Source organism: Bufo bufo, chromosome 9, assembly GCF_905171765.1.
Source record: "Bufo bufo chromosome 9, aBufBuf1.1, whole genome shotgun sequence".
In the NCBI taxonomy this organism is placed as follows: Eukaryota; Metazoa; Chordata; class Amphibia; order Anura; family Bufonidae; genus Bufo; species Bufo bufo.
The window spans coordinates 181,924,134-182,486,183 of NC_053397.1; the positions used below are offsets into that span (position 1 = coordinate 181,924,134).

A 562,050-nucleotide genomic window follows, 5' to 3' on the forward strand; every position below is an offset into this window, starting at 1 on the left:
GACTTTTATGGGAGTGCCGAAACCTCCATAGAGGTGAATGGAGAGTTGATCATGCTTGCGTAGTTCACTGTCCATTCACTTCTATGGGAGTTCTGGAAATAGCCGAGAGCGCCTGCCGCACATGCGTGGTGCTCTCTTCTTAATTTTGGGGGCCCTGTTCTAGAGATAGGTGGGAAACTGCGTGGGCTGTAGCTTAGAAAACCCCATGCTCCTTAGCATCCCAGCTATATTATATGTATTTTAAATTTGGCGACTAAAAATTTAATTTGGCTCCTAAATGTTTCAGGTTAGGAGCCAATGGGTCCTTGAGATTTTTTTTTGTCTGGAGCCCTGCAGGTGTCCGACTACATCGGGTTAATGGCCGATGTGGACTCTCTGAGAAGCGAGGAACCCCTTGACTACTGGGTGTGCAGGCTTGACCTGTGGCCAGAGCTGGCACAATTTACCATGAAACTCTTGGCTTGCCACTCGTCCAGTGTCCTGTCCGAAAGGACGTTCAGCGCAGCAGGGGGGATTGTGACCAATAAGCTCACTCGCCTACCTCACATTTCCAAAAATGAATGAGGCATGGATCTCAGAGGAATACAACACCTGTGACGACCACATTTAATTGAATTTCCTCATATCAGCCCACACATATCCGCCACCACCCAGAACAAATAATGGTCCCTGTGTTATGTAAATACAGCGGCATAAAAGGCCTTTTCTGTTCAGTGAATGCCTAATGTTTGGGACCTCGGAGGAATTCAACACCTGTGATGACCACATGTTATCGAATTTCCACTATTATCATTTGGGGTTTTTTCAAGAGGGGGGAATTCGTTAGCCATGTTTTTAATCCAATTTAAAAAAAATATATTTTTAAACATATGTATTTGACATGTATTTGTACAGGCCTACAGTAAAATTGATATCAGCATATAATCACTTGATGTTTTCTGTCCGGTGAATGAATAATTTTTGGGGCCTGTAATATAACTGGCCAACAGTAAAAATGTTATATGGTGACCGCCTAATGTATGTTATGCAAGCCACTGCGCCACTGACTGGGTATACTCTGGATGGGCGTAACTAAGCAGCTACCCGGTATTCACTAAAGACCCTGATGGTGGGGATAGGCTTGAGCCGTAGGGTAGCTGCCAGGTGCCACTCCAGAGTAGTCCAAGGGGACGTACGCGGCCTGGAGGTACGGGTCAGGACAGCCGGCAATCAAGCGAAGTCAGCAAACAAGATCCAAGGTCAGGGGCAGGCGGCAAACAGGCAAAGTCCATAAAAGAAGTCCGAGCTCAGTGGCAGAAAGCAAAGTCCAGGAGTACAATAGCAGGATTCGGAACACAGAAAGGCAGACAAGATAAACACCTTTGCACAGGGACTAGACAGGCTAGACACTGAGGTTGCTCAGGCAACTTCCTGTAGTAGGAAGTGCCTTTAAATACCTGCTGCAATGCAGCCTTAGGCTGCTGAGACAGAGGGCGTGTGTGTGTTGCCTTTTAGGTGAAGAGAGACACACCCATGCAAGCTTCAACACTAATGCAAATCTCCAGCAGGAAGGAAACTCTGGCATGGAACATATGTAGCAGAGTTAAGCAAGTTGCTGACCATGTTTGTCAGCAGGATGACAGGAGGAAAAAGAAGGATCCCGCCGCCCGTGCCTGCGGTTAGGGGCAGCGGCGCCGGCACGGACTGCTGGCCTAACAGTACCCCCCCCTTACGCCCCCTCTCCTCAGGGCTGGTCCTGGACAATAATTTTTTCAGAAGGAGAGGGGCATTGATGTTCTCTCTGGGTTCCCAAGATCTCTCCTCAGGGCCAAACCCCTTCCAATCCACCAGAAACAGGGTCTTCCCTCTACTCTTCTTCATCCCCAGAATGGCCTTTACCTCATATACGTTTTGATCACTGACTGCAACAGGGGCAGAGACAGGTTTCTTGAAAAAACGATTCAGGATGACAGGCTTCAGCAGGGAGGCATGGAAGGAATTCAGTACCCGGAGGCAGGCTGGCAGCTTAAGTTTGTAGGAAACATCATTGATTTGTTCAAGAATCTCAAATGGACCAATGAAGCGTGGACCCAATTTGTAGGAGGGTATCTTGAGCTGGATGCATTTGGAGGCGAGCCACACTTTATCACCAGGACGGAACTTAGGAGAATCTCTACGTTTTTTATCCGCGGACTCCTTCAAGCTCCCCTGGTCTCCTCCCAGATTTTTGAGAATTCTCTTGAGGTATCATCTGCAGCAGGGATACCGGAAGAAGAAGACACCGGGAGTGGGATATTCGGCTGTTGGCCAAAAACAATAAAAAATGGCGATTTCTTGGAGGACTCACTGACATGATTGTTGTATGAAAACTCAGCCCAAGGCAATAGTTCGGCCCAGTTGTCGTGATGACTGTTAGTGAAGGGGCGCAAAAAGTTAGTCATAATTTGGTTAACACGTTCCACCTGACCGTTGGACTGAGGGTGATACGCTGACGAGAAGTCCAGAGATACATTTAATAGCTTGCAGAGAGCTCTCCAGAATTCTGACGTGAACTGTACACCCCTATCGGACACAATACGGAGGGGAAAACCATGGAGGCGAAAAATGTGTTCAATAAATTTTTTCGCCAGCTGAGGAGCAGAGGGACAAAGTGCGCCATTTTGAAAAACGATCCACCACCACCCAGATCACAGAACACCCAGAGGACAAGGGTAGATCAGTGATAAAGTCCATGGCTATCTGTTGCCAAGGTGCCTCAGGAACAGGTAGAGGAAGCAAGAGGCCCGCAGGACGTTGCTTGGAGGTTTTAGAATGTGCGCATGACGGACAGGCAGCGACAAACTCTTGGATGTCTTGCGATATGAATGGCCACCAGTACCGTTGAGCAATGAAATTGAAAGTCTTTCGTTGTCCGGCATGACCTGCAATTTTAGAGGAATGACCCCAGACTAGAACTTGCTTCCTGAGGTTGTGTGCCACAAAAGTCTTTCCGGGCAGAATCTTAGACAACTTGACAGGAAAAAACAGCAATTTTAGCGGGATCAATAATGTGTTGAGGCCTCTCGATCAGTAGCATCAAAGGACCTCGAGAGAGCATCTGCTTTGGTATTCTTCTCTCCGGCATGGAAATGAAGAACAAAATCAAAACGAGCAAAGAATAAGGAGCATCTGGCTTGACGAGGATTCAGTCTTTGTGCGGACTGCAAATAGGATAAATTTTTGTGGTCGGTGTAAATCACCACAGGATGAGATGCTCCCTCTAGAAGGTAACGCCATTCTTCCAGTGCCATTTTGATGGCCAATAGCTCCCTGTCCCCAATAGAATAGTTGTGCTCAGGAGCAGAGAAGGCCCTGGAGAAGAAACCACAGGTTACCATCTTACTGGAAGGGCTTTTTGTGAAAGCACAGCCCCCACTCCAAGAGACGATGCATCCACCTCCAGGTAAAATTGCTTGTTAGCATCAGGGCGATGGAGAGCCGGAGCAGTAAAAAGGCTTGCTTCAAGGCTTGAAAGGCCGATTCAGCCTCAGCTGTCCAATTCTTAGGATTTGCTCCCTTACAGGTCAAGGCAGAGATCGGAGCAGTCAAGGACGAGAAGTGCGGCACGAACTGGCGGTAGTAGTTGGCGAATCCCAGGAACCGCTGGATTGTTTTTAAACCTGAAGGACGAAGCCACTTTAAAATTGCTGACAGCTTCTCTGGATATATCTGCAGGCAAGTATCGGATATTATGTATCCTAGGAATGGAAGGAAGAACTTCTCAAAGGTACATTTCTCGAACTTGGCGTACAGACGATTTTGTCTTAGTCTTTGAAGAACCAGACGAACCTGCTTCCGGTGAGTAGCCAAATCTGGAGAAAAAACAAGGATATCATCTAGATACACCACAACTCAAGAATATAGAAAGTCTCTAAAGATGTCGTTCACGAATTTTTGGAACACTGCAGGGGCATTGCTTAGTCCAAAGGGCATCACCAGATATTCATAGTGACCGTCAAGAGTGTTAAAGGCGGTCTTCCACTCGTCCCCTTGACGAATTCGAATCAAGTTTTAGGCCCCATGCAGATCGAGTTTGGAGAAGATCTTAGCTCCTCTGAGGCGATCAAACAACTCTGGGATAAGGGGAAGAGGATATTTATTCTTGACTGTGATTTTATTGAGGCCCCTGTAATCGATACATGGCCGGACAGAGCCGTCTTTTTTCTCTGCGCCAGCCGGAGAGGATGATTTCCGGATAAATCCTCTGTCAAGATTTTCTTTAATATAATCAGACATGGCTTTAGTCTCTGCAGGTGACAGAGGATAAATGCGACCACGGGGAGGTGAAGAACCAGGAACCAGGTCAATAGGACAATAATAGGGCCTGTGAGGATGTAATGTCTCAGCTTCCTTCTTGTTGAAGACATCGGCATAGGCATGATAAGCTGCAGGCAAACCTTCAAGATTTAGTGGTACCCGAGGTAACCGAGCAGGCTGAACAGGAGAAAGACACTTTCCAAGGCAGCACTGTCCCCAACGAAGCACCTCTCCAGACTTCCAATCAAGAACAGGTTCATGGATACGGAGCCATGGAAGCCCCAAAAGGACAGGGTGAGAAAGACTTCGAAGAATCAGGAATGGAATCTCTTCTGTATGAAGAGCTCCCACCTGTAGTCTTACAGGTTCAATACAAAATTGTATGGACTCAGATAGAGCCCTTCCATCAACGGATGACACCATCAATGGTCTCTGCAGGCGTCGGAATGGAATACGATATTGATCCACTATGGTTTGCTGCAGGAAGTTTCCTGCTGATCCGGAATCCAGAATAGCCGTCTTCGTGAACCGATTATCTCCAAACGACATAGTTGCCGGAAGAGTCAGGGGGAGAGAGAAATTATCTTCACCTAGGGCCGCCTCTCCAATGGACCCTAGGCTCGGGTGTTTTCCCGGCTTCAGGGGACAAGCACGGAGCACATGATCAGAACCACCACAATAGAAACAAAGTCCTTTGGCACGACGGTGATCACTATCCTGTTCAGACAGACAGCCTAACCCGGTCGACCTGCATGGGATCAGGAACTGCAGACAACATGGAAGGCAGAGGGTTAGGAGCTTGCTGAAAAGAAGATGCCAGATGACAAGGCTTCCCCTCACGTGCCACTTCTCTGGCACGTTCCTGGAATCATAAGTCAATTCGAGCAGCCAGGGAGATGAGATCATCCAGAGTGGAAGGAACATCCCGTCCGGCCAGCTCATCTTTAATTCTCCCACAAAGGCCTTCCCAAAAAATGGCCACCAGTGCCTCATTATTCCAGCCACGTTCAGAGGCTAGCGTATGAAACTGGACTGCATACTGGCCCACGGATTGGTTACCTTGACGCAACTGCAGTAGGGAGGATGTGACAGAAGTGGTGCGACCTGGCTCATCGAACACCTTGCGGAAGGTCTCTATGAAGACCCGAAGATCCATTATGACTGGGTCATTCCTTTCCCAGAGGGGATTGATCCAGGCCAGTGCCTCCCCTGTGAGGTGTGACATAAGAAAAGCCACTTTGGCTCGGTCCGAGGCAAATTGGTGAGGCAAAAGTTCAAAATGAAGCGTGCATTGGTTTTTGAACCCCCGGCACTACTTGAAGTCACCATTGAAATGTGGAGGAGCTGAGAGACGAGGTCCAGATCCTGGTACGTAGGAAGAGGGCGGAGCAGAATTTGCGTTAACCGGGCTAGAGAAGCTTGATGACACTGGGTTAGTGATTTAGACCCATATTCACATTGCGTAGGTAGGATAATATTTGATCCTGACGCTCACGTTGCTGAGCCAACTCCTGGTGTAACTCAGTGGTACTTAGAGGGTTTGGATCAGCGGGGTCTATGGCCTGAGCAAACTGTTATGCAAGCGGGTGTGGACCCACTGCGCCACTGACTGTATACTCCGGAGGGCTGTAACTAAGAAGCTACCTGGTATTCACTACAGGGTGGGCCATTTATATGGATACACCTTAATAAAATGGGAATGGTTGGTGATATTAACTTCCTGTTTGTGGCACATTAGTATATGTGAGGGGGGAAACTTTTCAAGATGGGTGGTGACCATGGCGGACATTTTGAAGTCGGCCATTTTGAATCCAACTTTTGTTTTTCAATAGGAAGAGGGTCATATGACACATCAAACTTATTGGGAATTTCACAAGAAAAACAATGGTGTGCTTGGTTTTAACGTAACTTTATTCTTTCATGAGTTATTTCCAAGTTTCTGACCACTTATAAAATGTGTTCAATGTGCTGCCCATTGTGTTGGATTGTCAATGCAACCCTCTTCTCCCACTCTTCACACACTGATAGCAACACCGCAGGAGAAATGCTAGCACAGGCTTCCAGTATCCGTAGTTTCAGGTGCTGCACATCTCGTATCTTCACAGCATAGACAATTGCCTTCAGATGACCCCAAAGATAAAAGTCTAAGGGGGTCAGATTGGGAGACCTTGGGGGCCATTCAACTGGCCCACGATGACCAATCCACTTTCCAGGAAACTGTTCATCTAGGAATGCTTGGACCTGACACCCATAATGTGGTGGTGCACCATCTTGCTGGAAAAACTCAGGGAACGTGCCAGCTTCAGTGCATAAAGAGGGAAACACATCATCATGTAGCAATTTTGCATATCCAGTGGCCTTGAGGTTTCCATTGATGAAGAATGGCCCCACTATCTTTGTACCCCATATACCACACCATACCATCAATGGTGCAGCACCTGAAACTACGGATACTGGAATCCTGTGCTAGCATTTCTCCTGCGGTGTTGCTATCAGTGTGTGAAGAGTGGGAGAAGAGGGTTGCATTGACAATCCAACACAATGGGCAGCACATTGAACACATTTTATAAGTGGTCAGAAACTTGGAAATAACTCATGAAAGAATAAAGTTACGTTAAAACCAAGCCATTGGTTTTCTTGTGAAATTCCCAATAAGTTTGATGTGTCACATGACCCTCTTCCTATTGAAAAAACTAAAGTTGGATTCAAAATGGCCGACTTCAAAATAGCCGCCATGGTCACCACCCATCTTGAAAAGTTTCCCCCCTCACATATACTAATGTGCCACAAACAGGAAGTTAATATCACCAACCATTCCCATTTTATTAAGGTGTATCCATATAAATGGCCCATCCTGTAGAGCCCCTGATGGTGGAAATAGGCTTGGGCCGTAGGGTAGACACCAGGTGCCACTCCAGAGAAGTCCCCAAGTCAGTGGCAGCTGACCAGTGGGTCAGAGTGCTCAGTGCAAGCACCAAGGGGACGTACGAGGCCTGGAGGTACGGGTCAGGACAGGCGGCAATCAAGGGAAGTCAGCAAACAAGATCCGAGGTCAGGGGCAGGCGGCAAACAGGCAAAGTCCATAAACGAAATCCGAGGTCAGAGGCAGGTGGCAGCAAGCAAAGTCCAGGAGTACAATAGCAGGATTCAGTACACAGGAAGACAGACAAGATAAACACCTTTGCACAGAGGCTAGACACTGAGGTTGCTCAGGCAACTTCCAGTAGTAGGAAGTGCCTTTAAATACCTGCTGCAATCCAGCCATAGGCTGCTGAGACAGAGGGCGTGTGTGTGTTGCCTCTTAGGTGAAGAGAGACACACCCATGCAAGCTTCAACACTAATGCAAGTCTCCAGCAGGAAGGAAACTCTGGCATGGAACATATGTAGCAGAGTTAAGCAAGTTTCTGACCATGTTTGTCAGCAGGACGACAGGAGGAAAAAGAGGGAGCCCGCCGCCCGTGCCTGCAGTTAGAGGCAGCGGCGCCGGCACGGACTGCTTGCCTAACAATGTACCTCCAGCCACATTATCAATTGTTCTTTTCTGTACGGTAAATTATAAAATTTTGGGGCCTGTAGTCCACTGGCCTGCAGTAAAATTGATATCCATTGACCGTCTAATATATCTCCGGCCACATAATCACTTGATCTTTTATGTACGGTGAATGCATAATTTTTGGGGTCTGTAATCTAACTGGCCAACAGTAAAATTGTTATACGGTGACTGCCTAATGTACCTCCAGCCACATTATCAATTGTTCTTGTCTGTACGGTGAATGAATAATTTTTGGGGCCTGTAGTCCACTGTCCTGCAGTAAAATTGATATCCATTGACCGTCTAATATACCTTCAGCCACATAATCACTTGATCTTTTATGTACGGTGAATGCATATTTTTTGGAGCCTTTAATCTACCTGGCCAACAGTAAAAATTTTATACGGTGACCGCCTAATGTACCTCCAGCCATATTATCAATTGTTCTTTTCTGTACGGTGAATGCCTAATTGTTGGGGCCTCTGAGGAATTCAACACCTGTGACGACCACGTGTTATCAAATTTCACCTATTTATTGGTGAAATTTGGGGTTTATTCAAGAGGAGGGATTTTTTAGCCATGTTTTTAATCAAATTTTATATTTTTGATTCTTTTAAACATATGTATTTGACATTTATTTGTACTGGCCTGCAGTATTGATATGACCGTCTAATATACCTTCAGCCACATAATCACTTGATCTTTTATGTACGGTGAATGCATATTTTTTGGGGCCTGTAATCTAACTTGCCAACAGTAAAATTGTTATACGGTGACCGCCTAATGCAACTCCAGCGACATTATCAATTGTTCTTGTCTGTACATTGAATGAATAATTTTTGGGGCCTGTACTCCACTGGCCTGAAGCAAAATTGTTATCCAATGACCGTCTAATATACCTCCAGCAACATAATAATCACTTGATGTTTTCTGTCCGGTGAATGCCTAATGTTTGGGGTCTGTACTCCCGTGGGGCCTAAAATAAAATCTTTCTAGGCTCCAGCAGGCCACATTTTTGACAGTTTCCCTTTAAGACGTATAAAAATTCCCCCTGAATAAAATACATATTTTTTGTGGGAATTTTTGCCATTGATCCCCCTCTGGTATGTCACCATCCATGTTGTGGGACGATTTGTGCCCTTCTTGTAAGTATTTGGTGGCTGCAATAATGACCTGAAGGTGAACTTGCGGTTCGCGAACATTTGATCGCGTTCATGCGATTGCGTTTGCGAATTGTCCCGGCCGATGTTCGTCCATCACTAGTGCTCGGGTGCTTGGTAGAGCACCCGAGCATCCCGAGGTGTTCGACTCGGGCACCTGAACACTTTGGTGCTCGATCAACACTAGTGGCCACACCAGATTCTCACTGGTTTTCTGACCCCCCAGTAAGGCAAAACTGTGCACATTTCAGAGTGGTCTTTTATTGTGGGCAGTCTAAGGCACACCTGTGCAATATTCATGCTGTCTAATCAGCACCTTGATATGCCACACCAGTGAGGTGGGATGGATTATCTCGGCAAAGGAGAAGTGCTCACTAACACAGATTTAGACAGATTTGTGAACAATATTTAAGAGTAAAGGATCTTTTGTGCATGTAGAAAATGTTTCAGATCTTTGAGTTCAGCTCATGCAAAATGGGAGTTAGGCTAGGTCTACACGGCGACATTTGTCGCGCGACATTTTGTTGCACCAATGTCGCGCGACAATTTTTATAATGGCAGTCTATGGTGTCGCACTGCAACATGCAACATGCTGCGACTGCGACGCAACAGTCACAGAAAAATCCATCTCGAATGGATTTTCTGCGACTGATGCGTCGCAGTCGCAGCATGTTGCATGTTGCAGTGCAACACCATAGACTGCCATTATAAAAATTGTCGCGCGACATTGGTGCAACTAAATATTGCGTGACAAATGTCATCGTGTAGACCTAGCCTAAAACCGAAAGTGTTGCGTTTAGATTTTTGTTCAGTGTAGTTTTTATTTTGTTTTCCGACTTAAAAAAAAAAATCAAAACCTTTGAAAAAAGAAATATTTTCTTTGCATCACTTTTTTCGGACAGCCAGAACTTTTCTATATTTCCATCTTTTGGTGTGGCGAACTGTAGCTTTTACTGGTACCATTTTTGGGGTACATAAGACTTTTTGATCATTTTTATTGAATATTTTTGATAAAGTGACCAGAAAATGGTGGATTAAATTTTTTTTTTTACAATTACAGCATTCACCACACAGGAAAATATTTTTTTACAATTTAGGAGTTTTAGGATGCAGTGATACCCATTATGTTTATTCTTTATTGTTAATTTATTTTTATGTGTAGAGTAGGGAAAGGAGGTAGTTAGATTTTTTATATTTTTTAACCTTTTTTTTCACACAGGAGACTTGGACATCCAATCATCTGATTTCTTCTCCCATAGACTGCAATGATTCACCATTGTAGTCTATTGGAGATTTTCCTCAGCGAGTGACCACAGTCCATACACTTTAGGCCTTATTTCACATTTCTGTTATTCACTAACGTGTGCTGTCCGCATTTTCTGCGGACAGCACACGTACCCATTCATTTAAATGTGTCTGTTCACATTTCAGTATTTTGGGTCAGTACAAAAATCACGGGGACATGCACTACTTTGATCCGTGATGCAGACCAACATGCCCATTAAAGTCTATGGGTCTGTGAAAATCACTGACACACACCGTGTTGTGTCCAGGTTGCTACCTTTTTTCACTGAAGACTGATAGGAGATTCTTTGGAAATAAATTTTTCAGCTGAGCAACGACAGTGAATTATGGATGACACACGGATGGTAAAAACGGACACACAGACCAACCACGGATCCTTCACGGACATCTTCACGGATGAAACACGTACCCTTTTTTCATGGACGTGATGCTGACACGGAAATCTGAATGTGGCCTTACACTGCACCACAATGTAACTGTACGTTGTGGTGCGCGAAATAGTTAATAACCCTACCAATATGGATTGCAAGAGATTGCATTGCAGAAGTATTCTTTTCTGTGTGTAGAAAGAGTTCTTCAAGCCAAACACAACCTTTTAACAATAAAACCAGTGTTATTTTGTATTTTCACCAGTTGTTCTTGAACCTTTCAAGGATGCTTAATAGGCCAACTAGGAGAAGAATTAGTGGCTCATTGTGGAATACTGACAGCTTATTTAAGAACCCATCTAATTTTATGGCTTAAGTGCTGCAAGTTAATATTGGGTAACATTTTCCAGCTGCTTCAAAGAACTAAATAAAATTAAATGAATCCCAGCCCACCCATAAAGGGATTTCTGCAGTTAGTATTTGGTAGTCTATTTTTAATATATTCCCCTATACATATCACAGCAAAACAAAATCCCTATGTTCAAACTTAATTTTAAAGTCATATAAAACAACAACAAAAATTACAATTTAGTGACTGATTTTGTTTGCAAATGAACCCTCTGATTGTAAAGTGCTGAGAATGATGTTGTCACTATATAAATATTATTATTATGTTGTCGATATAAAGATTATTACTTATACACTGCTCAAAAAAATAAAGGGAACACTTAAACAACACAATGTAACTCCAAGTCAATCACACTTCTGTGAAATCAAACTGTCCACTTAGGAAGCAACAGTGAGTGACAATCAATTTCACATGCTGTTGTGCAAATGGGATAGACAGGTGGAAATTATAGGCAATTAGCAAGACACCCCCAATAAAGGAGTTGTTCTGCAGGTGGTGACCACAGACCAGTTCCTATGCTTCCTGGCTGATGTTTTGGTCACTTTTGAATGCTGGCGGTGCTTTCACTCTAGTGGTAGCATGAGACGGAGTCTACAACCCACACAAGTGGCTCAGGTAGTGCAGCTTATCCAGGATGGCACATCAATGCGAGTTGTGGCAAGAAGGTTTGCTGTGTCTGTCAGCGTAGTGTCCAGAGCATGGAAGCGCTACCAGGAGACAGGCCAGTACATCAGGAGACAAGGAGGAGGCTGTAAGAGGGCAACAACCCAGCAGCAGGACCGCTACCTCCGCCTTTGTGCAAGGAGGAACAGGAGGAGCACTGCCAGAGCCCTGCAAAATGACCTCCAGCAGGCCACAAATGTGCATGTGTCTGCTCAAACGGTCAGAAACAGACTCCATGAGGGTGATATGAGGGCCCAACGTCCACAGGTGGGGGTTGTGCTTACAGCCAAACACCGTGCAGGACGTTTGGCATTTGCCAGAGAACACCAAGATTGGCAAATTCGCCACTGGCGCCCTGTGCTCTTCACAGATGAAAGCAGGTTCACACTGAGCACATGTGACAGACGTGACAGAGTCTGGAGACGCCGTGGAGAACGTTCTGCTGCTTGCAACATCCTCCAGCATGACCGGTTTGGCATTGGGTCAGTAATGGTGTGGGGTGGCATTTCTTTGGAGGGCCGCACAACCCTCCATGTGCTCGCCAGAGGTAGCCTGACTGCCATTAGGTAACGAGATGAGATCCTCAGACCCCTTGTGAGACCATATGCTGGTGCGGTTGGCCCTGGGTTCCTCCTAATGCAAGACAATGCTAGACCTCATGTGGCTGGAGTGTGTCAGCAGTTCCTGCAAGACGAAGGCATTGATGCTATGGACTGGCCAGCCCGTTCCCCAGACCTGAATCCAATTGAGCACATCTGGGACATCATGTCTCGCTCTATCCACCAACGTCACGTTGCACCACAGACTGTCCAGGAGTTGGCAGATGCTTTAGTCCAGGTCTGGGAGGAGATCCCTCAGGAGACCGTCCGCCACCTCATCAGGAGCATGCACAGGCGTTGTAGGGAGGTCATACAGGCATGTGGAGGCCACACACACTACTGAGCCTCATTTTGACTTGTTTTAAGGACATTACATCAAAGTTGGATCAGCCTGTTGTGTGTTTTTCCACTTTAATTTTGAGTGTGACTCCAAATCCAGACCTCCATGGGTTGAAAAATTTGCTATCTATTTTTTTTTTTGTGTGATTTTGTTGTCAGCACATTCAACTATGTAAAGAACAAAGTATTTCAGAAGAATATTTAATTAACTCAGATCTAGGATGTGTTATTTTTGTGTTCCCTTTATTTTTTTGAGCAGTGTATTACTATTATTAAAAGGTTATATGTTCCTTCATATATTGTGAACAGCAAGGAGGTTACATGTGAGCAGCCTTTGTACATACAGATGTGTCCTTCCTTGCCTTTGCTCTTGACTCAACACACTATGAGATTCTGAGATCACCAGCTTTTTACAAAAAACAGGATTGTGTGATATTGTGTCATAAGATATCTATCCTATATGTGTCTAGGTGCTGCCAGACAGTGGTTGTGTTGTGAATTGCAATCTGTCAAAGGTTTTTCTGGCATACTGCAATATTGTATTAAATTAATTTCATGAGAAATTGGAGTCCTTAGGCCTCTTGCACATGACCGTATGTATTTTGCGGTCCGCAGAAAATACGGATGATGTCTGTTTGCATTCCGTATTTTGCAGAGCGGAACAGCCGGCCCCTAATAGAACAGTACTATCCTGGTTCAGCTGCCGATGAAAGATGGCCAATTATCAGCAGCACATCTCACTGTGTAACCAGAGATGTGCGGTCAATAATTATTAGAACAGGATGAGGAAGGAATGACCGCAGTAGAGATCATTCCACATTGAGTTAGATCCGCCTGTGTAATCAAGCCGCTGAAAATGAGTGCCAGTAGATGTGTTCTTATCCATGGATGCTTGCACTGCCTGACGATCAGGCACCGTAATACCACCCTAACCTGTGGCAGATCTTATCATAAAAGGTAAGGACAAGAGAAGGACATTGGTACAGTCTGAGAACTTTATAACTAGCCTTACTTTGAGAAGGACTTAGTGTAGGGACGTCCATGTAGCTGCTAAAACACTACTTCACAACATATTGTATCTACCATTTCAATTTATAATTTATTTTTATTTTTTTCCTTAATGATTGCTAAATATAAAATAACCCTTGGTGATCATGAGAGCCTGACTAACTCTTACCATCAGAGGTCTACCCTTTACTGTAGCTATGCTAAGCCCAAAGTGGTTTCCATTTTTTTTTTTACTTATGTCAAAATACAAAGAAACAGAAACCCAAAATAACTCTCTTTTGACCTCTGTCTGGGAAGGTGGCCTATGGAAAAGACACATTGTGTGAAAGTAGCCTAACTTATCTCTGTGTTTTTCTCTTTTTTTTTGAGTGTTTGAGGAAACCACACTGACACGAAGAGAATATACAGACAGATGTTGAGCTTTACCACTGAGTCATTTCCATTTTAGTGTGAAATTTGTAATAGCACTTTGATTAATTAACCATCTCCATTATGTCTGACTACAAAATCAGATTTGCATACTCACAACCAGGTTTTGACCTCTGCATGAACAACAGACACCCTGCCATTTTTGCATGCATTTTTGACCGTTTTTAATGGCTATTGTAACCGCCATTTTAACAGCCATTAAAAAAATTATGATTTTCATGTTTTTTTTTTTATTTAAATCCCAACCCCTGCAGTATACATAATGTCCCATAGTGGCCTCTAGCATTAATAGTGTCACCCATAGTGGCCCCAGCAGTAGTAATGTCCCCCATAATGGCCCCCAACAGTAGTAATGTCCCCCATAGTGGCCACCAACAGTAATTTCCCCCAGAGTGGACCCCAGCATTAAAAATGTGCAAGGTTTTTATATCCTGAAAAAAAAAAATTACTCGATCCACTTACACACACACACAGAGGCAGTCGTTCCCCTCCTGATGCTGAAGAACCTGCACTCCCAGCGTGATGACGATCACGCTGGGAGCACATGATGACATCATCAGCTGGGAGTGCAGGTCCTTCAGCATCAAAAGAGTAGCGACTGTCTCTGCTTGTGCAAGTGAATCAGGTGAGTAATTTTTTTAGTATGTTAACCCCTAAAAGTTCATTTTACAGTAGTAAACACGTTTTTAAAGGCCGTTAGATGGCTTCACTCTTGTCTAGCCGTCATTAAAAACAGTCCCATTGATTTCAATAAGGTGCGTCTGGCCGTGAAGAGCCCAATAGAAAAGAGCTATTCACTGGCTGCTAAAAAAAAAAAAACGCCAAGTTAATAGCACCAATGACTTTAATTGGTTCTAAAAAACAGCGATGTGACAGCTGTTTTTCACTGTGGTGTGAATGTAGCCTTACCGCAACCCCATGTGTTTTACCAACCTAAAAGGGAATTTATGTAGTAAACGTGGAGTCCTCAAGAAGGCAATGGAGTACGTGACTTAGCTGCCAATATTCTTGAATAACTTGAACCCGTGATGCAAAGCTTTATCTCCTCAAACGACTAAATACAAAAAAAACCTCAACAACAAATGCCAAGAGTATAATAATCTAAAAGATTCAAACAATGGAGCAGTTATGATGGGATAAATGTCCGTTACATAACCCATCACTCACAACATTACTGATACGCTTGATTTGTGTCAACTATAATTACTCATGTATTTTGCCATCAATAAGCCATTTAAAGTGCAGACAAAAATTGAAAAGATAGATCTTTCATTCATATTAATGAATCATGTCCCAACACACATATTTTATAGCGATTGCTGCCCTAAGCAGCTGCTGTTCTCCACGGTTCCCAGCATGCTCCTCACTAATGTTGCAGGCTGACAATGAGCTGTCTATACTGAAGACAGATTTTGAAAGGAAGTTATGGTCAGCTAAGCCTATAACTCATGATGTTGACAGATGCCATCATTTTAATGGCCAGAGCCAGCTTAATGTGGCTGTTGACAGTCAACAATTTGCAAAGAAAGAGTGAAAAATCCCCTTCCTCGTTGTATCTGCTTATGATCCAGTAGCTGATTGTATAAATGTTATTCACCTAGACTTTTCCATACGGTCAACTGGAGAGAATCTCTCACTTCGAGGCCTTGCAAATCCAAAATAATAAAGGAAGTGGACTGTTGGCTTTCATGCATAAAAAATAACTACAACTGGCAACGTTAACACATAAAACAATTGATGTAAGTTTAATCACGGGGGATTTCATCTTATGCGCAAATGAAATCTACAAAATAAAATTTACCATGTATTTTCCATGATCTACTGTGAAAGTGTCAGTGGCATCTGGTGTTTATCTCACGCGAAAACCTCATAATTCACGTCCTGAGACTAACTACACGGCCAGAAAATCTCTATACAAGTTCAATGTCTACCCAGTGTCAAGTGAGAAGTATGCCAGACTACACACAAATAGTTTACTTTATATAGTGAGAAAATCGCTGGCTGGCTTCTAAATACTTAACATTGTGCTGGATGGACATGTTCTATGGTATTAAGCGACGAATATTAATCAGCTGGAGAAAGGAAAAGGCCGAAATAGAGGAAGAAATGGGGTCCACACCTCCAGCATTTTCAGTGGTCTATTGCTAATAAACAAAATTCTTCAAAAAACTACTATGAGGTTCTTGGTATATATTTTGATCAAAATATACAAGCTTTCTTTCCACTTTATTGCAACTTCATTCAGGACTGGAGACCGACCAGATATATAAACGATGTAAAACAAAGCCAATAGCACAAAAAGCCTTACTTGGAGTGCTGCCGTATATGGACTGAAGAAAAGTGATGTTGGACTACAAGAGCTCTGAATTCCTTATTCATAAGATGCCACGCATTTCAAACTAATCTTGTGCTGAGGTCTTCATCAGGTATTGGTACTAGGCTAAAATGTGTAGCATCTTAGTTCTCTAGAGCTTTTGCAGCCCAAATCCATATTCAGTCCATATTAAGCAGTTCTCCAAGTAAGACATTTCAGACCAATTGTTGGGAATATATTTGCCTAATCTAGAATACCAGCTCTAGTAATAAAAGTTTTCTGGCTTTTTAAAAAGTATTTCTGTTGCCAGATACAAATTTGGAGCTAAACTGTAGTAACCCAGCATGGTCAAGATGCTTCTAGCTCCATTTTTGGTGTTACAGTAGCATAGAAGACTTCTGCAAACAGCTAATAGGTGGGGGTAGCAGGTTCTGGACCACCACTGATGTGATATTGATGACCTATCCTGATCATAGGACATATACCTATAACCAGAAAATTCCCTTTAAAATGGTTGTCTCAAGATAGGCACTGTCTGGGAACAACATTTAGCGGTATAACATAGGGTTTCTAGTGGGATTACAAGTTTTACTGTATATTTGAGGCAGAATAGGTTTTTAAAAACTGCTGCTACCGCTCTAGCGCTTACCAGGTCTCTACTGGTCTCTCCTTCCTGTTTTCGACTTGACACACAGGAAGTGGCAGAAGATGTCTGCTCAGCCAATCTCTGGCTACAGCCTTGACCTATCTCAGCCATTTATTATTATGTACAGCGCTGTGGAATTACTGGCTAAGCAGGCATCTCCGTACGTTTCCTGCTTGTTGAGTGCAGACCAGGAGGAAGTTGGTAGGCATCGGCACAGCAGGGGTAGGGATTTGGTGAGGAGAGTAATGCTTCTTTTTTTATTAACCCATTCTGCTCTATATGTGAAAAAACATAATCCTGTAGGACAACCTCTTTGACTCCATAAATGTAATAAGTAGAGATGAGCGAAGTTTAAAAAAATTTGATTTAGTAATCAGACCCTGTATGTTTTGAGTAAAAAAAGACAAATATACCCTGTAGGTTTCGGAGTAAAACAGACCAATAGACCCTGTATGTTTTTTTGAGTAAAAATCAGACAAATTTAGAATCACACCATTTTGCCGTAAAAGACTATTAACTGATTGGTAGTAGAATAGCCCCATTAATCTGGGGCATTTATTACATACCACTATCATATAAGTTTTGGGTTTCTTACTGGTTCCCAATTCTTGGTTGCTGGATCAAATAGACAATAAACTGATCCAGGGAACCATTGCTCTGGTGACATGGCATATGTCACCATAAGCAGTTGACAACCCTTGGAGAACGTTCTTTTGCCTCTAGACTTATTAATACCCTGATAGGGGTTTATGAATCACATAGTGTCATTCTGTATACACTTGGTCTGTGAGGTTATTGCTTGTGATATAAGGGGCCCTCTGCCCACACATATGTTTTAATCTTATATTGATTAATAAAGAGTTTATTATTTTGTCTTTTATTATCTATACAAGCAGTGATATAATTTTTAAGTGAATTGGATACAATATTAGTTTAACCTCTTACTGTCAGTAAAACGTGCAAGATAGACATTGATGGAATATCATTAATATCGACATGGTCTGACTGCTGTATGGTCCCATGTCACATTGTCTGCTTTGAAGTTAGACACCCTAGTGTTATGTTGCCATTGTCTGAGTGGAAAAATCCATTTACTGTATATTTGATTAGTCCCTTTACATGGGATGATGATCTAGCAGATTGTCGGGAAGGAAGCGTTACTTTCCGACAATCTGCTGATGGCTAGGGGAGGGGTCCGGTGCATTTCGCTCATTCATCTGGTATTCGATTGTGCATTTACACCGCCAGATCATCGCTAACGAGAATTACTAGTAACGCTCGTTAGCGATAATCTGTTCAATTGTTGGCCCATGTAAAGGGCCCTAAAGATTGGACAATCCAATTTTACCCCATTGTTGGATCCAAAACAAGTGATACTGGATGAATCTAGACAAAATGTGTTGAAGTTTTGTAGTCTGGGTAGATTAAAGGATAACCTTAGGGCCAAAAATGAAGCACTTGCACTATTACGCAGTATTTAGGTCTATTAGATGGTTTATTCAAATTCAGCTATCATGAGATAATAACCAGTAAGGCTGGTAGTCGGCATGCACAGTATTGATTGTAAAGGTGTTGTTAAGGTACATAAATGGTACACAATCATAAGAGGGCAATGTGTGCTACATTGGATCCATGGACACTTGTTATGTCATGGATCTGGCTCATAGAAAAGGGTCCTGTGTAACGCATATAATGCCTGCATGCACACATATTTTTGTTCCGCATCCGATCCACTTTTTTTTTCCACGGATCTCATGCGGACTCAATCATTTCAATGGGGTTGCAAAAAAGCCCTTATATTATTAAATTTTTACGTATATTTTAGTACAGATATGTTTTTATCTTACTGGTGTAACTAAAAATCATAAGGTTGGCTTATTACTAGTGTTCAGTGAATCAAAGCATCTGAAGTGGAATTCGATCCGCCACGAATTTCCTCGCACTTCATGGTAGCTTAATACATTTTTTCTAAAATGGTGGATGAAAACAAAAAAAATTATACTCCCCTCATCCACTTGATCGCAGGGAGGCAGTCCGCTTCCATCTTGATTGAAGAAAACCCACCAAAGGACCAGTGGCGAGCGTGAAGACATGACCACGTGATCACACTGGCTGCATGTGGTGGCATCATGATATCACCACATGATCATGCAGGCCACAGGGTGACATTACTGATGACATCACTGCGTGTGGCCATCGTGATCATGTGGTGATGTCTTCACACTCGCCGCAGGTCCATTGTCTGGTTTTCTTCAATTAAGATGGGAGCGGACGGTCTCTCCGTGAACAAGTGGATGAGGTGAGTATAAATATATATTTTTTAACCACAGATTTACCCCTGAGCACCTGAATGTGAGTCTCAGATGCCGCGATCAGCGTTGAACGCGACATCTGAGGGGTTAAATGACAGTGGACGGCGCAATCACCATTCCCCATCATTGCACCCACTCAATACAATGAAAAGCAATTTGTGACAAAGTAATTCTAATTTTTCAAAACTTCACTCATCTCTACTTATTAGGCCTCATGCACACGAACGTATTTTCTTTCCGTGTCCGTTCTGTTTTTTTTTGCTGACCGTATACGAAACCATTCATTTCAATTGGTTCTCAAAAAAACGGAAGTTACTCCGTGTGCATTCTGTTTCTCTATGTCCATATTTCCGTTCCGCAAAAAAATAGAACATGTCCTATTATTGTCCGCATTACGGACAAGCATAGTACTGTTCTATCAGGGGCCAACCGCAAAATACTGAATGCACACAGACGTCATCCGTATTTTTTGCGGATCCGTTTTTTGCGGACCGCAAAATACATACAGTCGTGTGCATGAGGCCTTACATGTATGGAGTCAAAAACGTTGTCCTACAGGATTACATTTTTTTACATATAGAGCAGAATGGCTTAATAAAAAAAGTATTACTCTCCTCACCAAACCCCTACCCCTGCTGTGCCGATGTCTACCAACTTCCTCCTGGTCTTCACTCAACAAGCAGGAAATGTACGAAGATGCCTGCTTAGCCAGTAATTATTATTAAAGCACCAATCATTCCATAGCGCTGTACATAATAATAAATGGCTGAGATAGGTCAAGGCTGTGGCTAGAGATTTGCTGAGCAGGCATCTTCTGCCACTTCCTGTGTGTCAAGTCGAAAACAGGAAGTAGAGACCAGCAGAGACCTGGTAAGCGCTGGAGCGGTAGCAGAATTTTTTTTAAAACCCATTTTGCCTCAAATATACAGTAAAACATGTAATCCCACTAGAAACCCTATGTTATACCGTTATATGTTGCTCCCAGACAGTGCCTCGTTGAATACAAATAGCACAGAACTTAAACAAGACCTGTCTGCAATTAATTTTTTTTTACAATTTCTAAAATTTCATGTTTACAAATGGCCTGAAATCTTGTAGAACTGCAGGACGAGAGCACCAGCTGACAGGGATGGCAAAAGTCAATTGTTGTTTGGATAAACAGAATTGAGGCAAATGTGGAATGTGAAGACATCTGGAAGTGTTTAGTGACTACTGTAAACAGCAGAGTCATTCTAGGCAGTCACTTGTGCAACTCTGCTCATGCCACAGTCCCATCTAGTGTTGAGCGCGAATATTCGAAAAGCAAATTTTTATCGCGAATATCGGCACTTCGAGAATTTGCGAAGATTTAGAATATAGTGCTATGTATTCGTAATGACGAATATTCGCAAGCGCAAATATATTAGAGCACTCTATCTGCATATGAAGCTATTCTAATGTTCTGCCTTGCCAACCATTTTCTCCAGTCTCAGGAAACTTATACCAGCTTGAAAAATGTAGCATAAGTCAGTGGTAGATTGTTTGCCGGGCCGTGGCAATTATGGCCGTCTTTAACGCGGTACTAATGAAGCTCTTCCATTATGGAATGCTCATTAGTACCGGAGGACCAGGAAGCGGTGAAGGATCTGTACTCACCGCTTCCTGGTCCTCGGCTCGGCTATCGGCGGTGCACAGCGTGAGGGCGCACTGTGACCTCACACTGTGCCCCGCGATACACAGCCGACAGCAGGATGAAGAGGATTGCGATGGTGAGGAGTGGTGGCGTCCAGGAGCAGGAGAGGTAAGTGTTATTATTTTTATTTTTTTTCGCTGGGGGCTGACATAAGGGCTGATGGTTGCCATGAGGGCTGACATGGGGGGCCTATGACTGACATAAGGGCTGAGGGCTGAATGAGGGGCTTATGGCTGACATGAGGGCTGATGACTGACATGGGGGGCTGGGGGCTGACATGGGGGGCTGATGGCTGACATGGGGGGGATGATGGCTGACATGGGGGCTGGAGGCTGACATATGGCTGATGGCTGACATTAGGGCTGGGGGCTGACATGGGGGGCGTATAGCTGACATGGCGGGCTTATGGCTGACATGGGGGGCTTATGGCTGACATGGGGGGCTTATGGCTGACATGAGGGCTGATGGCTGACATAGGGGCTGATGGCTGACATATGGCTGATGGCTGACATGGGGGGCTTATGGAGCCCTTAGGCTGATGGCTGACATGGGGGCTGATGGCTGACATGGGGGTTGATGGCTGACATGAGGGCTGATAGATGACTAAAGGTTGGGGGGTTGATCTGAGGCATTAGGGTCTGATCTGAGGTCTGATTGACATTGGGGTCTGATTAGGGCTATCAGCAGAGGTCTGATTAACATTGGGGGTCTGATTGCTGGGCTGACCTGAGGTGTAATGAAAAATATTTATTTCTTATTGTTCTCCTCTAAAACCTAGGTGCATCTTATAGGGCGAAAAATACGGTACAGTGCAGCAGAGACCAGTGCAGCTGAGACCCTACTCAGTTTATATAGTCGTTATATATACGTAGTGTTATATACTGTATTTTAATATGCACCTTGTGTTTTGTTATGCGCTTGAATCAGTCAGCGCCGACTAGCACCCCTAAGCCCTGCCCACCCCCTAAGCCCCGCCCCATAACCCCTGCATCCCCCCCCCCTACCCGGTTCCTGGGAAAATTGTCTTGCATGAAACTGGTCCTTGGTGCAAAAAAGGTTGGGGACCACTGGCATAAGTAACCCACGCCGGTATATTGTGCACATTACGCAAATAATACATTGCCGATTTTCGCAATCAAGAATATAATCTCGAATTCTCGAATTTACAAATTTATGACGAATATTCTACAAAATATTCACGTAATATCGCAAATTCGAATATTGCCCCTGCCGCTCATCACTAGTCCTATCATCTAATAATTCATTTGTTATATAATGTCAGGAACAAATACATTTTTCTCCAGTAGCAATTCATAACTAGTTGCTCCCTAGGGAGATTGTCTTAAAGAAATACTAAAATAATGAAGCTTCTTGTGTGCCTTCATCAACATATAGAAAGGAGTTGGGTGTTCCTGAAGGCATTTTACAGAACTAAGATACAGTGCAGCAAGGAAATGCTTCACACCATTCCTGTTTGTCCTCCTGAAAATGTATAAATAAAATTAAAACTAGATGTGATTAGTGATTAGTGGCTGCCTCGCCGAATTTTGCAAAAAAATTCATTTTGTGATGAATCACTTTGTCACAAAGTGAATTTCTTTGTAAGTAGTGGGTGCAACTGTGCCACTCCCCATCATTGTACCCCTTAGATGCCGCGTTCATAGCTGATCGCAGATATCTGACATTGATATTACAATTGATATTAAAAATATTAATGAAATCATACTTACCTCATCCATGTGATTGCGAAGAGCAGGCATCTTGATTAAAGATCTCGCACAAAATCTAGCGTGGCCCGTGATGACGTCACCATGCATGGGATTTTGTGCGGGATCTTCAATCAACATGGCAACAGATGGCTCTTCGCACTCAAATGGATGAGGTAAGATTTTTTTACCGCCATTCAGGGTAAATCGATAAGTTACCACCAAGCACGAGGAAATTTAGCTTTGCGGCGAATTGAATTTTCCTTGAAATTCTCATCCAATTCTACTTCGCGGACTTTGATTCGCTCAACACTAGATGAAGAGTGAAACTGCAAAAATTTGAGTCAAATCTGAATCCAGATTTTTGGCATTTCTGGCGAACTCCTCAAAATGGCATTAGCATTAGCATTAGCAAGGAGGAGGATCACATGACCCCAGGTATTTTGTTCAAACACACCAGAAGGCATTTGTTACCAAAACAAAACATTTTTTTCGGACCTTTTAAAAAGAAAAAAAAGAAAAAATTTTCCAACCTTAAATGTTTTCCAACATTAAACATTCTTTTACTACCAACGGCCATATATTTAGTTGTTACTTTATACATTACTAATGCTACCTTGGCATGAAAAAGATTGAAATGAGTTGCATACAGACCTAGGAAAACCCAGAATGTCAATCACAATTTTTCTGGCCAGTCGGAGCACTTTCAATTCTGGTCGAATTTATTTGGGTCTGAATCTAATCATCTGATCTGAATAGAATTTCAAGAAAAGATTCTAGGAATCTTCCTAGAACTGACGGACACAGTAAAAACTCCTTTGAAAACCACCCAGGAGAAAACCCAACAAACTGCAGAACTTACTATCACACGTGACTACATTATATAGAAGAGATGATGCATAAATGAGATACAGGGGAAAACAGTAACGTAGCACCCACTGCTTCACAAAAGTAACATCAATGTTTGGTTCACAGATTTGGGATACTGTTTATTGATAAATTAATTAAGTGGAACACTATGGACTAATATGTGACTACTCAGTTGTAGCAGCGGTAACCCCAATTTGTAGAACTGGTGTCCTCTTATGTGACCAAGGAACTGCGGTTCTCTTTATCGTTTACTTTATATCCCTAAACAATTCTTACAGTTACGCCACAGAACATGGACGAAGCACACAGTGATATCATAAGCGGATAATAAACACAGTGATGTCACAACTCAGGCAAATAAATACAGTGATGTCACAGTACCAGAATAATAACCACAGTGATGTCACACTACAGGGATAATAAACACAGTGATGTCACAACTCAGGTAAATAAATACAGTGCTGTCACAGTACCAGGATAAAAATCACAGTGATGTCACAAAAGAGTAAAAAAAAATAAAGTGATGTCACAGTACCAGGATAAAAATCACAGTGATGTCACAGTCCAGGTATAATACATGCTAAGAATGGTAATAATCACTAGGATGTCACAGTAAACAGTGATATCATTGCATACAGAATAGGAATGTCACAGATATGAGATAATGAATGGCCAAAGTGAAGTAACAGTCAATACAGTGATGTCACAGTGTAAGGTTGGTGAACACAATGATGTCACAGTACAGTAAACAAAGTAATTACTATACAGAGACAATCACATTCACCATTTAATTAAATAAATAATAATAATTGACAGTGCAATCTCAATAAAATTATAACACATTACAATCCCACTTCTAAAGCAATTGTGGCTCCTCCAGGCTGCTAATATACAGTCGCCATGGGTCTTATTAATACATCCTATTAATACTAATTGACATTTCTAAATCGTATTGCTTAGAGAATCCACTTTTGATGAAACCTTGCTGAATTAGAAAAAAAGAGCTGCCTGAACAGCAGATCATTTCAGCTTCATGACACATGGAAGAAGCCGCTCCCCACTTTTCCATTCTCCAATCCAGGTAAACACCAGTGCAGATCCTAGCCCAGCCCAGAGCAAAATATAATGGGTATAAATGTACAGACAAGGTGGATTCCTTAAAGGGGTTGTCCCAACCATGGAAACGAGCAGTGTATAATGTAATGGAAAAATGAATCCAGCCAGGAAAGGAAACATTATGGACAATCACAATACATTAGTAAGTGCCTTATATTAACTTCCAATACATGATAAATGTCACTTGCTGAAGTGAGACAACCCCCTTAACCTTCACTACTGCCATATAAACTGTACTGGACAATATGGTGGGCACTGTGTGATGCACCATTGGGGTTGGTATATTTATGCAAAAACTCATAGTTTGAGTCAGAGTCAGTATAAAATTATTTCCAACAGTTGGAAAAATTTACATTTACATTACAATTGACATTACAATTTAAATTTACATTTACAGTTATGTACAATTTACACAAGCACATTGAGACCATACATTTATTACCAGTGCTAGTTAGTTATTTGGTTCAGAAATGGATAAACTGCATTGGTCATGAAGGGTTAAAAAATGGAAATGACTAGGGGAGCGACAAGCCTCAGTTACTGCTGCTTTAAATTGTCCCAGGGGCAAACTTAGCCCTAACCCTGCCATAAGTGAAGCTTTGGAGATATATCACCGCATGTCCTTCTACTTTCGAGATAATGAATATCTTTCTATATCAACCTTGGCTAAATACTTTTCTTTATGTTGCCTCGTATGCTTTCAAACTCATTCTATAGCGCTTAAATAGTCCGTAGATTTTCCTTTAATCAGGAGTGAGTTGACAGCAGCATGGTCTCCATGAAAAGTTTCTGCTGCTTTAACACATGGAGCAAATTCTTTGTAAATAGGTCACATGGGGAAAATTACCGTTACATATAACAGCCGCCCTTCGGAGATACAAAAGCCTGCTTGGATAGGGAAGTAATTACTGTACATTTCAGCTAATTAAACAAATCACTGTGTGCGCTACATGAAAAGATGGACCTGAAAATCAATCACATCATTCTTTATACATGAGATTTTCTGGTAACTGTTATTAAAAGATCAAATATATAAGCCTGAGTTTTATACATGAGTTATTAGCAATGTGTATTTGAAGATTTGACAATTCACAGTCATATCATTTACACTAGCCGCCAAAAGCTTTGAATTAGCAAGAAAAAGTCCACAAAATGACCAACCATCAATACTAGACATGAGCAAATTATTTGAAAATTTTATTTGGCTGCTTCGCCGAATTTCACCCAAAAATTTGCTTTGTGACAAAGTGCATTTCTTTGTAAGTAGTTTGCAATGACAGGGAGAAGGGACTGCGCCGCCCCTCGTCATTGTACCCGTCAGATGCCACGTTCATACATGATCGCGGCATTTGATAGCAATAATCTGGTGTTAAATAAAAAAAGAAATAATCATACTTACCTGCTCCATTCACTTGCGACGGGCAGGCCGTCGCCATCTTGCTTGAATATCTGGAGCAAAATCTCATGCGGCCCGAGATGAGGTCATCACACCGGCCAGCGTGGTGACGTCCTACGTCACTGCGCACAGGATTTTGGCCAAGATCTTCAAGCAAGATGGTGGTAGCCGACCCGTCGTGAGCAAATGGAGCAGGTAAGTATGATTTTTTTGTTTGTTTGTTTTTTGCACTATTTCAGATTAAATAATTTTTGTACCATGAAGCACGGGAAAATTCGGCTTTGCCGCGAAACAAATTTATCAATACACTAAAAACTATTTTATCTATAGTGTTGTAAGAAGGTACAAGGAATCATCGTGGATGATAGGTACGTGTCACCGAAGTTCCTGGCCTTGGTGGAGTAAGTTTTTATGTGTCAGCAGCAGTTGCTGTTTGACACCTTGGTACTTATCATGTCTGTAATAGTTGATCCAGGACGTCTCTTACTGGGAGTAGTCAAAGTGCTGGGTGGGTGACTACTCCCCACGTTCCAGACCGGGTTTTGCCAGGCATAAAAACCAGCCAGCACTGCCAGGTGGAGAGGATTACTTCCGTCTGACAGTGGAGCTCAGGAGGTCTGTGTGCTAGGATCTGGTGCCTGTGCTGGGCTGGAGAGCGGAGACCCGTGTGTAAGGGAACAGGCTGTCTAAAGCTTGTATTTGAACTTTCTGAGGCAGAACTGCCACCAAGGTGACTTTTGGTTTATTAACTTGCCATTGCGTGGGAAGTAACACCAACGCTGCAAAAGTGACATTTTGTTTTTGGCATCATGTGTGAATAAACACTGAAGTTTGAATTACGAACTTGTATTTTGCCTCTGTACTGCGCCGGCTTATCCTACCAGAGCGAATCCCCACAGTGTATATACTGTATTGTGGGCAGAGATGCACAAATCAGTTCTGAAATTCAGGAATACAAATGATTCCAAATAATGAAAAAAAATTGTGATTCGTTTTGGGAGATTCAAGGGAGCTCCACGCTCTCTGGACCCTGGTGATTTGGATAGTATTTTTTATAAAACAATAGCTATTTTACGCACCTATATAGTGCTGACATATTCCACAGCGCTTTACAGATATTAGCATCAAGCTGTCCCCAATGGGGGTTACAATCTAGGCTCCCTATCAGTGTGTCTTTGAAGTATGGAGGATACCGGAGAACCCAGAAGAAACCTACGCAAACACAAGGAGAACATACAAACTCCATGCAGATGTTGAACTTGGTCAGATTCAAACCTAAGACCCCAGCACTGCAGGGCACCTTTGCTAACCACTGAGCCACCGTGCTGCGCATATAATATAATAATATACTGTATAGCAAAACAGCACATTGCTGGAGCTTTTAACTTTCTTTGTGACTACACATATATTGACGATTCACTAATGTGATAGAACGTCTGTTTGGTAATTGCTTCCAGAATTATCTACTAACAGAGCAGTGTGCAATCTGATCATATATTGTGCAACATTAGTAAAATATAAATCTGTGAAATGTACAATAGGTAATTGTTTCCAGAAAGAGTTCTCATGCTCCATGTCCTCAGGTCATTATCTACACAGCTTCACCATATCACTGCCTTCATAAGGCCATTGTTATATGGTCGCAATATGGGCACAATACCTAGACATTGGTTTGAGGTTTGGTTCCATCTGGTTTACTTTGAGTTGGTAGGAAAACCAACCAACTCAAAGTGAACCGTACCATTCCACCTACCACTCAAAAACTGATTTCAGAAGTGGGAATAACCTCCTTCTTATCTATACTATAAATCGGTGGTTGCCTGAAATGTACAAGCTGCCTTTCATGAAATACAGCAAGTGGAGTCATTGCACGTGAAAATATCCCAAAGGGCCACAATCGTAGGACCAGTAAATTGGCTAAAACCTCGTTCTAACCTAATTTAACTGACATGCAATGATTTATGATGTCAAGCTTCCCTTCAAAACATAGTAGTCTTCTAGATCTTCAGTGCAAGTGCTACCAGCTGACGGCCTAGCAGGGGGATAATTGCTCAATGTAGAGACAAATGTCAATATAATTGCATAGTGATTGCCTGTGATGGTTATGTCATTGTGTAGAGTGCTGATAATGACCCACTTTTAATAGGGCCATTAGCAAATATTGAATTCATTTTGGGACCACACAATATGCAATATATTTCTACTTAATATATTTTTAGTATAGTTGCCGAGGATCTTACTTCACATTGTCCTTGTACCAGGACCACACCACACACTATTGATGCAGCAGAATTGTGTTTTTCTATATTTTCCTGTTATGCAAAAGAATACTTACTACTAGGCTGCTTCTGATGATGTCATCAGAGCTTACCTGGACTCTCACTCATTGCTTCTAGCCTGTTACATACTCTAGATAAACAAAAGTACTGAGACACACATCTTAATCGTTGAATTAAGGTGTTTTTGATTAGTGCCATTGCCACAGGTGTATAAAATCCACTTTTTAGCCATGCAGTCTGCCTTTACACACATTTTTGAATTTAACTGTGTTACTGGAATAGGAGGCCAGTGTTGCTACAAGTCAGTTTGTGAAACTTCTTCTCTCCTAGATATACCGTTATCAACTGTGAGTGGTATTGTTGCAAATTGGAAGCATTTAGGATCCACAGCAACTCAGCCATGAAGTGGAGACCATGTACAGTTACAGAGCAGGTTCACCAAGTGCTGAGGCACATAGTACATAAAAGTCACCAACACTCTGCTGAGTGACAAATCTGGCAGTCTGATGGACGAGTATGGATTTGGCAAATGCCAGGATAACATTACCTACCGGACTGCATTGTGCCAATTGCAAAGTTTGGTGGAGAAGGGATAATGCTATGTGGTTTTTTTTAGGGCCTGGGCTAGGACTCTTAATTCCAGTGAAGGGAAATCTTAATTCTTCAGCGGTCCAAGACACTCTGTACAGTTGCATGCTTCCAACTTTGTGGGAAGAGTTTGGGGAAAGCCCTTTTCTGTTCCAGCAGGACTGCACCCCAGTGCAGAAAGCAAGGTTGATGAACGCATGGTTCATTCAGTTTATTGCATCAAAGAACTTTACTGGCCCTCAGAGATGACCTCAACCCTATAGACCTTTGGGATGAACCCGAATGGAATTTGCAAGCCTGGCCTTCTGGTCCAACATCAGTGCCTGACCTCACACAAGATCTTATGGATGGACGGGCAAAAATTCCCACAGACACACTCATTTGAATAAAAAGCCCTACCAGAAGAGTGGAAGCTGTTTTAGCTGCAAAGGTTTTGACTCCTGGCCTGAACTCTGCTTTCAATTGCTATTTCTGGATATTTGTACTTGATTGGTCCTTCTGTCATTGCTGCTGTGTCCCACTGTCAACCAATGACAACTCTAAGGATCACAGCCTGGAGATCCCACTGGATCTGTAGCCTCAAGGTTCCACTTTCAAGGAGCTTCAATGATGTATGAGGGTCTGATGAAGGATGACATCCTAAACAATCATATACAATGCCACTCAACTCAGTAAGAACAAATACAGGACACTGATATTTTAGTTAATTCCATGCTTGTTAACTTTTAATAATCATACTTTGAGAGACTAGACTGTAATATCCCTCTTTACACACCAAGTACAAGACTAATGACATTCTAAGTGCCACCCTTAAAGCGATTTTCAGGATTCCCATCTATTTTAAATAACCACCCTGCCAGACTTACAGTATAAAGGAAAACATACTTAACTGCTCCCTGCTGCTCAGTTCCGGTGTCCTAGGTCCACCACTGTCTTCTCTGCATTTCAGTCCCCTCGTATAACCTTCAAGAATTGACATGGCTACAAGTGCCGCTACGGCCAGCAGTGGCATATCCTCCATATGGCACGTCACCTCAGTCATTGGCTGCAGCGGTGCATGTGCTTCAAGTTTATATGCAGGGACCAAAGCCCAGTGAGGACAGAGGTGGACCCAAGGACCGTAAATAAGCGGTAGGGAGCGGTTAAGTATATTTCCCTTCACAAGGAAGGGAAACCCCTGGGCAACCCCTTTAATAGTATCAGAGTGACTCCATAAGCTGTGCCAATCAGGTCACAGAACAGAGAGGTTTGTGGGAGTGTTTCCATAAATTAGAAAATTCTGCCTAAAGACCCCACAAGGCTGAGCTCACATGCATACAGTTTCTATTAAAGAGGTTGATGTGATTAACGTGAAAATCCAAAATCATATAAAAAAAAGTCTCTTTCTAACAAACGTATAACCAGCCCTGTACCTTACATGGATCCAGAGATGTGTCCCTATTCATTGCTCCAATTGCTCTGCTAGATCTCAGTGAGGAGGACAGAGAAATTTGAAAAAGAGCAAACAGCAGGTGGCGCTATACAGATAGATTTCAGTGAATAACTCAAAGGCTATACTAAATGTTTAATTACATGCAATTACAAAAGTATTCAGATCCAGGAGCTGGTTGGAAAAATGTAGAATATTTTTTGTGGGACAACTCCTTTAAAGCGCTTGAAAGAAATATGAATGCAGTTGCAGCAAGCTCCCTCTAGAGGTCACTGCCAACTGCCTATTGCAAGAGACTTGCCTGCTCTGTTGGGAGTCTTGGAGTTCTTCCCTATCCTGGGAGAGTAAGAAACTAAAATAAATTCACACGTTACTCGCCAATATATTCTAGAGGTTAATCAAATAGTCCTAAACTTATGATGCTGCATCCTAGAATTACTGCGGTCTGCTATGACAGTTGCACTTGACTCTGGCAATAAAATAATACTGTTCTGATCCGTATTCCCATTCTATTACTCAGCATACGTAGCACTTTCCAACCAAGCCTAACTTCATATTTGATCATTCCTCCGTACGCGGCAATCCAATTTGTCATTTCCCTTGTGACTCAAGCCACGTAATGAATATGTTCTTGTTTTAGCCAGGCAGTAAAACTCCAATTTCAATAAATCCAGATTAAAAACCCCGAATTTTTATTTTAAATAAATCAGAATTAAGCTTAAATAACCGGCTGCAATTACATCTTTAGATTCCAAATGTTTTCAGCTAATCACTTTAAGAAACAAACAAGAGCCTGAATGTATATTGCCTGCAGTTGTTATTGGAAACCTATACATAGAGATGGCTAAATTAAGTTGGTCCCAGTGCAATTATGATCACTCAAGCATGCTTTCAATGTATCGTGCCAAATTAGCTAGATTTGAGCAATTTCACTTCCTGCAACAAATCTCCGGGGCACATTTGAGAAAGTACAGACTGTTTACTAACACGATCCTATTTCATGAGTGACTCTCTGCAGAGTCCGCTCTACCAGCCTAAGCACACACACCTGTCAAACAGTCACACCGCCGACCGCTTTTTTTTCCCCCTTCCAATGCGGTAGAAGAACTCACTTTTTGGACTCTTTTCTTGTTTTATTTTTGCAACCCTTTTAGTGCCACCAAGGATTTTGTTACACCGAAGAAAGTGAATAAGGAGGAAAGATTCAAATAATTTTTTATTAACGCTGTCAGATGAATTGGCGGTTGTTTCGCAATCACTGTCCTAGGGACTCCCTGCAACTAAAGGGTCTCGTAAAGTATGCCCACCGCCTACTTGTAGAAATGCAATTTTATAGGTTGGACCAATGGAAGAGTTTAGTCGATGCACAAAGTATTTTTCCCAATCCCAATACATTAGTAAGTGCTTTGTATTAACTTTCTGTGCATGATAAATGTCACTTGCTGAAGTAAGACAACCCCTTGAAATATTGGTGCATCACCAAATACTGCATATAGATTATTAAAGAAATTGTGTTCAATATTGAAATTAAATGTTTTTTCCAAGTGCTTTATATTGATAACCTATCCTCAGGACAGGGTCTCAGTATCTGATTGCTGGGGGTCCGACTTCCAGCACCCCACCGATCAGCTGTTTGAAGAGGTTGCAGCTCTCCGGTGGGTGCTGTAGGCTCTTCCTAGGCCACTCATGACAAGTTCATCAGTCACATGGCCTAGGTGCAGCACAGTCCCATTCCAGTGTCAGCGCTGTGCTTGGTAAGCTGCTAGGAGGAGCGCAGTTACATTTTCTTCATTTTATGTTGCGTGCAACTTCATGGTCTTCCATATGTTCTAACTGTTTAAAAAATTCTTATAGGTTGAAGCAATTAAAATTGTAATTGTAATTATCATTGTAATTGTCAATTAAACTGTCTTTATTGCTGCTTATTGTACACTCTACTAGGGCAATCAGTGCTGCATATTTTAAAGAACCTTATATTTTACATATCAAATGATTCGGGGGTAAAAGTTAGTGTTGAGTGAACCAAACGCCACGGAGTGGAATTCAATAAAAATTTTAGGGAAAATTTGATTTGCCGCGAAGCCGAATTTCCTCATGCTTCGTGGTAATGAACTGAAATGGAGTAAAAAACAAAAAAAATTCATACTTACCTTTTGCACAATATTCCGGTTTCACAAGAGTTTGCACTAGATCTTCAAACAAGATGGAGGCTCTTCACAATAAAATAGATGAGGGTAAGGCCTCTTTCACACTACCGTATGGCTATTTCAGTGTTTTGCAGTCCGTTTTTCACAGATCCGTTGTTCCGTTTTTTGTTTCGGTTGTGTTTACGTTTCTGTTCCGTTTTTCCATTCCTTTTTTCTGTATGGCATATACAGTATACAGTAATTACATAGAACAAATTGGGCTGGACATAACATTTTCAATAGATGGTTCCGCAAAAAAACGGAACGGATACGGAAGACATACGGATGCATTTCCATATGCATTCAGTTTTTTTTTGCGGACCCATTGACTTTAATGGAGCCACGGAACGTGATTTGCGGCCAAATATAGGACATGTTCTATCTTTGCACGGAACGGAGATACGGAAACGGAATGTATACGGAGTACATTCAGTTTTTTTTGTGGACCCATTGAAATTAATGGGACCGTATACGGAACGCAAAAAACGGCCCGCAAAACGGAAAAAAAAAACGGTAGTGTGAAAGAGGCCTAAGTATGGTTTTATAAAAAAAAATTTTTTATTTTACACTGGATTATTGTTATCAGATGCCGCAATCATGTATGAACGGGGACATCTGAGAGGTACAATGATGAGGGCGGTGCAATCGCCGCTCCCTATCATTGCATCCACTACTTGAAGTAATTAATTATGAAATAAATTTCTTTGTAAAAGTCAGCTAAGCAGCCAAATCGAATTTTCCAATACTTCGCTCATCTCTAGTAAAAGTATCAAATATTTTAGTTTGAAATTTGAAATTTTGAAGCACTCAGACATCCATATTGTTTTATTAATATCACATTCATGGAACAGCTTAGGGTACTTTCACACTAGCGTTTTTCTTTTCCGGCACTGAGTTCCGTCCTAGGGGTTCAATGCCGGAAAAGAACTGATCAGTTTTATCCCCATGCATTCTGAATGGAGAGTAATCCGTTCAGGATGCATGAAGATGTCTTCCGTTCAGTCATTTTGACTGATCAGGCAAAAGATAAAACCGCAGCATGCTAAAAAAAACAGAAGACTTGCCTGAATGCCGGCATTTTTTTCCATAGGAATGTATTAGTGCCGTATCCGGTGAAAAAAATAAATGCCGGATGCGTTTTGACGGATCCGGCATTTCAATGCGTTTTTCAGACGGATCAGGATCCTGATCAGTCTTACAAATGCCATCAGTTGGCATACGTTTTGCCGGATCCGGCAGGCAGTACTGGAGACGGAAATGCTTGCCGGATCACTCTGCCGCAAGTGTGAAAGTACCCTTATACTGTTTGACATCTTTTCTTCTACTGTTTGCTTCTTTTCATTCCATTGACTTTTCATCTATGATATTGAAACTTGGAAAGGATGAAGGAATGTGCTTTCTATGGCAAATTCCCTCCTTTAATTTGGCAACTCTCTTGATCCACATCAGGAATCATGTTGAGGCATCACGTTCACTTTCAATGATTTTTGCAATTGCTCGGGGGCTACCTGTGTTTCTGAGAGACACCTGCAGGCCACATGCAAGCTGTTTCCTAATTTTGACCTTTGTACATTTTTAATGACCAAAGAGCACAAGCCACTGACCAGACCTCTCCACATGTTCGCCTCTGGCACACTTCTGATGGAACTTGAGGCTCTGCATATACACAATGGTTAGCTGATAACGCTGGCGTTAAACAGAAAAAAATTAGTAACACAAGCTCTTTCATGTTTGTGAAAATGCATTTGGTAAATCTAGCGCTAACTCTGTGTACCATTAAACACAACATTTACAATAGTCAGACGCAAAGGGACACTTAACCAGCAGAAGACATTTCAATCATATGTATTCTTATTACTCTAGTGAAAAGTAACCTGGTTGAAAAGTTATTTTTCTGGTATGGTTAGGGTTGTATTTAGGACTAGTGGTGAACTAGGAATGGTTAAGGCTGGTAATGAAAACTACATATAATAAAAATTATGTAAAAGAAAATTTAATTTACCGTATATACTCGAGTATAAGACGAGTTTTTTGGCACATATTTTTGTGCTCAAAAAGCCCCCTCGTCTTATACTCGAGTCTAGGTCTGTATTATGGCAACTTACATTGCCATAATACAGACCATGACATGTTGGGGGCCGGAGAAGCTGTTACTTACCTTTACAGCTGCTCCAGTCAGCTCCCAGCACGTCCGCGCGGCACCTCTGTTAAGCTCCCAGTGTAAATCTCGCGAGACACGCGGGCCGCGAGATTTACACTGGGAGCAGACCGCGAGATTTACACCGGCAGTAAGTACCGGCCCCTGCACAGCCCCCCCTTCCCCTGGACATCCCCCCCTCCCTGGCCAAGTATGAAGTAGGGAGGGGGGGAACAAAAATAAATAAATAAATGCCCAGTTGATGGGAGTCTGACTCCCTGTATTTAATGCAGAGTGTGTGTGTATATAATGCACACACTCTGCATTAAATACAGGGAGTCAGAGTCAGACTCCCATAAATCTGAGTCACCCTCTTGCAGATGTGTGTATATAATGTAGAGTGTGTGCATTATATACACATACACTCTGCATTATAGCTGCATTTCCCACCCTAGTCTTATATTCGAGTCAATAATTTTTCCCATTTTTTGGGGGTAAAATTAGGGGCCTCGGCTTATATTCGGATCGGCTTATACTCGAGTATATACGGTAATCCCAATTTTTATATTACTCATAAACTACAGTATGATGACTAGGATATCTACCTATGACAATTAGGAGTAGTGATAAGCAAATTGATTCTTTAGAATCAAAATTTGATCTGAATTTGGCAAAATATTCAGTTTTGTTAGAATCAGAATTTTTTCAGATTTGATTCAGGCAATTTTTTCCAAAAGAAAGGAAAACTCTTCCAGGCATTTAAAGTAGTTTTAATTTGGGTAGAATCGATTTGCACCTGAATTGACTTGAAAGGTTGAATACGATGAATTGGACCCGAAACTAATTTTAAGAAATTCGCTCATCTCTAATTAGAACCTTTGTCAGTTTTTATGGTACTTGGGAATCTCATGTTCAGATATCTTAAACTCTGAAAAATATAAAGTAATGTTTTAGAAATATGCTTTGTACTAATAAAAAAAATAAAGAATAATAATTATAGATGAGCGAATTTTTGAAAAGTTCGATTTGTTTAGAATTTTTGAAAATTTCGGTTACGAAGCGCATTTTTTTGTAAGTTGCGGGTGCAATGACAGGGGGCTGTGATAGGGAGGGAGAGCTCACGAAGCCGCGTTCATACATGATCGCGGCATCTGATTGTAAGAACAGTGTGAAATTAACATTAAATTATTTTTTTATCAAACTTACCACGTCCATTTGCTCGCGACGGGCCAGCCACCTCCATCTTGCTTGAAGATTTGGAGTGAAATCTTGCGCAGCACGAGATTACGTCATCACGCCATACGTCACCACACATGGGATTTCAAGATCTTCAAGATCTTCAATCAAGACGTTGAAAGCAAATGGAGGAAGGAAGTATGAGTTTTTTAGTTTTTTACACTATTTCAGGTTAAATCGATTCGCTAACATAAAGCACGAGGAAATTCGCCTTCGAGGCAAATCGAATTTATCCTGAAATTCTGATCGAATTCCACTTCATGGGATTCGATTCGCTCATTTCTAATAATAATAGCCAAAAATGTTGACTATCTCATAATTTACTGTATACACACTACAAACTCTAATAACCTCCATGTATCTAAATGCCCTAAGGCAGGCATGCTCAACCTGCAGCCCTCCAGCTGTTGCAAAACTACAACTCCCAGCCTGCCCCAAACAGATTACAGCTATCAGCCTACAGCAGGGCATGGTGGGAGTTGTAGTTTTACAACAGCCGGAGGGCCGCAGGTTGAGCATCCCTGCCCTAAGGATTTCTAGGCAAAGACAGTCATCTGGGTCCCTGGCAATAAAGGTCATAGATCTATTGCTCATAGTTTGGATACATAATTTCTTTGGCCAGCATCTATATCATTTATCTCTTTTACTTTTTTACATACATATGTACAGTCGTGGCCAAAAGTTTTGAGAATTACATAAATATTGGAAATTGGAAAAGTTGCTGCTTAAGTTTTTATAATAGCAATTTGCATATACTCCAGAATGTTATGAAGAGTGATCAGATGAATTGCATAGTCCTTCTTTGCCATGAAAATTAAATTAATCCCAAAAAAAACTTTCCACTGCATTTCATTGCTGTCATTAAAGGACCTGCTGAGATCATTTCAGTAATCGTCTTGTTAACTCAGGTGAGAATGTTGACGAGCACAAGGCTGGAGATCATTATGTCAGGCTGATTGGGTTAAAATGGCAGACTTGACATGTTAAAAGGAGGGTGATGCTTGAAATCATTGTTCTTCCATTGTTAACCATGGTGACCTGCAAAGAAACGCGTGCAGCCATCATTGCGTTGCATAAAAATGGCTTCACAGACAAGGATATTGTGGCTACTAAGATTGCACCTCAATCAACAATTTATAAGATCATCAAGAACGTCAAGGAAAGAGGTTCAATTCTTGTTAAGAAGGCTTCAGGGCATCCAAGAAAGTCCAGCAAGCACCAGGATCGTCTCCTAAAGAGGATTCAGCTGCGGGATCGGAGTGCCACCAGTGCAGAGCTTGCTCAGGAATGGCAGCAGGCAGGTGTGAACGCATCTGCACGCACAGTGAGGCGAAGACTTTTGGAAGATGGCCTGGTGTCAAGAAGGGCAGCAAAGAAGCCACTTCTCTCCAAAAAAAACATCAGGGACAGATTGATCTTCTACAGAAATTATGGTGAATGGACTGCTGAGGACTGGGGCAAAGTCATATTCTCAGATGAAGCCCCTTTCCGATTGTTTGGGGCATCTGGAAAAAGGCTTGTCCGGAGAAGAAAAGGTGAGTGCTACCATCAGTCCTGTGTCATGCCAACAGTAAAGCATTCTGAGACCATTCATGTGTGGGGTTGCTTCTCATCCAAGGGAGTGGGCTCACTCACAATTTTGCCCAAAAACACAGCCATGAATAAAGAATGGTACCAAAACACCCTCCAACAGCAACTTCTTCCAACAATCCAACAACAGTTTGGTAAAGAACAATGCATTTTCCAGCAAGATGGAGCACCGTGCCATAAGGCAAAAGTGATAACTAAGTTGCTCGGGGACCAAAACATTGACATTTTGGTTCCATGGCCTGGAAACTCCCCAGATCTTAATCCCATTGAGAACTTGTGGTCAATCCTCAAGAGGCGGGTGGACAAACAAAAACCCACTAATTCTGACAAACTCCAAGAAGTGATTATGAAAGAATGGGTTGCTATCAGTCAGGAATTGGCCCAGAAGTTGATTGAGAGCATGCCCAGTCGAATTGCAGAGGTCCTGAAAAAGAAGGGCCAACACTGCAAATACTGACTCTTTGCATAAATGTCATGTAATTGTTGATAAAAGCCTTTGAAACGTATGAAGTGCGTGTAATTATATTTCACTACATCACAGAAACAACTGAAACAAAGATCTAAAAGCAGTTTAGCAGCAAACTTTGTGAAAACTAATATTTGTGTCATTCTCAAAACTTTTGGCCACGACTGTACTATATATGTACTATAGAAATGTATATATACTTTTTACATTCAGACACACATTTACACCTTGCCAAATTCTAGTCCTCCAAGTCAATGAGGTGTGACAGACATGTCCAATTTCTTGTAATTCCTACGGCTTGGCTCCATATTTTTTAGGTTTGCAAATAAGCAACACTTTGTTTAGTAGAAGGAAAGGCCAAACACCTAATAAATAGTAAACACTGCATCAAATGGAAAGCCGTCTCCAGGCTGCATCCATAAAACTGTGCAAAAATGACGTCAGACACAACCCTGACTAAATCCACCAGAGATCCATACATGAGATAAGGAGAACTGTCAGGCACTTAGAAGAGCATCTAAACAATATAGTAAATTTAAGAAAAACCAAAGAGAACCAGTAACTGCACTTTGCAAAGTCTTATGTACAAGCTTAATCCATATAATCCCATTAAGCTTGCAAAAAGATTGAAAAATATTAACATAATACATTTTACACATCAATTTTAATTTTTTTTATGATGGACAGGTACACAGCAGTACAATATATAAATGCAAGCATACTTACATCACTGTAGATGCATTTTTATGTGGAGCAAGGTGAAAGCAACTTGGTATGGTATAGCATGCTATATCTATTTTTGAAGCATGTTTTGAAACCAGGGGTTAGTTTTGCCTATGGTCCTTTTTGAACTTGTGATCCAATTGGCACAATACAACCACTGAGCCACCATTCTGTCCCTATCCTTTTAACAGCAGACACGCAAGTACTTTTTCCAACAGACACAGTGAACCTTGATAGATTTCCAATAACTTTAATGGAGTCTATGGTAGGTGCTGTAGGTTAGGCTAGGTTCACATCACTGTTTTATTCTCCGTTCTTCTGATCAGTCAGAAGAACAGAAAACAACCAAAGAAAATGGAGCCTGTATTTTAAGCATCCATTATGCTCATTTATGCACATTTTTCATCCGTTTTACCCATTTCTGTCTGAGATCCGTTAGATGGAAAAAAAATCCACATCGTTTTTTTTCCTATAATAATAATCGATCCAGAACAGAAATGGCTAAAACTGATTCAAAATGAGCATAACTGAGCATGTCAGATGCTTAAAATACAGGAGGATCCTTTTTTTGTTGTGTTTTGTCAGATCAGAAGAACAGATAACAGAATGATGATGTGAACCTGGCCTTAACTATTATTAACTTAACTTGTATACGGTTGTCCCATCAGTTATGCATTAGAGGGTCAGCAATGCGGGATGATACCTTAATATTTATAATTCTATGTAGAATATGCATCGTTGATTTTAGAAAAAAAAAATATATATATATATATTATATTTATACACACTACTCAGTGCTTTTTATAATTTGTTAATACTGCAACTGCATAAAATCACCAACCAGGCTCATTTGACAGCAACAAGAAGACCAACACGTGAGTTCCATTCCTTGCAATGTAGTGAGATAATCTAGTGAGCGCTGTTCAAACTCCTTGCTAAAAGCTATGTACACAGACTAAGCAAACATTTTTGTGAGGTAATCCTTATTACAAATTTTGCTAAATATGTAAATACTTTAGCCTAGAAAGCTCACTAAGAGCTGCAATCTATTCTGGTGCATTAAACACAATATTGTATGTCAGCCACACTCTCATTTTCTAATGGTGGCTGATCCTTTTATGTTTTTTGGGCAAAAACCCTGTTGGCACTGTGTCAATCAACAGGTTTGACTTTGGACTCAACCTAGGAGTATTATCTTGGTAATCCCCTTGTATTCACCCTTTAACCCGTATACAGGGATCTGGACTTCGCTGCAGGGGTCCATCAGACCATCCACCAGAGTGGTCTTTGTGTGATTGACAGCTGAACTATCAGGGTCAGGGAAACTGGTGCAAGGCACCAGGCAGAATCATAGTCAGGGAAAGGCCAAGGTCAGGGCTGGTGGAGTATGTGCAAAATGGTAACGGTCCTAGGTCAGGCTAGGAAGCGTAGTGTCAACACAGGTAACAAGCACAGGTAAGGCTGCAGGCGATCAATATGGGTAAACAGGCACAGGTCAGTACATGGGTTAACAATAGAAGAGGACATCTTTACAGAAATTAGCAAAAGGCCTTATTGCTTAAGCACCTAACCACTAGGAAAGGTGACTGAATCACCCCAGGGTTGCCAGCCATTAGCTTATGAAGATTGGGATATGTGTGTGTGCTGTTCTTTTAAGAGCCAGAGGAAGCATGTGTGTGCACCCTACAGGTGCAGGAAGACAGGTAAGCTGGCAGGTGGGACGCGACCTGAACGAGGAGACCTGAGCGTGAGCCCAGCGGCTAGGCCAAGCTGGAGGAGGAGGATCCAGCCCACAGAGTAGGTTGAACAGAACAGCAGTGGTAAACAGCCACCACTGCTATAACAGGTATTCAATTCAGTCAAATTTGCTTCTTGGTCTACAAGATAATACAAAATCTAACTAGCAAGAGACTTGGTGAGGTACAAACTCTGATGGATTGCCTAGTAGCACTTTATTTACTAGTTTCCCATTGAGTTATGGTCACAAGATACAATTTTCTCAGCTTACAATGGTCATCCTGGAACTAATTAATATGGTAACTTGAGGGACCACTGTAGTGGTAAAGGATCTGATGGACTTTCTCATCGGTATGATGCTTGCTGCTGTCAGTGTGGAGACTCCTCTGCATTGGGCAGGGCGCATTATCTTTGATGGTGACAGCTCTCATGATATCTGGGTGCTAGGTATCAATGCTTTTGTGTAAATTTAAATGCTAATTGTGCATCTGATGATGACCATACAGAACCAATATCAAGGAATATCTGTAAAGAATAAATCAAGGCAACTGGACTTACTGTAGATTTCTTGAACCTCCACAGACAATATCAATGAAGATCACCTACAATAATTTTAGTTGACCTTTTCCTGAATTTGCTCTGGTCAATTATAAACACAAGCTCTCAAAACTAGGGAATTGTCATGATAACTAACCAGTGTAAACCAGCACCAAGCCCCATGTACTTACCAATCTACAATTTGTTGCCACTGTATAATGGGTAGTAAATAAGCACACATTATTAACCATATGCATTCGATACCATACGGAGCCTAAAATTATCAATAGAGCAAAAAAGTAGAACTTTGATCTTTATGTCATAAACAAATGTCATGTTCATGTCAAAGTGAACGTCTCATGTTTTTTGACATGTAATTAGCTTTTCAGATACATTTTCTGTTCCACTTTTTCCAGCATGAACCCATATAGCACACTGACTAGGTATATTCAAAGCAATATAAACTCTGTTCTAACTCTGACCCTGACTGGCCTTTCTCAGTCAGACCATAACCTGATTTGAGATCAGACTAGAAGTTTAATTCGATGTGATTGAAATTTCAGGAAAAAATTAGAAACACTGCACTTTCCGTGCCTAAACCAGTCACAGTCCAATTCTGGTACCAGCATTCCCTTTCCTGATTGCATGTCATTCATGAAACCTAAAATGCAAAATATAGTTGCTTACTGCAAAGGCAGTTGGTGAATATCAGATGTGGGCAACCAACTAAAGCCATCTTATCAAATGCAATATATTGTATTAATTCCAACATAATAACTGAGGCCAGAACTAATCCCATGGTTTTCTATGGGTTTATTGCTGGCATCCTGATATCTCCTCCACAGGACAGAGACAGGTATGCAGTGTTTTTCTGTCTGGCCATGGAAGCTAGACTGGTGCATCAGCTCAATGTATACAGCTCACATTGTAAACAATTGGCTGGACACAACTCAACTTTGGAACTTTCCACCATCCACATGCACTGCAATTATAGCAAACAGAAGGATAACTGTCACAAAGGTCATATTTACCCTTTCCTTTTGATGATGGGAATAGTCAGGAAGCTCGTGGAGAATCAGCCCATCTGTATCAGGATGATGGGGATGGTAACTGCACATGAATTTCCAATTTTAAGACAACAGTACTGAAAGTTTTCATCAGAAAATCCCATAAGGCCTAGTTCTCTAATATATTATTATTGTACATTATCACTGCTTACCGTAGTGACTGTAGAGTTAAGGCGGATCTATACTTTCACGGTTTTTAAAGCAGTTTTTTTTTTTAGCTAAAGCCAGCAATGGATTCAATAGGATATGCCATCATGGGACCTGCATGTATCTCCAGAACTCACCTTCTGAAGTGAAGAAGAGTACACCACATAAGAGCAGCCACCCTCTATTCGACCCTACAGTCCCAAAAATAGTGGAGAGCTGGCTCGGCTATTCTGACAGTCCCATAGAGGTGAATTTAGAGGTGATTATGATTACACGGTGAGCTCTCCATTCACAACTATAGGATTTCTGAAAAATAGCTGAGCGAGCACACTCGGCTCTCCTTACCTTTTGGGGTGCCAGAGGTGGGATCGGCACCTATCTGACGTTGATGGCATATCTTAGTGATATGCCATCAAAGTCTGAGATGGCCCAACCACTTTAAAGACAGAGATTAATTGAAAACCTCCAAAGATGTCTTGCAAACTAGATTAGTTTACAGACTCTCGTTGAGCTTCAGACTAGGGATGACTGTATCTCTTCTAATGAACCGATTAGTCTCATCAGCAAGGGACAGCCCCTCACAGGTGAAGAAGCTCCTCCTGCCTTTTGATTAACAAGGCTGGACATCTCACCAAACCGTGACAATCTCAAGCATGTAATGCTGCTCTGATTAGCGGTGCAAGCACAGAGGCTTTTCTTCCACTATTGGAGCGGCAACTGTGCGTGTGCCACTACACATCTGGGTAGCGGTACATGAACAGCTGCTGCTCCAGGAAAGGAAGCAGAACTTCTGAGCTTGCACCGCTACTCAGAGCAGCCGTGCAGACTTGAGATTGTCAGAGATGGATGAGATGTCCAACCCTGTCAATCAAGAGGTGGGTGGTGCTTCTTTATCTGCGGGGACAGCCCCTTACAGGTGAAAAACTCTTGCTGATGAGACTAACCGATTCGCTCATCTCTACTTCCGACCACATGATGTGGTAAATCAGCCTGTGTCTACTGATGGGTCTGAAGAGCAACTGCGGAGGTACTAATTTAAAAGGGTTTTCCGAGATTTTTCTTACTGATGACCTATCTACTGGATAATGCTTGACAAAGGCACTCCAGCCAAAATGTTGCATCTGGAATAAATTCCACACTTTGGACGTGCTATCTCCATTTATTATTTTTTTGCTTTGTGGAGTACCCAATCTATATGGGGAAGCTTACCACTTACCTTGGAGACACGCACCCGCCAACCATGTTCTAGGAGTGCTGTTCACTTGACTTCATTTCTATCTTTTGGATAAGTCATCAGTTTCTGGTCGTTGGGGATCCATCACCATTGACCCCCGCCGATCAGCAGTTTGAGAAGGCACCAGCGCTCCTGTGAGTATTGATGTCTTCACACAGCTTACCAAGCACAGCGCCAGGGGAAATTGGCCATAGACCTTACAGGGAAATCTCCCGGTGGGCCGATGCCCAGGTGGCTGCATAAGCCCTCCTCATGGCCACTAGCCAGTGGCAGTTTTTGGGGATGTATTATGTGCTGCTGGCAGTATTTTGTGATGGACTGTGGTATTTGGTTCTGTTGGGGTGGTATAGTGTGCCGCAATATGGTATTGCTGGCCCTCCATTCCATCAATTTGGACAGTACAAAACGGGGCCACTCTTAGTATTTTTTCCAGGGCCACTTTAAGGTCCCAGTCCACCATTGTATTGCGGCTGTGCTTGGTATCACACTCAGCCTCATTCACTTGAATGGGGCTGAGCTGCTCCTAGGCCACGTGACACATGAACATGTTGTCACTGGCCTAGAAAAAGCAGAAAGAAGGGTGCAATGCTACTGCAAGTGCTGCTGCCTTCTCAAACAGCTGATCAGTGGGGATCCCGGATGTTGGACCCACACTGACTAGATACTGATGACCTACAGTATCCAGAGAATAGGTCATCAGTAAAAAAAATCTCAGAACACCCCTTTAAAGTTTTTCAGTGGCTAAATAGAATGATTCCCATAATTTTGAAATTACTGTTTAATAAATTGCCTAATAGGTTCTTCGTGGAGACCCAATGTATGAAGATTCACATTACCCTACAATTGTTTGAGCTTACCAGAATTATTCCCTTATAAAGTGAAGGTTATAACGCATAGACATAGTGTGCCTTTAAGTCCATGCAGTGTTACTCATCACATATTTCTGAAGAACAACTTGCTTTTAAACAAATTACTCCCTGGAAAATGACCTCATAGCTTTATGAACCGCTCTGCATTCTAGTTAAGTGAAGTTATGACAAGTTCCATATTTTGAAATTGCTCTCTGCTTAACTAAATGGATTGAGACAAAATGCTAAATTAAACTAAGTGGGGATTACCGCGTTAGCAAGCAGAAAGCACAATTTGTCCGGCGAAAAAACAATGCCTATTGCATAAATATGATACTCACAGGGACTGACTGATGGCTTTAGATGGGAGCTGTCAAAGCCAATCTCCATGCATTTCATGGCTGAGTGCTTTTGATAGTTGGCATCAAAAACACCAGTTACCCAATAAAGATAACATCTTAAATCAATCATGCTCCGATCTCCACATGACAATTCCTACACATGTGACTTGATACGGGACTGAATGTGGTCTTTGGTCTGAACTTTTTTGTCCGTGATGATAGTATTTAAATGGACAGTTTAAAGCATAGCTCTGTCATTACTTGTATGAAGGTAATTTGTGTTACTCTTCAGATCATTCGTACTAAAATATTTCAGATGAGTCACTGAACACCAGGTTATTGGTAAAGATAAATGATACCATATCGGTTTTCTCACTATAGACACGATTGGGAAACATCAGGGACACAATCACTTGGCAATGAAAGTCCTATGGATGTCAAAACGTCAAAAGTTGTACATGTATCGTATACGGCTCTGTTGTTAGCAGTTATAAGATACCCAAGTTAATCAAGTTCAGCATTTTCTCATCTACAAATATGGAAATATATATCTAAAGTCTATTTAACCCCTTCCCGACATGTGTTGGAACAGAGTGGGCGCCATAGCAACTGGGTGCCTGCTGTTTCATACAGCAGACACCTGTGGCTAATGTCCGCGACCAGTGGTAATGCCGATCGTGGAAATTTAAACCTCTCAGATGCCATGGTCAAACCCGACCATGGCATCTGAGCATGTGAAAACCTGAAGCGCACACTTCAAGGTATGTGGAGGAGGAGCTGGAGTGTGTATATGGCAGCCCCTGTCATTTAGAATAAGTGGGGTGCTGCATAGTACTTTCTACGGAGCCCCGACCTGTAGCAGGGCTCCATAAAAACATAGTCAATTTCGCATAGACTCCAATGCTAATGCAGTTTAATGATTGCTTGTTATAGTGTAAATAAAATAAAATAAAAAAATACACATCATGGGTATCGCTGTGTGCAAAAACTTCCGTACTATCAAAATATAAAAATATTTATCCCATACGGAAAAAGGCAAAATAAAAAAAAGTGTCAAAATGGCTGATGCGTTGTTTTTAGTCACTTCTCCTCCCACAAAAAAAAATTAAATAAAAAGTGATCAAAAAGTCATACACACCCCAAAATGAAAAGTACAGATCACCCCGCAAAAAATGAGCCCCCACACAGCTCTGTAGACATAACTACAAAAAAGATTTCTTTAATTAAATATATATATTTTTTCAATATCAAAACACAAGAAAAATTTTACATATGTGATAATGCCGGATTCATACAGAAAATACAGATTCCTTGAAAATAAAGAGAACAAGTCAGTTTTACTGCATAATGAAGGCCATAAAAAAAAACACTAAAAGAAAATGTGGCAGAATTGCGTTTTTTTTTTCCAATTCCACCCCATTTGGAATTTTCTTTTCCACTTACCACTACATCCTATGCAATATTAAATGGTGGCATTAGAAAGTAAAACTTGTCCCGCAAGAAACATCATAAGGCTATGTGTACTGAAAAATAAAAATATTATGCCACTGGAAAGACAGGGAAAAATGAAAATCGCCTCGTCATGGAAAGGGATAATAAGATTCAGCAAAACCTACAATACAGAAAATGCAATAACTTCAAGTTGTAATATTGTAAAATAGGCTTTATTAAAAATAAATCACATATTAGGGTGGGTTCACATCACATTTTATGCCTCTTCCTGGTCCTCTGCTGTCGGCTGTGCTGTGGCTGCGCACAGTGTGAGGGCGCTCTGTGACCTCACACTGCGCGCATCATGTCACAGCACAGTTGATGGAAGGGAGAAGATGAGCACTGGAGGTGAGGAGCGGCGGTGTCTGGCGCAGGAGAGGTAAATGGATTTTTTATTTTGTGATCTGAGGCTGGGGGGTGATGAAACATGGCTGGGGACTGCTTTAATATGGCTGGGGGGCTGCTGAAATATGGCTGGGGCTGCTGAAATATGGCTGGAGGACTGCTGAAATTAGGCTGGGGGCTGATGAAATATGGCTAGAGGCTGATATGAAGCTTGGGGGGCTGATATGAGGTATGGGGTCTCATCTGTGATATCTTCTTTATATTGGGCTCTGATATGAGACCTCATATGATTGGGGGTCATTTACATTGGGGTCTGAGCTGAGGTCTGATTGGGGTCTGATCTGAGTTCTGATTGAAGGTCGTATTGTGGTCTGATTGAGGGTCTTATTGAGGGTCTGAATAGGGCTGTGAGCTCAGATCTGATTAACATTGCTGCACTGATCTAAGGTCTAATAAAAAAAAAAAAATTCTTATTGTCCTCCTCTAAAACCTAGGTGCGTCTTATGGGCCATGGCATCTTATAGGGTAAAAAATAAGGTATATTTAAAGAGAACCTTTCACCGATTATTACACTATGAACTAAGTATACAGACATATACAGCGGCGCCCGGGGATCTCACTGCACTTACTATTATCCCCGGGCGCCGCTCCGTTCTCCCGCTATGTCCGCCGGTATCTCCGCTCACTAAGTTATAGTAGGCGGAGATTCCAGTCACTAAGTTATGGGGGGCGGAGTCTGCCCTTGTTCTGCTCTAGCGCTGGCCAATAGCAGCGCAGAGCTCACAGCCTGGGAGGTTATTTTCTCCCAGGCTGTGAGCTCTGCAATGCGATTGGCCAGCGCTACAGCAGAACAAGGGCAGACTCCGCCTACCATAACTTTGTGACCGGAGATACCGGAGGACATAGCAGGAGAATGCCCGGGGATAATAGTAAGTGCAGTGAGATCCCCGGGCGCCGCTCTCCATGTCTGTATAGTTAGTTCACATTGTCATAATGGGTGAAAGGTCCTCTTTAATATACAGTATATATATATATGATATATCACATATTAGAATCAGTTTATAAATGAGTTTCACTGTACATATAAAGGACACAATGCTATTTATGCCACAATTAAACCCCTTCAGGACGCGGCGATTTTCCGTTTTTCCTTTTTTATTTTTTACTTCCCTACCTTCCCAAAGCCATAATTTTTATTTTATTTTTTTCTATTCACATAGCCATATGAAAGCTTATTTAGTATGGGACAAGATATACTTTCTACAATTGAAGCTGAATAAAAAATGCAATTCTGACAGTTTTACAGGTTTTGTTTTTACAGCGTTTCCTATCCAATAAAACGTACCTGTTACTTCCACTTTCTGGATCAGTACAATTAAAAAGATATGACATTCATATAGTTTTTCTTGCGTTTTAATACTAAAAAAAAACTCAAAAAACTTTGTAAAAAAATATATTTAACTTTTTTATGTTTTTGTCTATGGAGCTTTGTAAGGACTCATTTTTGAGGGGCAATCTGTACTTTTCAGTGATACCATTTTGGGGTGTGTTTACCTTTTTGATCACGTTTTGTTCAATTTTTGGGGGGAAGTTAAGTGACAACAAAATGACAAATTGGCCATTTTGAATTTTCTTTCATTACACCATGCGGTGTTTTATTTTTTTATACATTTTTTAAAACTTTTTAAAACTTTTTTTAAGTCACCCTCTAACAAGCGATCATTATGTCTAGTGTGTTTTTATTTTGGTGGAGTATTTTCCAAGGGCATCATTCTAGACCCCAATGCAAAATCTGAAAGTCCTCACCTATCATGGGCCACTTAAAATGCTGGTGTTTTCCTGTATGACAAGGGGGAGCCTTTGGGTTCCCTAAGGCCTCTTGCACACGAACGTAATCGTTCCGTTCCGTGCATTGTGGACCGCAATTTGCAGTCCCCAATGCACGGGCAACCTCCGTTCCGCAAAAAGATAGAGCAAGTTCTATCTTTTTGCGGAACAGAAGTACGGAACAAAACCCCACAGAAGCACTCCGTAGTGTTCCGTTCCGTGCTTCCGTTACGCGCCGTTCTGCATCTCCGGATTTGCGTACCAATTCAAGTCAATGGGTCCGCATCCATGATAATGCACACGGAACGGTGCATATGCGGTCCGCAATACGGCAGCAGGACACCTACGTTCGCGTGCAGGAGGCCTAAAGCTTGTGCAACTGCTACCTTTGCACCTCTGTTTTTTTTTGCGGACCCATTCAAATGAATGGTTCCGTATACGGTTTGCAAAGAAAACGGATCGGACACGGAAAGAAAATACGGTCGTGTGTAAGAGGCCTAAGAATGTGCCATGTAAGGATGTAGTAGAGTTAACACTCATAAATGTAATTTGGAAAATTTAGGTCAAGTGAAATAGCCACAACATCCATAAAATATATATTTCTTTCATGGCTTGGATGAAATGATGAAGTGTGGAGAGCAATCTATGCATGTCTGGATTTAAAAATATCTAAAAAGTGTTGTCCAGTGACTTCCCTTTCCGAGTATCACTGTGGGCATCTGCTTAAGGCTACATGCACACGACTGTTGTGTGTTTTGCGGTCCGCAAATCGCAGATCCGCAAAACACAGATGGCATCCGTGTGCGTTCCGCAATTTGTGGAACGGCACGGACAGCCTTTAATATAACTGACTATTCTAGTCCGCAAAGCGCGGACAAGAATAGGACATGTTATATATTTTTTGCAGAGCACGGATTGGAGCAACGGAGTGCTGTCCGCATCTTTTGCGGCCCCATTGAAGTGAATGGGTCTGCATCCAAGGCGCAAAAACTACGGCTCGGATGCGGACCAAAACAACGGCCGTGTGCATGAGGCCTAAATCTACAGTATTATCAAGGGAAGGCTGTTAGTTCTTTCTGTCAAAATCAGCCTGTGTTATATGTGGATTTTGTTGCAGATTTGCTGCAAATTTCACTCTTTGCAATACAAAGACCCTTGTAAAAATCTGCATCATTACCACAATTCTACGGGGCTGCCTAGTCATGCCCTTAAAAAAAAAGCTGCCACTTCAAAGCAGCCTATGACGACATGGTTCCTCAGGACTATAAAACGGATTGCCTATCCTTAGCACTAGAGATGAGCGAACCAGACAAGATTTGTTTGAAGTATGCCAAATTTGTGAAGAATTCAGGAGAGAGAGAGAAAAAAAACACACATGCTGTACGTGTATTAGGTTCCCTCTCGCGCTCTCACACTCAAAAAAATTTGGGGTTTGACTAAATCTGAACTGTTTGAGAACTTCAGACTCAACCAGTTCACTCATCCTTACTTAGGACCTCAAGCAACTGCTATGATTAGCGCAGTAAAGGGGCCATCACGTTCCTTAGAGCGCCGCATCCAGTTCATTGTTTACATACAGTGAAGAACAGAAGTATTTGAACACCCTGCAATTTTGCAAGTTCTCCCACTTAGAAATCATTGAGGGGTCTGAAATTCACATTGTAGGTGCAGAGACAGAATAAAAAAAATAATAATCTGGAAATCACATTGTATGATTTTTAAAGAATTTATTTGTCTTGCACTGCTGAACATAAGTAAAGTCAATAGACACCAAAGACAAAATTGTGGACCTCCACAAGGCTGGAAAGGGCTACAGGGCAATTGCCAAGCAGTTTGGTGAAAATAAATCAACTGTTGGAGCAATTGTTAGAAAATGGAAGAGGCTAAAGACGACTGTCAGTCTCCCTCGGCCTGGGGCTCCATGCAACATCTCACCTCGTGGGGTATCACTGATGATAAGAAAGGTGAGGAATCAGCCCAGAACTACAAGGGAGGAGCTGGTCAATGACATGAAGAGAGCTGGGACCACAGTTTCAAAGGTCACTGTCGGTAGAACACTACGCCGTCATGGTTTCAAATCATTGCATTGCACGGAAGGTTCCCCTGCTCAAGTCATCACATGTCCAGGCTCGTCTGAAGTTTGCCAATGACCATCTGGATGATCCAGAGGAGGCATGGGAGAAAGTAATGTGGTCAGATAAGACCAAAGTAGAACTTTTTGGTCTAAACTTAACTCGTCGTGTTTGGAGAAAAAAAAGAAGGATGAGTTGCATCCCAAGAACACCATCCCTACTGTGAAGCATGGGAGTGGTAACATCATGCTTTGGGGGTGCTTTTCTGCGAAGGGGACAGGACGACTGCACTGTATTAAGGAGAGGATGAATGGGGCCATTTATTGTGAGATTTTGAGCAACAACCTCCTTCCCTCAGACAGAGCATTAAAGATGGGTCATGGCTGGGTCTTCCAACATGACAACGACCCAAAGCACAGAGCCAGGATAACTAAGGAGTGGCTCCGTAAGAAGCATATCAAGGTTCTGGAGTGGCCTAGCCAGTCTCCAGATCTAAATCCAATAGAACATCTTTGCAGGGAGCTGAAACTCCGTGTTGCTCAGCAACACCCCCGAAACCTGAAAGATCTAGAGGAGATCTGTGTGGAGGAGTGGGCCAAAATCCCTGTTGCAGTGTGTGCAAACCTGGTCAAGAACTACAGGAAACGTTTGACCTCGTAATTGCAAACAAAGGCTTCTGTACCAAATATTAACACTGATTTTCTCAGGTCTTCAAATACTTATGTTCAGCAATGCAAGACAAATACATTCTTTAAAAATCATACAATGTGATTTCCTGAATTTCTTTTTTTAATTCTGTCTCTCAAAGTGGGAATGCACCTACAATGTGAATTTCAGACCCCTCCATGATTTCTAAGTGGGAGAACTTGCAAAATCGCAGGGTGTTCAAATACTTCTGTTCCTCACTGTAGGTACAGCTCGCTCATACTAATGGCGGTGCGGTAATGCAGCTCACCAGAGTCACACTATTAGTATATACTGTATATACGTGTCTAGAGCGTCTTTAAACAGGGGTTGTGGAAGTTCAGGGACTAGAGAAAAGGGTCTAGTTTTCTACCATTTCTGTTGTCATACCAGATACAACCCATGGGCAAGGGTGGCGCTGTTTCTGAAATAAAGCAGTCCCTTTTTTTTAACCTCTCCATCTGCCTCAAGTATTCACTCTTACTTCATTAACGAGTCTGGCTTCTACTTTTTTTTAATTACCCTAATTAAAGACCTATGAAACATGTGATACCAAGAACGGATTTAGAAGCAATCTCTTCTTCAAACTTCTATTAAAATACCATTTAAACTGTATAATTAGCCGATGGCTGTTTTAATGGCTAGCAGCATTAAATAATGCAGAGCTTTGAAATAATGATCCTTCAGATTCCTTCTAAATAACACTTTACGGTCAGAAACAACACCGTGTTTGTGCTCCCGAGATTTTTCTGTAGAAAAAAATAAGCCATCATTGAAAGGCAGCTTTATGCCGCCAAGACTTAGCACTTGTTTTCATTGAAATTGCTGCAAATTAAAAATCACTTAGAGAAAGTGGTTTAATTTGTTTGTAAATTGTCAGGGAAAGTCGTGTTACAGGATGGACTTATGAGCTAGACTTCAGTCTGTTATTTTCTGCTAAGTGTGTTTTTATTTTGGTGGAGTATTTTCCAAGGGCATCATCCTAGACCCCAATGCAAAATCTGAAAGTCCTCGCCTATCATGGGCCACTTAAAATGCTGGCGTCTTCCTGTATGATAAGGGGGGGGGGCCTTTGGGTATTCATTCTGTTCCGTGCATTGTGGACCGCAACTTGAATGGGTCGGCATCCGTCCGTTCCGCAAAAAGATAGAGCAAGTTCTATCTTTTTGCGGAACAGAAGTACGGAACAAAACCCCACAGAAGCACTCCATAGTGTTCCGTTCCGTGCTTCCGTTACGCACCGTTCTGCATCGCCGAATTTGCGTACCCATTCAAGTCAATGGGTCCGCATCCATGATGCGAAATGCACACGGAACAGTGCCCGTGTATTGCGGATCCGTATATGCGGTCCGCAATACAGCAGCGGGACACCTACGTTCGTATGCCGGAGGCCTAAGGCTTGTGCAACTGCTACCTTTGCACCTCCTATAGCAGGGGTCAGCAACCTCCGGCACTCCAGGTGTTGTGAAACTACATCTCCCATCATGCACACTTGCTTGGCTGTTCTCTAAACTCCCACAGAAGTAAAAGGAGCATGCTGGGAGTTGTAGTTTCACAACAGCTGGAGTGCCAAATGTTGCTGATCCCTGTCCTATAGCAACACCCATTAGTCTCTGTGTATCTACATTTATTACCACCAGTGTTAGGGCATTCAGAAGTTTATCCACTCTAAGGGCTCATTCAGATGGCCGTCTGAATGAGTCCGCATCCTTGCCACAATTTTGCGTAACGGGTGGGGACCCATTCATTTCGATTATAGTTGCAGCCATGTGCTGTGTGCAAATTGCAGAACGCACATGGGCCAGTATCCATGTTTTGCGGATCCGCAAAACACTACGGTCGTGTGAATGCGCCCTAAAGTTAAATTAAGACACACATATGTTATATATATATATGTGTGTATAAAAAATATTCTACATTTTGCATTTGATTAAACATTTTGTATAACCACTGAGTTAGGCCTCATGCACATGACCATTGTGTGCATCCGCGTCTGTTCCGTCATTTTTCACAGTTTAGCGGAGGTCCCATTCATTTCTATGGAGCTGTGAAAAAAAACTGATAGTCCTCCGTTTTTTTTCTCCGCGTCTGTGATCCGTGATTCCAGTCCGCCAAAAAAATATAACCTGTCCTATTCTTGTCAGTGGAAAACGGAGGACGGACCCATTCAAGTCAATGGGTCCGTCAAAAAAAACGGATGCACAACTGGTATGTCATCCGTGTTCGAATCCGTGTCCGTTTTTTTCTACAAGACCTTGGTGCAATAAAATTACACTTTTCATTAACCTTCCTTTTTTTTCCCCTGTCAGACAAAAAAAAAGGAAGACACAAGGCACAACTGAAGCAAAATCGGACACGGACCACTGAAGCCAAATCACTGACAGTGAAAAAACACTGTCGTGTGCATGAGGCCTTATTCACTGAAATCTATCTGTATAATGCCACCTGCTCTTTTTCTAATTTCTCTGTCCACCTCACTGAGGTGGACTCACATGCTCACTTTGATCCTTCAACTGTCACACCCCTGAGAAAGGACACACCCCCTGAGTCGGCAACCTGAAAAAAAATCTAGCAGAGCAATTTGAGCAATGAGTGGGGATATCTTTGGTTCTAGCTTTTGAGAAAGAGGTTGCCTTGTACTATACGATGTCTGATTTTAAGTTTTAAAATAGTCATAAAAGAACCCCTTTAAAAAAACACAAATATTAAACATAGGGGTAATAATCCATTTTTTCTCCTATTTGTCTGGATGAACAAAGCTACATCCAGGTTTTGCCAATTAAAAGTGATGCCCATATATCAGACTTATTTTAGGGAAATAGTCTTGAAAAAGGACACCATTGCCCAAACCTGTAAAATGTAAGGTTTTCTTCCCTCAGGGAAAATCCTTAGTAAAGTTACTTTCTGGCAGTATTCCACTCTCAGGAATGGTGTTTTCCTGGATAAGGATTCTGTTTTGGTCTATTTTTTTGTAGCTTACAGAAACTGGTCTTGTCTCTAGCTTTGCTGGCCATGATTCTCTACTTTACGGCAGGGCCAGCCTTTCTCCTAAAGACTGCCAGTTTAACTACTTCCTATCCTCATATAACCTTTTGGGATACGAAGTGCACACATCATCTTAGTAAACATTTCAACAGACCTTTAAAGAAGGAAACTCAGCGTTAACCCTTTAGCAGTGAACCATTGGTTGCCACTATATATAAAAATTGTTTTGTTGAATTTGTCCATAGCCTTTTGAGGATTTTTCAGTTAAAATTATTTTCCCTTTTTAATGCTGTAATTTGTTGGTTTGCAGCGCTGCAATTTTAAACTCTCAGTTACCACTGTCACTCACCAAAGTTATTTTTGGAAATGTAAAACCAAGCTAAAGAGAAAAGCCAAATTATAATAGGAATGTCACATTGCATTTATCGTCAGCAATGCAATTTTCTGGTCACATATAAATATAAGTAAACTTAGAATTTTCACCCTTTTAGCTATGGTCCAAAGGGTCAATGCTTGGGAGTACATACAACAATATCACACAATATGTAGTAAGGGAATGAGTATTGCGTGGTTATTTTAAACAGATTTACATGTACACATGAATGGGGTCATTTATCAAACTGGTGGAAGTAGAACAGGCTTAGTTGCCCATATCAACCAATCAGATTACACCTTTCATTTTCCAAAGGAGCTGTCAAAAAAGAAAGGTGGAATCTGATTGGTTGTTATGGGCAACTAATCCAGTTCTACTTTAAACCAGTTTAATAAATGACCCCATAAGTTTCTAGGATATGAAAACTTAAAAATCTCGGCTCAAATTTGAAAAATAATGACCTTTGTAAACTTTGTACGTAATATAGCCAACTTACCAATTCCTCTCTAGTCCTACCAACCTTGTAGACTTGAAAAAGTTCCCACTACTAAGGTGGTATTTTATACACGCCGTACAAACAGGAAAAAGAAAAAGAACGAAGCGGCACTGCAAGAGTCAGGCAAGTGAAGCCGGTACTCTGACTGGCTCAGATAGCGGCACCGCAGCAAAACATACACTCCGTCTGTGGTGCTCAGCATTAGGTAAAGGTCATATCGATAGTGCGCATGTAGAGAGGTCAGAAATAATATGCGGCACTCACCGGAATCTTCACAAGGTGATGTTCTTTATTAGTCCTTCATACAGGACAGAAAGATAGGGTACTGGGGCGGACAGGTTCCTGCAGATGAATGGCGGCTACGGCCGTTTCGCGCTATGGATTGCGCTTCTTCTGGCCGCACGCTTCTTCTGGCGTGCGGCCAGAAGAAGCGCAATCCATAGCGCGAAACGGCCGTAGCCGCCATTCATCTGCAGGAACCTGTCCGCCCCAGTACCCTATCTTTCTGTCCTGTATGAAGGACTAATAAAGAACATCACCTTGTGAAGATTCCGGTGAGTGCCGCATATTATTTCTGACCTCTCTACATGCGTATTTTATACACGCACCGACCTTTCCCATGAGGAGTGTAAATCTACAGGAATCTGGTGAGCTGAATTTTTTCCTGTCCACTACCAACCTTGTACATCTTGTCTGCCCCTCCTTTCCCTCAATACACCTCCATAGCAATGCCTTGTCAGGTGATCGTTGCACCCAATCCCCGGAGGCTGCAGGGACATGATTATGAACAGAACCTTCCCAGTGTCCACTAAAGTCACCTAGTGTATTGTTGCTATCAATGTCATATCATCAGAGATAAGGTTTGTAGAAGACCATTAGTGGGGGGATTGGACCAAAAAGTTAAGTACGGTAAGTAAAGCAAAACTTCTTTGAGATGACCACCCAAAATTGTATCAAAAGTGGTCTTCAAGATGGGTGGTCATCTCAAAGAAGATGACCATATGAATAATACAGGTATATGATGGAACTGAATATCTGTCATAGGAAATCTGCTCTTAGATAAGGGGGTGGTGTTCTCAAAGAGGTGTTGAGAGGTTTCATTGTACATTGCAAAATTTGAGGTGATTCAGTTATCTCCATAAAGGAAGTGTGCCACCGAAAATGTTATCTCCCAGTTAAAACCAGATAGTGACACATCTCCATTTTTTTCTAATCTGTTTTTATTTTCTGATGATAGGTTTTTTAATTTTATTTCCTGAACATTATTATGGTGCGGCCATCTTGCCTGAGCTGTTCTTAACAACATTTACACAGCATTAAAAATATTGCTTTATGGCAGCCCCATAGGCCAAAGACACAGGAGGGGACCCTATTGACTTCTATGGGAGAGTCTTCTAGGCAGGCTCTGTGACCTGTGCAGAGGACATTGTACAAGGAAAGAATAGATAAGCTTTGACAATCATCTATTGTGAATGGTGGATCCTGTCTTATCTGTACACATAGGTGATATCATTACAGGCAGAATTAGAATGACAGATAAGCAGTTAACTGCAGAAAACTGCAGTAAAGTGATCTGTACAAATCAAGAAGTGGCGCCAATTATTAGACATAGTGGCCAGGATTTTTTAATGTAGTTTAAATATAAAAAGTGACATGGAAAATTTTTTAAAAATGATTTATTTATGTTAAACATGTAAAAACATAAAAACGTGATTTAAACAGTAGATCATTTTCTGATGACACATTCTCTTTAAGGCCTCTTTCACACTTGCGTTGTTGGGATCCGGCATGCACTTCCGTTGCCGGAGGTGCCTGCCGGATCCGGAAAAACGCAAGTGTACTGAAAGCATTTGAAGACGGAACCGTCTTCCAAATGCTTTCAGTGTTACTATGGCACCCAGGACGCTATTAAAGTCCTGGTTGCCATAGTAGGAGCGGGGAGCGGGGGAGCGGTATACTTACAGTCCGTGCGGCTCCCGGGGCGCTCTAGAATGACGTCAGAGCGCCCCATGCGCATGGATGACGTGATCCATGCGATCACGTGATCCATGCGCTTGGGGCGCCCTGACGTCACTCTGGAGCGCCCCGGGAGCCGCACGGACGGTAAGTACACTGCTCCCCCGCTCCCCGCTACACTTACCATGGCTGTCAGGACTTTAGCGTCCCGGCAGCCATGGTAACCACTCTGAAAAAGCTAAATGTCGGCTCCGGCAATGCGCCGAAACGACGTTTAGCTTAAGGCCGGATCCGGATCAATGCCTTTCAATGGGCATTAATTCCGGATCCGGCCTTGCGGCAAGTGTTCCGGATTTTTGGCCGGAGCAAAAAGCGCAGCATGCTGCGGTATTTTCTCCGGCCAACAAACGTTCCGTACCGGAACTGAAGACATCCTGATGCATCCTGAACGGATTACTCTCCATTCAGAATGCATTAGGATAATCCTGATCAGGATTCTTCCGGCATAGAGCCCCGACGACGGAACTCTATGCCGGAAGACAATAACGCAGGTGTGAAAGAGCCCTAAGCCACCTCTCTCGAAGCTTGACCCTGAAGGTTGAAGAATTCTATGGAAATTTCATTCCACAATGTAGGGCTTCTTTACTGATGCAAAAAAAAAAATATTCCCTCTGTTTATTACAGCCTCCCATGTACAATCCATATACCGAGCCCCGGGGTCATTAGCTTAAGAATCTACACTCTGTAAAAGGAAATATCTATTCTTCAGACATAATGACCAACTGGTTACTTGGTTCAAAGTGTTTAGTTATGCAAACTTCAACAAGAAGTGATTAATATTCCCCAGTTTTACAGTTCTGTCAGCGGTGAGTTTTTCTAGTCTCTACTAATAGCTTTCACTAATGATAACTATCTAAGCAAAACTTGAATATGCTTCGTATTTTGCTTGCCCCAAGTGTGAATGTCTAAACGTATGCACCATTTAACCTTGACAAATACACTGTGGTGTTCTCTTGATTAAAATCACAAAGGTATGTAGACGTCAGTAAGAAATTCATCTAGGAAACCCTTCACAGACCATTAAGAACTTCTTTTAAGATGTTGAAACCCTTCAATCGAGAAAATATCACAGGCAGTCCTCTGAGCACAATGTTCTAATATTACTCAAGCAAACCAGCAGCAGATGTCAGCGAGCTCATCTTGATCATTTTATCTAATGCGCATTTACCTCATTGACACATTTACAACTCTGTTATGATAGTAAGTCATTGAAAATGTTAAGTAAAACTCACCTCTTTTTTTTATTGTACTTGTGTATATGTTACAGTATATTAAATTGCCAAAAAGTTTGACATGTGCAGTATATCTGTGGATTAATATGGGCGATCATGAAGTACTGTTAAGGCCTCCTTCACATGCACTATTTTAAACACTGATAAAAACACCATGAATTTCAAGCTTTATGCATGAAATTTTTTACACTCTTTTTGATGTTCTCTTTGACTTTGCATTATATTTAACATGTTTTTTTCTGGCATTTTTTAAGACCTATAGAGAAGCTTTTTGGAAAATGCCAGAAAAATTCCATGCTGTCTGTGTAAGTCATATCACTATCAGAACAATGAGGGTTCAACACTCAGCACCCCCACCAATCAACTGTTTTTGGCAGCCATTGGCACCGGAAACCAACAGTGGATGGAGACAGAAGCAGAAGGTTCCATTCACTATATAGCTACACACTACATCTTAACTCCTGTTCAAGTGAGTGGGCCACTGCCAGAAGAAGATAACAGACGCACAGCCACTGCATCCGGTGCTCTGTCCACCAATATCCCTGACGAGCTACACCCGGTGAAACGCGTTGGATAAAGGTACCATCATCAATTACTAGGGAGGTAAGAGCATAGGGCTTACAGCACAGGCCTGAGGTTCCTGAGGCTAGGGGTCGTCCTTTTCAGGACGAATGCCCCGACTACAGCCATTGAGGTAACCACACCTATTAGACTAGGCCAAGTAGGGTGAGTATATAGGGTGAGTTAGGGTCCTGACTCATAGGCTCCTCCCCAGTGTTACCACCTTCCTCCAATACACTAGGCTTCTGGGCTTCATTTGCTGTTATAGACCCATAGCGCCCCCTATCTTCTATAGTGTAGATTTAATACACCATACTGTCTCACTTATTTTATATGACCAAATAAAAGTTATATATTAACCTAAATACACTAAGGCATCCTCAGTTCTGTATTTCTATTTTGAGACCACTGAGAATACAAATAGGAGGTCCACTAACTGTAGATCCCTAATATATACGTTCTTGAAACCCCCTTTAAAGAAATTTGTCACCAGCGACCTCCGTATCCAACTGTTCACATAGACACATGGCTATGGTTTACTTGATTAAAACACAGTTTTTGTTTTGTTGATCCGAGGCTCCGTTCTTCAGGCAGTTCGCGTGCCTTAACAGAAATCTACGACAGTTCAGAGCTGCCATAGATTTCTGGCTTCATCTGCACCAGAAAACTGGCATAAATGTCGGGGTGGCAGGTCACACCCCTTTCCCACCCTTGTCTCTTCCCCTTTACGGAAAGTGGCGAGGGCGGCATAAAAACCTAGAACTGCGACCATTTTGCAAAGAGTCACAGTTAAATAGTCGCAAACACACAGTTTGTACCAGGAGGTACAAAGAGAAGTAAGCAAGCACGATCAAAACCAGGAGAAACAGGCACAGGTAATGCAGTTAGGCTACCTTCACACTAGCGTTTTTGCTGGATCTGGCAGGGTTCAGCAAAAACGCTTCCGTTACTGATAATACAACCCTCTGCATCCGTTATGAACAGATCCGGTTGTATTATCTTTAACATTGCCAAGACGGATCCATCATGAGCTCCACTGAAAGTCAATGGAGGACAGATCCGTTTTCTATTGTGGCTCCGCATCTCAGGACGGAAAGCAAACCGCAGCATGCTGCAGTTTGCTCTCTGGTATGAGAACGGAATGGAATGCATTTTGGAGCGTTCTGTTCTGTTCCGTTACGTTTTGTCCCCATTAACAATGAATGGGGACAAAACGGAAGCATTTTTTTCTGGTATTGAAAACCTATGATGGATCTCAATACACGGGGTAAATTCAAAGACGTGCTAAGGTAAGTTACCAGGAGAGTAAATATAAGCAGGAACAGCAGCCACAGGGTTAATCCAGAAACAAGTCAGAAGTCAGTTCCCCAGGAGAAACAATAGGATATTGCACAGTATGGAGCCATGGTACACACAGGAAAGTCTATCAGGAATCAGCAGTCTTAGATCCCCGCCTAGGTCTGGGATTGGACACAGGGTCAGAAGCCTGATTGGCCAGCTGGGACTTAGCTGGTCAGGATAGCACAGCAATGCATAGTGGTTTGGCTGGATGAATTCCTGACCTGTTACTAGTAAATGTATTCACCCCACAGAGTCAATTTACAAATGACATCATTATTTTGGATGTCAGGAGAACAGGAATTTGCTGCATTGCCATAAAGAGACAGATACAGAGTAACAACATCAGTATCATACAGTTACAGTATATAATGCAAAATACATTTATGTGAAAGTCCTTTTTATATCTCCATAAAAAGGGGTTGTTTCATCAAGCCAACACAATCCCGGTAAATGATTGGCCCAGGTACAGTTTTAGGAACTCCCAAAAAGCAGGCAATATTGCCAGGGAACAGTGCTGTTGGCCATTCGCTAGCATATAGTAGTGTTTTATAGAGTCAATCCAGGGATATGGCCAACCATGTAATACCGCAATGAGTTTGGGTTACTGGAGGAATGGACAATCTTTATTAATGACTCTCTGCATTACCTAATAGCGGGGGATGCCACGTGTTAGACCCCTTTCAATGACTTCTGTATGTCTTAATATGACATTCAAGCATGCAGTACCGGATTTACATAATGTGACACTGGCTTATTATTCATTGTTCCAAATATTCAAAAAAATAATAATATATATATATATATGCAGCAGGCTGAATCCAGCCTGCTTTTGTGGGAGGGGCGTAGGGGGCTTCTTAAGCCCAAGCCGCCCAGCTCACCGGGTGCACGTCCTCTCTCGCCTGACGCTGGTAGGAGGAGCTGCACCCGTCACTTGCATTTACGGCCCGAAAGCTGCCTGCACGTGCAGCGGTTTCTGCACGCCAGAACCGCCAACTCCAAGGTAAATCCCCCCTCCGGTAACCTCATCCCCGTCCCCCACCCTCCTCAGCTCCCGCCCGTCCCCCCGCCACCAGTCTCCTCCGCACCCCGCCCGGTCACTTGCCTCCTCTCCTTCCGCTTCCGTCTCGCCGGCTTGCGCTCCAACCTGGAGCGCATCACGTGACCGCGGCTCGGCGTCCCGGAAGTCGGCAGGAGCGGGCGCTCCCGTCTCTGGCCCCGGCTCGTCCTCCTCTCGCTCCCAGCGCTCGTGGATGCACGGATATCCACGAGCGTCGGGGGATTCGCCTAGCTTCAGCGGCACTCCCCCCCCCCCCCCGGACCCAGCCGGACCGCTGCCGGTGCCGTTGGTCGTGGGGGGGGGAGGATATGGATAGCACTGCCTCCTCAGCTCCCGCCCGTCGCCCCGCCGCCAGTCTCCTCCGCACCCCGCCCGGTCACTTGCCTCCTCTCCTGCCGCTTCCGTCTCGCCGGCTTGCGCTCCAACCTGGAGCGCATCACGTGACCGCGGCGCGGCGTCCCGGAAGTCGGCAGGAGCAGGTGCTTCCTTCTCTGGCCCCGGCTCGTCCTCCTCTCGCTCCCACCGCTCGGGGATGCACGGATATCCACGAGCGTCTGGGGGGGAAAAGGGGGGGGGGGCCTGGAAGACAGCCCAGCTTGCTGCCTGGCGTGCCCCTGCCCAGGCCCCCGCCACCCCCACTTCCTCCTGTCACCCTGCCCAGGCCGGTACCCCGCTCCCGGCCGCGGCAGGGGGCCAGGGAGGAAGGAGGAAAAAAAAAAAAAAAAACAGTACATCACCAAACACCGCCTTCACATGGCCATCCATGTCTAAAAAACGCACAACCCCCCCCCCCACTATCCACCTTCCATCATCCCTGGCACCCGCATCGGGGGAGGGACAGTACGGTCTTCGCTCGGCATCTGTCCCTCCCACTTTTGCCCCCCCCCCCTTCCCTAAACACCGGTTCGCACACCCACCACCACTGGGGCATTTCCCCGCGCGGGCTGGCCTTCCCCTTTGCGCTGGTCCGGTCCCCTCCCCGCCGAGCGTCGCCCGGGGCCGGGGGGGGGGGGGGGCCCGGCGGCTCGGGGGGTCCACCAGCCCAGCACCCGCCAGGTGACCAGCGTCATCCTTCTTCGGGTGGTCACGTCCGGGTAACCAAAAAAAAAAAATTCATGTTTCCCAACCCGTCCACCCTCCACTACTTTTTGTCCGCAGGAACGCCCTGCTCTCTTCTCATCTCTTTCCGCTCTCTTAAAAAAAAAAAAAAAAAAAGTTCACAGGCAAGGCCTGTTTCCATCCGACATCGCCTGGCCGTGTCCTATCTCTCTCTTTGTTTTCCGCTCGGGTCACGCAACCCAGGTGTCTTCAAGGTGGTACGCCCACCTCGCATTCCCACACCTACCCCCGGGCCGGGTACGCCCAGGCCCCACTTTGTCCCAACAGTCTTCTTCACAGGTACGCCCTGAACCGCCCCTCAACCCGTCCACCCAGGATCGCCGGGCTCACAATTCTCTCAGCGTCCCCTCGCTACAACCCCATCGGTTCCGCAAGGACGCAATCCTACCCACGTGTTTTTCCACTCCTTGGCTCGCCGCTGCAGCAGTCACGCGCCATCCCCCGGCTCCGGCCCGGTCAAATGCCAGGAAACCTCTGGTCTCGCACCAGTTGCGCTTTCCTTAAATCAACACGTTCGGTCTTGTCCTTTCAGGTGACTAAGCTACTCCGTGAGTGCTCCCTTGGAATCCTTTGGCCCCCCTTTTTTTTTTTTTTTGGTCGTCCAGGTAAGTAGCGACCACGATTCACTATTCCGGCCGCCCGGCACAGCCAATCGTGGCATCATATACTGTTCTTTTCAGGTGAACCAGGGATAATCTCGGCTTCGCCAGGTCGCTTCCGTCCCCTCTGTTCACGGCATTAACAGCTCCAGCATCTTAAGGTAAGGTTATAAACCACGCCCAGTAAGGGGACCTCGCGTCCTCCGGCCTCGCCCCGACGCTGGGCACCTCCGTCCCGCCACGCGCTTCTCTCTGTAATACCACCCGCACCCACCTCGCTTCCCCCTCCAGCTTTCCTTTCCCCTCTTCGTTTCAGCTCCAACATGTCCCACGTGTCCGACATCGAGGACGCTCTATCGATCGTGGAGTCTGCGGTATCGGAACGGGCAAGTCGCTCTTCTTACCGGACTTGGACCATCCCCAAGATGATTGCCGAGCTGGACAAGCGAGGAATCCGCCATTCGGCCACAGCCCGAAAGGCCGAATTATATCACCTATTGTTTCCTGAGCCATCCACAGGGTCCACGGAGCAGATCCCCATGTCGACCATACAGCTGTCACTAACGCAGCTACACGCCACGATAAACAATTTGTCCAGTTCCATCTGTGACATGAACACCAGGCTCCAGGCAGTCGAAAGCAGGGACGCTTCACCTGCCGCACCCTCCAGTCCCGCCCCTGGTCCTTCCACTTCCCAGCCATCTTCCTCAGGTAGGTTGTCTGGGCCGCCCGAAATAGCCCCCTCCTTTTTCGTCCCCGAAAACCTGCGCAGGGACATTCTCGCAGGCAAGGACGTGAACCTGGCTGCGGTCCTCATCTCCACGCACGACACGGTGGAAAACCGGACCATCGCTTGCGGGGACGTGTCCGTAGTCCTGAAGGCCAAAGACGCGAGGTTGAACAAAAAACTCTCCATCCCAGAGTTCGTGCTTGCGTTCAGCCTCTACCGCGACATCATCTGCGCAGCACACCCAGCCAGAAGAGAGGAGCTGGACGCATATTTATACAGGGTCACGGAGCTTGGGCACAAATACGGAGGATTTGCATATTACGACTATCACCGGTCATTTTCGGCGAAGGCAGCTGCAGCCCTCGCCCAGTTCCAGCATATCACCAACTGGGCCTCCCTCGACATGGAGCTATTCTGCAGACACTTTGCAGGTCTCAGGTCTCCTTTTTGCTCCTTCTGCCAGTCAGTCCTGCACGCCTCCGATTGGTGCCCAAGCTCCCACGCCTCCCCCCTGCCAAAACAGCAGCCGAGCACTTCGGCCCCCCAGAAACCGGGTCCGCTCCTGGACAAATTGGGTCGCCCCATCGTGTACCTGGGAAAAAACCAGTTGTGCAACAACTTCAACTCCAGCTTCTGCAACTATAGCAAATGTAAGGCGCTCCACATTTGTTCCACCTGCTTCCGGGCCCACCCCCAGTCCACCTGCTCCCAGCGCTCGGCCAAAAGCTGACTGGCCGACATTAATGTCCCCCTTCTCATCTCCCTCCTCAATACCCACCACGATCCCGCCTTCGTCCAATTCCTGCATTCCGGTTTTTCATCAGGCTTCCACACCGGCCTGGTCACCCTGCCTCGGGATTCCTGGGAGACCCCCAATCTCATGTCAGCCATGACGGACCCGGCCTCGGTGGATTCCCTTCTGCAGGTCGAGCTGCAGAAGGGTTTCATCATAGGGCCTTTTCCCACCCCTCCCTTCCAAGTCTACAGGGTGAGCCCCATTGGGTTGGTCCGCAGCAAAAATTCCAATAAAAACCGACTAATATATGATTTGTCAGCGCCTCATGCATCCAGCACCCCGAGCCTCAACTCGTTGATACCATCAGAAGAATACTCCATGCGCTATTCTTCCCTGGACGAAGCCATCCAACTCATCCTACAGGTAGGGGCAGGGGCTTGGCTCTCAAAAGCGGACATTTCGGACGCTTTCAAGCTCCTACCAATCCAGCCCCACCTCTGGCTTTTTGATCAGTTCGCCCAGGCCCTCCATTGGATCCTGGTAAACCACGGCAACTGTCCCAGAGTCATACACTACCTGGACGATTTCTTACTGGTCGAGAACCCAAACCATGTGCCCGACAGGTTGGAAAGCCTCCTCTGCATTTTTTCCGCCTTACAGGTCCCAGTGGCGCCATCAAAGGTTGACGGCCCTAGCACGGTCCTCACCTTCTTGGGTATCACGCTCGATACCTGCAGAATGGAAGCCAGACTCCCAGAGGACAAACTAGTCAGGCTCCAGTCATTCATTTCTGCTCACATCGGTTCCAGAACCATGTCCAAGGGCGACCTGCAGTCACTGTTGGGTTCTCTCAACTTTGCAACCCGCATCATGCCGCAGGGACGATCCTTCACAGCAAGACTCCTCCAGTTGTTACCCACAGCCTCAACCCAGGACTCGCTGATCCAACTGGACCGGGAAGCCCTGGCCGACCTGGACATGTGGAGGGTCTTTCTGTCAGCATGGAATGGCATCTCCATGTTCGTCCCTCACTGGAGCCCCACCTGCCCGACCGTGTACTCTGACGCGGCAGCATCCGTCGGGTTCGGCGCCTTATTCGGCCACCAGTGGTTCGCTGATTCCTGGCCCTCCCAGATCCTCTCAGACCCTCAAGCCATCCAGTCCTCTCCTCTCCTTGAATTGTACCCCATCGTGGCAGCAGCTCAAGTCTGGGGCAAAGTATGGAGCAACATGCCCGTGCGTTTTTTCACCGACAACCACACGGTCGTCGACATCATCTCCAAAGGCAGATCCAGTTCACCCAAAGTCATGCGCTTCCTACGCAAACTCACCTGGCTTGCCCTCAAGTTCAATTTCCATGTTTCTTGCACCCACATCCAGGGTATCAGGAACGTCGCAGCAGATGCCTTGTCTCGCTTAAACCTGACTCTCTTCTTCCAGGTCATGCCTCAAGCCGACAGAATCGGGATTCCACCCCCGGACTTCGGCTCTCTGATCCTGGACTAGACAGGCACCTAGTCATGGCTCATACTCTCATCCGCAAGTCCCTGTCCGAAAACTCCACAAGGAACTACCAGTCGGGTTGGAAAGCTTTCGAGGTATTTCGTCACCTTCACCCCAGGGGCAACGTAAGCGAAACCGCTTTCATCATGGCTTTCCTGGCATACTGCCACAAGGACCTACACCTCTCCTTCAGCACCATCAAATCGTATCTGTCAGGAGTCCAGCATCACCTCATGATCCGTCAGCCAGACAGCAACCCTATCTTTTTTTCCCACGCCATCAAAGCCACACTGCGGGGTATTCAAAAATGCTCTCACAAATCCGGACCCGCCAGGCAACCCGTCTCAGGGGACCTGTTCAGGAAACTCTCATCCTCCCTAGACGGCAGTCCTTTTGGCCCTTTCAGAAGCTGCATTCTCAAAGCCGCCCTCTACCTAAGCTTCTACGGCTTTCTCCGGCCCGGGGAATTCACCGGCACCTCTCCTCACAACTCAGGCCCGGCGCTAAACCAACTCACCCGTAGTCGCGAGCGTTTCACCTTCACCTTGCCAGTCTCCAAAACCTCACAAATCGGGCCCCCAGTGCACATAGAATACTTCCCGACTTCCAACTCCTGGTGTCCCGTGGCCGTCCTCAACGGGTTACTCACCACACTGGGCAATCGGGCTCCCGCCAGCCCTCTCCTTCCTTTCCCGTCACGACCTCTCACGTCCTCGCAGTTTGTCAAACACATTCGCAGCCTCGCGTCCGGGTTTGGGTTCAACACCCAGGCCATCACGGGCCATTCATTCCGGATCGGAGCCGCCTCCGCCGCCTCCAAACATGGGGTCCCGGCCCATATCATCCGTAAGATGGGCCGCTGGAAGTCCTCTTGCTTCTCACGATACATCCCGCACCCGAAAGCCGAAATCGCTGCGGCTTTCTCTGACTTAGTTCTGTAGTACCATCTTTCACAATAAAGAGTCGCTCCTTACACCTTTCCTACTCGTATTTTGCCCCCTTTATTTGGCCTACCCTCGTCACGTGGCAACAGGCACACCACCAGCCACTGTAGCTAGATTAGGTTCAGTCACACTCCACAGGCTTCGCGCCGCAGCCAGGACCACAAATGCAGCAGGCTGAATCCAGCCTGCTTTTGTGGGAGGGGCGTAGGGGGCTTCTTAAGCCCAAGCCGCCCAGCTCACCGGGTGCACGTCCTCTCTCGCCCCTCCCTCCCGACCCTTCTCTTTACATCTCCCATAGGGTATGCCCCCTTTATTTGGCCTACCCTCGTCACGTGGCAACAGGCACACCACCAGCCACTGTAGCTAGATTAGGTTCAGTCACACTCCACAGGCTTCGCGCCGCAGCCAGGACCACAAATATATATATATATATATATATATATAAACATATGTTACATCCAAAATTACTTGTTATTGGTCAGAAAAGTGAGAAAAGCGACAATAGATTAAAGGGGTATCCCATGACAAAATCTGAAATATAGTACATGAAAATCTAACTAGACCCAGCCCTGTACCTCACATGGATCCAGAGCTCACCCCATTCATTGCTCCAATTGTTCTGCTAGATTATCTTCAGGTTGGCAGCTCAGTGGGGAGGGAGGGGGGGTGTCATTTCTAGGGGGCATGTCTATTCTGCTGTAGCTCTTCCCCTATCACAGCTCGGGGGGGGGGGGGGTGTCCTTACTCTGGGAATGTGCCCATTCTGTTTTTGCAACTGTCACAGATAGTGCTTGTGGCAGTTGAAGGGTGGAACTGAGCATGGGTGACCACTTCAGTGAGAAATAAGGAAAAGAAGAAAAAGCAGGCGGCGCTATACAAATAGGTTTTATTAAATAACTCAGTGACTATACTAAATGATTAATTACTTGCAATTACAAAAAGCACTTAGTTCCAGCTGCTTAGACCACCCCTTTAACCTCTTCCGGACACATGACGTACCGGTACGTCATGTGTATTTCCGATCACTGCCGCCCGGCGAGCGGTGATCGGAACAAGGTGCCTGCTCAAATCATTGAGCAGGCACCTTGAGTCAATGACCCCCCGTGTCGGCGATCCCCGCAAACCGCAGGTCAATTCAGACCTGTGGTTTGCGGCTTTTACATGCGGCGGGCGGCGGTGCCATCGGGTACCCATGGGGATGTAGGGGGGACCCGATGGCATGGAAGGCAGCACGATGCCTTCCTGAGGCCTCTGCCCTGCCTTCCGGTGACGAGTCTGTGAGATACAACAGCAAGCGATCAAAAAGGTGTTTGCCCACCAAAATAGTACCAATATAACCGTCACCTCATCCCGCAAAAAATGAGCCCCTACCTGAGACAATCGCCCAAAAAAAAAAAAAACTATGGCTCAGAATATGGAGACACTAAAACATAATTTTTGGGGTTTTAAAAAAGCTGTTATTGTGTAAAACTTACATAAATAAAAAAAAACTATACATATTAGGTATCGCCGCGTCCGTATCGACCGGCTCTATAAAAATATCACATGACCTAACCCCTCAGATGAACATAAACAATAAAAACTGTGCTAAATAAACCATTTTTTGTCACCTTACATCACAAAAAGTGTAATAGCAAGCGATCAAAAAGTCATATGCATCCCAGAATAGTGCCAATCAAACCGTCATCTCATCCCACAAAAATAATACCCTACCCAAGATAATCGCCCAAAAACTGAAAAAATTATGGCTCTCAGACTATGGAAACACTAAAACATGATTTTTTTTGTTTCAAAAATGAAATCATTGTGTAAAACTTGCATAAATAAAACAAAATTAAACATATTAGGTATTGCCGCGTCCGTGACAACCTGGTCTATAAAAATACCACATTATCTAACCTATCAGATGAATGTTGTAAATAACAAAAATAAAAACGGTGCCAAAACAGCTATTTCTTGTTACCTTGCCTCACAAAAAGTGTAATATAGAGCAACCAAAAATCATATGTACCCTAAAATAGTACCAACAAAACTGCCACCCTATCCCGTAGTTTCTAAAATGGGATCACTTTTTGGGATTTTCTACTCTAGGGGTGCATCAGGGGGGCTTCAAATGGGACATGATGTTATAAAACCAGTCCAGCAAAATCTGCCTTCCAAAAACCGTATGGCATTCCTTTCCTTCTGCGCCCTGCCGTGTGCCCGTACAGCGGTTTACGACCACATAACTTTGTAACTGGAAAAAAATTATTAAAATGGAAAATCTGCCAAAAAAGTGAAATTTTGAAATTGTATCTCTATTTTCTATTAAATCTTGTGGAACACCTAAAGGGTTAACAAAGTTTGTAAAAATTAGTTTTGAATACCTTGAGGGGTGTAGTTTCTAGGATGGGGTCACATTTTTGGAGTTTCTACTCTAGGGGTGTATCAGGGGGGGCTTCAAATGAGACAAGGTGTCAAAAAAACAGTCAAGCAAAATCTGCCTTCCAAAAACTGTATGGCATTCCTTTCCTTCTGCGCCCTGCCGTGTGCCTGTACAGCGGTTTACGACCACATATGGGGTGTTTCTGTAAACTACAGAATCAGAGCCAAAGATATTGAGTTTTGTTTGGATGTTAAGCCTTGCTTTGTAACTGTAAAAAAATTATTAAAATGGAAAATCTGCCAAAAAAGTGAAATTTTGAAATTGTATCTCTATTTTCCATAAATTCTTGTGGAACACCTAAAGGGTTAACAAAGTTTGTAAAATCAGTTTTGAATACCTTGAGGGGTGTAGTTTCTAGAATAGGGTCACTTTTTTGGAGTTTCTACTCTAGGGGTGCATCAGGGGGGCTTTAAATGGGACATGGTGTCAAATAACCAGTCCAGCAAAATCTGCCTTCCAAAAACCGTATGGCATTCCTTTCCTTCTGCGCCCTGCCGTGTGCCCATAAAGCGGTTTACGACCACATATGGGGTGTTTCTGTAAACTAAAGAAACTGGTTGTAACGGGGTTCCAAAGGTGCACTCGGTCCCCCATTACCCGCAGACCTGTTGCTTAGCTTTGGGAATGAGGATCTGTGTTTGACCGCATTCCCAGGGCGGCTTTACTAGCTGGGTGGCTCCCTGCTCCTAGTCTGCCTTGAGCGCCGAGCTGATCACTCGGTGCTCGACTGGTTGGTCTGTCGGTCATGTGAGGCTGGCCACGTCACATGACCCTCACTCCCCACTATAAATACAGGCAGCCTGCTGGCCACAGGTTGCCTGTTAATTTAGGTTCCACCTGTGATTTGGTCTTTCCTGGCATACTTACCTCCTGCTGAATTCCTGACGATCCTCTGCCTGCTACTTGTGTACTTTGCTGCTATCCTGGTATTCTGACCCCGGCCTCCTCCTGACGTTCCTCTGCTGACTCCTTTGGTACTTCACGTCTCTCCTGGTATTTATGACCCCGGCTTCTCCTGACAATTCTCTGCTTGCTCCATTTGTACTTTGTAGCTTTCCTGGTATTGACTTGGTCCGTTCACGTCCTGTTGTTTGTCTGTCTGTCATACCTGCACTTATTCCAAGTTAGGGATTGCCGTCCAGTTGTCCCCTGTCATTAGGACTCGCGAGGCAAGTAGGCAGGGCCAGGGGTAAGGGTGGAGCGCAGTGGTCACTTCCCTCCCCCCTGTGTGTGTGTGTACGCGACCGTTACACTGGTCCTTGAAAACTGGGTTTTTAAAATTTCTGAAAAATTTCAAGATTTGCTTCTAAACTTCTAAGCCTTGTAACATCCCCAAAAAATAAAATGTCATTCCCAAAATGATCCAAACATGAAGTAGAAATATGGGGAATGTAAAGTAATAACTATTTTTGTAGGTATTACTATGTATTATAGAAGCAGAGAAATTGAAACTTGGAAATTTGCAAATTTTTCCAAATTTTTGGCAAATTTGGTATTTTTTATAAATAAAAAATAATTTTTTTGACTACATTTTACCAGTGTCATGAAGTACAATATGTGACGAAAAAACTATCTCAGAATGGCCTGGATAAGTCAAAGCGTTTTAAAGTTATCACCACATAAAGTGACACTGGTCAGATTTGCAAAAAATGGCCTGGTCCTTAAGGTGAAAATGAGCCCGGTCCTTAAGGTGTTAACCACTTGCCGCAACTGTAACGCCGAAAGGCGTCATCGCGGCGGCTCCCCCAGGCTACACTAACGCCGATTGGCGTCATCTCGCGTGAGCTGAGATTTCCTGTGAACGCGCGCACACAGGCGGGCGCGCTCACAGGAACGGGAGGTATGAGAGTGGATCTCCAGCCTGCCAGCGGCGATCGTTCGCTGGCAGGCTGGAGATGTGATTTTTTTAACCCCTAACAGGTATATTAGACGCTGTTTTGATAACAGCGTCTAATATACCTGCTACCTGGTCCTCTGGTGGTCCCTTTTGTTTGGATCGACAACCAGAGGACACAGGTAGCTCAGTAATATGTTGCACCAAGCACCACTACACTACACCCCCCCCCTGTCACTTATTAACCCCTTATTCACCCTTGATCACCCCATATAGACTCCCTGATCACCCCCCTGTCATTGATCACCCCCCTGTCATTGATCACCCCCCTGTCATTGATCACCCCCCTGTAAAGCTCCATTCAGATGTCCGCATGATTTTTACGGATCCACTGATAGATGGATCGGATCCGCAAAACGCATACGGACGTCTGAATGGAGCCTTACAGGGGCGTGATCAATGACTGTGCTAATCACCCCATATAGACTCCCTGATCACCCCCCTGTCATTGATTACCCCCCTGTCATTGATCACCCCCCTGTAAAGCTCCATTCAGATGTCCGCATGATTTTTACGGATCCACTGATAGATGGATCGGATCCGCAAAACGCATACGGACGTCTGAATGGAGCCTTACAGGGGTGTGATCAATGACTGTGGTGATCACCCCATATAGACTCCCTGATCACCCCCCTGTCATTGATCACCCCCGTCATTGATCACCCCCCTGTAAAGCTCCATTCAGATGTCCGCATGATTTTTACGGATCCACTGATAGATGGATCGGATGCGCAAAACGCATACGGACGTCTGAATGGAGCCTTACAGGGGCGTGATCAATGACTGTGGTGATCACCCCATATAGACTCCCTGATCACCCCCCTGTCATTGATCACCCCCCTGTCATTGATCACCCCCCTGTCATTGATTACCCCCCTGTCATTGATTACCCCCCTGTCATTGATTACCCCCCTGTCATTGATCACCCCCCTGTAAAGCTCCATTCAGATGTCCGCATGATTTTTACGGATGCACTGATAGATGGATCGGATCCGCAAAACGCATACGGACGTCTGAATGGAGCCTTACAGGGGCGTGATCAATGACTGTGGTGATCACCCCATATAGACTCCCTGATCACCCCCCTGTCATTGATCACCCCCCTGTAAAGCTCCATTCAGATGTCCGCATGATTTTTACGGATCCACTGATAGATGGATCGGATCCGCAAAACGCATATGGACGTCTGAATGGAGCCTTACAGGGGCGTGATCAATGACTGTGGTGATCACCCCATATAGACTCCCTGATCACCCCCCTGTCATTGATCACCCCCCTGTAAAGCTCCATTCAGACGTCCCCATGATTTTTACGGATCCACTGATAGATGGATCGGATCCGCAAAACACATACAGGCGTCTCCCTGGAGCCTTCCAGGGGGGGTGATCACCCCATATAGACTCCCTGATCACCCCCCTGTCATTGATCACCCCCCCCTGTCAGGCTGCATTCAGATGTCCGTATGATTTTTACGGATCCACGGATACATGGATCGGATCCGCAAAACACATACGGACATCTGAATAGAGCCTTATAGGGGGGTGATCAATGACAGGGGGGTGATCACCCCATATAGACTCCCTGATCACCCCCCCCTGTCATTGATCACCCCCCCTGTCATTGATCACCCCCCTGTCATTGATCACCCCCCTGTCATTGATCACCCCTCTGTAAGGCTCCATTCAGACATTTTTTTGGCCCAAGTTAGCGGAAATTTTTTTTTTTTTCTTACAAAGTCTCATATTCCACTAACTTGTGTCAAAAAATAAAATCTCACATGAAGTCACCCTACCCCTCACGGAATCCAAATGCGTAACATTTTTTAGACATTTATATTCCAGACTTCTTCTCACGCTTTAGGGCCCCTAGAATGCCAGGGCAGTATAAATACCCCACATGTGACCCCATTTCGGAAAGAAGACACCCCCAGGTATTCCGTGAGGGGCATATTGAGTCCATGAAAGATTGAAATTTTTGTCCCAAGTTAGCGGAAAAAGAGACTTTGTGAGAAAAAAATAAATAAAATCAATTTCCGCTAACTTGTGCCAAAAAAAAATAAATTCTATGAACTCGCCATGCCCCTCATTGAATACCTTGGGGTGTCTTCTTTCCAAAATGGGGTCACATGTGGGGTATTTATACTGCCCTGGCATTTTAGGGGCCCTAAAGCGTGAGAAGAAGTCTGGGATCCAAATGTCTAAAAATGCCCTCATAAAAGGAATGTGGGCCCCTTTGCGCATCTAGGCTGCAAAAAAGTGTCACATCTGGTATCGCCGTACTCAGGAGAAGTTGGGCAATGTGTTTTGGGGTGTCATTTTACATATACCCATGCTGGGTGAGATAAATATCTTGGTCAAATGCCAACTTTGTATAAAAAAATGGGAAAAGTTGTCTTTTGCCGAGATATTTCTCTCACCCAGCATGAGTATATGTAAAAAGACACCCCAAAACAGATTGCCCAACTTCTCCTGAATACGGCGATACCACATGTGTGACACTTTTTTGCAGCCTAGGTGGGCAAAGGGGCCCACATTCCAAAGAGCACCTTTAGGATTTCACAGGTCATTTACCTACTTACCACACATTAGGGCCCCTGGAAAATGCCAGGGCAGTATAACTACCCCACAAGTGACCCCATTTTGGAAAGAAGACACCCCAAGGTATTCCGTGAGGGGCATGGCGAGTTCCTAGAATTTTATATTTTTTGTCGCAAGTTAGCGGAAAATGATGATTTTTATTTTATTTTTTTCCTTACAAAGTCTCATATTCCACTAACTTGTGACAAAAAATAAAAACTTCCATGAACTCACTATGCCCATCACGAAATACCTGGGGGTGTCTTCTTTCCAAAATGGGGTCACTTGTGGGGTAGTTATACTGCCCTGGCATTCTAGGGGCCCAAATGTGTGGTAATAAGTTTGAAATCAAAATGTGTAAAAAATGACCGGTGAAATCCGAAAGGTGCTCTTTGGAATATGGGCCCCTTTGCCCACCTAACATGATAGGTGCTCAGAAAGTCAGAGCTGCTTCAAAAAGCGGAAATTCACATTTTTGTACCATAGTTTGTAAACGCTATAACTTTTACCCAAACCATTTTTTTTTTACCCAAACATTTTTTTTTTTATCAAAGACATGTAGAACAATAAATTTAGAGCAAAATTTATATATGGATGTAGTTTTTTTTTGCAAAATTTTACAACTGAAAGTGAAAAATGTCATTTTTTTTGCAAAAAAATCGTTAAATTTCGATTAATAACAAAAAAAGTAAAAATGTCAGCAGCAATGAAATACCACCAAATGAAAGCTCTATTAGTGAGAAGAAAAGGAGGTAAAATTCATTTGGGTGGTAAGTTGCATGACCGAGCAATAAACCGCTAAAGTTGTGGAGTGCCGATTTGTAAAAAAGGGCCTGGTCTTTAGGGGGGTATAAACCTGTGGTCCTTAACCACTTCAGCCCCCAGTGCTTAAACACCCTGAAAGACCAGGCCACTTTTTACACTTCTGACCTACACTACTTTCACCATTTATTGCTCGGTCATGCAACTTACCACCCAAATGAATTTTACCTCCCTTTCTTCTCACTAATAGAGCTTTCATTTGGTGGTATTTCTTTGCTGCTGACATTTTTACTTTTTTTGTTATTAATCGAAATTTAACGATTTTTTTGCAAAAAAATGACATTTTTCACTTCATCCATATATAAATTTTGCTCTAAATTTATTGTTCTACATGTCTTTGATAAAAAAAAAATGTTTGGGTAAAAAAAAAATGGTTTGGGTAAAAGTTATAGCGTTTACAAACTATGGTACAAAAATGTGAATTTCCGCTTTTTGAAGCAGCTCTGACTTTCTGAGCACCTGTCATGTTTCCTGAGGTTCTACAATGCCCAGACAGTACAAACACCCCACAAATGACCCCATTTCGGAAAGTACACACCCTAAGGTATTCGCTGATGGGCATAGCGAGTTCATAGAACTTTTTATTTTTTGTCACAAGTTAGCGGAAAATGATGATTTTTTATTTATTTATTTTTCTTACAAAGTCTCATATTCCACTACTTTGTGACAAAAAATAAAAACTTCCATGAACTCACTATGCCCATCAGCGAATACCTTGGGGTCTCTTCTTTCCAAAATGGGGTCACTTGTGGGGTAGTTATACTGCCCTGGCATTCTAGGGGCCCAAATGTGTGGTAAGGAGTTTGAAATCAAATTCAGTAAAAAATGACCTGTGAAATCCGAAAGGTGCTCTTTGGAATGTGGGCCCCTTTGCCCACCTAGGCTGCAAAAAAGTGTCACACATCTGGTATCCCCGTACTCAGGAGAAGTTGAGGAATGTGTTTTGGGGTGTCTTTTTACATATACCCATGCTGGGTGAGAGAAATATCTTGGTCAAATGCCAACTTTGTATAAAAAAATGGGAAAAGTTGTCTTTTGCCAAGATATTTCTCTCACCCAGTATGGGTATATATAAAATGACACCCCAAAACACATTCCCCACCTTCTCCTGAGTACGGAGATACCAGATGTGTGACACTTTTTTGCAGCCTAGGTGGGCAAAGGGGCCCATATTCCAAAGAGCACCTTTCGGATTTCACAGGTCATTTTTTACAGAATTTGATTTCAAACTCCTTACCACACATTTGGGCCCCTAGAATGCCAGGGCAGTATAACTACCCCACAAGTGACCCCATTTTGGAAAGAAGAGACCCCAAGGTATTCGCTGATGGGCATAGTGAGTTCATGGAAATTTTTATTTTTTGTCACAAGTTAGTGGAATATGAGACTTTGTATGAAAAAAAAAAAAAAATCATCATTTTCCACTAACTTGTGACAAAAAATAAAAAATTCGAGGAACTCGCCATGCCCCTCACGGAATACCTTGGGGTGTCTTCTTTCCAAAATGGGGTCACTTGTGGGGTAGTTATACTGCCCTGGCATTTTCCAGGGGCCCTAATGTCTGGTAAGTAGGTAAATACCTGTGAAATCCGAAAGGTGCTCTTTGGAATGTGGGCCCCTTTGCCCACCTAGGCTGCAAAAAAGTGTCACACATCTGGTATCTCCGTACTCAGGAGAAGGTGGGGAATGTGTTTTGGGGTGTCATTTTACATATACCCATGCTGGGTGAGAGAAATATCTTGGCAAAAGACAACTTTTCCCATTTTTTTTTTATACTAAGTTGGCATTTGACCAAGATATTTATCTCACCCAGCATGGGTATATGTAAAATGACACCCCAAAACATATTCCCCAACTTCTGCTGAATACGGAGATACCACATGTGTGACACTTTTTTGCAGCCTAGGTGGGCAAAGGTGCCCAAATTCCTTTTAGGAGGGCATTTTTAGACATTTGGATACCAGACTTCTTCTCACGCTTTGGGGCCCCTAAAATGCCAGGGCAGTATAAATACCCCACAAATAACACCATTTTGGAAAGAAGACACCCCAAGGTATTCGCTGAGGGGCTTATTGAGTCCATGAAAGATTGAAATTTTTGTCCCAAGTTAGCGGAAAGGGAGACTTTGTGAGAACAAAATCAAAAAAATCAATTTCCGCTAACCTGTGCCAAAAAATTTTTTTTTCAATGAACTCGCCATGCCCAAGTTAGCGGAAATTGATTTTTTTGATTTTGTTCTCACAAAGTCTCCCTTTCCGCTAACTTGGGACAAAAATTTCAATCTTTCATGGACTCAATAAGCCCCTCAGCGAATACCTTGGGGTGTCTTCTTTCCAAAATGGTGTTATTTGTGGGGTGTTTGTACTGCCCTGGCATTTGAGGGTCTCCGCAATCATTACATGTATGCCCAGCATTAGGAGTTTCTGCTATTCTCCTTATATTGAGCATACGGGTAATGAGATTTTTTTTTTTCCGTTCAGCCTCTGGGCTGAAAGAAAAAAATGAACGGCACAGATTTCTTCATTCGCATCGATCAATGTGGATGAAAAAATCTCTGCCAAAAAAAGAAAAAGGAGGGGAAAGGCGTCTGCCAGGACATAGGAGCTCCGCCCAACATCCATACCCACTTCAGCTCGTATACCCTGGCAAACCAGATTTCTCCATTTACATCAATCGATGTGGATGAATAAATCATTGCCGGGATTTTTTTTTTTATATATATACAAAGTGTTTGCCAAAGTATATGAACACCGCCACCTCCTCAGCTCATATGCCTCGGCAAACGTATCTTTTACTGCAGAGGAGAAATCTCGTCTTGCAGCGCCGCATACACCGACTTGCGTGTAATCTGACAGCAGCGCAATGCTTCTGTCCGAATGCACATCAGTGCTGCAGCTGGTCGATCGGTTGGTCCACCTGAAAGGTAAAAAAAACAAAACAAAAAAGAAAAAACCAGGCCGCAAAGCAATAACTTTATTAACTGTTGAACAGAACATAGAAACTTTTTTTAAACTTTTTTAACTGAACGTTTAACTTTTTTACTTACCGGTATTTTTTTTTTTGTTTAGTTTTTTTTACCTTTATAGAACAAACCTCTCCTTCCCCATGGGACAATGTGCAAAGCGCAAATCGCCCAAAGATGTGGCGAAGTACGTTATGCACTTTATCCCAGGTGAAAGGAGAGGTTTGCAGCAGCTGTGAGTGAATGGGCCCTAATAGCCCTGTGTGCCTGTCCTGGTGAGATGTGATCCCTATGCTAGGTGTACCTGTGTGTGGTACTTCCGGAAACACTCTCCATAGCATAGGGCAGGGTGGTCAGCACAGTCAGGACAGAAATAGCGGGTGTCACGCCTTATTCCACTCCTGCTACAGACACGACATCTTTTTCGGGGTGACGGTTGGGTTGAGGTACCAGGAACGACACTGGGGAAATGTCGCTCGTGTAGACGGCTAACTACACTGGTGGATGGGGCCACGGAACCTCCTGGGTAAAGGAGGTTCTCGATGATCTCTTCCTGGAATTTGAGGAAGGATCCTGTTCTCCCAGCCTTACTGTAGAGAACAAAACTATTGTAGAGCGCCAATTGAATTAAATATACAGACACCTTTTTATACCAGCGTCTGGTTCTGCGGGAAACTAAATACGGAGACAACATCTGGTCATTGAAGTCCACCCCTCCCATGAGCGCATTATAGTCGTGGACACAGAGGGGCTTTTCAATGACACGGGTTGCTCGCTCAATTTGTATTGTCGTGTCTGCGTGAATGGAGGAGAGCATGTAAACGTCACGCTTGTCTCTCCATTTCACCGCGAGCAGTTCTTCGTTACACAAGGCAGCCCTCTGCCCCCTTGCAAGACGGGTGGTTACAAGCCGTTGGGGGAAGCCCACGCGACTAGTTCGCGCGGTGCCACAGGCGCAAATCCGTTCTAGAAACAAATGCCTAAAGAGGGCCACACTTGTGTAGAAATTGTCCACATAAAGATGGTACCCCTTGCCGAATAAGGGTGACACCAAGTCCCAGACTGTCTTCCCACTGCTCCCCAGGTAGTCAGGGCAACCGACCGGCTCCAGGGTCTGATCTTTTCCCTCATAGATCCGAAATTTGTTGGTATAGCCTGTGGCCCTTTCACAGAGCTTATACAATTTGACCCCATACCGGGCACGCTTGCTTGGGATGTATTGTTTGAAGCCAAGGCGCCCGGTAAAATGTATTAGGGACTCGTCTACGCAGATGTTTTGCTCAGGGGTATACAAATCTGCAAATTTCAGGTTGAAATGGTCTATGAGGGGTCGAATTTTGTGGAGCCGGTCAAAAGCAGGGTGGCCTCTGGGACGGGAGGTGGTGTTGTCGCTAAAGTGCAGGAAACGCAGGATGGTCTCAAATCGTGTCCTGGACATAGCAGCAGAGAACATGGGCATGTGATGAATTGGGTGCGTTGACCAATATGACCGCAATTCATGCTTTTTTGTCAGGCCCATGTTGAGGAGAAGGCCCAAAAAAATTTTAAGTTCGGAAACTTGGACTGGTTTCCACCGGAAAGGCTGGGCATAATAGCTTCCCGGGTTAGCGGTTATAAATTGTGTGGCATACTGGTTGGTCTCTGCCACGACTAAGTCCAAGAGCTTCGCAGTCAAGAACAGCTCAAAAAAATCCCAGGGCCGAACCGATTTGAGCCGTCTCAACCCGAACTCCAGACTGGGCGGTGAAAGGGGGAACTACTGGTGCGGCTGAAGTTGGTGACTGCCAATCAGGATTTGCCAGCACCTCAGGGACTCTAGGGGCTCTACGGGCCTGTCTGTGCGGTGGCTGCGACGGGGTAACTATTGCACGTGCCACCGTACCAGCTTCAACTGCCCTTCTGGTGCTCGCTACTTCACCAGGTTGTACGGCAGTGCTGGTACTAGGTCCAGGAAGGGCTGCGCTGCTGGTGTATGCCTCACCACGTGATCCGGCAGCGACAGCCCCACTCTGCTGCTCTTGAAGCGGATCCTGCGTAACCTGTGGTCTAGCGACATGGGGCCGGGTACGCCTGGTGCTGCCAGGGACCTCCACCTCCTCGTCCTAACTTTGGGTCAGAGAGCCACTGCTTTCCACAGGTTCATATTCTGACCCGCTAGATTCGTCAGATGAGGGTTCCCACTCCTCATCCGACTGGGTCAGAATCCTGTAGGCCTCTTCAGAAGAATACCCCCTGTTTGACATTTTGGACTACTAAATTTAGGGGTATTCCCTGAGACTACCCAAGAAAAAAAGCAAGCCTGTCTTACAAAGGGGAGGCTAGCGAAGTACCGGAGGCCGCTGCGGTTGATAAAAAATATCAAAACTGATTTTTTTATCGCCGCAGTGCGTGTAAAATGAATGTGCAGTGATCAAAAAATATATTTTTTTTGTCACTGCGGTGGGGCGGGCGTGGGTGAACGCACGTGTGGGCGACCGATCAGGCCTGATCGGGCAAACACTGCGTTTTGGGTGGAGGGCGAACTAAAGTGACACTAATACTATTATAGATCTGACCGTGATCAGTTTTGATCACTTACAGATACTATAAAAGTACAAATGCTGATTAGCGATACGCTAAACATCGAATAAAAGTGACTGCGGTGGGGTGGGCGCTAACTGACGCTAACTACCTAACCAAGGGGCCTAAACTATCCCTAAAACCTAACAGCCAATACCAGTGAAAAAAAAAAAGTGACAGTTTACACTGATCACTTTTTTTCCTTTCACTAGTGATTGACAGGGGCGATCAAAGGGTTAATTGGGGTGCAGGTGGGTGATCTGGGGCTAAGGTGTAGTGTTGGTGCTACTCACAGTTCAGTCTGCTCCTGTGCTGGATCCAACCGACGAAAAGGACCAGCACAGGAGCAGACAAGCCATATAACAGATCATATTTACTAATATGATCTGTTATATGACTTTGGATTGGATTTTTTCTAAAATCGCCAGCCTGCCAGCCAATGATCGTTGCTGGCAGGCTGGTGACGAAATACTTCTTTTAATTTTGCCGGCCCGCGATGCGCATGCGCGGGCCGGCTTTGAGCGAAATCTCGCGTCTCGCGAGATGACGCGTATATGCGTGACTCTGCGCAGCGCTGCCACCTCCGGAACGCAATCCTGCATTAGGCGGTCCGGAGGTGGTTAAGTGGTTAAAGAGGTTGTCCGGTCCCAAAATCAAAATCGTTTTTATGTGCTCCTAACACCCCTCATCATGCATACATATGCCCCCTATACCTGTTTTTCATGTCTGAGCTTTCCCTCCCCCTGGAAGACATCACATTATCCTGCAGATCTGTTTAATTTCTCCCCTTCTTGTTTTGTTGAATACATAACTTTATTGATACACAAGCCTGGCTGCACTGCACAGAGATGAGTCACAGGCTGGACACGCCCCCCACACTGCTCTGTCTGCAGCAGCTACTCCATCTATAACTCCTGTGTCTTTCTACACCCAGACATGAATCTGCTTCTCACTCAGTGTCTAAATCCCATCACTGACCGTCCACAGGCTTTTCCCTCACTATCTCCAGAGTGTAATAAACAGCAAGCACATCCAAACACATCTGTATCTAATCCGATCCTGTGTGATACAGCCTGCTGAGCTGTGTATCTAAACTCATCACTGACCGTCTGCAGGCTCTTCCCTCCCCATCTCCAGAGTGTGATAAACAGCTGGAATCGGCAAGCAGAACAAATCACTTGTGTATCTAATCCTATCATGTATGATACACAGCCTGTTGTGTGCGATACTACGTGCTGAGCTATGTATCTAATCCCATCTTGTATGATCCTGCCTGCTGAGCTGTGTATCTAAACCCTTGTGCACACGACCTTATCCATTTTGCGATCCACATTTTTTGCAGTCCCATTGAGTTCTATGGATTTGAGGACCTCATTTTGAGGACCAGAATAGGACATGTTCTATCTTTACTAGAACTGACATACGGAGGTGGAAAACACACTGAAGATGTCCATGTGCTTGCCACATCCGTATGTCAGTTCTGCAAAATATAGGACATGCCCTATTCTGGTCCTCATAATGCAGATCTAAAACCCATAGAACTCAATGGGACTGCAAAAAAATGTGAATCGCACATCGATAGTAACCTTATTTAGTGGATCCGCGACTTGCAGACTGCAAAACGGATATAGTTCTGTGCATGAGCTATATCACTTATACTGAGCGCCCATAACAGTGACATCCACTGTACCCCCAAAGTGCCCATGTGCCATCCATGGTGCCCCTAAAGACAGGCACAGTGCCCCCAAAGTGCCCCATGTGCCATCCACAGCTCCCCCAATGACCTCCACAGCATAGCGATTAGCCTCTGTGGCTAATCTCACTCAGGGGCGTAGCTAGAAGTGACTGGGCCCCAAAGCAAATTTTTGTATGTCCCCCCGCAAGCTTCGCAACTCCCTCCTCCTGTGTATGTAAACCCCACTCCTTTGGCTAGTCACGACGATCTACACCAGACTAGGCTGCCATGCCAACCTTTTCCTATGTAATATATACAGGTGAAACTCGAAAAATTTGAATATTGTGAAAAAGTCCATTTATTTCAGTAATGCAACTTAATAGGAATTGCATTAATGCAGCTCAAAATTAGAACATTGTGAAAAGGTTCAATATTCTAGGCTCCAAGTGTCACACACTAGTCAGCTAATTAATCCATACCCCCTGAGCAAAGGGTACCTCAAAATTGTGACTTTGGGGTTTCATAAACTATAAGCCATAATTATACAAATTATAACAAATAAAGGCTTGAAATATCTCGCTTTGCCTGTAATGAGTCTCTCATGTATTAGCTTCACATTTTAAGTTGCATTACTGAAATAAATGAACTTTGCACGATATTCTAATTTTTCGAGTAGTGGCTGCCGGCCATTACCATGCCGCAGAGTTACATGGCCAGTCCGCCCCTGCTTATAATGCGTCTTATAATTAAAAAAAATACTATACATTTCCATAGTTTCTGCGTGGTTACAGTGTCTGTCCCTGTATCTACCACATACCCGTGCAGCACCCATCGGACATAGCACCCATCGGACATAGCACCCATCGGACATAGCACCCATCGGACATAGCACCCATCGGACATAGCACCCATCGGACATAGCACCCATCGGACATAGCACCCATCGGACATAGCACCCATCGGACATAGCACCCATCGGACATAGCACCCATCGGACATAGCACCCATCGGACATAGCACCCATCGGACATAACAACATTACATTACTTCCCGGGGGGGGGGGGGTGATGATGGACAGGCCGGTGCCGCACTGTATGTGAAGGGGCCCGGCCTGGCCTGAAAAACTTTATTAGATAATCAACTCAGTCTCTCAAGAGAAACTTGAGAGCCAGCCAGGACAGGTAAACAGAGCAGCGGCGCACTGAGAGCCAGGACAGGCGAATGGAGCAGCGGCAGCACTGAGAGCTTAGCCGGGACAGGTGAACGGAGCAGAGGCACTGCGGCAGCAACTTGCAAGAGCTGACAAAGGCAAGGGGGACACACAGGCAGTGGGTACAGACAGACACATACCTGAAAAGCCCGGCACAGTGAGTGACTGATGTTTGCGCGCTGCCATGCTACTCCTCTCTTGCCTGTCTGTCTTGCCTGCGTTGTTTCTCCCTCAGGTCATGACTGACTCGGTGGGCGGGGGCCCGGGGGAAGGGGGGTGTTGTGGGCTGGTCGGATGATGATGGACAGGCCGGCGCCGCACTGTATGTGAAGGGGTCCGGCCTGGACTGAAAAACTTTATTAGGCAATAAATCAACTCAAGAGAAACTTGGTGTCACACTGCCGGGCGCTGGGCCCGGCCCCGAAGCAGCTGCTTTCCCGTTAGGTACGGGGATCACATAGAAGCCTGTACGCTTAGAAGTCCCGGCGCATGCGCAGTAGGAAGGCAGTGAAAGAAGAAGACGGAGGCCGGCGCTTCCACTTGCAGGAGGCGGTGACGTCATTAGTGACGGTCCGTCTCCTGCTCAAGGCAGGAAGAGAAGAGCGGAAGACGAGGAGTAGTGATGTCGCGAACATAAAATTTTCCGTTCGCGAACGCCGAACGCGAAATTCTGCAAATGTTCGCGAACCGGGCGAACCGCTATAGACTTCAATAGGCAGGCAAATTTTAAAACCCACAGGGACTCTTTCTAGCCACAGTAGTGATGGAAAAGTTGTTTCAAGGGGACTAACATCTGGACTGTGGCATGCCGGAGGGGGATCCATGGCAAAACTGCCATGGAAAATTATGTAGTTGACGCAGAGTTGGATTTTAATCTATAAAGGGCATAAATCACCTAACAATCCAATTTTTTTTTGAATAACGTGGTTTAAAACATCCAGTGTGTGTATACAATCAGGTATGATGTTGTATCGATCAGGTAGTGTAAGGGTTACGCCCGCTTCACAGACATTGACAGACCAAACTCCCCTTTTAATGCACCGCAAACAACCGCAAACAGTCCATTTGCCCAACCGCAAACTCCCCATTTGTTCAAGGTTGATACCAAGCTAGCCAGGTCCCGTTGATGTCATTAAAAGTTTCTTCCTCCACCCAGCCACGTACAACACCAAGGGTCCCCGAAAGGTGAATTGAATTGATTTTTCGAACGGGGAGATGGTTAAAAAAACACTGGCTCCCTCCCCTTTGTTTGAATCCACGGTCACTGCGTCTGTGCCGTGCAATTTACTGCCCCACCCGATATGAGTGGTATTTTCTGTAGTTCTCTCTTCTCATCAGTTTAATCCCTGTTACGTCCCCAATCTGGGGTCCATTTATTAAATAGATTTTTCGAACGGGGAGATGGTTAAAAAAAATGCTGGCTCCCTCCTCTTTGTTTGAATCCACGCCACGGTCACTGCGTCTGCGCCGTGCAATTTACTGTCACACCCGATATGAGTGCTATTTTCTGTAGCACTAATCTTATCAGTTTAATCCCTGTTACGTCCCATATCAGGGTGGGATTGCCTTTTGTGAAAAAAAATTTAGGCCGGGTACCTTCGACTGCCTTCACAGTGACAGACCAAACTCTGATACACAAAAATGAATTGATTTTAGGAACCTGGAGATGGAAAAAGCAGCTTGGTCGGTCCTCTTACTCCCAAGTTGGGGCACTGCGCGTGCACGGAGCAATGTGCTGTGACACCCTATATGAGTGGTGTCTTAACTAGTACTATTCCTATCAGTTTAATCCCTGTTACTGTGTGTCAAATTGATTAACCATTGTCGAATTAACAAACCATTACGACATCCTGGAATAATTTAGTTCTGAGCTTTGTACAGTATTGGAATTGATGGGGATTTTTTAAATTGTCTGCATTATTTCTAATAAACTATTAAGAGACTTTATTATGATTTTTTTATTTTATGTATTAAAAACCCACCCATACAACTTAAAAAAAATATATTAAAAAATTTATGTTTTTTCTATGAAAAATTATCCAGCCGATCGCTTTTGGTCTGATCATAATGAAGCAACGGCCTTATCATCTGGGGTGTGGCAACATTGCCAACACACTCATAGAGGTGATGATCGCTTCATTGTGATATGCAAGCCCTTTTACCACAACAAGGTAACGATCACGAAGGGGAATTGACACTTGTATGTGCCTTTTTTTTTTGTTTTGTTTTTGCAGCCACAGTGCAGCACCAGAGGCCAGAAAAATTAGGCATGTACACATCCCTGAAAAATAACGTTATTGTTGCAGCCGCTGTTGTAGCAGCGGCCGGAAAAATCTTTTGTCAGTGACAATGCCTCCTGCTGCACTGAAGGTCCTTTCTGACAGGACACTTGAAGCGAGGCAGGCCAGAAGTTCTATCGCAAACTGGGATAGCTCAGGCCACAGGTCAAGCCTGCACACCCAGTAGTCAAGGGGTTCATCGCTCCTCAGAGTGTCGATATCTGCAGTTAAGGCGAGGTAGTCTGCTACCTGTCCGTCGAGTCGTTCTCTAAGGCTGGATCCCGAAGGGCTGTGGCGATGTGTAGGACTGAAAAAGCTCTGCATGTCCTCCATCAACAACACATCTGTAAAGCGTCCTGTCCTTGCCGCCGTGGTCGTGGTAGGAGGAGGATTACTTTCACCTCTTCCCCAGTTAGATTCCCGTTGTGCTGTGACACCACCCTTATAAGCTGTGTAAAGCATATTTTTTAGTTTTGTTTTGAACTGCTGCATCCTTTCTGACTTTCGGTAAGTTGGTAACATTTCCGCCACTTTCTGCTTATACCGGGGGTCTAGTAGCGTTGCCACCCAGTACAGGTCATTCTTCTTCATCCTTTTTATACGAGGGTCCCTCAACAGACATGACAGCATGAAAAACCCCATTTGCACAAGGTTTGATGCCAAGCTACTCATTTCCCGTTCCTCGTCCTCACTGATGTCATTGACGGTCTGTTCTTCACCCCAGCCACGTACAACACCACGGGTCCCAGATAGGTGACAACAACGAGCACCCTGGGATGCCTGCTGTGGTTGGTCTTCCTCCTCCTCAAAGCCACATTCCTCCTCTGACTCCTCTTCCTCACACTCCTATTCCAGCGTTGCCGCAGGTCCAGCAAGCAATGATGACAAGGCTGTTTCTGGTGGTGATGGTGACCACAACTCTTCCTCTTCACGCTCATCTACAGCCTGATCCAGCACTCTTCGCAGGGCACGCTCCAGGAAGAAAACAAATGGGATGAGGTCGCTGATGGTGCCTTCGGTGCGACTGACTAGGTTTGTCACCTCCTCAAAAGGACGCATGAGCCTACAGGCATTGCGCATGAGCGTCCAGTAACGTGGCAAAAAAATTCCCAGCTCCGCAGAGGCTGTCCTAGCACCCCGGTCATACAAATACTCGTTGGCGGCTTTTTCTTGTGGGAGCAGGCGGTCGAACATTAGGAGTGTTGAATTCCAACGTGTCGGGCTGTCGCAAATCAAGCGCCTCACCGGCATGTTGTTTCGGCGCTGAATGTCTGAAAAGTGCGCCATGGCCGTGTAGGAACGCCTGAAATGGCCACACACCTTCCTGGCCTGCTTGAGGACGTCCTGTAAGCCTGGGTACTTAGACACAAAGCGTTGTACGATGAGATTCAACATATGTGCCATGCACGGCACATGTGACAACTTGCCCAAATTCAATGCCGTCAACAAATTGCTTCCATTGTCACCACTTGCCGATCTCCAGTTGGTGCGGGGTCAGCCACTGATCCACCTGTACGTTCAGGGCGGACAGGAGTGCTGGTCTGGTGTGGCTCTCTGCTTTCAGGCAAGTCAACCCCAAGACAGCGTGACACTGTCGTATCCGGAATGTGGAATAGCCCCTGGGGAGCTGGGGGGATTCAGTTGATGTGCAGCCAGACGCCGCAGCAGAAGAGGACTCAGCCGAGGAGGTTATGGAAGAGGATGGAGTAGGAGGAGTAGAGGAGGTGGCAGTAGGCCTGCCTGCAAGTCGTGGCGGTGTCACCAACTCCGCTGCAGAGACACGCATTTCATGCTTGTCAGCCGTCAGCAGGTTGACCCAATGCGCAGTGTAGGTGATATACCTGCCCTGACCGTGCTTTGAAGACCAGGTATCAGTGGTCAGATGGATCCTTGCCCCAACACTGTATGCCAGAGATGCCATGACTTCCTTTTCAATCACTGAGTAGAGGTTTGGGATTGCCTTTTTTGAAGAAAAAAATTGTCCGGGTACCTTCCACTGTGGTGTCCCAATAGCGACTAATTTTTTGAAGGCCTCAGACTCCACCAGCTGGTATGGTAAAAGCTGGCGGGCTAAGAGTTCCGTCAAGCCAGCTGTCAGACGCCGGGCAAGGGGGTGACTCTGGGACATTGGCTTCCTACGCTCAAACATTTCCTTTACAGACACCTGACTGTGGGCAGATGAAATGGAACTGCTGAAGGTGAGAGGCGGAGTGGCGGGTGGTTGAGAGGGGGCAAGGAGGACAGCAGTGGTTGACGTGGCTGAAGATGCTGGTCCAGGAGGAGGATGGTGGCTTTTAGGTTGTGTGCTGCATCTACTCGTCATCATGTGTTGATCCCATAGGCGTTTGTGATGTGCGGTCATGTGCCTTCGCAAAGCAGTTGTACCTAGGTGGGTGTTGGATTTCCCACGACTCAGTTTCTTTTGGCACAGGTTGCAAATGGCATCGCTGTTGTCAGAGGCAGACACACAAAAAAAATGCCACACTGCTGAGCTTTGCAATGACGGCATTCTGGTGGTGGCAGCAGCATGTGTTGATTGGCGTGCTGTCTGGCTGACCCCGGGTGCCGATACATGCTGTCTGACTGTGCCACTAGCTCCTTGCGACGACCTCCCCCTGCTTCCAACTCTTCTCCTCCTTCTCTCTGTCTCCCCTTCTGAACTTTCCCCCTCTTCTTCTTCTCTTCGAGCAGGCACCCACGTGGCATCCACGGACACATCGTCATCATCAACCACTTCACTTGTATCTGACACCTCAGCAAAGGAAGCAGCAGCGGGTACAACATCATCATCATCATCACACTGTACGTCCATGTGTGTAATGCTGCCTGACTGAGACATATCCCTGTTATCTCCATCCTCTGGCAATAATGGTTGTGCATCACTAATTTCATCCAAATGATGTGTAAATAACTCCTCTGAGGGATCAAGTGAAGCGGCTGTGGTGGTAGTGGTGGTGGTGGCGGCGGGCGGGAGAGTGGTAACTTGAGAGCAGGTGACCAAAGCTGAGCTGGAGGAGGATGGTGCGTCAAGGTCCTTAGCGGAAGCTGTTGAAGATTGGGTGTCCTGTGTAAGCCAGTCAACTATTTTCTCCGAATTTTTGGGGTTCAGGGTACATGGCCTCTGAACACTGGGCATTATTCCAGGGCCAGTGGAAATCACAGCACCACGAACACGACGGCCCCTGCGGCGTGGCCTGCCTCTGCCTGTCATTTTTTATTAGATAAGTGTTACTATGCGTGCAAGGTACTGTGCCACCCTATATAAGTGGTGGGCAGTGGGCACAGTACAGTCTGTGTGGGCCTGACACACACGGGCTTGCAACTGTGATTATATCACAGAAAAATATTAAATTGAATTTTTATTTATCTGCGAGGTATTTGTGAGTTAGTGACACCCTGTAACGGTATAAGTGGAGGTCTAGCCAGTGGCCACAATACAGTCTGTGTGGGCCTGACACACACGGGCTTGCAACTGTGATTATATGACAGAAAAATATTAAATAATTTTTTTTTTTATCTGCGAGGTATTTTCTGTCACACCCTGTATGAATGGTGTGCACACAGTACTGTCTGTGACTGAGCCTGCAGCCTCTCACACACGGGCAGGCAACTGCAATATATGTATATATAAAATAAAATAAAAAAAGCAGACTGATGTACCAGCCCTGAAAAGGGCTTTTTGGGGTGCTGTCAGGACGCTGTCCTTACAGCAGATGAGTCTGTGGACACAGAACAATGCCCTAGCTAACGCTTTCCCTATTGAATCAGCAGCAGCACTGTCCCTTCTCTCACACACGGGCAGGCAACTGCAATATATGTATATATAAAATAAAATAAAAAAAGCAGACTGATGTACCAGCCCTGAAAAGGGCTTTTTGGGGTGCTGTCAGGACGCTGTCCTTACAGCAGATGAGTCTGTGGACACAGAACAATGCCCTACCTAACGCTTTCCCTATTGAATCAGCAGCAGCAGCACTGTCCCTCCTCTCACTGAGAATGCAGATTCCGAATAAATCTAAAATGGATGCTGTCCAGGAGGTGGGAGGATCTGGGAGGGAGGGTCTGCTGTTCATTGGCTGGAATGTGTCTGCTGACTGTGAGGTACAGGGTCAAAGTTTACTCAATGATGATGTATAGGGGGCGGACCGAACATCGCATATGTTCGCCCGCCGCGGCGAACGCGAACAAGCTATGTTCGCCGGGAACTATTCGCCGGCGAACTATTCGGGCCATCTCTAACGAGGAGACGGACTTTGCCAGGAAGAACAGAAAAGCCATCTGGAGGGACCACGTGACCGGGAGGCAGATCTCAAGAACGGCTGCACTATGTGCGCAATAATCTTTCCTCCACAGGTTAGCTTTGAATAGACAAAAAAAAGGTTAAGCCCGGAGAACCCCTTTAAGCATTCATATGACAGATACAGTGGCAGAAACAGCAAGGTCTGTTCTAATAATGGTTTACCTGTCTGCCTTATTCTGTCCCTTGACTGACTTTATTCCTAGAGGGAAGAGAAAATTAGCTTTGCACCTCTCTGCTAAGTAAATAGACTGTTGAGTTTGACCATATCATTGACATTGATGAATGGTTTTATTCTGTCATATCCTCCTTCATGTCATTTCCTATGCAGTGCAATATAAACAGTCTTCAGTGTTAACCATCCCTGACATTCCCGATCCTGGCTCTGTCATTCTCAGCCAAAGTTAAGGAGCTGCACGCAGTCATCTGGGCCCGAGCTTGTCTGTTACTTTTGGAGGGACGACTGTTTTCCTCCATACTGTTAGAAAACATTTTCATACATGGATGTCATGGAATCGCTGCTGGATTTTTACATTTGCTATAACCTCATAGAACAAGGCAGCACTTCCAATAATAAGATTGTATTAAGGAATCAGTATTTAAAGGGAACCTGTCCCAACATAATGCAATGCAGTCTGCAGACAGTTATAGAGCAAGAGGAGCTGAGCAGACTCATATATAGTTTTATGGGGAAAAATTGTTGTAATTTATACATTTAAACCTCTGCTTTTTCTGAACTTAAAGGGGTTGCCCCACAAAAATAATACTGTACATTACAAATCAGCACCTGGACCTTAATGCTTTTTTAATTGCATGTAATAAAAATTTAGCATAGCCACTGAGTTATTCAATAAAATGTATCTGTATAGCGCCACCTGCTGTTTGTTCTATTCCTCATTTCTCTGTCCACCTTGCTGTAGTGGATGCAAATGCTCAGTTCCATCATTAACCTGTTTCCTGTGCTTTCATAGGGAGAGATCTGCAGCAGAAATGACACTACCCCTAAGTTGCAGCAGAAAGGACACACCCCATCAGATGCCCATTTTCTACAAATCTATCAGATCAACTGGAGCAATGAATGGGGAGATCTTTGGATCCCTGTGAGATGCAGGGCTAGTTTTAGCTTTGTTGGAAAGAGATGGTCAAGTACTATGTGATGTCTGATGTTCATTTTTTACATTAATCATGGGATAACCTTTTAAGATCGTCACCCGTGCAGAGCTGTCAGTGAATGACAGCTATCTCTGTATACCAGGGGTGTTGCTAGGTTAAAACATTCGGGGGGCCTGGTCCCCTGATGTTTTGTCCCAGGCCCTGAATGGCCTGCCTGCCTGCTAGATACAACTGTATTGCTATCCTTAGGACGGCAATACAATTGAATCTAATGCAATGGAAGAGCTGAAGGACATCACAGGTCATGTGACCAGTAAAAGAGGCAGTGGTTGAGAAGGACCTGTGATGATGTCACCATCATGTGACCAGTGCAGGACAGGACGGCAGTGAAGAGGAGAAGTCCTGGGGGAAGAAGCTGTGGTGATGTCTGCTACATGAGGAGAGGTAAGTGAAGGGAGAGGCAGAGCAATGCTGGGAGTTGTGGTTATTTAAATGGGGCTGTATGTCAGGGCTGAACGGAGGGAAGTTATTTGCATGGAACTGTGTGTTGGAGGTGGCTGGGGAGGGGATCATGTTATTTACATTGGACTGTATGCTGATGGTGGCTGTAGGAGGGAGTGATGTTATTTACATGGGACTGAATGTTGATGGCGGCTGTGGGAGGGAGTGATGTTATTTACATGAGACTGCATGTCGGAGGGGGCTGGTGGGGGGAATGATGTTATTTACGTGGGACTGAACTGTTGAGGGGGTGATGTTTACATGGGATTGCATGTTGGAGGCGGCTGGGGAGGGGGTGATATTATTTACTTGGGACTGTATGTTGAAGGCAGCTGGGGAGGAGGTGATGTTATTTACATGGGACTGTATTTTGGAGGGAGCTGTAGATAGAGAGGGATGTTATTTACATGGGACTGTATTTTGGAGGGAGCTGTAGATAGAGAGGGATGTTATGGGACTGTATATTGGAGGGGGCTGGAGAGATGGTGTGATGTTATTTACATGGAACTCTATGGCGGAGGGAGGGAAATAGTGTTGTTTACATGGGACTATATATTGGAGTGGCTGAAGGTTGGGGGTGATATTTACATGGGACTGTATATTGGAGGGGCTGAAGGGAGGGGAGTGATGTTATTTACATAGGACTGTATTTTTGATGGGGCAGGAGAGATGGAGTAATGTTATTTACATGGGACTGTATGTTAGAGTGAGGTATATCTACAGGGGGCACTTCAGGGTAAGCATTATAACAGTAGGGGGCAGTATAAATACTGGGGGCATTATAAATCCAGGGAACATTAGGTGTTCTTATTACTACTGGGGGCTCTATAGGAGGGTCTTACAGATCTTATTACTACTGAGCGGTCTGTAGAGAGCTTTATTACCACTGGGGGAACAATAGGGGCCTTTTTTTCTACTGGGGGCTCTGTGAGGGTTTTATTAATACTGGAGGGCTCTTCTCCCAATGGCGGCGCTCTTGGGGAGCGTTATCACAGTTGGGAGCACTGTAGGGGGCAGTATTACTAATGGGGGCATTCTAGAAGGGAATTACTATTGGTGGGACTATGAGGACGGAGCACTATTACTATGGGGGTCACACAGTTTTGATCAGGATAGTATTTGGGGGTGTTGGGGAGAACAGCAAGCAGCAGGATAACACTAGGGGGACTCCAGGTTGCGGGATGATGATAGAAATGTGAGGAAGCTAAGATGTCTGTGTGTCACACTCTGCAGAGACAAGGCATGGCTGAGAGAAGTTATACGGACCAAATGGAGGTGATGATGACAGAGAAGATCTACATCAGAGGAGAATTCACCTGGAGGCACTGGATGTGACAGGTATGTGCTGCTGTATAGCAAGTACAGCAAAATGCGGTGTGTGGGGGGGGGGGGGGGGGTGGCGACTTAGAGAACTGGGCCATATTAATTCGGGCTTAGGCCCCGGATCTTTTGAGACCCTAGCAACGCCCCTGCTGTATACATACTTATACATACTTGTACAGGAAAAGCTATCAGTCACTGATAACACCTATTCCATGTACAAATTAACTCAGAAAGAGCAGAGATTGAAATGCATAAATTATAAGTTATACTGAATGTTTCCCCATAAAACTATACATCGATCTGCTCAGCTCCTCCTGCTCTGTAACATGCTGCATGCAGATTACACTGCATTTCATGGAGACAGGTTCCCTTTAAAGTACATCTGTCACTATAATATGTTGTCCTATTTAAGGACTGCATATAACAGAGTCAGGTCCACTGGGCTGTTACCCCTAACAGTACATAAGATATTCTGCCATTTAGTTAATGGTAGTGATGACAATGCAGTGGTGTTATAGTCATCGGTCGGCTGCAGGCATGGAGAGAGTTCTAATTCCTTTGCCATACATTAATTCCGTGATATCCACACCAGGGTGTAACTATATGGGGTGCAGAAGTTGTAGTTTAGATGAGGCCTTAGGGCCTGGGGGGCATCACTGGCTACTAGACTTGAGCAAATTGACATTCGGATCATAGATCTGATGTTGATTCGTTCAAATACTTCTATTTTAAAGCTGTTTCCATACAGCATTAAAATGTATTGGCTCTACATATCTGCATGTTAAAAAACTATTTAAAATAACAATCTAGACTGGGCTTTGGTACTGGCTGGATCTTCGGTACCAAAGCCCACTTTGGATTGCTATTTTAACCCCCTAACTGTTTCAAGCTGGACTCGGGCAAAACTGTTACAGTAGGTGGTTAAATTGTTTTTTAAATACGCAGATATGAATACAGTAGGAATTTACCGAAGTCTCAATCAACTTTGGGCAAAACGAACTTTGGCTCCACGAAGCCTACTGGCTACAATACACAATCTAGCGATGCTTATTATCCCTGTACTGTGACATCACTGTTTATTATTACACCTGTACTACGTGCATTATTCTTCAGCTGTCACTGTGTTTTCCACCTGTGTGCTGTGTGACGTCACTGCATTAGTTATGTAGCATAACTGTGACATCACAGTACTAAACCATCATCTGTGACATCCCCATTTTCACTAACTAGTTACTAGTACTAGTTTCACTAACACAGACATGTCCAGAAGAGGTGTAAGGTCCCCAACAGATTAACCATCCATGTACTGTGACATCACTGTGTGCAATCACCCTATATAATAACTTCACAGTATTTAATAGATATGTACTGTGACATCACTCTGTGCAATAACCCTTTATAATAACTTCACAGTATTTAATAGATATGTACAGTGACATCACTCTGTGCAATAACCCTTTATAATAACTTTGCGTTATTTACCATCCATGTACTCTGACATCACTGTGTGCAATAGACCTTTATAATAACTTCACAGTATTAACCATCCATGTACTGTGACATCACTGTGTGCAATAACCGTTTATAATAACTTCACAGTATTTACTATCCATGTACTGTGACATCACTGTGTGCAATAGCTGTTTATAATAACTTCACAGTATTTACTATCCATGTACTGTGACATCACTGTGTGCAATAGCCGTTTATAATAACTTCACAGTATTTACTATCCATGTACTGTGACATCACTGCGTGCATTAGCTGTTTATAATAACTTCACAGTATTTACTATCCATGTACTGTGACATCACTGTGTGCAATAACTCTTTATAATAACTTCACAGTATTTACCATCCATGTACTGTGACATCACTGTGTGCAATAACCGTTTATAATAACTTCACAGTATTTACTATCCATGTACTGTGACATCACTGTGTGCAATAGCCGTTTATAATAACTTCACAGTATTTACTATCCATGTACTGTGACATCACTGTGTGCAATAGCCGTTTATAATAACTTCACAGTATTTACTATCCATGTACTGTGACATCACTGTGTGCAATAGCTGTTTATAATAACTTCACAGTATTTACCATCCATGTACTGTGACATTATTGTGTGCAATAACCCTCTATAATAACTTCACAGTATTTAATAGATATGTACAGTGACATCACTCTGTGCAATAACCCTTTATAATAACTTTGCGGTATTTACTATCCATGTACTGTGACATCACTGTATGCAATAGCTGTTTATAATAAAGTCACAGTATTTACTATCCATGTACTGTGACATCACTGTGTGCAATAGCCTTTTATAATAACTTCACAGTAGTTACCATCCATGTACCGTGACATCACTGTGTGCAATAACTCTTTATAATAACATCACAGTATTTACCATCCATGTACTGTGACATCACTGTGTGCAATAGCCTTTTATAATAACTTCACAGTAGTTACCATCCATGTACTGTGACATCACTGTGTGCAATAACCCTCTATAATAACTTCACAGTATTTACCATCTGTGTACCGTGACATCACTGTGTGCAATAACTCTTTATAATAACATCACAGTAGTTACCATCCATGTACTGTGACATCACTGTATGCAATAGCTGTTTATAATAAAGTCACAGTATTTACTATCCATGTACTGTGACATCACTGTGTGCAATAGCCTTTTATAATAACTTCACAGTAGTTACCATCCATGTACCGTGACATCACTGTGTGCAATAACTCTTTATAATAACATCACAGTATTTACCATCCATGTACTGTGACATCACTGTGTGCAATAACCCTCTATAATAACTTCACAGTATTTACCATCCATGTACCGTGACATCACTGTGTGCAATAACTCTTTATAATAACATCACAGTAGTTACCATCCATGTACTGTGACATCACTGTGTGCAATAACTCTTTATAATAACATCACAGTATTTATTATCCATGTCCTGTGACATACCTTTGTACAGTTAGGGAGCTCTCTTACAGATTTTGCGCTGGGGCCTAGAAACTTCATGTTTTGCTAAATGACTTTTTTTTTTTTGCGCTGATAAGATCATGTTAGGGGCTTAACATCAGCAAGGAAATCACTTTTAAATTTAACAGAACAATATACAGAAATACACGAACAAAATTAAAAGAAGAAATCTTGGCTTTCACTGTTTGTTTTAGCTAGTCATACATTTCCTGCTGTAAGAAAATTCAGGATTATATCAAAGAGTACTTGAATCAGGATTCAGAGCTTAGCAAACTCAAATTGGTTCCAACTTGCAAAACACACTGCACAATTCGATAACATCAGCCTATTAAATCCTTTAAAGTACTTTAGTGAACGCTGGCAACGGGAGGCTTTTGAAATACTTATTGAAAGACACATAGCCTGACAGTGCGTTCCGCTCAATAACACTGAAGACTCGATAGTGGCATACTCAGGTATCTAAGTGATTATGTACTAGCAACCACGTTAAAAAAGAAACCATTGTTTGGGGGGGGGAGAAATAAATTAATAAAGCCTAAATGAACAAAGCGTAAACCTGAGTTAAATCAACACGATTTTAACATCTCTGACATTACAATGAACCAAGGTATTCAAGGAGTGGTCCTCAACGGGACGTTCATAATCATGTAACTGTTTCACTAATCTGATAATATCGCAGTGAACTTTGAACATTTTTCACTCGCTATTAGAGAGGAGCGAATCGATTCTAAACGACTTGCATTAGACCCGAATTTTGCAAAAAGTGCCAAGTTTGGTGATTCAATTTGGCTAAATTTGGGGGGGGGAAAAAAGGTCCTAGGAGATGTCTCAGTGTCAGACACAAATTTTTAGGCTAAGTAGGGCACTTTTGATGTGGATAGAATCGATTCAGACAACCAATTTGGCCAAATCAAAACCGAATAAAATTTTCAGCGATTTGCTCATTTTTACTCGCTAGAATCATATTTTTCGGACTGTAAGACAAACTTTTTCCCCCCAAAAGTTGGGGGACATGTCAGTGCGTCTTATAGTGCAAATTCTAATGACCGCTTCTAGTATATAAAGACCTGCCGCCGTGCAATGTCAGGTCACAGTTCAGCGCTGTCCTGGAAGAAGACCATGGAGTGGTGAGGGCAGGAAGAGTGCATGGTGGGGAGCAGGAGAGGCAAGTTAATTCATTTTATTTTTTTGTCTGATCAAGCTTGGAGGTCTGATATAAAGTCTGAGGAGGAATGGGGGTCTGATCTGAGGTCTGATGGGGTATGATCTGAGGTCTGAAGAGGAATGTGGTTCTGATACAGAGGTTTGAGGAGGAATGGAGGTCTGATACAGAGGTCTGAAGGGGTCTGATCTGAGGTCTGATGGATCTTGGGAGGTCTGATAGGTTTCTGATCTGAGGTCTGATAAAAAATATATTTTTTATTATTTTCCTCATCTGTAACCTAGGTGCATCTTATGTTACACTGTGTTTCATAGTCTGAAAAAATATAGTAATCCTTAACCTAGGATATTACATTAAAGGGGTCTTTCAAAAATTGTGCAAAATGTGGTAACATAGTGAAATAAACATTACTTACCTGTCTGTTTCCTCCAATATACCAGCAGCACTGCTCTAGTTCTCCGTGCTGGCCTACATTTGCTTGACTGCAGCGGTCAGGTTCTTGTATAGATACTTAACCAACTCAGCCAATCAATGGCCTAAGTGGTATGCTCCATGGGGTAACCTTTTCAATATTTTTTCTCTACAAGATTTCTTGCAACCAATCAACTCCTAGTTCTAACTTTTCAGAGGCTCTTTTTAGAATGAAAGCTACAACCCGATAGGTTGCTAATTTAGTCCCTGAGCTAAAGTCTTGGTCAGTGATGTCATGGACAGTACTGTCTATGGATAAGCTGAGAGCAAGTTGGAAATCCTGTAACATGTATGTTTCCCATATAATTGTTTTCAATGATATAATGACCAACTATCATTCCAACTTATAGTGGTCCTTACAGTGGTCTTTCCTGCCATTCAACTTGCACTGATATTTGCACGTGCAAATGACTGAAAGATCCATCCAGTTAGCATGGGCATTTCACTGGTGTTTATAGGCACATCATATTAGGCCAAGTAGAGACCCTATAGCACTTTGTGCTTTCTTTGGCCATCTATAGCCCTACAACTCATTTACTGAACTGCACTAATGGTGAATGTACTGCACTGCTACCTACCTGTTCCAGGACAGGTTACAATGGTTGTCCCATAGGACACATGCTGTCACGGACAGTAAGTGGCAGGAGATCTGTGAGACTGGCAACACGTGGTTTGATCTGACAGGTTTTCCTTGTGGATCAATAGGTGTCTGTGTTGTTTCTGGTAATGGCCACACCCCTTGCCTCCAGGTGTTGCTTATGTGGTCATTTAACCTTCCTTATTTATAGTGGCTCCTCCCACTATGCTGTGCGGTTTATAGCTTCTGTGGCTGTGGATTGTTTGTGGTTGGATCTTGGCTGAGTTCCTGGTGCTTCCATAGCTTTTTTCAAGTTAAGCCTTTCCTTTCCCTTTTGTATTTTGCTTGGGTTCTGTGTGTTGCATTTCCCTATTGTTTGTATTAGGCCTGAAGGAGACTCCTGTTCGTCCTTCTTTTTGGAGGAACAGGTAGACTCGTCCCTGCTATTAGTACCAGGGTCCTATAGGGCTAGATAGGACTATAGGTATTCTGGGGTATTAACTCACCTACCTTTGGGGCTCTGTTCCTACTGGTAGTCAATAAGAATTAACAGCAGCCTTAGGTATTGATGCTAAGGTACATTTATTGATGTTAGTTTCACATGCGACAATATGTATAACGTTTCGGCATACCAATGCCTTCGTCAGATACTACAGAAAGAGAATTGAAAGTCATATTAAACAAAAAGAAAACATAAAAGACATAATACATGACCAGTGATCATACAAAATTGTACAAAGTCAAGTTCATTATGGCAAATACATCAGACATTGCAGGAACATCAGCAGACAATAAAGGTTCAAGTAATTCGTATATCCGGTGCTGTAGGCCGTATACGACCAAGCAAGGGATCCATACAGGCAAGGAGGTCTCTCATTGTAAAGCTAGACGGATAAAGCCTGTTGAGACTCATTCTGTCATTTTTATATTAAAGGGTTTCTATCACTTCGTTTCACCTATTTAGCTTTCAGACACTAGCGATCCGCTAGTGTCTGCTCTATCTAACCATCCTAATATAAGAGCTTATTGTCCTGCCGTTTAGCTAAAAAAATAACTTATATAGATATGCAAATGAGCCTCTAGGTGCTATGGGGGCGTGATTAGCACCTAGAGGCTCCGTCTACCTTAACAAACTGCCGCCGCCCAGCGGGTCCTTCCAGCCCGCCCATCTCCTCCGGAATGCGATGCTCCTCGTATTCGGCGCATGCGCAGTGAATGTCTGATCGCTTCCCTGCTCAGACATCTCCACTGCGCTTGCGCCGATGACGTCATAGTGCTCCGAGGAACAGGCGCAGTGGAGATGTCTGAGCAGGGAAGCGATCAGACATTCACTGCGCATGCGCAGAACAGAGACGCGCACGGAGAGGATCGCTTCAGCTGGAGATGGGCGGGCTGGAGGGACGCGCTGGGCGGCGGCAGTTTGTTAAGGTAGACGGAGCCTCTAGGTGCTAATCACGCCCCCATAGCACCTAGAGGCTCATTTGCATATCTATATAAGTTATTTTTTTAGCTAAACGGCAGGACAATAAGCTCTTATATTAGGATGGTTAGATAAAGCAGACACTAGCGGATCGCTAGTGTCTGAAAGCTAAATAGGTGAAACAAAGTGATAGAAACCCTTTAAGGAAAATTAACACAAAATCAGGGCTGGTAGTCAGTCAGGAATTTGGTTATGGTTTTCACTAGGAGGTGTCCATCTTCCTTCCCTAGTTCTCAGGCCTGATTCCCTCCCAAACTGAAGCGTGACACATGCATATCATAGATGAGGGAGACCTCTTTTATTTGCCAAAACAGAAAGCTTTGTGTTAGCGCCTGTGCCACTATGGAGTACCTGACATGTTGTGCATTACATGGACAGCAATTCATTTGAATGGGTTTTTCATGAGACAAGACCTATGGGCTAGAAAAGCAATTCATCTGAACATCCACCATGTGATGCTATTGTGCATGTTATCAGCGGAATTGGTTGGCCAGAAATGACCTTCTTCGGCAATAAAAGTTGATTGCAAGGAGTTATGGAAGCCAGGTGCACAGCAATCAACTTATCTCTAGGCTGACTTCATTCAAAGAAAAGGTTTTCAAATTTTTTTAGAAGACACAACAAATGAGTGAACTTAGTGCAAGACCCCAAATACAGCGGAAATCATTGAAAGGGTGGACGAGAACGAAATAAAAAGTCTGCCTCTATAAATGCTACATCTTAGAGCAATGAATAATGTATAAAATGAAAATCACATAGTACATAACAATCTAGAACCAGACCTGTACCTCACATGGATGCAAAGATCTCCCCATTCATTGCCCCAGTCGCTCTGATAGATTTATTTTAAGCTGGCAGCTCAGAGGGTGTGTTCTCTCTCAGGAGTATGTACTTTCTGCTGAAGCTCTCTCCCTCTAACTGTCACGGCTTCCGGCAGTAGATATGGCTGGTGGCAGCTGAAGGAGGGACCTGAGTATGGGCGACCAACTCAGCGATGTCCACAGAGAAATAGGGCTAAGAAGAAAAGCAGGTGGCACTATACAGATAGATTTTATAAAACATTTTTAATGAAGTGCAATTACAAAAGTATTCGAATCCAGGTACTGTTCTGAAAAATTTTGAATATCTTTCATGGGACTACCCTTTTAATAAATAAATGAATTTTCTAATGCTGAATGAATCAGGAAACTTGTTAGATACGGGTCATGTGGTGAATGTCAACTTCTAGACAGCTCTATCATTGATCAGATGCGTGATTGTGAGACGATCCATCAACCTGCCATTTAGAGGTTCCTCTGGATTGCAAAAAAGGCAACTTAAAACCTCTATGAATAATGGAATCGTATATCATTAGATGCAGTTACATAACTCTTGCATGTCTCATTACAATGTCTTAAGAAAAGATTAGCTCTAGCAACATATGTGCAGGGTTTCATCAGGTTGGTAATTACCTGTTGCCCATTTATTTCAGTGTTTGTTTTATGTAGACAGAGAATACAGTGTAATGCTACCATTTTCTTGCGGCAGAAACTGGACTAATGTTTTTCAGGTTAAAAGAAGCGTTACAAGCTGCATAATGCTCAGATATTATTTCATTTGTTATTTAGTGGAATTGTTTGCTTTATCGTTCATAGTCACTGATATACAGTACCTGCAGTGATGATTTCAGGTCCTCAGCTGTGGTTTTTCTGGGAAATTCCCAGCATTTTCCTTATGTCTGTTTATGTTTGGTATATTTCTCCTAAAGAGGCTCTGTCACCAGGATCAACCTATTAAACCAGACATACTGCCTTGTAGGACTCATCATGCTGATTAAAATGATACCTTTCTTTTGTCCGTATGATAAACAACTGCAGAGAAATATGTGTTTTTATTCATATGCAAATGAATAATTGGAGCATCAGGAGGCGGGACTGAATCATCTGAGCACTGCTTTGTAACACCTCCTGTGCTGTACACACTCCCCCTCCCCATGATTGACAGGGCTAGACATCAGGCTGAGGGCAGAACCCTGTCCAAGAGCTGTGTGCTAGCGATATTATATCACTATGTACTATAGCTCCACCACACTGAGATCTGCTCAGAAAACTAATCTACATATTACTGCTTTATTCAAAGACACAATATATGAATATAAAGACACCAATAATGTGTATTAGCTTCTAAGCATAGAAAAAACTTGCATCTCTATGTGGTAATGTCATAGCTTGGTGGTATAGTGGTCTACCCTGTATGTAGATGATGTCCCAGAAGAGACATAAGTTTTCTTTCTATTATTTTTTTCTTTTATTTAAACCATATTAAAATGCTGTACTATAATAAATAATATATAATCATATTATAATTATAAGGCCTTACTATATTGAGAATAGGGTTTTGTTTAGTTTTTTTGCTAAAACCTTCTACTGGTTTATTCACAGATACAATGTATGATTATAAAGAAACCAGTAATATTTATTAGCTTTCTAAAAAAAACATTATTCTCAATATGATAAGGATATAGACTTTTCTTGTGGGATAAATGTGGAAGACAAAGAATATCTGCAGAAAAAAACTTCAAAGTCTCTCCTAAGATCAAACCAGGGATCTCTGCATGCAAAACCAATAGCTTAACCTCTAAGCCAGGGATGCTCAACCTGCGGCCCTCCAGCTGTTGTAAAACTACAACTCCCACGATTCCCTTCTGTAGGATGATATTTGTAGGCTGTCAGGGAATGATGGGAGTTGTAGTTTTGCAACAGCTGGAGGGCCGCAGGTTGAGCATGCCTGCTCTAAGCTATAACATTCCCAAATAGAGATGCATGTTTTTTCCATGTTTATAAGCTAACACATATTACTGGTGTCTTTATATATTGTGCCTTTGAATAAAGCAGAAATATGTATGGCAGATTATCTTTCTGAGCAGATCTCAGTGTGGTGAAGCTATAGTCAGTGATGGCCAGTTTGCCGTGTTCGCCCGCGAACACATGCAAGCTGCCATCTTAAATCACAAGTCCGGTGAGGCACAGGTAAGTCCTTAGCTGTGCCTGCGACGCGAGCCGGTCTGAAACAAATGCGGTCACCGGGAGCAGGCAGTTCTGAGAACAGCCACCGGGGGCCTTCATCGGGCAAAGGTGAGGAGGTGACCTAAAGTTTAAAAAATAAAAGGGAACGTGCTCACCCCTACCCAGAGTTCAGCACCACCAAAACAATCCTATAATGTTTTGAAAATTGAGCAATGACTTAAAGTGAAATTCTGGGTCTTTTTCTAATTAATGACAAATTGGCCCCATTATTTCTTTCATTCTCATCCCCAAATACAGGTTCTCAAGGCCCTCTGTATGCTATAGTTACAGTATATAGCACGACAACAACTACTGTTGCACATTACTGGTCTGTACAGTTGTCTAAACGCCTCCCCCTCTCTGACATCACCCAGTGCTCAGCAGCTATTGGCTGAGACCACAGCACACTGACTTCATGCTGTACCTGCCCCTGCTCGCCCTTTGCCCACAATGTTAATACTAAGAATTCTCTGATGCTTTCCCCTGCATTTAGACCAGAAGGAACATAACACAAAAATAATCTGTGTTTAGTAGAGAACCTGAGAGGGTGATGCATGACACATGGATGCTCTCTTTAGTGCTAGTTGGATTCCTATGTCTTGCATCTCCCCCTTGAGTCCTTGTACTGGGAATGGCACAAAGTACCAGCTTTTCTAGTGGTTTTACTTTAAAAGGCTTGTTTCCTCAGTTGATTGCCTCATTTCACACTGCAGGAAAACAGCTGATTTGCTGGGAAAGCTACTTCCAGGCAGGCAAAGGGGTTGACTCATGAAGGCAACCCATGTTCATACGTCCCATTAGAGAAAAGGAACATTATAGGTCCGGTGCTTGAGACCTCCCACTATGAACCAGACCCGCCTCTATGAGTGAAACCTGTTGTGGCAAATTTGAACCATTCTTGTGTTACGGTATATATTGATGGCCATCATGTAATACAAATATTTCCCTGTATCGGGAACTGTAGAGGAAATGCCTGGCTGGCTGTGGCTTTCTCCAGCAAATCAGCTGTTTACCAGGAGCAGGACCAGGAACAATTAGTTGATTGCCCAAGGGGTTGCATTTTGTAAGGAGTTTTCACCGGGAGTCTGTCACTGCAAAATTCGCTGTTAAACCAGGAACAGTGCCTTCACTTAGGCCCTATTCAAACGACCGCATCCTATCTGAATTTTTACGGCTGGGATGCAGACCCATTCACTTCAATAGGTCCGCAAAAAATGCATCCTTATGTCCGTTCCGCATCTCCGCAAAAAAGATAGAACGTGTCCTATTGTCTGTTTTAAAGACAAGATGATTTTTTTGCGGATCCGCATTTTGCAGACTGCAGAATACATACGGTTGTGTGAATGCACCCTTAGAAATCCACTACTTCATTCAGGAGAAAAAGTAATTTTGATCCATATGCAAATGAGCAGTTAAGTGCACCAGGGCAGGCTCAAGCCTCTCTGTGCTGCCTCGCACCTCCTGCTTCCTCCTTCCCTTTCTTGATTGACAGAGTCAGGCATGATTACTATGTAGTAACCTGGCCCTGTCAATCACAAAGGAGAGATTAAGAAAAAATAAAAATAAAAAGGAATGGCGAATAGGAAGGGGAAGAATGGGGATAGGCATAGAGGGGCTGGGGATGGTATAGTCTTCTTGGTTTTTACTCCTGATGAAGAGGAGAGTGTCTCCGCAAAATGCATCGAGTGCAAAATATTCATCCAGCAAGTTGTTATCCTGAGCCAGGCACAACAGGTATGAGGGTCGAGTACATGTGCTGACCTTGTTTACTTCCCCCCATGTGCCAGCATGTGCGCCTCCCACAATGACTGTTAGTGTTGAGCAAATTGATCCGGACAAAGTGGTATTCCATCCAAATTTCAGGGAAAATTTGATTTGCCGCAAAGCCGAATTTCCTCGTGCTTCATAGTAGCCCTGAAATTGCGGTAAAAAATAAAATAAAAATCATACTTACCTCATCCGTTTGAGCGCAATGAGCCAGCCGCCGCCATCTTGATTGAAGACCTTGCGCGAAATCCTGTTCGTGTTGACGTATAACGTCACCACGCTAGCCGTCATGATGACATCATCACAGGCCACACGATAATTTCACGCTAGATCTTCAATCAAGACAGCGGCGGCTGGCTCTTCACGATCAAATGGATGAGGATATGATGTAATATTGCTATCAGATGCCACGATCAGCTATGAACGCGGCATCTGAGGGGTACAATGACGGGGGCGGCACAATCGCCACTCCCTATCAATGCAACCACTACTTACAAAGAAAAGCGCTTCATGACAAATTCGTCACAAAGCACTTTTTTTTTGTCAATTCGGCAAAGCAGCTAAATCGAATTTGTCAATACTTCCCTCATCACTAGTGTCTGTCTACAATCAAGAAGGAGAGGGAAGGGCTGGCAGGGGTAACAGAAGGAGTAGGGGTGTGCAGAGTGGTTTGAGATCACCCTTGATGTACTTAAACACTCATTTGCATATGGATCTAAAATATCTACAGAATGGTCTTTATCAATAAAGTTGTTTGCACAAGTCCCGATTCTGCACGATGATAAATAACCCATATAAAACAAGCTTCAAACATGGCACCCTAAACCTTATGTACTCAATTGAATTCAGATATAATAAGGAGTTATTGAAACCAACCAATCAGGTTCCAGCTGTCATTTTATGTAGCACATTTTAGAAAATGATAGACAACAGCTGATTGCCTGCTCTGGGCAACATTTGCACTTTTTATCTGCTCTGATCTTCCCGAATCAAACACAGTCCATCACCCTAGTGCTTTGCTTTGCACATGTACTATAGCTTATGAGCACACTATATATTTAAATTAGGAGGAACCGAACATTGCAAAATTCATATTTTGATCTTAACATATAGAACTGATTAATGTTTATTTACAATAGAAAAACGATTGAAGTGTTTCAACAAATCACACGCTACAAAGCATGCACTTAGTTTGGATTAGACATCGAAATCCTCGGTGGAAATCGGATGACTCATGTTTATTTTTTCACAGTTCAATTTTATGTAATGCAACATGTGTGCGCAATTGAACTCCCGACCTTAGGTTTTCTGTGTGCTTTGCACTGCAAGGGTTACGTTACCCTTCATAATATCTGCACATGGGGATGGCAATCCTCTAAGAGTCTACTGCAGATCTGGATCTAATGCTACTTTAAAGAGAGAAAAAATCAGCCAGTAATTATATGTCAACAGTGTCCAACCATTTCTATTTTATTTGCGTTGCCTGCCAAGTTTTCTGCAAAATTAAAACTCCAAGTGTTGGCTCTTCTAAAGCCATTGAGAAATAGTATTAGGAAATGACCACAAGTGGTTAAAATGAGAACTTCCCTTTGGATCTGCCAATAACCCTGAAAGACGGCAACATGGTCAAAGTTTTATAGAAGTTAATATGGATCGTAGCCAAGAGGAACTGGGATCCAGTACTGTGAAAAGACTTTGTGATCAAGAAGACACAAGACAGGTGGAATTTGGCAATTATTATGGCAATGTCAAGGAATGAGAATGAGAAGAAAAAATGAAAAACCAATATGAAATTACCAGCCCTTTACTTTAGAGACTCACGATGGATACGTTGGGGTTTTGCTGTGAATTATAGTCAGTTGTAGTTTTATAAAATTGCTGATAATTTTTGATTCACAAATAGCTTGCTAGCCCAGCGATCTATGCCTGCACTGCGGGTCCTACATGCAGGCACGGGCAACGGGCTCCATCATTCTCTTCTGCTGCTGTGCACCATGCTGACAAGCGTGGACTGCAGGTAGCTTAACTGTTGTATTTGTGCTCCGTACCAAAGTTTACTTCCTGCTTTAGTCTTGTACTGTTTGGGCGTGCACAAGCATGTCTCTCCTCCCTTGTGAGGCAGCATGTATACGCCTATGGCTGAGTTGCAGGAAGTATTTATGGGAGCTTCCTTCTCCAGAGAGGCGCCAGAGCAATCGTGGCAACTAGCTTGTGTAGTTCCTTGTGTGAAGGTGTTTTGTAGTTCTGCTTTTCTGTGTACCGGACCCTGCTTCTTGATTCAACGGACTTTGCTTAATTGCCGCCTGCCACTGACCTAGAACTTTGTTTTTGGACTTTGCTTAATTGTTGCCTGCCCTGACCCTGGACTTCCTGATGCGTCATTCCCCTCAGTGCTTTGAAGCGGTATCACTGACCCCCTGGTCAGCTGCCACTGACATGGGGACTGCCTCTGGAGTGCCACCATCAGAGGCTCTAGTGAAGACCAGGTAGTCACTTAGTCACGCCCCTCCAGGATTTAGCCGGTCAGTGGCACAGTGGGTCCATACCCGCTGGCATAGCATAGCTAATGAATCTACAAGGGCTCCCAGGATATTTTACTCACCCGTATAAATAGCACTGAAAGTCAATTGCTGCATGTAAACCAAAAGTTTAGGATACAGAGTAAAATATGGACAGTACCATGAAAATATCCATAAGGGAGACATTTATCATACTCTATATGACATAAAACTGGTATCAAAAAGTTTAATGCATGCCCCACTTGCACAGTAATTTTTGACTTTTTGGGAGGGTCCAGCCCCTTTCAACTCCTTTCCATAAAGGGGGCAGAGCTGGACAGGAAGTGGACAGTGCCTGGCACATTTATCATAATCTATGCCAGGAAACAGGCACAGATTATATCTGAAATCTACACAATGTGCATGATCATGTATGCAACCATTGCACTCTCACATTTCCATACACACACATGTATACAGTAGATCACAAGTCGTGTTGAGTGAAGCAAAGCCTTCGAAGCAGAATTCAGTCTGAAGTTTAGGAAAACTTTTATTCACAACGAATCTCAATGCCCTTGCGCTTTGTGGTACCAAATCAGTTTTTCCTAAAATGGCGGCTGCACGTGTTGCAAAGTAAAAGTAAGAAACCCAGGAACGTGAGATCACCCATAATGTCGTGCAGCCAGCCAATCCACAGATATACATTCCTTGTGATGTCACATCCCTATAAAGCCATCATCCCGCATGCCATTGTCCTCTGAGCTGGGCATATGGAGAGACGTGGCAAGCGCTTATGCGCTAGGGACATTGTTGCTGAATTATTAATAGAAGAATATTGGAGAGGGAGAGTGCAGAAAGAGTGCAAGGAGACTGCAGGGAGAGTGCAGGTAGACTTATGCTGCGTCAGTTTTATTTATTTATTCCTACATTTAGTTATTCCTACATCAGCCGTAAATGTAATTCACTACCAATAAGATGGAAGTCTTTATTCTGGTGCCAGCATGCCAAACAATACCATTCAGTCTTCACCCCTTAGGGGGTCCAGGTCTTAGTGATTAGTGTTAATCATGAATATTCGAATTGCAAATTTTTATTGCGAATATCGGCACTTCGAGAATTCGCGAATATTTCAAATATAGTGATATATATTCTCAATTTTGAATATTTGAGATTTTGGAGTAGTGTTGATTGCAAATTTTTGTAATGCGAATCTTCCTAATGAGAATTTTTGTAATGCGAATTTTCGTAATGAGAATCAATGAGATCGTGAAAACTCAGATCCGATGGTATATTCTAACCCCCAGGCATTCCCATGGTGACGGGGACTCTTGTCAAGAAGGAGTATGCCAAAGTGGAACAACTGTACAGATTTAAAAAAAACAAGACGAAAATTCTAAAAAACGAATATATTTGTTTCTTAGAATATTCGTAATATTCAAAAACAAGAATATATAGCAATATAGCGAATATTTGAAAAAAAATGAATATAGAGCAATTTAGCTAATATAGTGCTATAATCTTCTTTGTCTAATAGTTGTAATTTTTTTCTCATCTGAAGTTCAGATTGGAAAAAAATTACAACTATAAAAAAAAGATTATAGCACTATATTAGCTAAATTGTTCTACATTCGTTTTTTTTTTCCGAATATTCACTATATTGCTATATATTCTTGTTTTTTTATATTACGAATATTCTAAAAAACAAATATATTCGTTTTCTAGAATATTCGTCTTTTTTTTTTAAATCTGTATAGTTGTTCCACTTTGGCATACTTCTCCCCGACAAGCGTCCCCGTCACGGTCATCATCATCATCCTCTTTCTTCTCCAACTCCTCTTTCTCTTCCTCCTCCTCTCCCATGGGAGTTTCTCATTGTGGGTCTCCAACAGCTACAGGTCTACTTGTTGCATGAACGTCAGAATCTCTTCAAAAATACAAATGAGGGGGATGAGGGACAACTCTAGCATGAACATCATGAGCTCCCACTGCCCAACCTGGAAACAACACATGTTCCCTACTGAGGCGGTCTGGTGTATTACCAAATCATTCACGGCTTTCCTCTGCTCGTACAGATGCTTGAACATGTGCAATGTGGAATTTGAATTCTAGCGAGTTGGTACGTAGTAGATCAATTGGTGTAGCTTCAAACCATTCTGATGCTGCAAGTCCAGGAGAGTGTTTCTTACCACGTGAGAATGGCTGAAAAGAGGGACAGTCACCGGGACATTGCAAGCACCTTGCGCAAGCCAATGCACTTTTTTTTAAAGGCATGTGTTATTTCCCCCAGGTACCCCAAATTTCAGGATGTTGTGCCCAATATTGCTGACCACCTTGCCCAAGTTAATTCCGCAAGGTGACAGCCAGCGGGATGTTTCCTGCCTCATGAACTTGAGCAACTGCTCTCCAGTGTGGCTACTCTCTTCCAGGCCGATCAGCTCCAACACGACGTGGCAACGCTTGACTTGACACATGTGATAGGAAGGAGAGATAGTGTGAGTGACGCTGTGCCCTGCTGCTGTTGGGGACAAGACCATGTCAATGGAGAAGGAGGTGGAGGAGGCAGATAAGTTCCTGCTTGGGGGGGGATGAAAGCATTTTCTTTCATGCTGCTTTTGAGGTCTTCACTGCAGCAGCTGCAGTTCTGCTAGGAGGCACAGCGGCCATAACTCCTCACTCCTTCCTCCCTGATGCCTCCCTATTCTACACACACAGTTCTTCTTCTTCTTCTTCTTCTTCTTCTTCTTTGTAATCCTAGCCTTTCCTTTCGCTCTCCCTGGCAATAAGCTTGATTGATTTCTGATTGTCCCTGATTGTTTTTCACTCTACCTGACTCCCTAAGATCATTTCCCTGACAAGATCTGTAACACCCAACTATCCTCTTTCACAGCCCAGCACAGAATGCCATTCTGCTCATTCTGCTAGGGCACCTCCCTGCCTGGGAGTCAATCAGGGCAAGCCCTCCCCACCATTTCCTCTCAGGGTCATGTGAGAACCATTCTTCTTCCTCCCTAGTGTTTTTTTCTTGCCAACATGTACACTAAAATGGCTCCTTGCGGCACTTTAGTGGATTTGTCCGAAACAAAGCTGAAAATATTATGGTTCGTCTGCTGTCCAAAAAATAGACAATTTCAGACTGCTCATTCTTAGTCTATGATATTTGAAAATCATTGCATTCTGTTTTTATTTACATTTATTTACATTTTAGACAGTGTCCCAACTTTTTGGGAATTTGCGTTGTACCACCAGCTATGTAGGCAGCTTGGCAATCTCCACTTGACCCATAGAGAATAAGTAGAGCAGCAGAGTGCATGCTAGACTGGCCAAATCAATCATACAGAGTTACAAGACCTAGGTTCTTGTAATTGGTGGGGGTCCCAGTGGTCAAATCAGATTCTTATCCTTTCCTGTGGGCAGGGGATTAGATATCCTGACACAACCACTTTAATCTTAACACATGAAAGAAAAGGATAATGATGAGTATTTTCATCAAGATCGTTATATACCATTTCTGTATCTACAAGAATCTATATATGCAGCACCCCAGACCAGGAGGTTAATGCAATGGTTTGTAGTGTAATGCAATGTAATGTCATATTATACACCTTGTATACCAGCAGATGGAGTACAGTTGGTAGTGTTTCAGGAGTGGCTGGTCTGACTTCCTGCCAAGTGAGAGGCAGGGCTAGTTTAAGCAGTTGGAAAGTAAAGAGTGAGGAGCGAGGGAGCCTGTTGTCCAGCCCCTGCTCCTTCATGCCATGAGGAACCTAAAGGCAGCTCATCTAGGAAAGCCACTTCCCCAGAGAGCCTACAGGATACCATATTACAGAAGATCTGTAAACTACAGCATATATTTGTCAGCAAAGCGATCAAGCAATCAAACTATACAGACTCCACTACAAGGTGAAGGGAAACATGTTAAGACAGCACCACCACAGTTTAGGACAGGCATACCAAGAAGCCTGTGTCATACAGTGGACACCTACAGCCACAGGTGCTAGAGTACAGCTGTATGGAAGGGAATCAAAAGAGAGACATTTTCAGCTAGCAAAGAGTGCCATCTTCTGCCACATTGCCAGCCACCATACTACATTATCTGTAGGGAGAGATTACACTTTGTGTGAACTGCTGACAGATGTCCTGCTATTTGTTTTTGCACTCAGTAAAGAAAGACGTTCTTTGTTCTATAATCGCTGCCTAGTTCCTTCACATACACTTATAGGCCTCATGCACACGACCGTTGTTTGGGTCCGCATCCGAGCCGCCGTTTTGGCGGCTCGGATGCGGACCCATTCATTTCAATGGGGCCGCAAAAGATGCGGACAGCACACCTTCCGCGGTCCCGCTAAAAAAATATAACATGTCCTATTCTTGTCCGCACTTTTCGGACAATAATAGGCATTTATATTGCCGGCGCCCGTTCCGTTCCGCAAAACGGCACGGTCGTGTGCATGAGGCCATACACTGCACAAAACCTCAGAGAGTAACGGCCTGAGGGAGTACTGTACACTGTGACACAACAACATCTCATCAGGCCCACTACCACTTCCATCCTCTGCACCAGCTCCTCATGGGCTCACTGCAGACACATCAATACAAGGTGTAGCATTTATTATGAAATTTTTAGTAGTAGCTTTCTCAAATTTAAAGATTAACTTTGAGAAATGTTTAGTTACATGAAGTATTGTAGCTTTTGCATTCACCAAAACCTTAAATATCCTGTAAAAATTAGATCCTTGGTAGTTTTCAATTGAAGTTTATTCATAAATGTGTCCAATAAGATTACAGCCCCTTTCTAAGCATCCCAAAATAAATGTGGTCTTACTTTACAAATAGGAATTCTGACATTTTCCCCAAATAAATGCAAATATTACAGTGATGTATGAGGAAATACCTGATAGGACTTTCCACTGCATAGTGGAACATATGGAGATGTAAGGTACATTCTTTATTCCACAATTATGTGCCCTGGCAAGGGTGTTTAAAAAATGTTATATATTATTTTAATAAACGCCAATAAAAATAAAAGCCAAGCGCCTATCCAATTTATAAATTTACGGCTTTCATAACCAACTCTTTTAAGGAGATTTCCAATGTTGCACAGTGTTCCCAAATGGATTCTTTGAAGTGGATAATTCTCCATTACAAGGTTATTACTCAATAAAATATATTAATTTGCAGCATGCATACCATATTTTTCAGGCTATGAAATGCACCAGACTATAGGACACATCCAGGTTTACATAACAGAAAATAAGAAGAAAAAAAAACTCTCTTTCCAATTAGGACTTTTCTAGTGGTCTAAGTTAGAGGGGTTCATTTTACTAGTTCTGGTTGTCCAAGGTATTGCCCCCTTTCTTTGACAGTCTCAAGTGGAAGAGGGGGGGTTTACCTAGTGGTCTATGGTAGAGGAGGGAGTTAATATGTTGGTCCTTTTTGGTCAAGGTTAAAACTGATATTTAATACCTGGTGTTCTGCCTGACAGACAGCCTGTAAAACTCCCATAGGCTGCAATAGTATACAGTATATATAATAGTATATATCAGAAGATTGCAAGTACAAGTCCCATATGGGGACTACAAATTACAGTAAAAAATAATTAAGAAAAAATAAAAATAATAGGTATTGTCCTGTCTGAAAATGTCCGAATTATTAAAATACTTATTGTGCAAAGTGAATACCGTAGCAAAACATTCAACATTTTTTGGTCATCTTGCCCCTCCCAAAAATGGATTTAAGAGTGATAAAAAATGTATTATTTAATGTCTTTGACCTACAATTTATGGTATGATAGGTAAATTGACATGTTAAGACATGAAATACTCCATTGCTCATCACCTATGTCATATGCTTCTAAGGCCTCATGCACACGACCGTATCCGTTTTGCAGTCTGCAAATCATAGATCCGCAAAATACGAATGTGGTTTGTGTGAAGTCTGCCCTTTTTTTTTACGGACCCATTGGTCTGCATTTTGTAGACATAGTCTAACCTTTTGCGGAAGATACATACGTTTTTCGTTCCACAAAAAGATAGAACATGTTTGTGACAAACTCCCCTCTTTTGAGGTGGCCACGAGTGCTTGGAGAGGACTACTTGCCAGCCTCTTACCATGTGATTATGGTCCCATGTTGAATGCACCGGTTTTGTGCAGAAAAGCCATGAGTACAGCCAGGCCAAAGAGACTTGTACTAACTTTTGAATTCCTGGTCTAATTCGTGCCATTTTGGGATGTGTTAAATGTCTATGTGTATTGTAAAGGGTGGGACATTGTATGTTTGAGTAAGTGATGTCTGTTCCATTGTCTCTCTGTGTGTATTGGCGATTGTCCTCTGTCCTGGAGACAACCGAGTTGTAATTCGATTGTCTCTCAGGACAGAGGGCAATGTGTATTCTCCTGCCTGTGTTGATTATGTTAACCATGGTGTACCATGATTATATCACAGGCCGTGGGGAGGAGTCTATGTGGGTTGTAACCTTTGTGTTATGGGTTAATGTATGTTTGTTGTGGGTGTCTCCGTTGCATGGGAGCAGGGGATAAAAGCAATTGTATTTTTTCAATGTGAGGCCTTCCAGTAAAGTATTTCTAGCATTCAGCTTGGGCTAATGTATAGACTTATTTGGCGATACCGGCGATACCAGCGATACTAGTGATAATAGCGATTTATTGCTCTGTGGATTATTTGGCTGTGCTATTTCAAGGGGAGAAGGAAATACTAGACGGTGACACGGATGTCGTCACAACTGGTGGCAAGCAGCAGGATTTTCCCTTCTTTTTCCCTGCACAGAGGATTCAAGGAAGGCACTAGTGTATGGTGCATGGAGGGCAACGCTGGCACTCGTGCAGCGACCCTGGCTTTGAAGGAGCTCAAGGGATAGAGCTAGCTACCGGGCAGCATTCCTATCCACAGCAACATGGAAGAGGAGTTTCGCTGGAGGTTGCAGCAGTACTTGGCCCAACAGGATGGGCCTGTATCAGAGGAGGGCATACTGGACTACAGAGATGCCACTCGAAAGGGGCTGTGGTATGACGCCTTGGAGGAGGTACAGCGGCAGCGGAGAGAGAGCCTTCCCGGTGAGGAACAGAGGTTCCAGGTACTCGTGGCCCTGCGGTCGCCCTTCCTAGGAAACCCTTGGCTGAGTGGGTGACAGAACTGTGGACCCTGATTTGGAGGGAGTTGTGGCTGGACAAAGCGTACCGGGCACTAAAGTGGTATGCCACCCAGCGCAACCCATGGATGACTAACCACTATCTGCCGGAGGGAGAGGATTATAATGGTCTGGGCTTACTGTGGGCAGCATTTGATGAGGGCGAAGACTTTGGATGCCCCACAGAATGTCGGTTCTGGGACATCCACGCCATCAGGGAAACCGAGCTGGACCTTCCCCGAGCGGACGACCTTGGGCCAGACCTGATTCATCTAGTCACCATGGAGTGGGAGCTGGAGCAGAGCTACCGTCAACTGTTCAACCTAGCTCAACCACCATCCCTCAGCCCAGAGGATTGCCTGGAAATTATACCCTCTTTTGCCCAACCAACCTCAGAGGTGAGCAACCTCATAGACTTGTCCTGGGAGGACCCACAGATGGCAGGTGGAGATGGGACCGAGGTCTCTCTACCAGCCCTACAGGGATTCTGGGCCGCCTGCCCAGATCTCCAGCGGCAGTGCATATCACAGAGAGAGGAGACAACCGGTCTCTCTACCCAGCGGCAACCTGAGTTCCAGGGGGAGGAGATGCTGGGTCCCTCTGCCCTACAGCAACCAAAGTCCTGGGGAGGAGAGGCAACCGGCCTCACCTTCCAACAGCAGCCGGAGATACCGGGAAAAGGGGAACACAAGCCCCTCTGCACGGGCGCAGATGAGACCGCGGGCTCTGTGCCAGTCCTACAGGGATGCTGGACAGTCGGTCCAGATCCCCAGCCATCTCCGCAGGGATACCAGGAGGAGGTAAGCGAGCCCTCCCCTTTCCAGCTACTTCCCAACCGAGTTCTGGGGGCAGGGGATGAGCCTGTGATGCCCACTGATCCCTCCAGCCGAGTTCTGTTGGCAGGGGATAAGCCTGCGATACCCACTGATCCCTAGAACCGAGTTCTGGGGGCAGGGGATGAGCATGCGATACCCACTGATCCCTCCAACCGAGTTCTGGGGGCAGGAGATGAGCCTGCGATACCCACTGATCCCTTCCCAGCGAAAGAGCTGGCATCCGGGCAGAGCGCCGCTAGCCTCTGCTCCACCGACCCCCTTGTTACAGGACTGGCTTGCACCCCCCTCACCCTAGCAGAAGTCCTGGCATCAGTGCAGAACGCCGCTGGCCGCTGTTCCCCAAGTAGCCCCAGCGGTTTGCCTAGCTGCACCAGGGAGACTGAGGATGCGGAACTGTTTCACCACAACCTGGGACCTACAGACCAGTACAGTCCCTGGTGGGTGAGCTACCCTGTTAACTATTTACCGTGGGTGGGCAACTCTGCTAATGTTTCTTTGTGGGTGGGCTTCCCGACTAATCTAGGTACTGACCGACAGGAGGTCAGATACCTGTTTAGTCTTAACCCCAAAGGGAAGATATGTGACAAACTCCCCTCTTTTGAGGTGGCCACGAGTGCTTGGAGAGGACTACTTGCCAGCCTCTTACCATGTGATTATGGTCCCATGTGGAATGCACCGGTTTTGTGCAGAAAAGCCATGAGTACAGCCAGGCCAAAGAGACTTGTACTAACTTTTGAATTCCTGGTCTAATTCGTGCCATTTTGGGATGTGTTAAATGTCTATGTGTATTGTAAAGTTATATGTTTGAGTAAGTGATGTCTGTTCCATTGTCTCTCTGTGTGTATTGGCGATTGTCCTCTGTCCTGGAGACAACCGAGTTGTAATTCGATTGTCTCTCAAGACAGAGGGCAATGTGTATTCTCCTGCCTGTGTTGATTATGTTAACCATGATGTACCATGATTATATCACAGGCCGAGTGGAGGAGTCTATGTGGGTTGTAACCTTTGTGTTATGGGTTAATGTATGTTTGTTGTGGGTGTCTCCCTTGCATGGGAGCAGGGGATAAAAGCAATTGTATTTTTTCAATGTGAGGCCTTCCAGTAAAGTATTTCTAGCATTCAGCTTGGGCTAATGTATAGACTTATTTGGCAATACCGGTGATACCAGCGATACTAGCGATAATAGCGATTTATTGCTCTGTGGATTATTTGGCTGTGCTATTTCAAGGGGAGAAGGGAATACTAGACGGTGACACGGATGATACCGTCACAATGTTCTATTCTTGGTCGCAAATCCGCAAAACATGCAGATGCACCAAGGATGTCATTCATATTTTGCAGCCAGCAAATTACATATGGTCATGTGTATAAAGCCTAGGAGTGTTGTGCATCTTTGCACAACCTCTCAAGGTGAGTGCAATTGCACTTGACAAATGTCATTCACTCCATTCATACAATGGAGGGTATCATGGCCCTGTGTTTTCTAACTAGTTAACTAGCCCAAGCCGTAGTTATTTAGATTTAGAGCCTATAAATCTATTAATTTAATCAATTTAAGTTTTATGAAGACTATGTGTGGGATTATGAGGGGGGGGGGCAATACTGCTTCCTGTTTTGGTCCCAGCGGTTTTGTGACAGCTGGGAGCTGGGTGACTGTCTTAGCTGCTGGATCTTAGCAGACCCAGATCAGATCTACAGAGAGGCAGTACACCTGTGTACAGCCTATCTGGGGGCTGTGTTCCCTCAGTAACTGAGGCTACTATGTCAGCCTCAGTTACATGAGAAATCAGCAATCAAAAAAAAAAAACCATTTTAAGTAACGCTACATATCGCTGAAATGTCTTGTATGACTTTATGGGAGGCACAAAGTGTAAAATAAATAAATAAGTGTAAAAAAATAAAATAAAGACAAAATAAAAATAAAATAATAAAGCCATGGCTCGCCACACTACAGTTTCTAGCCCCTGGTGACCATAACCCAAACATTGCATATATCAAAATGACTGTTATGGGACATAATTTGAAAAAACATTTATTTGCATAATATGCTTTTAACCCCAAAAAAATTTGAAAATGTGAAAACGCCCTTTTTTACTTTCGTTTTATATTTTCCTGGTTATAAAAAATAAAAACAAAAAAATAATATAATAAAAATTACTTAAAAATAAAGCCCCATATATCACTGAAAAAAGGCACAAAAATTATTTACATAACCAAACGGAAAAAAGTCATGGCTTTCAAAGAAGCATGTACTAAAAAAACGGAAACGATGCCTAGTCAGGAACGGGGGTAAATAGCCTGGTGGTAATTTTTAATGTATCATTTCAGTGGAATGAATAATTGACCCATAATAAAGGAAAAGTCTTTATGACCCTAAATGTGACATTTTGTCATTAATTTTCACAATTCTTTGAAGCTGTACTACTGTGGCTTATTTGCACAATAAAGGGCTTGTGATGACTACCTGGGATGGATAACATATGGTACAAAATCATTGGTTGTATCAATAAATAAGACAAAACACATTGCCAGGTGAGCTTAAAAACGTGATCTATTTTATCATATTACTCTGATTGTTGCCTCCAAGGATTTATCAGAGAATTACAATTTAGTAACGATAATCTATGCTCAAATTTTAATTCAATCTCTGCAGACCTCTCTTGATGAGTTGGTTACTTGGCTTAAATGCTCACATTAGCAGAAAATAGCAGTCCATACAGCTGGATCCACTTTTATAAAACAAATACTAAAGAAAAGGGAGTCATGATAATTACTTCTTTTCTTAGAACTAAGGAATAATATTTTCTCAGCTAGTTAAGTGTTTGGCCAAGGTCATCAAATTAATAATTCTGGCTTACCAATAATGGGGATCTGGTATGTGAAGTCAGACACACAATTATTAAGTCTTGTGTTTTTAGACTATTTTGAGGATTAGTCATTACATAATTATCTAATCCTTGTTATACCTACACAGCAAAACAAATCAGTTTCAAAATGTTTTTCATAATTCTGCACAGTACAGAAGAATTCAAATATTTATGTAGAGGTTATCATAAGTTCCATAGGCTACTGTGCCAAGATCTAAGAGGTGGACCCTTGGGCTTGTGGACCTGCTTAGAACTTCTCCCTATGTGTCAACTTGGCGTACTCGACAGGATCAAAAAGTATATTATAATTACATTTAATTTGAATGGGCTGCATGTAACCTCCCCCTACAGAAAATGTTTTATTAGGTTAACTACATTATATTACTAATAAAGAGGTTATATTATGAAACACGTTCTACATTTTTCAAACCAGCACCTGGATCTGAATACTTTTGTAATGGCATGTAATAAAAAAATTTGTATAGTCAGTGAGTTATTCAATAAAATGTTTCTGTATCTGTTCCTTTCTACTCAAACATGCTCAGTTTAAATCTTTAACTACCACCAGTCAAATGTTCAGTTAAAAGCTGTGGTAGTTTAGGAAGAGAGCTACAGCAGAAAGGACATGCCTCCCGAGAAAGGACTCAACCCATGAGATGCCAGACTGAAGACAATCTAGCTGTCATGGATGAGATTTGCAGATAGCTGGAACCTATAAATAAACGAGCGACTGGCTTGATCCCAAACTACACTGCGTGCAGAATTATTAGGCAAATGAGTATTTTGACCACATCATCCTCTTTATGCATGTTGTCTTACTCCAAGCTGTATAGGCTCGAAAGCCTACTACCAATTAAGCATATTAGGTGATGTGCATCTCTGTAATGAGAAGGGGTGTGGTCTAATGACATCAACACCCTATATTAGGTGTGCATAATTATTAGGCAACTTCCTTTCCTTTGGCAAAATGGGTCAAAAGAAGGACTTGACAGGCTCAGAAAAGTCAAAAATAGTGAGATATCTTGCAGAGGGATGCAGCACTCTTAAAATTGCAAAGCTTCTGAAGCGTGATCATCGAACAATCAAGCGTTTCATTCAAAATAGTCAACAGGGTCGCAAGAAGCCTGTGGAAAACCCAAGGCGCAAAATAACTGCCCATGAACTGAGAAAAGTCAAGCGTGCAGCTGCCAAGATGCCACTTGCCACCAGTTTGGCCATATTTCAGAGCTGCAACATCACTGGAGTGCCCAAAAGCACAAGGTGTGCAATACTCAGAGACATGGCCAAGGTAAGAAAGGCTGAAAGACGACCACCACTGAACAAGACACACAAGCTGAAACGTCAAGACTGGGCCAAGAAATATCTCAAGACTGATTTTTCTAAGGTTTTATGGACTGATGAAATGAGAGTGAGTCTTGATGGGCCAGATGGATGGGCCCGTGGCTGGATTGGTAAAGGGCAGAGAGCTCCAGTCCGACTCAGACGCCAGCAAGGTGGAGGTGGAGTACTGGTTTGGGCTGGTATCATCAAAGATGAGCTTGTGGGGCCTTTTCGGGTTGAGGATGGAGTCAAGCTCAACTCCCAGTCCTACTGCCAGTTTCTGGAAGACACCTTCTTCAAGCAGTGGTACAGGAAGAAGTCTGCATCCTTCAAGAAAAACATGATTTTCATGCAGGACAATGCTCCATCACACGCGTCCAAGTACTCCACAGCGTGGCTGACAAGAAAGGGTATAAAAGAAGAAAATCTAATGACATGGCCTCCTTGTTCACCTGATCTGAACCCCATTGAGAACCTGTGGTCCATCATCAAATGTGAGATTTACAAGGAGGGAAAACAGTACACCTCTCTGAACAGTGTCTGGGAGGCTGTGGTTGCTGCTGCACGCAATGTTGATGGTGAACAGATCAAAACACTGACAGAATCCATGGATGGCAGGCTTTTGAGTGTCCTTGCAAAGAAAGGTGGCTATATTGGTCACTGATTTGTTTTTGTTTTGTTTTTGAATGTCAGAAATGTATATTTGTGAATGTTGAGATGTTATATTGGTTTCACTGGTAAAAATAAATAATTGAAATGGGTATACACTGCGTGCAGAATTATTAGGCAAATGAGTATTTTGACCACATCATCCTCTTTATGCATGTTGTCTTACTCCAAGCTGTATAGGCTCGAAAGCCTACTACCAATTAAGCATATTAGGTGATGTGCATCTCTGTAATGAGAAGGGGTGTGGTCTAATGACATCAACACCCTATATTAGGTGTGCATAATTATTAGGCAACTTCCTTTCCTTTGGCAAAATGTTCAAAAGAAGGACTTGACAGGCTCAGAAAAGTCAAAAATAGTGAGATATCTTGCAGAGGGATGCAGCACTCTTAAAATTGCAAAGCTTCTGAAGCGTGATCATCGAACAATCAAGCGTTTCATTCAAAATAGTCAACAGGGTCGCAAGAAGCGTGTGGAAAAACCAAGGCGCAAAATAACTGCCCATGAACTGAGAAAAGTCAAGCGTGCAGCTGCCAAGATGCCACTTGCCACCAGTTTGGCCATATTTCAGAGCTGCAACATCACTGGAGTGCCCAAAAGCACAAGGTGTGCAATACTCAGAGACATGGCCAAGGTAAGAAAGGCTGAAAGACGACCACCACTGAACAAGACACACAAGTTGAAACGTCAAGACTGGGCCAAGAAATATCTCAAGACTGATTTTTCTAAGGTTTTATGGACTGATGAAATGAGAGTGAGTCTTGATGGGCCAGATGGATGGGCCCGTGGTTGGATTGGTAAAGGGCAGAGAGCTCCAGTCCGACTCAGACGCCAGCAAGGTGGAGGTGGAGTACTGGTTTGGGCTGGTATCATCAAAGATGAGCTTGTGGGGCCTTTTCGGGTTGAGGATGGAGTCAAGCTCAACTCCCAGTCCTACTGCCAGTTTCTGGAAGACACCTTCTTCAAGCAGTGGTACAGGAAGAAGTCTGCATCCTTCAAGAAAAACATGATTTTCATGCAGGACAATGCTCCATCACACGCGTCCAAGTACTCCACAGCGTGGCTGGCAAGAAAGGGTATAAAAGAAGAAAATCTAATGACATGGCCTCCTTGTTCACCTGATCTGAACCCCATTGAGAACCTGTGGTCCATCATCAAATGTGAGATTTACAAGGAGGGAAAACAGTACACCTCTCTGAACAGTGTCTGGGAGGCTGTGGTTGCTGCTGCACGCAATGTTGATGGTGAACAGATCAAAACACTGACAGAATCCATGGATGGCAGGCTTTTGAGTGTCCTTGCAAAGAAAGCTGGCTATATTGGTCACTGATTTGTTTTTGTTTTGTTTTTGAATGTCAGAAATGTATATTTGTGAATGTTGAGATGTTATATTGGTTTCACTGGTAAAAATAAATAATTGAAATGGGTATATATTTGTTTTTTGTTAAGTTGCCTAATAATTCTGCACTCCCTGTATATTTGTTTTTTGTTAAGTTGCCTGATAATTATGCACAGTAATAGTCACCTGCACACACAGATATCCCCCTAAAATAGCTAAAACTAAAAACAAACTAAAAACTACTTCCAAAAATATTCAGCTTTGATATTAATGAGTTTTTTGGGTTCATTGAGAACATGGTTGTTGTTCAATAATAAAATTAATCCTCAAAAATACAACTTGCCTAATAATTCTGCACTCCCTGTAAGGAGCTTATAGGTGAGCCCTATAAAACCCTAAGAGCTCTCCCTGACTGCTATGCACATACAAGGGTCTCGATGGTAGACAATTGCAAGCCCACATACCTAAGCCTGTGTGACACCTGAAAACCCTATAATAGTGAGGGGACATGACCACCGGCTCCCTGCACTTAATACGGAGGGCGTCAGGGTCACCAAGAATCAAGCCAGCAAGCAAACATAATAAAGTAAAAGGACTTATCTGAGCAAACAGCAGACACAGCCTCCAGCAGTGAACACTTCATCCAGGACGTAGTATAAACCGCAAAGTGAGGCAGTATGGGAGGGTATACAAAGGAAAATGATTATGTCTAAATAAGTGACACCTGGTAGAAGGAAAGGAGATGAGAAAGTGAAATCAAAACAAAGAACATCATACAAGAGGTAGATAAGAACGCCTGCCAGAGCTTCTCGCAGAACTGGCGGTGACAGTACCCCTCCCTCTACGGGTGGACTCCGGACACTCAGAACCCACCTTCTCAGGATGAGACCTATGGAAATCCCTGATGAGACGAGTGGCCTTAATGTCCGCCACTGGGACCCACATCCTCTCCTCAGGACCATAACCCTCCCAATGAATGAGGTACTTAGGAGAACCGCGGATAATGCGAGAATCCACAATCCTAGAGACCTGAAATTCAAGATTACCATCAACAACAATCGGAGGAGGAGGCAAAGAGGAGGGTACAGTGGGTTGGAGATAAGGTTTTAATAGGGACGTGTGAAAAACATTATGGATCTTCCAAGTCTGAGAAAGATCAAGACGGAAGGCAACGGGATTGATGACGGACAAGATCTTGTAAGGCCCAATAAACTTAGGACCCAACTTCCAGAACCTTCAGTTTGATATTCTTTGTAGACAACCACATCAGATCACCCACATTCCGGTCCGGACCAGGCACACGTCTCTTATCCGCCACACGCTTATATCTCTCACTCATCCTCTTCAGATTACCCTGAATCTTTTGCCAAATAAATGACAAAGACGAGGAAAATCTCTCCTCATCAGGTAAACCAGAAGACCCCTCTCCAGAGAATGTCCCAAACTGCAGATGGAAGCCAAATGCACCAAAAAATGGTGACTTATCAGAGGACTCCTGGCGACAGTTATTTAAAGAAAAGGGAAGCAAGGGACAAAATAGAACACCAATCCTCCTGATTCTCCGCCACAAAACAGCACAGATATGTCTCCAGATTCTGATTGACACGTTCGGTCTGACCATTCGACTGCGGGTGAAAAGCAGAAGAGAACGACAACCAAACCCCCAAGCGAGAACAGAAGGCCTTCCAGAATCTGGAAACAAATTGCGTGCCCCTATCAGAAACGATGTCTGAAGGGATGCCATGCAATTTAACAATATGATCAACAAATGCTTTCGCCAGCGTCTTAGCATTGGGTAACCCAGGAAAGGGAATGAAATGTGCCATTTTGCTAAAACGGTCCACTACCACCAGAATCACAGTCTTCCCCGAGGAACGAGGCAGGTCCGTAATGAAGTCCATGGACAGATGCGTCCAAGGATAGGAAGGGATGGGTAACAGGAGGAGAGAACCCGATGACCGTGAATGAGGGACCTTAGCACGAGCGCAGGTCTCGCAGGCTGCCACAAAACCCTCAACCGTCTTACGAAGAGCCGGCCACCAGAATCTCCGAGCAATGAGATCCACTGTGGCTCTACTCCCCGGGTGCCCAGCAAGGACAGTATCGTGGTGCTCCTTAAAAACCGTGTGTCGTAAAGCGAGAGGCACAAACAACCTCCCAGGAGGACAAAGATCAGAAGCCTCTGCCTGGGCTGCCTGAACCTCTGCCTCCAAATCAGGATAAAGAGCAGAGACGACCACCCCTTCAGCCAAAATGGGACCCGGGTCTTCAAAGTTCCCCGCTCCCGGAAAACAACGTGACAGGGCATCCGCCTTCACATTTTTAACCCCAGGGCAGAACGTAACCACAAAATTAAACCATCTGGCCTGTCTCGGGTTCAGACGCTTGGCCGATTCCAAGTAGGCCAGATTCTTATGGTCGGTAAACACGGTAATAGGGTGTCTGGCTCCCTTTAACCAATGGCGCCATTTCTCAAAAGCTAATTTGATGGCCAACAACTCCCTATCTCCCACATCGTAATTTCTCTCTGCAGATGATAGTTTCCTTGAGAAAAAGGCACACGGTCGCCATTTGGCAGGAGAGGGACCCTGAGACAAGACCGCACCCACACCCACCTCAGAAGCATCCACCTCAACAATAAAAGGTAGAGAGACATCAGGTTGTACCAAAATGGGAGCGGAAGCAAAACTCTCTTTAATACTAGAAAAGGCTTTAAGCGCATCTACCGACCACGAGGAAAAATCTACCCCCTTTTTAGTCATATCAGTGAGTGGCTTAACAACAGAGGAATAATTCAAAATGAACTTTCTGTAATAATTGGCAAAACCCAAAAACCGCATCAGCGCCTTCTGATTCTCAGGAAGCTCCCAATCAAGCACAACGCGGACCTTCTCAGGGTCCATCCGAAAACCAGAAGCGGAGATAAGAAAACCAAGAAATTGAATCTCCGGAACCGCAAACACACATTTTTCCAGTTTAGCGTACAATTTATTCTCCCGCAGAATCAGCAAGACCTGACGTAGGTGGTCCCGATGAGTCTTGAAATCAGGAGAAAAAATCTAAATGTCATCTAGATACACCAGTACAAATTTCCACATTAAATGATAAACAATGCTGTTCACAAAATGCTGAAAGACGGCCGGAGCATTCATCAAACCAAAGGGCATAACCAAATTTTCGAAATGACCCTCAGGGGTATTGAAGGCCGTCTTCCATTCGTCCCCTTGCCTGACCCTGACTAGGTTGTATGCCCCTCTAAAATCCAACTTAGAAAAAACTTTAGCCCCAACAATCTGGTTAAACAGGTCCGGGATCAGAGGAAGCGGATATGGGTCACGAATCGTGATACGGTTCAGCTCCCTGAAATCCAGACAAGGTCTTAAAGAACCATCTTTTTTCTTAACAAAAAAAAAAAACAGCGGCAACAGGTGACTTCGAGGGTCGGATGTGTCCCTTTCTCAGGCTCTCAGAGATATAAGTACGCATAGCGACCAGGGGTGTAGCTATAGGGGGTGCCGAGGTAGCAGTCGCTACCGGGCCCAGGAGCCTGAAGGGGCCCAAAGACCCTTGTGCCACATAAAAAAACACTGGCATTATAGAAAGTGCATGCTGGTCAAGTTACCCCTCTGGCTGGAGGGAAGGGGTTAGGCCAAGAATTTGGCATGTCAGGGGTGAGGTTTTTGCCTCCGGCAGTACGAACGCTATGTGCATCCCTGCCCCTGGCCACAAAGCACTGAGGGAAGGGGGGGCCCAAGCTGAACTCTAGCACCAGGGCCCATGAGCCCATAGCTACTCCCTTGATAGCGACCCTTTCAGGTTGGGAGAGATTGTATAGACGTGATTTTGGCAGCTTGGCGCCTGGGAAGAGATTAATAGGGCAGTCGTACTCCCGGTGAAGGGGCAACTCCTGGACACCACTCTCGGAAAACACATCCGAAAATTCAGAGAGAAAAGATGGCACAGTCTTGTTAGAAACCTCTGAAAGAGATGCCGTGAGGCAATTCTCTCTGCAAAACTCACTCCAACCATTTATTTGCCTTGCTTGCCAATCAATGGTGGGATTATGTTTAGTGAGCCAGGGTAGCCCCAACACTAGAGGAGTAGGTAATCCGTTTAAGACGAAACATGACATATCCTCAACATGAGCGTCACCCACTGTCAAACGGATATTGTGAACTATGCCCTTTAACGATCTTTGAGAAAGTGGAGTGGAATCGATAGCAAAAACAGGTATATCCTTTTCCAAAGTGCATACCTGGAAACCATGCGTTGTTGCAAATTGATTATCAATGAGATTGACAGCTGCTCCACTATCTACAAAAATCTCACAAACAATGTTCTTGCTGTCTAGCGCCACCCTGGCAGGTAGGAGAAAACGGGAACTACAAGCAAACGGCAAACCTTCAATTTCCGCATCAACCTTGCCAATAGTAGCAAATGGAAAGTTTTTAGAGGTTTTTTTTGTTTTGTTTTTATTACCCTCACAAAACTTCATGAATCTCCTAGAGGGGCAAACATTAGCAAAATGATTTATACCCCCACAGCAGAAACAAACCCTCCTCTGAGAGCTGAATCCTCTACTATCAGAGGCAAGCAAACCCAGCTGCATGGCCTCCTCCTCAGAGGGGATAGAGACAGACTGAGACCCCTGCGCACTGAATGAAACAGCCCCACTGTCCTTCGGCTGAATATGACAGGAAAGAGTAGTCTCCTCTCTCTCTCTAAGACGCCTGTCAATACGAACAGCTAGAGACATGGCTGACTCTAAGGACGCTGGTCTCCCATGAAAAGCAAATGCATCTTTCAATCTTTCTGAAAGACCATGGCAAAATTGACTTCGGAGTGCAGCATCATTCCAACCAGTATCAGCTGCCCATCTCCAAAATTCAGAACAATATATCTCTGCGGAATGTTTACCCTGGCATAAAAAACGCAGTTTAGATTCAGCCAGAGCAATACGATCCGGGTCATCATATATCTGCCCCAGGGCTACAAAAAATTCATCCACCGATCGGAGGGGCCGTGCCCCCACCAGCAGCAAAAAGGCCCAAGACTGAGCATTATCCCTGAGCAGCGAGATGATGATCCCCACCCTCTGCTCCTCATCACCAGAGGAATGGGGAAGTAGGCAAAAATTGAGTTTGCAAGCCTCTCTAAAGCGAACAAAATTCTCACTACCCCCGGAGAACGTATCCGGAAGCGAGATCTTAGGCTCGGAACAAACTCCATGAATGCCAGCAGAACCGGTCACCTGAAACTGAGACACAGTTTTACGGAGATCTGCTACCTCCAGCGAAAGACCTTTGCATGCGGTCAATCAAGGCTGAAACCGGATCCATGCTTAAGACGGTTATGGCGGTTTATAATGTCATGGATGAGATTTGCAGATAGCTGGAACCTATTATTAAACGAGCGACTGGCTTGATCCCAAACTAAGGAGCTTATAGGTGAGCCCTATAAAACCCTAAGAGCTCTCCCTGACTGCTATGCACATACAAGGGTCTCGATGGTAGACAATTGCATGCCCACATACCTAAGCCTGTGTGACACCTGAAAACCCTATAATAGTGAGGGGTCACGACCACCGGCTTCCTGCACTTAATACGGAGGGAGTCAGGGTCACCTAGAATCAAGCCAGTAAGCAAACACAATAAAGTAAAAGGTCTTATCTGAGCAAACAGCAGACACAGCCTCCAGCAGTGAACACTTCATGCGGGACGTAGTATAAACCGCAAAGTGAGGCAGTATGGGAGGGAATATAAAGGAAGTCGATTATGTCTAAATAAGTGACACCTGGCAGAAGGAAAGGAGATGAGAAAGTGAAACCAAAATAAAGAACATCATACAAGAGGTAGATAAGAACGTCTGCCAGAGCTTCTCACAGAACTGGCGGTGACACTAGCTGAGCAATTGAAGCTGTGAATGTGGAGAACTCTGGACCCATGTGAGATACAGGGCTAGTTCTAACTTTCTTAGAAATAGAGCATCATGTACTATATGTCATGTCTACTATGTCGATCATGGCATAACCCCTTTAATGGGTTATTTGTGCAGTGTAATATTGTCACAATGTTTGAAAAATGACTAATCAATGAAACTTCTTGTGGAGATGTCCGTCAAGATACCGAATTTTTATCTATAAGGTTTTTTTTTTTTCTTAATCTTCAGATTTTTCTACCTTTTCACTCACAGACTGCCATGGATTCGCCACTGAACTGAAACCAGTAGAAGGAAAGATGGGAATATGTGACTCTGTGACAGAATTATCTGCCCCCAGAAGTTAGAAATGGCAGCTATATCTAACTACTTCCGAGAACCAGAGGAGCAAGAGGTCAGGAACCTGTCTGATGATTTGGGTAAAAAAAAAAATAGCACCCCGTGATAGAGCAAGACGGGTTCTTAACACAACTAAATCACAACACTACTGATTTGTTGAGCATAGATTCACTTTGTTAAGATGGGTTATGAAAGTAGCATTTTAAGTTATGAATAAGTTCAAGAGAGGTTTTCTTATGAAACAAATTTCCATATTTCCTAATAGGTCATACGGACTTCATAGGATGAAGGACCACTCTTGGGATCTCCCTCAATTAGCCAAAGTGAAGAGCAACTAACAAAGAGCTGATCATTGCTGGATTCATCACTTTATGATTGGTGGGGTTCCAACTTCTGGTGCCCCCACTTCTTCTGAGAGGAAGAGGTTACAGCACTGATTCAGCACTGTGGCCCTTCACTGCTCTTCCAAGCAGAGTGGTGCTCCTGACTGAGCAGGGAAATGCTGCCAGACCAATTCAGTTGACTAGAGCAGTCCTGCAGTCCCCATGTACAGTGCGTGGCTGGGGCGCCACTATACAGTGAAAGACAATGAAAAAGATGCAACTCCGATTCATTGCTGTAGCCCTTTAATTCTCAGGATAGGTTGCTGTCCCTGAGATTGGACTGATCATAAAATTATATCCTACCATTACTTTATCACATGGGAATACCCCTTAGTAGTTTCTCAACATATTTTTATAGGCACACCATAGGTTAAAGGGGTTACCCAGCTTTTATTAAAGGATGGCCTATCCTCAGGACAAGCTGATCATCAGGAGTCTGGCACCCTGCTCCCCTACCGATAAGCTGTTCAGATGTAGCTCAGTCGCTGAAAGTCAATGGAAGCAGCACTGTAGTAATGTTCTCCCTCTTCTACGAAGTTGATGGTGCTATGTAGTTCTGGCATGATCATGAGGGTGCCATATGTTGGACCCCACGGATCAGTTAGTGTTGGCCTATCCTGAGGACAAATAATCCAGGAAACAGGTCAGCACTTCACCTTTGTGTGCACGCTGCACGGGGAAGGAGCAATCTCCAGTAGATGCAAATGATGAATCCCAGCAGCTGTGTCTATTGTAGAATAAACTTCTTTTTATTTCTTCATAAAGCAGAAAGTCCTACAACCAGGACGCGTTTCGGCATGCAAGCCTTTTTCAACAGGTACATCCAAAAAATAAATTAAAGCTTATATAGGGTCTAGTACCGCCCATTAGTGACGTCTCCACCCTTTTCGGTGGGTGGAATTTTAAATAATTAATCAATCAATTAGTAACCAAGTAACAACAAGTGAAACAAAGTAACATATGGCACAGGTTACATTCTACCTTGTTGAAGAATCTATAAGTCCTTTTTCATCACAAGGCAGCAGTCTAAAATATTCTGAATCATCAGGGAAAAAGGTCGGACGTAGGTGTACTCTAAGACCTCGCGGTATCCTACCAACCTTGTGATATTCGGCTAGAGTAGCCACATGTAATTCATACGAAGTAAGTCTCCTCAATTCCCTTTCCAAGTGTCGCTTTTTATATTTACTTGTAGGAATATTTAAAAACTCCGAACCAGACGTCACCTGTGACAGGATTTGTTTGGCCTCCGTATTATCAAAGCTGAGTGTGATGTTTGTAGTACTCATTTGGAAATGGTGGTGCACGTACCAGAAAGTTCAAATAATCCAGGAAACAGGATTCACTTGGAAAGGGAATTGAGGAGACTTACTTCGTATGAATTACATGTGGCTACTCTAGCCGAATATCACAAGGTTGGTAGGATACCGCGAGGTCTTAGAGTACACCTACGACCGACCTTTTTCCCTGATGATTCAGAATATTTTAGACTGCTGCCTTGTGATGAAAAAGGACTTATAGATTCTTCAACAAGGTAGAATGTAACCTGTGCCATATGTTACTTTGTTTCACTTGTTGTTACTTGGTTACTAATTGATTGATTAATTATTTAAAATACCACCCACCAAAAAGGGTGGAGACGTCACTAATGGGCGGTACTAGACCCTATATAAGCTTTAATTTATTTTTTGGATGTACCTGTTGAAAAAGGCTTGCATGCCGAAACGCGTCCTGGTTGTAGGACTTTCTGCTTTATGAAGAAATAAAAAGAAGTTTATTCTACAATAGACACCGCTGCTGGGATTCATCATTTGTATCCTGAGGACAGGCCATCACTTCGTAAAAGCTGGACAACTCCTTTAAAAAATTAAATAAAAATTCAGAATGGTTGCTAGTAACAAGCAGTAATTAACATGAACAACAGAAGATTGAGTCTGGAAAATCATTCATTACTAAGTTTTTATGTTTTTTGATCAGAAATTGGCCACTAGGAGAAAGGTAATGATGCTCAGAGACCATGACACACTGGGAGGTTCCAGTTTAAATACGTTATGATCAAAAGAGGACAAGTCTGGTTCGCAGGTGCAGCACATGTCACATTGGGAATCCAGCCTAATGCTGAATTTTAATAGAACGTTATCCAGAAAGCTTCCAAGTGGAAAGGTTGGAGGCTGACAAAAATAGTTATGTCAGGTCTTTTTTTACCCTCCTGATACATGATTTATGGAAGAATTTGGTCTCAGTTAGACACCAGATGTTGAGGGACCTATGCACCGGTTTATCCTAGCACCAAAGCACAGCAACACATTGTGTAGTTTTTCAGAACCAAGTCTCAGACTTGAGTTAACAAAGCTATAGTCTGTGCCAGTGGCAGCGACTGCCGACCATATTACAAGCCTATTAATATGGAGAGGAAATGCCCTAGGTTAAAGTGTGTTCAGCTTTGTGACCCAGAGGTCATCCATAATTGGTCTAAAAGGTGGCACATGACATGGAATGGGCTGTAATGATTTAGCCAGTATCTATTTCACATCAAGACATTTCCATTCTGAAAAGACCTACGGTAATCGAAAGTAATCTGAAAATGAGAGAAAATGCAAAACATGCGCAAGGTCACTTAAAGACCTATTTCCTTGTGTTCACTGCCCCAAATAACCTCTCTCGGCTGAAATGTAATGTTTCCCTCCTGCTTGGAATACAAGTGCCTGGGAGAATTGTCTGATCATAATCACACATTAGGAACTGTGACTGTTAAAATATTATTTTTCTGTTAGAGGAATAATGAATTTTGCAATGTCAGGCTGAGGGTAACTGGGGTGACTGTGTAATCGGAAGTATCGCATTTACCGATGACATGGAAACTTCAACAGGAAACAAGCCATGTGCAGGTAATGGTGCAACAGGACTAAGTCCCATATTTATATGACAAGCTATATATACTGTAAAAAAAATATATATATATATATATATATATATATATATATATAAATATACATTATATAAAGCTGAGTGTATGTGTGTGAGTATGTATGTCCGCTAAAGGAATCCGCACCGTCACATTTACAATCACGAAATTTGGCACACAGGTACATCAGGTGTCCGGGAAGGGTTTAGAACAGGTCTCAGCTCTCTAGCACATACCATTCCTGAGATATTCCCAAAAAATGCATTAGCCAATAGAAGCCTGGTCACATGACCCTTATCAGTCAATTGAAGCTCGCAGGCCAGTCTCCACATACACAGTTTTAGACCAGGTTTCCATAACAACCCAGCCATTTTTCTTCACTGCTGTAGGAGAGCTTTAAAGGAAATCTGTCACCAGGATAATCGCTATTGAAGTAAAGCCATGGCCTAATAGCACTTAGTACCTTATTTCAAGATGTGCCTTTGTTCCAACAATAGATGTTTTTATCCTCTGAAAATCCAGTTTATTTGGTATGCAAATGAGCCAGTAAGTTGCCTAGAGGGGTGTCACTCTTGCAGGAAGGAGCCCAGACACGCCCCCTGCCACAATGTGTCCACCCTCAAAAGACGAACTAAAAAACCCCGCCCCCAGGTCCCGCAAAGCCATGCCCCTTATCCAGTTAGGCCATGCCCCTCCCACTCCTCAGCCGACGGGGATTTAAAAAATGAAGGCAAAAATAAACTTTCAGCTCCAGGGGTGGGAGGGAGGGTGACTTTCAGCTCCAGGGGTGGGAGGGAGGGTGACTTTCTCCCTGCAGCTCACACTCAAACAGCACAGTGCTGCTGTCTTAGAGTGAGCTGTTCAAAACGACATGCCCCGATCCAGTTAGGCCACGCCCCCACCCACTCCTCAGCTGACAGAGATTGAAAAAATGAAGTTAAAAATCAACTTCTCGGTCCCACTAAGCCACGCCCTGATCTGGTTAGGCCACGGCCCCTCCCACTCCTCAACTGCTGGGGATTGAAAAAATGAAGTTAAAAATCAACTTCTATCAGCTGCAGGGGTGGGAGGGAGACTTTCTTCCTGCAGCTCACACTCAGACAGCACAGTGCTGCTGTCTGATAGTGAGCTGTTCAAAAGGGCATCCTTGTGTCTCTCCAGGCCCTCCGCCAGATGGAGGACAGGGAGTATGAAAGCCGGACTGTCAGGCCTAAAACTGGACCTCTGGCCACCCTAGAGGCAGGCTGCTGTGGAGGTCACAGTTAAGGGGATGGTCTGCTATGGAGGTCAGTGTTAAGGGGCAGATTGCTGTAAAGGCTAAGGCGGGCCCCTGTGGAGGTCACTGTCAAGGGGGTGGTGTGCTGTCAAACTCACTGTTAAAGAGGAAGGCTGCTGTAAAGGTCAAAGTTAAGGGGGTGGGCTGCTGTGGAGGTCAAATTTTAAGGGATGGGGCACTGTGGGGGGGTCAGTGTTAAAGTGGGGGGGGCTGTGGAGGTCACTATTAAGGGGGCGGGGTGCTGCAGATGTCACTGCTATAGTGGGTAGTGTTGATATCTTTTAACGACACACACAAACATGAAATAAAATAGATGAAATATACTTGACCGAAGCCGGGTCCTTCAGCTAGCATATATATATATGTATATATATATTATATTTGGTACATTGCTAAAATAATAATACTTTGTATTCTGCTTTGTATGTATTTCCAAAAGCTGTCTGTAGGTGGCACTGTTTAGTTAATGATGCCCTGACTCAGCAGATGAGTTAGATTGCATCAGCCACTTCAGTCTAGCTCTGCCTGTTGTTTAGGGCAGATGCTAGTTCTGGCTGGGTTCTGCTTGTGAGAGAAGCAGATGCCTTTGAGCTTGTCCGGATCTGAAGGGAAGGCAAAAAAGACTATTTCTCCAGGAGAAATCATTCACATCATTCAGCGGCTTAGTATACGCCCGAGCGGACGTTCTGTTCATGTGGATAGAGGATAACTTTATATAATCAGAATACCCCTTTAAAGACAAGGTCATTCATGAAATGCTTTTCTGATTTGTCATAGTTGCATCTGAGAAGATCATCTTGATGCAAAACCACCAATGATTCTCAGATTGAAAGGACTCTAAAAGGAACTCAAACCCTTTTGACGCTGCTCAGAGATTTTTTTATTTACGGGAAATCTCACACATTTAAAGCAATGGTACGTTCAAATGGATGACACGATTAGAGATGAGCGAATTTTAAAAAAATTCGATTCGGCTGGTTCGCCCAATTATTTGAAAAAATTTGGTCCAATCCAAATTTATTTGCGGCGAATAGCGTTAAAAAACGTCTATTTATTAGCCGCAGAGAGCTTTTAAACTGATGTTGAACACTGTGCCTTGTAGTAACATGCATAGGGAGTCTGCTGTGGTAGTGAAACAATATTGTGAGTCAGTATGACATTCAGATGAAAGGCGTCGCTTTAAGGGTCCATTCACACGTTCGTAGTGTTTTGTGGATGCGCAAATTGCGGATGCGCAAAACACCGGGCCAGCACACCAATAGAAATGCCTATTCTTGTCCGCAGCTGTGGACAATAATAGGACATGTTCTATTTTTTTGCGGAACCGCGGACCGGAAATTTGGATGCGGACAGCACACTGTGTGCTGTCCGCATCTTTTATGTCCCCATTGAAAATGAATGTGTCTGCACCCGTTCTGCATAATTGCGGAATGGATCCGGACCCAAAGTGCAGATGTGTGAATGGACCCTTAGAGTCACTGCACACTTCATTTATTTGTGCAGTCACAGGGCCAAAACTGATCAAATAACTCAAGTATGAACTCAGCCTTACAGGTCGATGTTAGCGTCAAGAAGAAGCGCACTCATTTTACACCGTCGTCAGCTGATTCCACATAGATGTCTACAGAACCTGTTTTATTAAACGCTTATACAGTAGAGCCCACCGACAGAGTGGACAGGGTGTCAGCAGTAAGTTTGTGTTGACATCACTGATTATTTTGCCCTTACTCTGATCCGTCAGAACAGTAACCCCAAAAAACGGATCCTGTCTGTCGAGCATCCGCCTTCACTCGGTCAGCATTTGGTCAGTAATCCATCAGTATTGCTAAAGCGAAAAAAAACAGGAGTGGATCCAAAACAGAGATGACGCGTGAATGGAATATTTGCATGTCTTCTGTGTTTTGTACTCACTCCTGCTTTTGGCTATCAAATAAAAAGCCAATTCTGATGGGACCATACAGGCCTTACAGCTGTTACACAGACAGGATCCGTTGTGCGTCTCTTTTTTTTTCTTCCTTCTGACATATCAGAAGAAGGGTCAAATAAATGATGATGTCAGCCAGGCCGAAAGGCAAAATAGTGGCCAAGTTATGAAGTGGGGAGGGTGGGAACAGCATGAGAAGTCCACAGAGTCGCCCTATGACATAGTGGTGAGGTAGAAGCAGCATGAGGAGGCCACAGAGTGGCCCAATGACAGAGTCTAAAGGTGGCAGCAGCATCAGGAGGAGGCCACAGAGTGGCACAATGTGGAGGTGGCGGCAGCATATTCAAGTTTATGCAAATGAGTGTACATGACAAAACAGTATAGAAATGTTATTGAATATAATATTAGGACAATTAGAAAACTGAAAATTTTTATGCAGCCCTCCTAAGCAGTGAGAGAAGAGTTAGCTGGCATCCAAAAATTTTTTTTTTACAATTTTTGTCATCCTAATGATAATGAATTAGGTGCACAGGTCCCCCCAAGCCATCCAACTTAAATCAAGCAGCTTTAGGGCTTACTGGCTCTCAGTCAGATGAGAGCTGGATTTGGATGTCTCATAATGCACAAGGCTGCCATTGTAAGTTATGCTGACTGTACCTGTCTTATGGATAGGTAATTGGTTAGCACATACCTAGCTTTTGGCATACAGCCTTTAAGTAATTGTCTGTTTATTATTTGTCATAGGTAATGAAATTGTTTGTGCATATTACATTACTGTTTTTTGCAATCATGAATTCTCAAATTTGCTAACTTATGGCGAATATGTGGCCAAAAATTTGTGAAATATAGTGAATTTGAATATTGCCTATGCTGCTCGTCACTATTCAGGATGGGTGGAAATCCTGGCTGATCAACGTTTGATTCATCTTGACAAAGGTAAGTCTCTCCACATTTTGGTAAACACCCGCTCTGATGTCACACTACTGGCTGGGCAGGACAGCTTTTCCAGTGCAAACTCTGCCAGTTGCAGCCACAAATCCAGTTTGGCTGCCCAGTAGTCCAGCGAATCTTCAATGTTGGGTGGCAGGGTGCTGTCTAAGTATGCCAACACCTGCTGGTTCAGGTCCTGCTACAGGTCTAGATGCTGCTGCTGCTGGCGAGTAGTTTCTTCAGTAGGCGAGTGAAGAAAGCTGCTCATCAGCGACTCTAGACTCAAGCTGCTGCTGATGGAGCTGGTACTGCAAGCCAACCCCCACCCCCCCACCACAGCAGCCAAGGTAGAGGAACGTGAGCGCAGAGGGCCCCCCCCGGTCAGACCTGCGAGAGGATGGACGATGTCGCAGATAGGTAGTGGCCAACTGACTACATAGGATGTCTTTATAGTAGTTCAGTTTGTCCTCCCTCTCAGCGTGTGTAAAAGAGGCCCCCATTTTGGACTGGTAGCGAGGGTCCAACAAGGTGGAGAGCCAGAAGTCATACCTCTGCCGAATGGTGACAATTCAGCTATCACTATGCAAGCAAGTGTGCATGCATTGGGCCATTTGTGCAAGTGACTCAGAGAGACTCCCTGCCTCCATCTCCACTGCATACTGCCACGGTTATGTCTGGGTCATCTGCCTCGTCTTTCTCATGGCCCTGTAGCCCCTCTGGCTGCTCCTCCTCGCCTGTCACCTGTGTAGAAAAACCACCCATTTCGCTACACATTGCTTGTGCTCCAATGTCCTTCTCCTCCAGTTCAGCCACCACAGGGCTCATGTGGCCATGAGATCTAGGCGCCACGTCTCCAGTCCCCTGACCATCCACATTTACCAGCATCTGTTCCAGGATATGAAGCAGTGGAATGACGTTGTTCATCCCGTAGTCATGGCGACTGACAAATAATGTGGCCTCCTCAAAGGGCCTGAGCAAACTTCAGGTGTCACGCATGAGCTGCCACTGGCTGACATCGAAGTTACACAGGGGAGTACTCCTGTCTGCTTGGATCATCAAGAAATCATTTATGGCCTTTCTCTGTTCGTATAGTCGGTCCAACATATGGAGGGTGGAATTCCAACGGGGGGGAAACGTCGCATATCAGCCTATGTTGGGGGATGCCGTTCTGCCGCTGCAGCTCAAGGAGGGTGTGTTTTACGGTGTATGAGTGGCTGAAGTGCATGCAAAGTTTCCGGGCCATTTTTAGGATGTCTTGCAGATGGGTGGAAAACTTCAGGAATCGCTTGACAACCAGATTGAACACGTGTGCCATGCAGCGCTGACAACATGTTCTCCCCGTTGTCGGTCACCATGGTTCCAATTTTCAGTTGTCGCTGAGAAAGCCAGGATTCTATTTCTTGATGAAGAACACGGAGCAGTTCCTCCCCTGTGTGACTCAGTTCACCCAGGCAAACAAGGTGCTGAACAGCGTGACACCACCGTGCCCTGAACATGTGGTATGCTGGAGGGGCACTGTGAGTTGTCCCTGCAGTGGAGGCTGAGGACACGGTGGAGGATGAGGAGGCAGAGGCGGACATTGTCGCAGGACCAACGGCGTGGCAACGTGGAGGCGTTGGCCCAAGGATTGGCCCACATTCTGTTCTACATGTGTGTGCAGGGATGGTACTGCCTTTTTGAGAAAGAAATGACGGCTTGGGTACAAGCCATTAGTTCTCTCAAAGGTGCAGAGTCCAACACTTGGAAAGGGAGGGACTGCAGCACCAGCAACTTTGCCAGGAGCACATTTAGCTTCTACACCATTGGATCAGTGCATGCATACTGTTTTCTCTTGGCAACCTCTTCGGTGATCGATTGCTGATGGAATGACTGACGAGGAGGAGGAGCAGGAGCATCAGGACCAACAGATGATAGGAAGGACAGACAGCTCCCTTCGGCTGAGGTGGTGGCGCCTTGACTGCCTGAAACCGGGTTCGTGCCACTGGCTGATAGTTTCTGCAGCAGGCTGGACCACCACATCGGAGCCACAGTTCTCCCAGGCCACTTTATGGTGACACTGCATATGTTGACGCACGGCTGTGGTGCCAAAATTAGCACCCTGGCCACGCCTCACCTTCTGCCCACAGATTCTACATATGGTCATGTTCAACTCCTCCAGCGGCTTAACAAAAAGCTGCCACACCACCGAGTAGGTGATTTTACCCCCAACACTCTGCACTGACTGACTGCTACCGACGCTGCTTCTGCAAACCCCTGCACCACTACTTTCCGTGCAGGTAGGCTTCTGCGAAGCGGGTGGTTTACCCCGTTCACTTTTGGCTCCTGACCTCCCACTGCTGCCCCCCTGCTGACTCCTGGCCATGCTAGCGACTTGCTGGCTCCACTGCTGGCTCACGTGCAAGCTGCCACCCTCTTTGCACGATGATGATGATGAAGGCCCTAAATCCCATGGCTCCCAAGTGCGATCAGCTACATCATCATCATCATTGAGTACTGTCTGCACGTCACTGATGTCCTCCTCAACCGTCTCTGACCGCTCACAACACCAGCTCCCACGCCACTCTCATCACTACTTGCCCACCTAGTGGAGGAAGCAGCGGATGTCTCCTCCACATCTTGGCTTGCCAGTAGCTACTGACTGTCTTCTAGCTCGTCCTCACTGTATAGTGGAGATGAGCCCACAGCATACAATACTTCTCTGGCTAAGGGAACAGAAAAGGACAGAGGCAGTTTGAGGACAGGTGAGGGCACAGGGACTGCTCCCGGGCCATGCCAACTAAGGGTTGTGTCTGACAAAGCCACTGACTCTTGGCTGGGGATGTCTGATGTCACTTGTGACGAAGTCGAAGATCGAGTCAACCATTCAAAAACCACTGGGTTGCTGGTCACGATACGACTGCTAGCTGACACTGGGAGCTCAGGCTTCTAGAAGTGACCCCTGCTGCCACGGCCCCTTACTCTGCTGCGACCTCTGCCTGCGTCAGAAACATTTAGGCCTCTGCCACTCCCCTGTGCAGGGCCTGGCACTTCTCTGTCTGATATACTGTTAGATAAAATAACTAAAAAGGAAATTAAAACATCCCAAAAAAGTCAGAATTTTTCTCACTTCACCACACAACAGCTAATAAGCTCTTTTTTCCCCACTAATACACACAAAAAAGGGCTTTAGAACATATAACTGCACCACTGAACGGCAAATATAATTTTTTTTTTGCCACTAATACACGCCACAAAAGGCTTTAGAACATATAACTGCACCACTGAACTGCAAATATATTTTACTTTTGCCACTAATACACGACATAAAGAGCTGTCATTTCCACACTTCACCACACAACGGCTAATAAGCCCTTTTTGTCCCACTAATACAAGACAAAAAGCACTTGCACCCTAACAAGAACGGTTTGCTGGAATTACAGAGCTGTATAATGGCAATTTGGATCCCCAGTCAGTGCAGCAAGGTGTAATAGGATTGTTCATATTACCCAGGCTGTAAACACCCCTATGGAACGCTGTTCAACATAAATGCTGTTGAATGATTCCTCCCTCTCCTTTTCCTACAACTTAAAAAATCTTTCCCTGCACTTGTAAATCGTTTTTTTTAGTACAATGACGTTTTTTCTAGCACTGTCCCTAGCGCCTGCTGACGTCTCTCCCTGCACTAAGTACACTGGAAATGGCAGAATCCAAGGGCTGTGACATCACAGGGCTGTCTGGTTGCTGATTGGCTGCATGCATGGCATTGTGCGTGATCCCGCCTTCCCAGAGTTCCTTACTCCATGTCCTCACACGTGCAGCAGCCATTTTAGGAAAAAATTCCACTTCGTCAACTTCGATTCCCTCATCTCTAGACACAATGCTTAGAAAGGTGAGTCATGGTGTGATTGAATGTAGTTGGAAAGTATGTAGTTGCTGCTGCACAGTGTCCTGTAAAAAAGCATGATTTAAAGGAGCCCTCCATAAAAATCTGGTAAATTGCGTTATACTAACTGCAGGGCCTGAAGGGGTGATGCATGACTTCTGCTGTTGGTGCCTCTAGCCATAACAAATTGTATCAGCCTTTCCATGGAGTGCTCCTTTTATTTGTGTGCATTATATACAACCTGCCTTTTTGGGATGTTTGGCAGCCCCTGCTTAGGTGCACGGTTGGTTGTAAGATAATATTGACCTTTATAACACGACTGGAGAAATTATAGACAGTACATATATTTTCTCTCAAAATAAATTATCAGGCACTTGACAGCACATTTTGTTGGTTTATTTAATCCCTAGAGGAAAAATAAGCCGTCCATTCAAAAGTATGTACTTTGTTAACAAGATTAGAGTCAATGAAGGAAAATATATACTCAACATCAAAACATCGAGAGAGAAAAAAAGATGCATTATGTGCTTGACTGAGAACTTTACCCTCTGGCTCAGAAAAAAAGAATGAAGTTAAAACCTGAAAATTCCTTGAAGATATTCCAAACTATATCCTAGATAAGGTAACCAGCATAGCATGCAGTTCTCCATGCAGAAAAAATAACTATGAATTATTTAATTTCGAATGGACTTTTTGTTTAATTCTGTATGCAAGCTGCGACATCTGTTTTAGATGTACATATGAAACATACATTGCATGCTTACAAAATGAGAAATGACATAGAATTCATTCGTAATGGAGTTCACTTCCCACTCTGGAATGAGAGCACTGATCTCAGTCATATGAAGTACCGCCTGGCCGCTTCTTGTAAAGTCTTCTGCAAGAATCGACAGTGTCCTGTTTGTAGTCTAGGATCATTAAGGGCTGGTTCACACGACCGTTGCCCCTCCGTACCCGTGCTGTGGACCGGCATATTGCGGTCCGCAATGCACGGGCACCAGCCGTGGGGCTGCCGTATGCAGATCGCGACCCCATTCACTTGATCCGTCCGTTCCGCAAAAAGATAGAGCAAGTTCTATCTTTTTGCGGTGCGGAGGCACGGAACGGAACCCAAGAAAGCACTCCGCAGTGCTTCAGTAGGGTTCCGTTCCGTGGTTCCGTTCCGTCTCACACCGCATGTCTGAATTTGCGGACCCATTAAAGTGAATGGGTCCGCATCCGTGATGCGGAATGCACACGGCCGGTGCCCGTGTATTGCGGCCGCAATACGGCCACGGGGCGCACACGTGTGCATGAGCCCTAAAGGTGTTGTCTGGTTAGTTAAAGGAGCTTTCCGGGACCAGGAGTAAAATATTAATGACCTATCCTCAGAATAGGTCATCATATCTAATAGGTGGGTTCGACTCTCGGCACCTCTTCCAATCCCCTGTTTAAAGAAGCTGCAGTGCCCCAGTGAGTACTGGTGCTTCTTCCTAGGCAGAGTCAGACCTGTTCCCCAGATTTTTTTATCCATGCATGGGGAGAAGCAACAGCGGCAGTGCAGGGACAAGAAGCGGCACAGGGAGCGGGGAGCCAGGTAAGTATATTCAATATGAGGGACCCGGCATATGGGGGAGCCAGGGGCGTAACTACCATAGCGGCAGACCATGCGACTGCTATGGGGCCCAGGGCAAGAGGGGCCCAGTCTTAGTTGGGATTATCTCCTTCTCTACTAGAGGTGAAAACTTGGTCAGGACTCTACCCTCTAAAGGAGTCATTGAAAAGGGTTTAGGCACAAACCCTTCTGTTCTGTATGGGGGGCCTGGTTTGATCCTTGCTATTGAGCCCTTACTTCTCTATGTACGCCCCAGGTGGGAGCATTTTATAGTCTTGGATAATCCATTTAAGGGTACTTTAACACTAGTGTTAAAGTTTTCCGGTATTAAGTTCCGTCACAGGGTCTCAATACCGGAAAAAAAAACGCATCAGTTTTATCCTAATGCATTCTGAATGGAAAGCAATCCGTTTAGTATGCATCAGGATGTCTTCCGTTCCGTCCCTTTTACGGTATTTGGCCGGAGAAAATACTGCAGCATGCTGCTGTATTTTCTCCGGCCAAAATTCTGGAACACTTGCCGGATTAATTTCCATTGAAATGTATTAATGCCGAATCCGGTACCAAGTGTTCAAGAAATTGCCCCATTGAAGGACCTGGTTTTCTGGTCTGCGCATGCGCAGACCTTTAAAAATGTGAAAAAAATAAATACCCGATCCCTTTTTCTGGATGACACCGGAGATACAGATCCGGTATTCGAATGCATTTGTCAGACGGATCCGCATCCGGATCCGGAAACAAATGATCTCTGTTTGCATGTGGATTTCCGGATCCGGCACGCAGTTCCGGCAACGGAACTGCCTGCCGGATTCTTCTAACGCTAGTTTGAAAGTACCCTAAGACTATACTGCTTGACTTTCCCACACTTTATACTTTCAGGTTCAGAATCTGAAAATGCCAGACCATCTGGTGATTTCCTGCTAACCTAGCCCTGGGGCAAATTTTGTTTTATACTGGATTCAAAAGAGTTCTATGCCATCAAATTCCTGACTAGACTCTTACTAGAATGTTACCATCTGTAGACACCCAGCAGCTCATAATGAAAAATTCATCTGCTTCTTCTCTAGAAATGGTGACATTCTTGCCCATGGGCAGCAACTGGTATCGCAGCTCAGTCCCAAACATTTCTCATTGTGAAAGAGGCAAATGGATATGTTCTTGTTTAATGACCCTAAAAGTATTATAGGAAATGTTTCACTTTGTAGCTTGCATCTGACAAGTGTTTTCAAGCCAACATTGGCTCATCTTTCAAAGCTTTCTTTTGTACAGTAATTTCAATGAGACTTGTGGCCAATTACTGTACAATGCAACAAACCTGGGACGCAGCAACTATGTTTACGTGCAGAAGTCAAGGCAGACATTAGAGCTGGAAAGCACATGATAGGGAAACGCATTTTGTTACAATTATACATAATCCTGGTGTTTACAAGGGTTTTTAAGGAAAATTCAACCGTCATATTCATTTTGTAATCGCCATCACTGACCTATCAGATGATTTACTCAACAATTATAATGAAAAACATAAAAAACTAATGGCTAATTAATTTCAGAGGATACAATGTTATACTTCCAGCTCCATGCTAGATTAAGTCTTCTCTTTTTCAATAGTTGACATATTTGTGTATTAGGCACCAATTGATTATGAACACAGCCTTAGGCTACATGCACACGACCGTATGTGTTTTGCATTTCGCAAATTGCGGATCTGCAAAAAAAAACGGATGACATCCGCAAAACGGACAAGAATAGGACATGATCTGTTTTTTTTTGTGGGGCTACGGAACGGACCAACGAATGCGGACAGCACATGGAGTGCTGTCCGCATCTTTTGTGGCCCCATTGAAGTGAATGGTTCCGCACCCGAGCCGCAAAAAATGTGGCTCGGATGCGAAACCGAACCACGTTCGTGTGCATGTAGCCTTACTGTGATTGTAGCAAATTAATTGTGGATTATTGAGCCTTAAAAAGATTACATTTCACAAAATTACCCTAAAAAAAAACTCTTTGGGAGTTTTTTCCCCCCAAAGTTCTAAAATGAGTTACAATGGAAAAAGACCAGGTTGGCCTTTGCAAAGCTCTTTTCACACTACTGTCGGTCACCGTTCTATCAAGTTTCTTCACAAAATCTGAAAGCTGCATTATAAGTCAGTGGGATCTATCTGGAAAATGAATTTATCATGACCTGAAAGTTACTGTATGATGTCAATGTGTGCATTTTTATTTTCTATGTACATATGATTACATTGACCTATACTGTAAATTATAAAATGGCATAAACCATGCGTACCAATAGACCTTGGAAGTCATGTTTTATTCCACGGTTGCCCTGCTAACAACCAAGAAGTCAAGGACAGGTAGATTCTTCCGCTAGATTGATTGACCATTCAGGAGTGCTCAAAACTGTGTGTGTAGCTTATACAACAGTAGATAAGAAGGTCCCTGTGGGACAATAACTCAGGGGGACTGCGAGGAAGTGAGAGGGCTGCAGAACTGAGAAGTATATGTATATATTTGTCTTCCAGTAAGTGGAGCACAGGAGCAGTGGAGTACTCTGAGGGAGGAAAGGGAGTGGAGGTAAAGGCAGCCTTCCAATGGTTTGGTTACTTCCCCGAGAGTAGTGGAGCTTAGGCGTCTTTGGATGTAGCCCTGGACCAGCAAGAGAACTTGCTTTGATAGACCTTGGATTGATAGAGTTAATCATACAGAGCACTTGGTATACCAGAGCTGAATGAGACTGCACTCACACTCACAAACTGGGTTAATACCCACATGCAGTTGTTCTACGCGGGGACCAGCACTGCCATGGAGAGACTGAGATTAGGTCAAGCCAATACCCAGGTCACTGACTGGAGTTATACTTGTTCAGAGGCTGTATTGCTGTTTGGATTGAGTCATTGTTGTTGGGTTACAATTCTCCTTGAACTTGTCAAAGTATGTTCAATTATTTTTTGGCAAAAATACTTCAGCAAATGTCGGTTTTACTCCAAGTGATATCCAGGTTTACCAAATGGTCTTCGCACTGCATCACATTGCATTGAACAGCACTCCTGTCTGATCACAGGGCATTGAGTTGCAGGCATTTGACTGTTAAGATGTTTCACTGCTAAAAATACAGTACACCACTTCATTTTCATAGGGGACACCAGGAAATGGCGAAAGCTGGGCATCCCAGTGGTCGGACTTCTAGCAATCAGATACTTATCCAGTATCCTTTAGATAAGGGATAAATAGTGTTAGTGGGAAAACCTCTTTAACCCCTTAGTGACCAAGCCTGTTTGGGCCTTTATGACCAAGCGTTTTTCTTCCTTTTTTTATGGTCTCGTTCCAAGAGCTATAACCTTTTTATTTTTTCGTCTATATAGCTTTATGAGGGCTTGTTTTTTACTGGACAAGTTGTAGTTTTTAATGGCGCCATTTTGGGGTACACATAACTTTCTGATTAACTTTTATTAACTCTTTCTGGGAGGGAGATGGGGAAAAATAGCAATACTGCCACTGCGTTTTTACATTATACATTTTTTGGCGTTCATTTTTCGGTGCAAATAACATAATATCTTTATTCTCTGGGTCAGTACGATTACAGTGATACTAAATACTTATAATTTTGTTTACGTTTTACTACTTTTTTTGCAATAAAACACCTTTTATTAACCCAAAAAATTATTTTGCATTGCCACTTCACAAGACCCATAACTTTTTTTTATTTTTTTATATGGAATTGTGTGAGGGCTTGATTTTTGAAAGACGACTTGTATTTTTCATGGGTATGATTTTGGAGTAAATGCCGCTTTTTGATCGCTTGTTATTACGTTTTTTTTCGGTGGAAACTAAGAATAAATTAGAAATTCTGTCTTTTTTTATTTTTTATTTTTTACGGCGTTCACCATAGGGGATAATTTATGTAATATTTATGTAGTCCCGGTCGTTACGGACGCGGCAATACCAAACATATGGGGGATATTTTCTTTTTGCAATTTTTTTCATTGAAAAGCGTATTTTCAATGGAAAAAAAGGCATATTTTTTTATTTTATGGAATTTTTTTTATTTAATAAATGTGTATTTTTTTAATATTTTTTTACTACTTATTAGTCCCACAAGGGGACTATAATATACAGTATTTTGATTGCTTTTAAAATGTAATGCATTATCTCTATAATGCATTGCATTTCAATAGCAATGCTATTCGAACATTGACCAGCAGGCTGCGCCAGAGAGGCACAGCCTGCTGGAAGTAACTGAAGACAGGCTCGGGCCCTCATCGGAAGCAAGGTAAGCTTCCCAGCACATCAGCACCCCGCGATCGCATTTTCGGGGTGCTAATGGGAGACAGAGGGAGTCCGCTCCCTCTGTCACCACTTTACATGCAGCGGGCGCCATTGCGCCCGGCATGTAAAGGGTTAAACAGCCCGGATCGGCACTCCTGCCGTTCCGGGCTGTTAGAGCAGGGACCCGGCTCTCATGTGAGAGCCAGGTCCGCGCTCCCCGCTGCACGGGGGAGCCGCGCGGCGCTTAAACTGTGCCGCCGTAAAAACGCGGCGGCCCAGCCTAAGGCCCCTTAATGACCGCCGTAAAAACACGTATGGGTGGTCACTAAGGGGTTAAAGAAGTTATCTGAGTTCTAGTTATTGATGACCTATCGTTAGGATAGGTCATCAATATCATATCGGTGGGAATCCAACACTTGGCGCCCCTACCAATGAGCTGTTCTGGGCAACAGCTGGAGCCAGAAATAAGCACAAAGGATGAAGCTGGAAGCAAGGCTCAGTTCACTGTGTACTGGATGTGCTGAGTTACTACAGCTCAAATCCCATTCATTTAAAGGGATTGTAGAGTGTGTAAAAAGAGAGATAAAAAGTTTTAATAAAAAATAAAAAAAATTGTATTTTAACCCCATCTAACTCCTTTGTAAGGCAATATCTTGAATATGGGATTCAAATTTAGGCTCCACATTCTAAATAGAATATAGGAGAGCTAGAAAAGGTTCAAAAAGCAGCCGACCATATTATGAGATGACAACATGGGATGGGACCACATTATGATGACAATTGGGTTTTGTGTGAAAAAAAAAAAAAAGATACCTTAGAGGCAAACACATTTACATGTATGAAGAACTAGCACATGATTTATTTGTTGAAAGGACCTTAAAAAGGACCAGTTGACATTCATTCTGTGTGGGGGAAAGGTGTTTAGGCATCATTATAGGAAAGAGCACAGCGGCTCAGTGGTTAGCACTTGTCCCTTGCAGTCAGGGCCGGACTGGGACAAAAAATAGGCCCGGGCATTTTTGACTGAGCAGCCTAATCACATGACCCCCAACAGACCCCACCCCCTTGCAGTCTAGGGGCGGAGCCAAAACCTGAAGCACAATTGAGAGGCAGGGCCAGCCACCAGTAAGATAGGAAGGCTTCAGTCAACACACAAGCTTCTTTGGGGGTCCCCAGGTGACATTAGGGGTCTTTGTACGATCCGGCCACCTAATCCAGCAGAAAATGCAAGGAATCGACTGGACACAAAGCACAGCATGCAGCGGTTTATATTCTGCTGATTCTCTGCATTTTTCCCAGATTGTGGCCGGATCTCTGCCGTACCCCATTATAGTTAATGGAGCCGGCGGGCATTCTGTCTGCATCCAGCAGTGCCGGATCCAGTGAATTCTCAGCTGGAACAGCTGTCAGGATCACTAACGCAGATGTGAAAGTAGCCTCATACAGCGCCCCATACCTCTTATATCCAGTGACTTCTCCTCTGATGTAGATGTTCTCTTTCTTCATCTTCTCCATTCAGACCAGACCACCGTGATAATTTCTTTCAGCCATCTCTCATCTCTGCAGAGTGTGACAGACATCTTAGTTTCCTACTTTTCCATCATCCTCCAATTAACATCCCATCATGCACCCCCAATACTGAGAAGCTGTGCTCCCCAAAACTATACTGCAAAAAGAACTGTGCTAAGCTGTTGCTGTGCCAGGGTTCCCCCACAGTAATGGTGCTCCCAAAGTCCCAACAATAGTAATTATTTCTTTGCCAGAGTGCATTTATTAGTAATAGTGCTCCTACAGTGCCCCCAACAGTAATTGTGTCCCACAAGTAATAATGCTCCCATAGTCCCCCAGTTGTAATAAAGCCCACCATAATGCCCCGATAGTAATAATTCTCTTTATAATGTGTGACAGTAGAACCACCCCCCCTTATAATGTGCACCAGTACAAAAAATGCCCCGTCGTGTGGCAGTAAAAAAAAGAAATACCTCCTCTTAGTGCCCCCAGTAGAGCCAATGTCCCCAGAGTGCCCTCATGTGTTCCAATGACCCGTACTGTGTGCCACTACAAATAACACTTAGTGCCCCCAGTTGAGCTTAGGTGCCCATAGTGACCTTATAATTTGTGCCAGTATAAAATACTCCCATATAGTCCCCCCAGAAGATGCCCCCATAGTGCTCCTTCCCCGTCTCCATAGTGCCCTCCATAATGTGGCACTATAAAATGCCCCTATAGACTGCCCCACATAGATACCCCCATAATGCTCCTTTCCTCCCTTCCCCATAGTGGCATCAAAATGGGTGCCAGTATTAAATGCCCTATATAATGCCCTCATAGTGCTCTTGTCCCCCACTTCTCCTATAATGCGTGCCAGTATATAGGGCCCCCAGTGGATGCCCCCATAGTGCAGTCATACACGCACTCTCCACATACATGGACACAGTCATACACGCACTCTCCACATACATGGACGCAGTCATACACGCACTCTCCACATACATGGACGCAGTCATACACGCACTCTCCACATACATGGACGCAGTCATACACGCACTCTCCACATACATGGACGCAGTCATACACGCACTCTCCACATACATGGACGCAGTCATACACGCACTCTCCACATACATGGACGTAGTCATACACGCACTCTCCACATACATGGACGCAGTCATACACGCACTCTCCACATACATGGACGCAGTCATACACGTACTCTCTACATACATGAACGCAGTCTCCACATACATGGATGCAGTCATACACACACTCTCCACATACATGGATGCACTCTCCACATACATGGACGCAGTCATACACGTACTCTCTACATACATGAACGCAGTCTCCACATACATGGATGCAGTCATACACACACTCTCCACATACATGGGTGCACTCTCCACATACATGGACGCAGTCATACACACACTCTCCACATACATGGATGCACTCTCCACATACATGGACGCAGTCATACACACACTCTCCACATACATGGATGCACTCTCCACATACATAGACGCAGTCATACACGCACTCTCCACATACATGGATGCACTCTCCACATACATGGACGCAGTCATACACGCACTCTCCACATACATGAACGCAGTCTCCACTACTTGGACGCACTCATACATGCGCTCACCATATACATAGATGCACTCATACACACACTCTCCACATACATGGACGCAGTCATACACGCACTCTCCACATACATGGACGCAGTCATACACGCACTCTCCACATACATGGACGCAGTCATACACGCACTCTCCACATACATGGACGCAGTCATACACGCACTCTCCACATACATGGACGCAGTCATACACGCACTCTCCACATACATGGACGCAGTCATACACGCACTCTCCACATACATGGACGCAGTCATACACGCACTCTCCACATACATGGACGCAGTCATACACGTACTCTCTACATACATGAACGCAGTCTCCACATACATGGATGCAGTCATACACACACTCTCCACATACATGGATGCACTCTCCACATACATGGACGCAGTCATACACGTACTCTCTACATACATGAACGCAGTCTCCACATACATGGATGCAGTCATACACACACTCTCCACATACATGGGTGCACTCTCCACATACATGGACGCAGTCATACACACACTCTCCACATACATGGATGCACTCTCCACATACATGGACGCAGTCATACACGCACTCTCCACATACATGGATGCACTCTCCACATACATGGACGCAGTCATACACACACTCTCCACATACATGGATGCACTCTCCACATACATAGACGCAGTCATACACACACTCTCCACATACATGGATGCACTCTCCACATACATAGACGCAGTCATACACGCACTCTCCACATACATGGATGCACTCTCCACATACATGGACGCAGTCATACACGCACTCTCCACATACATGGATGCACTCTCCACATACATAGACGCAGTCATACACACACTCTCCACATACATGGATGCACTCTCCACATACATGGACGCAGTCATACACGCACTCTCCACATACATGGATGCACTCTCCACATACATAGACGCAGTCATACACACACTCTCCACATACATGAACGCAGTCTCCACTACTTGGACGCACTCATACATGCGCTCACCATATACATAGATGCACTCATACACACACTCTCCACATACATGGACGCACTCATACACACAGTCACCACATACATGGACGCACACATATACAATACACATATAGACACCCAGCTTTCCTGCTGTACCTCTCCCCCATACACTAATGCCTCTGCACTTGTGCCATGCAGGATAGCAGGGAAGCTGGATGACATTTCATGATATAATTCACCCAGCTTTCCTACTGTACTGCAGGTCACATGTGCACAGTCTGGGAAAGCTGAATATAACCCCAGTTCCCCTGCTACTCACATCACTGGTGCAGTTGTGACAATCCAACTAATGTTCAGCATGGTGGGCAGGAAAGTTAAGTTCAGGCTGCAGGAATCGCGGGCAGAAAGGGGGCGGGGCTATTATAGCTCCGCCCACATCGGGTAGTCCTGATGCTGGTCACCACTGTCCATCATAAGAACTAAGGAGGGGAGAGGTGGAGCGATGTCACTGATGTCAGGAGGTCAGTGACAGAGTGCAAGTGGTGCAGGAGAAGTCAGCTGCTCTGACAGGGGTCCGGGGTGACGAAGTACAGTGACTGCTCTTGGGCCCCGAAGCAGCTGCTTCCCTGATAGTTACTGGGAAGCGCTCATCTCCACTCCTGCCCAGCTGATTGTGTTCGGCCCGGCCCACCGGGCAAATGCCCGGTCTGCCCTATGGCCAGTCCGGCCCTGCTTGCAGTGTTGGGGTCCTAGGTTTAAATTGGACCAAGGACAACATCTGCATGGAGTTTGTATGTTCTCCCCGTGTTTGTCTGGGTTTCCTCCAGGTTCTCCGGTTTCCTCCCACACTCCAAAGACATACTGATAGGGACCTCAGATTGTGAGCCCCATTGGGGACTGCCTGCTGCTAATCTCTCTAAAGCGTTGTGAAATGTGTCAGCTCTATATAAGTGTGTAAAATAAATACATTTACTAAATATAATAGTCAAATTCCCTACCTCAAGAGGATGTCATGGCCAATACACTGTCATGAGTTAAAAGGCTAAATGCTTATCTAATAGCAAATGGCATTGATGGCTATAATTACTCTAACAATTAACGCTCCACTTCTGATCTGAGAAAGTTTGAAGTTGATGGACACGTCTTTTTCAGCCTATGTCTCAGCGGAGGACCGGCAAGATACAGGATGATCTAAGCTATTGTATACCTAAGGAGTGCGAGACCAAACCAAGGCATTCATAAAGTTCATCCTTCTGAGACTTTCCCCATATGAACCAGTAGGATAAACCCTTTCTTCTATAGAATGTATATGTGTATTTGAAAACTGGCATCAGGAAGGGAATCACCAGTTTGAATCAAGGGCCAGTGTAAATTGAAATTCATTTTGCACTATTTATTGATGTTTTGAAAGCAGCCAACGCAAACTGGGCGCACGTGCAAACTAGCTTGATTGTCGTCACAAGAGATCTTTAATTAGACTTTTCCCATCTGGTCATCGTAATAAAGTCAACAAACCTTCCCTGTGAAAATATTTTCAGGAGTTTTAAAATGCCAAGGTCATCCTGATGAGAACCGATGTTGTTAAACATGGCATTGTTCACATTGTGTTTAGAAAAGATGTCAATACCACAACAGTGATCTCTTAATCCTAAAAGCTCCCAGTTACCGAGGTAATGAACTGGGGAGGTGTGCTCTTCACATGAAGAGAAGCTTTACCTTCAAAATCAACAAAATCCCAATTCTAAAGGCGATCGTCAAAAAATGCAAAGAGTGAAGAAGATGCCAGAGATGCTATGAGCTCGACTTAATTCCTAAACTAACGAGACATTTGTCTTATTATTTGCCCAGATTAGACATTCCCTTAGAATTCATATTTGCATGTCCTCTCTAATGGTGTGCTTGTTTGTGTGGTGCCTAAAATAATATTGTTTAGATAGATATAATCTTTTAATCTCCCATGTAAAAGGTTGTGCGGTTTTATATACTGATGCTTCTGATCTACCCTTTATGTTTGTGGTGACAGAGCTGTGTGTGAGAATAAAGTTTTCCAGAAGGAAAATGTGATGTGACTTTTTATTAGAAGCCGCTGTTCTTGATTCAAATATCATCACACAGGACAAAAAAAAAATATGTGTAGGCTAAGAGTGGTCTGGACTATAGATAAGTGAATCGATTCTGAACTACCGTAATTGGATTTGTTACGAATTTCACAAAAATTCTTCTGCCCAACGAATTGGAAGTTTTGGGGATTCAGTTTGGATGAATCATGCAAAACGGCTCAGACTATTTTACTGGGAAAATGTAAGGGAAACAGGGCAGGGAGGATGAAGAGGGAGGATCACATGAACTAGGGAGGCAGGGGGGATTATCCACATCTACCCTGCGTGGCTGACGGACAGCCTGTCAGCCAATCAGGGGACAAAATATTGGCAGGTCCTGCAGGCTCTGGACTATGTCTAAAGCAATGATGACATTCTAGAATAATAGAACAGACATGGTTTATGTAAGTATATACCTGTAATACAGAAAATAAATCTTAGAACAATAATGATAATCCATCCAATAGTTCTATGGTGTAGTTACTAGTGTTGATCGAGCACCAAATTGATGGAAACACCACTGAAATGGTTCAGGAACAGCATTGGGAGGATGTCTGGATGCATCCTGGACTCCCAGGTCGCTGCTGTGAACGATGTTGTCCGAGTAGTACGCGACTTTTACAGACTGACAATAATACACACAAAACCGAATATATAAAGTGCAAGTGCTGCCAAAAATTACAAGGAAGAGGCAATCCGATACAACCTGTATATCACATAAAGGAGGGCCTAATTACATTGTGGTACAATTGTTCAGGTAGTGGGACTCCTACACTCATAAAGCCTATGCACTATGTGAAAGGGCTGCCAAAAATTTCAAGGAACCGGCACTCCAATACCCCCTTTATTACACATAAAGAAGGGCATCATACACACCCTTGAAAAATTATGATTGATGACCTGCTGGTGACCATCTAAAACATTATGGGCTAGGGCCTGCTGCTGATCTGAGCATTTAAAACATTAGGGGTGAGGGTCTGCTGCTGAACTGACCATCTAATTAGGGGTGAGGGTCTGCTGCTGAGCTGATTCTCTAAAACATTAGGGGCGAGTGCCTGCTGCTGATCTGACCATCTAAAATATAAAAGGTAAGGGCATGCTGCTGAGCTGACCATCTAAAACATTAGGGGCGAGGGCCTGCTGCTGATTTGACCATCTAAAACATTATGGACGTGGGCCTGCTGCTGAGCTGACCATCTAAAACATTAGGGGCGAGGGCCTGCTGCTGATTTGACCATCTAAAACATTATGGGCGAGGGCCTGCTGCTGAGCTGACCATCTAAAACATTATGGGCGAGGGCCTGCTGCTGAGCTGACCATCTAAAACAGTATGGGTGAGAGCCAGCTGCTGAGCTGACCATCTAAAACATTAGAAGTGAGGGCCTGTTGCTGAGCTGACAATCTAAAACATTAGGGGTGAGGGCCAGCTGCTGAGCTGACTATCGAAAAAATTATGGTTGAGGGCCTGCTGCTGAGCTGACCATCGAAAAGTTTTTGGTTGAGGGTCTGCTGGTGAGCCCACTCCCAAAAACTTTAGGGGTGAAGGCCTGCTGCTGATCTGACCATGGGAAAAATTATGGGCGAGGCCCTGCTGCTGAGCTGACCATCGAAAAAAATTATGGTTGGGGGTCTGCTGCTGAGCTGACTCTCTAAAACATTAGGGGCGAGTGCCTGCTGCTGATCTGACCATGGAAAAAAATTATATTATAGGCAAGGGCCTGCTGCTGAGCTGACCATCGAAGAAAATTATTGTTGAGGGCCTGCTGCTGAGCTGACCCTCTAAAACATTAGCAGCAAGGATAGCCTAATAAGCATGTTGATATGATGGAGGAGAAGGAGGAGGACGAGAAAAGGAAGATTGAACCATATACCCTTTTTGTGGTGGAAGGGGTGCATGAGAATATAGTGTATTCAATACACCATAAAAGCCACATTTAAAGTGCCTTTATGTTTAGCCGCTTTCCTCTCGTGGAATAGAGAAGTCAGGGGCAATCCAGGCCTTGTTCATTTTGATAAGAGTCAACCGGTCAGCATTTTCAGTTGACAGGCGGATGCGCTTATCAGTTATTATGCCCCCAGCAGCACTAAATACCCGCTCTGACAAAATTCTGGCGGTGTGGCAGGCCAGCACCTCCAAGGCGTAGAGCGCAAGTTCATGCCACATGTCCAGCTTGGACACCCAAAAGTTGCAAGGCACAGGAGGATCATTGAGGACGCAGAGTCGGTCTGCTACGTACTTCACCATCTTCCAAATTTTTTCCCTCCTTGTGACAGTAGGCCGCGCATCAGGATGAGGGTGCTGGCGGGGTGTCATGAAACTGTCCCTGGTCTTGGAGAGTGTTGCCCTGCCTCTGTTGGAACTGCTGTGTGTTCCCCTCTTCTCCCCTCCTCGGTTGCCCAAGGAACTACGTAATCTGCAGCCAGCATTGTCAGCTGGAAATCTTGGGAGCAATTTTTCCACAAGGACCTTCTGGTATTGCATCATTTTGCTAGTCCTCTCCACCACAGGAATGAGAGATGAAAAGTTCTCTTTGTAGCGGGGTTCGAGAAGGGTGTACAGCCTGTAATCGGTTCGGACAAAATGCGTACAACGCGAGGGTCACGGGAAAGGCAGCATAACATAAAGTCAGCCATGTGTGCCAGAGTCCCAACAGACAAGACTTCGCTGTCCTCATCAGGAGGATGACTCGCAATCTCCTCATCCTCTTCCTCCTCTTCTGCCCATCCATGCTGAACAGATGGAATAAACCTGCTATGGGTACTACCCTCTGTAGCGGACGCAACCGTCTCCTGCTCCTCCTCATCATCCAATTCGCGCTGAGAAGACAAAATTAGGGTGGTCTGGCTATCACCCTGTGTACTGTCTTCCCCCATTTCCACCTCTTCCACATGCAAAGCATCCGCCTTCATTGTGAGCAGCGAGCGTTTCAGTAGACACAGAAGTGGGATGGTTACGCTGATAATAGCGGCATCGCCACTCACCATCTGTGTTGATTCATCAAAGTTGCGTTAAACCTCACAGAGGTCAGACATCCATGCCCACTCGTCACTTGTGAAGAGCGGAAGCTGACTAGAAAGGCAACGACCATGTTGCAGCTGGTATTCCACTACTGCCCTCTGCTGCTCACAAAGCCTTGTCATTGTCAACATGTGGAACGTGGAGTTCCAGCGCGTGCTCACATCGCACAACAGTTGGTGAGCTGCTGCAGCGTTGCCAGACTGGCAGCAGCTGTAGAGGACTTTCAGAAATGTGCACACACGCGGTGCACCTTCACCAGTAGCTCAGGCAAATTGGGCAAGTTTAACACGTGGGCTAGGTATGGTATGTGTGTGAGCTTGCCGAGCTCCAAAGCCGCCATCAAGTTACGGCCATTATCAGACACAACCATGCCTGGTTGCAGGTTGAGTGGCGAGACCCACAGTCTGGCCACTTATACCCTGCCACAGCTCTGCGGCGGTCTGCTGTTTGTCACCTAAGCAAATAGGTTTCAGGACGGCCTGTTGCCGCTTCCCCACTGCAGTGCTACACTGCTTCCAACTACTGACTGATGGCTGACAGGTGCTGCAAGTTGACAATTCAGAGGTGGAAGTGGAGGAGGAGGTGGAAGAGGAGAAGGTGGGGTTGCAGCCACTAATGTAGGTGGTGGCAGAAATCCTGATGAAAGAAGGGCCCGCAATCCTTGGCGTCAGTAGCACTTCTGCCATCCCATAGTATGACTCGCTCCCGCGCCTATTCCAGCCTGTTGCGGTGCTGCGGATCCCTCCTCCTCTGTACTGCTGTCCTCGTTCGGCTTGCCACCTTCCCAGGTTGGGTCAATGATTTCATCATCCACCATCTCCTCTTCCACTTCCTCACTCTGGTCATCCTCCTGACTTGTTGACCTAACAAGAACCTCACTTATTGACAACTGTGTCTCATCCTAATCGTGAACCTCTTGTGACACTAATTGCAGTTGACTTATTGGCAACTGTGTCTCATCATCATCCTCCACCTCGTGAAACGCTAAATGCAGTTCCCCACAGTCATCTTTTTCTGACTGTGGATGCTCAAGAGTTTGGGAATCAGGGCACAATAGCTCCTCATGTCCCTCTTCAAGCGGCCTTGGCAAGAGGGCCAAATCAAGTAATGGCGCAGAAAAGAGCTCCTCAGAATATCTGAGTGTGGGATCATTTGTTTGCCAAGACTCTCCATGGTGGGAGGAAGGAGGATCAGGGTGAGGATTCTGTTGACCAGACTCTTGGCTACTGAGACTGAACTTTGTGGAAGACAGGGTGGTGCTTAACCGACTGAAAGCATTATCTGCTGCAATCCAACTGACCACCTGGTCGCACTTGGTGTGACGTCGAGAGTGCTGTCCTCCACCGCCCTGCAAACTGGGACATGAAGCTAGGTATCTTTGATGAGTGTGTTTCTTGTGCTCTGGCAGCAGGCACAGTTTCACCGCGCACAGGGCCACGGCCTCTGCGTGCACCATCAGCAGCACGGCCACTTCCTCGTCCCTTACTGCTCGCCTTCCGCATATTAAATTATTTATATGCTTGCAAGTATGTCACACACAGTAGCGCAGGTTTTGTAAGTGTATGCGCAAATAATTTAGATTGAATGTCACTGATATTTCGGATGCACTAACGTTATACTGGACATGTAGCACAGGTAATGTCGCTGCCAAAAGCAGCGAAAAAATTAGACTGAATGTCCCTGATATTTCGGATGTGCTAACGTTATACTGGAGATGTAGCGAAGGTAATGTTGCGGCGTTAATGCAGCTGCCAAACAATTGCACGCAATTTTGCGCAGGTTGCGCTCAAAATATATATTGCTGGCAGATACAACAATAGTCGTTAAAAGGACTTTTGGGTCTCTACAATTGAATGCAATTTAGCGCGGGTTGTGCTAAAAAATGTTATTGCTGCCAGACACAACAATAGTCCTTAAAAGGACTTTTGGGTCTCTAACACAAACCCTGCCTAAGAAAAAAATAAAATTCAATTGAATCAATTCCCTACACTATCTGTCCCTTCTACAGCACAGCTCTAGCAAATGTGGCATACAATCATGGTATGGACTAAGGATATTCTCCTTTAAGTGGAACTAGTGACTATAGCAAGGGTTAAGTCCAATTCCTAGTAGTCACCAATTAAAGAAGGAAGCCAGGCATATAAGGGTGTTGCAGGGACAGTTTAGAGATATATTTAGTTAGGTCAATTGAATTAATAGGTAGAAAAGTCAGGGTTTTATGTTACCAGAGAGGAAAAGCATAGGGTCAGAGTTCTGTGTGTACAGTATGTGTGTTATACAGTGAGGGGATGGCAGCTGCTGGCAACTAGAAAGCTTCATGTAATGCACTGCAACCACCAAAATCCTACAATAGATAAAAAAAAATTATAGCCAGCTCACTCCGGTTGTAATCGTGGAAAGCTAAAGTTGAAAATAGTCCAGCATCTCAGAATCCATAAATCAGGGCTTTATTGAAATAAAATCTATTCAAAGAAAGTCCATAAATAACATGTGGTTGCAAAAAATGATTCCAACAATCGCTACGCGTTTCAGACAACTTACTGTCTTAAAATACCTAACATACTCTCCTCCCCATATGTTTTTTTAGGCATTTTAAGACATTAAAACTTGTACCAAAACACGCTGCCATGATTAAGGACACAGAAATTGTGAAAATCCTCCAGTGTCTGCAGTACATAAATAGACAGCCTTCTTTTTTAAGAAAAAAACTGAAGCTTCTTCAGTTCAAGTGTATTATATAGCCATATTCCTAGCACCTCCAGCAGCATACATTTCACTGGAAATGCTGTGCAACTGTACCCTGTTCTTTCTATAAAAAAAAACAACTGTTGCAATTTTGATAATTACAGCAAGTCAGTACCAGTGTGTTTATAGAAGGGGACATTTATTGAGCCTTTTTTAATTACAGAAAAAACTGCTGAAATTTTGCTACCATTTATAACTAAGGGTGGATTCAAATCTGCGTTCTGGATTCCGTTAAGGCTTTCCGTTATAACATGGTTATAACGGAATATAACGGAATCCATAAGACGGAAGGACGTATCCGTTATACTGCCCATAGACTTGTATTATGACGGATCAAAATGGAAGCCTTTAAAAGACATTCTGTCTTAATAGAAGTCTATGGGAATCATAATGGATCCGTCCCATTTCCGTTATGCAGAACGGAGAAAAAGTCCTGTCAACGGGACTTCATTTTCCGTCTTGCATAACGGGAACCAGGCGGATCCGTTATGATTCCCATAGACTTCTATGAAGACGGATCAAAACGGAATGCCTCTTAAAGGTTTCCGTTTTGACTTCTGTCTTATAAATTCCGTTATTTTCCGTTATAAATCCTAACCAAAAGAAAGATCAATGGGACTATAACTATAAAATATGTAATAATCTTTATTAATCAAAATTTAAATACAATTGAAAGGAGAAAGAGGCACGATGGATGGATACTCCACTTAGCTTCCAGCTGAATATAAAGAGGTGTTAGTGCGTGGGGTGATACTTCAGCATAATGCACATCATGTCTGTACAGGGGCCTTTCTCTTGAGTAGTTTGCCATTTTTTGCATTTATATACACTGAACAAAAATATAAACGCAACACTTTCGGTTTTGCTCCCATTTTGCATGAGCTGAACTCAAAGATCTGAAACATTTTCTACATACACAAAAGACCCATTACTCTCAAATATTGTTCACAATTCTGTCTAAATCTGTGTTAGTGAGCACTTCTCCTTTGCCGAGATAATCCATCCCACCTCACAGGTGTGGCATATCAAGGTGCTGATTACACAGCATGAATATTGCACAGATGTGCCTTAGACTGCCCACAATAAAAGGTCACTCTGAAATGGGCACAGTTTTGCCTTACTGGTCAGAGTACCTTGAGTAAGGATCGCTACTGTCTCTGATCCGAAACATGTAGACTGGACTGTAACTGGCTTTTATCTGCACTGAAAAATAAAGGTAACATTTTAACCAAGCTGGACCTTTTTTTTTTTTACTCAAGCAACGCTGTGGTTCTTGGCGTGGTTCGTGCTTGGTGTGACAGGGTTTGAGCACGCCTATACTCTCTCTTTGCCTACCAGTCAGTATCTGGTGTGGCCACCATTTGCCTCACGCAGTGCAACACATCTCCATCGCATAGAGTTGATCAGGTTGTTGATTGTGGCCGAAGTTGCAGAATATTGGCAGGAACTAGAACACGCTGTTGAATACGCCGATCCTTAGCATCCCAAACATGCTCAATGGGTGACATGTCCGGTGAGTATGCTGGCCATGCAAGAACTGGGATGTTTTTAGCTTCCAGGAATTGTGTACAGATCTTTGTAATATGGGGCTGTGCATTTTCATGCTGCAACATGAGGTGATGGTCGTGGATGAATGGCACAACAATGGGCCTCAGGATCTCGTCACGGTATCTCTGCGCATTCAAAATGCCATCAATATAATGCACCTGTGTTCGTTGTCCATAACATATGCCTGCCCATACCATAACCCCACCGCCACCATGGGCCCCTCAATCCACAATGTTGACGTCAGCAAAACGCTCACCCACACGACGCCACACACGCTGTCTGCTATCTGCCCTGAACAGTGAAAACCGGGACTCATCCGTGAACAGAACACCTCTCCAACGTGCCAGACGCCATCGAATGTGAACATTTGCCCACTCAAGTCGGTTACGACAACGAACTGCAATCAGGTCCAGACCCCGATAAGGACGACGAGCATGCAGATGAGCTTCCCTGAGACGGTTTCTGACAGTTTGTGCAGAAATTCTTTGGTTATGCAAACCGATTGTTGCTGCAGCTGTCCGGCTGGCTGGTCTCAGACGATCATGGATGTGAACATGTTGGATGTGGAGGTCCTGGGCTGGTGTGGTTACACGTGGTCTGCGGTTGTGAGGCCGGTTGGATGTACTGCCAAATTCTCTGGAACGCATTTGGAGACAGCTTATGGTAGAGAAATGAACATTCATTGCACGGGCAACAGCTCTGATAGACATTCCTGCAGTCAGCATGCCAATTGCACGCTCCCTCAAATGTTGCTACATCTGTGGCATTGTGATGTGTGATCAAACTGCACATTTCAGAGTGACCTTTTATTGTGGGCAGTCTAAGGCACACCTGTGCAATATTCATGCTGTCTAATCAGCACCTTGATATGCCACACCTGTGAGGTGGGATGGATTATCTCGGCAAAGGAGAAGTGCTCACTAACACAGATTTAGACAGAATTGTCTAATGGGTCTTTTGTGTATGTAGAAAATGTTTCAGATCTTTGAGCTCAGCTCATGCAAAATGGGATCAAAACCGAAAGTGTTGCGTTTATATTTTTGTTCAGTGTATGTGTGCCATGTGTAATTATTGACTTGATCACTATATTTTATCATCTATATGTATTCAGCACAGAACCAGTATTACTGCTCTGGTGAAATATAGCACCTAGGACTCTGTATTTTCCATGTATTCAGCACTATATATCCAGCTAGAAGTCAGGTATAGTATCTGTAGCTTTGTACAATATTTATGTACTCAGCCTCAGGTATTATAAAGCCCTCATATGTACTCAGCTTTAGGCCGAATGCACACGGCCGTGTGTATTACTGTAGTGCAGCGGCGGTACTAATGGCGCCGTGCGCTCGTGCTGTCAGCAGGAATCCAGGCCGGCATACCACAGACCGTTCACGGCCGCGGAACACGGCCGTGTCCGTTTGCCTTAGGGCGAACTATATTTTGTATATATTCAGCTCGAAGCTAAATGGAGTATCTATAGCTCCGTGCAATATTCATGCACCCAGCCTTTGGTATTATTAAGTCCTTATATGTACTCAGCTTTATATATTTAGTCTGACATACTACCTTGGGACTCTATCTTTTGTTGGCCTGGTGGAGTGCTTGATATATCTAGCCTGTTAAATTTTCTGGGTTTTGTATTTTCTGGTCCCCTGGTGGAGTGCAATTATTAGGGCTTTTTGGTATCTTTTATGTACTTGGCTTTATTATGTAGCTTGATATAAGAGCTTGGGGCCTGTTTCCCAATATTACATCTGTGACATAAGTGCTATATCTGATCTTTTTCTGGATCATTTTCCATCGTGCCTCTTTCTCCTTACAACTGTATTTAAATGATATATTTTGATTAATAAAGATTATTACATATTTTATAGTTATAGTCCCATTGATCTTTCTTTTGGTTAGGATTTATGCTGTTTTTGATCTGGGGACAACTTGGATAATATGAGGTTGTTGTATATAACGGAAAGCCATAACGGAATCCAGAACGCAGATGTGAACCCACCCTAAGCAGTTCAGCATTTTCAGTGTGTCCCTATCAGTGTGTTCAGACAAATGAATGTTTAATTGGACCTCTTTAACCCCTTGCCGACACATGATGTAATAGTGGATCATGGCGGCAGGTGACTTGCCAAATTTTGACGTACTATTACGTCATGGTGATCGGGCGGACACCGGAGCAATGCGTGCCCGATCACTGCAGGGGCCCGGCAGTCCCTGATAGCCGGGCCCCTGCTGAATCTGCCAGCATTGCTATGATTTTATAATAAAAAACAGAAAAAAAAAAAAAGAAAAAACACACATACTGTATTAGGTATTGCCGCAACTGGCTCTATAATTATGTCACATGAACCACCCAATCCGATAAACACCATAAAAAAAAACTGTAGAAAAACACAATTTTTTGTCACCTTTCATCACAAAAAGTGCAACAACAAGCTATAAAAAAGGCGTATGCGCCCCAAAATGGTACCAATAAAACCGTCACCTCATCCAGCAAAAAATGAGCCCCTACATACGGTAAGACAAAAATAAAAAAATATATAACTCTCAGAATATGGAGACGCTAAAGCATCATTTTTTTTTTGTTTTAAAAATGTGATTATTGTGTAAAACTTAAAAAAATAAGAAAAAGTTTACATATTAGGTATTGCCACGTCCGTAACAACCTGCTCTATAAAAATATCACATGAGCTAACCCCTCAGGTGAAAGCTATAAAAATAAATACCTAAATAAACAACCAATTTTTTGGTCACCTTGCCCCGTAAAGTGTAATAATGAATGATCCAAAAATCATATGTACCCAAAAATGGTACCAATAAAAAAACGAGCACCTGCACAAGACGATCGGCAGAAAAATCTAAAAAATATCGCGTTCAGAAAATGTAAAAACTGAAACAAAGACAGTAGACATATTTGATGTTTTTGCATCCGTAACAACTTGCTCTATAAAAATAGCACATAATCTAACCTGTCAGATGAACATTGTAAAAAACAAAAAATAAAAACTGTGCCAGAACAGCTATTTTTTGTTACCTTGCCTCACAAAAATCGTAATTTATAGTGATTAAAAATCATATGTATCCAAAAATAGTACCAATAAAACTGTCACCTTATCCCGTAATTTCTAAAATGGAGTCATTTTTTGGGAGTTTTTACTGTAGGGGTGCATCAGGGGGGCTTCAAATGGGACATGGTGTCTAAAAACCAGTCCAGCAAAATCTGCCTTAAAAAAAGCATACTACGCTCCATTCCTTCTGCGCCCTGCCGTGTGCCCTTACATCAGTTTACAACCACATATGGGGTGTTTTGTAAACCGCAGAATCAGGGTAATAATTATAAAGTTTTGCTTGGCTGTTAACCCTGGATGTGTTAAAGAAAAAATTAGATTAAAATTGAAAATCTGCCAAAAAACTGAAATTTAGAATTTTCCTTTAATTCTTGTGGAACACCTAAAGGGTTAACAAAGTTTGTAAAATCTGTTTTAAGTCACTTCAGGGGTGTAATTGCTACAATGGAGTCATTTATTGAGGGTTTCTACTATGTAAGCTCCACAAAGTGACTTCAGACCTGAACTGATCCTTAAAAAGTGGGTTTTGAAAATTTTCTTAAAAATTTTAAGAATTGCTTCTAATATTCAAAGCCTTCTAGCGTCCTAAAAAAATAAAATTACATTTACAAAATGATGCCAACATAAAGTAGACACATGGGGAACAGTGATGGCCAGCGAACACATGCGGGCTGCCATCTTGACTCACAAGTCCGGCGATGCACAGGTAAGCCCTTACCTGTGCCTGTGCCGCGAGCTGGTGTGAAACAAATGCGGTCACCGGGAGCAGGCAGTTCCGAGAACAGCTGCCGGGGGCCTTCATCGTGCTGTTCTCGGAACTGCCTGCTCCCGGTGACCGCATTTGTTTCAGACCGGCTCGTGGCACAGGCACAGTTAAGGGCTTACCTGTGCATTGCCGGACTTGTGAGTCAAGATGGCAGCCCGCATGTGTTCGCTGGTGAACACTACGAGCTGGCCATCACTGATGGGGAATGTTAAGTAATAAATATTTTATGAGGTATCCCTTTCTGTTTTAAAAGCAGAGAAATTGAAATTTTGAAAATTGAAAATTTTTCAACATTTTTGGTAAATTTGGGAATTTTTCATAAATAAAGGTAAAATGTATTGACTTCAATTTATGAATGTCATGAAGTACAATATGTGACGAGAAAACAGTCTCAGAATGGTTTGGATAAGTGAAAGTGTTCCAAAGTTATTACCACATAAAGTGACACATGTCAGATTTGCAAAAAATGGCCTGGGCATGAGGGCAAAAACTGGCCTGAGATAGAAGGGGTTAAGGCTACTTTAACATCAGTGTTTTCCTTTTCGCTATTGAGATCCATCATAGGATCTCAATACAAGGGGAAGACGCTTCCGTTTTGTCCCCATTCATTGTCAAAACTGATTTGAATGGAACAGAGTGCATTCCATTCCGTTTAGTTGCGTCCCCATCGTGGACAGAAAAATGGGATGCTGAGCAAGATGGATCCAGCATGAAACACAATGTAAGTCAATGGTGTCAGATCAGTTTTCTCAGGCACAAAAGAAAACGGATCAGGTGTCCATTGACTTACAATGGTGTTCATGACGGATCCGTCATGGCTATTGTAGACATAATACAAGCGGATCCGTTGATAACGGATGCAGACGGTTGTATTATCATGGCGGAAGAGTTTTTTCTGATCCATGACGGATCAAGCAAAAACGCAGATGTGAAAGTAGCCTTAACTGCCAAAAAACAGCGGCAATTCTGCTACCATTTAACACTCAGTATACCAAACCTATGACTTGTCGTTGTTTAGATAGGCCTTATGATAAAATGTCTGGTAAATGGCGTGGAAAACGACAGACCTGTGCCTCATCATCCATGAGTGACAATGTGGTTGGCTGTACTAGTGCAAACAGCAGGAGCACCGCGTGGCCGGCCAGTAAAAGTAGAAGCAGCAGGCCACAGATTCCTCACAGTGTCAGACACAACTTTTCAGGGCAATCTGAGCACTTTCTATTCAGGTTGAAATTTGTTTTACACAAATTGAATCTGCTGGCTAATTGGTTATAGTATCGGACCTGAAACAAATTTCAAGAAATTCGCTCATCTCTAGTGCATGGGTTTTTGAGTGAACAGAATCCACCGAACAGTGTACACTGCCCTGATATTCATTTCAAGTGAATGAAAGAGAAGCCAACATGTAAGGGCAGGTTCACAACAGTGTTATGAATTCCGTCATTGTTTTCCGTTATAACATGGTAATAACGGAAAATAACGTAATTTGTAAGACGGAATTCAAAACGGAAAACTTTAGAGGTCTATAGGCAAACATAACGGATCCGTCCTTTATGCAGGACAGAAAAAAAGTCCTGTCAACAGAAATTTATTTTCTATCCTACATAACACAATAACGGAATTCATAATGCTGATGTGAACCCGCCCTAACACTTACATTAGAAGACACACTCAAACCAGTTTTCCTTCCAAAAGGACAAGAAAACTGAGTGTCCCTGTGTAATGCTTTTCTGGAAAAGAGACATGCAAATCAGTTTTCTTTCCAAAAGGACAAGAAAACTGAATGTCTCACAGCAACAGACGTAACATTTCTATCCAAAGTCAATGCTTAGCCTTTTAAACAGGCTGTAAAGCATAACTTTGCTAATGGCTAAGTCAGCATCTCGCCATATGGATGAACAAACGGTGACCCTAACAAAACCCTACACTGCTTGTGATCCTTATCCATTAGCATTTTTGCACTGCATTACTTTCCAATGTCTTTATAAGACGAGACGTCATTGGTCATGTTTTTGACCGTGTCCCAAAAGGTATTTAGATGTTAATGAGAAATACAGATAAGAGCCATTCATCTCAGAGCGCGGAGTGGTCGTATTTCCCTTTAGTGGAAATCACCATTTTGCAATCTATTAACATGTACAGAGCACACATTAGCAAGATGTTCCAAATGATCCGTAATTGAGGGTCTAATGGAACCATCTGACATCCTGCATTTCTCTCAACGACTCCGAAATTAATTATGTTTCTTGTAAGGGTAGTTGTGCAGTAAGTTGTCAGAATGACTGAGTATACAAAAACTTAATATATAACTCCCTAAAAGTGGAGAAACAGATTGGTCCTGTCATCTTTCACCTTGATCAGCACTTAAGTATATAAATGAGGAACACTTCTGGAGCACTTGCTGAAGTGGATCCACATCTCAAATAGTTTGAGTAATAAAAAATACACATTATTAACTCGAATGACTCATAACTACACTCATCCATCCAGTAAGTGGTGTCTCTTTTTATCAACTCCCAAGAAATTATTAGAAATCATTCCTAACTCTGTACAGAAGGGTCAGAATGTTGTGTAGAATATAAAAATAGCACAAAATTCCACTGGACGTCACCCATAGAGTCCCATTATAGAAAAAAGGATACAGTACGTTATACATTTTTACTGGAAATCTTTGTATGAAACACATGCACAATATAGTATTCAAATGTGATGTGATCTCAGCTTAACTGAATTCGGACATTTGTCAGTGTCATTTTTCTTGCATCAAAAATAGCCCATACTGCAGAAAAAAGACAGATAAAGTCCCTATCACTATCTGCTGCAGCACACCACGTTCTTTTATTCTGCACAGTCCAGTAAAAAAAAAAACGTATACCTTTTTTTTAACAATGGTACTCTATGGTGAATGGATGCCACTGTATGGCATCAGTCTGAGGCATACGTATACGTTTTTTGTATATGTTAAAAGGATGGGAAAAACGTGATGTGAACCCACACTTAGGCTTTTTAGACGCCGGTCTTAATAAAGGTCCATAGCTGGCGGCCTCTCCATAACTTTGGTACATCCAGCGACTGTTCTAAATATAAGAAAGCTCAGAAGCTGTCTTACATTTAATACATTTTCTACACCTAAAACTGGCGTAGAAAATGATGAATCTTCCTTGCCCATGCCACGCCCACAATTTTAGACCTGGCGTAAGCAATGTAACTAACCATTGCTCCGCCATCTGCACCTGAAATACGCCTAATTTAGGCATATTTCAGAATAGTAAATTACCCCCTATATGCTATGCCTACTTTTATTTTTCATTTTTTAGTATTTTTTTTTGTAGTGTAATGTTTCTAGCATTGTATTAAGGAATATTCCCTCCTTAATACAATGCTAGAAACATTACACTACAAAAAAACAAAAATACTGGAAAAAAAATTATAAAAAAGGATAAATTTCACTATATTTTTCATTTTCTTTTTTTTTTGGGGGGGGGGGAGCTATTGACCTACTGCAAGGTGTAGTAATAGCTAATCCTAATAAAATGTTTAAAAAGCTAGATCCTTTTCTTACCATAAGACATTTGTACTATATATCTGTATATCACAGTCTCTAATGGTAGAGATGACATCAGACCAGGATGATGTCATCGTGGCACAAGAAATAGGGTTTCTTAGCAACAGATCTCTGCTTACTATACAGAAGGAATATAAAAGACTATGATCAGGCCACACAAAGTCTAAAAGAGCTGCTGCTGATGTCATCGATGACTTTTCATTATTCTAAAAAAGGCAGTCAAAAATTTTAAAAAAATTATATTTGGCAACTGTTCCACTTAATTTATATATAATATTAGCCGTAACCTGAACACTATTCCTTAAAATGAGACATCTTAATCAACTTCAATGGTACCTGGCAATGAGCATCATATATTTTTTCTTCAGTCTTTCTGTAGTTTTTCGCATGATCGCTCCATTATTTAATTAACTCAACGCTTCTTTTTAATAACGTTGATGCATTACAGGCCAGGCCATTTTAGTGTTCGCAAATGTCTTTGAATTGAGCATTTAGCAGTGGAAGAAATGTCTAAAAAGTGAGATTTCCAAAGTTCTGCCCTCGATGATATCTGACAGGAAAATGACTTAGTGTATCAGTTACACTTTCATTATAACTGTGGAACTATAGGAAAAAAAATGTAATCTAGGCAAATATAATGATTTCTGAATAAAGCCATTCAGAAATAGTCATTAATGTGGAGGCGTTGAAAGTGTAGTTTCTGGAGACTCTCTTTATTAATTCAGCCGTCTCATTTTGTAATGGCTTCTATTAATCTCGGCTTACTATACTCATGGTGCTGGAACTAATTGAAAAAGGTGCGTGGCAGCTTCGGGAGGGCTGCTGAGAAAAAAAAAACACCTGCACCTATATAGGTAGGCTGCCAGTAATACATATAGTAAAATATTGCATTTAGTACATGAAGTGAATTACCTAACTGGAACACATAACCCATCAGAGAAGCAGGGCCTGAAAGCAGACTGAGACTAAAGATGTTTTCCTACCAATAATTTTATTCCATATCCAAAGGATATGTCATCAATGTCTGACTGGTCAGGGGCCCCTCTCTGGATATTACTTATTGGTACTATGGGGTTCCCTGATACATGATCCGCCAGATAAGGCAGCCACCACCCACCGCATCCCTGCTGAGATTGAATGAAGCCTGTCTCTCATTACCTCTGGAAATTCTCAGTAGGTTGGGGTCCACAGCTGATCCAGCATATCCTGTGTTGTTCATTGAAGTATGAGTAGGCAACCATCATTCTATTGGACCCTGATAATGAAAAATGAAGAAAGAGTCCAGCTGTCACAGACATTCCTGTGGCAGGTACCAGGAGATCGGAGAGACTGGCAACTCGTGGGTTACATTGACAAGTTCACTGTGGATCTTATTGTGTCTGTGTTTTGGTGAATGCCACACCCCTTGCTTCAGGTGTTGCTTGTTGGTAATTTACCTTTCCCATAAGTAGCGGCTTCTCACTCTTGGAGGTGCGGTTTATAGATTTTCTTCCTGCCTTCTAACTAGCTGGTCGGCTGTACTCTGTGGTGCTTCTGGAGTTGTCAGTTTTCTACTTTCAGATAAGTCCTGTCTTTTCTTATTGTTTTGTGTGAGACAGAGACTTCCATTCATCCATCTGGGGAGGAATGGGTTGTCTCTGGTCCTAACCTCATTCCAGGGCCTTATATGGATATAAGGGCCTAGGTATACAGCATATGAATATTCCTACCTTCAAGATCTATTCACATTGTTAGGTAGTTAGGGCCCGGATTAGGAGGTGACCTGTTTCTTCACTAGTTTCCAGGCCCAGTTACTGTTCCCCTTCCCTCCTGTGTTTAGTGTGGAGTTTCTCCCCAACACTGATCGTGACACCAGCTTCTCCCAAAAAGTGACAGCCTTTATTTTCTTAGTGCAGGTTAAAATCTAATATCCAGTTACAGCGTCTACGCGTGTCGGAACTTTGTGGTTAGATCCTTATTCATAACATGCTGGACTCTTTCTTCATTTTTCACTATATCGGTGCTGAGTTCCCAGCTCTGTCCTTGCTTACTATTGTGACGTCGTTTCAGGTGAGCGCAGCCACAACCACTTCTTTTTCATGTCTATTGAACCCTCACTACTATCTCTAAACTGATTATAATCCCTACAAATTACAGCTCCCCGTCATTTGGTCCTGGGGTACTATTTCTCCTGAAAAGCACCTAGTAGGCTATGCAATGCTCCTCTGATAAAAAGGTATACAAATTATCTCAATTCCCAAAAAGAAAAGAAAGCTGAAACTCTGATCTGGTGTGGTACTAGAGGCTCAGCATTTTTTTATTTTTGGAAAGAGAATACATTTGTTTTCCATCATTTGGTTGTATGGTTCATTGTATACCCATGTATGATGCCATTCAAATATTAGCAATGAAATAATACAGCATCCATAGACCTCAGGTTTGCTCTGGAGGGCTCTGTAAGGCACCACATTATGGAGGAATTTATCTCAAGAAGCAAAGCTTCCCAATGTCATATGGCATCCAATGGATCATGGCAAGAGAGAAAAAACCTACAACTGCAGTGTGAGACATATGGAGGTATAGTATGGCCCTATAGTCTTTTGTGGGTGCTATTGTAGGGGTTTGAGAGTCTCACAAGGACATGCTGAACTTTCTAGTAAGGATATCACAATTTGAAGTTTTCAAAGTAGGCTTAAAGGGGTTGTTCAAGATGCAATAGAATGTAAAGGCTGGGCATTCAAAACACAAAAAAGGGCACACACTGTTTCATAGTATCCAGTTCTGTCCTGCTTCTGGTCCCATAGTGGACTGGCAGTTATGACATACCATATACTGGCAATTGACCATGATCTACTGAAGGACAAGGTCCCAGGAACAAGTTCAGGCTTAAAAGATGAGTCGAAGATTGGAAATTCAAGAAGAAGATTGGAATAAAAATCAACAGTAGTCATACAATTGTTGGGAAATCATGTGGCACAGGCACCATAAGGAAAGGGGAAGTAGTAGAGTTGGTCTGACAAGACATCTGAGGGTGTCTGTACACAGAGATTTGAAACAAGGGACGTACAGGCAGGCTCGGACTGGACCACAGGGGAACAGGTGAATCCACCAGTGGGTCCCTGTGCAAGGTGGGCACATAGCACCTTGTCCCCTACCCTGTGCATAAGTGGCACATAGCACAGTACACTGATCGTTCTACATACAGATAGGCAGCATAGATCTCAACCAACCTATAGTCATATAAAACACTGGGTAGATTAATTAACAAACTACTAAGTTTATTATTATAGATGCTGAGATGACTTCTAAGTCTAGAGGCAGGCCAGCCATTATCCTCTATGATCATGCACCTGCCTTCTCAAGGTTGCTGCAGGGAACACCATAATCAACTATTTGCAAGCAGATAATATCTGCTTATAGCTTCACAGCAGGCCACCAGAATGATTTTACTGGTGGGCCCTTGGCATCCCAGTCCAGTACTGCGTACAGGTGTAACCTGGCATTAGCGGTCATAAGCATGTGGATCCATATTCAGGCTGTACTGGGTCTGGGGCACTAATAGCATCAAATCCATTCAGGTGAGCTCTGAGCAAAGAACAATTTGACTCAAGAAGAAGATTCTTTCAGTTGGAGAGATGGAGGTGGAATGGAGGTGGACATTTGGATACATTGAGAAGCCAACACATTGGGGTATGTTTTGTTCATCTCAGAAAACATATCTTAGAAAATACACTTGTAAATTCTCTCATGCTTTTTCTTTGCTGATGAAATGGCTACTAAAATGTGATTAATAAAATATTAGCACCACACAATAAGATAATATTAGTTTAATTTAATAATGAAACAAAGGCCTTTGCACTTGAACCATGATGAATGAACACCTCTGTTCCCTAAACCACAAGAGAATGAAACATATGAACGTTTCTGGGAGAAAACACAAAAAATGATTATTTTGTCATTATATGAATGCACTGAAATCTTTATTTTCTCTGTGCAAGCAGCCGACCATATTATTGCTTTGTTGGCAAGTGATTTAAATAACTTCACCAGCAGAGACTATGAAGTCATTGCCCACAGCTGTGCAGCCAAATCTCCATTTAGTCGGAGAAGTGGAGGGACTTACACAAATAGGCAATGCTGACCTGTTCCCGACTTCATCACATTTCTCGCACTGGCTGAGAGATTTATCATAAGGTCCATTTCAATTTTGCAACAGAATTTGCAATAAAAACAGCCTCACTGTTTATTTTCTCTTTTAAAAATTATGGGTTGTTATACATACATCAAAGTGCACATTTATGGCAAGGTTAGGTCTGAATGCAGGCTCCTAGTGTGCAAGTGTGTGTGTGCGTGTGCGATCCTCCCACCTAAGCTATTAAGTATTAGAAAATATTAAACTCACATTATTAGGGTCTCTTTCACATGTCAGTGAATCATAGACATCTGATGTCAGTGGTCTCCATCCACAGCACACCTACCTTCCGACTTTAATGTGTGGACTCACTCATCACTGTTTTCCACGGGCTGTGGGTCTGTGGTGACACCACCGACGCATGTCCTATTTTGTCCATGATCCCTGATGCACATTATACTATATGGGTCAGTAAAAAACCCTCAGACACAACAGAGGATAGATAGATCATCAGTAAATAACTCTCGAAAAGCAATATGCCTGCTTCCACCAAATTTTGATTCTGGTGTTCTATATACCTGTTTCCACAAAATACTGACAGGCAGAGGAAGAGGCAGGCCGTTCCACAGGATTGGTAGGGGTCGGGCAGGTGCACCAGGCTGGAGCCTAAGTGGGAAGTTGGAGAAGGACGCACCAGAGTTGGTTGAGTGGCTCACTCAGCCTTCCGCTTCTGCACCCTCCTCATCCTCTGTATCTGCACCCTCCTCACTCTCTGCTGTGTGCACCCCCAAAGACACCACCACCACCATAGCCCCTCCACTCGAGTCAGAGGAATTATTTTCCCATCCATTCCCAGACCTTACTGATGCGCAGCCATTCTTGGCATCGGATAAGGAAGAGGAGGTAGCAACGGCCGCCACCCAGCGGTCTGACGACAGTACCCAGATCAGCCCAAGGAGGGTGGTCCCCGCTGTTGCTGCCTGCTCCGAGATCTCTAATGTCAGTGGTGGTGAAGGTGACGATGATGACATGTCGATGGACATCACGTGGGTGCCCACAAGAGAGGAAGAGGAGGGGAGTTCAGAGGGAGAGACGGAGCAGCAGATAGGGAGGAGAAGCAGGCAGAACTCACAGTGCACAGGAGGCAAAAAGAAGACTGCAAATTTATCTGGAGCGAGCCATCCACCATGCACAGTCACATCTTGCGCTCCCGGGACGCCGGCACATGGCTCCGCAGTGTGGGCTTTTTTTAACGTGTCAGCTGCTGACAATAGTGTTGCCATCTGCAGCCTGTGCTGTCAACGCATAAGTCGCGGTAAGCCCAACACTCTCCTAGGGACGACCGCCTTAAGAAGACACCTGGCCTCCCATCACCCAGCCCAGTAGGAGCAACGCCGTCAGAACCCACAAAGCCACACTCCTGGTGCTCCACGTCCTGCCTCTTCTCCATCTCCTCTCTCCTCCCATTTGTCCTCCAATCCACCTTCCACTGTGCTGTCGTCGCGTTCATCTGGCAGAAGGCAGGCTTCCATGGCCCAAATGTTCGAGCGCAAAAAGTTGATGACGCGGATAACCCTCTTGCCCAACAGCTGACCGCCGGCTTGTCGGAACTGCTAGCCCGCCAACTACTGCCATATAAACTGGTGGACTCGGAGGCCTTTAGAAAATTTTTGCCCATTGGCACACCGCAATGGAAGGTCCCCAGAAGGAAATATTTCTCCCAGAAGGGCATCCCAGAGCTATATGGCCACGTTCAGCGGCAATTGAATATATCTCTGGCACACAGTGTCGGTGCCAAGATACATCTGACCACAGACACGTGGTCTAGTAAAAACAGGCAGGGAAGGTACATAAATTTTACTACCCACTGGGTGAACCTTCTGACGGCCGTCAATCATGTAACCTGTGGCACCCGTGTGGATTTGGTGTTACCGCCTCGGATTGCATGCAGGCCTGCCTCTTCTTCTCCTCCTCCTACTCCATCCTCCGTCTCCTCCTCGGCTGACTCCTCCTTTTCCACTGCTACCACCCCTTCCACTGCACCCCCCAAGCTCCCCAGAACCTATTCGACGTGCCAGGTCAGACGTTGCCATGCTGTGCTGCGGCTGTTGTACCTGGAAGCCAAGAGCCACACCAGTCCTGCTTTTAGCTCTGCGGTCACAGGCCGATCAGTGGCTAACCCCGCTCAATTTGACAGTTGGTAAAGTGGTGTGCGACAACGGTGCCAATCTGCTGAGCATGCTGAAACAGGGCAAAATGACACACGTGCCATGCATGGCACACGTCCTGAACTTAGTCGTGCAGCGATTCGTTGCCAAATACCCCTGGGTCCAGGACATCCTGCGGCAGGCCAGGAAAATCTCTGGCCATTTTAGAAGATCTTACACGGCCATGCCTCGCCTTGCTGACGTTCAGCGGCGACACCACCTGCTCGTCAGACATCTGATTTGTGACAGCCCGACGCGCTGGAACTCCACCTTGTATATGCTTGATAGGCTGCTCCAGCAGCAACGTGCTGTTAACGACTACCTGTACGAACTCTGCAGCAAGACAGGTTCTCGGAGCTTGGTTTCTTTTCACCGCGCCAGAGGCTGCTCATGCGCAACGCGCCATTTGATGAGATCACCAAACTAATCAGTCGCTGTCAGGGCGCCATCAGTGACATCGTACCTTACGCCTTCTTTCTGGAGTGTACATTGCGTCGTGTCATTGATCAAGCCGTCGAGGAGCAGGTGCTGGAAGATGAGGAAGTCGCATAGCTGAATGAATTCCCAGGGGAGGCTACTCCATCTGAGACAAGTCAGCAGGAGTCTGAAGAGGAGTCAGAGGAGGATGGTGGCTAGGGGGAGGATGAGCAAGAAGAGCAGGCTTTGAGGGGGAATTTAAACTTTTCGGGGATCCTTGGTGTTGTCCGTGGCTGGGGGGAGGAGACCGAGGACGACATTCTCCTGGGCGATAAGCAGGAGCCAGAGTGCTCCACCGCTTCCAATTTAGTGCAAATGGGGGCCTTCATGCTCCAGTGTTTAAAGAGGGACCCCCGTATAAAAAGCATAAAGGGCAAGAACCAGTACTGGGTGGCAACGTACTTAGACCCCCGGTACAAACACAAAATGGCGGACATGTTACCAGCATCACAGAGGGATGTCATAATGCAGCATTTCCAGGCCTTGCTGCGAGAGATGCTGCATTCTGCTGTTGAGGGCGCTGTCAGAGGAATTTCCACCCACAGAAAAACAGGTGCGGGTACCAATTCTACTGCGCCTGCAAGAAGAGGGCAATTTGAAGATGTGTTGGTCACTTCGGATATGAGATCATTCATGCAGCCAACCCATCGAGAGCCGCACTCTGGATCCAGCTTTAGGGAACGCCTAGACAGACAGGCGTCCGACTACATTGGGTTAACGGCCAATGAGGACGCTCTGAGAAGCGAGGAACCCCTGGGTGTGCAGGCTTGACCTGTGGCCAGAGCTGGCACAATTTGCCATGGAACTCTTGGTTTGCCCCTCGTCGAGTGTCCTGTCCGAAAGGACGTTCAACGCAGCAGGGAGGATCGTGAATAATAGGCGCACTCACCTAGCTCACATTTCTAAAAATGAATGAGGCATGGATCTCGGAGGAATTCAACACCTGTGACGACCATGTGTAATTTAATTTCCTCATGCCAGCCCACACATATCTGCCAACCACCCAGAACAAAGAATGGTCCTTGTCTTATGTATATACAACGGCATAAAAGGCCTTTTCTGTCAGGTGAATGCCTCATTTTTGGGGCCTATACTCCATTAGCCTACAGTAAAATTGTTATTCAGTGACTGCCTAATGTACCTCCAGCCATATAATCACTTGTTCTTTTCTGTGAGGTGAATGCCTAATTATTGGGCCCTGTAATGGCCTACAGTAAAATTGTTATCCACTGACCGCCTAATATACCAGTGGCAGTGAGGGCAGCAGAAGTCAGTATATACACTTACCTAAAGAATTATTAGGAACACCTGTTCTATTTTTATGCTCAGTTACTGGGATTTTCACGCACAACCATTTCTAGGGTTTACAAAGAATGGTTTGAAAAGGGAAAAACATCCAGTATGCGGCAGTCCTGTGGGCAAAAATGCCTTGTGGATGCTAGAGGTCAGAGGAGAATGGGCCGACTGATTCAAGCTGATAGAAGAGCAACGTTGACTGAAATAACCACTCGTTACAACCGAGGTATGCAGCAAAGCATTTGTGAAGCCACAACATGCACAACCTTGAGGCGGATGGGCTACAAAAGCAGAAGACCCCACCGGGTACCACTTATCTCCACTACAAATAGGAAAAAGAGGCTAAAATTTGCACGAGCTCATCAAAATTGGACTGTTGAAGACTGGAAAAATGTTGCCTGGTCTGATGAGTCTCGATTTCTGTTGAGATATTCAAATGGTAGAGTCCGAATTTGGCGTCAACAGAATGAGAACATGTGTCCATCCTCTGATGGCTACTTCCAGCAGGATAATGCACCATATCACAAAGCTTGAATCATTTCAAATTGGTTTCTTGAACATGACAATGAGTTCACTGTACTAAAATGGCTCCCACAGTCACCAGATCTCAACCCAATAGAGCATCTTTGAGATGTGGTGGAACAGGAGCTTCGTGCCCTGGATGTGCATTCCTCAAATCTCCATCAACTGCAAGATGCTATCCTATCAATATGGGCCAACATTTCTAAAGAATGCTATCAGCACCTTGTTGAATCAATGCCACGTAGAATTAAGTCAGTTCTGAAGGCAAAAGGGGGTCCAACACCGTATTAGTATGGTGTTCCTAATAATTCTTTAGGTGAGTGTATATATATATATATAGAGAGAGAGAGAGAGAGAGAGAGAGACATTGAGGGCAGTAGCAGTCAGTATATATATTTAGAGAGAGAGAGGCAGTGGGGGCAGCAGTGGTCAGTAATATATATATATGGAGAGAGGCAGCAGCAATCAGTCTGGAGCATGTCTCCACAGTTAAGTAAACAGAAGACAGGGAACGTTGCACAAAATGGACCACTTTAGAGCTATTTTTCTAATAAAAATGTATGATTTCAGCAATTAAAGTATATTACAAAAATGGTCAGTATGACTGCCCCTACACATTACAAAAAAAAAGGAATGACAGTTACACTTTTAAGGGCAGACACACACAAGTGAGGTTGAATTCGATAAACTCACAGCATGTCAGTGGGAGGTCCAATTCTGGCCTCCACGCCTCTGACAGGATCACACAGCATTATATCATTGTAAGGCTTCATTTACACGTCCGTGGAACACGCTCCGTGAGATACCGGACTGGCATCCTGCAGGAGCGCACGGCTTCATTGGTTGCTATGACGCCGCGCGCTTTGTGCCGCCGTCGCAGTACAGTAATACACTCGTATGATCTATACGAGTGTATTACTGTACTGTGGCGGCACAAAGCGCACGGCGTCATAGCAACCAAGGACGCCGTGCGCTCCTGCACTAATCAGGATGCCAGTCCGGTATCTCACGGACCGTGTTCCACGGACATGTGAATGAAGCCTAATTCAGCAGATTTCAAGACTATAAGGCCTCTTTGACACGAGCGTGTCCGGATTAGGTCCGGATGTGTCCCCGTGCATTGCGGCAAACCCACGCGAGTAGGTACGCAATTGCAGTCAGTTTTGACTGCGATTGCTTTCCGTTGTTGTCACGGGGTTCCGAAGGTGCACTCGGTCCCCCATTGCCCGCAGAACTGTTGCTTAGCTTTTGGAATGAGGTTCTGTGTTTGACCTCATTCCCAGGGCGGCTTTACTAGCTGGGTGGCTCCTTGCTCCTAAGTCTGCCTTGAGCGCCGAGCTGATCACTCGGTGCTCGACTGGTTGGTCTGTCGGTCATGTGACGCTGGCCACGTCACATGACCCTCACTCCCCACTATAAATACAGGCAGCCTGCTGGCTACAGGTTGCCTGTTAATTTCTAGGTTCCTGGTATTTGTTGGACTGCTGAATACTTACCTGATCCTGTTCCTTGACCATCCTTTTGCCTGATCCTCCTGTACTGCGCATCCGTCCTGGTATTGTGACCTCGGCTCCCACCTGACTACTCTCTTAGGACTCCTCTTGTACTTCTCTGCTCTCCTGGTATTTATGACCCCGGCTTCTCCTGACAATTCTCTGCTTGCTCCATTTGTACTTTGCAGCTTTCCTGGTATTGACTCGGTCCGTTCACGTCCTGTTGTTTGTCTGTCTGTCATCCCTGCACTTACTCCAAGTTAGGGATTGCCGTCCAGTTGTCCCCTGTCATTAGGACTCGCGAGGCAAGTAGGCAGGGCCAGGGGTAAGGGTGGAGCGCAGTGGTCACTTCCCTTCCCCCTGTGTGTGTGTGTACGCGACCGTTACAGTTGTTCAGTTTTTATCGCGCGGGTGCAATGTGTTTTGCACGGGCGTGATAAAAAACCGACTGTGGTACCCAGACCCGAACTTCTTCACAGAAGTTCAGGTTTGGGTTCAAGGTTGTGTAGATTGTATTATTTTCCCTTATAACATGGTTATAAGGGAAAAAAATAGCATTCTGAATACAGAATGCATAGTACAATAGGGCTGGAGGGGTTAAAAAAAAAAATATATATTTTAACTCACCTTAATCCACTTGTTGGCGGAGCCGGCATCTCTTCTGTCTTCATCTGTCAGGAAAAGGACCTTTGATGACATCACTACGCTCATCACATGGTCATTCACATGATCCATCACCATGTATCACGGTCGGCGTGGCTATCACATACGTGACACAGAGGGAGGGAACGAGGAAGGCCCTGCCCAAGTGAGAGGGAAGATGGTGACCCCTGACTCACCTGGCGGCTGGCACCTGGCTGCCCTGACGTCCCTAGACGGGTTCCTCACCCGTACGCCGATCACGTGCCTAAAGCCCTGGCTTTCCCTGAGCTGAGCCCTAGGTAGTGAACAGGGCGATGGGAACACTAGTCCACACCACTAACTCTAAGGGAAAACACCAAGGGGAGGACAGACAACACAGACTCAACATATATTCCCAGGTGGGAGACAACAGGAGACAACAATAAGCCAAACAGGGATCCGGAGGGTAGCACACAGGAACAACAACCAGGATTAACCACTCCAGTGGGTCAGTATAGATGTCCAGGCAGGAAGCTCTATAACTGGCAACTAGAGAAGTGTGAGGGGAGAATACACTGCGTGCAGAATTATTAAGCAAATGAGTATTTTGACCACATCATCCTCTTTATGCATGTTGTCTTACTCCAAGCTGTATAGGCTCGAAAGCCTCCTACCAATTAAGCATATTAGGTGATGTGCATCTCTGTAATGAGAAGGGGTGTGGTCTAATGACATCAACACCCTATATTAGGTGTGCATAATTATTAGGCAACTTCCTTTCCTTTGGCAAAATGGGTCAAAAGAAGGACTTGACAGGCTCAGAAAAGTCAAAAATAGTGAGATATCTTGCAGAGGGATGCAGCACTCTTAAAATTGCAAAGCTTCTGAAGCGTGATCATCGAACAATCAAGCGTTTCATTCAAAATAGTCAACAGGGTCGCAAGAAGCGTGTGGAAAAACCAAGGCGCAAAATAACTGCCCATGAACTGAGAAAAGTCAAGCGTGCAGCTGCCAAGATGCCACTTGCCACCAGTTTGGCCATATTTCAGAGCTGCAACATCACTGGAGTGCCAAAAAGCACAAGGTGTGCAATACTCAGAGACATGGCCAAGGTAAGAAAGGCTGAAAGACGACCACCACTGAACAAGACACACAAGCTGAAACGTCAAGACTGGGCCAAGAAATATCTCAAGACTGATTTTTCTAAGGTTTTATGGACTGATGAAATGAGAGTGAGTCTTGATGGGCCAGATGGATGGGCCCGTGGCTGGATTGGTAAAGGGCAGAGAGCTCCAGTCCGACTCAGACGCCAGCAAGGTGGAGGTGGAGTACTGGTTTGGGCTGGTATCATCAAAGATGAACTTGTGGGGCCTTTTCGGGTTGAGGATGGAGTCAAGCTCAACTCCCAGTCCTACTGCCAGTTTCTGGAAGACACCTTCTTCAAGCAGTGGTACAGGAAGAAGTCTGCATCCTTCAAGAAAAACATGATTTTCATGCAGGACAATGCTCCATCACACGCGTCCAAGTACTCCACAGCGTGGCTGGCAAGAAAGGGTATAAAAGAAGAAAATCTAATGACATGGCCTCCTTGTTCACCTGATCTGAACCCCATTGAGAACCTGTGGTCCATCATCAAATGTGAGATTTACAAGGAGGGAAAACAGTACACCTCTCTGAACAGTGTCTGGGAGGCTGTGGTTGCTGCTGCACGCATTGTTGATGGTGAACAGATCAAAACACTGACAGAATCCATGGATGGCAGGCTTTTGAGTGTCCTTGCAAAGAAAGGTGGCTATATTGGTCACTGATTTGTTTTTGTTTTGTTTTTGAATGTCAGAAATGTATATTTGTGAATGTTGAGATGTTATATTGGTTTCACTGGTAAAAATAAATAATTGAAATGGGTATATATTTGTTTTTTGTTAAGTTACCTAATAATTATGCACAGTAATAGTCACCTGCACACACAGATATCCCCCTAAAATAGCTAAAACTAAAAACAAACTAAAAACTACTTCCAAAAATATTCAGTCTTGATATTAATGAGTTTTTTGGGTTCATTGAGAACATGGTTGTTGTTCAATAATAAAATTAATCCTCAAAAATACAACTTGCCTAATAATTCTGCACTCCCTGTATAAGGAGGTAGGGAGTGGCAGACAAGAAACAGCTGAGGAGGAGAAGCTACGGATCCCTGAGAGAGACAAAAAGGATAGCAAGGCAAACACAGAAAACAATAACTAAGAAACACCGTGATCTTTAGATATAGAGCGCGCAGCCACCCGCTGCGACTTCCTGACCCCGGGTATAACGGAGTCAGACGTGGCTCTTGATACCCTCGTGACAGTACCCCCCCTTTCACGAGGGGCCTCAGGACCAGGTCTCTCCGGATGAGAGGCATGGAAAGTCTGAATTAACCTGTTGGCGTTTACCTCTGACGCTGGAACCCACATTCTTTCCTCGGGACCGTAACCCCTCCAATGCACAAGGTACTGAAGAGAGCGGCGGACCCGACGAGAATCAACAATTCTGGCTATTTGAAACTCCACATTACCATCCACAATAACAGGAGGAGGTGGCAGCGGCGATGGTTCTAGAGGTGGAACATACTTCTTGAGTAACGATTTATGGAAGACGTTATGGATCTTAAAAGTCTGAGGTAGCTCCAGGCGAAAAGCCACAGGGTTAATGACGGCTACTATTTTATAGGGACCAATGAACCTAGGACCCAGTTTCCAAGAAGGAACCTTCAACCTAATATTCCTAGTAGACAACCACACATAGTCATTCACTCCTAGGTCCGGACCTGGCGACCGTTTCTTATCGGCCATGCATTTATATTTACCACTCATCTTTTTCAAGTTAACTTGCACCTTCTGCCATACCGATGAAAGAGATGAAGAAAACCTTTCCTCTTCGGGAACCCCAGAAGACCCCCCTCTTTGAAAGTACAAAATTGGGGATGAAAACCGTATGCACCAAGGAATGGTGACTTGCCAGTGGACTCCTGATAATGATTATTTATGGCAAACTCAGCTAATGGTAAATATGATGACCACAACTCTTGGTTTTCAGACACAAAACACCTTAAATATGTTTCTAGGTTTTGGTTGGTACGCTCAGTCTGTCCATTCGACTGAGGATGGAAAGCTGAGGAAAAGGACAAGTGAACCCCCAAACGGGAACAAAAAGCTTTCCAAAACTTAGAAATAAACTGGGTTCCCCGATCCGAAACCACATCGGAAGGGACCCCGTGAAGCTTCACGATTTCACTGATAAACACCTGAGCGAGAGTTTTAGCATTAGGAAGTGCGGGTAGCGCAATAAAGTGTACCATTTTGCTAAACCTGTCTACTACTACCAAGATAACTGTTTTACCCGCCGACAACGGTAAGTCAGTGATGAAATCCATTGACAGATGTGTCCATGGCCTATTGGGGATGAAAAGTGGCAATAAAGACCCTGCTGGACGTGTATGAGAGACTTTCGCGCGTGCACAAGTAGAACAAGTAGACACGAAATCCATTACATCCTGACGCAACCTTGGCCACCAAAAACGACGAGATAAAAGCTCCAAGGTTGCTTTACTACCCGGGTGTCCAGCAAGTGCCGAATTATGATGTTCTTTTAATAATTCAAGACGCAGATTTAACGGTACAAACAATTTCTCTGAGGGGCAAGAGGCCGGGGCGTCCCCCTGAGCCTCTAACACCTTTCCCTCTAGAACAGAGTGTACAGCAGAGACAACCACTCCTCTTTGTAAAATAGGTACCGGATCACAAACATTACCCCCTCCAGGGAAACTACGAGATAATGCGTCTGCCTTGGTATTTTTTGCCCCAGGACGATAGGTGATTACAAAGTTAAATCTGGTAAAGAATAGCGACCACCTAGCTTGTCTAGGGGTGAGACGTTTAGCCGATTCTAGGTACAGAAGGTTTTTGTGATCCGTAATCACCGTGACGGGGTGGATTGCTCCCTCCAAGAAGTGACGCCACTCTTCAAGCGCCAGTTTAATCGCCAACAGTTCCCTATTTCCAATATCATAATTCTTCTCCGCAGAAGATAATTTTTTGGAAAAGAAAGCGCAAGGACGCCATTTGCCAGGAGACGGACCCTGAGACAATACAGCTCCCACTCCTACCTCTGACGCATCTACCTCGACAATAAAAGGCTGGGAGACATCAGGTTGAATTAGAACAGGTGCCGAGGTAAACCTCTCCTTTAGAGAGGAAAATGCATCTTTAGCGGCGTCAGACCATTTGGAAAAATCCGTCCCCTTCCTAGTCATGTCGGTAAGGGGTTTAACGATCACTGAATAATTTTTAATGAACTTTCTATAGAAATTAGCGAAACCCAAAAACCGTTGTAGGGCTTTAAGGTTCTCAGGAAGATCCCAATCTAAAATTGCCTGGACCTTCCCAGGATCCATGCGGAAACCTGAAGCAGATAATAGATATCCCAGGAACTGTAATTCCTGAACAGCGAAGACACATTTTTCAATTTTCGCATATAATTTATTCGTCCGTAGGACCTGCAGTACTTGCCTGACATGCACCTCATGTGTTTTCAGATCAGCCGAATAAATTAAGATATCATCTAGGTATATGACTACAAACCTGCCGATGAGATGACTAAAAATATCATTAACGAAATATGGAATATGGAAGACAGCAGGGGCATTGGTCAGACCGAAAGGCATAACTAGATTTTCATAATGCCCCTCAGGGGTGTTAAAAGCTGTCTTCCACTCATCCCCTTCCCTGATACGAATCAGATTGTAGGCCCCCCTAAGATCAAGTTTGGAGAACCACCTAGCACCCGCAATCTGATTAAAAAGGTCAGGAATGAGAGGAAGAGGGTATGGGTCACGGATGGTTATCTGGTTTAACTCACGGAAATCTAAGCAAGGACGCAGGCCCCCATCTTTCTTTTTAACAAAGAAAAACCCTGCAGCCACGGGTGAAGAAGAGGGTCTGATGTGTCCCTTAGCCAGACTCTCGGAGATATAATCTTTCATGGCTTGTCTCTCGGGACCCGAAAGATTATACAACCTGGACTTATGTAATTTTGCCCCGGGAATCAGGTTAACCGGGCAATCATAAGGACGATGAGGTGGTAGTTTCTGACAACCCTTTTCAGAAAAAACGTCCTCAAAGTCCGAAATAAATGTAGGTAGGGAAGCTATGGAGGCGATTAAGCAATTGTTATTTAAGCAATTCTCTCTGCAATGCTCACTCCACTCCAATATCTCCCTGGCCTGCCAATCCACCACTGGATTGTGCGCTACCAACCAGGGAAGACCCAATACCACCGGAGAGGGAAGGCCCTCCAGAACGTAACATGAAAGACACTCATTATGGTGGTCCCCTACCCGAAGGTGTAAATTACGAACAATGTGGGTGAGGTTTCTCTGAGACAGAGGAGCAGAATCTATAGCGAATACGGGAATAGGTCTCTGCAGCGTACAGAGAGACAAACCCATAGTGCGGGCAAAATGGGCATCAATCAAGTTTACCCCTGCTCCACTGTCTAGAAAAACAGAAATAGACTCCGTCTTAACACCAAAAACAATGACCGCTGGTAACACAAATTGAGATGTCGTATCGAGGAAACGTATACCCCCCGGCTGACATCCTCCGCACAGCCCGGGGTTAGTAGTTTTCCGACGGTCTTTTGTTTTTGAGAAAGGAGGGACAGACATTAATGAAATGACCCTTCCCCCCCACAGAAAAACAAGCCCCCCCCCTACGGCGAACCTCAGGAGGACGGACCTGACGAGAAGTTCCGCCTAGCTGCATAGGCTCATCTAAGTCAGTACAGACTAATTGTTGCTTGGGAGAGGTAACCAATTGCTCAGGAATTTTCGATCTCTCCCTAAGACGCCTATCTATTCTGATAGAGAGGGACATAACAGCATCAAGGGAAAGGGGGGTCTCATACAGCGCCAGTGCATCCTTAACCCTTTCAGATAACCCAGAGCAGAACTGACTCCTGAGAGCCGGGTCATTCCACTGAGTATCCGTAGCCCACCTACGGAACTCTGAGCAATATTCCTCTGCTGACCGATCTCCCTGTAGGAGTCTCCGTAACTTCGACTCAGCCAGGGCGACTCGGTCAGGGTCATCATATATGAGACCCAAAGCCCCAAAAAATCCCTCCACTGACCGAAGAGCCTGAGAACCAGGGGGTAACGATAACGCCCAGGATTGCGGATCCCCCTGAAGCAGGGAAATGACAATCCCTACCCGCTGTTCTTCATGACCTGAGGAGTAAGGGCGCAACTTAAAATATAATTTGCAGGCCTCACGGAACGTCGCAAATTTGTCCCTTCCCCCAGAAAATCTGTCGGGAAGAGCAACCTTGGGTTCAGTGACAACCTGGTTACCCATAGCAACCGCTGGGGGTGCGGTCTGCTGCATTTGCTGCTGTTGTTGGAGAACAGACGCCTTCAATCCTGCCACCTCCAAAGACAGGCTTTGAAGCTGTTCTGCCAAGGCATCAATAGGATCCATATTGGATTCTAAGTAGAGAGAGAAAAGAAAAAAAAAAAACAACAAACAAAAAATTTAAAAAAATTTATTTATTTTTTTTCTCAAAAAGTAATGGCCAGTTATAATATCACGGTCGGCGTGGCTATCACATACTTGACACAGAGGGAGGGAACGAGGAAGGCCCTGCCCAAGTGAGAGGGAAGATGGTGACCCCTGACTCACCTGGCGGCTGGCACCTGGCTGCCCTGACGTCCCTAGACGGGTTCCTCACCCGTACGCCGATCACGTGCCTAAAGCCCTGGCTTTCCCTGAGCTGAGCCCTAGGTAGTGAACAGGGCGATGGGAACACTAGTCCGCACCACTAACTCTAAGGGAAAACACCAAGGGGAGGACAGACAACCCAGACTCAACATATATTCCCAGGTGGGAGACAACAGGAGACAACAATAAGCCAAACAGGGATCCGGAGGGTAGCACACAGGAACAACAACCAGGATTAACCACTCCAGTGGGTCAGTATAGATGTCCAGGCAGGAAGCTCTATAACTGGCAACTAGAGAAGTGTGAGGGGAGAATATAAGGAGGTTGGGAGTGGCAGACAAGAAACAGCTGAGGAGGAGAAGCTACGGATCCCTGAGAGAGACAAAAAGGATAGCAAGGCAAACACAGAAAACAATAACTAAAACACCGTGATCTTTAGATATAGAGCGCGCAGCCACCCGCTGCGACTTCCTGACCCCGGGTATAACGGAGTCAGACGTGGCTCTTGATACCCTCGTGACACCATGGTGATGGATCATGTGATGAGCGTAGTGACGTCACCACAGGTCCTTTACCCAGGTCCTGAAGAAAGAAGACAGAAGAGATGCCGGCTGCACGAACAAGTGGATTAAGATGAGTTAAAATATATATTTTTTTTTTTTAACCCCTCCAGCCCTATTTTACTATGCATTCTGTATTCAGAATGCTATTATTTTCCCTTATAACCATGTTATAAGGGGAAATAATAATGATCGGGTCCCCATCCCGATCGTCACCTAGCAACCGTGCGTGAAAATCGCACCGCATCCGCACTTGCTTGCGGATGCTTGCGATTTTCACGCAACCCCATTCATTTCTATGGGGCCTGCGTTACGTGAAAAACGCACAATATAGAGCATGCTGCAATTTTAACGCACAAGTGATGCGTAAAAATCACCGCTCATGTGCACAGCCCCATAGAAATGAATGGGTCCGGATTCAGTGCGGGTGCAATGCGTTCAACTCACGCCCGTGTGAAAGGGGCCTAAGGGTTACACAGCCTTATAAATCAGCCATAAATCAGCCTCTCACTGACAAATGCTGCTAGTTTATAGCATTCCGTTTGCTTATGTGTGGTTAGGCTGGGCAAGCATTGGTCATTGTGAGCATTTACCCTGGAAATAGTTTGTAGGTTTTTCTCTGTTGTTATTCTGCACTTTTGCATTTTCAGTGGCATTTTTTGCACCTGGGTTTTTGGTGCTTTTTTTGCAGTAAAAACGCCAGCTGCAGATGTTGGCTGAAGTTCTAAGGGAAGTAGAAAATGCAGGACACGCAAGTATTTTTTTTTTTCCTGGCGTTTTTGATCATTAGGTGGAGTTTTTTGTTTTTCTGGCTTCTTTTAAAAAATGCAGCATGCTGAAACTCCTGGAGCTAATAGCAAGACACACCGGGGCAGATAAACTATTGAAAATATGAAAATATGCCAGTTTTTAGATGCAATTTGCACCAAGCATGGACGCTTTGCATCATATTTACCAACTGTTCTGCACACTTTTCTAATCTTTTTCCACCTCGTCCAACAAGGCTTACCATGCACTGACTTCATGAGAAACGAGGTATGGCCTAATTGCACCTCTGTGTGCCAAAAAATGCGCCAAAATTTTGCCACATTTTTCAAGCAAAAGTACACAAATTTATAGGTGGCAGAAACTTACTTTGACAGAGTTTTTTTTGGTGCATGGAAAGAATTTTTGGTGCGCAGACAGATTTTTTTTTTTGAGCAGACAGATTTTTTACGAGCAGACAGAATTTTTGCTGCACAGACAAATTTGGTAGCACATCGAATCTGCCACAGGATTTACAACACTCCAAGCACAAGGAAAAAGTATGTATAAATGGAAATGCCTATGAATAATAGATACAGACAATATTCTGTAGTGTATAACTATGTGAAAATATATATAATATATAATTTATGTAAATCTGAAATATCACCAGCCCATTACATTACTGCTGAAGTTCAATCTAATCATTATACATTGGTGACATTTTGTATTTTGTAGGTTACAGAATTGTTTTGAGTGGAAATCATCAGAATCTGAATTGTGTCCCATCCTTCTGCAGGTACTAATCCATTAATTAGCCACCGGTGGACAGGAAATCTAAATTGAAATTTGAACTTTTGCTGATAGATTTAAGTCCTGTTTGGACAAAACAAATCTGCAAAACCCTTCGCCCTCCCACTGAGATCATTTGTAAACTGGAATATAATACATACATTATTTCAGGGTTTTTCAGGTGTTGAAGGTGCAATGAGGTTTGGAGTCTGGCGCAGTCTTATGTCACATATGTACGCACCACAGTATATTATTGTTCTCAAATAATGTTCTAAGCGGTCCATATGGTTTTAGTGATCAAATTATCTTTATTTTTCTTCCTATCAAGAATGAGACTTTCTCATCAGCTATAGACACACTTTTTGAAAAAAATTATATAAAATTCCTCAGATATTCTTAAGAAAATGTGAGATTCACAGCCAAGTGCTAATTTGAAATAGTATAACAAGCCAAGCAACATGTTTGAAAGTGGCTGAAAATGGTGACAGTCCAATCATGTCAGCAAATGCCAGGTCACTGCTTAAATCCATTGTTCTTCCAGAAAAGAAAGGAAAGGAAAAATAGAAATATTGCAAAAAAAATGGCAAGGGCATTTTTTGAAAATGTCTACAATTTATAAAAAATGGCAGTACAGGTAGGAAGCTGTCACGTTTCGGTGCAGGCAGATTTGCTCACCTACAGTACAACGCTGCCGGCAATTGTCTCCTGCAATTGCCTCACTAGCCCTTTGATTGTACTACTACTTTCCGGATATTTGACCCCTGGATTCTACCCTTACTTTCACCTTGCTGATACTCTTCTGAACTTGACATGCTATCTTGGTTTTGACTCCAGGCTAATTGACTAATTGGATTCTCCTGGTATTGACCTTGGTTCAGTACGTTTCTGGATCTGACTTCTGTGTTATTCTGTCACTAGCCAATTCGGACCCTGCACTTATATAGGAAGACTGTCGACCAGTTGTGGGCCGCTGTTCAGAGTGGATCGTGCAAATAGGTAGAGACAGTGCTTAGGTAGGAGTTCAGCATCATTCTCGAAACCCTCTAGCCAATACAGATTTCTTTTAGTTTAGGGCATCTGTGTGGTGCTCTGGCAAAGGTTAACTAGCATACAGATGGATCAATTTTAAAGTTGTGTGAGATCACATCACACAAGCTATGGAAAACCAATAAAAAGGTTGATTAAAAGTTTCTGTCCATTGTTTACTCAACTCATTAAGAATCAAGATGAGGATCTGTACGTAACTAACCTTACTCAATGGCACCCAAAAAGGTTACCCCTCTCAACCCTGCTATAAAGCTGTGAAGACACAGCAGATCCTTAGACCATTTTTCTAGTTCGGTAATATTATTGAAACTGCAAATTACCACAATGTACAGGAGCCTTTCCAGGTGAGAATTATCCTTTAAAACAAAAAATAAAAAGTCAAGAGGATATATTGTCCATTGAAAGTTTAATGTCACCAAATTTCAATCAGTGTTCAGTAGAAGTCCATCCACGAGTTTTTTTTGTTTTGTTTTTTAATGAAATAACTAAACAGGGTTTTCCATCTCAAGCTTTGTGACATATCTCTAGGATATGCCACCAATGTCAGATAGACATCCCTCTGGGACTCGCTCCTATCTCCAGAATGGGACGTCCAGAGTGAAGGAAAGCATACTGAGCATGTGCAGCATCCTTTCATTCACTGCTATGAGACTCCCAAAAATAGCTGAGCACGAGTGATTTGCTATCTTCAGAAGTACCATAGCAGTGAATAGCGACCAAACCACGCAAGCGCATCCATTTCTCTATTCACAATTAGGGGATTGCCGAAAATAATCAAGCCAGCAGTCGGCTATTTTCAGAATGTCCATACAGGGAATGAAGGGTGCTTGCGCAGCTGCTCTCTCTTCACTTCAGGGGCCCCCTTCTGGAGATTGGAGTGGGGGTCATAAGTGGGACCCGCACCTACGGTATGTGATGTTTGTGGCATATCCTAGTGATATGCCACAAATCTTGAGACTGGAAAACTGTTTAAATTATGTGCTGGCTCACTTTTGTATATATCTTTATAGCAGTTCTGGCTATGTACCATAATCTAGCCACCACTAGAGGGCGCAGTTTATATATTGAATAAATTGAACACTAGAAGCAGAAAATGTAATAAAAATAGGAAAAAAATCCAGTACTCAAGCACCTGTTAAATGCCCACCAGTGCCAATGGTCTTGTGGTCTCCACACCGGCACATGACCACTGCAGCTAATCACTGGCCTTATCGTTCACATGTTGTACATGTAGAAGCACTGCTGTGACCAGTAATTGGCTGCAGAGCTCACATACATGTCTTTGTTAATGCCATGTAAGCAGAGCATTTAAAAGGTGAGCTCTTAAGCTCCTGATAGTGGTAGCACAGTTGTATCATGTAATGCTATGGCAGATAAGTCTTGCAATGCACCAGTGGGATGTACCTACAGTGGTGCTGGCTAGCCAACCTGATCTAATAGCATGGGTGTGGCCAACAGCATGGGGCACTGCATGTAACCACATAGCTGGCACCTTACAGAAGCCTTTCTTGTCTGCACTTAGAATACTATGTAGCCACTGTTCATGAATAATAGAAGTGAATGGATGTTTATCAATATTTTGCACCTATAGAATTTCCATTATGTACAATGGGCCTTGTGGCCTCTTCAGTGCATATGACCTTTTATCAGTGATACATTGTAATTTTTATATCCTTTTCAATAAATTGCAAAAAAGACATAGAGGCACATTTATTAAGACCAGTGTTTTAGACGCCGATCTTAATAAAGGCCTTGTGCCGGCCTCTCTATAACTTTGGCACATCCAGCACCGATTCTAAATGTAAGACAGCTTCCGAGCTGTCTTACATTTAGACCACTTTAAGTTTCTACGCCTAAACAAGGCGTAGAAAATGATGAATGAGATGGGCCTGCCAGCCTGTCCCCTTCCCCACTCATGCCGCGCCCACAATTTTAGACCTGGCGTGAGGGGGGCGAAGTCGCAGATAGCGCCACATCTAACCGTTGTGCAACCATTTCTGCCTGAAATAAGCCTAATTTAGGCGTATTTCAGAATGTTAAATGACCGCCATAGTCTAATAATTTTATAAATTGTAATCTAACATGCTAAATACACAATCACACACCATAGCCGGAAATGATAAAATGTCCAGCTGTAAATCCAAGCAGTGGACGAGGTAGATGAAGGCCTTTGAGCATAAATACATGCAAACTGATCAAACTGAACTGACCTGCATCAGTCCACCTTATATTGCATGTATCATTAAATGCACAGATTGGCGTTTCTCTTAATACACAAATATTAAAGGGGTATCCCATGGCTAATAAAAAAAATGAAAATCAGACATCATATAGTACATGCTGATCTCTTTCTAACGAAGCTAGAACCAGCCCTGTACCTCACATGGATCCCTCCATTCATTGCTCTGCTAGATTTATATCAAGCTGACAGCTCAAGGGGAGTGTCTGTTCTGCTGTAGCTCAGGAGGCGTGTCCATGCTCTCCCTATCACGGCTCAGGAGGCGTGTCCATGCTCTCCCTATCACAGCTCAGGAGTCAGTTGAAGGATGAAACTGAGCATGTGCGGCCATGTCAGTGAGCAGGTCAAAGAAATAAGAAAAAACAAAAACAAACAGCAGGTGGCGCTATACAGATACATTTTATTGAATAACTCAGTGGCTATGCAAAATTTTTATTTACATGTAATTACAAAAGTATTCAGCTCCAGGTGCTGGTTTGAAAACTGCAGAATATTTTTCGTGGGACAACCCCTTTAATTATTTATTGGACCACAGCACACAGAAACCCTAGAGGGAATAATACTAATAGACACATACACTCCATTGTAATGCTGAATGTCACGTAATACTCCTTGGAAAATGTTTTCACCCTAGAAATTATTAAAACGACTAAAAATCTGCTTCATAAAAGTGACAGAAAGATGAAGGAGGACTATTGCCTGGGCTTTCAGAAGCCATTTTCAGTATTTATTTGAGTTTTAGTGGAGCTAATGTAAACTTAATACATTCCTATTATTAGTCTTCATTAAGTCTCAGGAGGGCTGAACATATTCAGATTCTGGGAAGTGTCGAGAGCCGCAGTTACTCGTTACAGATGGAAAGAGAGACCTCTGCAGGACAGTGGCATGAAATAATGTAACACATTGACTAAGAAGCAGGTATTGATGGAGAATACGCCAAACGATCATAGCTTTACCCACATTTTAAATATTGCATTAGCTCCAAAAAACATAGTGCTAGGAAAGGAAAATTTTGCAGATAATTTAGTTAATTATGAAAACTAAAAAAAATAAAACAAGGTGTAGATTTTCCCAAAAGACTGTTAAAAAGCTTATCTGCAAAAAAAAAAAAAAAAATACAACAAAAAGACACATTCTACTTATTCAATTTTAGTAAATTAACAAATGAACAAAAGAAATTAAATTATTGTAAATTACTTTTGGTGGTAGAAGGAAGATCAACATTTGTGCGCAGGTCAAAATATATGAGTGTCACATAATAAATATTACTCCTGCATTGCCATTGAAACATCTAGTAATCTAATAAATTATTTTACTCATCCAGCGCTAATCTTGGCCAATTAAGGATTATACATAAATTCTGATATTAAGAAAATTGTCAACTATTGGAAATTCATTGTAAATTAAAATAAGTGATTGTGAATCTTTTTAAAGCCAAATCATGCACTGAATGGAATTTCTATAAAACTGAGTAAAGCATAAAATAACTAAATGCATGAAGAATATTATTATAAATGAGTTGGAAACCATAAACAAATTCAGTTACTAAAGTAAAAATAAATTTCATGTGTAGTGAAATATCATACAATAAAGGCATAATTTTATGTATGTCTTAAATGCACAAATAGTTTATTTTAAAGCATATAAAATCCATGATGCATTATATCATGGAATTAGTAATTCAAAGTATCAAAATATTAACATTGGAATTGGGGCAAATTAAATTTTAATTGAATGCTTTAAAGAATTGAAATTGTCAATTTCTAAATGTTTTGCTTAAAAAATAAAAATTGCCATGTACTCAAACCTACCATTAAAAAATATTTTAGAATATAAGCCATATTTAAAAACAATTATTTGCAGTATATAACAACGGCTGATATACATAGCACGTAAAATGCAATATTTTAAAAAATGTACGAGCTATCAAAGTATAGAAATTACATACATTCAGTAAATTGCTGAAAATTGTATATGAGATTTACGGTATGAGCAATTAAACAAAAAATGCATTGTATGATTTTTTTCCTTTGTTTTTATAGAAATGGCTGCTACCAAGAGAAAGAGAAATATAACCCAAATATTTTTTTTTATAATTATAAACATAATAATAATAAAAATTATAATATAGTTAAAAAATTGAGGAAAAATGTATTAGACATAGGTTAACTGTCAATACAGTCCTAAAGTTTTAAAAAATAAAACATTATTTTCAAATGGAAAGACCTTACAAAACAGAATTACAATAATCAATGCCTAAAACAAAAATCAAAACCAAATTTAGCACTTATTCCTCAACATAACCTCTTGTCACGCAAAACGAAAATTCCATAAAAGGAATTATTCTGAATATTCTCACCAGTCCTAAATCGTTTTAAAATATGACAAAATTGTCAGATAAAATAATTGTTATGAATCATCATTTCCAGACATTTAAGAAACACAGCTCCCGGGATATGTTTATGTGAATCCAACACAGAAGTATGAATTCAGATTAAAAAAAAAAATCTCTGTTTTTTCTGGTATCATAAAAGCCTGTGATGAATTCTGAAGCTGAGTAAATACAGTAAGCTGGTGGAAAAGCTTTTGCTCATGTTTGAAATAACATTGGTTGGGAGTTTGGCCGAGAGCTGCAGCCTGCAGCATGTTAAACCAGGGGCTATATCATTAATTATAATTATTATACTTTTTAAGAGCGGAGAAACAGGAGACAATCTTATAATGTACGTTGGACGAGTCCAATATGTTTACACAAATGCTGTGAATTGCGCTGTTTTCGGACTACAAATCCATGTCAGATGTTAATGGAAATAGCATAATTTTTATGTCAGAAATGGCAGCCTTCCATGTAATGTTAACAAACGGGCTTTTACTGCATCAGATGAACTCAAGAAAGTCCATAGATGAATGCAATGTCTGCAAGATTAATGTGGGATGGTGCCAAGTGTCATTCCTGCGCCCGAGTGATTGGCCAACGTGTAAAAAAAACAGAAGAAGAAAACCTTTTATTAGACACTATTTATCAGCCGGGGACTGACAGTTTCACCACATTTAATCCTTATAGAAATTACCTCCTCAGTAATGGCATCCCCCTGTTTACAAGGCTGGGATTTATTAAGTGCTCCAACTTGCTGTTTGCTGTAAAAAGTAAATTGTGGCTACACTTATTCACTTATTTGCCTAAATAAAGCAAGCAGAGTTTTCACAAATAATTAATAAATAATTATGTTTGGCAGCGCGAGCAGGATAATGTTATCTGTGTTTTTGGTTCTGCCCGTCACGCTAAAGAGATGAAGGGGGTTCAGTATACAAATCCATCTCGCTAGATGAAAACGAACACGTTCTCATCAGTTAGTTTAACAAAATAATCAAGGCCAAGTGCAGGCCCATCAACCCACGCACACAAAAATACCTTGTACATGGTCGGACTGGTGTGACTGGTGGGCCTAGGCTGTGATACAAAGAGTGTTTGGAGCCAATGATCTATTTCTTATGGGATGATTCAAAAATACTGTAAAATATAAGACTGCTGTTCACCACCAGACCCTATTGACTATAATGGGATCTGGTGGGGATCCGGATGGTTTCCGGCATGAGAACCGAGTTTTGGCTAGACAAAAACAGGTGCGTGCAGCATTTTTTGTCCAGCCAAAATCCAGCCAAATTCTATTATAGTCAGTAGGGCTTGGCGTTAAGTGGCAGTATCTGGCTAGGCCTGATACAGTGAACTCTGGCAGGCTGTTCCAGTAGAGGGATAGCTTTGGCGCATGTGTGAAAGTAGTATTTTACAGTATTTTTAAATCATACCATAAGAAATTGACCTTTGGGGCAAGTAATTTGTTCCAAAAACCCTATTGTATCAGAGCCTAGGCCCATCTGGTGGGCTAGTCCAACCATGAATGAGGTATTTTTTGTGTGCATGAGTTGATGGACCTGCAGCCTTCCAGATTCCTACAGCCTTTCCGGATTGCTTCAGTGCATGTGTGAAATGAGTCTTATTAAAAGGTTATTCCCAGATAGGCATTCATGGCATATCGATAGGATATGCCACAAATGTCTGATTGATGTGGGTCCCAAGAACTGGTTCTATCTCAAGAATTGAGCCCCGCTGTGAATGATGAGCATTCTATCCATTCACTACTTCCTAAAGTAGCCAAAATTTTGGCAATTTTGGAAGTCCCATGGCAGTGAATGGAGAGGACAATTCTCATGAGCAGCCACCTCTCCAATGACCCTCATGGGACTACCGGAAATAACTAAGCCAAAGCTGTGAATAGAGAAAGCTACTCATGCAGGCTTGTAATGAAAGTAACAATGATTATTATAAAATTAGAAGTGAATGTGTTAAGACAGAGGGTGGCCCTCACATTTATTTCTACTGGTGGGAAAAATAACTCCTCATTAGGTCCCTGTTGTATTCCTCCATTACCATAGAAGATTGTAATGAATCCAGTACAAAAATAATTGTCCTGTGGTCCATCAAACTCAATGTTATGGGGGCACTCTTTAAGAATACTATTAGAGAATATTCAATGCTGTCTCATTGAGGATGGAAATACTTGAATGCTTTTGAGAAAGCATTTCTTCAGGGAGAAATATTGGGAAGTAGCCGATTTTTTCTCCACCCTTCTAAAATAGGCCACACGAACATTATACCCCCATTTACCCTGAAATCGGGAGTAGGGCACATGAACTGAACCAGGAGATGTGAACTGTCATGTTGTTATGTATGACCAGATATCAGACCCAAGCACCCCAGACTTCATTAGAACCCCTGAATTCAAGACTATAGCAATCAAACCTCAGCACCCTCACTCCAACATCTCGACTTTAGCACCTAGACGTTAACGTCGCCCTAGAATCCAGCATCCATGGCTCAGATCTTAGACCTCAGCCCTCCCCAGCACAGATCGTAAGGAGGAGTCTGTATTTCAGAGGAGCCACCTGGAGATTTTTTTTTTTCTTGACAAAAAGACATCATGTATAGCTTATAATACTTCAAACTACTGTGCGCACACTTAAAGGCAGAAGTGTACACAGATCTTACAGGGCCCCATATCAAAACTTACTAAGGGCCCCCACGGTCCAACCCAATTTCCCAATCACTCCTAGGCAACACAGAACGCAAATCACAATGCCCCAGTTCTCTGACTATTTTAAATTTTTCTTTTAAGCAGAAGAATTTTTAATTAAAAAAATTGTAATAAAAATTGTTGCCCTCCACCTCACCTACTGATCACTACTTTTATGGCGGAAAAAATGGAACAGGTGCTTCAGAAAGAGCACCATTTTTTTCAGTTACGTGAACAAGTAGTATAAACACACTGATAAATCTGCTTCTCTTCTATTACAAAACTGATTGCCTGCAGCCACCACTAGGAGGAGCTCAGTGCATAGGAATTTACATATTTACCATTGATCTCGTTGCAATGAGCTACACTTAGTGCACACTACATAAAAAACATGGTTTTCTTTGCCAGAGAAGAGGAAGGATTTCAAGTGTTGTGAAACTACATCTCCCATCATGCACACTTGCTTGGCTGTTCTCTGAACTCCCACAGAAGTGAAAGGAGCATGTTGGCAGTTGTAGCTTCACAACAGCTGGAGTGCCAAAGACTGCTTGTCCCTGTTCTAGGATGAGATTCTTTTTCAGGCTGAAATTCTTGTAGTTATGCACAAAACAGTAGGTGATTAAGATTATTTTTAATGCCAACTCATGTTTCCTATATCTAAGGAAGGGGTTAAGCCCCAAAACACGTCATTTGAATTTTAATCTATTTTTATTGGCGTTCTATGTTCAATAAACTGTTAACTTCCAAAGAGGAAGCTCTGAGAAGAGGTCTCTCCTTTTACTTTTTGGTTTTACATTTGGCAGGGTACAAGAGGAGATGTGACCGGAAGAAGGGAGGGGCTACATCACAGCCTGTCTACAGAGAGTTAGCAGGGACAAACTTACCAGAGAAAACCATATGCAATGACACCAATAAGACCAGGAGACGTGGGACATGAGACTAACCTTACTGACCTACCAATGATGCCTGTTCCAGCACTTCCTGGCTACCTGCTGGTCCCTTTTTCCTGGTCCCTCTAAATGCACAAGAAATGACTATTCCGCCAATTACTGGCCATATTGGTGACCCGTCTCTTGGATGAACAGATTGACTGAGTATTAGTGATGAGCAAAGTATTGAAAAATTTGATTCGGCTGCTTCGCTGAATTTTACAAAAAATATTTACTTTGTGACTAATTTCTTTGTCAGGAAGCACATAAATTAAAAAATTAAAAAACTCATACTTACCCTCATCCATTTGATCGCGAAGAGCCGGCCGCCACCATCTTGATTGCAGCTCTAGCCCGAAATCTCACACGGCCCGGGATGACGTGACCGTGCACGGGATTTCGAGGGGGATCTCCAATCAAGATGGCGGCGGCCAGCTCTTCTCGCTCAAACAGATGAGGTAATTATGTTTTTTTTTTTTTTTTTTACCGCCATTCAGGGAAAATCGATTCGTTACCATGAAGCACGAGGAAATTCGAATTGACTTTTCCCTGAAATTCAAATCAAATTCCACTTCGTCCGTATCACTTTGTTCAACACTGCTGCGTAGTTACCAATGATGACCTGGGAGATCAGTTAGGTAAGTATCACTTATTTAGTTTTTTATGCCATTCTGTTTTTTTATTTTTATTTTTATTTTGCTGGATGGAAAGCCCCTTTAATACACTATTTATTCAAGGTTTCATGTATGAACTGAAAAAATCCAATTTTAACCTTCATAAAATGTTAACTTACAGTGAAAGAAGGAGTACAATTGTGTGAGTGATGGGGACGTCTCCACATCTAACATATGACTCAGGGTCAGAAGGCAGGAAGCACCGCTCGTGGAGTAGTCACTTGCTGACAGCCGGAATCACCACACTTATCTGGAGAGATAAGAGACTGATCAGTGTTATCCCTCCCAATCTATCACCGAGACCTCCTTGTCTGCAGACATGTTATCCTGACTGCTGGCTTGTAAACAGCATTGAGTCACCGGCCATTATGGACAGAGACTGACGGCGCGGTACGTGATACACGTGTGTGACAGATTATTGTCACGTTGAAAGCACCAGGGACAGCAATTATTTTAACCAAGAACTCCTAAATTTAATCTAATAAGGCGACTTCACATTTTCCTTCATCCTCTCTATTAGATTATGGTATATGGTGTTACGCTTTTAATAATTTTCCACATACAGTCGAATTCCTCTAATCTGTCACGTGATAAACCAGACTGATAATCCAGCATCAGTATGTTTTACAAATGTGGGAAGGAGAATGAATACCCGTTTAAGCACAATTTGGCGTATCTAATTTTAGAGAAATCCTGTGCACATAGCTCACCAGGGGGCATGGCTTACCCAAAAGGGGTGTGGCTTTGTTACAAAATGGGTGTGGTCTAATATTTTCCCCCAGGCTACGATTACGAACCATTATTTGAGTTTGAAATGCGTAAGTGGTTCTATTGGGACCTGCACACTCATATTTTTTTATATATTTGGCATAAAGTCATTTGTTTTTACTCACCTGTCATGCATTAAAGGGGTTATCCCATAAGTAATGTAAAAACAGAAAATCCAATCCAAATATAGTACATGAACGTCTCCTTCTAACAAACTTAGAACCAGCCCTGTACCTCACATGGATCCAGAGATCTGTCCATTCATTGCTGCAATTGCTATGCTAGGTTTATTTCAAGCTGGCAGCTCAGGGGCATGCACTTTCTCAGGGGGGGTGGCTCAGGGGCGTGCACTTTCTCAGGGGGTGTGTCCTTCTGCTGCAGCTGGTGGCAGTTGAAGGAAGGAACTGAGCGTGTATGGCAACCCCAGTGAGCTGTGCAAAAAAAAAACAAAGTTAGACCAGCACCTCTAAACAATATGAAAAAATGAGTAAAATGAGCACATGAGCAAGGACTACAAGTACCAACACACTGCCATGTGCAAAGACGCATGCAAACACTAGAGTCGGCTGGACAGAGAATTTAAAAGGTACTAAACCTAGGCCAACAACCCTTATTAAAGGGGGCGTCTCACTTCAGCAAATGGCATTTATCATGTAGAGAAAGTTAATACCAGGCACTTACTAATGTATTGTGATTGTCCATATTGCTTCCTTTGCTGGATGGATTCATTTTTCCGTCAGATTATACATGGCTCGTTTCCATAATTACGACCACCCTGCAATCCATCAGTGATGGTCGTGCTTGCACACCATAAAAAAAAAAAAAAACACCAGCCTATGTGTGCTCCCAGGATCCCGGTCACCAGAGAGGCCGAAATTTTTTCCTAAAGTGTGCATGCTGCTGGATTGCATGGTGGTCGTCATCATAGAAACAAGCAGTGTATAATCTGACGGAAAACTGAATCCAGCCAGCAAAGGAGGCAATATGGACAATCACAATACATTAGAAAGTGCCTTGTATTAACTTTCTCTACATGATAAATGCCATTTGCTGAAGTGAGACAACCCCTTTAAGTGTAATGTGAGGCAGAAGTGGAGCAGTTGCAAACCAATCAGATTTCAGCTCTCATTTATCAGATGCTCTTACAAAAATGAAAGGAGCCACCTGATTGTTTACATGCTCCACTTTTGTCTCGCACTCGTTTTAATAAATCTGCTCTTAGACTTTTAGAAGTCATTCGATTTATTGCAGTGAATGACTATCTAGCTATTGTTGTCAGAAAGTGTTAGGAGGGACATTACAATAGTCTGCATGAAGAAGGATTGAACCGCGTTAGACGCCAGATGTTCTCACATAAACAGAGGCCTTAATCAGAACTTAGTAGCTATTGAACAGGAGACATATCTGAGAAAATCAGCCCACACAAACTATGCATTAAATTTAGCATAAAAATGACCTCAGACTGTACATCCTGTGCAATCATTTCCAGTATGAACGTGGACAATTCAGCCCTGGAGTTAAAGTAGGAACGATGCCATAAAAAATCAATTAGAGGTAAAACAAGACAAAAAATATTTGTCTCCAAACTCTGCAGAACTACAACTCCCAGCATGACATAGCGCTTTACAATCCAGACACAGCTCACGGATAGGAGTGGCAATGTTTCTGGAAAGACAAATAAAGATAAGCTTTGGAATTATGGGTATGGAAGCAATCCTACTAGTACTAGCATGCTTACAGGGGTTATGCCCACAAAATGTCACCACTTAGTTATCATTGGCCTCTGCGGTCATGGACTTCACATCATGACATAGCAGGTATAACGAAAAGTTACATGGATCAACCTGGTTGTCGGTGAAAAGCTCAAAGATTAGTATAATGGATTTTTATTTTATTTATTTATTTATGTTATTTATTTATTTGCTTTCCGATGTTCATTTTAGGGTTTTTAGATCTCTGGGGTTACTGTTTCCTATTGTGGAGAGTGTCAGAGCTAGGGTTGTGAGTCTTGTAGGTCAGGCCATGCTCTCTGGGAAAAGGGATATACAGATTTAACCCACTTCCAAGAGAAAGACAACTGTCTCTGCAGTGCCATCTAGTGGAGGTAGCTACTCTACAGCCATTCCCTTTGAACTTACAAACCAAACACTCTCGTAGTTGACAACAATCCCTAATTTGCAGGGACTGTCTGTAATTTTCAGAGCTAGTACCAGCAAATTGGTCAGGCTGTCCAAAAAATAGGTGGGGCCACCTCGTAAGTGGTGTTCCTATGGGTGGGGCTTACACACCCCAAATTTGCCAACTACAGTGCTGTTAAGTATGCCCTCTATAATGCCCTTTATGCAGTAATAACACACGTGGATATGGGGTTGCCTTTCATTTAAAGGGGTTGTGCCAAGTTTTTAAGTTATCCCCCTACCATGGAGAGTGCAGCGGGCGCCATCGATCACACACGTTTAACCCCTCAGATGTTGTGGTCAAATGTGACTACAACATCTGTGAGGATAAAAACTGGGAGAGCACGGCTCCCTTTAGCAAGGATCGGGGGAGCCAGATGGTGTGTGCAGCAGCCTCTGTACTCCTGAGTTCCTATGGAGAGCCTGGAGGTTTTTTTCCGCTTCCCACTACATTGTATGCAACCATAAATGGTGCCATTAGAAGGTACAACTTATAAGGTACCACAAAAAAACAAGCCCTCATACGACTATGTAAATAGAAAAATAAAAAAGTTATGGCTTGGAAAAGCTGAAAGTGAAAGTGAAAATGAATAAATGGAAAATAAATCGGTCATTAAGAGATTAAAGGTGGATGAACTCCATCCAGACAGCAGAGAAGGGACAAGAAGCTCATCACTAGAGAAGTCATCACCTTCCTCGTGTCTGCCTGCATTTTTTTGCGATGGTGGTATTTTGTAATGCAGAAGATATTTGGGGGTGTTTGTGGTCTTCGTTTCTATAAAGATTTCTTTCCTTCCCTTTCCGTAAATTACACCATTATGACCAGGAGAGCACATTACGTTTGGTGCAGAAAGCATCTTTCAGCTGTCTCACAGTAGAGTGGCGCTCATATGGAGGCCACATGGAGCAGAACCCTATATATCTGCAGGCGCGGAGTCAGGGCTGCGCCGCATGTGTCAGAGTATTAACAATGAGGTCATCCATTAATGAAACATTCATTGTATTTAACACTAAACAGAGGCCGAGGACTGCACAGAACACGACATGATCCGGATGTTAATAACATGGAAGGATAAATTGACTAAAATCACAGGAGCGGCTAACCTACAAATGTACTGAGCTGTAGAGTCTAGCAGTACATCTATTACACAGCACACATCCATAGATATCATGCTACTCAACCCTGGCCAGAAGCCTCCTGAGAAAGGACGGACCTCCTGGACTCAAAGCCAAGAATGGACTGGTCAATACCATCAGCACTGGTCTCTTCTTTTAATAAAAGCATGGCACTGGCTGATACTATCCATGGGGCAGTTTGGGTGGAACTTTTGGGGCACACTAGCATCAAGGATGGACAGTCTGGCTTAAACTGTCTTCTGAATTCTGTCTTCATGGGGTCAAGCTGGTTTGAACAATTGGTGGGGGCACTCTAGCTTAAGCAATTTATGGGGGCACTCTGGCTGAAACTATTTATGGGTAATCTGGCACTTCTTATGGGGCAACTCTGGCTTTAACTATTCTTAGGACATTGTGGCATTATTTATGAGGGGGGGGGGGGTCTGGCTTGAACTGGCTGAAGCTATTCAAGGGGCTATGATGGTTTGAACTATTCATAGGGCTTTCGGCCACTATTTATGGTGTCCCTCTGGAACTATTTATGGGACACCGGCTGGTGCTATTTATGGGACACTCAGGCTGGCATTATGTATACGGGCACTCTGGGTTGAACCTTTGATGGGGACACTCTGGCTTGAAATATTCATGGAACACTCACTAGCACTATTTATGGTGTCACTCTGGTTCAAACTATGTGGCCCTCTGACTGGCACTATTTATGGTGCAACTATAGCTTTAAGTATTTATATGGCACTGTGGCACTAATTACGGGGGGTACTCTGGCTTGAACTATTTATGGGACACTCAGACTGGAATTTATGGGGCCATGCTGGCACTATTTATGGTGTCACTCTGGCTGGAACTATTTATGAGACACTCTGAGCTGAACTTTTGATGGGAGCACTCTGGCTGACACTATTTATGGGGACACTCTGGCTCGAAGTATTCATAGGACACTGACTGGCACTATTTATGGTGTGACTCTGGTTCAAGCTATTTATGGGACACTCAGGCAGTTATGTACAGGGGCATTTTAAATTGGACTTATGATGGAGCATTCTGGCCAACATCATTTATGGGGACACACTGCCTTGAATTTTTCATTGGGCAAACTGGCACTATTTATGGTGAAACTCTGCCTTCAACTATTCATAGGGCGCTCTTTATGTTGGCACTCTGGATGAAACTATTTATGGGACATTCAGACTGAAATAATTCAAGGTTTATGTTGGTTTGCACTATTCATAGAGCCCTCTGAAAGACATTCTTTTTTATTATCATTATTAATATTATTTTATTCATTATAAAAAAAAATATACAAAGAAAAGCAAAAAAAGACCCACAAAACCCAACCCACCACCCTACAAAGTCAGATCCGAGAGAGGCAATAAAAAAACCCCACAAACTTAAAATATAATAAAATTCCAGTGACATGAGAGATACATTTAAAACTATATAATAGTTAATACTTTATTTCTTTATTCAAATATTCAATTTTTTGTTAAATTAGTCTACAATTGGACTGACATTCTTTATGGTGTCAATCTGGCTTGAAATTTTCATGGACACTCTGGAACTATTTATGGGACACTCAGGCTGGAATTATGCATAGGGCCCTTTGGATTGAACTTTTGATGGGGGCACTCTGGCTGACACTATGGGGATACTCCAGCAGAAACTATTCACGTAGCATCTCGGGTTGAACTTTTCCTAGGAGCATTCTGGCTGGAGCTAATTTTGGGGGCAGTCTGGCTGGCAATATTCATGGGGTACTCAGGCACAATATATATACTATGAAAGTCGTATTTTCTAATAATTTCTTTTTCACTGCTAATACTAGGTAGAAAGTTGCTTATAAAAACAGAGATTTTCTTACAAGAAAGTCACGGTCTACAATGTACATTTTACATTGAGTTCCAGGCTCTTCAGTTAAATCCTGGGCATTAGAGCAAGAATTTCCCTCATTCATTGCTGATTGATGACATGGTGCGGGGATCAGTCATTAGATGACATCTGTATACAGAGATAACGCCGTTTATCAGAATATTCACTTGCTCAAATGGAACGTTAATCCCCCATTGACAGAAAGGAAAGGATGGCACATCTATATTTCTTGCCTATTTCAACAGCAAATGATGCACTAAGCTTTTCAGTTTTGCATAGGGATTATAAGAACGAACGTTGCGATGCATTTTGTCTTCACACCTTCTAATGAATGTATTTTGTAATGTATATTATAGAGATATTTAAGATAAAGGTACATAATCCTATTGTTAGATGGGTCCCCCAGTGAAGAGCAGATTGCATGGTGTTCCACTACGAGGATTCCCAGTGATCAGATGTAATCTGTGAAAAAAAACTGATTATTGAAATGAAGAAATAAAGTATTACACAGTTACCATTGAATTCAATAGGCTACCCTTGCAATGTTCAGGTATCTCCCCTTGCTACAGTAGGTTTCCCTTTAAATCAAGACAATCACAGACTAAATTAAAGGGGTTATCCAACCACTATAATTGACAATGACGAGGTCTGGGTGGGGCAGCCAATAGCAGGCCGCAACGGCAGCGAGCCTCTCTAGCGTCACCCGCGATGCTAGGGAGGCTCATTCCCGTCACACACTGCTATTGGCTGACACATCCCCCCCCCCCGTATGTTTTGATCCGCACAATGGGGAGATGCAGCAGCGGCCATGTGGGCATCAGAAGCGACATGTGTGCCAACATGCGAGGTAAGTGCAATCTGTGTGAGGGGCCCGGGCATATGGGGGGCATTATAGTTATGGTTAAAGTTAAGCACTTGAACAGTTTGTTGGTGATCTCCTTCTTAACTTTGCAGAGATTCATGTCATATCTCCTGACCTCTGGTCACTACTACTCTCGTGAGATGGGGAAACAGCTCTCCTTGTCTGAACACTGTTTGTGTAGATTAAATTAAATGATCTGGACTGACATTCTGCTGTTTGGCCACAAGATGCCGCTGTTTCCTAAACACAGCTACAGACTGCATATATGTCCATATTCATGAGAGGTGGGGGTTACACAGAGGCTGGAGAGGAAGAGAAAGAGAGCAGCCATCTTAGAGGGAGCTGACACTGAGGAACTGTGTGAGCAGAGGATCCGACGGCATCCAGGTGTGAGAGCCTACCTCAGTGATCAGAGCGGCAGCTAAGTGAAGCTGATTGTGTCCAAGACCCTGATCCTGTCCAGAGGAACGAGGATTGCTTCCAGGAACGCTGATGAGAGCTGAGGAGCAAAGCTACATACAGTACACTGTGGCACCGCATGCTTGCTGGAGAGGCATTTGTTCAGTTCCGAGTCACCAGATCGTGTACGCACCTCATTACAGTGTTGGCGCCTAAAGATTGAGACCAGGCCTGTAGTTAGTTAGTTAGGGTCTCTGTTTGTGTCAGGCCACAAGTGTTGCTATTGTTCATTGCAAGGACTCCATAATTTAAAGGGACATTTCACACTGGAGAGCTGATAAACGTCCCACAAACTCAAGCCAGGCTGGCGTTTTGCTGAGGAGGAATACTCAGGCACGTGCTACAGGACCAGTTATGGGAGGGGGAATCCTGTAGAGCTTTGTAAGTTTGTAAGCTGTTGTGCTGCACCGCAGGCTAGTCCACACCACACACCCATACAGTGATTCTTGTTTTTTAGGGTAAGGTGTGGCTGTTTAGTCATGCCCGCCAGTAAGTAAATTACCACGCTGTCCTCCTGCATCCATCGGAGGGCGCCATGCTGTGCGGCACAAGGGTCTTAGCCTTTTGGCTGAGTGTATGTAAATTTATTGTGTGTTCCCAGCATTTGTGGTTGCATTCATTACTACGTTTAAGTAAAATTCTGTTTTGGCAAAAACTGGTGGTGGAGTTGTTTTGCTCATTTGTGACTTCACTGTATCCTGGGGAGCCCACCCCGATACACGGCTAACACTCTCCAGCAGCCTCCAGTTTCTCTTAAATTTCCTTCAGAAAGGTGAGCCAGCCTCCGCAGATAACTAGGTCCCTGCCTGTCACTGCATAGACCCTAAGCAGACAAGTCTGGTACCTGTTATGGATTACTACTGTCTCCCTCCTTGAATGGTACCAAACCCTCTCCTTACATGGGCTCTCGCTGTCCCCACCATCTGTCCCAGGTTGCCATCAAGCACTTCCTGGTCCTAGCCAGTCCTCCATGTCTTCTGGGTCATTGTACCCAGTGGTGTACTTACCATGGAGGGAAACCACGGAATTCTACGTGCCTGGAGCTGAAATTCTCTCGCTTCCTGACATGAAACCCCAACATTTTCCTGAAATCCCTAGGGGGAGCTCAGTACAAAAAGATATTTACAGTTCCCATTGAAGGGCTTGTCCCACGAATAATATTTTACAGTTTTCAAACCAGCCCCTGGATCTGAATACTTTTGTAATTGCATGTAATTAAAAATTTATTATAACCACTAAATTATTCACTGAAATCTATCTGTATAGCGCCCCCTGCTGTTGGCTCTTTTTCTAGTTTCTCTGTCCTGCTCACTGAGATGGAAGCACATGCTCAGTTCCTTCCTTCAACTGCCACTAGGTACAGCAGACGGTGCACACCCTCTGAGAAAGGACATGTCCCCTAAGCTGCCAACTTGAAATAAATCTAGCAAAACACTTGGGCAAGAAATGGGGAGATCTCTGGATCCATGTGAGGTCCAGGGCTGGTTCTGGCTTTGTTAGAAAGAGATTGTCATGTACTGTATGATTTTACACTAATCATCGGATAACCCCTTTAAGTGCACTGGTAACTATAGTTCCTATGCACTGGGCTCCCTCTAGTGGTAGCTGCAGGCAGACAGTTGAAATAATATATACTGTGCGACACAACATACAGTGCCTTGCAAAAGTATTCGCCCCCCCCCCTTGACTTTTTTTGTATTTTGTTACATTACAGCCTTAAGTTCAATGTTTTGTTAATCTGAATTTTATGTGATGGATCAGAACACAATAGTCTAAGTTGGTGAAGTGAAATGAAAAAAATATATAAATAAAACTATTGTTTAGAAATAGAAAACAGAAAATTTGCATGTGCGTATGTATACACCCCCTTTATTAGGAAGCCCATAAAAAGCTCTGGCGCAACCAATTACCTTCAGAAGTCACATAATTAGTGAAATGATGTCCACCTGTGTGCAATCTAAGTGTCACATGATCTGTCATTGCATATACACACCATTTTTAAAGGCCCCAGAGACTGCAACACCTAAGCAAGAGGTATCACTAACCAAACACTGCCATGAAGACCAAGGAACTCTCCAAACAAGTAAGGGACAATGTTGTTCAGAAGTACAAGTCAGGGTTAGGTTATAAAAATATCCAAATCTTTGATGATCCCCATGATCACCATCAGATCTATCATAACCAAATGGAAAGAACATGGCACAACAGCAAACCTGCCAAGAGACGGCCGCCCACCAAAACTCACGGACAAGGCAAGGAGGGCATTAATCCGAGAGGCAGCACAGAGACCTAAGGTAACCCTGGAGGAGCTGCAGAGTTCCACAGCAGAGACTGGAGGATCTGTACATAGGACGACAATAAGCCGTACGCTCCATAGAGTTGGGCTTTATGGCAGAGTGGCCAGAAGAAAGCCATTACTTTCAGCTAAAAACAAAAAGGCACGTTGTGAGTTTGCGAAAAGGCATGTGGGAGACTCCCAAAACTTATGGAGGAAGGTGCTCTGGTCTGATGAGACTAAAATAGAACTTTTCGGCCATTAAAGAAAACGCTATGTCTGGCACAAACCCAACACATCACCCAAAGAACACCATCCCCACAGTGAAACATGGTGGTGGCAGCATCATGCTGTGGGGATGTTTTTCAGTAGCAGGGACTGGGAAACTGGTCAGAGTTGAGGGAAAGATGGATGATGCTAAATACAGGGATATTCTTGAGCAAAACCTGTAGCACTCTGTGCGTGATTTGAGGCTAGGACGGAGGTCCACCTTCCAGCAGGACGATGACCCCAAACACACTGCTAAAGCAACACTTGACTGGTTTAAGGGGAACCAACTTGAAGGAGCTGGAGCAGTTTTGCAAGGAGGAATGGGCAAAAATCCCAGTGGTAAGATGTGGCAAGCTCAGAGAGACTTATCCAAAGTGACTTGGAGCTGTGATTGCCGCAAAAGATGGCTCTACAAAGTATTGGCTTTAGGGGGTAAATAGTTATGCACATTGACTTTTTCTGTTATTTTGTACTATTTGTTGTTTGCTCCACAAAAAAAATTAATAAAAAATCTTTAAAGTTGTGGGCATGTTCTGTAAATTACATGATGCAAATCCTTAAACAATCCATGTTAATTCCAGGTTGTGAGGCACCAAAACACGAAAAAAGTCAAGGGGGTGAATACATTTGCAAGGCACTGTATATGCATGTACATTGTACAAATGAATAGCATTCGAGCAGTCTCTTAAAATGTTTAATGGGTTCAAATGTGTTCACATGTTCTGTGTATTTCCCCCCAAAACAGAAGAGACTGTCTGAACTGGGAAGGGTTATATGTACGTGTAGTGTTTGCTTGTAAATGTGATGGCGGTTCTTCAATGGACACGTCGGAGTCACTACCATAGGGGACTCCAAGTGGCCGTGAACTACTTGTGGTGATGTCACTTGAAGGAGGAGCCACAACTGGAGCTGTCGAAAGTGGATGTCTCCAGTCAAAAGAGAGTGTTTCCCTGGTAGCAGAACTAAACTGGGCCGCAGCTCCTGAGAAAAGGTCCGGTAAAGCAAGGGACTGGGAAGCTGAGAATGAAAGGCCTGAAGAAGTGTTACCTCTAGGCTAAATGCACACGATCAGGATTCTCTACAGATTTTCCACGTGGATTTGCGTGCAGAAAATCCGCACCATAGGTCATTTACGTTGTATTCTATGAGAATTGGAAATTCTCACGTACACGATGCAGATTTCTTTTCTGTGCGGATTTTATTATTTATTTTACTTTTTCTTGACTGGATTTTCTCCATTCACTTAAATGGGGAGAGTAAAATTTGTATCAAATCTACACCTGCAGATTTAAATGCGGATTCTCCGCACATAAATCCTGTACATGTTCCTGTACCCCTAAAGTTCTTTGGGGGGACCAATTGTAGCATGCCAATTAGTCAGAGGTGTGGAGGGTTTGGAGCACCATGAAGGGCCAAGAGCAACTTGGCTCAGGTGAGTTCTGTGTAGCTTGGACCTGGACCCGCAGGTGAATAATCTCCATCCCATTCTGTGTAGTATTGATAAAGCACTCAGGCTGGATGGAGTGAAATTTAACCGTCACTCTTAAAGGGGTTCTCCAGGAACAATGTCTCCAGCTTGTCACCATAAACAGAAGATTCATACTTCCCTGCTCTCTGCCGCCCCGATCCTCCGTACTGCCTCCACGACTGGTGCACTGAAGAAGAGACAACAGCCAGGAAACTGCACAGTGTGAACTGGGTTCTTTACGTTAAAGAGGCTTTAAAGAAGTTTGCCATGAATAATGATATTTTTGCAAGTGCCCCCAGCATGCCTCCTTAAACAGAAGATTCATACTACCCTGCTCCCTGCCAATCCGGTCCTCCATACTGCCTCCCGCATGTCCATGTGTGGTCTATACATCCGCCACAGCATGGGCACGGTCACATGCTGATCTGCAGCCAAGGACTTGCTTCAGCAATGACATGGCCACAAGCAACATGTCACTGCTGAAGCCAGTCATTGGCTGCAGCAGAGCATCACCCAATATATGAGCATTTTGCTTGTTCGTCAGGTGATCAGCAACACATTTGCACGGGAAGATTATGAATCTTTATTCCCAATAATTGGCCCAATCATCTATCCATGCAAATGGACTCGCTTCCTTCAGAGCAAGAGTTGCTCTTTATTCTTAGTTCTGGATAATATGGTCCAAAGCAGACAATTGTTTTAAAGTGTTACAATTCTTACATTTTTGTCACAGAAGTATTCCCGAGTGTAGCATATCGTAATAGGGTTCCTAGCTGTCCTACTTTGATACAGCAATCATTTTTATGAATGTCCAGGCTATGAACAACTTCTGGGGCATTTTTTTATGATTGCATATTAAGCATTTTGGCCTAAAAATCATATTTAGTTGGTCTTTATTAAAAGGTTTCAGCAGTTTTTGCTCTACAGGGTTAATTGTCAGCCTGTCTGTGGTTGTCACATGGAGTGTTTATGAGCTCAGGGCTATACTGTACATTCAGCCGTCAGTGCAGCAGCCGGACAGTTCACTGTGACACTGAAAGCAAGATAATCTGCTGATAGACTACAACTTAAAGGGGTTCTCCGGCTTTCACTATTGATGACCTATCCTCAGGATAGGTCATCAATATTAGACCAGCGGGGTCCACTGCTGCTGCTGCTATGTGTATGGCAAAGCAGCAGCAGGGGTGTCCCCTCATACAGCTGATGGGCGGGGGTGCCGGGTGTCAGACCCCCACCAATCTGATATTGATGACCTATCCTGATCTGATATTGATGACCTATCCCGATCTGATAATGATGACCTATCCTGAGGATCAGTCATCAATATTAAAAGCCAGGAGAAACCCTTTAACCCTGCAGAACAAAAACTGCTGAAATTTTTTAAATGGCATCTGTCAGCAGATTTGTCCCTATGACACTGGCTGACCTGTTACATGTGCGCTTGGCAGCTGAAGACATCTGTGTTGGTCCCGTGTTCATATGTGTCCGCATTGCCGAGAAAAGGTTTTTTTAATATATGCAAATGAGTCTCTAGGAGCAACGGGGGTGTTGCCATTACACCTAGAGCCTCTGCTCTCTCTGCAACTGCCCCGCCCTCTGCATTCTGATTGATAGGGCCAGGCAGTGAAAACATCCTCACACCTGGGGCGTGACAGTTGCAGAGAGAGCAAGGTGTAACGGCAACGCCCCCTAGAGGTTCATTTGCATATAATAAAACATCAGTTCTCTCAGCAATGCGGGCACATATAAACATGAGACCAACACAAATGCTTTCAGCTGCCAAGTGTACATGTAACAGGTCAGCCAGTGTCATAGGTACAAAACTGCTGACAGATGCCCTTTAAAATTTTTCTACAAAATTAGTAAAATGAAATAATTCTAAAATTGCCCCCAAAGCTATTCATAGTCTTTAAATACAAAAAAAATTTCAGTACAAGGAGTCCACTAGGGGGCACACTATTTGAACCTAATGATCTCGTAAAAAGCTGCTATGGGAGCCTTCCTACCAATGACAGTAGAGGAGGTATGACATGGTGCCTCGGTGGCTAGGGAGACAGCTGTGCCCCTGCCAGCCATGTCCTCCACTAAATGCAATTATTAGCATGGATACAGACAAAATACAGATCATCGTATAGATCTTCTCCACCGCTGGAATATAACGCTCAAATATTCAGACTGTAAATTGACTTCTTCCTACACTTTCCACAAGGTGGAATCTTCTAATTGGAACTTGCGTAAGACAAATCATTAATCTTTGCCCGTGCCTTGGAAATGTATAATTGCGTAGATACAGAAGGAAGTTTTCTGCTCTAGTTGAAATGCACCAGCTGGAAACACCATCTCATGGTATGGCGGTATTTAATAATTGCTTTTTAAATATTTGGCATGCCACCTAAGCATTGTAAAGCCTTTAAAAGACTTACTGTGCCATTGCCAAATGCGACGTAGATCAGGAGAGGCCGCAATGTATTGAGTGAATAGACATTTATTTAAGGACATCACAACATGTACGTGAGATCAAAGAATGGCCACTTTGGCTGTATTCACAGAACCGTCTGTTGTGGGGAACATCAAGGCTGAGCTACAGGAGATATTACGTTGTGCAGGGACTTGACTAGGAAAGCTGAGGACGTCTTCGAGGTGTTTGCTCTACATATAGATATAACTTGGCTTCAAAATTTCTAAAAATATTGGAGGAACCTTCTAAACAAGTGCACCAGTCTAGATAAATGACTCACAGTATATTAATTATAACTTCTTCAAATATGTCACGTTGTAAGAAACACTTCCTGGACTTCATGGATGACTTTTCTGACAGTAGGAATAATGGAGCAAGATTCATTTACGTATATTGCAGGAGCATTCCAAATAGCACGTGTCACCATCACTCTGGAAGTTAGTGGTGCTTGCATCAATGGGTGGCGGTCCCCAATAACAGTAGATTCAGTAATGACTGGCACTCACAAAGTTCTTATTGCATTAGCATAGTCACAAGGATCATGGTGACGCATTTTAGCTCACCCGGCAATTAACGGTAAACAGTGGCGGACTGGCCATAGAGCCTACAGGGAAACTTCCCGGTGGGCCGATGCCCAGGGGGCCTCCAAAGCCCTCCTCATGGTTACCGGCTGGGTACATAACAATCTGATGTTCTAAGCATTAATTAATGCTAGGAGCATCAGTTACTTTGGCACCTGGCCGGCAGCCGCTGGTGCCCTCCTGAACTCAACTGTATCACCATCCTCAGGACTGTGATACAGTTGAATCCTGTGGCTGGGGTGGCAATATTTTGTGGTGCACTGTGGTATTTGGTTCTGCTGGGGCGGTATTTTGTCCTGCACTACAGTATTGCTGACCCCGCCTACTTCTGTTGTCTCTGACTACTTGTGTTGCCCTGACTTCTGTCAAATTGGACCCACCTACAACACGGGGACACTTATTTTTTTTTCCAGGGCCATTTTAAGTTCCCAGTCCGCCCGTGATGGTAAATCATGAGCCCTACTCACAGCCAAACTGTTGTGTAAGGCCTCTTTCACACGGGCGTCAGGGATTTGGGCTGGATAAGATGCGGGTTCGTCGCGGGAAAATGCACTATTTTTCCGCGTGAGTGCAAAACATTTTATTGCGTTTTGCACGCGCGTGAGAAAAATCGCCATGTTTGGTACCCAAACCCGGACTTCTCCACAGAAGTTCAGGTTTGGGTTAGGTGTTGTGTAGATTTTATTATTTTCCCTTATAACATGGTTATAAGAGAAAATAATAGCATTCTTAATACAGAATGCTAAGTAAAATAGTGATGGAGGGGTTAAAAATAAATAAATAAATAATTGACCTCAGCTTAATCCACTTGTTTGCGCAGCCCGGCTTCTCTTCTTTCTTCTTCTTTGAGGAAAAGGACCTGTGGTGATGTCACTGCGCTTATCACATGGTCAGTCACATGATCCATCAGCGGTGATGGGCCATGTGACGGACCATGTGATGAGCGCAGGTCCTTTTCCTCACAGATCATCAAAGAAGAAGACAGAAGAGAACAAGTGGATGATGTGAGTTAAATAATTTTAATTTTTTTTTAACCCCTTCCATCACTATTGTACTATGCATTCTGTATTAAGAATGCTATTATTTTCCCTTATAACTATGTTATAAGGAAAAATAATAATGATCGGGTCCCCATCCCGATCATCTCCTAGCAACCATACGTGAAAATCGCACCGCATCCGCACTTGCTTGCGATTTTCACGCAGCACCATTCACTTCTATGGGGCCTGCGATGCGTGAAAAACACACAAAAAAGGGCATGCTCACCTCACGCATTGCACCCGCGCCGAAATCTCGCCCGTGTGAAAGAGGCCTAACAGTAATCTTCTAATACCTATGTTATTGCTAGCAGATGGCACGTGCTTTGGATCTCATGGTTCCAGTAATCACTACCTTCAATTTTATGAATTCAAGTGTCTCTTAGCGCCCCAGGCATCTTCAGGGTAAGCCCACACGAGGTGTATATATGGTGCAGATTTTCCACAGCAGTATTTTTGTGTGCAGAAGATCTGCAGTTATATCCACTGCAAAATGTGCATGAGTTTTTAAAATTGATGGCTGTTATGTTATCCTTGGTGGGGATGACTCAGGAACCTCATTCGTCTGAAAAACTGCAGTACCAGTTTAGGCTACTTTCACACTCGCGTTTGGTGCGGATCCGTCTTGTATCTGCACAGACGGATCCGCACCGATAATGCAAACGCTTGTATCCGTTCATAACTGATTCGTTTGCATTATTCATTCAAAAAAAGTCTAAGTCAAAACAGTTCCTTTTTTTAATTGCACCATATTGTGTCAGTGAAAAACGGATCCGTCCCCATTGACTTACATTGTAAATCAGGACGGATCCGTTTGGCTCCGCATAGTCAGACGGTCACCAAAACGCTGCAAGCTGAGTTTTAGTGACCGTCTAAAAAAAACGCAACGGAGACCAAACGCAGCCAAATTTAAGCATTCAGAATGCATTGGGGCTGAACCGATCCGTTTTGGGCCCCTTGTGAGAGCCCTGAAACGGATCTCACAAGCGGACCCAGAAACGCCAGTGTGAAAGTAGCCTTAGCTTTGCTTTGGTCCATGTGGCTGTGTCTGGTTCTGCAGCATAACCACCGTTTTTTCCCATTCAGTGTGGCTGAGCTGCAGTACCAGACACAGCCACATGGGGGGCACTATGTTTGGTATGTTTGAAGCACCTACTGTATTTTACACATTGCTAACATGCTTTCAATTACAAATAGCTATAGTCTTAAAAGGGTTTTCTGGGAGTAAAATATTGATGGCCTATGGCCAGGATAGGTCAATGATATCTAATCAGTGGGGGTCTGACTCCTGGCACTGCCACTGATCAGCTGCTCCAGTCTGTAGCAGTCCAGGTTTCCTGACACCACAGTGGCACGTAATGGGAGCTGGGATACCAAATTTCCTTCTGCTAAGCACTTGGAAACTATCCAGGCAGAGACAAGAGTGTGCAGTGAAGGTGCCACCTGTGTCTGGAGGGTGGACAACAAAAATGTTGGAGCTGCACGAGCTTGTAGGTAGATCAAACAATCCTCTCTAATGATGGTCTGTCTGGACCGTCCAGAGCCTGTTCGCCTGTTCAAGCCCTCACATAACCACTCCTCCCAACATCTCAGAACAACCGAGACGGCGGGCAGTTTGTTGAAACGACCATACTGCTTCTCTCAGTTCAGTGATGCGCCTCCTCTCAAAGTCTGTCCATTGGGCAAAACGTGTTGAATGTGTCAAAGAGACATGTCTAGTGTTGATAATGGTGGACAACCAGGCGCAGAACGACCACATCAACTGTCATGCGATCAATGGATTCCTATTATTGCAAAAGACGGAAAAAAAATAAACATTTCTTGCAATAAAAAGAATCCATTGATTGCATGACAGTTGATGTGGTCCTTCTGCGCCTGGAGGTCCACCATTCTCCACTCTACTTATCTCCTTGGAAGACTGGGCACTTGTCCTTGAAGCTCGTGTGACTGCGGCTGCATCCCATACAACTTTTGCAATTCTGATACGCATATATTAGAGGTGTGCCTAATTGAGCACAACCTACACAGGTGAACCTCCAATTTACGGGGGTCGGACGATACATGGTCCTGACGTACTCACCCTATGGTGCGCTGCTTATTTAGTTTCTAACCCTAAGGCCCCTTTCACACGGGCGAGTATTCCACGCGGATGCGATGCGTGAGTTGAACGCATTGCACCCGCACTGAATCCCGACCCATTCATTTCTATGGGGCTGTTCACATGAGCGGTGATTTTCACGCATCACTTGTGCGTTGCGTGAAAATAGCCGCATGCTCTATAATCTGCGTTTTTCACGCAACGCAGGCCCCATAGAAGTGAATGGGGCTGCGTGAAAATCGCAAGCAAGTGTGGATGCGGTGCGATTTTCACGGACGGTTGCTCGGAGACGATCGGGATGGGGACCCGATCATTATTATTTTCCCTTATAACATGGTTATAAGGGAAAATAATAGCATTCTGAATACAGAATGCATAGTACAATAGCGCTGGAGAGGTTAAAAAAATTAAATAAAAAATAATTTAACTCACCTTAATCCACTTGATTGTGGAGCCGGCATCTCCTCTGTCTTCATCTGTGTGGAGCAACAGGACCTGTGGTGACGGCACTCCGGTCATCACATGGTTCATCACATGATCCATCACCATGGTAAAAGATCATGTGATGGATCATGTGATGACCGGAGTGACGTCACCACAGGTCCTGTTCCTCCACACAGCTAAGATGAAGACAGAAGGAGATGCCGGCTCCACGATCAAGTGGATTAAGGTGAGTTAAATTATTATTTTATTTTTTTAACCCCTCCAGCGCTATTCTACTATGCATTCTGTATTCAGAATGCTATTATTTTCCCTTATAACCATGTTATAAGGGAAAATAATACAATCTACAGAACACCGATCCCAAGCCCGAAGAAGTTCGGGTTTGGGTACCAAACATGCACGATTTTTTTCACGCTAGTGCAAAACGCATTACAATGTTTTTCACTCGCGCGGAAAAATCGCGCATTTTCCCGCAACGCACCCGCCTCTTAGGCTACATTCACACGTCCGTGGTGTGTTGCGGGCCCGCAAATTGCGGACAAGAATAGGACATGCTCTATCTTTTTGTGGAGCTGCGGACCCAAAATCGGGGCCGCGCTCCGCAATTGCGGCTGCAGACAGCACACTGTGTGCTGTCCGCATCCATTCCGTCCCCATAGAGAATGAATGGGTCCGCACCCGTTCCGCAAAATTGCGGAACAGATGCGGACACATTTTGCGGACGTGTGACTGGAGCCTTATCCGGGCCAAAAATATGACGCCCGTGTGAAAGAGGCCTAACAGATACTTCCTGCTTTCCGTTTGGTAGAGACATGTCTAGCAGTCAACGCTCTATCACTAAGAGGTACACCACTCAAAAGTCGCTTCTGAGAGACTTTTAGGACAGCGAGGGAAGCACTTTTACACCTTCTTATGGCAAGACCCAGCGTGTAATCAGACCACTCGTGCAATCATATACATACCTGCTTGAGACATAACTGCATGCCGATTCTTACAGCAATCCGACATTTCTATCTAGATGCATCATTTTTTTGGCCAGTGAGTGTACTGTATATATATACACTGCTCAAAAAAATAAAGGGAACACAAAAATAACACATCCTAGATGTGAGTTAATTAAATATTCTTCTGAAATACTTTGTTCTTTACATAGTTGAATGTGCTGACAACAAAATCACACAAAAATTAAAAAATGGAAATCAAATTTTTCAACCCATGGAGGTCTGGATTTGGAGTCACACTCAAAATTAAAGTGGAAAAACACACTACAGGCTGATCCAACTTTGATGTAATGTCCTTAAAACAAGTCAAAATGAGGCTCAGTAGTGTGTGTGGCCTCCACGTGCCTGTATGACCTCCCTACAACGCTTGTGCATGCTCCCGATGAGGTGGCGGACGGTCTCCTGAGGGATCTCCTCCCAGACCTGGACTAAAGCATCTGCCAACTCCTGGACAGTCTGTGGTGCAACGTGACGTTGGTGGATAGAGCGAGACATGATGTCCCAGATGTGCTCAATTGGATTCAGGTCTGGGGAACGGGCGGGCCAGTCCATAGCATCAATGCCTTCGTCTTGCAGGAACTGCTGACACACTCCAGCCACATGAGGTCTAGCATTGTCTTGCATTAGGAGGAACCCAGGGCCAACCGCACCAGCATATGGTCTCACAAGGGGTCTGAGGATCTCATCTCGGTACCTAATGGCAGTCAGGCTACCTCTGGCGAGCACATGGAGGGCTGTGCGGCCCTCCAAAGAAATGCCACCCACACCATTACTGACCCAATGCCAAACCGGTCATGCTGGAGGATGTTGCAGGCAGCAGAACGTTCTCCACGGCGTCTCCAGACTCTGTCACATCTGTCACATGTGCTCAGTGTGAACCTGCTTTCATCTGTGAAGAGCACAGGGCGCCAGTGGCGAATTTGCCAATCTTGGTGTTCTCTGGCAAATGCCAAACGTCCTGCACGGTGTTGGGCTGTAAGCACAACCCCCACCTGTGGACGTCGGGCCCTCATATCACCCTCATGGAGTCTGTTTCTGACCGTTTGAGCAGACACATGCACATTTGTGGCCTGCTGGAGGTCATTTTGCAGGGCTCTGGCAGTGCTCCTCCTGTTCCTCCTTACACAAAGGCGGAGGTAGCGGTCCTGCTGCTGGGTTGTTGCCCTCCTACGGCCTCCTCCACGTCTCCTGATGTACTGGCCTGTCTCCTGGTAGCGCCTCCATGCTCTGGACACTACTCTGACAGACACAGCAAACCTTCTTGCCACAGCTCGCATTGATGTGCCATCCTGGATAAGCTGCACTACCTGAGCCACTTGTGTGGATTGTAGACTCCGTCTCATGCTACCACTAGAGTGAAAGCACCGCCAGCATTCAAAAGTGACCAAAACATCAGCCAGGAAGCATAGGAACTGAGAAGTGATCTGTGGTCACCACCTGCAGAACCACTCCTTTATTGGGGGTGTCTTGCTAATTGCCTATAATTTCCACCTGTTTATCCCATTTGCACAACAGCATGTGAAATTGATTGTCACTCAGTGTTGCTTCCTAAGTGGACAGTTTGATTTCACAGAAGTGTGATTGACTTGGAGTTAAATTGTGTTGTTTAAGTGTTCCCTTTATTTTTTTGAGCAGTGTATATATATCGGAGCTCAGGTTTTGCTTTGAATCCCAACGTTCTCCTGTCTTATTTTTCAGCAATAGGCAAATGGTAAAATAAAGATTTCATGTTACGCGCCTTTACAAAGTAACCTGTGGAAATGTAACGTAAATTACTGAGCTCAGTCCCACAGTACCAGGGTAATATGTGGACCTGGAAGGAGATTTCACAAGGCGGTGTATCGGGATTTTCTTGAAGCGAAAACTGTAAAATGTTGAAATTATATGTAAATCACATCTTTTTTCATATAATAAATCACAGAAGCTTATGGACGGAGGTGAATGTCTTAATTAGCTGTTCTATGTATAAAGCCAAGCAAAACAATGTGATTTGGGCTTCACATTCGATTCAAAGAACTGGCGGTTCTACAAGGCAAAACAAAATTGAGCGGCTGTCATCATTGTCAGCAGGTCATTAATAAAGATTCAATGGTGAAAGATGAGGTCCCACCGAAATATTCCAGGACGATGGATGAGAGTGAGTGCATGTTCATAACTATACAAAATACACTGGAAAATGGCAGGCTGGTCAGTGTTTAAAGGGAACCGGTCATCATGAAAACACAGTCCTGGCTGCAGGCTAAAGAGCAGGAGTTGCTGAGCATATTGATATATAGTCTTATGGGAAATGATTCAGTTAATTTAGAAATGTATTTGTTCAATCTTCTGCTTATTCTGGGCTTCAGAGTCCATTGGGTGGTCTTTTCGGTGATTGACAGCTATGTCTGTATGCACAGTCACACAGGGAAGGTTGTCAGCCACTGATTAGGTCCGCTCACCGGACTCCTAAATCCACAATCCACAGAGTTTTGAATGAATACTTTCTATCTCAATTGAATAACTATGGGGGTCATTTATTATTGTTTTTACACCACTTTTTGGTGTATTTTTTCTAGCAGATTTTTTTGCAAAAGGGGTTTTTCCCGCTCATGACACCTTTCCGAGGTGGACAGGGATGAGGGTGGGCCGGCCTGTCTCATTCATCATTTTCCACGCCAGTTTATAGCATGAAAAATGGTCTTAAACTACGCCAGCAAGGGAACTGGTGTAGGTTAAAGCATGTCACATGGTCGGCGGCACCAAGCGCCAATGTTATGTAGAGGCCTGCGCCTCTACAAAACTTTGGTGCATCCGCCGCCAGCGTAGGGAAATAAATGACCTCCTATATATCTATCTGCTCAGCTCCTTCTGCTCCATAACATGATGATGTCCATACTGTACAATGTGACAGGTTCCCTTTAGAAAAATATTTTGCTTCTGTTCAGGTCCATAAGTTTGGTAAGTATTCTAGTAGTTGGTGTTAGTGCCAGTGACAACCATTTTCTGGATCACAGGCATCCTCATAGTTGTCACTCCCTTTCTCTCGTTCCTTCCTGCAACAGGGTCCCCTTCAACCATATGCCATTGACGATACTAGTGTCTTTCTATGCGGTAGAGGGTAGGTACCATGACCTGGGTGTCACTGCTATCTCTGTCTCCCCCTGTTGTTTTTCCTAAAACTTATACATGCAAATTATACTGCTGATCCAGAAAATCCAAGTTGGAAATTCCATTGTGGAAAATCCGCCATGTGTGTCAGTACTAATGGCCATCAGGCATGTACTTGAGGGGCATTGCATTTGGATGCTGTGTTGCCAGGTCCCGAATGCCCAAGGGGGGCTTGAAGGCCAGGATGGAAGGTAGATTCTCATTTTGCTCTGGGTCTTCTCTGTACAGCTTACACCACTAGGAGTGTGCATCAGACCACTTGCCTAAGGTCAAGAAGAAGAGTCTTGCCTAAGGTCAAAAAGAGTCCTCACTGTAGACATCAGGACTACTCTTGAGTGTTACCCACTTTCCATCGTTACAGTCTATTATAAGATTGAGCTGACATTTTCTTTTCTGCTCCTTTCAGCAAATTCAAAACCTCATGTTCTTGATTTGTTCTCCATGTAACGAGTTTTATCCCATTTGACCACAGCTATACTGCGGTTTGTTTTTCTTTCTTTTTTTTTGTAATCTGCATCTTCGTAGACTGCTGTGAGATCAAAGACGTGCGCTATGTTAATTGCTCAGATTGATCTCACTCTTGTGTGTTTATTGCAGATCAAAAACAAACTTGGGCAAAGTGCTGGGAGCCTGAACGCTGTGCATAACCAATGGTCATCGGTGGCTGGAGTTCATCAGGAGTATTATTTAGGAGTATCAGAGTACAGAGGGCTGAATACAAATGCACACTACGTTTCACGTTTTTATTTATTAAAAATTTTGAAAACAGTATAATTTTCTGTTCACTTCACACATACGGTACTTGCTACTTTGTGTTGGTCTGTCACATAAAATCCAAATAAAATACATTTTAGTTTGTGGTTGTAACGTGAAAATTTTTTAGAAAAGTTCATGGGGTATGAATACATTTTCAAAGCACTGTATCTGTTATAATGATTGTAATCCCAGAAAACCCTTTTAAAGGGGTTTCTGGACCTTTTCTATTGATCAGCTGTAACTGAAAGTGCTGACAGTGCTGAAACTACACAGTTCTGTCCACTGGTCATACACATTTCACCCTCCAGCTCTGCCCCCTGGGATACCCCTTTAAATACTAAAAACCTATAAGGATAGTTTATCAATATTATAATATTGGAAGTCCGACACCCAGAACCCCTGCCAATCCCCATTTTAAAGGGACTGCAGCGCTTGGATGAGCACATCATTGTATAGCGACTGTATTTAGTATTGCCCCTCAATCCCATTCACTTAAAGGGGTTGTCTGTGTTCAGAGTTGAACCCGGACATACCCCCATTTTCACCTCCTTCTCCATTTGCGTCTCCTTCTCCCAGGCTGTAGCGCTGGCCAATCGCAGCGCTCAGCTCATAGTCTAAGAGTTTTTTTTTTCCTCTCAGGCTATGAGCTGAGCGCTGCGATTGGCCAGCGCTACAGCATGGGAGAAGGAGACGCCGGCAGGCTCCACCCAGTTGAGCTGAACATATGAAGATACCGGAGCCTATACCGGGAGAACGGAGCGGCGCCCAGGTATAACAGTAAGTGCACGGAGATCCCTGGGCGCCGCTCTCCATGTCTGTATGCTTAGTTTAGATTTTCTATTCTAGTGAAAGGTCCTCTTTAAAACCTCCGCCTAGCAATCCCTATGGAGAGCTCGGTACGTCACCAGATATCCTAAAAAAGCCTTTGCTCTGTGCTGAATCGCTTAAATGCTCCGATGCTCATATTAGGGGGTCTGCCTGGGTGAAAATGTGGGTATGTCCGGGTTCAGCTCTGAACCCGGACAACCCCTTTAAAGGGGACTAAGATGTACAAAGGCCATGTGACAGATGGACGTGACATCACAGGCCGAGAATGACATATTCTCATCAATATTAGATGATGTGGAAAAGGAGAAAAGAAGATGGCAGAAGAAGGGCTCCCACCTGTAGGGCAGAAGAGCGCTGGGGTTAGAGAAGTGGGTATGCCAGAGCTGATTAATACTCAGTGTTTACTGTCAAATAACCTGTAGGAGATTGCAGGCCAGAACGACAATAATATGCAAAGGTGAATTAAAGGTGCCACACGGCCATTAACAATGAAGACTGACTATACAGTACAGTCTTCAGTATTAAATGAAAGGCAGCTGCAGGTTAATTGGCGATGCGGTTCTTCAGCGCAGCATGGCCGCAACCCATCAGCAGCACGGCCGCTGTTTGGCCGTACCCTAAGGCAGAGTGGCCTGGGTATGCCTGATTTATAGCGATTAGCGACAAATTAATTTATACCGAATAGAATTTCTTGGCAAACCTCAGTAAAGCTGCTGAATCAAATTTTATAAAGCTCTGCTCATCTCTAGCTGCAACCCCTTCACACAGCTTATTGGCAGGGGTGCTGAGAATTGGACCCTTACCAATCTAATATTGATTACCTATTCTGAGGATATACCATTAATAGGAATCCCTTTAAATCTATCTATACCTAGGTATGTTTATGTAGGGATATTGGAGCTCTGCCTCAGAACGAAGAATTGAACACTATTTTTGAAGATATTTTAGTCCATGGTCTGTATGACAGTACATTCATATACAGATGCCCTTTAACTATCACCCTGCGCCACAGGGATTTTCAATTCTCCGTTTTACACCTTGCACCTTGTTTTGTGTTTGGGGAAAAATGGACGTCAATAGCGGACAATGAGAAATCTATTCTCTCGTCTGAATACATTGTAGGCAGAAATGGACAGTATTAAATGGTTTGTATTAAAAATAAACTGATGAATTATTGCGGCTGCCAAATGGAAATGGTGATCTATTTCACTGTAGTCAGCCTCCTGATTACCTTATAATGTCAGAGCCGAGCCAGAACAGAATGTTAAAATAACATGACGTGAGGTTGTGAACTCTGCAGATATTAAAGCTGTCTTTCATTTAAATGCTGGCACTTTCAGAGCCTGTCTCCTTCCAATTTTCCCATAGTCTAAAGTTTAGTGAAATCACCGTAGAAAAACTAAAATAAATATGTTTTTCAATTGTTACATGTGCCGAGGAGCGGCTCAGTCCAGGACTACGCCAGGCTAAGTGTCTAAAAACAGATATTACATAAATGGAGAGATGAAATATTACTACTGTTGAAAATTCATTTATTTCTAAATCTATATCTGCCACCCACACTTCTGGAGTCCACAGGCCAAGAGCTGAAGATCTCCGACCAGTTCACAAAATGAGATCCTTATGTATTTCTGGGAGTTTTTTCAGTGTGCACTGAAAGGGGTTTTATGAAACTTTTTTTTTACTGATGACCTATATTCAGGATAGGTCATCGGTATCTGATAAGTGGGGGTCCAACACCCGGCACTGATAACTCAGTAGTGTCACAGCCTTCTCCCTGCTCACCAAGCACAGCATGGTACATTGTATAGCGGCTGTGCTTGGTATCGCAGCTCAGCCCCATTCACTTCAATGGGGCTGAACTGCGCCTAGACCAGTGATGGGCAAACTACGGCTCGCGGGCCGTATACGACCCGTTGGACCTTTTTATCCGGCCCGCAGAGCTGTCCGGAGGCAGCAGGAGTGGAGATGAGCGCTTCCATTGTGGAAGAGCTCATCTCCATATTCATCTGTATCGCCGTCCTCAGGACAGCGATACAGATGAATGATGCGGAGGAGCAGGGAGGAGGTGTCTCCGTTGCCCATTCCTCTGATAGGCTACAGGTACTAGGCCTGTAGCCTATCAGAGGCCAGTGCAGGCGGCGCTATTACGCCATCGCGCCGCCTGAGCCGTACAGAGCGGGACACAGGCCGAAAGAGGCCTGCATCACATCACTGACAGCAGCACAAGGTAAGTATATGTGTTTATTGTTTTTATTACTCATAATATACTGTGGCAAGAAGGGGGGTGGGGGCCCTATATACTGGCACAATATGGATTGGTACTATGGAGAAGAGGGGACGCACTATGGGGGCCCTATATACTGGCACATTATGGGGGGCACTATGGGGGCCCTATATACTGGCACATTATCTATTCTGCGAATTGCAACAATAAAGCTAACTCCAGACTTTGATGCCTTAGCAAAAAAGGGAGACCAACAACACTGTTCCCACTAAAATTGAAGGTGAGTTATACATACTATGTTATGAAAGAAATACATTGCATAAAAGTTTTGTACAATAACTCTTTTTATGCTTTTCTACCTTGAATTAAACTAAACCTTTAATGTTACGAAATTTAAATTTTATTTATATTCATTCACACAAACGTCCCATCCATCTACTCTTGGTCCGGGACCCATTGTGGCCCACGAGTCAAAAAGATTGCCCACCTCTGACCTAGATCCTGTGATCAATGAATGTGACTAGTGTTGAATGAATCAAAGTCCACAAAGTGGACAACGATCCGAATTTCAGTGAAAATTCGATTCGCCGCAAAGCTGGATTTCCTCGTGTTTCGTGGTAGTGAACTGATTTTCCCTAAAATGGCGGTAAAAAAAACCCCAATCATACCTGATCAATTTGCTCATGACAGGCCGGCCACCGCCATCTTGATTGAAGATCTCGCACGAAATCCCGTGTGCGGTGACGTATGACGTCACCACACCGGGCAACATGAAGACGTCATCACAGGCCGCGTGAGATTTTGTACTAGATCTTCAATCAAGATGGCGACGGTCAGCCCGTCACGAGCAAATGGATGAGGTAAGTATGATTGAATTTAATTTAAAAAAAATTATTACTGTCAGATGCCGCAATCCGCTATGAAAGCTGCATCTGAGGGGTACAATAACATTGAACCCACTACTTACAAACTAATGAGATTCGTGACAAAGTAATTCGTCACAAAGCTAATTTTTTTGTGAAATTCGGCGAAGCAGCCAAATCTAATTTTTGTATACTTCACTCATCTCTAAATGTGATGTCACATGGCCTAGGCCAAGTTGTGCGAAGGCACTGGTGCTACTACGAGCACTGGTGCTATCTCAAACAGCTGATTGGCAGGGGTCCCAGGTGTTGGCCCCACACCGATCAGATACTGATGATCAATAGCTGAGCTACACAGTTTCTGTAACTGCCATAGAATTGAATAGGAGCTATGGAAACAAACTTAACACAGCCAGCTTGGCTGTATCTGTAATTGCAGGCACCTCCGGCCGCTGCTTACGATGGATACTCCAGTCTCAGTAACAGATGGGAATGTCTCTTTAATGCTCATAGATACAGATGTGGAAATGTGTGTCAAACTTCATATCTCATGAAATTGCTACCTTGGTCTCATGGCTTTCTTCTCTTCCTACAAGCTTTTGTTACTACATGTGCATATTACATAGGCATGTCTCCTGGGTTCTTCTCCTTCCTCCCCACAGGCCCCAATAAGTCAGTAGAACAGCACTTTCATTTGTAACCAACAGATGTAAACATAAGCTGCTGAAGGACCTGTGGTCACATGGCAGGCTAGGAAGGTCCTCAAGTCACAGCAATGGAAGAGAGCTTGTTCCTGTACAGGCACATGTGAACACAGTTTAGTGCAGTGCAAAGTCAGGCTCAAAACAATTCCAATAGGCCAGCAGGTGCACCTTAAAAACCGAGCAAACCTCTCCCAGTTCTAAACAATTAGGCTCAGGAACTTTTCCGAAGTGATACAACCAAATCATGTAAGTGATTATTTTCCTTCTGGGTTGGTAATGTAGCATCACTACAACAATGGCAAATGCAATCACAGCATCTGTAACATGTGCGGTTGATCTGGGTCCAACAGTCCCAAAGTATGACTCAGCCAGAGCAGATTTACTGTACTGCAATGCAGGGATGTATAATAACTTTTCCCCATTGTAATGGTAATTCTTTTTGACTAGAAGACATTACAATCGTAATCCCAAGAGGAGAAGGCGATCGCTGATGGAGGCTAAAATAAGTAAGTAAATAAAGGGGTTTGAAGAAATTCTAAGATCCTTGGCCAAGATTTCTGGCAGCAGATAAATGGAGCAGACCCTTAATGATTGCTAAATTCAATCTACTCAAATTTGTGCCAAGTAAGACCTCCTGGAAATCTGTAAAGTGCTCTCAGCTTGAACGACCATGAGGCACCTCTCATTGCTTGCTGAGAACTTAAATTCAGATAGATATTGGGTAGCGTGCGGCAGGAACCGGTTACTGTATCAGTGTAATCATGTAATTAGCTCCAATTGACACAATGACTTTATTAGACAGTCACTGGCGGGGGTCAGAGTTCAGATTCCTTCTGTGTATTGGATCTCCAGTGAATGTCGGGAGAAGGGGGCAGAATTAGGGTAAGTGGCAGATATTACACCAGTATGTATGGTGCAATCCATGTTTGTCCTAGCGATGTATTAAGTGACCCAGTGCAAAGTGGTGAGAGATCCGATTAAGGTTTTAATAAACATGCATTAACAGATTATGGTTGTCAAGAGAAATTGCCCAGTTGCTTTCATATAGAAGGAGGACTAATTAAGGCGGATTATTTTCTACAAAATGACATATCTAATTACACAAAAATCAGGCTGACGGCTATTTGAGTGTGTAGAGTTCAGCAGTAATATCGTGCTCTCCAGATATTTTTACAGACTTGTAGAATTCCTATAGCCTGGACAGTTGTCAGGAGTGGAACGTATGCAACTGACATGGGCGCCATTGGAAATACCAATGTCCTTTAGGCCTCTTATACATTGCATATGTAACCCTGTGATACACCATCAGATGGAGCAGGACATATCTGTTTTTTGCAAAGGAAACATCCTTATGAAATCAGAGGTATACAGAGGTACAGTAGGACCCTACAGAAGCCTATGGGTGCCTTAAGGTGGTATCCCTTGAGTTCCTCTGCTTCCCTTCTTTTCATGATAAAGGGGGTTTCTGGGAGAAGAACACTGATGACCTGTCCTCAGGGTAGGTCCCCAGTATCTAATCGGTTGGGCTCCGACTCCTGGCACCCTTCTCTGCTGAAACAGCCTGCCGGAGAGCTCTAAAAGCAAATGTGAAAAATGCCTAATTTAGACAGCTTTAGACCAGGAGTATTTCCAGGTACTTCCTTATTCATAACCTATCCTTAAGATATGTTATTGATATCACATTGGCAGTGGTCCGATACCTGGCACTCCCACTGGCTACTGCACCCATTCAAGTAAATCAAGTGAGCCAGGTAGTTTTAATGCCCAGTTCTGGCCAAAGCAGCTAGTGAAAACAGCTGATCGACAGGGGCACCAAGAGTCCGACCCCTGACGATTTGATATTGATGACCTATCCTGAGGATAGGTCATCAATAAGTAAATCCTGGAAAAACCCCTTTATGACTATTTGAAACAGGCAGAAGACGTGCCCAATTTGTCACAGTGGCACGCTGGCACACACGATTAATAAATGCGGTGCACTTTAGACTCCTCTTAGCCCCTTTTCAAGACACTTTTCCAAAAGTGCCTAAAGTGTATAATAAATGTAATAAATCAGTTTCCATATTTATTTCCATTACTAATGAGCTTTACGTATTGATTTCATATAAAAATAGAAACAGAATTCGTCTGCAAATAAAAATCATGTACCCATGTAGTGTGTTATAACTGTATTCAGGACAGCGGAGCGGCAATTCTAACACCCAGAGGATGCCCCCCCCCCCCCCCATTTTAGGTATGCAGAGATATAGGAGCAAGCAGATTTGGCATTCACGGTTCCCAAAGCCGAACAACCAGTGGTGATATCGGATGAGACCCAGCTTTCCTAGAAATAGACATAACTTAGAAACATCTGAACAGATTTTTTTTTTTAAGTTGGATTCTTGCAGAGGTTGGTTATAGATATATTAATAGGGTTTCTATTAGCAAATCAACCATATAAATACTGCATGCTAAATGCAATAGTCCAGAAATGATCACAAGAGGCTGAGCCGATACAGTTTAAAGTGCACTGATTTTTAATAAGAATGTACATTAGTTCGCTTCGTGGTTACTTAGTTTATGGGTTATGAACTAAAAAGAAGGTCTGGAGTGCCATCTGGTGGACAGATGAAGATCTTTTTTTAATCTGTAAGAGGTTATGTTTTCTTATTCTTTAGGTAACCTTAAAGGTCTTATTCTCCTTTGGGGGCTTTATGGCCAGACCCCCACCTCCAGCTCCTTTGGTCACCCACTGACGCTCTGGTCCAGCTTGTCAACATTCAGTTTGACATGGGTTATGTCTGCTCTAGCAGCCAATGACTGGCCACAGTGGCGACATGTCCCTCAAACATCACGTGATGCATTGACATGTCCCTCAATGTCCGTGATGCATTGACATGATGCATGGGGCACACGTGACCTCCATTATACTGGACGCTGACAAGTTGGACTAAAGCGTGGCAGTTGGAAGGAATCCTGTGGCAGGGCACAGGTAAGTAGGCTTCCCTCCGCAGGTCTGGCACTGTAGGGGTGTGTGTCTGGCAGAAAGGTCCCGAAGGTGGATAACCTCTTTAATGGCTATAGAGCCCACCTGAAACCCTCTTTTTGCAGAGAGCAATCATAGAGAGTATATGGCACAATAGGACAAGGATCAGAACTTTGTAAGACAGGTACGGTAACCGGGTCAAATCTTGCTCACCTGCTTTGGTTCTGTGCAGCCAGGATGTCAGTGATTATGAGGGGCTTTCTATCATAAAAGATAGGAATGGAAACACAAGGGGGTGACACTACCCAAGCTGTCTTACATTTAAGACCGTCGCTGAACGCGCCGAAGTTATGTAGAGACTGGCGATCCACGCCAGCTATAGGGCTTATTAAGTCTGGCGTCTAAAATGTCGGCCTTAATAAATGTGCATCAATGTGTTTCAAGGTAAAGAGTCCCTTCATCAGGTATGAATTACTCGCAGTACCTGGCAATCTCTAGCAGTCTAATAAATGAGGACTAGAGAGGCAGGGAGCATACTCTACCTGCCGCTCCATCAGGACAGACATAATTGGACCCCTGTGCGCAGTATCTATCTTGGTCTCGGCGGTCGAACCTCCACCGATCAGTTAGATATTCACTATCGTATGGATAGGGCATGAGTCTGGCACTCCTAGAAAAGTGGATAGTCTTTAATACTTAGCACAACACCTTTAATGCAATAATTTTACGCCCTTCTCCATTCATCACTAGGAGAGATAACAGAGTATAGCGCTCGGCTGTCTCCGGAAATCCCATAGAGAATGGAGTGGCTGGATGCACCCCTGACCTGCCACTCCATCAGAATGGGGAGACAGGACCTACGTTATGGATATCGGCGAGGATTGACGTGTTCAAAACCCTCTCTCATCAGTTATTCCTTATCCTGTGGATAAGCGAGAACTCTAAGGGTCCATTCACACGTCCGTTGTTTCTTTCCTGATCTGTTCCGTTTTTTGCGGAACAGATCTGGACCAGTTCTGTACCCATTCATTTTCAATGGGTCCTGAAAAAAATCAGACAGCTCAATGTCTGATTTTTTTTCAGGACCCATTGAAAATGAATGGGTACAGAACTGGTCCAGATCTGTTCCGCAAAAAACGGAACAGATCAGGAAAGAAACAACGGACGTGTGAATGGACCCTAATGCTCAGCACCACCACTTTAATGCCACTGTAATGTGCAAAAATTATTGAAATGACAAATACAGCTCTGCTATATGTGTGTATGCTTTTATAAGTCTGGCAGTAAAAAATAAAAAATAAAAATAAATACACAGACACATTTGTGTACAAAACCTGAAATATTTTACTTCTCTTAAACTTTGATCTAAGTTTACTTAGATTTCAGTGACTTAATACAAGAGCATTTGATTTAATTTTGTAAATAAAACACTGTAATAGCCACAATAAACTTCATTAAAAATGTACATGATGCAAAAATAAAAATAACCATAAAAAAAAAAAACAGCATGAAGGGGGGGAGGGGGTATACGCTATAATATAGATGCTGAGCAAGGACAATACACAATCTTAAAGGAAGCTTTCTGCAGAACTCTGGGACCCTATTGGATGCACGTGCCTGGACCACTTTCCCAAGCGGGGAGGAGGGGCGCTCGTAGCAAGTCGATACTCCTTTAGTTAATAAGGCCGCCATTGTTTCCCGTAGCTGGATTTTCATAGACAGAACATCCGGATAATGTGTATATAAACGAAGGTCATACGAAATGTACAAGTATAAAAGATTACAAACATTAATAAATTATTACATCATCACAAAACACAGAACACTTCACAAGGTGCTATTAAAATAACTGCATCATCTTCTCCTAATACAAGAATTCAAACAAGGAGCTGGTATATCATTTGAAGGCCAGTCTTCAAAATATCTGATTTCTTTTTTTTTTTCTCCGTTTTTGAATTTTACAGATTTTTACATTTTTTTTTATTTTTTATTATAAGATGTCTTTTTTTTTTATGGCTGCACAAATTAACTTCCAGGCATTTTTTTTTTATTATTTCCTTTCTTGCTCCCCAAAGGAAAAAAAATATATATAATATAAAATAAAATAGTTTATTATACTTGGTAAAATTCTGCATAAATGCAACTGAAATCATCTATATAAAAAAAAAAAAAAGGAAATCCTAAAAGATACTGTATTTGATCTGGTAGAAAACAAAAAAAGTATTTAAAAAGCTATTTACAAGCTACATTCTATGAAAAAATATGCTGTAGCCAACACATAAAGGAAAAAAACTAAAAGGATGGGATCGCCTGAGAAACAATGGTGTCTCCTTATAAGTGCCAAAGTGCAGACAAGTCATTCCTACACTACACACTACCTGCTGGATGCTTAGGAATCCAGTTACATTGTCAGTACGCGACACCTTCCTACGGTTTACCGGAAATACTGGTTTTTTTGTGCAGCCGCAACCTTTTGTAAAAACATTTGTAGGTGGTAAGTTATCGGTTATTGATAGAGCACCGGTTGAGTATCTGATGGAGCGGAACGACGGTTGTGGAAGTGAACAGCTAGAAAAGGCAGTCTCCTATCTACAACCACAGAGAGCATGAAAACAACAAAAACTAAGAAAAGGAATGGCTTACGTTAAGTGCTTGCCTTACAAAGGTCTTCCAGCAGTAAGATATCATTTCCAAGATGTCTCATAGACCCTGTCAATTTCAGGTGTAATCAGAAGATTCCGTTGAGGTCTCACCACCCCCTGCATCCATCTTTGTAACCATTTTTTATTGCTCCAATCTTAAAAGATTTATATATTCTACCGTATTGTGTGCACAGCACCTCTGAAAACCTGCCTCCATGGCAACTAACTCCAAACAAACCGATCCGGCTGCCGCGCTCTTTTTTCCTTCTGTTCCCTACTTCTTGCTTGGTTATTTCTGCTATTCTGCTCCATTATAGGGGCAGAACAACGTACATAACAGAAGTGCCAGATACGGCACATAACTGAAGCAAACGGAGCCCAACAGACCCCATGGGCTATAATGGGATCCGTTCGGTTTCCATCCAGTAGAATGATTTTTTTTTTAGCGAAGAAAAAGGTCTTGTATTCAGGACTTTTTTCTCCGCTCTTTTTAACAAACAGAACCTCCAACGCAGATGTAAAACATGGCCTAACAGGAATATGTCACATGAAGACGAGGACAGATAAAAACATAGCACTTACTTGGCCAGACTACATAGAGTTTGGTTGTAGTCTGTAACCATGGAGATGCAAAATGGTAGAATCCTTTTAAATTATAACTACTTATAAATTAGCTTCATTTTCTGATGCATTGGTGCAATACAAAAATGAGTTGCACAGGTTGGGATAGCCCCATTCTCATCATGTAATGGTGGTCCCAGTCTAAATAATTGCTTGCTACGCTAGATCCAGTCATATCTACCAGAGGGGCATTTATTTATACGGAGGATAGGGGGAGAGCATGAGAACGGTGCATGTGCTGATGGTACTGAGAGCTGAAGAAAGCAAGAGACTCCTAAAATTTCAACTTTTAGTGGTTTTCTTTGAGGTGGGAGACTGGTCTAGGACATCGACAAAAATAGTTTTTTTTCATTGTGTGGAGTTACACCTATACACCATATTAATAGCCTATATGTCATAATCAACAGGAGCTGTATGATATGATTAGGCTAAAACTGCAAAAAAAAACTATGTCATCGACCAAAGCTGATGGAGATCTGAAGGTTGGATTTCATAGTTATAGGGCTATGTGACCATCCTCCTGGTAATGTGTGCAAAGCAATAAAATATATCGAAGAAATGGTACGCAGTGGTCCCCGTTTGCTGTAGAACCATTACGGGACAGACATTTGGTTTGCTACAAAACACAGTGATCTTCATGACCACATATCCAGTGCTGGACATGGCCGACAGAACAGAGTTTCTATTCTATATAACAGTCTTACATTCCTAGATGAATTTCGCCATATGAATCTTCCAATAAATAGATGACAACCATGTTGGCAAATTATGGTTCTCCTATGGACCCTCCATCATCTTCACCTTTTAATCAGGTTAAGTTAGGTTCACACTAGTGCTAAACTGTCCCGGTAGAGGAACACCCTGCCGGAGTTCATCGTATCCGGTATAGCCAGATACTACCTTTCCCAGCCAGAGCTCATTTACTATAATGGGACCCGGCCTGTTTACGGCATTAGTGCTGGGACTTGCAGCGGTATTGGTCTGGTCGAATCATGGCCCTACTGCCTGAAACAGGCCGGATCTCATTATAGTCAATGGGGCCTGGCAGCGCTTAGGCAGATTCAAGCTATGCTGGACGCAATGAACTCCGGAACAGTTTCGAGCCAGTGTGAAACTAGCTTTAGTATCTAAAAGTCTAACCCCATACATAGAAATGTATTTCACTGTATGCCGCTGTAATAAACATACATTATTATGCTATATTGAGTGCAATAATTAGTCTTGTAACACATACATCAGGACTATTGCCCGACTCAGGGCTCCGATATATGCCACTGTATAAGCATACAGTGGCATATTTCACCTAATAAATATAATTGTAAAAAAAAAGTATACCACATAGTATACGGTTTTTGCAGAATGCCTTTCTATACAGAAAAAAAAAACCTAGCGCATACGGCAAACAGGGCTCAAACATGCACAGAACAGAGTCTTTGCTCAAACAGTTCCTTAGATTCTAGCACTGTAAGTAAGCACAGGTCCGAAAATAAAGGAAAAAAACATATTATGGCTTCAAAACTAAATTAGGCAGCAAGGGATACAGGAGAAGGGAGCAACAATAGGGATTATGTAACTAAGATCTACAAGCTGGATCCCCAAATCTGTCCAATAAGAACTAATAAATCTTCAAAGGAAACATGATCTTTTCCCAAATTGGTGTGTCTGAGGTTTTACAGTTTCACTTAGAGGGGACGTCCATGAGAATAGGTGTCCTGTGTCCCCCCTGTATGACTGAAGCAGCAGTCAAGCCTGCATGCTGCCACTCCCTTGAATCCCTATGGGACTGCCGGAGATAGCCAAAGACAAGACTTGGTTAGCTCTGGTACTCCCATAAAGATGAATGGCGCAGCAGCAAGCATGCTCGACCACCACTCCATTCATACAGGGACGCACCAGACCCCTGTTTTTGTGATCGGTGGTGATCAGTTTAAGTCTTGTGACAACTCCTTTAATATTCCTGATAGAGCTCTAACTCCAAAACCTGCAATGAAACCTCTTTGAGATGACTACTCAAGATTACATTGAAAAGTGGTTTTCTAGACGGGTGGTCTCTTGAAAGATGATGGCCAGTACGCATACTATACGGTGGACCTGAAAATCTGTCATTAAAAAAAATCTAGTCTGGATAGGGGTGATCTTCTCAAAGAGGTGGTCTTTAGGGGAGGCTTAACGGTATATCTTCTGGTATAAATGACCCAGAACTCAGACATCTCATTCCTAGCGATCTATGTAAGAATCCCATTGATATTGAACCCCTGTAAATTCCCCTGCTTAAAGAAACAAGCCATTGGATTAGACTTTCATGTGTTCTAGTTTTAGACCCTGACCATAAACCTACTTAAAGGGCATCTTTTAGAAGATTCGTACCTATGACACTGGCTGAGCTGTTGCATGGGCACTTGGCAGCTGAAGGCATCTGTGTTGGTCCCATGGTCATATGTGTCCGCATTGGTTACAAAAATGAGGTTTTAATATATGCAAATGAGCCTCTAGGTCTTCAGGATTAGCCAGGGCCAGGCGTGATTTACATTTATACTACCTGCCCTGTCAATCAAAGTGGAGAGAGTGCAGCAGTTGGAGAGAGAGCAGAGGCTCTAGGTGTAACGGCAACGCCCCCGTTGCTCCTAGAGGCTCATTTGCATGTGTTAAAACATCATTTTTCTCAGCAATGCACATGGGACCAACACAGATGCCTTCACCTGCCAAGCGCACATGCAACAGGTCAGCCAGTGTCATAGGTACAAATCTGCTGACAGATGCCCTTTAACTGCTGATGCCCAGCACCAACCCTTGACAATTGAATACTTCATGATGTAATCTGCTCAATAAAAATTGTTTCTTGCATTATTAGATTTCTTCTTCAATAGCAAACTAGACCCAATGATAATGGGGTGCTCCATGATTAATAATTAGTAATGTAGATTCTGCACCTTAACTTAAATGAGTTGAGAAAAAAAGGTCTGCTTTTTTTTTTTATCTTCCAGAAACAGCACCGTTCTAGTCCACAGGCTACAATACCAGACGTGGCCAAAGTGCTGCTCTTTCTGAGGGAACAATCCTTATAACAGGAGAACTTCTAGACTAAGAGAGACTCAACTGAAATCTGAGATGTTGGCAGCCACATATAAGCATGGATGCACGTGGGAGCTTTTTTTGATGGTCACATCCATACTTACATGTATGTACCTGCTGTATACATAGATTATACAGTGATGTATGGATGTGTGTGTAGGCAAAAATCCATACAACTGGGATCTGATGGAGGTGTGTGGACCCAAGTGAGTGTATGTTTGTGCATCTTCATCTTGACATCTGTGTGTCAGAGGGGAATTTTTTTTTTGTTTCATGGTAGATGTAGGGGTAATGCTGTGATAGTTGGGGCCTTAGTGAACAAAAATACACTCACTGACTCGCACTAACTAATGAAGCAGCTCGTCAGAATCCTTATGACATTGACGATACGAAGCATGTGACGCTAAGCCCAAGATGATTGGTGTCTATGATCAAAGGGTTGCAGCCGCCATCATGTGTGCTGTACGTCTGTCACATGGTTGCAAGATAAATTAAACCAAGCAATGCCTTTGTGTTCCTCTCACTGACCAAGTGGGTTCTCTCCTAAAGACTGGAATGATCCTATATATATATATTTTTTTTCATTTTCTTCTTTCCTGCAAACTAGTCACTCTCAGCAATTTGAGAAAGGACAATAGAATTATTATTATTAAAAAATATTAGCAGTAATCTGTACACGTCAACTGCTGGAAGTTAAAAAGAATTACTAAAGTGGTGGCAGGAAGGTAGAAGGTAGAGCGGGGTGGGTTCCTCCTAGCACATTTTGCAGAGCGCCACTGCAGTCCTTCGAGAGTTCAAGGTTTAGTGTCAGCTCACGAGTCTATGAGCCGCGAGGAGAAAGCAAAAGTCTAACTCTGTACAAACACTAAAGGAGAAGCTTTCCGTTCCGGTGGATTTTCAGGATCTTCCCAAGCCTCTGTTTAGCGGTTGCCATGCCTTTTTTTGTACGTTTACCTGCATTGATAACAGAAATAAAGAAATCAGAACAAGTACACAAGCTTCATATGATTTAACTTCCAAGCCTTCATTCAGCAAATGTAAGGAAATCCACTAAATGCCAATAAAGGGCTAATTGGGTTGTATCCATAAGTGTCTGATCGGCGATGGTCCAATCATTGGCCCGAAAAAAAGGGGCCCTGTGTTCACCAGTTTGAATGGTGCAGCAATCACACATGTACAGCGCGAAGTTATCAATTCTATGAGACTGCTGGAGATAGTTGAGCACTTATACTTCTACACGGCGTCCCCGTTCTCATGATTTGCGGGGACCCCACCGATCAGACACTTTTTTCCTATAATGTGGATATCTTATAGGTGTTTGTGGTGGGGCAACCCTTTTAAATCAGCTAGTAATGATGAGAGCCTGTGATTGATAGAATTCTCTTCCCTGTGCTCTGCCCACACATTTGGGGGACACTTACCACAACTTGTTGAGCGGTTTGCAACTTACATTTTGAAAAAGGCGTCTGAAAAATAACCGCCGGAAGCTGGCTGGCTGATCTGCTTAACTTTTAGTGTTTAGCTTTACTGTGCACCACTTTTGATAAATGTCCTCCTTGGTGTCTCCTGGTTTAAGGCTCCATTCACACGTCCGCAATTGTGGTCTGCATCCATTCCGCAATTGTGTGGAACGGGTGCGGACCCATTCATACTCTATGGGGACGGAATAGATGCGGACAGCACACAGTGTGCTGTCCGCATCCGCATTTCCGGAGCGCGTCGCCGATCTTCCGGTCCACGGCTCCGGAAAAAAATAGAACATGTCCTATTATTGTCCGCATTACGGACAAGGATAGGACTGTCCTATTAGGGACCAGCTGTTCCGTTCTGCAAAATACGGAATGCACACGGATGTCATCCATATTTTTTGCGGATCCGTTTTTTTGCAGACCGCAAAATACATACGGTCGTGTGCAAGAGGCCTTATAAAGGAAAAAATTACGCCCTAATGACAAATAGCTCTGTGCAAAGACCATTTGCATAACCACTCCACCTTATTAAAATAATTGGGTCATAAGGCAGATAACTGCATCTACAGTAAGTGCAACTTTGGAATGCAGAGTCCATTAATTACATTGATAAATGTGTGCACGTGATGATTTATAGATTCGGTGCTGCTGCGGCACTTCTTTTATGAAATCTGCAAGCTAAAGCAGAGCCCTGAGTGGTTAGCCCTGCTGAATACGTTCTAATTAACCATCTAATGCCTGCTGTATTTCTCAGCCACAAAAAGTTTTCCAGAACATGGAACACATGTCCGACAAGTTATTTTTTAAATTTATTTTAAAAAAAGGGGGGGGGGGGGGGGGGGCAGAATATCTTAAAAACCACACGAGACATAATACTCAGCTCGCCCATCTCCCACCACTCCGGTTCTAATGCTTCCTAAGTTCCCAGCCGGTCCCGACTTCCTGGTCCCTGTCCACAGTGGTGACCTGTCTCAGCCAGAGAAAGGCTGGGTGGTCAGCAAGATCAGAAAGAGGATATGGGATCGCCAGGGGATTGAGGGGTTGAAAATTACTTTGAATGACTTATTTTTCGAAGCCATTCTAATATTTTTATTTTATCATCTAGATAAATCTTAATCATCATGCACACAACCAGTCTGGACTTGCTATGAGCACCATATTATGAAGATATTATCCCCTAGAAGCAATCTGTAAGAAATCAGGAGCATTCAAAGGTACCGTATGCCCACACAGGTTTTTATAGCCCCCTGGCTTATACAGAGCTATGACATGACTGTGTGCATGAGCCCTAAGGGTGAGTAACGCATAATCCCAATTATTTTTAACCTTTTTTTTTTTTAGGCCTTCTATTTCTGACATCTTTTAGAAGTTTCAGATAGGCCATCAAGGTTGGAATCATGGAAAATCATTTTAATATAAACTGCTGGTTGCAGCCACATGCCACCATGTACCGTACATTATCATTGAGACTAATGCCTCAAGAAGCATCTGCATCAACAATTAAGTCTAATGATAAGGGGAGTTCACATCACCGCTATTTTTCCGTTCTTCTGATCCTTCAGAGCAGGCATCCTGCTTTTCTGTTCTTCAGATGGATCAGAAGACCGGAAAAATAACGGTGATGTGAACTCTCCCTATGTTACAAGGGAGTTCATGCCACTGCTGTCCTGTGCGCGCAGGCAGGTGTCGGCTGCCTGTGTGTGAACTAGGACTAGTATCAAGTGTATCTCACCTTGTTTGCAGTACTGCAAAGGTTAATACTCCTTTGCGCAGTGTGCAGGTGCTAGCTGTGTGGTGCTGACTGCTCTGCTCTAAAGTAGAATCTCTGCTGTGTGTCCACCACTTGCCTGATCAACAGGTTCTCTTAGCTTCTGCTAGAAGAGCTATAATCTGTTTGTCTACCTGTGTACCAACCTCTGCCTGCTCACTGTTCTGACCCTGTGCTGCCTGTCTGACCTCTGGAATGAATTATGGCTTTGCACGAACTCTGCATTGGCCTGACCTCTGCCTGTTTCCTGATTACTGGTATTGCCTGTCCCCTTGGTGCTTCTCACTGGTGTCTCTGATCCTCTGCGTGGGTCAGCAGCCATCTGCACCAGTGGCTTGGCACAGTGGGTCCACGCCTACATAATATAAATGACAATATAATGGAGAAAGCAGTGTACTGGTGACTGAAGCAATGGAGGTTTGTCATTGATGGTGGAAACGGTAGAAAACCGAACTGAAATGTGGTCTCACTGAAATGCTACAAGAACATAATTTGCTTTATACCTCCATATTCCATAAAAATTAAACCTAAACCTCCAGCAAATAAAAAATGTCATATGTTGCAACAAATATAGGAAGAGACTCGTTTTGCTGCACATCAGTCATAGGTGGGAAAAGGTGCAGGAGGACGGGACTCTTTTTAGGAATCGTTAGGGCATTTGGAAGACCCATGAAATGACCTCATTTGAAGTTATTCTACGTTATTCTCCCCTCTCCAGGTTCATGCTTCCTCTCTTTCCAACCACTACACCAAAAGCGTTTGCCCAGCGCCAGTCACTGCACTGGTTGCCCATCCACTTTTGAATGGAATTTAAACTTACTACACTCACCCACAAACCTCCCTCATGTCTATCTACCACCCTACCCATGCTCTCCATCCTGCCAACGATCTAAGACTAACCCCTGCCATAATCCAAAGTTCCCACTCTCGTCTCCAAAATTTCGGTCAAGCTTCACTAGTTATCTGGAATGTGCTCCTCTGAACAATCAAATTAGGCCGCCTTCACATCAGCGTTTTTCCTTTCCGATATTAATATCCGGCAAAGGGTCTCAATGCTGGAGGAATCCACTTGCGTTTTGTCCCCATTCATTGTCAATGTGGACGAAACTGAACAGAACAGAGTGCACCAGAATGCCTTCTGTTTGGTTGCGTTCCCATGTCGGACAGAAAACCGCTGCAAACAGCGTTTTTCTGTGTGGCATAGGATGCAGAGCAAGACGGATTCGGCATGAAACACAATGTAAATGCCGGATCCATTTTCTGGGACCCAATTTTTTTTTGCGTATTTTCTTAATCAAGTGAAAGCAAAAAAATAAAATAATGAACAGCACCATATTACTGTAGGTATGAAAAAGGAGCGGCAAGTCCAATGACTCTAACTAAGAAGCTTCAACTCCTATTTAACAATGACAGCCATAGGTAATACCCCATATGGTAGTTTTTAACATTCCTCCCCCCAATCAGCAGTATAACCCTAGATACCCCATAGCTAGACCCTGACAAGGAGTCTTTTCTTGATGCGGCACCAGTAATGTGTGCATCTATGTGGTCAGGCCAAGGTGGTATTTCGTCTTTACGCTCCATTCTCTTACAGTTCTATATATACTGTATATATGGCTGTCCTACTGTATGTATGAAATGAAGGCGCTGGTGTTTATTTGTTCTGTCCGCCCATACCCCTGTGCGTAACCCGCTCGTGTCTTGGCTGCGATCTCCTCTAGTAACTGAAGTGTAACTAACGATTAGCTGCTTATTTAGTCGGGCAGGGATCCATGGAGGAATGTTAGAGGCTGCCTAGGAATCAAAGGCAGGGTTACTACATTGCTGGGTTATGTCAAGTGGAATCGCTGTCATTTTCTATGTCCATGTCTGACTTCATTAGGAGTGTCAGCGCTTTAAGATACTCCAATCAAAGTATTCAATGTTGACATTTAAAATAACAGGACTTCTGGGAACTGCCTGTAATCAAGCATCTGAGCCATCATGGGATCAGAGTCCAGGTCAAGGACTTCCTTCAAGATTCCTGAAAGCAGCTGCACGCTTCATACCTGGGCCGTGCACTTCTAGGGTGATACTATCACTTTTAAGAAGATTTTCTTGAGTTTCTGCTCTGTAACAAGGTCTCAATCAAAAGTGAAAATTTTAGAAAATGAATACAGTGACATAATGCAATGGACTTACACCAACACTCCCTGCACACGGGTGCGGGTTTCCAAATGGAAAATCTGCACGTTTTTCATGCAGATTTCTGTGCATGTCCGTTACTTGCGTTTTTTTTGTGCAAATTTGATGCAGATTTTCTGCAGATCTCAGATTTCCATTGAAAAGGGTGAAATCTGCACTAAAAATCTGCAGAAGAAATTGACAGGTTGACAATTTCAAAATCTGCATGGCAGGTCAATTTCTGCACGGAAATAAAAAGCAAAGTGTACACATTTGTCTAATCTCATTTACTTTGCTGGTACTGAGTTAGGCTACTTTCACACTTGTGTTGCTAATTCTGGTAAATGGAAAAAAAAACTGATCCGTCACTAAATACCAAGGTGGATAAAAATCTATGATTTAAAAAATAAATAAAAACAAAATAAAATAAAAAATCCGATTTTTTTTAAATTTAAATCTGGTTTTTTTTTTAATTTAAAATCCGATTTTTTTTATATAAAATGCTTTTTGAGGAAAATATATTACCATCCAAAGGTTATTCCATTATGAAATAAAGATTAGTTTTTTAATTATGTAGAATAAGGCTGTATATGTTTAATTTTTTTGGTAAATAAATTCCATTAATCCATTCACAATGTCATGCTCTTCCAGAGGTTTTTGTAAGATTATTGGGCAGTTTCTCTGCCTACAAGATATTATCACAGATGCTTGGTTTACTTTTGCAGTTCTCAAAACTGAATTTGACTCAGCAGAGATCACATGCCTCTGACTCAGCAGAGATCACATGCCTCTTCTTCACAGCAAAAATGTTATAACATGAACAGAGTTGAGAAAAAGACCTTAATCCTAACTTCTACAAACCTATGAATACAGAATCAACCTAATCAAACTAATATGAAAAGTTGTTATTCTAAAAATCTTCATCTACTTGCATATTATAAGTTATACCAGCAAGAATTAGTCTTTATGTAGAAAACTATTATTTAAATCAAGCCTTACTGACTAGTGATTTAAATCGTGATTTAAATCAGTTTGATTTAAATCAAATCCACCCTGCTAAATACATTGAAAGTCAATGGGTAACGGCTACGTTTTTTTAGGCTCCTAAAAAAACGGATCCTTCACCATTAATTTACATTGTTTTTAGTGCCAGATGCGTTTTTTTTCTTCTGTTTTTATGACTGGACAAAAAAAAAAACGGGTTGTAGCGGTTTTGTGTCCGGTCACAAAACGGAATGCCGCCGGAATGGAAGAGATCCTGATGCATCCTGAACGGATCTCTTTCCATTCAGAATGCATGAGGACTAAATGGAAACGTATTTTTTTCGGTTTTGAGATCCTCAATACCAGAAGAAAACAATAACGCAAGTGTGAACATAGCCTTACAATTGTTCCTTGTCCATTGCCTTTAAGTGCCCTGGTATTCAGGAATGGGCATACCTACATACTTAGACCACTAAGGAAACAGAGGTGACATTTTTCCTATACATGTTGAAATGAATATATGCAATATGAGCTTTGTCCCCCTACAGACCACCAGTGATATAACCACGCATTAGGTCCTATGTACCCCTAAAAATAGAATCATCTCTAGACAAACACATAAATATAACAAGCTTGAAAAACGTACCGAAAGTTTACAAGAGAAGTGGTGCTGTGAAACTCGTCATAGCTACAAAGGTCAAAAATCTTATGGACGTACTGACAATCTATTTAGTAAACCCATACCATGTGCACTCATTACAAAAGGGATGAATACCCCCAGCATCTACAGTGTGACTGAACAGGTTACTGTCAAGTAACCAGCTCACAGTTTGTGCATCTGAACCACAGGCCTTATGGCATGGACATTTCCTTACAGCTGGTGACGGGATGGAGACGTAGAAGAGCCTCCCCTCCAACGGTATATAGTATCCGTGCCTAATATCGGTGTCTACAACCCAAAAAACAACAACCTTTCAATATACTTTATATGATTGGTGATGAAAATAACCAATATACCTACCCATTGATCCTCCCGGATGTTGGCTATTGGTCTCAGATATGTGTGTACTGCTTCGAAAGTGTCCTAATGCCCCTGGCAGAGCAGCTGTGGGGAAATATAGGAGTACGCATGACTACAGTGTGCTGTATAAGACACCTGGAATGCAACATAATAGAATAGTTCCGATCTGCACAACTCCAGGTCTTACGAGCGGATGATAAACCACATTTCTCAAAAACTCTATGGCCGTCTCCAAACCTTGGATAAAGAAACAATCTGGATTACTACCAACCACTGGGACCTGGAGTGGAGCTTCACATGTGTCGCGTTCCACGCTAAGGTCAGAACTGCGATACTACTGACACATTGCTCATCTAAGTCCAGCAGACACTCCACATGTAGGTTTACCTTTGGCAGCTGAGTTATTTTGGGAAGACACAGACGGTCTTCTTTGTGTGAGGAACACCCCGGGGGCCATAGGCTGAGACCCTCTGTTTACTTGGGCCACACCAAACGTGCTGACGCCGGCCGTGTACTCGTGGTCTGTTAGACTAGTGTCCAGAGATTCCAGCTTTGTGGCTTCGGGAGAACTGCTTTCCTGACAAAGATTATTTGTGTTGTTAGGTGAAAGCTTCTTTTTTGTATTCTTTTTCTTCTTGACTTTTTTTTCCTCCTTTAAGGAAGCAAATCGTTATCATGAGGCTGCTTTCAAATATGGATTGACTCTAACAGGCGAGCAGAGAATCAGAAAAGAAACGTCCAGACAGGGTGAGGTCAGAAAGCCCGCGTCTCCCTATTGACCGGTATGTTATGTTAGTAGTATTTTAGGATGTATTTCTTTTATTTATTTATTTTTTCGGTGGGTGGGTTCACAAAGTTCTAGTTTATAGGACCCTTTGAATGGACTTTACATCTTTTACAACAGACTCACATTGGCCTAACAAATTAGATAAATGTTGGGCAAAACTGCAGATTTTGGTGGGACAGACCGACCATCTGATGTGTATGTGTGTTCTGACTCTGGCTGTGACTTTGGATCTCTGGAGCCTGGCAGCGGCTTGTCCCTCTCGCCCTATTGAGAACACATGCCTGCATGTGAAGGCGAGGTCATGAGCTGAGTGAGTGTTCAGCCGACAGCTATTTAAGGTGTACAACACAACTTTGGGGAAGGCTGAGAGCTATGGCAGTTATAGGTGCATATAAAATGCCCCTAGTTCAATGGGGGTCATTTATAATTCTGAAATACGCCTATACATCAGGTGCAGAAGGTGGCGCAATGGTTAATTGCGCAACTATCTGCGACTTCTTCCCGCTCACTCCAGGTCTAAAATTGTGGACGGGGATGGGGTTTAGGGTCCATTCACACGTCTGTAGGTGTTTTGCGGATCCACAAAACACGGACACCTGCGATGTGTGATCCGCAATTTGCAGACCACACATCACAGACACTATAATAGAAAATGCCTTTTCTGGTCCGCAAGAATGCGGACAAGAATAGGACATGTTCTACTTTTTTCAGGAACGAAATTGCGGATCCCGAAAAAACGGATCCTGAAAAAACTGTTGCGGATCCCGAAAATGCGGATTCGCATCCGTTCCAGCCCCATTGAAAGTGAATGGGTCCGCAAACTGCGGAACAAATGCGGACCCAAATTACGGACGTGTAAATGGACCCTTAGGGTCCATCCACACATCCGTAAGTGTTATGCGGATCCGCAAAACACGGACACCTGCAATGTGTGACCCGCAATTTGCGGACCGCACATGACAGACACTATAATAGAAAATGCCTTTTCTGGTCTGCAATTGCGGACAAGAATAAGACTTGTTCTATTTTTTTCAGGAACGGAAATTGCGGATCCCGAAAAAAACGGATCCTGATCCCGGAAATGCGGATTCGATTCCCGGAAATGCGGATTTCGATTCCCGGAAATGCGGATTTCGATTCCCGGAAATGCGGATTCGAATCCGTTACAGCCCCATTGAAAGTGAATGGGTCTGCAAATTGCGGAACGAATGCGGACCCAAATTACGGATGTGTGAATGGACCCTTAGGTGTAGAAAAAGGTCTAAATGTAAGACAGCTTTAAATCTGTCTTACATTTAGAACCGGTGCTGGATGCGCCGAAGTTATGGAGAGGCCTGCACCTCTTCATAACTTCAGCGGATCCACCGCCAGCTTAGGGCATCAAGACTAGTTTCTAAAACACCAGTCTTATTAAATATGCCCCAATGTCTTTAAATTCTATATGACTTAATATATGGTTGTATACTGCCTTGATTGTATGGCAACTGTAGACAGTTGGGGTGGGCCGAAACGCGTAGCTGCAAGCTGCTTGCCTGAAATAAAAGAAGATTAAAAGCGTGCTCTAAGGATTGAGTGCTGGCCACATCCTATACTTATTGATATGACGGCATATGCACCTCTACTGTATGCGATATACGTCTTCAGTGAAGATAAATGAGACTGGCAGTACATTGCTAGGGGCCTAAAAGTCCTACTGAATGATGTCATCAAATCCTTAAAAAGAAAACCCACTTCATGTTTTATATGTTTTGTTTCGTACAGCCATGTAATGTGGACCCAACTGTATATATCTCTAACAAAGAGAAACCACCAAAAGATTCAACCTGTCACCATGAGCTTTTGCTGTAGAGTCAACTGAGAAACCCTAGGGAGATATCACCGTAATGCCTGCTTCTACATATTGACCTATTCTCATCTGATTACATCCCAGATGCCCCTGAGGTCCTGTCATTAGGCCTAAAATACATTATGCTGTATCTCAACTGCACTAAGAGAAGACCTCCGCAACGAGAAAGTGAGGTATCAGAAGATCAAGTTCTTCCCATCTGACCAGCACTATCATTGGATGGAGATGGAGTCCTTGGCTACCACTGTGGTCCAGTGGATAAGAGCCTTGCAATGAACGCATCAGTCTAATGGATACAATGCAATGCAGCCACAAAGACAAGTGGGACAACCCAAAACAATGACAGGGATGTTCCTCTGCCGCACTGCGTCAATACCTCTGGTTGGGCCTAGTATAGTTACAGTATACGATAATACTTGCAAAAAATCATCCCATAATATACAGACTTAGCCAAATACATGTACAATGCTAAGTAAAGTACGTCACCTATAACTATTACCTATGACTTTTATGGCTTGTGTATATCTGTTTTAGCTGACATGCCATTTGTGGGTTGTCTGTCATTTTAAATCCTTTTTCTCTTTGATATGGTTGCCTCAATCCATTTCCCATCATACGTGAGCTTTAGAGAGACAGAGGGGACATAGTCTCACATGAGACTAAGATTACAGATATAGACCTTCTGCCTCCAACTTACACTGAAGAGTCTCATTGTATCCTATGCAATGCAGCTTCAGCCCATCTCTCCTGCCTCCTGCTTGTGATAGATATCTCCCTGTCAGCAATTACAAGCAGGAGGCAGGAAAGCAGTGTGAAGCAGCATCTCCTAGGACACACAGGAAACTCTGCACACAGAACATACAGATCATATAAAAAAGCTGTGTGAGTCAGGAGAGTTTTATAACTATCCGATGACTGCTTGAACTCACCTACCATATCCCCGTATTCCTAGTCTCTTAGATATGGTAGAAATGATATCTTCAGCAGTACTCTATACATGGGGGAGACACAGAGGAATAAGTAGAACGGAGCTTGGTGGGGAAGAGTCTGAGAGCTGCCAGTAGGCATGATAGGTGATGATGTGATCCTGTAGTTCACAGGAAGTCAGCAACACAGAAGAGACTGAGCCCCAGTCTACCCAGGAGAGCAAGCTCTCGGCTGGTTGTCATAATGGACAACACATGACCCAGTTGCTCAAAATGAAAGGGTTTAAATGTATAGCTGCAACTGCGCTGAGACAAATTACGCTGCTAGCACTATATATCCCAAAATGTTTTTCCCAGACTGCGTAAGTATGTATATGTATTAATCAAAATGTTCCTATTTGCAACCATTTTACTGCACGTATTCCCTCTTGTATTTAGTGCGTATTCTCAATCATAAAGAACTTTTACGTAATAACAAATGTAAAGGGATAAAATCAGTCTGACCAGTTATTATTTTAGGTGCCATTTAAACAAAAAGAACAGGAAATGATTTTTTTTTAAAATCAAATATCTGATGGCTTAAATTATTTTTTGAAAACGAAAAGGCAAATAAATAGTAAAGAGGAGGGAAAGCAAATGAAGAGCACACATAGACACAATGCAGATGATAGGACACTTCCTGAGTGGGTATGGGAAATATGCAATAAGCGCCCTAATACTGTAAAAACCACTACACAAGTTAAAACTGACTCAGTAAAAAATAATGTCAAATATGAAAACCCCAATGACTGTGGTTTCTATATCTATTCATGACATGCCACTGTTTAAAGAGAATCCGTGATCAGTTTTTTGACGCTGTATCTGAAGGCCGCATACACTGGTGACAGAAACCCTGAGCAAAAAGCTGGATCACCTTCTTGAATTGACCTAGCCTTTTTGCTAAAATCTGTATTGAACAGCTCCAGCCCAGATGAGCTCTGGAGCCCTCTCAATACAATGCATGCGCTCAGGAGTACGGATATTGATGAGCACCGCAATCCCCTGATGGATGTAGAGAGATGTCAATCAGCGGCCGTGGAGCAGGGAGCTCATAAATATGAGGACTCTTCTGAGCTTGCGCTGGAGCTGCTCAATATAGCAAAACGGTTGGGTCTCTTCGAAAAAAATGACCCAGCATTTTGCTAACTGCATCTGTCATCAGTTCATGCTCACGAAACTGCTGACAGATTCCTTTAAAGTATAAGTGGTGTTAGGATTTGTCCATGTTTAAAAGTTTTGAGGGTTGAAGGCTTCAAAAAGGTAAAAGTTTCCCCAATTTTGACATATGTCACATGTCAGATATATCAGTGCTTCTCAAACTATGAGGTGCCCACCGTTTGTTGCCTGTGGTGTACATAGAAGACAGGGAGCCCCATGGCAAAGGCTGGGCCCGAATTATGGTGAAGGGTTTTGACACGACATAAGGACCTGGTGGTTCCCACTTTGCATCATTTCCATGACCCTCCTATGCTGTTAATTTGCAGAATTTAAACCATGCATGATCTGGCGGTAAGACCCAGTTGAGAAGCCCTGAAACATCCAAATAATGTTAAAAGGTGGGAACCACACTGACCTTGAGAACAACAGGGTCCTAGCTCCCATTTTCACTGGAGTTTTCTGGCCCTTCATGCATAGAAGTCGATGGAAAGTTTCAATGGTGGGCAATGGTGTCCTCCAGGTCGGAGAGCTGTGACTGACATGTCATAGATGTCAAAAGTGGGAAAACCCCCCCTCTCATAGCTAGTCTATAAAACCTAACTTTTAGATTTTTTTTTTTAAGAGAAAATTAGAAAGTGAACAGTTATTAATAACCGATCACTCACATGCAAATAAAATTATATATGATTATATAAAAATCCATGCAAAATGTTATTCTCATTCATAAACTTTGTGGACTTCTGCATTGTGGAGTCCATCACTGCAATCCGGCGTACATGCCGGCTTTCAGCCGGAGAGAAAATGCTACACGCACAATTTTTGTCCTGCCGAAAGTCGGCATACATACCGGAAAGCGGCTGGATCCCACTACAGTGAATGGGGATCCGACGGTGCATGATGGTATCTGGCCATGCCAGATACGGTGAACTCCGGCAGTCTGTTCCTCCGCCGGAACAGACTGCCGGAGTTCACAGCACTCATATGAATCCAGGCTTAGCTTGATTTAGTTTTTTTATGAAATTTACTAAGTTTGAGAAATATGTGCAGCCAAATCCAAAATATTTTACTAGTATGCCTATAAAAAATACATCATACTTAAAGGTTAGGAGGTGGGTGTAATCTGCGGGGTTACCCTACTACAGCAGCCATTTTTTAAAATGACATCACACAAAAGTCCAGGCTGTGGAAGAGAGACTGTCGCATTGTCTCACCTGCTGGGATAACTTGGCTGCAGCAGCTGCAAGTCCCGTTTCAATAGAGGCAACTCTGGTACCTTCACGGATAGGTCTGTCTTGCCGCGGTATGGAGGGGCCGACTCTTGCTAAATGATAAACATTTAATAAGGAACCGGCATGAATAGGACAACATGCGAGGACCTTACATAGTCATTCAATTCACAAGACCATCCCGGAGGATATTAGAAATACTATTTTCTTATTTGTCTAAATCAGTCCCGATTTGTTGCGTCATTTTCTCTAAAGATTAGCATTTTCTACATTTCTTAGTCTCAGATAGAGACGTTATCCTGCCACCAGGACTGGTTTCCACTTAGGGGGACCAAATCCATGAAGCTCTATCATCAATGGTGTACAATATGGGTGCAGCCCTTAGAGCAGGGATCAGCAACCTCCAGCTGCTCTGAAACTACAACTCCCACAATCCTCCTTTCACGTCTATAGGAGTGACAAGAACAGCCGAGGAAGTGTGCATGCTGGGAGTTGTAGTTTCACTGTAGCTTGGCGGCCAAAGATTGCTGATCCCTGCCGTAGAGTTAACGGACCAAAAGAAATAGGCTCCCCTAGACATTGGGAAGAGTGGCGGATGAAACCGCACATCCACGGCAGAACTCCAAAGGTCAGCCTCGGATTTTTGCCACAGAAATACACTTTGGATTTTAATGGTCCTTTTGCACGTCTGGAACGAGTGATGATCGATGAATTAACATGTTGATCAGCTCAGGGCATTTTACTTTAGTCGAAGCAAACTGTATGGAGGATGAACAATCGTTAGTACAATCTTTCCTCTCCTCTACAAACTGACTATTACAATTATAAATGATTATTTTTATGTCAGCGTTAAAGGGGTTGCCTCATCTCAGACAATGGGGATATATCGCTAGGGTATGCCCCCATTGTTTTATAGGTGCAGGTCCTATATCGGGAACGGAGCCCTGCAAAGTGGTGGCTGGAGGACTCCGGTCCGGCCACCACCAAGCGCTTTCACTATAGAAGTGAATTGGGGCGCACTGCGCATGACCGGCCGCCGTTCCAGTTCACTTCTATAGGCTCAGGTATTTTCGCCAGTGCCACAGAAAATTGATGGAGGGCGGCTGCGCAGATGCAGTGTGTCCTCCACCACTTCTGGGGCTCCGGTCTCGATATAGGTGCAGGTCCCAGCGGAGGGATCCTAGCGATATACCCCCATTGTCTCAGATGAGAATAACCCTTTAAGTATCTGTACAGCTGACAAACGAACATTTGTCATTTTGTGACTGATGACCGAACATTCATATGGATGCTCGTTCCCGATCACTGCCCTGTTTAAAAGAGTCCTCAGTGTTGTAGTTCACAACAGTTGGAGAGACACAAGTTGAAGACTTCTGCTGTTAAAGGGGTTTTATGGCCTCCTGATATTAATAACCTATGCTCAGGATAGGTCATCAACATCCGATCAGTGGGAGTCTGACGCGCAACGCCCCCACAGATCCGCTGTTCCCTATGGCCCCAGAAGCACAGCTCCATTCAAAGTGTAGTGGCCACGCCGGGTTACTGCAGCTGAGGAGTGGGGGTGCGGAGTGTCGGACCCCACCTATCCTGAGGATAGATCATCAATATCAGGAGCCCGGAATTAAAGATTAAAGAGCGGTTTTACACTGTGATGAAATTAAGTTCATACATTCAACTTTTTTTTTTTAAATCAACATTACATAACATTTCCATTATGGTCGAAATTTCTCTGATCATAAAATATATTAACTATGTTATATATATATATATATATATATATATATATATATATTGCTCAAAAAAATAAAGGGAACACTTAAACAACACAATGTAACTCCAAGTCAATCACACTTCTGTGAAATCAAACTGTCCACTTAGGAAGCAACACTGAGTGACAATCAATTTCACATGCTGTTGTGCAAATGGAATAGACAACAGGTGGAAATTATAGGCAATTAGCAAGACACCCCCAATAAAGGAGTGGTTCTGCAGGTGGTGACCACAGAACACTTCTCAGTTCCTATGCTTCCTGGCTGATGTTTTGGTCACTTTTGAATGCTGGCGGTGCTTTCACTCTAGTGGTAGCATGAGACGGAGTCTACAACCCACACAAGTGGCTCAGGTAGTGCAGCTTATCCAGGATGGCACATCAATTCGAGCTGTGGCAAGGTTTGCTGTGTCTGTCAGAGTAGTGTCCAGAGCATGGAGGCGCTACCAGGAGACAGGCCAGTACATCAGGAGACGTGGAGGAGGCCGTAGGAGGGCAACAACCCAGCAGCAGGACCGCTACCTCCGCCTTTGTGCAAGGAGGAACAGGAGGAGCACTGCCAGAGCCCTGCAAAATGACCTCCAGCAGGCCACAAATGTGCATGTGTCTGCTCAAACGGTCAGAAACAGACTCCATGAGGGTGAGATGAGGGCCCAACGTCCACAGGTGGGGGTTGTGCTTACAGCCCAACACCGTGCAGGACGTTTGGCATTTGCCAGAGAACACCAAGATTGGCAAATTCGCCACTGCCGCCCTGTGCTCTTCACAGATGAAAGCAGGTTCACACTGAGCACATGTGACAGACGTGACAGAGTCTGGAGACGCCGTGGAGAACGTTCTGCTGCCTGCAACATCCTCTAGCATAACCGGTTTGGCATTGGGTCAGTAATGGTGTGGGGTGGCATTTCTTTGGAGGGCCGCACAGCCCTCCATGTGCTCGCCAGAGGTTGCCTGACTGCCATTAGGTACCGAGATGAGATCCTCAGACCCCTTGTGAGACCATATGCTGGTGCGGTTGGCCCTGGGTTCCTCCTAATGCAAGACAATGCTAGACCTCATGTGGCTGGAGTGTGTCAGCAGTTCCTGCAAGACGAAGGCATTGATGCTATGGACTGGCCCGCCCATTCCCCAGACCTGAATCCAATTGAGCACATCTGGGACATCATGTCTCGCTCTATCCACCAACGTCACGTTGCACTACAGACTGTCCAGGAGTTGGCAGATGCTTTAGTTCAGGTCTGGGAGGAGATCCCTCAGGAGACCGTCCGCCACCTCATCAGGAGCATGCACAGGCGTTGTAAAGAGGTCATACAGGCACGTGGAGGCCACACACACTACTGAGCCTCATTTTGACTTGTTTTAAGGACATTACATCAAAGTTGGATGAGCCTGTAGTGTGTTTTTCCACTTTAATTTTGAATGTGACTTCAAATCCAGACCTCCATGGGTTGAAAAATTTGATTTCCATTTTTTAATTTTTGTGTGATTTTGTTGTCAGCACATTCAACTATGTAAAGAACAAAGTATTTCAGAAGAATATTTAATTAACTCAGATCTAGGATGTGTTATTTTTGTGTTCCCTTTATTTTTTTGAGCAGTGTGTGTATATATATATATATATATATATATATATATATATATATATATATACACACTGCTCAAAAAAATAAAGGGAACACTTAAACAACACAATGTAACTCCAAGTCAATCACACTTCTGTGAAATCAAACTGTCCACTTAGGAAGCAACACTGAGTGACAATCAATTTCACATGCTGTTGCGCAAATGGGATAGACAACAGGTGGAAATTATAGGCAATTAGCAAGACACCCCCAATAAAGGAATGGTTCTTCAGGTGGTGATCACAGACCACTTCTCAGTTCCTATGCTTCCTGGCTGATGTTTTGGTCACTTTTGAATGCTGGCGGTGCTTTCACTCTAGTGGTTGCATGAGATGGAGTCTACAACCCACACAAGTGGCTCAGGTAGTGCAGCTTATCCAGGATGGCACATCAATGCGAGCTGTGGCAAGAAGGTTTGCTGTGTCTGTCAGCGTAGTGTCCAGAGCATGGAGGCGCTACCAGGAGACAGGCCAGTACATCAGGAGACGTGGAAGAGGCCGTAGGAGGGCAACAACCCAGCAGCCGGACCGCTACCTCCGCCTTTGTGCAAGGAGGAACAGGAGGAGCACTGCCAGAGCCCTGCAAAATGACCTCCAGCAGGCCACAAATGTGCATGTATCTGCTCAAACGGTCAGAAACAGACTCCATGAGGGCGATATGAGGGCCTGACGTCCACAGGTGGGGGTTGTGCTTACAGCACAACACCGTGCAGGACGTTTGGCATTTGACAGAGAACACCAAGATTGGCAAATTCGCCACTGGCGCCCTGTGCTCTTCACAGGTGAAAGCAGGTTCACACTGAGCACATGTGACAGACGTGACAGAGTCTGGAGATGCCGTGGAGAATGTTCTGCTGCCTGCAACATCCTCCAGCATGACCGGTTTGGCATTGGGTCATTAATGGTGTGGGGTGGCATTTCTTTGGAGGGCCGCACAGCCCTCCATGTGCTCGCCAGAGGTAGCCTGACTCCCATTAGGTACTGAGATGAGATCCTCAGACCCCTTGTGAGACCATATGCTGGTGCGGTTGGCCCTGGGTTCCTCCTAATGCAAGACAATGCTAGACCTCATGTGGCTGGAGTGTGTCAGCAGTTCCTGCAAGACGAAGGCATTGATGCTATGGACTGGCCCGCCCATTCCCCAGACCTGAATCCAATTGAGCACATCTGGGACATCATGTCTCGCTCTATCCACCAACGTCACGTTGCACCACAGACTGTCCAGGAGTTGGCAGATGCTTTAGTCCAGGTCTGGGAGGAGATCCCTCAGGAGACCGTCCGCCACCTCATCAGGAGCATGCACAGGCGTTGTAGGGAGGTCATACAGGCACGTGGAGGCCACACACACTACTGAGCCTCATTTTGACTTGTTTTAAGGACATTACATCAAAGTTGGATCAGCCTGTAGTGTGTTTTTCCACTTTAATTTTGAATGTGACTCCAAATCCAGACCTCCATGGGTTGAAAAATTTAATTTCCATTTTTAATTTTTGTGTGATTTTGTTGTCAGCACATTCAACTATGTAAAGAACAAAGTATGTCAGAAGAATATTTAATTAACTCAGATCTAGGATGTGTTATTTTTGTGTTCCATTTATTTTTTTGAGCAGTGTGTATATATATATATATATAATTTTTATCTACAAAATATTCATATTCAAGACTACATATATCCTAATATACTGTTTGCTAAATTCCGTGGCAGTCATAGGTAGGGGGTCAATCGGTAAGCCCCAAAAATTCATAGCCCTACAGTAGGTCTTAAATGTAACAAAGAGTATATTAGGACATTAGAGCATGTGTCATGTCACTTAACATTTCTGTACATACTGAGTAAACCCGTTGCCCCCCCCCCCCACTCAGCAGCATTTTTTCAGTTCTTATCATCACCCGATGACGATGATGTTTAGTATTACACAAATCACTGCACCAATGAATTATGTGATGATTTGGATGGTATGGTTGCTTTAACAAAAATGACAAAAATAAAGTGTATAACAAAAAAAATAATAAGTTAAAAAAAAGACCTAAAGGGGATTAATTACATTTATATTTTTTATGGGTTTTTTTTCGGCTTTTTGTTAGAATACAATCATCTTCCACTGAGTCCAATTCATCTCAGTCGAGTTCTGGGGTCTTGGGCAAACTGAAAAAACACTGCTGTGCTTGACACAAAGACATAGTAGTAGTGGGCGTCTATACAGCAGGTGGATCACAGAGATGCGTGCTCACCTGTGGGGCTATATGGAGCATCATCAGAACATTTTCTCTTCCGCGATCGAGATTTGAACACAGGATTATCTTCGTCTGACTCGAGAGATGGGTAAACTACACAAACAGAGATCAGTGTTACTGGAGCGTACGGCACAATCTCCAATACAAACGGTGAGCAATTCTCCTCGGTGCTCCAAGGACACAGGCTGAATTTAGACAGAAAACCAACTGGGAAATATTCCGCACTTATCTATTTAGAGAGACGCGCCAATCTGCCAGGCGCTAGCAGAAATATATTAGGGAGCCACATGAGGAGCAATTCACTAATATAGTCATCAAAGACGCTGCCTGCGGGAGCCATACAATGAACGCACTGCGTGGCGACAGAGTTTCAATTTGCCGATACTTACACTACAGACGCGTCAGCAAGCAGGCTGTGTGTAGACAGTAGTCAACTTAAAGGGATTGTTTCACTTCAGCAAAAAGCATTTATTATGTGGAGGAAGTTAATACCAGGCACTTACTAATGTATTGTTATTGTCCATATTGCTTCCTTTGCTGGCTGGATTCATTTTTCCATCACATTATACGCTGCTCTTACGACCACCCTGCAATCCATCAGTGGTGGTCGTGCTTGCACTCACGTCAGTCTCTCTGGGGGCCAGGACTGTAGGATAACACATAGGCTGGTGCTTTTTTTCTATAGAGTGCCAGCACGGCCACCACTGATGGATCGAAGGTGGTCGTAACCATGAAAACTAGCAGTGTATAATGTAATGGAAAAATGAATCAAGCAAGCAAAGGAAGCAATATGGACAATCACAATACATTAGTAAGTAGCTTGTATTAACTTCCTCTACATAATAAATGCTACTTGCTGCGACGAGACAACCCCTTTAAGGACTACAGACTGCCAGAAACAGCAGCCTATGCTCTGTAATTTAGAAGGTTATATTGGGGAATTTTTAGCTACGCGATTAATTAAAATATTCCTTTATTGGGTTTTCTAAGGTATTAGCTTATATAAGTAACATTTTCAATATTCAGCACATCGCTAATAATGCACAGCTCCTACACTGCCGGTCTGCTTGGTTCCCCACACTCTCTGTTAAAGGGGTTGGCCAGTTTTCTGTATTGATGACCTCTCCTCGGGGTAGGACATCAATGCCGATCAGAGAACGCATCGCTCGTACATCGGCGAGCAGGTGTAACCGCAGCTCCTCCATCACCATTCAGTTCCTGCTCCTTCCCATGGAATTGAATTGGATGGAGGAGCTGCAATTACACCTGCTCCCCGCTGCCATATCTCCGGTATCTTGTGATTTCTGGGTCATTTATTATTTTACTTCGGACCACGGGTTATAAATAGCATGTGAACTTTATTCTATTATGGTGGTACCAAATTTATATCATTTTCATATTTAGTACCTTTAATGAGTAAAAGCATGTTTTATGAAAAAAATATTTTTGGGGCCCAAGTTTGCGAGACCCGATAACTTTTCTAATTTTAACGGACATGTCTGAATGGGGCTTGTTTTTTTGTATTTGTGGACCAATTTGATGCACATTATTCTTTATAAAAAGTACAATAATTGTTTCCTGTATTTCTGTCATGCCATGCTGTTTACATTTAATGATGTGTTATTTTTTCTTTCTACAGTAAATTCTAAAGCAATATTTTACATTGTAGGGGTTGTCCATTTTCTCCCCTCTGGCCCCCATGCTCTCCTTTGCCCTGCGCTGAATCGCGCAGTGCACGGGCTGTTTGTTTCTGTTTTTAACACTATTAGGCAGAGGCTTCTGCCCAGCAGTGTTGCCGGAGATTTCACCGGGCTCACTGCTGGGCGGAAGCCTTCACCTAGGTTACCCATGGAGAGCCCGGTACGTCACCAGATCTCCTAAAAAATCCTTTGCTCCGATTCTCATATCAGGGGGCTGCCTAGGTGAAAATGTATGTATGTCTGGGCTCAGCTCTGAAACCGGACAACCCCTTTAACCTCTTAATGACCAGCTAATTTTTTCAGTTTTTGCCTCTCCATGTTTAAGCAGCCTAACTTTTTTTTGTTTTTTTTTCATTGACACTGCTGTATAAGGCCTAGTTTTATGCGAAGAAGTTGTATTTTTTTGGTGCTGTTTTAGGCTACATATAAAATAAAATATATATATACATTTTTGGTGTTGCAAATCTTTTGTGTTGCAAAGCAATTTTCAACATTTATGTTTATACTGTACATATTTCACACTGAACTTCGGGTTATTTTAGTTGCGTGGAGGCCTAATAAGTTTGTTTTTGCTTTTATGCATAGTATGCACAATAAAATTTATTTTGCAAGCCTTTTTTTTTTCATCTAAAATTCATTACATTTCTTTAAACCCATTAAGGAATGACTGTTCTACAAAAATACATTTTATTCTTATAATGTATTAGCAAACTCCTGTGTGCTAACCCATTATGTTCTGGGTCTGTATGGCACAGGCTGTGTTTAGGGCAACATTAGTGAGCCCTAACAGCAGAATTACGGAGCTTACAGTCCTTGGGTCCTTTCTAGATCTAGATGTTTAGGGCTTAAACAGCCTCCGATCAGATCACTGGGACCGAATCAGGGGGGGAAATCCCTTCAGACCATGCTGTGATCACAGACTGTGGCAATCAAAGGGTTAACAGTTGGAATTGGAGCTACCTCCGATCCTAGCTGTAGAGCAAAAGGCAGCTCTTTTTATTTTTTTGGGAGGGGGGGAGGGGGTTAATTTTATTGCATTTTTTTATTACATTTGTATCATTTTTTGACCCACTAGGGAAGAAGAAGCTGCAACCTTTGATAGCTCATATAATGCCTTGGAGTAATAGCACCCAAAGAATTATTGCCTATTAGCCTAAAACTGGCAAGGACCAATAGACATTTGCCTCTGGCAGACCTGGGGGCCACAGTCAGGCTCCCACATGCCATTGAAACCCATCAGCACCCTGCGATCAGGATGCCCATGGGCAGGGTGTGTACTAGTGGCAGGGAGAGAGCTGGGTGAGAAAGGGGGAGCCCCAGCAATGGGGGAACAAGTGGACCCCTATTTGCATCCTAATGGAAAGTGGCAGCTTATATTAGGACGTGAAAAGGCGGTGCTATGGCGCGCCATCCATAGTGACATGTCCCATGACCGCTGAGGAACCATCCATCTTCACTACAGTATTGTCACGGAGCTCTGGGCTTATCATGCAGCCTGGCAGTGAGAGGACGATGCTGTGATTATACCACCCTGTTTAAAGGGGTTTTCCGGGATTTTGATACCGATGACCTATCCGCCTGTGAGCGCGACGGTGTTCTCGCGGCTTACCAAGCACAGAGCCGTACATAGTATAACGGCTGTGCATGGTATCGCACTTAGCCCCATAGAAGGGAATGGGGCTGAGCGCGATACAAAGCACAGCCGCTATACTATGTACGGCGCTGTGCTTGGTTAGCTGTGAGAAGGAGCGCCACTGTCTTCTCAAAACAAAAGATAGGCGAAGGTCCCGGGTGGCGGACCCCAACAGATCAGATACTGAAGACCTAATTTCAAAATAGGTCATCAGTATCAAAATCCTGGAAAACTCCTTTAATAACTCGGAAAACCGCTTTTTTGGGAGTATTTAAACTTTCATTCACTAAAACGCATTCATTGTATGATGAAAAGTTCTCCAGTTTTCTAATACATCATATCGCATGTATCGGTTTTAAAGATCTCTGCTTGCAGTCAATGAATATACACTTATAGAGGATGAAAAAGTGTCCCGGTTGTCATGTGATAACGCCACTGACACGTGACTTATTCCAGCTCCAATCGATGAACTGTAAGTAGTTCTGTCCTTGTGCGTCCACCACATGAGCAGGACAGATCTTCATCCCCTGCAAAGCAATCAATGACACCTTCCATTCAATGACCGGCAGGCAGAGATCTTGAAAACTGTGCAGTATTGATATACAAATGATACAAGAAAATTGCAAAACTGTTCATTACACAATGAAGATGGCTCCCTGGCAAGAAAAAAGGGGAAAAAGAGATATAAAAGGAACAAATGTAATTTGAATGAATGAAACATGATTAATGGTAACAGACATGACACATTGCACACTTCATGTCAGAACACGGAAGCAGTGGATGTACACAGGTTCACAACGGCATCAGTGAATCTAAGTGTATGGGGCAGACGGCACACCACAATATCACCCCAAAGTCAGCGGTCGGAGTGTGACTAGGTCCTATTACACTCCAACCACAGATTATAGTTCTGTAATGGAAATGGTAGCACAATGACAATACAAACATTAAAAAACTGTGAAACAAAACGTTGAAAATGGTGAAAGCGTCCATAGAAAATGACCACATAATAATAGCTATAAATAATGGACAATGTCAAAAAGTGGGAATTGCAAGGTTTTGCTGTTCCTGTCCTCGGTGTTCAGTCTCCACTCTCACATCATGTTCTTCGGCACCAGAGTAGCAGAAATATTGGGTACGTGCTATGTCTAGCACTTAAAGGGAACCCGTCACCAAGAAAATGTAAATTAATCTGCCGGCAGCACGTTATAGAGCAGGAGGAGCTGAGCAGATTGATATATAGTCTTACAGTAAAAGATTCAGTATAACATGTGTTTCATTCATTTATATTCCTGCTCATTCTGGGCTCTGAAGTCCAGGAGGCGGTCCTATCAGTGATTGACAGCTACCTCTGTATACACAGTCATTGAGTGAAGGCTGTCTATCATGGATAGGACCGCATCCTGGACTTCGAAGCCCAGAATGAGCAGCAATATAAATGAATGAAACACAAGTTATACTGAATCTTTTACTATAAGACTATATATCAATCAGCTCAGCTCCTCCTGCTCTGTAACCTGCTGTCTGCAGATCAGACACCATGTTCAGATGCTAGGTTCCCTTTAATAGGGTGGGGTATCAATAGAGGTTTATTTTTAATATAGTGCAGGGACAGGGATGTTAAGCATTTTTGTAATTTACTTTATTAGGGGAAGATGATTCTTTCTACTAGAAAGGAAGGTGTAAAGAGTCTTCTTAGCAAAGCTCTGGATGATGCTCTGAGATAGTCAGATAGGCCGGGTGATGGGCAGCAATAGTTAGGCCACCTGTACGTTCTCAGGGACTGGGGCAGTGACAAGAGGCGGCTGGAAGCCTCTATATGTTACACACAGAGGTCTTCATCGTCCAGTAGAAAGCTGAAGACTGGAGAGGGACTCTCCTTAGAGCGCTGCGAACAAGACTCTTTACACCCTGTTTCATAGCAGAAAGAACCATCTTTTCCTAATAAAGTACATTATAAAAATGTCCAACATCCCTGTCCCTACACATGCACAGAAGGACCCATGTTCCCTTCAATGAGAGGTTCTTCAGCAGGCGAGTTGTATGGTATATTATAAGAAATACTTTCCATGACCTTGAAGGATTATTCTCACCTTATAAAGTGATGTCATATCCCTAGGACTTTGGTGGGGGTCTGACCCCTGGGACCTTATGTCAATTTAGTGTTGCGTCCCTCTCAAAGCTCTCCGTGCACATCCGCGCACATGGCCACCCTCCGCCATTCACTTGACCTGCACTGCTGCAAAGTCAGATCAAATCCTAGTGCTACACCCTCACATTATAAGATGGGGGCCCCTTTAATAGAAGCACTCAGCCTTCTGCCTTATAGTCTTAGGGCGTACATTACCTCATATACATCCATGAATGTTGATTTTTATGTATACTCCTATACCAGAGACTGACTTGTGCCCATACACATGATGTATACCGGTGCCCTATATGCCGTACTCTGCCCTCTGTACTCAGTCTATTCAAGAGGGAGGGCAGCGGAACAGTGATATCATCTTATTCTGTGTGCGAGAGAAACTGGACAGCACTGCCACTTATTCTGAATACATTTCTCTTACTCTTCAGGTCAGCAGCACAGTACTACTTCTCTAATCTGAGAGCAGTCGCACAGTACTACTTCTCTAATCTGAGAGCAGTCGCACAGTAATACTTCTCTAATCTGAGGGAAGTCCCACAGTACTACTTCTCTAATCTGAGAGCAGTCGCACAGTAATACTTCTCTAATCTGAGAGCAGTCACACAGTACTACTTCTCTAATCTGAGAGCAGTCGCACAGTACTACTTCTCTAATCTGAGGGCAGTCGCACAGTACTACTTCTTTAATCTGAGAGCAGTCACACAGTAATACTTCTCTAATCTGAGAGCAGTCGCACAGTAATACTTCTCTAATCTGAGAGAAGTCACACAGTACTACTTCTCTAATCTGAGAGCAGTCGCGCAGTACTACTTCTCTAATCTGAGAGCAGTCGCACAGTAATACTTCTCTAATCTGAGGGCAGTCCCACAGTACTACTTCTCGAATCTGAGAGCAGTCCCACAGTACTACTTCTCTAATCTGAGGGCAGTCGCACAGTACTACTTCTCTAATCTGAGGGCAGTCCCACAGTACTACTTCTCGAATCTGAGAGCAGTCCCACAGTACTACTTCTCTAATCTGAGGGCAGTCCCACAGTACTACTTCTCTAATCTGAGGGCAGTCCCACAGTACTACTTCTCTAATCTGAGAGCAGTCACACAGTAATACTTCTCTAATCTGAGAGAAGTCCCACAGTACTACTTCTCTAATCTGAGGGCAGTCCCACAGTACTACTTCTCTAATCTGAGAGCAGTCCCACAGTACTACTTCTCTAATCTGAGAGCAGTCGCACAGTAATACTTCTCTAATCTGAGAGCAGTCGCACAGTAATACTTCTCTAATCTGAGAGCAGTCGCACAGTAATACTTCTCTAATCTGAGAGCAGTCCCACAGTAATACTTCTCTAATCTGAGAGCAGTCGCACAGTAATACTTCTCTAATCTGAGGGCAGTCCCACAGTACTACTTCTCTAATCTGAGAGCAGTCGCACAGTAATACTTCTCTAATCTGAGAGTAGTCGCACAGTAATACTTCTCTAATCTGAGAGCAGTCGCACAGTACTACTTCTCTAATCCTAGAGCAGTCCCACAGTACTACGTCTCTAACTTGAGGTTAAGTGCAGAGTAATACTTCTCTAATCTGAGAGCAGTTGAACATTAATACACCTCTAATCTGACAGCAGTCGCACAGTACTACTTCTCTAATATGAGAGCAGTCGCACAGTACTACTTCTCAAAATTGAGAGCAGTTGCACAGTACTACTTCTGTAATCAGAGCAGTCGCACAGTAATACTTCTGTAATCTGAGAGCAGTCGCACAGTAATACTTCTCTAATCTGAGAGCAGTCGCACAGTACTACTTCTGTAATCAGAGCAGTCGCACAGTAATACTTCTGTAATCTGAGAGCAGTTGCACAGTACTACTTCTCTAACTTGAGGGTAAGTGCACAGTACTACTTCTCTAATCTGAGAGCAGTCGCGCAGTACTACTTCTCTAATCTGAGAGCAGTCGCACAGTAATACTTCTCTAATCTGAGAGCAGTCGCACAGTACTACTTCTCTAACTTTAGGGTAAGTGCACAGTACTACTTCTCTAATCTGAGAGCAGTCGCACAGTAATACTTCTCTAATCTGAGAGCAGTCGCACAGTACTACTTCTCTAACTTGAGGGTAAGTGCACAGTACTACTTCTCTAATCTGAGAGCAGTCGCACAGTACTACTTCTCTAACTTGAGGGTAAGTGCACAGTACTACTTCTCTAATCTGAGAGCAGTTTCACAGTCGCTCGCTAACTTGAGGGCACAACATGTGTATAGCAGTTACTGCAGTGAAGTTAGACACGTCAGCAGTTCAGATCTGATATGTACGTTTTAGTAAATACCTGCGTTCCTCTGGCAAACGTTCTTACAATTCTCCATTATGTTGTTCCTCTGTTATTCCTCCTGAAAAATGCACGAGTAAAATGCCAAGTGGGGGTTATCATTCCCCTTGTGAATAAGCTGTGTTCTGCACAGTCTAACACTGCTGGCACGGACTGTGCAGTCTCACACTGTGTAGGCAGACACCCCATCGACAGGTGGAAGGGTAACACCCGGCTGTCATTTATGCGTCCATTTTCAGGAGGGATAACAAAGCAACGGCACAACATAGATTAATCAGTAAAGGCTTTCCAGAATTTAAAGGGGGCAGTCCCCTCCTACAGAGCAAAGGAATATGCGAACTCCGATCCTGGGAACGAAGGGGGCCGCATTGTTGATTTAGTGCCGTTTTCTCTTCTACATTTTTCTTGCACAGTGGTGTTTGCAGCACTGAATGGGCACAAGCTGCAGTACCCTGCACAGCCAGAGGGGGCCTCCTCTGTGCCAGGAAAAATAGCAAAGGAGACGTGTAGCGCAAAACAGCCGCCACAGCCTCTTCATTCTTCGAAATGGTAGGGGTCTCGAGGTCAGACCCCCGTCGATCTCTTCACAGGATGAGAGTATCCCTTTAAGAGAGAATGAACGTATATATTCAAACAGCTATGTCAGCTCTTTGTTAGTGACGGCCATAACTACTGACCGGTATGAGGGGCTGCTCCCCATGACCCTGCTTATAAATGAAGACCACCATAGAATGAATGTGCTTGGCTCCTTTTTCTGGTCTTCCCATGCGGTCTTAGTGCGTCTCCGTGTTGTATTCATTAGCCGGTGTAATATCTACTTAGATTCATTTGCAATCTGAGCGTGCACAGCGGTTGTTCAAAAAGACTCCGCGCTGAAGTCTGGAAGCCAAATTTCTTTTTTTCTGGCCTGCGCTCACCACTGGAGGCGAACCCGAAATCTATTTACATCGGACCACCGGCTGTTTCTGAATTCAACCGCAAATGGAGCTTTAAAAATTAAAGGAGAGCCGGTGCCTAATGTGAGCGCGGAGTCAGCCGGCTCCTACATATTCATCTGCCTCCAGAAAGAAATGGAGTGCACAACATTAAGCAACATTTATTAGATTACTTTTTCGAGAAAGGACGACCGGTTCCACAGTCTGGGAACCCACTCAGAACGTCCAATGTACACCTGTCGTCTAGACGCTGGCGGCCATGTTCATACACATGCATGTGATAGGAGGTATAGGCACATGAAAGTGGTCACCGCTACACCACAAAGGTCATCGGGCATCAGTAGGCGTCCCAACCCTCCGTCAGCTACTGACTGACATGTCCTAAAAGGTCTCTGGCACCCTTAATGATCCGCAAAAAAAAAAAAAACACGGATGCAACATGGACGTCATCCAAATACATATAGTCATATATAAGGGTCCATTAACACATCCGCGGTGTATTGCGGATCCGCAACACACCCGGCCGGCACCCCCATAGAACTGCCTATTCTTGTCCGCAATTGCGGACAAGAATAGAACATGTTCCATTTATTTATTTATTTTTTCAGGAAGATCGGGGCCGCAGTCCACATCTCTTCCGGCGCCATAGAGAATGAATGGGTCCGGATTCGTTCCGCAATGTTGCGGAACGGATCTGGACCCATTCTACGGACGTGTGAATGGACCCTTAAGAGGATGTGTCAGCTCTCCTTAAAAGTCTATTTTAGTAAATGCATTGCCATTCCTCTCTTATTCCTCCTGGAAATGAACGAACTGAAAACTGGGCGATACCATTCTCCTTGCCAAAGGGGTGTCACCATGCGGTATGACACTGCCTATGCAGCGCTGACAATATGAGACTGTGTTGGTGTAGCCTATTGACAAGGGGGATGATAACATACAACTTATTTAGACACTTCCATGAGGAATAACGGGGGAATGGCGCAATACAGCGTTCTATAAAAGATGTTATTTCATGAGGAATACAAGTATTTACTAAAGCAGACGTGTAAGAGCTTATACCTTCGGGTCATGTGACAAGTTCTGATCAGCGGGAGACTACAGACTTTCACGTGTCAGTGACTTATGGTGGGGGTTCTCTGCAGCGGGACCCCCGCCAAACCAAACTTCTAACATGTCAAAAGTTCTTTAAAGTAGTATGTACCCTTAGGGTCCCATTCACACGTCCGCAATTTCGTTCCGCATTTTGCTGAACGGAATTGCGGACCCGTTCATTTCTATGGGGCAGCACAGTGTGCTGACCGGATCCGGAATTGCGGAGACGCACTTCCGGGTCCGCAATTCCGTTCCCGAAAAAAATAGAACATGTCCTATTCTTGTCTGCAATTGCGGACAAGAATAGGCATTTGCTATTAAGTGCCGGCGATGTGCGGTCCGCAAATCGCTGATGTCCGTGTTTTGCAGATCCACGCATCCGTGGATCCGCAAAACACACACGGATGTGTGAATGGAGCCTTGAACGGATAGATTTGGCTCAGTGCGTGCCTCTTTTGGTCTTTCTATGTGCACTGGTGTTCGCTGTCTATTCTATGAACATTTCAGCAGCCATTGATTATAACTTTTGGAACATTTGGAAAACGCCTGCGGCCTCTCCCGGCCTTTCTTCTATCACATTACTTGCCAACTGTCATGGATTTCCAGGAGCAAGAAAAAGTCTCCAAAATGAGCAGTTTTTGTTCTTCTGCTGTATATACGGTACCCGGGGCACAGACCCTATATCTTTATGGGGACGTCTTCACAGCACCACTTCTGTTCTCTACCTTAAGCATAGCAAATCCAAATATACAGCATACTCAAAATAATAATAATAAAATGTATGGACTATGCTCTTGCAGGGGATATATAAAGGGGTCCCAAAGACAACACCTTTCCATATGTCCTACTGAACATTTGGTCACAGGGGGGCTTCTGAAGCGGACCCCGTGGTGATTAGCTCATCTTCCTTAATGTGCGTTACATAATAACAAGTAAAAATCCTCCAGAGCTGTTTCCTTCCTCATACAATGCTCACAATACACCCATCGAGGAGCCTTACCAAAGTCCGAGTCTTTAAAGCACGCTCCCAAGTTGTCCTGCTCCTCCTCATAGTCGTCCATTGTGATGTTGTTCTTCGGGGCTTTCTTGCCGACTCGCTTGCTCGTACACTTGTTGTTGCCTGATTTCTTAGCGTTTTGGGCTGATAGGGAATTATTTTTCGACTGGTTAGCATTCCACGACGTCTGTAGACAAGAGTCGGACGGCAGGTTGGCCATCGATAACATGCCCTGTATTGCTTCTTGTGTGCTTGGGGATGCGGGTGGTTGACTGTGGAGCAAAATATAAAAAGTTTGGTTACGACAAAGCAACAACAACCCCAGGAATGCACCGGCCTCTTGTGCCTAAAGGAAAAATCCGGCTCTGCCTATTTTCTATATTCTATACCGCCTGGCGATCCCAGAGTTCAGACCTCCACCAATCATAAAGTTTCCACAGCGGATCTGGTCAAATCTGTAGCAACTCAACTTTTAGATTTGGGTGCAGAAACGCTGCAGATCCTGTAATACCCAATGATACCAGTCTCCGTCAGTGCAGTGCTCCTTGTCACAGAAGAAAAGTTTCTGAAAACTTTAATAAACTAGTTATATCCGAGCCTTGCCTCTAAAGCCACTTTCCCCATCACACGTGTATGCGTCTCTCCAAACGCCATATTTTCCCCTTTACTTTCTGTGTATATACTGATAAATCTGATATATAGCTGGGCACATGCTCACAAATACCCCTGGCTGTACACCCATAGCTATGCAGACGACATGCCCAATATGGGCAGCACACGTAGAGTTAAATACATGGGGCTCATCCGGCAACTGTATAAGTGCAACACAAAACACTGTCCATACAACGCCGGTCTCCGTGTAAATGAATCTATTAAAGGGGTAGTACAGAATTAGAAAAATATGGCTGCTTTGCATTAGAAACAGAACCACACTTGTCAATGGGTCACTCGTTGAAGTGCAATAAAGCAGCCATATATTTCTAATCGTGAACAACCCCTTTATACAATAGAGACCAAGGGTTCATTTGTCAAGACTGGTCCGGATATCCCCCTGCGCTGCCTCGTCAGAAATGTATTGTGTGCTCGGCGGTCTGTGCTCCTAGACTGAACTCTACACCAGCTCTGTAGACTGGTAAATGTGGCGGGCAGATGGCCCTGTCCCTTGAAACACTCCCTTTTTGGAAAGTGGCAAAGATAGGTTAGAAATATCATCTGCACCTAAATTTAGGCTCAGTGGCATTTAAAATGTTGCAAATCTGCAGGTTGCCACTTTTGCACCCCCAAAAAACGGGCGTAGGGGCATAGTAAATGATCCTGCACATGGTACGAATTTATTTGCAATAAAAACTGCACATAACTCAGCACCATTTCTTGAGGTTTTTGGTGTGGGTTTTCTGTTTATTTTAACAACCCCATTAAAGTCTATGGGGAAAACAGCTCTACATAAGGAGCGGAATCGCATTAACAATTGATAGGCTGCAAATTTCTAAATCCATACGGCCTCTCAATTTCCGTGTGTACAGAATAGGCAATGAGATCTGGCAAATCTCAATCACTGTGCTGGTACTGTATTATGCTGCTGTTTTTCAGCACGAAAATCTGGGCGGAAAAAACGGCCCGTAATCCACACCGTGTGCGGGTAGCCCAAGGCTGGGTTCAACATTCTGCTATTAAACCCGCATAGGTTTTGCAGCATAAAAGCCGTCAGACTTCACCCGCTCCATTGCAGAAGGTGAAATCCGCTGGGGAGACTGCACATTTCACATTCGCACCGCGGGTCAGTCCGTGCAGCGTTTTTTTTTTTTTTTTTTGTATGCAGCATGTGGATGAGATTACTTAAAATCTTATTCACTTTACTAGTACCGTAAAACCTTGCGGATTTGCGGCATATCCTCAGCTGTTCAGTCACGTGTGAACCATACAACCTCTCTCACCCTATAGCAGGGATGGCCAACCTGAGGCTCTCCAGCTGTTGAAAAACTACAACTCCCAGCATGCACAGACTGCCTACAGCTATCAGCCTAAAGCAGGGCATGGGTGGGAGTTGTAGGCTGGCCATCCCTGCCCTATAGCAATGAGATCTACTAATCTCTTCATGTATAAAAGGCCTTCACAGTAATGAGACGTGTGAGCAGGTCTGGGAGCTCGGACCACCACTGACAGCTACGATGGAGGGTCCTGAGGAGCTCTTGGACAGACTGTATCTCTGCATTACAGCTAAATGAATGGAAGCACCAACAACATCGCTCAGAGACATGGACAACTAAAACCAAGTGCTCCACAGGCTGCTTCATTCTGTCAAACACGGCTGGGTCCCAAGCTGATAGACCCCCTACCAACACTACCTTGCGATACGTCACAAGCCAAATGGGAGCATTCTTGTTCTCCTTATCTAACCTACTGACAGGACGGGAAGAAACCAGCACGTCGCTCGTGAAATCTGCCAGTAAAGTCTGCAGCATGTTCCTGAGGGAGATCTCCTCTTACCCCTCCCAGAGGTAATTGTAGGTGAAATAGACCATCAAACCTGCAGGAAGAACCGCCGCTGGGTATATCTAGAGTGCCGCGCCATTAACCGCCACATAGAAGAACAGGCCAGATCATTTAGTCAAGCTGCCCATTACTGACTAAAGATGTAAGTCTAGATCTAGGGGCAGGAGACCTGGTAATTTACCATTATATTAAATACGGTCTGCGTTTTAGTCTGTGTAATGAAGGACATTACTTCTAGCTGAAACCTCAATTCCTTCAGAAGTTATCATGGCCCAATGCGGTGCGGCCCTAATGTACTTATTAAATCTCCCGTCAAAACGCCTTCATTCAGATGTTATATGTGTTTTTACATATTTTTCCTGCGGTCTACACTGAAATGAATGAAAATGTGTTAGGTGGGTTGCTATGTGGTTCTTCCTACCTTCTTAACTTCTGCAATAACCAAAGGAGGTAAAGAAAGTATGGGGTCTGATTATGAGAGTATGGCACACAAGACTGGCAGACACAAATACAGGAAAATCAGCAGTTCCATTTAAAGGGCATCTGTCAGCAGTTTTGTACCTATGACACTGGCTGACCTGTTACATGTGCGCTTGAAAGCTGAAGGCGTCTGTGTTGGTCCCATGTTCATATGTGCCCGCATAGCTGGGAAAAATGACGTTTTAAAGAGTAACTGCCGTTTAATTTTTATTTTTTGCTAATGTGTAGGGACAGTGACAGGGAACAGTTTTGTTATATACTTTATTTAGGGAAAACATTTATTTGTGGTAGAAAACTGGGGCTGAAATGTCCCTTAGCAGCGCTCTCTCAAATGAGCGCTGCTAAGGGACATCCGTCTTCTATTAGCATAGGAGAGACAGGCTGTGCGGGAGCTGTGGGCGTCTGCCTGCCCTATGCGTTTTATAGGACGGCGCGATTCTGGTCAATTCAGGAGGTAACCACTCTTAGATCAGAACCATCCACCTGTATACATATAGGCAAAATGTCGGATTCCACAGATATCCTCCTCCCCCACTGGGCCCTGTAGAATATCAAAAATCACACCGATAGTGAAGCACTGCCATCATTGCTTACATGCACTGCTGATGTTATACTTACAAGCGCACGTGAAATTGCGGGCACATCAGACAAATATGATCGCCTCGTACTCCTCCTGTCCTCTCTCTCCCATAGGCAGTTCTGCTTTGTCCCACAGTGACTTGTCCATGTGACTGTCCCCAGCTTATGCCCTAGGCCCCAGTCCTGCACTCCATGCACACGCGGAGTACGAGGCGATCATATAACAATTACCTACTGAATTGATAAAAATCACACGGTCCTATAAAACGCATTGGATTGACTGTGAATGAGGCCCACTTCAGTCTTGGGACCTGCGGCAGCAAACGATCCAGGCAACGTATTGGAGATTTTTATTTTTTAATTGTACTCTGCCTGCCCTGCTGCTCCCTGACAGGCTTGTGGAGAGAAGAGGCTTCTCCGTTTATAAAGTACATATACATTCACACTATTGTATATGCTCGCTGTCAGTGAGCCTTCCCCCTGAACCCCCTAATGAACCAGCTGCTGGCAGCGATGCCTGTGTGAGCGGTAAGCGCTCACGACAAACAGTGCAGGAAGACAGGGGGAAGCTGCTATACACAACTGTCCTTATATACTGTATAGCAGCTTCCCGCTGCCTCCCTGCACTGCCTGTAGTGAGCGCTTACCGCTCAGGCATCGCTGCCAGCAGCTGGTTCATTAGTCCGCACGCGGGGAGTGCAGGGGGAAGGCTCACTGACGGCGCTGGTCAGTGAGCATACAGAGTGTACAAGTCCATTATATTTCATTAAATGGGTTAGGGTAGATTTATTTTTACCACATAAGGCTCCTGTGTCCACCAGGTTGAAACGGCAGTTACACTTTAGTATATACAAATGAGCCTCTAGGAGCAACCTCTAGGTGCAACAGGGGCGTTGCCATTACACCTAGAGGCTCAGCTTTCTCTGCAGACTATAATAAACATCAGCAACTCAAGGCTATGTGTAGGTTTGACTACTTGGGGCACAGAGGCGCATCTCATTCTAGTACACAGGAGATCACCAGTCTTGATAAATCTCCCCCCTCCCATATATACCCTGTCTAAGTCAGAAAATCTGGGCCGCTGAATGCAGCACTCAAACCACCAGTCTCTGCGAATAGGTGATGTTAATTTTGGGAAACTCTCTCTAAGCAGACTGGCCTTTCTCCAAGCCCCTCTCATCGACAGGATCTCTTCTTACCTACAGAATTTTTTTGTAGGTTAGTTCTTCAGTATCAAATGGAAGCTCTGACATGAGTGGGTCGTGTTTCTCTCTTTCCCATCTATTCGTGTTAGAATATTATCAGTAAGGAGCCTTGGCAAGATGGAAAGCACAGCTCCTTTCATCATACCAGTCGCTCGGGGATATAACGGATGGCTCTACCCACGAAACCAGGTTGGCGAAATTCATCCGTCTGTATTTCTGTACCTTTCACACAAATGCACTTATCGTTTGGATAGAGAAAGCCTTGCCTGCTTTTACCAGCCAACATTAGTCCACAGGGACAGCTAAGACTGCGGCAGACGTTCGCCCTAGGTGTATGAGAGCTCTTACAAGAAAACAACAAAAGTTACTTCCTTGTCAATTTAAAACATCTTGACAGACGCTGTGATGAGCTCCGGTAAAACTGCCTGGATATGGCGCAGGGCTGCAGGCATTCTCATTGCATCAGACGTACATGAATCCTCGGAAGGTAGACATTTCACAAGTGCAGCTCGCATTACCTACCTATTGGAGTTATAATCCAAGCCACCAACTTCTTTACTTGCTTGCAGAAGGTCCAGAATGCCCCCAGAACTTGTGCTGTCCTTCTTCACTTTGGAGTTTCGGGCTGGTTTTGTGTCTGTGTCGATGTGAAGGGATCCCTCGTCTGAGGAGTCGTCGCTCTATATGGCGAGAGACAAAGTTAAAAACGACCCTTTCCTTCAGGAACAACCCCCCTAATCTGTCTTGTATCTAAAGGTCTCAAAAAATATGGGATGGAAGCAGACATTAGAGAGCAGCAGGAACCCATACAGCGTCGGAACGGCAGTGGTGGGGGATTGATGGAGGGGAGTATTGGTTCTTTTATATTTCTAAGCCAGCTACCACCATAAGCAAGATTTAAAAAAAATTCTGCCAACCAGCAGCCACTAGAGGGAGCATGGTGAAGACAGAATAATACTGACACCAAAAAGTTCAGTGCAATCTGTAGAAATGAGTATCCCTGTAGATAGGATATATATGTAAGATTGTTCTATGACTATATGGACGGTAACAATAATATGTACCTCTGTAGGACTCTAAAATAAGCTGTGATTCAGTAAGAAAAATTGCTAATGTATTCTATTCAATCCAGACTATGTCGAATGATATACGTGTCTACACAAGCACCTTTACACAGCAATCTCTGGACACAGACTTCCAAGTAAGCAGTGCCGCTAGGTCTAAAAGGGTTTTCCAAGGTTAGGTCATCAGTATCTGATCCATGGGGGTCTAACACTCAGGACCCCTGCCAATTAGCTGTTTGAGAAGACACCGGCGTTCGCAGTATCGCCATGGCCTTCTCTGAGCTCACCAAGCACAGTGCCATCCATTTGATAGCGACTGTGCTTGGTATCGCAGCTCAGCCCCATTCACTTCTACAGGGCTGCGCCTAGGCCATGTGACTACTGCGTGCGCTGGTGCCTTCTCAAACAGCTGATCAGCCAACGTCTCGGGTGTTAAACATTTTGGAAAACCTCTCTAAGCAGACTGCCTTAACTCCAAGCCCCGCTCATCTACAGGATCTGAACTATCCAGCGGATAGGTCATCAGTAATAGTGTTTTGGAAAAACCCCTTTAATGTATGGATATGTGCGTATAAGTAACTACTTCTCCATACAGCACGAATTCTGAGACCTCGGTTTGCACTTTATATGTTAGAACAATTTCTATATATCTAATATATAAAGCTGAGTGTATGTTCGCTAAAGGAATCCGCACCGTCGCATTTATAACCACAAAATTTGGCACACAGGTACATCAGGTGTCTGGGAAGGTTTTAGAACAGGTCTCAGCTCTCTAGGATGTACCATTCCTGAGATATTCCAAAAAAATGCATTAGCCAATAGAAGCTTGGTCACATGACCCTTATCAGCCAATTAAAGCTCGCAGGCCAGTCTCCACATACACAGTTTTACTTCAGGTTTCCATAACAACCCAGCCATTTTTCTTCACTGCTGTAGGTGAGCTTTAAAGGAAACTGTCACCAGGATAATCGCTATTGAAGTAAAGCCATGGCCTAATAGCACTTAGTACCTTATTTCAAGATGTGCCTTTGTTCCAGCAATAGATGTTTTTATCCTCTGAAAATCCAGTTTAGGCTACTTTCACACTAGCGTTCGGGGCTCCGCTTGTGAGCTCAGTTTGAAGGCTCTCACAAGCGGCCCCGAACGCATCCGTCCAGCCCTAATGCATTCTGAGTGGAGGCGGATCAGAATGCATCAGTCTGGCAGCGTTCAGCCTCCGCTCCGCTCAGCAGGCGGAGGCAAACGGATCCGTCCAGACTTACAATGTAAGTCAATGGGGACGGATCCGTTTGAAGATGACACAATATGGCTCAATTTTCAAACGGATACGTCCCCCATTGACTTTCAATGTAAAGTCTGGACGGATCCGTCTGAACAACTTTCAGACTTAGAATTTTTTCTAAACTATAATGCAGACGGATCCGTTCTGAACGGATCCAAACGTCTGCATTATAGGAGCGGATCCGTCTGTGCGGACACCAGACGGACCCGCTCTGAACGCTAGTGTGAAAGTAGCCCTATTTGGTAAGCAAATGAGCCAGTAAGGTGCCCAGAGGGGCATCACTCATGCAGGAAGGAGCCCAGACGCGCCCCCTGCCACATTGTGTCCACCCTCAAAATTGTTTGATTTTCATCAGTTTTTGAACAGTATTGATGAGGTGTCACAGTTTACATTGGTTCATTCCAAAGGGAAACACAGTTCTTGGACACTATGGTAACTTTTTATGTACTCAGCTTTATGTTAAACCCACAGATAGGAACACCATGTTGCGGTATAACAGTTGCCATCCTAGAAAAATGGTTAGACCGTCCGTACACAACTTTGAATACAATGATTGACAAGGTGGTGATCCTTAGAAATGACTAAAATCACATAAAGAGAAGTACCCTTATTAAGAAAACATCTAACATGCAGACTTCTAGAATTCCATTTATTTCTACATACTCAGAATTGAGTACTGATATTTCTAAGATCCTCAGACGCCATTGGAGTATATTAGGCGGTTGCCTTAGGAATGTTCCAGAATTCAAGTTCCCTCCACTTTTTTCATACCGTAGACCCAGGAGTTTACGTGATCAGTTGGTCAAGGCAGATGTGGGCTCCATGAGAATGCTTAGACAAAGCACATTGCCACATGCTGGACTGGGGTGTTTTCCATGTCTCAGCTGGGTCAATTGCCAGTATATCTGTAAGGGCAAATCGTTTGTCCATCCTGTTTCGGGGGGGGGGGTCTCAAATCGAATTGGGTTCCATCTGACATGTGACTTCATGCCCATGCAATTTGTTGTATGTTGGAGAGACTTCTACATACATGAAGACAGGTCTTAATAACCATCGTTATAGATACGCAAAAAAAAGACTTGATTTGCCTGTTTCTAAACATTTTGACCATCTCAAGCATACTGAAAATGATTTGAAATGCTCAAATATGGATCATCTTCCAATGCCTAGGAGAGGTGGTAATAGAATAAATATTTTGAAGAAAAAAAAGATGTAATGTGGATCTATAAACTCAATTCCTTAAAGCCACATGGCCTTAATGTTGATTATAAGATTGGGAAGGTATCATAGTAGGTAGCTTGCCCTCCGTTCCTTGGGGGACCTCTCTTTTACTGTGTATGGGGAGTATTTTTAGGACAAGTAATTGTACATTATTACTTCATTAATGAATTTTTCTCCTTTTTTTTTCTTCTTTTAGATGATGGGCTGGAAAGGGACATGGGGAAATGAAGAGACGGACACATTTACCGGATGTTTGAGTGACATCAGTGATGCATTGTTATGTGATCTACTGGATATGCCTGGGTTGCTGCCATTGATATTTGAATTATTATACTATTCATTGTGCATAATCCCATTATTAGATATATTGTTCCTGAATGTATGGAGTAGACCCCTCCTGGGCTTATTTCGTGGCGGAAAGGACCTGTTGCAGAGGCCGCATTAATCTGCAGGCATCTGTAAGGTTTTTTTCCCTTTGGGTATGGAGGACAAGCCCTGATTAGTGTATGTCCTACCTACCCATATAGTCCATTAAGCCATATGTGCTACTGTTAGACCTAGGGTTGTTTCGATACCAAAATTTTGATTCGGTTTCGATACCATAAAACAGTATTGCGATACCCGATACCATGCGAAAAAAATAAAACACCAAAAAAAGCTGCGTGCATTCCGCATTTTATGGAACATCCGGCCCATAATAGAACGGTCCGATCCTATTTTTTGGGGGGACAAGGTGACAAAAAAAATGGCGAATCGCGCAGTTTTTTTTTTCTTCTGTTATGCGTTCACCGCATAGGACATTTTTTAATATTTTTAAAGTTTGGACTTTTCAAATGTGGCGATATGTAATATGTTTATTTATTTATTGTTATATATTTTATATGTAAAATTACTTTTTATTTACTAACTATTAGCCCCCTTAGGGGCCAGAACCCTTGTCCTATTCACCCTGATAGAGCTCTATTAGGGTAAATAGGACTTCACACTCTCCCTGCTGCCCTGTGCTTTGTACACACAGCAGCAGGGAGGTTACCATGGCAGCCAGGGGTTCAGTAGCGTCCTGGCTGCTATGGTAACTGATCGGAGCCCCAGGATTACACTGCTGGGGCTCCGATCAGAAGCTGCCACTGCCACCAATAAAGAGGAGGAGAGGGGACCCTGCCACCAATGATTTTAATACTGGGGAGGGGGGTTGGGGGGCGCACTGCACCATCAATGATTTTAATACTGGGGGGGTTGAGGGGAGAGGGTGCACTGCACCACCAATGATTTTAATACTGGGGATGAGAGGGGGAGGGCGCTCTGCGTCACCAATGGTAATATAATTAACATTAACAGGCGGGTGCGGCACCTGAGGGGTTAATTGCCGCTAATCGCAGCTCCCGGCCAGCACCCACCTCCAGGATTTGTATTAAACATTTACTTTCATTGGTGGCGCAGTGTGCCCGCCCTTCTCTCCTCATTTGTGGCAGCGCCAGCAGTGGCACAGGGGGGAGGGAGAGACTGCTTCCTTCTCCCCTGTGCTGCTGAGGAGAACACGGAGCACTCTGAGAGCAGCGCGCTCCTTGTTCTCTGATACTAGACTGCGCAATAGCGAAGCCTAGTATCGAAAAAAAGACAAATCCTGGTATCGAGGTCGATACCAGGCAAAAGTATCGATTGGGTATCCAAAATTCGATACCCGAAACAACCCTAGTTAGACCCTGAATGCGTATCGGGAGTCTATAAAGCTGTATTTGTGTGTTGCCAGGGACTAAAATGGCGATGTATGCTGTCTGAGGAGTCTGCGCACGCGCTGAGTTCCTTTTAGTTCTTTTACCTTTCCCAATATGGTCGCCGTAATTGGGGAAGGCTTATGCGCATGCCCCAATAGCCGTTGAACGGCATGACGCTTTGTGCACAAAACCGGGCATGCGCGGTGGTGATCGGGATACGCAGAGTTCGGCAAATTTTACACATGATGCCGCTATGAATGTGGTTTGCGTCTCCACCTGTTTATCACTAATCTGGCCCATATTATGCACTGCACCTGGCCCTTTATTATACACAGTCATTCTACATTTTAATCATAAATTTACATTATTGGGAATTATACTAATTATGAATTATGCGGAAATCCCGAATATCATTTTCATTGTTTAGTGAATCATGGGTCTTTTTAATCATGTTTTTGTACGATTTTAATACTTTTTTTGTCATATTTGCTATTGTGTGAGTTTAATGATCAATTATGCACAAATGTTGTGAAATTGTTTAACCCCGTATGCTCTATATATGATGCATTTGGCCCTTGTCTTTGCTTGAGAAAGGCTCTATTATTGAGCCAAAACGTCGCTGTACCACATGGGTGAATAAAAGTTTTTTCACTTTTATTTTGGAGTGCTGCCCATTTTCTTTCACAGTGGGTAATCTCTTATTCCCATTGGGCACTGCACCCATTCATTACAATAGCTTTTTGTCTGTGCTGATATTTTTTCCTTATATATACACACACACACACATTATTTAACTATATACATACACGTACAGTGATCTGCTTATAAAATCCCTAAAACACAGTAGAAACCACATCTGACAAGTTGACAAGTTCCATACCTTATACTTCTTTTCCAGGATTTTGGGCTTCTTGGGCGGCAAAAGAGGAGGCGTTTCCTTTACATCTGATAAAACTGGACACATAAAACTTAGACTCAATCTACTGCAGGTCTGAGGACAATAAATGCGCATTCAAAGAACTACTTATCAAATCATTAGTTATTATTTAATATATTATCTATTCTTCCATTTAAGCTACAAATGGAAATGTTATATGTGCATTTTTACTTTGCAGAGAAATCACAACAATGCCACATGGCCTGATGTGTGACATCAACAGAACTAAAGCAGGTAATCTGCAGTGTTGCCACTAGAGGGCGATGATCCGAGCTCCTGCATTATTATTTGTCACTAAAATCAATGACTGTGGAGATACCGGGCACCGCTAGGGTGTAAGGCAATCTATGAAGAAAGACGCAGGATATGTCGTCACCATGTAAAAAATGTTTCCAAAAGTATGACAAATTTATCAATAGGGCGTCAGGCCTGTAGGTACATACAGTGCATGGTGCACCCGTATCAATACAGTACATTTTCCCCATATGCCACATGATTGAGCCTAATAAACCATGTTCCCCCGTCCACATTCATACAATGCTGTGCAATTAAGACTTAGACATGTGAACAGCTCTAAATAAGGCTGGATGGAGCGCTATTATAAATAAGTGCACTACAAATCCCAGCACAAGCACTGCTTTGGGACACATGGAGCGGCTTTCTTAGAGATCAATGTACTGTACGCTGCTCTGGGTCCGGTTTTTACAGGGACAGTAATGAAGCTTGCTCTAGGTATCTGGAGGGCATCTTACATGACAAGTCCCTCTTGGCTGTCATTTTCTTCCGCCTGATTGGAAACTCGTCAATTTTTAGCTCTCCGTCATCGGAGACGTATTCATACTCGTCCCTGATCGGCTTGTTTTTGTCTTCTTTAAAATTCTGCAAGGATCCAAAGATGCTGGGACTGTTCTGGGGCTTGATTCCCTTGTGACTGGGAAAAAGAACCAAATGTTACAAAGGAACAAAAGACAAGAAGTTGAAAGTCTAGACAAGTGCAAGTCACCTGAGCTCCCAGTGTCCTGACAGGCGGCATACTGACTTCAGCGATGGCGGCTATGAAGCCACTACATAGGGCTTTACTACATTGTCTGTAGACCGCATGTTGGGATCCTATATATTTCTCTGTAGGTGGAGCGGCATACAAAGTGAATCTCCAGTACAGAGATAATATTAAGGGCTCATGCATCCGCCAAAAACGGATCCGCAAAAAATACGGATGACATCCGTGTGCATTACGTATTTTGCGGAAAAGAACATCTGGCCCCTAATAGAACCGTTCTATCCTTGTCCGTAATGCGGACAATAATAGGACATGTTCTATTTTTTTTTTTTGCGGAACGGAAATACGGACATACGGAAACGAAATGCACACGGAGTAACTTCCGTTTTTTGGCGGACCCATTGAAATGAATGGTTCCGCACGGAAAGAAAATACATTTGTGTGCATGAGCCCTAAAGGAAAGGAGTTTGACGGATGGAATAGAGACTCTGCTTGCCATGTGCACGTATATGGCACGTTAACACATTAGTGGGAGGTGCAAGAGATATTACGTGTCAATATGCACCCCTGTATATCTGATGCCCCAGCCTGAAAAGTACATGTTTGTGAACGGTCACCTTGTTTTAATAGTTATTTAATAAAAGTATGTTTTAGCGATATTCAATCAGGCAGTAAACCGTATTATACTCAATATCGCCAATCTTGGTAGTGTTATTTAGTTATCCCACTCCAAGTGCAAGTCACCCCAAGTGATACAGTAGTAACCAGTAGAAGGATATGCAGTGCTCCAGACTAAAACAAATACCTAGTAGCCATTGGCTCCTGAACTGAAAAATTTAGGAGCCAAATTAAATTTTTAGTCGCCAAATCGAAACCGAATAAAAATTTGGTTATCATGACAACGTTACGCCGATCAGATCGGCGTAGGATTGTTTCGATACCAAAATTTTGATTCACTTTCGTCACCATAAAAAAAGTATTGCGATACTCAATACCACGCAAAAAAAAAAAAAACACCAAAAAAAGCCGCGTGCATTTCGCATTTTATGAAACGTTCGGCCCTTAATAGAACAGTCCTATCCTATTTTTTGGGGTGACAAGGTGACTAAAAAATGGCGAATCGCATGGTTTTTATTTATTTATTTGTGTTACGGCGCTCACCGCATAGGCAATATTTTTTAATAATTTAATAGTTTGGACATTTCGGACGCAGCGCTATGTAATATGTTTATTTATTTATTGTTTATAGATTTTATATGTAAAATTGGGAAAGGGGGGATTTAAACTTAATATTTTGGGTACTTTCACACTAGCGTTTTTCATTTCCGGCATAGAGTTCCGTCACAGGGGCTCTATACCGGAAAATAACTGATCAGTTTTATCCCCATGCATTCTGAATAGAGAGTAATCCGTTCAGGATGCATCAGGATGTCTTCAGTTCAGTCATTTTGACTGATCAGGCAAAAGATAAAACCATAGCATGCCTGAATGCCGGATCCAGCATTTTTCCCCATAGGAATGTATTAGTGCCAGATCCAGCATTCGACATACAGGTCAAAGGACCTGTGGTGACATCACTGTGCTCATCACATGTACATCACATGGTCCATCACCATGGTAATGGGCAATGTGATCAGCACAGTGATGTCACCACAGGTCCTTTGACAGGTCCTGAAGAAAGAACAGGAGACTGGCAGCTACGCGATCAATTGGAGGAGGTGAGTTAATTTATTTTTTTAACCCTCATTGGCACTGCGCCACCAATGTTTATTATACTGGGGTGTTGGGGGGGGGGGCACTGCGCCACCAATGTTTATTATACTGGGGTGTTGGGGGGGGTGCACTGCGTGCCCAATGTTTATTATACTGGGGTGTTGGGGGGGCGGGGCGCACTGGGCCACCAATGTTTATTATACTGGGGTGTTGGGGGGTGGGGCGCACTGGGCCACCAATGTTTATTATACTGGTGTGTTGGGGGGACGCACTGCACCACCAATGAAGATAACTGACCTGTTAATACAAATACAGGAGGCGGGTGCCGGAATCAAATAATCGGCACCCGACCTCTATGACAGGGAGCTATGATCCGCTGCAGTTAACCCCTCAGGTACCGCACCTGAAGGGTTAACGGCCACTGATCGCAGCTCCCTGTCATAGAGGTCGGGTGCCGGCTATTTGATTCCGGCACCCGCCTCATGTATTTGTATTAACAGGTCAGTTATCTTCATTAGTGGCGCAGTGGCCACAGCCCCTCCCCTCCTCCTCTCGTCTCTCTTCTTACTGGCGGAGGCGGCGGCAGCAGCACTGGGGGAGGGAGAGACTCCTTCACTGCGCTGCTGAGAATAACATCGGCGGCGGGCCAGAGAACTATCATCTCCTGTGCCCGCCGCTGTATTCAACTGCCGAGCTGCGGCGGCGGGTCTAGTCACAAATGGCAACAAGACTAAAAAGACTTGTTGCCATTTGTAAATTCTAAGTCGCATTGGCGACCCTTTTGGTCGCCATCTGGAGCCCTGACATGGATATTATACCTATCCCCCTCTCTTATTAGTGCAGCTATAAGATCTGTAGGCAGCAGTACAACCTGGTTGCAGCTTAACCTTGTGGGGAAAAAGTGTCTTCCCGGGCAAAAGCAAATGCCTACATGAAAAAGTAATGGGGTTTTAAGTCACCTCCTTGCAATGAATAACTCGTTAGTACCTGCTAATGATGAAGAGATGCCCCATGCGGATTAAAAATGATGCCCAGATATCCTATTCAACGGGTAATGGTAGGAATAATGACTACCCTGATGAACCCAGGTACCCCAGTCAATACTAACTGGCATTGTAACCCGACTCTTTAAAGGGCATCCGTCAGCAGTTTTGTACCTATGACACTGGCTGACCTGTTACATGTGCACTTGGCAGCTGAAGGCCTCTGTGTTGGTCCCATGTTCATATGTGTCCGCATTGCTGAGAAAAAGGATGTTTTAATATATGCAAATGAGCCTCTATGAGCAACGGGGGCGTTGCCGTTACACCTAGAGGTTCTGCTCTCTCTGCAACTGCCGCGCCCTCTGCACTTTGATTGCCAAGAGAGCAGAGCCTCTAGGTGTAATGGCAACGCCCCCGTTGCTCCTAGAGGATCATTTGCATATAATAAAACATCCTTTTTCTCAGCAATGCAGGCACATATGAACACGGGACCAACACAGATGCCTTCAGCTGCCAAGTGCACATGGAACAGGTCAGCCAGGGTCATAGGTACAAATCTGCTGACAGATGCACTTTAAATTTCTCAACAGAGACATTTATGGCATAGTCACAGCATGTGCTATAAATGTACAATACTCTGAGTGGAGATCAGGGATCCTCCGACCACAGATCCACCTGGTAAGCCAACAACCAATATGAAGCTTGCATGGACAGATGGTCAGGAGCGTGCACAGTTATTTCTCCACTCTAGCTTATGGGAATCTAAGCAGCAAGCTAAGACTACTTTCACACTTGCGTTCGGGGCTCCGCTTGTGAGCTCCGTTTGAAGACTCTCACAAGCGGCCCCGAACGGATCCGTACTGCCCTAATGCATTCTGAATGGATGCGGATCCGCTCAGAATGCATCAGTCTGGCACCGTTTGTCCTCTGCTCCGCTCAGCAGGCGGACACCCGAACGCAGCTTGCAGCGTTCAGGTGTCCGCCTGGCCGTGCGGAGGCAAACGGATCCGTCCAGACTTACAATGTAAGTCAATGGGGACGGATCCGTTTGAAGTTGACACAATATGGCTCAATTTTCAAATGGATCCGTCCCCCATTGACTTTCAATGTAAAGTCAAAACGGATTCGTTTGCATTATCATGAACAAAAAAAAAAATGTAAAAATTTTAAAAAAAATTTTTGTTCATGGTAATGCAAACGGATCCGTCCTGAACGGATCTAAGCGTTTGCATTATAGGTGCGGATCCGTCTGTGCAGATACCAGACGGATCCGCACCAAAACGCAGGTGTGAAAGTAGCCTAACATTCTTGGCATAGTAATATGTAGTAGCAGTCATTGTTGGAGGATCTGAAATCTGGGACCCCCAGCTTTAGTTTTAAGACTGGAACTTCCAAAAAACTATCAGCTAATGTTGGCAGGGCGCCCATAGGCTTTAAAAGGAGTCTGTCACCAGGAAATTCACTGATAAACCAGGCACAATGTATTGTAGGGCTAGCTCAGCTAAATGTAATGATGCCTTTCACTTAGCAATCCGTTGCTTCAATTTAGAGAAAAAGTACTTTAAGCTTATATGCAAATGAGCAGTTAAGTGCACAGAGGGTGGGCTCAATGCATTCTGTGCACCTTTGCTCCTCCAGCCGTCCATCTCTGACAGGGCCAGGTGAGGTGGCTATGCAGGAACCTGGCCCTGTCGATCAAGACAGAGAGTGATGGGCTGGCTGAGGAAGCAGGAGGAGCAAGGGTGCACAGAAGGGCTTGGGCCCACTCTTGGTGCACTTAAAGGAGTGACATTTATCATGTAGAGAAAGTTAATACAAGCCACTTACTAATGTAATGTGATTGTCCATATTGCTTCCTTTCCTGGTTGATTGATTCATTTCTCCATCACATTATACACTGCTCGTTTCCATGGTTACGACCACTCTGCAATCCATCATGGTACCTCACATAGGCTGGTGCTTTTTCCTATAGTGTGCAAGCACGACCACTGCTGCTGGATTGTAGGGTGGTCGTAACCATGGGAACGAGTGGCATATAATGTGATGGAAAAATGAATGGAGCCAGCAAAGGAAGCAATATGGACAATCACAATACATTGGCAGTGGCTTGTATTAACTTTCTCTACATGATAAATGCCACTTGCTGGAGTGAGACAACGATTTTAAGTGCTTATCTACAAATGGATTAAAAGTACATTTTCTCCAGAATTAAGCAATAAATCATTACATTAAACTGAGCTAGCCGTACAAGCCATTGTGCCCGGTTTATCATTGAATTTCCTGGCGAGAGATTCCCTTAAAAGGGGTTTTCTGACTTTTTTATGATTATGACCTATCCTTTTTTGAAACATAAACGGATGACTTATCCTCGGGATAGGTCATTAGTACCTGATTGTTGGGGGTCCAGCACCCCAGACCCCCTGCTGACCAGCTCTTTGAGGAGACTACAGCGTTCATTGTACATCAGCTCTGCCTGGTATCACAGCTCAACCCCATTCACTTCAATAGGGCTGAGCCTAGGCCACGTGACCGTCCCACCTACCAGTATGCCACCAATATATGATGTGAGACAACCCCTTTAATACCAGGGGGTACAATTGACACACCTGGCGCCGCTGATCTCCAGCAGAAACAAAGGATTAGACAGGTTGAAACCCAAACTGTTAGATCCTTGTTTCTCCAATGTCAATTGGCAGAAGCCATCAATTAAAATCTATTAGCATGTACAACAATAGTGCGTCCTATGTGCCAAGTGATCTGAAACCAGGTGCCTGTTGGGAGTATCAACGCAAAGTTTGCGTTTTTCTTGAAAGATGTCATTTTTTCCAGAGATTTGCATACCTGAATAGCTTCTTGCCAGAAAAGGAGAATTTAAATTTGCTGTCCTTAATCGAGGAAAACGGGCTTTTCTGTATTTTATGCTCCTCTTCCATCTTCAGTAAGGAATCTGGCTTGCTGTTCTGCAGAGTAAGGAAGTAAATGGGTTAATCAGTCTTCCAGCGCGTTCCCCATTAAATACGTCACCTTGATTGGTTTCGCCTTCTTCCCAATCAGTTCGGGCTCATTTTGCACATTTCTATTGTACTGTAAACATATTTAAGGCACGGCGATGCAATATTGCAAAGTTTATCTCAATCTGCCAAGTATGATCACAATGAATATATACAGTTGTCAAAAATGCACATTAACTTAATGATCTCATTTTTTTTTTTTTTAGCACAAGGAGAAGGCACAGAATTGCGTTTGAGGACAACAGAAGTCATTTAGGAACGATAAAAAAAACGTGCAGTTCAAAATCAGTTTTCTGCAAATCTCTGCGGATGACTGACTGCCTGATGTCTATGTGCAGATGCTGTGCTTGATGATATGCAAGGAGCACGGTCAGGAATACAGATGATGGCAAATATAATAATGTCCCTCCATCTTTTCAGCTCGTTACTGTTGTGCGGAGTCATGAATACAAATGAAAATGCAGACTGACAAGTTTCATTCCTATCAATAGTGGATCCAGTAAGGAGTCTGGACACTAGCAGATGGGACCTTTTCAGTCTTAAAAATTCGGGCTCGGCCCTTTGAACCCCTCTCTTCCGGCTTTCCAATTTTAGTCATGGTCATCAATAGGTGACCATATAACAAATGGCAAGGCTGAGGTGGCAGCTTGGGAGTCACTGGCGTATAGAGGCTGTCCTCTTAGGACCCCAATCTATGAAATCTAATGGTCTTATAGAGCACGTGGATGATTGAGATAAATGTCTTTCATAGGGTGGATAACTTAGGTTTCATCTATAGACGCCTCAATTATGAACCTCTGGTCAGTGACCGGCTTCTGGCTCCATAATAGTTAAATATGGCTGCTGGTAAGAACTGCTTTCTGGATCCAGCTCCAAGAGGAAGGAGAAGACAGGACCAGCAGTGAAGGACATGGGAAGGAAGTTAGAGCGTATCCGTGATTGGCACAGTTTAGACCCCGAGACAACACTTTCCTGTCACCTGAGATCGTAAGGCTCGGACTTTATAGTTGTGAGTCAGCAACATGGTTCAGATGGGGACAACACCTACAGCATTCCCACCCCAACTGGGGTGCCTATGGTAGCTCTGCCAACCAATACTCCCTCCAAGCTTTGTAGCTAGCAGTTTGGGATCCAGTCCCTGCTCCCTCTAAGCTAGGCAAGTACAGAACTAAATAGGTATTAATATAGAGAACCCTAATAAGTATATATAAAGCATCCACATATACAGGGGCACTTAACATCCAGGCAAAATAGCGTTAAACAGCATTCAAGTCTATCAGAGTGAAGTTGTGGTCTACATGCTCGGTTGTCTAGGATGGTGCAGGGGTTAACTTCTGTACCCATGGTGGAATAAAGGCAGTCTGGTTGTGTATGGCAGTAAAGGTGCTAGTGTGTCAGCATCCCGGATCTAGGGCAGTAAAGGGGTTTTCTCATGTCAGACTATGCCCCTATTGTCTTATAGGTGCGGGTCCCGAAAGTGAAGGAGAGCACACTGCACATGCGCAGCCACCCTCCATTCATTTCTATGGGGCCGCCGAAAATAGCCGAGTGCTGGCTCGGCTATTGCCGTCTGCCCCATAGAAAAAAAATGGGAGCATGGGCCGCGCATGCGCGGCACGCTCCCATTCACTTCTATGGGAGAGGTGGGGATTAGCTCTTGGTGGTGGATGGACCCCGGGAAATCTGGGGTCCTCCAGTCACAGCGCTCCCCGCTCAGTTCTCGATATAGGTTCGGGTCCCAGCGGTGGGAGCCACACCTATCAGACAATGGGGGCATTTCCTAGCGATATGCCCCCATTGTCTAAGATGGGAATACCCCTTTAAGGTAAGGATCCTGATGGTCTAGGCCAGTGGTGGGCAACCTTTTTTGTCAACTGAGCCAAATATCGCCAAAACCACGATTGGAATTTCTTTCGAGAGCCACATTTTTAAAACCTAAAATATTGCATCAACAGTACCAGTGAGGACTATTAGGCTCATGCACACGACCGTGTGCCCGCAAAAAAGTAGCGCATGCTGAAGTGAATGGGTCCATGATGCGTGCTGCACACAGCTGTGTGCAGCCCGCATCAAGGACCCAGTCACTTCAATGGGTCCAGGATCCGGGCGCATGCACTACTTTTTTGCGGTGCGGAGGCACAGCCAGAAGCACCACGGAAGCACACTGTAGCACTCATATCCCCGATCCTGGACCCATTGAAGTGAATGGGTCCATGATGCGGGCTTCACACGGCCGTGTGCAGCCTGCATCATGGACCCATTCACTTCAGCATGCGCTACTTTTTTGCGGTGCGGGCAGTCGGATGCGGATCGCGAACCCCATTCAAGTGAATGGGTCCGCGATCCTCATGCAGCTGCCCCATGGTCTGTGTCCGCAGCACAGGCACGGCGCCCTTACATTCGTGGGCATGAGCCCAGAGTGTGTTTTTGAATACTTTTATATGTACTTTCTTTTATTTGGATCTTGATTATTATTTCATTTTATCTTTATCATTTTTTACTTTTCTTAAACTTGTCTGCAGATGTGGATGTAATGTGGATGACGCACTTATGGGGGATATCTGTGGATGACGCACTTATGGGGGATATCTGTGGATGACGCACTTATGGGGGATATCTGTGGATGACGCACTTATGGGGGATATCTGTGGATGACGCACTTATGGGGGATATCTGTGGATGACGCACTTATGGGGGATATCTGTGGATGACGCACTTATGGGGGATATCTGTGGATGACGCACTTATGGGGGATATCTGTGGATGACGCACTTATGGGGGATATCTGTGGATGACGCACTTATGGGGGATATCTGTGGAGGACACATATATAGCATAAGATGCTATATATGTGTCATCCACAGATATCCCCCATAAGTGCCCTCCACAGATATCCCCCATAAGTGCCCTCCACAGATATCCCCCATAAGTGCCTTCCAGTAAGTAATGTATTAGTGGGGGGAAGGAAGGGGGCAGGGACACTTGCGGTGGGGCCGATGCACACACCGGGGGCAGCTCCTACCTTTCTGCTGCAGGACATTTCGTTCCTCCTGAGCGGCGGCCTCTTCACCACTCCACCCCTCCTCACAGTGGGCAGCCGAACTAGAGCCGCGCTGCCCGCTCTTCTGCTGCTGTGCGCAGCGTGACATCTCTCCCTCCGTCATGCGCCTCCTGCCCCGCCTGCCTGCTTCATTCATAAAGTGGAAGGAGCAGACAGACGGGGCAGCAGGCGCATGACGGACAATTTACAAGCAGCTTGAGCGGCGCGATATGGCTGCGTGGCCGCCCACCCGCCAGCCCGAACCAAAGAGCCGCAGTGAAGGATCAAAAGAGCCGCATGTGGCTCGCGAGCCGCGGCTTGCCGACCACTGGTCTAGGCCAATAACAAGGTTAATGTCAGTATGCCTGGTGGATTAGGGCAATGAGAGGGTTAACTCATGTGTCCTTGATAATCTAGGGCAGAGGAGTTAATTTTAATAGCCCTGATGAAGGGCAGTGGAAGTGTTAATGCTACCTACCTGGGATCCAGTGACTGCTCATGTCTCCAGCATTATCCTGGCGGTAACAAGAGGCAAAATACTGACAGTTCTGCTTCCTGTTTTCTGCCTGCACTGATCATGGTCAGGAGTGCAGATAGGGGGACAGGGAGGACTCCACAGCTGTAACAGTACCCAGGGGTGGACTGGGAACTTAAAGGGGTTGTCTCACTTCAGTAAGTGGCATTTATCATGTAGAAAAAGTTAATTCAAGGCACTTACTAATGTATTGTTATTATCCATATTGCTTCCTTTGCTGGCTGGATTCATTTTTCCATCACATTATATATGACCACCCTGCAATCCAGCAGCGGCGGCCATGCTTGTACACTATAGAAAAAAGCTCCAGTCTATGTGAGCTCCTACGGTCCCAGAGAGGCCGGCATTTTTTCCTATAGTGTGCAAGAACAACCGCTGCTGATGGATTGCAGGGTGGTCGTAACCATATAGAAATGAGCAGTGTATATGTGATAGAAAAATGAATCCAGTCAGCAAAGGAAGCAATATGGACAATCACAATACATTAGTAAGTGCCTTGTATTCGCTTTCTCTACATGATAAATGCCACTTGAAGTGGCCTGGATTTTTTTTTTTAAAGTGGCCCCATGTTGTAGGCGAGTCCAGACAGAAGGCAGGGCAACAAACGTAGGCAGGGACAACAGAAGTAGGTGGGGCCAGCAATACAGAATAAAATACCGCCCCCGCAGAGCCAAATACCCCAGTGCAACACAGTACTTCCACCTGCGCCACAGTATGAAACTGTATCATCGTCCCGAGGGCAGCAATACAGTTAAATTCAGGGGGGTACCTGCCGCTGCTGGCCTGGTGTATAAGTGCCTGATGCTTCTACCTTAATTAATGCTGAGAGCATCAGATCTTTATATACCTGAGGAGGCCTTGGGTGCCCGTAGGGTGTAGGGTCTATGGTAGGGTCTGTAGGGTCTATGGCCAATTCGCCCCTGAATGTACAATTGCACAGTTCTCTCTATGTTCAGGCAGAATTATTAAGGAGAGCTCTGCCTAATCATTAGGGACTCTGTGCAGGAGCAGACTTTTTGGGGTTACCAAGCAATCGCTACTGTATTCTATCTTATTTCATAAGCATGCCCAGGGGGAGTGCCCGCTGTCCTACCTCCTCGTGCTGCACAGCGGAGGTGCTGGAACCCATTTAGACTCCAGATGTGTAATAGAGAAACAATGGAGAGGATTCATTTCATTTTCTCCTATCACTTGTAAGCTGCACTCACCATCCAAGCACTTGCCATGGGTGTAATGGTGGGCATGATGCAATAATGCTGTATTAAATAGTTAAACACATAATGAACGCTGCAGTTTAAAAAGTATAAATGGTTCCTGCATTCTCATGTAATAAAAAAAGATGAAATACACTTGATGATCCTCCTCGGGAAAAGCCTGAGCATCAAGTATCTTTAAAAAGGAGCATAATTGAGTAAGATTTTTGTCAGTGACTAATAGGTTTTATTTCTTTGCATCCTTTCACTTCATGGAGACCTCTCAGCTATCATAGCACAAAAGAAAATAGTTCCCGCAAGTGATAATTACATGTGATTATCAGATACAATGCAGCCGAGAAGGGAAATTACTGGTTTGGATTTAATGTAAGGCATAGGATGCTTATGAGACCAAGCAGTAAAACTAAGCTGAATGTTTAAAATAGAAAGATTATTTCTTTTGGAAAATTCAGGGGGTTCCTGCCTGCAAGGACCAGGATGTGTTTTGTCAATTTCCTAGTGACAATCGTCCTGCTCTGCTTTTAACGCAGTTCATTGGGGGATTGGACGAGACAACTAGAGAAGGGGCTACATTTCCCCTCAATACATGCCTGATCAGCCAGTTACTGCCTGAGGCGGACCACCACCACCATTTCAGAAGTGTCAAGCTGGGACCAGCAGGGATCCAGTTGGGATGGCAGCAGCGATGGACTGGTTAGGAGTGTCATCCTTCTTTTTAACCTATTTTGTCCCATATAATAAAAAATGGAATCCCTCCGTACAACCTCTTTAACGTGACCCTAGCATTCCTGGCAGGTTGGAAAATCAACGCCCTGACTGGCTGTTAAAGACAACGACTGTAACAATCTGTTCCACTTTTCATGCCCTATGTTTTTGTGTAGAAGTCTCCCTGGATCACTTGTATCGTTTACCTTGTATTTCCACTTTGCCTCTGTCTTGATTTTATTCTGCTCTCGGATTTCAAACTTTTCGATCTCGTTGTTCTGTTTCGCTGGTTCCTCTTTGATGGGGACGCTTATTTCTTCTTTAGGTGTCTGGAAAAGAGAAATGGCCATAACTAACAAAAAGGTGAAAATGTGTACTTCAACAAGACTGTAGGTCAGGTAGTGTAGACTGTAGGTCAGGTAGGGCAGACTGTAGTGTAGACTGTAGGTCAGGTAGGGCAGACTGTAGTGTAGACTGTGGGTCAGGTAGTGTAGACTGCAGTGTAGACTGTGGGTCAGGTAGTGTAGACTGTAGTGTAGACTGTGGGTCAGGTAGTGCAGACTGTAGTACAGACTGTAGGTCAGGTAGTGTAGACTGTAGGTCAGGTAGGGCAGAATGTAGTGTAGACTGTAGGTCAGACTGTAGGTCAGGTAGGGCAGACTGTAGTGTAGACTGTGGTACAGACTGTAGGTCAGGTAGTGCAGACTGTAGTGTAGACTGTGGGTCAGGTAGTGTAGACTGCAGTGTAGACTGTGGGTCAGGTAGTGTAGACTGCAGTGTAGACTGTGGGTCAGGTAGTGTAGACTGCAGTGTAGACTGTGGGTCAGGTAGTGTAGACTGCAGTGTAGACTGTGGGTCAGGTAGTGTAGACTGTAGTGTAGACTGTGGTACAGACTGTGGGTCAGGTAGTGCAGACTGTAGTGTAGACTGTGGGTCAGGTAGTGTAGACTGCAGTGTAGACTGTGGGTCAGGTAGTGTAGACTGTAGTGTAGACTGTGGTACAGACTGTGGGTCAGGTAGTGCAGACTGTAGTGTAGACTGTGGGTCAGGTAGTGTAGACTGTAGTGTAGACTGTGGGTCAGGTAGTGCAGACTGTAGTGTAGACTGTGGGTCAGGTAGTGCAGACTGTAGGTCAGGTAGTGTAGACTGTAGTGTAGACTGTGCGTTAGGTAGTGCAGACTGTAGTGTAGACTGTGGGTCAGGTAGTGTAGACTGCAGTGTAGACTGTAGGTCAGGTAGTGTAGACTGCAGTGTAGACTGTGGGTCAGGTAGTGTAGACTGTAGTATAGACTGTGGGTCAGGTAGTGTAGACTGTGGGTCAGGTAGTGTAGACTGCAGTGTAGACTGTAGGTCAGGTAGTGTAGACTGTAGTGTAGACTGTCGGTCAGGTAGTGTAGACTGTAGTGTAGACTGTGGGTCAGGTAGTGCAGACTGTAGGTCAGGTAGTGTAGACTGTAGTGTAGACTGTGGGTCAGGTAGTGCAGACTGTAGTGTAGACTGTGGGTCAGGTAGTGTAGACTGTAGTGTAGACTGTGGGTCAGGTAGTGCAGACTGTAGTGTAGACTGTGGGTCAGGTAGTGCAGACTGTAGTGTAGACTGTGGGTCAGGTAGTGCAGACTGTAGTGTAGACTGTGGGTCAGGTAGACTGTGGGTCAGGTAGTGCAGACTGTAGTGTAGACTGTGGGTCAGGTAGTGTAGACTGTAGTGTAGACTGTGGGTCAGGTAGTGCAGACTGTAGTGTAGACTGTGGGTCAGGTAGACTGTGGGTCAGGTAGTGCAGACTGTAGTGTAGACTGTGGGTCAGGTAGTGCAGACTGTAGTGTAGACTGTGGGTCAGGTAGTGTAGACTGTAGTGTAGACTGTAGAGTAGACTGTAGGCCAGGTAGAGTAGACTATAGCATAGACTGTAGGTCAGGTAGTGCAGACTGTAGTGTAGACTGTAGTTCAAGTAGTGTAGACTGCAGCGTAGACTGTAGGTCAGGTAGTGTAGACACTAGTATAGACTGTAGTATACGGTAGTGTAGACTGTAGGTCAGGTAGTGTAGACTGTAGCATAGACTGTAGGTCAGGTAGTGTAGACTGTAGTATAGACTGTAGGTCAGGTAGTGTAGACTGTAGTATAGACTGTAGGTCAGGTAGTGTAGACTGTAGTATAGACTGTAGGTCAGGTAGTGTAGACTGTAGTATAGACTGTAGTGTAGACTGTAAAATAGACTGTAGTGTAGACTGTAGGACAGGTAGTGTAGACTGTAGAGTAGACTGTAGGCCAGGTAGTGTAGACTGTAGTATAGACTGTAGGCCAGGTACTGTAGACTGTAGAGTAGACTGTAGTGTAGACTGTAGACTGTAGAGTAGATTGTAGTGTAGACTGTAGACAGGTGTAGAAAATGATAAATGAGACAGGCCTGGCGGCCCGCCCATGCCATGCCCCCCTTTTTTTTTTAGACCTGCTGTGAGCAGGGAAACGTTACAATCTGCGACAGATATACGCCAGGAACTGGCGTATATCAGTACGTAAATGACCCCCTAAGTATGTTGTTAATCTATCTACTGAATAATCTAACTTTAGATTAGTTTATCTAATACTGAATGGTCTATCCATCTGCAATCAAGCTACCTATGGTCAATCTAGCTATCATCTATCTATGAGCTATCTTTCTTTCTAGGTCTCCTAGGTATAAGGAAATATTAGCACTATCATGGCGATCACATTATAATGGGTGCACACATAGACAGGCGTATACTCACTGTCGCCTTCTTTGGTGTGTCGATTTTAATGAGCGCATCCTTAGTGTGAGCCTCAAGAACATCGAGGTCAGGGGACTCCGTTCCTGAAGATGGTGAATCTTTGACCTTCTTTGACTTCTTTTTGCCTCCCTCTTTACTTTTAGGTGGTTTTGGAGGTTTGGGCGTTTTAGGAGGTTTGGGCAGTTTGGCAACTTTTGGAGGTTTTGTCTCTTTGGGGGGTTTAGGCAGTTTTGGAGGCTTGGGTAACTTTTCGCTCTTAGGAGACTTTTTTTTCATCACTTTTTCCACAGGTGGAGGGGAGTCTGGCACGGGTGAGGGAGGTTCTTCTTTCTCGATTTTCTCTGAAATATTGTTCCCTTCTGGAATTGTGTTGGCACTGATGTCCGTTTTGTTGACTTTTGATGCATTCTGAGTAGAGAAAAAAGACTGGTTATTTAAAGGAGTTGTGTCATCTCACTAGGATATGCCACCAATGTCTGATAGGTGCAGGTCCCGCACCTATTTTAAGGGTGGAGCCAGCAAAGTGAAGAGTGGACTGTGCATGCACAACCGCCCTGCATTCATTTCTATGGGACTGACGAAAATAGACGAGAGCCTCCTTTGGCCATTTTCGGAAGTCCAACAGAAATGAAAGGGAAACACAACACGCAAACGCGTCCACCGCTCCATTCACCTTTATAGGGCTGACTGAAATAGCTGAGCCAGCGCTCGGCTATTTTTAGCAGTCCCATAGAAATGTATGGAGGGCAGCTGTGCATGAGCGGTCTACTCTCCTTCACTCTGCGGGGTCCGATCTAGAGAAAGCCACCTCTAGGACCCTCATCTATCATTCATTGGTGGCATATCCTTGAGACGACACAACCCCTTTAATCTGACCACACACAGTAGGCTTGAGATGCCAGCAGCTGGACTGCCATCAAGCAAAGAAGATGGATGGGGAATAGTTTGGGCTATTTGCATACCCTGGACTCCTAAGCTCAGGGAAATAATACAGTGGACTCCAAAGTACCGCAGCGGGTGACTGATAGAGAGAACAAAAAGCCTCCTTGGACCAATCTAGCAGTTTCAGTAGTGGTGGGGTATTGAACAAGGTGTACTCATCAAAAATTATATTTGCTTTTCATGTTAAAAGGAAATGGCAGAAAGTTGCCTTTCAGGTTTAGCTGAGAGACCCCTAAAGACCCACCTCTGTTAACCGTATTTCTTTGGCAAGGTCCTTGATGAGCTGTGAGGGTTTGAAATGTTCTGGAAGTTCATCTTCATGTTCTAACAGAGCCTGGAAGAAACAATGGCAATATGTTACCAACTAACAGACACAAAAGAAGGCCCACCTGGCTTAAAGGGGCTTTCCCATCTAAGACATTTATGGCACATCCACAGGATATTTCATAAATGTCTGATAGAACCACATCTCCAGAACAGAGGTCTCCCAACAACCGTCTCATGACCACGGTGAATGTTGAGGTGGCCACACATGTGCAGCTCTCTCCATTCACTTCTATGGGAATGTCTAAGATGGAAAAAACCATGCAAACTGGTAATAGAGCTATTAAAAGAGAATCCTTTCTTAGAATTGTATGGCCTGTAACTAGGACATGCCATCACAATATGACTGGTGGGATCTGATCTCTGGGACCCCGGTCAATCCCAAAAACAAATGAGTAGTTTCCATACAAAGAGGGTGGTCACGAAATGTGTGAAGGACCCAAGCAATTAGTGATGTATCCCCTTCAGTGTAAATCTCAGTATAAAGACCAATACTGGTGAGAAAGTGATGGTATATCTTGTCAATATACCATTATTTCAAATTGTGGGAAAACCCTTTAAAGGGATCATTATCTTCTAACCTCTTACAGCAAGTTATAGTGTTTACTGTATTTTTTTGGGGAAAAGTTTCTTCACAACATTATGCAACTTTCCAATATATGTTGTGCTTCAATTCCTCACGGTTTTCAAGATCTCTGCTTGAAGTCAGTAAGTGGTTTTTGCCATAATTATTCCATTTTGGCAATCTACCCCTCACCCAGCTCCAAACTAAAACAGAGCCTTCACATGTGGATAAACCCTTTAAATTGGGAGGTTAAAACCCCAATCTCCTCTTATCTCAAAAATACACGCGCATATCTCATTAGGAGACCTAATGAGCTGCACATCTGTGTGACGTCAGGATCTCAGCCTTTAGATTTAAACAATGAATGCTTCCATTCACTGAAAGTAAACAGAGATACAGCAAATCACAATGTAATTGTATAAATGACACAAGGCCTTTCAGAATGGCATGCGGTTTATTTTTTAAAGACAGTGAAGTATACAATAGTATTAAAGGGCATGAAACGGTCGTCCGCAGTAGAAAAACAGGCTTTTAATAATATGCTAATTACCCCCTAGGTGCCATGAGGGTGGTGCTGTTGCACCCAGAGGCTCCGTTCTCCGTCTGCTATGACATGCCCCCACTGCTGTGACAGGCAGGCCAGACAGCCTTGCCCTGAAGTCTCGGCGAGAGCGCATTCAGCGTATGCGCAGTAAAGGGATGGAGATCTCTTTACTGCACATGTGCCGAACGCGCTCTTGCGAGAAATCAGGGCTAGGCGTGAATACGTTTTCACTGCTTGGCCTGTGTATCGCAGCAGTGGGGGCACACCATGGCTGACAGGGAGCAGAGCATCTGGGTGCAATGGCACCACCCTCATGGCATCTAGGGGGTAATGTGCATATTATAAAAGGCCTTTTTCCTACCGACAAGCACTGATCTACTGCAGCCGACCGTTTCACCATATTAAGGATCTATACTTCTGGTTTACATAACTTACATGTTTTTTCGTCCATGATCTAAAGGCTCCATTCAGAATTTTGGCTCCTTGGACAAGGTGAGGCGCTGGCTGCTTTCCCGACTTATGTAATGCTGCAGAAATACAACACACAAGATTAATAGTGCAATTTATATGTTACCAAGATGACAGAGACAGGTTCATGTTATTAGTATGTGAATGATTCAAGTGTACATTTTTTTGCGTTTTCAGTATCACATGATTCTTTTCAGCCAATCAGCAGCCCCGACAGATCATCTGTGATTAGAAACAGAAATTATTGGTTTTATTTTCAGCCCCCGATAGGCACTTTGGGGGGGCTGTTTCGCAGATGAAATTACGCAGATGTAGGATTAGGGTATGATACTGAATGTCACAGTGATTATATTTTCTTGTGTCTATTGTTCTGTATGTAAATGAATTTTTCTGCCCAGACCTCATAATCTAATTGTGGAGTATGGAAATGATGCAGTCTGTCAATAGAGCAGAGGCATCCTACAGATGACCATAGACAGGAGACAGCGATCAGTGTAGACACGTCTAGTGCCCCTTATCTCCTATTGATAGTGGTGACCATATCGGCCAGTGATTGCCTGAGCAGGCAGTGCAAGGAGTTTCCAGTGTGTCTAGTCCTAGAACAGGCGGTGGGGAACCTCCGGCCAGTGGGCTATGTGATAATTTCATATTGCCCCCAGCTGCCTGTCAGGGCATACCGTATTTTTCAGACTATAAAACACACTCTCTCCCCCCCCCCCCCCAAAAATTGGGGGAAAAGTTCCAGTGCGTCTTATAGTCTGAATGCTAATGAACGCTTCCATTATGGAGGCACAGGAAGGTGAGGGCAGCACTGCGCTGGCTGTACTCACCTTCCCTGGTCTTCTTCTGGGCTCCGCTCTGTGTCCTGATGCGTACAGCGTCAGGACGAAGTGCACGTAGGTACGCACTATGACTTGATGCTGTCAGGTCACACTGCACAGTGGGACCTGGAGGAAGCAATAAGCGGAGTGGGGAGTCCTAGATCTGCAGCGCCATCCAGAGTAAGCGAGATTTTATATATATATATATATATACTCTGTGTGTGTGTGTGTGTGTATATATATATATATATATATATTTTTTTTTTATGTATGATCTGAGGTCTGATGGGGGTCTGATCGGAGTCTGACAGGGACTGGGGAGTCTGATGGTGGTTGTGAAGTCAATCCGAGGCTGAATGGGGGGGGGGGGGGGGGGATGGGTCTGATCTAAGGCTGGTGTAGGCTGGGGGTTCTGAAGGGAGGCTGATCTGAGGCTGATGGAGGTTGGGGGGTCTGATCTGAGGCTGATGGAGCTTGAGGGTCTGATCTAATTATATGTTTGGCCAAATATAGCAGTCTAATTTTTAAGTTGAGAATTTTGTATGGCCCGCAAACAATGTTACAAATATCCAAATGGCCCTCGGGAGCTCTATCCCTGTCCTATAAGAAAGAGTGGAGTTGTGCGCGGCCCCGAGCAGAGTCAGACAGCAAGTATAAGGGTGTGGCCACACTTAGCGTAAACCCTAATGATTTTCCCAAGCAGACAGGGGAGGATTAGGTGGGCCAATGCCTATGGGGCCACCCAAGCCCTCCTCACAGCCACCGGGTGGGTACATAATAATCTCTCATCATTAATTAATGCTAGGAGCATCACGTACAGTAGGTCTCTGGCATGCGGCCACAGGTGCCCTCCTGAATTCAACTGCATTGTTCTCCTTAGTACAGTGGTACTGTGGCAGGGGTGGCATTATTTTGTATTGCACTGTTTTATTTGATTCTGCTGGGGTGGTATTTTGTGCCGCACTATGGCATTGATGCCATCGCCTATTTATGTTGCCCCTTCCATCTGTCAATTTGGACCCGCCTACAACATGGGGACACTTTTAAGGTTTTTTCCAGGGCCACTTGAAGTTCCCAGTCCACCCCTGCCAGGAGAATTGTGTGCGGAAAATCTGCTGATTTTACAGTAGCAGCAAAAAGGATGAGATGAAATCCACCGTGAAATCCACATATAACTTGACATGTGGTGCAGATTTTAAGTCCACAGCATGTCCCTTTAGGACTTCACCTTGTGCACAGAAGAACCTGCAGCACCCCTGCGGTACTTTCTGTAACAAACTATGCAGCATTTGGTGCGGAGTTTGCTGCAGCAGAACATCGGCAGTGGACTTCTACGTGTTTGAAAAGCATATCCCCACCAAAAAATGAAGCTTACCATTGAAATTATAGCTTACGTGGTTCATACTCAACAATATGTTCAAGTTCTAGATGTTTCCTAGCAACAGGTACTGGAGACAGTAGGTGACTACACCGAAATCCCACATTCCTGTGGAGGGTATTTAGCCACTGTACTGAAGAAGCGCTCGTGGTTGGGTAGCAAACCATTCATAGATTTGCAGACAACAGGTAAAAATAGAGGACTCCTGGCCAATGTCAGATGGTTGACCTGGGGTGCTTGCGCCGGTTAGGCTCTTTTCACTTTAGCACTATTTCTGTTCTTCTGCTCTGTGATCTTTGGAAAGTGATTTTCTGACATTTTTCAGAAAGAAAGGTTGCAACTGCTTGCATCTACTGAGGACTAGCTGCAGCCAGGACTTCTTCTGGGAAGATAGTCAATGCACTGGCCAGAAGATCTCACTATTTTACATACCTTTGAACTTCTCAAGTAGATGTCTTCCCACATACCAACAAGCAGTCTCATAACTTGGGAACTGGGTTAAGCTGACAATCTTCAGTCTCCTTTCTACCTCATAGGCTCTGCGGGATAAGGGATATAACAAGTTACTAAAGTCAGAAAATATACCTTGGTCATTTTAAGCAGCGAGCGGTTGGCACTGGCTGGTTGCTAGGAATATGTTGCCTGACCACTGGTATTAATCAGATATATTCTAAAAATAATCCGGTATCCTCTTTTCTAAGCAATGTCTAATATCCAGCCCCTCAAACTGCATTACTTAAAGGCGTTCTCTCACTTCAGCCAGGGGCATTTATCATGTAGAGAAAGTTAATACAAGCCACTTACTAATGTATTGTGATTGTCCATATTGCTTCCTTTGCTGGCTGGATTCATTTTTCCATCACATTATACACTGCTCGTTTCCATGGTTACAACCATCCTGCAATCAATCAGCGGTGGTCGTGCTTGCACACTATAGGAAAAGGTGCCAGCCAGGACCGGAGGACAAGGGAAAAGCACCGGCCCATGCATGTTTCTCCGGTCCTGGCTGGCACCTTTTCCTATAGTGTGCAAGCACGACCACCGCTGATGTATTGCAGGATGGTCGTAACCATGGAAACGAGCAGTGTATAATGTGATGAAAAAATGAATCCAGCCAGCAAAGGAGGCAATATGGACAATCACAATACATTAGTAAGTGCCTTGTATTAACTTTCTCTACATGATAAATGAAGTGAGACAATACTGATGGAGATGCGGATATCATTCTTCATTAGAGCTCACCCAAGACGGCCCCCAATATCCTCCTGTAGAGGACAACGCCTTATTTACTCAAGTGAGGAACAAAGCACGAAGCTTACGTCTATCCAAGAAGACCCTCCTCCTTTTGGTGTCATATATGACGTATGCTGTACTGGTGTTAGTGAGAAGCCATTACAATATGGCGCTGGCACACAGATGTTTACATTAGTTCACATACCAAAGTATGTAAGATAGTGCACAATGCGCAGATGCTAACTCTTTTCTTCTTATCTTCTTAGCCAATGAAGCAATGGCATGAGCCTCAGTAGGGGAACGCCCTCTCTGAAGTTGTATAAACTGCTTAACTTACTGTAATAAAGAGAGATAGTCTTTGACCCACCTGTGTGTCAGTGTCTGTCTCTACCACTCGTGGATACTAACCCCTTGGGGTACCCTGATTTGGAGCACCAGAGTGCATCTTAAATGTTTTAACTGTAAAGCAGTTTCAACAATAACTTTAAGGGAAAGGCCACATATGGCAGAATTTTTCCACCACAGCAAATCTGGTTGCAAATCCTCAACAACACTGCAAAATGTGCATGTATTCCATTAAAGGGGTGAAACCCAAGGGGAACCTATCTGCAACATAACGAGCATGCATGTAGATGGAGATTTCAAAAACCCATTTGCATCACAATCCGCAGCAAATCTGCCCCATCTGAACTCACCCTAAGGCTACTTTCACACTGGCGTTTTGGCTTTCCGTTTGTGAGATCTGTTCAGGGCTCTCACAAGCGGTCCAAAACGGATCAGTTTTGCCCTAATGCATTCTGAATGGATAAGGATCCGATGACGAAACTGAGCCAAACGGATCCGTTCTCACACACAATGTAAGTCAATGGGGACAGATCAGTTTTCACTGACACAATCTGGCACAATAGACTTTCAATGGTGTTCAAGACGGATCCGTCTTGGCTATGCTAAAGATAATACAAACAGATCAGTTCTGAACGGATGCAGACGGTTGTATTATCTTAACGGATCAGTCTGTGCAGAAGATCCATGACGGATCCGCACGAAACGCAAGTGTGAAAGTAGCCTTAGGAAGGATTATTTGTATATGCAAGTCTCCCTTAAAATACTTATTTCTATATGGAATCTTTATCTCTTAAAGAGGACCTGTCCAAGGGTGTCTTCTAAGTCCGCAAAACCCAAGCCGTATGTTCAGCTGCTGGTGTGATGCCTGATGGCATACGTGACATTGACGCAGAAAGCCCCTTTTCCTTTTAAGGCTACTTTCACACTAGCGTTCAGGTGTCCGCTCGTGAGCTCCGTTTGAAGGGGCTTACGAGCGGCCCTGAATGCAGCCGTCCGGCCCTAATGCATTCTCAGTGGAGGCGGATCCACTGAGAATGCATCCGCCTGCCAGCGCTCAGCTCAGTGAGCGGACACCTGAACGCTGCTTGCAGCGTTCGGGTGTCCGCCTGGCCGTGCGGAGGCGAGCGGATCCGTCCAGACTTATAATGGAAGTCAATGGGGACGGATCCGCTTGAAGATGACACTATATGGCTCAATCTTCAAGCGGATCCGTCCCCCATTGACTTTCTATGTAAAGTCTGGACGGATCCGTTCAGGCTACTTTCACACTTAGAAAATTTTCTAAGTTATAATGCAGACGGATCCGTTCTGAACGGATGCAAACGTCTGCATTATAGGAGCGGATCCGTCTGATGAAACATCAGACGGACCCGCTCCGAACGCTAGTGTGAAAGTAGCAGAGTGGCTTAGACTCTAGAAGATAAAATCTAAAATCTGAGATAAAGCGTCTGCCCTTTGATATGTTCTGCCCTATGCACTTGTAGGCAGATTCTGCATTTTTTAATATTGATTGAAAGTTGAGTCTTTTCAAAGACGTTCGCTTTTAAAGATTCTTCAAAGGGGAGTAATATCATAACAGTCAGTACGGCAACCAGACAGCAGCTCTCACTTAAAAATCCGGGAACGCAAAAAAGCGGTAAAGGAACCAAGACATAAATACGGAAGATAATCTTGCCTCCACCGTTTGACGGTCCTGCAGGATTTTATGCATGTTCCTGAAAACAAATTGCGAAGAAATCCCGCGGAGAACACAGAGATTTTAATCTCCTACCAATGTCTTCCATTTCAGGCCGGAGACCTGATGAGAGGGAAGAGTTCAGCAAGGGGCAGGGTTTAATTCTGTTTGTCCTATTGCAGTCAAGTTAAAGGGAGTCTGTCACCAGCATTTCACTTTTTTAACCCTTCCCATAGCTCCCTAGCATGCTTACAGTTAATAAAAACGTTACCTCTGGAATCAATCCTGGATTTATAGAACCCTCAAAAACGATCTTTATAAGATATGCAAATGAGGGCTCGCAAGTGCCCAGGGCGGCGTTACTCTCTTAGATGCCCTGCTTGCTCAGCCTTCTCATTGCGTCCCCCCGCCCCTTCCTACCCTCCCATCCTTTCCATCTGACCGCCTTTGTACTAACTTGTTATGCTGCCGATATCCCGTGCCTGCGCACTCATTCCTTTGGCCGGCGCATGCGCACTGCGATGCCCATTCCTTGTACGGCATCACAGTAACTATTGCGCATGCGCCGGCTAACGACGCGAAAATCGGTGACAGACTCCCTTTAAAGGTGGGAGGCTCCTGCTGCAGCCAGCTGTCATAGACTCTGGACGGTGAGCAGATAGAGGGGGAGACATGGCTGAACTCATGGGGCACAGAGAGATTTCTCTATATATTTCTCAGTGTTAATTGTAATATCAGACAAAATAAGATCATAGAAAAATAAGAGTTTAATGGAGGAAGTGCCATTTTTTTTTTTATTATTATTTGTGCATTTTCCCTGTTTACTGTAGCTTTAATATGTAATATGTTAGAAGCAGCCAGTTACTGGTTTACACAAGTTATATGCATACAGTTGCAAGAAAAAGTATGTGAACCCTTTGGAATGATATAGATTTCTGCACAAATTGGTCATAAAATGTGATCTGATCTTCATCTAAGTCACAACAATAGACAATCACAGTCTGCTTAAACTAATAACACACAAAGAATTAAATGTTACCATGTTTTTATTGAACACACCATGTAAACATTCACAGTGCAGGTGGAAAAAGTATATGAACCCTAAGACTAATGACATCTCCAAGAGGTAATTGGAGTGAGGTGTCAGCCAACTGGAGTCCAATCAATGAGATGAGATTGGAGGCATCGGTTACAGCTGCCCTGCCCTATAAAAAACACACACCAGTTCTGGGTTTGCTTTTCACAAGAAGCATTGCCTGATGTGAATGATGCCTCGCACAAAAGAGCTCTCAGAAGACCTACGATTAAGAATTGTTGACTTGCATAAAGCTGGAAAGGGTTATAAAAGTATCTCCAAAAGCCTTGCTGTTCATCAGTCCACGGTAAGACAAATTGTCTATAAATGGAGAAAGTTCAGCACTGCTGCTACTCTCCCTAGGAGTGGCCGTCCTGTAAAGATGACTGCAAGAGCACAGCACAGACTGCTCAATGAGGTGAAGAAGAATCCTAGAGTGTCAGCTAAAGACTTACAAAAGTCTCTGGCATATGCTAACATCCCTGTTAGCGAATCTACGATACGTAAAACACTAAACAAGAATGGATTTCATGGGATCATACCACAGAGGAGGCCACGGCTGTCCAAAAAAATATATTGCTGCACGTTTACAGTTTGCACATAAGCACCTGGATGTTCCACAGCAGTAGTGGCAAAATATTCTGTGGACAGATGAAACTAAAGTTGAGTTGTTTGGAAGAAACACACAACACTATGTGTGGAGAAAAAAAGGCACAGCACCCCAACATCAAAACCTCATCCCAACTGTTGGGGCTGCTGGACGGATTGCTATCATCAAAGGAAAAATGAATTCCCAAGTTTATTAAGACATTTTGCAGGAGAACTTAAGGCCATCTGTCCTCCAGCTGAAGCCCAACAGAAGATGGGTGTTGCAACAGGACAACGACCCAAAGCATAGAAGTAAATCAACAACAGAATGGCTTAAACAGAAGAAAATACGCCTTCTGGAGTGGCCCAGTCAGAGTCCTGACCTCAACCCGATTGAGATGCTGTGGCATGACCTCAAGAAAGTGATTCACACCAGACATCCCAAGAATATTGCTGAACTGAAACAGTTCTGTAAAGAGGAATGGTCAAGAATTACTCCTGACCGTTGTGCACGTCTGATCTGCAACAGGAAACGTTTGGTTGAAGTTATTGCTGCCAAAGGAGGTTCAACCAGTTATTAAATCCAAGGGTTCACATACTTTTTCCACCTGCACTGTGAATGTTTACATGGTGTGTTCAATAAAAACATGGTAACATTTAATTCTTTGTGTGTTATTAGTTTAAGCAGACTGTGATTGTCTATTGTTGTGACTTCGATGAAGATCAGATCACATTTTATGACCAATTTGTTCAGAAATCCATATCATTCCAAAGGGTTCACATACTTTTTCTTGCAACTGTATATCGTATTAGTGCCCATGGGTGTAAAACAGGGAAGTCTTCTCTCCATAGAAGAGAGCTGCTACAAAGAGGGGCTCCCCCCTCAAGGGAATCAATAGGATAAGAGGTAAATCGAAAAATATTTTCCATTTATAATTAAAAGAAATATAGGATAATGTCCAGATATTCATCCATAAAAATGTCAAAATTGGCGATGTCTTGTATTAAAAAAGTACAAATAAGTATAATTGTAAGAGTGAATTATACCTCATTTGCATTTCCACGCTCAGGCTGTGAAGGTAGTGACCGGAAAATGCTAAACAGTCCACGGGGGTCAATGTTGCGTAGATCCACCCTACAAGAGGGACAGTTGTGTTCATTAGTAAGTATATCATGAGTACATCATCAGTATATATCATGGCGCTCCCATCTTACAGAGAGAGGTACTCTCCCATAGACACTCCAGAAGATCTTCATAATACGCTGATGTATGGAGGCACCATACGATGACACATAGTACAGAGTCATAGTCCCACCATGTGCCACTGTACATCTCTGTATATATACAGTTCGGGACCAATGTTAACCCATGCTTTACCACATCTGCGGATGTCTTCACACACACATTTTACAATAATTTAGATGGCAAGTCATCTAAAAAGACTTTGCATCAAAACTATCAATGTGTTACAACTAGGGCTGCACGATATGGGAATTTTGTGCGATTGCGATTAGGGCCCTAAAAATTGCCATAACGATATGCGATGCGATATTTTAAGGGAATTGTGCTAGAGGTCTATTTGCTTGGATTTTCCCATATGAGCCGCTGACGCGGCTGGGTATGACATAGTTATGGGGGATTTGTGGATGGCACTGTTATGGGGGATCTGTGGATGATGCACTGTTATGGGGGATCTGTGGATGATGCACTGTTATGGGGGATCTGTGGATGGCGCTGTTATGTAGGGGATCTGTGGATGGCGCTGTTAAGTAGGGGATCTGTGGATGACGCTGTTATGTGGGGGATCTGTGGATGATGCACTGTTATGGGGGATCTGTGGATGATGCACTGTTATGGGGGATCTGTGGATGATGCACTGTTATGGGGATCTGTGGATGGCGCTGTTATGTAGGGGATCTGTGGATGACGCTGTTATGTGGGGGATCTGTGGATGACGCTGTTATGTGGGGGATCTGTGGATGACGCAGTTATGTGGGGGATCTGTGGATGACGCTGTTATGTGGGGGATCTGTGGATGACGCTGTTATTATGTGGGGGATCTGTGGATGACGCTGTTATGTGGGGGATCTGTGGATGACACTTATGTGGGGGATCTGTGGATGACACTGTTATGTGGGGGATCTGTGGATGACACTGTTATGTGGGGATCTGTGGATGATGCTGTTATGTGGGGGATCTGTGGATGACGCACTGTTATGGGGGATCTGTGGATGATGCACTGTTATGGGGGATCTGTGGAGGACGCTGTTATGTGGGGGATCTGTGGATGACACTGTTATGTGGGGATCTGTGGATGACCCTGTTATGTGGGGGATCTGTGGATGACCCTGTTATGTGGGGGATCTGTGGATGACCCTGTTATGTGGGGGATCTGTGGATGACCCTGTTATGTGGGGGATCTGTGGATGACCCTGTTATGTGGGGGATCTGTGGATGACGCTGTTATGTGGGGGATCTGTGGAGGACGCTGTTATGTGGGGGATCTGTGGAGGACGCTGTTATGTGGGGATCTGTGGATGACTGTTATGTGGGGATCTGTGGATGACCCTGTTATGTGGGGGATCTGTGGATGACCCTGTTATGTGGGGGATCTGTGGATGACCCTGTTATGTGGGGGATCTGTGGATGACCCTGTTATGTGGGGGATCTGTGGATGACCCTGTTATGTGGGGGATCTGTGGATGGCGCTGTTATGTGGGGGATCTGTGGATGGCGCTGTTATGTGGGGGATCTGTGGATGACGCTGTTATGTGGGGGATCTGTGGATGACGCTGTTATGTGGGGGATCTGTGGATGACCCTGTTATGTGGGGGATCTGTGGATGGCGCTGTTATGTGGGGGATCTGTGGATGGCGCTGTTATGTGGGGGATCTGTGGATGGCGCTGTTATGTGGGGGATCTGTGGATGACGCTGTTATGTGGGGGATCTGTGGATGACGCTGTTATGTGGGGGATCTGTGGATGACGCTGTTATGTGGGGGATCTGTGGATGACGCTGTTATGTGGGGGATCTGTGGAGGACGCTGTTATGTGGGGGATCTGTGGAGGACGCTGTTATGTGGGGGATCTGTGGAGGACGCTGTTATGTGGGGGATCTGTGGAGGACGCTGTTATGTCGGGGATCTGTGGAGGACGCTGTTATGTGGGGATCTGTGGAGGACGCTGTTATGTGGGGATCTGTGGAGGACAGTGTTATGGGGGATCTGTGGAGGACACTTATGGGGGACCTGTGGATGACGCTTGTTATGGGGGATCTGTGGATGGCACTGTTATAGGGGATGTGTGCTATGACACATAGGGCCATGAGGGGGGCCAGCATAAGACACACATATAGCATCTTATGCTGGTCCCCCTCATGGTCCTATGTGTCCCCTCATGTGTCCTAAACTGCGCACATAACTGGCTTTGTGTGTAAAGTATTTTACTACTGTCTGAAACAATCTCTCTCCTATTGATAAAATGGCCAGCCTCTGTACTCACTTTCACTATGAATGCACGGTAGCGAGTGGGTCGGCCGGCGCGTGACTGACGTCACTGTCACGCTCCTCCCACTTAATTCAGGAAGCAGGAGCGTGACTAAGCGACGTCAGTCACGCGCCGGCCGGCTTGCTGCCGCTCGCTGCAGTGCATTCATCGTGAAAGTGAGTACAGAGGCTGGCCATTTTATCAATAGGAGAGAGCTTGTTTCAGACAGTAGTAAAATACTTTACACACAAAGCCAGTTATGTGCGCGGGGCCCCTTCATATATAATCGCAGCATTTTCAGCTCGGCCAAATCGCCATATCGCATTTGGCGATTATCGCGATTCGATTATTTTTTCGATATATCGTGCAGCCCTAGTTACAACTATAAAATTGTTATAAAAGGGGCACAGGTTATGCTTCCAAGGGCTATATACTTCAGCTGTGGTGCTGGCATGGCTTCCTTGGCGCAGCTGCCAGACATATCTATTGGAATGACAGGGCACGGCGGGTGCAGAGCTTGGACCTGTTTTGTAGTCTTTAGTATTAGATATTTAACACGAGTTGTGCACTGCTTTAATATGCGTCACAGCCATCATTTATAGGGGTTATCCCATGACTGATGTAAACCATATAGTACATTGCAATCTCTTTCTAATAAACTTACAACCAGCCCTGTACCTCACATGGATCCAGAGACCTTCTCATCCATTGCTCTGCTAGATTTATATCAAGCTGGCAGGTTAGGGGGCATGTCCTTTGTACTGCAGATGGTGGCAGTTGAAGGAAGGAACCGAGCATGTGCTTCCATCTCAGTGAGCAGGACAGAGAAATTAGAAAAAGAGCAAACAGCAGGGGGCGCTGTACTGATAGATTTTCAGTGAATAACTCAGTGGCTATGCTAAATTTTTAATTACATGGAATTACAAAAGTATTCAGATCCAGGTGCTGGGTTGAAAAATGCTGAGTATTTTTTGTGGAACCACCCCTTTCTACCACGTCAGGATCTGTGATAGATGTTAAATACATGGACGGTATCAGACCATTTATGTCTCACCTGATGGAATGAACAGAGTCTGCCCCTGCTTCACTGTGCACTTGTAACATTTGTCTACTTGATCTGCAAAGAACATCTCGTAGTGATTGGCAGCTGATCTCCAGCGTTCATATAGGGAGATATTGGCTGAACCCGGTCTGATCAGATAAAATATTTTTTCCCCCTGAAAAAAAAAATATATATAAAATTCCGTCATATAGCTGTGTCATCACTAACAATCTTATAAGTGGACAGGTCACTGCTTCCTACCGGCACATTCCTTTTCTGCGGCCATCTTATGGCTAAATCCTAGAAACTTACACCTGTATTTAATTAACATTTCACAGTTTCAAATGGATTGTCCTGTTAGGGAACGGCCGTGCAGCGCGCTGAGAAACGGCTGCGCTGAGATCTCTGAGGTCATGCGAGGCACACCCGTATGCAAGTGACTCATTACCACCCGATTGCTTTTTCACTGTGTATTGTTCATGGCCACATGGTTTTAAAACTTACCGAGCGACCATTAACAATGTAAAATTAAAAAGCAATCTGTTTGCAAGGAGTTACTGGAATACCTTCTGGCCTTAGGGCCGGGTCTCTCTGCTTTCCGGCATTGGCTGAAGCTTGTAAGTCTCCGCCTCATTAATTATAATGGGGACTAGCGGAGATCCATCCGCATTCCGGCAAAAATGAAGAGAATCGTTCGAAAGAAAACGGCTGCCTGCACATATATCTGCATGACAGAGGGATACAGGACACTGTTAAATTGGGCTGAAAAACAGAGTCCGAAAAGTTGTGCTAACGTAATAGAGAGGACCCCTGTGCGCATGCACAGCAGTCCTCGCAATGTATTTCAACGCAGCTTTAAATGCAGACAGTGGGGGAATGTGGGGCAGGAGTAAAATAAAAAAATTGTGATCTAGAGTCCTTATCTGCAGTCAGGGGCATAACTACTATAGCGGCAGACCATGCGACTGCTATGGGGCCCATGACAAGAGGGGGCCCAGTCTTAGTTGGGATTCTCTCCTCTTCTACTGGAGGTGAAAACGTGGTCAGGATTCTACCCTCAAAAGGTACAACTTTTAGCAAATGAGGCAGTGGAAAAATTGCCTAAGAGTCATTGAAAAGGGTTTAGGCAGAAACCCTTCTGTTCTGTGTGGGGGCCTGGTTTGATCCATGCTATGGGGCCCCTACGCCACTGTCTGCAGTACTACTCATGTAGTCCAACATCGTGGTGACAGATTCCATTTAAGCTGGCTATACACATTATATACACCTGCCAATGAGGCCAGCTGTCCATCAGTACTCCTGAATCTCCCCCAATTTCAAATGTCATGAGGCTGTTGGATTTCAACATGCTCAATCCTTTTGTTCTGATGGAGATAAGCCGCTGCTACAGATGTTTGACAGCTGCTTAATCCCCTGTTCCCAATAAGAAAGAATGCAAGCTCAGCCTACCCAAGCGTGCATGTGTATGGGACAACCGGGTATGGGGAGCAGAGAGAGAGCGGTTAGCCTAAGATATATGGCCAACTTTAGATGTTTAGTTCACGCAAAATCAGTATTATATTGAAATGTATGCATAACTCTTACAGTGCAGTCATGTGCACTACTAAATATCCTGAGAGGAACAGGCTTAGGTAGGGCGCTGAATCTCCTTAATGAGATCAACCCTGGATGGAGACCTTAGCAATGCTCCATGGGAAACGGATATCCAGAGGTTTCTCCCAAGAGAGAGACCCATCCAGAATCCTACTCCGTACTGATGAGGTGCAAGCACCCCAAAACAGCTGTTTATGGATGGATATCTGGCTTGGCTATATTGCCTTGTCAAATCCCAAGGCTTGTTGGAAAGTCAGATCTTAACTCATAAAAAGCCACTTCCAGTAGATGGTGCTGGATAGATGGTTCCCTTTCTTGGAAGATACCTCTTGGCATATGAGAGGAACAGACAAATGGAATGGGAAAATACCCCTAAAAAAAACAACATGGTGACGTACCTTAAGCACATGGTACCAGGCTGAGGCACCTCCCGAGTCTATGTGGAAGTCGGTGTAACTGTCTTTCACACATATCAAACAATACTTGTTCACTTTTGGTTTTGCTAGAAGAGCATCATCAGGCCAATGGTTGTCCACCCATGAGAGCTTCTTAACAATATCTGGAGACTCCACAAAGCTGGACATTCTACAGATAAGACATGGAGTAAAAATTCTGGACATTTCTGAACGCATGCATTCACGTAATACACATTTTTATTTTGGTGATGACACTGAGACCCATCAGATGAGAACATCAGTAGAGAGGGAGGTCTGGCCTGTGTCACAATCCTCAGAACATGTGAAGACTATGGTCCATTACCTCGGACTCACATGCAGATACTCTGTAATGAATGGAAACTACAGACTTGGAGAGATGAAACTCTCAGGGTCAGGAGACTAAAGGCCACAGGAGCACAGTGGACTTTTTATTCTAGAGATTGCTGGGGGTCACACAGCCCTGTCCTCCACCCGTGACATCTTCTGAAGGATCTCAGTGAGGTTTCAGGTGATCCTTCCATCACTTATGTGTCCCTATAGGATATAGGCTATAGAATATACTGTAAGTTAAAACAGTCCAAGTAGAAATCACACTTGTCACATTTCAAATGACTGATCAGGCTCTAAAATGTAATTATTTGTCCACTTACTAGAATAACATCAGAACAATTGCTCTCCATATTCCTATTAGACCATATGGATGTCACAGAGAGGGATCCGCTGCCTAGGACACCCCTCTATCAGAAGTTCTTTGTCACCACGAAGGGTGGTCCAGTCTCCTGGCATCATGGCGCTGAGCAGACTGATGTCGTTTTATGGGAAGTCATTCAGTATGATTGCTCTTCCCATGCTTAGGTGTCTGGTCCTAGACCAGGATCGACAACCTTCACTATATAAATATGTATACAGAGAGTTGTCATCACTAAGTAGGACCGCCCACTGGACTCCTAAGTATAGAAAGAGCAGGGATTTGAATTAATAAAATAAAAGCTATGATGAATCTCTTCCCAGGCGTATCAAGCTGCTCAACTCGCACCTAAATGTAAATCGGGAAGCCTTACATTTTAATTATGAGCATCATTATAGGGTTTGTCCCATCTCACAAAGTGATTGCTTATTGCTAGGATATGCCATTGCTTTAAGATCGACATTGGTGGTCCGATCCCTGGGACACCCTCCAATCCTGTCCCCGAGCACATGCAGTGATGTCCCATTCAGGTGATTGAAGCTGACCATAATTTCTTGCATATCCAGGTGACCGAGGGGACCGCACGACCATATGTATTTTGCAGTGGATTTGCAAAATACGGCTGATGTCCGTGTTGCATCCGTTTTTATGCAGACCTGTTGGCTTTAATGGGTCAGTGGTCTGTATTTTGCGGCCAAGTATAGGATGTGTTCTACCTTTTCGCAAAACGGACGTGGAAAGCACACGGATGACTGGAGTGCTTTTTTTGCATATGTATGTCCATTCTGCAAAAGACAGAATGTCTCCTATATTTGGCTGCAAAATGTGGAACACTGACCCAATGAAGTCAACAGGTCTGCAGAAAAAGGGATGCAACACGGATGTCATCTGAATTTTGCTGATCCGCGTTTTTGCAGACCGCAAAATACATACGGTCGTGTGCATGAGGCCTTACTGTATTCTCGGGATCATTGGAGGTCTCAGAGGTCAGACACATAGCGTTCGTAAAGTACTATCATTTCCTCGGTTAATCATGCCTGCTTTACAATGTTGGTCATAGAGAGCTGATAAAGAAATTATTTTCATTAGGGACATCTTTCCTATCACAGTGTGTACTGAATACCAGTGAACATATCTGAAAGTCCTCAAGAGTGAGAACCAGCTGAAGATACCTCTCCATCGAGCTCACCTTGTGTCAGAAAATTCCAAGTTGGTGACGTTGAGAACCCTTTTCCTATTAGTGCTGTAGTAATAATCCACAAATTCCTTGAGCTTCATCTTGCAGTCCTTCTGTTTTGTGACGTCTGTAACATCCACCAGCCTCTCAGGACCTGTAAACCAAGGTTAAGGAACCGTTACTGGCGTTACGCTGCATGGCTTCCAACATATATCTCTGCCTGGAAGAGCCGTGTGTGCATTGTAGTCAGCAGATGACACCGGGAAATGTCTACATGTAACAGGCAGAAGTACTCGCTACCAACCTCGTCTTCATGCCGAAGGAAAAAAGCAAAAATGACAAAGAAAGAAGACAAGCACCTATAATGCAGGGGTAGACAAGCTGCTGTAGGAGCCATTTAACCACTCCAGGAGACAATAGAAACCTCAACCTTAGAAAACAACCCAAAAATAACAGTTCTGGTGCCTTGGAGCCTCAGATGTTGGTGGCATATCGCTGGGATAGATGAAAGGAGGGCGGCCGTACATGTGCAGCTGTTCTCCGTTCACTTCGAGGGTCCTGTTCTGGAAATAGAAGTGGGTCCTAGAGGTGGGACCACCTACACCGGTCTGACATTGATGGTATATCCTAATGGTCTGCCACCAATGTCTGAGGTGACATGACCCTTTTAATCCTACATCTCCTATACTAAACAGCAAATTTTTCTGGATGTTATATTGAAATTTCTTTGAAAATTCTAATAAAAAATTATTTTGTTCTAAACAGCAGCAATTCATTTATTGTTATCATTAGTAGTAGAAGTATTAGTAGTAAGAGTTGTTGTTGTTAACCCCTTAATGACCAGGCCTGAAAAGGCCTTAATGAACAGACATTTATTTGTGATTTATTGCATGTGTAGGTTTAGGGTCCATTTACACGTTCACAAAATGGGTCCGCATCCGTTCTGCAATTTAGCGGAACGGGTGCAGACCCATTCATTTTCAATGGGGCCGGAATGTGCTGTCCGAATCCACATTTGCGGATCCGCACTTCTGCATCCGTGCTTCCGTTTCTGCAAAAAAAAAAACAAAAAAAAAAAACATGTCCTATTATTGGACAAGATTAGGCATTTTCTATTATAGTGCCGGCGATGTGCGGTCCGCAAATTGCGGAATGCACATTGCCAGTGTCCGTGTTTTGCGGATCCGCAAAACACTTACGGACGTGTGAATGGAGCCTAAATGGTTGTAAATTTTTTATTTCCTGGGCGACCAAATAAATTTTTTTTAAATTTTTTTTACGTGACATGTTTTTAAGCGCTTTTTTTTCTTTTAATTTTTTGGGGGAAAAACTGCAAAAAAAAAGTGAATACACCTTTTTGTTTTCAAACTACAGCTCTTTGTTTAAATATGCACGGACACCAAAATATATTACTAAAATGGGTTCCTTATTTTGTGTCTGTTGTTTTGATAAGGAATAGGTATCATGTATGACATGCATGAACTGGGCAATAATGATGACGGTATTAGTTGACGCGGGTGTTTTTATTTTATTTGCATTTTATTAAAGTTTTACATTTTTTTCTATTTATTTTATATATTTCCTCCTCTGGGGTCATTGACACTTTTTTTTATTTTGCATTACTTCCACTGTAAGGCCTCTTTCACACGAGCGAGTATTCCGCGCGGATGCGATGCGCGAGTTGAACGCATTGCACCCGCACTGAATCCTGACCCATTCATTTCTATAGGGGTGTGCACACGAGCGGTGATTTTCACGCATCATTTGTGCGTTGCGTGAAAATCACAGCATGCTCCTCTTTGTACGTTTTTCACGTAACGCAGGCCCCATAGAAATGAATGGGGTTGCGTGAAAATCACAAGCATCCGCAAGCAAGTGCGGATGCGGTGCGATTTTCACGCACGGTTGGACCCGATCATTATTATTTCCCCTTATAAAATAATAGCATTCTGAATACAGAATACATAGTAAAATAGGGTTGGAGGGGTTAAAAAAATAATAATAATAATTTAACTCACCTTAATCCACTTGTTCGCGCAGCCCGACATCTCTTCTGTCTTCTTTCTTCAGGACCTGGGTAAAGGACCTGTGGTGACGTCACTACGCTCATCACATGATCAATCACCATGGTGATGGATCATGTGAATAACCATGTGATGAGCGGAGTGACGTCATCAAAGGTCCTTTTCCTCCAGCCCTATTGTACTATGCATTCTGTATTCAGAATGCTATTATTTTCCCTTATAACCATGTTATAAGGGAAAATAATACAATCTGCACAACCTTGAACCCAAACCTGAACTTCTGTGAAGAAGTTCGAGTCTGGGTACCACAGTCGGTTTTTTATCACGCGCGTGCAAAACACATTGCACCCGCGCGATAAAAACTGAACAACGGAACGCAATCGCAGTCAAAACTGACTGCAATTGGGTACCTACTCGCGCGCGTTTGCTGCAATGCACCGGGACGCATCCGGACCTAATCCGGACACGCTCGTGTGAAAGAGGCCTAACTGGGGCCTCCAAATGAGGAAAACAGTCCCCTGTGGGAGCTTTGTACAAGGCAGGGCTGATTCAGGTCTGCTGAGACCCTGCAGCTCTCCTATGCCCCATGATCGCCAGGTCCAACAGAGGAAGAGGAGTAGCCGCTTCCTCTATTCACTGCATAGCGCTCATTGAGCACTATGCACTGAGCACAGGAGAGGGCAGAAGCGGAAATAAACCGCTTCTGTCCTGTCCACAGGGTCGCTGACAGCCAGGGACCCAACCTGATCCTGCTAGATTACAGGAGCTTTAATCACACCTTTATTGAAGCCCAAGACCAAGCGTAATACATGTATGGCGCTTGGTCGTAAGGGGTTAAACACTTGTCACCTATGTAGACAGCCGATCAGTCTCTCCTATGTGGCTAACTTCCTGTGAATTACAGGATGACATCATCCTAGAGCAGGCATCCTCAAATTGCGGCCCTCCAGCTGTTGCAAAACTACAACTCCCAGCATGCCCGAACAGCCTACAGGTATCAGTCTAGAGCAGGGCATTGTGGGAGTTGTAGTTTTACAACAGCTGGAGGGCCGCAGGTTGAGGATGCCTGTCCTAGAGGTTCACAGACTTACTGTTTTATTCCAGATGCTAACACTAATTAATTAATTCCAAAAAGAATATAGTATAATAGGATGGGACCTCACCAAATAACTGAAGAAACATAGCATTTTGTGACTGACAACTTACCAACATAGTTTTCAACATCACTGACATAGAATGTGGGAGCGGGTACAGACAGACCCAGACCGTCCTTCTTTGGCACCAGAATTGGTTCTGTAAACCCAGTGTCTTCAAAATATTCCACTGTTAATTGACCGCCGTTCAGTTTGGTGACCACGTCCTCAGCGCTGCAAGAGAAAAGGCACTGAATGTAGTAGGAAGTAAAAGTTGTATCAAGCTGTTGCTGTCTGCAAGAAATAACACTTTTTTAGGAAGGTTTGTTCCCGATAATTGCCCTGTGTAAAGCATCATTCACACGTCAGTGTTCCATCAGTGATTGTGAGCCAAAACCAGGACTGGAGCCTCCACATATAGAAGGTATAAGGGAAAGATCTGCCCCTGTTCTGTGTTCAGAGCCGCACCTGGGTTTGGCTCACAATCGCTGATGGAAATCACTGACCAAACACTGACGTGTGAATGAGGCATAGATATGTTGCTGATCAGCCGATGAACGAGCAAATGTTAGCATCGTTGAACCATAGAGATTAACCACTCAGAGGCAGTAGTCACTATTGACCGAGGCACCTGAGGGTTTAAATTACAGGTATCAGAATTACCTCTGATCCCAGTCACTGCAGGCTGCATATGGGGAGGGCCCTGCTCCTGAACCCCCTCCACATTCACTATGCCAAAAATGGGCTACGTAAGTCGCCAAAGCGATAAACCTCGGTCTAAAGATGCGCCAAATTTATCACAGCAGCTCATGCTGTCAGCCTCCTGATGTGGACGCACATTCTCAGTTCCATCCTTCAACTGCCACCAGCTGCAGCAGAAAGGGCACACCCCTCTGAAAAAGTGCACACCCTCCAGAGGTGGCAGCTTAAAATAAAGCAGTGCAATTGGAGCAATGAATGGGGAGATCTCTGGATCCGTGTGAGGCACAGGGCTGGTTCTAGGTTTGTTTGCAAGAGATTTTGATGTACTATATGAGGTCTGATTTACATTATTCAGGGGATAACCCCTTTAATTATTTAGTTACTTGAAGGCTCTGAATTATTGATTTCCTATATGGATAATATAAGAAAAATACCGGCCGCTCTACGACACGTTCATTGATTCATATGAAAACATTTAAAAATGGCTTACATGACCTGAGAAATGAGATGTGACAGGAGACGGACGGGAACAGCCCCACGTGGAGGATTATTCATTTAGCGCACGGCAGCTCATTAAGAATTCATGTATTGTCAAATGTCAAAATAAGCAGACGCTGGCGTCACCGCCATCGCAGGTACCGGAGTGTGCGATACACGGAGTCTGGTGCCGATGTAGAGCGCAGCGCGCATGCACGGTCTCCTCTCCTTCACTCTGGTCCAAGAGGTGGGACCCGCACCGGATATTGGTGGCATATCCTATGCCTGAGATGGGAATACCCCAGCAAAGTTATACAAATATCCTTTTTTTGCGAGTCCCTTACTCATTCCAAAATCTCTGCTTGCAGTCGTAAAATAGAAACCTTTCTTTGCTTGCTTCCAGTGGATACAAAGTGGTCCTGGTTGTGTGATGACCACACAGGTGCACAACTTGTTAAAAGACAGAAGGACCAGACGTGGCAGCATGCAGGCGGCAGAGACGTGGCCAAAAACCAAGTGGCCATGCAAGCTTCTTTTTTTTAAGAGTTTAAAATGCATTGTCCGTTGCTTGCACCCGCACCGTTTTATGGGTAAACCTACAAAACAGTGCAGCCATCACCAATAAGCAAACAACAGGCAATCTTTAAAGGGTTTTTCCAAGACTTTTAGGCCTCATGCACACGACCGTTGTTTTATTCCGTGTCCGTTTTTCGTGATTTTCTGCCGACCCATTGATGCACCGTTTGCCATCCGCGTCCGTGATTCCAGTCCGTCAAAAAAAATAATAACCTGTCCTATTTTTTTCACGGAAAACGGTTTGCGGACCCATTCAAATCAATGGGCCCGTGAAAAAACGCGGAGGCACACAAGATCCGCGTCCGTTTTTTTCCTATCATTTGCATGGCAAACTTGACTTAGATTTTTTCTTACATTCCTTTATGTCTGGTGGTCCTCCAAAAATAAAGGAAGACACACGGAAACAAAAACGGAAACGGATCACGGAACAACGGAACCCCTTTTTGCGGAACGGAACACAACAACGGTCGTGTGCATGAGGCCTTATACTGATGACCTATCCAAAAGAAAAACCGCTTTAACCGGCTATAGAAAACAGCTGCGTCTTGCACGGTGGCGTGGTTTCAGCTGCCCGTGGGCCGCCACTCCTGGTCCGATACCTGTATGGTTTCAAGTCGTGCACCTGTGTGATCATCACACGTTCAGAACAGATTTGCACCCTCTGGAATGATCTCCTTAAAGCGCTTCTTCATCATTATTTATTATGGGGGTTTTTTTGTTTGTTTTTTTACAACTTAAAATCTATTCTATGGGTCGGTACAATTTATATTGTTTATATTTTTACATCACTTCTGCGTAGACGGTAGACCCCTAACTTTTTTTGCTATTTTGTCTAGTAAAATGACAGGAAAGCCAGAGGACCACATTAAAGTCAATGAGATCCGTCGGGCCTAAAACTGCTCCGCGCGCACTTTTGTTTTCGTTAATGTGCTGTCAATGTCAGATATCTGGAAACAGTTTGTTACATGTTGTATTATATGATATTTGTAGTAAAAAGAATTTATCCGCTCCCCTGACGTCTGTTTTAGTGAATTCTTGTATTCTGGAGCACCCTTTGGCTCGGGGTTGTGCCAGTCCATTGTTTCCACAGCTCAGGATGCTGTGCACACAGCGACAGTCTCCAGCATGCATGTCTTGTTGCGATCTGCCAGCAGGTGGCGCTATCCAGTCCTTCCACTGGACGCCTGTTTGTTTACATTTCATGCAGTATGGGAGATTTGGTTTTCTGACTAAACACGAGGAGGAGGGAGCGCTTCCCGAAATATCCTGTGATCGCCCCTGTGAAGTCACATTACCGCACCGACAGCCTTTCATTACAATCACCATAAAATATACAAGGAACGCCTCAAATAAAGAATGTGAAAAGGGCACAAATCTAATGGGCTACTTTCACAATAATGTTTTTTGCGGATCCGTCATCTGCTTCCGTTAAAATAATACAACCGCATGCATCCGTCATAAACGGATCCGATTGTATTATGTCTTCTATAGCCATGACGGATCCGTCATGAACACCATTGAAAGTCAATGGGGGACGGATCCGTTTTCTATTGTGTCAGAGAAAACGGATCCGTCCCCGTTGACTTACACTGTGTGCCAGGACGGATCCGTCTTGCTCCGCACTACATGGCGGGGGAAAAAAACCCGCTGCAGGCAGTGTTTTGGTGTCCGCCTCCAGAGCGGAATGGAGACTGATCGGAGGCGAACTGATGCATTCTGAGCGGATCCTTTTCCATTCAGAATGCATTGGGGCAAAACTGATCCGTTTTGGACCGCGTGCGAGAGCCCTGAACGGATCTCACAAACAGAAAGCCAAACGCTAGCGTGAAAGTAGCCTAAAATACAAAGGCAGAAACAATCACCAAATAACACTAAGAGCCTAACATAATACTCAGCAGGTTCTATCATTATTGTAGGTTAATCAGATCTGGAGGTTTCCATTTTTATTTTATTCTTTGTTTATGTTTCCTTTTAACACACACAGTTTCTGATGGTAATTAAAGGGGTTTGTCTCACTTTACCAAATAGCATTTATCATGTAGAGAAAGTTAATACCAGGCACTTACTAATGTATTGTGATTGTCCATATTGCTTCCTTTGCTGGCTGGATTCATTTTTCATCACAACTGCTCATATCCAGGGGTTACGGCCACCGCTGCAATCCAGTGACTGTGTCCGCTGCGCATGGGTGCCTATGCGCACTTCCATGGTCCTGGTCACCAGAGAGGCCGGCGCTTTTTCCTATAGTGTGCAAGCACGACCACCGCTGACTGACTGCAGGGTGGTCGGAACCATGGAAACGAGCAGTGTATAATGTGACGAAAAAATTGAATCCATCCAGCAAAGGAAGCAACATGGACAATCACAATACACTAGTAAGTGCCTTGTATTAACTTTCTCTACATGATAAATGCCATTTGCTGAAGTGAGGGAACCCCTTTATTTACCATCAGGTACAGAATTACTGTTATGTGCAAAAATGAAACAGAAAAAAAGAAAACTAAAATATGGATTGTCCAGGATTAGAAAAACATGGCTGCTCTCGTTCATGGCTTGCACCTCAGCTCAATAAACTACAATGGAGGTGAGATGCCATACCTGACACCACCCATGGACAGGTGTGGCACTGATTACGTACTTTTTTCTGCACTGATTTTTGTGTCTAAAAACCGCTGCTTAAGGCTACATTCACACAGTTTTCAATTAGCAAAAACATGAATGAAAATACATTACATTTGCTAACTATGAAGCCAAGTAATCCATGGTAAGGCGGCTTTCACACTGTCGTTTTTAGTGTCTCAAAGCACAGGAACGCCTCTAAATATTCACGCGCGTCTACATCTTGCGCGCGTGAATGTTTAGTGGTGCACACAGGGATGACGGTGATACTGCGTCTGCGTGAGATTTAGATCTTGCGTCCGACATGATAGGAATTACAACTTCCAGCGATCAAACGCTAAGGTGCGAGAAAAGGGGGGGCAGAGAGCTTGACTTCAAGCATGAGAGGCGCTGCCCCCTTGACTTTAAGACCCTAATTTATATAATAAAAGTCTTTTTCCTGGCATTAGGAGCATCTGACACCAAGGACAAGAACAACTTTGGAATCAATGTACAGACTTCTAGAAGGTAAAGCTGGCGGTTTAATATGCGCTATCTAGGTGACAGGTTCCCTTTAGGGAAGCTACAATACCAGGCGCGAGACTTCGCGTAATAACTTCATAAATTGATTTCTACCGTAAAAAAACATTTCCCGAACTCGGGTTCAGTTCCAAGTGGTACCTTAGAACCGAACCCCCGAGTTCGGGAAATGTTTTTTTACAGTAGAAATCAATTTATGACGCTATTACCCGAAGTCTCGCAAGACTTTGCGAGGTAATGCCTTCTGCTCATCGGAGCCAACACATTCTAATACTAGTATTAAAAAAAGAAGTTTCGCTCATCCCTACTGCACAGTCCTGTAAAAAAAATTTTTTTTTTTTTTTTTTTTTACAATGGAACTCTATGGGGAACGGATGTCACAGTATGGCATCCGTCTGATGCATCCGTTTAATGCATACTTTTTTTTTTTTATAAGTTAAACGGACTGGAAAAACGTGATGTGAACCCTAATAATGATAAATAATAACTAGTGTTGAGCGAACTTCTGTTTTAAGTTCGGCTTCCGGTTGGCGGAGGATCCCGATATGGATTCCGAATTCCGTTGTGGTCCGTGGTAGCGGAATCAATAATCGGCCATTATTGATTCCGCTACCACGGACCACAACGGAATTCGGAATCCATATCGGGATTCTTCGCTAACCGGAAGCCGAACTTTAGACGCCGAACTTAAAACAGAAGTTCGCTCAACACTAATAATAACCCATCAAGCAGGTTCTTACGTCCAACAGTAACGATTTGATGTGTAACCCCTAATATCACAGACTGAATTCCTGATGTCCGCTTTCGCACTTTTCCCATCTTACAGCTCTGCTTACCACCCGAGCCAAACGTTTCAAAGCAATTCCTTTCCGGTCGGGCGGGCAGATGAGAGCAGAGCCACTTCCTTTTCAGAAGGCCTGCCAGACCCTCCTGCCAGGAAGACATCTGTGGTCAGATGGCGGCTCTTCACAATCCCCATGCTGCACTCACAAGCGCGCACAGAGAAGACACGAGTTGAATGAGGGTTGAATCTCATCAAGAAGACAGCGACTGGCCGCTGACAACAGACTGCGGAATTACAGAATAAGGAAGGCAGGTGTCGGCACTCAGGTGTAGAAGTGCACTTACGTATTTTCTGAGGATCACCAATTATTTTTTTTTTTTTTATTTTATTTTTTTCGTCCATTGATTTCTGCAAACCCCCATTTAGATGAACGAGACATTAGCAGAACTTTCAGCACCGTGTGAACTGACCCTAAACGCCTGTGTTTCCCTACTTAAAACCAAGAAGAAATGTAATAAAAAGAGTAGGAAGTAGCAAGTCCTAAGACGCCCTACAGCGATGTGTAGTAAGACATGGTGAACTCACCCCCTGAGCGGAACAGAATAAAATTGTCAGCATCAAATGGTTGTGAGGGTCGCCTAGACACACAAAAATTTGCTCGGGCGCTTTTGGCTCACTGAGAAGACACCACAGAAGCCTCTAGTGTTTACTTCCATACAGCAGGTGGTTCTTCATTGGCTTTTTTCCGAAACGACTGTGTGAACACCCATTTTTTTTCTGCTGTGTTATTCCCTTTCTGGTATTTTGTTAAAATGCCAGAAAAAAAAAAATGCCAAAGCGTTCAGCATGTTGCGCTTTTAAACTAAATGCTTCCAAAAAATATCATTGAATTACCAAAAATGTCAGTAGCAAAAAATAAGGCTGCGTTCACATCACCGTTTAGCTTTCCATTCCATCCAGTGCGCTGTCTGCATCTTTTGTGGCTCCGCTGTAATGAACGGGTCCGCATCCAATTCACAGAATATGTGGATGCCGACCAAACCTACGGTCATGCGCGCGAGGCCTTACACTTGTGTCCTGCATTTCATATTTATCATGGACTGTCAGAGAACATCTGGAGATGGCGCTTTTACCACAAAAGCAGATGTCGGGAAAACCTCAAAAAGAGCACAAAAACCTCACTGAAAACCAATGTATGAAACCACCCTACACTAGAAACGCCAGTACTGAACAGCAATATCCCGCCACTCCAGTCCAGTCTTTGGGTATTGTTAGGAGTGATGACAATACTTTAACTCTACTTGATAAATGCCATCGCCACTCCCACAATATTTTTTTATTATCTGACCTGTTAGAAAGGTAGATGATGTAAACTGTAGTGAAGGAAATCTTCTTACCTGTGACTATATTTGTGAGTTATAACCTCCCTTCTGATCCTCAGCTGTGTCATGTGACCAACACTCTGACTCTTCAACTGACACAGCATCATACATGTGGACAGGAAGCCTGTTTCTCTATGTATTCCTGTGGGAGCTTCAATGTCAGTCTCATAGGAATAAATACAGAAGTAACTGACTTTGTGTTCTGCGTCAGTTGGAGGTCAGATCACATGACACAGCTGAGGATCAGAAGGGAGGTTATAACTCACAAATACAGTCACTGGTGAAAAGATTACCTTCACTACAATTTATATTATCTACCTTTCTAACAGGTCAGAGAATTAAAAGTTTTGTGGGAGTGCTACTTTAACTTTCTCTACATGTCATTTGCTGAAGCGAAACAACCCCTTTAAGCACAAGTAAGTATAGAAGAACTCTTTTCGAGGTTACCGGCCCTTAGTCTATAAAACAAGCGTCACGCGGCTTAAGGCGGGTTTACACCGCACGACGTTACAGCCGATTGACGGGAAGGCAGCGTTCCGACAGTCATCTGCTTGTATTCACATGCTGCAATCTCCTTCACGGTATGAGGACGATGAATTGCTTTTGCCATCTCTGGTACCCGTAGCGAATCACTGCTTCTGAGCAGCAGATCTCTGTTTAGACAGCACGACGAACTGTTGCCCAGAAACGATGATTGATGTACCTGCAAAAAGCTTGTTCATTGGGTGAGGAGCAGGACATTTGGATGGACAGATTGTCGGAAACGAGCATTCGCAGGAACGGTCGTTCTCGGCAATCTGCCCGAGAATTGAGCAGTCTAAATCCACCTTTATTCTCTGAGCAGTGTAGCCGTTTCCTTAGGAAAGGCCTCGGTAAATGCTCGCAGTGCCGCAAACTTTGCAGACACAGAGCTTTATATTGTAAGTGGTACAAAAGACTGGAAATGTCATTTTCCTGGATGACGTTCTACCAATCCCACAAGGGCATGTAGCTGGCAACCGTACAGTCCGACTGGCACAGTATACCCATATTTTATTTATTTTACTCCTGTTCTGGAAACCTTCTACATTTTTCCTTCATAAATAACCTGTGTTAATAAGACATTTCTCCTTAAAGGAATATATGACGCGAAGAACCAACAGAACACGATTGACGAGGGCCCTATCGAGTCTTGCGGCAGAAGAAGGACCTCGTGCGCTGGTTCAGGAACTTCCCGCACTTAAAAAATCAAGTAGACAAGTGTAAAATTAGCTCTTTTCCCTTTTACCTGTTGATGTAAATCTAAACCATTTTCAGATCCACTTCAGATTTCACACCTTGGATGGAAACCCTTTCCCGCAGATGAGAGATGATATAAGTGAGACACAGCTGCAAATTCTTCGGTGCAGGATTTGTTTTCAATCGTTCTTGTTTCTTTCTTTGTCTTTTAGCTCAGTACAAATGACGAGGGATTAAAGGGGTTTTCCAGGCTCCTGATCGTAATGAACTGTCCAATCAACGAGGGTCCGACAACCCGCAAACCCCCATCGATCAGCTGTTCCCTGCAGCCGCTGATACCAGCGTGTTGAATGGAGCAGGAAGCACGGCTCCGCTCAAAGTGTAGGGGCTGCAGATCGGTGGGGATGCGGGTTGTCGGACCCTCACTGATTGGATTTTCACGACCTATCCTGAGAATAGGTCATCAATATCAGGAGCTTGGATAACTCCTTGTAACCAGTATTAGAACCTTTATAAGACTAGCGAACTTGATTTACGTTTAGGAAATAATACTAGAAAAAATACTGCACCATACACCACAGAGGCAATGTGGTACAGGCGGTAGTGCCAAGGAGTCCTTTACCTCGCCCTTTAATACAATACATTTAGAATAAAAAAGCAACTCTGCAAATTGTATTTGGTTAAAATATGCCACCGTATACAGCTCGCATGCATTCCTATGGGCCTCCATGGTCACAGACTACAAACTGTGTGCAGTCTGGAAGGATTTTAAATCACGTCCTACTTTTTTCCATCTATCCCATGTATTATGGGCTATAGGTTTGCAAGAATATAACAGATCCTAGCGATAAACCACCAATGCTAGATGACACAACCCCTGTAACATCTGGATGTAATAGGAAGGCACGGGGAGTTGATTATTACTGTCTTACATTTTGACAGCTTAAAACTAGACCATGATCAATGTGGCACATCTTGCGCGACAGATCTGACACTTCTTGGTCGGCTTACCTTAGACCAGGGATGCTCAACCTGCGGCCCTCCAGCTGTTGCAAAACTACAACTCCCACCATGCCCTTCTGTAAGCTGATAGCTGTAGGCAGTCCGGGCATGCTGGGAGTTGTAGTTTTGCAACAGCTGGAGAGCCTCAGGTTGGGCATCCCTGCCTGAGACCAATATTTTGTGAAAATATCAGCGCAATTTGGCACATTTAAAGGGATATGCCCCCATTGTCTTATAGGTGCGGGTCCCAGCGGTGGGGAACGGAGCCCCGCAAGGTGTTGGCTGGAGGACTCCGGTCTGGCCACCACCAAGCCAGCTCCCCATAGAAGGGAATGGGAGCACACCACGCATGAACGACCACCTCTCCCATTCACTTCTATAGGCTTGACATAAATAGCCTCCTTTGCTTTCGAGGCTCCGTTCTCTATATAGGTGCGGGACCCACACCTATAAGACAATAGGGGCATATCCTAGCGATATGCCCCTATTGTCTATGATGAGACAACCCCTTTAAGCCATTCCCCCGTTTCTGGACACTTTTTAAAACTGTCCAATGAGGCGCAAAAAGCATCGAAAACACAAAATAAGGGCTCATTCAGACGGCTGTTTTGCGGACCTGCTGATACTGGCCGTGTGCAGTCCGCATTTTGTGGAGCGCACATGGCTGGCACTATGATAGAAATGCCTATTCTTGTCAGCGGATTGCGGACAAGAATAGGACATGCTCTATCCTTTTTGCAGGGCCGCGAAACGGAACTACGGATGCGTACAGCACACTGCAAAATTGCAGAATGGATGCGGACTCATTCATACGGTCGTCTATATGAGCCGTAAATCTGCCACAAGTCATGCAATCCAGTTTTTGGGCGAAAATTGAGACATAATTCTGCTGCATTCAGCAAAGTAAATCTCCCCCAATGACTGGTTATACAGTTATTGGATTAGCACAATATAAGCAATGGAACTAATGGTTTGACTTTTTTTTTTTTTTTCTTTGATCAAAAACCCCCCTGAACTTCTGTTTCACGCTGGCTGATAAAAAAGCTACGTCGGCTAATAACATGAGATGCTAATCACATTTTCTGATCAGCCGGACTGCTGGGTGCCCCGCCAATCACGAGAAAGAGACCCCATGTTCCCGCATTTGGATGGAGCGGCAGTCACACCTGCGAGCTGCCACTCCATTCAGCTCCATCGACCCCTTGTACTCGGCGGCTATAGAGCTGAATGCAGCGCGTCCGAAACCTCTGCTCCATTCAAACCGGGGAACACAGGGCCTTTAAGCATAATGCACAGTGTAACGGGTGAAGCTGGAAGATAATATGGACAATTTCTAAGGGTCATGAGGATAAAACAGATAGCAGAAAAAAAAACTCCAAGGCTACAACTGTTTTTAGAAGCAATCAAAGTATTCAAGGCTATTTATATGGCTGTTTTTCTAAAGCCAGTGAACAGCGGCCGTCAAAAAATAGAACATATCCTGTTTTTGGCTGTTTTCGCAAACAGATGGACCCCACAGAAATCAATGGGCCCGTTCTTAAAGGGAGTCTGTCAGCACATTTACCCCTTTTTAACAGTTCCCATAGCGCTGTAGCCGCAACACCGATGATTAAAACGGTACCTTTATATGGTTTTGTGCAGTTTCCGCGCTGTTTCTGCAGTTTCCGCGCTGATAGCCGGCGCATGCACATAAGCTACTGCGATGCCGTGCCAGCAATGGGCATCGCAGTGCGCATGCCCCGGCCAAGGAAGTCAGCGAGCAGGCGCGGGATCTCGCTGAGGGGGCGAGAAAACAGATGGGCGGGCAGAGGAAGAGGCTGGACGGGGATAAGAGCCGAAGAGGCAGAGCTGCCAGTGGGCACCAATGCGGTGGACGCCGCCCCTGGGCACTTGCGAGCCCTCATTTACATATGCATCAAAGTTCGTTTTTGGCAGTTTTACAAGTCCACAAAAGCATATAAAGGTACCGTTTTACAATAAAATTCATCTGTTAAATGCGATCATGAAAAATTATTTCCAAACGGCCATTAAAAACAGACAAACAGCCAGAAAATGGACGCACACGTAGTTGCAGAACGGCCAGGAAAAACAGACAGCGAGTCCCTTTTTAATGGGGATTTTTTTCACCTTCCCCAAGGTCAAAACCTCCACAGTGACTGACTGTTCATAGACATTAGATTGCTGAAACGTCCCACTGGTAAGGATTAAAAGGGTTTTCCGAGATGTTAATACTGATGACCTATCCTCTGAATAGGTTATCAGTATCTGATCAGTGGGGTTCGACACCCGGGATTCCCTGCCGATCAGCTGTCTGAAAAGACACAGGTGCTCCTGTGAGAAACCGCGGCCTTCTCCGTGCGCACCAAGCACAGCGCCGTACATTGTATAGTGGCTGTGCTTGGTATCGCAGCTCATCCCCATTCACTTGAATGCACCTGGGACATATGACCGATGAACGTGTCGTCACTTGGCCTAGGGAAAGCTGCGAAAAAGCCGCGAAAAAGCCGCAGAGCTAATGTGAACGCCGGTGTCTTCTCAAACAGCTGATCGGGTCCCAGGTGGTGGACCCCCAGCTATTAGATACTGATGACCTATACAGAGGATAGGACATCAGTATTAACATCTCGAAAATACCCCTTTAAGGCTAACACTAGTCCATGGTTACTAACACTAGTCCATGTTGTAATTTTTCGATTCTATTGTAGGCTATTTGACAAAATGTCAGGACCACCATCCGCTCTTCATCTGAATTTTTTTTGTTGTTGCGGCGACACAGGCTTATCGATAAGTGACCCCATCTTTACCTTGGGAAGGTTCGACTCCGGAGCTCTTTGATGAAGACCTGACTGCCATTTTGAACTGGTTTGACGTCTGTAGCCTGTCCCGTGTCATGTTTGTGCCAATTTCTTTTCTTTTTCACTAGAAAAAAAACAGAAAACAAAAAAAATATTATAATTCATTCCTAGAATTCATAAAGAATAGCAATAACGACGAAATATAAAGTGTGAATACTTTTTACATTTTACATTGTGCTGCCAAACAGGTTGTCATCAAAGAGCACGAGCCGCCCTGACCTGCGTGTCAGAACCATATTGTAAAATGTTGGATTTTTTTCCCCTTATCTAACAATAAATATCTAATGTTCAAAAAAAATAATAGAGCACAAGCCGAATAAGATGAACCCTTCATATGATTGTATTCAGTGAGTAGTTATGACATCGCTTATATACGGTGAAGAACAGTGATGTCATACCCTCAAGTAATGAAATCTCCGGGCCTGTGAAGTAGTCAAACACAACTGAAGAAGTATATTGTTTTGAAGGCTTCAGAATTCCCCATGAGTGTCCTGATCGATTATCCAAAAATCTCAAAATGGAGGCCAACTGGGTAAACGGATAAATACTGGAGAATATGACATGTTAGAACGATGTCATTCCCGCAGACCGTCCCCAATATAATCACCAATTATACCCGGGTGATATTTAGGCTACAGAGGAAATACATGGACATTATAAATCATTACAGGAATCCCGTGCGACAAACCGCATCGTTCTCTGCCGCGCTCGTCTCTGAAGCTACCGCGATGCAGAATGTGACAGCCCGTTTTCTGTTTTGTGCTGCATTTTACATATTATTATCCAATACAAGATAATTGCCTTTTCCCAAATCAAGTCACAAAACTTTAGAGGAAGCATTAAAATTATACAGAGAGTCGTAAAATAGAAATTCTCAGAGTCAGAAGAGGCCAAACGCTCAAAAGATTCTTCAGCTTTACACGTATCTGTGTGTGCGTTGAGTGCGAGGAAATCAGTACACAATGACCACCAACGGAAAACGTTTTTGAAATATTTTCTTTATTGGTGGTGGTGGGGTTCCTTTTTTGTTCATTTTTGCTCCAAGATTTTTTATTTTATTGTCCTGCCAGACCCTCACCGACCAGATGTAATCTGTGGGGGAACAAGTTCACCTGACCTGTGTCATCAAAGGGTTTGTCCAGGATCTTGATATTGATGGCCTATCCTCAGGACAGGTCACCAGTATCAGATGGGCTCCCTAGGCCAGTGACACGGCCGAGGCTCGGTGAGCTGCCATACTAAGCACAGCCGCTATCCAATGGAGGCTGCTGTGCTTGGTAAGTACTCACTGGAGTACTGCAGCCTCCTCAAAAAGCAGATTGGACCCCGCAATCTGATATTAATAGCGAGGATAGGTCATCAATATTAAACACTCGGAAAACCCCTTTATTACACATTACACAGTGCCCATTGCAATGAATGGACCCTTCCATGTACTGCACATGTTGGCTCTTCCACAGCGTGAGACATTCTTATGAGGATTGTAAACTGTAGACTCCTATCTATTAAAAGGGTTTTTAGGCACCAAAAACTTTGTAATATACCGGTACTTACGGTCTCGAAATTGAGTGGAGCGACTACTTGGGATCCTGGTCATGGGATGCTCCTCTTTTGAAAATCCTACCAATCATGTCCTTTACCAAGTTCCCGGCCTAAGAGGCAAATGCAAAAGCAAGCGGAACAGTTTTGGAACCGTCCACAGTGGAAGGCCTCATCCACACAGCTGTTGGGCGGCCGTGGCCGTATTGCGGCCCGCAAATGGCGCGTCGGCAATCCACGGCCGTGTGCACCACGCTTGACGAATGCGGACCCATTCACTTGAATGGGTCTGCTATTCCGGAGTGTTTCCAGGGTGTTTCTTTCCGTTGTTCCGCACCGCAAATAAATATGACAGACCACAGACCCATTAAAGTTGAATGGGTCCGGTCCGCTGCACGGATGTTGCCTGTGCATTGGGGACCGCAATGCACGGAACGGCCGCACAACGGCCGTGTGCATGAGGCCGAAGTGACATCCCGTCCATAGCACTGGTGGGAAACCTGGTGAAGGAAGTGACATCGGCGGAAGCAGGTTTTTCAGAAGAGAAGTGCCATGTGACCTGGTCATCAGGTGCAGCGGCACAGGTGACAATGTCCATACCCAGCCAGAAGTAAAGCTGAGCAGTGCACAGTACCGGAGCGGCGGAGAGCAGGTAAGTATGAATCTTTCAATAGGCCATATATGTGACAGGGGCTTATTGGGGATACTTGAAAACTTAAATACTCCCGGAAAATCCTGTAGTCATAAAGTTTCTAAATGATTCTTTATATTTAGTACTACAGCATAAGGCCTCATGCAGAAGAATGTCTGCCGGCCGTTCCGTGCATCGGGGACTGCAATTTGCGGTCCGAAATGCACGGGAACCATCCGTGTGGTTGCCGCAGACGGATTCAGACCTATTCAACTTGAACGGGTCCATGATCCGTTTGCACCACAAAAAAAATAGAACATGAAACAGGCACAGAGAGAAACACTGGGGTTCCATGCATCCGTTCCGCACCGCTCCTTCCAGATTGCGGACTGCGGATTCAAATAAACGGGTCCGCATCCATGATACGGTGTGCACACGACCGGTTCCCATACCGTACAGGACCGCTATACATATGCATATTTACATATAGAGTTTAGGTAGGGAACTGAGTCTTTGGCCCCGGTGAAGGAAAGCCTAGTTATGACCTTGGCGTCAGAAGAGTTTCTTGTTGTATTAGCCATATGTAGTTCCAACCCCAAAAATTCTACGTTGTGAAAAGTCTTCTAGCTATTTAGAAGGGGAATTTTTTTTAGATATATTTCATGAGGATCCATGAACAAAATGTATCACCCATCTACAGAATAGGTGATGAATCTATGATTTCTGGAGGTCTGACTACTAGGACCCCCCTTACCCCCACACTGAACACCAGAACATGGTTCCCCGAGTCCCTCATGTGAATGGAGTGGTGGTGGGCATGTGTGACCACCGCACCATCTACTTCCAGGGGACTGCTGAATACAGCACTTGGCTATCACCATCAGTCACATAGAAGCAAATGGAGTCGTAACCACGCATGTGCACCACCGCTCCACTCACACAAGGCTGCACCACAGCTATCATTTGTCACCTATCCAGTGGATGCCCTTAATGGGAAAAGCCATTTATGTAAATCTAGCTATAATGGAGTGGGGCATCCCTGGACACCGGACCAGCAGGGCTTAAAAGGTGAAAACCACAATGTGGGTCATTCTGTGACACCATGACACCTATACAGGTTACCATCCTGGATCCCCACATAGATATGCACAGGACAGCAACACTTCTCACCAGGTGGCAGAAAACATGCTTCAATAATTTTAGAATCACTACATTTAGGCCAAGTTCACAAAATTTCATAGCGGGTTTTGACGCAATCCGCAGCAAAGTTTGCATGTATTACAGCGGCTGCTATAGGGATACCATATCTCCTTAAGGAGAGCACCTAAACGGCGTGAGGAATCTTATCGGCCAGGCAACGCTCCTCTGGGAATTCTGGAAAACGGATATGCTCTTACCAAGCTCTACCCCCTATGCCACCAGATGTAAGGCAGCTATCCTATAAGTCAATGTTCAACCCTTTTAAATAGGCCTTGAGTCATGACTTGGATAATAAATAAGCCAGCACCTCATCTGCAGACAGCTGTTTCAGGGTTATTGCCCCTCATCAGTGCAGAGCAGACAGTACTGGCTTAACTGGGTGAGAGGCCTAGGTCAGGATATGGGGGATGTTATATCTCCTTATGGAGAGTGCCTAAACGGCGTGAGGAGTCTTACAGGTCAGGCAACGCTCCTATATATGCTATAGACTGAAAGGATAAAACTTATAGTAAAAAAATCCTGCCGATGTGCTATGGCTGTCCATACAGGCCCTAGTGACATGCACAGACTGCCGGTACATATAATTTACCTCAGGGTTTACCTGATGGATGATGGCTTCTGCCTGTCCAAACTGACCGTGGCAATGTCAAAATAAGGCAGGCTTTCATTTTCTCTGCGGCTGGTCTTTCTGGACAGACGGGAGCTGTGTTCACACTGATTCATGACTCTTGTGACTGTCAGTTTGCTCAGGCAGCTAAGAGGCAATTTAGTCGTGGGACGCACAGGCTACTATACAAAATACATCAATCTGGGCCTGCTCTAACAGGACCCACCAAACTTGATAAAATAAATGTGAATCAGAAAATACACATGAAAATTAAAAACAAAAAAATATGAAAAAAAAATATTCCAGCAATGCCATAAAAAAATAACTGCATGCGGTATAGGACTGTAATAATTTATTATCTCTTTTTCATGTATTTTTTTGGCTCTAGGTGAAAACAGAACGGCACGGGCGAGAATTCTGCGGCTGGCGGTGAGGCGGGTCCCTCTTTCTACCGCCCATACATTGCTCTGGGGGTGTGCAAAAGACCATACATGTCTCCGGAGCCTGTAGGCCCAAACCGTCCTGTGTCCTGTGATGGTCATTAGAGATGAGAGAATCGATTTGTTCATCATAATGAGTTCTTCCCCTGCGAGGGGCTGTCCCTGCTGCTAACGAAGCCCCCTACCCAATATCGCACCTGTGCAAACGCAGAGGCTCTACTTCCGCTTCCGGAGCAATGACTATTCATGAGACTGTTCAAGTGGCAGTGGGGAAGCTCGTACAAATCGATTCGCTCATCTCAAGTGGCCATACATCTTCCAGAGGTCAAGGGCAAGCAATTGTTGAGCTGTTTCTTCCACTGCCCCTCCAACCATACACATGCATGCTCGGCCTAGATGAGTGCTGCTGTCAGAAACCCCTGGCCACGGCTCATCTCCTTTGAGAACAAAAGCATGCCCCACCCTTCTTTTCCCTGACATTTAGGCCCCTTTCACACGAGCGAGTCCCGCCTAAACCCCTTTCAGTGACCCTTGGGCCATTTTTTGTCAGGGAGAGCACCCGTCCTGACCTCTGGAGCACTGCCGGGGTCGCATAGCATTATATTGTATCAATATAATGCTATGTGACCTGGTCAGTGCCGGAAGGGCCGGACGGGTGCTGTTGCATACTCACGCTGCGAGTCCGGAGTGTGACACTTGCTCGTCTGAAATGGGCCTTACTGTCGGGGAAGAGATGAGACACCACCATAAACATTAGATGGCGGTCCGGTCCTGCCAAAATGCATAGGTTTGGCTGAAGACATGTAAAGTGTAGACATTTCCCAGTTAGATTATTATTAGTAGATTATTAGAAAAGTGATGCTAGATAGTCTAATAAAGTTCTCTGTACATAGCTGAGTATAACGCTAGCACTGCTTTATGAGACAGTATACCTGTACTGTTCCTATAGGAGTACCTGGGGGAATAGGCATCTGCTAAAGGAAAAACGTAGAGCATTTTATAGCATTTTCATACTTGTAGGACAGGAGTAATGCCCTACAATGTTCTGTTTTCTTTTAAACGGGTTCTCCGGGCTTTTACTATTGATGACCTATCCTCAGTATAGGTCATCAATATCAGATCGGAGGGGGTCCGATACCTGGCACCCGCGCCCATCAGCTGTATAAGGAGATGGCGCAGCGCCGCAGCCTTCTCGCAGCTTTGCCTAGGCCATGTGACGTTTTATCGGTCACATGACCTAGGCACTTAGCCCCATTGAAGTGAATGGGGCTGTGCTGTGATACAAAGCCCAGTCGCTATGGAAAAAAGGAAAGTTCAGCAGCTCTCACCTGCCCCGCCTTCACCTGTGAGCACCGCGGACCCGCGTCAGGCCCGGGTAACACAATGCAAAGGGGTTCAAGGAATCCAGCTCCACTTCGGTAAAGGAAAAAATGTATTTTGCTTGCGGTAAAATCACATCCAGTTACAATTACAAAAGTCTTGTCTACGCGTTTCGGGCTACCAGAAACAATTCAAGCCCTTACCCAGTCGCTATACAATGTATTCACACGTGACTGACAATTTCTGTGCAAACTTTTGTCAGCACTGCAGGAAAGAATCTGTGGCAGTACGCAGCATGCTTATTCCCACAGAGGCCGTAGAAAAATGCCGGCGTATCGGGGCTCTTCCTTTGTGGATCCGCCGCACATCTGTGGCTGATCCTGCAGTAAATGTGTGTTGAATCTGAAATATGTAAATCCAACATGTCTGAACATACCCTAAGGCCTAATTCACACTTCAGGACTTTGGTAAGGGAGAGTTCATATCACCATTATTTTTATCATCCGTCAGAAGAACAGAAAAAATAAATGGATCCTGTGCATCAAATGAGCACATTTGGCTTCTGTTTGAGCCATTTCTGTCTAAGATCCATTTTTTTAAATGGAAAACATACTGCATACAGGTAGTGGCGTACATCGAGAAGTAAGGGCCCCATAGCAAGGATCAAACCAGCCCCCCCACACAGGACAGACGGGTTTCCGCCTAAACCCCTTTCAGTGACCCATGGGCCATTTTTTCGACTCCCTCTTGCCCTGGGCCCCATAGCAGTCGCATGGCCTGCCGCTATGGTAGTTACGCCCCTGCATACAGGACTTATTTCCCCATCTTTAAAAAAAAGGATCTCATATGGAATGGCTCAAACAGAAGCCAAATGTTCAGGATCCGTTTTTTTTGACGGATCAGAGGAACAGAAAAATAAACGGTGATGTGAACTCTCCCTAAGGCTCCTTTCACACTTGTGTTGTTAATTCTGGTATTGAGATCCGGCAGAGGATCGGCAAAAATATAGAACGTGTCCTATTCTTGTCTGTTTTAGGGACAACGATAGGAAAGTTCTATAGAGGGCAGGACGTTCCATTCCGCTAAATGCAGAACACAAACACCAGGTATCCGTGTTTGGCGGATCCTCAATTTCCAGACTGGAAAAACGGTGGTGTATACGAGCCCTATGACGGAGATTGCTAAAGTAGAGAAGACCCTAAACATAACCATCTCTAGGATGGATAATCTAGAATTGGTCCACGATCAGAAGACCACATCCTCCACCAAGTAATTGTACAATAGATGACCAAAGACGACTACCAGACGAGAAAGAGCCAGGATGTGAGTGAATGAGACGCATCTCCCCAAAGTCAGCTCTATGATCCGGTCACCGCTCCTCACCTACCGTATCTATTTTAGTAAATACTTCTATTATATTACCCATGAAATAATACATCTAAAGCACAATTTATTAGAACTCCCTGTTGTCATTCCTCTATTATTCCTCCTAGAAAGGTATGCATACATTGTCAACTGGGTGTTGACATTCCTCTTGTAGAAGGAATGAGTCTCCAGTCTGATACTGGCGACACTGACTGGATGGCGTGATCGTGATCTGCACCCAACTGGTAACACCCAGAAGTCAATTAGATTTTCCATGCATTTCTAGGAGGAATAACAGAGTGATGGAATAGTGTGGAGTTCCAAGAAAAGATGTTCCACAATTGTGAAAATGGGGAATACAAGTCATTTACTAAAACAGACATGTCAGCAGAGGTGTCAGGTCCTTCAAGACCTCTTTACCGAGCGGCCCCCCACCCTGCCCATCGCTTCCCCCAGGCAAGGTCAGTCTGCATTTCCGGATAATGACGGAGCTGTACTGTACGCCTCTCTGTATCTTTTTATATCATCCTGCTCTGATTTAACCTGCTTCTATTATGTATTTACATGTGAATTGATTATTTTCGCATTATTATACGGCGGATGTGGCGGATTCGGTGCAGATTTCTTCAATTCCAATTAAAAGGGTTTCTGCACGGCATTATAGGAGATCTTGCGTTCTCCTCTACACTTCTTTTCACTTTCTAACACATGCAGCCGCCATTTTAGGAAAATTGATTCGTTACCACGAAGCGCAAGGAAAATCGGATTAGTTTAGAATCAAAGTTTTCCTAAACTTCGGATCATATTCTGCTTTGGATGCTTCTCTCAACAGTAAAAAAAAAAAAAAATCTCGGAAAACCCCCTTAAATCCAACGACAATCTAAATTCCGCAGACATATTCACATGTGACTGGCGATTTCTGCACTGCAGGAAACATGTTGTGGCGGTACGTAGCATGCTTATTCCCACAGATTCCTCACAAAAATGCCGGCGTATCGGGGGCTTTTCCTTCGTGGATCCGCCGCACATCTGGGTCTCGGATTTCTGCCGCTGATCCTGCAGTAAATGTGTGTTGAATCTGAAATATGTAAATCCGACATGTCTGAACATACCCTGAGGCCTAATTCACACTTCAGGACTTTGGTAAGGGAGAGTTCACATCACCATTATTTTTCTGATCCGTCAGAAGAACAGAAAAAGGCCTCATGCACACGAACGTTGTTCTGGTCCGCATCCGAGCCGCAGTATTTGCAGCTTGGATGCGGACCCATTCACTTCAATGGGGCCGCAAGAGATGCGGGCAGCACTCCGTGTGCTGTCCGCATCTGTTGCTCCGCTCCGTGGTCCCCCAAAAAAAATATAACCTGTCCTAATCTTGTCCGTTTGGCGGATAAAAATAGGCAGTTAAATTAATGGCTGTCCGTGCTGTTCCGCAAATTGCAGAACGCACTCGGACGCCATCCGTGTTTTGTGGATCCGTAATTTGCAGACCGCAAAACACACAATGGTTGTGTGCATGTAGCCAAAAATAGGAAAAATAAAACGGATCCTGTGCATCAGTTATGCCAGGGCTTGACAAATTTCCTTGGAATCTAGGAGCCAGCTAAAAAAAGTTAGGAGCCGTTTTTTTTTTTTACCTTATAAAGCCTTATTTTAAGCAACAAAAATAACACCTCTTAAATTAACATATAAAGAAGTCTAGAACCAAACAACATGGGCATTGTTTATTATCAGAGTACTGTGACGTCACTGTGTGCAGCATCTCTTCACTGTTTATCAGTGTACTGTGACGTCACTGTGTGCAGCATCTCTTCACTGTTTATCAGAGTACTGTGACGTCACTGTGTGCAGCATCTCTTCAGTGTTTATCAGAGTACTGTGACGTCACTGTGTGCAGCATCTCTTCACTGTTTATCAGAGTACTGTGACGTCACTGTGTGCAGCATCTCTTCAGTGTTTATCAGAGTACTGTGATGTCACTGTGTGCAGCATCTCTTCAGTGTTTATCATTGTACTGTGACGTCACTGTGTGCAGCATCTCTTCACTGTTTATCAGAGTACTGTGACGTCACTGTGTGCAGCATCTCTTCAGTGTTTATCAGAGTACTGTGACGTCACTGTGTGCAGCATCTCTTCAGTGTTTATCAGAGTACTGTGACGTCACTGTGTGCAGCATCTCTTCACTGTTTATCAGAGTACTGTGACGTCACTGTGTGCAGCATCTCTTCAGTGTTTATCAGAGTACTGTGACGTCACTGTGTGCAGCATCTCTTCAGTGTTTATCAGAGTACTGTGACGTCACTGTGTGCAGCATCTCTTCACTGTTTATCAGAGTACTGTGACGTCACTGTGTGCAGCATCTCTTCAGTGTTTATCAGAGTACTGTGATGTCACTGTGTGCAGCATCTCTTCAGTGTTTATCATTGTACTGTGACGTCACTGTGTGCAGCATCTCTTCACTGTTTATCAGAGTACTGTGACGTCACTGTGTGCAGCATCTCTTCAGTGTTTATCAGAGTACTGTGACGTCACTGTGTGCAGCATCTCCTCAGTGTTTATCAGAGTACTGTGACGTCACTGTGTGCCGCATCTCTTCACTGTTTATCAGTGTACTGTGATGTCACTGTGTGCAGCATCTCTTCAGTGTTTATCAGAGTACTGTGATGTCACTGTGTGCCGCATCTCTTCAGTGTTTATCATTGTACTGTGATGTCACTGTGTGCAGCATCTCTTCATTGTTTATCAGAGTACTGTGACGTCACTGTGTGCAGCATCTCTTCACTGTTTATCAGAGTACTGTGACGTCACTGTGTGCAGCATCTCTTCACTGTTTATCAGAGTACTGTGACGTCACTGTGTGCAGCATCTCTTCACTGTTTATCAGAGTACTGTGATGTCACTGTGTGCAGCATCTCTTCAGTGTTTATCAGAGTACTGTGACGTCACTGTGTGCAGCATCTCCTCACTGTTTATCAGAGTACTGTGACGTCACTGTGTGCAGCATCTCTTCAGTGTTTATCAGAGTACTGTGACGTCACTGTGTGCAGCATCTCTTCACTGTTTATCAGAGTACTGTGACGTCACTGTGTGCAGCATCTCTTCAGTGTTTATCAGAGTACTGTGATGTCACTGTGTGCAGCATCTCTTCAGTGTTTATCAGAGTACTGTGATGTCACTGTGTGCAGCATCTCTTCAGTGTTTATCAGAGTACTGTGACGTCACTGTGTGCAGCATCTCTTCACTGTTTATCAGAGTACTGTGATGTCACTGTGTGCAGCATCTCTTCACTGTTTATCAGAGTACTGTGATGTCACTGTGTGCCGCATCTCTTCACTGTTTATCAGAGTACTGTGATGTCACTGTGTGCAGCATCTCTTCAGTGTTTATCAGAGTACTGTGACATCACTGTGTGCAGCATCTCTTCACTGTTTATCAGAGTACTGTGACGTCACTGTGTGCCGCATCTCTTCACTGTTTATCAGAGTACTGTGACGTCACTGTGTGCAGCATCTCTTCAGTGTTTATCAGAGTACTGTGACGTCACTGTGTGCAGCATCTCTTCACTGTTTATCAGAGTACTGTGACGTCACTGTGTGCAGCATCTTCAGTGTTTATCAGAGTACTGTGACGTCACTGTGTGCAGCATCTCTTCACTGTTTATCAGAGTACTGTGACGTCACTGTGTGCAGCATCTCTTCACTGTTTATCAGAGTACTGTGACGTCACTGTGTGCAGCATCTCTTCACTGTTTATCAGAGTACTGTGACGTCACTGTGTGCAGCATCTTCATTGTTTATCAGAGTAATGTGACGTCACTGTGTGCAGCATCTCTTCACTGTTTATCAGAGTACTGTGATGTCACTGTGTGCAGCATCTCTTCAGTGTTTATCAGAGTACTGTGATGTCACTGTGTGCAGCATCTCTTCAGTGTTTATCAGAGTACTGTGATGTCACTGTGTGCAGCATCTCTTCAGTGTTTATCATTGTACTGTGACGTCACTGTGTGCAGCATCTCTTCACTGTTTATCAGAGTACTGTGACGTCACTGTGTGCAGCATCTCTTCACTGTTTATCAGAGTACTGTGATGTCACTGTGTGCAGCATCTCTTCACTGTTTATCAGTGTACTGTGACGTCACTGTGTGCAGCATCTCTTCAGTGTTTATCAGAGTACTGTGACGTCACTGTGTGCAGCATCTCTTCACTGTTTATCAGAGTACTGTGACGTCACTGTGTGCAGCATCTCTCCACTGTTTATCAGAGTACTGTGACGTCACTGTGTGCAGCATCTCTTCACTGTTTATCAGAGTACTGTGACGTCACTGTGAGCAGCATCACTTCAGTGTTCATCAGAGTACTGTGACGTCACTGTATGTATAATCCCTGCGCTGTGACGTCACTGTGTGTATAATCCCTGCGCTGTGACGTCACTGTGTGTATAATCCCTGCGCTGTGACGTCACTGTGTGTATAATCCCTGCTCTGTGACGTCACTGTGTGTATAATCCCTGCGCTGTGACGTCACTGTGTGTATAATCCCTGCGCTGTGACGTCACTGTGTGTATAATCCCTGCGCTGTGACGTCACTGTGTGTATAATCCCTGCGCTGTGACGTCACTGTGTGTATAATCCCTGCGCTGTGACGTCACTGTGTGTATAATCCCTGCGCTGTGACGTCACAGTGTGTATAATCCCTGCGCTGTGACGTCACAGTGTGTATAATCCCTGCGCTGTGACGTCACTGTGTGTATAATCCCTGCGCTGTGACATCACTGTGTGTATAATCCCTGCGCTGTGACGTCACTGTGTGTATAATCCCTGCGCTGTGACGTCACTGTGTGTATAATCCCTGCGCTGTGACATCACTGTGTGTATAATCCCTGCGCTGTGACGTCACTGTGTGTATAATCCCTGCGCTGTGACGTCACTGTGTGTATAATCCCTGCGCTGTGACGTCACTGTGTGTATAATCCCTGCGCTGTGACGTCACTGTGTGTATAATCCCTGCGCTGTGACGTCACTGTGTGTATAATCCCTGCGCTGTGACGTCACTGTGTGTATAATCCCTGCGCTGTGACGTCACAGTGTGTATAATCCCTGCGCTGTGACGTCACTGTGTGTATAATCCCTGCGCTGTGACGTCACTGTGTGTATAATCCCTGCGCTGTGACGTCACTGTGTGTATAATCCCTGCGCTGTGACGTCACTGTATGTATAATCCCTGTGCTGCGGCTGACAGAACTGAGATCCCTTCCCCAGGATGTTTGGTCCGGGCTCATCATTCATCTCATAGAACTGCAGCTATGAAATCCACAGCGTATTGCAGCAAATACCAGCAAAATGGATAAGATTTTACCAAAAATCCTCACACTTCATAAAATCCACACGGAAATGAACCTACTGTGCACATTTCAAATCCGCACCGTGGTAATATATGATTTCACCACGTGTAACTGATCGTGGCTGAATTCCACAGCAAATCCACACGCTACATGTAGAGTCTGATATAAATCCACAACAGGTAATCCTCTGTGTAATTCCATTGGAATTACCCTAGGAAGACTGAGGGGCCTTCCAGCTCTCATGGATGGTCACCAAGCTTTCCTGGTCTCCTAGTCCTGAGGAGAACATATCTCAGTACGGGAACATATAGAGAAGTCATCAGATGATTTAGCCATTCAGGAGTGTTATGGCAGCTCCTAGGAGACCTGTGTGGTATTCAGCCTGTCACCCAGCTTTCCTGAGGAGAATATATCTCAGTACGGGAACATATAGAGAAGTCATCAGATGATTTGGCCATTCAGTAGTCTTAGTTCTCATAGGAGCTGCAACCCGGCTTTCCAAGACTCCTGATTGGGTAAATCATATGATAACGTATCTAAATGTTCCTATACTGAGATATATTCTCCTCAGGAGACCAGGAAAGCGGGGTGACAGACAGCCTGTATACCACACAGCTCTCCTAGGAGCTGCCACCCGGCTTTCTGTGTGGTATACAGGCTGTCACCCAGCTTTCCTAGAAAGGGACAGAACTAAGAAATGGCCGAATGGTAACTGGATGGAGCACGGTGCAGGAATGGCCACCAGTTGTGGCTAGCAGGCGCTCCGGCCTAATGACGGCAGCAGGTATGCAGCTCCCCGCTGGGTTCATGGCCGTGCTCGAGGCCAACTTGGCTGCAGCAGGCAGACATTACAAACTTTGAGCCTGGCAGATAAGTGCAGAGCGCATCATTTACCGCCGCAGAGCCGGCCGTGCAGGGACCTGGCAGCACTTGGTGCCCTGGGATGTTGCGCTGCCCGATCATGTCCCCTGCTGTATACAGCAGGAGGAATGATGATGGGCTGATTGTCTTCCCTCCACTTGTCAGCGAGTGCAGCGCCACTACCTGTGCTCCCGCTCTGCCTCCCCTGCACTAACTCCTCTTCCCCCGCCGAGCCTCTCTCACCGGGACACGGGCTCTGATGTCTGCCGGACAGTTATCACATATGTATCGGCCGGGCTCCGGTAAAGGCTTCGCCATTTTCAACTGCCCTGGAGATGACGCACGGCGACATCAGCACGCTGCGACCGATAGACGGCGAGAGAGAGTGGCCAAACCACGATGGAGCCGAAGCTGAGGGGTCCGGGTAGGGTGGCCGTCCGAGCCTGGGCGCAAGTGATTAAAAAAAAAATAAAAGGTTTCATTTTGCTTGCGTTCTTAACCCTCCAGTGGCTGCGCCCGACTGCTGGTGTGCTGGGCCTATTTTCAAGCAGGGGCAAACACCCCAAATTCCTGGTCGCCATGGCGACCTGGGATTTGTCGGGCCCTGAGTTATGCACATTTGGCATCAGTTTGAGCCCTTTCTGTCTGAGATCTGTTTTTTAGATGGAAAAAAAAAGTCCTGCATGCATAATTTTTTTTAATTCTTTCAAAAAAAACGGATCTCAGACGGAAATGGCTCAAACGGATGCCAGCTGTGCCTCAAGTGAGAGAGTAGCTTAACTGGGCGCCAAAACCAGGCAAAGATCAAAAACACAGAGAAAGAGCAAATCTCTCCATTCTACCTCATCTCTCTGTAGGCTCCATCTCTGGTTTTGGCTCACAATCACTGAAGTGTGAACTAGGCCTAAGGCCTCCTGCACACGACCGTTGTGTGTTTTGTGGTCCGCAAAATATGCGGAACGGCGCGGACAGCCATTACTATAACTGCCTATTCTTGTCCGCAAAACGGACAAGAATAGAACAGGTTATATATTTTTTTTTTGCAGACCACGGAACGGAGCAACGGATGCGGACAGCACATGGACGGAGCATCTTCGCCGGATCAATTAAAACAAAAAATCTTTATTTAGTCCGTTAAAAACATCCAAGGCTTGGTGGCATTGTAACCAGCGCGTTTCGGGTGAATCTGATGTCTTTCCGATGATCGGATTCATCTGAAACACATTGGTTACGATATTACCATGTTACCATGCCTTGGATATTTTGAATGGACTAAATAAAGAATTTTTTAATTTTTTTTAAAGGATCGAGCGAGTGCCGAAGGATCATTCTCATTTTATATGTCAGGCAGCCGTGTCCACTAGGACAATCACTAGGACCCCAACAGTCTCAAGATGAGTGATTTAAAGAGGAGCTGTCACCTCTCCTGACAGGTCTTTTTTAGGTAACTACTTGCATTCCCCCTGAAATAACAGTTCTGGAGCATCTGTTCTTATGACTCTGTGAAGTACCATTTGCAATGAAGGTCCAGTTGGGGGGGTGAATCCCTGCACAGTCTGACTGGAGAGTGACAGACTGTGTAGAGATACAACCCCGACTGGTAACACCCATCTGGATCCTCACTGCAGGCTGCCAGTAATTCATTCATAACTTCTAGCAGGAATAATAAAGGAATGACACATCAGAAAATCATAGGAATAGATACTGGAGGATTGTTATTACATGGGGAATGTAAGTGGTTACTAAAACAGTCAGGAGAGGGGACGGGCCCTCTAACATTGAAGATGTGCAAATGACCTACCATATATGTGTCAATTTTTAGAAAATACCCCTTTAAAAGAGTTTTTCTGCCAACTCATAGCATAAGACATGAATATTAGATTGAAGGGGTCCAACCCCCGACACCCCCAGGATGAGCTGATTGAGGGGGAATGATTGCCACATCCCCTTCATTGTTTACCAGGCACCGCTCCGGACTTGTAGTAATGGCTGTGCTTGTCTTCATGTGAATAGGACTGAGCTGCAAAAGGGACTCCTGGCACCTTCCACCTATCAGCTGATTAAAGGCACTGCAGGGCTCCGGCATCCCCTTTAAGGGTTCAGAGACATGCCAATTTTGGCTGCGACAGCCGTCACATGACCAAAGTTCGCATGGTAGGGCGGCTGCCATAGGAATGAATGGGGTCCCAGCACTGCTCACACGTTTGCTCCGACCATGACACACAAAAGATCCATCACTGAAGGATTTGTTTGCATTCACGGGTCGCGGGTGCAGCAAACGTGTGAGTGGCACTGTGACCCATTCATTCCTGTGGTCCCCGCTACACTGCGATACTTGGGCAGGACAAGGGGTATGTGTCGCGCCCAATTTTGCTGCGGTTCTGTGCCGGCTATTACAGTTCAGTCCTATTCATTTGAATGGGACTCGGCTGCAGAGAGCTGCATGTACAGAGACCTGGACCTGGTAACCAATGAAGAGGATAGGGAGCTCTGGCTCATGTGGGGAAGGATGGGGCAGGTAGGAGGCTCTTTGCTGGAAGTTCGGCCTCCACCGACCTCATAATGATTGCCTATCCTAAGGAAAGTGCATTGACTCTAAAGTTCTGGACAAAACCCTATAACCCTATATAATAAGTGATCTGCAATACTGCACAGGAGCACATGAAAACATTAAAGGGGTTGTCCCACAAAAAATATTCTGTAGTTTTCAAACCAGCACCTGGATCTGAATACTTGTGTAACTGCATGTAATTAAAAAATTTATCATAGCCACCAAGTTATTCAATAAAATGTATCTGTATGGCGCCACCTGCTGTTTATATATTTTTTTCTTATTCCTATTCCTGCTCACTGAGATGGTCGCACATGCTCAGTTTCATCCTTCAACTGCCCCCTGAGCTGTGATAGGGAGAGCATGGACACGCCTCCTGAGCTGTGATAAGGAGAGCATGGACACGCCCCCTGAGCTGCAGCAGAAAGGACACGCCCCTTGAGCTGTCAGCTTGATATAAATCTAGCAGAGCAGTGAATGGGGAGATCTCTGGATCCATGTGAGGTACAGGGCTGGTTCTAGCTTTGGTAGAAAGAGATTGTCATGTGCTATATGATGTCTGATTTTTATTTTATTTTTTACAGTATTTATGGGATAACTCACTTTAAGGCCTCTTGCACACAAACGTTTTTTTCCGTTTACGTTCGGTTTTTTGCATTGTGTATAGTGAACCATTCATTTGAATGGATACGCAAAAAAAAAAAAAAAAAACGGAAGGTACTCCATATGCCTTGCGTTTATGTATTTCTGTTCAAAGACAGAACATTTCCTATTATTGTCCGCATAACGGACAAGGATAGTACTGTTCTATCAGGGGCCAGCTGTTCCGTTCAGCAAAAAAACGGAATGCACACGGACCTCATCTATATTTTTTGCGGATCTGTTTTTTGCGGACCGCAAAATACTGAAAAAGCCATACGATCGTGTGCAAGAGGCCTAAGACTGAGAGGCAGCTGCAAAAAAACAGTAGCCATTTCTTCACCTACTGTGTGACCTGAGCGAACTGAAGATCAGCTGAACATGAGGAGATCACCATCGCGTCTGTGCCTACAGAGGAAGAGGCAGACAGCGTCCTTGGATTCCAAACAGAAAAGTATAGGAGAAAGCAATCCGAGCATTGTGAAGGACACATACACTCCAGTGACACGTATGACACAACATTGTTAGCGAGAGGCTCTCCATCGCTGTAGACGACCTTGCAGACAAAATGAAATTACAAGAATTGGTTGACTACAGCAATAAACCCCCCACACGTCTGGAAGACATTTTTTTTTTTTTACTTGCAGACATGTCAAGTGGTGGTATCCATTTACTTCTTTCAATGAAATGTAGCAATTATACTGCCAGACATGAAAATCCAAGGTCAAAAACGCACAGCCATGAAACGCGCGGGAGACTAGTACTTCATTATTATCAAATATTGTAGGGGTTTCCACAAGCTGCATTAGTAGTGCAGCAATTTATTTTATGGCTAATATATAAAAAATGAATCAGTCTTGATTAAAATATCTTACTGCAGACCATGTGTGAACCCTACCGGTAAAGCTGGGCGTACCCGCGATTGAGGCAGGACTGGCCAAACATCTAAGGCTACTTTCACATTGAGGATCTCAAAACCGGAATTAAAACGGATCCGTGCCATTTAATACATCCGGATGCACCCGTTTAGGCTGAATCTGGTTGTATTAAATCAAAACTGAACAAACCGTATACGGTATGTAAATCAATGTAAGTCAATGGGCGCTGGATCTGTTGTTTTTTTTTTGCTTAAAAACAAACAAACAATCTGGTACCGTTGACTTAAATTGATTTTCATATCATATCCGATTTGTTCTGTTTCGCAAACTGGACACAAAACCGCAGCTTGCAGCAATTTTGTGTCCGGCCCTAGAATAACACATGTGACTAGATAGATACAGTCTTGTGAAAAAATTAGGACACCCTTTGAAAGCATGTGGTTTTTTGTAACATTTTTAATAAATGGTTATTTCATCTCCGTTTCAACAATACAGAGAGATTAAAGTAATCCGACTAAACAAAGAAAACTGAAGAAAAGTCTTTTCAAGATCTTCTGTAAATGTCATTCTACAAAAATGCCTATTCTAACTGAGGAAAAAGATAGGACACCCTTGCCCCTAATAGCGAGTGTTACCTCCTTTGGCTGAAATAACTGCAGTGAGACGGTTCTTGTAGCCATCTACCAGTCTTCGACATCGGTCTGAGGAAATTTTACCCCACTCCTCAATGCAGAACTTTTTCAGCTGTGAGATGTTTGAGGGGTTTCTTGCACGTACAGCCCTTTTCAAGTCACCCCACAGCATCTCAATGGGATTCAAATCTGGACTTTGACTTGGCCATTCCAGGACTCTCCATTTCTTCTTTTTCAGCCAATCTTTGGTTGATTTACTAGTATGTTTTGGGTCATTGTCATGTTGCATGGTCCAGTTCCGCTTCAGCTTTAATTTTCTAACTGATGGTCTCACATGTTCTTCAAGCACCTTCTGATACACAGTAGAATTCATCGTGGATTCTATGATGGTGAGCTGACCAGGTCCTGCTGCAGCAAAGCAGCCCCAAACCATGACACTTCAACCTCCATGCTTCACAGTTGGTATGAGGTTCTTTTCTTGGAATGCTGTGTTTGGTTTACGCCAAACATGTCCTCTGCTGTTGTGTCCAAATAATTCAATTTTGGACTCATCTGTCCAAAGAACATTATTCCAGAAGTCCTGGTCTTTGTCAACTTTATTGCTGGCAAATGTCAGTCTGGCCTCGATGTTTCTCTTGGAAAGCAAAGGTTTCCTCCTTGCACACCTCCCATGCAAGTTAAACTTGTACAGTCTCTTTCTGATTGTAGAGGCATGTACTTCTACATCAACAGTAGCCAGAGCCTGCTGTAGTTCTCGAGATGACACTTTAGGGTTTTTGGATACCTCTTTTAGCATCTTGCGGTCTGCTCTTGGGGTGAACTTGCTGGGGCGACCAGTCCTGGGCATGTTGGCAGTTGTTTTGAAAGCCCTCCACTTGTAGACTATCTTCCGGACAGTGGAATGGCTGATTTCAAAATCTTTTGAGATCTTTTTAAATCCCTTCCCAGACTCATAGGCTGCTACAATCTTTTTTCTGAAGTCCTCTGACAGCTCTTTTGCTCTCACCATGGTGCTCACTCTCACTTCAACAGTCAGGAGCACACCAAACTAAATGTCTGAGGTTTAAATAGGGCAAGCCTCATTCAACATGCAGAGTAACGATCTACTAATTATGTGCACCTGGTGTGATATACCTGTGTGAGATCTGAGCCAATTTAAGAGGGAATACATGTGAGGGTGTCCTATCTTTTTCCTCAGTTAGAATAGGCATTTTTGTAGAATGACATTTACAGAAGATCTTGAAAAGACTTTTCTTCAGTTTTCTTTGTTTAGTTGGATTACTTTAATCTCTCTGTATTGTTGAAACGGAGATGAAATAACCATTTATTAAAAATGTTACAAAAAACCACATGCTTTCAAAGGGTGTCCTAATTTTTTCACATGACTGTATACTACCAGGATACAACAGGCTGACAGAGGCCTGGTATATACAGAGGCCGCGGGGTGAATGGGCGTCTATGGATAGGTTTCACTAAATGTACCCTGAAAACCCTAAAGGAAGTATTGTGAATCATATGGAGAGGCTGTGGTGGATATTCTCCATATAAACACAAATGGGTGCTAGGGAAGCACCGTGAGGGTCTTCCCACTGACTTCCACGGGTGGTGACCATGCATGTGCTGCCACCTCTCTTGTGACTGTGGTCACTAGTCCTTTCTCTAAGGGCTCATTCAGACGGCCGTATGCTATCCGCAAAAATGCGGATCCGTTTTTTTTGCGGATTAGATGCTGACCCATTCACTTCTTTGGGGCCCTTTTCTATTGCACGGTTCCGCAAAACAAATGAAACATGTCCTATTCTTGTCCGTGAAAATCAGGACATGGCCCCATTGAAGTCTATGGGTCCGCAAAAATACTGAATGCTATCCGTTTTTTTGCGGATCCGTTTTTTTGCGGATCCGCAAAAAAACGGATAGCATTCAGTATTTTTGCGGACAGCATACGGCCGTCTGAATGAGCCCTAACTCGTAGGTTTCTTCTAACATAGACAGACAAATCAGGAGAGGAGTACTCACATGTAGACTTCCCGTGGGTCTTTTCACAATTTGGACAGTGGTAGATATCAATATCGGGAGCTTCATCTTCCTCCACATCAACGCAGCTGTAGAAACAACAAAGCACAAAGTGAGTCTTCTGAGCAGTGTCCTCATTAACTTCCAGAGCTCCTGTCAATCTCTGCTTCTCCACAATGTGAAGGAACGTAACGCGACCCTTCCCTGCAGGCAGTTTACCTCCGATATGAAATTTAACACCCCCCTTTCAGCATTTTGTATGGAGCCTTAGACTCTGAGGTTCTCACCTCTCTGCTGACCAGGAAATACAAGTCTTGTGTGCGTCTCATTTACAAGACCTCATTTTTACTGACACTTCCACCTGGGTTTTCTCAAAATAAAATCCCTATCCATTGAGTCAAATGAACATCATTAATAGCCTATTCACATTGTGTTTGCAACGTACACCTGGCGTAAGCCCTGGCAAAAAGTTCTTGTTGAACATATTGATGGCCACCCACTCAACCCAACGGAAGTCAAAAGTATGCCATTTAGACCTCTGTGGGGCCAGTACACGTCGGCATATCTTGTTCTTGGCTGTAGACTCTGGTAGTCTACACTATTCCATACAAAGGCACGTATACCATACAGAGTAAGGCTACCTTCACATCTGCGTATTTCATTCCGGCAGGCTGTTACGCCAGAGAATGAACTGGATCTGTCGCAGACGGACCCCAAAGTATAATGGGGTCCGCAGACATGCGGAGAACCCGCCGGACACAAATCGCTGCATGCTGTGGATTGTGTCCGGACGATCCTCTGCTTGCCGGCCAGAACCTGATGTGAAGGTAGCCTAAGCTTTATAATTTAACATGGTAGCCTACAAGCCACTGTACATCTATACCACCGTCCCGAACAGTCCTGAATTTGCTGGGATTGTATTGAATTTTCTGAGACAATCCCAGCAAATTCAGTTTTTCCCACCCTAAAATAGGTGGGACTTAGGTAAACCCCTCCCATAAGTGGGTAGTCCCAGGTAAAGCTTGGGGTGTACCCAGGAGCAGGGCTTAACTGATCCAAATTACCCAACAGAAATGTTGGTAAGTCTGCTATACCGCCATCTGTCAGAGGCATGTCTCCTAGTGTATACCCCCAGTGTGAATGGACCCTAAGGGCCTTGCTTGGTCCATGATGACATGAGCGGAGTACAATAGATCTGCGATCAGATAGGAACTGAATGTATCATAAATCATTATTATGCAGTCAGTCTGGTCCACGAGATGCGGTCGACATGAGGCCCATGTTTCCTGGACCGAGCGCGGTCGTGTGAATTTGCCCTAAGGTATCCCCTGATCAGTTCTTCTCTAAATGAGCCTGAGCAGAGATCTTCTATCAGAGCCTCTCCCCCGGGTGGATAGACATTACATGGACAGCCATTCATCTGTAGAGCGGGCCCTCACGTTCTCACACGAGAAGCTTCCTTCCGCTGCCTGAGACATACAGATTAGCTGCAGGCATGGTACAGGTAATTTTTCCTCCTCTTAGAGAACCTGGGCACGTTTGTGAAGCTTTTCCCACGGTGCTTCCAGGAGTGTGTTAATCAGAGATCAGCGCAGTAAATGAACTCACAATGAGGACTTAATAGACGCGGTAACACAGCGCCGGCAGGCGCGCAAACAGAATCTGGTTTTCCAAGAACAATGTACAGAAGATTTGTATCCTCATTAAATATATGGAAAGTAGGCACAACACGTGAATATGTAATAATCCCGCTCCTGCTCGGAGAACCCAGAGCCTCGGAGAACCCAACATCCTTCCTTAATTCCTCGGTCATATATTACACAATGGATGTAGAAGAATGACTGCAATAAGGTCACAAGGCCAGGGGGGGGGGGGTCTGATTCCTCTCTAAGGCACATGCTGTAGATTACAGGGGCTGAAAACAGATAATAAACCGCAATAACATTACATGCTGAAGGTATAACGGGCAGCGATGTACCGGCCCTCTGAGTATTTGCCGTCCTAATAATATTCTATTGTATTACTGCATCAGTATATTACACATTTATCATTATTCGCCCTGTGCCTGCAGGGCCGATGATCTAATTTTACTTTACAAAAGGCACAGACACATTCACAGTCAAATATATAGGATGACAGTGGAGGCCGGCTCACGTATGCACTGTGAATAACGGAGCCTGCGACACAAATGTGAACAGCGCCTAACCGGCAAATATCTGTTTCAATACTGAAACAATACAAAGAGTTGATGTACATATTCATACTGGACCCACAGCTCCAAAAAGTTGATGGGAGTATTTATGCCTGACCCAGAGTCACAAAAAGTTGACATATTGATATCAGACCTATAGTCACACAAAAAAGGATGTATGCATTGATACCGGACATACAGCCTGTGACAGTGGATGTATGTATTGATATCAGACTCATATTCGCAATGCTAAGAAGCTGTATAACCCTAACCTTAAAGGGAACCTGTCAGGAGCTTTATGTTGCCCAAACCACGGGCAGCATGAAATCCCGACAGGCCCCCTGGCTACAAACAGCTACATTCAATATGAAAAGCTCCAGTGAAAAGGAGCTAATGAGTATAAGTCATCACAATGTCATCAGTGGGGGTCCGACACCCGGGACCCCCGCCGATCAGCTGTTTGAGAAGCCATCAGAGCTCGCAGTAGCGCTGCAGCCTTCTCACAGGTCATCAAGCACAGCATCGTGTGTTGTATAATGGCGGTGATTGGTATTGCTGCTCAGCGCCATTCACTTCAATGCGCCTAAGCCATGTGACTGATGAACATGAAGTCACATGGTCTAGGGAAAGCTACTACCGTGAGCTCCATTGCCTTCTCAAACAGCTGATCAGTGGGGGTCCCGGGTGTCAGACCCCCACCGATCAAATAGAGCATCAGTTAAAAAAAAAAAAACTTTTACCTTCTCTCAAAAAGAAAAAAAGGGTGGATCCATTAGGATAGGTTTCCCTTCTTTCTTGTGCGTTTCATTAGTTTACTACCTAGAAATCTCGATCTATTAGTCCATACAGCCCGATTATGAAAGAACAGAGTTGACAATAAAGGGAAGAAACTTCTAACCAATGCGAAGTCCTATCTAAACAGCAAAGTCCAACTGAGTTCCTGGAGATGAAACAAGAATGTGAAAAAGAACTTCTTCCAGACAGGGAACATGACGAACGCGGGAGAGCAGATCGGAGCAGAAATGAGAGCTGGCAATATTGTCAGAGCCAATTAGGCTTCCATTATCACTTGTCTAATCAAGCTCCGAGTCTCGAGACGCCGGCTTAAGCTCTACCTCAACTTGCCTCTTTCTCCGGTTTACCAAGGTCAACATCACAAACGCACAGTGGTGTGAAGGGAATGCTTGGTGGATCTGGCCGACTCGGTAATCCATGGCCGAACATCGCGCGAAGCATCGGAGCGCTGACGATGGAAATGTACAAGCATCCTGACAATCAATAGTTACCAGAGACGCGTCTGACGGTGCAAGATCTGAATGCTAAATACATACAAAAGACATTGAGTGCCGGTCTGCCACTGGCACCTGGTCGGCCCTCTTACTGCGGAGTCCCACTGAGCCTTCAATAGAAAAGCGAAATGTGCGCGGCTCTGTCTTCTACACAATACGGCGGGAAGGAGCCGGGGACTGACCTCCATCCAGAAAATCACAAAAATACAATGCACCTCTGGCACAGAAGACGTGAGACATCATGTCGGAGCCAGGCCTGTATATTACCCATAGACAGGAGGGGTTGGGTATCTCTGACGGAATGTGTAACGGGGTCATGTACGACACACATATGGTATACTGTATATGTTGCTTTTTGTTACCTTCTGGGCTAAAAATTGTAGTGTTCTACTACAAGCACATTGAAAAGGACAGAGCTGAAAATGAATGGTAATAAAAGGCATTGTCTTATAAATGCAAATTCTGCCCCTATTAGAGGGTATGAATATCATAGAGGTGGGATCACCCCTCAAGAGCTGCTCCCGATATGATGGACCCCATCCATCTGTACACTAAATGATCGGCCGCTGGCAGTTAAAATGTATAATTAGACATGGCTTCCCCTGGTGATAAGAGTTGGCAGTAGGGAGTTAGAGAAGCCGGACCTGCTGTGATCAGATGATCAGAGGAAAAGGAAAATACTTTTCTTAAAGGGGTTTTCCAGTTTGCCTCAATAATTATTTATGAAGGTCGCTGTACTTTTGTAATGTATTTTTTTTTTTACCTTTATTGCTCCTATCTCCCTTCTGGGCTGTGGTCACATGACCATGTCCATGCAGGTCTTTCTCATTTCCTGTGATGTTCTGTCCATGGGCGTGGCAGAGATAGGGGAGTGTCTATGTAACTAGCTGGGTGGGAGGGGCTATAAACTAGCTGGATGTTGTTAGGGGCAGTGATAGGGGAGTGTCTATGTAACTAGCTGGGTGGGAGGGGCTATAAACTAGCTGGGTGTTGTTAGGGGCGGTGCTGGAGCTGTGGTAGAGGAAGGAGAAGTGCATCATGGGTTTGGTTGGATACAGAAACAGGAAGTGCTGCATACAGGATGGAAACAAATCAGAGGGATTGGGTTACATTGTTAAAATGGGTCAAGAATCAAAAATATAGGGGGAGATGAACTTGAGGTAAAATACTACGTGAGCATATGTTAAAGACTATAGTAACCCTGGAAAACTCCCCATGGAAATGTATGACTAAACTGACAGGTGGGTGTTACCAGTTGTGGGAGGGTCCCTATACAATCACTATACAATCAGAGCTGCTAGTATCAGGCTGCTGGCAAGGTGAATGGGAACACTGAGATGCCAAATTATTCAAACATATTCAGAAAACCCATTTAAAACCCTACATTGTTCCATTCCTCTGTTATTCCCCCTGTAAATGTTTAAATAAACTGACAGCTGGGTGTTATCAGTTGTGGGAGTGCCCTTAAACAATCACTGTCCAATCAGAGCTGCTAGATGGCAAATTATGGCAAACAGTGGATTGGCCCAAGGCTGAGCTTTAATCATCCATGTCAGGAGAGATGACAGGTCCTCTTGTGTAATACAATACAACATAACATTGCAACTAGTGATATAGTTTTACATGAACAGCAGTGACTGCTGCCTCGCCTTCTGATCTTTTGTAAAGGGATCCCTTGGTTTTAGGAAGCCATTTGTAGGAAATATTGGCCGCTGATTGTACGGAGAGAACAGGAGCCGGCATTAACAATTAGTCCCAAAATAGCCCCCGAACTGTGAAGGCTTTAAATACTGTATTCATGTGTTCTGAGTTATCCGATGGTCTCCTGAGCGGTTACAGATGTGGAGAGACAATCGCATCCATAGCCAGTCTTTCCCTCACAAAATCCACCTGCTTACTACTGCTCTTCTTGGGTGTCAGTTTTCACTGAATTTTTGGAATTCTGTTCACGAAGTCTGTTATAGATCCTGAAAAGACAGGACAGCATCTAAACTAATAATCCCTCGACAAACACCAGATTTATGGGTTCATTCCAGAAGTCCTAGTGAAATGTCTCTTGACTGGTCCCGCTTTAGTTGAGAAAATTAGGCTTGGTGTATACAGTGTTTGAGCCTTCCTCAGAAGGAATGGCCTCCAGACAATTATCCCAATGTATGCCACTGTACAGGTATGGCGTGGTATTACAAAAATAAATAAATAAATAGGGGTGGCATCCAGGACACATTACATCTGAGCCTTATGTTTAAGGCTACTTTCAGACTAGCGTTCAGAGCGGATCCGTCTGGTGTCTGCACAGACGGATCCTCTCCTATAATGCAGACGTTTGGATCCGTTCAGAACGGATCCGTCTGCATTATAGTTTAGAAAAAATTCTAAGTGTGAAAGTAGTTCAGACGGATCCGTCCAGATTTTACATTGAAAGTCAATGGGGGACGGATCCGTTTGAAAATTGAGCCATACTGTGTCATCTTCAAACGGATCCGTCCCCATTGACTTACATTGTAAAATCTGGACGGATCCGTTTGCCTCCGCACGGCCAGGCTGCTGAGCGGAGCGGAGGCTAAACGCTGCCAGACTGATGCATTCTGAGCGGATCCGCGTCCACTCAGAATGCATTGGTAGCTGGACGGATGCGTTCGAGGCCGCTTGTGAGACCCTTCAAACGGAGCTCACAAGCGGAGCCCCGAACGCTAGTGTGAAAGTAGCCTAACGTATACCCCAGGGAGAAGCTGCTGGTGTATATGTTAAAGGAGTTGTTCCACGAATAATATTCTACATTTTTCAAACCATCACTTGGATCTGAATACTTTTCTAATTGCATGCAATCAAAAATTTTGTATAGTCACTGAAATCTATCAGTACAGCGCCCCCTGCTGTTTGCTCTTTTTCTAGTTTCTCTGTCCTGCTCACTGAGATGGAAGCACGCGCTCAGTTCCTTCCTTTAACTGTCACCAGCTGCAGTACAAAGGACATGCCCCCTAAGAAAGTGCACACCCCCTAGGCTGCTGGCGCAATGAATGGGGAGATTTCCGGATCCATGTGAGGTACAGGGCTGGTTTTAATTTTGTTAGAAAGAGTTTATCATGTACTATATTTTAGATTTAAATTTTTCACATTATTCATGGGATAACCCCTTTAAACAGATCAATAGTGCTTCACTCACTCATGGGCCAGTATGTGTCAGTCCACCTAAGTTTTGACTGTATAAGTAAGCATAGAGGACTCCATTATGTTAACTTGGAGAACCCAAGCTTCGATAGAGGTGGAGTGGTGCGACATTGTCTGCCGCTTCCAATGCTGTTCTAACACCTCTCCCGAGGAAGTTTAATTACACCTAATAATTTTAGTCATGCAAATGCAATCAACATCTTACCTCCATGAGGTCCTTGACCTCATGTGGATTATGATAAATAGAATATACTGACTGAAGCATGAGTCACCAGTATTTAATGCCAGAGATTCCTTGTACAAGTTTTTCGATGACTAGCGAAACATTCACGAGAAAATACAAGTCAAGTTACTCTGACTTATTACTACTGATACACAGAGGGATGCACTTTCCTATAGAGAGGGCCACGAAACAAAACAATATATGCTTTAGTTTTTTTTTTCACATTTTTTTTACAGTGGCACTCCATTGGTGAGGTATGGCAATAGAAGCCTTAACAGTCACATACCTCAGAGCCCTCCACTGGAGGTGTACGGTGTTATAAGATACCTTTCAAAGGCTGTGTTCACAGAGCCTTCGTGTACTCCCATGGCTCGTTCTAGAAGTCTCAACAATATGGTCTAATTACTAGAATATCAGGGTTTGTAACATTTATGGGGTTTCACTTTGCTTTTGCAAAATCACATTAATTTGCCATAGGATTCCTCGCTGCTCTGAGACCCCTTCTGTAATGTGCACTTATCCTCTGAAGGTTTAAGAAGAATAAAAAAAAAACTGATCAAATAATAATAATACACAACAAACAGTGGGAAGTAAAACACTAAGAATAACTCGCAAAACAAAGCAACCTTGCAAGTGATGTTCTGTTTAAACACCTGCTGGGACTGTTTGCTAGCGAGTAGCGTGTGGCGCGGCAGGACGGGATGTTTCATGTGTGCACATGCGGCCTATCTCATAGCACAAAGGCAATGCAAATACAGATAAATAAAAAGGAGAGTCGGCTACACGGTGGCGCAGTTATTGGCCTTATTTCCCAAGCTAGTGCTCTGCTGCAAGACTTACATTATCAGCTAATCCTAGTGCGTTATTTACAGTGCGCGCCGCCCATGAACGAGAATATAGAACAGGTACAATTATCTAAAATGAAACATGTACAGGGGAAAAAAATTGCAACATGCAACCCGACCTAAAAAAAAAAACATTTTTAAAGTAGCACTCCCACAAAAATGTTTATTCTCTGGTACACAATGTAAATTGTAATGAAGATAATCTTCTCACCAGTGACTTTGTTTGCGAGTTATAACCTCCCCTCTGATCCTCAGCTGTGTCATGTGACCAGCACTCTGATCTCCAATTGACACAAGACAGAAAGTCAGCCATTCCTCTATTCATTCCTAGGAGACTGACATAGGAATAGCAATACATAGAGAAACCGGCATCCTGTCCACACATACGATGCTGTGTTATTTGGAGAGTCAGAGTACTGGTCACATGACACAGCTGAGGATCAGAAGAGAGGTTATAACTTACAAATACAGTCTCTGGTAAGAAAATTACCTTCACTACAGTTTACATCGGACGCCTTACTAATAGGTCAGAGAAAAAATTTATTTTGTGGAAGTCATTTTTTTAGTTTAAAGTGTTCCTCTACTCTGGATCTCCTACCCTGTACAGAGGCGCTTCTGCACATTGGGCAACCATATGAAATCCAGAGAGCATTGTGTACGGGTCCAATTCTAATGAAATAGACCAGGGATGGCCAACCTGAGGCTCTCCAGATGTTGCAAAACTACAACTCCCAGTATTCCCAGACCGCCTACAGCTATCAGCCTACAGCAGGGCATGATGGGAATTGTAGTTTTACAACAGCTGGAGAGCCACAGGTTGGCCAGCCCTGAAATAGACCTATGCACAATACTCTATGGGTTTTGTACGGTAGCCACAGCAACTGTGCAACGACTAGTGCATAACAGTGTCTTCTCCACATCCGCTGTCAGGCCAGGTGGGAGATCAAACGTAGGGGGACACTTTAATTATCATGTTTAGGTCCAACGGTTTGTGCTAAGTCATTTTAACACATCTTTATAATGGAGCTCTAAATCCCCTTCTGTCTTTCTGCCATCACCACTAGGGGGAGCTCAGTATACAGAAAGTTCATAACCTCCTATAGTAGTGCCTTACAGCAGCCAGAGTATGATTATTTAAAGGGCTATTCTCCTCTTATTAAGGGCTCATTCAGACGGCCATATGTTGTCTGCAAAACCCGGATCAGTTTTTTTTGCGGACAGTTCAGCACATTCGCAAAAAACGTATTGCATTCCGAGTTTTTGCAGACACATAGACACATAAAAGAGGCCAGGCCCTGATTTTTACTGGCAGGTATAGGACATGTTTTATTTCTTTTGCGGAGCCGTAGAGCAGAAGAAAAGGGCCCGATAGAAGTGAATGGGTCCGCATCTAATCCGCAAAAAAAAAAAAAGGAATTTGCATTTTTTGTGGATAGCATATGGCTGTCTAAATGAGCCATAAGTGTTGGCACTTAACAATTTTAGAGCATCTATTTTTATGACTTGTGTCATTCCTGTCCCTGCTAGAAGTTCTGAATAAATTACTAGCAGTCTGCAAATAAGGTTCAGCTGAGGGTTACCCATTGGGGAGTGTCCCTTAACTGGCAGCACTGATTGGATAGTGTCAGGGACCCCCCCCCCCCCCCAGCGGGTAACACTCATCTGGACCTTCACTGCAAATTGGTAGTAATTCATTCATAACTTCTAGTGGGAATGATAAAGGAATAGCACAACAAGTCATAAGAATAATTCTATTACCAGAAGGCTGTGGTCCAAGGAACGTGCGATATCATATACATCCAGTCAGCTTGGGAATGGTTTCCATTGGCTAAAAAAAGTGAATAGACCCTTAGACAAAAATGTTAAGGAATGGCTAAGGCTACTTTCACACTGGCGTTTTGGCTTTCCGTTTGCGAGATCTGTTCAGGGCTCTCACACGCGGTCCAAAACGGATCAGTTTTGCCGTAATGCATTCTGAATGGAAAAGGATCCGCTCAGAATGCCTCAGTTTGCCTCCGATCAGTCTCCATTCCGCTCTGGAGGCGGACACCAAAACACTGCCTTTAGTGTTTTTCTTTCCGCCATGTGGTGCAGAGCAAGACGGATCCGTCCTGACACACAATGTAAGTCAATGGGGACGGATCTGTTTTCTCTGACAATAGAAAACGGATCCGTCCCCCATTGACTTTCAATGGTGTTCATGAGGGATCCGTCATGGCTATAGAAGACATAATACAATCGGATCCGTTCATGACGGATGCATTCGGTTGTATTATTGTAACGGAAGCGTTTTTGAAGATCCATGACGGATCCGCAAAAACCGCTAATGTGAAAGTTCACCTTAAGGACCCGGCCATTTTTTTGTGGTGATGACTTTAAAACGCTTTTACTTATCCAGGCCATTTTGAAATTGTTTTCTCATCACATATTGTACTTCATGACAGTGGTAAAATTGAGTCAAATTATTTTTTTATTATTTATTTAAAAAAAAAAAAAATGTACCAAAAATTTGGAAAAATTAGCAAAATTCCAAATTTCAATTTCTCTACTTTTATAATAGATAGTAATACCTCCAAAAATAGTTATTACTTCACATTCCCCATATGTCTACTTCATGTTTGGATCATTTTGGGAATGCCATTTTATTTTTTGGGGACGTTACAAGGCTTAGAAGTTTAGAAGCAAAACCCACTTTTTCAGGACCAGTTCAGGTCTGAAGTCACTTTGTGAGGCTTACATAATAGAAACCACCCAAAAATGATCCCATTTTACAAACTACACCCCTCAAGGTATTCAAAACTGATTTTACAAACTTTGTACCCTTTAGGTGTTCCGCAAGAATTAATGGAAAATAGAGATAAAATTTCTAAATTTCACTTTTTGGGCAGATTTTCCATTTGAATCCATTTTTTCCAGTAACAAAGCAAGGGTTAACAGCCAAACAAAACTCAATATTTATGACGCTGATTCTGTAGTTTACAGAAACACCCTATATGTGGTCGTAAACTGCTGTACGGGCACACGGCAGGGTGCAGAAGGAAAGGAATGCCATACGGTTTTTGGTAGGCAGATTTTGCTGGACTGGGTTTTTGACACCATGTCCCATTTGAAGCCCCCCTGATGCACCCCTAGAGTAGAAACTCCATAAAAGTGACCCCATTTTGGAAACTACGGGATAAGGCGGCAGTTTTGTTGGTACTATTTTAGGGTACATATAGAAACATAGAATGTGTCGGCAGATAAGAACCATTTGGCCCCTCTAGTCTGCCCAATATACTGAATACTATGAATAGCCCTTGGCCCTATCTTATATGAAGAATGGTCTTATGCCTATCCCATGCATGCTTAAACTCCTTCACTGTATTTGCAGCTACCACTTCTGCATCCACTACTCTCTCAGTAAAGTAATACTTCCTGATATTACTTTTAAACCTTTGCCCCTCTAATTTAAAACTATGTCCTCTTGTAGCAGTTTTTCTTATTTTAAATATTCCCTCCTCTTTTACCTTGTTGATTCCCTTTATGTTCTTAAAAGTTTCTATCCTATCCCCTCTGTCTCGTCTTTTTTCCAAGCTATACATGTTAAGGTCCTTTAATCTTTCCTGGTAAGTTTTATCCTGCAATCCATGTACTAGTTTAGTAGCTCTTCTCTGAACTCTCTCCAAAGTATCAATATCCTTCTGGAGATATGGTCTCCAGTACTGAGCACAATACTCCAAATGAGGTCTCACTAGTGCTCTGTAGAGCGGCCTGAGCACCTCCCTCCTTCTACTGGTAATACCTCTCCCTATACACCCAAGATTTTTGGTTACTCTATATTACACTTTTTGTGAGACAACATTCATCTGACAGGTTAGATTACGTGGTATTTTTTATAGAGCAGGTTGTCACGGATGAGACAATACCAAATATGACTGCTTTTTTTGTTTCAGTTTTGCATAACAAAGCATTTTTGAGAAAAAAATAATGATTCTCCACATTCTGAAAGCCGTAGTTTTATTTATTTTTTGGGTGACTGCCTTGTGTAGGGGCTAATTTTTTTCAGGATGAGCTGACTGTTTGATTGGTACTATTTTGTGGTGCGTATGACTTTTTGATCGCTTGCTATTACACTTTTTGTGATGTAAGGTGACGAAAAATTGTTTTTACACTTTTCTTTTTTTTAACGGTATTCACCTGAGGGGTTAGGTCATGTGGTATTTTTATAGAGCCGGTCGTTACGGACGTGGCAATACCTAATATGTATACTATTTATTTATTTAACCACTTAAGGACCACAGTTTTATACCCCGCTAAAGACCAGGCCCTTTTTTACAAATTGGCACTCCACAACTTTAGCGGTTTATTGCTCGGTCATGCAACTTACCACCCAAATGAATTTTACCTCCTTTTCTTCTCACTAATAGAGCTTTCATTTGGTGGTATTTCATTGCTGCTGACATTTTTACTTTTTTTGTTATTAATCGAAATTTAACGATTTTTTTGCAAAAAAATGACATTTTTCACTTTCAGTTGCAAAATTTTGCAAAAAAAACAACATCCATATATAAATGTTTCTCTAAATTTATTGTTCTACATGTCTTTGATAAAAAAAAATGTTTGGGTAAAAAAAAAATGGTTTGGGTAAAAGTTATAGCGTTTACAAACTATGGTACAAAAATGTGAATTTCCGCTTTTTGAAGCAGCTCTGACTTTCTGAGCACCTGTCATGTTTCCTGAGGTTCTACAATGCCCAGACAGTACAAACACCCCACAAATGACCCCATTTCGGAAAGTAGACACCCTAAGGTATTCGCTGATGGGCATAGTGAGTTCATAGAACTTTTTATTTTTTGTCACAAGTTAGCGGAATATGATGATTTATTTATTTATTTATTTTTCTTACAAAGTCTCATATTCCACTAACTTGTGACAAAAAAAAAAAACTTCCATGAACTTACTATGCCCATCAGCGAATACCTTGGGGTGTCTTCTTTCCAAAATGGGGTCACTTGTGGGGTAGTTATACTGCCCTGGCATTCTAGGGGCCCAAATGTGTGGTAAGGAGTTTGAAATCAAATTCTGTAAAAAATGACCAGTGAAATCCGAAAGGTGCTCTTTGGAATATGGGCCCCTTTGCCCACCTAGGCTGCAAAAAAGTGTCACACATCTGGTATCTCCGTATTTAGGAGAAGTTGGGGAATGTGTTTTGGGGTGTCATTTTACATATACCCATGCTGGGTGAGATAAATATCTTGGTCAAATGCCAACTTTGTATAAAAAAATGGGAAAAGTTGTCTTTCGCCAAGATATTTCTCTCACCCAGCATGGGTATATGTAAAATGACACCCCAAAACACATTCCCCAACTTCTCCTGAATACGGAGATACCAGATGTGTGACACTTTTTTGCAGCCTAGGTGGGCAAAGGGTCCCATTATCCAAAGAGCACCTTTCGGATTTCACTGGTCATTTTTTACAGAATTTGATTTCAAACTCCTTACCACACATTTGGGCCCCTAGAATGCCAGGGCAGTATAACTACCCCACAAGTGACCCCATTTTGGAAAGAAGACACCCCAAGGTATTCCGTGAGGGGCATGGCGAGTTCCTAGAATTTTCTTTTTTTTTGTCACAAGTTAGTGGAAAATGATGATTTTTTTTAAAAAAAAATTTCTTACAAAGTCTCATATTCCACTAACTTGTGACAAAAAATAAAAACTTCCATGAACTCACTATGCCCATCAGCGAATACCTTGGGGTGTCTTCTTTCCAAAATGGGGTCACTTGTGGGGTAGTTATACTGCCCTGGCATTCTAGGGGCCCTAATGTGTGGTAAGGAGTTTGAAATCAAATTCTGTAAAAAATGACCAGTGAAATCCGAACGGTGCTCTTTGGAATATGGGCCCCTTTGCCCAACTAGGCTGCAAAAAAGTGTCACACATGTGGTATCGCCGTACTCAGGAGAAGTTGGGGAATGTGTTTTGGGGTGTCATTTTACATATACCCATGCTGGGTGAGATAAATATCTTGGTCAAATGCCAACTTTGAATAAAAAAATGGGAAAAGTTGTCTTTTGCCAAGATATTTCTCTCACCCAGCATGGGTATATGTAAAATGACACCCCAAAACACATTCCCCAACTTCTCCTGAGTACGGAGATACCAGATGTGTGACACTTTTTTGCAGCCTAGGTGGGCAAAGGGGCCCATATTCCAAAGAGAACCTTTCGGATTTCACTGGTCATTTTTTACACATTTTGATTTCAAACTTCTTACCACACATTTGGGCCCCTAGAATGCCAGGGCACTATAACTACCCCACAAGTGACCCCATTTTGGAAAGAAGACACCCCCAGGTATTTCGTGATGGGCATAGTGAGTTCATGGAAGTTTTTATTTTTTGTCACAAGTTAGTGGAATATGAGACTTTGTAAGGAAAAAAAAAAAATAAAAAAAAAATCATCATTTTCCGCTAACTTGTGACAAAAAATAAAAACTTCCATGAACTCACTATGCAAAAATTCTAGGAACTCGCCATGCCCCTCACGGAATACCTTGGGGTGTCTTCTTTCCAAAATGGGGTCACTTGTGGGGTAGTTATACTGCCCTGGCATTTTCCAGGGGCCCTAATGTGTGGTAAGTAGGTAAATGACCTGTGAAATCCTAAAAGTGCTCTTTGGAATGTGGGCCCCTTTTCCCACCTAGGCTGCAAAAAAGTGTCACACATGTGGTATCGCCGTATTCAGGAGAAGTTGGGCAATGTGTTTTGGGGTGTCTTTTTACATATACTCATGCTGGGTGAGAGAAATATCTCAGCAAAAGACAACTTTTCCCATTTTTTTATACAAAGTTGGCATTTGACCAAGATATTTATCTCACCCAGCATGGGTATATGTAAAATGACACCCCAAAACACATTGCCCAACTTCTCCTGAGTACGGCGATACCAGATGTGTGACGTTTTTTTGCAGCCTAGATGCGCAAAGGGGCCCACATTCCTTTTATGAGGGCATTTTTAGACATTTGGATCCCAGACTTCTTCTCACGCTTTAGGGCCCCTAGAATGCCAGGGCAGTATAAATACCCCACATGTGACCCCATTTTGGAAAGAAGACACCCCAAGGTATTCAATGAGGGGCATGGCGAGTTCATAAAAAAAAAAAAATTTTGCCACAAGTTAGCGGAAATTGATTTTATTTATTTTTTTTCTCACAAAGTCTCCCTTTCCGCTAACTTGGGACAAAAATTTCAATCGTTCATGGACTCAATATGCCCCTCACGGAATACCTTGGGGTGTCTTCTTTCCGAAATGGGGTCACATGTGGGTTATTTATACTGCCCTGGCATTCTAGGGGCCCTAAAGCGTGAGAAGAAGTCTGGAATATAAATCTCTAAAAAAATTTACGCATTTGTATGGTGAGTTCATGTGAGATTTTATTTTTTGACACAAGTTAGTGGAATATGAGACTTTGTAAGAAAAACAAAATAATTTCCGCTAACTTGGGCCAAAAAAATGTCTGAATGGAGCCTTACAGAGGGATGATCAATGACAGGGGGGTGATCAATGACAGGGGGGTGATCAGGGAGTCTATATGGGGTGATCACCCCCCTGTCATTGATCACCCCCTATAAGGCTCCATTCAGATGTCCGTATGTGTTTTGCGGATCCGATCCATGTATCCGTGGATCCGTAAAAATCATACGGACATCTGAATGCAGCCTGACAGGGGGGGTGATCAATGACAGGGGGGGTGATCAATGACAGGATGGGTGATCAATGACAGGGGGGTGATCAATGACAGGGGGGGTGATTAATGACAGGGGGGTGATCAGGGAGTCTATATGGGGTGATCACCACAGTCATTGATCATGCCCCTGTAAGGCTCCATTCAGACGTCCGTATGCGTTTTGCGGATCCGATCCATCTATCAGTGGATCCGTAAAAATCATGCGGACATCTGAATGGAGCTTTACAGGGGGGTAATCAATGACAGGGGGGTGATCAGGGAGTCTATATGGGGTGATCACCACAGTCATTGATCACGCCCCTGTAAGGCTCCATTCAGACGTCCATATGCGTTTTGCGGATCCGATCCATCTATCAGTGGATCCGTAAAAATCATGCAGACATCTGAATGGAGCTTTACAGGGGGGTAATCAATGACAGGGGGGTGATCAGGGAGTCTATATGGGGTGATCACCACAGTCATTGATCACGCCCCTGTAAGGCTCCATTCAGACGTCCATATGCGTTTTGCGGATCCGATCCATCTATCAGTGGATCCGTAAAAATCATGCCGACGTCTGAATGGAGCTTTACAGGGGGGTGATCAATGACAGGGGGGTAATCAATGACAGGGGGGTGATCAGGGAGTCTATATGGGGTGATCACCACAGTCATTGATCACGCCCCTGTAAGGCTCCATTCAGACGTCCATATGCGTTTTGCGGATCCGATCCATCTATCAGTGGATCCGTAAAAATCATGCCGACGTCTGAATGGAGCTTTACAGGGGGGTGATCAATGACAGGGGGGTAATCAATGACAGGGGGGTGATCAGGGAGTCTATATGGGGTGATCACCACAGTCATTGATCACGCCCCTGTAAGGCTCCATTCAGACGTCCGTATGCGTTTTGCGGATCCGATCCATCTATCAGTGGATCTGTAAAAATCATGCGGACGTCTGAATGGAGCTTTACAGGGGGGTAATCAATGACAGGGAGGTGATCAGGGAGTCTATATGGGGTGATCACCACAGTCATTGATCACACCCCTGTAAGGCTCCATTCAGACGTCTGTATGCGTTTTGCGGATCCGATCCATCTATCAGTGGATCCGTAAAAATCATGCGGACATCTGAATGGAGCTTTACAGGCGGGTAATCAATGACAGGGGGTGATCAGGGAGTCTATATGGGGTGATCACCACAGTCATTGATCACGCCCCTGTAAGGCTCCATTCAGACGTCCGTATGCGTTTTGCGGATCCGATCCATCTATCAGTGGATCCGTAAAAATCATGCGGACGTCTGAATAGAGCTTTACAGGGGGATAATCAATGACAGGGGGGTAATCAATGACAGGGGGGTGATCAGGGAGTCTATATGGGGTGATCAGGGGTGATCAAGGGTGAATAAGGGGTTAATAAGTGACAGGGGGGGGGGGGGGTGTAGTGTAGTGGTGCTTGGTGCAACATATTACTGAGCTACCTGTGTCCTGTGGTGGTCGATCCAAACAAAGGGGACCACCAGAGGACCAGGTAGCAGGTATATTAGACGCTGTTATCAAAACAGCGTCTGATATACCTTTCAGGGGTTAAAAAAAACACATCTCCAGCCTGCCAGCGAACGATCAGTGCTGGCAGGCTGGAGATCTACTCTCTTACCTTCCGTTCCTGTGAGCGCGCGTGCCTGTGTGCGCGCGTTCACAGGAAATCTCGGCTCACGCGAGATGACGCCAATCGGCGTTAGCGTAGCCTGGGGGAGCCGCCGCGATGACACCTTTCGGCGTCACAGTTGCGGCAAGTGGTTAAGTTTTACACAATAACAGCATTTTTAAAACCCCCCCAAAAAACTATGTTTTAGTGTCTCCATATTCTGAGTCATAGTTTTATTATTTTTTTATGGTGCTCACCTGAGGGGTTAGGTGGTAATGTGATATTTTTATAGAGCAGGTTCTTACGGATGCAGGGATACCTTATATGTATAACTTTTTTTTATTTACTGAAGTTTTACACAATAACAGCATTTTTAAAAACCCCCAAAAAAAGGATGTTTTAGTGTCTCCATATTCTGAGTCATAGTTTTATTATTTTTTTGGTGATCGTCTTAGGTAGGGGCTCATTTTTTGCGGGATGAGGTGACAGTTAGATTGGTACTATTTTGGGGGGCATACGCCTTTTTGATCGCTTGGTTATGCACTTTTAGTGATGTAAGGTGACAAAAAAAATTGCTTTTTAGCACAGTTTTTATTTTATTTTTTTGACAGTGTTCCCCTGAGGGGTTAGGTAATGTGATATTTTTATAGAGCTGGTCGATACGGACGCGGCGATACCTAAGGCTGTTGTGATGTGTCAGTGAAAACGGATCCGCCCCCATTGACTTACATTGTAAGTCAGGACAGATCAGTTTGGCTCCGCATCGCCAGGTGGACACCAAAACGCTGCAAGCAGTGTTTTGGTGTCCGCCTCCAGAGCGGAATGGAAGCGGAACGGAGCCAAACTGATGCATTCTTAACGGATCCTTATCCATTCAGAATGCATTGGGGCTGAACTGATCCATTTTGAATTGTTTGTGAGATCCCTGAAATGGATCTCACAAACGGAATTCAAAACGCCAGTGTGAAAGTATCCTAATATGTCTACTTTTCCCTTTTTTTCCCAATTTTTTTACTTTATTATTTTTTACTTTACTCTGGGACTTCAACATTACAGGGTCTGATCCCTGTTTCAATGCAGCACAATACACCCTGTACAGAATTATTAGGCAAATGAGTATTTTGACCACATCATCCTCTTTATGCATGTTGTCTTACTCCAAGCTGTATAGGCTCGAAAGCCTACTACCAATTAAGCATATTAGGTGATGTGCATCTCTGTAATGAGAAGGGGTGTGGTCTAATGACATCAACACCCTATATCAGGTGTGCATAATTATTAGGCAACTTCCTTTCCTTTGGCAAAATGGGTCAAAAGAAGGACTTGACAGGCTCAGAAAAGTCAAAAATAGTGAGATATCTTGCAGAGGGATGCAGCACTCTTAAAATTGCAAAGCTTCTGAAGCGTGATCATCGAACAATCAAGCGTTTCATTCAAAATAGTCAACAGGGTCGCAAGAAGCGTGTGGAAAAACCAAGGCGCAAAATAACTGCCCATGAACTGAGAAAAGTCAAGCGTGCAGCTGCCAAGATGCCACTTGCCACCAGTTTGGCCATATTTCAGAGCTGCAACATCACTGGAGTGCCCAAAAGCACAAGGTGTGCAATACTCAAAGACATGGCCAAGGTAAGAAAGGCTGAAAGACGACCACCACTGAACAAGACACACAAGCTGAAACGTCAAGACTGGTCCAAGAAATATCTCAAGACTGATTTTTCTAAGGTTTTATGGACTGATGAAATGAGAGTGAGTCTTGATGGGCCAGATGGATGGGCCCGTGGCTGGATTGGTAAAGGGCAGAGAGCTCCAGTCCGACTCAGACGCCAGCAAGGTGGAGGTGGAGTACTGGTTTGGGCTGGTATCATCAAAGATGAGCTTGTGGGGCCTTTTCGGGTTGAGGATGGAGTCAAGCTCAACTCCCAGTCCTACTGCCAGTTTCTGGAAGACACCTTCTTCAAGCAGTGGTACAGGAAGAAGTCTGCATCCTTCAAGAAAAACATGATTTTCATGCAGGACAATGCTCCATCACACGCGTCCAAGTACTCCACAGCGTGGCTGGCAAGAAAGGGTATAAAAGAAGAAAATCTAATGACATGGCCTCCTTGTTCACCTGATCTGAACCCCATTGAGAACCTGTGGTCCATCATCAAGTGTGAGATTTACAAGGAGGGAAAACAGTACACCTCTCTGAACAGTGTCTGGGAGGCTGTGGTTGCTGCTGCACGCAATGTTGATGGTGAACAGATCAAAACACTGACAGAATCCATGGATGGCAGGCTTTTGAGTGTCCTTGCAAAGAAAGGTGGCTATATTGGTCACTGATTTGATTTTGTTTTGTTTTTGAATGTCAGAAATGTATATTTGTGAATGTTGAGATGTTATATTGGTTTCACTGGTAAAAATAAATAATTGAAATGGGTATATATTTGTTTTTTGTTAAGTTGCCTAATAATTATGCACAGTAATAGTCACCTGCACACACAGATATCCCCCTAAAATAGCTAAAACTAAAAACAAACTAAAAACTACTTCCAAAAATATTCAGCTTTGATATTAATGAGTTTTTTGGATTCATTGAGAACATGGTTGTTGTTCAATAATAAAATTAATCCTCAAAAATACAACTTGCCTAATAATTCTGCACTCCCTGTACATCTGTATTGTGCTATATTGAACTGTTAGTGTCTTACACTAACTGCGTTATCCACAGCGTTATCACTGATGCTGGTGGATACAGCAGGGATCCGGCTGTCAGTAACAGCCGGATCTCTGCCTCTGATTGCGTCACTGCACGAGGGGGGGGGGGGGGGATGGGCCGCAGGACGAGAATGCTTTCTTGTCCTGGGTCCTTAACGTGTTAAATATACAGGGCTTAGCACAGCTAAAATGGTCACTAACTTTCCACAAAACTTTGCATATATCAGTAGTACAGATGAATTTAAGAAACTTTGTAATATATCTTATCAGGGAAAATGTTTCTCCAGTTATCTGCTGTTTTCTTACTCCTTCTTTCCTAAACAAACATCTTCTCTGAGTTCTGATATAATTTTATCCTGTGATACAAAGTCTAGCTCTCAGTTCAATGAAAACTCAAATTACATCTGTCTATGGAGAGGGAAGGGGAAGAGGAGTGAGCTGCAGTGAGAAAGACAAAAGCAGACAAAGAGACTGCAGCAGTCAATGCTACAGCTTATATCTCACCCCAAGTGCTTTAATCACATCAATGCTGCTTAGTACTTCTCTCTAATGTATTATATGGTGCTTATGAGTCATTCTGAGAGTTTTATGAAACAGAATCTCCTGTTTATGCCATGTGAAAAGTATTGGAGACATCATAACAGCTAATCTCCAACTGAGAATTAGAGATGGAGCTTCCAGAGGAGAAAACTGCTAGAAATGCCAAAATGGACAGAAATAGTGATATTACTTATGCACACACACGGCAACTTATTCTAAAAAGTCATCAGAAAGTGTTGGTACACTCCAATGCTATATACATTTTTATTTTTACTCTTCTATCAAAATATGTAAAACATATTGATGATGCTAGTCGCTGCTCACAGTATTCCCTCTACAAGACTCTGGCAAGATGTGCCCTGTTCCTGGGAATGATTAGTAAGGAGAGCAGAGAAGCATGAACACACCAGGCAGAGCCGTGCACTTCCCGCTGGTGTCCTCCATCTGCCATATTATACAAATTGGAAAAACACCGCTCTTTATTTGATATCTTAGATAAATATGTATATACCCAATGAACAGTCAGCCAGGTTGGGGCATAAAAAGAAAAAGAAAAAACAAGGAAATGTTAAGGATCCTGCAGTTGTCTGAAATACAGCTAAAAACTCATTTTTGTCACACTGCATGTCCTTAAAGTGACAGTGCTAAACAAAATACACATGGGCCATATTGACTCCTCAGAAATTTTTTCTCTGTAAAACAGGGCATATTTAAAAAAAAAATCGTTATAAAAGGAAATTTTTCCTATATTTACCTATTTTACTCTTAATTTATGGTGGCCATAGGTTCGATGGTATCAAGGAACAGTATCTTTTGTCGTATTTTGCGGACCGTGGACCCATTCAAGTCAACGGGCCCGCACCAGGAGTGCACACGTCCGGTTCCCGTGCAATGCGGCATGGACACGGAGCCCTTACGTTCCTCTGCATGAGCCCTAAAGCACTGACAAGTTGGATGCTCCAGATAGTGGGGACTCTCTTTGTAACTGCTTTCTGCTATAACCGAGGTCACACAGGAAGGACTCCCCACTAGGAACTAAAACTTTTCTGAATATGGGACTTAAAATTAAGTTTTACGTATGCTCACATACACTTTATATGCTACGATATAATAACTATATATATTTATTAGAACAAGTCTTGACATCCAGAAATGAGACTTGTCTGTGTCCGTTTCATGTCTATGCTGAGAGTAAGAAACTTAACGCTGCAATGAGTCACATCTTCAGATGACCACAATGTCACGTGTCCCTTGCTAAGTGCTCCAACCTACTATGAGATGATAAGAGCGGCTCCGCACCGTTGCACAACAGGACCTTCATTTCTACCAGACGCTCACCGGATCCTCTGCTCATTACATGGTGATTGGTTAGGTTTGCCGCAGATTACAGTACGGTGCTTTAGTAACTGATATGTTCCAGAAAGAAGATTATTGCCACCCTATGTCATACATTCTGCACATCAGAGGTTCCGGGCATCTCCGGGTATTGCAACGGTGCCCAATATGATGCACTGCAGTCCTATCGGTGTTTGCTGTGGAATATCCCTGCCTAGCAACCGATGGTTTAATGCTCATTCCCCACTGACTGCCATTACTTATTTATGCTACTTTACCCCCTTAAAGAGACAATGCATCATTTTCAAGGAACAAATTCAGGGCTCCAGATGTCGACAACGTGACCAAAAAATAACATTTGGCTCCCTGTTTCTTAGACCAGTGCTTCCCAGCGATTTTGATATCCTGGAGTCCTAGATGACCTCGCTCGCATCAATGTGACTGAACAGCTCCTGTATACAGTCGGAGGACTTTGTTGGTGCTATGATATGAAATTCCTAAATCTATTCATTGTACATTATTAGGCTAAATAATTTAGGAACACTAGTAACTATTGTACTGATCAAGTTAAATCCTAAATTATTTTATCTAATAGATGCTCCAACACACTGGTCAATGTTGGCCAGAAGCAAAGATCAGACTACTATAGCTTCTTACGTGCAAAGTCCATAGAGACGCCATAGCACATATGGTAGACTCATTCATGATGGCAGCCAGAAGCATAATGTATATTGAAAATGTTTCCTCAAATAATCAAATTATTCCCTTGTGAGCCATCAGCCTACCATTAAATGACTGCCGTGGTACTTTTACAATTTGCTTCATTAGAGCCATTTAACGCTACACGCCGAAAGTGAATGTCAATTATAACTTGCTTTATTCATTACCTGTCTCTAAATACACCTTCAGAAAATGGCAGGAATTTTAATTAAATTTAACAACTGACGATCATGTGAATAAAACATAAAGCAGTTCCATTCATATTCCTGAAGCAGCGTGATCAAAACCACCAACAGCCAAAAGTCCCACTTCTGCCAGGTCTTCTACTGGAGCCAAAGGTGGCAACAGCGGTGCAGTCTCAGTGCCAAAAGCCAAAAGTCCCACTTCTGCCAGGTCTTCTACTGGAGCCAAAGGTGGCAAGGTTGGTGCAGTCTCAGTGCCATAAGCCAAAAGTCCCACTTCTGGAGGGTCTTCTACTGGACCCAAAGGTGGCAAGACCAATGAACTGTGACTTCAAACATCTATACATACATATATTTTTTATACCACTCATAGTTCATAGAACTTTTCATGTTAGTAGGCTAAAGAGGTTGCTTTAGAAATTTTTGAAAGATACAACTAAGCGCTGGTCCATGGGCTCTCTCGAACATTATGGGCTACCTGAACTGCAATACTATTCAGAACCAAAAGACAAGAGTGGTGCTGCTTTTTTTCATATCCTGGACAACCCCTTTGAATATGTTGAGGACAAGGATGAAAAAAAGTTTTTTTTGGATTCTTTTTTATAACCAATTAAACAAAACCAAACAAGTTAGGCTGACTCTACATATAAGATATTACTACCAACACTCTCATACTCATGCTGGTTCCCTCAGCCAAGTAAGCATGTCTTCTCAATAGGAAGAAGGAGAGAAAGCCGCTGCCAGACAACTCTGTCAGCAGCTTATCTCCTGGTTAACAGAAGGATAGGGTATGCTGGACTACCTGCCTGATCCTTATCCTCTCAAACGTCAGAAGAGAGTAAAGTCTGTATTACATTGCCTGATTTTTCGGCAGATAATTGCTAACGAGTGTTCGCGTGAAAGCTCATTAGCAATCATCTTGCAGTATAATACTGCTGCCGGTTGCCGGATGAACAAGCAAACGCTCAATCATCGGGCAATCCAAATCTTTTGATATGTTAAAAAAAATATAATTTGCAGGCGGCAGATCGTAGTGTCTAATAACCATCTGTTATCTGCAAATCGCTATACAGCATGGGGATGAGTGATGACATAGCGATCGCTCCCCCCCCCCCCCCCATGCTGCGGAGGAGATCGCTGCATGTAAGAGCAGCGGTCTCCTCCACTAGCGAGCAGGTGATTGCCAGGAGGGACGGTTCCCTCCCTCGTCTGCCATATCGGGCTGTGTAATACAGCCATAATATACACATTAGATTGTCCACTGGTCCGCCAAAATTTGTCTAACCTTGGCACAGAAGGATCCAAAAAGACCTCTTTCTGCATGGAGCATCTAAATTCTGCAATCATATTTGGGGTATTCTAGCAGGTTGTCCAAATAACAACCAAAGCCCTAGTATATGGAGCTAGGTTAAAAGGTGCCAAGTGTTGTGCAATATGTTGGTGCCCTACAAAAAAGCGCCATAATTCAGGCTCAGGTGTGAGAGAAAAATACAACCCAATAAATCAATGTCATCTTCAGATAGAAAACCCCTTTCATCTTTAGAGCCACGAATCAAGAAAATCTATGAATGACATTAGTAAGGCTCCATTACGTCTTATCTAACATCTTAATCAATGTCAACTTCCTTTAGAAGAAACGCTTGGTATTTCCTTATTTCTAGTCTAAGTAAATCTCATATAAACCCCTGCCAGCTCATTAACTGTATAGGTGTCATCCTAGAGAGTGTCCCAGTCCTAATAAAGAACGTACAACTAGGTGAGGTGTTCTCCGTTGTTTAGTCTGATTGAAGCTGGCCAAAAAAACTGGCTGAGCGAGAGTGCTCATAGAGTAATTGGGAGAGATGGCCGTCGGCCAAACAAGTGAACTATTATCTAATATGATGACCTTCAGATTCTGAAAGGATTACATAGCAGTCCCACCTAGGACAGTCCCTGCAACCAAGAGAGCCGAATCCACTTTTATGGCGGGTCAAAGAAGACAGATGCCCCAATTAGGGTTGGCTCCATCTTTCTACCACCTGGCAAAAAACATCTTAGGGTTTTCTAACCCCCTTGGGTACTAGAATTTAAGAAACAAGGGTGGGAAAACCCAGACATTACAAACAAGAGAGAGAGAGAGAGAGAGACACAGACACTCTTGTACCAGGAATAAGGGGTGTTGTGGTATAAACCAGCACCAAAAGAGGCCAATTCTCGTTTTGGAAAAGCAAGGTGCTCTTGGTCAACCTAGAGTTGGAGCTTTGCAGAGCGGCAACATGGACTCTGAATACTACAAGATCTACCAGGCTTTACCATACTGTATATATATATATATATATATATATATATACATGAAGATGTCTTCTGATGGACTTGGGGCTATTTTGTATTAGAGGTAGAGTCTTCCCATAGAGATACAGAGGTAGATAACAACTACGCCTGGCTCACATTCATCCAAGTATTGTACCGTCAGTCTCTACCTAGGAACCAGTCATGCCCTGTAAGAATTACAAGTGCAATTCATCACGATGTAACAGAGATGGGACGTGAAGTTTGCATCATAAATCAACGCAGCCATAAGTCTAATTACAGCATTAAAAAAAAGAAACGGGCAAAACTCACATTCATTGACAGTGTCATTTATATACTGACGGAGGAGACGGCCCTCAGTGTACAGGGATTCTCAAGCTTCAATTTAATCCCACTTTGTAACTCTAAATAATGAGCCATTCTATGGCCTGAAATGAAATATGAATCCCATATTTTATTAATGAAAATGAATCAATGTGAATCGGAACAGGGGAACGCTGGGGGATTTTGCGGCTCTGGCTGGCTGAAAGTTTAATGATGTAAATTATAAGAGCGGTGTCACGTTTTATGATAGGCTTTAAATGGTTACTGTGCGGTTGTAAACAGGGCCGTGGATTTGCTATAAAAGTGTTATTTATGGCAAATTAGGTCATTAGATTGTGAATGCATACACCCCTGAGGAGTGGGGTTACATATTTACCAAAGACGCACATGGGATGGCGATCGATGTAGGTTTTCCATCAAGTAGGCAAAATATCATGGCAGTCCATAATTCTCATACCAAGAAATTTGCTACATTTATTATCAGGTCAGATAAAAAAAATATATATATAGTAAATTAGGATAGGTTTACATAAGAAGCATTGATAGGAAAGCTGGACCGCTAGATGACAGATCCCACCGGCACCCAACAGATCCTACTGACTGTCAGGTTTCTGGTACACGTTCATGCATTCTGCTGCATGCTGGGTTTTACCAAAGAGGCTCCTGAGAACTTCCAAAATCCCACACCTTTCTATGCTTTCTCCTGTCCAAACATACCATAGTTATGTAACTACTATAGTCAAAATGATGACTGAGCTGTGGAGACCGAAACAGAGGACAGCTCTGACTCATCCATACACATGCATGCTTGGCTCGGGCAAGCATGCATGTATCCTGAACGGGGAGATGGGAGGAAGCCTCTTTCAGCCAATGGGGCGAGTTGGAAGACCCCTAAACAGATTAGATGATCAGCCGGTCCAGCTGAAATTGGCAGGTTCGGCTGCATTTTACTTATTGTGTGCGGCTAGATTAAGATTAGGGGGAGTTATTCTAATTTTCTAAGAAGCCTGGAGACCATAACAGGTGGCAGGACATTATAAAGGAACACGTCCACATGGTCACCAGAAATTTATAGGAAGTGATGTGGAACCATGAATTGAAAAGCAATGCCATATAAAATACTCTTTACATACACAAGTCATGTCGTGGACTTTCACCAAAATAGAGCTTTCCGATCATTTTTAGCAGAATGCCATGTAAAGTGACTTTGTAGAGATCTGTACACACTTCTTTCAGGTTACAGTCCTAAAAAACAGTCCCATAAATCACCGAGTGCAATGCCGGGAATTGAGGTCCCTTTCACAGGACAGATAAATGGTGCAAAAATAAAGAAATAAATTCCATGCACATCCTTTGCACACTTGCCTCCCAAAGCTAAACCCAAACTGCGCCGTATTCAGACTTCACTCGCTCGCTGTAGTCGTGAAATCTCTCTAAAAAGCCTCATAACTGCCGGCGGGATGAGATTTACATACAGCCAACGCCATGCAAATTTTTCTTACTACGATTCATTTGTTTAATTGAGAGACTGGAGTAAATGTTTACGGTAATACACATTCCTGGAGAAATTGCTAAATTATAATGCTTCTTCAAATTGCTATGAAAGCGGTAATCATTACACGGCAGATTGCTGCCACCATGTGTACTCCGCAGTATAAATGGTTACCGAAAGGCAGGTCAGAAAATGAAGCCATCGCCTCAAGTAATGCGAAGGTACACATCCAGGTATAAATTCTCCCCACCTATACGTTACGCCTAGTAAAAACAGCAGAGCACAATAGCTCTTGATTAACCCTTTGGCCCCTTTCACACGAGCGAGTATTCCGCGCGGATGCGATGCGGGAGGTGAACGCATTGCACCCACACTGAATACTGACCCATTCATTTCTATGGGGCTGTGCACACGAGCGGTGATTTTCACGCATCACTTTTGCGTTGCGTGAAAATCGCAGCATGCTCCTCTTTGTGCGTTTTTCACGTAACGCAGGCCCCATAGAAATGAATGGGGTTGCGTGAAAATCGCAAGCATCCGCAAGCAAAGTGCGGATGCGGTGCGATTTTCACGCACGGTTGCTAGGAGACGATCGGGATGGGGACCCGAACCTTATTATTTTCCCTTATAACATGGTTATAAGGGAAAATAATAGCATTCTGAATACAGAATGCTAAGTAAAACAGGGTGGAGGGGTTAAAAAAAAATTAAAATCATTTAACTCACCTTAATCCACTTGCTCGCGATGCCCGGCATCTCCGTCTGACTCTTTTACTGTATAGGACCTGTGGAGAGCATTAACTATAGTTTAAGGACCTGGGATGACGTCACTCCGGTCATCACATGGTACGTCACATGATCTTTTACCATGGTGATTCACCATGGTAAAAGATCATGTGACGTACCATGTGATGACCGGAGTGACGTCATCGAAGGTCCTTTAGCCAGGTCCTAAAGAAAAGAATACAGAAGCAGATGCCGGCTGCGCTATCAAGTGGATTAAGGTGAGTTAAATTATTTTTTATTTTTTTTAACCCCTCCAGTGCTATTTTACTTTTCACTCTGTATTCAGAATGCTATTATTTTCTCTTATAACCATGTTATAAGGGAAAATAATACAATCCACAGAACACCGATCCCAAGCCCGAACTTCTGTGAAGAAGTTCGGGTTTGGGTACCAAACACGCACGATTTTTCTCACGCGAGTGCAAAACGCATTACAATGTATTGCACTCGCGCGGAAAAATCGCGGGTGTTCCCGCAACGCACCCGCGCATTTTTCAGCAACGCCCGTGTGAAAGAGGCCTTTCAAGACCAAGCCATTTTTCACCTTCGTGACCAGGCATAATTTTGCAAATCTGACATGTGTCACTTTATGTGGTGGTAACTTTAGAATGCTTTTATTTATCCAAGAAATTCTGAGATTGTTTTCTCGTGACATCTCGTACTTGATGTCAGGGCTCCAGATGGCGACCAAAATGGTCGCCAATGCGACTTAGAATTTACAAATGGCGACAAGACTTTTTAGTCTTGTCGCCATTTGCGACTGCACCCGCCGCCGCAGCTCTGAATACAGCGGCGGGCACCGGAGATGATAGTTCTCTGCCCCTCTGCCAATAAGAAGAGAGACCGGAGGAGGGGAGGGGCTGTGGGCACTGCGCCACCAATGAACATAACTGACCTGTTAATACAAATACAGGAGGCGGGTGCCGGAATCACATAGCCGACACCCGACCTCTATGACAGGGAGCTGCGATCAGCGGCAGTTAACCCTTCAGGTGCTGCAGCTGATCGCAGCTCCCTGTCATAGAGGTCGGGTGCCGGCTATTTGATTCCGGCACCCGCCTCCTGTATTTGTATTAACAGGTCAGTTATCTTCATTGGTGGCTCAGTGCACCCCCCTCCCCCCCAACACCCCAGTATAACAAACAATGGTGGCGCAGTGCCAATGAGGGTTAAAAAAAATTAATAAAATAAATAAATAAAATATACATATATTAACTCACCTCCTCCAATTGATCGCGCAGCTGCCGGTCTCCTGTTCTTTCTTCAGGACCTGTGGTGACGTCACTGAGCTCATCACATGGTCCATTACCAAGGTGATGGATCATGTGATGTACCATGTGATGAACAGTGATGTCACCACAGGTCCTTTGACAGGACCTGAAGAAAGAACAGGAGACCGGCAGCTACGCGATCAATTGGAGGAGGTGAGTTACATTTTTTATTTTTTTTAACCCTCAATTGACCTTCTACTATGCATTCTGTATTAAAGAATGCTATAATTTTCCCTTATAACCATGTTATAAGGGAAAATAACACAGTGAATAGACTTTCATCCTAGCAACCAATGCTTGAAAATCGCACCGCATCCTCACTTGCTTGCGGATGCTTGCGATTTTCACGCAGCCCCATTAACTTCTATGGGGCTTGCGTTGCGTGAAAAACGCACAACATAGAGCATGCTGCGATTTTCACGCAACGCACAAGTGATGCGTTAAAATCACCGCTCATGTGCACAGCCCCATAGAAGTGAATGAGTCCGGATTCAGTGCAGGTGCAATGCGTTCACCTCACATATTGAACCCGCGCAGAAATCTCGCCCATGTGAAAGGGGCCTAAGGTTGAATAGGACAAGGGTTCCAGCCCCTAAAGGGGCTAATAGTAAGTAAAAAAAACACAAACACTAAGGCTACTTTCACACTTGCGGCAGTGTGATCCGGCAAGCAGTTCCATCGTTAGAACTGCCTGCCGGATCCGCCGATCTGGATGTGACTGAAAGCATTTGTGAGACACATCCGGATGCTTGTCATGCGGACTGACGGATCCGTCTTGTATCTTTTTACACATTTTTACCGATCTGCGCATGCGCAGACCGGAAGGACGGATCCGGCATTCCGGTATTTTAAATGCCGGATCTGGCACTAATACATTCCTATGGGGAAAAATGCTGGATCCGGCATTCAGGCAAGTCTTCAGTTTTTTTTCGCCGGAGATAAAACCGTAGCATGCTGCGGTTTTATCTTTTGCCTGATCAGTCAAAATGACTGAACTGAAGACGTCCTGATGCATCCTGAACGGATTTCTCTCCATTCAGAATGCATGGGGATATGCCTGATCAGTTATTTTCCGGTATAGAGCCCCTGTGACGGAACTCTATGCCGGAAAAGAAAAACGCTAGTGTGAAAGTACCCTAAAATATTAAGTTTAAATCCCCTCTTTCCCAATTTTACATATAAAATATATAAACAATAAATAAATAAACATATTACATAGCGCTGCGTCCGAAAAGTCCAAACTATTAAATTATTAAAAAATATCTCCTATGCGGTGAGTGCCGTAACAGAAATAAATAAAAACCATGCGATTCGCCATTTTTTTGTCACCCCAAAAAATAGGATAGGACTGTTCTATTATGGGCCGAACGTTTCATAAAATGCAAAATGTACGCGGCTTTTTTTGTTGTTGTTTTTTTTTTTTGCGTGGTATTGAGTATTGCAATACTTTTTTATGGTGACGAAAGCGAACCAAAATTTGGCGACTAAAAATTTTATTTGGCTCCTAAATTTTTCAGTTTAGGAGCCAATGGCTACTAGGTATTTTTTTTAGTCTGGAGCACTGGATGTTAGGGGTAAATATGGGTCGATAACTTTTACCTTTATATTATTAAAAAATCCCAAATTTACAGAAAATTTGGAACAAAAATGTATTTTCTAAATTTAAATTTCTACACATTAAAGGCAGATAGTGATACCTCATTAGATAGTTTTTATTTAAGATTCCCTATATGTCTACTTTATGTTGGCATCATTTTAAAAATTACATTTTATTTTTTTAGGACGTTAGAAGGCTTAGAATTTAAGAAGCAATTTTTCTAATTTTCTATAAAATTTTCCAAACCGACTTTTTCAAGGACCAATTCAGTTCTGAAGTCACTTTGAGGTCCTTACATAATAGAAACCACCCATAAATTACCCCATTTTATAAAGTACAACCCTCAAATTACTCAAAACTGCTTTCACAAACTATGTTAACCTTTTAGGTGTTCTACAAGAATTAAAGGAAAATGGAGGTAAAATTTACCATTTCCAGTTTTTGTGCAGATTTTTTATTTTAATCCAATTTTTCCTATAACACCCCATTTATGTTCGTAAAACTGCTGTATGGGCACACGGCAGAGCGCAGAAGGAAAGGAGCAACATATGGTTTTTGGAAAGCAGATTTTGCTGAAATGGCTTTTGGGTGTCGTGTTATATTTAAGAATTATGTAGGCCACTGTGCTTTTTGGGAACAATCAGTGCAGCAGAAATATTTTTGAACCCTTCTGCAGATCTGGGCCTCCACACAATCCTGTCTCAAAGCTCTACAGGCAGTTCCCTGCTCATGGCTTGGTTTTGGCTCTGATATGCATTGTCAGCTGTGAGACCTTAAATAGACAGGGGGTGTCTTTCCAAACCATGTCCAATCAACTGAATTTAACACAGGTAAACTCCAGTCAAAGTGTAGAAACATCTCAAAGATGATAAGAGAAATGGTAGGCCCCAGAGCTAAATTTCAAGCTTCATAGCAAAGGATCTGAATTCTTATGTTCCTGCTAAATTTTAGGTTTTAGTTTTTAAATATTTGAAACAATTTCTAAAATTCTGTCTTCACGTCGTCGTTATGGAGTAGGGGGAAACTTTTTTTAATTTTAGCACAAGGCTGCAACATTGTTATGTTGCAGCCTTGTGCTAAAATTAAAAAAAGTTTCCCCCTACTCCATAACGACGACGTGAAGACAGAATTTTAGAAATTGTTTCAAATATTTAAAAACTAAAACCTAAAATTTAGCAGGAACATAAGAATTCAGATCCTTTGCTATGAAGCTTGAAAAATGTGAAGGGGTCTGAAGACTTTCCGAATGCGTTGTAAGTGGCTGCTAGAAATCTCTGAAATCAAGAACAGCAAAACCCCTTTTTAAATGACCACCCAAATTATATTGAAAAGTGGTCTCCAGGGGATAGGATGTCTTCTCAAAGAAGATGGTCAGTAGGCAACAAGTGGGTGATCTTCTGAAAAAGGTGGTCTTCTTAAGAGGTTTCAGGAAACAATAGGACTGGATATAACCCATTCCTTGCCCCAGACACTGGGCAATGGTCTGGCCAATCCAAGACATTAGAGATTTAATCATTGCAGTCAAAATCTGGATAATATGAGGTAATATTACAAACTAGCTAATATCTCCTATGGATGGCTTCACCCAGAGAACAAGTACCCCATGTGTATAGTAAAGCATAATGAAAATGAAGTTTTACATTATTAGGCATTGTTCTTGAATACTTACATTCAAAAAAATTAGCTTAATAGCTTGAAATAAGGTCCATACTATTATCATCACATTAAAGACAACAGGTATCGTCGTCGTAATGAGATTCCTCCCTCCGCATCCGGACAATCTCCTGCCCGTCCCTTATTAATGACAGCAAATAATAAAGGTTCTCCTGTAACATGATGAAGGCGAGTGAGATTTTCTAATTACTTCCTGCGAGGGATATCTATCAATCTGTACACCTCGCTTCTGATCGCCAAACATAACCACGGGGGAACGCACAAGGCGTCATTTATCACATCGGCACGGGCAGCGAAACAGATGGACATGTTCTCAGCACTGGACAACATAATTCTCAGTGGAAGATCCCCTCAGGTCATTGGGGGGCACTAATAAGGTCTTGGACAGCTGTTATCATACCAACACCAGCCATTAGGGTCAATTTAGACATCTGCAAGTGTTTTGTGGTTTGAAAATTGCGGATCCGCGAAACGCGGATACCGTCAGTGTGTGCGTTTCGCATTTTGCGGACCTCAAATAACCGGCCCTGTGATAGAAATGCCTATTCTTGTCTGCTGTGGACATGCTCTATCTTTTTTTCCAGGGCCGCAGAATGGAACTACAGATGCGGACAGCACACATCTTTTGCGACCCTATTAAAATGAATGGGTCCGCAACTGTCCCGCAAAATTGTGGAATGGATGCGGATCTTGAACTATGAAAGTCTGAATGGATTACCATTACAATTACCATGAGGTTATGGTACCATGGGGTCATTCCTAGAGAAGAGCGAATTTCTAAAAAAAATTCGATTCGGCCGGTTCGCTGAATTTTTAGAAAAAATTCAGTTCGATCTGAATTTATTCGTGGCGAATAGCGTTAAAAAACGGCTGTTTCCTGGCTGCAGAGAGCCTTTATAGTGGTGTAGAACACCGTGCCTTGCAGTAACACGCAGAGGGAGTCTGTTGTGGTAGTGAAATAATACTGTGAGTCTGTATGACATGTAGATGACAGGGGTCGCTCTTAGAATCACTGCAGACTTCATTTACTTGGGCAGTCACAGGGCCAAAACTGACCAAATAACTCAAGTGTGAACTCAACCTCACAGGTCGATGTTAGCGCCAAGAAGAAGCGCACTCCTTTTACACCGTCGTCAGCTGATTCCACATAGATGTCTACAGAACCTGTTCTATTAAACGCTTATACAAGTAGAGCCCCCCGACAGAGTGGAGAGGGTGTCAGCAGTAAGTGTGTGTTGACGTCACTGATGATTGGCAGTTCTCTCCTAGAGAGAAAGGGAGAAAACTAAGCAGAAGGTCAGTCATCAGCAGGTGGGCAGGAGAGCAGGAATTCGTGAATAACCAGGACTCTTCTCAGGTGGCCGTGACTCTTTTCCAGGCCCAGTCTGCAATGATTGTGATGTTGGTTCTTGGCAACCACTTACTTTTAACTCATAAATGACAGACCGCTGAAATCAACTCACCTGTCTCTACTTTAGTATGGGCAGCATAAAGTTGATGACAGGTTCCCTTTAAGGGGGTATTTTGGTTTCACCAAATAAAGGTTCATTCCCTGCACGATGAAAGGTTTTACAATTTTCAAATACATTTTCAGTATCAACTCCTCACAGTTTTCAAGCTGCTTGCAATCACTGAAGGAACCTTCACTGCTTACTTCCAGGGGGGTAAGATCTGCCCTGATCCTGTGATGGACACATAGGTGACCAGCTGGTGACAAGACACAGCTCTGGTAAACGTACTGTAACGAGTCGTGCATGACCCAGAACAGATTTCTATCTTCTGGAAGTAAACGATGAAGGCTCCTACCGAATGACTGCAGGCAGAGGAAATGGATGATCAACTGAGAGGTCATCTCCTCCCATTTCCTACATATCGAGCCCAGATAAGGAAGTGGAAACCAGCAGGAACCCAGTAAGCATTAGAAAGGCAATGAAGAAGGAACAGCAAGGGTAAGAACTAGTTCTTTTATGTTTTCTACACCATTCTGAACACACTTATAAAAATGTGCCCCCCCTTCCCCCCCTCCCCAGGAGCTGGCCATGCACTTTCGATAGCTATTGACTAAACGCTTGTTCGGCCGACAGCTATGCCACCCAACACGCCCATACACAAGCACGCATGGCTCGGTCAAGTGTGCGTGTGTTCGCAAACGGGAGAGGAGAGCGAGCCGATACCAAACACTTCCTTGAGTTGAGACCCAATGGATCTAGCATGTGAAAATCCAACAGGGCCACCCCCGATACAGTATCTGTCATCAGGGGACAGTCAGGACAACACCATACACATTAGATGGTTGTCCACCACAAGATATTGAGTTGTTAAACTTTTAGAAAAGATTTAACAAGCCGGCCAGGAGAGAAGAACGAGCTTTTAGATCGTTCAAGACCAAAATTGCTGAGCAGTGTTCTCCTCATTGTGGAGAGTGTGGAGCGTGAAATTACACTTCACGAAATGAAGAACAATGTACCATGAATGTTTTTTCCTCATCTGCCGGGAAAATACCGCAGGTTTCAGACAGGCCGTAATATTAAGAAATAGATGTTGACATCCCGAGCCACCTAACGTGCAAAGGCATAGCACAGAGATACCATCCTCCCAGAGATATCTCCTCATGCTCTATGACTTGCCTCTCACTTCAGCCTCAGTAGAAAGAAAATCTGCGGAGACCATGGCCAAGAAGCAAAGCAAGCGGCAAAGTAAGTGGCTTTCTAATAGTTAACATGAGGAAGAGACGGCATTCAGACATGAGATCCTACACTGACCACTGAAATGTAACAAAAATCCACAGAAAGTGCAGTTTGACTTTTATATAATAAAACATGGATGTTCCACTTTCTGTTACGTAGGATTTCTTTATGTACAATATGCTACAAACGAGAAAAATTAAGGGGTGCCTCTTTGATGTATATGGTCAAACTGTTCTTGGGTTGGGATTGGGGACGAGTAGGCCTCTTTCACACGTACCTGACGGATTAGGTCCGGATGCGTTCAGGGAAACTCGCAGCAACTTCAGTCAGTTTTGTCTGCGATTGCGTTCAGTTGTTTAGTTTTTTTCTGCGCGGGTGCATTGTATTTTAATGCGTTTTTCACCCGCGTGATAAAAAACTGAAGGTTTACAAACAACATCTCTTAGCAACCATCAGTGAAAAACTCATTGCCTCCGCATTTGCTTGTGGATGCGATGCGTTTTTCACTAAACCCCCATTAATTTCTATGGGGCCAGGGCTGCGTGAAAAACGCTCAATATAGAACACGCTGCGTTTTTCGCGCAACGCAGAACTGATGGGTGAAAAAAATCGCTCATGTACACAGACCCATTGAAATGAATGGCTCAGGATTCAGTGCGGGTGCCATGCGTTCACGTCACACATTGCACCCACGTGGAAAACTCGCTTGCGTGAAAGGGGCCTTAAGGTCGTCTTCTCATCTGATATTTGTTACCCATCCAGTGGAAAACCCCTTTAATTACAGCCTCTGATAGTTATACTCAGTCCTGACCATTTTTTTTTACTATAAGATCGTCCTAGTGCAGTGTTGCCCAGAGTTCCTCAGCCCCGGTCACGAATACCCAAGAAAACAGCAAACATGTAGACCTATCACTTTCACGGTAGGGATGGACCATGATCAAAGATGGCTGGCAAAGCAGTCAACAGAATATAGCACCAGGCAAAAATTATTCGGCCCAAAAACATCCACAGGGTAGGCGATAAACTTTTGATCGCTGAGGGTTTGGTCACAAAATCGAAGGTCCCCAAGTCCCCTATGTGACCACTGCTCCATTTATCACCTGTGGGACTGCAGAGTGGAGTTTCCTAGAAGTTAATGGGGTGGTGGTCACACATGCGCACTACTGCTCCATTCATATAGGAGACCTGGGAACCACCAGTAAACATACATTTGTCATCTATCCTGTGGACAGGTGACAAATCATGTATGTGGCCCAACCCCTTTAACCTCCCGTTTTTCTGAAATAGAAATGAAAATAGGGGGGGAAATAATTTTTATGGTAATGAGGCTGCAAATAACCATTTTCTAGTGGCTTCAGGATACCACGTCCCCATGCTGGAAACACTGGTCCAGCACGTGGTTAGGAAAGCATTCCTTTGATGTTCGCTGGCCTTAGTGAATTCATTATTAACGCGGGCTGTCGCTGTAAATTCTTTGTATTCGTGAACTGAACCCATGGCTTTCAAGTGCGAAAGTTGTAAAACACGGAAGCGTCATGTAAGATGCTTCACACCTTCAGGAACATGTTACTGGAAAGTCGGAGTACGTTTTCTCGGCTGATAGAAGTTACTGTACTTTTTTTTTAACCGTCTGCAAAATCTTATAATGTTTTACACATCCAAAAAGCTAATATTTTTTTCTTTTATTGTTTATTAACTCTTTCATTGAATTCGGCATGATTAAGAATGAGGCCAAGAACTTGACTTTTGGTGAGCTTTAGGCAGTTTCACACTGCCGTTCCTTGTTACGGCAGGCCGCTTCGACTATTCCACCCAGAGAGCCTGGAAAGTCTTAAATGGGGGGTGAATAATACCAAGGCCGTAATACAGACCCCAAAACTCAGGATTTGGGAGCTACAAAGGGGAAAATCCAAGGCACCCAATAATCTTCTAAACTGATATAGTGGTTCCAGGTTTTAAGCAGGCCAGGTTTCTTGGCCCAAATCTAAAATCGATGGGTTTAAGGTGCCGCAACGGAGGCGACCGGCTTACCCGGCCTCCGAAATCTACCATTGTCTTACCAAATTTTAATTTTTTTCTGCTAGTTAAAACCAGATACTGACACGTTTCGTTTTCTTTTGCAATCTGTTTTTATTTTCTAATTGTAAAACTTTTTTTATTCTATTTCCTGACCATGATTAGGGAGGCAGCCATCTTGCCTGAGCCGTTCTTAACAGCATTTAGAGATATGCTTTACAGCAGTCACCATGGGTCAAAGACACAATGGTCAGGAGGGGACCTCATTGTCTTCTATGGGAGAGATTTCTAGGCATGATCTGTGACCTGGGAAGAAGTCAGGAGGGAGCAGATAAGCTGTGATATCACCTATTGTGAATGGTGGATCCTGTGTCATCTATAGCTAGTTGATATCAGTCATTCTAATCCTGCCTGTGACGATAATGAGATGTCTGCTGAAAAGTGATCTGGTGCCTATTATTAGACTGAGTGGCCAGTGTGAAAACTGCAGATAATTTTATATATATATATATATATATATATATATATATATATATATAGATATAGATATAGATATAGATATAGATATATAGATATAGATATAGATATAGATATATAGATATTGACATGGAAAATTTAAACTAACCACAAAAAAATGTTTTAAATATATGTTTAACATAAAAAATTATTTAAACAATAGGTCATTTTCTGATGACACATTCCCTTGTCTTGCTTTAGTTGCCTGTCTTTCAGAAACAGCACCACTCTTGTCCACTGGCAAATGACCTCACCGTGAGCAGTGAAAGACAATGTTCATATATTGCACTTTCCTATAAGTAATGGTCTGTCACTGGGGATAACGCTCCACTGTCCATGATTCCAAATAATATGATCCGAGTGCTCGCTATAAAAGCGCTTTACTTTCCATCTGTATACTTTCCTAGAACTGAGACATCTAATGTCATCATGAAGAGCTTTTCCAGGAGGTCCCCAAAGACTGCAGCCACAGATACACAATGACTTACTGATGATAATCACGTCTAAAAAAAAACAACAACAAAAAAACAGGCACGGCGCCCTACATTGTATAGTGGCTGTGCTTGGCATTGCAGCCTAAGGCGCTCTTTCACTTGAATGGGACTGAGCTGCACATAGGTCACATGACCGATGAACATGACATCACTGGCCTAGGAAGAGAATGCCGTCCTCAACAAACCGCCATGGCTGCTTCAAACAGCTGATCAGTTGGGATGCCGGGAGGTGGACCCCCTCTGAGCTGATACTGATGACCTATCTTTATGTTATGATCTGTGGATGTGGATCCACTGTGCCAACTCAGTAGAGGTAGGGTACTGACCCATAGGAATCAGGGACACCAGAGCGGAGTACCGGAGGAATCAGGCTAGCTCGTGGTCAGGAACAGATTGAAGTCAAAGTCCAGTAAGGCCACTGTCAATTTACCAACAGATGATAGGTCAGATAGCAAGGTAAAGCAGACTAGCAGAACCTAGCAGGACCTGTGTTGATCAGGCAAAGGGCTCATGCACATGAGCGTAACGGTTCATTGCTCGTATTGCGGAACGTAAATAATATAGCAATATATGGGCACTGGCCATGGGCACTCTGTGGTGCAGTGGCGGACCAATTGACTTAAATAGTTCCGCGATCCACAAGTTACGGCCAAAGATAGAAAATGTTCTATCTTTTTGTGGTGCAAAGGCATGGACCCGAAAGCCCACGGAAGCGCTTAGCAGTGCTTCCGAATCGATCCATGCCTCCGCTCCGTAAAAGATAGGTGAAGTCCTATCTTCGGTCATATTTTGCGAATTGCAGAGACCCATTCAAGTCAATTGACATTGAGTGATGCCAGTGATTGGCTGCAGCAGTCATGTGAAGCATACTGGCACCACACCATTGTAGCCATTAAAACAAAGCCCGTCAGGGCCCCTTTAAGCCCACAACTGCAAGGTAACCTACACAGCACAGAATCCAGTTTGGTGCTGCTGTGCCATGCTTGTAGAGAGTGTGGCAGGGCTTCACCTTCTCAAAAGGGAGGCTGCCGACAAACCCCATAAATGAGAGCCTGTCCTCCAGCCATCCAGAACGGTAACTTCTGTCTGTGACTGTCAGTTATGTCATTCTGGCATTATATTCCTGACCAGGCACGTCGGTGTAATGTCTTTGCCTGTCACACAGGATGTCAGTGATTATCATTAGTAATTGTACAGTAGCTGCGATCTATGGGGCCTCCTGGAATAGCGTACCGTCATTCGTAGACTCCAGTTTTTCCAGTCTTTATCTGCCTCCGCTGCCCCGCTTTTGATTGAATTGACAAAATATTCCCTTTTGGGGGAGTGGAAGCCGGTGTCTGTTCACCTCTGATATTGATGCTGGTTCCCCAAAGACGTATTTTGAATGTACTAATGATCCGATATACTGGAGGGTCAGAAATATCAGCGAGGCAGGCGGATTATGCCGGGCAGGGATTACACATTTATATCTAACCTAAAGCATAGGAAGTGTATGATCAATCTGTGATATAACATGTTAGACAGAATCACATTTACCATATTCCTCATTGTTTCCCTGCAGAATCGAGATCATTAATGCCATTTATACATTTTTTGTACAGTACACTCCCTGTTTCAGGTTATAGGAGTTCTGTGAGATTTATTAAAGGGGTTGTCTGGTTTAGGAACCCCATTTTCATTTTCAAAGACCCTATTAATAGCGAGGCATTTGTCGTTCAGGAACCACATCTATTCGCCAAAGGGGGAGCAGCTACAAAAAGTGTCCCTCACTCTGGAAGACCTGATATGTCCGTGCATTACATGGACAGCCCATTTATTTCAATAAGAAATGTGTAATGCTTAATTTCTCCACTGGGGGCAGTGTAGGGAAACGGGATACTTGCTGTCTGGTTGCCCTTCACACTGCAACTTCTGCAACTTGCTGTTAGGGGCTGCAGCACCAGGACATCCTACGATAAACTCATCTCTGTAGACTCTTCTAACAAATGGGGAGCCACAGAGAGAAGCGTCTATCCCTGCACCACATTCATCATCCAGCCTGAGCCCCTGTGGTAAATCAGGAGCATATCTAGACAGCCTAAATTTACTCCATCTACAGGATTAGTAAATCTGCCCCACTGTAGTGAGGACCAAGACATTTTTCTCATTATTTGAAACATTTTCAGGGACCCGTAGTCCTAATTCGTATCTCAGGAGGACTTTTCTTAGGAGGCCTTGATCTCTCAAATACATTTTTCCGCAATATTAATATGATTATATGCCATGTTTATGGATCGACAGGAAAACTCACAGTGATAATCACACTGGTCCCCTGGAAATATCCATTCATCACATAATCATTGACGTATCTGAGGCTTGAGTGAAAATCTATAGGAGCGCGAGTCCTCCTCGCGTCCTCACAACCGCTCTGGAAGCAGCGAGTGATGGACTATTTGCAGCTGGTGGTTACAAGGAGATGTGGTTCACAAGGTGACCAGCTTTCTCCTCTACCTGGAATTGAACATGCATCATAATTACATCTGTCAGCATCTTTCAGGCCTGGAAACGCGTGTGCTCGCTGGTACAACCAACATATCAACCTGCATCAGAGGGATTGTTATAGCTAAATTGGTACAAATAAACTGAGGGAATATTGGAGACAGAGGCCCTCAGCCCTGAAGCCGGGGATATTTTTTTGATGCTCGCCCAAGTTCTTCTCTTTGCTGGAGGGGGTTCTTGTTTCAGTCGCTCCTTACATAATTGCTGTGTCTCTCTGATGATGTCTGTTCTAGGACACGAAAGGTCTACCGGTAGTTACTAATGACTACGATAAAACGCCCATGACTAAATTGCTATTCCATATGTTACACGGCACCGTGGAGCTACTAATATCATCCACCAACATTCAGGAGGACGGTGGCAATTAAAAAGAATTGTGGATAGAAAAAACAACTCAAAGTATCTACGTCCTCTGTACCGGTCAGTGCCGCACTGTCCCCAATGTTTACACCAGACATGGATTAAAAAAACACTCAAAGCCAAAAAACACTTTGCATCTAAATGTACCTCAGAGATCTCATAAAGCAAAAAGTATGAGGTGAAGATATTTTCTCTACTTTTGATGTGGAACGTGTCAGCGGGAAGCAGATTGTAGACTTCATAGAGGCTCCTGTGAGACACCATATCTAACAGCGTCACAACTGGGAGAGAGAGATAGCGACTGAAAGCTCAACCGGTCAGAAAACTTTGAGACATTGCTAAGCCGATCAAAACTTGTGGAGAGGATTCAATAAATGAAGCTTTTAAAATCGTGCAAAAACTTATTTTTTTCAATTATATTTCTGAAGAAAACATCAACACACTTAAAAATTATTTTGCCAAAAAAATAAATAAATAATAACATCTGGGATGGATATTATCGATTTACATAATACTTTTTGCATAATGGGTCAAAAAGAAAAAAAGGTTTATAAAGAAAATCAAGGTGATTCTAACGCCAGTCTTAAAGGGGTTGTCTCACTTCAGCAAGTGGCATTTATCATGTAGAGAAAGTTAATACAAGGTACTTACTAATGTATTGTGATTGTCCATATTCTTTCCTCTGCTGGCTGTATCCGTTTCCATGGTTACGACCACCCTACAATCCAGCAGCGGTGGTCGTGCTTGCACATGATAGGAAAAAGTGCTGGACTGTGGGCACTCCCAGGGTCCCGGCCATCACAGAGGCTGGCGCTTTTTCCTATAATGTGTAATCACGGCCACCACTGTTGGATTGCGCTGTGGTCGTAACCATGGAATAAAGCAGTGTATAATGTGATGGAAAAATGAGTTTAGCCAGCAAAGGAGACACTATGGACAATCACAATACATTAGCAAGTGTCTTGTATTAACTTTCTCTACATAATAAATGTATGCGCCGGCATCGGTGAAAACACAGATGCCGGCGCATTAACCATTGCACTGCCACGGTCAGTGCTGACCGCGGCACGTGCAGTATCCTGCCGGATGCATGGCGGGGACCCGATGGCTTGGACGGTAGCCCGATGCCTTCCTTAGGCATCGTGGCTGCCATCCGTGTCAGCCTGTGAGATCCAGCCCCCTGGATCTCACAGGCAGGATACTGTAAGTGTATTACAGTGTGTAATACACTTATAGCCAATGTATTACAATACAGAAGTATTGCAATGCATTGTACAGGGGATCAGACCCCCCAGAGTGGGACAAAAAATTAAGTTAAAAAAGAAGTAATGAAAATAAGGTTTTACAAAAAAAAAATTAAAGTTTAAAGTAATAAAAAAAACACGTCCTTTTCCCAAAATAAAGTTAAAAAAATTGTAAAAAATAAAATAAAATTATAAAAGTAGGCATATTAGGTAATCGCCGTGTCCGTAACTACCTGCTCTATAACAATATCACATTATATGCCCCCTCAGGTGAATGCTGTAAAACTATTTTTTTTAAAACTATGCCAAAACAGCCATTTTTTTCACCTTGCCTCACAAAAAGTGTAATACCAAGTGATGTACCCCAAAATGATACCAATCAAACCGTCATCTTATCCCACAAAAAATGAGACCCTACCTAAGACAATCAGCCAAAAGGTAAAAAAAAAACTATGGCTCTCAGAAAATGGCAACACAAAAACAAGATTTTATTCTGTTTAAAAAGGCTTTCACTGTGTAAAACTAAAATAATAGACATATTGGGTATCGCCACGTCCGTAATAACCTGATCTATAAAAATATCATATTATATCCCCCTCAGGTGAATGCTGTAAACAAAAACAAAAAAAAACTATGCCAAAACAGTCTTTTTTTTTCACCTTGCCTCACAAAAAAGGGTAATACCAAACGATCAAAAAGTCTTATGTACCCCAAAATGGTACCAATAGAAACATCACCTCTTCCCGCAAAAATGAGCCTCTACATAAGACAATCACTTAATAAATAAAAACCAATGGCACCCGCAAATCAATCCATCAAAATCTGCGCTGCCAAAGCCATATGCTGCTCCTTCACTTCTGAGTCCTGCCATGTGCCCCCACAGCAGTTTACCACCACATATGGGGTGTTGCCGTATTCAGGAGAAAATAGGTAACAAATTATGGGGTGCTTTTTCTCCTGTTACCCCCTTGTGAAAATGAAAAGTTTTGGTCTAAAGCAACAGTTTCTTGGAAGAAATTTAACTTTTCATTTTCAAAGCCAAGTGTTTCCAAATTCCATAAAATGCTTAGGGGGTCAAAGTGCTCAGTATCCCCCTTAATGTATTCTTTAAGGGGTGTAGTTTCCAAAATGGGGTCACTTTTTGAGGGTTTCCAATGTAGGGGTACGTCAGGGTGTCTTCAAATACAAAATGGTGCCTAAAAACCATTCTAGCAAAATCTGCCTCCAAAATCCATATAGCGCTCCTTTCCTTCTGACCACTGCCATGTGCCCATAGGGCAGTTTATCACCACATATGGGGTATTTCTGTTAACTGCAGAATGAGAGTAATATATATTGAGGTTTATTTTGCTGTTAACCCTTGCTGTGTTGCAAGAAAAAAAATTATTAACATAAAAAAATCTACTAAAAAAGTAAAATTTTAAAATTTCACCTCCATTTTCCTTTAATTCTTTTGGAACACCGCAAAGGTTAACAAAGTTTGTAACATTAGTTTTTAATAATTTGAGGGGGTGTAGTTTATAAAATAGGGTCATTTATGGGTGGTTTCCATTACGTAAGCGCCTGAAAATCACTTTATAACTGAATTGGTGCTTAAAAAATGGTTTTGGAAATTTTGTTGAAAATTTAAAAAAATGGCTTCTAAACTTCTAAGCCTTCTAACGTCCTAAAAAATAAAATTACATTTACAAAATGATGCCAACATAAAGCAGACATATGGGGAATGTTGATTGATAACTATTTTATGAGGAATTACTATCCGTTTTAAAAGTCGAAAAATTCGAATTTAGAAAATTGTGAATTTTTAAAAATTTTGGATTATTTTATAAATAAAGGTGAAATATATCGACTCAAATTTACGACTGTCATGAAGTACAATGTGTCACGAGAAAACAATCTCAGAATGGCTTGGATAAGTAAAAGCGTGGAGCTTGGGTGCAACAAGAGCAATGGTGGTGGGTTCATTGCACCAAAAGACTAATTTGCATATTAAGAAAAAGTATCATAACTCAAGAACAGAGCCGCAAATCAAACAAAAGGAAAACCGCATTAATCAGGTGAACCACAGCTGTGTCTGTGCAAACAGCTGGATAGGGAGGTCGCTGGTGACAGATTCCCTTTAACCCGGTATTTGTTTGGATTTAGAAGAGCTTTTGTTAGAGGCCACTGAAATATAAGCGGAGGGGAGGAAGAGGAAGATAAACTCTATGAGAATCTCATCAGAATTAAAATAAAAAACATCTGTTGGAGTCGTAAGCAGCGAGCCGCCTCTGAACGAGTCCAGCGAAGACGCTTAGAACGTTCCAACCCAACCACAGAACTGGAGAGGTTACAAATCATAGGCGCTCCGGCCAAAATACATACACAAAGTCCTTTTTTTTTTTTCTTAGAGCCCTCGGTGCCAGCACCACCCACCTCGATCGCTTCTTGGCACCTGAAGTGTTAATATAAAGATCATCTTGCTCCAACATCTCCTTTACATTGTAGTCTAAACAACTGTCCCAGTTCTGTTTTCCTTAGAGGGGTTGTCCAGGATTAGACAAACATGGCTGCTCTCTTCCAAAAACAGCAGCACCCCTCTCCACGGGTGGCGTCTGGTAAAGCAGCTTGGCTCCATTGGATTCAATGGGACAAAACTACAATCGAGCGCACACCACCTGTGGACAGGGGTGGTGCTGTTTTTGGAAGGGACCAGCCATGTTTTTCTAATCCTGGACAACCCCCTTTAAAGGGCTTCTGTCACCCCACTAAACTGATATTTTTTTTTTTTGTGTACTTATAATCCCTATCATGCGATATTTCTATACCTTATGTTATTAATAATTTTCGTTCAGTAGATTTTGCAAAAAACTTACTTTTATAATATGCTAATTACCTTTCTACCAGAAAGTAGGGCGTCTACTTGCTGGTAGCAGCCGCAGAAAACCGCCCCCTCCTCTTGTTGATTGACAGGGCCAGCCCTGTCAGCATTTCAAAAATCGTGCGCCTGTGTTGATTCGGCGCAGGCGCTCTGAGATAAGGAGGCTCGGCTCCTCAGCACTCCCTCAGTGCGCCTGCGCCGATGACGTCACCGAAAGAGAAGACGTCATCGGCGCAGGCGCACTGAGGGAGTGCTGAGGAGGCGAGCCCCTTATCTCAGCGCGCCTGCGCCGAATCAACACATGCGCGCGATTTTTGAAATGCTGAGAGGGCTGGCCGGAGGAGGAGAGCACTGCTGGCCCTGTCAATCAATAAGAGGAGGGGGCGGTTTTCTGCGGCTGCTACCAGCAAGTAGACGCCCTACTTGCTGGTAGAAAGGTAATTAGCATATTATAAAAGTTAGTTTTTTGCAAAATCTACTGAACGAAAATTATTAATAACATAATGTATGGCAAAATCGCATGATAGGGATTATAAGTACACAAAAAAAAAAAAAAATCAGTTTAGTGGGGTGACAGAAGCCCTTTAAGTCAAGATGCCAAGCGGATGTTCTTCGCAAATTCTCCTCTTCCGCGGCCATGTTTCCAAAATAACGCAAAACAATGGGGCAGAGCTTTAGAACTTTGGGTTACAAATTTTAACTTACAATTAGGGGTGCACCGAAATGAAAATTCTGGTCCGAAACCGAAAATTCAGGATGCCCTTGACCGAAAACCGAAACCGAAACTGCCTTTTTGCCCAAATACTTTTAAAATACTTTTTTTTTAATGATTTTATTAATAATTATTTTTCATGAATGAAATTCATCTGTGGGTGGCGCTGTTATGGAGGGGGGGATATGTGCACTGTTATGGGCATAACAGTGCACAGATCCCTTTCCCCATAACAGTGCACAGATCCCTTTCCCCATAACAGTGCACAGATCCCCCCTCCCCATAGCAGTGCCATAGACCGATCCCCCTACCCATAACAGCCCCGGCCCTGCTGCTCACAGCAGACTAATCACTCACTGCATCTTTATTTTACCTTACAATCGTGACGCTCCAGTAACAACTCTGCAGGCAGAGCGGAGGGCGGCGTAACGTCACTTACTCACGTGACGCACCTGCTCCGCCCACTTTATGAATGAAGGAGGCGGAGCAGGCGCGTCACGTGAGTAAGTGACGTTACGCCGCCCTCCGCTCTGCCTGCAGAGTTGTTACTGGAGCGTCACGATTGTAAGGTAAAATAAAGATGCAGTGACTTAAAGTAAACCGCCCGCCCGGCACGGGTGACAAATCCCACAAATCCCAAACCCCATACTTTCTGCCGATATGTACCAATATCGGCCGAAATGGATTAGGCCCATTTTTGGCCGATATTTTCGGCCGCCGGAATTTTAGTGCACCCCTACTTACAATATCTGGCACTGAAATGATCCATTTCACTTCCGCAGAAGAAAAAAAAAAAAATATATATATATATATATATATATATATATATATATATATATATATATATATATAAAAATACTCCACAATGAGGTTCTGAGATTTTGTTTTCAAAGTATTGTCTTAACAATTTAAAGGGATTGTCTAGGATTAGAAGAAGAATTTTTTTTTTTTTTTTCGGGAGCCTTCTCCTGGGGTTTGTCCAGTCCTGTCTTCAAGGACATTTACTTCAAGGAAAACTTCTGGTTTCAAATGAAAATGTTCCTCTAATACAGGGGTGGGGAACCTCCGGCCCGAGGGCCGTATGCGGCCCACGGTATCATTTCATGTGGCCCCCGGCCCCCTGCCAGAACATAATGTGAAAATGCTTATGACCCCTTCCATTATGGAAGCGGTCATTAGCATACGGGAGGCACAGGAAGGTGAGAACAGCACTGCACTGGCTGTCCTCACCTTCCCTGGTCTTCTTTCAGCCCCACACTGTGTCCTGACACATCCAGCGTCAGGACGCAGTGCACGTAGACGTGCACTATGACCTGACGCTGTGCGGTGTGAGGTGACAATATAGTGCGGCAGGAAGAAGAACAGGGAGGGTAAGTGAATCTGCCAAGAGGCAGCGCCGTACGGAGCTGGAGAGGTAAGTTTATTTGTTTATCTTAAATACAGTATCTGATCTGATGTCTGATTGGGGCTGATCTGAGGCTAAAGGAGGGTGGGGAGGGTCTGATGGGGGTCTGATCTGAGGCTTGGGAGGGTCTGATCTGAGGCTGGGGGTGTCTGATCTGAGGCTGGGGTTTGATAGGGGTCTGATCTGAGACTAGGGGGGCTGATGGGGGCTGATCTGAGGCTGGGGAGGGTCTGATGGGGGCTGATCTGAGGCTAGGGAGGGTATTATGAAGGTCTGATCTGAGGCTGGGGGGTCTTATAGGGGCTGATCTGAGGCTGGGCGTCTGATCCGGGTCTGGTCTGAGGCTGGGGGTCTGATGGGAGTCTGATCTGAAGCTAGGAAGGGTCTGATTGGGGTCTAATCTGAGGCTTAGAGGTCTGATGGGAGTCTGATCTGAGGCTGATGTAGGCCTGGGGGGTCTGATAGGAGGCTGATTTCAGGCTGATGGAGGTGGGGGCAGATATTTTGCTGAGAAAGGGACAAAGGCAGGGACAGTTGCGAAGAAAGAGGCAGGGAGAGTGAAAGCTGGGTGAACCCCTCTCTGGACCCCCTGGGTTTAGCTTCCTGCCATTAATGTCAAATAAGTAACATTCTGAACTTAAAAATTAGACTGCTATGTGTGGTCAATATGGCGCCTGTATTGTATGTAATATACTGTATATATATAGTGCAGGCGCTATTTTGTGCTGCAAAAATACAGCCCTCTAGATTATTTTAATTGAAGTGCAATTTCTGTAACTTATCCCTACGTCAATTATATGTTTGACCAAATACAGCAGTAAAAAATTTTTATTGAGAATTTTGTATGGCCCCCGAATGATGTTACAAATATCCAAATGGCCCTTGGCAGCAAAATGGTTCCCCACCGCTGCTCTAATAAATGGGCAAGAAAAGGGGCAGTAAGGGGGCATGACTAAAGTGGGGGCCCGATAGGGGCATAATTACTGTATGGGGGCATAACTACTGTGTGGGGGCACTAAGGGGCATAACTACTGTGTGGGGGCACAACCAATGTTTGAGGCATTAAGGGGGTATAACTACTGTATGGGGGGCACTTAGGGCCCCACAGATTTGTGATTTTGTTATTAGTGGAGACCCACCCAGTATCCTCAAATAATCAGACAGCACACTCCACTTTAGATGTGAATTAGCCTCTTATGAGATCAGTTTCAGACACAATGGGATTTATTAGATACTAGCAGAACGACCCGGCTTCGCACGGGTATATTTCATTTAATATTCGTGTGTGTCGTTAAAAGAAATCGACAGTATCCCCTTAACAGGGACCTCTACAGCACCCTGCCATCTTAACAGTTAATTCCACAGCCCCCAACCCCTTAACACTGCCCCCCCCCCCCACAGTGCCCCGCCTCCTTAAAATTGGACCTCCACAGCAACCCATCCCCTTAACTTTGACCTTCACAGCAGCCTTCCCCATTAACAGCGAGTTTCACAGCACCCCACTCCCTTCACAGTGACCTCCTCAGGGGTCCACCCCTTAACAGTGACCTATACAACATCCCGCCCCTTAACACTGACCTCCATAGGCCCCCGTCCCCTTATCTGTGACCTCCACTGTTCCCTGCCCCCTTAACAGATACCTCCACAGTGCCCGCCCCTTTAACAGTGACCTCCACAGTGGCCTGCCCCCTTAACAGTAACATCCACAGTGAACGCCCCTTTAACAGTGACCTCCACAGTGCTCGCCCATTTAACAGTGACCTCCACAGCGGCCTGCCCCCTTAACAGTAACATCCACAGTGAACGCCCCTTCAACAGTAACCTCCACAGTGCCCGCCCCTTTAACAGTGACTTCCACAGCAGCTGCCCCTTTAATAGTGGCCCCTGCCTCCTTAACAGTAACAGTGACTTCCACAGCGGCCTGCCCCCTTAACAGTAACATCCATAGTAAACGCCCCTTTAACAGTGACCTCCACAGTGCCCGCCCCTTTAACAGTGACCCCCACAGCAGCTGCCCCTTTAATAGTGGCCCCTGCCCCCTTAACAGTGACCTCCACAGCAGCTGCCCCTTTAATAGTGGCTCCTGCCCCCTTAACAGTGACCTCCACAGCGCCCTGCCCCTTTAAGGCTAGGGCTACATGGCGACATGTGTTGCGCGACATTTTGTCGTACCATTGTCGCTCAACAATTTTTATAATGATAGACTATAGTGTCGCACTACGACATGCTGCAACACGACAGTCGCTAAAAATCCATCCAAGATGGATACATGTAGCAGTGTAGTTGCTGTGTCGTGCGACTTATTGTTGTCCTGTAGCCCTAGCCTAAAGCTGACCAACAGCAGTGAAGAAAAATGGCTTGGTTGTTATGGAAACCTGGAGTAAAACTGTGTGTATGGCAGTTGGGATTTGAAGAGAAAGACTTGCAGGCTTGTATTGGCTAAAGCAGGTCATTTTTTGGGAATATCTTATTAATAACATAAGGTATCTCTTGGGAAGAGAGCCGAGACCCAGTCTAAAACCTTCCCGGACACCTGATGTAGCTGTGTGCAAAATTTGGTGAAGATCGGTTAAGTCGTTTGGTCGCACATAAAGACCAGAAATACAGACGTCCAGACAGACAGAAACTCATCTCTTATAAATAAAAAATGTGAATATCTGTCTGTCTGTCAGTCTGTTCTTTATGCGCGACCAAACGACTGAACCGATCTTCACCAAATTTGGCACACAGGTACATCAGGTGTCCGGGTCTCAGCTCTCTAGGACGTACCATTCCTGAGATATTCCCAAAAAATGACCTGCTTTAGCGAATACAAGCCTGCAAGTCTTTCTCTTCAAATTCCAACTGCCATACACAAAGTTTTACTCCAGGTTTACATAACAACCAAGCCATGTGGAGGTCACTGTTAAAGGGGCGGGCGCTGTGGAGGTCACTGTTAAAAGGGGTTGGCGCTGTAGAGGTCACTGTTAAAGGGGCAAGCACTGTGGAGGTCACTGTTAAAGGGGCAAGCACTGTGGAGGTCACTGTTAAAGGGGCAAGCACTGTGGAGGTCACTGTTAAAGGGGCAAGCACTGTGGAGGTCACTGTTAAAGGGGCAAGCACTGTGGAGGTCACTGTTAAAGGGGCAAGCACTGTGGAGGTCACTGTTAAAGGGGCAAGCACTGTGGAGGTCACTGTTAAAGGGGCAAGCACTGTGGAGGTCACTGTTAAAGGGGCAAGCACTGTGGAGGTCACTGTTAAAGGGGCAAGCACTGTGGAGGTCACTGTTAAAGGGGCAAGCACTGTGGAGGTCACTGTTAAAGGGGCAAGCACTGTGGAGGTCACTGTTAAAGGGGCAAGCACTGTGGAGGTCACTGTTAAAGGGGCGAGCACTGTGGAGGTCACTGTTAAAGGGGCAGGTGCTGTGGAGGTCACTGTTAAAGGGGCGGGCACTGAGGGGGTCACTATAAAAGGGGCGGGCACTATTGAGGTCACTGTTAAAGCAGCGGCTCTGTGGAGGTCACTGCTAAAGGAGCGGACACTGTGGAGGTCACTGCTAAAGGGGCGGGTGCTGTGGAGTTCACTGTTAAAGGGGCGGGCTGCTGTGAAGGTCAAAATTAAGGAGATGGGCTGCTGTGGAGGTCCCATTCTAAAGTGGCGGGGCACTTTGGATGGGTCAGTGTTAAGGGGTGGGGAACTGTGGTGGTCACTGTTAAAGGGGAGGGGTGCTGTAGATGTCACTGTTATGGGGGATACTGTCCATATCTTTTAACGCACAATCACAGAGTGTCATATATTGTAGTGGTACGCTATCATCAAATAATATCACAGAATTATATAGCTACCTATTAAAAAATAACTTTTAATTAATAATAATAAAAGAGCATCATTCCAATTATTTCTATGATATTGGTTAATATGCCAGATTTGATTACAGGCAGACCTATCCTGAACATAAAGGTGAAAGATGTTCAATTGATATAATAGAAGGCAGGGACTCAGCACTTACGTTTTGATGATGTATATACGTGTGGAGGGTTCAATATCCTGAAGGATATCTGATGACTAACCCTTTACTTACCCCTACATGACCCTATTGCTTTCTCAAGTAGGCTGCTTGTATATAGGACAAGACGGATTGTCCTGTGGATGGTGATAAGCGTATCATCAGCCTCTGTTACCGCCAGAACGTATAGCCACCATCCTTCGGCTACGGAATATCAACAAAGTCCCCTGACGAACCAAGCCTTTGTACTTGGGGAAACGCGTCGGGACATCTCTTTTTGGACATTCCATATCGGAATTCACCATCCACAGGACAATCCGTCTTGTCCTATATACAAGCAGCCTACTTGAGAAAGCAATAGGGTCATGTAGGGGTAAGTAAAGGGTTAGTCATCAGATATCCTTCAGGATATTGAACCCTCCACACGTATATACATCATCAAAACGTAAGTGCTGAGTCCCTGCCTTCTATTATATCAATTGAACATCTTTCACCTTTATGTTCAGGATAGGTCTGCCTGTAATCAAATCTGGCATATTAACCAATATCATAGAAATAATTGGAATGATGCTCTTTTATTATTATTAATTAAAAGTTCTTTTTAAGGTAGCTATATAATTCTGTGATATTTTTTTTCATATCTTTTAACGACACACAGAAACATTAAATGAAATAAATGAAATATACCCGTGCGAAGCCGAAGCTAGTTTTTATATATACAGTATATAAGAGATTGTCATTTTGGTAAAAGAAACCAAGGATCTGAGGACCATGTAGTCTGCACAAAGCATTGACTATGAATCAGTGTAAGACCACCCTGACGATGCAGGGAGAAAAGCACCCGCACCTATGCTGGCGATACCTGTTTACCTGTTTTTTGCCATTATGCTACAGGTAACACAGACGGAGGCATCTCACTCCCTCCCAGAGAATGACGATTTATGGTTTGGAAGCTGCTGTTTTTTAAGCCTGTGGCAATGTTTGAAACCACCTGGCCTCTCGATTCAGGGTCACAGGCTGGGAATGCCCAGGAGGCAGTCATCCTACGTGTGCCAGTTAACATTGGGACTAATGGACAGCTCATAACTCTGCAACCATATCAGACATTTATCACATTTGCAAATTACAGGCTAGAAAAGCAGAAGCATAACCACCTGTCATCAGCCCTGGCTCCTGGGACAGACCTGTGGGAGGGATGCTTTCTCCTCGTCTATCTTCTGTGCCTACAGCTCTCCTGCAGAATTGTACGTCTCCATAGTACTAGACCGGGGATCAGCAACTCCCAGCATGCGCATGTATTTGGCTGCTCTTGTAACTTCCATAGAAGTGAAAGGAGGATTCTGGGAGTTGTAGTTTCAGAACAGCTGGACCAGACTCTAAACTTTTGATAGCCTGATCCTGCCATCAGTCTGTTCTCCACCTCTTGTTAACCCATTGGCTGTTTGCTGGTAAGAAGTAGGGCACACATAGAAAAGCGTACAACTGCAAAATCAGACTACAGAGGGCTTGCTTGTAGTCTGTTACCATGGAGACACAAAAGTCTACAAAGGAGCTGAAGACACAAAATGATAATTTCTTTTAAACTATTTGCAAAGTTGCTTCAGTTCTCATTTTAGATGCAACAGGCGAAAAATGTGGTCAGCACACTGTGTGCCGTCTGCATCCATATGTCTCCAAAATAAATAGAACATATCCTATACTTCTCCATTTTGCGGACAAGGATAGGACATTGCTATAGAAGAGACAAAGAACATTTCAGCATGCACATGGCTGGTATCCACGGTTTGCGGGCCGCAAAACACATACGGTCGTGTTCATGAGGACTTATGTCTTCATTCTCACCCAAACATTAGACTGGGCCAAAAAATATCCTTCTGTCCATGGTAAGTCAGCCTAAAACAAGCTAATTATGGACGTGGACATATTGCCGTGTTAGGCTAGTTTCACACTAGCGGCAGGGGAGTTCGGCAGGTGAACAGCCTGTCGGATCCGTCCTGTCGCTAGTTCACGTGTGCCCCCGGACTGCCGCTCCGTCCCCATTGACTATAATTGGGGCGGGGGCGGAGTTCTGGCGGCAGCGCGGCTGTGCACGGCGAGAGGCAGCCGGACTAAAACCACGACACACAGCACCCTGAGAATAGCAGTCACCACCCAAACAGCTGACCAGATTTCCTGCTGTTCCTGGAAGTGCCCCCGCCTGGGATCTCCTGCAATCAGATGCATCTTGTGGGGAAATAAGTACTCATTTCCCTGCAGCGCCACCACAGGGCAAATGGAGCATTACACAGTGCCCAATCAAATCAATGGCCTATCAGTCTAAAGGAGAGCAAGACAGGTCCTCCGGAAAATCCCTGTGTCATGCACCGCCCCCCTCGGGCCTTGCGTTAGACATTACACACTATATCGGCTTGGCCCACACTGTTCCTTTAAAGAGGACTGTTCCTGTTAAACCAGGGATGCTGCATGGTAGGGTTAATGCTGATTGTAATGAGCAGCTGAAGTGCACTGAGGTCCTGTGCAGGCCACGCCCATCGGTGCACTGAAGCCCTCATTTGCATAAAGGGCTCTTTAACACAAGCAGATGCTGTGCGGGTAATCCGCAGCGTGAATGAGAGCCAGGCCCCGCTCCGGACAGCAGCGACACGGAGCAGTAACATGACTGATAATGCTCCGTGCCTCTCTGTGACCTTTTTACTACAAAATCACAGTGAGATAAAGTTGTCGCCGTGATTTTGTAGCAAAAAGGTCACAGAGAGGCACGGAGCATTATTACTCATGTTACTGCTCCGTGTCTCTGCTGTCCGGAGCGGGGCTCGGCTGGCTTTCACGCAGCGGATTACCCGCACGGCATCCGCTCATGTGAAAGAGCCCTAAAGGTTTTGGTTTCTTTTTCTCAGAAACGTTGTTACTGATTTTCAAAAGACAGGCGCCATTATAACCAGCAGGAGCAACCCTACCAGGCAGTATGCCTGCTTGATTACGGTGGATCCTGCTGACAGATGTTCTTTAAGGCAATACAGTGACATCAATTATTCGATTTCTAACTCTATACAAGCTGCGTTCCCTTGTAATATCATCAAAATGGACACGTGCGCTCAGCCGAAAGCTTATTTCTCGCCCGTTTAATCAGGAGAGGATATCATTTACCAGATATTTCCATGAGAATATGTTAAGAATCCACTTAATTACAATCTGTACGTCCCGCCGCCTGTTGATGCTGCCGCACAATGCTTACAAGGAAACAATAGGCTTCAAGGACCCGACGAACCAGGCGCTCACGTCAGTATGGCGGCCGCGCTGAATATCCAGCGCAGGAATATAAATGTGTGTGCAGCGCTGTGTGTATAATACAATCGAGGATGAACATGCTCCCAACATGGATTCTGTATAATTTAGCACCGAGAGGGATTTATCTCTTCATTTGTTAACTAATAGACATCAATTATTCAACCAATTTTACCAGCGGGAACATCATCAACACGGGCTTCGAGGGAAAAAAAAAAACCTCACATTTCGCGGCAGAATCACCTGAGTGACAATATTAGACAGACGGCAAGCTCCTTTAAGATGCAGGTTACCCCCCCCCCCCCCCCTCACACTTTACTGCGCTCCATACACCTACCATTATGTGGTGCAGACAGGGCGGACAGGCACTACAGCTGTACAGTACGGATAGAAAATTCTATGGGGAAAAAAACGGCACCCTAAGGCCTATTGCACACGACCGTATGGCTTTTTCAGTGTTTTGCTGTCCGTTTTTCACGGATCCGTTGTTCCGTTTTTTGTTTACGTTGTGTTTCGGTTTCTGTTCCGTTTTTCCGTATGGCATATACAGTATACAGTAATTACATAGATAAAATTGGGCTGGGCATAACATTTTCAATAGATGGTTCAGCAAAAGACGGAACGGAAACGGAAGACATACGGATGCATTTCCGTATGTGTTCCGTTTTTTTTGCGGACCCATTGACTTGAATGGAGTCACGGAACGTGATTTGCGGGCAATATTAGGACATGTTCTATGTTAAAACGGAACGGAAATACGGAAACGGAATGCATACGGAGTACATTCCTTTTTTTTTTGCGGAACCATTGAAATGAATGGTTCCGTATACGGACCGTATAAGGAACGCAAAAAAACGCCCAGTAAACGGGAAAAAAAAAACGGCCGTGTGCAGGAGTCCTAAGGCCCAATTCACACGACCGTATTTTTGATCCGAGCCGCATTTGTTGCCGATTGGATGTGGACCCATTAATCAACGGGGGTGCAAAAAACCACCGGTGTGCTGTCCAAGTCCGTATGTCCATTCTGCAGTCCCGCAAAAAAGAAAGAAAGTAAATAAATGTCTTATTCTTGCCCGTTTTGTGGAAAAGGACAGGCATCGTTACAATGGGTCCGCAAAAAAAACAGATGCAACACGGACGTCATCCGTATTTTTGGCAGACCCCAAAATACATACTGTCGTGTGAATGCACCCTAATACAGTACCAGCAAAGTGTATGATTAGACAAACCTCAAGTACACTTTGGGGGGAGATTCATCACCGGCGGTGCTTTCTACACCAGTTAATCCCCTGCACTGCCGGAGGATGCGCCTAAACAGGAGTCTACGTTACCTGAGCCACCCCAGAGCTGCCATACACTTCTGGCAGGAAACTGGCATAAATGAAGATAAATTTGTCACGGCTGTTGGGCACGCCCCTTCTTTGAAGAGTGGCAAGAATGGCATAAAAAAGGAAGGATAAATATAGTGACAGGTTCCCTTTAACAGCATTTACAGATATCATGGAACATAGGAACCTATAGACTACTGATGTTCATTGACGGCTAAGCATGCATGTGTTTTGAATGGGGAGAAAGCAGCGGCCAGACACTTCTGGAAGTGGCTTATCTCCCGGGAACAAAAAGGATTGGGTCCATTCACACGTCCGTAAGTGTTTTGCGGATCTGCAAAACACGGACACTGACAATGTACATTCCGCAATTTGCGGACCGCACATCGCTGGCACTATAATAGAAAATGCCTAATCTTGTCCGCAATTGCGGACAAGAATAGGACATGTTCTATTTTTTTTGCGGAAACGGAAGCACGGATGCGGAAGTGCGGATGCGGACAGCACATTCCAGCCCCATTGAAAATGAATGGGTCTGGACCCGTTCCGCAAAATTGCGGAACGGGTGCAGACCCATTTTGCGGATGTGTGAATGGACCCTAATCTTTATCTCTCCCAAAATCTGCCATCAGGGGGGTCAGGACGTTCCGTAATTTGGATGGTTGTCCAGACCAGATGACAGATCTATTGTGTATATGGCGAGCTTTAGTCTTAGTGATCACTGCAGGATTTTACTTTTAGCTTTTTCGGAAGTTTTTTGTTTGCATACAGTGACATGTAAAAAAAAAATCCCCTTCAATTTAAAGAGGTTATCCTGTAATTAACATTGATGACCTATCCTCCCCCGTTGATCAGCTGTTGGACAAGGGCGGCACTCGGTGAGCGCCACGACCCCTTCCTAGGCCATGTGATGTCACCGTTCATGGGTCACCAGGCCTAGTTGCAGCTCAGCCCCATTGAAGTGAATTGCAACCACAGCATCTAAGCGGTCTTTTCCCGGGCACGCTGCAAATGGCTCCCCCACACCGAGATTATGGATGGATTATGTTTGGTTGTTATGGCAGCCTCGGGTCTTCTAAAGGCTCCGAGGCCTGTCACAGCGACGCTCGTAAGGAGCCCCTAGATAGAAAGAGGCACCGAATTTATCATCCACTTTGACAAATCTGCTCCTGGTAAAAAGGTAAGAGCAGCCAGTCACCTGCGTACGTCTTGTGTCTGGCGCGGGGTGATTGAAATAAGGAGCCCTCCGCCTCCTGTTTGTTTAAGACTCGGGGATTAGTTTTCTTGTTGGATATAACAGTGAGTTATGACGACGTGTATATTGTCGCTCGCTGCAAATCACTGCTCGTAACATTTGGTTCATATTCCGTTTCCCCGGCTCCTCGCCCACGAAATGATTTCACTTTATGGATGGCAGTGTTACTCTATCCAAACACTCCAAACAAATTAGGTCTACAAACAAAATTTCCAAGAAGCATAAATGTAATATACAAAGCTCCACGACACAGGAACCCAGCCTCCTGCGAGGGGGTCCGCTCGTATTCGCCTGCTAGAAATAGGAATATTCGCCTTCTGGTGCTGCTAATACGCCTGTTTGGAAACCTCATAAATCTGAAAAAAGACAATTTCCAACTTAAAAGGAAAAAAAAAAAACAGTAAGCTACTTAAAATCCTATTAAAGGGCTTGTCTTATTACAAACACCCCATTTAAAGGGGACATGTCCCCTCTCCTGACATGTCTGTTTAGTAACTACTTGCATTCCCCATGTAATAACAGTTCTGGAGCGTCTATGTTTATGACTCTATGTTGTACCATTCCTCTATTATTCCTACTAGAAGGCTATGACTGAGTTGCCAACAGTCCACAATAAAGGTCCAGCTGGGTGTTACACAGTTTGACTGCAATCAGGGCTGCCAGTGTCAGGCTGTGGAGGGACACTCCATTAACTGGTGCAAGAAGTTACTAAAACAGACATGTCAGGAGAGGGGACGGGTCCTCCTTACCACACAACGCCTCTCCAGATGCTGTCGGCTGGTCATCTCTTTTGCAGCGGCCACTACAGGAGAAATGTAGTATTACACACAACCATTCAAACGGACGGCTTGCCCTGATGGGATACCCCCTATAAGTCATTTATTAGTTATACAGATAGCTGGAGCCATGTTTTTAGCCTACATAGCATCTGCAGTCTCTCACTTTGTTCACATAGGCTTCCTATTAGAAGGACTGTGTAAATTATACCTGGGATTAAAGGGGTTGTCCGGCCAGAATTTTATATTTAAAAGGATCTGTATGGCTTAAAAAAAAAAAAAAAAACACATGAATACCTCACTATAATGATCCCCCATCCACTCCGGTCCGACACAGGAAATGTGACCACTCAACCAATCCCTGGCTGCAGCTGCGCCCCGCCTCTTCCGCTGAGGGACCAGGAAGCAGAGACCAGAACGGCCCCGGGAAGCAGAGACCAGAAGGGGCCCCGGGAAGCACTCGGGCAGGAGTGACGCCGATAAACTTTTTGTTTATGCCACATTTTCTCTTCATTAAAACTTTTTTTTTCCTAGACAGACAACCCCTTCAATTTAACCCTTTCGGGACACAGCCTATATTTATTTTTTTTAATTTTCATTTTTCCATTCCCGCCTTCCAAGAGCAAATTTTTATTTTTTTTCCCGTTTTCCGTTTATATAGCCGTATTAAAGGGTTTCTGTCACCAGATTTAACCCTATTAAGCTAGCTAACGATAGCGATGTGCTAATGTCAGCTAAACCTAACTAGCCTATTCCTACTTTTATTTATGCCCCTGTTACACCAGAAATCTAACGTTTATAATATGCTAATTTGCCTCTAGGAGCAGGTGGGGAGGGGGGTGTTGTTCCTGCTCCTAGAGGCTCCGTTCTCCCACCTTTGTTGCCTCCCTCCAAGTCCTGATTGACAGGGGCAGGCTGCGCTCGCATCCGTCTGCCAGCCCTGTGCTCTGCTGAAATCTTGCACCGTTCAGTATTCGGCGCAGGCGCGGGGAGGAAGCTGGCAGCCTGCGAGCGTCTTTCCCTCCCCGCGCCTGCGCTGAATGTTGAACGGTGCGAGATTTTAGCAGAGCACAGGGCTGGCAGACGGATGCAAGCGCGGCCTGGCCCTGTCAATCAGGACTTGGAGGGAGGCGACAAAGGTGGGAGAACGGAGCCTCTAGGAGCAGGAACAACGCCCCCCCCCCCCCCCAAGAGGCTAATTAGCATATTATAAACGTTAGATTTCTGGTGTAACGGGGGCATAGATAAAAGTAGGAATCGGCTAGTTAGGTTTAGCTGACATTAGCACATCGCTATCGTCAGCTAGCTTAATAGGGTTAAATCTGGTGACAGAAACCCTTGTTTTATGCGGGACAAGTTGTAATTTTTAATGTCCCTGTTTATTTTACCATAGATTGTATTGGAAAAGAGGTAAAAAAAAAAAATTATGTGCGGTAAAAGTGGGAAACTGTGCGCTAAAAATGACATGATAACATTATTCTGCAGGTCTGTACGATACCAAATTTATAATTTTTATTATGTTTTACTACTTTAAAAAAAATATATATATTTTTTTTTTCTTTGCATCGCCATATTCTGAGTGCCGGATCTTTTTTATATTTCTATATACAGAGCTGTATGAGGGCTTTGTTTTTTGCGAGGTGAACAGTAGTTTTTGGTGATACCATTTTGGGGTACATACCACTTTTTGTTCACTTTTATTAAATTTTTGGTGGGGGACAAGGTAAACAAAAAATGACGAATCGTACATTACAATTTTTTTCCGCTCTGGAAAAATACACTGCTCAAAAAAATAAAGGGAACACTTAAACAACACAATGTAACTCCAAGTCAATCACACTTCTGTGAAATCAAACTGTCCACTTAGGAAGCAACACTGAGTGACAATCAATTTCACATACTGTTGTGCAAATGGGATAGACAACAGGTGGAAATTATAGGCAATTAGCAAGACACCCCCAATAAAGGAGTGGTTCTGCAGGTGGAAACCACAGACCACTTCTCAGTTCCTATGCTTCCTGGCTGATGTTTTGGTCACTTTTGAATGCTGGCGGTGCTTTCACTCTAGTGGTAGCATGAGACGGAGTCTACAACCCACACAAGTGGCTCAGGTAGTGCAGCTAATCCAGGATGGCACATCAATGTGAGCTGTGGCAAGAAGGTTTGCTGTGTCTGTCAGCGTAGTGTCCAAGAGCATGGAGGCGCTACCAGGAGACAGGCCAGTACATCAGGAGACGTGTAGGAGGGCAACAACCCAGCAGCAGGACCGCTACCTCCGCCTTTGTGCGAGGAGGAACAGGAGGAGCACTGCCAGAGCCCTGTAAAATGGCATCCAGCAGGCCACAAATGTGCATGTGTCTGCTCAAACGGTCAGAAACAGACTCCATGAGGGTGATATGAGGGCCCGACGTCCACAGGTGGGGGTTGTGCTTACAGCCCAACACCGTGCAGGACGTTTGGCATTTGCCAGAGAACACCAAGATTGGCAAATTCGCCACTGGCGCCCTGTGCTCTTCACAGATGAAAGCAGGTTCACTGAGCACATGTGACAGACGTGACAGAGTCTGGAGACGCCGTGGAGAACGTTCTGCTGCCTGCATTGGGTCAGTAATGGTGTGGGGTGGCATTTCTTTGGAGGGCCGCACAGCCCTCCATGTGCTCGCCAGAGGTAGCCTGACTGCCATTAGGTACTGAGATGAGATCCTCAGACCCCTTGTGAGACCATATGCTGGTGCGGTTGGCCCTGGGTTCCTCCTAATGCAAGACAATGCTAGACCTCATGTGGCTGGAGTGTGTCAGCAGTTCCTGCAAGATGAAGGGATTGATGCTATTGACTGGCCCGCCCGTTCCCCAGACCTGAATCCAATTGAGCACATCTGGGACATCATGTCTCGCTCTATCCACCAACGTCACGTTGCACCACAGACTGTCCAGGAGTTGGCAGATGCTTTAGTCCAGGTCTGGGAGGAGATCCCTCAGGAGACCGTCCGCCACCTCATCAGGAGCATGCACAGGCGTTGTAGGGAGGTCATACAGGCACGTGGAGGCCACACACACTACTGAGCCTCATTTTGACTTGTTTTAAGGACATTACATCAAAGTTGGATCAGCCTGTAGTGTGTTTTTCCACTTTATTTTTGAGTGGGACTCCAAATCCAGACCTCCATGGGTTGAAAAATTTGATTTCCATTTTTTTTTTGTGTGTGATTTTGTTGTCAGCACATTCAACTATGTAAAGAACAAAGTATTTCAGAAGAATATTTAATTAACTCAGATCTAGGATGTGTTATTTTTGTGTTCCCTTTATTTTTTTGAGCAGTGTATATTAACATTTCAATATTTCGGACATTTTCAGATGTGATGATACTTGTCATGTTTATTGGGAAAGGGGGTGATTTCAATTTTTATTATTTTGTGTTTAATACATTCTTTAATTTTTATATATTTTTTACGGTTACTGAACATGTGACGTTCTGATCGTTTATCCCATAGACCGAAACAGAATACTACTGTGGTCTATGGGATTCTGAGAGGCTGCATCCCATGCACAGCGTTTCAGGCAGTTGACAGTCCTGGGAACTTTCCCCAAGGTCCCAGGTTGTCATGGCAACTGATTGGAGCCCTACGATTTTGCAGCAGGTTCTCTGATTGGGACTCCCCTCTCTCTGTCTAGGCCCACAGATGCTGTGATTGCTACTGACTGCGGCATCTGAGGGGTTAAATGACTGGGATCGGTGTCATCATCGATCCCAGTCGTTGCGGCAGGGCGTCTGATGTATTACACGGGTATTTCAGGATACGTTCTCATTTCAAGTACCCTTTGGCTAATTACTTCCAATGGGTGACACAGACCTTTTTTTTTCAGTACTTCAACGCAAATTAAAATACGTCCTTAAAAGGCGTTATCCCATGATTAACGTGAAAAATATTAATAAGACATTATATAGCACATGGCGGTCCCTTTCTAACAAAACTAGAACCAGCCCTGTACTGCCCATGGATCCAGAGATCTGCCCATTCATTATTCCAATCTCTCAGGTAGATTTATTTCAAGCTGAAAGCTCACAGGGGTGTCCTTTCTGTTGCAGTCCATGGGGGGTGTCCTTTCTGCTGCAGTCCATGGGGGTGTCCTTTCTGCTGCAGTCCATGGGGGTGTCCTTTCTGCTGCAGTCCATGGGGGGTGTCCTTTCTGCTGCAGCCCATGGGGGGTGTCCTTTCTGCTGAAGCCCATGGGGGGTGTCCTTTCTGCTGAAGCCCATGGGGGGGTGTCCTTTCTGCTGAAGCCCATGGGGGGGTGTCCTTTCTGCTGAAGCCCATGGGGGGGTGTCCTTTCTGCTGAAGCCCATGGGGGGGGGTCCTTTCTGCTGAAGCCCATGGGGGGGTGTCCTTTCTGCTGAAGCCCATGGGGGGGTGTCCTTTCTGCTGAAGCCCATGGGGGGGTGTCCTTTCTGCTGAAGCCCATGGGGGGGTGTCCTTTCTGCTGAAGCCCATGGGGGGGGGTGTCCTTTCTGCTGAAGCCCATGGGGCGGTGTCCTTTCTGCTGAAGCCCATGGGGGGGTGTCCTTTCTGCTGAAGCCCATGGGGGGTGTCCTTTCTGCTGCAGCCCATGGGGGGTGTCCTTTCTGCTGCAGCCCATGGGGGGTGTCCTTTCTGCTGCAGCCCATGGGGGGTGTCCTTTCTGCTGCAGCCCATGGGGGGTGTCCTTTCTGCTGCAGCCCATGGGGGGTGTCCTTTCTGCTGCAGCTCTCTGTCACAGCTCAGGAGGCAGTTAAGGGATAGAACTGAGCATGTGCATCCACCTCAGCAAGGTGGACAGACAAATAAGAAAAAAAAAACAGCAGGTGGCGCTATATAGGTACATTTTATGGAATAACTCAGTGGCCATGCAATTTTTTTTAATGACATGCAATTACAAAAGTATTTAGATTCAGGTGCTGGTTTTAAAAAAGTTGAAAGGAGAACTCCATTTCTGGGCCATCAATTTACCATAGTGCCGCTGAGATCTAGTAAATGCTTCACTTTGCACATCTTGTAGGGATTAGGAGCCACTCATTGTTTGCTTCTCGTTCAGTCCTGCGGGTTTCTTGTTAGCAGGGAGCAGTGCATTGTGGGAGCTCAGCTGACAGGCAGGCCACGTGTGAATATGTCGGCAGTGGAAACCCTCATCACACTTCCTTTCATCTGGCATCTGACAGTCCAGAGACGCGGAGCACAGTGATTGCGCTCTGGGTTACTAGTTTTATCAGTATATTTTATATGCTAAACGACATTCACTTTTATATTCTGACTTGTAGCCGATGCGGTTAATTCCAGATTAAAGGAATTTCGAGGGAACAGTCAATAGTAAAGCCCTGACCCCAGGTTAAGCCCAGTGGTTTTCACAGCAGAAGCCAGATGTACAATTACAGCTCACAGCTGAAGGCGGCAATTTAAAGGGAGTGTCCAAGTAGAGTAAAACAATAGGGACACTGCTAGGCCTCTTTCACACGTGTGTTCCGGATTTGCTCCGGATGCGTCGCGTGTGCATTGCACCCAAACTGCGCGAGTAGGCACGCAATTGCAGTCAGTTTTGACTGCGATTGCGTTCCAATGTTCAGTTTTTTCCACGCGAGTGCAATGCGTTTTGCACGCGCGTAAGAAAAAACTGAATGTAGTACCCAGACCCGAACCCGGACTTCTTTCCAACAAATCTATGTCAACCACCGGAAAACTCTTGTTTTGTTGCATTTTTAGGGTTGGTTCAAGTTGGTGTAATGCCTTCTGTTCTTAAAGGGGTTGTTCAGGATTAGAGAAAATGGATGCAATTTACCACAATGTGTACCACACCTGTCCACGGCTTGTGTGCGCTATCGCGTCATCACTGGAGCTCAGCTGCAGTACCAGATACAACCCACCCACAGGGGTAGTGCTTTTGTTTTAAAAGAAAGTAGCCACGCTTTTCTTATCCTGGACAACCCCTTTAAGGGCGAATTCACCTTGCCGTTATTTCTCCGTTCTTCTGATCCTGTGGATCAGTTCTGCACATTTGGCATCCGTTTGAGCCATTTCCATCAGAGATCTGTTATTTCAGACGGGAAAAAAAAAAGTCCTGAGCGCAGTGATTTTTATTTCCGTCTAAAAAAGGATCTGAGCCATTTCCGTCTGAGATCCGTTTTTTAGACAGAAATAAAAAGCACTAGGACCTTTTTTTTTTTTTTTCATCTGAATCCGTTTTTTTTTTTGTCTTTATTTTTCTGTCCTTCTGACGGATAAGAAGAACGGGAAAAAAAATGGTGATGTGAACTAGGGGTGGGCGATATAGACGATATAGGCGATATGCGATATAAATTTGTGCCACTATATGGATTTTGAGCATATCGCCTATATCGCCGGACCGCGATATGATCCTGAGCCGGCACAGTGGAGAAGGAGAGAGTCCCTCCCTCCCCACTGTGCGCGGCTGCCGCTGACCACCAATGAGAACAGAGGAGGAGGAGGGGAGGGACTGACAGTAAATCATTGAGTTTTCACGATCTCAGTGAGCGCGTGAAAACTCAAATCCGATGGTATATTCTAACCCCCAGGCGTTCCCATGGTGACAGGGACGCTTGCCTGGGGGTTAGAACATACAGGGCCACGCCGCTGACAGTAGAACATTTAAAAACTAATCAGTAACTTTAACTTTATTAATTGGTGATCTCTTTACTGTATACCTTACTAGGTCTTAGCTCCGGTAACTAGTGATGTCCGGTTCATGAACGAATCGTTCATTTGAATCGATTCAGTTCAGTGAACCGGAGGAGTCGATTCACTTGAATGATCCGATCTGTTTGAATCGGCTCTCAGTCCCAGCACACAGACACTGCAGACAGAGACGCTCAGCTCACCTCACGCTGGCAGCAGGAGTCTGAGGGAGGGACTGGGAGGAGTCAGTAATATGATCTTAGAGTGGAAGAGCTGCTTCTGCCAGTCCCGCCCCTCCCCGCCCACCAACCAATCACCGACCAGAGCTGAGGGGGCGAGGCCAGCACAGCACACTGCAGCTCTGACTCGAGTCCTCGGAGTAGTGCAGGGTCAGGGAGTCTAAATGAATGGAATGAGTCACAAGAATCTAAAGATCCGACTCAGTCAGTGACTCATTCGATTCATTGAGTTAGAAGAGCCGCGAGTCAGACTGTAGAGCAGGTTACACTGAGGCCGTGAGTCAGACTGTAGAACAGGTAGAGGCTGTCGGCTCTTGTTGCAGCAGTGATAAGGAGCAGAGAGATAAGAGAAGGGACAGATGACACAGAGGATGAATTAAATTAACCCTTTAGAATCAAATTGGCTTCTCAGGAGATATATATGTTAAAGGCATATATAGGCAGTACTACTGAATGAGATGCCTTTAACATATATATCTCCTGAGAAGCCAATTTGATTTGTGGGATCTGTGGATGGCACCGTTTAGGGGAGGGGGGGGGGGGGGGATCTGTGGATGGCACCGTTTAGGGGAGGGGGGGGGATCTGTGGATGGCACTGTTTAGGGCAGGGGGGGGGTGTCTGTGGATGGCACCGTTTAGGGGAGGGGGGGATCTGTGGATGGCACAGTTTAGGGGAGGGGGGATCTGTGGATGGCACAGTTTAGGGGAGGGGGGGATCTGTGGATGGCACCGTTTAGGGGAGGGGGGGGATCTGTGGATGGCACCGTTTAGGGCAGGGGGGGGTGTCTGTGGATGGCACCGTTTAGGGGAGGGGGGGATCTGTGGATGGCACTGTTTAGGGGAGGGGGGGTGGATCTGTGGATGGCACCGTTTAGGGGAGGGGGGGTGGATCTGGGGATGGCACCGTTTAGGGGAGGGGGGGTGGATCTGGGGATGGCACAGTTTAGGGGAGGGGGATCAGCTCCCTGCTGTTGTGTGCACAAAGCACAGGGCAGCAGGGAGAGTGTAAAGTCCTATTCACCCTAATAGAGCTCTGTTAGGGTGAATATGACAAGGGTTCTACGTTCTAGCCCTTAAGGAGACTAATAGTTATTAAATAAAAAGTAAAAAAAAGTTTAAACACGCCCCCCCAAATATAGAAAACAATATATCGCAATATATATCGCATATCGCACATGCTTAAAATTATATCGCAATATAGATTTTAGGCCATATCGCCCACCCCTAATGTGAACTCTCCCTTCACAGAGCCATGCCCAGTGTGATGCATCCGTTTTTGAGTAGATTCTTATTGATTTACTTGTACTGGGGTCCATCAGCATCAGGATTCTGCTCATTCTTGACATCTACATTATTTTTACTGTTAAAAAAAAAGAAAGAAAAAAAACCCTGGCGGAACAGTGAAAATACCAATGTGAACAGAGCTCCGTGACGGTCTGCGCTCACTTGTGTCCCCGTTGGAGAACATGGGGCACATCTGATGATATCGCCATCGTCATTGATGACACTTTTTATAACGCCGCCCCGGGGGGCTTTATGATGTCATGAGCACTGAGCAGCCCATTCAATGCTGCAGTGGAAGCCCTGTGAACATGCACTAGGTAGCAGTGACACGTGTTAGGCTACATGCACACGACCGTTGTGCGTTTTGCGGTCCACAAATCGCGGATCCGCAAAACACGGATGGCGTCCGTGTGCGTTCCGCAATTTGCGGAGCGGCATGGACAGCCTTTAATATAACTGCCTATTCTTGTCCGCAAAGCGCTGACAAGAATAGGACATGTTATATTTTTTTTTGCGGGGCCACGGAAGGAAGCAACGGATGCGGACAGCACACTGAGTGCTGTCCGCATCTTTTGCAGCCCCATTGAAGTGAATGCGGCCGCATCCGAACCGCCAAAACTGCCGCTCGGATGCGGATCAAAACAACGCCCGTGTGCATGAGGCCTTATTTGGTGCATTTATCTTCCATAAAACTAGGTGGTTTTTTTTCCCTCCCAGAGAAAACTTATTTTCTGAGACATTTCGTAGCAGGAAATCCAGCGTTTATCTGTAAAGCAGGATAAGTAATGAAATGCTGGGAATCGATTTTCTCCCCAGATTCTGCTGGCCGCGCAGGATATCTCCTTTCATTTACAGACAATCCAATTTATATCCATCTGTTTGGAGAGAGACTTTTTCTTTTGAAGCATCAAAGCGCTAAACTCGTGGCCCATCTGCTGTCATAGACGCTGCCGAGGCCGCCCCGGACCGTGTCACTGCGCAGCCACCGCAATCCGACGGATAGAAAACAAGCAACCAAGTGACGGCGGCCGATAGCCAGGACCACTGCGGGTCTCACAAATGACTCTGCACCATGTCAGTGTAATAACACCTGCACCCAACACAGTAGAGAGGAGCAACGTTTTGAAAAATTCGATTCGGCTGCTGCGGCGAACTTCAACAAGAAAATTCAATTCGTTACAAATTACTTTCCATTGTATGGAGCTGGCGCAATGATGGGGAACAACGATCAGATGTCGCGTTCAACACTGGTGGGAGCATCTGTGACTCACATTAAGCAGTTCAGGGGTTAATAATACAAAAAAACTATACTCACCTCATCCACTTTCCCGCAGAGGGGCCACCTGTTCCCGCCAAAGGACCTGCGTCGTGCATGATGACGTCACTACCTGATCACACTGGGTGCGTGCGCGAGATCATGTGGTGAGGTCATCACGCTCATCGCAGGTCCTGGGTTTTCTTTAATTAAGACAGGAACAGGTGGCAGCTCTGCGAGCAAGTGGATGAGGTGACTATTACTTTTTCACTTTCAGCCACCATTTTAGGAAAAATTTATTCGTTACCACGAAGCGCGAGGAAATTCAGCTTTGTGGCGAATCTAATTTTAACTCTAATTCGGATCAAAAGTCCACTTTGGATACTTCGATTCGCTCAACACTACCATACAGCAATCCCTATGTACAGATGTATACAGCCATCCTCTGCAATCCCTCTAATTGTCCAACCTAAGGCTGGGTTCACACTTGAGCGTTTTACAGCGCGTTCAAACGCGCTGTAAAACGCTCAACACATGAAAACCAATGCTTCCCTATGGCCCTGGTTCTCACTTGAGCGTTTTACAGCGCGTTTGAACGCGCTGAAAAACGCCCTACGCTCAAACAAGTTCTTGAGCTTCTTTGGGGCGTTTTGCCGCGCGTTTGTGGCCATAGGACACTGCAGTCAATCACACAAACGCGCGTCAAACGCGCGTTTACTTTTGCAAAAAACGTGCATAAAAACGCGCGACAAAAACGCGCGTTAAACGCGCATATCAATTACGCTCAGGTCTGAACCCAGCGTAAGTGTCAGTCTTCACTGCAGCTTTAGCATTCTCTTCATGAATAAGATGTAGAACAGTCCTGTAGTGCAACATGCCTGAACACACTGCAACACATGCAACATGGTTATCCTGGAAAAGATAATGATGACTAAAGCCTCATTCACACGTCAGTCTTTCACGGACGTGTTGCTGTATGTTTTCTCCGCGGACAGCACACGTCCCTATTAATTTTAATGTGTGTATTCACACATCAGTGCTTTAGCACGGCCCTTGGGTCCGTGATTTCAGCACAGATGCTTGCTCTATTTTGTCCGTGTTCATAAATCTATCACGCAAATGATAGTATATGCCATCCGTGTTGCATCGGTGTTTCACGGATCATTAGGAAGAGATGCTTTTAAAATTATTTTTCAGTTGTTCAGTGTCAGTGAAACACGGATGGCACACGGACAGCAAAAAACGGACCCACAGACCCAACACGGCTCCTTCACAGACAGCTTCACGGATGCATCCCTGAACACCTTCTCACGGATTTGAGCACCGACACGGACGTGTGAATGAGGCTTAATCCTCAGGGCCACAGGTACTGTAATGATAGCAGGACACAGGATTAAAAGCTATGTACACCTACGGGGCAATTTTTTTTTTATAATTGCATTTTACTAGTTTTTGGCTAAAAATCTTTTTTTCAATTGGTATTTATTGTCTAGCTGTGTGAATTGTACTTTCACTTTTTGCCGGTCATCTAATAAACCTTATCTCTAAATTACTGAGAGGTCATAAATAGGGATGAGTAAATCGACTTCGTATGAAACATCCGAAGTCAATTCGCATAAAACTTTGTTCCAATACTGTACAGAGCAGGAGCGCCGTACAGTATTAGAACGTATTGGCTCAGATGAGCTGAAGTTATTGCTTCGCAAAGTCTCGCGACACTTGGAACCGAACCAGAGTTCGGGAAATGTTTTTTTACTGTACAAATTAATTTATGAAGTTATTACCCAAAGTCTCGCGAAGCAATAACTTCGGCTCATCGGAGCCAATACATTCTAATACTGTACGGAGCTCCTGCTCCATACAGTATTGGAACAAAGTTTTATGTGAATCGACTTCGAATGTTTCATCCGAAGTCAATTCGCTCATCCGTAAGATAAGAACTGAGCTATACTGAGTGTTTATAAGGTCAGAGAGCAGAGATAAGGAGCCCATCAGGTGAGTTGCTGATTGAGAGAAAATTCAGACCCTGCTCCTGGAGAAACTCAGCCCTGAACAAAGAAAAGGGCTCCACATTTTTTACCAACCAATTAAAATTGAAAAAAAAAAAAAAAGATTTTTAGCTCAAAACGAGTTCAATACAATAATAAATAAAAAAATTGCCCCCAAAGGTATACCTAGCCTTTAAGGATTATCTCTTCGTGCGACAAACAGAAACCGTTCAGTAAATAAACTAAAAAGCGAATAAACCACATGATGTCACAAAAAAGCTGCGGAGGGCCAGAATCCTACTGTCTGAGGAGCGCTGTATGGAACATACACTGCTAATTGCCTCAATCCGAATATTGTTGCACTGTATTATTTTTTTTTATTTGATTTTGATAGCATTTTAGTTCAGACAGTCTGGAGATTAATAGCACAGAGAGAATACATAATCTCCTCCAGACTGGCAGCTTTGGGCACTTCGGTTTAAATAACAATGAGCCGCCATTCGGAGGGGGTTTCTTCCTGAATAAAGACTACGATCTGTATCCCGGAGACTGCACAGTCCGCGCTTTCCTTCCATACCGAACAGGCTTTCGCGTTACGATGGTTTCCTGCATGAATCTGCATAATCACAGCAATGTCATCTCTGATACTGTAACCTTTACAAGAGCAGGCGCTGCATCGACGGAGAGATCAGAGGCTCGAAACACGAACGAGCGCCACTAATGCATCATCCAGAGGATGTGTGGACAGCACAACATCTGGAGGCAATCTTAGCAGAAAACCTCGACTGATACAAAGCAATGGGAATTTATGAATGGGATGTCTTGCCATGGCTAAAGGATGTAGCGGTAAACCACACAGTACAGCACAAGGTGTGCCACAATAGGGAGGCAAGCGGGAAAGTTTGAATAATACTTGATTGATCTCCACTTTGGACAATCCCTACTCCCGGTCATCATCTGTAATATGTGGGGCAGCTTGGCAGTAAGTGTTCCATTTCCCTGCAGCGCCACCACAGGAGAAATGATGCATTACACCCTATCCTTTCAAATCAATGTACTGTCTGTATAATGCAGGACAGGTCCTCCAGGTCAAAAGACGTGCCTTATTCCGCTCTTAACTGCAGTCAAATACGATGGCATATGAGGCGTCCGAGCACCAGTAAAATAAGTCTAAGCTATCAGGGAGCTAGCACAGATTTATGAGTCATTTACTCCCATTTTATAGCTTAAATATTGTACAATTTGTCAGACAGCATAAGCCCCACTACCTTGAGTTTTTAGAAAACTGGTGAGCAAGGAGTCAAAAGTCAACCATTTTTCAGCAAAAAGGGGCTTAACAAAAATAAGTGATTTTTGTCTATGATGCAAAAATGCTATAAAAGAGTTAATAAATTCACCCATTCCCCCCAAAAGACCCTGAACCTGGGATAGTACTTTATTGCCCCATAGTACTGCCGGCAAGACCACAAAATATGCATTAAGCACCCTGTACTCCTGTTGGGGGTTTTCACCTTTTATAGGCATCTTATAGAAGCCAAAAGTTTAACCAAAACCCTAAGGCCCAGTTCACATTTCCGATTTTCACGGACGTGTGCTATCCACATTTGTCACGAAAAGCACACGTACCCATTGGTTTCAATGTGTTTGTTCCCACGCCATTGGTTTTCCACTGACCCACAAATCACAGAGACATGCACTACTTTAGTCCGTGTTGCGGACCAAACACGCCCCATTAAAGTCTATAGGTCTGTGAAAAAAACACTGACACAACACGGATGTAGTCGTCAGTGTTTCACGGACCACTGAGAAAAGATGCTCTGGAGATTAATTCTTCAGCCTAGCCGTGTCCATGGAATAGGTATGACACACGGAGACCAAGACATCCAGACCAATGCAGAAAAGAGGTCTCATGTGTTGGACTATTTGGATGGAGGATCAGAGGGCAGTAAATTCCCTTTTTGTATGACTATTATAATGGAGTGATAGCGGTACAGAACTGTCCTAGAGGTCCTAGGATGGCTGCATGAATATTAGAAAGTCACGAAATCCTATTATTCCGGCGGCACATTATCAGTACCAGCATGCCGCTCCTGGTGCATCCCCCATATATTAGCCTTTGTCGCGCTCTGTGCCGCGTCTCTAGTTAGTTCTGCTCCAGTCTTTCAATGGGCAGTCCTAAAAAACCTTTACTTACGCAGCACACAGCTTTTAGAAGTAAACCGTGAAAATGGCTAATAACAAGCTGGACGTCCAGCGAGAGCTTCAAAGATTAATACACAGAATGGAGAGGTTTACCCTGCGGAGCCATAAGGAGGAGAGTGTGGACTTAACGGTCTGAATGTAAAGGCTGTCTAATAACGAGACCCAGAAACGTCAAGAAAATCATCTATCTAAGGCCTCTTGCACACGACCGTATGTATTTTGAGGTCCGCAAAAAACGGATCCGCAAAAAAAATGGATGTCATCCGTGTGTATTCCGTATTTTGCAGTACGGAACAGCCGGCCCCTAATAGAACAGTACTATCCTTGTCCGTAATGTAGACAATAATAGGACAGGTTTGATTTTTTTTTTTGGGGAACGTAAATACGGACATCCGGAAATGGAATGAACACGGGGTAACTTCTGTTTTTTTTTTGCGGATCCATTGAAGTGAATGGTTCCGCATACAGTCCACAAAAAAAAATATGGAACGGACATAAAAAGAAAATACGTTCGTGTGCAAGAAGCCTTAGGCCTCTTGCACACGACTGTATGCCCTCCAAGACATACGGTTCGTGAGCAGGCTATATGTCTATATGGGAGTACACAGCATCATAGATTAGAATGATGCTGTGGACGTCGGGCCGCCCGCGGGACTAATATAAAGATCAAGTGAGTGCAGGACAATAGCCCAGAGGGCGGCCCGACGCGCACAGCATCATTGTAATCTACGATGCTGTGTACTCCTGTGCGCACAATCAATGCCGCTCCGGGACATATGGCCCGCTCATGTCTCTGAGGCATAGGGTCGTGTGCAAGAGGCCTAAGGCCCCTTTCACACGAGCGAGTATTCCGCGCGGATGCAATGCGTGAGTTGAACGCATTGCACCCGCACTGAATACCGACCCATTCAATTCTATGGGGCTGTTCACATGAGCGGTGATTTTCACGCATCACTTGTGCATTAGGTGAAAATCGCAGCATGCTCCTCTTTGTTCATTATTCACATAACGCAGGCCCCATAGAAATGAATGGGGTTGCGTGAAAATCGCAAGAATCCGCAAGCAAGTGCAGATGCGGTGCGATTTTCACGCACGGTTGCTAGGAGACGATCGGGATGGAGACCCGATCATTATTATTTTCCCTTATAACATGGTTATAAGGGAAAATAATAGCATTCTGAATACAGAATGCATAGTACAATAGCGCTGGAGGGGTTAAAAAAAATATATAATAATTTAACTCACCTTAATCCACTTGATCGCGGCCCGGCATCTCCTTCTGTCTCCTTTGATGACCGGAGTGACGTCATCAAAGGTCCTTGACCTGTAATGGACGCTCACCACAGGTCCTGTTCAGCAAAGGAGATGCCGGCATCGCGATCAAGTGGACTAAGGTGAGTTAAATTATTATTATTATTTTTTTAACCCCTTTTTTTTTTGCATTCTGTATTCAGAATGCTATTATTTTCCCTTATAACCATGTTATAAGGGAAAATAATACAATCTACAGAACACCGATCCCAAGCCCGAACTTCTGTGAAGAAGTTCGGGTTTGGGTACCAAACATGCGCGATTTTTCTCACGCGAGTGCAAAACGCATTACAATGTTTTGCACTCGCGCGGAAAAATCGCGGGTGTTCCCATAACACACCCGCACATTTTCCCGCAACGCCCGTGTGAAAGAGGCCTAAGGCTTTCATTACATCTCTGCCTACATCGAAGAGTCTGTTAAAAAGCCCCCAAAAAAAACAAAAAACGGAGCCCTGCATGTTGTATTATTCTGTCCGGAAAAATGTAAACCGGATGGACCCCAGTGCAGTACATTAAAGTATGTTTCCGTCATGCAACAGACCCAGCGTTACAAAGGAGCAGAGCAATGGAAACAAAAGCACAGATGTTCGTCTATAGGTTCACGACTCTGCACTCCCATCCACTATAATGGCGGATGCGGTGGGTTTCTGGTAGCAATGTCAGTATCAGTAAGATAAGGATTGAGCTTTGTTTATAATGTCAGAGGGCAGAGATGAGGAGTCTGTCTGCTCCCCAGATGACGGAAAAGTCAAAAAATCCACAGGCAGCTACTACAGCATGTCCGCTCTGTACACAAAAAAGGATTCCATATTTATAATAAAGACCAATAGAAAAAATAATTTTTAGCTCAAAATAAGTACAATGCACTAATAAAAAAAATATATATATTGTCCCCAAAGGTGTACATAGCCTTTACCGCTAACTGCACACAATGCAGATTACGTGCAGATTATTGTGTGGAAAACCCGCAGCATAAGGCCTCATGCACACGGCCGTTGTTATCCGTTGCTCCGTTCCGCGGCCCCGCAAAAAAAATATATAACATGTCCTATTCTTGTCCGCAAAACGGCCGCCCGTTCCGTTCCGCAAATTGCGGAAGGCACACGGGCAGCTTCCGTTTTTGCAGATCCACGGTTTGCGGACCGCAAAAAACGGCACGGTCGTGTGCATGTAGCCTAATACTGTACCATCTCATGGACACTTTGCTTTTTTCTTCCGTGCAGAAATTCACCTGCTGTGCGGATTCTAAAACCCTCAGCAAGTCAACTGTTTGTGTGACACAGCTGGAAGAATACACCAAAACCGCGATAAATAGTGCCGATTTATGTACGGATTTCTTCTGGATTTGCCACAAAAAAATTTGCACCGTGTGCAGGTACCCCAAAGGCGTTTTTTGAGGAGGATTTTTTCTTTTCAAAATCTGGCCAAAAAACGTTAAAAATAAAAAAGAAGCCATACTCCCCCACCACTGCTGTTCTGACACTTCTCTGGTCCTCACTGCTTTCCGTCTCCAGTCTCAACATGCAGGAAAGACTAGGAAAGACCCGCTTAGCCAACTAGTGGACAGGCCTTTTCTGACATTTTCATTGTGACGAACCAGGAAAGGAAATGCAGAACAGTAGGCACCGGCATCAGAATGGCAGCGGTGAAGGATCGGTAATGCTTCTTTTTATTTGCACCCTTTTCTTGTCTGTTCATAAATATACTGTAGATGATTCTCTCCAGAAAGCCCCTTTAACAACCCGTATGGTGAGCCTTAGCAGAGTAGAAAGCAATGCAAGTCCATGGGGGGAGTGAAGTGTGCCGCATTATGGGCACTGCTGTAGCTAAGTGTACCATTACACTCACCGCAACACAACTATGCTACGCAATTTGTCCCAATTTAAAAAGTTCCGTCTTGGCGTACATATCAGCGGTGGGAAGAAATGTATCCCTTTTTAACCCTTTCAGACCCCATAGTGTCTACTATTATTATATATTCGGAAGCCTGCCTTGGCACACGCACCACACTAAGGCCTCATGCACACGACCGTTGTTGTGTTCCGTTCCGCAAAATGGGGTTCCGTTGTTCCGTGATCCGTTTCCGTTTTTGTTTCCGTGTGTCTTCCTTTATTTTTGGAGGATCACCAGACATGAAGGAAAGTAAAAAAAAAGTCTAAGTCAAGTTTGCCATGCAAATGATAGGAAAAAAACTGACGCGGACGACAATCTTGTGTGCCTCTGCGTTTTTTCACGGTCCCATTGACTTGAATGGGTCTGCGAACCGTTTTCCATGAAAAAAATAGGACAGGTTATATTTTTTTGATGGACTGGAACCATGGACGCGGATGACAAACGGTGCATTAGCCGAGTTTTTAGCGGACCCATTGAAAGTCAATGGGTCCGCAGAAAATCACGAAAAACGGAACGGACACGGAACACAACAACGGTCGTGTGCATGAGGCCTAATACTAACACGCCCTTTATATGAATGAACCCATTTAACAAAAATAGAACAGCGACGGAAGAACTGGGAAAAGATCGGAGGGAATTCCCTGGCAGCCCGGCTCTCGGCATGGAGGCTGCAGACAAGGCTGAGCAGGAAATATGGCTGTGCTCTGGGGACACATGATGGAGAAAGAAGTTCACCGCCGTATGTGACATTTGGGAGAAACAAATTTGCTTCTGCAAAGAACAACTTGTCAAAATGGAAGCATAATTTATAGGTCGGAACGAATGTGTGTCCACCAGGGGTGAAATGTACCTGATGTTAATAAACCGGCTTCTCCGATCTATTACTGAGCCCTCTGAAGACCCATAAAGATGAGTATTATAACCCCCGGACGTGGCCGAGTTACAGGGCTGACCTCTCTTTGGGCGGTATTAGGAGAGCTCGCCGAAAGGGGATGTAAGGCCGGTGAGGGGCAATTTACAGTATAAGGACGGGTGGCTGATTCACAGTAAGGCCTCTCACTACAGCGGCAGAGGACGAGTCAAGCAGGTTTGCAAGTTCAAGCAGTGTTTCCCTTTTTTGTCCAGATTGCATCAAATCTGCACCAAAAACCGCTGTTAGGTATTGCAGAAATGCACATAAATCCCCATGAAAAGTCATGTAGATCTCATGTGCTGGCGGCCTAAGGGTTAGACCACGCGTAGCAAAAATGCTGCAGATTCAGTAGAAGTGAACTAATCTCATTCACACATAAAAAATCTGCAACATATATTGTGAAATCTGTGGCATATTTGCAACAAATCGGAAATGTTGCTGCAGAAAACACCCTAAGGCGCAGCATAAAGTTTCCGGACACATCTATATGGTTCAGTAAACGGTACCGCCTGCAGACACTGGTCGTGTTTCAGAGATGTGCGTTGTGCAATCGCGCAAAGCAGAACTGAGTTACAGCGAGCCGAAACTTACGAAAATGGTTTGTTTTCCCTTCTTAACTAAATTCAGAGTTGACAAGGAAGGAGACGACACGCACGTGTGCACGTGTGCAGCTGTGACAGCCAGTAAACCACAGGAAATCTCCTCAAGCAGGTGCACGGCAAAGATGCACTAAAAACCAGCTGAATTCACCGCGTCGTCTCAGTAACGATGACTACAAAACGGAGATGTCTCTAAGATCAGTCGGCGCGACAGATGCGCCGTAAAAATACCATTATGTAAACCAGTCCAAAAAGAATCATAGAAACCGTTAATATCCAGCTATTTTTATGTAGATCTCATGTGCAATTTTCCGTTCATACATACTGTACGAAACAATGCGGCTTTTTAAGAATAACATTAGTGAGATAATCCAGCTGGCATATTATAAAAAGAGCTGGGAATAAACAATCATGCATTTATTGTGCTTCGGGTATGCTCATTGTCATGGAAAATCTTTTTTATTTTATTTTTTTGTTTTATCAGTAACCATGTGGATAGCACTGTGTATAAGAGCTGAATAAAACAGATCTGCCTCTCTCCCAGCAGGAAGTCTCAGCGTAATATCTAGCCCCCAATCAGCCATTGACTTCCAGCCAAGGATCTGCATGTATATACGGTAATGCTGATCGTTCTATGATCATAAATTAGGAAATTCCTATGCACTAGTTATCACCTCCACGGCCACAAGCATGGACACCTGACAAACATGTGGTGAGAATTGACGGTGGAAAAGGAAGGAGTAATGTTTTTGTCTAGAGGGACTCCCGAGCCTGCGCTGTAACCTTTATAGAATTTTACCAGTTTGCTGTTCATGCCCCTTAAAGGTGTCTTCTGGTACGAATTATTTTTTAACAAGTCAGGCTACTTTCACACTAGCGTTTTTTGCGGATCCGTCATGGATCTGCAAAAACGCTTCTGTTACAATAATACAACCGCATGCATCCGTCATGAACGGATCCGGTTGTATTATGTCTTCTATAGCCAAGACGGATCCATCTTGAACACCATTGAAAGTCAATGGGGGGCGGATCCGTTTTCTATTGTGCCAGATTGTGTCAGAGAAAACGGATCCGTCCCCATTGCCTTACATCCGTTTGGCTCCGCTTCGTCAGGCGGACAGCAAAACGCTGCAGGCAGCTTTTTGGTGTCCGCCTCCAGAGCGGAATGGAGACTGAACGGAGGCAAACTGATGCATTCTGAGCTGATCCTTTTCCATTCACAATGAATTAGGGCAAAACTGATCCGTTTTGGACCGCGTGTGAGAGCCCATGATGGATATCAGAAATGGAAAGCCAAAAAACGAGTGTGAAAATAGCATAAAGCCTCATTCACACGTCAGTGTTTTGGTCACTGATTGTGAGCCAAAACCAGGATTGGAGCCTCCACAGACATAGGGTATAATGGAAAGAGCTGCACCTGTTCTGTGTTTAGAGCCGCACCTGGTTTTGGCTCAAAATCACTGATGGAAATCACTGACCAAAACATTGATGTGTGAATTGGGCATAAAGCATCTGTCTTTGATAAATGACCCCCAATGTGTGTGATTCACCCCTCCATTGCTGATTGCTTTCCTCCCTATCTGCAGGATCTGTGATCTGCTCTCCATAACTGGGTTGCTTTCCCCACTATACATTCCCTGATCAGTGGCAGACTGGCCATAGACCCTAAAGGGAAATTGTCCTGTGGGCCAATGCCCACAGGACCGCCCGAGCCCAACTTACGGCCGCTGGCAGGTACATAATTATCTGATGCTCTAAGCATTAATAAATGCTAGGAGCATCAGGTACTCGTGCACCTGGCCAGTGGCCACAGGTGTCCACTTGAACTCAGGGACAGTGATACAGGTGAATACTGTGGTGAAGGCAGCAGTATTTTGTGCTGCGCTGTGCTATTTGCTTCTGCTGGGGTGGTAGGCCCCACTTACTTCTGATGTCCCCACTGGTAGGTGGTAGGCCCCACTGGGTACTGCAGGCCCCACTTACTTCTGATGTCCCCACTGGTAGGTGGTAGGCCCCACTGGGTACTGCAGGCCCCACTTACTTCTGATGTCCCTGCCTACTTGAGGCCATTTTTATTTCTTTTTTTCCCAGGGCCACTTTAAAGGGGTTATCCCATCATAATGATCACTGTTAAATCTGTTAACGGGGTTATCCCACTTCGCCTTTTCATACTTACCTGCTACCAGCGCACCGTTCACTTCCTGGATTCTGGCTGGCGGGCGTCATCTTGATTGAAGTCTTCTCCCGGCCGGGCCGCGCGCTGGACTGAACGCGCACGCCCCCGCGCATGCGCCATGGTGACTTATTCCTGGCCAGTGTAGTACAGAGCCGGCGTGCGCGTTCACAGATCTGTACTATTCTGGCCGGGAAGAAGTCACCATGCGCGTTCAGGACAGCGAGCGGCCCGGCCGGGAGAAAAGAAGAAGTCTTCTGCGCAAGCGCGGCCACCGGGATTCTTGAGAAGAGCGGTGGCCGTAACCAGGGGAGACCGAATGACAACAATGAGGTAAGTGGGGATGAATTTTATCCTAAACGGTGGGAATTTGTTAATCAAATATATTTACAATAATGATCACTGTTAAATCTGTTAATGATTTGACAGTGATCATTTTTGTAAATATATTTGATTAACAAATTCCCACCGTTTAGGATAAAATTCATCCCCACTTACCTCATTGTTGTCATTCGGTCTCCCCTGGTTACGGCCACCGCTCTTCTCCAGAATCCCGGTGGCCGCGCTTGCGCAGAAGACTCCTTCTTTTCTCCCGGCTGGGCCGCTCGCTGTCCTGAACGCGCACGCTGCCACGCATTCGCGATGGTGACTTCTTCCCGGCCAGAATAGTACAGATCTGTGACTGCGCACGCCGGCTCTGTACTATACTGGCCAGGAATAAGTCACCATGGTGCATGCGCGGGGGCGTACGCGTTCAGTCAAGGAGAAGACTTCAATCAGGATGACGCCCGCCAGCCAGAATCCAGGAAGTGAACGGCGCGCTGGCAGCAGGTAAGTATGAAAAGGCGAAGTGGGAATACCCCTTTAAGTTCCCAGTCTGCCCATGGTTGTGTACAACATCATCCCCCTCCCAGCTATCTCTAACAATAAAAGAAGGGAGGGGGAGAGCAGAGAGAGTGTGTTGTTCGATGGATATCAGACAGAAGGACTCCCAGGTATGTGAAGGAGTAACACTCCACAATTGCACAATAATAGTCAATTTTGAATGAACATTATTTAGAAATTTGCCTAATTCTGCAGCCCAAAAGGTGTCCAAAGCCTTTAAGTATTGCCTGTACTTGCTATCAATTTGTACGGCAGAGTAAAGTGATAGACAAGCAGCAAGACCCTGTAAATAATTTCTAACATGCATATACTCTGCTTTCATCTACACAAATACACCCTACATTACCGTGTACAGGGGCTTTAAACATAAACCAGGCAGACCATAGACGTCAAAGAAATGTCTTCATGCTTCAGGGAAAATGTATTTCATATTAAGTCTAGCAGAGCGTGGCTTTCATTTACTGGAGAGATGTTTTCTTTGTAGCACACAAGACATTAAGGGACAACCAGAAAGGACATTTGTGAATGACATCAGCCAGAAATGCAGAAATCAATGAAGTCCAATGAACAATAATATACCTGGTAAGTACAGATTTACAGCCCTGCAGCTCAGCGCATAAAAGAACCAATGTGACTGGGCCACGTGCATCCACAGATCCAGGGGTGGACTGGGAACTTAAAGGGGTGTTCCATTCACAGACAATGGGGGCATATCGCCATTGCTTGATAGGTGTGGGTCCCAGAGAACGGAGCCCGGAAAATAGTGAAGGGCGCAATGCGCATGCGCAGACGTCCTCCATTCATTTCTATGGGGCCTCCGTAAATAGCCAAGCGCTGGCTCGGCTATTTCCATCGGCCCTATAGAAATGAATGGGAGCGGTGGCCGCGAAAGCACGGTGCGCTCCCATTCACTTCTATGGGGGGAGCGTTTAGCGATATGCCCCATTTGTCTGTGATAGGAACACCCCTTTAAAGTGGCCCTGAAAGAAAAACAAAAACTAAAAATGTACCCCTGTTGTAGGTGGGTCCAAACTGATAGAAGGCAGGGACAACGGAAGAAGGCGGGATCAGCAATACCTTAGTGAAAAACAAAATACCGCCCTAGCAGAACCAAATGCCACAGTGCAGCACAAAATACTGCTGCCCGCACCACAGTATTCAACTGTATTGCCATCCTGAGGACAGTGATATAGTTGAATTCAAGAAGGCACCTGCGGTCGCTGGCCAGGTGCACAGGAGAGCATCAGGACATTATGTAACCTACTGTTAGCCGTGAGGAGGGCTTGGGTGGCCCCCCCTAGGCATTACCCCACCAGGAGATTTCCCTGTCGGGTCTATGGCCAGTCCGACCCTGCACAGATCATGACCTTGTACTCTACCGGTAAACTTGTACTCTACCATGACCTGTATTTAGGCTCTAAAATTGGCAATAATAGCTGGCATTTCATATTTAGAAACCTCAATTCATTTCCGAAGACAATTATATTCGGTTGAGTTGAAGAGAAAAGAGAAGAGAAAAATCAGCAATAAAAAACCAAGGACGTGTCGAGTCCCAATCTAGGACCTAGCATCAGTAATATGTCCTATGTGTTGCTCAGTCCCATTAAAGTGAGAAAGGTGACTTGTTCGTCGCGTCTTCAAACAGCTGATAGGTGAGGGTGCTGGCTGTCGAACTCCCACCGATCTGATATTGATGAATTATGCTGAGGATTGGTCACCATTATTGTACTCCTGAAAACCCCATTAAAGGGCATCTGTCAGCAGATTTGCACCTATGACACTGGCTGACCGGTTACATGTGCACTTGGCAGCTGAAGGCACCAGTGTTGGTCCCATGTTCATATGTGCCCGCATTGCTGAGAGAAATGATGCTTTAATATATGCAAATGAGCCTCTAGGAGCAACGGGGGTGTTGCTATTACTCCTAGAGGCTCAGCTCTCTCTGCAACTGCTGTGCCCTCTGCAATTTGATTGACAGGGCTGGGCAATGAAAATGTCATCACATCTGGTCCTGTCAATCAAAGTGCAGAGGGCGTGGCAGTTACAGAGATAGCTGATCCTTTAAGAGTAACAGCAACGCCCCCGTTGCTCCTAGAGGCTCATTTGCATATAATAAAACATCCTTTTTCTCAGCAATGCGGGCACATATGAACATGGGACCAACACAGATGCCTTCAGCTGCCAAGCGCACATGTAACAGGTCAGCCAGTGTCATAGGTACAAAACTGCTGACCGAGGCCCTTTAACCCAACCAGCTCTCACTGGGGATCTCACCCAACTTTTCCAGATACAGAAATTGTAATTTTTTACAACCCGCCAGAAGAACCACCATTTCCGCTCCTGCCCATTCATTTTGAAGCAGCTCTTTCCTTCCACCCTTTTGCAGTAATCCGTATGGCATCGGGTTAAAGAGCTTATTTAATAACATGCTTTAGGGGGCAGAGAAATGACCCCTTCTCTAGCTCCAGGCGCACAACAAACGTTGGGAGTCTTGAGATCCGACACGTCTTATATAATGCAGGTGGTGAGACTTGTTCAAAATATTTACTGTAATTCCCCCCCCCCCCCCCCCCCCCAAAAAAAAAAAAAAACAACACCAGCCGCCGTTCCTTCTACGTGCAGTTCTGTGTGCTCATTTTCCGGAGCGTGGCGTGGCACGGATCTTTTCATACTTGCTTCAATGAGCAAGAGACTGGGCAGCTGGGCTAGAAATGATGCCCTGCTAAAAAGTGTCGCGGTACCATCCAAACCCTGACAGTGCCCCGGTGCGGTATAAATTATTTAGTAACGCGGTCTGCAGCAAAATACTGCACCAGAGGAAAACAAACCGCAATGATGTCAACTGTCTTAAGGAGAAAACAAACAGGGCGGTCGCAGATTGCTAACGGATAGAAACGCCTCATGAAAATCCAAAAAGTTCTGTAAAAGGCTATGGGCAACTTTAGATCACATTTTTGTTATTTAATTGCCTATAATAATTTTTGCAATAAGTTTTTACCAAAAATTCTGGGCCGGTTGACTGTGCAGCCTAAATGTATTCCTATACAATGAAAGATGCAGAATGCCATTCACTGGCAAATCCCTCTAGTCGCTCTCTCTCTTCTCCTGAATGGTCTTCTCAGCATAGAGGAGAAGGGCTGAAGATGGACCCGTCTGACAGCCTGTGTATTGGACTGTATGCAGGCTGCGGACCAGGCCCATCCATGTAAAGGAGTTGTCCACGACAGATCGGTCATCGATATCTGATTGATGGGTGTCCCAACTCCCAGCAGCCCTGCCAATCTGCTATTGGAAGGGGCTGCGGCGATAGGGTGAGCGCTGCACCCCTTCCTTGGAATCCATCGGTCACATGGCCTCTGCGCAACTCAATTTCATTCTAGTGAATGGGCCCGGGCTGCAATACGCTGTGCTTGATATACAATGAAGAGGCTGCGGCGGTGTCATCCAAGCGCTGTGGCCCCCTTCAAACATCTGATTGATGGGGTTCCCGGGAGTAAGACACTGTGGATAGGTCATCAATAGTGATGTCCTGGAGAACCCCTTTAATTTCAATGGTCGGCTTATAATACTACATTAGGTTCCGTTCACACGTCCAAAATTCTGGCTCTGCATCGGTTCCGCAATTTTGCAGAACAGGTGCGGACCCATTCATTTCATTTCAATATTCCTGCCCGCAATTGTGGACAAGAATAGGCATTTCTATCATAGGGCCGGCCATGTGTGGTCTGCAAAATGCGGAACGCCCACGCCCTGATTTCCGTGTTTTGTGGATCAGCAATTTGCAGACCGCAAAACATTTACGGACGTCTGAATGAACTCTCATGCCTGCAGCCGCCACTATTATCACGCAGGTTCCTCAGGCGATTGTTGAGCTGATTTCCGACCGAAAAGGGATTGTCATGGAGAAACAATCCCTGCAAAGAAAATGGCTGCTGAGGTATATTCAAGAAATGCGTCTGGGCCTGATAGATTACAGGACAGCTGATTGGTAGATCATGTGCCGTCACATCTGCACTGATTGGTCAAAGCCCTCGCTGCGGCTCCACCCTTCAGACATAGGCCGGCCCTCTAGGGCAGAGGTCAGCAACCTTCGGCACTCGAGCTGTTGTGAAACTACAATTCCCAGCATGCTCCATTCATTTCTATGAGAGTTCTTAGAAAAGCAGAGCCAGTATGCATGCTGGGAGTTGTAGTTTTACAACAGCTGGCGTGCCGGAGGTTGCCTACCCCTGAATCTGAAAACACGCTGAAAAACATATTTTATTTTTTATTATGCACGGCTGCATTTTCAGCTCTGGGTTTCTGGCGCATAATCGTAACAAAAACCGCGTGGACTTACAGGGAGCTGTTTTTTTACACTTCCTATTCATGCTGCTTCTTTTTTTCAACATTGGAAAAAAAAGCCAGTGCTGACTCCCATTTAAATGAATCCGAGGCAGAAAAGCTCCAAAATCGACACCAAAAAAAATCTCAGTGTGAACTGGGCCCTTCGACTCATTCACTGCAAAGTGATGCAAACATAAATGAATTCCAAGGTGATGACGAAAACGTAAAGAACTGACTGCATTTCTTATAAGGTGAGGGCTCTTCAGTATGAATGATGAGTAATCATCTCCATATCGCGGTATAGCGGGTGACGGGTATAGCGGGCTTTCGCAGGAACAGCTAAAAAAAAAAGAGCTGAATAACACAGTGAACGGTCTGACAGAATAGCGCCGATTTCTTCTTTATTTCAAGGGAAAATGCTTTTGTAATTAATTTGATGAATGAGAGTGAAGTTTCTCAACGCAAGTCATAAATCCAGAATAGTAATCATTCTCCAAACGCCTTCGTATCATTTGGGAGACAGATAATGAAAAATGTGCGCTCTTCAATTTAAGGAAGTCACCGAGGACCTTCCGATCAGTCACAAGGATGTCCTTGAGAGATGACATGTCGTGTCCATGACATACAAGGGAAGCTAATCGCGCCAGAATGTTGGCTCCATTTATGTCAAAAAAACAGGCACAGGGGGGCTGGCGCCACATTTATTACGTGTATTAGGCACTATTCAGGTCATTTATTAAACTGGTGTAGAACTGCCTCATTTGCCCATAGCAACCAATCAGATTCCACCTTTCATTTTCCAAAGGAGCTGTCAAAAATGAAAGGTGGAATCTGACTGGTTGCTATAGGCAACTGAGGCAGTTCTACTTTACACCAGTTTGATAAAATGACCCCATTTTTGTCTTCGAAAAAGAAGGCATGACTTGTGCGCCAACGTGAGTCACAATGTTGGCACTAAATATTGGGGGAGATTTATAAAAACTGGTGTAATGGAAAACTGGCTAAGTTGTCCATAGCAACCAATCAGATTCCACCTTACATTTTTCAGAGCTCCTATGGAAATTAAAAGGTGTAATCTGATTGGTTGCTATGGACATCTAAGCCAGTTCTACTTTATACCAGTTTTTATAATTCGCCCCCATATTAATCAAAATGCACCACAATTCTGCTAGACTAAAAACTTGGGGCACCTGCTTTGCTCCACATTTATAAAGTGGTTTAGACACTTTTCCGGCTTGTCCAAAAAAAAAAAAGGGTGCCTCTTAGAAAAAAGGGGATATGGCCTGGCGGAAAGTGTGGCTTATAGTACAACAATGGGAACCAAAATTTTGGCCTATGAAAATTAGGGGTGGGCAATATGGCCTAAAATCTATATTGCGATATAATTTTAAGCATGTGCGATATGCGATTTATATCGCAATATATTGTTTTCTATATTTGGGGGGGGTGTTTCAACTTTTTTTTACTTTTTATTTAATAACTATTAGCCTCCTTAAGGGCTAGAACCCTTGTCCTATTCACCCTAATAGAGATCTGTCAGGGTGAATAGGACTTTACACTCTCCCTGCTGCCCTGTGCTTTGTGCACACAACAGCAGGGAGCTGACCATGGCAGCCAGCCTCTCATGTGCCCCCCAGCCTCTGATCAGCCCCCCAGCCTCTCCCTCTTATCAGCCCCCTCTGGTAACTCAAACCCACCCCCTCCCCCTCCCCCCCAGTATTAATCATTGGTGGCAGTGGCCACAGGGTCCCCCTCCTCTCCCCCCCCCCCCCATCATTGGTGGCAGTGGGCAGTTCCGATCGGAGTCCCAGCAGTGTAATGCTGGGGCTCCGATCGGTTACCATGGCAGCCAGGACGCTACTGAAGTCCTGGCTGCCATAGTATGTTAGTGAGCAGCATTATACTCACGTGCGCTGTGGCCGCCGGGCGCTCCTTCTTCTCATAGGTCTGTGCGGCGCTAAAAAGGGACTCCGACCGGAACTGCCCACTGCCACCAATGCAGAGACTGAAGAACATTCCAGTCACCCGACCTCTGACAGGACGCTGTGATCCGCGCGATTAACCCCTCAACTGAGGGGTTAATTGCGGCGGATCGCAGTGTGCAGTCATAGGGGCCGGGATATGGCCGGAATTCAGGCATTCATTGGTGGCGCAGTGGCCACAGTCCCTCCCCTCCTCCTCCTACTCTGTTCTTATTGGTGGCCAGCGGCAGCCGCGCATAGTGGGGAGGGACTCCCTCCTTCTCCACTGTGCCGGCTCAGGAGAACATGGCGCGCGCCGACAGCGCGATCATTCACTACCGCTCCGTGGTCATATCGCGGTCCGGCGATATACACAAAATCCAGATTGTGGCACAAATTTATATCGCATTCCGCCTATAACGCCCACCCCTAATGAAAATCATACCTCTTTTTTCGACAACCAAGTCGTGTTGGAAAGTGTGTCATTATGGACATAGGGCCGAGGGACAAGGTTAGGCTAGGGCACTAGATAGGCACGGTCATTATAGTCATAGGAACGGGGGACACAGTTAGTCCAGGGCAGTGATGCCCAACCTACGGCTCGCTGTATCATGCGACCCGTGCAGTGTCCGAAGGCGGAGCTTGAGCCTAGTTGCAGAAGAGACGCACCTACTGCCATTCCTAATTATACTGTGGGGCAGTACTATTATTAGTTTTGTGGCGAATGAAGGCCCCATCTCCCCACACCCGCCCGTACAGACCCCCTCTGGACTCTCAGCCAGGTATCAGAGCACGTCGAAGGAGAAGGTGAGGACAAGTCAGATGGGAGCAGGAGGTCTAAGGAGGATGTGACTGGCGAGGTGTGGTAGTGGAAGTGATTGGACCTGATGTCTGGTGCGGTGCCCGTGTGGGCCGCCTGGGTTTCTGCTCAGGACGCGCTTAGCAATATTAATGAGGGAGAGAGGACTCATAATATTGCACCACAAGGCATTTCTAGAGAGAGTTTCCTGCATTCCACTACTTAGTCTTGCTATGCCCAGAGATGTGTCACCTTCACAGTAATGCTCAAATGCTCCCTTAACAGTGGTAATGCCCAGATGTTCCCCTGTGCCCCCATCACAGTGGTAATGCCCAGATGTGTCCCCTTCACAGTGGTAATGCCCAGATGTGTCACCTTCACAGTGGTAATGCCCAGATGTGCCCCCTTCACAGTGGTAATGCCCAGATGTGCCCCCTTCACAGTGGTAATGCCCAGATGTGCCCAACTTCACAGTGGTAATGCCCAGATGTGCCCAACTTCACAGTGGTAATGCCCAGATGTGTCCCCATCACACTGGTAATGCCAAGATGTGTCCCCTTCACATAAGTAATGCTAACATGTGCCGCCTTCACCTTAGTAATGCTCACATGTGCCCCCTTCATTGTAAAAATGCCCAGATGCGCCCCCTTTACAGTAAAAATGCCCAGATGTGCCCCTTCACAGAAAAGATTCCCAGATATTTGCCCCTTCACAGAAGTAATGCTCACACGTGCCCCCTCACAGTGTTTGCATTTCTTTCTGGCAAAGCTACCTGTTTCTGGCCCGCGAAATTTATACCATGTCTAGTGCAGCCCTCAGACAACAAATGGTTGGGCACCACTGGTCTAGGGCACTAGATAAGCACAGTCATTATGGCCATAGAGCAGGGGGACAAGGTTAGGCTAGTGCAGTAGATAGGCATGGTCATTATAGTAATAGGGCCGGGGGACACGGTTAGTCTAGGGCACTAGATAGGCATGGTCATTATGGCCATAGGGCCGGGGAATGCGGTAAAGCTAGGGCACTAGATAAGCACGGTCATTATGGCCATTTACATAAAAAGTATAAAAACCCTGTAAACACAAAGAACATTACACGTCATGCCAGACTAAGCACTCCTGTTTTCCCTCTGCTTCCCTTGACTCTTGCAATTTTGTACTTGCAGCAAAATCAATATTTCTAAATGATCTGTTAAATTAGCGTTAATAAGTAATTCATAATAAACTAGTGAAATCAATACGTCCTCCTTAAGCATGGCAAAAAATCTGAAAGAAAAGCTCCATGTGTGACTAACAAGAGCAAAGGAAAATTCTAGCATCATAGCGTCATAAATGTTCACATCTGCACACAGTAATAAGGCTGCTTGCTGACAGTTTCCAAACCACAAGAGATGTTTTCTGAAACAAAAGGCAAAGCCGAAAACATATTTGATCATTATGTAAGCAATGGTCACCCTGGTATAATAATGGCACTATATAATGGTCACCCTGGTATAATAATGGCACTATATAATGGTCACCCTGGTATAATAATGCCACTATATAATGGTCACCCTGGTATAATAATGGCACTATATAATGGTCACCCTGGTATAATAATGCCACTATATAATGGTCACCCTGGTATAATAATGGCATTATACAATGGTCACCCTGGTATAATAATGCCACTATATAATGGTCACCCTGGTATAATAATGCCACTATATAATGGTCACACTGGTATAATAATGGCACTATATAATGGTCACCCTGGTATAATAATGCCACTATATAATGGTCACCCTGGTATAATAATGGCACTATATAATGGTCACCCTGGTATAATAATGCCACTATATAATGGTCACCCTGGTATAATAATGGCATTATAGAATGGTCACCCTGGTATAATAATGCCACTATATAATGGTCACCCTGGTATAATAATGCCACTATATAATGGTCACCCTGGTATAATAATGCCACTATACAGGGAGTGCAGAATTATTAGGCAAGTTGTATTTTTGAGGATTAATTTTATTATTGAACAACAACCATGTTCTTAATGAACCCAAAAAACTCATTAATATCAAAGCTGAATATTTTTGGAAGTAGTTTTTAGTTTGTTTTTAGTTTTAGCTATTTTAGGGGGATATCTGTGTGTGCAGGTGACTATTACTGTGCATAATTATTAGGCAACTTAACAAAAAACAAATATATACCCATTTCAATTATTTATTTTTACCAGTGAAACCAATATAACATATCAACATTCACAAATATACATTTCTGACATTCAAAAACAAAACAAAAACAAATCAGTGACCAATATAGCCACCTTTCTTTGCAAGGACACTCAAAAGCCTGCCATCCATGGATTCTGTCAGTGTTTTGATCTGTTCACCATCAACATTGCGTGCAGCAGCAACCACAGCCTCCCAGACACTGTTCAGAGAGGTGTACTGTTTTCCCTCCTTGTAAATCTCACATTTGATGATGGACCACAGGTTCTCAATGGGGTTCAGATCAGGTGAACAAGGAGGCCATGTCATTAGATTTTCTTCTTTTATACCCTTTCTTGCCAGCCACGCTGTGGAGTACTTGGACGCGTGTGATGGAGCATTGTCCTGCATGAAAATCATGTTTTTCTTGAAGGATGCAGACTTCTTCCTGTACCACTGCTTGAAGAAGGTGTCTTCCAGAAACTGGCAGTAGGACTGGGAGTTGAGCTTGACTCCATCCTCAACCCGAAAAGGCCCCACAAGCTCATCTTTGATGATACCAGCCCAAACCAGTACTCCACCTCCACCTTGCTGGCGTCTGAGTCGGACTGGAGCTCTCTGCCCTTTACCAATCCAGCCACGGGCCCATCCATCTGGCCCATCAAGACTCACTCTCATTTCATCAGTCCATAAAACCTTAGAAAAATCAGTCTTGAGATATTTCTTGGCCCAGTCTTGACGTTTCAGCTTGTGTGTCTTGTTCAGTGGTGGTCGTCTTTCAGCCTTTCTTACCTTGGCCATGTCTCTGAGTATTGCACACCTTGTGCTTTTGGGCACTCCAGTGATGTTGCAGCTCTGAAATATGGCCAAACTGGTGGCAAGTGGCATCTTGGCAGCTGCACGCTTGACTTTTCTCAGTTCATGGGCAGTTATTTTGCGCCTTGGTTTTTCCACACGCTTCTTGCGACCCTGTTGACTATTTTGAATGAAACGCTTGATTGTTCGATGATCACGCTTCAGAAGCTTTGCAATTTTAAGAGTGCTGCATCCCTCTGCAAGATATCTCACTATTTTTGACTTTTCTGAGCCTGTCAAGTCCTTCTTTTGACCCATTTTGACAAAGGAAAGGAAGTTGCCTAATAATTATGCACACCTAATATAGGGTGTTGATGTCATTAGACCACACCCCTTCTCATTGCAGAGATGCACATCACCTAATATGCTTAATTGGTAGTAGGCTTTCGAGCCTATACAGCTTGGAGTAAGACAACATGCATAAAGAGGATGATGTGGTCAAAATACTCATTTGCCTAATAATTCTGCACGCAGTGTATAATGGTCACCCTGGTATAATAATGGCATTATACAATGGTCACCCTGGTATAATAATGCCACTATATAATGGTCACCCTGGTATAATAATGGCATTATACAATGGTCACCCTGGTATAATAATGCCACTATATAATGGTCACCCTGGTATAATAATGCCACTATATAATGGTCACACTGGTATAATAATGCCACTATATAATGGTCACCCTGGTATAATAATGCCACTATATAATGGTCACCCTGGTATAATAATGCCACTATATAATGGTCACCCTGGTATAATAATGGCATTATACAATGGTCACCCTGGTATAATAATGCCACTATATAATGGTCACCCTGGTATAATAATGCCACTATATAATGGTCACCCTGGTATAATAATGCCACTATATAATGGTCACCCTGGTATAATAATGCCACTATATAATGGTCACCCTGGTATAATAATGGCATTATACAATGGTCACCCTGGTATAATAATGCCACTATATAATGGTCACCCTGGTATAATAATGCCACTATATAATGGTCACCCTGGTATAATAATGCCACTATATAATGGTCACCCTGGTATAATAATGCCACTATATAATGGTCACCCTGGTATAATAATGCCACTATATAATGGTCACACTGGTATAATAATGCCACTATATAATGGTCACACTGGTATAATAATGCCACTATATAATGGTCACACTGGTATAATAATGCCACTATATAATGGTCACACTGGGTAGTGCTAAACGGTTAACCTGAAAGAGATTACTTAATTTGACCATATTGTAAGTAAGGCTGGAGCTACATAGCGACTTTGGGTGCGACACCTGTCGTGCGACCAAGGATTACAGTGTAGCGGTGCAGCCACAGAAATGAAGGGGGTTGCAGCACAACTCGCAAGTTTGTCATGACCGCAAAATCGCAAAATTCCTACCCTGCTGGATTTTTTTGCGATTCTGCAGTCACTGGATTTGGCAAACTTGCGAGTCACACTGAGACCTCATTCATTTTTATGGCTCCGCTGCTACATAGATTGGCATACAGTTCAGATTCCGCCATGTTGCCAAGTTGATGCTCCTCTTTGTCTGGGTGCACTGCTTAGCGTTGTCAAGCCCGGTATCTCACGGCCCACAATAAACAGGGGCTCGCACTGCGCGATGCAGCCAGGCAAAGGGGAGCATCGGAGCAAGGAAATGCTCCGACGCTCCTCTCATACAGAAGACGTGATACCCAGGTTCAGCCCTGAACCCGGACAACCCCTTTAAGAGGCGATTACAAAATTAGCTAAAAAAATTTATAAAATTTACCAAAACCTGCATGTGTGAATATACGAACACATGTGTTTCCACGGTCAGGTTTTTATTTATGCAGTTTTTGAAGCCAAAGCCAGGAACAGATAACGAATGGAGGTCACGTATAAAGGAAAGTCGGAGCCTTCTGGCTGAGCGGCATTCCCAGCCATCTCCTGGCATGTGGAGACCAGGAGCGGGAAGAGGACTGCATCGGGGACACGAGCGCCATCAGAACGATAGCGACACGAGACCGGCAGGGTGAGTAGAAGGGGCATTCACACGACCGTATCCGTTTTGAGGGCCCCATTGTAACTATGCCTATTCTTGTCCGCAAAGACGGGGCCACAGAACAGACATACGGATGCGGACAACACACGGTGTGCTGTCCGCAATTTTTTGCAGCCCCTTTGAAATGAATGGGTCTATGTGTGATCCTCAAAAAAACGGATAGGACACAGAACAACAATACAGTCATATGAATGGGGGCTACGATTTTCGGCAACTGAGCTACCAAGGCCTGGAGCTCGGAAAGAGCAACCCCTTTAAGAGTCTTCAAAGGTGACACTTTAGGAGAGGCAATGAAAATGACTTTGCTCCGGGCCGCTAGTACTGGCACACTGTAGAAGTCCCTATCCAGCACGTGGTACACTGGCAGAAGCTCTGAGGAGTCGCTGCTGTAGGATGTGGGCGTTCTCGACTGCTCCCGGCCGCGCCGTCATATTTCTTCAGCCGCAGGTTTGCCGTCCATTATAACACACGATACTGCGCACTCGAGCATTCTCTGGGCTTACATAATTAATACCAGCGCGTTTTGTCCTCAGCTGCTCAGCCTTCCCACAGTATCAGCCGACACTTGTGTTCTTTTACGCTGAAGCACCGACCGCCTGGAAGAGAACTTCAAAGTACCGGGAAGAGAGAGGCTCCTCACAAAAGGGCAGGAGGGGAAATTGCTTTCCCATTGCAGAAGGAATAATCAAGGTGATCACAGAGAACGACTCCTATTGTTCTGTAGACTTCCTCTGTGCTACCACTGAAGGGTTAATTCTCCTCTTCTTCATCATTGTCTTACTCGGGTATATTATACAAACAACATGCTATACAAACACAAGCAGGGATCGGTTTCGGCTGCCGGCACTTGTAAAGGAGAATGAAAGCCCAAGTCTGCCCAAACGGTGCAGACAAAAAATGACGCCCTCAGAAGCAAATTTCAGGGCCCACTGTCTCCTGGAGTTTAGGCCCCAGGCAAACGATCGTATTTTCGATCTGCATCCATTCCGCATTTTTTGCAGATCGAATACAGATCCATTCATGTCAATCCCTATGTATGGTCCGCGGCCTAGCGGAAAAGATAGAACATGCGGTTGTGTGCGTGAGGCCTTACGCAGGGTCGGAAATCTTACACCGGCCACTGAATGGGCGATCATTCAGCCCCAGGAACACATGCGGATGGTGAAAAGTCAGCTCCTCACAACCAGATGTGACTGCCTTTTGGGGGGGGGGGGCTTAGAGGAAAGGGCTTAAAGGGGGATCGCACAGGGTGTTATAGATGACAAATAATGGATTACGTCGGCCTGACTGCAGTCCCAAGAAAGAGGGACCCTCAAAATCCTTCCCTGAATGGGTAATGTTGGTTACCACTGCATTTACTTCTATGCAACTGATGGTGGTCTGATATGCACACGGTCATGGGGGGGGGTCTCAGCCGTCGGAAACCCCAGTGATGCGATATTTATTGCTTATCCTGTGAATTGATAATAAATACTTTTCATGGGATAACTCTTTTAATAAAGATATCGGCATGAAAAATTGTAATAATAAAGCACCGGAAAATCACGAAAAAATATGAATAGGGGTGACAAATTTCCCTTAGAGGGGGTGTGCGAGTGTTTAATACTGATGACCTATATTCAGGATAGTCATCAGTATGTGACCGGTGGGGGGTTAGACTCCCAGTACCCCCGCCGATCTGCTGTTTGAAGAGGTTCTGATGAGCGCTGCGGCTGTCCAGTGGATAGCGGTTGTGTTTGGTATTGCAGCTCAGCCCCTTTCACTTGAATGGGACTGACTTGCACCTTAGCCAGGGTGCAGCAACCTTCACCACTCCAGCTGCTGTAAAACTACAACTCCCATCATGCACACTCACACGGCTATTCTTGTAAGGAGGATTCGGGGAGTTGTCGTTTCAGAACAGCTGGAGGTTGCTGAGCCCTGGCCCACGCCGCGTGACCGAAGAGCGCGATGTCCCTGGCCTAGCGGTCTCTTCAAACAGCAGATCGGTGGGGGTCCTGAGTGTCGGACCCCCACCAATCAGATACAGATGATGAATTATGCTGAGCATAGGTCAGCAGTATTAAAGGGATTATCCGGGAATTCGTATTGATGACCTCAGGATAGATTGCGGGCGTCCGACACCCGGGACACTCGCTAATCTGCTGTTAGAAGAGGAGGCGGGCAGAGTCTGGCAAATCCTGGAAAACCCCTTTGGACTCATGCACACGACCGTATGTATTCTGGGGTCCGCAAAAACATGGATCCGCAAGAAATACTGATGACGTCCGTGTGCATTCCGTATTTTGTGGAACGGAACATCTGGACCCTAATAGAACAGTCCTATCCTTGTCCGTAATGCGGACAATAATAGGACATGTTCTATTTTTTTTTGCGGAACAGACATACGGAAATAGAATGCACACGGAGTAGCTTCCGTTTTTTGGCGGACCCATTGAAATGGATGGTTCCGCATATGGTCTGCAAGAAATAAACGGAACGGATGCGGAAAGGAAATACGTTTGTGTGCATGAGGCGTTAGCATACTTCTACTACCAGCAGGGCCAGCGAGGAGGAATCACATTCTGCTGGAAATTTGATCTCCTTGTGCCTACAATCCCCCTTTTCGCCCAGATCACTACCACCAGAGCAATTCCGGTAGCGGAACGATCTCGCTTATGCTAATTCCTAATGGACAAGACAAAGGTTAGTCTAGATTTCATAGGTAATACATACGTAACATGATAGCGCGTTTGTAGAAATAAAGTGCTGACGTAGCGGCTCACGGAGCATGCCCACGTTCAGAGGACGCAGCGATGACCTAATAGACTATTATTACATCTCCCGTGGCGATTACTGCGCTCTTCCAGCGTATCTGATGCAACCTCCTCCTGGCACGGAGCAGTCCTCGCTGGCTCCAAGCGCCTTTCATCCCAGAAGCCTCACAAATGCAGACAGGCTATTATTATAGTGCAATTATCAGACTTGGCAATAAACACCGGGACTCGGAGACTTCAAGCTACAGAAATTACATCTGACAAGTGAGGCAAAGAAAACGCTCATCAAGACTTCATCGACAGTCAGTATTGGGTGCGGATCTCCGGGCGCACCGCAGCACTGCATACCAGGACACGTCCCCTCTCCACATGTAATAGCAATTCTCCAGCATCTATTCTTATGACTGGGTTGTGCTGGTCCTCAGTTATTCCCACTAGAAGATTATAAATGAATTGCCAGCAGTCTGTAATAAAGGTCCAACTAGGTATTAGCAGTGGTTGCGTACAGTCTGTGCTGCCAGTGTTAGACTGTGTAGGGCTGTACACTGACAGTATTAGGACCATTTACAGATTTTTCAGAGGAATAACAGAGGCACAGTGAATACAAAGACCTGGGAAAATACACTCCTTCATTGCTATTTCATGGGGAGCCAGCAGCGTAAATGTGATCATACCTGGCCCAGTCAGGGAGAGGGTGTGGAAGCTGCAGAGAGAGCTGAGCCTCTAGGTGTAATGACAACGCCCCCGTTGCTCCTAGAGGCTCATTTGCATATATTAAAACATCATTTTTCTCAGTAATGAGGACACATATGAACATGGGACCAACACAGACGCCTTCAGCTGCCGAGCGCACATGTAACAGGTCAGTCAGTGTCATAGGTACAGAACTGCTGACAGATGTCATTAGTTTTAATATCATTCTAAGGTTTTGGTCCAAAATTTCAAGGGGCCGGACAACCCCTTTAATAATACACCTTTTGACTTAAAGGCATTTATCATGTAGAGAAAGTTAATACAAGGCACTTACTAATGTATTGAGATTGTCCATATTGTTTCCTTCGCTGGCTGGATTCATTTTTCCATCACATTATACACGGACGACCACCATACAATCCAGCAGTGGTGGCCGTGCTTGTACATTATAGGAGAAGGTTCCAGCCTCTCTGGTGGCTGGGATCGTGGCAGCACCCACCCCATCCACCTCATACAATCCAGCAGTGGTCGTACCCCCCCCCCCTCCAGATATTATAATAACCGATACGGTCACAACACATTCATTTTTGCACCTCCAAAAGCATCTTTTACCTTGAGCTAGGAATGATTCGCAGTGAGAGGCACGACGGCAGGAGGCTGTCACTCATCGCCCACGCGTCGTCACTGTGTTGTGGCACAGGAATAGCTCTGTGACAACAATCCCGCTCCCTGTCATTATCACAATTGCACAGACAGAGATGAAACCTAAAATAATAACAAATACGTGGCAATGACACAAATAAGTGAGAGACAGCGAGCAACAAACCCCCCCCGGCTGCAGGAGGAGCAGCGGTCATCAGATAAGCGGCATCTCTGCTCCATATCACAAGTGCTGTGGATCTGCCAGCGATAGGAGGCTCTGGAGCACGTCACAGGCAGCTTCACACGAGAGGTGACAAAAGTCGCCACGTACTAGATCATCTGCTGAGCGCAGAAATAAAAGGGCCTTTTGTCCATCTGTCCCCTGCAACAAATGCTTGCAGCTATTCCGACAACAGCCAGTATTGTACGGTTACACCGCCACAAAGGCGTCTGCTCAATGTGCTCTCCAACAGAAGGCGACAAACACAGCTCTGCTTCACTGGCTGGGGGACCCATTTCAGCCCTAAACCCCTCCTTTTGGCAGAGATACAATATATCCTGCGGGAGTGTGTCATATAGGACAATGGCGGCAAAACCCCAGCAGCTACAAAGGTGGATCTCCATTGTAAAGGGGACCTGTCACTGCGGTATTACACGAATAGTGCTGCACAGAAGGAGTCCAGATCAATATTTAGTATTTTCCTACAGCCCCCCATTCCCTTACTGTCAGTGCTCAAAACTGCGCTGAAATACACAGTATGGACTGCTGACGCAGTACAGAGGACTCCTGAGCGCATGCACAGCAGTCCTGACAATGTATTTCAGCGCAGCTACTACTCATGTATTACCGCAGATAAGGCTACTTTCACACACGCGTTTTGGCTTTCAGTTTCTGAGATCCGTTCAGGGCTCTCACACGCGGTCCAAAACGGATCAGTTTTGCCCCAATGCATTCTGAATGGAAAAGGATCCGCTCAGAATGCATCAGTTTGCCTCCGTTCCGTCTCCATTCCGCTCTGGAGGCGGACACCAAAACGCTGCATGCAGCATTTTTATATTCGCCATGTGGTGCGGAGCAAGACGGATCCGTCCTGACACACAATGTAAGTCAATGGGGACGGATCCGTTTTCTCTGACACAATAGAAAACGGATCCGTCCCCCATTGACTTTCAATGGTGTTCATGGCGGATCTGTCATGGCTATAGAAGAAATAATACAACCGGATCCGTTCATGATGGATGCATGCGGTTGTATTATTGTAACGGAAGCGTTTTTGCAGATCCATGACGGATCCGCAAAAAAAACGCTTATGTGAAAGTAGCCTAATAGTCCAAGACTATGTTCACAGAGCCCCTTTGAGCATATCTGCCTACATACTAGACAGGTATAGCATGGGGACATCCAGCAGCCAGAGACGTCTCAAAAGATTATTATAGAACAGTGGTGGAGAACCTATGGCACGGGTGCCAGAGGCAGCACTCCGAGCCCTCTCAGTGGGCACCCGCAGCCTGGAAACGGCACAGGCAGCACATTGAATGCAGGCTATTATAGCTAAGTGATAAAGTACATGGAAGATATACTATACTGGACTGTAGTATTCGGGTTAAATAACTGCATTGGCACTTTTGCGATTAATATGTGGGTTTTGGGCACATGTTACAGTTTGGGCACTCGCCATCAGTGTTATAGAAGAAAAAGCCTCTTGCATTGTGGAAGCAAGAAGAGTGAGGCGCTAACGGTGAGCGAGACTCATCTTACTATCCCGTGATGCTAATAAAAGGGCCGCGGCTGTGACAACCTCTCATTACAGCACGAGTATGGCGGATCTCATGAATCGCGGCTTGCACTTTAAGGCCAGGACTACACAGCAGCTGCCCAAGTATATTGATGGCTGCTACATATTAGGCTAGGGCTACGCGGCGACATATGTCGCGCAACAAACCGGGTACAACTACACTGCGGCGTGTTGCTCGACATTTTTTATAATGATAGTCAATGGTGTCGCGCTGCGACATGCTGCGACGTGACAGTGGCACAAAAATACAACTTGGATGGATTTTTTGAGACGGTCGTGTCGCAGTCACAGCATGCCGCAGTGTGACACCATTGACTATCGTTATAAAAAAATGTTGCGCGAGTTTTCTGCTCTGAAAACACTTGCAAATCATCTCCACTGATTTCAATGGTAAAACCGCTTTGTTAAGTTACACTGCGCTGTTTTTTTTTTTTCGCTCGCTGTTTTAGAAACTGCAGTGTGGAAAACAGAAGTGACGTGTTCATACTTGGAGAGGATTCAGCGTCAAATTCACATCCAAACTTCCCAATGAAATGGGCAGGATAAAAAATAAAAAAATAAAACACCGAAAAATGCATCACAAAACGTCTCAAAAACCACAAGGAGTCCTGAAGTGGATTCCTCGTCAGTTTTTTCAGCACACAAAAAACTGAGTGTGAACGCAACCTTATAGACTGAAGCACGCAGTGCCGATTTCAGATGAGCGAGTTGTACACTCCGGACTCGGAGCGGGAGTATTAAGCCTCATTTACACGTCAGTGATTTGGTCTGTGATTTCCATCAGTGATTGTGATCCAAAACCAGATGTGAAGCCTCCACAGACATAAGGTATAAGGGAAAGATCTGCAGCGGTTCTGTGTCTAGAGCCGCACCTGGTTTTGGCTCACAATCACTGACCGAACTCTGAGGGTCCATTCATACGTCCGCAATTTTGTTCCGCAAAAAACGGAATTGCGGACCCATTCATTTCTATGGAGCAGCACGATATTCCGCCCGGATCCGGAATTGCGGATACGCACTTCCGGGTGCGCAATTCCGATCCCGAAAAAAATAGAACATGTCCTATACTTGTCCGCAATTGCGGACAAGAATAGGCTTTTTCTATTAAGTGCTGGCGATGTGTGGTCTGCAAAATGCGGAACGCACATTGCCGCTGTCCGTGTTTGCGGATCCAAGGATCTGCAAAACACACACGGACGTGTGAATGGACCCTGCCTATGTGACTCCCGTCCTGAACTTCCAGTACTGCTGAGGTTGCATAGCATGATATTGGTTTATGATGCTATGTAACCCTTAGGCTGGGTTCACACCGGAGCGTTCTGAAAGGAGCGCTCTGTATGCGCGATTGTACGGGCGTTTACAAGCGCGCATACAGAGACAAGTGAACGCTCATTGTCGCGCGTTCCCGAAAGTTTATGTACGGGAACGCGCGCCAAACGCCCATAAAAACGCTCAAGTACTTGTTTGAGCGTCGGGCGTTTTACAGCGCGATCGTACGCGCTGTAAAACGCCCAGGTGAGAACCATTCCCATAGGGAAGCATTGGTTTCTCCTTGTTTAGCGTTTTACAGCGCGTAGAACGCGCTGTAAAACGCTCAGGTGTGAACCCAGCCTTAGGCTGAGTTCACACGGGCGTTGCAGCAAAAAGGTGCGGGTGCATTGCGGGAACATGCACGATTTTTCCGCGCGAGTGCATAACATTGTAATTCGTTTTGCACTCGCGTGAGAAAAATCGCGCATGTTTGGTACCCAAACCCAAACTTCTTCACAGAAGTTCGGGCTTGGGATCGGTGTTCTGTAGATTGTATTATTTCCCCTTATATCCATGTTATAAGGGAAAATAATACATTCTGAATACAGAATGCATAGTAAAATAGCGCTGGAGGGGTTAAAAAAAAAATATATAATAATTTAACTCATTTAATTTAAATCTTTTACCATGGTGATGGATCATGTGATGACCGGAGTGATGTCACCACAGGTCCTTTTCCTGCACACAGCTAAGCTGAAGACAGAAGAGATGCCCGGCTGCGCGAGCAAGTGGATTAAGGTGAGTTAAATGTTTTTTTTTTTGTTTTTTGTTTTTTTAACCCCTCCAGCGCTATTTTACTATGCATTCTGTATTCAGAATGCTATTATTTTCCCTTATAACAATGTTATAAGGAAAAATAATAAAGATCGGGTCCCCATCCCGATCGTCTCCTAGCAACCGTGCGTGAAAATTGCACCGCATCCGCACTTGCTTGCGATTTTCACGCAGCCCCATTCACTTCTATGGGGCCTGCGTTGCGTGGAAAACGCACAATATAGAGCATGCTGCGATTTTCACGCAACGCATAAGTGATGCGTGAAAATCACTGCTCATGTGAACAGCCCCATAGAAATGAATGGGTCGGTATTCAGTGCGGGTGCAATGCGTTCATCTCCTGCATTGCACCCGCGCGAAATACTCGCCCGTGTGAACTCAGCCTTAGGCCTGATCCGTGATTCCAGTCCGTCAAAAAAATATAACCTGTCCTATTCTTGTCAGTGGAAAACGGAGGACGGACCCATTCAAGTCAATGGATCAGTCAAAAAAAACGGATGCACAACTGGTATGTCATCCGTGTCCGCGTCAGTTTTTTTCTACAAGACCTCGGTGCAATAAAATTACACTTTTCATTAACCTTCCTTTTTTTTCCCCTGTCAGACAAAAAAAAAAGGAAGACACAAGGAAACACAACTGAAGCAAAATCAGACACGGACCACTGAAGCCAAATCACTGACAGTGAAAAAACACGTCGTTTACATGAGGCCTTACAGTTCTGGAATGTATTGGATAACACTGACAGCATTATGTCACCGTTATCCAATACATTCCAGACCTCTAAGGGTTACACAGCATCATAAATCAATATAATGTTATGCGACCCCGGCAGTGCTGGAAGTTCAGGACGGGAGCTGTCTTAGCCTACATGCACACAAACATGGTTTGGTTCCGCATCCGTTGCTCCGTTCCGTAGCCCCGCAAAAAAAAAATAGAGCATGTCCTATTCTTATCCGTTTTGCGGACAAGTATATGCATTGTTACAATGGATCCGCAAAAAAAATAAAGGATGCAATACGGACATCATCCGTTTTTTTTGCAGATCTGCAATTTGCCGACCGCAAAACAGAAACGTTCGTGTGCATGTAGGCTTATACTCACGCTGCGAGTCTGGAGTGTAAAGCTTGCTCGTCTGAAAGCGCCCATAGGCTAGTTTCACACTATTGGTAAATTCTTCCGGCAGAGGAACAGCCTGCTAGAAGACATCATATTCGCATAGCTGGATACTGCCGGACCCCTCTTTCTATAATGGGATCCGCAATTAGCGCCGGGATCTGGCCGGACAAGAAACGCTGCTTGCAGTGGTATTTGTCCGGATGAATCCCGCCACTAATGCTGGAAACAGGCCGGATCCCCACTGAGTTCCATTATAGCCTGACGGTGCTATGCCGGATACAATGCCTTCCTCTGTCGGAAAAATGTACCGCTAGTGTGAAGCTGGCCTTACCTGCTGCATATTCCTCCCATGTAATAAACGTGGAGAAGATTTACTCTTAGTGGAAATGAACCATAAAGTTCACACAAAAAAAAGGAACAATATGGCAGAGCAATAAACAGACCTTATTCTAGTGTCAAGCAAACAAAACCCACAAAAAACTGCTGGTATTGATGAAAGCATAATATACTGGATATGTTCTCAGCGCGACCCGGGATCTGGCTGTGTAATGATGTGCGTAATCGATGGACATCTCTACGTTATTTAATTGAAGAGCGGCCAGCAGATGATACATCACATAAGAATTCAAAAGGACCCTGAAGTGGAAGACCGCAAACAAAAAATCTGGCGGGCGCTTTCTGGCGTTCTGTTTGTAATTGGAAGCACCAAGTCAGCGGAAATGCAGGACGTGATGACATGTGGCGATATAGAAGATGGGAACTTCGGTAGGAATTTTTATATATTTTATTTAAAAAAAATTAGTTTCAGACGCCAAAATTGGAACTCTCCGCATCGCATCTGTCTGTCATTTTAGTCACTAAGGATTTATGAATGCAGCGGGAGTCCTGCCCGTGAAGGCTTCGTGATACCGCACAGACTTTTGTATTCAGATTTCATCTCCATCACATCGGAGATGCCGGCGGCCTCGCAAATAAAGAACATCAGAATGGGCGTTCGCCTGGGGAAGTCAGAAGATGTCTTTCTTGCAGGCTCGTCTCGGGGGTTAATGGGCATAGCCGTATAATGGATCCGGGTCGTAGAGAGACGCGATGCAGCGCCAATAGAAATGTGTGGGGCTGTACGGTACAGAATCCAACCAAAGAGAAAATAAATCACTGCACCTTCCATCAGAGGCTGTATTGCAGAGAAGCATCTTCACAATACGGTGCCCTGTGGAGTCACCATATGGCGGCATGCCCTTCAGTATGCAAGATTTTTCAATTTGATTCAACCAAAATTTCACAACGAACTCGTACAACAAGGAAGATGAGTGGAAATCGCCTGAGGCATTTTTAATAGAAGCAGGACCTTAGCACACGTAACACAAAGGAGCAGAATATATAAACCCTGTAGGCCTCCTGCACACGAACGTGTGCGCCCCGTGGCCGTGCTGCGGGCCGCAATGCACGAAGACACCGACCGCGGGGCAGCCGCAGCGGACCACGGACCCATTCACTTTAGTGGGTCCATGATCCGGCCATTCCGCAAAAAGATAGGACATGTTCTATCTTTTTGCAGAACGGAAGTACGGGACGAAACCCCACAGAAGCACTCCGTAGGGTTCCGTGCTTCCGTTCTGGCATCTCCGGATTTGCGGACCCATTTAAGTGAATGGGTTCTCATCCGTGATGCGGAATGCACACGGAACGGTGCCTGTGTATTGCGGATCTGCAAATGCTGTCCGCAATACGGCCACGGAGCGCACACATTCGTGTGAAAGAGGCCTTAAAGGGAACCTGTCACCTGGATTTTGGGTATAGAGCTGAGGACATGGGTTGCTAGATGGCCGCTAGCACATCCGCAATACCCAGTCCCCATAGCTCTGTGTGCTTTTATTGTGTAAAAAAAACTATTTGATCCATATGCAAATTAACCTGAGATGAGTCCTGTCCCTGACTCATCTCACGTACAGGACTCATCTCAGGTTAATTTGCATATGGATCAAATCGTTTTTTTTTACACAATAAAAGCACACAGAGCTATGGGGACTGGGTATTGCGGATGTGCTAGTGGTCATCTAGCAACCCATGTCCTCAGCTCTATACACAAAATCCAGGTGACAGGTTCCCTTTAAGGTCTTGTTCATGCACGTTGTTTTTTCCCATCATGAATTTCATGTTTTTTACTTGCATTTATGTTATTCTTTCTTTCAATTCATTGGTAACATGCACTTTTTTCAGGCACTTTGCCATAAAGAATCTATAGGAAGAAAAAGCACCGGATCTACAGCATGTTGTATTTTGACCCAAAAATGAAAAAAAAAACGCGTTGTTTGCAAGGGTCTCGCATTTCCCTAAAGACTTTAATACAACATCCCGCAGCATATAGTCAGCATTTTTCATAAAAGTGGGGGGCGGTGGGGTAGGGGTGCAACTACTCTAAAGGCACCTTGGAACCCCCATTTTTCAGCATTTCAAAACGAATTTAAAAACCCCAAGCGTCTTTGTTGTCATTTTTATTCTTGTGACATTTTGTACAGGTGTTTTTCTTGCAGTTTTTGAAGTTCTACACAGAGATCCATGAACACAGTAAAAAAATAAAAAAAAATAAAAAAAGACGACATACCCGGCGCATTCTATATTTTAATAAACGTTACGAAAATTGCAAAAACCAAAAGTTTGCATACGCAGACATTTTAGTATTTTACTAAAGACTTTAAAGTAACATCAGGTTGCAGCAATATTGAACAAAAACATTTTGGAGAGCATCCAAAATGTGAGTGTCAAAGAGTTGTGTGTGAATCCACCCTAGGCAATCTTACCATTTAGCTGGCTACTGACTATTCCATAAGGCCCCATGCACATGACCGTATCTGCTTTGTGGTCCGCAAATCGCAGATCCGCAAAATACAGATACGGTCCATTGTTTTCAGTGGGTCTTATGTCTGCATTTTTGCAGACACAGTCTATCTTTTTGCAGAACGGACATACGGATGCGGAAAGCACACAGAAAGAATGTCCTATATTTGGCTGCAAAATGCAGACCCATTGAAGTCAAAAAGCAAAAACTGCAGATGCAACATCCGTATTTTGAGGATCCACGATTTGCGGACCGCACAAATATACGGTTGTGCACATGTCGCCACAAAAGACACATAATTTTTTTTTTCTTTAAATGTACAAAAATATACCAGTAACAATTTAATAGGGTTTTCCAGTAATTTAAGGCCTCTTTCATGCGGCCGTGTGCTGGCCGGGCCCGACCGTGGGGCAGCCGCATGCGGATTGCGGACCCATTCACTTTAATGGGGTCCGCGATCCGTCCGTTCCGCAAAAAGATAGAACAAGTTCTATTTTTTTGTTGAACAGAAGCACGGAACGTAACCTAATGGAAGCACTACAGAGTGCTTCCGTGGGGTTCCGTTCCGCACCACATCGTCGGATCTGCGGACCCATTCAAGTGAATGGGTTCGCATCTGTGATGCGGAATGCACACGGCCGGTGTCCCGTGTATTGCAGAACCGCCATATGCGGGCCACAATATGGCCACGGGAGCACAACGGCTGTGTGAAAGAGGCCTAATACTGATCCTCAGGATAGGCCATCAATATCTGATCAGATGGGGTGCAGGGAATAAGATATTGATGGCCTATCCACAGGAAAAGCCATCAAAATTAATATACCAGAAAACCACTTTAAGGCCTCATGCACACGACCGTGTGCCAGGTGCGTGCCTGTGCTGCAGACCGCAAATTGAGGTCAGCAATGCACTGGCACCGACCGTGTGCCCACCGTCTGCGGACCCATTTACTTGAATGGGGTTCGCAATCTACATCCAGCAGTCCACACTGCAAAAAAGTAGTGGGTGTGCTAGTTTTTGCGGTGCGGAGGCACGGACAGAAAGCCCACAGGAGCACTCCATAGTGCTTCTGTGGGCTTCCGATCTGTGCCTCTTTTCGCACAGCACTGTATCTTCCGGATTGTGGACCCATTCAAATGAATGGGTCTGCATCCGTGATACGGCGCTCATATATTGCGGAACGCGATACGGGCACAGATCTGCTACGGTCGTGTGCATGAGGCCTAACTATGAAATATGACCATGCTTGGTGTCAGTGATGCTACTATTTAACATGACGCAGATTCCAGAGGTAATTTCCTACCTAGCTTAACTGATCAGTTATTTTCCAGTATTGAGCCCCTAGGACGGAACTCAATGTCGGAAAACTTTAACGCTAGTGTGAGGCTCACACTAGCGTTAAAGTTTTCCGACATTGAGTTCCGTCCTAGGGGCTCAATACTGGAAAATAAGTGATCAGTTTTATCCCCATGCATTCTGAATGGAGAGCAATCCGCTCAGGATGCATTAGGATGTCTTCCGTTCAGTCTTTTTGCCTTTTCAGGGCGGAGATAATACCGCAGCATGCTGCAGTTTTATCATCGTCCAAAATTTCAGATGCCAGATCCGGCATTTTTTCCCATTGAAATACATTAATGCCGGATCCGGCCCCGAGTGTTCCGGCAAAACGGATCCGGAATTGCTGTCTGCGCATGCTCAGACTGCAAAAAAAATAAAAAAAAATGCCAGATCCGTTTTTCCAGATGACACCAGAGAGACGGATCCGGCAGTTGAATGCATTTGTCAGACTGATCAGGATCTTGATCTGTCTGACAAATGCCATCAGTTGGCATGTGTTTTGACAGATCCGGCTGGCAGTTCCGGAAACGGAACTGCCTGCTGGAATCCTCTGCCGCAAGTGTGAAAGTATCCTAACAAAAAAAGGTGCTCAGATAAATTTACTGGTGGAATCCGAGGAACAGGTTTTTCTGGATGGACATGTCTGGATCCGGAAGAGACAAGAGCGTTCTGTTTGCTAATAATGCCATGGATTAAGCTCACCTCTGAGCAGTGTACGATTTACTGTCTTTAACTCACTCAAGAACCAGACACCAGGAGCTCCGAAATCATAGGACCTGGATGAAAACAGTTTTTTCGGTGATTGATACCCAGCAAAATCATAGACCCTGCAGGAACACAATCAGAAACCCATCATCTTCCTTGAAATCAATATAAACACTGCAATTGCCCGTGGTGCTAGTTAGGAAGCCATCAGAGGTCAGACGATTCTGGGAAAGATCTTTGGAACTATAGCCGACCTCCATCCAGATGGTGATGTGGTCGCTAAAATTGCTTTGGTTGAAATCATCCCTTTTGATAAACTTTAGACTATTGTGTATTTGTAGCACTTTATAAAAATATAACACAACATAAATGACATGGCAGCCCATGCCCAAAAATCTGGAGAACCCACAGACGTTGGCCAATACTTCTCCAGAAGGGCTATATCTATGCATGGTCCCCCCTTAACATTAGGAGTGATCAAACCCAAAGAAGACCCCATCCGTTCTAAAGGATGGAAGGCAAGCAGTGGGAACAAGTACTGAACCCCATGGTCTCGGGACAAGGTGGGTTTGGTAGTGCAAACCAGCACAAAGATTAGAAAAGAGGGGATTTTTTTTGGTATAGCTCCTCTCCATACATACAACTTTCTTATCCATCCTCATCTGGGAACTACTCCTTCAAGTGGTGGAAACCCAAAACTGTACTGTTAAAGGGAATCTGTCAGCTCCAAAACAGTCCCCAAAATATAGTAAGCAGTGTATGGTGTGATGCAGAGTCCGGTTATGTCATTCTCATCTTCATACTCAGTTGCGTTCTGCCGCTGTGCTCCCACAAACCAGCAGTAAAATTCATTGACAGGACTCATCTTTGAGTCCTCTCCATTGTGTGTGAGCGGAGGAGTCCTCTCCATTGTGTGTGAGCGGAGGAGTCCTCTCCATTGTGTGTGAGCGGAGGAGTCCTCTCCATTGTGTGTGAGCGGAGGAGTCCTCTCAGTGCATCTTACTGCTGGTTCTTCGGAGCACAGAGTAGGAACACAAGGGAGTATGAAGATAAAAATTAGATAAGCGGGCTCTGCACCACTTACACTATACACCGCTTACTCTAGTTTGGGGGGCGTTTCGGAGATGACAGATGCCCTTTAAACGGAATACCTAAAAGTCAAGACCCATAATGCAAGGCACATACTCAAAACCAGCCGCTCACCATCTCAAATACAGTGTCTGCACTCAGTAGCTGGTACTTCCATAGATGTTCCGATGAATTTTTGAACAAGTGTCCTTACATGACTCATAACGAGGGTCTTTAGTCACCTTTTATGACGTGAAAACACTAGCCCTCTATTCCCCCATGATCACAACAACGCTACAGACAACCCATACTGAGGCCGCATGCGGATCCCGGCCGTGTGCATCCCGCACTTTCCGTGGGGCCCCATTATCGTAATGCCTATCCTTGTCCGCAAAGGGGACAAGCATAAAACACGTTCTATCGCTTGCAGCACGGCCTCACGGACGCGGACAGCCTATAAATGATATCCATCTGATGTCTGCAATTTTTGCGGGCCCATAGAAATGAATGGGTCCCCCCGCGATCCACTTAAAATGCGGAGCGAGAATACGGCCGCGTGCACGAGGTCTTACATTGAGTCTGCTGTAGCTGGGTTTACCTCAGGAACTTTCCAACCATTCCTTCTGAGGATCGTCTCATGTGTAAAACTACTTTGCGATCGTGTGTTCAGGTTGAGGGAATAAACAGGACACGCCCAGAGACCACGTTTCCGCAATTCTAAAATTCTAATATGAGGTTAAATATAGAGCTACAAAAATGCTAAGTAGTTCTGGTAAACCACAAGTCAAAATATGAATGAAAATGCATAAAAGAATCATTCATAACAACATTACGTATGAGGTGGAAATCGGCATCCCAGCAAGCAAATATTTCTCTGAAGTCTTCAGCGTCTCAGACTCCCTGCCAGCGTTTTCCTGTTCGCAGCTATTTCCGGAAATAATATTCTAGGTCCTCAGAGAACCAGAACATTGATAACTAAATGCTGAACTTGGTGCTTCTATCTGCGGCAGAGACCCCTAATAAAGTATTGTGACTTTACAGAGAAAGTATCATGAATTAAACTCTAGTTTTACTACTAAATATGTGTTTGTTACTGTTTTGTAGCTATTTTTTATTTATTTTTTTAAAGCCCGAGGCGTTGCCATATTGATGTGTACGTGTATAGTGTAGTTATCATGGCTTCACTAGTCATCATCTACCAATAAATCCTATTTGTCAACAATAATAAAGAGATGACTCTGCTAACTCTACCTCAGGCTACACAGTAGGGATCGACCGATTATCGGATTTACCGATATTAATCGGCCGATATTCATGATTTTCAAAGTTATCTGTATCAGCATCTAACCTTGCAGATATGCCAATAATGCGTCCAGCGCTGCTCGCTTATGAGAAAACATGGCGCTTGGCGCGCGCCGCCATGTTCAGTGGCCAGAGTCAGTGGAGAAGGAGGGAGGGAATCCCTCCTATGACGCGGCCGCCGCAGAGCCCAATAAAATGAGCGGGCTCTGAAGAGGCCCGCACCACTGCTACCAATGAATGTCTGGCTAATATTAAAGCAGGAGTAGGGACAGGGGAGGGTTTGTCGCTGCGCCGTCTCAGCTAGTGTGCTAGGCGAACGGCAGCAGAGGCAGCAGCCTCCTCCTCCTGAGTGTCCTCACCAGAGTCAAGCAGCCAGCATAGCAGGTGCCTGGCTGCTGTGCCACCAATTATAATTTTAATACAAATACAGGAGGTGGCAGTGGCATTGGTGGCAGTGGCTACAGGGTTCCCCTCCTCCCCCCCACCTAAGTAATTTCATTGGTGGCAGTTCTGATCAGAGCCCCAGCAGTGTAATCGTGGGGCTCCGATCGGTTACCATGGCAGCCAGGATGCTACTGAAGCCCTGGCTGCCATGGTAATCTCCCTGCTGCTGTGTGTACTATGCACAGGGCAGCAGTGAGAGTGTAAGATCCTATTCACCCTAATAGAGCTCTATTAGGGTGGATAGGGAATATCGGTATAAGTTATTGGCTATCGGCCTGAAAGTTCACAGGTTATCGGTATTGACTGTAAAAAAAATATATAAAATCTATAAAATCGGTCGATCCCTACTGCACAGCAAAGCTGAAAATGAGCTACTGGGGACAGGATCTGTCAGCCTGGTGTGTGTGTGTGCTCCAGTATCTAGTATGAAAACTGAAATTCAGAATTACTTTTATAAGGATACTCACATAAAAGATTAAAAGGGTTGTGCAAGAATTGTGGGGGGTTGGGAAACCATTTGTCATGACGTAAGGGGAGCCGGACACGGCCGCAAACACTGTTTGGCTGCAGCGATGTCAAACCAGACACTGACATCCATGGAGCTCAGTGGAGCATCACAGGCCTGCAGGAGTAGGAGCGGGAAGTCGGTGCCAGGAAGCAGGTACAACCCCTTTAAAGGAATTGCCTGGGATTTTCAGAAATCTAGAAAATGGTATAAAGACACAATCTATACCCACACTTTAGTTCCGCCATCACTCCAGCGCCACCTACTCTGGTTGTGAATGCAGTCCTGCAGCCAATTAATGGCCTCAGTGGTCACGTACCATACATGCAAGCATCACCGCTTAGGACTGCATTTGGCGACATTGGGCAAGTGAATGATCTAATTGTTACAGGACCGGCTGCACTAGAATTAAACCCCCTAATGCCCGGGCACCTCATATAGGTGATACTTACCCTACTGTCCGGCACCCGTGTTGCTCCTGATCCCCACATGGCCCCCCGCTGCATGGATCAAAACATCCTGCGACGGGGGGAGGGGGGTTGGTCAGCCAATAGCAGGCCGTTACAGGGAAGAGCCTCGCTAGCATCGCAGGTGACGCTAGGGAGGCTCGTCCCCGTCGCGGCCTGCAATTGGCTGCCCCCCCCATTACCGGATGTTTTGATCCGCGCGATGGGGAGATGCAACGGGGCCATGCGGGGACTAGGAGCGAAGTGGATGCTGGGCAGCGGGGTAAGTATCACCTATATGAGGTGCTCGGGCATGAGGGGGGTCATTATAAGGGTTGGATAATTCATTTAAAGAGTGTGTATAGACTATTTCTTTATTCTATAGTATTCTTAAAATGATGGACAATCCCTTTAAAGAAAAGACACCAACGTTAACAAAATATATTCATACAATATTCTGTGATACTTTGTATTTAAAATCCATACCGTATTATAAGCGCCAGTTAATATAAGACATGCCCACCCTCAAGCCCCCATATGTACCAACAGCACATGGAGAAAAAGGTCGGTGGTACTGGATGCTGCTGCAGAATATAGGCTAAGGGCACTTTCACACTTGCGTTGTTAAATTCTGGCAGGCAGTTCCGGCAATCTGCATTGCAATACCGAATCAGTTTCTCCAGTTGTCATCTAGAAAAACGGATCCGGTATTTATCTTTTTCACATTTTTAAAGGTCTGCGCATGCGCAGACCATAAAACCAGATTCGTTTTTCCAGAACACTTGAGGCCGGATCTGGCATGTGTTCTGGAATTTTGGACTGAGAAAATACCGCAGCATGCTGCGGTATTTTCTCCGTCCAAAAACCGTACAGTGACTGAACTGAAGACATCCTGAAGCATCCTGAACGGATTTCTCTCCATTCAGAATGCATTAGGATAAGGCTACTTTCACACTCGCGTTTGGTGCGGATTCGTCATGGATCTGCACAGACGGATCAGTTCAGATAATACAACCGCCTGCATCCATTATAAACGGATCCGTTTGTATTATCTTTAACATATCCAAGACGGATCTGTCTTGAACACTATTGAAAGTCAACGGAGGACGGATCATTTTTCTATTGTCCCAGATTGTGTCAGTGAAAACGGATCCGTACCCATTGACTTACATTGTGTGTCAGAAGCAGCGTTTTGGTGTCCGCCTCCAAAGCGGAATGGAGACGGAACGGAGGCAAACTGATGCATTCTGAACGGATCCTTTTCCATTCAGAATGCATTACGGCAAAACTGATCCGTTTTGGACCGCGTGTGTAGAGACCTGAACGGATCTCACAAACGGAAAGCCAAAACGCCAGTGTGACAGTAGCCTAAAACTGATCAGTTTTTTTCCGGTATTGAGCCCTTAGGACAGAACTCAATGCCGGAAAAGTTTAACGCAAGTGTGAAAGTAGCCTTACAATCCTGGTGCTTAGCATCCCTCTCCCCATTCTCACCTGATTATTGGACTGGAACTGCAATGCTCCAATCATGTAAACTTACCTATAGTGTATTATATTGGACTATTAGACAAGACTCCTCAAGAATCAAAGAACCGAAGGAAATCCAGCCTTCAAAAAAGAATTAAAAGACAACAACCTAATTCATCTCTAGTGAAACAAATAGCGCAGTCCCCTCTAGCTCCACTTTTGGGATTACACTTCCCCATTCATGTAGCAAATAATCAGCAAAAAAAATAAAAAAATAAACTGTTTGATTTCTCTCCCCATTTCTAAGATGTATTGTCAGCGTAATCCGCTGAAAGCCCAAGGATAAGGTATTATACACAGAGAAATGGCTTAATCCCCAGCAATCAATGAATTTCATTTCAACAGTAAGCATGGCCGAAAATATAGAATAATCGAGTTATATAAAGAGTCTAAAAGCACAAAAAAAATAACACTTTTCATGTAATAGTAGGAACTCCATAAATGCCATAGTTCTCCCCTCCTCATGCAGATAACATACATGAAAACCACTGCCGGCGGCACCGGCGACTCATCTAATGTCGATGGGGGCCTTCATCAAAAGCAGATGTCAGGGTAAATGATTAGGCTGTTGAATTTCAGCATGCCTAATCCTTTCGTTCTCTGGGAAAGAAGCCACGACCGGGGACGCATGGAAGCACCCTCTTCTGAACACATGCAAACTCGGCCAAGCATGCATGTGTACGAGAGGCCAGGGAAGATGGCTCTGTGTGTATGGGAACCTCAAACTGTAAGGAAAATTAGGATGTTTATCTAGTGTGTCACCAGTACAAAGGACGGGGTGATTCTCCTGGGGTATAGGACTTTATCTCAAGTAAATGGTCACGTCTTCCTCTTGCACATCACAATGCAAGGTTAGTCAGGGGCAGTTTATGAATCCCTATTCACACAGTGCATTACTTCCACATTTACTATTTGCACAGCAGTTTTTGTGATGGTTCTCCATATACCACAGCTTACTGTAGCTAGTAGGAAAGAATGACCTACGCAGTAAAGCTGGTCTACCTCTACTGGATGCCGGCCTAACCAATATTTACACCTAGCCTTTATGGCTGCCAGGGCGGAAACAGGGATAGCACAGGATACCTGATAAATGTCCCCCCGTCCTCATCACTAGAATAGAGGTCCCAACCCCTCCAGAGTTTGAATACAGCGGCTGCCGAGTTTGTACCGTATTTTCCAGACTATAAGACGCACCACAGCTTTAGACAACAGAAAATTTTTAAAAACTAATATCTCTGCTGCGTGCAAACACAGGTCTGCAAAATGCACAAAACAAACACAGCGCTGCTACAGGCACACAACCAACACACCTATGTAAACACAACAAACAGAGCGCTGCTACAGGCACACTCGTAGGTCTGCTACATGGACACAACTAATACAGCTTTATACATGCACACAACTAATACAGCTTTATACATGCACACAACTAATACAGCTTTATACATGCACACAACTAATACAGCTTTATACATGCACACAACTAATACAGCTTTATACATGCACACAACTATTACAGCTTTATACATGCACACAAACACAGCTCTGCTACATACATCAATAAATCAAGTTTTTATGTTAAACTTATTTTAAAGCATTTTTGTGATGTTATTTTTAATAAAGAATAAATATACATTTCCAAGTCACCATCTATACTTTTAAAGAAATCCCACCATCCTGCAGTTTTCGCACTGGCCACCAGGCCGACTAGTAGGAGCCACTGTACAGATCACTTCTCAGCAGTCATCTCTTTATCATCGTAAAAATGACTACAATGACAGATCACCTATATATGGACAACACAGGGTTCACCGTTCACACTAGGTGATATCACAGCTTATCTACTCCCTCCTGACCTCTGCACAGGTCACCGAGCATGCCCAGAAAACTCTACCATAGGTTCCATAACTTTGCTTCAGTCTATTGCAGGGTTCAGCAACGTTCGGGACTCTGGTTGTGGTGAAACTAGGACTCCCAGCAGGCACACTGGCTTGACAGTTCTGGGAACTCCCATAGAAGTGAAAAGAGTACGGTGGGAGTTGTAGTTTCACTACAGCTGGAATGCTGAAGGTTGCTGACCCCTTGTCTATTATGTCTATGCCCCATGGTGGCTGCTGTAAAGCATCTCTCTAAATGCTGCGCACCACTGCTCGGGCTGGATGGCCGCCCCTTCATAATCATGTTCAGGAAATAGAATAAAATAAATAAATAAAAAATCTACAATTAGAAAAAAAGGTTATGTGTCATCATCTGGTTTTCACTGGCATTAAAAAATCATAGGTGACATGTTCCCTTTAAAAATGATAAGACTGACTTCACCACAGGCTGCACAGCAAAGCTGAAAAGCAAGCTTTATTATAAAAAATCTTAAAAAAATGTTTTATGAAAAACCGGAAACAAAAATCTTCTGATGTTCCTTTAATAAAGAGCTTGCCCCCCTGGTACCCTCCTCCTGGTACCGGTGTCCTCAGCTATTCCAGGCTTGCCAGACGCCACAGACCAGCAGCGTCTCCTGTGAAGGTCCCAGGTAATGGAGCTCTATACCAGCAGTCTGATGTTCCCATTAACTCCATGTTATTCAATGTTCTCCGCGTTCAACAGAACATTTGATTTCTTCTTTCATTACAAAGAAAAATACCGGCAAATCTCATCATTTCAAGTCTCCTCAACCACTAATGGAATTTTTTTTCTCTCTACCCGAAGAACATCTTCATACCGGTAAAACAAGTCCGAGAGAGGGAATCCAGCTCCGCAGAAGTGAATGCGCGCAGAATTGTGCTCCAGTATTCAAAGCAAATATTCCAGCGCTGGTTAAGAAAAAAAAATCGATGGCGGAGATTTGCCTCCGGGTGCACTGAGAAAAAGCTGAATTTTTTTTTTTTAAATCACAAGTCTTAATATATTTTTTCCTGGACTGTGTGACCTCCGTAGAAATGCCGGGGGAAGCCTGATGGTGCTGCTACCTCAGCGGAGACAGTAGTCAGGAAGGAGTAGGCAGGGAAGTGCCATGGAAACTGCTCGGGGAGCACATACTGTTCTCTATAACCGCCAGATAGGGGATAAGGCTTGTTTTACATGTCAGTGAATCGTAGGCGTGTGCGGTCCGTGGTCTCCCCATTGCACACGCCTCCATTGACTTTACTGTGGTTTTCCATGGATGTGACGCCATGAGAGCACGCCCTGTTTGGTCTTCAATTACGAATCCCTCGTGCACATTATAATGATCTACGGGCCTGTCGATTTCACGGACCATTGGTAGGAGATGCTCTGGAAACGTAGGCTTCGTTCACATCTCCGTTCGGAGATCTGGCAGGCATTGCCGGATCCTCTACTTTACCTCCAGATCCCTATTGATCCAGCTGATTTCCAGCATAAATGCCAGGTTTCGGCTGGAAAAAAATCATTGCATGCAATGGCTCTTAGTCCGGCCGGCAACCAGCATTTGCTCTGGATCAGGCAGCCGGATCTCCGAATCGTAGATGTGAACGCAGCCTAATATTCAATACAGACGACACATGGGGGGCAAAATATGGACACATGGATCCTAGACGGACAGCTTCATGGTCCGTCACGCATGGTCACAGACACATGAATGAGGCCTAACAATTAGATCAGTGGGGTCTGACCGCTGGCACCCCCACCAGTCACAAGAATGGGGGTCATGTGCCATAATCCCTGAACGGAGCAGTGCTGTGCATGCTCAACCATCACTCCATTCAAACAGGAGATATGGGACCCCCGAACTCACAACTGGTAGGGGTCTCAGCTCAGTGTTGAGCATCTTCAGGGAGACCCAAGAGCTGCAGTCTGCTCAATGTCATGTATGTGCTCTCGAGCCTATGTATTCATGAGCTACCATCTTCCCCACCCTATACACTGTACAGGAAGAAGTCTGTCCACCACAAGCGGGAGGAGGTGCAGGTCATGAACACGAGGACTCCAGAGATGGGGTCCAGCACTGATTTTAGGGGGGGGGGAATGAGCAGAAATAAGTGAGCGTGCAGAAGAATCAGGCTCTCTGACACCAATTTATACTGCGGCCCAGACCTGGAGACAGATTCCCTTCAAAGGCTGCACCTTCCTATTACAGCTTATCTGAAGAACTACAGCTCTGGAGCACAGACCGCAGCTATAACAGCACAAATACTGAGCCAACTACACTGCTGTTCATGAAGTGGTAGTGTGTCGCTAAAGCTAAGGAGCAACTGCCAACAGTTTTAATGACAAACAGGAAATCTCAGCAAACGTGGAACCTAAAAACAATGTTCTTTTTGGGCGGGGAACCTCTGTAATGAGTAAGGACTGTCACTTTCCTCCACCAACAGTATCATAAAAATAACTATTCGCATTGTAACAGTTCTCTTCTTTATCAGTGGGGGTCCAAGTGGTCAGATTGTCACAGATTACACTGTCAGTCGCATTTAAAGGGCCCCCTGTCCATGGAGGCTACGCCTGTGAGAAATATATACGGATATAAAACGTGGAGGCTTGCGCTTGCTTTACTGATGTACGTCGCCCCAGATGGCGATAACGTTTCAGACACGTCCTTCTACTCGACCTTTACCTGGCCCAAGGGCTCATCTACCCACCGGACATAACCCAACAACCTGGGCCGTCACAAATCCAAAATACAGCACCTACACCCCATGTAGGGTTGTTTCGATACCAAAATTTTGATTCAGTTTTGATATCATAAAAAAGTATTGCGATACTCGATACCATGCGGAAAAAAATAAAACACCCAAAAAAAGCTGCGTGCATTCTGCATTTTATGTAACGTCCGGCCCATAATCGAACAGTCCTATCCTATTTTGGGGGGGACAAGGTGACCAAAAATAAATAAATGGCGAATCGCACAGTTTTTCTTTTATTTTTTTATTTTACGCCATTCACCGCATTGGAGATATCTTTTATTTTGCCCTTTGCCAGGGGGCGTGCCCTTTCTACTGCCGTTGGTGGCAGTTAGGATGGAACTGAACATGTGCTTCCCTCTGAGAGAGCAGGACAGAGAAATAAGAAGAAGAGCAAACAGCAGGTGGCGCTATACAGATAGATTTCAGTGAATATGTTTTTAGTTACATGGAATTAGAAAAGTATTCAGATCCAGGAGCTGGTTTGTAAACTGTAGAAAATTTTTCATGGGACAGTCCATTTGAGAAGCAAGTGGCGAGAGCGCTGCCTGGCACTGCCCCATTCACTTGGCATGCTTCTTCATGCTTTTCTATTATAAAGCAATCATATAGCTATAAAGCTTGTAAAACTGTATTTGTTGGCATCTCTCTTACGCTTGATACCGGGCATCTGCCAGACTATATTGGCATCCTCTGCAGTGCCCTGGAAAATAGCTGAATGTGGCATCACCCCTGTGAACATGGTGAATATGCATATACCACTACAGACAGACCCTTCACTACTATTTCCAGCCATAGTCCAATGTGGATCACATTGTTCTTAAAGGGGTGGTCCGGTTGGAAAGGCTTGGAGAGATGCAGCAGGTTATAGAGCAGGAAGAGCTGAGCAGATCGATATATAATTTTTTAGGGAAAGATTCTGTAAAACTTGTATTTCATTCATTTAAATTCCTGCTCATTCTGGGCTTTGAAGTCCAGGAGGCGGTCCTATCAGTGATTGACAGCCTTCCCTCTATGGCTGTGTATACAGAGATAGCTGTCAGTCACTGATAGGACCGCCTCCTGGACTTCAAAGCCCAGAATGAGCAGGAATTTATATGAATGAAATACAAGTTTTACTGAATCTTTACCCATAAAACTATATATCGACCTGCTCCGCTCCTCCTGCTCTATAACCTGCGGCCTTACTAAATTTAATGTGACACATCCTTTAAAAAGAAAAAAAAAAGGGTCATAATGGCCAAAAAAAACAAGGAGTGATCCTCATCGATCCCCCGCTGCTCCCAACACACAGGAAATGGCGGATCGGACCATCACTGGTTGAGGCGGGTCACTGCTGTGACCAGTGATTGGCTGAGTGGTGACTTCCTGTGTATTGAGAGGGGACCCAGGAACAGTCAGTACGAGGGCTGAGGGGGACCACTACGGTAGACATAGTCATCTACCAGCCCGACAGCCCCTTTAACTACTACTGGAAAGCAACAGGAAAGATTCTCAGTAAGAAATGCGTCAAATTTAAATTGTGACCAAATTTGGTGCCAAATCAATGCGTAGCGGCCAGGCCATGAAGGAGCCACAGATTACACACCCAGAGGTCCACTCACATGTTCGTAAGTGTTCTGCGGATCCGCAAAACACGGACACTGGCAATGTGCATTCTGCAATTTGCGGACCGCACATTGCCGGAACTATAACAGAAAATGCCTAATCTTGTCCGCAATTGTGGACAAGAATAGGACATGTTCTATTTTTGGGGCGGAAACTGAAGCGGAAGTGCGGATCCGCCAATGCGGATGCGGACAGCACATTCCGGCCCCATTGAAACAAAATTGCGGAACGGATGCGGACCCATTTTGCGGACGTGTGAATGGACCCTAAGGCCTCTTTCACACGGGCGTTGCGGGAAAATGTGCGGGTGCGTTGCGGGAACACCCGCGATTTTTCCGCACGAGTGCAAAACATTGTAATGCATTTTGCACTCGCGTGAGAAAAATCAAGCATGTTTGGTACCCAAACCTGAACTTCTTCACAGAAGTTCGGGCTTGGGATCGGTGATCTGTGGATTGTATTATTTCCCCTTATAACATGGTTATAAGGGAAAATAATAGCATTCTGAATACAGAATGCATAGTAAAACAGCGCTGGAGGGGTTAAAAAAAAATAAAAAAATTTAACTCACCTTAGTCCACTTGATAGCGCAGCCGGCATCTCCTTCTGTATTCTTTCTTTAGGTCCTGGGTAAAGGACCTTTGGTGACGTCACTCCGGTCATCACATGATCAATCACCATGGTAAAAGATCATGTGACGGACCATGTGATGACCGGAGTGACGTCATCAAAGGTCCTTTACCCAGGTCCTAAAGAAAGAATACAGAAGGAGATGCCGGCTGCGCTATCAAGTGGACTAAGGTGAGTTAAATTTTTTTATTTTTTTTTAACCCCTCCAGCGCTGTTTTACTATGCATTCTGTATTCAGAATGCTATTATTTTCTCTTATAACTATGTTATAAGGGAAAATAATAATAATGATCGGGTCCCCATCCCGAACGTCTCCTAGCAACCGTGCGTGAAAATCGCACCGCATCTGCACTTGCTTGCGGATGCTTGCGATTTTCACGCAGCCCCATTCACTTCTATGGGGCCTGCGTTGCGTGAAAAACGCAGAATATAGAGCTTGCTGCGATTTTCACACAACGCACAAGTGATGCGTGAAAATCACCGCTCATGTGAACAGCCCCATATAAATGAATGGGTCGGTATTCAGTGCGGGTGCAATGCGTTCAACTCACGCATCGCATCCGCGCGGAATACTCGCCCGTGTGAAAGGGGCCTAAGACTCATCAAAACTAGTGCCAAGAAAAACTGGCTTAGTTGCCCATTGCAACCATTCAGATCGATCTTTTTATTTCCCAAGGGAGATCAGAAAAATGAAAGGTGGAATCTGATTGGTTGCTAGAGGTATTTTTCCTTTACACCCCTCCCCCCAGTCCATAAATGTACGTGAAAGACTCTAGTAATGTAGCGCGGAGGATCGCTAGCATGCAAAGAACTTTTCGGCTAACGAAATGAGAGTAGATCATTCACGGCATAAAAGGAGCCAATAAAGTGACAACAATCCAGACATAAGGCTCGGGGAAACTGACAGATTAAAAAGGCGCGCTGCTTCCTTCACGCAGTGAAATTCTATGTTAGATAGAGAATTACTGGCATCAGATTTTCCCCATTATGTAATAAATGCCTTTTACTAGGCGCAAATCCGCACACGCTGCTGCTCTTTTTCCTTTCGTTTGCCTTCTGGGTGGGAAAATGTAAGCGATAAATAAAAAAAATAAAAAAATGTACGAGCTAAGGGCGCAGGGTAGGCCATGAAACATGACCTAGTCTGATCATCGCCATTCTCCGGAGGCTGCCTATACACCTTGTGGATTACGCAGCAGATCAGACCAATCTCATCTACACTTTGCTTTTTACTTTGCGATTTTTGGTGCAGATTTTACCCATTTTAATGGAAGGCCTCAAATCTGCAGCCAAAAGACGGAGACGTGAACTCAGCCCTGGGGCTCATGCACACCGCCGTTGTTGTTTTACGATACGCCGTGTGTATTCCACATTTTGCGGAACAGAACAGCAGAATGGCCCTAATAGAACAGTCCTACCCCTGTCCGTAATGCGAACAATAATAGGACATGTTCTATTTTTTTGGCGGAACAGCCATGCGGACACGGAATGCACACACAGTCATCTCCGTTTTTTTGAGGCCCCATTGAAGTGAATGGTTTCGCACACGGGCCACAAAAAAACAAACACAGACAAAAAATACGTTCGTGTGCATGAGCCCTTAGGTGTGGAAACTGACCTGCTGTTGTTACGGTGTGGATTTCACCCTTGTCAATGGAAAGGTGAGATCTGCGGATAATCCGCATCAAATCCACACCAAAAAATGCGTAAAAACATGAGAAATAGTGCGGATTTATGAGCGTTTTTTTCATGTGGAATTTCTACATACAAATCTGCACCATGTGCACGCACCCTGAGGCCACCTGCACACATTGCAGAATACGCACGGATTCCCATGCGGAAAAACCACTGCGCAGCACGGTACCAACAAAGTGTATGAGATTAAGCAAATCTCATGTACAGTACACTTTGCGGTGTGGATTTCACCCTTTCCCAATGAAGGGTGAGATCTGCAGCAAATCTGTACCAAACTCCATTGCTAGAAATTGCGGATTTTGGTGCGGATATGGTAAAACGATAAAACGGATCTTACGTGTCATCACCCGCGCTCGTGTGCAGGAGGTCTTAGGGCTCATTTCTCAGCACTGCCATAGAAGTCTTTCTTCTCTACATTTTGGCATAACACTTCTTTCCCTCCCTCTTCAAGCCTCCAACTCCACCCCACCCAAAACTTACTTCCATTACCGAATAATTGGCAGCAATCTATTATTATAATAAAACCATTTAATAAAGCAGAAGCGTTAAAAGGAGCGTGCTTCATCGAGGACGTAATGTGAAATCTCTGGATATCCGCTGATCAGATATCTAGGCCGTGCAGCACAGTCACACTGTAAAAGGGACGCGGACGGTAAAGTGATAGCGCAGCCGCCGGTCAGCGGCCCAGCAGATTGTCAGCGTTCACTTTTTGGGTCCTGTAAGTAAACTACTTAATACGTGATTGGGAGACTCCCTGTCCATCCAGACATAAATGTCTTCTTCTTCTACTGCCGATGTTTGCTAAGTTTTATCTGAAGCGATAAAGAGCACTGAGGGAGTTTCCTCAGGTTCTTACAAATCGAGAGAAAAGAATTTGGTAACATGCAGGTAATTTATTGGTAGTAATTCAGCTGCAGATTGAATGTGTACAAGTCTGCTGAGACTTCTCGCTGCGAGAGAGAAGGAGAGCTGCCGCATTCACATTCTAAGCACAGAGTTGTAAATACTGGTGAATAAAGTATGACTTTGTGTGAAGCTAACAGCAGTTTACAGACATATAGCTTCTACATGTATATTGTTTACTTCATATGTTGAGCAGGGAGATCCGACAGGGAGGGAGGTGCCGCAACTACCATTGTGCAGTGGGCGAAGCTGGTAAATGCAGCACTGCTCCCACTCACTTCAATGGGAGCAGTACTGCAGTAAGCAACCCTGTCCAGTACACACCTCCAGCACCGAGGCTGCTCTCCAACAGCTGATCAGCAGGGGTGTGGGGTCAGACATGCCAATCTTGGGGATAGGCCATCAATAGTAAAGTAGTGGACAACTCTCTTAAGGCCTCCATACATAGATTATCGTTGACCAAACCTACCATCTTTGGTGGGGCTGACCAATCATCTAATGTTTATAGGGGTCTCATAACTCTCCCTCGGGCAACTACTATCCTTTTGTTCTGTTGCCAGAGATGTCCGGCACTGCTTTATTCCTCTAATCATTGAAAATACATGCCAAATCGAGCATGCGTGTACGTGGGTGAGTTGGGAGAAATTGCTGACAGCTATTGAAGGTGATCGGGCAACCTTAGTGACTAATGGTAGTCCTCCCTTTAAGCCCCCATTGGAGACGTGAAAACGCCACTAACGGAGGTGCACTGACAGCAGAAAATACCGCCATATTTTAGACAGATCAGAAATTTGTCAGGTTGGAAGATAAAGAGGAGAATGGCTTAGCAGACTCTTCTTCTTAAGATCTGCCGTCTGCCAAGTGACAAATCAATTTAAGACATTGCTCTAAAGACGAGACATAGGCCTCCCACTGTCGGCGGTGTGACTGCCGCGGGCGCTAGGGGTAAGACACAAAACAAATCCATAATGTATTATCTACAGCCTCCAAGTACAAAAATTATATGTGGGGAAGGAACCCCGTCATTTAAACGACAAATTGTCTAAATAAGATCACACGGGTCAGAGATGGACTCCTCATACATAACGGAAACGTCGGCAGGGGCACGTCTGTCAGTACCCCCAAAATCCACATATTTAGTAGTGGTTGTGCATTCAGGACAACTCCTCTCTATACACAGGAAAACCTCACCAAGAGATCACTCCCTCAAAAAAAACATCCATTCCCCTACCCTGTTAAAGGGTTACTCTGGTAAGAAGAAGTTACCCCCTATCCACAGAATAGGGGATAATAATTATATTGGGGGGTCTGATGATGGGTATCCCCTTCTCTCACAAAAGCAAAGGCCCTATATACCCCCGATGTGAATGAGGCAGCTGGCCGAGCATGCACGTTGCTGTTCCATTCATTCCCTAAGGGACTGCTGGAGTACTCAGCTATGAATGCAGCGGACACATGCATGTACGAGCGGCAACTCCATTCATTTCAGGGGAACTGCAAGGGGCAGGTGATCGTGGGGGTTCCAGTGGTAGGACCCCACTCAGGGGTGCGGAAAACGTATCGCCCGGCTCCCGGGACATGCAGTTCCGGGCGCCAGGCAGGTAGTTTGTTCAGTGGCTTTGTTTACCGGAGCAGTGGACGCAGTGGATCGGCGACGGGCTGGGGGTGTGGAGCGGCGGTGACTGAGCAGTCGGGGTAGAGCAGTGACGCAGCCGCGGTGACAGAGCGGGGGGGGGTGTAGTGACAGCGTGGGGAAGAAAAAATGACAGAGTTGGAGCGGTGGAGCAATGAAAGGCTCTGTCACGTCTCCGGCTCGGGGGGAGGAGCAGTGACGGAGCCGTTACAGAGCCAGGGGCATTGATAGAACTCTCAACTCTGCCAGCGTCCCTCGGAGGACCCCCTTTCTGCAGGTGTTGTCAAACTGGGAAGGTGAGGGGGGTCCTTTCCATGCCACATCAGCAGCTAATTTGCCTAAACTACCTAGAGGTACGGGTAGTAATGTGCTAAGAGCAGGAGTGTGCACTAAACTAATGGCTGTGATCACCAGGCGGTGCGTCCCGGCCCGATTCTGTCCAGAATGCACTGCACCGCATTGCAGCCGGCTAACTATATTGTGGGGCAGGAGGGGGCGCAGTGGTCTGCTGAAGTGATGGGCACCATAACCATGCCCAACGGCTGCACAGGATCGCAAGGCACATTATACCTGCGGTGCAGTCCAAACAAAATGCTGCAAGCAGCATTGTGACCGCTCCTCAGGCATAATTCTGCCTTGCGATCCCGTGCATCCGATCGGCTGCGGTGCCATTCACTTCAATGGATCGTCACGCCCCCTCCTGTCCCACCACATAGTGAGCCGGCCGCGATGTAGTGCATTCGGGACAGAATCCTCTGGTGTGAACAAGGACTAAACTTAGTCATTTCACACCCCAAAGACTGGAACGCAAGCCAGCCGCCTCCCTGCATAAGGAAGCGTGGCGGTGCATTGAAATATGGTTTTGATTTAATATTATTTTTTGGATCAGGACAAGTAGATGGAGCCCCCGCTTTAGTCCTTCGACAAGTAGTTGTTTTTTTTATTTCCACACCCCTGCCCACTGATCTAATAGTTATCCCGATGGGGTAGAACTTCAAACAACCGGAATACCGCTTTAATCATCAGAAACATAGTAGTTACCGAAAGCTTAAAGGAAGCCGATACCGTCTGACCCATTCTCCGCTATCTGACTTCAGCACCAAAAGCCAGAGAAATGTAAAATGAGGATAGCAGTAGTACGTATATAAGCTCACGCACACAACTGTTGTTGTTTCGCGGTCTGCAAATTGGGGGTCCGCAAAACAAGGATACCGGCCATGTGCATTCTGGCCGGAAAGTCCTATCCTTGTCCATAATGCAGACAATAATAGGACATGTTCTATTTTATTTGCGGAATGGCCCCAATGAAGTGAATGGTTCTGCATATGGACCGCAAAAAAAAAAAAACAGTACGGACACGAAAAAAAATATATACGTTTATGTGCATGAGCCCTAAGAAGAAAGAGTCCGTCGTCCTTTTCATGGCACTTCCTCCTATTGGTATTTAACACAGAAGCATTTTATGGCAGCGCACGATCGGTACGACTACCGCTACGAAGAAACAATATAGTCATAATTAAACTGCAAACACAATTACTTCTCTAATTACGGATTTCTCTCGCCAGACAAAGTTTTAAAAAAAACATAAGTAACCACCGATCATAATATCAGAAAACATGTGCAGGTGATCTCCTCACGCAGTATGGCGGCATAGAAGACAGTATAGTACATGGGTCGGGACACGCAGGGAACACGTATGTTTTTCTACATGTTACATTTCTGGAGAACCCTCCCCTGACATATCCATCTCAGTAAGGCCTCCTGCACACGAACGTGTGCGCCCCGTGGCCGTGTTGCGGGCCGCAATGCACGAACACCCACCGTGAGGCAGCCGCAGCGGATCGCGGACCTATTCACTTTAATGGGTCCGCGATCCGGCCGTTCTGCAAAAAGATAGGACATGTTCTATCTTTTTGTGGAACAGAAGTACGGGACGAACTCGGCACTCGGCACTCCATAGTGCTTCCGTTCTGTGCTTCTGCTCCGCACCAATCTGCATCTCCGGATTTGTAGACCCATTGAAGTTAATGGGTCCGCATCCGTGATGCGGAATGCACACGGAACGGTGCCCGTGTGTTGCGGATCCGCAAATGCGGTCCGCAATACGGCCACGGAGCATACACGTTCGTGTGCAATAAGCATAACTACTTCCATCCCCTTTGTAATAACCATTTAAAGCATCCGTTTTTTTGCCTCTGTGATGTGCTATTCCTTTACTATTCCTACTAGAAGTTCTGAATGAATTCGGCCACGTTCACATCGCCGTTTAGCTTTCTGTTCTTCTAATCCGTCGGAACGAAGAGAAAAAAAAAACAGATACATTATTTTGATCATCCGTTGTGCTCATTTTGCATACATTTTTGTCAGTTCCGTCAGAGATCCGCTATTTTAGACGGGACAAAAAGTCCTCCACGCAGGATCTCGGACGGAAAAAGAGCACAACAGATGATCAAAATAAAGGATCCGTTTTTTTTCTTTGTTCTGTTCTTCTGACAGTGATGTGAACCCGGCCTAACTAGCATTTTGCATTGAAGGTCCAGATGGGTGTTACCAGTTGGTGGGGTGTCCCCTTTAACTTAGTTTTCCTACCATTGAGGTCCATACACAAGACGACTGTATCCAATTTGCGGTCCCACACATTCCACCTTGTGTTAGAAATGCCTATTCTTGTCAGCCAAACGGACAAGAATAGGACATTTTTTATCATCTTTTTTTGCTTAACCGCAGAACAGACATACAGATGCGGACAGCACGGTGTGCTGTCCGCATCTTTTGTGGCCCCCATTGAAATGAATGGGTCCACATCTGATCCGCAAGAAACGTGGATCGGATGTGGACTAAAAAAACGATTGTGTGAAAGGACCCTTAGACCTCATGCACACTAACGTATATTCTTTCTGTGACTGTTCCATTTTTTTTTTTGCAAACAAAAACGGAAGGTACTCCGTGTGCATTTCGTTTCCGTATTTCCATATTTCCGTTCCGCAAAAAAATAGAACATGTCCTATTATTGTCCGAATTACGGTCAAGGATAGTACTGTATTATGAGGGGCCAGCTGTTCCGTTCTGCAAAATACAGAATGCACACGGACGTCATCCATATTTTTTGCGGATCCGTTTTTTTGTGGACCGCAAAACACATACGGTCCTGTGCATGAGGCCTTAGGCCTAGTTCATACATCAGTTTTATGGTCAGTGATTTCCATTATAATTATGAGTAGAGATGAGCGACCTTCCGCTTATGAAATTCGTTCACACTTCGTTTACTGATAAAAGGTGAAGTGCATTATGGATTCCGTTACCACGGACCATAACGCGATTCTATGACGGAGTGCCTTTAGAGGCATTCCGTTATTCATTCCGTCATAATAGAATTCTAAGGCCTGCATAACGGATCTGTCCAGAGCGGACTCCCCTGCATAATGGAAACGGAACTGATCCGTTTTGCAGCCCTCTAAAGGCATTCCGTTATGTATTCTGTCATAGGATTGCATTATGGTCCGTGGTAACAGAATCCATAACGCAATTCACATTTTACCACTAAACGAAGCCTGAACGAATTTCAAAATAATGAGCCAATATCCGGTGTGGGTCAAAAACACAGAAGAAGTGCAGATCTTTCCATTACAACTGGGAGCTCTCCTGTCACGCCCGGTTTAGGCCACTTTCAGAAGATCGTGCACTTTGTGAAACGCGCTCCGCTTGGGAACATGAATTCCTATAGTGAACACACAGTATTACGATGATTTATAATGCTGTGTGTCTCTGCCCGACCTCCAATGTAATGATTTGTACTGACGGCATTATGTGAGGTTGGGCAGCGACACACAGCATTATAAATCATTATTAGGCTACATGCACACGACCGTATGTGTTTTGCGGTCCGCAAATTGTGGATCCGCAAAAAACAAACAAACAGAGGACATCCGTTTTTTGGGGTTTTTTTGCGGATCCATTGTAACAATGCCTAAAACGGACAAGAATAGAACATGTTCTATTTTTTTTTTTTGCGGGGCTACGGAACGGACATACTGATGCCGACAGCACACGGTGTGCTGACCACATTTTTCGCGGACCCATTGAAATGAATGGTTCCGCATCCTATCCGCAAAAAAAAAAAAAAAGAAAAAACACGGAACGGATGCGGAAACAAACAAAGTTCGTGTGCATGTAGCCTAACACTATGTGGTCCTATCAAAGCAGAAGAGTTCTCCCTTACACAGTGAACACGCTCGTCTGAAACTGGCCTTAGTATTTCCTTACATTCCCCCAAAAATAACAATTTTCTTAGAACCTCAATGTGAAGTTCCTCCGTTATCCTTCCTGGAAAAGCACAATACACTGATAAAACAGAAAACAGCTGATCGATCCTTTATGACGTGATCAGATCTTCCATTAAAGGGGTTGCCTCACATCAGCAATTGGCATTTATCATGTAGAGAAAGTTAATACAAGGCACTTACTAATGTATTGTGATTGTCCATATGGCTTCCTTTGCTGGCTGGATTCATTTTTCTATCACATTTTACACTGCTTGTTTCCATGGTTACAGACCACCCTGCAATCCAGCAGTAGTGGTCGTGCTTGCACACTATTGGAAAAAGCACCAGCCTATGTGGTCCCGGCCACCAGAGAGACTGATGCTTTTTCCTATAGTGTGCAAGCACGACCACCACTGCTGGATTGCAGAGTGGTTTGTAACCATGGAAACGAGCAGTGCATAATGTGATAGAAAAATGAATCCATCCAGCAAAGGAAGCAATATGGACAATAACAATACATTAGTAAGTGGCTTATACTAACTTTCTCTACATGATAAATGCTACTTACTGAAGTGAGACAACCCCTTTAGGGTAAATGCACACGTTCAGGATTCATGTGCGGTTAATCCGCACTGAAATACGCAGGAGTTCGCAGGCAAATCCGCATCAATTGGTGCGGATCTGCACACGGATTTGGTGCGGATTTTCCGCATGTGGATTTTACTAAGTGAACAAAGAAAATCCGGTCAGGAAAAATAAAATAAATTGACATGCTGCGGATTCTAAAATCCGCACCGCAGGTCAAAATCCGTGCAGAACAAAATCTGCATTGTGAGCATTGCGAATTTCAAATTCTCATAGAATACAATGTACATGACCTATGGTGCGGATTTTCCGCACGCGCAGTCCTGATCGTGTGCATTTAGCCTTGATGTCTGCTGGGACCCCCTGATGCATGTAAAGCGAGGACAGAAATGCACATCGCAGGCTACCGTTATATCGCTTACACTAGCATATATTTTGGGAGATGCCGTCCTCTCGCTCCTCTCTCCTCCTGTTTTAGCCTCCGGACCTCAACGTCATGAATAAAATATCTAGGTAAAGAAAAGGCCCATCACGGCTTGCGGAGAGAATCCTTGACATTGAAGTCGGCCTCCATTAGCACAGGACACGGTATCTGCCGTTCCCAGCACCCTGCTGCACATGCAATGCACCACGTCTGCCGTCACCGAGCACGCTACGTCGTGGGGGCGACCACCAATGTCATAGGATGCAACCGGCAGAAAAATCAAATAGTCCTACGTGGATTGGATGAGTACACGGAGGGCAAGTCACGATGACTACACAGTGAGCCACGAAGCAGACCTGCCGTCATCCGGGCCCACGCCTGCTAATTGCTGGAGAAAATAGGAGCAGAAAATAGGGCCCCAACGACATCAAAGCACGGCCCTTCCCCCATCTCAGAGAAGGCGGGAGCTCGAGGGTTAAATAACAGGTCCGAATAGGCTCCTACTGAAAAAAAAAAAAATATATATATATATATATATATATATAGCGCCCCGTATACGTCTTTATTTGTATACCTATGGAATAATGCAGTCTACTACGCTACCGCACAACCGACATACGGTGCGAAGGACCCTCTTTTGACCTCCGTAGGATGTATAACGCGTTTTGGCCTACGTATGGAGAGCTTTTTACAGATTACAAGCAAAGTGTCGGCTCCAAACATGTGAACAGAGCCCAATATAACGCGCTATGTTGCTCGCTGCAAATCTGCCTAAGGGCACATTCAGACGGCCGTATGAATGAGTCCCCATCCATTCCGCAATTTTGCGGAACGGGTGCGGAACCATTCATTTCAATGGGGCCCCAAAGATGCGGACAGCACACCATCCATGGTTCCGTTCTGCGGCCCCGCAAAAAGCATAGAGCATGTCCTATTCTTGACCGCGATTGCGGACAAGATATAGGCATTTTCTGTTATAGTTACGGCCATCCGCAAAACACTACAGCCGTGTGAATGCGCCCTAACAGATACATGAATGGGAGGCACAGTATAGGCCCCTGTAGGATAAATGGGTTCTCTGGGCCAGTACCTAAAGAACCTCTATCAGAGGCACTGTGAGCAGTACCTCTCCTTCCTTCGCCCTTCCGATTCCACGTGACTGCTTAAAGGGGTTATCCAAAGTCTAAACATGCCCGCTCCCTGGCACCCACATCGCTCCTGATCCCCGCACAGGCGTTGCTGCATCTCCCTGTCGCGCGGATCCAAAACATGCGACGGGGGAAGCCGCCAACAGCAGGCCATGACGGGGACAAGCCTCCCTAGCGTCACCCACAATGCTAGGGAGGCTAGTCCTAGTCTTGTCTGTTCTATAGGGGGCCGGACGTTCTGTTCTGCAAAATGCGGAATGCACATGGCCGGTAACTGTGTTCTGCAGATCCGCAATTACAGCCATGTGCATGAGCCCTAAGGGTGCCTTCACACATTGCGGAAAATTCTGCCAGAAGATTTTTTCGTGTGCAGTATGCTGCAGATTCTGTCTCCATTCGATTCAAAGGCAGACTGATTCTGCGGAAGAAAACACTGCGGACAAATCCGCAACAAAACCTGCGCAGATTTTGTTGCAGATTTTTCCACTGCAGAATCAGGGTCCATTCACACATCTGTGAATGTGTTCCCATCCGTTCCACAAATCGCGGAACGGGTGCGGACCCATTCATTCTCTATGGTGCAGGAATTGGATGCGGACAGCACACAGTGTGCTGTCCACATCCGCATTTCCGGAGCGCGGCCCCGAACTTCCGGAGCGCGGCCCCGCAAAAAAAATATAATATGTCCTATTGTCCGCAATTGCGGACAAGAATAGGCAGTTCTATGGGGGGTGCCGGCCGGGTGTATTGTGGATCCGCAATACACTACGGACGTGTGAATGGACCCTCAGTCTGCCATAGAAGTCTTGGTGTTGCAGATTTTCTGGCAGAATTTTCCGCAAAGCGTGAAGGCGCCCAAACTGGCTGCAGGCTCTTTTTCTGATCAACTCTTGCTGCTAAACCCCTTTTCGGCCTCTGGCGTACACGTACGGCAGAAATTGGGTCTTTAAAGATGGCACTCGCTCCAGTGCTGTCACACCTGGAGCTAATGTCTGCGATCGGCATTATCACCAGTCGTAGACATTTAACCCCTCAGATGCTGCGTTCAATTGTGACCACGGCATCAGGGACAGCTTTCTCTGCTAGGGCTCAAACAGTTTCGCCAGTGTGGCAATCGGGGGAGCCGCTCGGTCCTTGTGGGAGCCTTGGTCCCTCTGAACGATCCGAGGCTACCACAACTATAAATCATTGCAGTCTATGACACAAGCAATCTAATGATCACATGTTCAAGTTCTCGGCCGAGTGTAAAAAAGGAGGGGAAAAAGTTTTAAAAAATATTTTAGAAAAATAAAATAATTTCAAAAAGAAAATAAAGATCATTTTCCCAGCCACATCTCAAAATACCCAAACTATTAAAATATAAAAGTATTTATCCCACACAGACACAGTGACGTAACAGAAAAAAATAAAACATTTCAGACAATTTCCTGTTCTTTCGTCTCTTCACCTCCCCAAAAGAAATTAAATAAAAAGTGATCAAAAAAGGCAAACAAACTCCAAAACGGTATCATTTAGAATTTTTCCCCACTACATCGTACGCCATATTACATATAACTGCTGTTAGAAAGTACGACTTCATACGGCTATGTGAATGGAAAAATTTAAAAAGTTACGGCTCTGGGAAGGCAGGGAGCGAAAAAACGAAAATGCAAAAACAGAGAATCCCAGGGTCTTGAAAGGGTTAATGTAGAGCAGGATCCTGCAAACTCCTGCACTCCAGCTTTTCTGAAACTACAACTCCCAGAATCTTCCTTTCGCTTCACTATAGGAGCTTCAAGAACCGCCAAGTAACTGTGCATGCTGGGAGTTGTAGTTTCCCAGCAGCTGACGTGCAGAGATCCCTGATGTAGAGGCAGCTAAACAGAGACACACAGAAGCACATCGGGTGGTGAGGTCAGAGGAGAAGCCTGCAGCCGATCGGGCGGTCACATGATGCCAGCTGGGTGCGCAGGATCGGCAGAGAACCTATTAAAGCGTCTTCTGTCCACGGCTCAGCTGAAGGAGACTTTTCAGGTCCAGACTCGGAGAACCCCTTTAATGCGCTAGGATCTCCGGGACCATAGCCTTACAGAGGAGCTCTGTGGTTTCCCCCTCCTCCGGCCATTCTGCGGACAATGTGAATACAGCGCGACGTACACCGCACATTTCTGTACGCTCCACCATTTCTGTACGCTCTCAGGCAACAGACCTCCCGAAAAACAACCCAAACATTTTAGGCCGGCAGCAGATTTCTAGACATGTTAGCTAGAAGACAGGGCCCCGAGATCTCGGCTGTACAGTGTAACACCTTGTAAGGCTTCCTTCACATCCTCATCGCAGATTCCTTGGAGGAGAAAACAGCGGAGAAGACTCCCCAAGAGAAAGCGACAAACCTCAAAAAAGTTCGGCTGGTAGGTGCGCGATGCTGGCGCGTCAGACCTCGTTCACACAGGGCGTCTCTGACCAACTAGAGCCCAAGCAGAGTCCTCGCCTTTTCGTCATCCTTTACCTCAAGAGGTTAACGCGTTTCAAGCGATGACACGTTCAGCATTACCCGGCTGTCGCCCATCTTCGCCCTGTACCGCACCACCACCCCCTGATCTCAGAGGCTTCCCCAACCTCTCTATTGCAGAAGAGATGTGACGAGCAGCCTTCCAGGACGCGGTCTATCGCGCCTCCCTTAGTGGCACGCTCCGTAAAGAAAAATCTAAACATTTACTGGTCCGGTGTGCACTGGCAGGGGGCAGAGATGCCTCGGGAAGGGGGGGGGCTGGTTTTATCCATGCCAGCTACGGGCACCCTGTACAGATGAGCATCTCTCCGAGGCTTCTGGACCTGATCTCGGCGGCTTCGCTGTGGGCCAGGAAAGAGTTAAGGGAGCACAAGCTCTTTATTGTTCGCCTGTCAATGAAGCAGCCGGAGCGAGACCAGCTGATCCCCATTCACTGCCACTAGAGCCATTCACAGCGGGCAGCAGCTTTCCCCCCCGATGGTGCAGACCGCCACAAGCGGTGGACAGCCAGGACCCTCTCCAAACAGCTGCGTGCCCGCAATCCAAGCCACATACGTCCGGGGCGCCCAAGTTTATCCCACTGGCATGTCCATACGCGCACCCTCTACACCTGACGTCATCTATTATGGTCCCCCGTAGCGCATCCTATCATGACATGGCTGACTGTTCATGGCATGTCACTGTCTCATTGTGACCACGAGTGGCCCCAGGGGGGCTGCCCATCAACCCGTAGTATCCTAATCCATCATCACCACACGGATCTGAAAATGGACGGTGGAAATGGTTGGACTCTAGGGGAATACTAAGGGCAGAAGCTGTCATGGGGAGCAGGGCCATATCTACCACATAAAGTCACAGGAGGAGAGGGGTCCTGGTGAGGACAAACCAGCAAGTAACAATAGAGGACCCTCCATGGGCATGTGAGGAGGACATGGCAGACAGCACAATGCCAGCTCCATAGGAAGCAGCAGCAGAAGACATGGAGGCGGCAGACGCTTGTCATTCCCACCAAAAACAAACAGCGCTAATGATAGCGCCAGCAGCTTCACGGTTAATGCCTCCTAGCAGCCCCGGCCAGAACAGTGTCGCGATAGAGAGCCGCGGAATCGCGCGCGCCGCTCTATCGCGATACACAGGGCGCCTCCGGGAGAACTCCAGCAGCACACAAAAGAGACAAGACGACAATAAGACAGGCGGCAGCCCCCCCCCGGGCAGGAGGCCTCTGACGAGAGGTGCCCGCCGCTCACCCGGAACACACCCGGAACACACCCGCTCCGTACCTGCCGTGAAACCAGTCCTTGCAGGCGTCGCACTCGATCATAAACCGGGTCACGTCGTAGGGCAGGCGGCAGATGCAGTACACAGGCACCGTCGCCATGTTAGATCCCCGCTTCACAACAACACTCCCAGGGAGGGACTGACAGGACACCGGGGAAGGAGGGAGGGGGTGCACGGGGGAGAGGCGGGAGGACGAGCCGCCTCCGGGACTCCGGATTCGGACACAATGCGGGGAAAAATGCGGGAAAGTTTCCGTGGGCTCTCCCCGAGCTCCTCCCGGATCAGAGCGAGGGAGGCGGCGGCTGAGCGGGGCTCGGAGCGGGGACAGGCTTTGTCTGTGTGCCCCCTGGTGACAGCTCTACACAACCCCGTGCACTGCACTACACTGTAATATATCACTGCACTACACTGTATATAGCACTGCACACTGTGTATAATACTGTGCTACACTGTAATATAATACTGCACTACACTGTAATATAATACTGTGCTACACTGTATATAATACTGTGCTACACTGTATATAATACTGCGCTACACTGTATATAACACTGCACACTGTATATAGCACTGCACTACACTGTATATAGCACTGCACACTGTGTATAATACTGTGCTACACTGTAATATAATACTGCACTACACTGTATATAACACTGCACACTGTGTATAATACTGTATATAATACTGTGCTACACTGTAATATATCACTGCACTACACTGTATATAGCACTGCACACTGTGTATAATACTGTATATAATACTGTGCTACACTGCACACTGTATATAATACTGCACTACACTGTATATAACACTGCCCACTATATAATACTGTGCTACACTGTATATAATACTGCACTACACTGTATATAACACTGCCCACTATATAATACTGTGCTACACTGTATATAATACTGCACTACACTGTATATAACACTGCCCACTATATAATACTGTGCTACACTGTATATAATACTGCACTACACTGTATATAACACTGCCCACTATATAATACTGTGCTACACTGTATATAATACTGCACTACACTGTAATATATCACTGCACTACACTGTATATAGCACTGCACACTATATAATACTGTGCTACACTGTATATAATACTGTGCTACACTGCACACTGTATATAATACTGCGCTACACTGTAATATATCACTGCACTACACTGTATATAATACTGCCCACTATATAATACTGTGCTACACTGTATATAATACTGCACTACACTGTATATAACACTGCCCACTATATAATACTGTGCTACACTGTATATAATACTGCACTGCACTGTATATAACACTGCCCACTATATAATACTGTGCTACACTGTATATAATACTGCACTACACTGTATATAACACTGCCCACTATATAATACTGTGCTACACTGTATATAATACTGCACTACACTGTATATAACACTGCACACTGTGTATAATACTGTATATAATACTGTGCTACACTGTAATATATCACTGCACTACACTGTATATAAAACTGTGCTACACTGTATATAACACTACACACTGTATATAGCACTGCACCTCACACTGTATATAACACTGTGCTACACTGTATATAATACTGCCCACTATATAATACTGTACTGCACTGTATATAATACTGTGCTACACTGTATATAATACTGCACCTCACACTGTATATAATCACTGCACCTCATACTGTATATAACACTGTGCTACACTGTATATAATACTGCACACTGTGTATAATACTGTGCTACACTGTATATAATACTGTGCTACACTGTATATAATACTGCACCTCACACTGTATATAATCACTGCACACTGTGTATAATACTGTGCTACACTGTATATAATACTGCACCTCATACTGTATATAATACTGTGCTACACTGTATATAATACTGCACCTCATACTGTATATAATACTGTGCTACACTGTATATAATACTGCACCTCACACTGTATATAATACTGTGCTACACTGTATATAATACTGCACTACACTGTATATAACACTGCCCACTATATAATACTGTGCTACACTGTATATAATACTGCACACTGTATAACACTGCACTGTATATAATACTGTGCTACACTGCACACTGTATATAATACTGCACTACACTGTATATAACACTACACACTGTATATAACACTGCGCTACACTGTATATAATACTGTGCTACACTGTATATAACACTGCGCTACACTGTATATAATACTGTGCTACACTGTATATAATACTGCACATCACACTGTATATAATCACTGCACACTGTGTATAATACTGTGCTGCACTGTATATAATGCTGCACTGCACACTGTATATAACACTACACACTGTATATAATACTGTGCTACACTGCACACTGTATATAATACTACACTGTGTATATAATACTGTGCTGCACTGTATATAATACTGTGCTACACTGTATATAATCACTGCACACTGTATATAATCACTGCTCTACACTGTATATAATGCTGCACTGCACACTGTATATAATACTGCAAACTGTGTATAATACTGTGCTACACTGTATATAATACTGCACCTCACACTGTATATAATACTGCACTACACTGTATATAACACTGCCCACTATATAATACTGTGCTACACTGTATATAATACTGCACACTGTATAACACTGCACTGTATATAATACTGTGCTACACTGCACACTGTATATAATACTGCACTACACTGTATATAACACTGCGCTACACTGTATATAATACTGTGCTACACTGTATATAATCACTGCACACTGTGTATAATACTGTGCTACACTGTATATAATACTACACCTCATACTGTATATAATACTGTGCTACACTGTATATAACACTGCACACTGTATATAATACTGTGCTGCACTGTATATAATGCTGCACTGCACACTGTATATAACACTACACACTGTATATAATACTACACTGTGTATATAATACTGTGCTGCACTGTATATAACACTGCACTACACTGTATATAATACTGTGCTACACTATATAATCACTGCACACTGTATATAACACTGCTCTACACTGTATATAATACTGTGCTACACTGCACACTGTATATAATACTGCGCTACACTGTATATAACACTGCACACTGTATATAATCACTGCACACTGTATATAATCACTGCACACTGTATATAATCACAGTATATAATACTGCACACTGTATATAATACTGCACACTGTATATAATACTGCACACTGTATATAATCACTGCACACTATATAATCACTGTATATAATTGCACACTGTATATAATACTGCACACTGTATATAATACTGCACACTGTATATAATACTGCAGACTGTATATAATCACTGCACACTGTATAACACTGCACTGTATATAATATTGCACTGCCCACTGTATATAATACTGCACTATACACTATATAATACTGTGCCACACTGCACACTGTATATAATACTGCACCTCACACTGTATATAATACTGTGCTACACTGCACACTGTATATAATACTGCACCTCACACTGTATATAATACTGTGCTACACTGCATACTGTATATAATACTGTGCTACACTGTATATAATACTGTGCTACACTGCACACTGTATATAATACTGCACCTCATACTGTATATAATACTGTGCTACACTGTATATATTACTGCCCCTCACACTGTATATAATACTGCACCTCATACTGTATATAATACTGTGCCACACTGTATATAATACTGTGCCACACTGTATATAATACTGTGCTACACTGCACACTGTATATAATACTGCACTGCACACTGTATATAATACTGCACTGCACACCATATAATACTGCCCCTCACACTGTATATAATACTGCCCCTCACACTGTATATAATACTGTGCTACACTGCACACTGTATATAATACTGTGCTACACTGCACACTGTACATAATACTGTTTATACTGCACACTATAATACTGCACCTCACACTGTATATGATACTGTGCTACACTGCACACTGTATATAATACTGCACCTCATACTGTATATAATACTGCTACACTGTATATAATACTGCACCTCACACTGTATATAATACTGTGCTACACTGCACACTATATAATACTGTGCCACACTGCACACTGTATATAATACTGTGCTACACTGCACACTGTATATAATACTGTGCTACACTGCACACTAATACTACACACTGTAAATAATACTGTGCTACACTGCACACTAATACTACACACTGTATAACACTGCACTGTGTATGAGACTGTGCTACACACTAGTGACAGCTCTACACAACATTGTGTACTGCACACTGTATAACACTGCATCTCACACTGTATATAATACTGTGCTACACTGTATAATACTGCCACTCACACTGTATATAATACTGCACCTCATACTGTATATAATACTGTGCTACACTGCACACTGTATATAATACTGTGCTACACTGCACACTGTATATAATACTGCACCTCACACTGTATATGATACTGTGCTACACTGCATACTGTATATAATACTGCACCTCATACTGTATATAATACTGTGCCACACTGTATATAATACTGCACCTCACACTGTATATAATACTGTGCTACACTGCACACTGTATATAATACTGTGCTACACTGTATATAATACTGCACCTCACACTGTATATAATACTGCACCTCACACTGTATATAATACTGTGCTACACTGCACACTGTATATAATACTGTGCTACACTGTATATAATACTGTGCTACACTGCACACTGTATATAATACTGTGCTACACTGCACACTAATACTACACACTGTAAATAATACTTTGCTACACTGCACACTAATACTACACACTGTATAACACTGCATTGTGTATGAGACTGTGCTACACACTAGTGACAGCTCTACACAACATTGTGTACTGCACACTGTATAACACTGCATCTCACACTGTATATAATACTGTGCTGCACTGCACACTAATACTACACACTGTATAACACTGCACTGCGTATGATACTGTGCCACACACTACATAACACTGCACCCTGTGTTACACACTGTATAATACTGTACTACACTGCACCCTGTGCTACACACTACACTGGACTGTGTATAATACTGTGCTACACACTGTATAACACTGCTGCACACTGTACTGTGTATAATACTACACAGTGTATAATACTGTGCTACACACTGCACCGCGCATTGTGTATAATACTGTACTATTCACTGTACCGCACACTGTATAATATTGTTCTACACACCGCACCACATACTGTATAACACACACTGTGTATAATACTGTACTATACACTGCACCGCACACTGTATAACACACACTGCCCTGTGTATGAACTGCACTGCACACTGTATAATACTGTGCTACACACTGTGTAGAATACTGTACCACACACTGCCCTGTGTATAACACTGTACTATACTATACACTACTGTGTATAATACTATGCTAAACACTGCACTCCTAATACTGTGCTACACAATGCATACTGTGCCACACACTGCATCATTCTGTACAATACTGTATTACACACTGCACCACACACTGTATAATACTGTACTGCACTCCTAATATTGTGCTACACACTGCACTCACAGTACTACACTGCACCACACACTGCATAATACTGCACTATACACTACACACTATAATACTGTGCTGCACAATGTGCATTATATTGTGCTACACACTGCACTCTTAATACTGTACTATACACTGTGCATAATACAGTACTGCACACTGTGTATAATACTGTGCTGCACACTGCACTCCTAATACTGTACTACGCACTGCACACTGTGCATAATACTGTACTACACGCTGGACTATACACTAGACTACACCACACACAAAGTATAATACTGTGCTACACACTGCACTCCTAATACTTTGCTACATACTGCACTGTGCATAATACTGCATTATACACTACACTGTGTATAATACCTAATACTGTACTGCACGCTGTCCATAATACTGTACTACACACTGCCCTGTATATAACACTGTACTATACACTGCACACTGTGCTACACACTGTGTATATTACTCTACACTCTGCTACACTCTGCACTCCTTATACTGTACTACACACTGGACACTATACTTATACTATACTACACACTGGAAACTGCCCTGTGTAAAATACTACACACTGCACTGTGTATAACACTGTGCTATACACTGCACTGTGTATAACACTGTGCTATACACTGCCCTGTGTGTAACACTGTACTATGCACTGCACTCCTAATACTGTACTACACACTGCACCACACACTGCCCTGTTTTTAACACTACACACTGCACTGTGTATAATGTTGTGCTACCAGACACTGCCATGTGTATAACACTACATGTCACACTGCACCATACATTGCCATGTGTATAATACTGTATTACACACTGCACTCATAGTAATGTACTACACTGCACCACACACTGCCCTGTGTATAACACTGTAGTTTACACTGCACTGCACACTGCCCTGTGTATAAAACTATACTGCACATGGCCCTGTGTATAACACTGTACTATTCGCTGCACTCCTGATACTGTACTACACACTGACCTGTGTTAACACAATACTGCACATTGCCCTGTATACAATACTGTACTACACACTGCACTCATAGTACTATACACTGCACCACACACAAAGCACATTGCACGCTGTGCTGCACTCAGTACTGTACTACACACTGCACTCAGTACTGTGCTACACACTGCCCTGTGTATAACACTGTACATTACACCGCACACTTCCCTGTGTATAACACTGTATTGTACACTGCACCTAACACAGCCCTGTGGTATAACACTACACGCTGCACTCAATACTACACTGCCCAAAGCACATTGTGCTACACACTGCACTCATAATACTGCACCACACATTGCCCTGGGCACTACACAATGCACCACACACTGCATTCATAACACTGTACTAGACACTACACCACACAGTACTCTGTGGTACACACTGCACTCCTAATACTGAACTACACACTGCCCTGTGTATAAGGCCCCTTTCACACAAGCGAGTTTTCCACGTGGGTGCAATGTGTGATGTGAACGCATAGCACCCGCACTGAATCCTGACCCATTCATTTTTTTTTCACACATAAGTTCTGCGTTGCGTGAAAAACGCAGCATGTTTTATAGGCCTCATGCACACGGCCGTATTTTCTTTCCGCTTCCGTTCCGTGTTTTTTTTTTTGCAGACCGTATGCAGAACCATTCACTTCAATGTAGCTGTAGAAAATACAGAAGTTACTCCGTGTGCTTTCCGTTTGGTCGTTCTGCAAAAAAGTAGTGCATGTCCTATTATTGTCCGCAAATCACGGTCCGAGGCCCCATTCAAGTCAATAGGTCCGCAAAAAATACGGACACGGCACGCTCTGTATAACACTATACCACACACGGCATGCTCTGTATAAGGCCTCTTGCACATGACCGTATGCCCTCCGTGACATATGGAGGGCAATGTCCCGTGCGCACAGGAGTACACAGCATCACAGATTACAATGATACTGTGGATGTCGGGCCACCTGTGGGGCTATTGTCCCGCACTCATAAGATCAAATAAGTGCGGGTCAATAGTCCCACGGGCAGAACACATTGCTTTTTTCGTGTGCTCGGCCGAGCACCCGAGTATAATGGAAGTTAATGGGAGACAACCAGGCACCCCCTGCTCTGAAGATGGGAGGGTCCTGGTCCATTGGAAAAGGTCAGAAAGTGACAGAAACACCACCGAAATCGATCAGGAACACCATAGGGACGATGTCTGGATGCATCTTGGATTTCCAGGTCACTGCTGGGAACCATGTTGTCCAAGTTGTACGCCACTTTTACAGACTGACAAAAATACGCACTAAACTTTACAAAAAATTACAAACAAGAGGCACTCTGAAACAGCCTGTATATCACATAAAGGAGGGCCTCATTTACATTGTGGTACAATTGTTCAGGTAGTGGGACTCCTACACTCATAAAGCCTTTGCACTGAAGGGGCTGCCAAAAATGACAAGGAACCGGCCTTCCAAAACACCCTTTGTTACACATAAAGGAGGGCATAATACACACCCTTGAAAGATTATGATTGCTGGTGACCCTCAAAAACATTTGGAGCAAGGGCCTGCTGATCTGACTATCTAAAAGATTAGGGGCGAGGGCCTGCTGCCGCATTGGTAACTCTAGATAACCTCTGGGCGATTGCACGTCCCCGTGTGGGCGACGATCCATTTGGATGTCTGCCCTATCAACTTTCTATGTTCTTTTCTGCGTCTACCATGGTGATCACGGGGAATCAGGGTTCGATGCCGGAGAGGGAGCTTAAGAAAGGGATACCACATCCAAGGGAGGTCAATGGCTAAAATCTGATTGGGTGGAAAGGGTGGCTCAAATTATTAAAGCAGAAACATCCAAGGAAGGCAGCAGGCGCGCGGTAACTACCCACTCCCGACTCGGGGAGGTAGTGACGATAAATAACAATACAGCACTCCTAAGCGGCCCTGTTATTGGAATGAGTACACTTTCCGTTATTGGGGGGCAAGTCTGGTGCCAGCAGCCAACTTGCTCCCAGCCTCCACAACATTCACCCAGTGTGCCATCATGGTGAGGATTGTGTTGACCAGACTCTTGGCTACTGAGACTAGACTTGTAGATGAGGGCCGGCTGCCACTTTGTTGACTCTAGATAACTTCTAGGCGATTGCACGTTTCCGTGACGATCCATTTAGATGTCTGCCCTATCAACTTTGGAGCAATTTTTCAACAAGGACCTTCTGGTATAGCACCATTTTGCTTTTCCTCTCCACCTGAGAAATAAGAAGTTCTCTTTGTAGCAGGGGTCGAGAACCAGTAATCCGCGTTGTCTAAAATGCATATAACGCGCGGGTCGCGGGAAAGGCAGCCTAACATTAAGTCAGCCATGTGTGCCACAGTACCAACAGGTAAGACTTCGCTGTTGTCATCAGAAGGTGAGTTGACCCTTTAAAAGATTTTAGGTGAGGGCCTGCAGGTGAGCTGACCCTGTAAAACGTTATATGCGAGGGCCTGCAGTTTAGCTGACCCTGTAAAACATATGCGAGGGCCTGCTAGTGAGCTGACGCTCTAAAACATTATATCCGAGTGCCTGCTGGTGAGCTGACGCTCTAAAGCATTAGGGGCGAGGGCCTGCTGATGAGCTGACGCTCTAAAACATTATATACGAGTGCCTGCTGGTGAGCTGATGCTCTAAAACATTATATGCGAGTGCATGCTGTTCAGCTGACCCTATTAAAAAAAATTTGAGTGGAGGGAATATATACAATCTGGATGAGGAGGAGGAGAAAACAAGATTCAACCATATACTTTTTTTTTTTTTTTGGGTGGAAAAGGTGCATTGGAATACACTACAGTAGATTGAGTACATTATAAATGATAGATTGAAATTGCCTTTATGTTCATCATCAGCTCAGCTCTCCTCTGGTGGAGTTGATAAGTCAGGGGCAATACAGGCCTGTTCATTTTTATCTGAGTCAACCTGTCAGCATTGCCAGTGGACAAGCAGATACGCTTATCTGTTATAATGCCACCAGCAGCACTAAATTTACGCTCAGACAAAACGCTGGCGGCAGGGCAGGCCAGCACCTCTAAGGCGTAGAGCGCAAGTTCGTGCCATGTGTCCAGCTTGGACACCCAGTAGTTGTAAGGCACTGAGGGATCATTTAGGACGCTGACGCGGTCTGCTATGTATTCCTTCACCATCTTCCAAAACTTTTCCCTCCTTGTACCGCGCTTCAGGGTGAGGTTGCTGGCGGGGTGTCATGAAAGTGTCCCATGGCTTGGAGAGTGTTGCCCTGCCTTTGTTGGAACTGCTGTGTGTTCCCCTTGTCTCCCTTTCTCAGTTGCCTAAGGAAAGACGGACTCTGCCAGCCGCGTTGTCAGATGGAAAATTTTGGAGCAATCTCTCAACAAGTACCTTCTGGTATTGTGTCAAGGGGGGTATTAATTATTATTATTTATGCCAATCTCAATAATTAATATTCATAAAAAGGCGTGAGTCGTCTAGTGATGACTTCGCCTATTTATGCCTAAATAAACAAATCACTACTGATTACCTTACTCTATTCTGAGCTGCCTACGTCTATTGCTGCAGCGCCTATTACAATCAGAGACCACACACAGTGATTAAATAAAAGGTATTTATTAAAACACTATACGTTATAGTCTGATATCTGCTTATAATTATATATATCTATATCAATGGAATAGATATATATTTACAGCAGTACACAACAATAAACTATAACAACACACTAATACGGTATTAACTACACTAGACACAATCCCACTGTAATACTCACCCCCACAATCTAACTATAACTAACACTTTCATACATGTTAACAGCAGCCCACCCAATCCTGTCGATATACTATCCCTACGGGGAATAACGGGGTTAATACAGACACTGCTGCTGCTGGGGTATGCAGGGCAGCCGTGAAGGGGTACCAGGGGTAGAAGATGGGATGACCAGGGGAGGTATAAGGGTAGTGTCAAGAGTTGGAGGTCCCAGGAGAGACCACCGCGTCGTCAAGCAATAAACAAACGGAAATCAGGTACAGACACATAAGAGTTTATTGCACAAACAAAAACCAGGGAAGGCAACACAGACAAAACATGAGCTCTATGTACCATCAGCACAGTGGGAGAAAACCCCCACTGCGCCACTGTCTAGTAATACTCCAGAGGGGCGTGACTAAGCAACTCCTGGTATTCACTAGGGCCCCAGAAGGTAGGGTTAGGCTTTGCCGCAGGAAGTTGACAGGGTCCACTCTGGAGCGTGAACTAGACAGTGACAGCAGGAACGAATGGGCAACAGGTACCAGAAGGTACCAACGGCACATAGGCAAACATAACAGACAGGCAAATACAAAACAGGGCAACTAATAACAAGCAGAGGTACATAGCAAGGAAACAGGAGTGAGAATAAGCAGAAAAGGACTTGCTCCACCAGTGGTATACTGCGTGGCCTTGCGCATGCCACTCTGCTGCAAAGAAAGGTGCAGCAAGGGCTTGCAGAACACAGACATATGAATAAACACAAAGTAACTAAAACATAACTGGCAGAACAGATAACAAGTAGGGAAACCCACAGAGCACAGACAGACAGACACGGATCCCATGGGTCAGCAGCATGGGAGAGAGAGTACAAACCAGGAGCAGGACAAGACAACACACACCAGGAGAGCTGACACAGAACTGAGGAAACCTCAGCCTTAGGCTTATTGCACACGACAGTATATTTTCACGGTCCGCAAAACGGGGTCCCGTTTTTCCGTGACCGTTTTTTCGTCCGTGGGTCTTCCTTGATTTTTGGAGGATCCTCGGACATGAAAAAAAAGTCGTTTTGGTGTCCGCCTGGCCGTGCGGAGCCAAACGGATCCGTCCTGAATTACAATGCAAGTCAATGAGGACGGATCCGTTTGACGTTGACACAATATGGTGCCATTTCAAACGGATCCGTCCCCATTGACTTTCAATGTAAAGTCTGGAGTCCCTTTTATACCATCGGATCGGAGTTTTCTCCAATCCGATGGTATATTTTAACTTGAAGCGTCCCCATCACCATGGGAACGCCTCTATGTTAGAATATACTGTCGGATATGAGTTAGATCGTGAAACCTCATTTCCGACAGTATATTCTAACACAGAGGCGTTCCCATGGTGATGGGGACGCTTCTAGTTAGAATATACTACAAACTGTGTACATGACTGCCCCCTGCTGCCTAGCAGTATCCGATCTCTTACAGGGGGCCGTGATCAGCACAATTAACCCCTCAGGTGCCGCACCTGAAGGGGTTAATTGTACTATCATATCCCCCTGTAAGAGATCAGGGCTGCCAGGCAGCAGGGGGCAGACCCCCCCTCCCCAGTTTGAATATCATTGGTGGCCAGTGCGGCCCCCCCCCCTTCCTCCCTCTATTGTAATAAATCGTTGGTGGCACAGTGTGCGCCCCCCCCCCTTCCTCCCTCTATTGTAATAAATCGTTGGTGGCACAGTGTGCGCCCCCCATCGGCCCCCCCTCCCTCTATAGCATTAACAACATTGGTGGCCAGTGTGCGGCCTCCCATCTCCCCCCCCCCCCCCCCCCCCCGATCATTGGTGGCAGCGGGTTACTAGCAATAGTACAATAGTAAAAGATTCATACTTACCTGGGATCTGCGATGTTCGTGTCCGGCCGGGAGCTCCTCCTACTGGTAAGTGACAGTTCATTTAGCAATGCGCCACACAGACCCTGTCACTTACCAGTAGGTGGAGCTCCCGGCCGGACACGAACATCGCAGCAGCCACCAGCAGGTAAGTATGAATCTTCTACTATTGTACTATTGCTAAGTAATCATGGCAACCGGGACTGTAGTAGCGTCCTGGTTGCCATGGTTACCGATCGGAGCCCCAGCGATTAAACTGGGACTCCGATCGGAACTCCGCTGCCACCAATGATGGGGGGGGGGGGGGAGATGGGAGGCCGCACACTGGCCAACAATGTTGTTAATGCTATAGAGGGAGGGGGGGCCGATGGGGGGCGCACACTGTGCCACCAACGAATTATTACAATAGAGGGAGGGGGGGGGCACACACTGTGCCACCAACGAATAATTACAATAGAGGGAGGGGGGGGGGGCCGCACTGGCCACCAACCTATTATTACAATAGAGGGGGGGGGGGCCGCACTGGCCACCAATGATATTCAAACTGGGGAGGGGGGGAGGGTCTGCCCCCTGCTGCCTGGCAGCCCTGATCTCTTACAGGGGGATATGATAGTACAATTAACCCATTCAGGTGCCGCACCTGAAGGGGTTAATTGTGCTGATCACGGCCCCCTGTAAGAGATCGGGTGCTGCCAGGCAGCAGGGGGCAGTCTTGTACACAGTTTGTAGTGTATTCTAACTAGAAGCGTCCCCATCACCATGGGAACGCTTCTGTGTTAGAATATACTGTCGGTTCTGAGTTTTCACGAAGTGAAAACTCAGCTATGAAAAAGCTTTTATGCAGACAGATCTTCGGATCCGTCTGTATAAAAACTAACCTACGGCCACGGATCACGGACACGGATGCCAATCTTGTGTGCATCCGTGTTCTTTCACGGACCCATTGACTTGAATGGGTCCGTGAACCGTTGGCCGTGAAAAAAATAGGACAGGTCATATTTTTTTCACGGCCAGGAAACACGGATCTCGGATGCGGCTGCAAAACGGTGCATTTTCCGTTTTTTCCACGGACCCATTGAAAGTCATGGGGTCCGCGAAAAAAAACAGAAAACGGCACAACGGCCACGGGTGCACACAACGGTCGTGTGAAAGAGGCCTTATATACAGGTTCCATGGGTGCAGCAGAGAAGCCACACCCATGGAGCAGACGGGATTAACTCCTAATAGGCACACAGGGGAGTTAACCCATAAAGAACCACAAATGACACACAGGAACGGAGCTGCAGCGAGAGCATAGACAGAAGGTCACAGCCAAAGGTAACAACTGTGACAGGTAGAACAGGGGTAAAACCTGGGTATATAGGGAAATGAGGGATCTACAATCCTGGGGGAACACAGGGGAATTAGGGTATGTTGGTGGTATAGGGGTAGTAAGGGTTAATGCTGGGGAATCAGGGATTAGGGGTATAACTGCAGGGGAAGGTAAGGGTTACCAAGGGTTCAGGGTGTAATCAGGGATTAGGGGTATAACTGCAGGGGAAGGGTAAGGGTTACCAAGGGTTCAGGGTGTTCGTTGGTGGTATAAGGGGAGTAAGGGTTAATGAATCAGGGATTAGGGGTATAACTGCAGGGGAAGGGAAGGGTTACCAAGGGTTCATGGTGTTCGTTGGTGGTATAGGGAGAGTTAATAACAAGGGTTATTCGTTGATGGTATAGGGGGGATTCAGGATACTCAGCCGGGTGTATGCTCGTTTGTCCAGGGGATGATCCTCTCCGGCTCGGGGGTAGAATCAGCAGTGCCCCAGCGTAGCATCTTACATTATGAACTTCAGGTATCAGCCACTCCTAATGTAGTCTATTCCTGACTCCGGAATGGCTTCACCCTCGCCGTCTTTAGATCACTCCACTCAGCGACCGTGTACTGTCCTTCTTTCTTTCTCTTTGCCAGTGTTGCTCTTCTGGCGTCAGTCACCCCCAATGTCAGTGCCAGTCTTTCGTTGTCAGTCACTCCCAATGATTCGGGAATGACTTTACCCTTAATCCATTGTCGCACCTCCTTCTGGGGTATGGACGGCCGTAGGCTGGCCTTTTAACACAAGTACGACTTTCATCTTGATTGAAGACTCAGTTGTTGGAGAGGTTCTCCCATGGACAGATACGTAGGTTTTTACAAGGCAGGTCAGAATTTCTGGTAAGAGTACCTAAATTCTAACTGCAGGAAAGAACCCCGCACTACCCCCATTCAGTCCAACCCTTACAAAAGTCACCATTGTCGATGTTAAAGCTGCAAATACCTTAGTAAATAAGGGGCCTGTCCCTAGGGAATCTACTCTTCCCCACTCACACAAACAGGTCACATCCCTCCCAATACAATCCAATTAGTGCAACCTGGCCTATCTCTCTACACCTCCAAAGACGCCGGTAGATAACAGACCCTCGTGTCAATGGGAAATGACTATAGGATGCAAGTGTGCGTCCAGCCATATTGTAGTATGGCTGTCACACACTTGCACCTAGAGTGTCCATGGGTACACAAGGAACTCATATGCAAATAATCAATATATATCTATACACAATATTATGAGGTCACAGGGTGGCCCAGGAGTACATCCCGAACCCTCATACAAAAATCTACTACAATACAATATATACATATACACAATACTATGAGGTCACAGGATGACTTTGGATGTTCATCCTGAACCCTCATAGGAAAACCTACTACAATATAATATATACATACACACAATACTATGAGGTCACAGGATGGCTTTTGGATTTTCATCCTGAATCCTCATAGGAAACAGTATGTCCATACAATCTCTAGCTTCAGGACTTTGTTGGAGCTAATTCCTGAGCCTCCTACGATTAACTTTGTGAAGTTCTGTCTGGTTCTGGTTTAGTTGGTCCGCAAGTCTCTTGACCCTCCTGTAGATTAGACACAGTCCCGTGTACATGACGATTACCAGAACCAGAAGAACTATCACCGGGTGTATCAATAGGTTGAAGAAGGATGTTGCCTTTGGACTGTAGCCGAACAGACTTTCCCACCAGGAAACCTTGGAGTCCTTGTCCAAGGTGGTAGTGATTGCCGTTATTTTGTTCTTGTCGTGCTTCAGTTGGATGGTGGCCTGTTACTCTGTTTCTCGAAGAATCTGAAGTATTTCGTCTTCTTGGCTGAAGTCTAGCAGGAGATGTTTGAGTTCTATCCCAAAGCCAAGAGGAATCTTCTGGAATCTCACGGGAACGTCAGGGCGGATGTCGAGTCTTTTCTCCGGGGTGATTGGTGTCCTTCCTTGTAGCTCTGCGACATCTAAACCTAGGACGGGACTAAGGGTGCAATACGCTCCAGGGAGGAGTTCTCCTCTCTCAGTGCAATTAGTCCCATAAATTGCATAAGACATATTTTGCCTTTGGTACCAACACCAATACCCCTGTCCCAAGTATTTAGGGGAGGAGGGTATTGGGCTGGCCTTCATCTCACAGGACCCCTCGGTGCTCCAACACTGGTGTCTTAGCACCCGATCCTTACTACCTTGACCAGTGCAGTTTCTAGGTAAAATTTCTCTCAGGGCGAGTGTCAAAAAAACTCCCCCCCCCCCCCCCCCCCCTCAAAACTGCTCGATGAAATAAGTGTCTCCCCATTGTAAAAAATGTGGAACCACATTGCACGGACGGTCACAGTGACCCACAGACTCAGGCTCTCACTCACAGCAGGCTTCTTTCTCAGCACTGCTCCGGGCGGTAACAGGCAGGCAGTGCGGGCGGCGGTGCTCACCGCACTTACTGTACCCCATTGTAATTAATGCCCCCCCAGACCATCACTCGCCTCACAGCAGGCATCAGCACTGCTCAGGGGCTCAGGGCGGGCGGTAACAGGCAGGCAGTGCGGCGCTCACTCACTCACTGTATGTCACACGCCTGCGCCGCCTAGTGGGAGGAGCAGGCGCGTGACGTCAGTAAGTGCCGCCCGCACTGTCTGAAGAGTGAGAGGACTCGGCACTCGGGCGCAGGTCAGGCGAGATGTCAGAGGGAGGCAGGGCCGGTGCGAGGATTTTTGCCGCCCTAGGCAAGATAAAAATTGCCGCCCCCCCCCCCCCCTTATCAGACATCACATATGTTCCACCCCTTTCTCAGCTTTTAAATTAAAATAACTGCTATGCTTCCCTTACGGTTAATCCAGCTTCTTGTAGCTGTCTTTTTGCGGAATGGAATTGCGGACTCATACATTTCTATGGGGCCGCAATTCCGATCCTGAAAAAAATAGAACATGTCCTATTCTTGTCCACAATAGCGGACAAGAATAGGCATGTTCTCTTAGTGCCGGCAATGTGCGGTCCGCAAAATGCGGAACGCACATTGCCGCTGTCCGTGTTTTGTGGATCCGCAAAACACATACGGACGTGTGAATGGACCCTAAATGTGAGGTAAATTTAATTTAATAACTAAACAATTACATAATAAACATATTGCATTGTCTACTTACCACCAGGACAATAAGATGATCTGGTCTCTGGCTGCAGTCTGGCTCTGGGGACTCCCTTGTCACTCTCTTCTACCCCCCCCCCCCTTGTCACTCATTAACATTTTCCCCCCCTTGTCACTCATTTCCATCCCCCCCCCTTGTCACTCTCTTCTACCCCCCCCCCCTTGTCACTCATTAACATTTTCCCCCCCTTGTCACTCATTTCCATTCCCCCCCCCCTTGTCACTCATTTCCATCCCCCCCCTTGTCATTCATTTCCATTCCCCCCCCCTTGTCACTCATTTCCATCCCCCCCCTTGTCATTCATTTCCATCCCCCCCCTTGTCATTCATTTCCATCCCCCCCCTTGTCATTCATTTCCATTCCCCCCCCCTTGTCACTCATTTCCATCCCCCCCCCCTTGTCATTCATTTCCATTCCCCCCCCTTGTCATTCATTTCCATCCCCCCCCTTGTCACTCATTTCCACCCCCCCCCCTTGTCATTCATTTCCATCCCCCCCCCCCCTGTCACTCATTTCCATTCCCCCCCCCCCGTCACTAATTTCCATTCTCCCCCCCCCTGTCACTAATTTCCATTCTCCCCCCCCCCCTGTCACTAATTTCCATTCTCCCCCCCCCCCTGTCACTAATTTCCATTCTCCCCCCCCCCTGTCACTAATTTCCATTCTCCCCCCCCCCCTGTCACTAATTTCCATTCCCCCCCCCCCCCCTGTCACTAATTTCCATTCTCCCCCCCCCCCCCCCTGTCACTCATTTCCATTCTATTGTCACCTCTAGTGTAGCGTGGCCGAGCTCTGGTCGGTCCGCGGTACAGGAGCATTTGTTTCCTGTACCCGGCCGGACTGAAAGGAAGTGCACACTAAGTGAGCACCTCCTGTCAGTCCGGCCGGGTACAGGAAACAGAAGCTCCAGTACCGCGGACCGACCAGAGCTCGGCCACGCTATATTTACATGAGCACAGAGCAGAGACAGCAGGCAGGAGATTCTTTAGAGGAGCGGCAAGCGCTTAGCCGCTCAGGAGGCGCAGCATGACGGGTGCCGCCGGCCGGCAATTATATATAACCAATTTTTATTTTTTATTTTTTTACACCACACAGGGCGCCCCTGCCGGCGCCCCCCTTCTGACAGCGCCCCGGGCGGCCGCCCGTCCCGCCTGCCCCTAGAAACGGCCCTGACCTTGACAGAGGATAGCATCCTCTTTCTTCCAACATCCCTCTGTGTCTAACAGATAAGGATGGCCTCCCTCATAGGTTAGAACGCGCGAGGGGAGCTGTGGATGAAGCACCGTCTGGTTATTTATGACAATCCCTAGGTTAACTGCACTGTAACCCTGTCTAAGATGGCCAGATGCAGGAGCCAATGACGAAGCAGCGCAAGTGAGATTCCTACATCCGTGCCACTGGACTACCCACCAGTTGGTGTGATTGGCTGCAAAAGGAGATATAGGAGGACTTGCCCGTTGGCGGAGGTTGAATGGGAAGTGGCCGCCGTACAATGATGATACAATATGTTTAAGGTTGTCCGAGAGTTCACTTTGGACTTGCGTACACGCCAGAGCAAGCTGAGCTCTATCCTGTTCCTCCAAGAGACCCACAACTAACCTTCTAAATGTCTCTCGTAGATACGGTCTATGCAGCCGTATCGCTGCATGAGGCAATAACTCTTTCAGGTTTAGTTGAACCTGTTGAAAAAACAGGTCTCTGGCGATGGAGTTCTTCACCAGTTCAGACACTAGGGGTTCATTGGGAAGACATAGGCGCATTTTACGTCCGGTCATTAGTTCAAATGGGGTGATACCGGTACGGGTAGCCTCGATAGCTCAGATTCCCATTAGCACGGCTGGCAGAGAGGTTACACATGAGGAACCTTTCTCCAGTAGCGCTTTAGAAAGTCGTGTCTTAATGGTCCGGTTCATCCGCTCCACGATGCCCGCAGACTGAGGGTGGTAAGGCACATGAAACCTTTGCTTTATGTCTAAAAGACCACAAAGCGCTTTCATTACCTTACCCGTGAAATGGGTCCCTCTGTTTGACTCTATCAATCTGGGGATACCCCATCGTGACAGATAATCGACTGTAAATGATGGGAGAGAAATTTAGGGATAGAAGATACCCTCCAGGGCTCCAGATGGCGACCAAAATGGTCGCCAATGCAACTTAGAATTTACAAATGGCGACAAGACTTTTTAGTCTTGTCGCCATTTGCGACTAGACCCGCCGCCGCAGCTCTGCCATGAATACAGCGGCGGGGTACAAGAGCTGTTAGTTCTCTGCCCCGCCACCGATGTTCTTCTCAGCAGCGCAGTGGAGGAGTCTCCCCCCCCCCTGTGCTGCCGCCGCCAGTAAGAAGAGAGACGGGAGGAGGAGGGGAGGGGAGGGGCTGTGGCCACTGCGCCACCAATGAAGATAACTGACCTGTTAATACAAATACATGAGGCGGGTGCCGGAATCAAATAGCCGGCACCCGACCTCTATGACAGGGAGCTGCGATCAGCGGCAGTTAACCCTTCAGGTGCGGTACCTGAGGGGTTAACTGCAGCGGATCGCAGCTCCCTGTCCTAGAGGTCACCCGCCTCATGTATTTGTATTAACAGGTCAGTTATCTTCATTGGTGGCGCAGTGCGCCCCCCCCAACACCCCAGTATAATAAACATTGGTGGCGCAGTGCGCCCTCCCCCAACACCCCAGTGTAATAAACATTGGTGGCGCAGTGTGCCCCCCCAACACCCCAGTATAATAAACATTGGTGGCGCAGTGTGCCCCCCCAACACCCCAGTATAATAAACATTGGTGGCGCAGTGTGCCCCCCCCAACACCCCAGTATAATAAACATTGGTGGCGCAGTGTGCCCCCCCAACACCCTAGTATAATAAACATTGGTGGCGCAGTGCCAATGAGGGTTAAAAAAATAAATAAAAATGAACTCACCTCCTCCAATTGATCGCGTAGCTGCCGGTCTCCTGTTCTTTCTTCAGGACCTGTCAAAGGACCTGTGGTGACGTCACTGAGCTCATCACATGGTCCATTACCATGGTGACGGATCATGTGATGTACCATGTGATGAGCACAGTGATGTCACCACAGGTCCTTTGACAGGTCCTGAAGAAAGAACAGGAGACCGGCAGCTACGCGATCAATTGGAGGAGGTGAGTTCATTTTTATTTATTTTTTAACCCTCAATTGACCTTCTACTAAGCATTCTGTATTAAAGAATGCTATTACTTTCCCTTATAACCATGTTATAAGGGAAAATAACACAGTGAATAGACTTTCATCCTAGCAACCATGCGTGAAAATCGCACCACATCCGCACTTGCTTGCGGATGCTTGTGATTTTCACGCAGCCCCATTAACTTCTATGTGGCCTGCGTTGCGTGAAAAACGCACAACATAGAGCATGCTGCGATATTCACGCAACGCACAAGTGATGCGTGAAAATCACCGTTCATGTGCACAGCCCCACCGTTCATGTGGCCTTGGACTGGTCGATATGGATCCATAAAACTCCCTGCCGTCTACGTGACTTTTTCTTGGTCGTCATCGGCCTTCGCACCCTCAGCATTGTGTCACCCATTACTTCATGGACCTGATAGGGTCCTTCCCAGCCGGCCCGACGGAAGGGTTTTACCATCACCAGCTCCTACAGAGGGCATTGGTGTTTCCCCCTGTAGATACGGTCATGTGCACAGTCCCATAGAAGTGAATGGGTCCGGATTCAGTGCGGGTGCAATGCGTTCACCTCAAGCATTGCACCCGCGCAGAAATCTCGCCCATGTGAAAGGGGCCTAAGGGTGAATAGGACAAGTGTTCCAGCCCCTAAGGGGGCTAATAGTAAGTAAAAAAAAAAACACAAACACTAAGGCTACTTTCACACTTGCGGCAGTGTGATCCGGCAAGCAGTTCCGTTGTCTAATACATTCCTATGGGGAAAAATGCCGGATCCGGCATTCAGGCAAGTCTTCATTTTTTTTTGCCGGAGATAAAACCGTAGCATGCTACGGTTTTATCTTTTGCCTGATCAGTCAAAATGACTGAACTGAAGACATCCTGATGCATCCTGAACGGATTACTCTCCATTCAGAATGCATGGGGATATACCTGATCAGTTATTTTCCGGTATAGAGCCCCTGTGACGGAACTCTATGCCGGAAATGAAAAACGCTAGTGTGAAAGTACCCTAAAATATTACGTTTAAATCCCCCCTTTCCCAATTTTACATATAAAATATATAAACAGTAAATAAATAAACATATTACATAGCGCTGCGTCCGAAAAGTCCAAACTATTAAATTATTAAAAAATATCTCCTATGCGGTGAGCGCCGTAACAGAAATAAATAAATAAAAACCATGCGATTCGCCATTTTTAGTCACCTTGTCACCCTAAAAAATAGGATAGGATTCATAAAATGCGAAATGCACGCAGCTTTTTTTTGGTGTTTTTTATATTTTTTTTGCGTGGTATTGAGTATCGCAATACTTTTTTATGGTGACAAACGCGAATCAAAATTTTGGTATCGAAACAAACGTACGCCGATCTGATCGGCGTAGCGTTGTCACGATACCACAATTTTGATTTGGTTTCGATTTGGCGACTAAAAATTTAATTTGGCTCCTAAATTTTTCAGTTCAGGAGCCAAGTAGATCGACATCTAGTAAAAGCGAAAAAATGTGAACGAGAACAGTTATTGGTGTCAACAAACAAGGAGAAAAGGGAGGAAGTGAAAAGGATACCATTTGTATCCACCTATACGAGGATGAGTGGAAAGATAATTGGAATATTGAGACAGAATTGGCGAATTCTGTCCCAGTCATTCCCACAAGTGGAGGAATTTCAGTTACCTCCACTGATGTCATACAAAAGGGCCAAGAATTTATGCGACGAATTGGTAAAAACGGACATGGGAGTGAAGGAGAGACAGGAGGGCAAGAAGGGATGTTACCCTTGCTTGGGCTGCTGTAATTGCGGCAGCCTAATTAAGGTGGATTCCTTCAGTAACCTAAGAACAGGAAAGAAATACAGAATTAAGGATTCTTACACTTGTAATTCTCAATATGTAATCTATATCTTGCAGTGCCCGTGTGGCCTACTTTATGTGAGACCACACAGCCCTGCAAGAATAGGATAAATCAACATAGGTACACAATCTGGAAATTGTTAGCTAAGAGGCAGGAACTAGAAGATGGGGAGGAGGTCCAATTACTGGTACTTTGTGAGGTATAGACACAACATCTCACAGTTGAGATTTAGAATTATTGATGGTATTCAACCATTATGGAGAGGAGGAGATAGAGAGAAATTGCTGAAGAGGAAGGAACTGAGATGGATATTTGAATTAGATACAATTAGGGTTGAGCGAACCTGAACTTTAGGATTTTTGGACCCCGGACCCGAACATTTCAGTAAAAGTTCGGGTTCGGTGTTCGGCTATTTTATGGCGCTTTTTGAAAGACTGCAGAGCAGCCAATCAACAAGCGTTTAACTCTGTGCCCTTAGAAGCTATCACAGCCATGCCTACTAATGGCATGGCTGTGATTAGCCAGTGTAGCATGTGACCCAGCCTCTATATAAGCTGGAGTCACGTAGCGCTGCACGTCACTCTGCTCTGATTAGTGTAGGGATAGGATGCTGCTGCTGTGAGGGAGAGAATAGGAAAGAATCTTTAATCAGAAGTGTTTGTTAACTCAGCGATCTACATAGATTTAGTTTTGTGGGTGCAGTGCACAATCTTTTTATCCTGCCCTGAGCCCAGTGACCCAGAAAAATAACTTTCATCTGTCTGTAAGTTTGGTGGGCGGCCGCAGCGGCCATTTTATGCAAGTTCTGTGCAACAGCACAGCATATTTGCATTTGTCAAATAGAAGCTTGAACTACTGCAATTATATTCTGGGTTTTAAAAAAATCACCCATTTTTGGCAATACTGTACCCTACATCTGTGGCCTTTGCAGCATTAGTCAGTGTGCAATTTAAGCTAGAAATACAGCAATAATTTTCTGGGTTTTAAAAAAACACCCTTTTTGGGCAAAATACTCAATTTTACAGCCCTTGCTGCATCTGTACGTGTGAAATTCAAGCGTTATATAGTGCTGTCATATTCTGTTATAAAAAAAACACCCTTTTTGGGCAAAATACTTAATTTGCGGCCTTGTCTGCATCTGTCAGTGTGAGATGCACGCTTTAGATACTGCTGTGCTATTCTGTTATTAATAAAACACAAATTTTTTGCAAAATACTTAATTTGCAGCCTTGTCTGCATCTGTCAGTGTGAGATACACGCTTTAGATACTGCTGTGCTATGCTGGTATTAAAAAAACACCCATTTTGGGCAAAATACTTAATTTGCGGCCTTGTCTGCATCTGTCAGTGTGAAATTCAAGCGTTATATTTTGCTGTCATATTCTGTTATTAAAAAAACACCCATTTTGGGCAAAGTACTTAATATTACAGCTTTTGCTGCATCTGTGATTGTTAAAAACAAGCTTTAAATAATTCAATAATTTTCTGGGTTTTAAAAAACACAAATTTTTGGCAATACCCTCCATCTGGGGCCTCTGCCGCATTAGTCAATGTGCAATTTAAGCTAGAAATACAGCAATCATTTTCTGGGTTTTAACCCCTTAGGGACCGGGCTCATTTTCACCTTAAAGGATAACTGTCACACTTAGACCCTAATTTCAATTTTCATATATGTAGTTACTAATAACATGATATTCCAGAATCAGTTACTATTAGACTGACTTACCCCATATTTAATAAGATTCAGCCCTTAGCAACCAGTCTGCATAAAACTGCAGTTTCACTATTCAGTTAAGATGGCCGCCACTGCCCTCACCCTGAGGCTAATCCCACCTGCCCTCACTAGCCAGTAACAATAGCCCCCCAAAAGTGTCAGTAACTAGAGCCCTCCCCCTAACGGGTTAATCTCCTGCAGCACAAAGGAGTCCTCTTACCACATGTTGCTTTCATTTAAACACTGAGCAGACGGCAGATCTCCCTTCCCTGGTCTGCGCTGATCCAACTCTGCATTCTCCAGCTCTGCTGAGTGAGGGAGCGTCTGCCAAGCGCAGGGACAGGGAGAAGTGCACACAGCCCAGGCACTGTTATCAGCTGCTGGGGAGGACCTGGCTTTAATCATTTACTTACAGTCCCTGGCTGTCAGTAATCTGACCTTGCACGCAGCCTGCTTCTGCGTCCTCCGTCCTTCAACTGAGGACGGACCATGCCTAGCAACCCTATTTTAAGCACAGGTAAAAGTAGGCAGTACAGGGAACAAAACTGTGAAATTAAGGGGTAATTGAATACACAGTGAAAAGTTGAAATAGGGCCACCAAGGAGATATTAATCACCACAATCCAATACTCCAAAAAAATATATATATGACAGTTATACTTTAAGGACCAGGCCATTTTTTGCAAATCTGACCAGTGTCACTTTATGTGTGAATAACTTTAAAACGCTTTTACTTATCCAGGCCATTCTGAGATTGTTTTTTCGTCACATATTGTACTTCATGACACTGGTAAAATGGAGTAAAAAAAAATCATTTTAATTTATAAAAAAATACAAAATTTACCCAAAATTTTGAAAAATTAGCAAATTTCCAAGTTTTAATTTCTCTACTTCTATAATACATTCCCCATATGTCTACTTCATGTTTGGATCATTTTGAGAATGCCATTTTATTTTTTGGGGACGTTACAAGGCTTAGAAGTTTAGAAGCAGTTCAGGTCTGAAGTCACTTTGTGAGGCTTACATAAACCACCCAAAAATGACCCAATTTTGGAAACTACACCCCTCAAGGTATTCAAAACTGATTTTACAAACTGTGTTAACCCTTTAGGTGTTACACAAGAGTTATTAGCAAATGGAGATGAAATTTCAGAATTTAAATTTTTGGGCAAATTTTCCATTTTAATCCATTTTTTCTAGTAACAAAGCAAGGGTTAACAGCCAAACAAAACTCAATATTTATTGCCCTGATTCTGTAGTTTATAGAAACACCCTATATGTGGTCGTAAACTACTGTACGGGCACACGGCAGGGCGCAGAAGGAAAGGAACACCATATTGTTTCTGGAAGGCAGATTTTGCTGGATTGGTTTTTAGACACCATGTCCCATTTGAAGCCCCCTGATGCACCCCTAGAGTAGAAACTCCAAAAAAGTGACCCCATTTTGGAAACTGCGGGATAAGGTTGCAGTTTTGTTGGTACTATTTTAGGGTACATATAGAAACATTGAATGTGTCGGCAGATAAGAACCATTTGGCCCATCTAGTCTGCCCAATATACTGAATACTATGAATAGCCCTTGGCCCTATCTTATATGAAGGATGGTCTTATGCCTATCCCATGCATGCTTAAACTCCTTCACTGTATTTGCAGCTGCCACTTCTGCATCCACCACTCTCTCAGTAAAGTAATACTTCCTGATATTACTTTTAAACCTTTGCCCTCTAATTTAAAACTATGTCCTCTTGTAGCAGTTTTTCTTATTTTAAATATTCTTTCCTCTTTTACCTTGTTGATTCCCTTTATGTTCTTAAAAGTTTCTATCATATCCCCTCTGTCTCGTCTTTTTTCCAAGCTATACATGTTAAGGTCCTTTAATCTTTCCTGGTAAGTTTTATCCTGCAATCCATGTACTAGTTTAGTAGCTCTTCTCTGAACTCTCTCCAAAGTATCAATATCCTTCTGGAGATATGGTCTCTAGTACTGAGCACAATACTCCAAATGAGGTCTCAATAGTGCTCTGTAGAGCGGCATGAGCACCTCCCTCTTTCTACTGGTAATGCCTCTCCCTATACACCCAAGCATTCTGCTAGCATTTCCTGCTGCTCTATGACATTGTCTGCCTACCTTTAAGTCTTCTGAAATAATGACCCCTAAATCCCTTTCCTGAGATACTGAGGTTAGGACTGTATCACTGATTTTATATTCTGCTCTTGGGTTTTTACGCCCCAGGTGCATTATCTTTCACTTATCAACATAAAATTTCAGTTGCCAGATTTTATACCATTCCTCTAGTTTTCCTAAATCCTTTTCCATTTGGTGTATCCCTCCAGGAACATCAACCCTGTTACAAATCTTTGTGTCATCAGCAAAAAGACACACCTTACCATCGAGGCCTTCTGCAATTTCGCTGATAAACAATATGGCTCCCAGAACAGATCCCTGAGGTACCCCACTGGTAACAAGACCATGGTCTGAATATACTCCATTTAGTACAACCCTCTGTTGTCTGTCCCTCAGCCACTGCCTAATCTATTCAACAATATGGGAGTCCAAGCCCAAAGACTGCAATTTATTGATAAGCCTTCTATGTGGGACAGTATCAAAAGCCTTACTAAAGTCTAGGTAAGCGATGTCTACTGCACCTCCGCCATCTATTATTTTAGTCACCCAATGTCACGGCCATGGTCATGGTTGTGACTCCTGTAACCGCATGCAGTTGCCTGCGGTCTTGGTGTTGTTGTCAATCACAGGTGAGGGCTATAGTATGTTGCCTCACCTGTGGTTGCCGCTGGCAATATTGTGTATGTGGCAGTAGAGCAGCCTGAGCGGTGCTAGGCAGCTTGCTGCAATAGGCATGCGGTTGCCCCTGGCAACCTCTCTTTATAGGTGTGCCTTTTATCGGTGTGCACGGGGTGTTATAAGTGTGTGTGTGCACTTCCCCTTTAAGTTGATGTCTTCCCTTCCCTGGTGTTGGAAGGGTTAACTTCCTTCCTAGTGTGTGTATGCACTGGGTGTGTCTGACTGTGGGTGTGGCTACTTGGCCCTATAAAGCCTCAGTGAATAGCAGTAGTCAGTGGGGGTGCTTCAGCCATGCTTGCTGGAGATATCCTCCTTGTTACTTACCATCTGCCAGTGAGGGCCACCCTGGTTGTCATAAACGTTATGTCTGGTGTTAGTTTATGGTTTATCTGTTATTGCAGCATATGGTTTACTGGGTTCCCGTGTGATGTCTGTTGTGTGCTGTGTCCTTTATGTTGGTTGTCTCTAGCAGCACTTGCACGTGGGTTCCAGGTTGTGTGTCTGTGGCAGGTAAGTGTGGAACTAGTCTCACTTACCTGTCACTGCCATATGTCTGTTTATGTTCCCCCTTTCTATGTAGCTTGGCCAGTGAGACTCCTGTTCCTCCGTGTCTAGGAGGAACGGGTCGTCTTACCCTGCTCCTAGTCAAGGGCCACCCTGAGGGCGAGCAGGAATATCAGGTTCCGGAGTATGAGCCCTCCTACCTTCAGGGTTGGCTCATACGGATAGGAGACAGGGTCAGAGTTAGGGATGTGTAGGAGGTGACCAGCTCCCTAATTCTCTGTCCTGGCCTTGCAGCGACTCCATCTGCTGATACCGCACGGCTGAGGGTTTTCCCCATCCTCAGCCGTGACACCCAATCAAAAAAAATCTATAAGATTAGTTTGACATGATCTTCCCGAAGTAAACCCATGCTGTTTTTCATCTTTCAATCCATGGGATTTTAGATGTTCCACAATCCTCTCCTTGAGTATGGTTTCCATTAATTTCCCCACTATTGATGTCAGGCTTACTGGCCTATAGTTGCCCGATTCCTCCCTACTACCTTTCTTGTGAATGGGCACAACATTTGCTAATTTCCAATCTTCTGGGATGACTCCTGTTACCAGTGATTGGTTAAATAAATCTGTTAATGGTTTTGCTAGTTCACCGCTGAGCTCTTTTAATAGCTTTGGGTGTATCCCATCAGGCCCCTGTGACTTATTTGTATTAATTTTAGACAGCTGACTTAGAACCTCTTCCTCTGTAAAGACACATGCATCAACAGATTCATTAGTCTTCCTTCCTAACTGAGGTCCCTTTCCTTCATTTTCCTTTGTAAAAACTGAACAGAAGTATTCATTGAGGCAGTCAGCTAGTTCTTTATCTTGTTCCATATACCTTCCTTCTTTTGTTTTTAATTTGGTAATTCCTTGTTTTAGTTTCCTTTTTTCATTTATGTATCTGTAGAATGTCTTATCGCCTTTTTTACTGACTGAGCTAATTTCTCTTCTGTTTTTTGGTTGCTCTATATTACAATTTTTGTGAGGCAAAGTAACATAAAATAGAAATTCTGAAAATTTCATCTCCATTTGCCATTAACTCTTGTGGAACACTTAAAGGGTTAACAAAGTTTGTAAAATCAGTTTTGAATACCTTGAGGGGTGTAGTTTCTTAAATGGGGTCACTTTTTGGAGTTTCTACTCTAGGGGTGCATCAGGGGGGGCTTCAAATGGGACATGGTGTCAAAAAACCAGTCCAGCAAAAACTGCCTTCCAAAAACCATATGGCGTTCCTTTCCTTCTGCACCCTGCCGTGTGGCCATACAGCAGTTTGCGACCACATATGGGGCATTTCTGTAAACTACAGAATCAGGGCAATAAATATTGAGTTTTGTTTGGCTGTTAGCCCTTGCTTTGTAACGGGAAAAAATGGATTAAAATGGAAAATTTGCCAAAAAATTGCTGTTTTGGCACCGTTTTTATTTTTTATTATTTACAAAGTTCATCTGATAGGTTATATCATGTGCTATTTTTATAGAGCAGGTTCTTACGAACGCGGTGATACCTAATATGTATACCTTTTTTATTATTTATTTAGGTTTAACACAATAATATCATTTTTGAAACAAAAGTGTCTCCATAGTCTGAGAGATATAGTTTTTTCAGTTTTTAGGAATGAGATGACTGTTAGATTGGCACTATTTTGGGGTGCATATGACTTTTTGATCGCTTGCTATTACACTTTTTGTGATGTAAGGTAACAAAAAAATAGCTTTTTTGACACCGTTTTTATTTAATTTTTTTACAGTGTTCACCTGAGAGGTTAGGTCATGTGGTATTTTTATAGAGTAGGTTCTTACGGACGTGGCAATACCTAATATATATACTTTTTTTATTTATTTAGGTTTTACATAATAATATTTTTGAAACAAAAAAAAAAAAATGTTTTAGTGTCTCCATAGTCTGAGAGCCATAGTTTTTTATATTTTTTGGGCGATTGTCTTATGTGGGGTATCATTTTTTGCAGGATGAGGTGATGGTTAGATTGGCACTATTGTGGGGGGCATATGCCTTTTTGATCGCTTGGTGTTGCACTTTTAGTGACGTAAGGTGACAAAACAAATGTTTTTTTAGCACAGTTTTTATTAAAATTTTTTGACAGTGTTCACCTGAGGGGTTATGTCATATGAAATTTTTATAGAGCCGGTCGTTACGGACGTGGCGATACCTAATATGTATACTTTCTTAAAATTTTATAAGTTTTACACAATAATATCATTTTTTAAACAAAAAAAAATCATATTTTAGTGTCTCCATAGTCTGAGAGTCATGGTTTTTTCAGCTATTGGGCGATTGTCTTAGGTAGGGTATCATTTTTGTGGGATGAGATGACTGTTAGATTGGCACTATTTTGGGGGGCATACGACTTTTTGATCGCTTGCTTTACACTTTTTGTAATGCATCGTTACTATCCCACTTCTATGCCTCCTTGAAAAAACGCTGCTGGCAATGATGGAAGAGGATGTGGCACAGGAGGAGGAAGAGGAAGAGGGATCATTTCATAGGGTTTCTGGCCAGACATTCACAAGTGGCTCCGAGGGTGGGTTCCTGCACCCACAAACGCCAGGTACACAATTGTCCAGCCAGGGCACAGTTTTGGAGGATGACGAGGTGGAGGAGGAGATGGATGAGGAGGAACCATGTTCACAGCAGGGTGGCACCAAAACCAGCTCATGGCCATCACTGGTGCATGGCTGGGGGGATACAGAGGACACAGACGATACACCTCCCACAGAGGACAGCTTTTCGTTGCCTCTGGGCAGCCTGGCACACATGAGCGATTACATGCTGCAGTGTCTCCACAACGCCCGCCGAGTTGCCCACATTCTAACTTGTGTTGCTTACTGGGTGACCACGCTGCTGGATCCCCGTTACAAGGACAACGTACCGTACTTAATTCTGTCACTGGAGCATGATCGTAAGATGCGCGAGTACAAGCACATGCTGGTAGACACACTGCTGGTGGCATTCCCACCTGACAGCGGGGGCACAGTGGAAGCACAAGGCGAAGGCAGAGGAGGAGGAAGAGGTCGCCAACGCAGCTGGGGCACCACCAGCACCTCAGAAGACAGGGTTAGCATGGCCGAAATGTGGAAAAGCTTTGTCAGCACGCCACACCAACCAGCACCACCAGCTGATATGGAACGTCTTAGCAGGAGGCAGCATTTCAGCAACATGGCGGAGCAGTATGTGTGCACACGCCTACACGTACTGAGTGACGGGTCTGCCCCCTTCAACTTCTGGGTCTCCAAATTGGGCACATGGCCTAAGCTTGCCCTTTACGCCTTGGAGGTGCTGGCCTGCCCTGCAGCCAGTTTATTGTCTGAACGTGTGTTTTATCACGGCAGGGGGTGTTATCACAGACAAGCGCAGCTGCCTGTCCACAGCCAATGTGGACAAGCTCACGTTCATTAAAATGAACCAGGCATGGATCCCACAGGACTTGTCCGTACCTTGTGCAGAATAGACATGTATACCGGCCTTAACCAGCCATTGTTATACTACAGCGCAATTGCTCATTCTTGTATTTTGGATATTTCACACTCTTTTGGAGTGTACCCTAATAAAAAAATAAATTAAAACCAAAAGCCAGTGTTGGTCACCTCGTCCTCCTCCACCGCCGCTTCTACCTACATCGCTACGTCCACGGCCTCCTCAACCTCCTACTCCATATGGACCTCCACCTCATACTTCAAGATTATTATTTTTCATTTGTTCATATTTTATTTTTGTCATTTCACTAATTTGTCTGTTACATTTTCAGCTGAAATTCACAAATTTTTGGCTGTGATATACCCCTGCTTTAAATAGTAGACAGGTAAACAAATTCAACTAATTTGTCTGTTATATTTTCAGGTGAAATTCACCAATTTTTGGCTGTCATATACCCCTGCTCTACCTAGTAGACAGGTTAATAAATTTCACTAATTTTTCTGTTACATTCTTGGGTGACATTTTACCATTTTTGCCGTGAATAAACCCCTGCTCTGCATAGGTGACAGGGACCGAAATTTAAAAAAATCATCTGTTCCATTGGTGGGTGACATTAACCCATTTCTGGCGATGAAAAACTCCTGCTCTGCATAGGTGACAGGGAATAAAATTTGTAAAATTCGTCTTTAATTGGCCCTTTCATTCGATCCTTCCGCTTTATTAACTTGACCCACATTTCAGCTCAATCACATTAGTAACATAGTACATAAGGCCGAAAAAAGACATTTGTCCATCCAGTTCGGCCTGTCATCCTGCCAGTTGATCCAGAGGAAGGCAAAAAAAAAAACTGTGAGGTAGAAGCCAATTTTCCCCACTTTAGGGGAATAAAATATTCCTTCCCAACTCCAATCAGGCAATTAGAATAAGGGTCCATTCACACGTCCATGTGTGTTATGCGGATCCACAGATTCGTAGATCCGCAAAACACGGACATCGGCGATGTGCGTTCCGCATTTTGCGGACCGCACATCGCCGGCACTTAATAGAAAATGCCTATTCTTGTCCGCAATTGCGGACAAGAATAGGACATGTTCTATTTTTTTCGGGATCTGAAGTGCGGGTCCGCAATTCCGTATCCAGGAAACACATTGTGCGGCCCCATAGAAATGAATGGGTCCGCAATTCCGTTCCGCAAAATGCGGAACGAAATTGCGGACGTGTGAATGGACTCTAATGTCACCGCCAGTTCTGTGAGAAGGTCTGGCAGACGTCCTTCTCTACCTCTTGCATGACGTTCTTTGTTTTGGTTTCACTTTGTCATCTCCTTTCCTTCTCCCAGGTGTCACCTATTTAGACTAATCGTCTCCCTTTATATTCCCTCCCATACTGCCTCACTTTGCGGTTTATACTACTTCCTGGATGAAGTGTTCACTGCTGGAGGCTGCTGCTGCTGTTTGCTCAGATAAGTCTTTTCATGTATTGTGTTTCCTTGCTGGCTTGATTCTAGGTGACCCTGACTCCGTCCGTATTAAGTGCAGGGAGCCAGTGGTCGTGTCCCCTCACTATTATAGGGTTTTCAGGTGTCACACAGTCTTAGGTACGTGGGCATGCAATCGTCTACCATTGAGACCCTTGCATGGGCATAGCAGTCAGGGAGAGCCCTTAGGGTTTTATAGGGCTCACCTATATGCTCCTTAGTATGGGATCAAGCCAGTCGGACGTTTATTCATAAGTTCCAGCTATCTGCAACACCATCCGTGACATTATAAACCGCCGTAACCGTCTTAAGCATGGATTCGGTTTGAGCCTTGATTGACCGCATGCAAGGTCTTTCGCTGGAGGTAGCAGATCTCCGTAAAACTGTGTCTCAGTTTCAGGTGACCGGTTCTGCTGGCGTTCATGGAGTTTGTTCCGAGCCTAAGATCTCGCTTCCGGATACGTTCTCAGGGGGTAGTGAGAATTTTGTTCGCTAGAGAGGCTTGCAAACTCCATTTTCGCCTACTTCCCCATTCCTCTGGTGATGAGGAGCAGAGGGTGGGGATTATCATCTCGCTGCTCAGGGATAACGCTCAGTCTGGGGCCTTTTCGCTGCCGGTGGGGGCACGGCCCCTCCGATCGGTGTTCGTATTGACAGGCGTCTTAGAGAGAGAGAGGAGACTACTCCTTCCTATCATATTCAGCCCAAGGAAAGTCGGGCTGTCTCATTCAGTGTGCAGGGGTCTCAGTCTCTCTCAATCCCCTCTGAGGAGGAGGCCATGCAGCTGGGTTTGCTTGCCTCTGATAGTAGAGGATTCAGCTCTCAGAGGAGGGTTTGTTTCTGTCGTGGGGGTATAAATCATTTGGCTAATGTTTGCCCCTCTAGGAGATTCATGGAGTTTTCTGAGGGTAATAAAAAAAAAAAAAAAAACCTCTAAAAACTTTCCATTTGCTACTATTGGCAAGGTTGATGCGGAAATTGAAGGTTTACCATTTACTTGTAGTTCCCGTTTTCTCCTACCTGCCAGGGTGGCGCTAGACAGCAAGAACATTGTTTGTGAGATTTTTGTAGATAGTGGAGCAGCTGTCAATCTCATTGATAATCAATTTGCAATAGCGCATGGTTTCCAGGTATGCCAGGATATACCTGTTTTTGCTATCGATTCCGCTCCACTTTCTCAAATATCGTTAAAGGACATAGTTCACAATATCCGTTTGACTGTGGGTGACGCTCATGTTGAGGATATGTCATGTTTCGTCCTAAGCGGATTACCTACTCCTCTAGTGTTGGGGCTACCCTGGCTCACTAAACATAACCCCACCATTGATTGGCAAGCAAGGCAAATAAATGGTTGGAGTGAGTTTTGCAGAGAGAATTGCCTCACGGCAGTGAGAGTGGTGTCCAGGAGTTGCCCCCTGACCGGGAGTACAACTGCCCTATTAATCTCTTCCCAGGCGCCAAGATGCCAAAATCAAGTTTATACAATCTCTCCCAACCTGAAAGAGTCGCTATGCGTACTTATATCTCTGAGAGCCTGAGAAAGGGACACATCCGACCCTCGAAGTCACCTGTTGCCGCTGTTTTTTTTTTTTTTTTAAAGAAAAAAGATGGTTCTTTAAGACCTTGGCTGGATTTCAGGGAGCTGAACAATTCATGACCCATACCCATAGATTTTTTCTTCTGATTTCAAGACTCATCGGGACCACCTACGTCAGGTCTTGCTGATTCTGCGGCAGAATAAATTGTACGCTAAACTGGAAAAATGTGTGTTTGCGGTTCCGGAGATTCAATTTCTTGGTTTTCTTCTCTCCGCTTCTGGTTTTCGCATGGACCCTGAGAAGGTCCGCGCTGTGCTTGATTAGGAGCTTCCTGAGAATCAGAAGGCGCTGATGCAGTTTTTGGGTTTTGCCAATTATTACAGAAAGTTCATTTTAAATTATTCCTCTGTTGTTAAGCCACTCACTGATATGACTAAAAAGGGGGTAGATTTTTCCTCGTGGTCGGTAGATGCGCTTAAAGCCTTTTCTAGTATTAAAGAGAGTTTTGCTTCCGCTCCCATTTTGGTACAACCTGATGTCTCTCCACCTTTTATTGTTGAGGTGGACGCTTCTGAGGTGGGTGTGGGTGCGGTCTTATCTCAGGGTCCCTCTCCTGCCAAATGGCGACCGTGTGCCTTTTTCTCAAGGAAACTCTCCTCTGCAGAGAGAAATTACGATGTGGGAGATAGGGAGTTGTTGGCCATCAAATTAGCTTTTGAGGAATGGCGCTATTGGTTAGAGGGAGCTAGACACCCTATTACCGTGTTTACCGACCATAAGAATCTGGCCTACTTGGAATCGGCCAAGTGTCTGAACCTGAGACAGGCCAGAGGGTCTGTCTGAACAGTAATTTTGTTGTCACGTTCCGCCCTGGGGTTAAAAATGCGAAGCCGGATGCCCTGTCACGTTCTTTTCCAGGAGGGGGGAACTTTGAAGACCGGGTCCCATTTTGGCTGAATGGGTGGTCGTCTCTGCTCTTTATCCTGATTTGGAGGCAGAGGTTCAGGCAACTCAGGCAGAGGCTCCTGATCTTTGTCCTCCTGGGAGGTTGTTTGTGCCTCTCGCTTTACGACACAAGGTTTTTAAGGAGCACCAGGATACTGTCCTTGCTGGGCACGCGGGGAGTAGAGCCACAGTGGATCTCATTGCTCAGAGATTCTGGTGGCCGGCTCTTCGTAAGACTGTTGAGGGTTTTGTGGCAGCCTGCGAGAGCTGCGCTCGTGCCAAGGTCCCTCATTCACGGCCATCGGGTTCTCTCCTCCCTTTACCCATTCCTTCCCGTCCTTGGACGCATCTGTCTATGGATTTCATTACGGACCTGCTTCATTCCTCGGGGAAGACTGTGATTCTGGTGGTAGTGGACCATTTTAGCAAAATGGCGCATTTCATTCCCTTTTCTGGGTTACCCAATGCTAAGACGTTGGCGCAAGCGTTTGTTGATCACATTGTTAAATTGCGTGGCATTCCTTCAGACATCGTTTCTGATAGGGGCACGCAATTTGTTTCCAGATTCTGGAAGGCCTTCTGTTCTCGCTTGGGGATTCGGTTGTCGTTCTCCTTTGCTTTTCACCCGCAGTCGAATGGTCAGACCGAACGCGTCAATCAGAATCTGGAGACATATCTGCACTGTTTTGTGGCGGAGAATCAGGAGGATTGGTATTCTTTTTTGTCCCTTGCTGAGTTTGCTTTAAATAACCGTCGCCAGGAGTCCTCTGATAAGTCACCATTTTTTGGTGACATTTTCCTCGTCTTTGTCATTTATTTGGCAAAAGATTCAGGGTAATCTGAAGAGGATGAGTGAGAGATATAAGCGTGTGGCGGATAAGAGATGTGTGCCTGGTCCGGACCTGAATGTGGGTGATCTGGTGTGGTTGTCTACAAAGAATATCAAACTGAAGGTTCCCTCCTGGAAGTTGGGTCCTAAGTTTATTGGGCCTTACAAGATCTTGTCCGTCATCAATCCCGTTGCCTTCCATCTTGATCTTCCTCAGACTTGGAAAATCCATAATGTTTTTCACAGGTCCCTATTAAGACCTTATGTCCAAACCACTGTACCCTCCTCTTTGCCTCCTCCTCCGATTGTTGTTGATGGTTATCTTGAATTTCAGGTCTCTAGGATTGTGGATTCTCGCATTATCCGCAGTTCTCTCCAGTACCTCGTTCATTGGGAGGGTTATGGGCCTGAGGAGAGGATGTGGGTCCCAGTGGTGGACATTAAGGCCACTCGTCTCATCAGGGCTTTCCATAGGTCTCATCCTGAGAAGGTGGGCTCTGAGTGTCCGGAGTCCACCTGTAGAGGGAGGGGTACTGTCACCGCAAGTTCTGTGAGAAGGTCTGGCAGACGTCCTTCTCTACCTCTTGCATGACGTTCTTTGTTTTGGTTTCACTTTGTCATCTCCTTTCCTTCTCACACGTGTCACCTTTTTAGACTAATCGTCTCCCTTTATATTCCCTCCCATACTGCCTCACTTTGCGGTTTATACTACTTCCTGGATGAAGTGTTCACTGCTGGAGGCTGCTGTTTGCTCAGATAAGTCTTTTCATGTATTGTGTTTCCTTGCTGGCTTGATTCTAGGTGACCCTGACTCCGTCCGTATTAAGTGCAGGGAGCCGGTGGTCGTGTCCCCTCACTATTATAGGGTTTTCAGGTGTCACACAGTCTTAGGTACGTGGGCATGCAATCGTCTACCATTGAGACACTTGCATGGGCATAGCAGTCAGGGAGAGCTCTTAGGGTTTTATAGGGCTCACCTATATGCTCCTTAGTTTGGGATTAAGCCAGTCGGACGTTTATTCAAAAGGTCCGGCTATCTGAAACACCATCCGTGACACCTAACTCCCTGGATCAACGACCCCTCTCTCGTAGCTATAGCCTGTAATAATATTACGCTCCAGAAATACATCCAGGCCCCTCTTGAATTCCTTTATTGTACTCACCATCACCACCTCCTCAGGCAGAGAGTTCCATAGTCTCACTGCTCTTATCGTAAAGAATCCTCTTCTATGTTTGTGTACAAACCTTCTTTCCTCCAGACGCAGAGGATTTCCCCTCGTCATAGTCCTGGGGATAAATAGATGATGGGATAGATCTCTGTATTGACCCCTGATATATTTATACATATTAATTAGATCTCCCCTCAGTCGTCTTTTTTCTAAAGTGAATAACCCTAATTTTGATAATCTTTCAGGGTACTGTAGTTGCCCCATTCCAGTTATTACTTTAGTTGCCCTCCTCTGGACCCTCTCCAGCTCTGCTATGTCTGCCTTGTTCACAGGAGCCCAGAACTGTACACAGTACTCCATGTGTGGTCTGACTAGTGATTTGTAAAGTGGTAGGACTATGTTCTTATCACAGGCATCTATGCCCCTTTTGATGCAACCCATTATCTTATTGGCCTTGGCAGCAGCTGCCTGACACTGTTTTTTGCAGCTTAGTTTGCTGTTTATTAAAATTCCTAGATCCTTTTCCATGTCAGTGTTACCGAGTGTTTTACCATTTAGTATGTACAGGTGACTTGCATTATTCCTTCCCATGTGCATAACTTTACATTTGTCAGTGTTAAACCTCATCTGCCACTTATCTGCCCAAGCCTCCAATCTATCCAGATCCATCTGTAGCAGTATACTGTCCTCTTCAGTGTTAATTACGTTACACAGTTTAGTGTCATCTGCGAAAATTGATACTTTACTATGCAAGCCTTCTACAAGATCACTAATAAATATATTGAAGAGAATAGGGCCCAATACTGACCCCTGAGGTACCCCACTAGTGACAGTGACCCAATCTGAGTGTGTACCGTTAATAACCACCCTCTGTTTTCTATCATTGAGCCAGTTACTTACCCACATACAGACATTTTCTCCCAGTCTGAGCATTCTAATTTTATATACTAACCTTTTATGTGGTACAGTGTCAAATGCTTTGGAGAAGTCCAGATATACGACATCCATTGATTCGCCACTGTCAAGTCTAGAACTTACCTCCTCATAGAAACTGATTAAATTAGTTTGGCATGACCGATCCCTCATGAAGCCATGCTGATATGGCATTATTTGCTTATTTCCATTGAGATGCTCTAAGATAGCATCTCTTAGAAAACCTTCAAACAGTTTACCCACAACAGATGTTAAACTTACTGGCCTATAGTTTCCAGGCTCTGTTTTTAGACCCTTTTTGAATATTGGCACCACATTTGCAATGCGCCAATCCTGTGGGACATTCCCTGTCATTATAGAGTCCGCAAATATCAGAAATAAGGGTCTGGCTATGACATTACTTAATTCCCTTAGGATACAGGGATGTATGCCATCCGGTCCTGGCGATTTGTCTATTTTAATCTTTTTAAGTCGCTGATGTACTTCTTCCTGGGTCAGACAGGACACTTTTAATGGGGAATTTATTTTTACATTCTGCATGTCATCTGACAGTTTATTTTCCTCAGTGAATACATTGGAGAAAAAAATATTTAACAGCTTTGCTTTCTCCTCGTCGCTCTCTGCGACTCCCCCCTCATTACTCTTTAAAGGGCCGACACCTTCAGATTTATACTTTTTAACATTTATATAATTGAAGAACATTTTAAGGTTAGTTTTACTCTCTTTGGCAATTCATCTCTCAGTCTCTAGTTGGGGTCACTTGTAGGGTAGTTATACTGCCCTGGCATTTTAGGGGCCCTAATGTGTGAGAAGTAGTTTGAAATCAAAATGTGTAAAAAATGCCCTGTGAAATCCGAAAGGTGCTCTTTGGAATGTGGGCCCATTTGCCCACCTAGGCTGCAAAAAAGTGTCACACATCTGGTATCGCCGTACTCAGAAGAAGTAGGGCAATATGTTTTGGGGTGTCTTTTTACATATACCCATGCTGGGTGAGAGAAATATCTCGGCAAAAGACAACTTTTCCTATTTTTTTATACAAAGTTGGCATTTGACCAAGATATTTATCTCACCCAGCATGGGTATATGTAAAATGACACCCCAAAACACATTCCTCAACTTCTCCTGAGTACAGCGATACCACATGTGTGACACTTTTTTGCAGCCTAGATGCGCAAAGGGGCCTAAATTCCTTTTAGGAGGGCATTTTTAGACATTTGGATTCCAGACTTCTTCTCACGCTTTAGGGCCCCTAAAATGCCAGGGCAGTATAAATACCCCACATGTGACCCCTTTTTGGAAAGAAGACACCCCAAGGTATTCAATGAGGGGCATGGCGATTTCATAGAATCGGCAGTGCTGGTACTAGGTCCAGGATGGGCTGCGCTGCTGGTGTATGCCTCACCACGTAATCCGACAGCGCCAGCCCCACTCTGCTGCCCTTGAAACGGATCCTGTGCAACCTGTGGTGTAGCAACACGGGGCCGGGTATGCCTGGTGGTATCAGGGACCTCAACTTCCTTGTCCGAACTTTGGGTCAGACTGCCGCTGCTAGGAGATTCGATGACAATGACTTCTCCTGAGATGTCCAGGTTCCTTGAACTGTCCTGTTCAGAAGATGTGCTCCCCAGCCTACTAGGGATGCATCTGTGGTAAGTATGATCCAAGAGGGTTGGATCAGGGACTTTCCGTTTTCCAGATGGGTCCACCATCTTAGGGAGGACCGGGCACAGTAAGACAGGGAGTGCACGGAATTTAGTCCCACCGGACTGTGATTCCACTTGGCTAGTACCTCCAATTGTAGCGGATGTAGGTGTCATAATGCCCAAGGAACCGCCTCTGCGGTTTATGACATTAGTCCCAACATTCTCATCAAAGTACGAATGGTTACTTTCCGAGGTACTAAGAGACAGTGGGCTGTCTCTTGAACAGATAGCCTTCTTTCGGGAGTAAGATGAATAGTAATTTCCCCTGAGTCACTGAGATAGCTGGCAGGAGATGGGACTTGTCCCAGTTGATTATCCATCAGTCCGCTGAATGTGTCGGGACAGGATCGCTTGGGAAGGAGCTCTGAAGATCCAGTCGTCCAGGTATGGAATGATGCTCAGACCCTGAAGTCTTAGAGCTGCAACCAAGGAAACCACTACTTTGGTAAATGTATGTGGGGCCGAAGAAATTCCAAACGGGAGGGCCACAAACTGAAAGTGTTTTAGGACTTGCACCGCTATCCTTAAGAATCTTCTGGACCCAGAATGGATATGAATATGGAGGTAAGCATCCTTGAGATCCAAGGTTGCCAGGAAATCTCTGAACTGATTGAAATATCTCAGATCTATGATCATCCTCCAGTCTCCGGTCACCTTGGGTACCAGGAAAACTGGGGAGCAGATACCTGCTCCCTGATCCTGAAGAGGCACCTCCTCTAAGACCCCTTTCCGAAGATACTCCAGGATATAGTCTTCTAGAATCTTCTGTTTGCTGGATGGAAGCAGTCTTGTTAGAACAAATTTGTCCGATGGGGGACTATCCAAGTCTACCAGGTATCCCTGAGATATAATACGAAGCACCCAACGGTCTTGGATGTGGATCTGCCAAGATTCTAGAAAGTGTTGTAGGCGACCGCCTACGGGAATATGGGGAGCAGGGAGTTCTGAGAATCCAGTCAGACCGGCATGGTACCAAGAGCCACGAGGAGGCCCGCAATCAGAGCGTCAAGGATTTCTTGGGGACTTAGAGGCCCTGGAGGATCTCCCCCCTCTACGGGAGCTCCAATCTCTCTGGGCTTTGGGCTAAGGTCCAGACCTGGACCCATACCTTTTGCCCCGACCATGAAAGGGCTATTGGGGGAGGGACTTGCCCTTCTTATTCGACAGTCCTTCCATAATATGGTCAAGCTCTGTCCTAAAAAGTTTGCTGGGTTCATATGCCATGGCGCAGATTTCTGCTTGGAAGTTGTATCAGTCTTCCATGGTTTTAGCCAGAGCGGACACCTGCCCGTGGCTGAGAGCGCCATGGTCTTGGAAGCCAATTTTAGTTGTTGTGGAGCAGCATCACACAAAAAAATCAATGGCCAGACTGGCCGTCTTACAAGAGTCCAAGATGTCATCCCTAGAGACCCCCTAGTCCAGGTCACACTGAACTTGGGCAAACCTGGCCTTGAGAAAGTTTGCCACTTCAGAGAACGCTATTGCGACCGAGGCAGAAGCCGAAGCAGAGGAATAAATGCGCCTAAAGGTGCAATCAGCTTTGCGGTCCATCGGATCCTGAAGACTCGATCCGTCGTCCGATGATACCATGGTCCTCTTGGAAAGCTTGGAAATGGCCATATCCACTTTTGGTACTGGCCCCCAAGAGCACAATTGATCTTCTCTTAACGGGAAGACAGACTTAAATCTTTTGGTCAGCACGGCACCCTTTTCTGGTTTCTTCCACTCCGTCTTCATTAATGACAGGAGGCAATCATCCACTTAAAAGGCCCTGGGCCCCTTAGAGGCGGAGGTAGAGGCTTCACCCAGATCAACATCCTGGTCCCCCGACCGGATGGATCTCAGCACCCGCTGGGCCTTCTCGGGAGGGAAGAAGTAGGAAAACCAATCCTCATCTTCGGAAGAAAAGGAGATAGATCCCTCTCTAGCATCCTGAGCCCCCGATACCTCCATGGCCCCGATGAGGAGAGGAAGGTCTTTGGCGCTTAGATCTAAAGGCCTGCTTCAGCTCCTCTATAGAGGAGTTCACCTGGTTCATGTTGGACTCCATGTAGTTCTTCACCCAGTCAACTACATCATGAACTGTAGGTTCTTGCTGGGGAAGAAGCTTAGCTCTACAGGGCGGACATCGCGAAAATAAATAATTGTCCTCCAGGACAATTTGACAGTCGTGGCAATGAAGATGGCGTATTTTGCCATAGCTCTTCCTGCCCGGGTCCCGATCACCGTCCCCTGTAGACGACATGGCTGCAAGAACAAACAGAATTAACTGTTAAGTCTGGAAGGAGGAAAGGAAATCCAAGCAAATAGGCTTTTAACCAGAAAAAAATTCGACCTGTTACAAGCAAAACCTGCAAGGGTAATTAGCAGAGGACAGCACTAGCTGATCAAAGCAAAAACGCTTGGAATAATGGAAAATGCTTCACCAATTTAAGATAGATAGAGTAAGGATACCCATACACCCGCGCTCCAGGAGGCCTAAAGGACCACTGGTGCAGGATTTAAATAGCAACCTTGGCGCCAAAAATAGCGCTAAAATCTAATCATCAATAAAAATGGAATAGAAATAGCTTAATTCGCCAAAACCGGCGAAAAAAAAATACATTATAAAGGAGGGAAACACTTCCTCCTAAGAAACAGGAAGTGACATCACAGCCAGAGATGTCACTCCCAAAATGGCGGCGCCTACAGGAAACACGTGGGGCCGCCGATTCCTAGCTCCCAGCACTCCTGGAGAGTCTAGATAGAGGACAGCGGCGAGCGACAAGCGGGCCGAACACAGACATCCTCACCGTCCCGAGACACAGCACGGGAGCGGAAGAGATTACCTGCGGACAGCCGCAGGAAAGAGGAACAGCCACCAGAGATGGCCAAGTTAACCCCAAAGGGGTAAGTGTCGCGTTCAATAAAACAGGGATCCCCAGAGGGGGATTCTCACCAGCCCAAACCTGTCCGGAGGACAGAAAAAAACACAAGGGGACTGGGGGTGATCCCCCCTCTTTATTGGAGGTGGGAGGGTCTAGGTAATTATTAAAGGAAACCTGTCACCAGGATTTTGTGCATAGAGCTAGGGACATGGGCTGCTAGATGGCCGCTAGCACATCTGCAATACCCAGTCCCCACAGCTCTCTGCTCTTTTATTGTGTTAAAAAACCTTTTTGATCAATATGCAAATGACCTGATATGAGTCCTGTGTCCGGAGATGAGTCAAGCGGAAAGGAGCCCAGCACCGCCCCGCGTCCTCCGAATCTCCTCCTTGCTGGCTGACGTCACAGAGCTGGAGCGCCGAAATCTCGCGATGCGCGAGCTAGCGCATGCGCAGTGTCGGCATCATGTTCATTCCCTGTGCTGGCATCAGCACAGGGAACGAACTACGCATGCGCTAGCTCGCGCATGGCAAGATTTCGGCGCTCCAGCTCTGTGACGTCAGCCAGCAAGGAGGAGATTCGGAGGACGCGGGGCGGTGCTGGGCTCCTTTCCGCTTGACTCATCTCCGGACACAGGACTCATATCAGGTCATTTGCATATTGATCAAAAAGGTTTTTTAACACAATAAAATAACAGAGAGCTGTGGGGACTGGGTATTGCAGATGTGCTAGCGGCCATCTAGCAGCCCATGTCCCCAGCTCTATGCACAAAATACTAGTGACAGGTTCCCTTTAAGTGTCAATAAAATTTCAACCTGTCCTACCAGTCCGCGGGGGGCGAAATACCCCATCTGTGCCACTGGTTAGGACGTAAGGGAATCAATCAACCTTGTCAAATCACATACTTTTTTAACCAGCAGGGTGGGCTTCATCCCCCATCACAGCCTGCAAAGGAAAGGGGGTGTCATCATCATCATATATTTCACATAACTCCACATTTTCATTATGCATTTCAATTAACTTCACATATTCATTCTGCACCATTGTTTTCAATGGTCATTTCCCTTACACAGGTACAGGTTCTGCAGGAGTTTTGTCACTTTCTGCAGAAACGTCTCCTCTTCCCCACAACTCCCAGAACAAGGGGAAATCACGGCCCAACATTACGTCCTGCATGAGCCTTTTTGCAACACCAAGTTCATAAGCCCCAGTTCCCACTGGAGTCTCACACTCAGTGTGAGCCACAGGATAGTCTTTGCTATCCCCATGTATGTCCAGCACACTTAGCTTTTTGTCCAACACATAGTCCCCAGCTACCAAGCTGGCTTGTACTAGGCTCACATGGCTCCCTACATCCAACAACGCTTGGACTGGACTGCCATTTACCACAATGTCACACACTTTTGTCGCAGTCTCTAATCCCGGTGTCTTAACACCTACCGGCTTGGCACATAGCGACTGCCGCCGGCTCACACCACAGTTCACGGCTTCTGAGGTACCAGGGCACTGGTCAGCAACATGCTCAACCTCCAGAGCCATGCTCACTATCACATTTTCCATCACGCTCTTACCCACAGACGTCACAGGTTTGGCGCTCCCAAGTGCTATGCGCACATCTCCACAGCGGTCATCATCCTTCTCCTGGATGTTAGGAACCTCCAGCCGTTGGTTCCTGGTCACACGATCACATACAGGCTCCAAAGTGCAGCCGTTTCCATGGGAAAGACCTTGGCCTTGAATCCAGTCTTCCTTCTCAAGCCGACGAGTCACACATTCTGCTGAAGACTTTTCCTCAGCTTCTCCAACCGCACAACTTGAAGCACTTTCTCCGCTCCACAGCTGCAAAAACAACGGAAAGGCTCTGCCCAGTATGAATTCCACCTCTAGGGTCTCACATTTCAAGAGCTCCCAATGTACAGAGCCATAGTCCATTACAAAGGTCAGAGATACAGTGGTATCTGTCTCTGGCCCCCTCTTCAGAAAGTCCAGAACGTCGGGCATGACCCGAGACACTTGTTGGCGGGAATCTAGAATGAACCCTAGCGGGATTCCCCCAATCACCAACTGGCAGGACCTCTCACATGTTATGTCTGATCTCCTGATCAAAAGATCCTCCAATGCACAGTCCTCCAGCTGGCAACGCTCCCAGCAATACTTTGTTGCACCTGATGGGCTCCACCAAGCCACAGCAACTTCCACATAGGATTTCATAGTGACCCCAAAAAAAAAAAAAAAATTCTCCACAGGTCAGTCTCTTATACTTGGGCTTCCGTCCCTTTAAATCACTGCAAGGATTTCCTTGCAACACAGCAAAAGTGTCCAGATTTGCAACAGCCGATTTATCTAGACAATGGGCTTCCAGCCGTTTAAAATTCTCCAATACAACCTTCAGCAGCACATGCTCTTTTGTCATACCGTTGCCCCTAGCGATGGCGAAACTTTGCCTTTTAACTTCCTGTTCCCCCTAGCAACAACATTGTGCCCTTTTAGCATGGACACATGCCCTTAGAAACCTGCTGTTGCCCTTTTTGCATGAACATTGCTTGCATTCTCCACCAATTGTAAGGGATCGCTCTCTCTCAGGGGGTCGCAATCACAGACTTCTCCTCTGACAACGGGGTTCAAGTCCAAAAGGTGCTTTATTTTGGCACTTCAGCACCATCACACACATAAACATCGAAAATAAACACCTGCCCGTCTGGGCTCTACCTAATACACGTGCAACGTCCGACAGCGGCAAAGAGTCCCTTTAAGAAATGTTCGTGACGCCAGTTGCAGTGAAGCTACAACGAGACAGAGTCCCATTAAGAAATGGTGTTGGTGGTGGTACCCAGGTGTAGGAATGGTCGAGTGGTATAAGGTGGCCTACAATGTCCCTTAAAGTAATGTTGTGTCACGGTGCTCCTACCTGGATACGCTTGACCTCAGGCGTTGTCTTCTGCAGCTGAAGAATTGGAAAAGTTAGCTTGGGAATGAAGAATAAAGAGTCCAGACCTTGTGATGAACTTCAATAACAGATTTACTTTGCATAAACGTTTCTCCAAACAGTTTACAGACTTTTTCTTGGTTCCAGCAGGCTTTAGCATTAAAACTGTGGCAGGCAAACTCATCTCTGCTACATCTGTTGCTCTCTGGCTCTGCTGTACTGACAGGCTGGCTATAGAACTCAGCTTCTTCTTTAGGCCTCCTGCACATTTGCGGATCCGCAATACACGGGCGTCGTTCCATGGTCATTCCGCATCACAGATGCGGACCCATTCACTTCAATGGGTCCGCAAATCCGGAGATGCGGAAATGAAGCACGGAACGGAACCCTACGGAAGCACTACGGAGTGTTTCCGTGGGGTTTCGTCCCGTACTTCCGTTCCACAAAAAGATAGAACATGTTCTATCTTTTTGCGGAACGGGCTAATCGCGGACCCATTCACTTTAATGCTGCGGCTGCCCCGCGATCCGTGTTCGTGCATTGCGGCCCACAGCACGGCCACGGGGCGCACATGTTCTTGTGCAGGAGGCATTATGCTGTACTTCACTTGGTAGTCTGCTCTGTCTCTAGATTTGTCCAGGGAAAACTCCTCCTGGCCATTTCTTCATTTGAAACATTAAAAAAGGCATTCAGTAGCGCTCCCATTCTGATCCAGCCTGATCAGGAGAGACCTTTTATTGTGGAGGTGGATACGTCCGAGGATGGCGCAGGAGCAGTCCTTTCACAAGGTCCTGCTAGCCTCACTAACCTGAGACCGTGTGCCTTCTTTTCCAGGAAATTCTCTCCCACTGAGAGAAACTACGACATGGGGAATAGGGAGCTGCTGGCCATTAAATGGGCATTTTTTGGAGGGGGCAAGGCATTGTGTAACTGTTGTCCCTCTATATAGCTGCGGTATCACTGCAGAACCGCACACAACTGCTTCTATATAGTGCATTTAGGTAGTGCAGCATTTGTTTGCGGTTTTGCTGCGTTACCTCAGCTACATAGTTTTTTGGGGGGCAACTGGTATATCACACCAGTTGCAATTAGTTGATCCAATAGCATTTGTCCTTCTGTATAGCTGCGGTATCTCAGCAGAACGCACACAACTCCTGCACATTACAAATGTACTATAATATACTTTCTATGTTAGAAAGTATATTATAAGTATATAACAGCCCTCAGTATGTCACACCTATCGATAGCACACCTATACCAGTCCTTAAAAGGGCTTTTGTGGCCCTATTAGCTAGCGTTTGGTGTCCCTAACAGTCTGTCCCTGCTCCACACAGCAACCTCTCCCTACACTGGCAAAAGACTGAATGTAAAATGGCGGCCAGATCGGGTTTATTTATAGGGTAGGGGGTGTGTCCATGTGCTGAAACGTCTCAATTGGCTTTCCTGTCCCACCTGAATGTATGTGTCATGGGTCAAAGTTCGGCACAATGCAAAATAATATAGTGCCGGTGGACAGCGCCATATGTTCGCATGTTCAGTGAATTGCAAACGAGCAAAGTTCGCCGCAAAACGACCGCCGGGCGAACCGCAAGGCCATGTCTACGTGTGAAAACTGCTCTGTTCATTGAGCAAAGACAGGCCCTCAAGATCTGCAGTGACCCCAGTGGTTGAACCCCAACCAATTAGACACATCTCCTATCCTGTGGATAGGGATCAGAGATTGCAATAGGACATCCCCTTTAACTATGAGTAGCAGAGTGATATGTAAGTATGCAAGTCGGGAAATTATCTGATCCAAGGTGTTTTACGTAAAGAAGACCTTGGGTGCATTTCTGCCAGATTTGCATTGGTCATGACGTCTTCTAGGGTGCGTGATTGATAATACTTCCTATAGCTGGGCACTTCACGTCTGAGGGTCATTTTGGATTTAAAGCTCATGCAAAAAGTTCCATTTCTAATGCAGATTTGAGAATAATAAATTCATAAAGAGGAAACAATAACTAAGAGAAGCCACCCACAAGACAAGGATACGAGGGGAGACAGCAGCACGGCCACGCACACAGCCCCACCACTCTCTCATTCCAAGGCACGGAAGGGTTTAGCTTGAACAAACATATTAAGTCCTTGGAATAAAACATGTGTTGACTTTAGTGAAGTTTTATCATGTCTGTCAACGTAACCCACAGTCATAGATTTCGTATTACATTACTGGCCTTCATCCAGACCACCTTGAAATTTGAAGATTTGGTCTAGTAAAGTGTGTTTCCAAGCTTTAGGCGGAACCATGTGCATGGAGTGGAGCCCATATGGAGGGACATGCAGCTCTATAGTATGGAGCCATAGGCATGCCATGTGCCACCACACAGTACCTTGACACAACGTGATATTCAAGGGGTATTCCGGTTGTTATAAGGTATCCCCTTTCCACAGGTGTGGGTCCTACCGAGAACAAGAACAGGTACCTCATAACCATCAGAGACCCCACTCTCACCCTGAAATGAATGGAGCGGCAGGTCAGGCATGTGAATTGCCACTCCATTAATCTCTATGGGACTTCTGGAAATAGCAGAGAGCTCTGCTCGGCTGTCTCTGGAACTCCTGTAGAGATGCAGGCTAAAAAGAATGCAGAGCAGGGGCGTTGCTAGGGTCTCAAAAGATCCGGGGCCCAAGCCCCAATGAATATGGCCTAGTTCTCTAAGTTGCCCCCCCCCCCCCCCCTCCACACACACACACACACCGCATTTTGCTGTACTTGCTATACAGCAGCACATACCTGTCACATCCAGGGCCTTCCAGGTGATGTCTTCTCTGATGTAGATCTTCTCTGTCATCAACTTCTCCATTTGGTCCGTATAACTTCTCTCAGCCACGCCTCGTCTCTGCAGAGTGTGACACACAGACATCTTAGCTTCCTCACACTTCTATCATCATCGCCCAACCTGGAGTCCTATCAGTGTTATCCTGCTGCTCGCTGTACCCCCCAATACCCCCAAATACTGTCCTGAAGAAAATATAGTGCCCCCCATAATAATAGTGCTCCTCATAGTCCCAATAGTAATTCCCTTCTAGAATGCCTTCATTAGTAATAGAGCCTCCTACAGAGCCCCTAACCGTGATAATGCTCCCAAAGAGTGCCCCAATTCATAGAAGAGCCCTCCAGTATTAATGATGGCCTCACAGAGGCGTTTTGAATCTTCATAATATAAGTCTATGGGCGGCATATCGGATCCGTCCTGGTTTCCGTTATGCAGGACTGGACTCCTGCATAATTGAAACCAAGACGGATCAGTTATGATTCCCATACACTTGTATTATAAAGGATCAAAGCAGAATGCCTCTTAAAGGCTTCAGCTTTGACTTCTGTCTTATGGATTCCGTTATTTTCCGTTATAACCATGTTATAACGGAAAACAAAAACGGAATCCATAACGGTGATGTGAATCCAACCTAAACAACATAATCCCCTCCTACAGCCGCCTTCAACATACAGTCCCATGTAAATAACATCTCCCTGCCCCAGCCCCCTCTAACATTCAGTTCCATGTAAATAACATCACTCCCTCCCCCAGCCCCCTCCAACATACAGTCCCATGTAAATAACATCACTCCCTCCTACAGCCACCATCAACATACAGTCCCATGTAAACAACATGACCCCCTCCCCAGCCACCTCCAACCAATAGTTCCATGTAAATAACATCCCTCCCTTGCCCTAACATACAGTCCCAGTTAAATAACTACAACTCCCAGCATTGCTCTGCCTCTCCCTTCACTTACCTCTCATCATGTAGCAGACATCACCACAGCTTCTTTCCCCAGGTCGTATCCTCTTTACTGCCTGCACTGGTCACATGATGGTGACATCATCGCAGGTCCTTCTCAACCACTGCCTGTTTTACTGGTCACATGTAATCACAGGTCCTTCAGCTCTTCCAGTGCATTAGATTCAATTGTATTGCCGTCCTGAGGATAGCAATACAGTTGTATCTAACTGGCAGGCAGGACATTCGGGACCTGGGGCAAAACATCAGGGGCCCAGGCCCCGAATGTTTTAACCTAGCAACGCCCCTGGTGTAGAGTACCTGTTCTTATAATCGTTGAGGGTCCCAGTAGTAGGACCACCAACAATCTACCGTAATAGTTATCCCATATCCTGTGGACCCCCAAATGTGATGCTTCTAGGGGAGAATACTGCATATTAAGGATAAGTGATCCAGTTCGGACCAAACTGAATTCAGTCCGAACTTTGCTATTTTTTAGACAGCAGACAAACCAGAATCTTTCAGACGAATACACTAAAACGGCACGTAGCGCCATTTTAGTGCATAAGTCGGCAGGGAAAAAGCACTAGGGAAGAAGAAGAAGGGTTCTCACATGACCCTGGGAGAAGGGCTTGCTCTGATTGGCTTCCAAGCTGATAGACAGCCTGGATGAGCCAATCAGTGCTGCAGCAGGTGCCCTAGCAGAACAAGCAGAGCACTATATTGTGCTGGGCTGTGAATAAGGGTGGTTGGATGTTACAGTGTCTGCCAGGAATCAATTAGGGAGAGTCAGAAATAAATCAGTCAAGTGTATTGACAGGTACAGTGAAGGGAAAGCCTAAGATTCCAAAGAAGAATTGTGTGTGTTGTGTACAATGGAGAGAAGCAGGGCAGCTGGCAGACAGGGAGATTGGAGACAGGACCTGTGGCTGGCTGTGCCTGCTATAAGAAGTGGCCACCTGCAAAAGTAGTTACCTGCAAGCAAATACGTTCATTTTGTTTTCCTATTTTCACAGAAATCCTTTTTTTCTGGGGTTCAAAATAAGCAGTATATACAGTTGTGTTCCAAATAATAGCAGTGTGTTTAAAAAAAAGTGAATAAAGCTCAGAATCCTTCTAATAGCTTTTATTTCCATAAACACAAATGCATTGGGAACACTACACATTCTATTCCAAATCAAAACATGAAGAAAAATATATCAAATGTGTGTTGTTCCTCTAAAAAAATTGAAGAAAAGTGAATATTAGACTGTTTAAAAAAAATAGCAGTGTTTGTATTCTTCTTTACAAACTCAAACATTCACTATATAAACTGAAAAATGTTTGAAGATTTTGCTTTCCTTTGAATCACTTAACTAATATTTAGTTGTACAACCACTGTCTCTGAGAACTGCTGTACATCTGTGTTGCATGGAGTCAACCAACTTCTGGCACCTGTGAACAGGAATTACAGCCCAGGATGATTGGACTACATTCCACAGTTGGAATGACCACTCCATAACGTCAATCTTGTTGGTCTGGAACCAAGATGTTGCACGTTTACTGGTGTGTTTGGGATCGTTGTCTTGTTGGATCACCCTATTCCTATGTATTCAAACTGATCCATGATCCCTGGTATGCTATAAATAGGCCCAACACCGTAGTATGAGAAACATCCCCATATCATGATGCTTGTGCCACCATGCTTCACTGTCTTCACAGTGCACTGTGGCTTGAATTCAGTGTTTGGGGGTCGTCTGACAAACTGTCTCCGACCACTAGACCCAAAAAGAACAATCTTACTTTCATCAGTCCACAAAATGTTGCGCCATTTCTCTTTAGGCCAGTCTATGTGCTCTTTGGCAAATTGTAACCTCTTCAGCACATGTCTTTTTTTCAACAGTGGGACTTTGTGGGGGCTTCTTGCAGACAGCTTGGCTTCACATAGGCTTCTAATTGTAACAATACTCACAGGTAACTTTAGACCTTCTTTGATCTTCCTGGAGCTCATTGTTGGCTGAGTACTTGCCATTTTGGCTATTCTTCTATCCATTCGAATGGTAGTTTTTCACTTTCTTCCACGTCTTTCATATTTTGGTTGCCATTTTAAAGCATTTGCGATCATTTTAGCTGAGCAGCCTATCATTTTTTGCAGTTCTTTATATGTTTTCCCCTCTCCAATCAACTTTTTTTTTATCAAGGTACGCTGTTCTTCTCAACAATGTCTGGAACAACCCATTTTCCTCAGAATTTCAGAGAGAAATGCACTGTAACCAGCATGTACAACATTTGCTGCCTTCCTTCCTTAACCACCTCAGCTCCCCTAGCTTAAACCCCCTTAATGACCAGACCACTTTTTACAATTCTGCACTACACTACTTTCATGGTTTATTGCTCGGTCATACAAATTACCACCTAAATGAATTTTACCTCCTTTTCTTCTCACTAATAGAGCTTTCATTTGGTGGTATTCCATTGCTGCTGACATTTTTACTTTTTTTGTTATTAATCTAAATTTACCGATTTTTTTGCAAGAAAAATTACATTTTTCACTTTCAGTTCTATATAAATTTTTCTCTAAATTTATTGTTCTACATGTCTTTGATAAAAAAATGCAATAAGTGTATATTTATTGGTTTGCGCAATAGTTATAGCGTTTACAAACTATGGTACAAAAATGTGAATTTCCGCATTTTGAAGCAGCTCTGACTTTCTGAGCACCTGTCATGTTTCCTGAGGTTCTACAATGCCCAGACAGTACAAACACCCCACAAATGACCCCATTTCGGAAAGTAGACACCCTAAGGTATTCACTGATGGGCATAGTGAGTTTATAGAAGTTTTTATTTTTTGTCACAAGTTAGTGGATAATGATGATTTTTTTATTTTTTATTTTTTTATTACAAAGTCTCATATTCCACTAACTTGTGACAAAAAATAAAAACTTCCATGAACTCACTATGCCCATCACGAAATACCTTGGGGTGTCTTCTTTCCAAAATGGGGTCACTTGTGGGGTATTTATACTGCCCTGGCATTTTAGGGGCCCTAATGCGTGAGAAGTAGTTTGAAATCCAAATGTGTAAAAAATGCCCTGTGAAATCCTAAAGGTGCTCTTTAGAATTTGGGCCCCTTTGCCCACCTAGGCTGCAAAAAAGTGTCACACATGTGGTATTGCCGTACTCAGGAGAAGTAGGGCACTGTGTTTTGGGGTGTATTTTTACATATACCCATGCTGGGTGAGAGAAATATCTCTCTAAAAGTCAACTTTTCCCATTTTTTTATACAAAGTTGTCATTTTAGAGAGATATTTCTCTCACCCAGCATGGGTATATGTAAAAAGACACCACAAAACACATTGCCCAACTTCTCCTGAGTACGGCGATACCACATGTGTGACACTTTTTTGCAGCCTAGGTGCGCAAAGGGGCCCAAATTCCTTTTAGGAGGGCATTTTTAGACATTTGGATTCCAGACTTCTTCTCACGCTTTAGGGCCCCTAAAATGCCAGGGCAGTATAAATACCCCACATGTGACCCCATTTTGGAAAGAAGACACCCCAAGGTATTCCATGAGGGGCATGGCGAGTTCATTGAAGATATTTTTTTTGGCACAAGTTAGCGGAAATTGATTTTTTTTTGTTTTTTCTCACAAAGTCTCCCTTTCCGCTAACTTGGGACAAAAAGTTCAATCTTTCATGGACTCAATATGCCCCTCAGCGAATACCTTGGGGTGTCTTCTTTCCAAAATGGGGTCATTTGTGGGGTGTTTGTACTGCCCTGGCATTTGAGGGTCTCCACAATCATTACATGTATGGCCAGCATTAGGAGTTTCTGCTATTCTACTTATATTGAGCATACGGGTGTCACGGCTGAGGATGGGGGAAATCCTCAGCCGTGCGCTGCCATGTACTGTAGGCCTACTCGGCCAGGAGAACAGGATAGGGAGCAGGTCACCTCCTACAGCGTCCCTACCCTGACCCTAACTCCTAACTGCATGGGCCGACCTTAAAGGTAGGAGGACCCATGCGCAGAAACCTCGGATCCCTAACTCACCCTCCGTCCGGTCCCTACGCTAGGAGTCAGAGTAAGACGACCTACTCCTCCTAGGCACGGAGGAGCAGGAGTCTCAATGGCCAAGCTGTTGGGAAAAGAGGTACACATACAGCCTTATGGGAATGACAGGCGAACTATTAGTTCCACCAACCTGTCACAGCCTTGCTGACTGGATCCCTGCGCAAACAGGAATCCAGAACCGTAAGCTGCACCAAACACATAGAAAGGTCCCAACAGTGCATAACATACAACATCAACACATAGCAGGCATAAACATAAGGACAATATCTTTATGACCACAGGGGTGGCTCTCACTGGCAGATAGTAACACAGGAGGCTGCTCCAGCAAGCATGGCTGAAACAACCCACAGAGCCATGCTAACAGTGAGGCTATATAGGCCAGGAAGCCACACCCCACAGTCGGACACACCCAGTGACACACACACACACACACACACTGGGAAGGAAGTTAACCCTTCCAACACCCGGGAAGGGAAAACACAACATTAAAGGGAAAGTGTCCAACAGTAGCAACCCACTGTGGTTGTTGCCGCTGGCGACGACATGGGTGACAACCGTGTCCTGAGGAATAGCCCGGAGGCCGGGACACTGCCACCACATGTACAGACAGCCAAACGTTGCCACGGGCAACCACAGTGCAGGAAAAGTGTCAGTGCACACAACACACTACACAGAGTGCACACAGACAAACAACACAGTGAACACAATACACACACACCTAACATAGGGGTTGCTAGGTGCAACCGCATGCACAGCAGGAAAGCTGCCACAAGCAAGCGTTGTCAGCGGCAGCCACAGGTGAGGCAAATACCACTGCCCTCACCTGTGATTGACAACAAAACAAAACCGCTGATAATCGCATGCGGTTGAAGAGTCACGGTCATAACCATGGCCGTGACACTGGGTAATGAGATTTTTTTTTTTTCGTTCAGCCTCCGGGCTAAAAGAAAAAATGAACGGCACAGATTTCTTCATTCGCATCGATCAATGTGGATGAAAAAATCTCTGCCCAAAAAAAAATAGGAGGGGAAAGGCGTCTGCCAGGACATAGGAGTTCCGCCCAACATCCAAACCCACTTAGCCCGTATGCCCTGGCAAACCCGATTTCTCCATTCACATCAATTGATGTGGATGAATAAATCATTGCCGGGATTATTATTATTATTTTTTTTATTATTATTTTTTTTATATATATACAAAGTGTTTGCCAAAGCATATGAGCACTGCCCCTCAGCTCATAAGCCTCGGCAAACGTATCTTTTTTACTGCAGAGGAGAAATCTCGTCTTGCAGCGCCGACTTTTGTGTAATCTGACAGCAGCGCAATGCTTCTGTCAGAATGCACATCAGTGCTGCAGCTCGTTCATCGGTTGGTCCACCTAGAAGGTATAAAAAAAAAAAAAAAAACAGGCTGCAACGCAATAAATTTTATAACATTAACTTTATATAACATTTGAACTGAACATTAACTTTTATAAACTTTATTGAACTTTTGGAACAGAACATTAACTTTTTTGCTTACCGTGATTTTTCTTTTTTTTTTTCTTTTTTACCTTTATAGGACAAACCTGTCCTTCCCCATGGAACAATGTGCAAAGCGCAAATCGCCCAGAGATGTGGCGAAGTACATTATGCACTTTGTCCCAGGTGAAAGGAGAGGTTTGCAGCAGCTGTGAGTGAAAGGGCCCTACGAGCCCTGTGTGACTGTCCTGTGTCACGCAATGCTATGCTAATAGTGTACCTGTGTGTGGTACTTCCGGAAACACTCCCCTAAGCATAGGGCAGGGTGGTCAGAGCAGTCAGGACAGAAATAGAGGGTGTCACGCCTTATTCCACTCCTGCTACAGACACGACATCTTTTTCGGGGTGGTGCTTGGGTTGAGGTACCAGTAACGACATTGGGGAAATGTCGCTCGTGAAGACCGCTCACTACACTGGTGGATGGGGCCACGGAACCTCCTGGATACAGGAGGTTCTCGATGATCTCTTCCTGAAATTTGAGGAAGGATTCTGTTCTCCCAGCCTTACTGTAGAGAACAAAACTATTGTACAGAGCCAATTGAATTAAATATACAGACACCTTCTTATACCAGCGTCAGGTGCGGCGGGACACTAAATAAGGAGCCAACATCTGGTCATTGAAGTCCACCCCTTCCATGAGCAAATTATAGTCGTGGACTGAGAGGGGCTTTTCAATGACACTAGTTTTCGTTCCTTTTTGGATTGTCGTGTCTGCGTGAATGGAGGAGAGCATGTAAACGTCACGCTTGTCTCTCCATTTCACCGCGAGCAGTTCTTCGTTACACAAGGCAGCCCTCTCCCCCCTTGCAAGACGGGTGGTAACGAGCCGTTGGGGGGAACCCGGGCGACTAGGTCGCGCGGTGCCACAGCAGCCAATCTGTTCTATAAACAAATGCCTGAAGAGGGGCACACTTGTGTAGAAATTGTCCACATAAAGATGGTACCCCTTGCCAAATAAGGGTGACACCAAGTCCCAGACTGTCTTCCCACTGCTCCCCATGTAGTCAGGGCAACCAACTGGCTCCATGGTCTGATCTTTACCCTCATAGACTCGAAATTTGTGCGTATAGCCTGTGGCCCTTTCACAGAGCTTATACAATTTGACCCCATACCGGGCGCGCTTGCTTGGGATGTATTGTTTGAAGCCAAGGCGCCCGGTAAAATGTATAAGGGACTCGTCTATGCAGATGTTTTGCTCAGGGGTGTACAAATCTGCAAATTTGGTGTCAAGGTGGTCTATGAGGGGCCGAATTTTGTGGAGCCGGTCAAAAGCTGGGTGGCCTCTGGGACGAGAGGTGCTGTTGTCACTAAAGTGCAGGAAACGCAGGATGGTCTCAAATCGTGTCCTGGACATGGTAGCAGAGAACATGGGCATGTGATGAATTGGGTTCATGGACCAATATGACCGCAATTCATGCTTATTTGTCAGGCCCATGTTGAGGAGAAGGCCCAGAAAAGTTTTAAATTCGGAAACTTGGACGGGTTTCCACCGGAAAGACTGGGCATAAAAGCTTCCCGGGTTGGTGGCTATAAATTGAGTGGCATACCGATTTGTTTCTGCCACGACTAAGTCCAAGAGCTCCGCAGTCAACACGGGGCCGGGTACGCCTGGTGGTATCAAGGACCTCAACCTCATCGTCTGAACTTTGGGTCAGACTGCCACTGCTTTCTACAGGTTCGTATTCTGACCCACTGGATTCGTCAGATGAGGGTTCCTATTCCTCATCCGAATGGGTCAGAATCCTGTAGGGCCTCTTCAGAAGAATACCCCTTATTTGCCATTTGGTCAACTAAATTTAGGGGGTATTCCCTGGGATTACCCGAGAAAAATAGCAAGCCTGTCTTACAAATGGGAGGCTAGCGAAGTACAGGAAGCCGCTGCGATTGATAAAAAATATCAAAACTGATTTTTTTTTATCACCGCAGCGCTTGTGAAGTGATTGTGCAGTGATAAAAAAAATAAAAAAATTTGGGCACTGCAGCGGGGCGGGCGTGGGTGAACGCACGTGTGGGCGACCGATCAGGCCTGATCGGGCAAACACTGCGTTTTGGGTGGAGGGCGAACTAAGGTGACACTAATACTATTATAGATCTGACTGTGATCAGTTCTGATCACTTACAGATACTATAAAAGTACCAATGCTGATTAGCGATACGCTAATCAGCGAATCAGTGACTGCGGTGCGGTGGGCTGGGGGCTAACCGACGCTAACTACCTAACAAAGGGGCCTAAACTAACCTAAAACCTATCAGTCAATACTAGTGGAAAAAAAAGTGTCAGTTTACACTAATCACTTTTTTCCCTTTCACTAGTGATTGACAGGGGTGATCAAGGGGTTAATTGGGGTGATGGGGGGTGATCTGGGGCTAAGTGTAGTGTTTGGTGTACTCACAGTGATGTCTGCTCCTCTGCTGGGACCAACCGACGAAAAGGACCAGCAGAGGAGCACAGAAGCCATTTAACACATTATATTTATAAATATAATGTGTTAAATGGCTTGTGATTCGATTTTTTGAAAATCACCAGCCTGCCAGCGATGATCATTGGCTGGCAGGCTCATGACGAAATACTCCTTTAACTTTTGCTGGCCCGCAATGCGCATGCCGGCTGTGCGCGTAATCTCGCGTCTCGCGAGATGTCACCGCCGGCGCGTCTACAAGGAATGAATCGCCCGCCTCCGGAATGCAATCCTGCGTTAGGCGGTCCGGAGGCGGTTAAATAAGGGCAATAATTGCCACCTGTTTTTCAAATAATGAATGACCTCACTAATTGAACTCCACACTGCTATTATTTTGAACATGCTCCTTTCAGTAAGTGATTGAATTGCAGAGAATCAGCAGCATGCATGTCATGACTGTTGGATTTCTATTACTCTACTACACCTGCTAGTAAATTCTTTGCCATGTAGAAATATCATTTCTACCAAAAACAGTGATTGATCAGGTTAGTGATGTCTGACTGCTATTATTTTGAACACAACTGTATATATATAATATATATATATATATATATATATATATATACACACATTTTGGGGTTTTGCTCTGGTAGACAGGCTAGCGGACGCAGTATAGAGGCAATCACAAAGTCTTTAACTTAAACAGTTCAGTGTTTATTCACACATAAGGAAACACAAAAATTCATGGTCTTGGTGTTTGTTCACACCATGCAATGTCCATATAACAAAATCTTCACCTGGTTAGCAGTCTTTTCCCGAGCCGTCCACAGCAGGCTTTAGGTGCCTGTTTTCCAGCATGCGGCTTTCAGGCCTTTAGCATGGCACCAATTCACAGAACCCAAAACATAGTCTCCACAGATTCCCAGTCAGATGGAGGATCATCCACACCCAGCTGAGACTGCTGGCTGGATTTTATATAGGCCAATAAAGACCCGGCCTGGAGCGTGGGGAGAAGCCATCCATCCAGCACTTTGGCTACTCCCAGTAAGGCCTAGTTCACACAAACGTTTTTTTTGCGAGTGTACGGGCCGTTTTTTAGTGTTCCGTATATGGTCCGTATACGGAACCATTAATTTCAATGGTTCCGCCAAAAAAACGGAATGTACTCCGTATGCATTCCGTTTCCGTTTTTCCGTTCGTTGAAAGATAGAACATGTCCTATTATTGCCCGCAAATCACGTTCCGTGGCTCCATTCAAGTTAATGGGTCTGCAAAAAAAACGGAACACATACGGAAATGCATCCGTATGTCTTCCGTATCCGTTCCGTTTTTTGCAGAACCATCTATTGAAAATGTTATGCCCAGCCCAATTTTTTCTATGTAATTACTGTATACTGTATATGCCATACAGAAAAACGAAACGGAAAAACGGAACAGAAACGGAAACACAACGGAAACAAAAAACGGAACAACGGATCCGTGAAAAACGGACCGCAAAAAACTATAAAAGCCATACGTTCGTGTGAACTAGGCCTAAGAGCCGGCCCAGATTGGCTTTACAGCCATACTAACAACAAACAGTGTCAATCAGCACTAGCTGCCGCTGACACTTAAAACTACCGGCTCTTACCTCACCGAGGTGACACATCCCTTAAATCAATGATGGCCCCTTGCGCCTTCCTACAATATATATATATATATATATATATATAGTATATATATATCTTGTGGTAATGTGTACAGTATAGTGCTGGAAGGCGTGTATATCCCACCCAGATACCTCAGCTGGGTAAGATAACTAAAATCCAGAAAGCTGCAGTGGTTTCAGCAAAGGGTAGTTTGCTGAGACAGTTTTGCTGAGACTTTGCTCTGGGCTGGATTTTATTTGAACTGGTGGATAGGTTTGGTAGTGGGATCTGCTAGTCCACACCCTTCCAGTACATGTATTGCCTTTAACTGAGGAGATCGCAGGTGAGGCCTGCTGCTGTAATTAAGGAGGGATAACAACCCTCTGTGTATGACATGAGAGAGAGAGAGAATTTGAGAAAAGAAGCCTGCAGAGGCTCTGTGTGGTCTTAGCCAGCAGGGCTGAGGGGCACGAGGCTGTGTGAAAGACTGAAGTTTGGGGGGGCCCTGCAACCTGAGGAAAGAGGGTCACACGGTCAGAGTCGGAAGGACTTCTGGACCATAATCCCCCAAAGGTGCTGGTGTGGTCACAGCCTGGAGGCTGCTGGACTGTTTGGATGAGGAAAGCCGGATCTAATACCGTGTGTGTGAACTGCAATCAATAGGTGAGCTAGATTAGAACTTTGTGTTAGTTAGTGCCTAGACAGGCAGGTATTTATTTTGATGTTTATGTTTGTGCTGGTGCTGAAGTGCCAAAATAAAGCACCATTTGGACGGTAACCCCGTTGTCTGAGGAGGAATCTGTCATCGCCGCCCTGCTTGAGAGAGCGATCCCTTTATATATATACACTTACCTAAAGAATTATTAGGAACACCTGTTCTATTTCTCATTAATGCAATTATCTAGTCAACCAATCACTTCGCAGTTGCTTCAATGCATTTAGGGGGGTGGTCCTGGTCAAGGCAATCTCCTGAACTCCAAACTGAATGTCAGAATGGGAAAGAAAGGTGATTTAAGCAATTTTTAGCGTGGCATGGTTGTTGGTGCCAGACGGGCCGGTCTGAGTATTTCACAATCTGCTCAGTTACTGGGATTTTCACGCACAACCATTTCTAGGGTTTACAAAGAATGGTGTGAAAAGGGAAAAACATCCAGTATGCGGCAGTCCTGTGGGCAAAAATGCCTTGTGGATGGCAGAGGTCAGAGGAGAATGGGCCGACTGATTCAAGCTGATAGAAGAGCAATTTTGACTGAAATAACCACTCGTTACAACCGAGGTATGCAGCAAAGCATTTGTGAAGCCACAACACGCAAAACCATGAGGCGGATGGGCTACAACAGCAGAAGACCCCACCGGGTACCACTCATCTCCACTACAAATAGGAATAAGAGGCTACAATTTGCACGAGCTCACCAAAATTGGACTGTTGAAGACTGGAAAAATGTTGCCTGGTCTGATGAGTCTCGATTTCTGTTGAGACATTCAAATGGTAGAGTCCGAATTTGGTGTAAACAGAATGAGAACATGTATCCATCCTCTGATGGCTACTTCTAGCAGGATAATGCACCATGTCACAAAGCTCGAATCATTTCAAATTGGTTTCTTGAACATGACAATCAGTTCACTGTACTAAAATGGCCCCCACAGTCACCAGATCTCAACCCAATAGAGCATCTTTGGGATGTGGTGGAACGGGAGCTTCGTGCTCTGGATGTGTATCCCTCAAAACTCCATCAACTGCAAGATGCTATCCTATCAATATGGGCCAACATTTCTAAAGAATGCTATCAGCACCTTGTTGAATCAATGCCACGTAGAATTAAGGCAGTTCTGAAGGAAAAAGGGGATCCAACACCGTATTAGTATGGTGTTCCTAATAATTCTTTAGGAGAGTGTATATATATATATATATTATACTGTATATATATATACAGTTGCAAGAAAAAGTATGTGAACCCTTTGGAATGATATGGATTTCTGCACAAATTAGTCATAAAATGTGATCTGATCTTCATCTAAGTCACAACAATAGACAATCACAGTCTACTTAAACTAATAACACACAAAGAATTAAATGTTACCATGTTTTTATTGAACACACCATGTAAACATTCACAGTGCAGGTGAAAAAAGTATGTGAACCCTTGGATTTAATAACTGGTTGAACCTCCTTTGGCAGCAATAACTTCAACCAAACATTTCCTGTAGTTGCAGATCAGACGTGCACAACGGTCAGGAGTAATTCTTGATTATTCCTCTTTACAGAACTGTTTCAGTTCAGCAATATTCTGAATATGGGATGTCTGGTGTAAATCGCTTTCTTGAGGTCATGCCACAGCATCTCAATCGGGTTGAGGTCAGGACTCTGACTGGGCCACTCCAGAAGGCGTATTTTCTTCTGTTTAAGCCATTCTGTTGTTGATTTACTTCTATGCTTTGGGTCGTTGTCCTGTTGCAACACCCATCTTCTGTTGAGCTTCAGCTGGTGGAAAGATGGCCTTAAGGTCTCCTGCAAAATGTCTTGATAAACTTGGGAATTCATTTTTCCTTCGATGATAGCAATCCGTCCAGGCCCTGATGCAGCAAAGCAGCCCCAAACCATGATGCCCCCACCACCATACTTCACAGTTGGGATGAGGTTTTGATGTTGGTGTGCTGTGCCTCTTTTTCTCCACACATAGTGTTGTGTGTTTCTTCCAAACAACTCAACTTTGGTTTCATCTGTCCACAGAATATTTTGCCAGTACTGCTGTGGAACATCCAGGTGCTCTTGTGCAAACTGTAAACGTGCAGCAATGTTTTTTTTGGACAGCAGTGGCTTCCTCTGTGGTATCCTCCCATGAAATCCATTCTTGTTTAGTGTTTTACGTATCGTAGATTCGCTAACAGGGATGTTAGCATATGCCAGAGACTTTTGTAAGTCTTTATCTGACACTCTAGGATTCTTCTTCACCTCATTGAGCAGTCTGCGCTGTGCTCTTGCAGTCATCTTTATAGGACGGCCACTTCTAGTGAGAGTAGCAGTAGTGCTGAGCTTTCTCCATTTATAGACAATTTGTCTTACCGTGGACTGATGAACAGCAAGGCTTTTGGAGATACTTTTATAACCCTTTCCAGCTTTATGCAAGTCAACAATTCTTAATCGTAGGTCTTCTGAGAGCTCTTTTGTGTGAGGGATCATTCACATCAGGCAATGCTTCTTGTGAAAAGCAAACCCAGAACTGGTGTGTGTTTTTATAGGGCAGGGCAGCTGTAACCAACACCTCCAATCTCATCTCATTGATTGGACTCCAGTTGGCTGACACCTCACTCCAATTAGCTCTTGTAGATGTCATTAGTCTAGGGGTTCACATACTTTTTCCACCTGCACTGTGAATGTTTACATGGTGTGTTCAATAAAAACATGGTAACATTTAATTCTTTGTGTGTTATTAGTTTAAGCAGACTGTGATTGTCTATTGTTGTGACTTAGATGAAGATCAGATCACATTTTATGACCAATTTGTGCAGAAATCCATATCATTTCAAAAGGGTTCATATACTTTTTCTTGCAACTGTATATACAGTCAGGTCCATAAATATTGGGACATCAACACAATTCTAACATTTTTGGCTGTATACACCACCACAATTGATTTGAAATGAAACAAACAAGGTGTGCTTTAACTGCAGACTGTCAGCTTTAGGCTACATTCACACGTCAGTATTTTTCTATAATCCGATTTTCTGTCCGTTTTTTGCGGATCCGTTGTTCCTGAAAATGTTTCCGTATGTCATCCGTTTTTTGCGGATCCGCAAAAAACGGAAACATGTATAAATTTCAATAAGCAAATAAAGTTGTTTGGATTTCTTTAAAAAAATAAATAAAAATAAATTAAAATGTAATTTCCAGGAACGGATTCCGTATAAAACGGATGACATACGGAATGACATCCGTATGTCATCCGTTTTTTGCGGAACCATTGACTTTGTATTGTACCAGGATCCGATTTTTCAGGAAAAGAATAGGACATGTTTTATATTTAAACGGACATGCGGAACGGAACAACGGAAACGGACAGCACACATTGTGCTGTCCGTTTTTTTCCAGGACCCATTGAAAATGAATGGGTCCAGATCTGTTCCAGAAAAAACGGAACAGATCAGAAAAGAAAAAACGGATGTGTGAATGGACCCTTAATTTGAGAGTATTTACATCCAAATCAGGTGAACGGTGTAGGAATTACAACAGTTTGCATTTGTGCCTCCCACTTGTTAAGGGACCAAAAGTAATGGGACAATTGGCTTCTCAGCTGTTTCATGGCCAGGTGTGTGTCATTACCTCCTTATCCCAATTACAATGAGCAGATAAAAGGTCCAGAGTTCATTTCAAGTGTGTTATTTGCATTTGGAATCTGTTGCTGTCAACTCTCAAGATGAGATCCAAAGAGCTGTCACTATCAGTGAAGCAAGCCATCATTAGGCTGAAAAAACAAAATAAACCCATCAGAGAGATAGCAAAAACATTAGGCGTGGCCAAAACAACTGTTTGGAACATTTTTAAAAAGAAGGAACGCATCGGTGAGCAAAGCAAAATCAAACGACCCGGAAGACCACGGAAAACAACTGTGGTGGATGACCGAAGAATTCTTTCCCTGCAGGGCCGGATTGGGGATAAAAACCAGCCCTGGGAAAAGTTGCATACCAGCCCCACAGCATTGCGTCATTATTTACTTGTTTATAATAGGAGATAGCATTCATTTTAAAACACATGTGTAAACACGAATATGAACTTTGCCCCACGATAGCTCTTTTGTAGAACCCCCATTGTTCATATTATCACAGTGTTTTCCCAACCAGGATGCCTCCAACTGTTGCAAAACTACAACTCTCAGCATGCTCAGACAGTGTTTTACCACGTGCCCCTTTTTTGTTGGCTACCTATTTAATGATTGTTGCATGCAACATTTTACTTGACCAGCTATTTTAGATATTCTACGGCAGTCCTGTTACAATCCCCCCCCCCATGAGTCTTTCGACCAAATAATAAAAATATTTAGTAAATCTCATCCATATGCTGCAAATTATTTTTTAAATCTGCAATGTAAAATCGATAATAAAGATCAACTACAAACATAAACATATTTCACATGAAAACTTACAATTACTTGGCTTGGCCCTTGATCTCGGACACCACTTCAACACTTTGGCCGGGGGCTCGGTGGAGCTGATGTTGTGTTTTATCCTAATGAGAAAGATTTCATAATAAGGATTTGGAGAAGGGGCAGAGGGATAGCAGAGCAAGGAGAGGCTGGTGCTGCTACTAGGAGGGTCATACCATGGGGGAGTAATTAAGACCACCATAATGCCCCCCCCCAGTAGTAATAATTCTCCTTATAATAGACAGTGCAAAAAATACCCCTTTGCTATGCCCCCAGTTGAGCTAATGTTCCCATAATGTGCCAATATAAAATACCCCTTCTCAGTGCCCCCGTAGATGACCCCATAGTACCCACCATAATGTGTCCCAGTATAATATGCCACTGTACAGAGCCCCCCATATAAAATACCCCTTCTTTTTGGCCTCAGTAGATGCCCCTATAGTGCCACCCAATAATCTGCCAGTAATAAGTGCCCCAATAGATGCCCCCAATCATGTGCCAGTAAGATGCCCCACCATAGATGCCCCCTAATTAGGTGCCAGTAATAAGAGCCCCCAACCATCATGTGCCAGCAGCCAGAGCCCACCCATATCATGTGCCAGTAGCCAGAGTGCCCCCCTATCATGTGCCAGTAACTCCCCCTTATTATGTGCCAGTAGCCCCCCCTTTATCATGTGCCAGTAGCCCCCATATGTGCCAGTAGCCCCCCCATATGTGCCAGTAGCCCCCCTTATCATGTGCCAGTAGCCCCCCTTATCATGTGCCAGTAGCCCCCCTTATCATGTGCCAGTAGCCCCCCTTATCATGTGCCAGTAGCCCCCCTTTATCATGTGCCAGTAGCCCCCCTTATGTTCCAGTAGCCCCCCCTTATGTTCCAGTAGCCGCCCTTATGTTCCAGTAGCCCCCCTTATCATGTGCCAGTAGCCCCCCCTTATCATGTGCCAGTAGCCCCCCCTTATCATGTGCCAGTAGCCCCCCCTTATCATGTGCCAGTAGCCCCCCTTATCATGTGCCAGTAGCCCCCCTTATCATGTGCCAGTTGCCCCCCTTTATCATGTGCCAGTTGCCCCCCTTATGTTGCAGTAGCCCCCCCTTATGTTCCAGTAGCCGCCTTATGTTCCAGTAGCCCCCCTTATCATGTGCCAGTAGCCCCCCTTATCATGTGCCAGTAGCCCTCCCTTATCATGTGCCAGTAGCCCCCCTTATCATGTTCCGGTAGCCCCCCTTATGTTCCAGTAGCCCCCCTTATGTGCCAGTAGCCCCCCTTATCATGTGCCAGTAGCCCCCCCTTATCATGTGCCAGTAGCCCCCCCTTATCATGTGCCAGTAGCCCCCCCTTATCATGTGCCAGTAGCCCCCCCTATGTGCCAGTAGCCATTATTGTACCTATATAAAAAAACTAACAAAAAAAAACACTCCAGCGATGCGATGCAGGCCTCTTCAGGCCTGTGTCCCTCGCTATACGGCTCAGGCGGCGCGATGACGTCATCGCACCGCCTGCACCGGCCTCTGATAGGCTGCCAGCACTAGGCCGGCAGCCTATCAGAGGAACAGGAGGGGACACACCTCTCCCTCCCCTGCCGCAGCATAGATATCTGTATCGCCGTCCTGAGGACGGCGATACAGATGACTATGAAGATGAGAGTTTCCACAATGGAAGCGCTCATTGCCGGCTGTGCCCTGCCGCCGGCCGCCCCCACTTGTCACCAGGGCCGCGGCCTTGCGGCACTCAGGCCTGCTGGCCTAAGGGGAAATTTCCCGGTATCCCAGCAGGCCAGTCTGGCCCTGTTTCCCTGGTGAAGAAAACACCCGTCACAACAGTTGGCCAGATCAAGAACACTCTCCAGGAGGTAGGTGTATGTGTGTCAAAGTCAGCAATCAAGAGAAGACTTCACCAGAGTGAATACAGAGGGTTCGCCACAAGATGTAAACCATTGGTGAGCCTCAAAAACAGGAAGGCCAGATTAGAGTTTGCCAAACGACATCTAAAAAAGCCTTCACAGTTCTGGAACAACATCTTATGGACAGATGGGACCAAGATCAACTTGTACCAGAGTAATGGGAAGAGAAGAGTATGGAGAAGGAAAGGCTCATGATCCTAAGCATACCACCTCATCAGTGAAGCATGGTGGTGGTAGTGTCATGGCGTGGGCATATATTGCTGCCAATGGAACTGGTTCTCTTGTATTCATTGATAATGTGACTACTGACAAAAGCAGCAGGATGAATTCTGAAGTGTTTCAGGCAATATTATCTGCTCATATTCAGCCGAATGCTTCAGAACTCATTGGACGGCGCTTCACAGTGCAGATGGACAATGACCCAAAGCATACTGAAAAAGCAACCAAAGAGTTTTTTAAGGGAAAGAAGTGGAATGTTATGCAATGGCCAAGTCAATCACCTGACCTGAATCCGATTGAGCATGCATTTCATTTGCTGAAGACAATACTGAAGGGAAAATGCCCCAAGAACAAGCAGGAACTGAAGACAGTTGCAGTAGAGGCCTGGCAGAGCATCACCAGGGATGAAACCCAGCGTCTGGTGATGTCTATGCTTTCCAGACTTCAGGCTGTAATTGACTGTAAAGGATTTGCAACAAAGTATTAAAAAGTGAAAGTTTGATTTATGATTATTATTCTGTCTCATTACTTTTGGTTCCTTAACAAGTGGAAGGCACATATGTAAACTGTTGTAATTCCTACACTGTTCACCTGATTTGGATGTAAATACCCTCAAATTAAATCTGACAGTCTGCAGTTAAAGCACATCTTGTTCGTTTCATTTCAAATCCATTGTGGTGGTGTATAGAGACAAAAATGTTAGAATTGTGTCGATGTCCCAATATTTATGGACCTGGCTGTATATATATATATATATACTGCAGCAATACCCATTGTGTCGCAGCAATCTACCTGTGTGTTAAGTTGAAATTGAGCGTCATGCTTTTACGTATTTTCAGTTTTCACACGGTCGGAATTAAATATTTTTTTAAGTTGTGCTTTCAATTTAATTAAGCAGCGTATATACGTGATTACTGCAGCAATACCCATGGTGTGGCAGCAATTTACCTGTGTGTGTTAAGTTAAAAATGAGCAAATCTAGTGAGCAAAGGGGGCACACTACTTGATAATGAGGAGTGCCAAAAAGTTTTTTTTTTGGGCCTGTTGTCTGTGCCCGGTTTTACTTATACCAGCCCACCTCTTATTGCATACAATTTTTAAAGTACTATGTATGTTTGTCTTGTCCAATAAAATTGCTTTATTGATTTTATAACTACTGGATGTGCATCTTATTGTGGTTTTCTAAGCCCACTGGCTTTTTGGTAGTGTAAGTTGAAATTGAGCGTCACGCCTTAATCATCCATTTATGTATTTTCAGTTTCCACACAGTCGCAATTTAACTTTTTTTTGGGGGGAGTGCTTTCAATTTAAAGCAGCATATACACGTGATTACTGCAGCAATACCCACTGTGTGGCGATAAGTCATCCGTTTTTACGTATTTTCAGTTTCCACACGGTTGGAATAAAAAAAAAAATTGGTATTGTTAAATGTAATTAAACCAGCATATATATGCTATTACTATAAGACACAAGGTATAGCAGCAATCTACCAATGTGTATTAACGAGTAATTGAGGTAAATTCCATTTCCACACAGTTGCAATTTCATTTTTTGGGGGGGATTGTTCAGTTTAATTAACCAGCATATATATGTGATTACTGCAGCAATACACAGGGTAATGCAGGAATCTACCTATGAGTGTTAATGTGAAATTGAGTGTCAAGCCTCAATCGTCTGTTTCCGTGAATTCCATATCCTTAAGGTTGCAACTTAATGTTTGGGGAGGATTGTTCAATTTTTAATTAACCAGTACAATATATCTTAAAGACACTAGCGCTTTTACACCTTCTAATTCAACCTACACTTACACTGCGGTACCGCAACAATACCGCTACTGCTGCCTATAATGAATAATTGCAAATCTCTGTATCAGTTTCCGCTCGACACTATTACCTATCCCTTACTGGTGTACTTTTACTGTAGGGGTGCCCGTGAAAACATACAGCACATTGCAAAGATATAATACCTTGTTTTACTTTGCTCTGACTCCAGTCCACACCTCTTATCTCTCTTAGATGCCAGTACTTATGTCCAGGGTATGATATGTACGTACTTCTGTACAGAGCATGCCCCGGCCAGTGGCTCATCTCCCTTCCTGTACTCCACCAGCAATTAGCTTGCCTACAAGCTGAACCTCCACCTGGCCACGTTGCTAGTGGTGCAGTCGCTGTAGTAGAGCCTTGTACTCTCACATGGCACAGAATGTGGGCCACTCCTTGTGATTCTCACTATGCATCAAGCTGCACTACACGGTGGACACCTGCAGCAGATGTTACGGGTAGGGACAGTGCATGCCTTTCAAAGTCCACTGGGTCAATGTTGTTTGCGGCAGTGGAGAGGCAGCACCTCAGCACCATGACGAGATCCTTTTGACCCCCTCCCACCATATCATGGGGCTGGCTCCCACAGCAGGCATTTACTTGACTCATGCACCTCCTCCTCCATAGATACGGTCCCGTCCCCAACAGCAGCATGGCACGTCACTCTCATTCCCCCTCCTTCCTATCACAATGTCACATCAAGCGTTGCTATGCTGTGTTGGAGCTGATTGGCCTAGGAGAGAGTAGCCACACTGGCGAGCAGTTGCTCAAGTACATCAAGCAGCAAACATCCTGCTGGCTGTCACCTCGCCGACTCCAACTGGCCAAGATGGTCAATAGGCACAACATCCTTGCAGCCCCAAACCTGGGGGAATAGCGCGTCACATGTGCGGGTCATTCGGCCACAGCACACTGTAGTGGTATCACCATGTCTGACACCTTCATGTGATGACCACCATGCACATGTAAGCAGTGAGCAGAATTCTAAAGGTAAGTATATTGAGAAGTTTATTATTTTAGTATTTTATGTAGTTTTAATTTTTTTTTCTTTTCTAAAAACCCTTTTAAGGACTAAATAAGTAACACTAACACAGCCCAACCATTCTAAACTAACTGCATCCAGCCAAAAACCAGGTGGCGTTAGAAGGTAATTACTACTTAAAGGGGTTGTCCGGGTTCAGAGCTGAACCCTGACATAGCTCCATTTTCACCCAGGCAGCCCCCCTGACTTGAGCATTGGAGCAGGGCTAAATCGTGCAGGACAAATGCATTTTCAGGAGTTCCAGTGACGAACCGGGCTCTCCATGGGGCTGCCATGTAAAACGGCGAGGGCAGCGCTAAAGCACTCCCATCAGAGCCAGTAATGTCAGTGAACACACTGCCGGGCGGAAGCCTCCGCCCGGCAGTGTGTTGTTATAAACAAAAAAGCCCGTGCCCTGCGCTATCTAGTGCAGGGCAAGGGAGCGCATCGGAGCATGAGATGCTCCGATGCTAACATCAGGTGGGCTGCCTGGGTGAAAATATGGGTATGTCCGGGTACAGCTCTGAACCCGAACAACCCCTTTAAAGAGGACCTTTCCCGGGTCCATACATTATAAACGAAGTATCAGGATACGTAGGGCATAGTGCAGGGATCTAATTGCACTTACTATTTTTTCTGGGCGCCGCTCCGTTCGCCCGCTGTGGCCCCCGTTGTATTCTCCCACCTGGTATGCTAATTTTAGACTGAGTCTTTCTCTGTGGGCGTCTCCTTCTCCCATGGCTATAGCGCTGTCCAATCACAGCAGAGAGCGTCACAGCCAGGGAGAAGGTACGTTTTTTTTTTCTCCCGGGCTGTGACGCTCTCTGCTGTGATTGGACAGCGCTACAGCCAGGGGAGAAGGAGACGCCCACGGAGAAAGACTCAGTCTCCTCCTCATTGTTCTGATGCAAAAATTAGTATACCAGGCGGGAGAATACAACGGGGGCCACAGAGGGCGAACGGAGCGGTGCCCAGAAAAAATAGTAAGTGCAGTTAGATCCCTGCATTATGCCCTACGTATCTTGATACTTAGTTTATAATGTTTGGACCCATGAAAGGTCCTCTTTAAATGACTTTATGAGTATAAATGGTTTCATGGGCCCAGATGACATTTTATATCCGAACATTTTATATTGACTGCAGTTGTAATGATTAGTTTTAAGACAATACAATGTAGGAATATCTGATGTATAATGCTATATATTATGTTATGGCATTTGCTCCATTGAGAATTAAAGGCAATTAAACTGAACAGCAGCTATGAAGCTGATTTGTCATGACGCAGATGTGTGTGCTATGTAGATGTTTCACATGGTGGCAAATGTCATCTGCTACAGTCGTCTGATGTGATTAGTAAACCAAGCATTGAAGGTAAATTGTTTCCTTGGTAACTATTTGACAGAAACAATATTGTACATAAAAAACTAATAAAAAATAAAATATTCAAAACAAAATATTGCACATGTAAAAAAAATGATACAGTATAAATACAGTATGTATATATATATATATATATATATATACATACATACAAATATATACTGTATAATTAGTTTTTTTGTAACCTGTCATTATAGCAATGTAAGCAAAGACCGGTGGGACACCATAGGAGAGAATGGGAATTAAACAATTATTGCCTGTTTTACATTTACACATATCTATCTATTGATCAATTGATTGATCTATTTATCTATCATTTGTCTAATCTATCTATATTCATTGTCATGATGATTTAGGTATTTTTATTTATATATTTATGTATTCATATATATATTTATTCAGATACTTATCTATGGATCTGAGGAAGGTTCTAGTGTTAGAGCCAAAACGTTGCGTCCACATGGGTGAATAAACTTTTTTCTATTTTCACCTAATGAGAGTGCTGCCGTTTTGCTTTTATTTGGGCAATAGTCTTGTCCCATTTGGCTTCCACCTGTTATCATTTTTAATTTTTTTGCATCCGGTGCTGCCCTTTTTTTTCATTCTATTTATGTATTATATCGGGCTTAGGCCTTTTTCACACTTGCGTTGTCCGGATCCGGCGTGTACTCCACTTGCCGGAATTACACGCCGGATCCGGAAAAACGCAAGTGTACTGAAAGCATTTGAAGACGGAGCCGTCTTCAAAATGCTTTCATCGTTACTATGGCAGCCAGGACGCTATTAAAGTCCTGGTTGCCATAGTAGGAGCGGGGAGCGGGGGAGCAGTATACTTACAGTCCGTGCGGCTCCCGGGGCGCTCCAGAATGACGTCAGAGCGCCCCATGCGCATGGATGACGTGTCCATGTGATCACGTGATCCATGCGCTTGGGGCGCCCTGACGTCACTCTGGAGCGCCCCGGGAGCCGCACGGACGGTAAGTATGCTGCTCCCCGCTGCACTTTACCATGGCTGCCAGGACTTTAGCGTCTCGGCAGCCATGGTAACCATTCAGAAAAAGCTAAACGTCGGGTCCGGCAATGCGCCGAAACGACGTTTAGCTTAAGGCCGGATCCGGATTAATGCCTTTCAATGGGCATTAATTCCGGATTTTTGGCCGGAGCAAAAAGCGCAGCATGCTGCGGTATTTTCTCCGGCCAAAAAACGTTCCGTTCCGGAACTGAAGACATCCTGATGCATCCTGAACGGATTTCTCTCCATTCAGAATGCATTAGGATAAAACTGATCAGGATTCTTCCGGCATAGAGCCCCGACGACGGAACTCTATGCCGGAAGAAAAGAACGCAAGTGTGAAAGAGCCCTTAGTCTGTGGATCTGGTAATTTTTATGTTACATATACCAGGCTCTATTTCTGATCATGTCCCAGTAATTGAATGAGACACTCTGAAAGTCTGAGGCCGCTTTTAGTTCTTTAAGGTATTCTTTTTTTCCATCCCTTTTCAGACTAATTTAGGAGATGCATAAACCGTATGTTTGAGGTGATCTCACTGCCTCACGGTTCTAAAATAAAAAGACCCCTAAGCTGGCGGTGGTTCCACCAAAGTTACGAAGAGGCACCTGCCTCTCCATAACTATCCCCCATCCCCTTCCCCGGGCCGGCACAACACCTTTTTTAGACCTAGCGTGAGCTGGGAGAAGTCGTAGATGGCAGCGCAACATCTGCACCAGAAATACGCATAATATAGGTGTACGGTGGATATAAAAAGTCTACACACCCCTGTTAAAATGTCAGTTTTCTGTGGTGTAAAAAAATGAGACAAAGATAAATAATTTCATAACTTTTCCACCTTTAATGTGACCTATAAACTGTACAACTCAATTGAAAAATAAACTGAAATCTTTTAGGTAGAGGGAAGAAAAAATATAAAAATTCAATAATATGGTTGCATAAGTGTGCACACCCTTAAACTAATACTTTGTTGAAGCACCTTTTGATTTTATAACAGCACTCAGTCTTTTTGGGTATGAGTCTATCAGCATGGCACATTTTGACTTGGCAAGATTTGTCCACTCTTATTGGCAAAAACACTCCAAATCTGTCAGATTGCGAGGGCATCTCCTGTCAGATCTGTCAGATTGCGAGGGCAGCCCTCTTCAGATCACCCCACAGATTTTCAATCGGATTCATGTCTGGGCTCTGGCTGGGCCATTCCAAAACTTTAATCTTCTCCTGGTGAAGCCATTCCTTTGTTGATTTGGATGTATGCTTTGGGTCGTTGTCATGCTGAATGATGAAGTTCCTCTTCATGTTCAGCTTTCTAGCAGAAGCCTGAAGGTTTTGTGCCAATATTGACTGGTATTTGGAACTGTTCATAATTCCCTCTAGCTTAACTAAGGCCCCAGTTCCAGCTGAAGAAAAACAGTCCCAAAGCATGATGCTGCCACCACCATGCTTCACTGTGGGTATGGTGTTCTTTTGGTGATGTGCAGTGTTGTTTTTGCGCCAAACATACCTTTTGGAATTATGGACAAAAAGTTCAACTTTGGTTTTATCAGACCATAACACCTTTTCCCACATGCTTTTGGGAGACCTCAGATGTGTTTTTGCAAAATGTAGCCTGGCTTGGATGTGTTTCTTTGTAAGAAAAGTCTTTCGTCTTACCACTCTACCCCATAGCCCAGACATATGAAGAATACGGGAGATTGTTGTCACATGTACCGCACAGCCAGTACTTGCCAGATATTCCTGCAGCTCCTTTAATGTTGCTGTAGGCCTCTTGGTAGCCTCCCAGACCAGTTTTCTTCTCATCTTTTCATCAATTTTGGAGGGACGTCCAGTTCTTGGTAATGTCACTGTTGTGCCATATTTTCTCCACTTGATGATGACTTTACTGTGTTCCATGGTATATCTAATGCCTTGGAAATTCTTTTGTACCCTTCTCCTGACTGATACCTTTTAACAATGAGATCCCTCTGATGCTTTGGTAGCTCTCTGTGGACCATGGCTTTTGCTGTGGGATGCGACTAAGAAAATTTCAGGAAAGACCAACTAGAGCAGCTGAACTTTATTTGGGGTTAATCAGAGGCACTTTAAATGATGGCAGGTGAATGCTGACTCCTATTTAACATGATTTTAAATGTGATTGCTTAATTCTGAACACAGCTACATCCCCAGTTATAGTTTTTTTTTGTTTTCTTCCCTCCACCTAAAAGATTTCAGTTTGTTTTTCAATTGAGTGGTACAGTTTATAGGTCACATTAAAGGTGGAAAAAGTTCTTAAATTATTGATCTTTGTCAAAAAAAAATTTACAGCACAGAAACCTGACATTTTAACAGGGGTGTGTAGACTTTTTATATCCACTGTATTTCAGTATAATAAATGACCTCCAATGTGTCTCAATACACTGAACCCCCTAATATCCCAGACTTCTACCCTTGAGGTGATCTACGAATATTCACAATTTCTTCAGGTTAATGAACCTCAGGAGGTAGCTTCAAGATCATCTCATCATCCAGGCGGCTAGGACATATCAATATGTTCAAATATTATGTGACTAGAGACAAGGGGAATCAGCTAATGTTCCGTTTGATAAAGAATGAGAAAGACTCATACAGTTGAGTCACATTATTATGACCACTTCCTACTTTTGACGTCGGCAGAGTGTAGCTCATGAAGGAAGGTGTGTGATAGCCTGTCTGCATACGTATCCCTCGTTGCTATCATAGGTTAAAATGACAATATATCAGAGTTGCAAAAGGGTGATTATTGGCTTTTGGGCGAAGGGTAGCGGTTGTTCTGAATTGTTTTCGTGCTGCTGTGGTGAAAGTGTATCAAGAATGGACAAATGGCACCATTGTGAATAAGCGATGTGGAAACTGCGGAACATCATGTGCCATTGCATATGGGGTTCGAAGCAGATGGAGGATTACTGCACCTCTGCTAACGAAGTTGCATCAGCAGAAACAGCTTAAATTTTAGTGGCAGTATCAGAATTGGTTCTCTGCTGATTGGTAAAGGGTTGTCTTCTCCGATGAGTCACTCTTTCTGCTTCATGGAACGGATGGACATTGATGTGATATGTAGTGTCCCACTAGGCAAAGGTGGGCACTACACAAGGGTCAAATGGTGTGCGCGTTACTCCTACTCACAAGGAACAGAAATGTTATATTTTATTATGCATTTAATGTATTTTCTAATGTGTTTTTATATGCAATGTTCCCCTGTATGATGCAATAGCAGGCCTAGTTGGGTGTAGTTAGACATCCCAGACACTAGAGGGAGATAGGGAGCCCCTAGTATAAATGTCCAGGCCCAGACAGGGAGAGTTAGTTCAGAGTCGGGAGTTTGCAGAGACAGAAGTTAGAAGGCACCAGCCAGGGACAAGCTGAGGGCCTCCTCCTGACCTGCAGCTAGACAGCCCAGGCTACTACACTGCGTGCAGAATTATTAGGCAAATGAGTATTTTGACCACATCATCCTCTTTATGCATGTTGTCTTACTCCAAGCTGTATAGGCTCGAAAGCCTACTACCAATTAAGCATATTAGGTGATGTGCATCTCTGTAATGAGAAGGGGTGTGGTCTAATGACATCAACACCCTATATTAGGTGTGCATAATTATTAGGCAACTTCCTTTCCTTTGGCAAAATGGGTCAAAAGAAGGACTTGACAGGCTCAGAAAAGTCAAAAATAGTGAGATATCTTGCAGAGGGATGCAGCACTCTTAAAATTGCAAAGCTTCTGAAGCGTGATCATCGAACAATCAAGCGTTTCATTCAAAATAGTCAACAGGGTCGCAAGAAGCGTGTGGAAAAACCAAGGCGCAAAATAACTGCCCATGAACTGAGAAAAGTCAAGCGTGCAGCTGCCAAGATGCCACTTGCCACCAGTTTGGCCATATTTCAGAGCTGCAACATCACTGGAGTGCCCAAAAGCACAAGGTGTGCAATACTCAGAGACATGGCCAAGGTAAGAAAGGCTGAAAGACGACCACCACTGAACAAGACACACAAGCTGAAACGTCAAGACTGGGCCAAGAAATATCTCAAGACTGATTTTTCTAAGGTTTTATGGACTGATGAAATGAGAGTGAGTCTTGATGGGCCAGATGGATGGGCCCGTGGCTGGATTGGTAAAGGGCAGAGAGCTCCAGTCCGACTCAGACGCCAGCAAGGTGGAGGTGGAGTACTGGTTTGGGCTGGTATCATCAAAGATGAGCTTGTGGGGCCTTTTCGGGTTGAGGATGGAGTCAAGCTCAACTCCCAGTCCTACTGCCAGTTTCTGGAAGACACCTTCTTCAAGCAGTGGTACAGGAAGAAGTCTGCATCCTTCAAGAAAAACATGATTTTCATGCAGGACAATGCTCCATCACACACGCGTCCAAGTACTCCACAGCGTGGCTGGCAAGAAAGGGTATAAAAGAAGAAAATCTAATGACATGGCCTCCTTGTTCACCTGATCTGAACCCCATTGAGAACCTGTGGTCCATCATCAAATGTGAGATTTACAAGGAGGGAAAACAGTACACCTCTCTGAACAGTGTCTGGGAGGCTGTGGTTGCTGCTGCACGCAATGTTGATGGTGAACAGATCAAAACACTGACAGAATCCATGGATGGCAGGCTTTTGAGTGTCCTTGCAAAGAAAGGTGGCTATATTGGTCACTGATTTGTTTTTGTTTTGTTTTTGAATGTCAGAAATGTATATTTGTGAATGTTGAGATGTTATATTGGTTTCACTGGTAAAAATAAATAATTGAAATGGGTATATATTTGTTTTTTGTTAAGTTGCCTAATAATTATGCACAGTAATAGTCACCTGCACACACAGATATCCCCCTAAAATAGCTAAAACTAAAAACAAACTAAAAACTACTTCCAAAAATATTCAGCTTTGATATTAATGAGTTTTTTGGGTTCATTGAGAACATGGTTGTTGGTCAATAATAAAATTAATCCTCAAAAATACAACTTGCCTAATAATTCTGCACTCCCTGTAGTTGTTACCAGGAGGCTAGTAGAGGGATCCTAGCCTACCTGCGGATCAAGAGAGCCTTAGTTAGCTCTGAAGACACCCCAGTTGCAGGACAGAACCTCCTGGGAGAAACCACAGCCCGTCATCAGTAAAGCAAGTATATTACAGGCAAAGATAAGTAACACTGATAGGCAGATGCTTCAGAGAGAGAAGCAAGGATTTAATACGAGAGGAAGATATATATATACCAAGGATTTAAGCCACCATTTAGGCATCCGGGCCTTGGGATTGAAACCAGACAGGAGTTCTAGAAAAGGACAGTGCACGCTATTTCTGAGGAAAGGTACAACCTGTTTCTGAGTGCATTGTGGATTTACCCTCTGAGTATCTTGCATAATTACTACCTGCCATCGTGTGGAATAAAGCCTGCTTGTAAAGCTGTGATCTAAAGGACTGTGTTAACATCTGTATGTACAAAGTTGGACTGTTCAGTAAAGCAACGTTTGGTTCACTATACCATCTGTGTACCTCAGTTATTCCAACTATAAATCGGTGTGCCACCGTTACAGGCACTGGCGTCACGAATCCAACAGGGACCTTGCCCCAGGCACTCAAAATACCTGTAACATCCAGGGCACCTCATCCACCATCAGACCTGGTCCCTACATACGGAGTGTGCCCCAGAGGAACTGTGTCTACCTCTCCTTCACTGCCGCATGCCTGCCCAGGGTTCTCCAATACAGTGAGCAACCCTCGATTGCCCATAACCGTGACCTCGCTTCGCTATACCCTGCAGGTCTGGCGTGCTGCATAAATTGGCGTCACGAACAGGATAACGGACATTCCTGCGCCATTGCGGATATACAACTGTGTGCTGAAAAGTGCCTTAAAGTGACCAAGCCCTATTGTTTTATTCAAAATTGCTGGGCCAAAGAACTGTCATAACTAGCGGTGTGAAGATAGTGTTTTCTGGACTGTTTGCTGCTTATTTAAGCCACCGCTTGCTGTCAGTGAATAGACAGCTTTTTGCTAAAGATGGCCGCTTAGCTTGCTTGATTTACTGCTGCGTCATCTTCATCCTGAATTGGCGGTAAAAGTTGGCGCCTTTTTGCTGAAAAGAGCGGGAAAGGCTCAATGTCGGCGCCACCGCCCCGTCTGGACATTTGCATGTCTGCAGAAATGGACTCCGCCTCCCCCATACTGGAGTGCCTGGGGGGCGGCCTCCCAGAGCAATGGGAGGATCTGTCTGCAATTATTAGTGCCGCCCTGTCGCTCTCCAGAGAAGGATTGAGCATGCTGAATAATGAAGATTTTCCTGACGGAATAACCTTACCTGCGAACAAGTTCCAGGAAGCCCTTGATGCCTTGCGAAAGGGAAGAAGTTCGGATCCCTGCAGCGACGCAGCGCCCGAGAGACTGGAGGACCAGATTATCAGATTGGAAGTCCACCTGCATGGCCTGCGCCAACTTGCTGCATCCCGAGCGGCAAAGGACTCAGATGCTCCTGAGCCAGAGGTAAGGGTACCTGTTCCTACCAGCCGGCCACCTACTGCTACTGCAGCTACGTTAAAGCCCCCAAGGAGGCCCTCTCACACTGTGACTTGCTGCGCAGAGCCAGTTGTTCCAGAGCCCACCGGACCGCTTGCGGCGGCGGTACCTAGGCCAGTACAACCTACAATAATTATGCCTGGACCGGTGCGGTCAGCAACCGTGATTTCCCCTAAGCCTATGGGGCCCATACCTATTAGGGGTCCATTTATGTTGCAGTTGCCCCCCAATACCGTGTTGTGGGCACATCCACCTGTGGAGGCTTATTACAGGCCTCAACTAAAAGCAGAGCCAGGGAGCGCCGCTGAAATGCAAAGTGGTTATGACATGCCCCTGTGAATTGGCCTGCTAGGCCGTTGATTTGTTTTGCTTCCATCAAGGGACCTTATTGCCGAGGATTAACCCTTCCAGGACAGGAGTCCTTTGTTCTGGTCCTTTGTTGCTGCTGCCAGTTACCCACGGCTCAGTGGTGGTGGTCACCCACTGAAATACCAATGTCAGCAAAGCCATCTTGTTTACAGGACCTCCTGCCTGCTTCTACCTTATTACACCAAGTTGTGCCTGTTTCTATGTTGCACCTTTAACCCTTTAACCCCCTTTTCAGGTTGAGTAAGGGTATTACAGCACTTGTTTTTATATATATGCCCATGGAATAATGTGGGCTATTTTTTATGTGCTGTCATTTTATTGTGCAACCTAATTCTAAGGAAACGTGCCCAGTGATAGACTCAAAAGTACCTGAGCCTCTGAGATTTTGCTCTTTTAAAGAAATGTGCCCAGAGATGGACTCCACTGTAAGCGAGCCTCTGTGATCGTCTACCTTGCTTGAATGGTGAAGGACGCTTGTTCTAAATAAGAAAGAAACCTGGGTACGGACTCATATTTGTTCCTTGAGCCTCCGAACTTTGAATTGTTTTATATTGTCTACTGTTCTATTATGGACAATTTGCACTTATGGACTATTCTGGTATCATTGATACGCTGCACCAGGTCAGCGCCCCTGTTCCCTCACACTATCCTGAGAGAAGAGAACGACGCCCCTTTTCACCGTCACTTGTTCCTAAGCCAGTGGAACTGCCTGATTTATGCATATAATGTATTTTTGCAAATGTAGATGAAATTTTCCTGCTTTGCATTATTTTCTCTTTTTCAGGTGCAGTATCCAGCTGGGCAGGGCCCCTCCATGTTGCGCCGAGGACGGGCAACGTTATAGCGTGGTGGTATGTAGTGTCCCACTAGGCAAAGGTGGGCACTACACAAGGGTCAATTGGTGTGCACGTTACTCCTACTCACAAGGAACAGAAATGTTATATTTTATTATGCATTTAATGTATTTTCTAATGTGTTTTTATATGCAATGTTCCCCTGTATGATGCAATAGCAGGCCTAGTTGGGTGTAGTTAGACATCCCAGACACTAGAGGGAGATAGGGAGCCCCTAGTATAAATGTCCAGGCCCAGACAGGGAGAGTTAGTTCAGAGTCAGGAGTCTGCAGAGACAGAAGTTAGAAGGCACCAGCCAGGGACAAGCTGACATGCAGCTAGACAGCCCAGGCTACTAGTTGTTATCAGGAGGCTAGTAGAGGGATCCTAGCCTACCTGCGGATCAAGAGAGCCTTAGTTAGCTCTGAAGACACCCCAGTTGGAGGACAGAACCTCCTGGGAGAAACCACAGCCCGTCATCAGTAAAGCAAGTATATTACAGGCAAAGATAAGTAACACTGATAGGCAGATGCTTCAGAGAGAGAAGCAAGGATTTAATACGAGAGGAAGATATATATATACCAAGGATTTAAGCCACCATTTAGGCATCCGGGCCTTGGAATTGAAACCAGACAGGAGTTCTAGAAAAGGACAGTGTACGCTATTTCTGAGGAAAGGTACAACCTGTTTCTGAGTGCATTGTGGATTTACCCTCTGAGTATCTTGCATAATTACTACCTGCCATCGTGTGGAATAAAGCCTGCTTGTAAAGCTGTGATCTAAAAGGACTGTGTTAACATCTGTATGTACAAAGTTGGACTGTTCAGTAAAGCAACGTTTGGTTCACTATACCATCTGTGTACCTCAGTTATTCCAACTATAAATCGGTGTGCCACCGTTACAGGCACTGGCGTCACGAATCCAAAAGGGACCTTGCCCCAGGCACTCAAAATACCTGTAACATCCAGGGCACCTCATCCACCATCAGGCCTGGTCCCTACATACGGAGTGTGCCCCAGAGGAACTGTGTCTACCTCTCCTTCACTGCCGCATGCCTGCCCAGGGTTCTCTAATACAGTGAGCAACCCTCGATTGCCCATAACCGTGACCTCGCTTCGCTATACCCTGCAGGTCTGGCGTGCTGCAGATAGAGAACAAACACCCTGCAACCATTGCTGGAAGAACACAAGCTGGTGGTGGCAGCGTTATGGTCAGGAGAATGTTTTCGTGGCATTCTCTGGGCCCATTCATCCATGTGGACTCTCAACCGATTTGGATATGAATCCATCCTTGCAGATCAAGTACACACATTCAGTGGCGTACCAAGGGGGAAGGGGGGGCGGCCCGCCCCGGGTGCCACTCACAAGGGGGGTGCCATGACGGAGTCACCCCTCCATCCACTGCTGCACCGCGACGCGACTCCGCCAGGCGCTGGCTTCTGTGGAACTGAATTATTGCGGAGGCGTGCAACATGACGTCACGACGCTGACGGAAGCGGAAGGATCCATTACCAGCGGTCGGACGGAGCCTGAGGCATCATCAAAATGTGAGTAAATAATTGTGTAATTAAGGGGTGTGTGTGTAATTAAGTGGGGGTTTGTAATTAAGGGGGGGGGGGTGTAATTAAGGTGGGGAGGGAGGGGGTGTAATTAAGGGGGGGAGTGTGTAATTAAGAGGGGGTGTAATTAAGGGAGGGGGTGTAATTAAGGTGGGGAGGGAGGGGGTGTAATTAAGGGAGGAGGTGACGTGTAATTAAGGGAGGGGGTGTAATTAAGGGGAGAAGAGAGGGGGTGTAATTAAGGGGGGGGTGTAATTAAGGGAGGGGGTGTGTAATTAAGGTGGGGAGGGAGGGGGTGTAATTAAGGGGGGGTGTAATTAAGGGAGGAGGTGTAATTAAGGGGAGAAGAGAGGGGGTGTAATTAAGGGGGGGGGGGGTGTAATTAAGGGGGGGTGTAATTAAGGTGGGGAGGGAGGGGGTGTTATTAAGGGGAGAAGAGAGGGTGTAATTAAGGGGGGGGGGGTGCAGGATTTGTTCATTTTATTGATGGGGATTTGGATTTTTTTTCTTTTTGGTGCAGATGAAAAGTGATTTTTTTAAGGGAGTGCAGGTTTTTATTTTATTAAGGAAGGGTTAAGGGGTCTATTAAGGAAGGGTTAAGGGGTCTATTAAGGGGTGGTTAATGGGTTTTATTAAGGGGGGTTAATGGGTTTATTTCGTTAAGGGGGTGTGCAGAGGTTTATTTTATTAAGGGGTTTTATTTTTATTTATAAATATTATTGAAAACATTGAAAAAAGTTTGTGCATGTTTTCTTAACTTTCTTGGGGGGGGGGGGGGGGCCAAACAAAGGGTTCGCCCCGGGGTGCCAAATGCTCTAGGTACGCCCCTGCACCCATTCATGCCGATTGTCTTCCCTGGAGAGGATGGCATCTTTCAGCAAGACAATGCGACATGGGAGAATAACCGACATTGGTTGGAAGAGCATGACCAAGAATTCCAAATACTACCCTGGCCCCCTAATTCCCCAGACTTGAACCCAATTGAGCATCTGTGGGACCACCTCGATCATCATGTTCACTCTATAGATCCTTCCCCACGCATCCTCCAGGCATTTTGAGATGCACTGCAGTTAGCATGGCTCCAGATACCACTGACATCATACCAGGACCTTGAGTCACTCCCAACCCGTCTAGATGCTGTCTGTGCTGCACACAACGGTTACTCTAGATCAGGGGAAGGCAACCATTGGTACTCCAGCTGTAATGAACTACAACTCCTAGCATGACCAGTTGCCCTGGTCTTCTCAGAGCTTCCAAAAAAGTTAATGGAGCCTGCTGGGAATTTTACTTTCACAACAGCTGGAGTGCTGAAGGTTGCTGGTGGTCAAATTAACATAACATATCTCAACTGTGTATTAAAGCTATCATCACAATCCTTCCAAAGGATGGCAAGGACTTAGAGATGTGGCAGCTATTGACCCATCTCTCTCCCCCTAATGTAGATGTTAAAATTTAGAGTGAAGCTTCTGGTAATCTACCTCGGCTGAGCAGACAGTTTTTGTTTTTTTTGGGAGAAATAGGTTCGTGTCATGCAATACGCTATAGACTGTAATATTCGTCTAGTCCATCTTGGTACAGATGTTGAGAAAGCATTTGACAGAAATGGCTGGACGTTTATTGAGTCCGTTCTTCTTAAATTTGGTTTCCGGGCTGGTTTCATTTCTTCTATCCTTTCAAAATCAAAGTAAATGGCATCCTGTCTGGTGCCTTCCCAATTAGGAATGGCAAATGGCACCCGACAAGTTTGTCCCCTGTGGCCGTCCCTTTTTATTTTAGTCATGGAATCTCTGTTGCAGGTTATTAGGGAGCATCCGCATATGGCGGGGCTGAGAATTAGGGATATCATTCATCACATGCTGCCTTCACTGCTAATTCACTTATGTTAATTTATTTGTTATATTTTTTATGTACTGGTACTCCTGCACATGTTAGAAACTGAGAACTGGACTCGTCAAGGTCCTATACTGAACAATCATACATTCTCCAAATGTGTCTGTTTCCAAGAGAATTTACCTAATGTCTCATTCACACGTCAGTGATTTACATCAGTGATTTTGAGCCAAAACCAGGTGCAGGTGCAGATCTTTCCTTTATAACTTATGTCTGTGGAGGCTCCAGTCCTGGTTTTGACTCACAATCACTGATGGAAATCACTGGCCAAAACACTGTCGTGTGAATGAGGCTTAGGGCTCATGCAGACGAACGTATTTTCTTTCCGAGGCCATTCTGTTTTGTTTTTTTTCCAGGCAGTATGCAGAACCATTCATTTCAATTGGTCCCCAAAAACCCCCCCGAAGTTACTCCTTGTGCATTCCATTTCCGCATGTCCGTTCTGCAAGAAAAATAGAACATGTCCTATTTATTGTCCGCATTACGGACAAGGATAGGACTGTTCTATTAGGGGCCAGCTGTTCCGTTCCGCAAAATTCGGAATGCACACGGAAGTCATCTGTATTTTTTGCGGGTCCATGTTTTGCGGACCACAAAATACATACGGCCGTGTGCATGAGCCCTTAAGATATTAACCCAGTGGTATAAAATGAAAAATGTAAAAGTGAGGCGGCTCTCTATTGACAAGAGGATGGAGTATGGTGCTCAATCCGAACAGAGCGTACCCAACGCTTGTGGTGAGGGAATATAAATAAAAGTAGAGGGATGGCACTCAAAACAATTGGGATGTATGGAAAAGTAATACTATTTAATATAGAATAGCTGATAGTAAAAATATAAAACACATGTAATCGATAATCAATATAAAAAGTACATAGTAGTAATATCGATAAAAAGATAAAAATATGAAGATGGTTGAGTGATCTATAATAAATAGATAATAGATATCAATTCAATACAATCCTGCTGGGAAGAAAGAGGGGAAAAAAAAGGGGAAAAAAAAGCAGTCTTATAGGCCTGTTGGAAAAGAATCTGGTCATATATAGTATTGAAATGACCAATATAGTCCTGGTATCATGTAATGTCAATTTATGGAAAATCCTGCTGGAAAAGAATACTCCTGGTATGGGAGGAGAAAGGGCAGTCTTGTGAACCTGTTAGGATGAAGGAAGGTCCAGTATCATGGCATATATTCCAGTAGGGGGATGGGGTATCCTGATGTTAGTTGAAAGGTGGATACCTTTCTATAAGGGTTTAGTTAGAGATCCCAAGATTATGGGGAGGAAGCAAAACGGGTCCGATTTTGTTTCAAGTTGTTATTCACAGATCCGGTATCGGCAAGCTGTGGAATAAAGACTGCTTTGTAAGCAGGTACATTACCCTCCTTGCGGCTGTTGATGAGCTGGTCAGCGGTTCCTGTCTGGGCGGCGGTGTCCACGTGTGCCGTTCCCGCTCGCTGTCTGCTCAGGCCGTTGGTTGCTGCTGGGTGTTGTCACTTCCGGTGACGTCACCTGCGTTCCTAGGATCTCCCGCTCAGTGCTGTTTGCAGCTTGCCACGTGGAGGCAAATGGCGGGAAATAGAAAAACGCTGCAGCTTCTTTAGGGGGGAAGCAGATAGATAGCTCCGGAGCTGATCTATAGTTGTAGGATCCTTCTGTTTGTTGCTAGCTAGATGGGATAGGCTTACTCAGTGACCCAGTGGTATAAAATGCCTGATGCATTAAAATTGATGGGTTTATCTCTGGACAAGTCCTCCTGGAAACTAGTGGACATATTTTTTGGTTTTGCTTAAGGTTAGTTTCACTCTAGAGCTAAGGATCTGGCAGGCCGTTCCTGCAGGGAACATCCTGCCGGATCACTCTGCATTCCAGCATTGCCGGAAGCTTGAACGTCCCCTGCCCGGCGCCATTAACTATAATGGGGACCGGCGGAGAACCAGCTGCAACCCGGCAAATATGCCAAGAATCAGTCGGAAGAAAACTGCTGTGCGTCTGGACCGGATGGGTACGTTCATGCTTCCAGCAATGCCAGAATGCAGAGAGATCCTGCTGGAATGGCCTGCCGGATTCCTAATGCTAGTATGCAACCAGCACTCTGCCCTGCCTCTATGCTGGATGAGGCATTGGTGTACATTTTGGCCAAAGCGTAATAAGCCACTCACCACGTCAAGGTCGCCTCTATAGAGTGGTCCCTAACACTAGTTCCTACCTGTTTATGGGCCATGATAGCCACACAAAGTCCAGGGAGTGCAGGTACAGCATGCACGCCAAGCACACTCTGCTTTTAACCCCGTCCGGTGCCATGACAGCTATTGCATTTGTATATGTATTTCGCCATAGCGATGTGCACCTGCATACAGGGTCGTGCTGACTGAATCCCCCACATTTTTTCTTGCTAGTATGCAACTAGCCTTAGGCAAGACCAAAAAAATATGTCCCAGGGTTTCTAGCCTTATACTTAAAGATTTGTGGAAAATGATTTAGGATACAATCCGGACCCGTAACATCACTTTGAACCCAAAAGCTGTTCATTTATGGCTACTACACAACACATGGTGATCCAGTTAGTGACAGGAGATAAGCTCTTCGTTCCTCTTAAAATTCCATGTTTTGCAGAATTGTTCACCAACAAAACTACATCAATCTGCTCAGCTCCTCCTGCTCTATAACCTGCTGCCTCCTTAGAGGACCTCACTATGAGGTAAGTGAAAATTGCCCAGATTCACAGACTGGATGAACTGGCCAGCTAACCTTATTAAAACATCTAGCATATAAAATCCGTATTTCCTGCTGGTGTCCTAATGACCCCAGTTCTGTTATGTCTTGGTATGGTTGTCCATTCTCATCTGTCTCTGGTTTCTGGAATTGTTTTATCGGGGTGCTCAGCAGACATATCTAGTGTAATCACTTATATCGAGGTCAGATTTGTCATCCCCAGTTCTTTAAAATGTCTTACATGGGTTGTCTCACTCAGGGGCGTCGTTAGAGCAAAACATTCGGGGCTTGAGCCCCAAATGTTATGCTGGCATGGTAGCATTTTTTTAATTTTATTTTGCTATTCCCCACCCCCTTGTACTTGTTCCGCTACTTGCGGGCTGTGCGGGTGCATGAGTTCAGTCACTTCGGTGCGCAATCCTGTCCTGCGGCACGTAATCCCGCGAGACCCGTCGCTGTAGGTCACAGGTCTCGCCGGGATCACGCACCGCAGGACAGGATTGGGCACCGAAGTGGTACAGTGGGCTTGTGCCCCGGATGTTTTCAGACCCTAGAAACGCCCCTGGTCTCACTTCAGGTGGCATTTATCATGTAGAGAAAGTTAATACAAGGCACTTGCTAATGGATTGTGATTGTCCAACGGCCACCGCTGATGGATTGCAGGCTGCGTATAATGCAATGAAAAAATGAATCAAGCCGGCAAAGGAAGCAAAATGGACAATAACAATACATTAGTAAGTGGCTTGTATTAGTGCTTGCCTTCCTCTGGATCAACTTGCAGGATGACAAGCAGAACTGGATGGACAGCCTTCTAAACTCTGTTACTATGGATTAACCTTCTCTACATGATGCATGCCACTTTATGAAGTCAGACGACCCCTTTCATTCTTCTGTAAAACTGTCCATTGGCTTCCACAACATAGGATCATCGAGAAATTTTCTACAATCACCTTGTTGTCAAATTCCATCTGTTGATGAAAATGAGGTTATATGTGCAGTTCCTTGGCCACTTTATCAGAGTAGGTTAGATTCTCCACCACTCCTTTCATGACCTTTGGAAACAGCAGTTTCGGAGCTATACAAAGTGAAGTCCTGGTCCTTCTTGACATTAGCCATTGTACAGGATTAGGGTCCATCCACGGATGCGCAAAACACGGACATCGGCGATGTGCGTTCCGCATTTTGCGGACCGCACATCGCCAGCACTTAACAGAAAATGCCTAATTTTGTATGCAATTGTGGACAAGAATGGGACATGTTCTATTTTTTTCGGGAACGGAAGTGCGGGACCGCAATTCCGGATCCGGGCAGCACATCGTGCTGCCCCATAGAAATGAATGGGTCCGCAATTCCGTTCTGCAAAATGCGGACGTGTGAATGGACCCTTACTTTTGATGCCTTCAGTTGAGGTATTCCTTTCCAGATATCCTTGCCAACACTATTAGCTTTGCCATTCTTGACCCCTTTTTTTGACTTTGCATTTTCGTTTTTTGCTCCCTACCTTCCCAGAGTCATAACTTATGTTTGAGTTCACATAGTCGTATGAGGGCTTATTTTTTGCGGGGCAATCTGTACTTTCTATTGATACCATTCTGAGGTGTGTACAACTTTTTGATCACTTGTTATTTAATTTTTTTTGTGGGAGAAGCAACCAAAAAATGGCAAATTGTCCATTTTGACCCTTTTTCCCATATGGGATCATTACTAATATTTTGATAGTATGGGCGTTTTCACATGCGGCGATACCCATGATGTGTATTTTTTTTATTCTCATTTTGGGGGAAAGGGGGGTGATTTGAACTTTTATATTCGTAACTTTTTTTTATATAAACAAGCAATCATTAGATTGCTATTATCATAGACTCCAATGCACTAGCATTGGAGTCTATGATGATTTTACTACTTTCCTACGGAGCCCTATTACAGACAAGGGCTTCATAGGAAACACTGTGCAGCAGCCTCCCGTCATTCACTATGACAGGGGCTGCTGCACACAAGCTCCGACTCCTCAGATCGCCACATGGGGGAGCCGGAGCATCACAGGAAGCGCGTGCTTTCAGTTTTCACCACAGCATCTGAGGGGTTAAATATCCGCGATAGGCATTACTGCAAGTCGCGGACATTAGCCGCTGGTGTCTGCTGTAAGAAACAGCAGGCACCCGGTTGCTATGGCACCCACTGCGCTCAGGAGCGGGCACCATCTTTAAAGACCCGACATTAGACGTAATAGTACATCACATGTCGGGAAAGGGTTAAAGCAGCTTCAGCTGCTTATACAGTGGATTGACTATATTACGTTAAAATCCCCACTTTTTAGAAATTAGAGCAAACTGTGGTCCAGTGTCTGTGATGACAGTCAGGGATTCCCGGGCTACTAACATGCCCCGCAGCATTCTCTGATGGTTTTAGAGGAGGTATCATCAACTGCAGAAATTTCCCAGAAATCTAGATGGTCCACATTTATTAAGGAATCTTATTTTGGTAAGTTTGCTCTAAGGCAGAGTGGGCAATTTACAAGTCTTCAGTATTTTTTGTCTGCACATACTCATTATTGCTTCTATTATTTCTGAGCCCATGTGTGGCCAGAAAACAACATTGTTGGCATTGTGAAGACGTGCTTCTATTTTTAAAGGCCCCATGACACGACTTAAGGGCAATTATCAGTAAGCAGCATTCATAGGAACTCTTGTTCCCAATAATTGCCCTGTGTAAAGGTATTGCCAATGAATGAGCAAAAGCTTATTCATTGGGTGAAAACATCATTGATGTGTGCAGCTAAATCATAGCTTCTGGGCAGCAGAGTCTCATGTCTAAACAGTGAACTGCTGCGCAGAAGCAATGATCCCCGATGGGAACAATCGCAGCAGTGATTGCTCCTTCCCATACAGAGATGATTGCTGCATGTAAATGCAACTTTCACCTCCTGACAAGTAGGCAATTATTGGAAATGAACAGCTTGTTTCCAATAAAACATGATCCAGCATTCAAGTGGACAATTATTATTATTTTTTAAATACAGTGACAACGCACTATTGGACCCCCCCCCCCCCCGCCCCAAAAAATAAATAAATAATGAAATATGCTTAGGCGTTTCAAACACTATGTGAGTTCTTAGCCATAACCATTCGTTTCCAATAACTACCTGCTGTGATGGCCTCTGTAAAGACATTTCTATCATTTTGGGTTGCATCCTTTTTGTTATGACTGTGTCCTTTACACAGAATTTCATTTTGTGGGTTTATTTAATCCCTGAAGCCTCTGCAGACGCTCATAGGTACTTTTTTTTTTTTTTAGTTCCAGTCTGTCTATTCTATAAGAACAGATATTTTTAATACTTGCAAGACTTCGTCTTGTTCAGTGCACTTTAGGATTTGTTTTAGTCACAAATCAGAAACTCAAATAATTAGCCAATTTTATCAACAGACGATACTTGTAAAAGGCGTCCTCTGCTTGTATGGAGAATCTCATATAACCAGGAGTATCTCTGTCCATAATTTGGGCAGTCATGCTGCTCTTGATAAGAAGTCTGCAATATACATTGTAGGTCCTTTTCTGTAGACCACATACAGGTTGTATTTTTTGCAGCTGTCGCTGGTGAGATTTTCTTTTTCAATCTGGCCATACCTTTGTTCTGTTGAAGACTGTGTGCATGATGCCAACATGACTGGCTGACCTTCTTGCAAACAGTTGCTCCAAGTTATTTTTCACTGGCATTACACTGAACTGTTAGGCCTCTTTCCCACGAGCGTGTCCAGATAAGGTCTGGATGCGTTGCGGCAAACCCGCGCGAGTAGGTACCCAATTGCAGTCAGTTTCGACTGCGATTGCGTTGTTCAGGTTTTATCACGCGGGTGCAATGCGTTTTGCATGCGCGTGATAAAAAACTGAATGTGGTACCCAGACCCGAACTTCTTCACAGAAGTTCAGGTTTGGGTTCAAGGTTGTGTAGATTGCTATTATTTTCCCTTATAACCATGTTATAAGGGAAAATAATACTTTCTGAATACAGAATGCATAGTACAATAGGGCTGGAAAATATTTAACTCACCTTAATCCACTTGTTCGCGTAGCCGGCATCTCTTCTGTCTTCTTCTTTGAGGAATAGGACCTTTGATGAAGTCACTGCGCTCATCACATGGTCCATCACATAATCTTTTACAATGGTGATGGATCATGTGACGGACCATGTGATGAGCGTAGTGAGGTCAAAAGGTCCTATTCCTCAAAGAAGAAGACAGAAGAGATGCCGGCTGCGCGAACAAGTGGATTAAGGGTAGCAAAAAAATTTTTTAACCCCTCCAGCCCTATTGTACTATGCATTCTGTATTCAGAATGCTATTATTTTCCCTTATAACCATGTTATAAGGGAAAATAATAAAGATCGGGTCCCCATCCCGATCGTCTCCTACCAACCGTGCGTGAAAATCGCACCGCATCTGCACTTGCTTGCGATTTTCACGCAGCCCCATTCACTTCCATGGGGCCTGCGTTGCGTGAAAAACGGACAATATAGAACATGCTGTGGTTTTCACGCAACGCAAAAGTGATGCGTGAAAATCACCGCTCATGTGCACAGCCCCATAGAAATGAATGGGTCTGGATTCAGTGCAGGTGCAATGCGTTCACCTCACGCATTGCACCCGCGCAGAAATCTCACCCGTGTGAAAGAGGCCTTAGAGTGCATTCACATGACCATGTGATGGCCTTGCTCGTTCGGCAGATCAGATCATAAACCACGGATCCACAAAACATGTGCTCTGTGGATCTATTGACTTCAATGAGTCTGCGATCCGTAAACTGCGGCCACACCACGATGCAGGGTGCACACAGCTGGTGCCCATGTTTTGTGGATCCGCAGTCTGCAATCACAGTCATGTGAATGCGCCCATACTTTATAGAGTACAATCATTGCTGCTAGGGCGCACAGCCTATTTTAACCCCTGGATTAGACTGCACAGATGCCCTGTCACCTAATGTAAGTAACGCAACATTCAAGCCGACGTGACCACTAAGGCTTGTGGTTGGCTAGAGCAGTCACAGGACTGCGCAGGCTGGGGAGACTGCTTTTCATGTTCAAGGACACAGGGGTTGTCATCAGCTCCAAGACCCAAATAGCCAAAACTTAAAGGGGTATTCCTATCTCAGACAATGGGGGAATATCGTTGGATATGCCACCATTGTCTTATAGGTGCAGGTCTCAGCAGCTCTCTAGTAAACACAGCTGTCAAAGTCCTGCGCAGGAGCCCTCCATTCATTTCTGCGGGGCCGCCGAAAATAGGCGTGTGCTGGCTCGGCCATTTCCCATTCACTTCCATGGGGAGAGCGCCTGACGGTGGCAATATGCCCCCATTTTCTCAGATGGGAACACCCCATTCCTTAAGGAACTTCAAGGACCTCATTCTGTGATATGATTATAATATTAATAAATAAAATGTATTAGAAAAAATATTTTTAGGCTAT

General features: G+C 44.5%; 2 protein-coding genes across 4 annotated transcripts; one reads left to right on the top strand and one right to left on the bottom strand.

Annotated features, from left to right (window-relative positions):
• The first annotated feature begins 62,966 nt into the window (after positions 1-62,966).
• Positions 62,967-64,629, top strand: LOC120978931. Its single transcript, XM_040407380.1, has 2 exons — positions 62,967-63,024; positions 63,180-64,629. Exon 2 carries the CDS (start codon positions 63,187-63,189, stop codon positions 64,321-64,323), a length of 1,137 nt encoding a protein of 378 aa, XP_040263314.1. The 5' UTR covers positions 62,967-63,024; positions 63,180-63,186; the 3' UTR covers positions 64,324-64,629.
• A 162,824-nt stretch (positions 64,630-227,453) lies between these two features.
• On the bottom strand, positions 227,454-472,574 carry PHF2 (PHD finger protein 2). 3 transcript variants are annotated; one of them, XM_040408835.1, is made up of 23 exons: positions 472,260-472,574; positions 340,657-340,742; positions 320,587-320,701; positions 308,577-308,737; positions 305,359-305,500; positions 303,443-303,629; positions 301,464-301,626; positions 297,970-298,057; positions 292,439-292,545; positions 289,775-289,866; positions 288,151-288,240; positions 286,965-287,372; positions 284,423-284,545; positions 278,553-278,671; positions 272,768-272,946; positions 271,959-272,032; positions 266,319-266,476; positions 261,043-261,311; positions 250,212-250,307; positions 244,576-244,685; positions 238,996-239,185; positions 238,609-238,692; positions 227,454-232,157 (listed from the first exon to the last, which is right to left on the bottom strand). In XM_040408835.1, exons 1-23 carry the CDS (start codon positions 472,355-472,357, stop codon positions 232,069-232,071), a joined length of 3,228 nt encoding a protein of 1,075 aa, XP_040264769.1. In that variant the 5' UTR covers positions 472,358-472,574; the 3' UTR covers positions 227,454-232,068. The 3 variants fall into 3 exon arrangements, with proteins under 3 accessions (XP_040264769.1, XP_040264767.1, XP_040264770.1); XM_040408833.1 differs by having other exon boundaries at positions 238,996-239,260; XM_040408836.1 differs by lacking the exons at positions 227,454-232,157; positions 238,609-238,692; positions 238,996-239,185 and adding an exon at positions 243,777-243,899.
• Positions 472,575-562,050: the final 89,476 nt, after the last annotated feature.

Coding starts and splice junctions, on each gene's coding strand:
- LOC120978931 (XM_040407380.1), top strand. CDS start 63,187: ATGTCCCACGTGTCCGACATCGAGGACGCTCTATCGATCGTGGAGTCT.
- PHF2 (XM_040408833.1), bottom strand. CDS start 472,357: ATGGCGACGGTGCCTGTGTACTGCATCTGCCGCCTGCCCTACGACGTG. Junction 340,743..472,259: donor AAGGACTGGTTTCACGGCAG/GTACGGAGCGGG, acceptor TTGTTTCTACAG/CTGCGTTGATGTGGAGGAAG. Junction 272,947..278,552: donor TCTGGCAAGAAGCTATTCAG/GTATGCAAATCT, acceptor TCTTTTTCCCAG/TCACAAGGGAATCAAGCCCC.